This window comes from Ursus arctos, unplaced genomic scaffold, assembly GCF_023065955.2.
Source record: "Ursus arctos isolate Adak ecotype North America unplaced genomic scaffold, UrsArc2.0 scaffold_22, whole genome shotgun sequence".
In the NCBI taxonomy this organism is placed as follows: Eukaryota; Metazoa; Chordata; class Mammalia; order Carnivora; family Ursidae; genus Ursus; species Ursus arctos.
The window spans coordinates 52,281,228-52,824,348 of NW_026622897.1; the positions used below are offsets into that span (position 1 = coordinate 52,281,228).

The 543,121-nt window shown below is 43.7% G+C and overlaps 5 protein-coding genes and 2 long non-coding RNA genes across 11 annotated transcripts; 1 reads left to right on the forward strand and 6 right to left on the reverse strand.

Moving 5' to 3' along the window:
- Positions 1-12,834: 12,834 nt before the first annotated feature.
- On the reverse strand, positions 12,835-308,475 carry UVRAG (UV radiation resistance associated). Of its 3 annotated transcripts, none has more exons than XM_026518125.4 (15): positions 308,020-308,475; positions 281,078-281,195; positions 274,041-274,075; positions 256,865-257,026; positions 248,617-248,691; positions 227,643-227,728; positions 175,552-175,657; positions 158,337-158,463; positions 143,490-143,574; positions 141,402-141,489; positions 140,433-140,493; positions 132,678-132,843; positions 89,950-90,028; positions 38,010-38,101; positions 12,835-14,747 (listed from the first exon to the last, which is right to left on the reverse strand). In XM_026518125.4, the coding sequence occupies exons 1-15, from the start codon at positions 308,134-308,136 to the stop codon at positions 14,045-14,047; spliced, it is 2,100 nt and encodes a 699-aa protein (XP_026373910.2). In that variant the 5' UTR covers positions 308,137-308,475; the 3' UTR covers positions 12,835-14,044. The 3 variants fall into 3 exon arrangements, with proteins under 3 accessions (XP_026373910.2, XP_057173013.1, XP_057173014.1); XM_057317030.1 differs by lacking the exon at positions 308,020-308,475 and adding an exon at positions 301,044-301,202; XM_057317031.1 differs by lacking the exon at positions 256,865-257,026 and having other exon boundaries at positions 308,020-308,336.
- A 12,468-nt stretch (positions 308,476-320,943) lies between these two features.
- DGAT2 (diacylglycerol O-acyltransferase 2) lies at positions 320,944-352,141 on the reverse strand. The gene is made up of 8 exons (XM_026518126.4): positions 351,867-352,141; positions 336,858-336,986; positions 331,502-331,609; positions 331,031-331,101; positions 325,100-325,304; positions 324,304-324,478; positions 323,694-323,896; positions 320,944-322,119 (listed from the first exon to the last, which is right to left on the reverse strand). The coding sequence occupies exons 1-8, from the start codon at positions 351,904-351,906 to the stop codon at positions 321,965-321,967; spliced, it is 1,086 nt and encodes a 361-aa protein (XP_026373911.1). The 5' UTR covers positions 351,907-352,141; the 3' UTR covers positions 320,944-321,964.
- A 29,385-nt stretch (positions 352,142-381,526) lies between these two features.
- MOGAT2 (monoacylglycerol O-acyltransferase 2) lies at positions 381,527-406,706 on the reverse strand. Its single transcript, XM_026518124.3, has 6 exons — positions 406,601-406,706; positions 401,120-401,298; positions 385,967-386,171; positions 385,440-385,614; positions 384,605-384,804; positions 381,527-383,094 (listed from the first exon to the last, which is right to left on the reverse strand). The coding sequence occupies exons 1-6, from the start codon at positions 406,689-406,691 to the stop codon at positions 382,940-382,942; spliced, it is 1,005 nt and encodes a 334-aa protein (XP_026373909.1). The 5' UTR covers positions 406,692-406,706; the 3' UTR covers positions 381,527-382,939.
- A 36,906-nt stretch (positions 406,707-443,612) lies between these two features.
- Positions 443,613-517,603, forward strand: MAP6 (microtubule associated protein 6). Its single transcript, XM_026518122.3, has 4 exons — positions 443,613-444,532; positions 497,148-497,361; positions 499,390-499,586; positions 516,613-517,603. The coding sequence occupies exons 1-4, from the start codon at positions 443,613-443,615 to the stop codon at positions 517,601-517,603; spliced, it is 2,322 nt and encodes a 773-aa protein (XP_026373907.3).
- Positions 470,331-477,478, reverse strand: LOC123002059 (uncharacterized). Its single transcript, XR_006411566.3, has 4 exons — positions 477,214-477,478; positions 475,268-475,630; positions 471,526-471,578; positions 470,331-471,242 (listed from the first exon to the last, which is right to left on the reverse strand). It is a non-coding gene; the product is annotated as an uncharacterized LOC123002059 (long non-coding RNA).
- LOC130544533 (uncharacterized) lies at positions 513,633-527,279 on the reverse strand. The gene is made up of 2 exons (XR_008960886.1): positions 521,647-527,279; positions 513,633-517,394 (listed from the first exon to the last, which is right to left on the reverse strand). It is a non-coding gene; the product is annotated as an uncharacterized LOC130544533 (long non-coding RNA).
- Positions 527,280-529,367: 2,088 nt separating this feature from the next.
- SERPINH1 (serpin family H member 1) lies at positions 529,368-538,946 on the reverse strand. 3 transcript variants are annotated; one of them, XM_026518121.4, is made up of 6 exons: positions 538,127-538,316; positions 536,576-536,619; positions 533,539-534,203; positions 533,021-533,119; positions 532,694-532,926; positions 529,368-530,377 (listed from the first exon to the last, which is right to left on the reverse strand). In XM_026518121.4, the coding sequence occupies exons 3-6, from the start codon at positions 534,158-534,160 to the stop codon at positions 530,075-530,077; spliced, it is 1,257 nt and encodes a 418-aa protein (XP_026373906.1). In that variant the 5' UTR covers positions 534,161-534,203; positions 536,576-536,619; positions 538,127-538,316; the 3' UTR covers positions 529,368-530,074. The 3 variants fall into 3 exon arrangements, with proteins under 3 accessions (XP_026373906.1, XP_057172699.1, XP_026373905.1); XM_057316716.1 differs by lacking the exons at positions 536,576-536,619; positions 538,127-538,316 and adding an exon at positions 538,820-538,946; XM_026518120.4 differs by lacking the exon at positions 536,576-536,619.
- Between the last annotated feature and the right edge of the window lie 4,175 nt (positions 538,947-543,121).

The window sequence follows — 543,121 nt, forward strand, 5'->3', positions numbered from 1 at the left end:
CTTAAAATGTCTTATTTTATCTTCCTTTTTGGAGGATGGTTTGCTAAATATAGAATTATCTGTGACAGTTTTTTCTTTCAGCCCTTTGAAGGTGATGTTTCATTATCTTCTAACATCTACTGTTTCTGAAGAGAAATGGATCACTAATTATATCACTGTTCTGTATACAAGGTATCTTTTTGTTCTGACTGCCTCCAAGATTTTCTCCTTAACTTTGGCTTTCATCAGTTTGACTTTTTTTAGATTTTATTTATTTGAGAGATTGAGAGAGAGAGAGAGAGAGCATGCACAAGTAAGGGGATGGGTAGAGGGAAAAGGAGAGGGAGAAACAGACTCCCCACTAAGCACAGAGCCGACAGAGCCTGACTTGGGGCTTGACATGGGGCTTGATCCCAGGACCCCAAGATCGTGACCTGAGCCAAAGTCAGAGACATAACCAATTGAGCCACCACGGTGCCCCTCATCAGTTTGACTTATGTGCCTGAAAGTGATTTTCTTTGTGTTTCTCTCCTTGGGATTTGTTGAGATTTTTAGCTCTTAGAGTTAGTTTTTCACCAAATTTGGGGAGTTTTTGGCCAGTATGTATTCAAATACATTTTCCTGCCATTTTATCTCTCTCTCCTTTCCTTCTGGCATTCCAATTACACAGAGTTTAGACCTCATGATATCCCTCAAGTTTCCAAAGGTCTATTCATTCTTCTTCAATTTTTTTCTTTCTCAGACTGACTGATCTCTAGTCATCTGTCTTCAGGATCCATGATTTTTCTTCACGGCCATCTCCAATCTATTGTTGAGCTCAGCCAGTGAATTTTTCATCTCAATGATTGTACTTTTCAGTTTTAGAATTTCCATGTAGATATATATATATATATATATATATATATATATATATATATATATATACACACACACATATAATTTCCATTTCTCTGTTGAGATTCCCTTTCTCCTCACTCATTAAGACCATTTTTTCCTTTAAATCTTTGAACATGGGCACCTGGGTGGCTCCATCGGTTAAGCTTCTGCCTTCGGCTCAGGTCATCATTCCAGGGTCCTGGGATTGAGTCCTGCATCAGGCTCCCTGCTTAGGGAGTCTGTTTCTCCCTCTGCCCTTCCTCCCTGCTTGTGCGCTCACTCTCTCTCTCTCACAAAAATAAATAAAATCTTTAAAAAAAATGAATCTTTGAACATATTTTCCTTTTACCCTAGGTATAAAAGCTGCTTTGAAATCTTTGCTAAATCCAACATCTGTGTCCTATTTGGCTGCTTGTTTGCCTTTTGTTTTGTTTTGTTTTCCCTGAGTATGGGTCACATTTTCCTGTTTCTCCGCAGTCTGAAAACTAGACGCTGTAGTAATTCTGGGTTCTGTTGTGCTCTTCTGGTAACCATTGGTGTTGATTCTGGTGAGCAGTTAAATTGCCTCGATTCAGACTCTTGTCCCCTCTCCAGTGTGCAGTAACATAGCTCTGTTACAACTTCCATGTGCTGCTGCTGCTTTTTTTTTTTTTAACTTCTGACTCTCAGGGGTCTTGTCCCTGCACCTCTAGAGTTGGCGATCACCCAAGGACGGGGGCAGTTTATATTCAGATTTGGGTGCTCACTTTTTGGTGGTTCCCTTGTTTCTGTGCATTGTCCCCTGAATTTCCAGCCATTCTGCCAGTCTTGGATTCTGTCCTCTGACACCTCAAGCCAGCAAGGCCTTAGCTTTCTGTTACCTGCATTGCACACAGGTTGGGAAAATCCACTGTTTCTTAAAAGCGACGTATTCGCACATCTTCCCGGCCTAGTGTAGCTCTGTCTTTCAAGGGTCGTTTCCTCTCTGGTCCCTGCCCATTTTTCCATAAGGCCCTCTCGCACTGGGCTAAAGATGGGACAGTGTTTAGGCTCAGATTTTGGGTCTTATACCTTCTGCAATTCTCTCACTTCCAGAATTTCCCCTTTGAATTTCCAGCTGCTCCTAAAGTTCTGAACTCTACTCTCTGCGACCGGAGGAGGCAAGGCTGTGTTGTTCCGTGAACTATGGTGGCGGAGTTTGGGGAGCACCGTTGCGATTCTTGCATAGTCCAGTGGCTGCTTTTTAAGAGGAAACTTTTCTCTGGCTTCTCTCTGTTTTGAGAGACTTCCCAGGGCTTTTCAATGGTTGTTTTGTTTCGTTTTTAAATTTTGTCCAGATTTCATCATTGCTATCATCAGGAAGTTTCGTGCATTCACTTCACACTGCCGCCATGACCAGAAGTTTCTCCCAGTGCATTCCTTTTAAGACATATACTAGGGCACGTCACTCCTCATGCTTAAGACCCTTCAAAGGTTTCCCACTACCCTAAGGTAAAGTACAGAGTCCCTAGTAAGACCTGTGACACCATATACAAAATAACGTACAGACTCTTTTAAGGTTAAAAATTCCTGTAGATCCCCCAAGGTTCAAAACTTATTTTTATTTTTGATAAAAAAAAAAGATACTGCCTCAACAAGTCTGTGCCAGCGTAGGATCTCTTCCTTCCCTTTCCACCCCTCCCCGAGGCCTGGCATCCACTGAAGCCAGAAATCAAAAGGAGCATTTGGGAACGTGGCCAAGGTGAAGCGAGAGACAGAAACTCTTCTGGCACAACGATGCTAGGAGCGGCTGCATCTAGGCCCTGCAGATGATCGGGCTGTCCGGTGGTGTTCTGCCAGGGGAGCCGCGGGTTCCTCTCCGTCTTCCCAGGCCTTCCAGAGGCTGAGGGGAAGAAAAAGCGAAACCCCAAAAGGGAGGGGAACGCAGGAATTAAAGTCATCCAGGGAGCTGGTAGGACGGGGAGAGCCTTTGGAACAGAGGTGTTGGCCACAGAGGACACTCAAGGATCTAGAACAAAGGCCAAGGTTGGGGGCAGGTGAATGCAGCTTTCCCTACAGCCTGTCCCTCTCCAGTCTCAGGGATGGGCAGGTGTGGCCCAACCCCGAAGTAAAGACTCCTGCCATTTCCTCCAGGATCCTGTTTGGTTTCGTTTGGGGGCGGGGTGGGGGGGGGCTGGTGAACAACGGCAAGGAAAGGTTATCCAGTATAGACCATTCCACCCTTCCGTTTTTACTCTCAGGAACATTTGACAAACAAAAAGCCAAATATCAGCTAATGTTTATAGCTCTCCTACCACGAAAAACCAAAACAAGTTTTCAAATTAAGACCACATAAAACTACAAAGCCAATTAAATTCGTATTCGCAACGTGAATCTAATGTGACGGACGATGTTTTGCCAAAGCTGCGTCACCGCCGTCGTGTGACTGGCCTGCCTGGACGCACTAGCAAGTTCTTCAGCCTTTAATGTGTCCCTACACCAGTGACGACTCACTTCTCCCACTGTTCTCTGCCTCCGAACTGCTGGGATTCCTTGGGGCCACAGGCCCTGACGTCATTTGGACTTCACTCAGCAGGACTGCTTCGTTGCTTGTCCAGTTGGCCTCCGTCGTCCCTGCTCAATGGCAGCGAGAGCAGCGGAGCGCTCAGCGAGGTGTTTGTCATTCCTTTGACCCCTTTGCTTGCCTCCGGGGCAGAGAGTGGATACCGTCCAACACAATAAAGGGAATTGAAGTGCCGAATGTCTCAAAAGCCAGGCTTTCATTGCAAGGCCAGGCTTTGTGGAGCAAGAAAAGGATTTGTGAGCTCTGACCAGACAAGCCTGGAGCCTGGAGAACTTTGAGCGTTCAGCCATAAAAATAAAATTAAAAATTAAAAAAAAAAAAAAAGCCACAGAGGGGAGAAGACTGCAGGATGGTGATGCTGTAGAAATGTTTCCCCACCTCCAAAAAAGGAAGTGAAATTTGGAAGAGCCTCGGGGCGTGCTATCTGGAAGGGGCAAAGCGAGACCCCAAAGTCAAAAGACTGGTAGAGCCTGAGAGGAGCCCATCCCTCCGTCCCTGCCCCCAGCCAGCGTCTAAACAGGAGATAGGTTTGGGGCCTAGCTGTCTCGACTCTGCCAGGAAGACCTAGGCGAGCCTTCACAGAAGGGCCATGTTCTTCGGGGTGCCTGGCAGCCACCTAGTAGAGGGGAAAGTCTAGGCAGGTGGGCCCGAGGGCAGCCTCAGGGCAGCGAGACAAAGGGGGCAGGGGGCCTGAGTCCCCAAGGGAGGTGAGCAGAGACAAGACGGTCTGGGCCAGGGGAAGACTGACACAGGGTCTAAGGACCCAGAGACGAGAACCGCAGAAGAACCTAAGCCTGGAGGCCAGCAGCAAACACTGGAATGAGCCACACCACGGGCAGGCCAGAAGGCCCTGACCTGGGCCAGAGGGGGTGAACGGCGGAATCAGGGAGGATTTGGGAATTTGAACACTTACCCCAAAGAGGTTAAGTTTTAACCATAAATCACCGAGTTGCCTCCAGTGGCAAGGTCAGGCGCTTTCTGCGCCAGCTGGGAGGGCGTAATGAGCTTGGGTGAAGAGCAGTTAGGGGGAATCAAGCCACATTTCTGCACAGCTGGGCTGTGGCTGCATATCGGGACCTGCCACCTGCAGGAGAATTCCTCGGGCCGGTGGGACGGCCCACACAAAGGCAGGGGCCGGCCAGAGCGGTCAGGATGGCCTTCTATTTTAAAAAATCATCAAGACGACAAAACGTAACTGGAAGAAACAATCCTGGTAGGGGGAGGGTTTTGTCTGTGGCCTGGCCGCTGTGCATCTCTCCAGCGCCCTGGCTCGTCCCTGTCCTCTAGCCCCATGGTCACCCCAGAGTCCTTCACACGTGCTAGGCTCCTTTCTAGTCCAAAGCTTCGCATGTGCTGTTCCGATGGCTGGAATGGGTTCTCCATGGCTTCGAATCTGTTTAACTTTCACTTCAGCAATGAGCTTGCTGAGATCCCAGGGCAAAGTGGCTCCTCCGCGGGGTACTCCAAGGGTCACCGGCGGGATTTCTTCATAGTCCTGGCCCCACGACTTGTTTGGCCAGTGCCCGACCAACAGGGGGCGCCCAATCAATGCTAAAGGAATGAATGACCGCACGAAGGCAACTGTGGCCTGGGGCTCTGATGGAATGCAGAGACAGGACTCAAAGGTTCTGGGGTCAGGTTCTAGCTCTCTCACGTTTTGGCTATGGGGACTTGGCTATGACACTGACTTCTCTGCACCTCGACTGCTTCATCTGTACAATGGGCACTCGGCACACGGACGCTGATTGGGCAAATCTTCCTGGGCACTAGTTCAAAGTGCCTGTCCTCAGGGAGCTCACGGCCTCCTGGAGGTGACAGACCGGGAGTCACACACCTAGAGAAAATGTACCAAGGGCTGTGGTGGGAGGACGCCCAGATGGGGGAGGAGCACAAAGGAGGGTGGCCTATCTGTTGAGCTGGAGGTGGGGACGGACACGGGCAGAGGGCAGGGAGGACTTCAATGAAGAATGGCTGACCCCTGGCTTCTAGGATGAACAGAAGTTTGCTGTGGGCGATGGGAAAGACATTCTAGGCTCTGGGAGCTGCAGGAGCAGGGGGATTCTGGGAATGACAAGCGTCCAAGTGGTTGGAGGGCAGGGTGCAGGCCAGGAGGCACTGGGGGGAGTTAGGGGCCCCCAGTTACCTGTCCGCTCTCACCCACGGCCACTCCTGCATCATCTATACCCCACTACACACCGCACCCTCAGTCCCAGTACCCGCATTTCACCTGCATATTTCAGTACGCATCGCTAAGGGATAACGGCCTTTAAAATAAACTCTTATACTATTTTTTTCTCACTATTATCACAACTAAAAAAATAACAAGTCCTTAAGACAATCACCTATGTAGTCAGTATTTCCATTTTGATTGTTGCTTTTTTTTTTTTCCAGTTTGTTCCATGTATAGGGACAAAACCAGGTTCATCACAGGATTGACTGAGATGCCTCAAAGATATTGAGTCTCTTTTTAATAGGTCTTCCCCTCCTCGTTTCTGTTCTTTCTTACTGTATGTCGGAGAAAGCAGGTTGTTGGTCCTGTCAGGTTCCCCACCGTCTAGGTTTTGCTGATTGCATTTTCCAGCTGCTAGCATGCTCGTCTGCTCTCTGAGTTTCCTATAAACTAGTGGTTAGAGCCAGGGCTGTTCTGTGCAATACAAAGGGAGCCACAAATGCAAGTTACATGTGTGCTTTTAAATTTCCTAGTGGTCACATTTTAAGAAGTGAAAGAAACAGATGAAATGAGTTGTATTTTACTTAAGTCAGTATATGCAAAATATTATCATTCGAACATGCAATCAATATGAAAGTTCATATAAAATAAACATTCTATTTCTGTATCACATCTCTGAAATTCAGGGTGTATTTTACACTCCCAGAGCATCTCAGTTTGAACTAGCCACTTTGCAATTGCTTAGTGGCCGTGCGGGGCCAGCGTCTGTGGCATGGGACATCACAGAGAGAGCTTCGACCGTATTCAGGGTCCAACTTTTGCCCAGAGTACTTCATGGGTGTGGTGGTGTTCCGTCAGGAGACGTCAATGCCTGGCTCTCTCTGTGACACGAGCAGTCACCGCCTGTCATTGTCTTAGACTCATCAGATTCATAGGAGTTGCATCGTGGTTCTAGTTTAGTTCTATTATCCCTTCTGGAGCTTTTTACTTGGAATATTTCAGTAAGAGAATTTTCCCATCATCAGCGACTCGGTTACCTAGCGAGTGCAATCCATCTGGCGGAAGTAAGTAGCGTCTGTCTCTTCTGTAGGTAACAGTTCTGGAGGGTTCGAGCTGTGTCTAGGGAGTGTGGAGGGCGGCTGAAGGCCACCAGGGAAGAGGTGACTGCAGGTGACTCTCCAGACAGAGACCCCAGCCACGGGCTGCCCCCTCCCTGGGGATCCAGCCAATCCTCGCCCCTGAACCTCAGGGATTGCCCTCAAAGGGCTGGAAAGCCCCCGCCACCTGCCTGTACCCTGGGACAGTCATCCGGTCAGGCCCCCGTTCCAGGCGTCCCGCATTGGGGCTAGGCGGGAAAACCGCAGCTCCCACCCTCTGCAGAACGACGCTCTAGTCCAGTCCTGCCCTCCCTGCCTTCCTCCCGTCCTCCTCTGACCCAGGTAATGTCTGCACCATCCCCGGGGGCTCCCCTCTCCCCAACCTCGGCCCATTTGCTCTGAGACCTTGCCCTTTGATTGCTCTGTCTTCTTCCTGAACCTTCGCCTGCTCCCCGCTACTGCCCGCTGTCTGCTTCCCATCAGCACTTACAGGAAAGCTGCCCTCGACCTCACATTCCTCTCCAGCTTCCGCCCTGTTTCTCTCCATTTGTTTACAGGTGAACTTCTTGGGAGGGCTGTCTACACTTGCTGTCTCCACTCTCACTGCCACTGCCGCTGGCTCCCTCGCTGTTCCTCCCTGCGTGCAGGGTGCGGACAGTAACTCCTTGCGGCACGGACGGAGAAGTACAGGGCCCTGGCAATTTCTCCAGCTTCTTGCCCTGGCTCGTAGCCCTGCCCCCATTCTATCCCCTTGACATACCTGTTGGACGCAGCTCAGGTGCGTCCTCAAAGAAGCCTCTCCTGACCCCCTGGCTCCCTGGATCTTACATGTCTGTGAGTCACGCTCCCCATGGCTGAACTCCTGAGCTCTGACCATTACACCACGCTGCTGACTGTTATTCCCTGGAGAGCGGCAATCCGCCTCATGGCACAATGCTCGTGAGGCGCTTTTTCCACTCCTCGGGCAGGAACGTCCTCCCGATTGGCTCGTCCTTCTTAGCAAGGGGCTCCTGAATGGGGAAGAGCTACCTGTAGCTGGCAGGACGTTGGGAGGGGCGGGCAGAGGGAGCAGGCTACATACGGGGCCTTGATAAGGCTTAGGGTGCAGAAGAGGCTCCGGGGGCAGGTCAGGGTTTGCTTTGGCCCCAGTATGGCTCTGGGATCTGCGTGATTTAGGGCAGGTCACTTGGCTTCTGTGGGCTTCCTGGTCAGCCGGTGATGGTAATGCATGGCCCCCATCTTCCCACGGCTGTCCTCAGTGTCAAATGCTATCATGTGAGCGACTGAGGCGGGACAGAAGGACATGGCACGTTTGAGGAGTCCCTGCATCGCTAGGGAGAGAAAGCAGGCTCCGTCCGCACTGCAGGTAAGCAGACACGCAGCCCCTGCACTGGTTTCCCAGCTACTGGAGGCTCAGTCCCGCTCAGGGTGTTTACTGAAAATCCGTGATAATCCCTCAGACATGCACCTCTTTTTACCGTTTACAAAAGCCCAGCTCCAGAGTCTCAGCTAATCCGTGGACAGTTCTGCCTCTAAAGGTCGCCAGTGATTTTTGAGGCCGCCTCTGGGCACGCTGGGACCCACAGAGCTCCCAAGGGACCAGAGACAGGCACAGGGGAGTTACAACATCCTTGCGTCTATGCTTGGTCTCGTTCTCCCATCCCCCCAGCTTCATGAGCGCCCGCTGTGCGCCACCAAAGCACTTAGACGGGGCTGGGGGCAGAGCAGTCAAGGCCACTGGCAGGTTTCTGGAAGCAAAGGGTCCGGTCTCGAGGTCAGCAAGCTTTAGAGACCTCTACTGCAAGAGCAAAAGTTCCCATACCATGCGCATGAAAGGTAGCCTGGGGTGAGGGTCTCCGCCCATCACAGTAACAAGGTGTGGCCAAGGCCCTCACCCACAGAGCAAGAAATCTGTGGAAACGAAGTGATGCCGGTTTCTTTGAGGAATAAGTTGTTCCCTGTAAGAGAAGTAAACATTTTTTGCAAGTAAAATTTTGAGAACGAGTTTATCCCTTAAAATATCAAAGCTTACTTCAACCCTTTAGAATAATATATTCCCTTAAAATATTTTATGCATTTTCCTATCAAACTAAAATTAATTTATCCTTCTTCTGATGACAGAGGGCTGTCTTTAGGAATGGTAAAAGTCATTCTAGCTGAATTTTTTAAGCTAGCTGTTTTATTAATTTTTGTTATTTCACAGGCCCTTGTGCCAAGGATCTTGGGTAGATGGCAGCGTGGTGGCCATTCTGCTACATACAAGTCCCCGAGCAGATGTAGGCTGTTAAATGGTTTGGCCCCAAGTTCTTCACGACAGGCAGAGAGGGACAGGTGAGGGTCCTCTCCTTTTCTGCCACGCTCTGAGTCCAAGGCCAGCTGACGCAGGTTTTGAAGAATGAATATCACTTTGTTCTTAAGGCAAAAAGAATCTCTATCCGGGCACAAGGGAAAGGCTGAGCAAGGGCTGGCTTCACTCTCGGAGGAGCACACGGGCTCAGAGAAGTCAAGGGCCTTGTTCGGGTCACACAGCCGGGGAGCGGCGGGCTGGGTGGGATCTGTCAGGCAGAGGGCTCCTCACGCCCATGCCCAGACTGCTTCCTTCCTGCTCGTACCCCCTTCTGAAGAGTCAGGTTATCCAGTATTTCTGTCCACTCGCACCCTCCATGCCTTCTCATTTGCTGCCTGTAATGAAGAGGGACTGAGAGGAGCTGATTCCAATCACGTCTTGCACAAACCCGATGGGATCCACGCCTGCCACCGCCCCGCTTGGAATTCTGTCCCCGGGCTCGGCTGGCTACAGCTGCCTCACCAGCTGGCAGCCTTTGTCACTTTTATCCAGACTCCAGACCATTCTTTTTCTGGATTGCTGACATTGCCGGCCTCCAAAATGTGTGGAACTATTTTATAGACGTGAGCTTTTTATGCATGTAAAATCCACAAGGCTGAGCTGTCTACCTACAAAACTGTAATTAGATGCGCTGGGAGGGGAAAAAAAAGACAAAGTTTCTATCTTCTTCGAGCAAAATGAAGCGCTCTGCGCACCAATTCAGCGCGTGGCGAGGCAGCCAGGAGCCGTGAAGAGTGCTCAGGGGCGGGCGGGGGCCCGGACAAGCCCAGCGGCCAGGTGCTAGAAAACAGGCAAATGAAGCCCATTAGGCTTCTAGACCGCGTCTCAACCCTGTGTCCCTACCACCCACTAAAACACCTCGGAACACCTGACATTTGTTTCCAGCTTAGTTTTCCCAAAGACCCGTTTGGGCCCGACATTCTCAGTGTGTACAGATCAAGTATCTGCCCTTCATCCCCCCCCTCCACCGCCCCCCCCCCCATACACGATGCCAGAGATCCTCGCTGAACCGCTAACGCCTCCCAGCGTGCATGGTGCTTTGCAATGACCACGAAGGGCTCTCAGAAAGACCTCTTCTAACACTATGTCCAACCCTGTGGGGGGTGCGGGGGTACCACCTTTACTCCACGGAGCAGGCGCTGGGGCGGCTGCGCCCAAGTGTTAGAACGGGAAACGGTGATAACACGTGTGGGGCATCCTCTGTCACTAGGCGGTGGCCGCCTGTTGGACCAAAGGGACCACCGTTGATGGCACAGGCCCCATACAAACATCAGGGCAAGGATAGAGTTCACTCCAATGTTTTAGATTAAGAATTGGGGGGGGTCCTTAAAAGTTCAATGGCTTGAGGAGGGGCACAGGTTCCAAGCGGCTGAGTCGGGGCCTTGGGAGTCGAGCTTCTGCAGAGCGGACGCTGGCTGCACCGTACCCGTCCAGCACCTGCCCAGCCCGGTATCCGGTACTTACCCTAAAAACAGCAGAGCGCGAGGATGCGCTTCTTGTTCAGAGTCTGTCTGTTACTACTACTCGAGTCCAGCCCCGACCTGGCGGCCGGCCGCGACTCCGATCTAACCGAGTGACTCTTGGGCTTTGCAGCCTGGAAAGGGCGCCTTGCAGCTGCCTGCTAGGAGCACCTAAATCTCCTGTCTCAGCACCCAAAGGCCTTCCCCAGCCCCTGCAATCTCTCCTCACCTTTCTTCACATCCATTCAGGCCCCTCGCACGGGAAACTTGCCGTTTTGCAAACACTCGAGGCCTGGCCTTGCCTCTGGGCCTTTGCCCATGCTGTGCCCCCCACCTGCAATGTCATAGACATCTTTCATCCTATCCAGCTTTCATCCGCATGACCTCCACGAACCTTTCCCGATCCCTGAGTCAGCTAGCTTTCTCTGCATTCCACACCATGGCTACACATCTCTCCATCACAGAATTGATCACACTGAATTCGAACACATTCATACGCCCATCCCCCACCCTCCACCCCTACAGCACATGGCAGAGACCAAAGCTTGTTAATTTTTCTATTAACCTTGCTTAGCCCAGTCCCTCGCAGACAGAGAGAGAGCTGGCTCAGTACATGTGAAACGGCTGGCTGATGGTTTACGAACAAGGTTTTCGTAGTTAACTCAGCTTCAACACGAAATTCAAAACAATGAAGACGGGACTCAAACATGGCAGGGAAATAACATACACTTTTACTCTCAAAATAAATACTAATCAATTTTATTTTATAAATACAGATGCTGAGTTTTCTTCCAATTACCAACAGATCGGTTTCACATGCCATTTATTATTGGTGGTGGTTTAAAAAATTATTTAAATAACCGGTTAGGTCAGGATAAATGGGCACCATTAGAACTGCTAAAAAAATATAGCTGGATACAATCTTCCAAAACTAATATTCTGAGGAGGAAAAAAAAATCTCTGGAATTTCTACAGTGGGTAAGGGGGAGTGGAGAGAGAACACAATCAAATATTCACTTGATAACATTGGCCGGCTGTTCAAAGTGTCTCAGCTACATGACAACGGAAAGGGCTCTTAGCAGTGCCGACACGGAGAGGAGTGAATTTCATTTCAGCTTAGACCCTCAACGCAGGTTTTCCTTTTTTTTAGTGATTTACAAGACTGATTAAAAAGATGAGTAGGAGATAGTAACTCATCCCATATTTTGGCCTTGGCCACTTTAAACAGAGGCCACACGAATTCCGCAGCTTTGGAAAATGTCGAGCCCAGTGTCTCCTGGAGACACGTAACACTGTAGGGTCTGCCCAAGGCGAGGCAGAAACTGGAGGCACCGACCAAACGCAACGGAAACCTGAGACCCAAACCAGGGGAACCCAAACCCAAGTGGCGGCGTCGAGAGCATTACGTCACTGAGCACGGTGTGGGCCAGCCCATGCGTAGGTGACCGGTTCTGAGCCACCTAATGACATTCGGCGGCGGGGCTCCGTGCCGCGGGGGTGCAGAGCTGTGGGTCCCAGAATCAGGGGGTCCACAGACTGACAGAGCCCCCGAGCCCCAGGCGCTGTCTGGCTGTGTGGAACCTGAGATGAACATTGTAACTATGGGCGCTCTGCGTGTGGTCCCCCTGCTCGGGGTGCCAGGACCCAGGCTGGAGGGCACCCGGTCTTTAAGTTTGGCGTGAAGTTTGAAGTCCACTCCCATCTGTGGACCTAAGCCACATGTGATGCGGCTCCCAGCGTTCAATACCAACACAGTCCTTCCAAAACCTTTTTCTTTGGGGCGGGGGGTGGGTGTAATTTCACTGGAGGACCCCACACAGCCCCATGTGACGGACAGCCAAGCCCACGGCTCTCTCCCCCCTCCGTGGACTCCCACAGGAGGGACAGGGCACTGCGGAGAAGCGGTGACTCGGCAGATGGCTTCTGCTGTAGGTTTGGAGGAGTTCCACGTCTTTCTGTGGAATAAGATGGATTTCTTCAGATCAAGTTAAAGCTCTTAATTGCTCGCAGGTCGGGTCTGTCTGTCAAGCGTGGATTCTGTGAGTTCTCTTTATGTGGAAAATAACAACATGAACTACTGGGCTCGACGGTGAAGCTGTCAACGAGCACCGGAGCCCACGAGCGCTTGGACAAAATATGAAAAGGATGGCGAGACCCCGGAGTTCGGCGGTTGCGCAGGACAAACGCAGCTACCGGACGGTACGTGTGTGAGGGCGTTTGTGCTGCGACGCAAACCATGTCGACTCAAGTCAACGACATTAGCGCAGACACAGCCGCCGTTTCGGGTCAGGCTCGCCCTGTCATGATGTGACTGGGAGATGTAGGTTCGAGAAGAATTTCAAAACTGGAAAAAACAAATCGGGTCAAGTGAAGCAAATTCGGTTTTTATTTTTCTATACAATACATGGATATATGCATAAATTTTCCTTAAAGAGCTTGCAACCCTGAGGCAATGTCCTTGGGTATATAAAGTAAAGAGCAATAGCAAATGAGATCTGAGCTCCAGGAATGAAATCGAACTTCAAGAACATAATTTACTCTGAATGCACCTGCACACACCCACGGTGTCTACACCTCATCTAAGCCTCTTCGTCCAACTGTCCCGACTGCCTCGCGGTCTGCACATCGGACAGCCTGACTCTCGCCAGATTTTACATCATAGCCAGCAACTTCCTTTCCAACTGAAATTTAATAAATTAGCATGGAATTTACATACGGGGATTTCTGTCTGGCAGGTGCGTTGCCAGAGAGCATGCCTGGTCTTTGACTGCAGCCTCTGCCCACAGAGAAACTCTGGCCCCCAAAGGGGACTGGATGCCATCTGACTGTTGTAACCCTGCAGGGGGGGGGGGGTGGTGGTCCTTGAGTGTCCCCTGGGATCTACCAGAGGTGAGGTTTGCCTCTAATCTGAGCGTTACACCAAGGTACGGCCGAGCGGAGGAGCTGCAAGGTCTTGGCGATGGCATTCAAGAACCAGTGAACCTGATGTCCTCGGTTTTCAGGGTACACAACCCATCCACTGTGAAGACGGGGCAGCAGATGGGGGGCCTGGGGGCAGGGGCAGGGAGGCCTGGGTGTAAGGAGACCATTGTGCTTCTTATTTGTCAAACTCATGGATGGTCAAAGATCTTTCGGTAAATGGTGAAAACCTTTCTTGGATTATTTGGTCTTCCCAAGCTTTATAAACTATGGCGAGGGCAAATGCTTATGAGAAACTAAAAGTGAGTTTATTACATTACTTATATATTATCATCTCCCATCTGAGGATAACACCGAAGTGTAAATTAAAAAGCAGACAAATACCTATAAGGTGACTCGAGCTAGAGAGTGACCTTTGCCTTAAAACAATCGTCAGGCCTGAAAAGCAAATCTTGCGAGCAAAATCTAACTTTGTCTGGCCCACTGATACACAATGATCCTGAGTCCCTCCTTGATTTACAGAGTCTGGTTTTCCGAGGAATATCCTCCATTAATACTCCTTTTGTGTCATAATTGTCACAGGGGTAACCAGTGCGGCTTCATCCTCCTTTCAGGCGGTGCCTCTGTCCTGGTCCTACTGGCCGGCTGCTCACTTCACTTATCAGAACTCCTGCGTGGCCGGCGGAAGCTGGACACGTTTTCATTCAGTGCATAGATCCTTCGGGAGAACTCTTCAAACTCCCCCAGAACTTGCTCGTCACACTCCACCGCCACGGCGCTGTCCACCGGGATGCAGTTGAAGGCTTCCAGCTGGTCACCTGAGGTGAAACCTGTGGCCTCCGTCCCGATGACCTCTTCCGCCTGCTCCACAGCGCAGCAGAGCTCGGGCTCCGGCACCGGGAGGAACTCGCCCGGCAGGTGGACGCCGGACGAGCTGGCCCGCTCGCTGGGCAGCAGGGTGCCATTGATGGTGGCCGCGTGCCCGGAGAGCGCTGCTTCTGGCTCTAGGCCAGTGTCCGCGCTCGTGGGACCGCCGTTTAACCTGTCTCCCAGATCAACGCCTTTCTTCTTGTTTTCTTTGGAGAAGTCCAAGGAGGTATCCAAGGAGGAGGACAGAGATGTTGTCTTCCTCTCCGATTCTCCCATGGAAGGGATGGCGGGCACGGGCTGGGCGAGCGCGGAGTTGTAACTGGGAGGAGGGGTTTTGTACTGGAGTCTCTCATTCTCTGAGCTGGCCCGTTTTCGGTGTCCTTTGTCTGGGGACGGGATCCCCCCAGAGAAGCCTACGTCGGCACCTCCAAATATGGAGCTTTGTCTCTTTGGAACAGGGATGGCACTGGAGGTGTGATGTCTGTCGCTAGAAGGCAAACAAAGACGAGAAGTCACTTTCAACTTTCGAACTCGGCCTAAGCCTTCTGGATCCAGAGACAGGAAACAACATATTTAGGTTTGAGAGAATAAAAATTGATAATAATCAACCTTAGTATTAATTGTAGTGTCTGAATGCAAGAAAAAGCATGAAGGATTCTGAATTCAAGTTTGCGAGCTTCTTTCAAGAAGGATACAAGACACACTAAAATATATCCAGAGGACAGTGCTCAGGGTGGGGTGGGGGATAGAAACCATGTTGTGTGGGGAAGAACTGAAGTAACTGGAGGGATGGGATCTGAAAGAAAAGTATCTGAGGGATATAATCAACCCCATGGGCCCGAAGTGCTATCAATATTCTTATTCTTATTTAAATAATCTACTCTTAGGGCACCTGGGTGGCTCAGTCGGTTGGGCGGCTGACTCTTGGTGTCAGCTTGGGTCATGACCTTGGGGTCCTGGGATCGAGCCCCCAGTCAGGCTCTGCACTCGGTGGGAAGTCTGCTTCAGGATTCTCTCCCTCTCCCTCTTCCTCTGCCCCTCCCCCTGCTTGTGCTCTCTCTCTCTCTGGAATAAATAAATAAATGTTAAAAAATATTCAAATCTTATTTTAGCTTCATAAAGCAGGCATGCTTAGTTGGCAGAGAAGTTAAATGACTTGTCCCTGATAACCTCAGTGAGGTGGTGGCAGGCTAACCTAAAACCCATGACTCACGACTCAATGATCAATAGCTTTTCTGACACCCAAACGCTAATCACCCTGCCTTACAGAATGGGCACAGCAGGGGCCCAGGAGATACCTATATTTGTATCTGTGTATCTACCTAATAGAGATTATTATCTGTCTGATATCTATATCCAGCTATTTTTTTTTAAATGAAACATTAACTTGGACAATGGCTTCTCCTTTATAAGGCTAGTCACACATGGTTTACAGTACTTGGTCTTCAGTGCCTTCTCCTGAACTTGACTTCCTTCTCAGGAAGATACTTTAGGGCCAGCAATAACAACCACTGTTTAGCTATACAAAACATTTTAGTTTCTAAAGTAATTTCATATATATTGTTTCACTTGGTTCTCACAAAAACCCCATCAAGAAAGCAGGGTATACACTATTACTCTTAGGTCTGAAATAATAAATAATCACGAGTTAAAGGAAATCAAGTATCCAGACCCTGGAAATGATGGTCATGTTATATGCTGTGCTAGTTACGCCACCCTGGAGTACTGGTCACAGTTCTAGATATCACACGTGGATGAAGCTAGTCAGCTCGATACACCAATATGAACAGACTGGGTCCAGAGACAGAAGGAGGTGCAAACTTAAGATCTGTTTGACTTGTATTCTTGAGATGAGGGCACATACAGAGCAGCGGCTTGCAAAACAGCAGCTGTGAGGCAGGCAAAGAGGCTAGACTTGAAACTACACCCACCCACACAACAGCTATTCCACATGTCAGGCCTTGGGAGGGGAAACAGATGCAAGACAGAGCAGGCCCTGCCTCTGAGGGGCTTCCAATCTTGCCGGAGAAAGACAGCCATGATGACTGAAATACTACATTGTCACACTGCAGTTGTGGTAAGTGCCCTGAAAAAGAAGGAAGGATCTAGGGCTCCTCCCACCTCTGTCCACAGCCACAAACCCTCGTGCCAGCTGCAGGCTCCCTCTTCTCTCCGATTTTTTCTGATGCTCGATTATGCCTGTGGTCTCAGACACCTAAGAAAGGGTTATTCTTCTTGCAAAAAGGCGACCACTAGGCTGCGAATCCATGGGCTCATCAGACCTGTTGCTTGGCTGGAAGTGTTGGTGCCAGGAGAGATTTCTTAATTAGGGGTGGTCACTGGTGCGCACATAAAACAAGGCAAGTAGACCAGCAAATTACTGTTTTTAGTTCTCAAGAGAAACAAAACAAAACAGAGAAAAATCTACTGGCCTTAATCTGGGTTTTTAGTTAATGTTGTCAAAACTCACAGTAATTGGGTAAGCCACACATTTTTGCCAACCTTGTTGTTTTTACTCTGCCACTTGCTGACAGTCTCCCTCTCTAAATGATTTTGCAGGGGGCCTAGGTAATCAAACCAAAACAGAGCATCAGCACCATCCACAGACCGTCTATTCCGGAAGACAGGCCAAGCTTTCAGTTGCCACCCCAGCCCAGGAGGGGGGGCGCACCCGTGAACCAGCCTGGAAGGCAAAGGTGCTATCGCTGGCATACAGCCAGAGGTACGGTGCTTGACCACTCATGGCCATGAAGGGTGAATGACATGATAACCCCACGGCCACTGCCACCCCCTCCATGCCACCCGGCCCCACCCTGTGAGCACCCTGTTCTGCTTCTCTGCTGGGCTGCAGAGGGGCTGATAAAAGGCAGGCATGAGGAACAGGCCTGGGCACAAGAAGCTGTGCTTATGACACAACAGGAAAGGGGGTTCTGTAGCCCTCTTAGATTCCGGAAGCTCTCCATAGCTTTGCATAACAGAGAAGTAATAACGTGTGACATCCCTCCCCTCAACTATAATGGGAAGGAAGCTATGATTCTCTTGCCCATCAATAAAGTTGAACCCTCACATCTACCTTGTGGAAAAGGAAGGCAGGTGGATGGGTTCTGTGGTTTGTTCAAGGCTGCAGAACCCACATCTGAACTCTCGTTTGGTCTGCCTCCAGAGTCCACACTGTCTGTGGAGTCCCAAGTAGGAAAATCACATTCAAATTCAACCAACATTTGCTAACTGCCAATGAAATGCCCGGCGTCAAGCTAAATGCCATTACACGGGCTTTCCCATTTAACCCACCCAGCCTGTCTCTAAGCTCCGGGGTGCTACTCCTATTTTAAGGGACGGATTCTAAGGCTTTGCAAGGTAGAGACCTTAGCATTTTCTGACATCCTGACATCAAAGTTCCTTTAGGGTTTTATGAGAACCCAGGTAATGAGAGTATCAGATACAATTTGGAAAGCCCAAGTAACAGTAAAATACTCCCCCTGAAGAATGGTAAAGAAATGAGTTATTACAGATAGCCAAGAAAGTCTCCACGTCTAGACATTTGCTCTTCAATCACCACGTGTTGTCTTCCCCCCATTTTTAGCCACATGTAACAAGACCTTTCAAAACTTTTTATTTAAGTCTTTCTTATAATCTTAAAGAGATTAAGGTGAAGAAAAGAGGATCTTCTTGATAACGTGGAGCTATCGAGATGAAAATGTATTACTGAACTGCGCCGCGGGGAAGAGATGACAGGACACTCAGTGGTGCTGAGTCTGGGTCTCAGGCTCTCTGCCGCACCCACACTTCCCCGGGCACTCCCCCACCGTCAGGCTGGCAGTGTGCCTGCACCCGTGCCCTTGTCTGCAGGCCCTTGTCTTTTGTTACTGTCCGCTTCCGACTCGCTGTGCCCACCTGCGGTGGACGGCCTGAGAACTGTGTGCAAAGTAAGAGTACACAGGCTTGAGTGAGGGGCCAGCTGTATGCATAAAGTCAGCTATGTGCTTGACTTTATGAGTTTTGTAACATTAGTTTTGGCTGCTCAGAGTTAATTTTTTTTTATTACTTCCAGGATCTTAGCAGTGGTCCAGATTTTTGAGATAGCGGAGTTCTAAACAGCTGAAGTGCTGAATGATTACATTAAAATATAAACAAACACACATGCATTTTTAATTATTATAATAATTTATACTCCCCGGAAAACTCAAAAAATATGAACTATATAAAAAATAGAAATCACTCACAAGCCCATTATCCATCAAATAACCACAATTAATTCTGAGTATTTTGTTTTTAGACTTTGATTTTACATATGTGTGTTTAATTAAAAAAGAGAAAAAAACCTAAAGTTATGTTTGTGGTATACATATACAATTCTGTATCCTGCCATTGGATTTTATTAAAACCTTTTGTAAACAATTCTAAATGGCTGCTCCACTGAATGGAATATCAATCCCTCATTTTGTATTTCTAAAATTTTACTATTGAAAAACCGCTACAAGCATCTCTATATTAAAAAAAAAAACCTAGATTTTTAATAAAATAATTTGGAGTTTAACACTTAATAGAAAGTTTCCAGAAGGAACCTTTGTTACACATTTTAGCGCAAGCTAAATTCTTACAATAAGAAAAGCGGCATTTTACTTCTACTATTGCCTAAAATACAGAAAGGGAGCAATTAAAGAGGCAAATGATAGATCACAAAGAATGCCTGGAAGGTTTCAAGATTCTTTCTGTCTGATTAGTCTGGCTTCACGATTATTTCATCTGGATGGAAGAAGAGGTCGAAATGCATAGATTTACTAATTACGTGACCGATTTTTAAAGGCTGTTGACAATTTACTTATCAAATGAAATCAGTACATTATTTCAGTTGTGATGATGAATAACTTACTGGGAATTTTTACTCTTAGAAACAACCAGAGTAAACCTGGATGCTTTGGGGAGGGGTGGATGCTGCAGGAAACATGGTAGCTTTGCTTCAGCCTCCACTCTGGCCAGGGGTCCCTAAGTGTCCTGCGGCACCAGATCAGGGGGCCCGGAGTCTGACGTTTGGTAACTGGACTGAGTCCCCTAGTTCACCGCACACATTCTCATTAGCCGTTTGCCTTGAGTGGAGGTCTTTTCCAGCTTGGCTTAGGTCCAAACTGGAAACCTGGAAACATGACATCTGGGATTTAATGCTGCAATTAAAAGGAATTTATTAAAAAACAACAACCCAAAGATATTATAATTGCCAATTTACCAGGTCACGGTTTAGGGAAACATGGGAGAGGTTGCTGAATCACTGAACCACATCAGGACTGTTAGATGATTTCATAATCAACCTTTTGCCACAAGTACAAAAAGATACCCTAGCGTCACAAACAATAGCCTGATGAGGGAGAAGCCAAGTAGTTTGGAGTTTAGAGGTCAAGAAGGGCAGTCTGGTTTAAATTTGGCTTCTTTGGATCAAGTCTTCTCTGATCTCTCTAAATTCAGGTGATTCATTTCTTTCTCATTGTGTGAGTCCTTATTCAGTGCAGTCAGTTACCTTCTGTTACGTCCTCAGCTACAGCTGGACAGAGTGGTGGTGATGACGACGGATTCTCAAAACCTCCAAGCTCCGCAGCGATGTCTGTTTGCAGTTATAACTGAAAGGTCAGACTCACCACTTGCTTGTTATGTGACTCTATGACTGCAGACAGCCCCTCATCTTCTCTGTGCTTTAGTTTTCTCCTTCATAAAACAGATCACTGGACTATCGTAAGGACTAAATAAAGTAATGTGCTTGGAACCCTTAGCAGCATGCCTGGCACATGTGCTCCTGGAAGCAGTAGCTGTTCACTGTGGCTGCCGCCATCACTAGCAGCTTCCACAGGCTGCAGATTCCAAAAGAACTGCCCTCATTTTATGGAAGGGGCAACTGAGGCTCAAAGGCATTAATGTCTGGGACCACAGAACACAGGTAACCGGAAGTAAAGACCAGAAACTAGGTCTCCTTCCTCCTGCCGTTTCCTCCCATTCAGAACGCTGTTTAGAACGGGGACGAACTCTCCCCATCTGCCCCATCTCCGCTTCTGCACAGAAGGGAGCAGCTGCAAGAAGGAGAAAAAGAACTGAGGCAAGTGTAAAAGAGTTTTGGAGGAAAAGACCTAAATCAATCAAAAGCAAAACATCACCCCAGTTGTTTTTTCTCCTTTTTTCTTGAAGACATGGGGGGGGGGGGAGGCTTTGAATAAAGTAGAAATGCTCAATTGCCTCTATTTACATGATCTACCAATTGCTCAGGGACTACAAAAACTTCCCAGAATCCTTGGAGGCACATTCCAATCGTCCCCAAACCCCTGATGCATCATTTTTCTATACGAATCTAGCTTCAGGGAGAAAGACTTTTTGTAAGGGGGGCATTTCTGTTGCCCCAACCTAAATGAGGAGGACGCTGCTCAGCCTTTCATGACCATTGTATGAATACTTTGCCATGAAGCCAACCCGGGAGGCAGCAGAACCCAGTCCATCCACCATTCTTCTTCTTCTTCTTTTTTTAAGGATTTTATTTATTTAACAGAGAGAGACAGCCAGCGAGAGAGGGAACACAAGCAGGGGGAGTGGGAGAGGAGGAAGCAGGCTCCTAGCAGAGGAGCCCGATGTGGGGCTCGATCCCAGATCGCCGGGATCACGCCCTGAGCCGAAGGCAGCCGCTTAATGACTGCCCCACCCAGGCGCCCCCATCCACCATTCTTCTTGCCTTGCCACTTTCCCCTCCTCCTCTTCTTTCTGCTGGTTTTACTGCCTAAAGCAACAGCCTCCTTTAAACGGAAGGACTGGGAGAGAGAAAACAAGGTAAGAAAGCACTGGTCCAAAATGCGTTCCATTTCCGCGTCTCCCTATGTGACGTTCCAGACGTCGGCAGGGAGCGCCGCCAGCGTGGAGCCCGGGACAGGCTGAAGCGCTGACTGCTCGGAACCAATGTCTCCTCTCCCGCGAAACATGACGAGCCACCTGACAGTGGTCACGGGAGCAGGAAAATTCTTAGTACAAGGAGCAGGTACTCCACGGATTGCGATGACTGATTAACATTAACGAAGTGTGATGAAGGAAGTAGGCTGGTGATAGCTTTATACGTGGTCTCGCTTCATCCTCACATCTCTGTGAAGTATGACGAACACCGTCCTCCTTTTACAGATGAAGAAACTGAGGCACAGACGTTAGGTCACTTGCCCGAGGTCCAAAGCAACTCCCTGAGACTGAACCGACGCAATCGGACTAAATAAATGTTAAGTTTCGTTCTCTCTCCCAGTCCCCAGGGCTTGCCACCAAAACACCGACACCGATCATCGTTCTATTTGAGGGAGGAGTGAGACACAGAGGAATAATTTTTAGGCTAAGGGGTTTGGTGTCTTTTCTTTCTTTTCTCTTCTTGCCTCTGTTATTAAGTTTGGGTGGCTTTTTTGGCCCACTGGGAACTGCTATTCTGTTATAAGAATGCTGATGGATTCCAAGCATCAATTACGAAAACGGGACTACATCTTGCCACAAAATGATACAAACGTGGAGACTTAGGGGAAAGGGAAATAAAGGAAAAATGTAAAGATTTCCCACATCGAGAGAGTTCTCGAAGGCAGGGTGAATTTTTAGCCATTTGGAACGATTTTGTTCCCTATTGTCTTTCAGATACACTTGCGCTGGTCTTCTCTGTCTACGACCAGGTCTCACTCTGCGAGTGAGGTACTGGGAAAGAGCACAATTCAGAGTCTCAAATATGTGTCTTTCCCTCCTGCAAAATGTCTCCTCTGAGGAACATTACTAGATCACAGCTGGTCGAAATGCTAAATCTTGATTGTCTGGATCCTGGCCAAAGTCTACGGCTACAACTCGGTGGAATAAGAATACTTAAAAAGAAAAAACCCCCACTTTTAAACAACATTCGATCTTCTTTCTCTCCCTGCAGCAAGCTATGACCTCACGGCAGCGAGGCCTCTCCATGGAGGTGTTTAAGTTGGTTTACGGCCATTAGAAATGTTTGAAGCTCTAGGTACTACTCTGCGCCAACAGCATGTCAACTGTGCTAAAAAGCAATAACAGTTTCTCACCTTCTTAAAGATTACTGCTTAAATAATGCAGAGCAACGACAGGGCTGCACAGATGCCAAGAGCAGGTTGCCAAGGCGAAGCTGAGGTAGAATTACGTCTTTTGGCAGCTACGAAATTATGACATAAAGTTAGTTTTTTCAAAAAAACAACCTCCATAAATTAGACTACTATCCTTTTTCAGGATCCAGCAAAAGCTGCGATTTATCTTTCTCCTTGCTCTCCCTCAGACCAGGCAGAAGCACAGAGACTCCTTTTGGGAAAGCCAAATTTAACAGCTAGATCTTATCTCTCAAGAGGTGGCTGGGGGTTAGCAGTTTCAAGCGTGCAGTCTCCTGACCACAGGCAAGCCATCTAAAGGCCTCTCGCCATTACCAGATAAGCGAAAGTGCTTAATCTGTGCCCTGGATGTTAACAAAAACAAGAAACAAAATAAAAATAGAAACAATCTTGGGCCAAAAGCATAGGCTGAAACCTGTGCCAATGGTCACCTTTCCCCTGGGCTCAGCTTGGAAGGGTTCCTGCCAAAGTCTGACTAAATAAAAACAGAAAGTTTAAAAAGCTATAACTGAACAAGGGAGCCTTTAAATTTTATTTAAACTAAGGACTGATGGAAAGACGAATTTATGAAAGAGAAAGTTCCACAGGCAAAGGGTAAAACAAGCAAGCCGAAGAAATCCATTTCCCCAGGCTACGTGATCCGACCTACGGCCTGGCCATCAGGCCTCCATAGCCCTGGACAACAGGGCCGAGCTTGGGAAAGAGGGGCGGCACAAGGTAGTGGACGAGCTTAAGGGGGTGCCCACAGGCAGGAGCCCCTCTGGAGGCCAGCTCCAGCTCAGTTTCAAGGCTGAGCTCCCTGGGATCAGGGAATAGACAGTGATCCTCAGGAAGACAGAGAGGGGTCCCTGGAGGAGTCGAGTCAACCCACTTCACCCACCAGCTTCTATTATAAGAAATCATCATACAGGGGCCCCTGGGTGGCACAGTCGTTAAGTGTCTGCCTTCGGCTCAGGGCGTGATCCTGGCGTTATGGGATTGAGCCCCACATCGGGCTCCTCCGCTATGAGCCTGCTTCTTCCTCTCCCACTCCCCCTGCTTGTGTTCCCTCTCTTGCTGGCTGTCTCTCTGTCACATAAATAAATAAAATCTTTAAAAAAAAAAAAAAAGAAATCATCATACAAATTGATGTATTAAAATCACAGTCAGGCAACAAACATTATGAGGACGGTAAAATGGTCCGCAGAAACAGAAAGAGAGGCCAGAGATGATACCAGGGGACCCCTTGGAATGTCTGGACAACACCTGGGACATGGAAGTAGTAAAGTATTTATGCTGAGAATCAGTGGGGAAAGACGTTGGCTCCGCCCTTGCCAGGGACGCCGGAGGAACAGCAACCTCGCAGAGCCCAGCCTCAGGGAGACCTGGACAGGGAGACTAAAACCTTGGTCAGAGAATGCTTTCGGAATTTCAAAAGTAGACTTGCAGAGAGAACTAAAGGAAGTTTTAGGCTCCAGAAGCTAGTGACAGACTCTGTGAAATGAAGTCTTTGAAAGATACTGCTAAAGCTGAACTCCCACCACATTTCTAATAAGCTCTGACAGGAGCTGAACCATGGGGCTTTAGTTGTTTGTTATTTTAAAAGAAAAACGAATAGCTCTGCCACCATTTCCCGAGATGCTGGAGGCCTTCAGAAGAAGTGCCTGAATTACACTTAGCCACCATCTAACCATCACTTAGTGACAGACGGGGGGGCTCCAGGGGTAATATCTGGGGAAACTTATCTCTGGGAGTCCTCCGTACTACTAAGAGGGGCAGCATGAAACTGCATGCATACTGACAAATGATTTACTCCCTGATTCAAATAGATACTAAACACTGGGGACACAATAACGACTGAAAATGAGGCCACAGTTCCTGCTTTGGTAGAGCTTACCCCACAGTGGGAGAGGACAGATACCTGTCACCAAATTATGACAAAAATGTAAAATGTAAAATGATAACCTCCGACACATGCTACGCTGAGAGAGCGTGTAACAGAACTGACCCAGAAAAGGCCAAGAACTGAAGGGTTAGTAGAATTTCTCACCAGGTAAAGAATGGGTTGGTGGGTAAGAGCATCTTCTAGGCAAAAGTAAGAGCATATGCCAAGCTCCTACGTCAAGACAGAGAACAATGTTTGAGGACCCGAAGGGTCATCAAGTGGAGAGCAGCATGGCGAAAGATAAAGCCGGAGAGGAAAACAATGTCTAGATCATGCTGATAATTTTTTCTCTTTAAGCCATTCAAGTGTTTTAGGCGAGTACTGTCGGGGAGGGGCAAAGGTGGTAGAAAGAGAGATCTATTAATTGATTGATCTGTATTTTGTCAAGTGCCCTTTGGCTGAAGTTGGAGAATAGACTGGAGGGGGCCCAGAGTGGATGCTGGGACCACAGGCTGTGCAGCAGTGTAAGTGAGAGATGATGGAGGCTTGGACCAGAATAGAGATATACCAATATAGATAAGCAGACCTATCAGGGAAAATCAGCAGGGGTTGCTAAGGTTAGATATGGGATGAGAGGGAAAGCGAGGAAGGAAGGATTATGCGAGGCTTTCTGGACATTGTGAAAGAATGGACGGAGATTCCATTTGCTGTAAACAAAGCACTGGAAGACCACGAGGCTTGCAGTGGTGGGGATGGGCGGCAGGAAGAAAAAAACACAGGCACAGAATGCGCTGGGAAAACATCCAGGAGGCAGTCTGAAGAGAGGCGTGATATCTGCAAAGAGATCTGGGCTGAAGATCTGTACTCGCGCTTCAGTTCAACGTGCGTGATAATGAAAATGATGGTTGTAGATAAGATCACCTTGGGCTGGAGAATAAACTGAGAGAAAAGAGGGCCTAGGACTGCACCTTGAGGAGTTCCAGTTTTTTATGAGGAGGTAGAGGAAGAGGAACTTGTAAATGAAACAAGAAGGAGAGGTCAGAGAGAAAAGAAGAAAACCAGGAGAGGGCTATAATGATAGCATTCCTTCTCTGAAATCACAAGGTGCTAAACAGTCCCTTGTATAAAACATTTTAGTCTTAATATAGTTATAAGTGAGGCTGTATGGAGTAACAAAGTGGGGGTCTAAAACTGTTTGGCCTGGGTCCAAGTCTTAGCTCCTCTGTTTGACGGCTGTGTCACCTTTAAGCTATTTTAACCTCTCCGTGCCTCAGTTTCCTCAACAAAAAGAAGAGGCAGGATAGTGGGTCCTAATTCCCAGGGTTGTTGTGAGGCTTACATGAGTTAACTAATATATTCAAAATGCTTTGGAAGAGTGCCTGCTTTGCCGTAACAGTCATTTGACATTAGCTATAATGGCATTATTTATTATATACCGCTCTTTACTAACAGAATTGTTGAAGAAGCAGCATAGAAAATGATCTGTAATGTGAAACTCCAAACTTAAAACACAGGGAATCGTATCTAAATTGATTTTAAACTCAAGGGTCATACTGAAGCAGTCAGGTGGGCATTTTTAATGCTGCAAACTCTTGTCAGCTTTTGATGGGCACAGACCATAGCTCTACAGGCTTCTTGAAATTTAATGCAGTGCTTTAGATCTAGAAGGATGCTTATTTGCTGATACTTAGCACGTGCGAAAGAGTCCCTCCTAAAAAACACTGACTTTTTAGTACAGGATATGTAAATGGCTTTTCTGCTCATTCTTCCCCTCTGCTCATTTAAATATGTCCATGTTCCAAAGCCCAATTCAAGTCCAACCTCTTTCATTAAGCCTTCTTTAACCACGTAAATTTAAAGTAATCTCTTTGAACAGCCACAGTGCTTGTAATTATCCCACCCAACTGATGTTTAATACGATCTCTTGTGTTTCGATACGTATTTCAGGAGCCGTTGCTGACACCCACACTTACTGCCTGGCAGTCTGCTAGGCTCTGGAAATAACACAGTGTATAAAATAAGGTTTCTATCAGTAAGGAGTCCCCACTGTAGTCGAGAAGATGGAGAGAGTTAACCAATAACCAGAACACCACGGTGCTTTGCGTACAACATACACTGTGTATATTATAATGGAGGAGGGAGCCCAGTAATCATCGGGAGGACGCATCACAGGCGGCTATCTTCAACTGGCACCTTGAAGGATAAGGGGGAGTTAGCCAGGCTGTGTGTGTGTATACTGGGGAAGAGCAAGAAATGAAAGGAAGGATAGTTAAAGCAGAATAAAATACAATACGTTTGCAGTCCAACTATGGAGCCAAGTCTCTTAAACACTGTAAGGGGGGACTTGTCTTCTATTTCTTGAAATCTACTCCTTCACTTTCCAATCTAACGTAGTAAAGAGTGAGTATTAAGTGAACTTATTTGTTTTATGAAAAAATGGATTTAATTAGTTGTACTCAAAAGGAATAATCCGTGGTTTTTCCTTTTGGCAATGTGTTGAGAAACATTCTGCTAATGTAAAAAAAAAAAGAAAAGGTAAAAAGAAGAACACTACAGGGTTATTTATAACATGAAAGACACAAGATACAGTTATAGCAACTCTAAATGAGAATATTATGCAGCCATTAAAATGATGCTAAAAAGTTTTAAATGGCAGTTACAAAAGGCTTAAGATGTGATATACGAAGCAGTGGTATATACCACTGTAGGGACTACGCTGTCCAACTGTAGCCACTAGCCAATGGTCACCGAGTACCTGCGATGTGGCTAGCTGGCTTTCAGATGTGCTGGGTTACAATATATACTGGATTTAGAAGGCTTAGTATGAAAAAGGGAATGTAAAATATTTGATTAATAATTTTAAAAATACTGATTATATATTGATGAGTTAGAATTGGATTTTATTGTAATTAAATAAAATATTAAGATTAATTTACCTATTCCTTTTTACCTTTTCATAATATGGCTGCCAAAAAATTTGAATTTACGTATGTGGCTCAGACTATATTTCTATTGGGCGTGCTGGCACAGACGACAGGATCTCAACTATATGAGAAACACATAGAAAACTGATCAACTTAACAGTGGCTTTTGTTCCTAGATTGTGGGGTTACTGTTCCCCCTTCTTCTGTATATTTTTACATCCTCCAAATCTGATTCATTGAGCACATATTATTTTATAATCAGAAGGAATTAACAGAAATAAACAAGACACACATAAAAAACAAAGAGAAAAAGATTCCAATTTGGTTCAAAGACTTGGTTGCTGGAGGTGGAGAAAAGAAGCCCAGGGATACCCAAATGATTTTCTGTCACTGATGGAGGGTTAGCACACAAAGGATGTTGGCCAGCTGTTCTCCATCCTGACTGGAGACAGAAAAAAGCGGAAATGGGTGTTAACCGCAGGAGGGGGCCTGTAAGTTAAATATAGGGAAGAATTTCCTGAAGCGAGGGTGTTTAAACTCTGGAATGAGTTATGGAAGAAGCCTGGTCCCCCAAGGTCTTTTAAAATACTACAGATACCCATATGCCTTGTGTGTTCCTGTCTAGAGGCAATGAGATGACTTGTCAAGGTTCCTTCTAAAATAGCTATCTTAGAGTACATAACTCCAATAAAACTTTCTTTTTCATTTATTTTTGACCAAGCTTCACTTTTCACATTAAGGATGCCAGCCTGCAAGAAGTACTCTGAAAGGCGAGCCCATCCGATGCCGCTACCTTAAGTGGTACACTTGAGACTTCAAAGACAATGTCATTTGATCTAAATTTAAAAACTAACATCAGTTAGACAGCATGTTTTTTAAGTCCCTCGGCGTCACCTGCCAGAAACTAGTTCTGAATTCAGCATAAGCATGATGGAGGGAAGGAAAGAAGACACGTTTGCTTTTAAAGAGGATTTAAAAAAATGTTAATGCTGGATACTGCCTCATTTTCAAAGGTGAATAGTTTGGCTTAAAAGCTCAACTATTATATTGTTACCCTCAGATTTTAAAGAAAGTAGACTGGCTCACTTGCTGTTGATTTTCATTACCCTCGGTTTACTTAGAACAAAAAAGGATTTTCTTAAAATGTGCCAAAGTTTGTTTGTTCTTTTCTTTTCTTTCTTTCTTTCTTTCTTTCTTTCTTTCTTTCTTTCTGTCTTTCTTTCTTTCTGTCTTTCTTTCTTTCTCTCTCTCTCTCTTTCTTTCTCTCTCTCCCTTTCTTTCTCTCTCTCCCTTTCTTTCTCTTTCTTTCTTTCTTTCTTTCTTTCTTTCTTTCTTTCTTTCTTTCTCTTTCAAAAGCTGTTCAGCTTGGTCCTCTTTATTTATGAAAAGAAATGGAAGACTAGATAAAAAATAGGTCCGCAGAAACACCATCTAGAGATTTACACCACTTAAGTGAGATGACCATACATAAAGCCACTAGTCGTTCCTTCCTAAGTCACATCATTAAGTGCTAGAAGGAACCTGGAGACATATTCCAGCAAGCTGTGGGATAGTCAATGATGCTTCTCTTCAGTGTCCCATCTTCGATAAGGACACTGAAATTGTCCAGTCTCTATAAAAAAGGCACACCTGGTCCTAAAATGTCAAACAACTCAGACCAAGGTTGACCTCCATCAGTTAACAGACTGTCCACTGAAGCTGGGTCTCAGGCTCCAGGCCCCACATGACAGCAAGAATGCACAATGCACAGGAAAACCTTTGCTCAAGTCATGTCCTTCAAAATATTAATTTGTCTTATCTACTCATTTAGATTCTAAACCAAACAACTGTCATCTAAACAAAGCAGGAATTATCTTACACTTTTGAATCTTTTTCGTCTCTTAAATAGTGCTATATGCAGAGGAGACAGTTAATGAATTGTTAAAAGCATAAATCCTACTTAATAATACTTTGCATAGTCCTTTTTAGTTTATAAATCGCTTAGACATGATCTCATTTGCTCCATACAACTGTGCTTGGGAAATCAGGCTGGTGCTATTAACTCCATCTAAAGAAGTAATGCTCAAAAACAATTAAGGAAAATGAAGTGATAGAGCTGAGGTTGGAGCCTACATTTTTTGATTCCCAAATCTAGTGCTCCTTCAGCTGTATCACACTGCCTTGCACGGAGCTGCTGGTTGAAGCCCTACAGTCGAGAAAAATTAAACTTAGAATAAAAAATTCCATGTACAAAGCAGGACAGATGGTTTTGAAATCCCACTTTTATCATGTCTTATTCTGAAAAAAATAACATGAAATTGGAGGAAGGCAAACACTGGGGGCAAACATGTTTTAGGCCAACCCATGTGCTACCTTCAGTTTTCGTGTTTCTTCGGGAATGGAGCTGAAACATATAATCAGTTTTGTTTCTTCTGGTCTTGACGTTCCCAAATTCTTCACAAAGTTTTACGACTCTGAGTTTCCTATCTCTCTGAGTATATGGGGTAGGATAAGCTTCAAAGAACGCTTTCACCAGAACTGCTGTCCTGATATTGTAGCAGTGTATTTTTCTAGTACTCTGGACTTGACTCTGGTGGGTTTCCCTGTGGAAGGTAACAGGTGCTAGAATTCTGTGGCACAGAGACAGGAGAGCTGGGGAAGGGCAGAGAAGAAGGATGACCACTGACTAAGAAGGGGCAGCATCGTGGGATAAAAAGACAAGAGCCAGATATCTGGGTTTCTGGCCCCAGCTCCAACACTTAGGAGCATGTGACCTTGGCAAATCACTTCACATTTCTTTCTTTTTGCTTTTCTAAGAGTTATTTATTTGCAAGAGAGACACAGAGCGAGTGAGCAGGGGGAGGGACAGACGGAGAATCCTCAAGCAGACCCCTCCCCTGCCCCAGTGAGCGCGGAGCCCACCGCCCAGGGCTCCATCTCACAACCCTGAGATCATGACCTGATCATGACCTGAGCCAAAATCAAAAGAGTCGGCCGCTTCACTGACTGAGCCACCTTGGCGCCCTCACTTCACATTTCTAAGTCTGGGTTCTCTGATCTGTGAAACAGTGATTATCCGCCTTGCCCTCACAGGGCTGTTGCAAACTTAAAAACATGGAGCATTTGGCAAGTGAGAGACTTATTATTTAAGACTCCACGTGAGAGGTACCTAAGAAGATAGGTACCAAAAAAAGTAGGTAGGCAAACAGATTTGTAGGACACCAATCTCTATGGCTCTCAAAGGGTCTTATAAAGGACTTGGGGAAAGCAAGAGGGAGAAGAGGACTATTTTGTATCATTAACATAAAGACGGCATGAGCCACTACTAAAAAATGTGACCAAGAACCATATTCTATACCTATTTGTAGATATTAAGGGAAAAACAAAACACCTATAACAAAGAATGGATTAACATGTGAAAACAGAGATAATAACTATGATTCGCTTAGCCATTACATATTTATAATGACAGCTACCCCTTAGTGACCGCTGCTGTGTGCCAGGCGGTATGCTAGATGCTTATATATTTACCCTCATAGCAACTCTATCAGGTAGGCGCTATTGACTCCATTTTATAAGTAAATTTAAGCCCACAGCTTAAACTTGTTTGAAATTTCAGACACAGGAAGTGGTGGAGTTGGTATTCAAAACCACAGTCTTTCTGGGCTCAGTATGACTGGGCAACTGTTTCCCTAACCTACTCGGTCCTAATCCCCAATCTTCACATGCCTAAACCCTTCTTGTGTTCTAGGTCCACTCAAACGCTGCCCCCTTAGTGAAGGCTTGTTCCGGGTCTCACCCACAGCCCCCACACCAGGAAGTCAATGACTTGCTCTGAATGTTCCGAAGAACTTATCTACCTAGAATTTCTATTTTCTATTATATATTTTTTTGTTCCTATTTCATTGCCTCAATTAGACTATACCCCCCTTGAATGTAAGTTCAAGGAGTATATTCCATGAGTAGAACAAGATGGATGGCTAGTTCATTCACTCACATAATTCCAGGCTTCCCTGGTGCCAGGCCGGGACCATAGGATGAGTAAGACACAGTCCTCAGCTGCTCAAGAGCCAGGTAGTTAAGACTTGGTAGGAGAACTGAACCTATGCTACTGAGGGACTACACGTTTATCTCAGTATCTGCCACTGTGCCTGCTGAGTGAGTGAATGAATGAGGTCGGATGTGTCTTAAAGTGAGAGAGCAACATTTGATAGGGCGGAGGCAAGGGCTGGCTATTCTGGGTAGTGGGAACTTGTCTGAGTAAAGAACTGAAATCGGAAATGAGTGTGGTCTGTCTGGGGGTCAGTGGAGAAGGGGTGAGAGAGCAGTGGAGACACCGTTGAGGCACTATCCCAGGACCTGAACGCTGGGGCCCCATCGCAAGCACCACAGCGACTCAGCTTTAAACTTATCGTCTTACTGGCAGGCGTCAAGTAGCAGCTTGCGTGTACATTCTTCCCCGACCATAATTCAGCACTAGCATCAGCTGTGCACGTGCACGTCAATCTGAATCTCGGACTTTGTAGTTAGTAGTAAAAGAAAAACGGGATGTTTAAATGGAATGCTGGTGGCTTTTAACCAAACGACTCAAGAGTATGACCTCTGACTTGAAATTCTGCTTTTCAAAATCGTGCTGTTTGGCAGTTACAATGGGGTTAAGTGATCCCAGGATGAGAAAATGGGGACTTCTTTTGGAAAGAGCTAGCATAAAGCACTGAGGACTGTGCCCCATGTAACTGTGTTCACGAGGAAAAGGGGTTAGTTTTAGGATTCAGCAAATAGATGCTTTTGATATTAGATCACAATCCTGTAACGTGAAAGCAAAAAAATCACGTCATTAAAGAGATTTTAATCGCACTGTCTGTTCTTTAAAAAACAAAACCAAACAAACGAGCTGGCACACAACTTTGAAGCTCACCATAAGGAGGGACTCAGCGACTGCACTGATCCTCAGCCAGTTTGAAATCCTGGACACCACAAGAACATACAGCGAATCTGCTTCCACAGGGACCGAGCTGTGAATGGTAACAACCCCACAGGACATGCAAGTGTTTTCTTTTACAAAAGATGTAAGAGGCTCCCTCAGGACTGTGAGTTTTTTTACCCTCTGCCCTAAGGAGCACAGGCTTGGGAGGTAACTCCCGAGTCCATGGCTGCTCTCGGAAACGCTCAGATTTCTCGGAGGCTAAAAGTCCTTGTTGCAGCTTTGTTTACGTCTGTACCTTCCAGCCTGGCTTCCTGCAGTGGTTTCTACTCGGACTCATTATGCAGCACTCTGTTTGTGGTGCTTCGCCCTCCCCGGAGCCCGTCCTGCAGTAGAGCACACAGAGTGGCCCCTGCCGCTCGCCCGGCGCTACTGCCTTGGCACAGGGGGCACAGCGGGCACCACAGAGACGTGCGCGCTTAGGGCTTCACGGGTTTACTCCATCGGCGCCAGGAGACCCGGACTCCGGTATCACTGCTACGGGTTCATGGGTCAACCGTGCTTGGAAAGTCGTTTATTTTCTCTGTACCTTAGAAGGGAGAGTTGCTGGAAACTGCAGTGTTTTAGGAAGGGCAGGCAGGTTGAAACGTGGAAGCATTTCTATGCAAGCATTTTGGGTAAACTGTCCAAAGAGATCTCAGAAGAAAGGAATCGAATCTCTGAAAGTTCTAGTCATTTATTGTAACTTTTTAAAAATTTTTAAGTACTTAGATTTTCCTAATTTTGTATTTGTAGGCCTGTATTCTTTTTCTTGAAAATGGTCCCAAGTTGTACAAGCTCTAAGTACCACAAAACCCAGATTCTCTCTGTTCCTAACGTGAATGTGCACTCTAGCCAACGTGGTCTGTCCTTTGCCGATAAAGCTACTGGGCCTTTTCTAAAACTGTTCCCTCCGTTATGAGGGGACAGGTGAGGGTGGTGGTAGCAGAGAAGGAAGAGGAAAAGCACATCCTAGACAGAGGAGCAGCGAGTCAGGAGAGAACTTGTTCCCGTAACGAAGACGAGGCCAGGACAGCGACCATCCGTGAGAGGACGGGACAGTGTGATGTCAGAGGAGACAGGGGCGGGGAGACCATATGCCAAAGAGCGTGAATTTTATTCTGGCTGCTGAAACCAGGGACTGATTAAGATATAGCTAAAATTTAAAAAGACCCCTCTGGCTACTGTGGGGAAGGAACAGAGGCGGGACAAGAGTGAAATTAGGGAGACAAACCAGACTAGCACCGTGTCGGGCAAAAGAAGGTGGTGCCCTGGACTGGAGTGGTCATAGTGGACATGCGGGGCAGTGGTTGGATTCAATATACACACTTTGCAGGGAGAGATGACAGGGTTTGCTGATGAATCAGACTGGATCCGGTGGGAGAGAAGAGAAGGGAATCAAGGATCATGTCCTTGTGTGAGCGTTTGCTGACAGGAAGAAGACGTTGGAAGGACAGTTTCAGATATGTCCAGGATGAGGCCCTGTGATACTCCACAGGGAGCTGTCAGGTAGATCTCTGGCTCTGCAGAAATGGCGGGAGAGATTTACGCTGACAGCGTAACTTTGGGGGTCATCAGGATTGAAATGCTGAGGGAATGGATGAGATCACATGAGAAGAGAGTAGAGGGAGAAAAAGAGAGGAGGACCTAAGATAGGGCCATGCAGAACCATATTTAATGCTTAAGTGAAGGAAGAGGAACATGAAAACCGGAGAAAGAACAGCTGAAGGGAGGAAAACCAGGGGAGGGTGGTGTTAAGGAAGGCCAAAGGCCAGATGTGGAACAGGACAGGGTAAGGACAGAGAGTGACCTGTAGGCTTTGTAACATAGAGTTCCACAGGCATCCGCTTAGATAAAAGGGATTTCAGTCTACTGACAGAACTGGAAATCATGCTGAAGCGAGTGAATGAGGAACTGGAAAAATAGAACATAAATAGACCTATAATAATTAAATCAGTCGTTAAAAATCTGCACTTCTTCCCTTAACAAATAAAGAACACTAGGTTTTTGCTAAGTTCTATCAGACCTTCATTATGTAGATAATATTTACCTTACACAAACTATAAACTATTCCAGATAATAGAAAAGAAGGGAAAGATTGCCATTTATAAGGCTATTAAAACCTTGTTACCAAATCAGAAAAGGATTATTATGTGAGAAGGAAAAATTCAAGGCTAGCCTCATCTCAGTTCACAGAGGCAGATATTCTAAAAATTAGCAAATTAAATCTAATAATTTAATCTAATAATAACTCTACTTAGACTAAGTAGAGTACATCCCAGGAGGCAAAGATGATTTAACATTAGAAAATGTATTAATACTTATTAACATATTAATACAGCAAAGGAGAACAAATATAGTGTTATCTTAATAGATTCAGAATATGCATCTGATAAAATTCACAATATACACACTCAGTGTATGTGTGCGCACACACGTACACTCGCAGGAATATTATTAAGCCACAAAAAAGAATTGAAGCTTGCCACTTGCAATGATGTGGATGGAGCTAGAGAGTATAATGCTAAGTGAAATAAACCAATCAGAGAAAGGTAAATATCAAATGATCTCACTCATATGTGGAATTTAAGAAACAAAACAAATGAACAAAGGAAAAAAAAGAGAGAAAGAAAGAGAGAGTTAAACCAAGAAACACTTTTAACTATAGAGAACAAACTGATGGCTACCAGAGGGGAGATGAGTGGGGGGATGGGTGAAATAGCTGAAGGGAATTAAGAGCACACTTATTCTGACGAGCACGGAGTAATGTACAGAATGGCTGAATCACTACCTTGTACGCCTGAAACTAATATAACACTGTATGTTAACTATACTGGAATTAAAATTAAAAACTTGACTACAAAATGGAAAGAAAACCCCAAATACACACATTCATGATGAAAAAACAACACTTAGTGAGCATTTCCTTTTGCTAACAAAGGATATCTACCCGAACCTGCAATAAATATAATATTTAAAATGGTGAAAAGTTAGAAGCATTCTCTACTTTTTTTTTAAAGATTTATTTATTTACTTGAGAGAGAGAGAGATAGCAAGAGAGAGCACGAGCAGGGGGCAGAGGGAGAAGCAGCTCCCCACTGAGCAGCGGCAGGGAGTGTGACGCGGAGCTGGATCCCAGGACCCCGGGATCATGACCTGAGCTGAAGGCAGACGCTTAACCGACTGAGCCACCCAGGCGCCCCTAGAAGCATTCTCTTTAAAGTCAGGAATAAGACAAAGCTATTCACTATTGCTGCTCCTCTTTCATAATAAAATATGAGAAGAAAAAGTAATAAAAGTAAAAATAGAAAGGAAGAAACAATGCCATCACTCACTAAAGTAGTATGATGGTATACACAGAAAATCTGAGAGAATCTAAGACAAACTACTGTCATTAGTATTAGTAAGGTTGCTGTATATACTCTCAAAATACAAAATCAGTGGTCCTCCTGCATACTAGCCACAAAAAAGTTGGATGCTATAATAAAAAATTTATAACAGTCACCAAAACGGCAAGCGACCTGGGACTAACTAATGAAAGATGTGTAAGGCCTTTACGAAGAAAATCTTAAAACTTCATTGAGATATGCTTAAAAAACAGAAAGAAAATGTGTGAAGAGACACCAAGGGGGAGCCTGGGTGGCTCAGTCAGTTAAGTGTCCACCTTAGGCTCAGGTCATGATCTCATGATCCTGGGGTCCTGGGATCAAGCCCTGCCATCAGGCTCCTTGCTCGGCAGGGAGTCTACTTCTTCCTCTCCCTCTGCCCCTCCCCCAGCTCATTCTCTCTTTCTCTCTCTCTCTCCCCTCTCTCAAATAAATAAATAAATAAAATAAATTTTTCAAAAAGATACTAAGTTCATAACTTGATGTTATAAAACTGTTAAATCATACAAATACAATTCATAAGTCGAGGAAAGCCAAAAGAGTTTCGAAGAACCGTAAGTAGGAAAATTGGGGGTATCTTCCTTTTCCCTTGCTATGAAGGAACATGATTTAGGAGTAGCACTCCTAGCTTCTCACCATCCTCTCACTCTCTGTGAGGACAAGGGCCTTTTCTGATGGGTGATTTTAGAGGGAAAAAATAAAACCTGGGTATTCTTGGCTTAGCCCCACGTGGTTTCCTGCAGGAGTTTCTGATTGCTCTCCACAGTGTAGTCAAGGGCCTGCCTCCGTGGGAAAAGCCTGGGATTCTCTAGTCCACCATGCAACCAGGAAGGGAAGTTTTATTCTGAGTGACATCTTTGCAAGCCCTTTTTATTACAGATCTTAAGCCACATTTTCCAAGAGGCTTTATCAGTAATGAAACTGACACTCTGACTTCTATTAGTCTGTCTCTTGATCTCCTCAAATGGTTCCAAGTTTAGGGGGAGAAGGGATGCTATTTATCAGGCATCCTCAAACCTCAACATGAAATTACATCTTACAATAGTTAAAAAATGTGGTACTAGCTCACAGATAAATAAAGCAAAGGAGCAGAACTGGGAGCCTGGAAACAGAGTTATGTGTATCAGTAAACTTGGTACATGAAAGAGATGGCATTACCAGTGTACAAAAGACAGACTCTTCAATAAATCATACCGGGACAATTTACTGTCTGTGCTGAGCAAGATTCATTTATTGACTACTCAGGTGGTATATATGGGTTGCCTCTTTTAAAAAAAAATTATTTTAGGTTATTTATCATTTGCATTATAAAGCCTTTCATGAATTATATCTCTTACTTCCAGCTGGATCACAATCCCTCGAGAGTAGGACTAGAACCTTGGACTTCTTTTGTAATTATTTTGATATTCTGAGTAGAATTCTTTAAACAACTGTGCATTTACTTAACAGCAGTCCTATCTAAAATCGGACATCCAGAACTTGCACTTTGAGGATCACACTGGACAAAAATGAAAAACGTCAAAGTAAAGGTTCAAAGATGTCACTTTCTCATTATTCTCAAGGCCTATCCTTATGACACAGAACAAAATGGAGCCAATCTTGTATCTTCCTTGCCACAAAGAGTTTTTCTGTCTAACCTCTTATTTCATCCTCACCACCAACTGGTGAGATGAGCAGGGCAGGGATTACAGATGAGGAAATGAAGTTTCTGAGAGGTTACGCTTTAGGTTCAGTCAGCAGGTTAGAGAAAGATGTGGGATGAGGAGCCAATGCTCTTTAGGAGAAAATACACTGCTCCCAGCTGTCTAGCTCCTAAGGCCTGATTTCCATTTACATGATTGTGTAGGGTACTGCCCGTCATCCAAGAATTACTAAATGGCTAGAGCCAACAGCTTTCCACTTATTTAAGTCAGGTGAACCAATCTAACGTCTTTGCAACGGACTTTCCCTTGCTCTTTCCCTTTTTCAAAGAGTCAGTCTATCCTGACAAAGCATTTTAAAGCAGCAATTTGACCTCATGGTACAACAGGCACTGACATGAAGCATAAGAAACATTCTAGCACGTCTCTCCTGGTCTCAGACTAGGTCCTGCCAAGCTGACCTATTCGTTGTCTGCTTTCTTCCCTCAACTCTCATGGCCACTGATTCTGATATTATTTCTGTAGTTATGTCCTTCACTTGAAGAAGTCCTAGTGGCTCCATGTCTCCCTTTTATGAATCACACTGGCTGTCTGCCAGTCTCTGCCTCAGTAATGCACTCAAGGATTCCTCGCCCAGCTAACCTCCCAGGGTTCAAACAATACCCTCTCGAACCCACTCCCCTCCTGAGGGTGCTTCAGCCTGCTTATTAGCAAGACTGGGGTTTAGACCCACACATGTACAATGGCTGCCTTTCCACTTCTTCAGGAATCTTAATAAAGAAGGAAACATAGAAAGCAGGTGAGGAGCAACGTGGAAACCAGGAAAGTTTCTCAGGACTATTATCCACATTCCAGTTTCTGGGTGTCAGAGATAAAGGTACTCACCACCTGACCATGAGTCCATGTTCCATGAAGTTTTTCAGGTTAGGGAGAGTTTGCCTCAAATCTGGAGTCCCTAGTCCATGCTGATATCTTAGCTGCAAAGGTGGAAAAATAGAATTAAAAGAAATTCTGGCAGATACTAGGCAATGTTTCCCAAACATGATCCATTCACTATTTTTTTTTTCTTTTGAACTCTAAAAGAGGAAATGTAAATGTATGATCCCAATATCACTGACCACACTTTTGGGATGGTATTTAAAAGTAGCCTCTTGGGGCGCTTGGGTGGCTCAGTCGGTTAAGTGTCTGCCTTTGGCTCAGGTCATGATCTCAGGGTCCTGGGATTGAGCCCTGAGTCAGGCTCCCAGCTTAGCGGGGAGCTTACTCCCCTCTCCCCTCCGCTGGCTCATGTGTGCGCTCCCTCTCAAATAAATAAATACAATCTTAAAAAAAAAAAAAGGTAGCCTCTTCGTCTTCTGCTCCCTTGTCTCCTAAAGCTGGAGAAGACAAAGCATGACCAACTATGGAATCAGCATACTTCAAAGAGCCCTGTAGGGTTTGCTAACATCAACTCTAGGGACATATACTATAAAACCAATATTTTATTTTACTTTATTTTTTAAAAAAGATTTTATTCATTTATTTGAGAGAGACAGAGATAGTGAGAGAGAGCATGAGCGGGGAGGAGAGGGAGAAGCAGGCTCCCCGCTGAGCAGGGAGCCCCATGCAGGGCTCGATCCCAGAACCCTGGGATCATGACCTGAGCCGAAGGCAGACGCTTAACCGACTGAGCCACCCAGACTGCCCTCAGTATTTTGTTTTAGATACTGAACAGCTGGCATCACACACTCTGGGCACATTCAGCCCATCTTTCACGGACCCTTTCCCTTTGTATAACAACCAAGGTTAAGGGTTATGTTGTGTTCCTCTCTAATCCCCAACACTGTCTGACAGTGCCAGTATACAGTTAATGCTTATTAAACAAATAAAGAGCAAGCCACTTTTGAGGATGCTGTGCTCTGTTTTTCTCTTGGATTCCTACCTTTCCCTTTTGTCCAGAACCAGTACACAGAGCTGTAGAGCTGGTATGAGAACACTGTGGCCTGTGGCTGGATCTGGTTTAGTTTTACTTAGTTCTGCTAGAGCCGATTTTCTAACTCTAAGGTCCTTCTATGTACCCTGGGAACTCACTAAATGGTTTTCATCAGCCTGTTCCTTGCTGTCTCTCAGTCTGTCTCCGAATACCACTTGCTTCCTTAACTGGTCACGACAGAGATGGGAGGCGCGTGAGTGTGCACATTCACATACGTGCTCTCTCTCTCACACGCAGAACATCAAATACACAGTGAAGGTACAGGAGGAATGTAGTTTTCAAACGACATATGAGAAAAGTACTCTGTAACCTGTGCACTGGTGTACACACGTGAAGGGTAATCACTCGTGAAGTTTTACTTTTTCAGCACCTAAAGTGAAGTGACAAAGTCAAACTTCTAAATATTTTCCTCTCTTAAAAAATAAAACCACTATGAACAAAAAAAAAAATCAAACTTTTATTTGCATCTAGTATTCAACTGATTTTTTTTACTTAAGTGTGAGTGACAAGCAACAGAGAAAGAGTTTACTCTTACTACCCTGAACTTTTATTTTATTTATTTATTTATTTTTAATGTTTTTTTATTACATTATGTTAGTCACCATACAGTACATCCCTGGTTTCTGATGCAAGGTTCGATGATTCATTAGTTGTGTATAACACCCAGTGCACCATGCAATACGTGCCTTCCTTACTACCCATCACCAGTCTATCCCATCCCCCACCCCCTCCCCTCTGAAGCCCTCAGTTTGTTTCTCAGAGTCCATAGTCTCTCATGTTTCACTCCCCCTTCTGATTACCTCCCTTTCTTTCCCTACCGATCTTCCTAGTTCTTAGGTTCCATAGGTGAGAGAAATCATATGATAATTGTCTTTCTCTGCTTGACTTATTTCACTTAGCATTATCTCCTCCAGTGCCATCCATGTTGCAGCAAATGTTGAGAACTCATTCTTTCTGATAGCTGAGTAATATTCCATTGTATATATGGACCACAGCTTCTTAATCCAGTCGTCTGTTGAAGGGCATCTTGGCTCCTTCTACGATTTAGCTATTGCTACCCTGAACTTAAAGGAAAACCCCCAAACCTAATCAGATCTCCTGAATGGTCTGAATACACACATAAAGTAAGGAAGTAGGAAACAGAATGTTAACGCTAAAACGTATTTTGAATATTATTTAAGCTAAACCTTTCTTTTTGCAGGTGGGGAAACTGAAGCCCAGAAAGGGGAAATAAATTCTCCAGGGCCGCATGTTTCAATAGCAAAGATATTATGAGCTAGAGCCTCATTCTTGCAACCACGCTATTCCACCATCTACCCCAAAGTCTGAGAGGAAATTTGGCTGAAATACTTGAGAAGACAAAGGGAAAATATTCTTCTCTTTTTCCAAAGCTAGCTTGGTGACCTAAATCACCTCCTGAGATTTGCTGACCTTGAATTATAAGATCTACTCCATATTAAATGACATCATTTCTTATATTAATATAAAAGCATTTTTTCCATACATTGATAAAAGTAAAATGGCTGATATCCCAATGTGACATTCCTGAATTCATTGTTTCAATAAAAAAGTGAAATTGTTTACACATGGCATGGAAATTTCACCTGTGATTCATACTGAAAAAATATTAAATATATTTAAAAAACCACCCCAAACACCCCTAACCCATACTGAAATAACACTAAGCTATGTGTCTCTGAGCCAGTACAGTCAATGCCTGCCCCAGCCTCCACAATGGAAGGTGGGTGTTCAATTCTTTTCAGAGACCACAATGAAAATTTTTCTTCAAGTCTGATTTCAACCAAAAAAGGAAAATATGGGAATTTCAAGCCTCTACCCAGGTCTTAACTCTTCACTTGCTACATAGCATTATCATTTTTATCAGAGAATCACAGGATATTATAGCTTAAAGAGATCCTGGAGATTTTTCCAACCTCCTTCCTTTCATAAATGAAGAAACAAAGGCTCAGTAAGGCAAGTGTCCTGCCCAACACCACAGAGCTGACAAGGGACAAAGCCAAGGCTGGAATTTTTAAAAATTTTTATTTATTTTTTAAATCCAAGTAAAATTAACATACAAACACTGTATGATGAATGTTGAGTCAATTTAATTAACATTGATTCAATATTCATCATTTATAATGAGTCAACAATTCTGTACATGACTCAGTGCTCACCACAGTAAGTGTACTCCTAGTCCCCATCGCCTGTTTCATCCATCCGCCTCTCACCTCCCCTCTGGGAACCATATCTCAGAGTCTGTTTTTTGGTCTCTTTTTTTCTTTATTTGTTTTGTTTCTTAAATTCTACATATGAGTGAAAGCATATGGTATCTGTCTTTCTCTGTCTTACTTAGCATTATATCCTCTAGGTCTATGCATGCTGTTGCAAATGGCATGGTTTCCTTGCTTTTTATGGCTGAGTAATATTCCAGCATGTGTGTGTGTGTGTGTGTGTGTGTGTGTGTGTGTGTATCACGTCTTCTTATATCCTATTGCGTGTATATATACATGCAATATTTATAAATATCACATCTTTTTTTTTTTTTAAAGATTTTATTTATTTATGTGACAGAGAGACAGCCAGCGAGAGAGGGAACAGAAGCAGGGGGAGTGGGAGAGGAAGAAGCAGGCTTCCAGCAGAGGAGCCCGATGTGGGGCTTGATCCCAGAACTCTGGGATCACGCCCTGAGCCGAAGGCAGACGCTTAACGACTGAGCCACCCAGGCGCCCCAAATATCACATCTCCTTTATCCATTCATCTATGGATGGACACTTGAGCTGCTTTCATATCTTGGCTATTGTAAATAATGCTTCAATAAACAAATAAACATAGGGATGCATATATCCTTTCAAGTTACTATTTTTGTTTTCTTTGGATAAATACCCAGTAATAGAACTACTGGATCATATGGTGTTTCTATTTTTAATTTTTTGAGGAACCTCTGTATGTTTTCCACAGTGGCTGCACCAGTTTGCATTCCCACCAACAGTGCACGAGGGTCCTTTTTCTCCACATCCCCACCAACACCTGTTGTTTCCAGTGTTTTTGATTTTATAAGGCTAGAATTTTTCTTTTTTTGAATTTTGAACTTTAAAAAATTTTTTGAATTTTTTAGAATTTCTTAAAAACAACTCCAAATTCTTTCTACCATGTCACCCTTTTAATTTTCAATATATAAAACAAAAAAGTTCACACCTAACACATAGATATTACATTTTAAAAATAAAGTGCACATAGTGTTTAATAAGCCTAAATTGCTATAAGGCTTATAATGAAAAAGCAAATTCTTTGCTCTCCAGTAGCAACTACTTTTAGCTGTTTCTCCTTTACCTTCATATTTCTAAGTAATATGATTGTATTAATTTTCCTATTCTTTCCTGTTCTTCCCAGTTTTAGACATCATCTACTGTGCTTCTATTCCAAAAAATGAAAATTCATCTTTTATATTACTCTTCTTTTACACAAACATTTGATCTCCTCACCCATACATTATCTACTAATTTTTTGTTAAAGAATATGAGGATTTAACGACCCTCCCAGATAAACTTCTCTTTATCCTCACGATATTGAATACCACATTTTTGTTAGATCAATATTTAGTGCTTACCTTATTATACCTGCAGAAATACTGTGTACAGCCAAGCCATGTAATATACTATTCCTCTTTTGAACTTTTTTTTTAGATTTATTATTTGAGAGCGACCGAGACAGCGGGGTGGGGGTGGGGGGTGGCAGGGGCAGAAGGAGAGAGAGAATCTTAAGCGGGCTTCATGCTCAGTGCAGAGCCCAATTTGGGGCTCAATCTCACCACCCTGAAATCATGACCTGAGTCGAAACCAAGAGTTGGAGGCTCAACCGACTGAGCCACCCAGCCACCCCTGTACTTTTTTGCTTTTCCTGAAGTGATAACTGTCACTTTTCCTACTCGCTGAGTACCTATCTTGATGATAGTATTACTTGTGTACTTACATACTTATCACTAGATTCTCCCCAAACTAGGACAAAACCTTAAAATCCTTCTCATTCTGATTAAATACACCATCTAACCTATCACGTCCATTTCTCCCTTGGAAGCACCCCTCTCTGCTCCATTCTGAACTGGCTACTCTCCAGGCCTGCTCCACTGCTCCCTTCCCAGAACTTTCCTTCTCCATCACCCTGGGAATCACTTACTTCTCCTCTGTGTCAAAGGTGTTGTTTCTTAGATCTCATGACTTTCTGGATTCACTGCCTCATCTTGGTGGCACATATCTTATAACAGCTTTCTGGGAAAGGAGAGCATGGAAGGTATCTTTTTTGACACCTTGAATATTTAAAAATAGCTTTCTTCTATTCTCAGACTTGAATGATAGCTTGCCTGGGTATAGAATTCAAGGCTGAAATAATTCCCCTTTGGAATTTCGAAAGTATTGTTTCACTGTCATTGAACTTTGTACATGGCAACTGAGAAACCTGATAACATTCTAATTCCTGATCTTTTCTATGTGAGCTGATTCTTCTTTCTGGAAACTTGTAGGATTTTATTCTTTAAACCCCAGTATTCTAAAATTTCACAATGCTAAACGTCTGTTTGGGTCTTTTTTCATTCACTGTGCTGGACACTTCGTGAGTCTTTCCAATATGAAAATGCCTATCCCCTAATTCTGATCATTTCTTCTTCTTCTTGTTGTTATTAGCAGCAGCAGTGCTTTGTCATCTCTTTCTTCTCCACTTCCTGTTACCTCTGGGTTTCGTTTTTCTTCTTCTTCCTCCTCTTTTAGACTTGAAAAAACATTAGAGGCATTACAAATGAGACTTTAAAAAGCTGATCAGAGAGTCCATGCATCGGCAGTGCTTGCCGACTGGGGGGTTTCACTGTAGACTGAGTGGACTGAAACCCAGCCCTTTCTGTGGGACACATATCAATCCCAGCAGCCCTCATTGCTGGGACTCTATTTCTCCAGAGGGAATCCCCCAACCTTCTGTCTAGGAGTATAATCTGGATCCCATTCTGAGAGTTAAAGTAGGAAAAAGTGGTTGGGGGAATTCAATGTTCGCGTGTTCGACTTTACTGAATCCCCTTGTCTTCAGTAAGGGATCTCACTTCTTACCCCAATATACCAGGCAGTTCAGAGTTCAGTTTTTTCAGAATGTAAACCTCCAGTCTCCCACTGGGGTGTGTGCAGGGATAGTTGCTTGGCTATCTGCAGGGTCGGTGAGGTGAACTCAGAATCTTCTCTTTCTATAGACTTCCAACCAATCCTCCTGGTTTTTGACATATTCCTTACTCTACACTCTCTGAGGCACTTGATACCTCCAAATCCTAAGTCCTCCTGGAGTCCTATGGCTTGAATTGCATTGCTACTTGAAGGCTTTGGGTTTTGGTTTTCTCCATTCTGTCAACTCAGTTTATCACTCATTTATTGTTGGCATTCTTCTAAAATTTTGTTGACTATCACTCACCCTTATCTCTTTTGTTCTCTTCATCCTCATGAGTTTGCAAGTTTAAATTGTTTTATCGTTATTAGTAGCATTTCATTAGGGAGATGACATAAAGGAGTATATTTGTTTATCACGCAGTCCCCTATATACAGAATAGTGTTTCAATAGTGGCTAACAACCTTACAGCCTTTTACTGAGTACTCAATAGAGCTCTATTTTCTGTCTTTAAGTCTCTCTCTCTAGGCATCATCCATCTGGTCACATTCTACCCATTCTCAAAGAGCCAACACAAGTTCCTTTTCTTGTAGGTAGGTCTCTCTGACTACTCCAGGATAAGGGAGCATTTTACCTCTCCTCCCAAATCCCTTCCTACACCATGTTTGCATGCACTGTCTTTGGAAAGCCTTAACTAATTCAGTAGGTACTTGATAAATATTTGTTAATTAATAAGTTAAGTCAATGTCGTATGGGAGAGAAGGAGAGGCATCATGACACAGCAATGATCTTCAACGGAGAAGATCTGGCTGTGAGTAACAGCGCTGTCACTTACTAGTTGTTTGACTTTGGATAAGTCATTTCGCTTCTCTGAGGAGTTTCAGTTTCCTTACTTGTAAAATGGGGAATGTTATCTGTCTTGCAGAGCTGTTGTAAAGTTTAAATAAGATAAAGTGTACAGAGTACCCCAAACAATATCTGGTACATAGTAAGTGCTCAATAAACTATACCTAGTATCATTATAATACATATATACTCAGTACATTATCATTATCATAGCATCTACCACTAGGCTGGGCATAAAACGTGCTCAATGATGGCTTATCACTGAACTAATGAGAATGAGAATCAGAAAAGGGAAAAAGGAGAGTTCAAAGGGAACAAATCTTAAGTATACTGTTCACTTTTTTAAATGCTTATTTTTACTAATTTACTGAGCTTCTGACTGCAAGCACTCCAAAGAGGCAGCAATGAATATAATACATGTCAATATCTTCAAAACAATTGCACAGGGAAATGGAAAGACTGATATGGGAGGTGAACGGTCAGATGATCTGAGGGACAGAGCTCTGCTGTATGATCGTGAGTGAGGGCAAGCCAAAGAATTTTCAAACTTCTTTTTGTAGCCCTGGAATCCTTCATTCAAATGAAATATTATTTATAGCCCAAATGTAAAACAAATAGGGAACTGCTCTAACTGCAGGAGGTGGTGGAGTAGGGTCACAGCCCAGGCAGGCATCCCGTCTTGCACATTAAACGCTCCTGAACTACAACATCTCTAGGAGCCTTCCAAAGTTCTGTGAGTCCACTTTAAGTGGTCTAAAATTACAGGTTTGCACCATGCACCTAAAGATTTTAACATAAAAATACGGCCTGCGTAGCGCACGTTCACAATGTGAGCAAGGAAAGAATATCAGCCCAGTTGGTCCCACTTCTGATGGTGTCAGAAGTCGAACTTGGCTAAGAGGGTGTCAAATCTTTATGTATTCACTTGAGAGGTAGGTTTCATGGAAGAGTCTATGGAAGGTACTTTTCTGGACACCTCAGGGGAAGTGTATAAAAATGGACGGGGTAGGATGGGGTTTAGTCCTTTTTTTTTTTAAAGCTTGCATGTATGTATGCATGTATGTATGTATTTGAGAGAGAGAGAAGAGCAGAGGGAGAGGGACAAGCAGGCTCTGCACTGAGCACAGAGCCCAACACGGGCCTTGGTCCCACGTCCATGAGATCATGACCTGAGCTGAAATCAAGAGTCAGATGCTTAACCCGCTGAGCCACCCAGGCATCCTGGGGTTCAGTCTTATATGCTATACTATGTCAGGTAGAGATGAGCCACTGTTAAAATGTAAATACTTAAGGAAAGAAACAAATCTAAATTTTTATTAAGTAATTCTTGAACAAGTTAACTCTGGTGACATATTACTAGAAACAGGAAGAAACAGGAGTTAGGCTGAGGAGGAAAAGACAAGGACAGGGCAAGGGGAGAAAGCAGTATACTTACTAAGTTCCTACACATTCTATTCTCTCATCCAACAAGTATTTATTTAGTGTCCACGAGGGTAGGCACTGTAAATCAGCTCTGTCTCTGGAACGAGATAACCAGTCTGCGCCTCGTCTAGAGAACATGACCAGCACTATTTGTCTCATAAGATTGTTATAAGAGTTCGACTAGGATATTACAGAGAATGGAAACTCCTGAGGCCTGATTTCTAGAGGACAGTCATGAAAACTGTTGAAGGCCGAGAGTGCTAAGCTCAGGAGTTCGGACTTTTTCTTCCACGTCAGCAGTGGGAACCTACTACAGGGTTTTAAGCAGGAGACTGTAAGAGGGAAACAACTCCAGAAGCAGCTCTGAAGGATGGTTAAAAGACCGACGTCCTCTTTGCTCTTTATTTCACATGCTATCCAAACCTGCCCTCACCAACTACTATCCATACCGCACTTCCCTAAGGAGCTCCTGCTCCCACTTCTGATTAGAGAAGGCAGATGCCAAGAAACTCAGGCAAATAAAATATTGCTTTGGGTCTGTCTAACTGCCTCAAATTAGTCTCTGAAATAAACACCTTTTGTAACAACTTCCTACTGCACCACCACCCAAAGAGTCTAAGCAGTTTTTAAGTGGAATTTTGGTTTCAATTAGCTTGAATTTCAGCTTTGCTTTGATTGGTTTAGAACTCCATGGGAGCAATTCAGCTTTTGTGCAACTCTAGAGTAGGCTAGTAGGTGAAAACTACACATACATGATAAATTAGATGTGAAAGTGGGAAGAAGCAATGTTCAGTGGTTTCCCTGGAAAAATGAACAAAAGCTATTGTCTATTAGCAAAAGAAAATCCCTATACTAAAATAACCAGGAAGATCTGGTTACAGTTACTGGAACAAGTACAAGGAAAGAAAACTAGGGCAAAGAATACATTTAGACCTCAACAGACAATTATAACCATGTCAATTCCATTAAGTATCTTTCTCTATTTTCCTCTCCCACACCACCTTCTTGTATAAAAAGACACCATTTTCCCGAAGCCACATGCTGGTTTCATCCCAAATCACTATACATTCACTGTGTGTTTCACCAAACTAGACTGATCTACTATGACTTTAGAGCCTTTGTAGTTGAAATTAACTAGTTCCTACAGCTTGATAAATGGTGCTCCACTGACTAGGTAAGACCATTTGCAGCTCTGTAGATCATATTTTAAAATAAAGTGTGATTGTACTTCTAAGAAATAAATGCTAAGTTCTTGTACTCAGGGAGCATCTGCTTATTGAGCTAAGAGACCTAATTTAATATCAAAGTGCTCAATTTTATTTTTATTTTTTAAACACACAATTTTTCCAGGCCAGGAAAGACTCCAGGGGTTCAGGAATCATTTTGTCATTTAGGTTTTGGCAGGAGAAATTCAGTTTAGACAACAGACACACACACTCACAGTCACACACACACACACACACACACACACACACACACACACACCCTTCCAAACTATATTCATCTACACAAGGCCACTTACTGCGTAGCTTATTAGTTCCATATGGGACTTGAGCTAAGCTGCATGATATGTTTGATACAAACCGTCTGTTACCGTGAGGGAATGTGGATTAAAACAATGCTTCAATAAAGGTTACTAAAAGATCAACACTTTCGTGATGGGATTACAGTGAATTTGACTACAAAGAGAACTGGTCTATAGGAATTGAAAAAATAAGAAATTAAAAACCTACATATGCATCAAAGACTTAACTCTGGAGTTTTGTCTTATGTAGTCAAAAATCTCTTAGACTAGTTACCAACATTTCAATTCATTTTTAAATGCTAAGGTTTCACTGACATGAAAAGAACTACATTAAGAGCTTAAAAAAAAGAGGTACAACCATGTCAAAAAACCTGCTTTCTTAGAAGAAACTACAACTCTTTCAAAGATATGGAAAAGCTACTTAAAGAATATTTAATATGAGCAATAATATTGTTTCTTACAGTGAGGCATTGCAATATATACCTCTAAGGAGAAGTATAAAAACCTGATTATGGGCCTCTGGTTGCAAGCACAACCTAAGTACTTTTCCATCTCCATCTACAAGCCATGCCAGTTCTTTTCCAAAATAGGTATGTTTTAATGCAAACACTGGACACAGCTGACCTCAGACCTCAGAAAAGCCCAAAAGTCTAAGAAATGGAAACGTTTCTTCTATTCCTCCCCCCAATTATACTATCAACTACTCTTAGAGTCATGGGATTCGTATTAGAGCTGAATGACACCTTTGGGAGCATTGGTCCACCTGCTTCAGTGACCCTGTATGGTAAGAGCAAGGTTATGCAACCTATCTAAGGTTGAGTCTAGGGAGCAGAATCTAAGTTTGCTGAGTTCCAACCACAGGCTCTTTTCTTTATATCACATGTTGTATTTATGAAGCACAGGTTATATCTGAGCCAAACTTACCATCATGAAGTCTGTCATATTAAAAGTACTTCAATTAAGATAGTCCTTTGCTTCAGAGAGTTATGTTTGCCAGAAAAGACCTAGAAGCACTATTACACTGACGCAACTCCGGGGTCAACCTGATCTGTAAGTGTGGTCTCTGTCATTGCCAATTCTTAGGAGCTGCTAAAGAGGGTCAGTAAAGCACGCAGCAAATGGACAAGCAAGGCGGAACTGGGCATCTGTCAAAGGCACTCAGATTGTATCCTTGATAGCAACTGCAATCAGCTTTAATTAATGATCATCAAAGAAAGGTTATGTTCTCTGGAGGCTAAAGGCTATGTGAGTGGACAAACTTGTACAGGATCCATTTAAGCAGACATTCATGCTGTCAGATCCAGCTTCCTGCCCTCGTGTTAATAGTCCTGTGCATCCTGATTTACCCCAAACTACCTTGTATTGACCTTTGACCCAATCTGCATTCCTGATTCCCTTGGCAGCTATACCTTGTTCCCTAAACAGTTCAAACTCAGCATTTCTGCTTCCAGTTCACTAACTTTTGGAAAGAGCTATATCAGACCAAGAAGAGCACAGTCCAGTAAGACAGAAACTGTTTCCTAGAATGTATTAGAAATGGAATCGCAGAATATATAGCCTCTTGTGTTTGTCTTCCTTCGTTTATGTTTTTGAGATTGATCTATGCTGTATGTGGATCCTTTTTATTGCTGGTGGTATTCCATTGTACGGCTATACCACCAAATGTTTAGCTGTATGCCAGGTGATGAACATTTGGGTTGTTTCATGTTTGGGCTATTACGAATTAAGGTGCAATAAACATTCGGGCACAGTGTTTTGTTTGGACTTATATTTTTATTCCTTTTGGACCAATACTTAGGAGTGGAATTTCTGGATTGAATGGTAGATATATGCTTAACTGTATTTTTAAAATGCCAAACTGTTATCCAAAGTAGCTACACAATTTTGCATCCCACCAGCCATATATGAGCGTTTCAGTTGCTCTACATCATCATCATCGGGACTTGATACTGTCAGTTTAAAAAATTTTAGCCATTCTAGTAAGTGTGTAATAATATCTTACTATACATTTAATCTGCATCTCCCAAATCACTAGTACTATTGAGCATTTTTTCATATGCTTTTCTTGCCATCTGTGTCCCTTCTTCTGGCCCCCTTGTAGTTTCTGTAAGCTACTTCTGATGAGAATACCTGATATATCTGATTAATACCCTCGGATTAATCTTAATACCTTCTAACCGATTATCTTCTAGTTAATACCATTGCTACTTAATCTAGCTAGCGTAGATTCTGTTTACAGCAGCACCACAATCCCATTTGTTTTGTTTTGTTTTTTAAGATTTTTATTTATTTATTTGACAGAGAGACAGCCAGCGAGAGAGGGAACACAGCAGGGGGAGTGGGAGAGGAAGAAGCAGGCTCATAGTGGAGGAGCCTGATGTGGGGCTCAATCCCAGGACTCTGGGATCACGCCCTGAGCCGAAGGCAGACGCTTAACGACTGCGCCACCCAGGCGCCCCACCACAATCCCATTTGTGATGAGGAGCCACAGGGAGTTCTTATGTGTGTAAAAGTCAAAAATGAAAATGCTATTATGAATGCAGGAATTCTCTCATATAAATTTAGGTAAATCTAAGTATCGGTTTTATTGGAACGAAAAATACCCTTAAATCATTGTCATAAATTTGATTACATTAGGAACAGAAAAGCCCTCGGGCGGCCAGGTGGCTCAGTTGGTTAAGCAACTGCCTTTGGCTCGGGTCATGATCCTGGAGTCGCAGGATCGGGTCCCACATCGGGCTCCCTGCTTAGCGGGGAGTCTGCTTCTCCCTCTGCCTGCTGCTCCCACTGCTCATATTCTCTCTCTCTCTGTCAAATAAATAAAGAAAATCTTAAAAAAAAAAAAGGAATAGAAAAGCCCACTCTGACATTCCCCCAGCAGTGTACGGTGTACAGTCACAACGTACAGTGACCACAAATACCTGACAGCATCACTAGCGGAAGTTACTTAATTCATTCAACAATTACTGAATAATGTGTGTGTATGGGGGGGTGATAATGACAGAAATGAAGATATGTACATGGCATTGTTTGTAAATGGGGGAAATTTGGAAATTGAATACATGCTAAGCCTTTGGCCAGTTTCCATGATGGAATAATGGCCATGTTACTGATAATGAAAATAACGCTAGAGCTGCTAATATATTTATGGAGTGCTTAGTTACGTGTTAAGCATTGTGCTAAGCATTTCACATTGCATTATTTCGTTCAGTCCTCACCGTTACTCTCTTACAACTGAAGATACTAAGGCTTAGGGTTAATAAGTGGTAGAGCTTGAGCTGGTACTCCAGGTTTGTCTGACCCTGACACTTTGAACCCTTAACCGCTCAAGAATGATGATGATAACAGCAATCTCAATAGCATCTACTGTTCTTCTCAACCTGCGATCTGTGCCAGACATGGAACTTGACTGTTCACTTGTGTTACTTCATTTAACCTTCATTATAACCCCATGATATCGGTGCTATAATTCTCACTCTACACATGACAAAGTTTAAAAGGTTAAAGGAGTTGCCTGAAATTTTTCACAGGTAAGCAAGCCGAGGAGCTGGGATTTGAATTCAATGGATTCTTCACATCCCGACACACAGTCTAAATACTGCTGACAAGTTGGTTAGAAAAGATTATTTTCTCATTCCTCGTTTACTTCCAATACTTGGAAAGAGACTCTCAACTCTTCAGAGAAACACATTCCTTCTCTTGATATTAGACATTTGACAATAGCTATATCTCTACTCAGTTGTCATTCAGCTAAGTTATACATATTTAGTCTTTTTAAATCTTTGCTTGTAAATTAATCCCTACAGCCTCTTCATCATTCTTGATGTCTCTGAACTCCCTCCAGTTTCCCTTAAAGAATCTGGTAACGAGGTGCCCTAAATGGAACACAGTTTTCCAGAATGCTCCTTTCTATCATTAATGATTTTTTTCCCTTAAAATACCAATTTTGCTATATTATCTACTTCATGCCTTTCAAGTTTTTTCGTGGAATTCTTCTGACCTCACTTGACTTGCACTGAAGTCTAAAGCCCATGTGTCCACTGTTTTAGTCTCTCTGGTTGATCATAAATAAATAGTTTCGAAAAAGAGAAAGAGAAAGGAAAATAAGACAAAAATGGCAATGAACTGTCAAGAGCACACTGCTCCTCCGACTGACAGATGCTCTTACAGTTTGGTCTGGAATCATTTATTCACTTCTTGATCTCACAAGTCATTTAATGAAAAACAATTAATTCGTTAGATACGTACTGAACGTCTACTATAGGCAAGGTATACAAAGTACGATGGGGTACACAGAATGACTCAGCCGTGAATGCTACCTTGAAGGAGGTTACCTTCTAAATGAATCTAGAAGGAAAATACAACCTTCTATGAGCGTTTGAAGGGTGAGATAGTGGTCAGAATTTTAAGATGGCCCCCCTGACCTTCACGTCCCGGTGTTACTCCCCTGATTATTTTATGTTTATGGCAAAGGAAGATTATCTGGATAGGCCTAATCTAATCCCATGAGCCCTTTGAAAGCAGAGAGTTTTCTCGGGCTGGCAACAGAAGAGAAAGTTCTGAAGGATCTGAACTGTGAGAAGAGCTTGATGGGACACTTACTGGTCTGAAGATAGAGGGGTCGCGTGAGAAGGAGTGCAGGAGGCCTCTAGGAGCGAAGGCTGGCCCCTGGCTAAAAGCCAACAAGGAAATACACGCTGCAGACCTAGAGCTGCAAGGAACTGCATTCTGCCAGCAATTTAAATGAGCTTGGAAGCGGATTATTCCCAAGAGCCTCTAGATAAGAGCCCAGCCTGACCAACACCTTGATTTTGGCTTTCTGAGACCCTGAGCAGAGAAACCAGATGAGGCCACCCAGACTTCCGACCTACAGAACTCTGAGATAACAATGCATGCTGTTTAAGCTGCTAAGTTTGTGGTGATTTGTTATGAAGCAATAGAAAACAAATAATGGTGAAAAAGAGTCCTTCTACCTTTCACCTGAAGATATCCGAAGTGAATTCATGGGGATAATGGGGCCTGAGCGGTTAGTTCCTTGATGGACAGATAACATTTCTGTGTATCTACTACGCGTCAGCACAATGGGGACAGCTCTATACACGGGCACAGGGGTTTTTAGTTAGCAAATAATATTTTGAACATTAAACACATGCTGGAACATACTTCTCTGATGGCTAATTTAAGTGCTCAGGGGAAGGGGTTAGAGACACTGAAGAATCATCTCCAACTTTATCTATTTTGGGGGGTCTGAGTTTTTGTTCTCCAGAGATACTGATTCTTTAAAATATTCTCTGCAAAATCCTGTCAGGCTAAGAGCCAAATTTGGATGTTCAAGTTTATAGAAGACAGACTGAATAACTAAAAACACACAGATGACTAGTTCAGAACAGGACAAAATCTTTGGTTGTTTAAAGCAAAGCACAGCAGTAAGTGACTTTGTTTATGAAGCTGGGAAAACAAAACACATTGTATATAAGAATCTTTTTCAAGTATAATGGTCACAAATCAAGAGTCACAATATAAATAAGACAAGAATGTTCACTACCCACCATAGTTAGCGCAAATTAGGTATGAGAATGAGTTAAGAGTTACAAAAATTGGGGGAAAAAGGCAAAATGATCATTTTTTACAGATGATATGATTATATATCAAGAAAATCCAAGCAAACCAACTGAAAACTCAGCACAAACTATAAGATAATTCAGTAGAAAATTTTAAAAACAAAAATCACTAGTCTTCCTTCATCTAAATAACAATGAATTAAAAAATTACATGGTGCCATTTTAAACAGCAACAAAGATAAAATATCTAGAAATCAACATGACCAAAATGGCAAGGTCTATATGAGGAAAATGATTATATTCTATTAAGATGCAAAAGAAGATCTTAATAAATGTAAACTCGCCCTGTTCTCGGATAGGAAGATGTTAGTATAAAGATGACATTTCACTATAAACTAATCTATAAGTTTATTATGCTACCAGTAAAAATACCAAATAGGATGTTTTAGAACTAGATAAAGTGACTGTAATGTTCAGTGTTGTTTTGGTAAATAAAAACACTTCTATAGCATTTTCTATTTGGTAGGCCCTACCTTAAGACCTTTATAAATATTAACTCATTCAGTCATTCTAAGAACCCTATCAAAGTAACTACTGTCATCACCTACATATTACAGATGAAGAAACTGAGGTACACAGAGATTAAGTCATTTACTCCTACAGATCCTACGTAATATCACAGGACTATAAAGTCTTTAATGGTGGAGATCTATTTTATTTATCATTAAATGCCCAGCACCAACCATTACACCAGGTTCATGGTAACAAATTTTCTTTTCTTTTTTTTTTTGGAGGACTGAGTTGCAAATTGCAGGGGTGAAATTCATATCTGCTCCTTTGATTTATAAAGAAATCTCTGTGGGAAAAGCTTTCTTGATGTGTTGGGACCTAAGACATAATCTGACAGAAAGTGGGCTGAGCCGAGCTGGACAGTAAATAGTAGGAAGGATGGAAGCCAGCGGAATGGGAAGAAAGAACCTAAGCAAAGCTCAGAGGCAGGAGAGTGCATTAAATGAATGTACGTGGTTGCAGGGGTTGGGGGGGGTAGGCTGGGGTGGGGTGATGGCTGAGGAACAGACTCGCCAAGGAACTATTTTATTTAATTTCTCATAACACAGCAGGAATGCAAATTTTTTCTTTGACAAGTGCACTGAAAATAAAGTTTCTATAATATGTTAGCTACCAAAACAGGTATGTACAGTTTTGGACAACTTTATTGGGGGTACAAAAAAAATCAGCACAAATTTTAGATTGTGTTAAAATTTCCATCAAGACATTTGCTAACTGACAGCTCCATCTGCTATTTAAATATTAGTCTCTGGCACTATTGATCTTTGAACAGGTTATGACACAAAACCACCCCATCAAATCAATTAGCTGTTCCAAGGACTATGCCAAGGTTCCTAAACAACATATCTTCTATCTTCAAACTACTACTTTCATGTTAACTTCCTAGCTAACTTCCAAAATTCTTACATCAAAAATAATCGAATAAAAAGCCAAATTAAAATATATGGACTGGCATAGGCGAGGGAGTTAAAAAGCGAGAGTCACAGGTGAGAGTACGTGTGTGAACTCGAGCAAGACACTCAAATCCTCTGAAGCTCTGGCTCCTCATCTGCACGATGCCCATCACAACATCTGTTTCATGGGCTTCTTGTGTGGATTAAAGAAAACAATGCATGTAAAACTCTCAGCACACTCTGTGAGCCATAAGTATCTTACAATGATTAGTTCTTGTCCTTTTTCCTCAACAGCTATTCTTAAGAACATTACTGTTTTTTGCACTAAACCATTAATGCTGCACCTCATTTTTCTACTTCATTCATTACTAGGTTTTCTTTCTGACTTCTTTTAGTTAAGGCTATATGCTATTTTTGGTCTCAACTGAATTAGACACATTTTAAATTTGACATGTCATAGCCTCAACAAACAAGACTCACCAGAAAGAAAACATTCAAGGTAAAAAATACATGCATAGCATTTTAAAGATAAGAAATGTCAAAATTCTGTGGATGAGAGTAGATCGAAGTAAGGGGATTGGAAAATTGACAGAAAAACAAAAGTGGGATGATAGTGGTAGGGCTATCAGGTAGAAGGCATAACACTGTAAGAGGTAAAGGGCAGGCTTACATTCTGAACCTAAGTTCATCTGTGTGTGTGTGTGAGTGTGTGTTATACGTGTGTGTGTGTGTGTGTGTGTGTGTGTGTGTATGTTTCAAACAGAATTTGAGCTAGAAATAAACTAGCTATAGTAAGTAACAACACCAAGTCTATTTCTTTCTGTTCCACGTTCGGTCTTATACAGGTACAAAGAAGACAAGCAGCTGACATCATGTTTTGATATTGAATATTTTCTATGTGCGAGGCCATGGGCTGGAGTCACAAAATAAAGAAGAGGCAGTTCCTCCTTTTAAAGTAATCTTAATAAGGGGTGCCTGGGTGGCTCAGTCAGTTAAGCGTCCAACTTCCTTTGGGCTTGGGTCATGATTCTAGGATACTAGGATCAAGCCCTGTATCAGGCTCCACCCTCAGCAGGGAGGCTCCTTAAGGATTCTCTCTTTTTCCCTTTCCCTCTGCCCCTTCCCCTGCTCGTTCTCTCTCTCTCTCTCTCACATAAATACATCTTTAAAAAAATAGTCATAATATAATAGAAAAGACATTTCAAAATCAGAACCATAATTATATTAAAGAATAATAAGCATCACATCAAAGAAAATTATAGGAACACAGAGGAAAGAGACCTAACTAAGTTCAGGGGAGACAGGGACATTTGGAAAGGAAGTGGTAACCTATCTGGTTACACAGTACAAGCTGGGTTTTACTAGGTGAAAGGCTGGGGAAACAATATTCCAAACAGAGGAAACTGCATGTGGAAAAGCCCAGAAGCAAAAGCGAACACGGAGAACAGCAAGCAGTTTGGCATGGGAAAGACAGGGATGAGACTACAGTAATGCAAGGTTACTACAGGAATAGCAGCCTAGAAAGGTCTTTAGCAAGGTTCTAAATTCTAAACTTACTTCTTCCAAAGAAGTGACCAGCATGTCAGATGACAGCGACTTGGTACGACAGAGAGTTGACTATGTAAAGGGCTTCAAAGGATAATGGTTTCATACAAGGAGGGAAAAGTCATGGTCTGGAGAAATGGACAAACTACCCATCCCTCCCCTCGACCTTCATCACCTCGCTGTTGCGGAGTCTCAGGAAACAAGGCTCCAGTAGAAAGGCTTTAGGTTTCAGTTAAGATAATGAGAAGGCAAGAGATCTAAGGGCTACGAGGGGGGTTTGCAAGGGGCTGGCAAGCCCTGTCCCGAGGTGTCTGGAGGCTCCTGTTCAGTGAGGATGCTCTTGAGATCCTGGAGCAGCATCAGCTGGATGAAGATCGTCTGTGTTCAACAGCCGTGTGGAGGAGTCCCCGGGTAGGACACCGGGAGGAGCCTGCTTCAGCGTAAGCTGCTGGAGGTCTATGAAGCAGCTGAAACTGCTGTGACTCAAGGAAGGGACTGCCTCAGGGTATTGGTAACAATTCTCGTGTCCTTGTTTGTTCTGGGAAAGCCTGAAGCAAGGAGTACATCTGGACGACAGCAAGAGCCCTGGTTAGGCGCAGAATCCCATGCGGTAGAGTGTAACCTTAGACGGCACGTGGTTTCACCTTTTCACAAAGCACATCTGTGTTCTGTAGCATCCTTGACAATCATTTAGCCTCTCATGTCATTTAGATACTTCGTTCCTCCCCAAGTTTTTCATTCCAATGTTGGACAGTTCTATCTGTTAAAAATCATGATTTTTCACATGAACTAGAAATGTCCCCTTTCTGATTTCTATCTTTTTGGATTACTTTAATCCATCAGTGAAGTTTAATTTTACTCCTTCTTCCCCTTGACAGCCTTTCAGACACAAAGATAGATATCTTCTTTGCTTGGACATAATCTTTACTTATGTTTTTGACTTGTCTAGAATAACTATATATATAACAAACACGTTTCAGGTTTACCAGTAACTTTCATTACAATTTGATCTTTATTATCAGATCAAGTTGTTACAAAGTCATATTAAGTAAGCTTTAACAGAGAAGGGATCCTGGACTCCCCAGCTGTTCTTTGTTTTGTCTGTGTCTACTGAATGATACAGTCTGTGAGAACACCAACTTTTGTTCTGCTAAGGTGCCCTATGTCAAAACCTTTCAGCTTCAGTCACATTATGCTGTATCATTTCATATGTTCCATAATCCAAAAACCTAGAATTCTGTGCCTGTCCTTAAATAACCCTCAGACTTTGGTTCTTTTACATAGCTACGCTTTTTGTCATGCTATTCCTTCAGTCTAGAAGGTCTAACCTAGTCCTTTCCATCTCTCTGGCTTTTTTATTAAAACCTTACCCTCTCTTTAGGTCTACCACCGAAAAGCTTTCCCTGGTTGAATCAGTAAGAAGGATAATGGGTATCATTTAATGATTGGCCTCCCCGTGCTAGCCCTTTGCCAGGTTCTTCAATACTTTATGGTGTTTAAAGTTTATTAACCCTCTAAGTATTATTATCTTTGTTTCACAGATGAAAATACAGGTTCAGAGGATAAGTAATTCCTAAAGGTTATACAACTATTAAAACAAGAAAAACTCTGATCTACTTAATTTAAAGCCCATGAATATCAAATAATGCTGCTCCCAAGATACTGTTTATCTTCTTTATAGCAGGTATATGATGGATAAACATTACAGGGTCAGAACTAACCTTCCATTTCCCTCGCTTCCTTCACAAACGATCTAAATGCATTAAGTGTCTCAGAAGGTAAATATATTCCTTGTCACTTAGTTTTAAGAGTATCTAAGAAGATATTCCTATCTCTTAGGAATACTCTGGAAAAGTGTTGACAAATATTCAGCAAAGCCTGGTTGTGGCTTTGGGACACTCACTGGTTGTACTCAGATCTCATTCTTTTAGTGTTGGAAAAGCAGTAAAATCAGATTGAATTTGGTTAAAATAAAGAGAGTATTTTAAAATTCACAGCCACTTTGGAAAACAGTGTGGAGGTCCCTTAAAAAGTTAAAAATAGAGCTACGCTATGATCCAGCAATTGCACTACTGGGTATTTACCCCAAAGATACAGATGTAGCGAAGAGAAGGGCCATATGCACCCCAATGTTCATTGCAGCATTGTCCACAATAGCTAAATAGTGAAAAGAGCCAAAATGCCCTTCAACAGATGACTGGATTAAGAAGATGTTGTCCATATAGACAATGGAATATTACTCAGCCATCAGAAAGAACGATTTCTCAACATTTGCTGCAACATGGATGGGACTGGAGGAGATTATGCTAAGTGAACTAAGTCAAGCAGAGAAAGACAATTATTATATGGTTTCACTCATTTATGGAACATAAGAAATAGGAAGATCAGGAGGAGAAGAAAGGGAAGAAGAAAGGGCGGGGGTAAACAGAAGGGGGAATGAACATGAGAGACTATGGACTCTGGGAAATAAACTGAGGGCTTCAGAGGGGAGAGGGGTGGGGGAATGGGATAGACCGGTGATGGGTATTAAGGAGGGTACGTATTGCATGGTGCACTGGGTGTTATACGCAAGTAATGAATCATGGAACTTTACATCAAAAACTAGGGATGTACTGTATGGTGACTAACATAATATAATAAAAAATATTATTAAAAAAATAAAAACTGAAAAAAACCCCAGCACATTTCATAAAGGATTATTGTAAAATATTGGGAGAAAATATCTCCATTACTTTTCCACTTGGATTCCAAATTTCTTAATAAACAGGATGTGACATTCAAAAAAAAAATTCACTGTTTTTTCATACCTTTAAAAAAAAACCCAATTTCTTCGTTTAAAAACTTATTTTGGGGGGACTTGTGGGTTAAACTGGCAGACTGAACAGATACATTTACTCCTGAAACTCCAATAACATGCCAGGAATGAGATTTTCTATCTTTATGCTTCCCCTGTTTCTAATGAGAAGAGAGTAACATTTTAAACTCTTGTTCCCTGTATGTATTGTACTTATGTATAAATAAAAGAAAGACAATAAGGGAGGATATAATAACAACGAAATTTTGGAAACTGAAAAGACAATAAACAAGTGGTAAATAACTTAGCCGACTTAAAAAAGTTGAGTTGTAAGCCAGCGGAAGGAAAATGAGAAACGATCTGAACTATACTTCAGCAACCCCCAAAAGGCCCAGAAAAAAGTGACCCTCTGTACTTCTTGAAGTGGAAGCAAAATTGGAGTTAAGAACAGAAGATCGGGTGATCATTTTGCGGTGTATACAAATACTGGATCATTAAGCTGTACACCCGGAATTAATATACTGTTGTATGCCAATTATATCTCAATTAAAAAAAAAGAGAACCGGAAGACTGGTTGAAAATCTATAGGACAACTTTGTCTTCAGATCCTCTCCCAACTCCACACAGCCAGGCGACAACCACCCTTACACACTAGCAAATAAACTCAAATTTTATTCTTTGGAAAGGGAAACATTAGCACAATTAAAGACCAAGGCACTGTGTTGAAAACGAGGTGATTAAATGAACATACGCATATTAAATGCTGAGAGCTCCAGTCATCTCCCCGCGCCCCCCCCCCCCCCACTCAGCTTCCAGAATACAGGCAAATACTTCACAGGCTTGTACTTTACAGCTGGATAACTGCAAGATTCTTAGGAAGCCCAAGAGGAAAGACTTCTGTAGAATGACATTACGGATTCCCCAGTGAAAAGAGCACAGACAAATTACCTTCCAGTGAACTCCAAAGTTAACCACCTCTATCCACACACTAAAAGCTTCCTACGTGTTCTAGTCTTCTCTTCTTAGAAATCAATATGCAATCAAGTAGCACCAGACTCCCAAGAAAAGCCTCTAATGCAAATAATATATCAAAATCAAACCAAAACCAAAAATCAGAATAAAAAAATTTTAACTCACTAATACGCTCAGGTAAGAGAAGACACCACACGCATAAAACAACAGGATGCTAGTCAGAGAACAGGAGCTCTTAGAATTGAAAATATGAAAGCAGAATACGAAAAAGGAAAAACAGAAGGGCAAGACACGGAATTAAAGGAATCGCTCAGGAGGTAGAATAAAAAGATAGAGATGGAAAACTTGAGAAGAAATAAGAACGTGAGAGAATAAGTGTGGGAAATCTAATATTAAATAACAGTAGTCCCAAAAGAGAAATAAGAGAAAATAAGAAATCATCAATGAAATAATTCAAGGAAATTTTCCAGCACTTACGACTTGAATTTTGAGATTTAAAGGATCCACTGAGTACCTAGCACAATGAATAAAAATAAACTTTTGTACAGTTTTGACTAGAAGAAGAGAAAATGGCACCCAGTAACTTATTAACAACTTACTACCACAGGCATATGTTTTGGGGAAAATGCTCACTTACTGCATAATTTTTCCTAAACCTCCCTCCACTTCTCAAAGCCCTGCATTATCTTTCTGGACACCTAACAAAGCCAACCCCATATAAGTGAAGACAGTAATTTCATCTGATAAAAATGTGCTTTGCCTCTTCTCTTTTCAAATGGCAGGCTATTCCTTTCAGTGCTAAATTCTCAGTCCTTAGTCCAAGGAGGAAGGACACTGATTCATTCTATCTTCCACGCACAAACCCTTCCTGGGCCCCTTTGATGTGCTAGGCACTGTGTTAGGATAAAGGGATGAGAAAGCTTCAGTCTCTGGACCTTAAAGAGTTTATTCATCTAATAGGGGAGGATACACACATACTAAATAGTAACAGAAATGTACGAACACTGATATGTTTGATTGACTGTTTTTAAAGAAAAGTTCAGCAGGGAGATCGGAAGATGGAGGATAACTTTGTTCAGGAGGGTTCATGGAAGAGAGTGGCCCTGTTCTGGATAGTGGAAAACGAGCAGGAATTTAGCACATGGATGACAGGGGGAGATTTCAAGCAAAAGGAGTATATATAAAAGCAAAAGCAGAAGGTGGGTCTCACATCACTGTAGTGGTTTAGCTTTTCTGGCATAAAGGGCCAATGGCAGGAGTTTGCGGGTAAGTGACAGCAGAGGTGAGGCTAAAAAGGGAGGAAGAAGACCACGTGAAGCCTTTACCAAGCTAAAGGTTTGCTGTTGCTGTTATTTTTGAGGAAGAACGGCTGTGGGAAGGTAGCCTACTGGAAAGTATTAAAAGTTTTGTTGTTGTTGTTTTTGAGAGAGTACACATGAGGTTGGGGGGGGGGGTGCAGAGGGAGAGGGAGAGAGAGAAGCTTAAGCAGACTCCACAGGCAGTGCAGAGCCCGACTCTGGGCTCAATCTCAGGACCCTGAGACCATCACCTGAACTGAAATCAAGAGTTGGACCCTTAACAGACTGAGCCACCCAAGCGCCCCTGAAAAATATTAAAAGGTTTTAAGTAGGGGGTTAACATGAACAGATTTGTAAGGTATCCCCCACCTTCCCCATTGTTTTTTCATTGTAAGAGTGCTTATTTGAGTGCCAATTACTTGAGCAGGGACTCCACCTTGGAGGCAAAGAAGAATCGCTTAGCAAAAATCAGCCAATGTGAAACCATGGGGGCAATAAACGTTGTGACCAATGCCATTACTGGCAGATGACCATCTATAAATGCCAAATCATATTAGGGTTTATAGGGTAGTACTGGATAGAACCAGGCCCAATGCAGTGACCATGGCTAAGTTACTAAATCTCTTTAGTGTCAAAATGAGAATAGAAAAGAACTTACATTCTGTCCACTTCAAGGATCATTATAAAGATCAAATAAAATAATGCACATAAGAATCTTTTGATAGGGGCGCTTGGGTGCCTCAGTCGGTTAAATGTCCTACTCTTGATTTCAACTCAGGTCATGATCTCAGGGTCATGAGACAGAGCCCTGTGTTGGGCTCCATGCTTAGCAGGGGTCTGCTTGAGATTTTCTCTCTCCCTCTCCCTCTGCCCCTCCCCTGCTCTTTCTTTCTCTCTCTCTCTCTCTCTCACTCTCAAAAAAAAAAAAAATCTTTTGGTAAAGTATCCTGACCCTCCATTTGTAAATTGTATGACTTTAGGCAAATTGTTTAATTTTTCTGAGCTTCGAAGTCCTCATTTGTAAAGTGGGGATACTTCCATTTATCATACAGGGTGCAAAGAGGACTGAAGTGCCTTGCCTGACACACAATGTCTGTAACAGTATCTTAACCATTTACATTGGCTCCTTGAATATCAACTGGTCAGTTACGCAGTCAATAAGTATTCACTGAGGACATGAAGTGTACAGAGTCCTGATTAGTCAGAATTCCTAGGAAAAATAAGCAAACTGGAGGAAAATTTTAAAATATTACCACAACGCTCAAGATCAGGTCAATTCAAGAGCAGAGCAACAAGTGCCTATAAGCGTAAAGCTTTCTCCAGACTCTCGCGTAGGAATTATCCAAGAACATGTCTGACTTTCTCACTGGCATTTCTGTGTACCCACACACATTCACAACCGCATGTGTGTGCACGCGTGCAGAAACATTAAGACTCACTAAGGAAAAATAAATCTCTCACACTTGAAAACTAAGGAACTGCATAGGCAGCAAATCTCTGGGTGAAGGTGATGCAGTGGGTTATACAAGCCAATAATTTATGTCAGGGCTTCACAAAATGTTCGACACTAGGAAAGGAACCAAAGTAAGTCCAATTACATCAATAAAAAGGTATGACTAGCTGTGCTGCCCGGGCTGGGATGCTATTTCTTGCTATAAACAGAAATGGCTAGAATTTGGATGACTAACTAAACAGTGCAATAATAAAAACAAAGCACGTTACAATAGCTGCTGCTAGATCCACAACCTTGGGGATCAATCAAATAATGCCTGTTGCCACATATACACAGTCTCGTGGGTTTTTGGTTTTGGGGGAAAAAGAGGTTCAGATCATTTCTGAACCAGCAATTTATCTGCCTAGGTTTTGTTAAGTCTGTTATGGTTACGAGAAAATATGATCTTTCATATTAAATCATTTATGACCTTGGTAAAAATATTACTTTACATTAACTGACTCTTGGGACACTTTAATTTTATGAAACATGCACTTTAGTTTTTAAAAGTATGAAAGCAAAATACATATTCCTAATCTACTACATCATGTTAACAAGCCGTCAAAGATCTGGGAATATAAAGGGAAAAAATACACTGAATCTCCATCTAGTTAGTTCCAAATATGAAAGGATACCTGCAATTAAAAACAATATACAGGCAATATTTTAAATCCTTAAACATATAAGGAACATGTTTGATTGTCTCCCTGGATTCATGTCTCCCTGCCCAATATTCCACAGAAGAAGGTTACCAAACAAAGTAAAAGGTTATGGGAAAATCCAACACCCCCTTAAGGGTAGAGAGGTCAGCAGCTTTACAGATGTAATGACAAGTATTTCTGGAATATACGGTGGAACTATATAGCTCATGGATTAAGCTGGGACATCCACAGTTCAAAAACATGTCTTACACAGTTCCAGCAACAAGCTCAAATTTTAAATTACCAATACGTAACTAGGAGGAAAGTCACCTTTGTATTACTTTTTTAAATCAGATTACTTTCTTCTTAATTAGTGACCTATCTGCTTCCTGAGGGAATGGGACTTTGACCACTCTGGAACTGTGAGGGGAAGTGGATTTTGGTGGGGCCTCACAACCCGGAGATTCAACAAGGTTGTGACACAGCAGTGTGAGAACACTGGGCATCAGCAGGTACAGGATATCTGGAAGGTCGCAGGAGCTCAACAAATATATGCTAAGAAATGAGTTGGGAAAAGGACTTGGAAATATGACAACGACAAAGCTGCCTACTTTGATATTTGATCACAGGCCCTGAAACTGACAAATGCTAAAACTGCCACTGGCTGCCAATGACATAAATAACATGAACTGCCAGTGTCCAGCTTGAAGTGGCTTCCTCTGTAACAGACAGGCAGAAATACATATGATAAAGCCCTGTATGTTTTGCTTTTATATTTTACTAAACCCCAATGTTGCTCCAAGTGCCAGTATGTAATAAATAAGGAGCTTGTGCTAGCATATAAATAAACGCATTACCTGCCTTCATGGAGAATGTCTTCATATAAAAAAAAACTGCATCTGAGCTAAGCAGAGTGTTTACTGACCTAGCTGACTTTGGTACCGGTTCCTTGTCTTGCTGCACGCTGGTAACAAGCAGCTCCGTGGACTACAGACCGCCTGCGGGTCCACGGACCACACCAAGCAGCCTGGTATAGACAACTTTGGCACAATTTATACCCAAATGATGTTTTTCTAAGAAAAATAAGTGAGGAAACAATCACCTGCTATTATAGAAGAGGTCTATAAAGGAAACTAACATTTATTATTATTATTATTATTTCCAAAGGCTTTTACATATATAATTTTATTTAACCTTTACAATTACCCTGTATCATCAGTATTACTATTCACAACCGAGGTTCAGAGAGGTGCCAAACTTATCTAAAGTCTTGCAACTAGTACACAAGCCATGAAATGTGCCCCTCAGATCTCCTGCGGCAGGGAGTATGATGGGTAATGGCCCCAACTACTGTATGTTTGGATCTTCACTGCATTCATGCCACCCATTCCTGCAGGCTGCTCCCACCCAATGACTGTCACATTTGGGTGAGACATAGGACTCCTCCAATGGTCAACTCTGGTTTGAGGACTTTCCATCAACCTGGATGACTCTTCCTTAGAGTTGCAGTCTAAGACTCTTCCTACCCAGTCCTCCTTCCTTCCCTTTCTCCTCCTACAAATATATCTGCATTGAGTCTGAAAGGCTCTTTCCACCTTCTTCTGCTCCCTCCTCCAATAAATCTTTGTACATTTAATCCCCTCTGCTTCTTGTTGAATCCAAACGAATGCAGTTAGTAATGACCATGTGGTTATTTTGGAGGAAGAGAATGTTGGTACAGAATTAACTACAGTGAGTCTAACACATTGTATTTTACTCCCAGTAAAGGAACTTTGATACAAGGAGCAAATTTAAAAGGCTGCCACTGTCCTTCTCTTTCTGCACCTGGGATAATACATTTAAGAGTGAAGCCCAGAAGTGGAAAGTAATGATTTTGGTAGCGGGACTAATAGAAGTGTGTGGGCTAGCAGATTTGCAAAATTGCCCCTTATTGGTATTATTAACTTCCTATTGCCAGTTTTAAAAAAAGCGGTAACAGCAAAAACCCAAAGTATAACAAAAGGGTACCATGTTGCCATGGTGCTGCCATAGCCCCAGAAGGCAGTAATTTATGGGTTCCTCAAATGGAAATTCACACCAGCAACTTTGCCAAATGTCTCAAATGGATATGATAATGAATGAAACTGAAGAGATATTTGTTGAACCTCTATTTTGGTTAAGGCAGTATGGTAGGGAATTCATCAGAATAATTAGATTTTATACACATGTGGACTATTTTTCATATGGAACAACTTCTCTTATACCCGCTCACCCATGAGAGCCTCGTATAGTACATTTAATTAATACTTTTTGGCTGGCATATGTAAAAGGTACACAAACTCTGTATATATTCTGAGTTTTAGATTAAAAGTAGAAAACCAAGATAACTTATAAAGTACAGGGAAACTAGAATAATGTATTTTGTTTAGAAAAGCAGATTATATAAAAGATATTAATTAACTTTTAAAATAAATGATATTATATATCTATTTTTAATGGCTCCGTTTTAGGGAGAGAAAGAGAATAAAAATGACAACATAACAATGAATGTTTTTGTTTCTCACATCTTCCGTACCTTACCAGAATAAAGATCTTAGACCATTACTAAAAGCTTTGCATTCTCTTAGACTCTTAAATTCAGATATTAATAACTCCTTTATAGAAATAAATAAAAAAGCACTGATGGAAGATGGAAAGTGCATTAGTGTTCATGTTATCTCTCCCAGTATGAATTTAATGGGTATCTTAATAAGGAGATATAAACTAATGTCACTGATTAGGAAATATATCCACTCACATCCTTTAGTCACCTCCAATGGGGCTTGACGGTGATGTCTGAGTGGAATTACTATAAAGCAAATGATGAATTAGTGTCGGGGCAAAGGGACACATAAATGTGTCCCAGAGATGAAACAATTATATTCTATATCACAAGTTAAAGGTCAACGCAAAAGACAGTGAGTGCAGTCAGTCCTAAAGCAGGGCTAACCAATTTGACTAAGCTGATTGCTTGGAACTTGCTGTAGCTAAGCTGTTTTGATAGCTGGGCCACAGGCTTCCTTGGCTATAATAACCTGAAAGTAACATTTACGTGTTTTAAGTCTCTTTTAATCTCCTAAATACCATGAAGTGATGTTTATCAGATTTTAAGAAAGAGGCACATTCCACTCAGATGATTTCATTCTCAGGGGACCTCGTCATTATGAAGGCTTATTAAAAGGTGAAGGTTCAGAAGCCTTTAAGAAGAATCCTAGAGTGACACTGTACACTAAACCTAAAATACTTGATTTTGGCTTGGTTATACAAATGTATTTCCTTTTCATGGTTAGTTTAGTGGTCATAGCTCAGCAAACTTTGGATAAAGTGACCACCACAATTAGTCTATCAAAAATGTAGACATTGTTTCTCTCACTTTCTCTTCTAATTACGTTCCATTTTAACACTCAGCGTAGGGGCTTGACCTGTAAGTGGTAAAGACCCGAATACCCACAAACTCATTTACTACTAGGCATTTCAAACACCTTCCACACTCTCAGGCACATTTTTGAGATTTATTTATTTATTTGAGAGACAAAGAGACTACATGCACACGAGCATTGGTGGGGGGGGGGTGGAGGGGAGAGAGAGAAATCTCAAGCAGACTCCTTGCTGAGTGCAGAGCCTAATACGGGGCTCGATCTCTGGACCATGAGATCATGACCTGAGCTGAAATCAAGAGTAGGATGCTTAACCAGCTAAGCCACCCAGGCGCCCTTCAGGCACATTTTAAGGAAAAGAGATCTATCCAAAACTCGGTCTATTCATTTGTTTGGGGTTTATTTTTATATTACACATCCTTAAAATGGTCACAAATGTTGTTTCCAATTTATCTTTCCACAGCATGAAGGAGAAAAAAAAGTATCAAAAATACTCCATGCTTATTTGTTTCGGTGATTTACTTAGAATTTCTCCTCAACCAAGGAGTGATTTAATTACCCTAAGCCTCAGTTTCCTCATCTGTAAAATGAGGATAATAATAAAAACCTGAAAGGGTTAGTATGAAGATTGGGGATAAAGAATAAAAAGCCCTTTGCATAGAGACAGTCAATAGAAACAGACATTCCTCTTTGTGAAGCTAAGACAAAGGAACTTCCGTGTGTTCCAGTTCAAAATCCTTTTTCTTCTGGTACAGGACACTGAAATATCAAGTCCTTGGTAATATCAAGTATTTTTCAGAGACTACAAGAATTCACTAAACAGTACTACACATACTTTTTTTATTGTTCTTATTCTACGTTTTAATGTGAAGATGTAACATACATATAGCAAAATGCTTAAAACACATATGTGCATTGCTTAAAGGACCATTATAAAGCAAGCCCCTGTGTTGCTTGCACTCAGTCATGAAGCAGAATGCTGCTGGGGCCCCAGAAACTCCCCCATGAGCCTCTTTTCCATTATGACCCTTCTTTTCTCCCAGAGGCAGTCACCATGCTTGCTTTTTGTATAGTTTCCATCCCTAGCAATACAGTTTAACCTTGCTTATTTTTGAACTATACATAGATGGAGTAACATTGTGGAAATTCTCTTTTGTTTTGCTTCTTTTACTCAACGTTATGTTTGCGAAATTTGTCCTTATCGTTGCATACAGCTATGGCTCCATGGCTGTACAGTATTCCATTACATAAATATATCATGATTAATGATAAACATATTGCTGACAGAGTTTAAGCTGTTTCCAGTCTCTGGCTATTACGATTAGTGCTGCCATAAACATTCTCATATGCGTATCTTCAACTTCACTGGATAATGCCAAACTGTTTTCTAAAATGATTTTTATCAATTTACACTCCCATCACCTCTATTTTAAGAGAAACCAATTTGGGGTGTGTGTGTGTGTGTTTTGAGTTTTTTAAAATTTTTATCATGAATGTGCTCAAAACAAGATTGGGAGGAATCAGAGAACATTACTGCTAGAAAGAAATGGAGAGATTATTTACTTCAACGTCCTTATTTTAGAAGGATCTAGGGCTTAGAAGGATGAAGAGACTTGCCTAACGTCATAGTGGGTAAGAGGCACATTGAGTTAGAGAACTCAAGAGAAACAGAGGCAACGCTGAAGCTAGGATGAATATACAGCTTCCTCTATAGACATTAAGCTGTCTTGCAAGACAGTCTAAAAACAATGAGCTAAAACTACTTTCTGTAAAGGTGAACACAATGAGGAGAAGGACAGAAATGTTTCAGAGCGGTTTAAAAAAGACGGCAACAGCATCATGTTCCACAACTGACCTCTGTGAGTCCCGTCATATACATAAAGACATTGAGGCCCAGAGGGAAATTTCTCGTACAACACCACAGTCACCAAATGGTAATACTGAACCAAGAGTTTAACCCATGTCCATTTGTGCGTGTGTTCCTAACCGTATTACACTGCCCTAAAACCTACTCAGCCAATGGAATACTGCTGTATTTTACAAAGTACAAAGCAAAATAATGTTGATTTTGTTAATTTTACTAAGAACTAATGAATACCACAGGGAAAACACATATCATTAAAGAAAAAAATGTACCCAGTTAACCTCTTTAAAGCTGGAATTTTTATACCTGCTGGAAATACCATTACAATGTGATGGTAGAAGCCTAGCACTAATGCATAGATTAAGGAATGTGGTTTCTAGTCCCAGGTTCACCATGAAGCATTCATGCCATTTTGAGAATGTCAAGAAACCTTACTAGGTCTTCGGTGTTAGCTGAAAATATATGTAATTATATATTTTATTATATATTTTAACATTATTATATATTTATATATACACATTTTATTATAAAAGCAATAATGTACTCAACAGAAAGAATCAGAAATAGGTAAATAGAAAAATTATGCAAAATCCCACAAAACAAACATGTAACAATGTTGGCATCCATCTGGGCAGTATTGTTCCCCCTACATAATGGCTGAATGTTTATTTGGTGCCTTTAAAATTTTTATTCCCATAACTGTAGCATACACATTCAACCCCATATCCTCCTTTCTTCACTAATAGCAAGGGCATTTCTATGCTATTACCTAACCTTCATAAACATTTTAATGACCGTGGGTGCTCCTCAGTTTATTTAACCTACCCCTAGAGAGCTATTTTCAGTTATGATAAGCATCTTTTAACTGTTTTCAGGGAGTTAGAATTATTTCCTTATGATAGAGTTTTCAAGAAGAATTACTAAATCAAAGGTGAAAATTCTTATTAAATCTACGTCAGAGGAGAAATTATGAGGGTCAGTATATAAGCTTTTCACGGGAAAACACTCTGAAAACTACAAAGCACTACATAAACACATGGTGGTATTATCATCATTGTAAGTCCATGTCATATGGACTTCTATTGACCCATTATTTACCTGGAATGATACTCCATAAATCTCTGCTTATTTTCTACAAACGAAATCACTACCATAAAGCATGCTGTTTACAAATTGTATCTTAGAGAATCATACAATCTTTTTGATCTTGCTGTGGTTAAGTCAAAAACCTTGAAGGTTGGGGCGCCTGGGTGGCACAGCGGTTAAGCGTCTGCCTTTGGCTCAGGGCGTGATCCCGGCGTTATGGGATCGAGCCCCACAACAGGCTCCTCCGCTATGAGCCTGCTTCTTCCTCTCCCACTCCCCCTGCTTGTGTTCCCTCTCTTGCTGGCTGTCTCTATCTCTGTCGAATAAATAAATAAAATCTTTAAAAAAAAAAAAACCTTGAAGGTAATAATAATAAAAAGCAACAAACAGATTGAAATATGAGTGGTAAAGTTAAGAAGCACAAACTCAAAGAATATTAGGACTGATATGGACCTCAGAATACATAAAGCTCAACCCCTTTACTCTTTAGATGAGATGGTTGAGACCCAATAGAAACCACTTGCCCAAGTTACCAGCAAGTAAAAAGAGATGGAATAGAACACCAAAATTTCTAATTGTTGGTGCTATGTTCTTTCTATTAAACCATTTCATCTACCTTTTTGGAGTCCATTGGATGATAAAATTCTCATTCCTCCCTATGTATCTGCCCAAGTTACTTCAATGTAAAATGCTAGCTTGAGTTTATAATATATACATCTTTTAAACTGACACCTTACACAAGTATCTATAAAGCTAGTGTTCTAAACATAGCACTATGATTTGGGTCTATCCACAGATAACTGTTGTCTGTTAGAATAACTGTCTTTTCTTGCTCTCTTTTATTAAAAGATAAATATAGCAAAATATAATCATTAGGTTTCAAAATCTAGAATCTCAAATCAACTATGCTATCTTCCCCTAAAAGCTAGAGATCCTGGGTCTTGAATCAGCAGACCAAGGTTCAAGTTTTGGCTCTACCACTTTATGGATCTGTGTGACCTTGAAGTAGTGTACTTAACTTGTTCAAAGCTTAGTTTCCTTATTAGCAAAAGAAGACAACAATAATTTTATGCCTCATAGGGTTATAGGAGATTATAAGAAAAGTGTCCTGTTACCTGTACAATGCTAAGCTAGAAACATCATTATAATTATCTGTACAACCATTATACCAAGCAACAGAGAAGAAATAAAAGTTTAACGCTTGAAGTCCAATCTACCATGCTTCATCCAGGAGATTCAAAGTCTGACTCAGTTTCTACTTTCATCAGCATGAATGGAACAGGAGGTTTGTATTTTTTGTTTTAATACCTTGAATATATAGCACATCTTTTTATGCAGTTCTAAGATTATTTCATTATGAGTTAAAAATAGATCAGTTTGCAAATAGCAAAACAGAAAAAACACTGCTAAATTTTGGGGGAACACTCTAGGAATGTAATATTCCCCCTGATTAAAAATGTAATGCTCTAGGTAAGGATAACATGTTGTAGAGACAGTGAGAAGGGGAGCTCATTGTCCAGGAACACAGAGTAAGTCATGTCACCAAGAAGCCTGAGGAGAGACAGGAACTGATCACACTGTGTGTATCTACTCTGAGCTTTGTTCACACTCATATCTCTGTTCGTCTTTACCTTCCACTCTCTACTTCCCTTCCCTCTACTTTTAGAGCAAACTTTGACTCGCCCTTAAAGGTCTAGCTTGAATGTTTCCTTAGGACTACCTCCCAAAGAAAGTTTCACATATCTCTATCACTAGCACACACTATACTAGGGTGTTGCTTAGAAGGTGAGCACCAGGTTTAGGGCCCAAGTCCTATTCATCCTTGTCTCCCCAGTGCCCAGTCCAGTACCCAACACAGAGTAAGTGATGAATCAGCCCTACGGGCAGCCACAGAAACACCAAGAGAGTAAAAAGAAACAGTCACACCAGTCATAGGACTAAGATGAATAAAAAGAAACGCTGACAGCAAATAAAAAGTGCCGAGCAGAAGAAAAGAATGAAGAAATGAGCCAGGCGGGGGGAGACGGGAGTTTAGAGGCTCTTCCAAAAGCTGTCTTCATCCAACCTTTGCCCTAATGCCAGAGAGCTTTTACATAGCAAGGGAACCAACAATCCTAGAGAGGACTGGGGGAAGAAAGGACGTAAAAACAGAGAAATAAAATAAAGACCGACGTAAGTCTGTGACTAGCCAATTCTTCACTTTAGTTGCAAGGCCTATGCATTATTTCCTTATATGTTATATCATTTTGGGGGTTCTACAGTCTACCTGCAATTTTTAAAAAGGCACATTTATCAAAAGGCATTGGTTATTCACAAAAGAACTTGAAACAGCAAATAAATATATGAAATACATGAACTTAACATTCACTAACAATAAAAAAGCTACAAATCAAAGTATAGAGATATATTTCCCCTCTCACATAAAAAAAGGTTAATAAACATACAATATGCAATAATATAGAATATATAATATTGGCAAGAGGGTAAAGAAGCGCCCATATATAACTTTAAAATGTATATATTCTTTGACCCAGCAACTCAGTATTTATCCTAAGCAAATAACCGAGCACAGGTATAATTAAGTAGAATGATGCTTTCTCACTACAAAGTTGCTTACAATAGAGAACTCTCGGAAAACAATCTAAACGTCCTATACAACAGAAGGCAATGCGTTTTTACACAACTATATTCATCAAAATTTTACACAACTATATTCATCAACATGAATGTATCTTCACAATATAGTTAAATGAAAAAAGCAGAACAAACAATAAAAGGCATAGGATGAAACCATTTACATAAAATTTTACTTAGTTAACTTATGTATGTATATTTGCATAGATGTTTGGAAAGGTGTTCATTAGGCTATTACAATAGTGTCTCTGAGTAGTAGAATCCCAAGTGGTTTCAATTTCTTTTCTTTAACGCTTTTCTGTATTTTAAGAACAAATTTATAATGAGATTGGATGATTTACATGATAAAAGTTTTTTATTTTGAAAAAAGAAAACTGTTAACCTTAACTCAAAACTAAAAGCTCATTTACAGTGAACAAGGTATCTGAATATTTTCCTTCCATATACATGGTACTCACCGATGCAGCTAAAAAGGCAACTTCCCCCCCTTCTTTGCTTATTTGTAACTTGTATTTAGCTTGTAGTAGATACACACAGTGGGATCAGTTCCTGTCTCTCCTTACTTCCACACATTGTCACCTCATTTCGTATTTGTGGAATATGGGATTTCTTTATCACGAAGTTATACTGCACTTTGCATTTTATGTATTTAGCAAACATTTATTTAGCACTTGCTCTGTTCCAGGCACTATTCTAAGTCTTTACAAATATTATTTAATCCTCATAACAACTCTAAGATAGGAACTATACTTACAGGCATTATTATTATTATTATTATTATTATTATTATTATCATTTTACAGGATACTGAGGCACGGAGAGTTTAAGTAGCTTATCCAAAATCATACAGCTAAAGTGATACAACTGGTATTTGAACCCTTGCAGTCTAGATCCATAGTACTTGCTCTTAAACACTCAGCTGTAATGCATTTCTTTTAGTTCATTTTATCCTAGGCTTTTGGCCTTGATAAAGTTACATCCATGAGGATAATAATTTTATCATCCCTGGAAACCCAAGTCTGGACATTTTAAAATGCTTTTCTCTAATAGGTACCAAAATTTACATAAAATAATTTTTAAGTTCATTTCCTTAAATAGCTTATACCTAAGTTATGCCTGTTCCTTTGATGCCAACTAAAATCAGACTTTTCATAGATATTATTTCTCATAATTCATTTCATGAGGCTTAACCATAAAAAAGAATTTATAGTCTACCTTCTCTGAACTAAGCACTGTGTATTTCATTTCAGTTGAGGTGCATTCTTTAAATATTTTTCTCTCAGCAAAAAATGTCACTCATGGTGGTGATTTGGAAAAAGCTACTGTCATTACTGAATAAGGAATTTATTTCTTTAATTGAAGAAAATAATTTGGCAGCCTAAAATATTAAAATATACAAAATAAAATACTCAAGTAAATCTTCTAAAACAGCTAGGATAAAGGAAGAGAGAGAAGTTAACAAAGAGGCTAAATGAAATAAGCTGCTAAGTTTATACTTAGCTCTTAGGTAGCCACAGATAAAAGGAGACCAGCAAGTACAGTCCCTTGAACTTAGCAGATGATTAGGGTCTGAATTTCTTTGCTCACCCTTCAGAGGTTCAGTTTACCTAAACGTAAAATGGGGATAACAATACTAACACTTTCAGGGTTTTTGCAAAGAAAAAAAAAAAAAAGAGATGATGATAAATGTGAAAGATCTTTGTACTCTAAAATAAGCTATGTAAATGTAGGTTACGCTTGTTTTATTTTTCATTTGGAAAAGTATTTTTGACATTGGCTTTCTAGTTACAGTTTAAAGTGAAAAAAAAATGTCCAACGAAGGTAAAAATATTTTGTCCTGTCCATTTATCACTCAGCTTTAAAGAGCACAGTGATCACAGCCAATATATCATTAAAAATGTCTAGTAAACTGGTTAATAACTAAAATGGTTCTTAATAGTGAACACTTAACCAATTACTTACAACTACAAAAAGGTAACATTATCCCTCTAAATACAGAATGATACTTTTGGAAAACAACTACATATATGATTTTTCTACTTCGATTAAAGCCTTTATTTGAATAGATGTAAGTCAAGATACATTTAAATATATATTTAAATACACACATATTTATATAGAATAACTATTAACCTTAACAAGGAACAAACAATCTTCTGGCTAAGTCATCCACCATTCATTCTTTCGGTAAGTATTTACTAAACATCCCAAACATGCCCAGGGAGCTCATACAGACCACTATCAGGTTCAGGTGTAAAGACTGGGAACTGCATGATGCTGGGGCCAATGGTGGTCAACCAAAAATGTCTTTCCTATCTCTGCTATTAAGGTAACTTTCTGCTTCATCCAGGCCGGTCTTGATATACCTGAAGCAGTGCTTCTTCTGCACCTTCGCTCCCCCTCCTCTCTCACTAGCCAAACACCTTCATCCTTGCATTCCCAGTTCAGGTGCCATAGCTCTCTACTGAAGGGTTCCTTCTCCATATCAGCCTAACGGGAATGACAAATCAACATCAAGAATAAACCATGGCAGCTACCAATGATTGAGTACCTTTTCCGGGGACGAATTCTGAACTATAAACTTGACATTCATTGTTTCTAGTCCTCACAACAATCCTCTGAGGATTATCCAATCTTTACAGAGATAAGCAAATAGACATGCAGTGACATTTTATTCCATGCCCAAGTTCATCCAGACAGTTAGTGGGACGGACATCCAGGTCTGCGGAACTCTAAACCACTATAGGGCTCTACCCGCCATGAGCCAGATCTGTACCTTGGACAGAACCTCTCCTTTGATAGTGATCATTGTATGTCTTGTACTGCTGGCTAACTATTTACATTTGTACATATTTTTTATCCCCCTCCCCCCAAATATAGACAACTTGAGAGTAAAGTCAGCCTCTCATAGGCCTTGCACAGTTCAAATACTCAGGTATTTGTGGGTTGAGATAACTACATACACATAAGAAAATGTTATTTTTCTACTTTTAAAGAGAAAAAAAAATCACAAAGAGGATTAATTATGAGTTAATTATCATCATCTTCAAAGTAAGGATTTAACTGAAAATCTGCTTTGTTCACATGAGCATAAAGCTTAGGTTTGAAATGATTTAGTGGAAACATTATAGGACCCACAGAAAAGTTTGAGAGACAAGATTTCTACCACTATGAGCTGCTTTAGTATTCACCTTACTACATCTCATATCTGAATATGTCATTCTACAGGGCAGAAATATATTAATATACAGATAACATAATAATATGTGTAACAATAAGTATATGTAAACATGTATTAGTGCTAACTAATATCATAACCAAAACCATGTTTTTAAGAAAACTCTAGAAGAATAAATGTCCAAGATTATAAGAATGGTTAAATTAAAATATATGCATAGAGGGGCGTCTGGGTGGCTCAGTCAGTTAAGCATCTGCCTTCAGCTCAGGTCACGATCTCAGGGTCCTGGGATCGAACCCCATGTTGGCGGGGGGGGGAGGGGGGTTCCTGCTCAGCGGGGAGTTACTTCTCCCTCGCCTTCTGCCCCTCCCCCCACACTTGTGCTTCTCTCTCTCTGTGTCTCAAATACATAAAATCTTAAAAAAAAACTATATATTTAAAAAAATACTTTTATATATTAAAAGAATTGACTAAGAGTTTTTAATGGCTTGGAAAAAAGCTTGTGTTCAAAAAAGCAAAAAGATACACAGCAGTATATATAATGTTACCTCAACTATGTAAGATAAAGACAAGGAGCTCCTGGGTAGCTCAGTTGGTTAAGTGTCTGACTCATGATTTTGGCCCAGGTCATGAGCTCATGGGTCATGAGACTGAGCCCCATGTTGGGCTCCACGCTCGGTGGGGAGTCTGCTTGAAATGCTCTCTTTTCCTCTCCCTCTGCCTGTCCCCCACCCCACACGTGCTCTCTCTACCTCTCTTTCTCTCAATTAAATAATAAAGAAATCTTTTTAAAAAAAAGAAATGGAAATTTTAAAAAAAGACAAAAAGTTTGGAAGATTTGGAAGGCACATATGAATGACAAGATTATAGACTATTTTAAAAGTTCTGTTATTCTATCTTCTTTCGTACTTTAAAAAGTTTCTATGGGGTGCCTGGTTAGCTCAGTTGGTTAAGTGGCTGACTCTGGATTTGGGCTCAGGTCATGATCCCAGGGTCCTGGGCTCAAGCCCGCTGTGGTCTCCATGCTCACTAGGGAGTCTGCTTGAGATTCTTTCTCTCCCTCTCTCTCTGTCCCTCCCCCCACTCACATGCTCTCTTCTAATAATTAAATCTTTAAAAAATGTTCTACAATTGGCATATACTATTAACGAATTTAGAAAATATTTTTTAGAATATACTTTTAGAAAATACTTTTTTTTTTTTAGAAAATACTTAAGAAAATTTTAGAAATTTTTTTAGAAAATACTTTAGAAAAATTTTAGAAAAAAGATAGAGGGTGTACTAGCATAAGGACAGACATATAGATTAATGGAATAGAATTTAGAGTTCAGAAACAAATCCTCACATTTATAGTTAATTAATTTCCAATAAGAACGCCAAAACAACTCAATGGGTAGAGAGTAGTCTTTTCAACAAATTTTTCGGAGACAACTGGATACTCAAATGGAAAAGAATGAAATTGGACTTCCTCCTTAAACTCTATAAAAAAATTAACTCAAAATGGATCATAGACCTCCATACAGGAGCTGAAACTACACAGAAGCAAACCTTGTACTAAGCTTTCTTAGATTTTTTTTGACACCAACAGCACAAGAAAAGAAAAAATAAATTTAAAAAACTGGACTTTATTGTGGCGCCTGGGTGGCTCAGTCAGTTAAGCATCTGACTCTTGGTTTTGGCTCAGGTCATGATCTCAGGGTCGTGCGATCGAGCCCCACATCAGGCTCCGTGCTCAGTGCGGAGTCTGCTTGAGGATTCTGTTTCTCCCTCTGCTCTCATGCTCTCACTCTCTCTCTCTACAATAAATAAATAAATCTTTTTAAAGAATTGGACTTTATCAAAACTAAAAACCTTTCACCTAGCATAATCCTCTCTAGCTCCAACCATGTCATGGCAAATGGGAAGATCTCATTCCTTCTTATGGCTGAGTAATATCCCACTGTATATACATACACACCTCCACCTCTTCTTTACCCATTCATCAGTCAATGGACATTTGGCTGTTTCCATAATTTGGCTATTATAGATAATGCTGCTATAAACATAGGGGTGCATGTATGCCTTTGCATTAGTGTTTTTGTACTCTTTGGGTCAATACCTACTAGTGCGACGGCTGGATCATAGGGTAGTTCTATTTTTAAGTTTTTGAGGAAATTCCATACTGTTTTCAGAGTGGCTAGACCAGTTTGCATCGATAACAGTGCAAGAGGGTTCTCCTTTCTCCACATCCTTGCCAACACTTGTTGTTTCTTGCATTGTTGATTTTAACCATTCTGGCCAGGGGATGGGTTAAACAGGTGATGGGGGCTAAGGAGTGCACTGCTTGTAATGAGCACCAGGTGTTGTATGGAAGTATTGAATCACGATATTATACACCTGAAACTAATATTACACTGTATGCTAACTAACTGGAATTTATTATTTTTATTTTATTTATTTATTTGAGAGAGAGAGAGCACAAGCAGGGGGAGCGGCATAAAGAGTGGGAGAAGCAAACTCCCTGCTGAGCAGGGAGCCCGATGCAGGACTCCATCCCAGGACCCTGGGGTCATGACCTGAGCTGAAGGCAGACGCTTAACCGACTGAGCCACCCAGGTGCCCCATAACTAACTGGAATTTAAATAAAAACCTAAAACCTAACAACCTTTGGCCTTCAATGGACACTATGAAGAAAGTGAAAAAGACAGCCTATGGAATAGGAGAAAACATTTGGCACATCATACATGTGAGAAGGGACTTGTGTCTAGGTTATAAAAAGTACTCTTACAACTCAGTAACAAAGACAAATAATTCAGTTTAAAAATGGGCAAGAACATTTCTGACTAAACATTTCTCCAAAGAACATATTACAAATGTCCAACAAACACATGAAAAGATGCAGATCATCGTTAGCCATTAGGAATGTTCAACTCAAAACCACAATAAGCTACCATGTTGCATCCAGCAGGCTGGCTATAATCAAAAACACAGAAAATAACAAGTGCTGGTGAGGACGGGTAAGGGAAACTGAAACTCTTACACACTGCTGCTGAGAAGGTCAAATGGTGTAGCTGCTTTAGAAAACAGTCTGGCAATTTCTCAAAATGTTAAACAGTTACCATATGGCTCAGCAATTCCACTCCTAGGTAAATACCCAAGAGTAATGAAAACACATGTCCTCACAAAAACCTGTACATGAATGTTCATAGCAGTATTATACATAATAAACCAAAAAGTTTAAGCAACCCAAATGTCTACCAACTGATATATAAAACGTGGTATATATCCATATGCATCTTCAAACAGCCAAATGATTTGGCAGAAAAAAAAAAAACAGGAATGAATGATACATGCTATCACATGGATGAACCTTGAATCTATGAAAGCGTAAGAAGCCAATCACAAAGACCACATACTGTATGAGTTTATTTATATGAAGTGTCCAGAACAGGCAAATCTCTAGAAACAGAAAGTAGAATGGTGGCTGCCTAGGGATGGGGGTCTTGGGGAATGGGGAGTAAGTAATGGGTACAGAGTTTCTTTGGGGGCAATAAAAATATTCTAAAGTTGACTGTGGTGATAGCCACACAACTCAATGAATATACTAAAAACCACCAAATTGTACATTTTAAAAGGATGAATTGTATAAGTGAATTGTATCACAGTAAAGTTTTCTTTGAAGATACAGGTATAGGACTTAAAAAAAAGTTTCTACTACATTACTGGCAACTTTTGTAGGCAGCAGGGGGAAAAATGGCAGTCTGACTATTAAAACATCCTTGGAATTTGTATTCTCGAGTCCAAAAATTAAGAAAATAAAAATGCGTTTTCTCCCCATGTGTCATATAGATTGGACTGTATGTTGAAGAAACAGACATGAATTTAAGCTTCTGGGTGTAAGCTGGCATTGATCCCTTCTAAATAGCTGAGCACTGTGGGCCCCACGAGTAGTCAAGTTTTAGAGAAAGACCATGTCCTTGGCAGAACAGAGGTTTCCAACTGTTTTTGGAAGGAGAAGCTACTTTTACTTTCTATGAAGTCTTCAAATAACCTGAGGGGAAAGAGAGGTAAAAGAGTAAAAGGAAGAGTGGTCATGAAGTCCCTGGGTTCTAGTCCTGGTTCTTCTATTGAACTCAGGCTCTCAGGCTTCCCATCTGCAAAGGCAGATGCTGTCCGTGACCTCATAGGATTGTAAGAAGGCCCACATTTTTAAAAAAAATTTTTAAAAAGAAAGAAAGAAGGGAAAAGAAACATCAGTGGGATATAGTCGGATTGACGTCAGAAGATTTGATCTTGATTTTTGTTTGCCATTTAATAGTTTTGTCATCCTCTGGCATAGCAGCAGCTCAATTTCTTATCTCTAAAGATAGACCTGGTCAACATGCTTCATGGAGCATGAAATGTGATACAGAAGTAAAAGTATAATAAAAGTCCATTAACATTCAAAACAAATGTAAATCATCATTAGTATTTGTAAACTAGATCCTCAAAGTATTGCTGTTAAGTTCCTGAGCTTTCAAGGAGAGAAGAGGCCTGGCTTAAGAAAAGTCAAAGGCAATAATGAAAGAGCCCACTGATAGCTGCTGGCCCTGTACTCAGCATATTGGACTGGATTGTACCAAACATATTACCAGAATTCAAACTGTTAACTCCCTTATATCATGTTCCAAATTTGGGGAACCAGTAAGTGTGTCTTAATCAGCAACTCAGGTGTTTCGTAGGAAATCTGGATCGCCACATTCTCTAGGACAGCTGTTCTCAAACTTTTTGGTCTCAAGATCTCTACACTTCTTAAAATTACTGAGGACATTAAAGAGCTTTTTTTTTTTTTTTTCATATGGGTCATTTATACCAGTGTTTACCATATTACAAGTTACAATGGAGAAAACCTTTAAATATTTAATTCATTTAAAAATAACAATAGAGGGGTGCCTGGGTGGCTCAGTCAGTAAGCATCTGCCTTCAGCTCAGGTCATAATCCCAGCATCCTGGGATCAAGACCGGAGTTGGGCTCCCTGCTCAGCAGTGAGTCTGCTTCTCCCTCTCCCTCTACAACCCCCCTCGTGCTTGCTCTCTCACTCCCTTTCTCTCTCTCAATAAACAGAATCTTTTAAAAAATAAAATAGAAATAAAAATCTATTACTTGTTAATATAAATATTTTAAGTGAAAAAAAGCATATTTAAAAAAAAGAAATTTAGAGAGATGAGTGACATTGTTTTGCATTTTTGCAAGTGTCTTTTGCAATGTCTACATTAACAGAAGATAGCTGGATTCGCATATATCCTTCTGCACTCATTGGTTACTATATGTTGTTTCCTAAGTGACATTGTTTTGCATTTTTGCAAGTGTCTTTTGCAATATCTACATTAACAGAAGATAGCTGGATTCGCATATATCCTTCTGCACTCATTGGTTACTATATGTTGTTTCCTAAGAAAATCCAGCCTCATACAGATAATATATTTGGAAAAGAAAGGAGGATTTTAATAGCCTTTTCAGATAATTATGGATATTCTTCTGATACTACAAACTCAACAAGTAGTTGGGTTTTTTTTTTTAAGATTTTATTTTATTTTATTTTATTTATTTATTTTTTTAAAGATTTTATTCATTTATTCGACAGAGAGAGAGACAGCCAGCGAGAGAGGGAACACAAGCAGGGGGAGTGGGAGAGGAAGAAGCAGGCTCATAGCAGAAGAGCCTGATGTGGGGCTCGATCCCATAACGCCGGGATCACGCCCTGAGCCAAAGGCCGATGCTTAACCGCTGTGCCACCCAGGCGCCCCTAAAATTTTATTTTTAAGTGATCTCTGTACCCAATGTGGGGCTTGAACTCACAACCCTGAGATCAAGAGTCGCGTGCTCTAGTCACTGAGCCAGCCAGGCGCCCCTCAACAAGTAGTAGTCTCTTAAATGTTAGTTATCAATGTAGAATCTCAAACCACACCAACATGCTTTTCACATCGGTTATATTAAAATCTCTCTCTCTCTCTCTCTTCTTTTTTTTTCTCACTTTAAACAGGTCTTTACCTGTACATGATTTCACAGCATCACACACTGGTCACCTGGAAAATACTGGCTAACTAGTTCTATAGATTTTAAATGTTGACACATTTACTACACAATATTTAAGAATCACATTTGTTAAATACCACTACAATCTCATCAAAAACATCCTTAAGGAATGGAAAGCTGTCACTCTCATGGCGGCAAATGCAAGTTTTCCAAAATACTAATTTTCATTTAAAATCTTAAATTTTATCATCAGTTGATTTCCCTTGAGAGATTCACTTCATTCATTTTTGAAAGAGTATTTTTCAAATATATAAGTCTGAATAGTTTGTTGATTTAGTTATTCTTTCAAGTAAAGATGGTGCTCCATGAAAAATCAGGTAGTTGAGCTGGTAGCTCAATTGCGTAAGTGCTTTTCCTTGAAATACCGTTATACTTCAGTATACAGCAGAAGTGCTTTCCATGTATATTTCCCTTATCATCACACAGAATACTGACAAGATATGTACTCAAGGGTCAATAATTTAACTGCTTCATCAATGCATTCTTAAATGAAACTGGCTTTTTTATTTAAACTAAGATTGTTGAAAGTGTACCCTTTTCTTATTTTAGGTCAACATGTTTGCTTGTGTTCTGTATCCTACTTCCTCTCCCCTTCTCGGAGACTTTACTCCTTCAAGTATCCCTTCTTCATCTTATATTGATAATTTCTCTTTATTTGATCATTCCCATCAGCATATAAACACGGTCTGACAGTATATCCCATCTTAAAAAACATACCCCACATTCCCACAAAGCAAACAAAAACAACAACAAAAGACCTTCCCTTAACCCGTCTTTTCCAGTTATGAACCCATTTATCCATCTCACTTCACAAAAAACACCTCAAAAGAGTATCTACAATCAATGTCACTCCCTCGCTTCCTATTCACTCTTCAACACACCTACTGATTACTGAAATTGCTCATCAACGACTTGCATGTTCCCAAGTCTACTGGCTACTTCATCTTACAGTAGAATTTGACATAGTTGAAGACTCCTCCCTTCCAAAAGTTGACTTCTCTTAGTTTCCGAATTATTACTTTCTCCTGGTTTTCTCTCTACCTGATTGGTCATTCCTCTCAGGATTTGCTAGTTCGTCCTCCTCCACCCAACTTCTAAATGTGATTTCCCAGAACTAAATCCAATTCTACGTTTCTGTATTTGTCTCTCTTTTCAGCTCTGCATTCTCTCCCTGGTTGATATCATCCAGTTCCATGGATTTAAGTATCCATGGATGGATTTTTTTTATATTGATGAATCCCAAATTTGTATCTCCACTACTGACCTCCCTACCCTGAGACCCAAATACCCTGTTGCCTATTTGATGACTCTACTTGGAATTCTTTTTTTTTTTTCAAGATTTCATTTTTTTATTGTAGACAGAGTGTAGGAGCGGGGTGGAGGGGCAGAAGGCAAAGGAGAAGCAGGCTTCCTGCTGAGCAGGGTGCCGGAGCAGGTTTAGATCCCAGGACCCTGGGATCATGACCTGAGCTGAAGGCAGACGCTTAACCGACTGAGCCACCCAGGCACCTCTTGTAGGAACTTTAAATATACGATACAGTATTATTAACTACAGTTACCCATGCTGTACATTACATCCCCAAGACTTATTTATTTGATAACCGGAAGTTGTACCTTTTGACCATTTTCAGCCATTTTACTCACTCCTTAATCCCCCCACCTCCGGCAAACACCAAACATTCTCTGTATCCGAGTTTGACTTTTGTTTTAAGATTCCACAAATAAATGAGATCATTCAGCATTTGTCTTTCTCCACCTGACTTGTTACACTTAGCATAATGCCCTCAAGATCCATCCATTTGTTGCAAATGGCAGGATTTCTTTCTTTTATTATGGCTGAAATAATTTTCCAGGGAGTGTGTGTGTGTGTGTGTGTGTGTGTGTGTGTACACATACCACACTTTCTTTATCCTTTCATCCACTGATGGACACTTAGGTTTTCATACCTTAGCTATTGTAAATAATGCAACAATGAACACCTGGGTGAAGATATCTTTTAGAGGTAGTGTTTTCATTTCCTTCGGTTAAATACCCAGAAGTGGAATTGGTAGATCCTATGGTAGTTTTATTTTGAATTTTTTGAGGGACCTCCACATTGTTTTCCATTCTGGCTGCACCAATTTACATTCCTGCCAACAGTGCACAAGTGTTTCCTTTTCTCCAAATCCTTGCCAACACTTGCTAATTCCTGTCTTTTTGATAGTAGTGAGATAATATCTCATTGTGGTATTGATTTGCATTTCCCTGAGGATTAGTGATGTCTGGCACCATCCATCACATATTTTAAATCTGTTCAATTCTCTCTCTCTCCCTACCATCCTAGTCCAAGCTACCATCAACCCTCACCAGTTCTTTTGAAGTAGCCCTCTCAATGGTATCGTACTTCTAGTTCTCTATAATTCAGGAGAGCACGTAGAACAATCTTTGAAAAAAATAAATCAAGCTACTCTCCTGCTTAAATTATTCAATGGCTTCCCTCTGCATTTAGAATAAAATTCAAACTCTTTGTAATCTCTAGGATATGCTCCTTGGCTACCTCTCTCCTTACTTACTATACTCTTATCACATTAGCCATCTACCTTTATTTAAACACAGCAAGCTCTTTCCTGCATCAGGGCTTCTGCACTAACTGTTCCATGACCTTAACATACTGTTTCCTAGCTCTTTGCATGGCTGGTCATCTCCATGTCTTTAGCTCTATATCATTTCTTCAATAAGGCTTATTTGACATTATCTAAAGCAGGTCCCTCTCCAGTTACTTCCCACTATATTGCCTAACTGATTTCTATTACAGCACTTATTGCAATCTAAGGTTATTTTGTTTACTGTCTGTCTTTCCATCAGCTTATAAGTTTAATGAGATAGGTTCCTTTCTTTAAAAAAAAACACCAGGTTTATTGTGATATAACTCACTACCATAAAATTCACACCACTTGAAATGTATAATCCAATGGCATTTAATATATTAATTTTAAAAATTATGGTATGCTGTATTGTATAAAATGTGTCATTTTGGCCATTTTAAAACTATTTTTAAGTGTATTAATTCAGTGGCATTATCATTACATTCACCATGTTATGGAACCATCAACACAATCTTCTTCCAAAATGTTTTCATCACCCCAAACAGAAACTGTAACCATTAAGTAATAACTCTCCTGTTTCCCCTTTCCCAGCTCCCAGTAACCTCTAATCCACCTTCTGTCCCTACGCATTTGCCTACTCCAGATAATTCATATAAGTGGAACCACGCAATATTTGTGCTTCTGTATCTGGCTTATTTATGAGGCGGGGATCTTGTGTGTCTCATTCACTGTGCTCTCAGCTGAGACCGAACTCAGAATATACAGCACATGGTAGATGCACAACAAATACTTGTGGAGTCAATTCATCAACTTTAAGCAAGTCACAATTTTTCTGGATCTGTTTCTTTCTTTTTTTTTTTTTTTTTTTTAAGATTTTTTTATTTATTTATTCGGCAGAGATAGAGACAGCCAGCGAGAGAGGGAACACAAGCAGGGGGAGAGGGAGAGGAAGAAGCAGGCTCATAGCAGAAGAGCCTGATGTGGGGCTCGATCCCAGAACACCGGGATCACGCCCTGAGCCGAAGGCAGACGCTTAACCGCTGTGCCACCCAGGCGCCCCTCTGGATCTGTTTCTTAACTGTGTATCACCACTCATTCACATTCAACATTTTTTTGAGACTTTACAGTGTTCCAATCATTGTGCTTGCTCAATGAAATATCATAAGATGCAAAACAGCTGTTTCTGCTCAGTGAACATTCAGTTTCTTTTCTATCTGGGAATGTCATCTTCTTTGATTCTGTGTTCTTTTAGGATGGAAATACAGTGGACCATTGAGTAATGCAAGGGTCAGGGATGTTGATTGCCCACACAGCTGAAAACTGCATCTAACTTTTGACTCCCCAGAACCTACTGATTGCCTACTGTGACTGGAAGGCTTACCAATAACATAACCAGTTGATTAACATATATTCTGTATATGTATACATAACTGTGTGCTTACTCTTACAATATGCTAGAGAAAAGAAAATGCTATTAAGTCATAAGAAAGAGAAAATACATTTATAGTACTGTCCTTAGCAAAAAAAAAAAAAAAAAATCCACATAGAAGTGGACCCTCATGGTTCAAATCCATGTTGTTTTAAGGGTCAGCTGCATATAGAACAATGAAGCATATGGAAGTAAGGGAATCTCTGCCACACCTGTCAGAATATGTGATCCTAACTGCAGTGACAGATGTCAAAAGCCATACTGTCTTCAAATTCATTTAACATTAGCTGTGCCTTTCATTTTGTAGGGTGATAATGAGGGTCACATGAATATATATATAGGTTTCAAACTATCAAACTCTCCATAAATATAAGGTAAAAGTATTGTAATTTTTAATTTATGACTTTTTATGTTCTGGGAACTAAAAGCAAACTACTGCACTATATACAAATTCTAACGTAATGTACTTATAAACTTACTGACAATTGTGACACAACCTGGTTTTTTAAGTCAATGTTAATTATACTGTGCCTGAATTTTGTCAGGCCTGTTCCTGTACTGTTACATGTTGACCAACAAAGAAAGCTATTTCCAGACAAAGGGACCGACACGTGAAAAATATTACTAAATGGTACTAAAAACAAGGCACTTTGCTTTACACACTTTCAATACCCAGCAGAGCACACACACACATACCTTTGGACCGCAATGACAGGAAGAGGGCAAGCAGGTCTTACCAACCCTCTCAGCTCTTCAAACAACACTTGAGGATTTCTACTTGAAGGCCTGTCTTTCTAAGCTTGTGCTTTCAAAACGGGCTGGACTGATCCCAAATACTGAAGTAACAAATATTACTAAATTCTGTCATTTCCTCTACCGAAAAAGTGATTTTACTACTACTTCTGGTTGTGTGATGAAAGGTCCTATTGACTATTCAAATCCTCGACCAAGTTATGGACGCAGTATTAAATGACTTCACTCCTTTTTCTCTGGCACTTTAACACATGTCAATGCTTTCATCCACCTCCACTAACCTGGCTTATAAATTACTGAGGTGGGGCCATTTTAATAGTATGATTTGTTCGCATCTCTAGAGATGAAGTATAAATGAGACTGGCTGAGAAGACAAACTCTCCTTTGACGACATGTATTAGTATGTAACATATAGAAAAATTAATCTTTAAAAAGTTGGAATTTTTTTTACTGATATGATATGTGGTTAAGGGCCATACTAATTAATGGTTCTTTGATTTGTTATAAATAGAAATGTAATTAAGTGATGGTATTAAGGCCAAAGACAAAAATGAAACATTCCCCAAGAAAGAGTAAAAGATGGAACATATAGAGTTGAAGCAAAAAAAGGTTAAAGGTCACAAATTTGCTAAAAGTTTCTTTCTAAATTGTCAGAAGGGACTTCCTGAATGCACTCTGAAACCTAAAAAAATCCGTTTATAAAAAGTTTATTGTCCTCTCCTTCTAAAACTGACATAGTGACAAAAACATCAGAGAGCAAGCATCTTGCTCTAAAGGAGTTAACTTATCAATCTTAAACCCACACACAAGTGACAAGTGTAGTCTCTCAAATCTTCAAAAAGATTTTTAAGTTGCAGAGGATGCAAAATAACTAGAAACTATCTATTGCTTAAACAGATGAATAAAACTAGTTCAGCATGCTTGTGGCCTTGGTTCAGTTAAGAATAAAGTCAGAGGCTTCTTGTGCAGTGCTCCAAAGTGAGGACCAAACAGGTACTAGAGGCTAAGAGTCTGAGGTGCAGGGTTGACTTTCCCAAATTTTCCACTGCACAAAGCCTCCATCTTTGTCTTGTTTTCAAAGCAAGCTGGGCTATTAGTAGCACCTCTTTCACCATCCTCTGGCATTCCTATTGGGCCCACAGAAGAAAGAACTCAATGTGTGTATATGTGCACGTGGATGTACGTGCGGGTGCGTGTGTGTTTGTGTCTGCGGCTGAGATCTACCAGGAAATCCAGGCATTTCAGCTCTAGCTTTAATCAGGAGTAGGCTTCACCTGGAATCTTCCAACAGATTTTGGACCTTAGTGTAGGTACTTGGGGCAAGAAACAGAAAACAGGGCAAGGAGAGACAAACCTCTGCATTCAGAGCAGAACTTAGTTTCACCAACTTTCCTGACATCCTGTCCCCCAGACTCTGGACTCATGTGCCCTTTTCCACATTGGCTGACTTCACCTGGAGGTACTCTCTAATTTACTTAGACCTCCTCTCCCTTCATGCACTCTTAGGCCACTTCTGTCTAAGCACTGCCTTTTCCATAGTACGACAACTATAATTAGTAGCGTAAGACAGCCTTGAAATTAAAGTCCTATTTCTTTCTTTCTTTCCTTTTTTTTAAGCGGGCTCTATGCCCAACATGTGGCTTGAACTCATGATCCCAAGATCAAGAGTAGCATGCTCCACCAACTGAGCCAGCCAGGCACCCCTAAAGTCTTATTTCTTAGACTAAGGTACTTCTCTGCCAAAAATGGAGGGAGGGAAAGCATAGGTGTGGGAAGAATGGCACATGGAAAGATGAGTCACAGGCCAGAGACTGTGAGCAAGGCTGCCTGCCTGGGGTAAAGAACACGGGATAGCACAGTGGTAATAAGAAAGCAGTATGACCGGGAAGGCAATGAGTATGAGCTTATAAAGCAAATGATTAAAGACTGTAGACTCGAAATTTGATCCAATATTAGAAATGAGTAAGAATCGGGGCGCCTGGGTGGCACAGCAGTTAAGCGTCTGCCTTCGGCTCAGGGCGTGATCCCGGCGTTATGGGATCGAGCCCCACATCAGGCTCCTCCGCTATGAGCCTGCTTCTTCCTCTCCCACTCCCCCTGCTTGTGTTCCCTCTCTCACTGGCTGTCTCTATCTCTGTCGAATAAATAAATAAAATCTTAAAAAAAAAAAAAAGAAATGAGTAAGAATCTAAATGAAAATCAAATTAAAAAACATTAAACTGATATTTCATGACGGAAAGCAAGGCAAAGATGACAGCATATGGAGGAATAATTCTAGATCTATCAGGAAAGAATAAGAGCACTGTTCAGTGAGTCTTTAGATTCATATGCATAAAAAGCAGCCTTTTAAAAACAAAAACATCATAAATCTTCTTGCTTCTATTAAAAGAGAAGGTCTGAGGATACAGCTGATAATGCTTTAAATAAGAGTCAAACCATGGATACTCATCCATGTGATATTCCAGTTGGATATGTCCGAATAAAAACAAAGCACTGACGATGGTCTTCCCCTTTACAACTAGAAAATACACGGAATGTCTCCTTCTTGAAGTACAATCAAGTATGCCAAAGAAATGCTGCGTATTTCTTTCAGGAAAATGCAAACCCAAGCATCTGTTGGTCTTTCTACAGCATATGGAAAGACTTTATTTAAGTGAGATACTAACTGGCTTAATGTTGAGAAAGCCACAAAAACCCCAGATGGGTTGGAAGGACCACGTGGTTGGTCTTTTCTTTTGGTTCTTGCATAATAGGTGAGTAGACCATTAAGGACTTGCCAAAGGCACTAAACTTTCACTCCATAAACAACTCCCAATGCAAAATGAGTCCCTAAAAGTGGTTTAAGAGAAGAAAGTGATCTAAGAGAAGAAAGCTGTGTGAGAAACTAGAGGAAAGAAGTTATAAACACATACATTCAAGTATAGTCTACTAGCAAGTAACAACTCAGTAAAGGGCTTCTGAGTTCAGTAGGATTTCAACATGCACCCATTGCTTCTCAGTAGTATTTATAATGGCACGAAATAAGACTGTGGCCAAAAAAGAACTTCGCATTATCACTGTAAGTGGCTAAATAAAACAATCAACTGTAGTACTTATTTATAAAGAAGGAAGGTTAGCAATCCAAGGGAGTAGGTTTTATGTGGGAAGGAGAAAAGGAGTGAAGAGAAGTTACTTACCTGTGCTATATTTTTGTTCAGAAGATAGACACCATAATCAAATTGTAACTTCTCCCCTCCTTTTGGATATAATGGAAACCTAAAAAAAATTAAGTAGGATCAGAAGTTTTCCAAAGCTTGGGAAAAACAACCTCCAAATTATTGACAAAGATAGAAGTTCCTTGAATATAGCAAAAATATCTAAAGACTTGGACTAAATCACTTGGTTATAGTCACTGCAACCTATTATCTTAATATCTTCATAATTAGTCAAATCAGATCAATGGCTGCTTTGTTTCAAAAAAAAAAATTGAGGGGCGCCTGGGTGGCTCAGATGGTTGAGCATCTGACTCTGGTTTCGGCTCAGGTCATGAACTCAGGGTCTTGAGACTGAGTCCTACAATGGGCTCTGTGCTTAGCGGGGAGTCTGCTAGGGATTCTTTCTCTCCCTTTCCCTCTGCCCTCCCCCCCTGCACACCCGTGTGTTCTCGTTCTCTCTCAAACAAATAACTAACTTTCAAAAAAACTGAGTAGGTCATGCAAGGGACTAATACATAAAAAAGTGACCCACTAACCCCAAGGAGTTGAGGCCACTATGTTTCATATTTATGTATGATAAATTCACCACCCTAAAATTAAGATCCTAGAAGCTTTTTCCTCTAATACTTTGGGTCTGACATCTCAACTTCTATCAAAAAGAAAAGAAGACTGAGGGAAAAAAATCAGACTTGAAAGCAACATGTAAGATTTCTGTTTCTTTCAAGGATGGCCAGTCGAATCAACAGTACTAATATGAGTGAAAATTCATCCAAAAGTCATTCTTATCCACAGGAGTGGCTATTTGGATGTTACTTCTCCAAGGCAATGTCATACAGCTCTCATAAGACTTTCCATTTTAACCTGACTCACTGAATTAACAAAGGCATGAGATTTGTGGATCTTTATCAAGATGATGAGTTATTTTAGAGAGCAAGTTTCCCTCATTATTATCTTTTTCATATCCCTGCAAATGAAGAAGAAAAGGTTATATTATACTCATATTTTCCCAATTCTCAAGACTAACCATATATTTCTATCCTCTGAAATAAACAGACAAACACAAATCAATCACAATTTAGATAGGATCAAGAAGAAAACTTCACCTTCCTTAGTTTTGCAGTATATGATTATTCTCAAAAACAAAACTAATCCTATTGAAATGAAGGGAAGGTGACAATTAGTAGATGTTCTTAATTTCAAAAGATACATTCCATGAAGTTCGGTGGATACTGTTTTCCAGGAAAAATAAAATAAAGGAAATAATTTAAAACCTTTATATTAAACTCTTGAAAGTTGTTGATTACATACAGTTTCTGAAAATTAAAGGCACTGGGGAATGAGCAAGATCGTGAACTTTCTTCATTCTCTACTATGGGAACACCAAATGCTTCACACATCCATCAGGAAGATACAGCTTTGTATTTAACTGAAGCAGTAGAAAATAAACTAGGCCATGTGGTGTGGCCCTAAATTGAGATACGTTAAAATAACAGCAAATTCAGGATAAGCAAAGTGCAACACTAGGCTTTCCCAGGGTGTTTGGGAACCATCCAAATTTGTATGAGGTAGCTTCCAAAGAAACTACCGAACTGCAAAGACATAATAACACGGGGGCCTTCTGGCAGCAATCTAGTGGAGTCCTAAAGCTCTGTATTATGTAGTTGTTGTTCTATAAACCATCACATGTAGACTCTCTGCACAGCTCTCCAATCCCACACATATCTCCACTTTCAAGTTATCAATACGAAAACAGTTTCAAATGTTGTAAGAGTACATTGAAATAAGCACACTGAAAGCCAAGTCTCTAAATTCTTGAAAAATGGATCTTACAATATGGACTTCATTACTTCATCGGGACTTCTTTATAGAAAAAGTCATAAGGTGGGTATGTAACATTAAAACAAATCTGAAGAGTGATTAGAGCCAAAGGTTCAAATAGGACAATTTTAAGACAGATCGAACATTAGAACAGAGTTCATATCTTACATTGCTTTCAAATTCTTAAGGGGCCACATCAAGTTGAACAATATAACAGCTTCTAACTATTATACATTCAACTCACTCTGCAAAAGTACATGGATCTATAAACCTATTAGGCAATCTAGAAAAGTGAAATCCATTTTAAAGGGTAAAACCTATTACCATCAGGACATAAGATACAAAGCAAAGGCATCTTAATTCAATATAGACAGAGAATCACAGTAGCAAACTGTAGAAGGTTTAGATAAGAATGTGGTCATTCAAGTACAACTAGAAAAATGTCCTTAGCTCCACAAATAGGATTCATTAAAGGGAAGCATCACATTAAATAACTGGAGGAAGAACTATATATTTCCTACTATAAAACTCTTACAGAAAAGGCGATTAAAATGATTGACATTAAATTCATTTCAAATTAAATTATTTAATTTCCAAATTGTCTGAAAAGTTCACTAACTCTACATGGTACATATCAATGAATATAAAAGCAATAAATAGATTATGTGTGAGGATGATATGGAGCTCTTGAGTACGTAGTAATTTCAGTATGAAAAAAGAATTATGACATGACTACCACATAGCTACTGTGATCCCAGGCTGTATTAACAGAAGCAGAAGCAGATAATCAGGAAACATGCTACTGGCAACTACTTTGTACTGGGTCAGACTATCCTGAGAGATTTATGTTCAGTTCTGGGAGTTAATTTTTTTATAAGCATATAGGTGAACAATTGGGAACTTCTTATAGGTTATATTTCTTATAGGTTTTATAATAATCTCATTTGACTATAAAAAGCATGCAGTGAAGTAGAGTGGCCCAGTGTTTTTGTTAAAGAAACTGATTTGCCTTGATCACCTACTCAGTGGAAGAGACATGACTGGAGTATTAGGTCTTCGATTATAAATTCAGTATTCTTTCTATCACCTTTGAGTGCTTTAGAAAAGCAGCACAACCAAGTTCACTAGAAGAATGGGAGCTGTGGTCTGAGAGAAATGGCTGAAAGAACCAGAGATGTTTAGTCTGGAGCACAGAAGTCTCAGAGAAAACACACGAAAGACTTCCAGAGAGAACCAGAATTGTTTTTGTTTTCATGGTTTCAAACCGGGAGAACCGAAGTTAATGGTGAAAGTTACAGGAAAATTGATTTCACTCCAGAGTCGGTCAAAATCCAAAAGATCCTGGGTAGAGGCAGCCAATCAGAAGCTGGGCAACACATAATGGACATATATTCAGGGGGTTTAATAGGCGGAATGGTGGCCCCCAAAAGGTATGTCCATATCCAAATTCTGTGAATGTGATCTTATTTGGAAAACGGGCGGCAATTACGTTAGGGATCCTAAGAAGAGATCGTCCTCAATTATCCGGGTGGGCCCTATATCCAATACATGTCTGTATAAGGGACACAGAGGAACAGACACAGAAGAGAAGGTCATGTGATGATGGAGGCAGGAATTAGTTACACAGCTACAAGCCAAGGAATACCTGGCGCTGCTAGAAGCTGGAAAAGGGAAGGAAAGCTTCTCCATGAGAGCCTCTACAGGGAGTGTGACCCTGCTGACATCTTAATTTTGGAATTCAGGCCTCCAGAACTACGAGAGAATAACTTTCTGCTGTTTGAAGCCACCAAGTCTGTGATAATTTGTTACAGAAGCCCTAGAAACTGACACAGGGGTGTATGTGGGCGGTGGGGGGATCAAACACTGAATGACTCATTAGACTAGATGAAGTATACCTCCTCCATCTCCAAGATTCTGTAATACTGAATAAGCAAAACTAAATATACCGAATATAACTTCATTTTTCCTTCAGGACCCAAGAAAATATTTCAAGACTATAACGCCCAAGAGTCGTCATGATAGGCGACAGCTAAGTCCGCAAGGTAGACCTACTGAGGTGCCAGTAAATGAGATGAGAAAAAAAAGAGATTCATATGGATATGAATTCACACACACACACACACACACACACACACACACACACCGATCACTTCACATGTGTGTGAAGAATATATCTCACTCAATTTGGAAAAAAATTGTAAAAGAAAGTGATTTTGAATCATTCTTACTTTAAAAAGATACAATTATTAAAAGCACCACACTCTCCTCCCCAACCCAGACATTTTTACAAAAGACTCCAAATTGGTGACAGTTTCTTGCCTTCAAAACCCCACACCAAGGTCTGGTTCTTTAATGATTCAACTGGGGATAAGGATACGGGATAGTTAATTCCGATTTTTTATTGTGTATATTAGGATCAATTCTGCTCAGTGCATTTGTAGAAAATGTGACAATACAGACTCAGTATGTTCTGAGGTCATGACTTTACTTCAAACTAACATACTGTCTCCTGTTCAGATTAGTTTTCAACCTCCACTTTTATCAGTTACTCAGGCTTAGAAAGACACTCAATTTTTACCCACCTTCTTTGCCTTTTATATATGCAATGATTCACCAAGTCAACAGTTATTTTTCCTGTGAAACAGTCTTATCGCTCCATTCCACTGCCACTCTGAAAAGTTCCTTGTTGCTGTGGCCCTTGTGGGATGTTTCAGCAGCATTCCTGTCTACTCACCAGAAGCCGGTATATCCTTATCCTCTTATAAGTTTTTTTTTTTTAATCATGTTGCTTCTCAGCTCAACTTCCTAATCATTTGTTGTCTTCCACTCCCACTCCTCTGCCCAGCTTTCCAGGCCTAAGCGATCTGACTCGGCCACCTGACTTATGCAGCTCATTACGCTCAAGTGGTTTCCTCGCAATCTCCTGAGCACACAAAGCTCCTCACTCTCTGCCCTTGCTCGCTTCCTAGAGACGCTCATCTCCCCTTTCTTCCACCTGGCAGAGGAAAAGAGACTGTTTCACCTCGTCACGAATAAAGAAAAGAAAGACATTTTTCTACTGAGTCGAATAATATCACTAAAGCCTTACCTCTATGTCACTGCAAGTCGATTCAGTGACACCATCAGGCAGACCACAGGCCCACATACAGGATGGGAAGTGGCTGCAGTAGAGCGAGGTAAAGGGAAAGGAAATAAAGTCAGCAAGGTAAAGGGTCCAGGTCATGCCGGGTCTTATAAGTCACAATAAGGATTTTGGCTTTTCCTCTGAATGAGGGGAAGCTCTGGAGGGCTGTGAGGACAAACTGCAGAGGAGCAAGAAAAGAAACATGGAGAGGCCCCTGCAAAAATCCAGGCAAGAGAAGAGGGTGCTTTAAACCAGGATAGTAGCTGTAGAAGTGGTTCGAAGTGGTTGAATTCTCCTCTTTTGAAGACAGAGCCAACACAACTGGTTGGCAGATCTTATAGGAGGTATGGGAGGAAGGGGAGTCAAGGAGAACTTCAAAGTTGTTGGCCTAAGCAACTGACAGAATGAGGTTGCCATCTCAACACTGATAAAAGTACAGGTGGCATTAAAACAGACAGTTAGGGGCTGGCGTGAGGAACAGAGTGAGGGCTCAGTGCTAGAAGATTCTGCTGGAGAGGCCAGCAGAGGCCAGACAGGGCGGGATCCTGTAAACCTTAAGACTTCATGACTACATTCTTAAGGACAATGGGAGGATAACCAGACTTTTTTTAAGTGTGGCAGTGACAGGACTGGGGTTATACTTTGTAAAGAGCACTCTGGCTACCTTGTAAAAAATAAAGGGAACCAGGACCTGGGTAGGACGCTGCTACAATGGGCCAGGCCAGAATGGAGACAGTTTTGATTAGGGTCCCAGTAGTGGAGAGGAGTGTGTGTGAATAGATTTGCGCTATAATTGATGGGTGGAACTGAAAGGACTTTGCGATAGATGGGTTGTAAAGGTGGTGAAGAGGGAGGAGTCCAAGGTGACCATTTGATGTCTCGATTGAGTAAGTAGGTAGAAGGTGGTGTCTATGAAATGAGACCGGGAACACTGGAGGAGGAACAAGTATATATGTCATTTATGATATAATATATATAAAATATATGTGCTGTACAAAATTTTATTATGTACAAAGTTAGAAGAGAAATTTGGGGTGAAAATATTAAGGAATTATAAAAATTGAAATGGCGGGGGGGGGGGGGCGCCTGGGTGGCTCAGTCCGTTAAGTGTCTGCCTTCAGCTCAGGTCATGATCTCAGGGTCCTGGGATTGAGCCCCACCATCGGGCTGTCTGCTCAGCCGGGAGTCTGCCTCTCCCTCTCCCTACCGCTCTGCCTACTTGTGCTCTCTCTCTGTCAAATAAATAAGTAAAATCTTAAAAAACAATTGAGGTACTAAAGCCATAGATATTGAATGAGATGGCCTAGAGAAATTACAGAGAAGACAGCTATTGCAGAGCCTTGAGACTATCAACAAGGGATGGGGAAAATGAAGAGCAGCCAGAAAAGGACTAGTCAGAAAGATTTGAGGAAAACCAAGTGTCTCACCAAAAAAGCTCAGAGAAAGTGTTAACTGAAGAAGGAAGATAACTATCAATAGTCAAATGTGGCTGACAGATTGGCAAAATGGACATGGAAACATGTCTAATGGATGTAATTGTAAGAGTTCATTGGTAGGTAGCTTTGGTAATATGGTAAATGCGAGTTTAAATGAAGTAGTTGGGGATAACGGAAGGCTGGTATGAGTTCAGGAGTGACGAAGTAGGAAAACGGAGCTGAAGAGAATCTGGCACAGAGAAAGGTGAGCTCGCTAACAGGAGGACAGAGCGAAGCATAGCAAAACTTCCTGAGAAGGTGAGATGGACCGGCTTTCCATCCTACAGGTGAGGATGTAGGAGAAATATCTGCCTTAGATGGCAGGTGGGATTATAATGGGAAGGATGAAGGAAGATGAAAAAAGCCTGGATGGATACAGTTTACCTATTTGACAAATTTTCACTGAACTCACACTGTGCCAGCTAGAGTGCTGGCGGCAGAGATAGGAGGGTGAGCAAACACAGACAATGAAGCCTGGAGTCCAGTGGACTACACAGGCATTGCTCACATAATCACACTAACAAATATATAATTTATAAATTAAGTACTCAGAAGGTAAGAACACTATTCCAGAAAAGAGGCAGACAAAAACTAAGAGTCAGGGAAGACCTGTGAAAGAAAGTGAGACTCCAGCTGAGATCTCAAAGCTCGGTAAAAGCTAAGGGAAGGAATGTTCCAATTAGAGGACGCAGCATAGGTAAAGGCCCCAATGTCAAGAAGGAGCGTGCTGCCTCAAGGATTGGAAGGAAGGCCAGTATATTGGACTGAGGGGAGTTGTGCGAAGAGATAAAGCTGAAGCTGGATTGGAGGGGAAATTATGCAGGGCTCTCTACCCTAGAGAGCCTAGATCATGGTCTGACTTTTTTCCTCAGAGAAACAAGAAACCATGGAAGGACTTTAAAGAAAGGTGTAACTTGCTCAGAACTGTATCTGATACCTTCCTTCTTAAATGAACACTTTCTCTTTGAACTTTCCTGATGATGACAGATTTGCATTTTGAAGAAATTATGGCTGATTACAGTGGAAAATGGTCTGGAGAAGGTGAGACCAGCTTGTTGCAATAAACTAGGGGAGAGATCATGGTTGCTTGGACTAAGGTGGTGGTATTAGAAATGGTAAAAATAATGGGGCGCCTGGGTGGCACAGAGGTTAAGCGTCTGCCTTCGGCTCAGGGCGTGATCCTGGCGTTGTGGGATCGGGCCCCACATCAGGCTCCTCCACTATGAGCCTGCTTCTTCCTCTACCACTCCCCCTGCTTGTGTTCCCTCTCTTGCTGGCTGTCTCTATCTCTGTCAAATAAATAAATAAAATCTTAAAAAAAAAAAAAGAAATGGTAAAAATAAGACTAATTTAGAACGCTTTTAGGAAATACAATCATTAAGATTTGGTTATGGGTTGGAAGCGAAATGATGGAGAGGGAGAGATCATGGATAACTCTTAATGTTTGTTTTGCTGAACCAGACAGGAGCTTGATCAAATGGTAGAACAACTTGAACAAAGACATGTAATAGAACTGCTCAGCACTACTGGGAGCCCAGAAGTAATTATTAATCATGAGTCTATAATGATGCTACTGTGTGACTTTCTCTAGACACCTGCGAGTACAAAGAAAATGGAGAGCAGGGTTGTAAATTGACAAAAAGCCACAGGGGGCAAGAAGAAGGTGTTACTAAAATAATGGGCCATAGCATCTAAACTGGAAAAAAGGGGCCAGGGTCTAAAGTCACCAAGAGGAGCAATGAACAAGTGGCTGAACAAATGAGTGGAAGGAGAGGAAGTAGTCATCAGAGAGCAAGATGCCTGAATCAGATTTTGGATGTGAACCGAAATGATGACGTGAACTGTAAAAGTGAAAACAATGAAATGCAAGAGGTCATTGATGACAAAGATCAAGAAAATGAGAGCCCAGGGTGTTGGATGAATCATCCACTTGGGTGTTAATTTCACCCATAATAGCAAGACTTTGAATAAGAGAAACAGAAAGAGTATTTCTCTTTCCTAAGTTCTCTGCTTCCTCTGTTTGTCAGTTGCCAAAATATCTAAGTAAGGGCATTATAACTGAGACTGGTAGGGGAAAGAGTGGTATAGTTGAATATATGTCTCAAAGCAGAAGAGTTCTTGTATGTTTACTTTACCAACAGAGTAATGAGAATCTAGAAAAAGCAATGGGGAGAAAGAACACCCTAACCTCACCTCCTAAATCTGAATACCTAGCGTTTAAAAAAATGTATAGCTACCAATGGAAAGGATATAGGAAAAGTGGGGTCCTTGGGGGAAAATTCAGGTTCAATTAAGCTGAACTCTGATAAGAGCCTGAAGATATAGGAGAGTTTGTTGATTATACAGATGCACTTTCAGAGAACCCAGCTGAAGGACTGGAGGTCTGGGTCAGGGTCAAGGGAGTAGAGGGCATTTCGAGGATGATGGATATGACAATACATGATTTCTTTAAATGTATGTTCAAATGTCAATGTATTATTTTTTCTTTTCTTTCTTATTTAAAATTTTTTTATTGATAATAAAACATTTGGAAGTATTTTGGCAGGAAGTTGAGGTAGTCTCATTTGATAGTTTGTTTTCTCTATAAAATGAGAAATGAGACAATTTATCAAGCATGAAAGGGAAAATTGGGGATGGGAAAAAAGGAGAGGAGGTCTGATAACAGTCACACAGCAGGAGAACTAGGTATCTAGGAAGTATTGATCCAATAGAGATGGATGACTGAATACACAGTGCCAACAATCTTTCCAACTGTGTGACTGTTTTTCCAGTAGCTAAGTGGATTGGCGGTAAGAATGAGGAGCTAGGGTGTTTAGGATATCGACAAGAGAAAAGCTATGAGTAAGAAGCTACTATGATAGAAGAGTAATGACAGTGACCTACTAGGGGCAGGATGATGGCACTAGTCTATAAGGGGGTACATTATCTAAAGAGACTTTTTAAATGATCATAAAATAGATAAAAAATTGGTCCATATTTTATTATCACTGTGAGCCAATAAATCTAAACAATGTCAATGATAAATATTCCTCCCAGAAAAAAATCTTTTGTGGGATTAATTTCTAAATAATTTCTGCAGTGACTGTTTAATTCCAATATATATGTAAGCTTCAAATCAGGATTCTTTTCATTATTCACACGCTAATAAAAATTATATCTATGTGGAAGTTAGTTCAGAGAGCTCCCAGTTATGCAGTCAGCCCAACAAAGTGGACTAAGCTACACACTTCCATTTCTACTACATTTTGAATGGTTTGGAATGCTCTGGGCACAGTTTCTGTCTCCAAACTGTTCCATGTTACATAGTCCTGTATTTAAATAGTAGAATCAAAAGAAACAATGAGGGTAATGTGTAATTTCTTTTCTGAGTTTTTTTCTGGTGTAGTTTTAGATAAGGTTTTTCAGATACAAAAATATTGCAGTTGGCCTTAAACAAGGTACAGTGAGATACAAGCCTTTAAAATTGTTCCTTGAAGATGAACACACCAAAACTGTGTTCAATAAAAGAGTAAATATATATATTTTTTCAAAGAAAATTTTCTGCTTTTCTTTTTTTGCCATTATTATTATTAGTTTCACTTCATGATCATTACTGAATATACTTTTCTCATATAGAGAAAACAGTATTAAAAATGATCCACTCCAAGGGCGCCTGGGTGGCTCAGTCTGTTGAGCATCTGACTCTTGATTTTGGCTCAGGTCATGATCTCAGGGTTGTGAGATCCAGCCCCACATCGGGCTCCGTGCTCCGTGGGGAGTCTGCTTCTGTTTCTCTCTCTCTTTCTCCCCCTCTCGCTCTGCCCCTCCTCCTGCTCGTGCTCTCTCTCTCGCAAATAAATAAACCTTAGAAACTGATCCACTCCACGTGTCAAAAACACTAGGTACATGACACTGAGAAATGATTTTAAACTGACACCAGGAAACAGCAGATATTACCTACTTTAGATCCAGAGATATGGGAGGTGTAAGACAAGAAACAGTCTCTCATTAAGAAGGTTCTAGGGTAAGTGAAACTTTTAGGAGAGAGCCACTCATTTTACTTACATCAAGCAGTTGTATATTCAGTGGTATATCTTAGTTGTATACACAATAATATAGTAAAGGGGTTGAAAGCTTGTGTATATTATAATCACTGAAGAAGGGTTTCAGAAAGCACAGAGGAAAGATCTAGGAGGGAAGTAAGGACAGTGATAATAGATTAGAGGAGAAGCAGCAAACAAAAACTGACAATGTAGAAATAATTCATAGGCAGAGGGTGACAGAAGTCCTTACAGGGGAATAAGAAGACTGATCCCCCCCCCTTTCTATGCGGGAAGAAAAGGGAGAGAGATTGTATAATAGGAGATCATATATGCCAGTCAAAAGAGATTACATTTGATATGACAGGTAATAAGATGCCATCGCAAGTTTTTAAAGGAGAAATCATGTAATGAAAAGATTTACATCGGATTATTTTCTTCGCCAATATTAAATATAGTTCTTTGGAGCTGTACTAAAAAGAGAATGGAATTTCAGGGAAATAGAATCCCAAGTAATTTCAGTAAGAAGGTTAAAAATAATCCCCATTTTTTTACTTGGTAAGCTACAGGGTTGTGGAAATTGTTAAAGAACTCAATATCAATTTCCTTGCAGAAAGAAACCTTCCAGTTTTTCCACACCCTTTTGGTAACTGTTGAAAAATAGTCTACAGGCAAATTTTAGTGAACAGGTCAAAATTAAAGGATGGAAACCATGTCTTTTTTAATAGTTGGTTTTGTAAAATAAAAATTCTGCCAAGTGAATCAAAATCACATTCCACAACATTAACAGCCATCTGCTATTTGCCTGCGTTTAATAGCACCTGTTTCCCACAAAATCTGCAAACGTGAAAAGACCCCCACAAAATCCTACAATTCAACATGCAAGGTGCATAAACCTACCATACTTGGTAATGCCAAAAGACTTTTCCATCTGGAACAGGAATTTGGAAAAAAGAACATTCACCATTTAAAATTTCTAAAGACAACTTCCTGAAGTGTGCATATAATATAGGTTTGTTTAAATGTATCAGTGCACCTAATGGCATAGTCCCTGTAAACCACTTCTTTATCAGTATTAGGAACATAATAGGTGCTCAATGTTGTATATCAAAACAACATATTTAATTATAGTACCGATTTCGGGGTGTGGGAGGGAGGATGAGAAAAATAGAGGGGGGATATAAGGCTTTGAAGTTATGAAAGTCAGAGTTATAAAAGTCTGGCTTTGAAGTCAGAGACGCAGAGGCTCACATTCCAGCTTTGCTACTTACTTATAATGTGAACTTAGGCATAGTCCTCCGAACCTGTTTCCAGATCTCTACAATGGGTTTAATAATACCAATCTTTCAGGACTGCTCTAAGAACTGAATTAAACAAAAAAATCTAAGAGCCAGCACAGTTACTAGGACACAGTAGGTATTCAATTATTATGACTACTGCGCCTTATTCCCCAGCCTCACCTCTCCCACACCCGTCTCTAAGTGCCACCGTGGGAGATACCATATTTTATTCATTTTGCTGCCTCCTAAAATCACACAGTGTTCTTAATGCACCTGGTACTTTATAGCCTATATTTTAGTTGTTTACCCAAAAGTCTTATTTTCTCTATTACACTACAAATTCCTTGAGAACATAAGTGTAAGGCTCAGAGTCTTATCCACAGTAGGTATTCAACAAATACCTGCAAATAAATGAATAAAGAATAAATTTAAAAAATAAATATTGAAAAACAAGTATCTAAAGATATATAGCCTTGTGAATTAAAAAAAAAATAAAGGTTTTCAGATTGAGAAATATTTTCATCATTCTTTCTTAACCTTAATATACCTAGACAGCCAATTCCTATTTTTAGAAAGTGCTTTGAACTCTGCTTCAAAGAAAACTTCTGGTTGGGGGGGAGGGAATTTCAAGTTACAGAATGGTGTTTAGTGTGGATTAATAGGAAGCAGTGCCCTCTGGCACCAGAGTAAAAGAGCCAGTGAGCATGGCCAACAAAATAGCAATACCTATGCTGATGTTGGACTGTGTTCTCCTGAATATATAGGTATCCCATTTAGCATATATTATCCATACAACACGACTGTCCTACAGGCATTACTGAGGTGGCCACAGTCACAAAGGCTTTCTTAACACTCAACCACAGCCATCAATCCCATTCTACTCTACCCCACCCTGCCCTGAGTTTGGATTAGTTATGTTCTCACAGAACCCTGTACACTAACACAGTACCTTTTACATTGTATTGTAATTGCTTGTTTATTCCTTTGAATCTTTCCTAAGAATGAAAAATGTGAGGCTAAGTCTTAATACTGTACCCCAGTTTCTAGAGTACAGCATCTGGAATATATTTACTTGTGGAATGGATGCAGAAGTGAATGTATAGACGGATGGTATGGCTACAATTCCGACCCATGCTTATTAGGCCCCTAATCCTATGCTTTCAATTCTACACCATTTTCCCTCTCTAGTAATAAACCCATTTTGTGAATCTGTGTTAGTTCGTAAATTTCATTTATTCAAGATTTCTATAAAAATTCACGGGACTTCCTTCTTCATCTCACAGATCAGATGTTCATGAAGCAAATTATTACCAAATTCATCAACTGCCTGGATAAGCTGGCACCTGAAAACCACCAAATCTAGCTTTCATAAAATGACATTTTGGGTTTCCAGCTAAGTCGAAAAGACAGAGATTGTTAACACCAATAACTATAGACCTCATTAAAATCCAAAATGTAACTTCTAAAGTCCCAGGAACAACATTACATATATTTTTTACTTTGGGGATTTATACATAAAGAAGAGTGGATAAAAAATACGGAAATAAACCCATAAGTTTTTGAAATATCCACTTGATTTCACTAAACTGATTTTTCAATAATTGTGTACATAAATTTGTTAACTACTTAAGTTTTAAAGGTTAATTTTAGATCATCTATCATAAAGCCTAAAAACTTCTATGTGCTTTCTAGATGTCAAAGCTCAAAATCACATATATAAGTTAACTAAAGTGAGTTTTCTAAAATGAATATGCTGTCTAGGAATTTCATATATTTAGAATATATTTGAGAAAGACATATTTCAATTCTGAAATTGCAAAAGGAATCACTTCGACTCATCATTTTACCCAATTTCAGAGCACAGAAAGATAATTTAGTGGCCCTTAAAAGTCATTCTAAGTATGGAATTTTACAGGAGGAAACTCCAAGGATCATTGATCTGACAGCAACCAACGCTAACATCTAGGTTGTCATAATCAATCTGCTTTAATTATCAACAAGTTTTCTCCATTTCTGACCAGTCATCTAGAGCTGACCTCTGACAAGTACTTACAAGTCATCGAAATCTCATTTCATTTTACAGCCTCATATTTGTTATTGGGCTAATCTTTACCTGTTCTCCATCACACAACAGCTTAAAAATTTGAATGGCCCAGCAATAAATTTCCATGGTCCCCCTGGGTCAGTCAGATGTTAGCTGTTAAGTAAAGCTAAGAGGATCTGTGCTTCATAAATTTCCTTCAGGGTCCACATTTGCTCTTACAGGCGAGGCTTTCAAGCCCAAACATCTTTATAGCTATGTGCAGTGATTTATTAACTCCTCCTTGTTTTTATCCAAAAAGATCAATCACATATGTATCAATAAGCTGGTGTGCTGGTGACTGCTTTTTATTGTACATATAACCACCTGCCTTTAATACAAACTTGAGTCTAAAGCTTTTGTAAGCGCTTGCCGGATTTAACTACCTTCACCTGTTTCTAATTTGGTATAAAACATATGGTTTAGCTCTGCTATTTAGTTCTAAGTCAGCCTTTCCTCTTATGGACCCAACAATATATAACAAATCCAGAGCACAAAAAGCTAAATTTGGAGGATGTTACACACACACACACACACACACACACACACACGTGCACACACACACACACTTAGTTGCCCAATTACTTCTGAAGAGCACCTTTTACAAATAAAAGGAATCAATTATTTTACAGTTATGAAATTATTACATTTCTTTGCAAACAATTAGATATGTCCTCTATTACTCTCGAGGGTTCTAAGAATTATGCCTGAACTGCAAAAGTGATTGTTTCATCTCAGGACCTCAAAAAAGGTTAACGGCCATATCTAGCTGCCTGTGAGGTCAGGGAAGAGAGTTCGTATCTTTACATTCAGGAATCTACATCCAGCCAGGTAAAAGCAAGATTTTCTTTTCCCTTCCCTTATCCTTCTCTAAATCAGACCAAAAGTTTAAGAGGCGGGATGCCAGCAGAGAGAGAGCCACCACCTAACCCGGCATGGTAAAGTCAATACTAAAATTAAGAGTGTCTGGGTGATAGGGCAGGGAGGAGTAAATCCTCAGGAAAAAATGACTAATAGAAATGTCTAGGAAAGGCAGAGAAGTCAACACAGCCTCCCACAGCTCTACCAGACTTCTTTCCTATACACATTTACTTTTCCAGTCATGGTGGGACCTGACAACACTGGCCACAGCTGGCATTTAATCTCCCATTCAAATTCTTCTCATCCTTTGAGGCCCAATGCAAAACCTCTATCTGCTCTAGGTTTTCCCAACTCCCAAATCAGAACTGATGGTGCTTCCATAAGATTTATCAGTATTCATGCATCATTTGGGAACTTTGTTTTACAATCACATATTTACATGTCTCTCTCGTACAATAATCTAACAGGCACTGAATAAATGTTCACTGAATTGTATTAAATTGGTTTACAAATAAAAGGATTTTGCATAAATGAAGCACGTGGAAATTAATGTTATTTTTATTAAAATAATATTTATACATGGTTTAAAAAGTCAAATTTCTCTACAAACCTGACAGTAAAAACATCAGTTTGCACGCTTATTAGCTAATACCTTAACTCTATCTCAATTCCTAGAACCCAGAGCCAATTATTCTCAACACTGTAAGCTGCTTTTTCCCCTTGGTATTTACCCTACATTCTAATTAATATCCTATATTCCTGTTTCCTAGTTCTATGGTTTAAAAAATAATCTATTGACAACCTGCTGGGGAAGATGAGGATTTAGCTCTCTTACACGTTGCTCCCCCATCTCATCCCCAAACACCCATATTTCCCCTTCCTCCCATTCTCTCAACAGGGTCAACACTACAATTTTTGGTTAAATCAATATGTAACATTATAGCATCAAAAGCACATAATTAGTATTTTGAGCTAAGCTACATAATGTACAATATTTATATCTTCCTTCTTTTAAACTTGGTTCTTCCCAGAGTTAATAACTACCTAGTTTGTTCATTTGCTAAATTTATCAATGTATACCTCTCACTAATTCAGTCCCTGACTCCCTGTAAGCCATGAAAATTCCCTCTTGATATAGTTAAATACATCGGATACTCTATCCGTTTCATCTCTCTCTTAGAGTCCTTAGTCCTCCTGCTCACTGGACCAGTTGAAAAGCTGACCTACAAATTCCCTTCACCATCATCCCGAGATCCCTACTTTTCCTTGAATGATGTTTTCCTTTTACTTGCTTTATTCCCTTGTATTATTAATACAGCACATCTTCCAGGAGTTCCCTAGGAAAGGCACAGAGGTAGGTTAAGGACTTTCATGTCTGAACAGTCTTTTTTCTAGTCTTACATTTGATTGATGGTCTGACAGATATATAAATCCAGGTCATAGGAATAACTCTCCCACAGTACCTTGAGGGCATGTCCCACTGCTTTGTAGTTTTCAGTGCCACCTTTGAGCAGTTAAGACACTGTAATTCCTATTCCTGTGTATGTATTTATCTCCCTTTGCAAGCTTCTGAGATCTTCACTTTACCTCTAGCATTTTAAAATATCACAGTGCTGGGCACTCAGTGGGCTCTTGTAATCTGAAATCAAGTCTTTCAATTATTGGAACTTTTCTTACATTATCTCTTGGATGAGTTCCCACACTCCGTTTTCTCTGTTCCTTTTCTGTACACACCTCTCTAGCCTCCTTGCACTCAGAAGAAACAGATTTCTCAGTCTCTTGTGGAGGCTGGAGAATGTGAATGTCCTTACGGGAAGAAAGAGTGCTCATTTTCCTGATGGTTGAATAATGACTGACACTCCAACAACCATCTTGGTACGATGAGGGCCACACGTTAGGGATGGCAGAGCAGAGAGCTTCAAGGACCCGGGATTTTCTGAAGCTTTTATGGGACTGCCATTCCAGCCTTGGATTACTGATCTCTGGATTTTTATGTGCAATAATAAAATTTTATATGTCTAAGTCATTGTTAATTTGAGGTTTCCATTACATGCAGACAAACTCCAAACTGATACTCTTGCCCCAGATTGAAGCTTGGAGAGAGACCTGACCAAAATTAGAGTGAGAAGGAGGAGAGCTAACTCAGGTCTTACATCAAGGCTGATACATACACACCTCACTTTACTGCGTTTTTGCTTTACTGCACTTCGCAGACACTGCCTTTTTTTTTTCTCCCAAATTGAAGGTTTGTGGCAATGCTATGTTGAGCAAGTCTGTTGGTACCATTTTTCCCAACAGCATTTGCTCACTTTGTGTCTCTGTGTCACATTTTGGTAATTCTTACAATATTTCAAACCTTTTCATTATTACGATATTTGTTATGGTGATGTGTCATCGGTGATTGCAAATTGCTGAAAGCTCAGATGATGGTTAGCATTTTTAGCAATAAAGTTTTTTAATTGTTATTTTTAAGACATAATGCTACTGCACAATTAATAGCCTACAGTAGTGTAAATATAACTTTTATATGCACTGGGAAGCCAAAAAATTCATTTCACTTGCTTTATTACGGTATTTGCTTTGTTGCAGTGGTCTGGAACCGAACCGACAATATCTCTGAGGTATGCCTACACTTTCAACTGCAATTGGTTTTCTTTAAGTTATTACATTCTAGAACCAGATACACATATATGTCATAATTTAAGAATCGCACACAATTACTATCCCAAGAAAAAATTATACAATTTAGGGGTCAGAGTTCTGATCACTCTCCAACCAGAGGTAAGAATAAGATTGGTTTTATGAATTTTACTTAGCCAAATGATGGGGACAGACGTGTTTTTAAAATTATGCAAAATATGGTTATGTAGGTTTTTCACCAAATTTGGATATAATGTTGGAAGTGATCTAATTTAAAATATAGACTTTAAATAAAATGTAGACTTTAGTGTAGAATATAGGAAGTTATCCTACAGAACACTGAAGACGTGTACCAATATATTAAGATGCTCTCTACAAAAACCAAAAAAAAACCAAAAAACCCCAAACCATATGATTTCAAATGTAAGTCCCAAGCTGAATGTCACAGTTGCTTACACAGTAAAAGCCCAGTGAGTATTTATTAAATGAATACAAATTGGTTCTTGATGCATTTGCTAAAAAGTATTTCCCAGCTGTTTCTCAACTTACAATAACCATTCCCACATCTTTGTTCCTGATGTTTATACAATTCATCTGTCACCTTTCTTTTTATTTTTAAAGATTTTTTTAAAAAGTTTTATTTATTTATTTATTTATTTATTTATTTATTTATTTATTTGAGAGAGAGAGAGAGCACGAGCATGCGTGCACAAGCAGGGTGGGAGTAGGGGAGGAGGAGCAGAGAGAGGGAGAAGTCAACTCCACACTGAGCACAGAGCCAGACGCGGGGCTCCATCCCATGACCCTGAGATCATGACCTGAGCTGAAATCAAGAGTCTGATGCTTAAGTGACCCAGCCACCCAGGTGCCCCTATTTTTAAAGATTTTTTTTTTTTAAGATTTATTTATCTCAGAAAGAGAGAGAGACAGAGAGACAGAAAGTGTGTGTGTGTATGTGTGTGTGTGTGTGGTGGAGAGGGAGAGGGAGAGGGAGAGGGAGAGGGAGAGGGAGAGGGAGAGGGAGAGGGAGAGGGAGAGGGAGGGGGAGAGGGGAGAGGGGAGAGGGGAGAGGGGAGAGGGAGGGGAGAGGGAGAGGGAGAGGGAGAGGGAGAGGGAGAGGGAGAGGGAGAGGGAGAGGGAGAGGGAGAGGGAGAGGGAGAGGGGAGAGGGGAGAGGGGAGAGGGGAGAGGGAGAGGGAGAGGGAGAGGGAGAGGGAGGAGAGGATAAGCAGACTCCCTGCTGAGAGGAGCCCAATGCAGGGCTCCATCTCCAGACCCTGAGATCATGACCTGAGCTGAAATCAAGAGCTGGACACTTCACCAACTGAAGCCAGCCAGGAGCCCCAAGATTTTTTTAAATTCTAGAAGAACAAGCAAATACCTATATATCCACTACCTAGGCCTGACAATTGATATTATTTTTGCATTTTTCAATTAAAATAAATAAAATATTGCAAATAAAGTGAGCCTCCTTTGTTCCCCACCCAAACTACTTCCCCATCTTTGACAACAGTTAGGATGCTTTCAACTTTAAGTGACAGAAAACTCAAATCAACTGATTTTAATAAGAAGAATGGTGACAGACTAGCTCCAAAATTGGCTAACTCAGGAACCTGATGACTTTATCCAGGACTCAGGTTTTCCCATCTTTCTATCCTGCTGCCATCCTTAGAAAATTGGCTTAGACCCATTCATGGTCATAAAATGGTTACTGTATACACATTCAGGTCTCATTTCTGGAAACAACGTCTAGTAGATGATGATGGACTTTTCTCCTCTGCCATTTGCCATTGTCATATATATATATATATGGCATCTAAATTTTTCATTAATGTACAATATATAGATAAGTTCAAAACCACTGAATTTTCACAGAATTAATGCTCCCATGAAACCAGTTCTGAGATAAATAGAATATTATTAACACCCTAGCCATGTTTGTCTTAGTGCATAAAACCACTCCCAGAAAGACCCTTTAAAACTGGCCAGAATTGTAATAGATTTTGTGTCAAAACCAATCACTGATGAGTGGAATGGGAATATCATGGTTGGTAAAAAGCCAGTCGTGGTTTAGTCTCTGGGGCCCACCTTCCATATAGTAAATGAAGAGAAAGAGTAACGAAATGGAGCTTTGCTGATAAACAGGAAGCCAAGAATGGCTGTGGGTAGACAAGCCACTGCATTTGCCGTAGCATCTCCCACAAGTCACTAGCTTTATAAATTTGGTGAACATCTGTGTAGATCACTTTTTACACTTTTAAAATTCAAATGTTTATATAATAATGAGCCATGCAATCATTCTGTAACTTACTTCTTCCCCTCAATGTTGTTTTTTAAGAACTATTTTTGCCAATATATCTATGTATCTAATGCATTCCTTTGAAGTCCTAATTAGTATTCCATCTTACATATATTCCAAATTTGATTTCTCCACTCACTACTGATGAGAGATGTAGGCTGTTTAATTTTTTCTATTTATTCATTAGTACAAATGATAAATTTATTATTATCACATTATTATCTTTATATGCCATCCTGTGAGCAAGTTTCTCTAGTAAGTATGTACAGTCTCTAAGTGTGTCCCCATTTTATTAGATTCTGCCAAAACATTGCTGCTGTCAATCCTAAAGGACAATGTGTAGCCTTGGAAGTAAATTTCCTGACCTACCTGTGACTCAGTCTACACATCAATATATGGGAGATGATAACAGCATTAATCTCATACTGCTTTTGTGATGGCTTTGACAACTGCTGTAAGATATATAGATAATAGCAGTACCTGAAACGTAGCAAAAGCTACTATAATTTTCTGAGTAATTACTATTGTCTATTGTTCTTATTAATCTTTATATTCCTAGAATAAAGTATAGGGCCTATTCATATCTGTTGGCGGGTTTTTACTGTGTTCACTTGGCTAAGCTGGAACTATTTCCTTCCCAGAATACCATTGCCCGTATGGATCCAGGCTAGAGATGAACAAAAGATAAAGTTGCATGAGGTCTGGAAGACAGAAGTGGAGCAGCGGCCATTATACTCTGAAGTTAACAGTGATTAGACAGAGAAAGAGGCAGACATAAGGCTGCCTACAGATCCGTCTGGTCTTTGTGCTTCTGTTCTGCATCTAGGTTTTGCTCCCAACCGCTGGCCTTGCCGACAAATCACGACTCCAAGCCCACTACCAGATGCAGTGTCAACAGTCTTCCATAGATGTCTCCACCTGTTCTCCTTTGGGCTTCCACTGAGCAGCTGGACAGATCTTGCTTTCCACTTCCTGGCCTGAGTCGCCCACCTGCGCTGAACTTCTGAAGGACCAGTCAGTGACTTTTCTCTAATCCTCCAACTCCCCCTTTCGGACCCTTTTTCAGCTTCTCTCACAACTGTGTAATATCTTATTCCTATAAATAAATCCCTTATACCAAACACTCAGTGATTCTGCTTTCCTAACTGAAATCTGACTGATGAAACATCCTTTCACAATTTTTCAACTGAGCTGTTTCTTTTTAACTATTGAACCAAAATATTCTTTATATAGTCTAGACTGATTCCTTCCTTCCTTCCTTTCTTCCGTTTGCTATTTTTGTGCTAAATTTTTCACTCACTAATTTATAAATGGAAACTTTTTACTGAATCCTGACAGCAAGAAGGGGTTCTTCCATGATTTTCTGGACAAAACTCCCAAATCCCCCCTCCCAATTTGAGTATCCTATTCATTTTTAGACAAACTAATTTCTGATATATTTCCTTGTAAGTGCTCCTCGATCTTCCTAGGGTTACAGTAATGTATATGATCTTCTTTTAAAATTAAAAACATTTTAATATTAATTTTTAATTCCAGTATAATGACTATACGGTGTTATACCAGTTTTAGGTGTATACTATGATTTTACAATTCTGTACATTACTCAGTGCTCATCACTGTAAGTGTACTCTTTAATCTCCATCACCCATTTCACCCCTCCCCCACCCTACGACTTCCTTCTTAACGTCAGATAACTTCCACTAATCCCTGTTTGCCTACTGATTGTTATGGTTTTCTATTTCCATTTTAAAACTGCATTTTTAAATCCACGTAATGTATTTCTATTTCTTTGCCGCAGATCTGGCATTGTCATTTGCACAAACTTTTGGTTAGCCATTATGAGACCGAACTTTTCTATCTGGTTATTGGCAGACAGTATCTGATAATAGCATATGGGAGAAAATAGACTTATGATACACTATAAAGAGATTATTTCAAATTCAAAATCAACTTTAAAGAAAAATATTACAAACAGTGCTATAACAAATCAGAGTAGCATAAGGTATAGGTAAACCAGGCATGTACGTATGTTCATCCATTTATTTGGATCTTTTATGTGCTTTATTATCATTTTTATGTGTTCTGTTTTTTAATGATAAAGATCTTTCACACTTTTTATTAAATATATTACTAGGTAATTATATTGTGCTCACTTCCTTTTTGGTTATTGCTGGTATATAGAATCTACTCGATTTTCATTTTGATCTTATATCCAACAAATGTGGTAGCCTTTCTTTCTTTCTTTCTTTCTTTCTTTCTTTCTTTCTTTCTTTCTTTCTTTCTTTCTTTCTTTTTTCCTTCTTTCTTCTTTTTCTTTCTTTCTTGTTTTTTTTTTTTTAAAGATTTTATTTATTTATTTGACAGAGAGAGGCAGCCAGAGAGAGAGGGAACACAAGCAGGGGGAGTGGGAGAGGAAGAAGCAGGCTCCCAGCGGAGGAGCCTGATGCAGGGCTCGACCCCAGAACGCTGGGATCACGCCCTGGGCCGAAGGCAGACGCTTAAGGACTGCGCCACCCAGGCGCCCCTAGGTTTTCTAATTCTAATAGTTTGCAGATTCCCTCACATTTTCTATGTAACATTCACACCTGCACAAGACAATTTTGTCCCTTTACTTCAAATACTTGTACCTCATCTCTTTTCTCCATATAATAAGATACACCAAGACCTCAGGCACAATGTTTTATCGTAAAGATAATAACTGGCATCTTTTTCTGCTCTGACTTTAATGGGAATAGTTTCACCATTCTGCCTAGCGCTTGCTATAGATCTGACAACCATTCTTCAGCATTTTAAGAAAATTCTTTCCTGTTTCTAGTTTACCAAGAGTTTTAATAACTAGTACTATTTGAGGACATTTGAGGCTTTACCACAGACCACATTTATTTTACATATACTGACTCATTTAATCCACACAGATACCCCTTGAAGTGGGTGCTGTTATTATCATTTCCATTTTACAGACAATAAAGCACAGGGAAATCAAGTAACGCATCCAAGGTCACATGATGTAATCATTTTTTATTACTGCTTAAAAAAACACAATAAATTTAATAGATTAGACCAACACCCATTTATTAGCTCATAGTTTCTGGAGGTCAGAAATCCAGGTACAGTGTGGACGGGTTCTCTGCTCAAGGTCTAACAAGTCTGAAATCAAGATGCTGGCTAGGCTGGGGAAGAAATTCTACAGAGCACGTATACCAGGACAGTGCAAATCTTGAGTACTGTTTCAATTTCTGTCTACTACATACAATAAGTAAGAATCTGAATTCAGACTCATGCCACCTAATTCCACAGCTATGCTCCTAATCAAAACCTATACTCCTTTTCTAAGTAAGTATTAAATTTATTGAATGCTTTTTCTGCATTTATTGAAATAACCATATGACATTTGTTTGTGAATCATGTGGAAGGCTTTTTAAACGTTGAGCCACTGACTCCTGAATTGCTAGATTCAGCTTACACACATTTTATTTTGTATTTTTACTTAGGTCTATAAATGAGTTTATCAGTTTTGTTTTTCATATTGTCCTGATTAGGTTCTTTTATCAAATTCAAATTTAGTTTATTAAATGCCTTCAAGGCAAAGCTTGCTTCATTGCTTACCCTATCTCCCTAAAGTTCTTGCTTTCACTCAGTTTTTAGTCTAAGTATTTTTTTTCCCATAGGCTCTACACTCAATGTGGGGCTTGAAGTCATGACCCAGAGATCAAGAGCTGCATGCTCTACCCACATGTGCAAACAACTGAGCAGCCAGTGCCCCAGGCCCAAGTATTCTTTATTTCCTTGTTAACTAATAAATACATTTAAGAATTTTTTTTAATCCTACATTTTCAGTATTGGTCTAGATATCTATTCTACCATATTCTGGAAACAAAATCCTTTTTTTTTTTTTTTTAAGATTTTATTTACTTATTTGAGAGACAGAGAGAGCACAAGCAGAGGGAAGAGGCAGGGGGAGAAGCAGGCTCCCTGCTGAGCAGGAGCCTGATGTGGGGCTGGATCCCAGGACCCTGGGATCATGACCTGAGCAGAAGGCAGATGCTTAACTGACTGAGCCACCCAGGGGCCCTGTAAACAAAATCTTACTCCATTTTCCCATTTCTTTTTGAATTAAGTTTGTTATATTTCTTAAAAAAAAAAAATTCATTCTACCTAACTTTCAAAAGTTGTTCAAAGTACGTTATATGATTTTTCAGTCTTTACTATATTTGTCTCCCTTTTTTGTTGTCATAAGTCTTCTCTCTGTATTTTTTTTCCTTAACCATTTAAAAAACAGTATTTCTTCCTTGCCATTCCCTCTAATCTCTACTCCTAGAATTCCTATTAGATATATGTTAACACCTCAATCGTCCTCTATACCCTTTAAGTACTGTTTCATATATTTGTCTCTCTGTGCTACATTCTGGATGATGTTTTCATTCCAATTTCATTGTTCACAAATTCCCTCCTTAAGTAGGTCCAGTCTACTATATATCTTATGAGTTTTGTTTTGGTTTTTAAGAAAGAGGCTTTTCCTTTCCAATATGACCTTCCAAAAAATCTACTTTTTTTGAGCCACAATTGCCTATTTCTGTTTCATAAGCCCCCCCCATTCTTGTTTTATGGATGCTATTTCCTCCCTTATCTTTGATAATTCTGAATATATTTAAAAGCCTTTTTTTTTTCCCCTCCAAATTATTATTTCTATTTCCAAAGGTGTGCATTCTATTTTTTGGCTTCTTTCCCACCTAAGTCCTTGAATTTCCCCTCTGGATTTTCTATTCCCAGGATGTTTTATAAAAGATTAGAATGGAAAAAGAGTCAATTGAAGTCATAAACAATTTAACCTTTAATAAGTATACTACTCCTTGACGGATAGTAGATTGGGCAGTCCATAAGTGTATTTATGATGATGTGATTTTTAGTATCTACTAGGAGTTAGAATGTTTGGAACACAATAAAGAGGAATATTTTACTCAGAAGATATCTGGTGAACATAATGATTCTAGGAATCCTTGTTTTTTTAAATATTTTCTGATATTGCTCGATGTCTATACATGTGTACACTCAGGCACACCCATGTGTGAAACTCGTGAAAATAAATCATGGTATTTCTAATTTAATATTTGTAAATAACCTTTTATTGCGTTGCTAAGTTTGAACAGATAAATACTATTTAGTGTCCCTCTGAATTAATCTTGTCAAACAAATAGGTACTGATGCTAGCATATTTTTGCTGGGACTAAGCACTGGATCATTTAAGCATAATGTTATTTTCACTTGAAAAGCCAAAAAACTAAAATAGATATCCTGAGCAAAGTAACTTTTGAGTTGGTCCCAAAACTATAAAGAACTTTCTAGTCAATAATCAGCCCTTTACTTTTAACAATAAAATTGGTGTTGAGACTGTTCCCAAACCACCCTAACCAGCCATATCTTTCTTTGCTCAGACTGAATTGTCTTTCTTGCTCTCCCAAGGGGATGCCTAATTAACCCCACAATGTGTTCACAAGACAAGGGCATACCAGATAAAGAAAGAAGTGATACTGATAAACGCAAGAAACAAGGTAGTTTTTGTTATTTCTTGAATTAACTAATAAATTTAGATAATATGGTCACTTTCTTAGTCTGTATCTGTTCTGTAAAACCATCTAGCATAAAGTCTATTCATATGGCAGATACTTAGTACTATTTGTGGGACTGATTTTAAACTAATCGTTTAAAGAGAAAAAAAAAGTTTGTTATAATTGTGGATGTTGCTCATACTGTATTCCAGACTTAGAACAATGTCTGCCACACGTTACATACTTACCAAACATCTGATGGATAAATAGGTGAGTAGGTTCATTTGTGCACTTAAAATTCTGATACCATGAGGCTTGATTTTGAATTTGCACTTAACAGTACAAAACTGAGTTAAGTGTTTATTCCAAATTGCATACTAAAAAGACAGGTAGACTCCCCCCAAAATGATACAAAGTGGGAAGGGGAAACTTCTTATTCTCTTTGAGGATTCTCTTTGAATGGAATACTACCTATCATTTCCCCCGAAAATCCGAGGGAAAATACCGGCTAAATTGCTTTTCAACCAACTTATGAGTCTCCCATTTTGTGATTTAAGCAGAATCAACAATTCATACCTAAACCAGAAAATAATAAAATAAATTCTGTCTCTCTCACTCAGAACAATATTTGGCAAATTCAATATTAGGAGGCTGCTTCTAAAAAGTTTTTCCTCTAGTAAGTAATTTTTTTAAGCCGGAATGACAAAATTATGCTACCGCACACTCAAAAACAAGTATTTCCTGTATGGAATATCTTACAACATAAGTTGTCTCAATAAATTCATGCGTCATCTACACATTTAAAAGAGTTTTAGTACAGGTGTCAATCAAACTCCAAGAGACCTGCCACTTCTCATTAGCTTACCAACCCTATATTTATACAAATTAAAATAATAAAATGCTTCAGTTGCTTATTGGTGTGTTTAATTAACTTAGAGCAGTAAATTTCTAGAACTTACTACAGTTAACACTTCTAGGATTTCATCACTAGACTCTCCACACCATGAACCTGGGAGCCATCATTTACATTAATGAGAGTTACTAACAAGCAGCATGGGAAAAATTAATTCTTTTGTAAGTCTTTAAAAAAGGTTTCCAATAATATAAATGAGTAGCACTCAAAATTCTAGGCATTATTAACATCAATATTTGCTCTAAATGCAATAGGGAGAACTACTGCTATAAATTTAAAACCAGTCAAGAACTGGCATATAGAAATGATATGAATTATAAGAAAAAATTAACCACCCACATCAACCCTGTGTCCGTAATGAGAAAGAAAGAAGCTAAATACGAAGAAACATGAATTCCAGGCTTAAAGGAAGTGGTTGTGAAAGAAAAGAAAAGAATGTTTTATAGTAATAGAGATTCTGAAAGGAACAGTACAAAAGGAGAGATGCACTTTAAGAAAATTAAATGCTAGTTATATAATTGTGAATAATTTTAATACAGAAGGAGGTAACCAAGAGATAATCTATTCTATCGTAATAGAGATACAATAAACATTTGTAGACCACATACATAAAAAAGCTACTCAGGAATCTAGCATATAACCAGGACTGAGGTTGCTGGGAAAGATTTGTACAGATTGAACTGTATTATCAAATTATCCTCTCAAATAGACAAACTGAAATTTTCACAAAGGATGAGCGCTCCTTTTCCTTTAAATGTTCACCAAGTTAGGTACTAAAACAGACATTCTATTTTTGCCAGGTTGTATCTCTTCTGGTGTAAATTTGCACTTTCCTGAGCTGAGTACCTTTTCATATGTTATTAGACTAATTTAGGGCTCGTTCTTCTGTAACAGCTTCTTTACACACTAGGTCTATATTTCTGTTGGGTTATTGCTCCTTTTCTTATTGATAATATAAAGGTCTTACTTATATATTCTAGATACGGACCCTTGGTTAATCTATGTGCTAGAAAATATCTTCTATATGTAGCTTGCTCTTTCATTTTTGTGTTTGCTTTCGTTTGTTTTAAACACTTTTTTTAATGAAAAACAAATTTATGGATTTCTCATAATATAGTCTGTGTATTTCTGTGATTTATTTAAGAGACCTTTCCAAATTGAAAACTAAGGACTTCTCCAGTTTTTCATTTCTACTGGAATGATCAAAAAGATCAAAAAGTTCAGGTAGATGGGGAAAAAAATCAATGCTGTGACTACTGTGTGCATTTATTCAGGGTACAAATATTTACTGAATGACCAACATGCAATGATAATTTTATATAAATTCTTTCACTCCTCACATTTCTCTACAGCCACTATCTTCACTTTCAGATGACTATGCTGAGGATGGTGAGGTGAAATAAACTGACTCAAGGTGTGTTTAATGCCAAAGTTCTTTCAAAAGACTGAAATGGGAAGGCCATGATTTCTCCTTTCCTAAGTTTAGAATACACAATTTTTATTATTTAAATACTAATATGGTTTGTCCCTGTTAATACATACAAAAGTGAATATACGTTTAAGTCAAATTAGTCATATATTTATCATAACCAATCTGTGATCCAAAACACTTTATAAAGGTGTATTACTTGCCTTGAATAAATGTATATTGATATTAACAACTTATAACTAATCAACTTTGAGAGTCATTTTTATTTTTACATAGACTAAAGATTGAAATATAAACTTTTCCTTCTTTTATGTATGCCTAAAGAAAACTTCTGAGCAACTTCAAGTGTGAAGTCACTTACGAGGCTAGGTAAGACACTGGAAGCTTCGGTCAATGGACAGCTGTAATACTTCTTTTGTGTCAGTGTGTGTGTCGTTCTGCTGCATCTACCCTTAGCTGCAACGTCTCTCAATCTTCTTCTACACTCAGAAGCTCTGATGTTTAGAGGCCATCTCCTCATGCATGACTTTGCTGGCCACCCCCAACTCAACCCCATTCTGACCTCCAACATGGCCCTTATCGTGCTATGTCCGACTGCCTGCCCACTTACTGTCCATTCCTGATACTACCTCAGCAGTGAATGATTTTACCTAACGCCGACATCTTGAGCAGTAACCGATAATGGACTAGTCCTCAATACATGGTTTGACTGTTGTGATGTAACCCTTTTATAATTTAACTCTCTTGTGAATTAACTATATATGAGCTAACTCTCATATTAATTTTTTCACTTCAAGGAATTAGAGAAAAACACTATGAAAACCAATTGATCATTTAATCTGATTCAGAAGTTATGTTTGATGATCTTATGAGTTATAAATTATCATAGGGGAAAGGTCTGAAAATATGACAGTAAATAGAAATCTCTGGTTGAAAGAATGACATAAATTTGTTTTATATTGATACTACTATCCAGGACATAAATGTTATCCTTAGAAAATTGTCTAAAGAAGGGCACCTGGGTGGCTCAGTTGGTTAAGCCTCCGACTCTTGGTTTCGGCTCAGGTCAGGATCTCAGGGTCTTGGGGTGGAGTCCCGCATCAGGCTCCCTGCTGAGGAGGGAGTCTGCTTCCCACTTCTCTTTCTCCCTCTGCCCCTCCCCCTGCTTGTGCTCAATATCTTTCTCTCTCCCTCTCAAATAATTAAATAAAGCTTAAAAAAAAAAAGAGAAAATTGTCTGAAGAACTATTATCATATGATGCTTTGGGAAGTTAAAATAAGTTCATATCTACCTAAAAATAATTTTCTTATTCTTTCCATGCATTTGTTTCTTCAGAAAAACAAGAGTCCACAAATCACCTACTCCAAACTCTGGCTTGATACAGTCATCCCCATATCCCTCATTATTTGCGTACCAAAAAATCAAACATGTAAGAACTAAAGAAAAGAACTGTGTTATTTTCAATGTAACACCAACAAAATAAAGTCTTATTTATTACGGTAAATGATTAATTCATATTAGAACCCAAAGCGTCTATACTGTCATATGATACAAATTGACAGACTCCAAAAAGCCAATCCATGGACTACCTGGAGAGCTCCCTGACGCTCTGTTGAGAAAAACACTGATTTCACATATTCTCATAATGTAACAATCCTTACCCTATGACACCATGACATAGTCCACTATTAACTAAATATATTATCTTCCTCCACCAACCCTGACAAGCATTATGCTGAACCTCTATTCTGATTTGAGTATACTGCAAACCAGAAAAGCACTAAGTTCAAGTTGGGGTCACATGTCAGAGTCATCTGGTTTTCTTTTTTATCCCGCTGTCCCATTACATTACTGTATTTTAATTTAGTTGGTTGCAGAAAGCTGAGATGACAATAATACTAGAGAAGACTTCCTCATCCAGATAATAACATCAGCACTATAAAAGCACACTTCATTAAAAACAACACACACAACAATATGCTTCCAAGTGTCAGCAATGAAATAGCTGCACAATTACTTTGGACTCATTTCCCACACTTCCCTTCTCTCAACGGAATGCCTAATCTTCACAAGGTGTTCATTTCCTGTCTTACCCAGCAACCACCTTCTGCATTTTTATTTTGTTGATTGCTCCTGCTTAAATTTCCACGGGGATTCCTCATTTTAAAACATGCTTTTTGCTCTCACTCCTGAACACAACCCCATCAGCACTGCTGCCTGTGCCTTGGATTACAACAGGCACTGAAGTTAATAGCTTGCCATGGTCCTAAGGGACCATATGAAATAATGATTGTCCTGGCCAGAGCATCTAGAGTTAAAACTACGGGCCTACGGGTGTGGAGTGTCAGATTACCTAATAGCATTTGCAAAAACTGAACATCCCTTTTGCTCTCCTAATTCAATTCAAGAACTATTTATTGAGTGTCTGCACAATACAAGGCTCTCTGCAAGGCAATGGAGCATGTTTGATGCCAAGTAAGATGCAGTTTCTACACTGAAAATATTCTGGATAAGAAGAGGACAGATAATTCTCTAGCACAGGACTTGTATCACTGCATTGTTGTTAAATGAAAAGAGTATACATAAACTTACTTCATTCTGAGATACTACTCAGAGAGAACTGCTCATAGGATTAAGGCAGGCTAGGAAAGTACACCAAACTATGGGAAATCAAGAAAGAGTTTATGAGAAAAGTTTTAGATAAATAGAGAAGGGTTTAATGTATAACAATTCCAGGCACTCCAGATAAGCAGAATAGCACAAAGAGTATCAAGGTGAAAAATAATGTAATATATCTGGAAACCAACAGTTAGACTGAAGCATTGTTTATAAACTCAGAGGGAACGAGGATAAGACCAAAAAAGTAAGTAGCAGGCCAGGCTGGGAACCAATTTGTTTGAACATGCTCTATTTTCCTTCAGCACTCACTGAACTGATAGCTTCTAAGATACAGGCACTTGCTTGACTCATTAGTGGATAATAGGCACTAACCTCCCTCCATAGTTGAAGTCAAAGAGCCAAGTCTTCAGACCTGGAAGTTTTTTTCCCCCTGCACTCTGGGAAACCTCATTAGTCCTTTGCGCTGACACCACTGACTGAAAAAAATGATGTACCTCGTGGCATCGTGATAAAAGAAAACCTAGTGCCATGCCACCAGGTTGCATTTTCAATTTCCCTTAACCTTTCTTTATGCCCACCTTTCCTTTTAGCATCTACGTTTAATAAAAAATTGCATGGCTGCCTGGAAGTCCTGTTGCAAAGCTCAATGTACATCATAGCAGCCGCAGATTTTACTGAGCGTCTTCTATGTGCCAAGCACCGTGCTTCATTTAATCCTTATAATAAACTAGTGGCGGAGGTATTATATTAGGCAAACCAAGACGCAGAGAGGACATTTCCATAGCTGCTCAGTGATAAGAGGTGAAGCCCATGTAATTCCAAAGCCTTAAATAATTCGAAATAAAAAACGAAAACAACCCCTACCAAATTTAAATAAATTGAGGCAAGAGAGAGAAGGGAGGCATTTTGCATTGTACCTTTTAGAGAAAAAACAAATGTCAAGCGAACCAACTGATAAATGGGATTTAAATGATTAATATCTTCCATGAGAACTTAACAGTGACTTCACATACAGGAATTCACATCATGGCATTTCCATCAAAGAGATTTCCCTAAATCAGGAAAAGCAGTATTTCAGTCGCATATACAGCCCCTTCTTGATAAACATACTTCTTTCATCTCCCAAGTGTTTACTTAAAAGTACTACACTTACAGTTGGCATACCATCTTCTGGGCTTGCCTTCCTCGTGGGCCATACTGAAGTGAATGCTTAGTTAACTTGATACATGACCTCGCTTCATCTCTCAACCTGTTTCTCCATGTGCGAACTGAAGGGTCAACTCATATGATCTAATAATATTCTGGTTCTAAAACACAATAAATCTGTAATTCTGCATGGACATAAACATTTTTTTTTCCATCTTCATTTCTGTTCGTTTCATGGTGTTCCCTTAGGTAGTTATAATGGAGTTAGACTATAGGCGTTTGGGAAAGTTTTCACACCAACAGAGATTTTTCATCCTAGGTCATATTCCTGTAATCAAGTGGAAAATCTGAAAGAATAATTTCATTCATTTCAGTAATATCAGTCACCTTGAAAAATATTTGTTTGATTATACTTTTAAGTTATACAGTGAGAAAGAAATTTAAAAACACAAAAAAAACAAAAAACACCGAAGTATTTGGTCCACCCAACCTGCCTCAAGTCATCGCATTCATTGCTCAATTTAAAGGTCTGAGATCTAGGGTACTGAGTGTTCTAAATGCCAGCATCTGAGCAACAACCTATAATAAAATGAAGATGAAAGGTTATAAAGAATTTCTAATTATAGGATAAACAGTAGAAGAGTTGAAAATTAAAGCCACAGCACTGAAGCCTAAGCGTGATGTGAAAATCTCCACTTCTGGAAGAAGGCCATCAGATTCAATTGGATGCTATGAAAGCAAACAGATGCTAATTTAGTGAAAACAGCAACCCATTTCTGAACGGTCTGCATTAAAACAGCTTGATTAACACACAGAGGCTGAGGATTCTTATAGGAAGAAGTCTTTAATTCTTAATATAAGATGTGTCAGCAGGTGGTTAAGTATGCCTGAAGCAGGTAATAACAGAAATGAAGAGTCAGAAGTACAGCAGTCTGAAAACATTTAGGCTTTTAATATAAGTTTTATAACAACGAAAACCCAGGTGCTGGTCACTATTCCTATAGAGAATTTCCTTCTTTGCAAGCAATGTTCATGGTATCCTAATTGCTTCAAGGAGATGCCATTAGAAAAATTCTCATTCATTTATTCAACAAGTCAGTGTTGCCACGCCAAAAAGTAGGCTGAAGGAATACAGAAATAGGGAATTGCCAGCTCATGGCCACTCTGAAAATTCCTGTCTCCTCCTTCCTGGCAAAATGCAATCTAGTTATGTTGAAGGGGGAGCTCCATAAACATATAGACATGCCATGGTGACCGCAAGAAAAATAAAAGACTCCAGTCACAGGACTGGCACCTGTCTGGCCAGTCTCCTTATATATAAGTATATATGACTGCCTTATGCATTCAGTCACAGAAAAGGTGTGAGATCATTAAAACAGACCATTCCTTCTCTCATGCGCATCAGATCCACATGCAATGACTATGATCTGGGCCCAGTATTACCTGTTTTTGAACACATCACACTTTCTTTATACTCTAAAATTTCTGTCTCTAAAAGAACTCAGAATCTGCCAGGTAAAAAAGGCAACTCTTAGGATTTAGTCAAGATCTTCCATAGGCATAAACATAAGAACAAAACAATCAAGGAAATAGGAAAAGCAGCATTAACATGTCTCTAGGTTCCAATGATTCCATTAGAGAAAAATAGTTAACCATCTTTTAGAGATTTGTAAAAGCCTTGTCCTGGAGAGGTCAGGAAGTTTCAAAAGTACCTGCCAATTATACCATTCCTTCTGAGAATAAAACAAAAACCTTAAGACACTTTTTGAGGGCTTGAAAAAGCCATATGCCCTAACCAGCTATGTCCTAGCTCAACGATTGTTTCAGTAATCCACCCGGAATGTATCATCTAGCAGACAGTTAAGTAGCACAATAACAATGACTAATACATTTCATTTCAAAAATCACTTTAAAACCTACTTTTCAGTCTTCAGTGAAAGAAGAAATAAAGGGTAAAAGAACATTGTGGCTGGACTCTGGTGGTTACATTCCTTCGTGTTTTGTGGTCTGAGCCTCAAAATGAATGCAGCACAGATTTCAGAGTTTCCCTTTACAGTGTGCAGGTGCACAAGTAATGGTTTAGTCAAGGCATCAGTCCAAACCTGTGTTTCAAAAAGGCCAGACAAAGGAAATAACTAGTCTCCACCCACCTGCACAGCAAAACTGGCTAAATAGGGCTCTGAACTCTACTATCTCATGTGCCAATAACCAGATGAGGCAGATAATCAGAGAGGGCAGAGGTTGAGGATTCCTAGGACGATTACAAGTATAATGTACCCGATGAGTCATTCAATTCCTATTTTCCATCTCCCATGAAGACCTGATTCCATCTAATAACCTGGAAAGGTTTACATCAACACTGACACACTCAGGAGAAAAGAAAACAAGGTCTAATCTGCTCTTTCAGTGATCCAGGCTAAGAATAACTGAGAGATCGATTCAATCAACAAAAACAATCGATAAATTTACTTTCATTTAGATACCTATTTGTACATCTATGTTGTTCCAAAAAGGATACAAAGTACGTTACTAAACTGCATAAAACCACCTAAAATATTTGATAGTTTATAAAATCTGAGACAGCATCAATTGTGAACTGCATCATTAATTTATGTACCACTAAGATAAATGCTCTCAATCATAATATGGCATGCCATTAATTGTAAGATTTACCTCATTTTTAGTTATATCAAAATGTCAAAAATATTGATATTAAAATCAATAAAATACAATAGACAGTTTGTAAAGGGGGAAGATAGAGGGAAAATGCAAAAATTAGTTCACAAAAATGCAATTCCTGTGTTTCTCGCGGTTGCCAAAGAAACAGGTAACACGGTCACCTGAACCTAGTTGGCCTTCCCAAACTAGTTAGGAAAATAAATTAATTGATAAACAAATTATTGCTACTACTCACACTGGGGCATACTCTTTGGAGTTGCCCACATGTTAAGCTGCTCCTTCACAAATTAAAAGTGTGCAGCTGATCTGGAGTGAGAATATCATTTTGAGGGATACCCTTCCTTCAAGCTCCCAAACTGCTTTTCCTACATACCTAATATTTTTTTTTTAAAGATTTTATTTATTTATTCGACAGAGATAGAGACAGCCAGCGAGAGAGGGAACACAAGCAGGGGGAGTGGGAGAGGAAGAAGCAGGCTCACAGCGGAGGAGCCTGATGTGGGGCTCGATCCCATAACGCCGGGATCACGCCCTGAGCCGAAGGCAGACGCTTAACCACTGTGCCACCCAGGTGCCCCGACATACCTAATATTTTAAGTCTGATCATCAGGTACAAATCTGATAAAAACCTAGAGATATTTAATTTGTTTAATATGGAAGCCAGGGAATGTTTGGAGGGGTGACCATTCTCAAAACTATAAGAGTGATCTTATGTGGTCATGCTTAATTAAAATCATGGGTCCCTTCATCCCTTATAAGTAATGTTTTTCATCATTAAACGAATGGAATGATTGCAGCAAAAACACGGGAGGAGGTAGATCTGAACACTTGTCCCTCCACAGAAACATTTTTTTTTTAATAGCAAAAACTGTTAGAATCAACTTTACTAAAACTCTAGAAGAAGTCAAGAGTATACCAGGGATGTACTGTATGGTGACTAACATAATATAATAAAAAATCATTAAAAAAATAAATAAATAAAAAAAATAAAAAATAAAAAATAAATTAATTAATTAAATTAAATTTTAAAAAAAAGAGTATACAACAGGCTGAACACTGAATCACAAAAAAGGAAACTCAAATCAAGGGGAAACCTTCACAGAATTTCTACTCACACTCTCCTTAACTCCCTCCCCAACTCCGCACTGATCTTGAAGAAAGCAGCCTGCCACTGTGAGGCCTTGATCCCCAGTGCATAAGGGAGCCAAGTAGACTTTATTCTAAAACTATTTATGCTTATCTGTCTTTATGCTTATCTGTCCTAACGTGTCCGGGGGCTATTTGGAAGTACTAATGCAAGGTGCTTGCCTTGGTTTTGTGTAGTCAAAACTACTCATTCAGAGGTGAAAAGCAGAAGACATTGTTCAAGATATAAGGCAAACAAATCCCACAGCCTGCTTGTACAGAAGATCAAGGCTGAGACATACAAAAGACTGTCTAAAGTCTGGGAGGTCAAGTTGGGTAGAGTTTCTTTGAAAAGTTAGTGTTTTCAAAAGTGCCCATATATACTGGGGAAGATAAAAGTTACCTACATGCCCAGAATAGGATGCATACTCAGAAAAGACCTGAGAAGGCCCTAGGTTTTCACCTCTGGCTGACTGCTAGGCTTACGAAAAGCAAGAAGTGAAGGCTTCATATTGAAATGAAAGGACATCAGACAAACTCAAAGCTGTACAAAAAAACAGAGCTCTCCAGTAAAGGTAACTGCATAGGTGAATGAAAAAGACAGTATTACAGGCACACAGTGTATAAAGATGTAATTTCTGACAATAACAACGTAAGGTGGAAGGCAGGAGATACAGAGGGGCAGAGTTTGATATACTATTAAAGCTAAGTTGTTATCAATTCAAACTGGACTGTTACAAATATAGGATATTAATTGTAATCCCAAGGGTAATGAATAAGAAAATATCTTTAAAACATACTAAAAAGAAAATGGCATACCAAATAAAAAATGTGTGCTGAATCAAAGAAAGGGGGGGCAGTAATGGAAAAAATAAAGCACAAAAAGGTACAAGAAATACAGAAAACAAATAGCAATATGAAAACAAATAGTCCTTCCATACAAATAATTATATTAAATGTAAAGAGATTAAACTCTCCAATCAAAAGGCAGAGATTTGCAGAATAGATTAAAAAAACATGATCCAACTATATGCTGTTTATAAGAGATTCATTTTAGATCCAAACATACAAATATGTTCAAAGTGAAAAGATGGAAAAGATGTTCCATGCATATAGTAACCAAAGGAAAATTGGGGTGGCTATACTAATAGCAGATAAAACAATCTTTAGGTCAAAATTGTTACAACAAGCAAAAAAGGTTGGGGCACCGGGGTGGCTCAGTTGGTTAAGCATCTGCCTTTTGTTCGGGTGGTGATCCTGATGTGGGAGTCCTGGGATCGAGAGCTCCACGTAGGCTCTCTCCTCAGCAGGGAGTCTGGTCTGGTTGTCCCTTTCCCTCTGCCCCCCTCCACACTTTCTCTCTTTCTCAAATAAATAAAATCTTTTTTAAAAAAAAAAGTAAAAAAATTCAATGAAAGGGTTAATTCATCAAGAAATAACAACTAAAAATAGAAGCACCAAACAAAAGAGCCCCAAAATATATGAAGCAAATATTGGCAGAAATAAAGAGACAGTCCTACAATAACAGTTCAAGAGTTTATTTAATACTACACTTTCAATAATGGATAAAATATCTAGACAGAAGATCAGTGAAGATACAGAGGACCTGACAATACTATAAAACCAACTAGACCTAACATCTGTTAGGTCTATATATATAGGATACTGCATCTAACAACAGTAGAATACACATTCTTCTCAAATGCATGTGGAACATTCTCTAAGACAGATCATATGTTAGGCCACAAAACAGTCATAAAAATGTTAAAATACTGAAATCGTACAAATTATTTTCTCCATCACAATGGAATGCAACTAGATATCAATAATTGAAGGAAAACTAGAAAATTCATATATATGTGAAAACTAAACTCCCTTAAACAACCAATGAGTCAATAAAGAAATCACAAAGGAATTAGTACTTTGAGATGAATGAAAATTAAAACACAACATACTAAATTAATAGGATGTGGGAATTTAGAGAATTAAATACTGACATTAAAAAAGAAAGATCTTGGGGTGCCTGAGTGGCTCAGTCGGTTGGGCACCTGACTCTTGGTTTCTGTTCAGGCCATTATCTCAGGGATCGTGGGATTGAGTCCCATGTCAGGCTTTGCGGTCAGTGAGGAATCTGCTTGTCCCCCCCCCCCAGCCTTTCCCCCAGCTCGTGCACAGGCACTTTCTCTCTCCCAAATAAGTAAATAAAAATCTTCAAAAAAAAAAAGAAAGTTTTATATCAATAACCTAACTCTACATCTAAAGAAACGGAAAACAAAACCCAAAGCTAGCAGAAAGAGGGAAATAATAGATTTGAGTGGAGATGATAAAATAGAGAATAAAAAAACAGTAGAGAGAATCAATGAATGACAGATGAGACTGAGAGCAGCTTATTAGTCACATATACTCATAGCCCAGGGCAGGAGGACACTACATGCCATGCAAGGTTACATGGGGGTTACACACAGGAAGATAGCAAACAACCCGGATCCGTGGGAGACAGACTTTTTTGTATTAAAAGGAGGCAGTGCTGACTGGTCCCTGTGGGAAGATGTGATTGGTTTCTTTCCACAAATAGTGGAAACCTTAGTTTTAGGCCTTAAACTATAACAACCACCCAGAGAATGGGAAGAAAATATTTACCATTGATATATCTGATAAGGATCTGGTATCCAGAATACATAAAGAAGTCTTACTGCTCAACAATAAAAAAAAAGAATGATCCAATTAAAAAACAGGCAGAAGACTTGAACAGATATTTCTCCAAAGAAGATAAACAAATGGCAGCAAGGACACGAAAAGATGCTCAACATCATTAGTCATCACGGAAATACAAATGAAAATTACAATGATATTCCACTTCACACCAGGAAATGTAAAGCTGTAGAAAACAATCTGGTGGTTCCTCAAAGAGTTTACCATAGAACTACCATACGACCCAGCAATTCTACTCCAAGATGTATACTCAAAAGAACTGAAAATGGGTACTCAAATACTTGTACATGAATGCTCATAGCGGCACTATTCACAACTGCCGGAGGTAGAAATAACCCAAATGTCTGTCAACAGATAAATGGATGGAAAAAATGTGGTATCTACATTCAATGGAATATTATTCGGCCGTAAAAGTGAATGAAATAATGATTATGCTACAACATGGATACCCCCTGAAAACACAGGCTAAGTGAAAGAAACCTTAAACAAAAGGTCACATGTTCTAGATTCCATTTATATGGAATATCCAGAATAGGTAAAGCTACAGAGACAGAAAGCAGATGGGTCACTCCCGGGGGCTGGGGGAAGGGGGGGATTGGGTGGGGGAAGAATAGGGAGTGACTGCTTAATGAGTACAGGGTTTTCTTTTGGGGTCATGATGTGTTTTGGAACTAGACAGAGGCGGTGGTTGCACAACACTGCAAATATACCAAATGCCACTGAACTGTACACTTTAAAAAAGTTAATCTTGTGTGAATTTCACATCAATTTTTTAAAAAGAGAAAACAAAACACACCTACGTCCCCTTTTGTCAAACATAATACGTTTCAGGATCTCTTTATATGTTTCTGAAACTGAAAATAATACTTCGGCTATCAATGAATCAATGGTTTTAAAAGGCACTGATTTAAACTACACATGTGCCCCCTGCCCTCTATTTACAAGCTGAGGGTCGCTGTCCTACCAGATACAGTACTAAATTCTTTCATTTGGTGCCTACCTTTTCTGCCTCTCCTCTTGCAGTTTCCTAAATATGGTGGAGGATGTTTCATTTCTTCATTCCCATGAACACAATATTCTCCCAATCTAGAACAGCGGTTCTCACACCTGACTGCACATTAAAATCACTTCAGGAGCTTTAAAAAAAAAAAAAAAACAACCTCATGTCTGGGCCCTGTTAACTGAATCAGAATTTCTGGGGAAGAGGCCAGGAATCTGGGGGTCAGGAGCTCATTTTTAAAGGCTCCCCAGATGACAATAATGTGCAGCCAGTGTTGAGAATAACTGACCTAGAATCATCTATATCCACTCCCCTTCAGCCAAGTGCAGTGTTTTCTAAACTCCATCATTCACATATCAGTTTTGGAAAGTTGTGTTTTTCTAGAAATGTAGCCAACTGCATTTGAATATAATGCTGTTCCTAAGATTTTATCTTTTAATGTCTATGTATCTGTAGCAACGTCTTTTTTTTCTTTACTTATACTAGTTGTTTTGCCTGTCTCCTCTTTCTAAGTTAGTCCTGCTAAGGGCTTATCCATTTTCTAGTTGTTTCAAAGGCCAGAACTTTTTCCTTCTTAAAATAAAGATTTTATTTATTTATATGCCAGAGAGAGAGTGTGTGCATAAGCAGGGGGGGTGTCAGGCAGAGGAAGAAGCAGGCTCCCTGCTGAACAAGGAGCCCAATGCGGAACTCAATCCCAGGACCCTGGGATCATGACCTGAGCCGAAGGCAGATGCTTAACGGACTGAGCCACCCAGGCATCCCAAAGGCTAGAAGTTTTGCCTGCATTTTTTTTTCCATTGTTCAGTTGTCCATCTAATTTCTGCTCTTACCTTTCCTTCCTTCCTTCTAATTTCTTAGGGTTTAATGAACTCTTCTTTCTCTAGGGGCTTCAAAAGGAGATTAGATGAATGATTCGTAATCTTTCTTTTTTTCTAATACAAGCATTTAAGGAAATCAATTTCCCTCTGGGCACAGATTAAGCTGCTCCTTATAAGCTTTCATATACTATATTCTCTTGTCATTTAGTTCAAAATAATTGCAAACTTCCTTTATAGTTTCTTCTTTGACCTATAGATTTTACAGAAGTCCATGGTTTAATACCTACACATTTGGGGATTTCATTATTGATCTCTCCTAAATTCCACTGTGAGCAGTAAACATACTGTAAATTACTTCAATCTCTTGAAATTTGTTGAGGCCCAGCATAATCAATTTTGGTAAATATCTCACACATACTTAAAAAAGGATGTACTTGGTGTTATACGCAAATAAGGAACCATTGAATACTACATCAAAAACTAATGATGTACTATATGTTGGCTAACTGAACATAATAATAATGAAAAAAAGAAAAAGAATGTATATTCTATAGCTGTTGGTGCAATAATCTTTACCCGTAACTCAGGTCTACTTCATTGCACTGTTCAAGTCTTTTAGATTCTGATTGTTTTATCTGTTTTTTCTAATACTAGTAAAAAAATTTAAAGTCCTCTGCTATGTGGGCACCTGGGTGGCACAGTCGTTAAGCATCTGCATTCGGCTCATGGCGTGATCCCAGGGTTCTGGGATCGAGCCCCCATCAGGCTCCTCCACTGGGAGCCTGCTTCTTCCTCTCCCACTCCCCCTGCTTGTGTTCCCTCTCTCGCTGGCTGTCTCTCTCTCTGTCAAATAAATAAATAAAATCTTTAAAAAATAAAAAATAAAGTCCTCTGCTATGATTGTGATTTCCTTGTAATTCCATGAATTTTTGTCTATATATTTGAAGTCATACTTTTAGGTGTGTGTGCGTGTGTGTGTGTGTTTAACTGACAGCATTAAAATAAAATACCCTGTTTTTAAAAATTGCCTTAAACTTCATTTTGTCTGATATTAGTGTAGTTATCTTAGCTCTCATATGGATATTTGCATAATATATCTTTTTCACTCTTATATTTTCAATATTTCTGTATCCTTATATTTGAGGTATCTCTTGCAAGCAGGATAAGTGTAGTTTCATATTCAGCCCGATAATCTTTATTTTTAAATAGTATATTAATAACATTTACATTTAATGTAAGTGCAGAACAAGTTTGGTTCATAAGTACAAATTTACTATTTGCCCCACTTGTTTAATGTTCATTTTCCTTTCTTTTCTTGCCTTGTTTTGGATTGATAAAGTATTAAAAAAATTTTTTCTATTTATACCCTCTTTTAATTTTTTGCTTGTACCCAACAATTCTTTTAGTGGTTACGAGATTATGACATGCATCCTTGATTTAGTAGTCTACTATAAAGCAGTATCTTTACCCTTTTCCAGACAATGCTAGGATCTTGGAATACTTTAACTTCATTTCCACTTCCCAACTTTTGTGTTAGTCACGCATTATAATTCCATATATATTTTATGTATATGTATTTCATATTTTATGACCCTACCATTTGTTTTATAGTCAAAATTAATTTAGATAAACTCATACTTACCCTTTTTTTCTTTTTCTTTCTTTCTTTTTCTTTTCTTTTTTTTTTTTTTTGGTTAAAGATTTTGTTTATTTATTTGTCAGAGAGAGAGCACAAGCAGGGGGAGCAGCAGGCAGAGGGAGAAGCAGGCTCCCTGCTGAGCAAGGAGCCCAATGTGGGACTTGATCCCAGGACCCTGGGACCATGACCTGAGCTGAAGGCAGACTCTTAACTAACCAAGCCACCAGGCATCCCACACAATTGCCCCTTTTATTGTCTTTTTTCCTTCCTGCAAATATTTCCATATTTCTGTGCTATGTTTATTTTTAGTCTGCCTTTAGTATTTCCCTTAGTATAGGTCTGCTGGGATGCATTTTCTCAGTTTTGATGGTCTGAAATGACTTGTATTTAGCCTTTAATTTGAAGGATATATTTACTGAGTATAGAAATCTAAGTTGACAGTATTGTTTTATAGTACCTTTTTAAAAAAGATTTGTTTATTTATTTGAGGGGTGGTGGGAAGTGAAGAGGGAGAGGGAGAGAGAAACCCAAGCAGACTCTGCATTGAACATGGAGCCTGATGCTGGGCTCCATCTCATGACCCTGAGATCATGACCTGAGCCAAAGTCAAGAGTTGGATGCTTAACTGACTGTGCCACCCAGGCGCCCCTGTTTTATAGTACTTTTAAAACGTCACTGCATCACCTTTATGGTTCCTAAAGAGTCTATTGAGAAATTAGCTTTCAGTCTTATTAATGCTCTTTTGATGCTAATCTGTCTTTTTTTTCTAGGTACTTTTAATATTTTCACTTTATCTTTGGTTTTCAGCTATTTTACTATAATTTCCCTAAGTATGTTTGCTTTGTGTTTATTTTGGGTTGTATTTAATGCTTCTAGAATTTGTAGCTTAATGTGTTTCATCAAATTTGAAAAATTCTGTCATTACCTCTTAAAATATTGCATTTGCCCCATGTACTTTCTTCTCCCTCTTTGTGATCCCAATTATACGTATCTTAGACCTTTTTATTGGGTCCTACATAAGTCTAGCACTTTTCTATATAATCCATCTTTTTTGTTCTTTGTGCTTTGGTCAATATATTTTCTACTGACCCTTCTTCCAGTTCACTAACGACTTTTCAGACACGTACAACCTGCTGCTCAGTCTTTTATGCTTTTCTTGCTTGTCTGACAAATCTTTAATCATTTCACTTGGTGACTAGCAGGGACCAGGTACTACATGAATATCTGCAGAGTATATAATACTTGTTTCTCACAAAAGCAAATTAAACTTAAAGGAGTCAACCTTGCTATCATTAACAATTTTAAGAAGTATAGGATTTGATCTTTTATAATCTAAATGAATAACCACATTCTATTTAAAAGAAATGGAGCACTTTACAAAGGATATACAAAAATCACCACAATCTAGGTCACATTTCATATTTTTAATATACTCCATGTTTCAAACTGGCTTGTGTTAAAAGTATATAAAAAAAAGATACTTACTCTCTCTCCTTTTCAGTCAGCTTATCATTGATATTATCTTTGATTGTTGATCTAGATCCCTTATGAATTATAGGATATCTTAGGGGCACTTGTAAGAAAAAGGAAATCATGGAGACCAAATGTGCTGTGTAACCCAGGGCAACAGCAATGCTTCCATCATCTTTTGCTGTAAATTCAAAAGCAGAGAAAAAGAAAACAACTATTTACCTTATAAATGTAGCTACGAGATCATAATAATCAATTTCAAGAGATGTTATAAGAAATAACTGGTAAATAAAATATTAATCACATCTAAATTACATGAATTTTATACAAATCTAAACATATTAACAAGACTTGAAATTTCTCATCCACTATATTTAAAACGATTGCTCAATAATTACTGTGATGAGATTAATATCCCATATGTATCTTAAGAAAGAGTCCTTAGGACACTCAAATATCCATTACTTTCTTTCCTTCCCGGCATTTCTTTTTAAAGGCAGAGATAATACCTAGTCTATCATACAATGTGAAAATTAGTTTCAGAGGTTTAATCATAATGCATATACGAGCATTATATATTTTACTCATTATAACCAATATAGTTGTACTGTTTACTATTGTACAAATTAAGTTGAAGGTGAAGTGAAAAAGCACAATGCATTCTTATGGGGTATGTTCTTAATATCCATAAAGATAGCGTTGCAAAAATAAGACTGTGAAATCTGAAATAGGATAGGGAAAAAATATTTTAAATAGTAAAAGTAAAATGTCAAAAACCACAATTAATATATATCCTATTTATGCAATTTAGGTGGAAGCAACTGTTGGGGGAAAAATGTATGTACCCTACAGCCAAACATAAGCATCTATCTTTTAAGAAGTCACAGATAATTACCTTTTTAACTCACCATCTAGATTTCTGCTACTACCTACCAAGTGATAATAATCATCAGGTACTCAGAACAGAGTAATACAACAAAACGTTTTAAGCCTGCCCCAGGAGGAAGAAAAAAGTAACTGTTTGGTATACAGCATTCCCAAAATACTTTTAAAAGTTCACATTCACACACTCTGAAAGATTTGACATATAATCTAGACAATCTCTGGCTAGAGAAAAACTGAAATAATTGAGATATCTTTGGCCTGAGTGCTTCCTGATTTCTAAGGGTATCTTAACTTCAATTATTAGAAATGTTTTTCACTTTTTAATATTTACACTTAGTTATCTAAGTACTACCTTCTTGTTGTAGGAATGTCCCTATAGTCATCTATTCATCAGTTCATTCTCCACCACTGACGACCATGGCAGATTCTTGGTTTCTCGTTGATTATACTATAAAAACAGGTAACTTTCATTGTATACTTCTCTTCTGCCAGGAACGGACTATAGTACTTTATTTACGGCAGTCATTAATTCATCAACAATTACTAAACTGGGCACCTTTTTATATGCTATTTCATTCACTTCATAGATGAAGAAACTAAGGGTCAAAGAAGTTAAGGAATCTGTCTCAAGTAATACAGTAATACAATATAGGTTGGCCTGACACCAACGCCTCTGTCCTTAAGCACTCTACCATACTGTCTCAGAAGTTTATTGTGGAACACATAACAATTCCTTAACTTGGGAACCTAGAATGTACCAAGCAGATGACACACATGTATTACTTCAGTTTCTTCACACTTTTCTTGTAAGGGCAAAGAATACAGAGCTCCCAGTGACTTGTACCATGCTAGACTGAGAATGGGCTTCTCAAACTAATGTTTGATGTTCTCTCAAACCAAACTGATTAAAAAAAAAAAAAAAAAGGAAGAAACAGCATTTATTTCAACTGACTACTCAGTCATGCTCTGACAAGAATCCTAACTGTTCTTAGAGACCATGTCCTCTTGTCCCACCCAAGTACCTTGTGTACTATAATACTTTACTTCTTTTGAAGTCTGTATTATCACATGACCTTACAGACTAAAATTACATTACACTACACTATAAATTCATTACATTATAATTTAATCATTATATAACATTAGAGCTAGGAAAAACCTTAGAAATCACTGAGTCTGATGCTACCAATTTAGAGATGAGAAAAACGAGATTTAGGTGGTATAAGTAACTTGCTCAGAACCATATAGGTAAAATCCATGAATGATGGGATAAGAGGGAGTTGTAAATACACCTCTGCCCCCCAAAATATATATCCCTGAAGTAAGGGCTGGGAAAGTGAGTTCCATCAGAGGTCGCTGAATCCTGCATCTCCTGCTTTTCATAGAGGATAGGGCTTATGGAATTTGAAATATTCCTATCAGTAAAAGGACTGGGTCTTTAAGAACCTTCTTTTGAAGGGAGAGGAGAAGAAGAAGACGATTTACAGTGATGAAGGATAATGCTACACTGTTTGGCCTTTCCTGTATGTGCTTTACACTAAAGTTTTCCTTGCCTATGTGGCTAGACAGAAAAGAATCTGCAAACTTTTGGAAAGCAGGAGAAGGCCTCTTAATTAGCCTCCCAAAAAGGTCAAATGCAAATTATGAATGCTTACAAAAAAACCTATCCAATGCTAAACATGCAAGCATCTACATTTTTCCATATTTCTAAAAGCTTAATACTAAGGAATTGCATTTGCAAATCTTGAGACCACATCCACATATCTATTAAAAGAACAAAAACTAGTCTACTAACATCACCTCTCTTCAACGATCAAAACAATTTTGCTTAAATTTAAGATAAAAAGGCATCTCTGAGAGAAGCCTACACATGGAAATAAAAATCCAAACAGAAACATCAGAACCTGGAAACTGGGTAATACTGGAAACCAACTTTGATTCTGGTTATTTGCACTCACCATTGTTTCTACCACAAGATTCCCTGCTCCACCTATTAAAAACCCTAGTTTGTTTCCCATTCCAGGCCACAGCGCTCAGGCACAGCCTCACTGTTAAACACCATGGTGTCGGATTTCCAATATTGAAGCTTTATATTAAAAAGCATTTTAAAAGGACCACGGGTGAGGCATTACAGGGCCCAAGGGTATTCCAATACCCTCAAAAGGAAAACCACCTCCTGGTAGGGAAGTCACTTTCATCACCCCAAGACCACTGAACCTCCAGTGGGAAAATGTGAGCTCATGTGGTTAATTATGGCTATTGCTGGCCACGAACCTCAGATGTCACTTTCTGTTGCCAATCACTTTAGCTAAAAAACCAAAAGGTTTAAGGTTTCCAGCATTCCAAGATCTAAAAGACTTTTTACCTGCCAAAGCCAAAACCTGGCTCTCTGGGGTGTGCTTTTCCAGTAAGCATTAATGACGTCCCTAACACCTAATGCAGAGCAGAGGTTTGTGTTCCTTATGTTGCTCTGAGGGTTAGAAAGGTTACAGATGATAGGTTTGTTGGTGAGAAAAAGTTGGGGGGGAGGAGTGGAAGGATTCAGGGAGGAACAGAAATAAACTGTAAGACTCAGGTGTGTGAAAAAGATCCTAATTTAAACAATGTTTTCAGGGGCTTAAGAACAAAACAAAAATCTGCAGTTTCCTGATAATAATTATTTCTGATTTGTTTTTTAAATGTAGGGTAGTTATTCAGAGTAGCAGCTTTTATGTAATTTTTATGATAATAAATACCATCAACCCACAATGGCCATGACAATATTAAAAATTAATTCAAATGCCCCTTCGACTTATATGCCGGACAAACTATTAATATTCAAATGCATCCAAGTACAATAAGTGATCTGAAGGCTCTTACCATCCTGCCTTCCCAATCACTGAGGCAGCTGATTTGTTAAGGAACCAAGCACCCACTGATCCAGACAGGACAAAATATTTAAGACTCTAATCACTGCCACAGCATCTATGGAATCATTCCATGTTCTCAATGAGACACTGTTTGACATATGGTCTCTCCTTTCCAAGAAATCATGCCTGCATAAAGGGATACAGACACAGAAGGAAATCTGGGTCTCATTACCACAAAAGGCTCTTGTGTTATGGATTACTTAAAAACACACACAAACAATTTTTTTTACGAGAAATGTCTCAGTCAATGGAACTCAAGTGAATACCCTTCAGTAGACAACTTTCTCCCATCGTGTCCAGGCCTCTTTGGCATACTCTACCAGTAACTTACCCATTTAAAAAAGCACAATAAAGGTTGGGCCTCTACAGTAGAGTTTCCCAGACAGTGTCAACCCAAGCAATGGAAAGTCGGGCCCAGCAAAGTCTCGTGAATATCACAGAATAACCAGTCTGGAGTTCCTTACTAGGGAAGGACCGGGAATGCAGCTGTGACAGAACACTAAAAAGTTGTCAGAAGTTTGGAAGAGGTTTTATTGAAAACAAGGACACAAACTGCATCGTGACAGAAATAATATGGATCTTAAAATCAGGCTGACCAGAAATGACTTTAGCTCTGCCACTGGCCAGTATGAGTCTCTGGAAAAATTAACTAATCTCTCTGAGCTTCAATTTTCTTGTCTTAAGAAAATTGAGTATAATTCTTTCTCTCACAGAAGGAATCCATTCTCACAGTTATGAGAATTAAATAAACAAGAAGCACCATGCATGATGTTTCCATGTTACCGTATTTCTCTACTCGCCCAATCTAAAATGTCCTCTTCCTCTTCTTTCAACATGGGAACACTATTTCATCTTATAAGACACCTCAGGCACCATCTTCTCTGTAAAGGTTTTCCTGCTCCCCTTCTGATGGCACTGATTATTTCCACTTCTTTGAATCTTGTGTCCCTGGTATAAACTTCAAAGTGCCTGACACGGAGTATGAAATCAATAAGTATGTCTTGATGGCTTTGATTACAAGTTTAACGGCCTCACCGGGACTGAAATCTCCCTGAGGATCAATGTCCTACACATCTTTGCGCACTCTCGGCACCTGGCCGGCAGGTGATACACACAAGGCACTCAGTGAACTGAGTATACGGAAGTGCCTTGCAGAGTGCTAACCTAAGATTTTAAAGTCTAACACGATCACATGTGCTTCTTAAGATTTCTGATTGTTGGGCGTCATAGGGAGTGAACAGGGCCTTCGAGTAAAACTACACATTTGTTTCATTTCATCTCCCATTTCATTTTTCAGCAACTGCACCAAAAAAGTTAAACTAATTTTTTAAAGGCTAGGAAAAATACATTCAGTTTGGTGGACGTACTAAGAATCGAGGGCTAACAAAAGCTATGAAAAACTAGGAAACAAAACACTTCATGTAAAACAAAAATAGAATTAAGAAACATCTCAGAGTGGAGTAAGGTGACCATCACCAATACGGATATCCTTGCTTCCCTTACTGCCTCCCTGCAGATCATTCTGTATTTAGCAGGCAGAGTGACTTTTAAAAACATAAATCAGTTCATGTCATCCCCCTTCTTATAGCCCTTCAGGGTTTGCCCACTCCACTGAGAATAAAACATAAACTCCTTACAGTGGCCTCAAGGCCCTGGCTGACCTCTCCTATGTCCTCTGATGTAACTCTTCCCCTGCTCTCTACTCTCCAGTCATACAGGTCTGGTCTTTTCTGTCCTTCCTTCTTCCCTCCTACTTTCCTTCCTTTCCCTCCTCTCTCTTGCAACTAATTTCAATTACATTTATATAAATATCTTATAATGAAAAGTGCTTTCAAATATTATCTCATTCAGTTGTCACAATAAACTAGAGATGTAGATATTACCTCATTTTACAGTGAAAAAATTAAGCTGAGAGATTACATGCTTTGCCCAAAATACAGGATAATTATAATTATTCTCCCATACCCCCCTCACCCTGAATTTTTTTCAGATCTATCGAGCCTATTCCTCCATCATGAACTTTGTACTTGCTGCCCCCTCTTCTAGGAAAGATCTTCCCCCAGATATAGCAGGGTTGGATTCTTTCAGCCTTCAAATTTTCTGTTAAATGTTTCTCCTCAGGTCTTCTCTGACTGCTTTATCTAAAGTAGGTTCCCCTGTTGTCTATGATAGCGTATTCCTTTATGAAACACTTGTTAAATACTAATTTTCTTATTTATTGGCTGTCTCTCTTAATAGCAGATATGCTCCATGAAAGGAGAGAATGTATTTGTTTTTTCTATCATTATAGCCTCAAAACCCAGCATAGTGCCTGGCATATCGGTGTGCTCAATTAATATTTTTCCAACGAATGAATGTGTTGTATTCCTGGAACCTGGCACAGGGCTCAAGGTACTCGATAGGTTTGCTGAATGAATGCACAAATGAGGAAAAAGATGTGTTATGGCCTTCAGGATGTCATAACTTTGCCTAAAATTAACACCAAAGCACATCTGTATGACTTACAGAGATTGGAACATTTTATAACGGAAACCAAACAAATTCCAGCTAGATCATTACCTAGCTTTGTGGTCTTGAATAAGTCACTAAATAGCTCATTTACATGTTGGAATATGAGATTATGCCACTTTCCTTATAGGTTTCCTTGGTTTTTGTGAGGATTAAAGATTAGGCAAATGTCATGCTTTTACAGATCTAATCTTCGCAATAATGTAGGACAGGTAAGGACATGAATCAATACGTTCATACTATCGATTAGGAAATCAACTCAAAGCATGGATGTCTTGCTCCAAACTACATGGTTTCTAGAAAGGGAACCAGGACTTTAACATAAGTGTTCCCATTCCTGTTTTATCACTCATATTATGTCCCAACTACTTGTTGTAAGGACTGTTGTAAAGGCCAAAGGAGGTAATAAATTAGTCTTAAATGTCAAAGGGCCATAAATAACAACATTTTCTTTATTAGGAAATGGAAGGTCTTAAACAAAACTAGAAATGCCCTTTTTTAAAAATAACTTCTTCCCAAACAGATAATACATTACCTTTGGGAATAATTTATAGAGCTATTTAATAGGCCTCAAAGCATTGTATAGGCTAAGGGAAAAGAACCCATTTTGCTAATAATAAAAAAGAAAATCTCTTTACCAATATGTCACATAAAATAAGTTCTTTTCTTTGGCCTACTGGTAAAGAGATTAGGAAAATTAAAATACTTTAAATGTAGCAATTACTAAGAATCACAGTCTATAATATCTTTAATGTCATTTTTTCTTACTGGAAAGAGGACAAAAATGACAGCGTAACAGAAGTTGTACCTCTGGGAGTGGTTTCATGTTACCAGAAATATGATCTTCTAAATAACAACAGAACAGATTAATGTTTGTTGTTCTTCTGCTCCCAACCACATACAAATTTTTCATGAAAATCAAACCAAAAGGATAGGGAGATTATTAGTATTCTTAAGAACCCTACTGTCTGATTTTCTTAAAGCTCACTTAAAAACAATTTTCTTTTATTTATTTATTTATTTATTTTTAAAGGTTTTATTTATTTGACAGAGAGAGAGAGAGAGAGCACAAGCATGACCAGGGGAGCAGCAGGTAGAGGGAGAAGCAGCTTCCCTGCTGAGCAAGGAGCCTGATGCGGGGTTCGATCCCAAGCTGGGATCATGACCTGGGCTGAAGGCAGACGCTTAATGACTGAGCCACCCAGGCACCCACAAAACTATTTTCTTTTAAATTTCAAATAGACAACTCAATAATTTTTTCCCATGATTAAGAGTTAAATATTCTCTTAAGTCTCCCATCAGAGAATCTGACTCTATGTACTTTCAGTTGGGAAGGGACAGAAGGTCCAAAAACCCTCTGGATAAAGTGCTAGGCAACCAACACACTTCAAGGTATCTCTATTTTTCTCTGAAACATACCCATTTATTACACACACCAAATCCTTGGATGTAAAAAGAAATAAAATACCTTGGAAGTCCTCAGAATTGGGCAACTTGACACCACATACAAAGTAATCCTTATGATCATTCTGTGAATATAACCAAAGAATGAAATTAATTCTTTTTCCATGTAAAGCAAAGAAACCCTAAGTCAAATCTCAAAGAATTCAGTAGGTTGGTGTTAACTCAAAGACAATACTGTCTTACACTTAAAATACTATCATAATGATAAATTGCTGAAGCTAGGTGGTGAGCATATAATGATTCATTAAACTACTCTCTGTACATTTATATATACTTGAAATTTTCAATAATATAAACATTTAAAACATCATGTCCAAGCAAAAAGCCATGTAAAATTTTATTACAAAAATATCCCTTGACCAATTCATAGTTATAAATGAAGATTTTTAAGTGGAATTAACAAGATTCTGTGAGCAACTTAAAATCCTACTAGCTTTCCTCCCAGAAAATTAGTCTTTTAAATAGCTTTTTGTTAATAAGAAAATAAAACCTTCAAATTATCAATTTGGCTCTCTCAAAATGAATTCTCATCATTCTAATTTTATTGAAGTTTCACTTTTTACATTTACTCTAAACTAGATTCAAAAACTTCACATTCTGACAGTTCCCCCAGGAATTTCTTAAGTAGTACTAATACAGATTAATTAGCAGTTATATTTTTAAAGCAGTACACATGCATCTGCACGTATGTGTCAGAACTGATGGTAGTTGATAATTGGGCTGAGTAAAAAAGATCTTAAAGAAACCAGAAATTATTTGGCATTCTTTCAGATGAAGTTGAGCGCATTTCACCATCAAACCGATATAAAAAATCAAACACCCACCCACTTTTTAAATGGATATTAGCTTCTGAATGCATCATGACAGAGCATATGATTAAGACTAGAGTAATGAATGTTTTCATTGAGAAAACATTTCAAACAGAAACCATCTTTAAAAAAAAAATTTTTTTTCCAGAAAATTTGAAACTTACCAAATCAATAGGGTAAATGTAGGAAAGCTCAGATAGTAATTGCCTGCAACGAATTGTCAACTGAGCATTAGTCTTCAGAAAGAGTTCTCTGATGAAGAAAGATAAAAAGCACATTTGTTAAAAAAAAATGTTTTCATGCTTTCTAACATTTATTTCCACATAATTGATATGGAGGAAGATTAAATGGCTTGCAGTAGGCTGCAGAAACTCAGAGAAGAGTCAAGGATAATAGCTAACATGAGTCTTGACCTATCTCTAAATAGCATAAATCAAGATAAATATATACTGAGGCCTATTGTGTGTGTCTAGCACCATGCTAAGAGATGTAAAGGGTACAAATAATCATTGACTGAGCACCTACCACTATATGCCAGGAGCTTTACAAATGGCTTTAATCATTACAACAACTCTATTAGGTTGATATCATTATACCCACTTTACAAACTAGCATACAAAATTTAGAGAGGCTCAGTAAGCAGACTAGGGTCTCATTTAATCTGAGTCCAATCTGATTTTAGGAAATATCCATATGGTACTATTTTAAAGAATTATTATCTTCGTCACTCACAGCTACCTCAAAAAATAGCCTGCTGCCATATCCGGAAAATAACAAAATAAAAAGAACAAACAATAAGTTGTGGGAAGAGATGATGCAGCTCTTCTCTTGAACTAAAGAAATAAGACCAAGAGATAAAACACCTGTAGGATAAATTACCTGCTCAACTGTGTTAACAATTTAAGAAAAAGAAGGGTTCAGAAAAACTGTAGGTCAAAGCAGAATGTGGAAGTAGTAGGAAACACGAAAAGCACTAAAGACCTAAAGGGATCTAGTCCTGTTTTCCTCGTGGTCTGGACAAAGTAACTTCCTAGAGCCTTGCCTTCCTATCTGCAAATTGAGAAGATTAGACCAGATGATCTCCACGGTTCTTTCCAGGTCTAACACTCTTGAATGCTCAACTGCTACGTTTTCTTGAAGAAAAATGTAGGATGAGATGACTTTCCAGAAAAAGGGAGTAAACATGAGCAAAAGAACAGAGGTGGCATCAAATTAAGCATGTGCTGGAAAAAAATAAAGAGAAAAACTATTAGCATCTGTTAAATGAATGTTGTGGAGGATTGAAATTAGCTACAGCTGTGTAGTGCCAATTTATTGAAGGTTATTTGAAAATTAAGCAAAATAATCACCATGACTTTTTAAGAGGAGAAAAAATATGGTAAAACTAGTATTTTAAGAGGAGAGGTCTGGGGCGCCTGGGTGGCTCAGTCGGTTAAGCGTCTGCCTTCGGCTCAGGTCAGGATCCCTGGATCCTGGGATCGAGCCCTGTGTTGGGCTCCCTGCTCATCGGGGAATCTGCTTCTCCGTCTCCCTCTGCCCCTCCCCCTGCTCATGCACAGGCTGTCTTTTAAATAAACAAAATCTTTAAAAAAATAAAAATGAAAAAGAGGAGAGGTCTGATAAGCAACATGGAGGATGAACTGGAAAGATGGGGAGACTGATGTGAGATAAGCTAGGAGCTGTGGCGGTAATCCCAATGGACTAACACGAAACAGGAGTAAGACTGAAGAAATGCCCGAAGAAAATAAGCTACACCACATGTAGAAGACAGGAAGAGAAGATTCAGACATTGAGTCATGGTGCTGTGGCCTTAAAAACTACACGAACAGTGTTCGAGTTTCTGATTATGCACTAGCAGCGCTCGTAACTACTTCTAGTACGTGCATGACACTGAGTAGGCGCTTCAGAAATACGCATTGAGGGGCACCTGGGTGGCACAGCGGTTAAGCGTCTGCCTTCAGCTCAGGGCATGATCCCGGCGTTCTGGGATCGAGCCCCACATCAGGCTCCTCCGCTAGGAGCCTGCTTCTTCCTCTCCCACTCCCCCTGCTTGTATTCCCTCTCTCGCTGGCTGTCTCTATCTCTGTCGAATGAATAAATAAAATCTTAAAAAAAAAAAAAAAGAAATATTCGTTGAATAAATGAATGTGGCACTGACATGTGTGGAATATAAATTAATACCAGCAGCATTTAAAGGATGCTACTTTTCCAAACCCAACACTCTTAACCATTATTCTCAGTGTTGCATTTACCTTTTCGCAGTACACTCCTTCCTCAATTCATTCAGGGATTCCTTCTGGAGTTGAAGCTTGAGGTGCTCAGTTGAAAATGCACTTCCTGGAGAGAGACGGAGGGAGACAATTCCAGACGTACCACTGCAGGTAGGACTGCTCTATACAACCAAAAAATCAAAGCCCATCCCCTGACCGTGAAGGAACAGAGTTCAGAGGCAAAGTAAACGGAGTATAAAGGTCTTCTGGAGGGTTGACTGGAAAAAAACCTCCCAACTGGTTCAATTTGACCGAAGTCTGGCCTCTAGCAGGAATCAGAGTAAGAGTCTCTGCCTCCAGATTTCTGGATTGCTGACCAAGAAACCCTGATGAGATTTCAAAATTCAGACAACTTCATTTTAAAAGACAGTGGCTATGGACTGGGAGTGTTGCTGCTTATTCAGTAAAGGTTCACCAGTTGTAATAAATAGACCTCTCTGGTGAGGGATGTTGATAATGGCGGAGGCTATGCACGTGTGGGAGCTGGGGATATATGGGAAATCTTTACAACTTCAGCACAATTTTGCTATGAACCTAAAATTGCTCTGAAAAATGAAGTTTATTTTTTTAAAAAGTGGTTAATTTCTTTTCACCTACAAATGCTATACAACAACATTCCTGAAAGTATAAAAAGTAAAACAGGAAAAATCCCCTGCATTTGACTACTTATTATTAGTTCATAAATGTAAGTAGTTTTAGCTACAATCAGTGTGTAGGAAATGTATATTCTGATTTTTCCACATTATGTCACAAGCATTTTTACATGTTGACAGATAGTCTGAGTTGTAATGTTTAATGGCCGTGTAAAATTCAACTCCATGGATGTGAATTATATGAATATTCCACATTTTAACTGATACCCCATACCCCAATCCCATTACAGAACATTTAATTTCCTTTAAGTGTTTGCTTTAGCACTACACAGAGATTCGTAGTTGTGTTTATATGCCTGATTGTTGTATTTATATCAACTTTTGGAACCTACATTTCCATTTATGTGATCATAAAATCCTTTTACATCTTCCTACTCTAAGAAATGAGAGCATCTTCTGTTCTTGACAATCCAGGCCTGATAACACCAGAATTACTGAAGCACAGAAAAACAGTCTTAGATCCAGACACACTAATCTCTGGATCTCACAAAGGGATTTAGTTTCATAAACCATGATGCAATAGGAAAAGGGGCCTTTGACTAGTCTGCACATCTCCTGCAGGAAGGAACAAGAAGTACATTATTGACAATACAGTTTAGAGCTTAGCACTCAATTCACCAACCTAAGTAATTTTATCAACATATTTGTCTTCTCTCTCAACTGTACTTAAATGATCCATACATTGGTAACTTTGCCCCCAAAACAGAACATATTCAAGGAACACCACTTATCTTCTTTAGCCCCAGTATAATTCCTCCCCAGGTCTTCACCCTCTACGATTTCACATGACATTCGGGTTGACAACCTCTACCACCCACCCCATGGATGTGTTGAACAATTATCAAATATTTGAAATTTTCCAGGTATCTTTCTATTAGTGATTTCTAGTTTCTTTCTTTTAGTCAGAGACTGTATTATACATCATTTTGATTCTTTTGTATTTGTTTTTTGATAACAACTATGGCCTAACTGAATGTTCCATGTAGCCATGAACAACGGGATGTTCTGCTGGTGAGCAGTGGGCTGGTCCACTCTTAATAGGATAAGTTAGTTGGGAGTGTTGTTAAAGTCTTCTATCCTTACTGATTTTGTCTTCACTTGTTCTATGAACTACTGAGAGATGAGGCTGTGGTTTCCAGCTATAAATGTAGATTTGGCTATTTCTTCTTCTAGTTCTATCATTTTTTGCCATATATATATATGTATATATATATATGCCGAAGCTCTGTTATACTCATACGTATTTAGAATTATTATGTCTTTTTGTGACTGACCCCTCCACCATAATGCAAAATCTGTCTTTATCACAGGTAATATTCATCGTTCTGAAATCTACTTTGTCTAATATTAATATAGCCACTCTGGCCTTCTTTTAATTCATATTTGCATGGTGTACTATTCCTATTCTTTTACCTTTAATCAATCAATCAATCAACCTCTATATTAAAAGTGGGCTTCTTATAGATGGCATTTAGTTGGGTTTTTTTACATAAAATCTAAACAATCTCACTTTTTTAACTGAGATATTTAGACTGCGTACACTTTATATAATTGATGTTTAGATTAAAATCTACCATTTTGCTAGTTGTTTTCTGTATTCCACCTATTCTTTGTTCCTTCATCACTCTTTTCTTATCCTTTTGGATTGAATATTTTTTTACAATTCCCTCTTTCTTCACTACTGGCTTAGTCTTACCTCCATTTTAAATTTTTAGCGGTTGCCCCAGAGTTTGTAGTATATAACTTCAATAAATAAGTCCACCTTCGAGTATTATTATACTACTTCGAGTATAAAAACCTGAAAGTACCATACTCCCAATTCTTTCCTTCCCCACTCTTCACATTCCTCACACATTTTACTTTACACATGTTATAAATTCCAAAACACTGCTATTTTTGCATTAGAAAATAGTCTTTTCTAATTACAAATAAGAAAAAAATGTGTTTATAATATCTTCAACCATTTCTGGATATCTCATTTTTTGTGTGTAGAGCCAAGTTTCTGTCTGGTATCATTTTCCTTCTGCTGAATTTTTTTTTCTTCTGCTGAATTTTTTTTTCTTTTTCTTTTTGAAGATATATTTATTTGAGAGAGCGAGAGAGAGAGTGAGAGAGGGAGGAGCAGAGGGAGACAGAGAGAGAATCTCAAGCAGACTCCAAACTGAGCACAGGGCCTGACGCAGGGCTCGATCTCATGACCCTGAGATTACAGCTTGAGCTGAAACCGGGTCAGAAGCTTAACCAAGGTGCCACCCACGTGCCCCAAGAACTTCTTTTAACATTTCTTCAAATATAGGACTACTGGTAATGAATTATCTTAGTTTTGTCTGAAAGAGTCTCTTTGCACCTCACTTTGGGTAATTTCTATTGATCTATAGTCAAGTTCACTTATTCTTTTCTTAGTTGTGTCACATACACTGAAGAGTCTGTCAAAGGCATTGTTCATCTGTTACTGTGTTATTTACAGCATATCCATTAGACTGGTTTTTTATAGTTTCCATCTCTCAGCTGAAATTTACCATCTATTCATGCTTGTTACCCACCTTACCACAAAAGCCTGAAGCACATTAATCATAGTTATTTTAAACTCTCTGATAGTCCTAACGTCTGAGTCACTGCTGAGTTCTTTTTCTTCTTTTGAGTTAATTTCTTCTTGATAACATTTTGTTGGTGGTGGTGGGAGGGGGGAATAATGAAGGTTTTTTTCATTTTTCCTTTTCCTTGTCTCAAAAATTTTGATCGAATATTCAACATCGTGTGCAACAGAGAACACAGGACAACAGGGAAAGAAAAGAGAATGCCTCTTCTACTGTTAATTTGGGAGTTGAGTCAATACCATTAGGAACTGGGCTGGGTTTGGGTTTTGTTGCTGCCATTTTGTTGTTACCTTCAGTGTAACACATTCTTCAAATTTCCTCTAATTCCCCTTTTTGGAGGTGGTGATGGCGGTGGAGATGATTTGCTGGAGGCTTTTTCTCAGTGAACCTATTCCACCCTCAGATTCAGGTATTCCCTGTGAACTGTACCTAAGTAAGAGTGACTCCCGAGGTTCTTGCCTGTCCTCAAGTGGTGCACTACGGCGGCTTATTATTCTGTGCTCTCCAGCCCGGCTAAGGAGAAGAGTAGAGTTTCTCTTTTATCTTGTTTGAGTTAAACAGACCCTGTGTCCTTAGGTATCAAAGTAGGGCTTTCTCAGTGATACTGTCCCTCCCCTAGGGATAGGAGGTTTCTAATAGTCCAGGTCCAACACTGTTCCTGCCCCACCCTCAAGGGTAGTATTTTTTCCTTTTGCTTCCTCCAGTCCTTCACCTGTGCCCGGGGGAGTGGAGGGCTTACAGCTCCTCCTCTGGAGGCTTAATGCTTTTGTTCTTAGAGAAGAGTTATGCTTTCTTGCAATAGTATCCACTCCCCACCCTCCATGGCCTATACCACACCAAGGGAGGCTTTCCACATTTTCTACCCTGTCTCCGATCTTTCTTGGGAATATCCAGTATAGGTTCACACAGAATAAACTGCAAGCAGGTGTGAACTGCCTTCTAGCTGCCATATCGTCTTACAGTAGTACACACTTAGTGGCTAGCAATTTGTTAAAAATTATGATGGAATTATTTTGCCTTCTTATTAGACAGTGGCCCAACTTCCCCCCATGCTCTGCCACTGGTGAGTCGGTCCTCACACCCTGTCTCTTCTTGGAAACACCCATCTTTTCTTCCGTTTCAGGCTCCTTAGTTGCCCTGTAATCTTAGTTCTATGGATTCAAGAAAAGTTATGATTTTGTACATTATCCAGCTTTCTCTTGTTGTCAGGGTGGAAATGAAGTTCCTTCTGCCTTTTTACATCCTAGGCAGGGGCTGGAAGTCGAATCTGAGGATACTAATTTGATTTTTTGAAAAGTTTTTCTCTGTTCTTTGTATTTTCTGCTCCTTTTGGGTCCGCTATTCTGTTTGTTAACCTGGACTAGTTTATACTGTTTTCCTCAAATACCTGATGACCCTTGGTTTCCCCTTCAAAACAATGAACAGGGGTGCCTGGGTGGCTCAGCCGGTTAAGCGTCTGCCATCAGCTAGGGTCATGATCTCCAGGTCCTGGGATCGAGAGGGGCCTGCTTCTCCCTCTCCCTCTGCCTGCTGCTCTCCCTGCTTGTGCGTGCACTTTCTCAATCTCTCTGTCAAATTAATAAATAAATAAAATCTTTTTTAAAAAAGCCATGAACAAGTGATTAGACTGATTAGTATAGGCAACTAGTGTAGGTTTCCTTTGAAGCTATAAAGATTCATTTACGCGAAAGGCATTATTCCCAAATGCTAGCTCAATGTAAGTGGGTAGGTCCTATTGAAAAGTAGGCTTTCCTTTCAAGTATATATGCCATGCTGGAAGAAGGTAGTACCTTTTCGTTTAAACCACCCCAACTGTCAAGTAAGGAGAACTTTACTTTGGGATTGTGTTACTCTTAGGCATTTCACTTCTAAGTAGAGCTGCCTTTCATGTTTTCCCTCTAGGTCAATTGTAAAAGTCCACAGTCAGGCTCTGTTCCACCTTTCAATGTTGTACCATGGGACCTAACCAGGTCAAGAATCATTATGTTTAGAAAGCGGTTGGAGCAAGTATTATAGGAAGTTACTCCAAATTCACAGAGAAAAGAAAATGAGCCAGTAGGCCCAACTACCCTAATTATTGCTCCATCATTCCTGATTTCTATACTTGGAAATTCTAAGTCGAAGTCTCTGAGAGCTGTACTAAAAACCTTTTCTATTTGTGTTCTGTGCTGCAGTTGTTCCTCTACTCTGGTTTACGCATCAAAACAATCTATGTTGTGTCTTTGAGAACTGTGCCAACATTTTCTGCTATTCCAATGGTACCTCTTTCATTTTCACCGCCACCACGGATTTATTCTTTATGCATGTTATCTTTACTATCATATCACTGGATCCTCGAGAGGGAGGGGGAACAAATGCACCACCACGGATTTATTCTTTATGCATGTTATCTTTACTATCATATCACTGGATCCTCGAGAGGGAGAGGTAAACAAATGGTTTACCATTTTCCAAAACTGCTTTGTGAAATGTTTGGCCCTGTCCATGTACACACTAACATTCCACTCTTTTAGGAAGATGGCCCCTCTGTTCAGCAAGAACTCAAGTCAGACACTTTAATTTTAATAACCAAATGTCAATGCTGTCTCCTGAAAATCTAATAGCTAAAGAATATGAATCTTGCTTCCATCAACAAAACAAAACACAGACTCTTTGGGCTCTCTCTCACCAGAGAGTTTGGTCTCAGACTGGACAATGGCCAGCTCCTGTCAAAATTACAGTTAAAATCAATAAACTGTCACTCTTCTGGGTTTTCTATATCAAGTCAGATGACAAAAAAGCAATATACTTGAACTATTTTAGTTTCCTTCCCTACAGAATTGCCTTTTCTGTACTATGATTTATGATGCTGCCCTTCTCAAGGGTTAATAGATATTTCTTGCTGTAACTTTCACAAAATTGCAATTGACTATATTTCATTATGATATTTAATACATTGCACATAAGAAACTGCATGCTAAATTCCTCTCAGAATTTAGTGCCAATAAATTTTTTTCTCCCGAAAGAACTGATATACTTCCTTCTAGCATGCAATGGGAAGCACTGGATTCCTTTCGTAATTCTACACAACTGGCTTGATGGCTAACAAGGTCAGTGCTCATTTTAGTGTTTCAATACAATAGGCAGATCCTATGGGAGGCACAGTACTATAGTGGAAAGGCCATGTACTTAGGAAGCAGAAAGACCTGGGGTAAAATCCTACCTATGCTACTCTCAGGACTCTAACCAAGTCTCAACTTCTCTGAGTTTCATTTTCCTCATCTGTAAAATGGGGATTAATTTCACTTTTGTTCAACATTTTTATTCTCTCAATCTGTCCCCATGAAGTTCTAAGTGGGTAGAGAAAATTACACGACGAGTCTGATTGATTCTACTTTAAAAACACAAGCACAGACCCCACTAGGCACGCTGTCCAGAAATCCTACTCTTATTCCCTCATTAGTTTGCTTTCCCAGTCTTGGAGCTGACTACTCCACACATTCCCCTTAATCCTTAAACCTCCTCTAAATCAAATATAATTGTCTCAGCTTGTACCGTCCTGAAATAATTGGATTCCTTCACAGTCCTACCCACTGCCTAATGTGTAAACCTGCCCCTGGGCCATTTTCTTAGCCTTCTTCTCCTGGTCAGTGGGTAAGGCAAACAACTTCATTTTACAAACGCTGAATTCCTTTTCATTCCAACCCATGTCAGTCACACTGTTCTCTTCCTAAAAAATTATGTTCTAGCTACAGTGCCCTCTCTTCTGTTCCACAGTCCAACTTCCAGCAATTCTTATCTTCAAGGCTGAGCTCCTAAGGCAAACCTTTTCTGAGCAATCTCTGTAGAAATGGTCTCCCACAGTTATCATCTATCACCACAGCTTGTTTTTAGTACTTGTCACAACCCGATATTTACTTTATTTGGTTTCTTGTTTCCTGTCTTACGTACTAGGTAAGTATCCAAAATTGGAAGTCTTAATTAATTCTCCCTTTTTTTCTCTTTACCCCAATCTGCTTTTCCAGCATTTGTCTTGGTTTAATCTTCTGGCCAGTTGTCAAAAATAGAAATTGGAAACCATCCTAAGTCCTTCTCTCCCTCTCTCCTCAAACCCACCAAGCCATTAACAGTAGAGTCTATCATCGAAATATTTCTTGAACCTACACACTCCCTCCTCCCTTTACATTGCCAATCTGTTTCAATTTTAATTACGGAAGGCTTAGATTATTGTAATAACTCCCTAACAGTTCTCTAGCCTCAACTCGTCAAAGAGAACTTTCTAAAATATATATTTAATCCCCATTCTGTATTGTAGTCATCTATATGGTCCCATCTACTTTTTATCTTTGAGGAATTTGTTTAAGTTATTTCAGTAGATCCCAGACCTTTCAACAAAAACTTCCTTCATGATTAGGTCATTCTTTACCCCTCTGGCCTCTGCTATGGACTCTTATATTTAAATATCCTTAGTTGTAGCTTTGCTAGAATTACCTGCAATTTTCTAACCTACCTCTGTGCTTCTGTATAGTGTTCCCTCTATCTGGAAAGTCTCACCTTCTCCCCCTAGCTATACATCAGGTATTTTTCTAGACTCAGCCTAAGTGTCACCTTTATCTGGTGTTGACTTTCAGACACTTATCCTCTGTGCTCCTATAACACCTTCGAAATAGCTGTGTCATATACTTATCACACCTGTTGTTATGTTTCTAACATCTTACGTGGTGCTGGGGGCTTTATAGGTGTTCCATAAACGATGAATAAAGGGCTTGACGAAGGTGCACACGCACAAACACACAAGCCCAATGTTCTTTCTATTTCCTTTACATGCCTTCTGACCGCTTCTTATTTCTATGTTGAACCATCTAACTGCAAATGTATTTTTTGTAAATGCCACATCTAGCTTTTTGGAAGTGGAGAAAAAAATGATGGCAAGCCAAAGAAAATTCTGTCAGGTGGCTTATTTCTGCCTATCTATAGCTCCCATTGCAAAAGAGGGAGATTAAAATATGACAGTTTACCTTCCCTACAATCCAGTTAAGACATTACTGAAATAAATCATTACAAATATATGGAAACAGAATCATTCTGAAAAGAAAATCTGAAGTTTACTCAGGACCCACATTTGTCCTCCCCACTGCCGAACTGTCTGCTTTCACACACTGCATACAATGTCAACAGCTCAAAGTAAAGAAACTTTAATAGCATAAACCCTAGGGAAAAACTGTCCTCAGGTTCAGAAGTTTTTGAAAGGCAGATATTAATAATTTTTAAGGAAGTCTGTTTAGGAATTTCTGTCAGACAGCTATAAAAAAATCAGAATATACACACAGGCTAACAAAATTTACATTCTGCCATCATTTCAAATAAATACATCTTGAATTATAAAATCAGTAACGTAATTTTTCAATTTGTGACCTTCTGATGTAAGAAGGGAAAATTGTTACATAATGCTTAATAATGTCTATAAATTCAAATAGAAATCTACGACCTTTTAATAGAAACTAAGCTCCAATTTAGTTATATTGCGTGATTCCTCTTTTATTAAAAAAGAGCACAGTATTTTACCGACCAAAAGGAAGCTAATTGAATAGAACTAGATACATAGTTCATCTTACTCAAATTTATTACAAAATGACAATAAGAAATGATCATAATTGATGGGAACTTCATATAAAACATTTCTTATTTTTGGCAATAAAGGATCAAAACTGTCTATTTGCTGAAATTACCAAGAGGATTTCCCCCCCTAAATCTAAGCAATGAAAACTAACATAGATGACTTCTACACACTACAGCACTAAAAGAATGTGCTTGTTTTTGCTCTTGCTTACCAAAATGAACTAACCATCTTTAAAACAGAAGGTCCCACCACGTGGCTTTCCAGTTAGTAAACAACATCTATAGACACACAGACACACATGGGGTCAGAGAATCTATTTTTGTACCTTTCATTGCTGGGAAATACATTGTTGGCATCAAACTTGGAAAGATAAAGAGATTCATAAAGAAGATTAACAGATCCCTTCTCTTTTTTGCCAATCTTATCCTTCTGAGATAACTAGAATATTAGAGATGTAAGAAATCTGGATTGTAGAATTCAAAATTTTTTGTTTGTGAAGAGGAGATAAGACCAAAAAGGTTGAATGACTTGTCTCAGGACAAATTGAGAGAATGGCAGATCTTTAATCCAGATCTCTTAATAAATTAAGATGCAGCCAAATCAAAGACATCTTTGGGACAAAATCACTTCACCTATCCTGTAATAAAAAGGAATAGAGTAGAACAAAGTTCTTTATCTAACAGTCCACGGGCCAAATGGAAAATTAGCAAATCATCAGTCAATTTTTCTGTTGGGCACGTACTATAGAAAGCAACAATATTCTGTTTAGTGGAAACAAGACAGGTGTTGGAGTCAGAGAAACCTAAATTTGAATTTGGATCTGTTATTATTTGTGCGAAATGTCTCTGAGGCCCAATTTTTCTCATCTGGAAAAAGGGGGTAAAAATTATTCTCTTAGGACTCTTTGAAGAACTAGATGATATACCGTAAGTGATGTATCTAGCATGTTATGGGATTTCAATAAAAGTTACCCACTTTTTAGGATTTATGTAGGGTTTAGAATGTATTTTGTAAGGTTTTAGATAATATGGAATGTGACAAAAGCACAGATTTTAGAGACAAAAGGTCCAGGTTCACTTCCCAACTTTGCTCCTAACTATCTGTTCATACCTGGCCCAAGTCACTTATCTTCTCCGTGTCTCATATATAAAATGAAGATAACAATATTTGCCATACCTAGCTCTCAGGGATACTGTAAAGATCAAATACGATAATCTCTGTGCAAGCACTTTCTAACTGTAAAGTACCTCATATACGTTATTGTTACTATCAAGAAAACTAACTTCATTAAAAAACAGCCCCTTCCTACAAAGCTTAGAGAACTGTGCTTTTATAAAGTTCGTACCACTCTCCAGGCTACCACTGAAGAGTTCTTAGATTTTATCAACATTTATAAAATGTGTTTAGGTTATAACCTAAACACATTTCCTTAAGACCAATGTTTCATACCATTTTCTAAACCAAATTTCAAGCAAACTAATTTAGATAGAGTGTTGCTTCTCAAAGATTTGGGGGTTGAGTTAAGGCAACAGACCCTGTAAACCAACATATAATTAATTAATGGGAAGATTATTTGGTTTGAGACACTGATGAGGGGAAATCTGTTTTTTATTAACATCATAAGTTAAACTACTAATATCTGCCAACAATGAAAATGCATACGTTAATAAACATTAATACTGAAGAGATCAGCTCATGACCCAGCTGGAAGTTGCTGTAGACAAGTTGAACTCCGCTGCCTTTGAGGTGTGGGAAGGGGAAACTTATAGGTGTGGAGTAATGAGGCCCCTCAGAGTATGTGGCCACTCAGCAAGTCAGCAGCACGGATAGAAATTATCTTCTTGCCTCTTTCCAAGATATCATCCTACTGTAATAAAGTTTTATAAACAAAAATATAAAATATATAATAGATGCCTGGCTTCTTCCAAATGTTTACACAAATTAATCCCTATGGCACTATTATGAGCTGCTATCCTTACTACACATATGTGTAAAAAGACGCAGAAGCTAAATAATTCTTTCATGATCATTCAGAAGAATCAGTAGCAAAGATTAAATATCATATATTACTGACTTTGTATCCTACTGAACTCTTGGGCTGAGAACCAAGTGCCTAGATAAGCACCAAGTTCCAAAGAGAAGTCATAATATTTAAGATGCCATTAGGAATACTCACATTAGCAAATCATTTCACAAACAATTAGTGAACATGCTAAATCAAAGCTACAAGCATAGGTGACAAACACATTTTCCCCCTTCATGTTACCAATACCAGCAGGCCCTTACTCAGTAGAGAGCCTGCTTCTCCCTATCCCTTTCCTTGCTGCTTTCCCTGCTTGTGCTCTCTCTGTCAAATAAAGAAGTAAAATCTTAAAAAAAGAAAGAAAGAAAGAAAGAAAGAAAGAGAGAGAGAGAGAGAGAAAGAAAGAAAGAAAGAAAGAAAGAAAGAAAGAAAGAATAGAAAACACAAGACACTGCCTCACAGTAATGAGTATTCTACAAACATGAGCAATTATTATTACACTCAGTCTTTTAAATGGGATAGAAATCACCGTTTATAATTTCACCTGTTTACAGGCTGATGATCTACTTCCTGGGACTTCACTCTATCATTGTAAGAAAAACACAATTGGGAACATAAGGGGAAAACTATATCTCCTTATCTTTTTACCATATGCTATTAATAACATACATTCCACGGGCTTTACACAGCATACCTCCGGTAAAATGTAGTATTATACACTGAATTAGAGTTTTGGAATCAACGGATTTTAATCCCAACATCACCTGGCACTACCTGTGTGAATTTAAGAAAGGTATTTAATGTCTCTGATCCTGACCTAGAGTTTCCTCAACTGCAAAGTGTCAATAATAGTAGTACTTCCTCATGGAATTATTGTTGTGATTAAATAACATCATATCTATATAGTGATAAGTATGGTAACTGAAACATTATAGCTTTTAGTATTATTAATTCTCTTTTTAGAAAATGGCAAATGCCCTGAACCCCTCTCAAACCCTATAGTGTTCTCATTTTTAAAAACTGATGACCTTAAAAAAAGATATGCAGAAAAACATGTTACAAGTAGCAGGCAATTTGAGTATAATAAAAATTCCAAAGCACCATAAGAAATGTGTCTTTTCACAGAAGAGAAGACCTCTTAAAGCAGGTCTTGTATGTGCACAGCTATCTAGTTATTTGGAGTCACTCAACAGAGACTCTGGAAATGGACTTTGCTCACAATGTCTCATGACTTTATGTGGCATTATCCCATCAGACACTGTCTAAAAATCAATATGCAAGGTGTGTTGCAGTGCAGATAGTTTTAACAATCACTGCCAAGCAATATATAATGTTTTTCTTCTACAGTGTTTCACATGAGTATTAGTTTTCCCCAGTGAATGCTAAGCTAGAAGCTACAGAAGTCTTTATTCTTTAGCAATGATGCCCATGACATTAGACTGATAACCATGAATATGATATATTCATTCAGTAAATATTCATTCAATGCTTACTACAGCCCAGGCACTGTACCACGCCCTAAGATTAGAAGAGTATTTAACACAGTACATGGGCAATGTCTTCCCTCAGATATCTTAGTGTCTAGAGGAGGGGATAAACTAATAATTACAATGCTATAATGGAAAAACACAGAATGCTATGGAAACACACAGTAGTACACCTAACCAAGGGGGCAAGGTAGGAGAAGGGAAAGGGAGCCAGTGCAAAATTTCCTGGATAGAGTAACATTTAAACAGAGGCTTAAATGCAGGCAAGACAGACTGAAACATATTTAAGAAACTAAAAGAAGTTCTTTATAGCTGAAACATTCAGATTGACGTGGTCATGGGAGGCGTTCATAAGTCATGTTGAGTCAGGATGTGATGTAGGAATTTGCACATATAATAAAAATCAATACCACTTTAAAACAATCAATTGTATTTCTATATATCAGCAAAAAGTAGAAGATAAAATTTAAACATATTTACAATAGTATCATAAAACATAAAAAAATAGAAATAAATTCAATAAATCATGGGAAACATCCATGTACTAACAATTAGTTTATTTCAATCATGTTTTGTAAAGAAGATTTAATAAACAAAGGCATATACCATTTTCTTGGGTTAGAAGACTCAATATTGTAGAGATGTCCATTACCCCCAATTGTATTGATAAATATATTAAATGTAGTCCCAATCAAAATACTAGCCAGATTTTCTTTTCTGTGTAGAACCATATGCAAATGCAAAAGGACAAGAATAAGCCGGTTATTGGTCATGCTAATGGCCACAGACTCTATTTATATGAAATGTACAGAACAGGCACAACCATAAAAACAAAAAAGCAGACTTCCATCCTTGCTAATGAAGAAAGGTGATCTTGAAAAAGAACAACTAAGCGGAAGAACTTTAACAGATACGAAGACCAATTAGAACACGAGAGAAATTAAAACAGTGAGATAACAGCTAAGGAACAGGCAAACAGATCCCAGAGCAGAGGGTCCTGTAACAGACATAAGTACACGGCCACCAGTTCATGACAAAAGTGAACCTGCAGTGCAAGGGAGAAGTTTTCACTAAATGGTACTGGGTCAACTGACTATTTGTATGACAAAAATGAATCTTATCTGATATCATACACAAAAAATCAAATCCTGATGAATTACAAATATAAATGTAAAAAGTAAAATAGTAAAGTGCTTAAAAAATACAGAATAACACCTTTATGACATTAAAATCAGCAAATATTTCCTAAACTGGACATAAAAAATCTTAACTATAAAAGGAAAGATTGATAAAATGGAACTTCTGTTCATGTAAAGGTATCATTAGAGAATGAACTAGCAAGCCACAGAAAGGGAGAATACATTTTTAAATGTATATTTCAAACAAAGAACCCTTATCTATAATATATAAAGAACTACTATCCAAAAAAATAAAAGCCAGGGTGTGTGTTGGGGTGTGTGTATGTGTATGTATGTGTGTGTGTGTGTGTGTGTGTGTGTAGGTGGGAAGGTTGTGGCAGGAAGATTTCAACAGGTACCACACAAAGGAGTGTATCCCAGTCAGCAAGAAACATGAAATAGTGTTCAACTTCATTAGTTTTCAGGGCTATCAAATTTAAAACTGCAAGGAGATACTACAACATACCCACTAGAAAGGCTAAAATACAAAAGACAGTTCCAAGTGTTAACAAGGAAACAGGACAAGAGATCCGATACATGCTGCGGGGAGAGGAGGCAAATTGGGCACGAGTGCTTTGGCAAACTTTTTGGCACAATCTACTAAAGCTGAAGATATGACTATCTTGTGACTATGTAATTCTGCTCCTAAGTTTATATCCAAAAGAAATGCATAAAAAAATCTTCATTAAGAAGCATGTATGAGAAAGTTCACGGAAGCATTATTTAATAGTTTTGAACTAGAAATTACCAAAAGCCAGAATAAATAAACTCATATTTATATTTGCACAGTGGAATACTACTGGCAGTAAGAATGAACTAAGACTACAGTACATGCAGGTTAGGATGAAACTTACAAAGAAAATGTTGAACAGAAGCCAGCATATAAAATGTACATATTACATGATCCTACTTGCATAAAGATGAAGCAAAACCAATTTTGGGGTAATAAGTCAAGGTTGTGAGTGGTTAGTCTGGCTTGAGATGTTCGAAACAGAAGAGAACACGAGGAAGCTTTTGAGGTTCTGGGCTCCTTGTAATGCCCCGTTTCCCAGTGGACATGTTGCCTACGTAAGAGTGCTCATTTTGAAATATAGTGTGTGTGTGTGTGTGTGTGTGTGTGTGTGTGTGTGTGTCTATATACCTTTCTGTATGTACCACCTTCAAAATACTTCCAAAAATTTTTTTAAATCATATCAGCATATTTGTACAAAGATGACTATTTGAGCCTATGGAGAAGAAAAAAGGAAAACTGAATGTAGAGATTAAACTGTTCGTATGGTATTTCTACTCACCTTTGTCCTGTAATGCAATTTGTTGCTTATGCAGTAATGCCACCTCCCGTCCCAAAGCTTTCTTCTGTCTTTCCAGTTCATTTCGAAGCACCAAAATTTTTAATTGCAAGCACTCACTTTGTTTTCTCTAAATAATTAAAAAGCACAGGTAAATTTATGACTATGAAAGTCATGACTATGAATAATTATACATTCACAGTGTCTCCAAATGAATAACAGTGTAAAGCACTTTAATATCCATCTATTTATAGATCTCTTGAGGAACTTAATTATCAGCACCTGCCATTTTAATGGAAAGAATACAGATATAAGCAAAGAATAAACCTGAAGTCTGGGGACAGTTCTTTCTAAGAAACCCAGAATACTACAAAGTATCTCAGGTCTCTTTCCTGAGATCACAATACAATTAAGACAAAAATTAATCTTTTAGAAATGGAGTTCTCAAAAACTTAAACACAGAGATACCACAGGACTCAGCAATTCTGCTAAGTACACCCCCAAGAGAACTGAAAACATGTCCATACAAAAACCTGAATGTGAATTTTCATAACAGCATTATTTATAATAGCCAAACGGTGGAATCAATGCAAATGTCCATCATCTTGATAAACAGAAACAAAATGTGGTACATCCGCACAATGGAATATTATCTAGCAGTAAAAGAAATGAAGTACTCCTGAATGCTACAATATGGATGAACCTTGAAAACATTATACTGGGGCACCTGGGTGACTCAGTCAGTTAAGCATCTGCCTTTGACTCAGGTCATGATCCCTCAGCCCCGTGTCGAGTCCCCGCTTCCCCCTCTCCTTTAGCTGCTCCCCCTGCTTGTGCTCTCTCTCTCACTCTCTCTAAAATAAATAAATAAAATCTTTAAAAAAGGAAAAGAAAACACTATACACTAAGTGAAAGAAGCCAGTTTTAAAAGGCCACAAACTCTATATATAGAGAAATGTCCATATTAGGCAAATCCATAGAAACAAAAGTGATTTCCATCCTTCCCAAAGTGAACCAAGGTAATCGAATATCTCACAGATTTCAGAGAAAGTCAAGCAGGGACCTGGGGCTTTCACCCCTTCCAGCTGGTAACCAACCACAGTATCATCAGTGGACACCACAAGGGGAGCCTGGATTTATAGCAATAATGAGATAATCTTCTCTCTCCCTTCTGGGTGATATCAGAGAAGGCTTAAGTGAGAACTTTCCTTACTACATAGTGCTAATGAGGCCAGCCAATTCAGCATGCTATCAATGGAGGCCATGTTTGGAACAAAATCAAAGTATTCCTACACCTCTTAGCCAGGTCAGTAGTAGTGGAGGCCTAGTGGAGAGCTAGACCTCCCAGTCCTGGTCAAAAGTAAGGACGCCCTCCTCCGCCACACTCCTGCCACTTGGGTGTCAATGGAAGCTGCTTGAGGAACCTGGACTTTTATACCCACCTGGCAGTAATGAGATAGCATCTCTCCCTTCCCTATCAGAGAAAGAGGTGTCAGAAAAAGCCAGATTAAACAGGTTTAAATAAGATCTAGAGGCTCATAACGTAATACCCAAAATGTGCAAGTTTCAATCAAAAATCACTCATCATAAGAAGAACCAGAAATATGTCAATGTAAATGAAAAAGGATAATTAAGAGATACCAATACTAAGCATCTGCCCTCAGCTCAGGTCATGATCCCAGGGTGCTGGGATCAAGCCCCATGTCTGAGCAGGGAGCCTTCTTCTCCCTCTCCCTCGCCCCTGCTTGTGCTCTCTCTCTCTCTCTCAAATAAATAAATAAATAAAATCTTAAAAAAAGAGAGAGAGAGAGAGAGCAAGAGAGATACCAATACTGAGATGACAGACATGTTACAATATCTGACAAAGACCTAGGAGCAGCTATCATAAAAGTGCTTCAATAACAATTAAGAACATCCTTGAAACAAATGAAAAAATAGTACATCTTGGTAAAGAAATAGAAAGTCTCAGTCAAGAAATTGAAATATAAAGAAGAATCAGATAGAAATTTTATTTCACTTAGCATAATCCCCTCTAGTTAAAAAAAAAAAAACAAGTGGAAATTTTAGAGCTGAAAATAACTGGAATAAAAAAACTTAGTGAATGAGCTCAACAGCAGAATGTAGAAGACAGAGAAAAGAATCTTTAAGCTGGAAAACAGAACAATAGCAACTACCCAATCTAAACAAGAGAGAGAAAATAGACTGTGGAAAAAAAAAAAAAAAAAACAGCCTCAGGATCTGTAGAACTATATAAAAAGATCTAATATTTGTATCATCCAGTATGGGGCAGGGCGGGGGGGGGGTGGAATATAGCAGAAGTGAAAAAGTACTCACAGAAATAATGATGAAAAACTTCCCAAATTAGGCAAAGAAATACATCTACAAATTCAAGAAGTTAATGAACCCCAAAGAGAATAAATTAAATGGAGAAAATCACAAATAAAACCAAAGGTTGGGTTTTTGAAAAGGCCAGTAACTTTGATAAAATTCTAGCCAGGCTAACCAAGAAAAAGAGAAAGATAGAAATTACTAGTATGAGGAATGAAAGAGGAGCCATCACAACTGATCCCATGGACATTAAAAGAATAATTAAAGAATACTATAAACAACTCTATGGCCACAGATTTGGTAACTTAGATGAAATGGACCAATTCCTTGAAAGACAATCTACTAAAACTCACAACAGGAGAAATAATCTGAAAGGGCCTATATTTGAAATAATTAAATCAATAACTAATAGCCTTTTAAAGTGGAAAATACCAGGCCCAAATGGTTTCACTGGTGAATTTTACCAAACATATAAATATATAAAACTAATTCTTTAAACTCCCTTCCAAAATATTGAAGAACTTCCTAACTCATTCTAGGAGGCCAACATCACCCTAATACCAAAATCAAACAAAGACATTACTAGAAAGGAAAATTACAGACCAATCTCTCATAAACACAGATGCAAATTCATCAACAAAATAGTAGCAAATCAAATCCAATAATGTATAAGAAGAATTATATGCCATAGCCAAATGGAATTTATTCCAGGTACACAAGCAGGTTGAACATTCAGTAATGAATGAAATTCACCCTATCAACGAGGCAAAAAAGAAAAGTCATATAATCGTATCGATATGTGCCAAAAAAGCATATGACAAAATTCAACACCCATTCATGATTAAAAACTCCTTTATTCTCAGCAAACTAAGAATAAAGGAAAACTTCCTCAACTTGTAAAGAATATTTGCCAGAAAACCTACAGCTAACATCATACAGATCCTTCCTCAACTTATGATGGGATTATGTCCCAATAAACCCATTATAAGTTAAAAATATTGTAAGTTGAAATACATTTAATACACCTAACCTACTGAACACCATAGCTTAGCCTACCTTACATGTGCTCAGAACACTTACATTAATCTACAGTTGGGCAAAATCATCTAACACAAACCCATTTTATAATAAAGTGTTAACTGTCATGTAATTTATTGAATACTGTACTGAAACGTGAAAAACAGGATGGTTGCACGGGTACAGAACGGTTATAAGTGTATCAGTTGTTTCCCTTCATGATCATGTGGCTGATTGACAACTGGTTTGTTACTGCTGCCAGGCATCATACCATATATTGCTAGTCTGGGAAAAGATCAAAACTGAATGTTTTTCACTTTCATACCATCATAAAGTCAAATCTTATATAGGGGATCATCTATACTTAATGGTGGGAAACCAGATGCTTTCTCCCTACACTGGAGAACAAGACAAGGAGGTTCATTTCACCACTCTATGAAACATGTACTGAAAATCCTAATTATGCAATACAGCAAGAAAAGGAAATAAAAACTATCAGACTGGGAAAAAAGAAATAAAGTCATCTCTGTTTACAGATGATTTGATTATCTATGTAGAAAATCTCAAAGAATCAACCCCCATCAAGAAACAAAACAAAATCCAAAGCCTCCTGGAAATAATAAGTGATTATAGCAAGGTTGCACAATCCGGGGTTAACACAAAAAAGTCCACTTCTTTCTTATGTAACAGCAAGGAACAATTAGAATATGAAATCTAAAACACAACATTACGGTAGAATAAAAAAATGAAATACTTAGGTATAAAACTAACAAAATATGTACAAGACTAAATGAAGAAAACTGAAAAACTGATGAAAGACGTCAAAGGAGATCCAAATAAATGAATGTCCATATTCATGGATAGGAAGACAAAATTTTTAAGACGTCACTTTTTCCCAACTTGACCTACATATCCAGTGAAATCCCAGCAAGTTATTTTGTTGATACCGACAAACTGATTGTAAAGTTTATATAGGAAGGCAAAAAAGGGGCGCCTGGGTGACACAGCGGTTAAGCATCTGCCTTCGGCTCAGGGCGTGATCCCGGCATTATGGGATTGAGCCCCACATCAGGCTCCTCCGCTATAAGCCTGCTTCTTCCTTCCCCACTCCCCCTGCTTGTGTTCCCTCTCTCGCTGGCTGTCTCTATCTCTGTCGAATAAATAAATAAAATCTTAAAAAAAAAAAAAAAAGGAAGGCAAAAAACCCAGAATAGCTCAACACTGAAAAAGAACAAAGTTAGAAGACTGACACTATCTAATGCTAGAACTTAACCATAAAGCTACAATAATCAAGACAGTTTGATATGGACACAGAATAGACAAATAAATCAATGGAACAGAAATAGATAGCCCAGAAACACACACACAAATATCTAACTGATCTTTGTCAAAGGAACAAAAGCAATTCAATGGAAAAAGGACAGCCTTTACACCAAATGGTGCTCTAACTACTGGACAGCTGCATACAAACAAAACAAAATGAAACAGAATATTTAGATACAGACCTTATACCTTTCATAAAAATTAACTCAAAATGGATCACAGAACTAATGTGAAATAAAAAATTATCATATATGGGATGCCTGGGTGGCTCAATAGCTTAAGTGTTGGACTCCTGATTTCAGCTCAGGTCATGATCTCAGGGTCATGGGACTGAGCCCTGCATCAGGCTCTGCACTCAGCCTGGAGTCTGCTTGTCCCTCGCCCTCTGCTCCATTCTCTCTCTCAAATAAATAAATAAAATCTTTTAAAAAAATTATCATACACATATGGTTTCACTCATTTATCATATGGTTTCACTCATTTATGGAACATAAGAAGTAGGAAGATCAGTAGGAGAAGAAAGGGAAGAAGAAAAGGGGGCTAAACAGAAGGGGGAATGAACCATGAGAGACTATGGACTCTGGGAAACAAACTGAGGGCTTCGGTGGGGGGGAATGGGATAGGCTGGTGATGGGTAGTAAGGAGGGCACGTATTGCATGGTGCACTGGGTGTTATACGCAAGTAATGAATCATGGAACTTTACATCAAAAACTAGGGATGTACTGTACGGTGACTAACATAATATAATAAAAAATATTATTATTAAAAAAATTATCATACAAATCCTAGAAGATAACACTAGAAAATTTAGGTGACTTTAGGCTTGGAGATGACTTTATATACAACATCATATGCATGATCATGAAAGAAGAATCTAAGTTGGCCTTCATTAAAATTAAAACTGCTGTTCTGCAAAACCACTATTAAAAGAATGAAAAGATAAGCTACAAACTGGGAGAAAATATTTGAGAACCGCTTACTTGATAAAGGAATGATATCCAAAATATACACAAAAACCCTAAAAGCTCAACAATAAGTAAATAAACAACCCAATTAAAAAATGGGCAAAAGATCTGAACTGTCACCTCATCAAAGAAGGCAAACATGCATATGAAAAGATGCTCAACATCATATGTCATCAGGGAACTGCAAATTAAAACAACAGTGCCATACTACATATATTTACTAGAATAGTTAAAATCCAAAACACTGACAATACTAAATGCTGGCAAGGATATGGACCAACAGGAACTGTCATTCATTGTTGGTTGCAAAGCAAAGTGATACGGCCACTTTAAAAGATGATCTGGCAGTTTCTCACAAAACTAAACATAGGCTTACTATATGACCCAGCATTCATGCTCCTGAAAATTTATCCAGATGAGTTGAAAACTTATGTCCACACAGAAACCTACACATGAATGTCTATAGCAGCTTTATTCATAATTGCCAAAACTTGGAAGCAACCAATACAACAGTTAAACAAACTGTGGCATATCTATACAATGGAGTACTATTCAGCAATAAAAAGAAATGAGTTATGGAGCTATGAAAAGTCATGGAGGAACCTTAAATGCATATTGCTAAGTAAAAGAAGCCAATCTGAAAAGGCTACATACTATATGACGTTCCTGAAAAAGGCAAAACAATGGAGACAATAAAAAGATCAATGCCTGCCAGGGGTTCTAAGAAAGGTGGAAAAGGATGAAAAGGTAGACTCATCCTAGGGGATTTTTAGGCCAGTGTAATTACACTGCATGACACACAGTGATATGTACCCACCATTGCAGTATTTGTCAAAACCTAGAGAATTGTACAATAGGGAGCAAATCCTAATGTAAGCTACAGACTTAAGTTAATATTGTACCAATATTAATTCAAGAATTGTAACACATTTATTACTCTGATATAGGATGTTAAGAACAAGAGAAACGGGGAGGAGAAGAGAGGAAATAACTTTCTGTACAACTTTTCTGTAAACCTAAAACTACTCTAAAAAATAGAGCTTATTTTTTAAAAAGTGATAGAACTATACCTCAAAAGAGTCAATTTTACTGAATGTTCATTTGATAAAACAAAACCCAGACACATTCAACCAGAGATACAATGAAGTTTGCTAAATAAGTTTGTTAACTTATCTTTCCATTAAAATACTTCCTACCAAACCTATGAAACCACACTCTAAATTTTACTCAGACTCTCTTTTAATCCAAAGAGCTTTGGAGGCCAGAATTTGCCTCCAGATAAAATCTGAAATCCTTCCCCCGCAACAAACATATATGTGCTTGCACATGTTTGCATTCACACACAACTACTGCCCTATGAATGTGTGTGCCCTTCTCTCCTGGTCTTTATCAAGTGTCAATAATACACTTTACATGATTTTCCATGCCATAAATCTTGACCAAACAGTAATATTTGGCTGTACCTAGTAAATTCTTGTCTCCTTCCTAAAACATATACTAATTCAAACTGTAATGAGAAAAAAAATATTTTCATTAAGTAAACTAAATAGGTTTACCAAGGGGGTGAAAAACTTTAAAAGATGAAAGTCAGCATCTCTATCTGACTCACAGATAATGACGAAACAAGAGCACTCAGGGAGATGAGTAACTGTACGGCCTTGCTGAAGCAAGGAAAATGGAAATGGAAAAATGACTTGGCGGTTGTGTGGAAAGTACTTTACAGCTATCGTTTCTCACCCAAAATGCTTTCTTCCTCATCACTGAAATACTGATTCTAAACAGATGGCACGATCATCTGTTAAAGACATTCAAGCCAAGAAAACAAGCACAAAAGCTTATTCCCAATCATCATTATTATATTTGACTGGAAAACTCTATGAAATATGAAACATTCCTAAGCAATTTTCTTGAACAAAGCAAACATTTATGAAGGGCATACTATGTGCTTCTAAATGAATGAGAAAGGGTGTCTGCTTTCTAAGAGCTTGGGTCTAATGGGGGTAAGAGCCATTTTGCCCTGTTAATCCACTGTAAAAACAAAGACCAAAGTCAGTGAGGTTGTTTATCATTAAAGAAAAAGGAATCAAGAAACAATTTGGGTTTCTTTAGTAATTCAATAGTGTGATCATGACACGTGTGTTTTTACATCACTGAGAGAAAAAAATACGTAAAATCTTAGGAAGCAATCTTTTCCCAAAAAGAAGTGTTCAATCTTCATAACTTGAATTTCTCCATAAAATATGCAAACTGAATTCTACCTGGGCAGAGAGAAAAAAAAAAAAAGAGCAAAAAACAAGAAAAGGAAAACAACTTTTCACAGAACACAGAGATATGCCTACTTAGAGGGTTAATCTGCTCTATTCCAGGGTATACGCTCAAATTGGGAAATATCTTCTAGAATCAAAGAACCAAGGGTACAAGTTAATCTAAATACTAAACTAATACAGGAAGGCATGTTTACAGTGTGTTTGTGTTATGGTCCATGTGCAGAAACTGGCCCATTTACAGAAATGTATCAAGTCATTCAAAACCAGGATGGTTGGCTCTAATTTCTGATGAGTAGAGTAAACAAACCTGCCCAAGTGGGATCTGGTTCTGCTTCCTTTCCATGCATCTAACACAAGAGCTCAAAGACCTTAATCTTCCCTAAGTATCTTCTAATGCGTTTCTGTGTTCTATTTATTTGTTTACTCCTAGTTAATGTCACATGTGCATCCCCAATGGATCAGTTTTAGTTCGATTTTAGTGTTTTCATACAACATGTATCTGTTTTGAAAATCAGAGACAGTTTCATCTATTTGCAAGCACACACATTCCTATTTATGGGTCTTTACAAAGACAATGATGGGCAATGTTAAAGATTCATTTCAGAATGACAGATTAATTTGTAAATGAAATACTCAAGGAAGCAATTTTCTTTAGATCACATTGGAGCTAAAAAGTCTTAGACAAAATGTTCTCAAAGCACAGTTCAGGAAACCATGAGAATTTCTGAGAACACTTCAGAGTCTGTGAAATCAAAAATATTTTCATAATACTACTAAACTGTTATCTCTCTTTTTCACTCTCATTTTCTCATAACTGTATAGCAGAGCTTTCCAGAGTCTCTAAGATTTGTGGTATCACAACAGATTGATTGCAGAAATAAATGTGAGAATCCATCTGTCTTTTATTAGCCTAGGCATCATCAACAGATATATGCTAAGTTCTTTGAGGTCCTAATAATTTTTAAGAGTATAAAGGAGTCTTGAGACCAAAAAGTTTGAGAATGGTGGCTTAGGGCACATTCATCTATATTAGTTTTCCCACAAAACCTGGAAATAATTAACAATCTGGAAAAAAAAGTTTTAGAACTATGGCAGTTGTCCTATGAGAACAAATTTGCTTTTAAATGTCATTTATAAGTTCTTTCAATTGCACTTACACCTTTTCGACCACTAAGAAAGGGAAAATATTTCCTTAGAATATACTTAATCCAACCCATTAATATCATAGACTCAGTGGCAATATAAGACCTAGAACCCAGGTCAAGCTAGGAAGATAAAGCAAAAGATATATAATAATAAAATATACCCAAGTTCTACTTCTGCTGTGAGAGAACGAGCACCTAACAGACTGGTTCTCTCATAAATAAAAGCTCCAGACTCCAGATAAAATACAAAAAGCTACTACCTGAGGATTCTGGAGATTTATCAGTGACAGGTAAATTCTGGAGAGACTCAGAACCTGGTGCAAGCAACCAACACACGGAGTGAATTTCCCCTTTTCTGTAGCTTTGTCTTGAGGGTGGCTGCAGGCAAACTCCAAAGAAAGACAGGATCTTTATGGCCAGACGAACCACGGGAAAGAGATCAGATAATCAAGGCCACCAGAATGGAGGAAGCCAGAGAATGAACACCCCAGATTCTGTTTAAATTCAATATGAGCCTCTGAATCCTAAACCACAGATGTATGAAGCAAAAAGAAAGCAGTTGGGGCATTAAAGGTAAAAGTACTGAACTGAATGAAATCTGAGCCAATGTCCATTGCAGGCATGACAGTTTGAGCCTAAGTTAACTACCTGCTAAAATGAAAACATCAATGTTCTTCGGAGGAAAGTAACAAAATCCAGAGATTCCACAAAATTACATTCACATCGTCCAGGATACTATGCAGTATTACCCAATATATGAAGAGCCAGGAAAATGTGACTCACTCTCCGGGGAAAAGACAGCCAACATACGCCAACCCAAGATAACCCAGATGTTAGAATTATCACACAAAGACTTTAAAGCCACTATTATAAATACGCTGAGTGAGAAAAAGTAAAATACTGTCACAATGAATAAAAAGATATGAAATCTCAAAAGAGGACTAGAAAATATTAAAAGCAGAGACTTCTGCTTCTGGTCAAGATGGGATAGGAAAAAGGAACACTGCTCAACTAATTTTACCAGGCTACCATAATCCTAATACCATTCTGATAAAGTAATTTAAAACACTCTATTTCAATATTCCTAATAAATATAGCATAAAATCCCTTAAATTATTTCCAGATCAAATCCAGCAAGATACAAAAAAAAAAAAAAAAAGAGTATATATTATAACCAATTCAGGTTATTCCAGAAGTGTGATGTTAAACATCTGAAATTAAATTATGGAGAATCAAGGAGAAAAATCACATGATTATTTCGATAGATTGAGAAAACACATCTGACAAAATTCAACATCCATTCATGATAAAAACTCTCGGAAACTAGGAATAAGAGGGAACTTTCTAACACCAATAAAGGGTATTACTACAATTATACTTAATTAAGAAAGGAGGAATCATTTCCCCCTACAATCAGGAACAAGAAAGGACTTCCACTTGTATCACTTTTATTCAATATTGTACTGTATGTTCTAGCTCTTGAAATAAGTTAGAAAAATTAAATAATAAAGCGTACAAGGCAATCCAAGTTTGCAGGTATGATTGTTTACACAGAAAATCCCAATAAATATACAAAATAACTACAAGAACTAAAAGTTAATAGAACAAGACTGCAAGATACTAGGTTAATAAATTAGTAAGTATTGTACTCTTTCCTATTAGCAACAAACAGATAAAAAAATTCAAAAACAATCCCCTTTGCAAGAATGCCCCCCCAAAACTCACATAAATACTTAGGGATGACTCTAATAAAAGATGTCCAAAATCTTTACAGTGAAAGCTGCAAGACATTGAAAGAATTAAAGAAAAGTCTATAAAAGAGATATATGCCATGTTCAATGGACTGGGGAACTCATTATTGCTAAGACGGCAATTCTCCACAAATTGATCTACAAATCCTTATCGAAATTGCAACAGGCTTTTTTTTTTTTTTGTAGAAATGGATAAATTGATTCTCAATTCACTTGGAAATACAAAGAACCTGGACAACCCATGGAAACTTTTATAGAACGAAAAAATTGGAGGACTTGCCCTACCTGGTTTGAAGACAACAGATCTGTAAGAGACTTTGGTATTGGTGAAAGGCAGACATATAGATCGGTGGAAGAAAACAGAATCCAGAAATAGATGAACACATATTTATTTGGTCAACTGACTTTGGACAAACATTTCAAAACAATTAGGAAAGACTGTTCAACAAATGACGTTAAATCAACTGCATATTCATGTAGAACAAAAAAGAACCTTACTGAACTTGTACAAAAATCTAGCTCGAGATGCATCATAGATCTAAATGTCAAGCCCCAAACTACAAAATTTCTGTAACAAAACACAGAAGAAATTGATGCAACTTTAGGTTAGTCAGAGATTTCTTATAAAGAAAACAAAAAGCCCTACCTATAAAATAACATTAAAAAATACATTGTATTTCATTAGACTTTTAAACTTTTGCTCTTTAGAAGGCATCATTAAGAACATGAAAAGGCAAGCCACAGAACGTTAAGAAAACATTTCCAACATACATATCAGAAAAAGGACTTGTATCCAGAAAAAGGAAAAATACAAATATACATGCAAATGGTGTGCATATACACACACTCTCTCCTCCTCTCTCTCCCCCTCCCTTTTCCCTCTCTTTAACACAAGAAGACAGAAATCCCATTTAAAAATGAGGGGGAAAATATGAAACTACTTTACACATATACTACTAGGACTGAAAAAATATGTAAATAAATTACAGATAATGGGAGCCAGGTTTCTCACTAACAGAGAAAGATACTACAAATAAACAAAGTGAAGGATGAAAATGAACTCTGTGGTGTTAAAGTTGAAGGTATTAGTACGAACTCCTGTTTAGTTTTAATACATATGTGGAGACAGATACTTGCATACACCGGTTCTGTCTACTGAGAGGGCCTAGAAGCAGTTACAACCCAGTAGCCATAAGCACACCCAGTGCCCAGCTCTTGTTTCTAAATACCACTACCCAATGAAAGGAATAGGACTTCTTGGAAAAAGGGCCGATTCAGGGCTGGGACAGGGGAAATACAAGATAAGCCTGGATCATATAGTGCCAGAAATGAAGGAAGTGCTTTAAAAAACAAAAAAGAGAGGCATGTCAAAAGGACACAGGAGCCAACCTGAAAGAGCTCTCGATGCCACAAGTTGAGAAAGAAAATAAATAGCACAGTATTCAATTATAACCTAAAGTATAAAATAAATATATTCAAGTCCATACTAATAAGTAAATAGACTGAATGAATACATAAATGGGGTGGGGGGGGCAAATCTTCCTCACAAAGAATTCCAAATAACATACATAGGTAGGCAGTCGCCCCTCTAGGAGGCGGAATGCAAGTCCCCTCCTAGACTGGACTTAGTAACTTGCTTTCAAAATATTCAGTATGGAAAGGATACTCCAAAGGAGTATAGTGGATAAACCTGGGGGACACTACCTTAACCAAGTAGTGAGTCAGGTAAATGTCAACATTGATTAGTAATAGTGATTTAAATATACAAAGGAATGAGAAACTGTCATAGATCAGAGAAGCCTAGGAAGGCATGACTAAATCCAATGTGGTATCCTGTGCTGCATACTGGAACAACAACAAAAAAATCCAGGCTGGTCATGGCAAAACATCAGACAAATCCCAATTAGGGGATAGTCCACAAAATACCTGACTAGTAACCCTCAAATTGTCAAAGTCATTAAAAACAATTAAAGTCTGAGAAATTTTCATATCCAAGAAGAGTGTAAGGAAGCATGACTACTAAATTTATTATGGTTTCCTGCATGGGATCCTGGAACAGAAAAGAACATTAGGTGAGAATTAAGGAAATCTGAAGAAAGAATGGATTGTAGTGAATGATGATTTATCAGTACAGGTTAACTGTAACAAATGTACCACATTAAGGTAAAATGTTAGTAACAGGAGAAACTGGTTGTAGGGTATACTCTTTGTACCACAAATCTACTACTGTTGTAGAATAAAGTTTATTTCTTTAAAAGAAAGACATTAGTGGAAACACTGGTGAAACCTGAATAAAGCCCACAGTTAATGGTAATGTATCAATGTTAATTTCTTCATTTGATAATGTACCACGTCAAATGTAACATGGTTGTAGAAGAGGTTAATATTAAGGGAAACCAGATGAAAGTCAAATGGAAACTCTCTGAACTATCTTTGCAAGTTTTCTGTAAATCTAGTTTATTTTTTTAATGGGCACAAATACTCAAACTTACACTTCCTTAAGAATACACAAGTGACCAATAAAGATATGAAAAATGTTTATCATAGAAATGCAATTATAAACTAAAATAAGAAAACACTACACACCCATGAGAATAGCTAAAATTAGAAAGACAAACCTCTTAAATGAAATGGACATAAATGTCTTGAAAGACTAAGCTACTAAAGCTCACTCGAGAAGCAGAGATAACTTCGATAACCTACTACTATTAAAGAACTGAATTCCTAGTTCAAAACCCACAAAGAAAATTCCAAGTCAAGATGGCTTCAATGGTAAATTCTACCAAACATGTAAGAAATGATTCCAGTTCTACACACAATTCTACACATACTCTTCTAGGAAACAGAAGAAAAAACACTTCCCAAATCACTAGTTATGGCCAACATCACCCTGACGACAAATCCAGGCAAACAGACAAAACTATAGACCACTAACCCCCATGAACATAGATGCAAAAATCTTTAAAAAGGGGTGCCTGGGTGCTCAGTCGGTGAAGCGTCTGCCTTCTACTCAGGTCATGAGCCCAGAGTCCCAGGATCCCTGCTCAGCGGGAAGTCTGCTTCTCCCTCTCCCTCTACTCTGCCCCCGCTCGTGCTCGCTCTCTCTCTCCCGCTCATTCTCTCTCTCAAATACATAAAATCTTCACAAAAAAAAAATCCTTTAAACATTTTAGCAAATTGAATCTGGTAATGCACATAAAAAAGAATAATTCCTCAGGAACAAGGGGGGCTTTCCCCAAGAATGCAACGTTGGATTAACAGTCAAAAATTAATCAATGTATTTTACCATCATAATACAAGAACATGGAAAAAAAATACAATTATCAACAGATACAGAAAAGGCATCTGATAAAATCCAAAACATGTAAGCAAAAATTCAAGATGACAACAGCAGAAATTTCGTAAGAAACATAATTAAATGTCAAAAAAGATACGCTGGCTATTGATGTAGAGTGAGAGATGCAAAATCCTTAAAAGCCATCAAGTATGAACTCAATTTCTAATAACAGAGGTAGTTACATTTGCTCTTACAAAGTATTCTGATTTTTTTCAGCATTAAGTATGATTCTCACTGATGATACATAGGCTAAATTATTTTATTTATTTACTTATTTATTTATTTACTTATTTGAGAGAGAAAGAGCGAGTGAACAAGAGAGAGCCCAAGCCAGGGGGAGAGGCAGAGGGAGAAGGAGAAGCAGGCTCCCCGCCGAAAAGGGAGCCTGATGCGGGACTCTATCCCAGAGCCCTGGGACCACAACCTGAGCCAAAGGCAGACACTTAACTGACTGAGCCACCCAGGTGCCCCTATACATAGGCTAAAATTAAAGTCCAATTCTTAAAAATTGAAAATGCTTGGGTTGCAGTATAATGACCTTGGGCTAATTTAGAAAGGCATGAGGAAAAAAGGTAAGAGTAAAAAAGGTTTCTAATTTGCTACAGGTCAGTCCTAAAGTAGAAAATTAACAAGCAAATGGCATTATTCCCTGAAAGAAGACAAGTAAACCAAAATTTGTCTCTACTTGGCAAATGATTATGGGAAAGTTGCTTCCTTTCTTCAGGCCTCGTTCTCTGTCCTTTTGTAAGAGTTTACTGCTTGTTTTTATGCTTGTTTAAAAGATAAATAAATAAAAAGACAAAATAAAGGCCCAAAATGGTGTCACTTCGACCAAGTTCCAAACTGGTGCTTAATACATAATCTAACTGTAGTTTCAACCTCCTCGAGAAATGTAGTCTTATCTGGCCAGACAAGAATTTTTCAAACTGTGCCAATAACTTTGCCCCTTTGGCCCTCTCAATCCGCACAAAAAAGATGAGGCAATCTGCATGATAGCCTTGCTTTTACCCATAGAACGCAGCCTTGCCTGGAACAATCCTTCTCTTTGGCTAATATCTTTCTTGCCCTTACCCTCCTTCTATAAAAACCTTTCACTTTGTAGGACTCTTTGGAGCTCCTCTCTACTTGCTAGAAGAGGTGCTGCCCCATTGATTCATGAACCATTTGAAAAAGCCAAGTAGATATCCAAATTTACTTGGCTGAATTTTTTTATTTAACATGTTAGATTCATTCCTAAATTCAATATTTATTGAGGACCTACTATGTGTTAAGCACTCTTCTGGACACTGATAAATAGAGCAGTAAAGAAACATAGACAAAAATCCCTCCCCTCACAGAGTTTAGAGAGACAAGACAAATAAAATACCTATGTAAAATATATAGCATTGTTAACGGGTAATAAATTCTATGGAGAAAAATACAACAGGGAAAGGGACAGAATGTACTGAGTAGGATTGGTTTTAGTGAAGTTACACGGGAACTAGATGATGCCTCGGTTCACTTTCAGTTCAAAAATCAACGTTTCTTTTCTCCGTTGACCAGGCAGCATAAAAACACGCAGTGAACCTCTGAACCTGACCTCTTTAAACTCACACATTCTATCACCTTGCTCTGTGTGTCACCACTTATATTTTAGAAAAATAGGATTAAACATACATTTTTCCATACTGAGACAAAACATATGCTGTCATTTAATGAAATAAGTAATTTCCCAGTCTTGCCTTGGGAGACGAAAATAAGAAAGAAAGAGAAAAAAAACCTAGCAATTTCTCCTCAGACAAAGGTTCTAAAAATGTGGCATTTCTGTACACTACAGAAAGGCTTAAAATTAGCTGCTTTTTCTCCTTCTCCAATATATTCGTGGTCTCGGTTTTCTTCCTTTACTGAGGCTGAGTTAAAACAAGAGGTGGTTTAACAGCTTCTCTAAAACAGAAGATTTTCCATAGGCAAGGAAAGTCATATGGGTAAGCATTACGACTATAGTTACTGTAGCTACCGTATTTTTTATGCCTGCTCTGTGCCAGGTACAGCACTAGCCATTTTATACAACAGGCTGAATTATATGAAACTGCCATTTATGGGTCAAAATTAGCAATTTTATATAGTTTAAATACATCATCATCCATTCACTTCAAATTCAATGAGAGAGAAGTCTGTGTTGATGGTTAACTGCATTGCGTTTCCATAGTTCATCCATTAAATTAATATCTCGGGCAAATCTCCAAGATAATATGGAACATTTGCTTGGAGGTAAAAGGCCTTCTCCTAAGCTGATAGCACTATAAATGATATAAACGACAAGTGGAAGATACTGCCTATCTATGAGAATGAGTTTATACAAACAAATACTTCAAGTTTTTTAGTTAGGACTAAAAATCTGAGGATTTGAATTATATTTTAACTATCATAATCCATAGCACAAGTTTTATCAAAAGCTATCCATAGCCATGTGGCTTCATTTTGAGAAAAGTTCAATTTATTAGTTAAGCCTACTATTCTGCTTACAAAGACAGAATCTTTATTCCAAAATTAATATTTTTTTCCTCCATTAGAAAGAGTAAAAAGCAACCCCAAATTATACTAATATCTGAAATCTGTCCATTTGGGTTGGAATTTCTATTTCTTTGGAAATGTCTCATTAAAGGAATGTTTCTCAAAAGAGAACACTGTCCATAAACCAATCTATTAAGTTCACTCCAATAATTTTAAATTCATCTTTTAAAAGGAGATTAGTCCCTAAAGTTTTTTTTTTCCCCCTTCTGGCAGCTATTTCCTATTCACCATACAGTTCACGTCTAGAGTTCACACTGATAAGACATTAATAAAGTAACTTTTATTATTTTCTAAGTAATTGTATGTAATCTAAAGTTTCATCTAGCAGCAAAAGGCAGGCACTTTGCATGTTAGATTATTAGGAAATAGTAAAGTATTCTCCAACATTTAAACACCAACATAAGTCTCAGCAAAACATTAAAAGGAAAAACAACTAAAGCTTTTTTGAAAAAAAAATTAATATAAGAAGAATATGATGATCACATTCAGAAATCAAGCAGTCTAAACAGGTAAATATATTTAAAAACCTACCAGTTCATTGCTTGTAGATGTGAGCCTTAGCTTTTCTTCAATTTCCTTTCCAATTTTCTGAACAGTTACCTGAGTCTGTTTAATTGCACACTGGGCTCTATGAAGCCTAGGAAAAAAGTTGCAGAAAAATTTAAGTGAGTTACCTATAAACTTTTAACACAGAGCAACAGATATAAATGGAAAAAAATGAGGACAAACCTTCCAGGATAAGCAGAACTAGTAATGAACTCAAACTGATCATTTCATAATTCCCTAGCATATTTATAATGAAATAAACAGGGATTACTAAGGACCCTAAAAACACCCTTTCTATTCCCGCCTGCCTGCCCACCTCTGATATAGTGAGAGCTCAAATGGCAAACTCACAGCAGTCTGGAAGATACCTTAGAAAATAATCTGGTTGAGGTGCTCCTGGGTGGCTCAGTTGGTTGAGCACCTGGCTCTTGGTTTCAGCTCAGGTCATGATCTCATGGGTCAAGGGATCAAGCCTGCAGTCAAGCTCCACACTCAGCTGGGGAGTCTGCTCGAAGATTTTCTCCCTCTGCCCCTCCCCCAACGCTCTCTGTCTCAAACAGATAAATACATTTTTTTTTTTTTAAGGAAAAGAATCTTGTTAAATCCTAGCATGTTACAATGGTGAAAACTGAGGCCCAGAGAAATTAAGTGGAGTGCTGAAGTCACCAGGAGAACATCACTGATAACAAGGTTGAATATTACTTGTGGGTATACACAAAGAAAGAAAAAGAATTAACAATCCCAGTTAAAGCAGCAGCAGCCACTTTGAAACAAGGAACACTGAAAAAATTAAGAACTATTTTCTTATTTGCTTTCATTATGGGTTTGTGTTTTTCTTAGTCTCTTGGTCTTCAAAGATAGCTTATACATTTCTTATACATGCACACAGTAAAAATGGTCAAATTGTCTTTATTTTTAGATGTCATGATTTTCATATAATGAAAATGAATTTCATTAGTAATCTACAAAACAACTACTAGAACCAGTAAGGTCACAGGATACAAGGTCAATAGACAGAAATTCATTATATTTCTATATATGGGTCATTGTTTCACAATCACAATTCCAATCTCAAAAGGCTTTCATTTTTTTTTGAAAGACATTAAGAAGCTGATACTATAATTTATACAGAAAAACAAAGAATTTAGAAGAGATAAACCAAGATAAACTTTTTTTTTTATAAAACTACATAATCAAAACAATATGGTACTGGCATAACGATCAAAACATAGATCAATGGAATGGAATAAAGATTATATAAATAGAGCTACATTTTTATGGCCAATTGATTTTGGACAACGGAACCCAGGCAAATTAATGGAGAAAAGAAAGTTTTCTAAACAAATGGTACTGGAACATTGGATAAATATCGATAAAAAAATTAATTTTGAGGGCTTCAGAGGGGAGGGGGGTGGGGGAATGGGATAGGCTGGTGATGGGTAGTAAGGAGGGCACGTATTGCATGGTGCACTGGGTGTTATACGCAACTAATGAATCATCGAACTTTACATCAAAAACCAGGGATGTACTACTGTATGGTGACTAACTCAATATAATAAAAAAAAATTTTTTTTAATTAATTTCATTCCCTACATCACAGCACAGACAAAAGAGTAATTCAAGGACAGCACAGTAAACATAAACCCGAAAATCATAAAACTTGTAGAAGAAACACAGAGAATCTCTTGTAACCTTGGGGGAGGTAAAGATTTCATAGAGAAGACATGAAAAGCACTAGCCATAAAATTAAAAATAGATAAATCGGGCTTCACAAAAATAAAAAATGTCTGTTCATCTGAAGATGCCATTAAGAAAATGACAAGCAGTCCACAGACTAGGAGAAAATACTTGCAAAACATCAATCTGACAAAGGAGTGTGTCTGGAGTATATAAAGAACTCTTATAAATCAGTAACAAAAAGACAACCCTATTAAAAATGGGCAAAAAAGTAAAATTCTTCACAAAGGTGACGTGGAGTGGCCAATAAGTACAAGAAAAGATACTCAAAGGGCGCCTGGGTGGCTCAGTCGTTAGGCGTCTGCCTTTGCTCAGGGCCTGATCCCAGGGAGCTGGGATCGAGCCCCGCATTGAGCTCCCTGCTCAGTGGGAAGCCTGCTTCTTCCTCTCCCACTCCCCCTGCTTGTGTTCCCTCTCTCGCTGGCTGGCTCTCTCTCTCTGTCAAATAATTAGATAAATAAAATCTTAATTAAAAAAAAGATAATATCTTGGTTATCACGAAAATGCAAATTAAAATCATAAGGGGATACCATTTCACACCTGCTAGAATAGCTAAAATTAAAACAATAACACCTAATACTAGCAAGGATGTGGAGCAACTGGAACTTGTACACATTACTGGTAAAAGTGCCAAAGAGTACTGTCATTTGGAAAACAGTTTCTTATAAAGTTAAACATCCATCTAACCTATGACCCAGTATTTCTACTCCTAAGCATTTACTCAAGAAATGTAAAAACTTATGTCCACACGAAGATTTATAGAAGAATGTTCAGAGAAAACAAACAATGCAAATGTCCATCAAACAGAATTAATAAATAAACTGAGGTAAAATCATGAAATTCTATTCATCAATACAAAGGAAGACACACTGAATCACACAACAATATGAATGAATCACGAAAACATTATGTTGAGTGAAAAAACCCGGAAGCACAAAGTATACCGTATGATTCCATTTACACGCAGTTCAAGAACAGGTCAAAGCAATCCACGGTGACAGAAATCAAGAGCTGCTGGTTGTTTATGTGGGGAGGACTGACTGGTGGAGAACAGGGGGAACAAAGGGAACTCCCTGCAGTGATGGAAATGTCCTATGTATCTTTATAATGGTGTGGGTACATGCAGAATTTAAACTTAAGATCTATACATTTCACTGTATGTAAATTCTACCTCAATTTTTAAAAATTACTCAATAATCCTAACCTGAAAGATATCCTATATACGAGGTTAATTTTATTAGGGGTTTGATGGCATCAAAACCTCTGCCTGTATTATGATGATGATGACGATGACGACGACACTATACACCAAAAATATTCATGACATATTCTGCACTTTCAGAAATTGCCTGATAGTTATTGAGGATTTCTTAGGTCATCTAAAAGGTAGCAACTCTTACTATAGGTAGTTTGCTCATGAGATAAGTTACTCAGCAACTTCCTCGAGGTCCCTATGGAATCCAATAGAGGTTATACTCCACCCTATTGCCTCTTGCTCTGGGAATGTATGTGTCCACGCTCTCTTGATAGTAATACTCTCTTACAAAGTTGGCTCTACGGAAATTTAAAAGCAAGGAGAGGCCCCTTGTAATGCGGTCCCAGCATATATCTCCAGCCGCATTTCCTGATAGTCCTTAACTTGTGTACTCAGCTCCCAGCAATTCTCCAAACACATCATGCCATCTTTTGTTTCTGTGCCTTTGAGTGAGTTGATCTATCTGCCTATAAGTTTTCCCCATCTCTTAACAGGTAAGTACACTCCTGAGTCCATTAAAGAGGCAGCTGAAACATAACCTCTTCTGGGGGCGCCTGGGTGGTTCAGTAGGTTAGGCGTCTGCCTTCAGCTCAGGTCATGATCTCAGGATCCTGGGATCCAGTCCCACATCAGGCTCTCTGCTCAGCAGGGAGCCTGCTTCTCCTCCCTTTGCCTGTCTCTCTGCCTACTGGTGCTCTCTATCTGTCAAAAAATAAATAAATAAAATCTTAAAAAAAAAAAAAAAAGATCTTTCTGGACTATTCCAGACAGGTGAAGGCACTCCTTCCTCTGGAAATCTACAGCATCACATATACAAACCACTAACAAAGAGTACAGAACCACATTTTATAGCAACTGTTTATTTCCTTATTAGAGCTTTCTGAGGAAAAAAAAAATATCTCTTATTTTTATATGCTTCCCAGTGCTTAGAACAGAATGTGGCCAAAGGAGTCACTCAAAATATATTTGCAAATTGCATGTCAACTAACTCCTGAATATAAAAGCTCAGTCCCAAGATCTGATTATTTTTTACTGATACCAGTGGAAGAGTGAAAGATTATGGGTGATAGTTTTCTATATTTATTTATAACTTTAAAATATTATATTCAAAACAAAAATCAAATAAAGACCACTCACTTAAGTAAGGAAATATGCAATTTTTACTAAAAAGCTATCGGAATTCTAATAATAATAGGCATTATCAACTCAGAACAGAAATCAACAAAATAGCCTGTTACTTTAAAAGGGGGAAAACGCTGCCTGAAACTCACTGGTACTATGCAAACAACCTTGTCAAATGGTAAAGACTTTAAAAATAAAAATGATTCATGACCATAATTAATGTATGACTTCAACTATTTGGCTCTCACTGCCCCAGACGCTTTCTGATCTTACCTTAGGGGCTTAAAACACACAGACAGAGTCACATTTCCTCCAATCTTCAGTGTTATCCAAATAGACTTTCAGAGCCCCTGCTACATCAAGACAGAGCTAATAATGTCCCCCTTTCAAACCCAACAGAAGAATAAAAGTTTGATGTGTTTAGGGTTTTAAACATAACATGGGGCATCCTGATTCCCCTGGGGGTGAGGAGGTGAAGGACTGACAAGAAAAGAAACAACTGCTTTACTTCCAAACCAGTTAGATAGTTTCAGAGGAATGTTTCTTGATTTTGCAAACTATGAAATGATACTATAAAGAAATATACATCATCTAGTCATCTGGTGGCAGGTCGAATACCAACACTAACACTGCCAAGCTGAAATAAACTCATTATCATGGGTTTGAGGAGGAGGGATCAACTAGCTATGTGATAGGCCCTCTGACTGGAGCAAACAGATGCATCCCTATTAATATACTTTGAGATAACAGTAAAATGGAAACTGGACTTTAATGTTTTGAGGTGAGATAGTGCTGTGAATATAAAAATCTACTGAATAAAAGGTGATTACGTCAGATAAATAATAATTATTGAGACCAAACCAATCAAATATTAACGGTCATCTCAGTAAAGGAGAAGTTAGGAAACAATTTTTGTCTGCTTAGTATTGATCATATCCCATCTGAAATGCTGCACTTTGTTTTTAGGTGAAGAATGACAAATGAGAATCCCTAGAAAGGCAGTATACTTCCTGATGGCCTGTGGGAAGAGATAAAAAGGGAGAAGTAAATATAAGAAAAGAGGAATATATTGAGACAGACACCTTATCATTGATGACTTTGTATTTCATAGGAAGGAGCTTATTTTTTTTTCCCCGAAGGAATGAGGAAACTATTAAAGTTTTAAGCTAGAAAAGATTTAATTACATTTGCACTTTAAAAAGATCTTTCTTCCTAAAAGGAGGTAAATGGGACGCAGAAGCAAGACTGTAAACAGGAAGGCCAGAGTGTGGTTACTGCAGTCTCCCTAGGAAAAGTTTAGGCATCGTTCTAAATTAAAATGAGAACAGGAAGGATGGTGTAGATGTGAAAAGTGAGAGAGAAGGAGAAATAAAGAATGATGCCCAAAAACGAATTACCAACATCAAGAACACAAGCAAAGACATCACTAGATCTTACAGACATTTAAAGGGAATTACTGGGAAATTATGCGCAATATGCCAAAAAATTAAAAACTTAGATGACACAGTCAAATTGCTTAAAAAAATCCCAAGTTTCCAAAACAAACAAATGAATTAGAAAATCTGAATCGCCATTATCAGTTAAAGAAACTAAACTTATAATTAAAACCACTTTTACGCAGAAAACTCTAGGTTTGGAGAGTTTCACTGGTGTTATTCTAGTTTTAACAAAATCTTTCAAAGAAGAGGAAATGCTTTTCAATTTGCTTTATAAGACCAGTATAATCCTCATACCAAAGCATGACAAGAACATGACAAGAAAAGACAAAAATCACACATGAATATAAATGCAAAGATCATGAAGAAAATGTTAGCAAATCAAATCCAATAATGTATGCAAAGGGTAATACCCATCTTGCTCAAATAGGTTTATTTCAAGAGTACAAGGTTAGTTTATCATTTGAAAATCAATAATGACAAAATAATGAAGAAAAGTGTGGTTATCTCAAAAGATGCCCCCAAAAAGCATTTGATAAAAGTCAATACCTGTTAGTGAATAAAAGCAAAGCAAAAAACCTTTGACAAACTAAGGAAAAAGGAGAGCTTCCTCTGATGAAGAACTTATTTTTAAAAAATCTACAGCTAATACCAAAGAGGGACTTCATGAAAAATCTACAGTTAATATTAAGATCAGGAGCAAGGAAAGGTGTCCACTTTCACCACTCTAATTCAACATTGTAACCCAGGTCCAAACCACTACGATAAGGCAATTAAAAATCATAAACACAGGAAAGGAAGAAGCAAAAATGTCTACTCATAGATGCTTTATTGCACACACATAAAAATCCAAAAAATCTGTAACTAATAAGTTTAGCAAGATTGCAAGATTCCAGATTAATATATAAAAACCTAATGGTATTTTTATATCATATAAACAAATAACTAGGTAACTCTAATGAAAGATGTGAAAGGCCTGTGCACTAAAAACTGTGAAACATTACTGAGAGAAATTTTAAATACAATTTTCCCCTAATGTATCTAAAGTCAAAGCAATCCCAGCCAAACCCTTGCAGTCTTTTTTTTTTTCAATTGACAAGCTGATTCTAAAGTGGATATAGAAATATAAAAGTCCTAGAATAGCCAAGAAAATGTTTAAAAAAAAACAAAGTTGGAGCTTACACTACCAGATTTTATGACTTACCACAAAGCTAGAGTTTGTAAAGCAATAGTTACAGAAGTCTAAACAAATAGATGAATAAAACAGAATTCAGATTATAGAAATAGACCCATTATATAAAATAAATGTATTTTTTGATCAGAGAAAGAAAAATTTTGTCAACAAATGACACTGAAATAACTGGATATTGACGTAGGGGGAAAAAATGAACCTTAATCTCTACACCTCACATCATACACAAAAAGTTAAACTGAAATAGATCAAAAATTAAATGTAAAATCTAAAATTATAAAGCTTCTAGACTAACATGGAGGAAAATATATTCATGACCTCCTGGCCTTGGGTTAAGCAAAGATTCTCTAAACAGGAAACAAAAGCACTATCCATAAAATAAGAAGCTGATATAACATATTTTAGCAAAATTTGAAACTTCTATTTATTAAAAGGCATTACTGTAAAAACGAAAAATCAAGACAGAGAGTAGGAAAAAAATGTCGTGATACAAAGGACTTGTATCTATAATACACAAGAAATTCCTACAAATCCATGATAAAAATACAAACCCACTAAATGTTATCAAAATATTTGAACAAACCCTTCACAAAGGATATAAGAATGGCCAATAAACATGAAATAGCGTTTCACTATTCATCACAGATTTAAAAATTAAAATCAAAATGATATTCCAGTACAAACCCACTATAATTGCTCAAATTTACAAAACTGACAACACCAGATGATGGCAACAAGTAGAAAAGCTGGGGCTTTCAAACATTGCTAACAGGACTGTAAAACTATGTAACAACTGGAAAACTGTTTAGCAATTTCCAATAAATTAAATATACACCTATCATATGAGCAAGTAGTTCCACTCTGAGGTATAATAAAAGAAATAAAAGCATGTGACCACAGAAGACTTTTGTAAGGATATTCCCTAGCAACTTTATTCAGAACAGCCAAAAAGTGGAAACAATAAGATAATGCATAAGAAAACTGTGGTATATGCACAGAAATCCCACTCAGCAATAAAATAAATAAACTGATCTATACAATAATATGGATAAATTTCAAAAACCGTATGTTGAACCAAAAAAGTCAGAAACCAAAAGAGTACACCATATGATTCCATTTATAAGAAGTTCAAGAACAGGAAAAGCTAATAATGAAGAGGCAATAAGAAAAGGGTTTAACTCAGCCAGGGGCAGGAGTGAGGGTGTAAAAATGATTGGCAAAGGGGTATAAGGAAACTTTCTGGATAGTGAAATATATTCTGTATCATGACTGAATGATGACAACATGGGTGTATACATTTGTCAAAACTCATCAGATTGTACACTTCAATTCTCTGCATTTGTTGTATATAAATTATACTGCAAAGAAAAAAAGGGAAAAAATGATAGCTGGTATACAGCTTGGGGAATCAGGAAAATGGTGATACTATTTATTGAGCTCGGAAATACAGAATGAGCAGTTTGAAAAGAAAATTCTACCTTCAGCTTGAGGTGTCTGTGCAATATCCAAGAGGAGGTGTTGAATATGACTTGAATCTAAGGGTCTGGAACTTAGGAGACTGATCTTGGCTGGAGACAAAAATGTGGCAATCATTAGCACACAGATGGTTATTAACGTTATGAAAGTGAATGAGATCATTCTGGAAGACTGTGAGAATGAAAGAGAACAGAGCCTAGAACAGAACCCTGAGGAACATCAATATTTAAGGGATTAGAAAAAAAAAAAATTAAAAGCTGCAAAAAATTCTGACCCAGACTATCCGGAGAAGTAGAAGGACAGCTGGGAGAATTGGTGTTACAGCAGTCAAAGGAACAGAAGATCTCAAGACAGAATGATCACTGTCCCGGGGCGCCTGGGTGGCACAGCGGTTGAGCGTCTGCCTTCGGCTCAGGGCGTGATCCCGGCGTTATGGGATCGAGCCCCACATCAGGCTCCTCCGCTGGGAGCCTGCTTCTTCCTCTCCCACTCCCCCTGCTTGTGTTCCCTCTCTCGCTGGCTGTCTCTATCTCTGTCGAATAAATAAATAAAATCTTTAAAAAAAAAAAAAAAAAAAAAAGAATGATCACTGTCCCAACACGAAGTAACCTAAATCTACAGATTGAGCAACAAGAACTTGATTAAAGCTGTTTTGAATCTGTTCACATTTCTCCAAGTCCACTGCTACCATCAACTTCCATCTAGCCAATACCCTCCTTCTCAGTTTCTACTCTTTTTCTCCTCAATTCCACTCTCTCCTTTGTACCAAAGGTAACCCTGTCATTTGGTCAGTATTACTTGCAGCTTATCTGCCCAAGGAGTCTCCAGAATGCCTGCCTTATCAAGGTATGTCCACAGTCTGGTATTGCCTACATCATCATGCATGTTACAACCTGTCAAGTTGTGAGTGAAAGAAGAGAAACAGGATATAAAGACTGAAGATTCTGCCCCCACCAGCAACACGGTCGATCCAGTACTCCATTTCTCTTCTCACAGACTAACAGAGATAAACCAGTTCTCATTTACATTGTAATTACAGATGCTTTGATACATATCTATGATTAAATTCCCTTGGACACAACTAGAAATATGAAAATCTACAAGCTTGTAACTTAAAAGATTAGTGCCGTCTAATGCAGCTGTACCTGACCACTTTTCCTTTCTTCATCTAACACAAAATGTTTTAGATATTCTAGGCTCTCTAATGGCTAGTGTTTGTCTGTATAGTTCCTATCATTACATAATACACCTAGAGAGAGTTAACATATATGTACTTCTAGTCATGTCTGTAACACCTTCCATCAATGATAAAGATCTAGACACCATGACAGTCATGAATCACCACGGTGCTCTGCAAGTGTAACGGGCAGCAAGATCACATTACACTAGTCTTTTCCCTCCGTCTCCTCTCTCCTCTTCAGTACCTAAATCTGTTGATTCCTCTTCCCCAATGCTCTTATCTCCATCATTTCCTTTTCATTAGTCCCACTACAGGCACCCCAGTTTGGCATTAAAAAAAGGCCTCCTGGGGCTCCTGGGTGGCTCAATTGGTTAAGCATCCGACTCTTGATCTCAGCTCAGATCTTAATCTCAGGGTCATGAGTTCAGGCCCTGCATTGGGTTCCATGCTGGGCAGGGCCTACTTTAAAAAAAAAAAAAAAAAAAAAAAAAAAAAGGCCTCCCTCCCTCTTTCTAATCTCTGCCCTCCTCAATCCATCTGGAATGTTGCCATGAGAATACTCTTCCCCAAACACACATTTTAATGGTGTACTATAAAAAAATCAAAACAATGAAATGGGGTCCAGGAGATCTTCCAACTCTTTAGTGTATCAATAACTAGGCTGACTACAGGCACATTAGAGCTCTTTACACAGAAAAACCAGGGCCATATATAAAATTAAATGATCACAAATCATAAATTCTATGATTAGATGTTATTCTTTGCTTGAAAACATTCCATACTATGGAATGTATAATGTGGCTATTTACATACAGATTAAAACTCAACTGTTTTAGTCTGGAAATGCAAAGTCAAATAAAATCTAGCTCAGGCATAATATTTAATATTTATTAAAACCCTGGGGCCAAAATGAAGGTCTGGCACATAGTACATATTTATATATTTAATAAATAATTGAATGAATAAACATTTAGTGCTTACTATGTTGCCAGGCAGTGGACTAAAAACCTGAAATGTAATATTCCATTTAACCTTCGTAACAATCCATAAACTTCATACATTATCATTCTCATTCTACATGTAAGAAGCTAGTAAATGCCAGAATCAGAATTTAAAACCAGGTTTGTCTAAGTCCAAAGCTCATGGGTTTTCACCGTTACCGATCTTTTACCCATAAACCTATCGGTCCTAAACTAATCTTGCCATCATCTCCCCAACAAACTTCAGTATCAGTAATACTTTACATGTTAAATGAATTTTTAGTTTCCAAAGTGCTTTTTTTCTCAGATACATTGTTTGGCTGAACCTTCCAAATACCCAGGTCCCAGTTTAATGCTCCTACCATATCAGGTTGCTGTGTGCTTTTTCTACCTTTCTACTCACAATAGCCCTCATACCTGATCAAATATGCTACTGCTTTCTACCCTACTCTCTTTGCAGTAGGCAGAATTCTAAGATGTCCCCAAGATTCTCCTCCCCCTCCCCGGTATACTTGCCCTATATAATCCCCTCCTCTTGCATCTTAGCAGGACTTGTGAATATGACAGGATATTACTTCCAAGACTAAGCTACTTTATAAGGTGAAGGTATTTGGAGGATATAATTAAACTCCTAAATCCACTGACTTTGAGTTAATCAAAAGGGAGATAATCTGGGGCGCCTGGGTGGCTCAGTCGTTAGGCATCTGCCTTATGAGCCCAGCGTTCTGGGATCGAGCCCCACATCGGGCTCCTCCGCTGGGAGCCTGCTTCTTCCTCTCCCACTCCCCCTGACTGTGTTCGCTCTCTCGCTGGCTGTCTCTATGTCAAATAAATAAAATAAAAATCTTAAAAAAAAAAGGGGGGGGAGATAATCTGATGTTACAGACTGAACTGTGTCCCCATAAAATTTCTATGTTGAAGCCCTAACTCCCAAAGTGACAATATTTGGGGACCGGGCTTTTAGGAGGTAATTAAGGTTAACAGTGAGGTCATAAGGGAGGGATCCAAATATGATGGAATTGGTAGCTTTGCAAGAAGAGAAAGAGATATCTGTCTCCCTCCTTCCTCCCAATACAGAACAGACCCAGAAACTCCTCTAGAAGAGGAAAAACTCAGGTAAAAGTCCAGGAATATTAAGTAGTTCATATTCGGTAAGGCTATACCCTTATCTGGGTTGTAGTCTTCTTCATTAACCCTGACAGCATGGCTCTATCTAGAGTTCAGATCATGTTGTAATAATCTGTTTACAGTCTTTCCCTCCAGCACTGATTCCATATGCCTTGAAAACACAGACCTATATCTTAGTGTTTGTTGCTCCTCATATGAGCTTCCTCACAGTACCTGCTACAGACCTTCAATACGTATTACTTCTCTTGGAGCCCTAAAGCACAGTAGACACTCAAACCCTCAAAGCACAGGAGACACTCAATAAATAACAGATGGCTATTTTAAGATTTCTTCTGATTCTGTTTCTCCTAGATTGTATGAAATGTTGACTGATAAATTTACTCATGTTTTCTTATCAAGCATAGAAAAACTCCTGGAAAACTATGTCGAGAACATTTTTGTAAACTTTGCAAATCACGTACTATTAGAATACAAATTTCTAATTGTCAAATTCCCTGTTAAAGAATGATTTTTAAAAAGGAACCTAGGAATTCAGGTATGTCTGCCTGGAACAAAGGTCTATCACTTCTCATTCTAGATATTAAATGCCTATCAACATAGCCTGAATTTTTCTAGCAGTCACGTTCCGCTGATTATCAACACTGACCTGACTACTGACTTAAGGTTCTACATCTTTTCTTGCTCAGGCTGTGCCCATATGTCATGCCTTCCTCTTCTCATAGGGTTAGTTTTGGGACTCAAGCATAAGGCTATATTCTTATCCCAATTAAATTTCACCTTGGAATTTAAGATGGGCTGAATATATCTAGTCTACTTTCTAGCCCCCAGATCTCTTATATACTGATTCTGTTACACAAAGCAATCACCATCTCTATAAGCTCCACATTAACACTGCATTAGCTTTCTAAATTTTTGACTTTGCGTATGTTTTCTACATCTTTGTTCAAATGTTTAGACTGTAATATCATAAAGGGAAGTACATCTCCCTAGTTCACCATTATATTCCCAGCGTACTGCACAGTTTCCAACATGTCGTACTCAGTGAACATTTGGCAAGTAAATAACTGAATGAATGGACATGTTGATCAAGATCAAAAATAGAGCCCTGTACCATGCCATTAGAAATTTCCTTCTAGATTGATAATCAGCGGTTATAAATCTTCCTATTTTTACTATCGTCTAGTTTATACTTCTTTATTTTCCTCCTAAAGGTTTCATTACATAGATTGTCGCACACCTTCCTAGAGCTACTGTCTGGATCTATAAATCTAATTATCCTTTCAAAATGGAAACATTAGTCTGAGATAACTTGTTCTTGTGAATGGCTCACTAAAGGGGAAGGGACTTAAGCTTCAATTTGAAGGAAAGGTAGGTAGGAAAACTATATGCAAGAGCATAGCCATTTCGAGTATTGGGAATAGCTTTTCAAGATCATTAAAGGAGCAGAGCGCATTGCGTGTTCAGAGCAGGAAGTGGGTGGCGTGCTAAAGCGAAGAGTACATGAGAGCGATGTCATGAGAGACAGTCCGGGAAGGCTGCTCAGGGCCAAATTACTGCGGACTTTCAATGCTTGAGAAATCTTTTGCATTTCCACAGCACCTACAGCAGTCTTGGACACATGGGAATCACTCAAATACTTGTTGATGGGTTTATTAAATATGATAGTTTCCCAAAAGACCAGAAATCTACCCAAAAGCCTACTTCTACATTCCTCCGTCTAGACCATACACATAGTTGAGAAGAACACATAGTCTCATGGCAATGGCATCAAGTAAGACAGAACACTATTACTACTTATGAAATTAACACTCTCATGGAAAAGTAAATGGTAGCATCGTGGGTGGGAAAGTTCTACTGAGGAGAGTTAGGTGGTGTGAAAGCATGTGATAATGAGTGTGTCAGGTCTAACTAAAATGTATTCTCAAAAACAAACATCACTGATGAAGCAATAGTTATAGAACAATAATCAACTCTTCAGATTTCTAATTTACATCTTGAATAACTCATTTCAGGCAAGAAGAACCACATTTGGCATAAGAGCAGGCTAAATCATTCCCAGATTTTTTCATAATACCATCCATGTGCTAAAATGCAAGTGTAATTTAAAATATATTCATCATACAATAAACATACTTGAGGAAGTACATACAAAAGTACCTCAGAATTAGAAACAAGAAAGGAGACAAACTACACTAAGGGCAAGATTTTAAAAATTAAAAGGAATACTATATACAACTTTATGCCAATAAGCTAAAAAACCCAGCAAAAGTCAATGATTTTCTAGAAAACTATAAATTACCAAGTTGCCTCAACAAGAGGTTGAAACCTGAATAGATCAACAACCACAAAAAAAACTGGAAAGGTAACCAAAGGGAGGTGGCAGGTTCGTAGGCCCTGATGGGTTTATGGGTGAGAACTACCACCTAAATCTAAATTACATAAACTGTTTCAAATCATAGGAAAATACAGAGTCCCTCAATTCATTTTAGGCTGGGGTAGCTCTTAACAGTTTCCATTTGGATAGGAAGAGCACACAAAAAATAAAGCTATATGCCTGCCTCATTCATAAAGAATTGTAAAATACTAAATAAAACATTAGCAAATCTAACCTAAATATAACCTAATTAAAAAATATATCATAAGCAAGCAAAGTTTATCCCCTGATTATAAGAAGGTTTAATATCAAGTCTGTGTAGTTGCCATATTAATAGAACAGAGAAGAAAAATTAGACTTGTTACGGAGTAAAATCAGTTATACTAGGCACAGAAACAGTCTTTTTTTTTTTTAAGATTTTATTTATTTGAGAGGAGAAAAAGAGAGGGAGAGAGAGCGAGCATGCACAGGAGTGAGGGGAGGGGCAGAGGAAGAAGAAGAGACAGAATCTCAAGGAGACTCCGTGCTGAGCCACCCAGGTGCCTTGAAATATTCTTACTTGATGAAAGGAACTTAATCAGAAAAATCTCACACACATGATACTCGATGGTCAACTGTCAGGATATGAAGGATATCCTCTGTGGCAAATTAAGTTTTCTGCATATGATCACAAAATACCTCCCACCCTACCTGGTTTTCTGCAATGTTGCCTTAATATTTCCCCACCAAAAGGTGGAATGTATTTCTCTATTCCTTGAATCTAGACAGACCCTATGACTGTTTTGACAAACACAATATGGCAGAAGTAACCCTGTGCTAGTTCTAGGCATAGCCCTTAATTGGCCTACAAACTTGTACTTCCTCTCTCTGAACACTCATCCTGGGGGAAACCAGCATCCAAGTAAGAAATCTGACTACCCAGAGAATGCCCTAGGTGAGGAAGCCCAAGCTGGCCGTGTGGAGAAGCTGCTTAAAGGAAAAGACAGAGACAGCGCTGGCCACTCTCCACCGTCCCAGCCATCCCAGCTAAGGCACCAAACATGTCAGTGGGAAACAAACTGAGGGCTTCGGAGGGGGGGAGGCGGGGGGGAACTGGGATAGGCTGGTGATGGGTATTAAGGAGGGCAAGTATTGCATGGTGCACTGGGTTGTTATACGCAAGTAATGAATCATGGAACTTTACATCAAAAACTAGGGATGTACTGTATGGTGACTAACATAATATAATAAAAAATATTATTATTAAAAAATAATTTAAAAAAATAAAACATGGATGAACCATTAAAAATAAATATCCATATGTCCAACCCTTCAGATGACTCCACCCACTGTTGCCATTTGACTGCAACTGCCCACGTAAAAACCACCCAGGCTAAGCTCAAGTCATCCCAGAGAACTGTGAGGATCTGAGGATAATAAATTGTCTTAAACTACTAAGTTTGGTGATGATTTGATATGTTAAAATAGAGTACTCATTGTGGAAGACTTAATCTGATTAAGTTATACGAAATAAGAGGTATATACTTAGAAAATAAGAGACAAAACTGTTACCATTTGCAAAAGATTAATATACCCAAAAAGAGTCAGTTAAAAACTGTTAAATTAAAAAACTTCAGTAAAGTAACCATACTCAAGACCAGCAGGCATAATCTAGAACGCCTTCTCCATTAACTTTATATGATATACCAAACAGACTAATTGTTTCAATTGGTGAAACCATGATACCTATGCAGTAAAAAAATACATTTGCACAAATGCACTGTTTGGCTTTGCTTAGCTCACAGTCATAGATCTTGCATCTTTAACCCTGGTTAACCAGCTTATAAAATTTATTCTTTGATCATGAGAAAGATGGGGCAAGAGCAATGCAGTTGACCTAGCACATACTTGATTAAATCTCATCACTCTCAGGCCTCTTTAAAAATGATCCACTGCCTCCATACAGCCTCTCCCACAAAATTAACACCTCTCAATGTGAATTTCACTCTGTTCTGCCATCTGTAAGATTTTAAGATAATTCTTCTGCTTCTGTAGAATCTTACTACTCTATCTCCTTCTCTCTCCTTATTGTATGGTCTTATACCCCTTTATAGACCCTCAAAACACTTCTAATCCAAGAGCTTTCTTTATTCCTTCCCTTTGAAGACTTCAGAAAAATTATACCGGCTTCTTCTTTTCTAAGTGTTTTAAGGCTCACAAAAATAAGGATATAAGTATCTTCTATATTCTTTCGTTCAATTCCCATATGTACCACAAAGTTCAGAACTTGATTATGTTTGTCTTGACACTCATTTTTCCAAGTACTAAATCTTATTCAAGTAGACAGTAAGCCTCTTGTCTTCTTCTCTTGTGTCCTCTTCCCCGCTGTATCTAACAGATTGTTGTGCACTTTGCAAGTGTTTCATAAATACTATATGGTTTTTAAAATCAATTTTCATATTTTGATTTAAATAATGTCTTTCAACTAATTGGCTTTCACAAGAACAGTACTTAAAAGGAAATTGTTAAGCCTGATTAAATCTTTTCTTAAATTGAGGTATAACTGACATAACATATTAGCTTTAGGTGTACAACATAATGATTTGATATTTGCATATAGCGCAAAAAGATCACCACAGTAAGTCCATTTGTTTTCACTATTCTGATCTTTTATGATCAAGCCTTACCGCCTTCATCTCCTTTTGAGAAATGGCATGGGTACAGACAGAGGCCACATTTTCTAGAATTCTGAATTTTCAGGCTTGTGATCATCAGATAGACCAATGCAAGGGTTCATAAGGACCTTCCACTTGTTTCTGAAGTTTTAGCAATGTGAAATTCTTGTGGAGTCTGACTTTTAGTGTAAGATGGAAGATTTTTAGATTACTCAATGGTGGAAGAAGACATTTCCTTAATTTTAATCTTAACTATGGACCAAAAAAACCACTATCAGGTTGGAGGGAGGAGATGACAGATGCAGTGAGAATAATGAGTAACTTTAAAGGAGGCTTTTTTGAAGAGATGACACATTCAAGGTTTTTTGGTTTTGGGGGGGTTTATTTTAGGTGTTCTCAGATGTTCCCAGGAAAGTTCTAATTTCCAGGGAAATTAACAATAAAGATATGGGAAAATATATACAACAACAACAAAAATCTGAACAGAAAGAGCTGGTTTCAATCATATTCTTGGGTATACACAGATAACAAAAGTAAAATGACAAAAGCATTTTTATGGCGTTTACTCCTGAAAGTAAATCCATGAATGATGTTTTCTTCATTGAGCAAAACTTACTACAAAAAAATGTCAGCTGAATTAAAATATATACCTGATGACATAGCTAAAAACTTTTGGTGCAAACTCATTTTGTTAAATGAATAGTAACAAACAGTTCAGACTGACAGACAATCCAGAGACTACCCACTAATTCATTATCAAGGTATTCTTCAGAATCACCTGAGCTGTTTTTTTAAAAATAATGTCAAATAACGCATCATTCTTGAAGTCTCTCGATTAGAATCTACAATAATTAAAATGGTAATTATAAGAATGAAAAAACATATCATAAAGTCATGATTTTTTAAGGCACAATTTTTACAATTAATGAAAATTGTCCACTTACGGAAATAAAATAGACAATTTGATACATTTGGATTTTACAAATATAATGTGTAGTATAGTGTACTGGTTAAGAGAATAGGCTGTGGCGCCAGTGGTGGTTCAAATTCCAGCTCTGTTGTTTAGGAACATGTGACCTTGCGCAGGTGACCTAACCTTCTGTGCCTCATCTGGTAAATGATGATAAAAATGGTACGCTCTTCAAAGGTTTATTCTGAGGATTAAAGACTTATAAAGCATCTATGATTTTTATCACTTGAAAAGTACTGAAATATTAGCTATGATCCTAATTATTATTATCCTCTTAAAGCTTATATATTTACTCCAGCAAGAATGCCACTGTAATCAGTATTTGTTGCCTACAAAACTTGTACTGTCTCTGAATATCTTCAATAATGGCAAATCTCCATCTTGGTATTTTAGGAATCATCAAGTTATCTAGGCCAAATTTTTGTGAATTAGATGGGCAATCAGGCTGGATAATGACCTTTTAAGTGAAAAATAAAATGTGATGATAAAATAAAGCAATTTTTAAAAATGTTGTTAGTTCCAGAAATAATTAGGTAATTGACTCACTGTCAGTTAAGGACACATTTGCTGTCAAAGGACCATGATAATGTTAGTATGAAGAGTTATTTTACAGGTCTTTAAATCAATGCTTCCATTTTAAATATGAAAATGAAACCCCAGTTAGTGTAAGTGACTTGCCTAAAATCTCAGTCAGGCTACACCAGTCAGAAAGCCGAGACCAAAGTCCAAGATTCTTAACATTGTTCACTACTTCTTCCTCTACACCAAACTGCCTTGTTGTCCTCTTGGTCACGTCTGCATGTTACATTTATACTCAGACAAATGCTCTTATTGCTGGTATCAGAAAGTAAAAAAGTTGCTCCCAGAAACTGAAAGGTTTTCATAGAACTCCCTATTGCCAATACATGTGATTAACTTCGCTCATTCTGGATTTTAGTATAATGTTTCAGAATTGGCTTAACAAATTTCTCCATTTGGCCCACTATCTGAAGAAAATGAGCAAATACAGAATTCCTTCTAGATTGGCAGTTCTGTTGCAGTTTTAACTGGACACAAATCAAAGTTACTTCAGTGTCTCCAAAGACATGTTCCTACCAGCATATTACTACTTATAACTCTTGAAGTCTGTTCCAAAAAAATAAACAAGCACAACTCTCCTTTTTCCTCCCTCTTCATCCCATTGGACCTCTAGTTTATTACAAGTCTCACACACTCACAAATGCCTTGCCTCACAAGTCTTTTAATCACTGATAAGCAAAAACCAATCTGAACAGGGTGAGACTTGACAGTCTCTTTTCTTTAGACTATATATTCATGAGGCCTCCTGAGTTCTACAGAGGATGCATGCACGTATGTCTGCATATATTCATATGTATGTATACACATATCTGTATGTTTTTATGACTAAATACGTATGTGTATGGGATTATATAAGGACACTGTGCTACAGTAAAAAGACATTCAACTGGAAGCCAAAAGATCTGGTTCAAACTCTCTTCTACCAATTTAAGAGCTGTGATTTAGAGGATATTCTATAACCTCTCTAAGCATCTCTAAGCTCTGAGTTCTCTATGGAAAGGGATGACATCCTATTAATCTTTTAAATCCCCATTCTGTGTTTCGCCCATAGTAGGCTCTCCACAAATTTGTTTTAGTTCAAATTTGAATGGGAACAAAGGGAAACAGAGAAAACGACTAAGAGGTAGAAAGGTATGGTCCACATCTTCCACTACAGAGGAGTGTAAAGTCATTTTCTTTTTACCCTTAAGTCACTAAAATGTTCTACAGCACATCAATATCCTTAGAAACAGCCCAACTTATTCCACTCTGGCCAAGACAGAGTAATACAGACTGTATTTACCCTCCCAACTGAAACAACTAGAAAAACTTAAGAAAACATGAAACAATGGTTCTCAAAACACTGGCTATCAGGCAAAAAAAGAGAGTGAAACCTGAGAGTAAGGAAACACATGAGCTGAGCCCTATGACTGCTCCAGCCTTACTGTCTGGAGAAAATCTCCAGGCTGACACACAGGGAGAGGGATCCCAACAGAGTAAGGTGGTCTCTTTGACTTGAAAAGAAAAGTTGGGAGTCCAGAGAAACCACAAATGCTAGAGTTCTCAGCACATAGTACTAGAGAAGAGAAAGCTGCATCCAGAAAATTCCAGAGATCTGGAGAGGGTCACACTCAAGTTTTCAGTTGTGGACTGATCAGTGAATCACTGGAGGAAACTACCTAAAGCCAGAGAAAGAACCATTCAAAAGGACTAGAAGAAAAAATAAGCAGAAATTGCATAGGGCCAAGAATAATGACTATCCCCCCCTTCCCTCATGGGTTAGGAGCCATACACAAAGTACTGAGAAGAGTTTTGTTTCGGGAGTAAATAAAATTAACCCTAGGCTAAATGACGTTCTAATCTAGCCCTACAAAGCTTAAAAGCAAGATGTCAAAGGATCAAAATTTTTCCAAGTAATGTAACTGTGTCTCAGAATAAGTCTCAAGAATATTTATAGAACTAAAAACATACCCAACAAACAATAAGGCAAAATTAACAATGCCTGGCATCCAATCAAAACTTACCACACATGGCATCCAATCAAAAAGCTGGAAATAGAATACAAAATGAATGGCAAAATCAATCAATCAACAGGTGTTTGGGTGATAAGGATGGATAGAAAGGAGGGGGGAAAGAAAGAGAGGGAGGGAAGGGGAGAGAAGAGAAAGAGATCAATCAATCAAAACTGACCCAGAATTAATAGAGATGATAAAATTAGTACAGGGCCATTAAAACAGTTATTACAACTGTAATTCATATGTTCAAAAGCTAGAGAAAAGATTGACACGTTAAACAGAGACATGGAAAATTTTTTAAAGACCCAAATGGAACTTTTAGAGATGAAAACTACAATACTTGAAATGAAAAAAAATTTCTTGATGGATGAACATAACAGATAATACAAAAGAAAAGACAAGTACCTGAAGATAAACTAAACGTCTAAGGATATTTGGATAAGAAATATTCAAAATGAGAAAGAAATAAGATGAAAACAAAAACAGAAACAAACAAAACATCAGTTATTGGTGGGACAACTTTACCAGGCTCAACATACATGTAACTGCAGTCCAAGAAGGAGAAAATAATGGAAGAAGACACAGAAAAACTTTTTTGAAAAATTAATGACTGGAAAATTTCCAAATTTGATAAATACTACAAACCCAGATCCAAAACTCCCAACAAATCCTAAGGATAAGAAGGAGAAGGAAAACTATACCAAGATACATCATAATCAAGTTCCTTATAGCAGCAATAAAGAGGAAATCTTAAAAGCAGCCGGAGAAAAAGCCATATTACATAAAAGAGAACAAATACAATGTAAGCCAGAAGACATGGAGCAACATCTTTAAAGAATTAAAAAAAACCAACACCTTAAACTAGATTTCCATACTCAGCAACACTATCTTTCAAAAACTAAGGTAACATTAATTTGGTTTTAGACATACAAAAGGTGAAAAAGTTCAGTTACCAGCAGACATACACCTTAAGAAGTGCAAAAGCAAATACTTTAGACATAAGGAAAATGATACCAGATACAGAAAAAATGAAGAGCCTCAGAAATGGTAACTATGTGGGCAAAAATAAAGACTGCTATTATTTAAATTTCTTTAAAAGTTAATCAACCGTTTAAAGCAAAAAGAACAATATATTGTAGGATCGTAACACGCAGAAGTAAAATACGTGATAAGAATAGCAAAAAGCTGGTAAGAGAAAAATGTGCACTGATGTGAAGTCCTTATACTGTACGTGAAGTGGTACGCTATAGCTTTAAGATGTACATTATAAGCCTTAAAGCAACCACTAGAATGACAAAAAATTAAAAGCTAATAGAGCCAACAAAGTAAATAAAATCTAAAACTATGCAGATAAAAAGGAAAAGGGGAACAAAGAACAAATGCAACAAACTGAGTACAGAGAGCAAGACAGTAGATTTAAGCTCAGCAATAAGTAATTAATTAAAAATAGTCCAAACACCCCAATTAAAAGGTGAAGACTGTCACGTTTGATTTAAAAAAAAGGCAAGACCCAACTTTGTCTTGGGAAAAGTCTACAGGGAGCTCCCTTTAAATATAAAAATGTAAAATATGTTAAAATACAAAAAGCAAACAGAGAAAAGATGCACTGTGCTAACACTATTCAAAAGAAAGCTAGGGGTGATGGGTCACCTGGGTGGCTCAGCTGGTTAAGCATCTGCCTTTGGCTAAGGTCATAATTCCAGGGTCCTGGGATCCAGCCCCAGGTTGGGCTCTCTCCTCAGTGGGGAGCCTACTTCTCCCTCTCCCCGACACTCTCCCTGCTTGTGCGCTCTCTCTCGCTCAGTCAAATAAATAAATAAAATCTTTAAAAAAAGGAAAGGAAAGAAGGAAGGAAGGAAGGAAGGAAGGAAGGAAGGAAGGAAGGAAGGAAGGAAGGAAAGAAAGAAAGAGAAAGAAAGAAAGAAAGAAAGAAAGAAAGAAAGAAAGAAAGAAAGAAAGAAGGAAAAAGAAAAAGAGAAAGAAAAGCCAGCAAGCTAGGGGTGCCTGGGTGGCTCAGTTGGCTAAGCGTCTGACTCTTGATTTTGGCTCAGATCATAATCTCAGGGTCATGGGATTAGCCCTGCATCAGGCTCCATGCTCAACGTGGAGTCTGCTTGAAATGCTCTCTCTCCTTCTCCCTCTGCCCCTCCCCCTGCTCATGACTCCCTCTCTCTTTCTAAATAAATGAATAAAATCTTTTTTAACAAAGAGAAAAAAGAAAGCTAGAATGACTAACTACATTAGTATTATACAAAGTAGACTTCAGAGCAAAGAATATAACCAGGAATAAAAATAATGACAAAGATAATGATTATTTATCTTCAGTGATAATTCACGATTCGTCTTAAATGATAATCATGATTTAAAAAAAAAAAAGTGGTACCAGCAATTTGCCAAGAGGACATAATAATTCCAAATGTTTATGCACCTAATAAAAGCTTGAAAATGCATGAAGCAAAATGTGATAGACCTGTATGGCAAAGAGACAAATCCACAATATTTAACATCCCCCCCCCACAAATAAGTAATAGAAAAAACAGAAAAGGGGTGTCTGGGTGGCTCAGTCATTTAAGTGTCTGCCTTCAGCTCAGATCATGATCTCTGGGTCCTGGGAACGAGCCCCGCATCAGGCTCCTGCTCAGTGGGGAGCCTGCTTCTCTCTCTCTTCCTCTGCCCCTCCCCACCACTCGTTCTCTCTCTCAAATAAATAAATAAAATCTTTAAAAAAAAAAGGAAACAGAAAATAAGGATATAGAGTGTAAAGAAGGATACAGAGTGAAAATAAGGATATAGAGTGTAAAGAAGAAAGAATACCAATTCAATACAATCTCTTCCAGAAAACTGAAAAGGGAATATTTCTTAATTCATTCTAGATCCCTTACAGAGTAAATAAAATACTAAATGTCTAAGGATTCCCTTATAGAGGAATCAACTGTTGATGGACATTTGTATTGTTTCCAGTTTTTGACTAATACAAATAAAGATCTTATGAACATCTATATATAAATCTTTATTTGAACACATACTTTCACTTCTCCTGGATAATTACCTAGGAGTACAATGGCTAGGTCACATTGTAAATATATGTACTGCAAAATATCCACACAATGAAATCCCACTTAATAACAAAAAAGTAATGAACTACTGATACACACAACACGGACAAATCTCAAAATAATGATCTTGAGATATAGAAGGCAGACAAAATGAACACATACTATACAATTCTATTTACACAAAATTCTAGAAAATTCAAACTAATCTATGGTGATAAAAAGCATATAAGCATTTGCTTGGAGATGGGAAAAGAAGGAGGGATTACAAAGGACCATATGGAAACTTTTGGAGCTGTTGGATTGTTCATTGCCTTGTTGTGGTGACAGCTTCACGGATGTCTGTGTGTCAAAACTTATCAAATTCTAAATCTTAACTTTGTGAAGTTTATTGTGTCAAATATATCTTAATGAAGATTTTTTTCTAAATCCTTAACATCCACACTCAAGACCCTTCATCTCCACTAATTCTTACACAGGTACACAACTAGCCCTATGGACAGAGATCATGATACTTTCTTCAAAACTACATTGGAAAATTCACCAAGAATTTATTCAACATGTTCTAACTTTATCATCCATTCATTCTTCCAACCAATATTTATTCAGACCCTAAAACGTAGAACAGTGCTGAGCTAGATGCTAAGACTGATACAAATGAATTAGATAGGATGTTTTCCAACAATCTCTTTTTTTTTAAGATTTATTTGTTTTGAGAGAGAGTGCACGCACATGTGTGCACAAGCAGTGATGAGGGACAAGGGGAGAGGGAGACAGAGAATCTCCAGGAGACTCCCCACTGAGCACAGAGGCCAATACGGGGCTCAATCTCACGACCCTGAGATCATGACCTGAGCCAAAACCCAGAGCTGGGCGCTTAACTGACTGAGCCACCTAGGCAGCCCCAACAATCACATTCAAAATATTTAGTAAAATGTTTACTCACAATAGTTAATAACGATCTTTCTCATTTTCTGATACCTCATTTATAGACCTGTACACACAAGCACACACATAGACTAGTCCCCTCTCTCTACAACACTGATGTAGTATTTTACTCTATTTCTTAAATATAACTGATCACCAGGATGGTAGGAAATTTCAACATTACTATGTGTGATATGAACACATGTGGTGGGAGTTTTACCATCTACCCATACATTCTGACACACAAAGCTTACAGCAGCATGCCTTTAGCCACCATATAGTCGTGTCATCCGTGAATATCTGCTAGGGCTTACGTACAGTTCCTTAAAAATCACACTGTTTTCTAATGAAAATGTCAACATTTGGAATAGTTAGGATGAAAAGACTGGGTAACAGTAGAACAGGATTTATTATAGTTGCCACGTTACCCACCATCCCTATACAATGAAAATAATCTGCTTTGTAAAGAGAAAGCCACAAAAATGTAAGCCTTTCTTTTTTCCTTCCATCCCTCTTTCCTTCTTGAATAGTTCAGTCTAAGAGCCTTAGGTGGAGCCAAACAAAGTAGACTTCCGTGAGTATGGCAGATGGTGGGGCAGGAGCTGCAGCCTGATCCAGAATGTAAGAGCCTGAAGAAGGTCACAAGGGAGTCTAAATGGGGGTAAGAGGACGATGACCCACTGCAGGGTACAGAACCTCAGCAGGGTAAGAATAGTGTCCACATGGTGGCAGTGGGATGGCAGCAGTAATGGTAGATTAATTACAGACAGCAGAAATTAATCTAATAAGTAGGCTTCTTATTGTTGGAGAAGAGAGTCACAAATATAAAAAGAAAACTAAAATGAACCTGTGATGTTGGATTGGAATTGAAAATACCTTTGTGAACTCATGTTTTCAACATAGGTAGGTAGGTAGGCAGGCAGGCAGGCAGGCATACGGATGATACAAAAATATAGAGGAGTATGTGTACACATGTGTGTGTGCGTGTGTGTGTGTGTGTGTGTGTGCATGTACTTCCTAGTTCTCTCCACTGAGGGCCTAGGAGCAGTGATACACCGATTGCAAAGTACACACACAGACCCAGATCTTGGTTTCTAAAAAAACTGTTCTTCACTAAAAGAAACCAAAGTTCCTTGGAGAAATGATGAATTCTAATACAGGTGCAAAGGGAACATAAACCTGGAATATGCTGTGCCAGGAAAAAAAAAAAAAAAAAAAAAAGGATGTACCAGGGGTGTCTGGGTGGCTCAGTCAGCTGAGCATCTGACTTCAGCTTGGGTCATGATCTCAGGGTCCTGAGATCGAGTCCCTTGACAGGCTCCACACTCAGCGGGGAATGTCCTTGTCCCTCCTCTCCCTCTGTCCCTACCCAAGCTCCCGTTTGTGCCTCTCCCTCTCTCGCTCAAATAAATAAATAAAATCTTAAAAAAAAAAAAAAAAAGATGTACTCAAAGAGTGAGGAAAATACATCAAATGAAAACAGAAGCCAATTTGAAAACGTTCCCACAGCCAAACCTGAAATAATGTGAGTATCAAAATAAATTACTATAGTAACAGGGGCACCTGGGTGGCTCAGTCGGTTGAGCATCCGACTCTTGATTTTGGCTCAGGTCGTGATCTCAGGGTCGTGGGATTGAGCTCCATGTCGGGGTGTGTGCTCACAGCAGAGTCTGCTGGAGATTCTCTCTCTCCTTCTCCCTTTGTCCCAACCCCCACTCTCAATAAATAAGTAAATAAAATCTTTTTAAATAAATAAACAAACTGACAGATTATAATCCATTGGATCACGCAGGAATCCGTGAGCCCACACTGATACAAATAAATAAATGAGGAAGAGAAGAGAACTTCTCTTTACAGTAGGAGGTTAACTGATGAATACAGAAGAGGCGATGGAATCGGAAAATAACCAGCATCATATTAATAATTAATTCCGCCAACAAACATCAATGTATGTTAAAACTGAGGGGTGAAATTTAATGAGAAATGAAATATTTACATAATCTAAAAACACCCCACACACAAAATACCTCAGATTGCAAAGTCAAAACGGGCAACTTCACAGAAGAGAAACTTGGCAGACACCACTCTAAGCAAGTGTTCACAGTTACCGTCACAAGTAATGAGGCAAATGAAAACTGACACCACTTGACAGGATGCAAGGATACAACATCACTTCTTTAACCTGCCTTCAAAAAATATATAACCTGAATCTTCGTGAGACAACATCAGACAAATCAAAATTGGGGAACATTACAAAGTAAATGGCTAAAATCTTTTAAAATGCCAAGATCGTAAGAGTCAAGGAAAGACTGAGAAACTGTTTCAGACCAAATGCACTAAATGCAATGTGTGGCCCTGGATGGAATCTTTTTGTTATAAAAGATTATGAGACAGTTATAAAAGTTATTAGACAGTTCAAGGTATTGAAACTCGAATGGGGTGTGTGAGTTAGATGGTAGTAATATGTCAGTGTTAACTTATTTTGATGGTTGCGCTATGGTTATAAAGAATGTTCTCATTTGTAGAAAATACACTCTCATTTATTTGGATCATCTTCCTAATTTACTCTCAAATGGGTGGGGGGGAGAAGCTCTTTATACTATTTCTACAATGGTTCTATAAATTTGAAAAGATTTTAAAGGAAAAAGACATAAAATGCTCAAAATATAAAAGCAGGAAGTACTAGAAGAAAGTAGCAGTATCCCATTCTCTTCCACAAGGCAGCCTGTCCAAAACCTTATTCTATGGAGATAAAGGTCAATCCAGTGACATTAATACAGCGTTTAATCATGTATTCATGACAAACACACAAAAGGAAAAAACACTGCCCTTTTTGCCAACTGATGTATTTCACAATGCGGTCAACGGCTGCTTCACAGTAATACTCCACATGGTAGCAGTTTTGGAGGGACTGAGCTTTCAGTAACTAACAAAGTTATTTCCATTGTTATCAGAAATACACTACACAGAATAACTACACAATCCTGCCGACATCATAGGAGGTCCCTCATGCAAATTAACTTTCCAGATAACCTTATCATATGCTTATCATTTTTAATTGTCAAAAACAATTTTTTTAATGTAACCATTTTGGATAGGAATATATATATCTTTGACGTATTACTCACGTCCCTAGTTTCTGAATATGCGTACCATGAAAATAATGGTACATTTTCTTCAAGATCAAGGATCATTATGAACATCAGCAAGATCCTGAGGCTTACAGAAGTGACTGCCCTTATCATATAGTCCTATGTCATAATACTTTTAAGATTACTGTCAGCTTTTAATTTTTTTTCTGCCTTTCCTCTCTCTATAAGGCTTTCATATGATATTTCTCAGGGCTTTCAATGTGCCTGCCAGTAGCATCACTAAATTACAGCATTTACTCAACTATGGACCTGAAGACTAAGTCATCATAATTTGTAGAACGGCACACAAAATAAAAGTAAGCAGTTTCTGAATGATGCTTATGGATTCTTCCTATGCATAAAATATAGACCTCTGTAGGTATGAGATGTTTTTGCAGCTTAGTAGGTTTTTATGCTCACTTTTTTTTTTAAATAGGCTCCATGCCCAGCATGGAGCTCAACATGGGGCCTGAATTCATGACCCTGAGATCAAGATCTGAGCTGAGATCATGAGTCGGACACTTAACAGACTGAGCCACCCAGGCGCCCCTTTTTATGCTTACTTTTAGATTATTGCTTGGCTGTTAGAAACTGATACTACCAAATAGATGAGGCACTACTATATTTCAATTTTCAAGGAGCACATTTTTCTCAAAAAGTGGGTTGGAATTCATATATCCAAACATAGGAAATAAGACTTTGTGTTTAAAAAGGCAGGGGGAGCGAAAAAGTCCATCCACTGGACCCTAACACTTGGGAAATTCTTCTGGTATTGAGACACAACATAAAATTATAGTCCTTTCTATGAGACCAGTCACACTTGGTCTATAGTAATATTATGAAGGGTATTTCTTTGTGGCTCAATTTTCAAAGTTATCCTAAAGACAAAGCACAGAAGAGTTAATTATAGTAACACGGCAAACTGTAATTTTCTTTTAAACTTGATAATGTAAGAATACGATAAGTAACAAAAACATAGAGGTAGAGGGAGGGAGAAAAGGTGGCATATACTGTACATGTGCTAAATTCCTCATCTTCCATTGTCCAAAGCCAAGAGTCATCATCTAAAGTTTATTAATCAAGTAACAGAAACAAAGTATATTATTTCAAGTTTTCATAGTAACCATCACAGAGGAAAACAAAGTGCTAAGGAGTGAGACTGGGGCAGTGTTGGGTAAGGTAGAACAGGAACTTTGATGTTAGGGTTTGTTTAAAAAAAAATAGTATGCAGGTTACATTTCAGTTTTTTCAAAGGCGTGGAGGAAAGGGTGGTAGAGAAAGAAAAGGAAAGAGAGAATCATTTCCTCCAGGAAGTTTCCCATGACCACCCTGGTGTGTTCCCAGAGAAGCAAGCATGGCACACTATCAGAGCATTTATTACAAGGTACTGTGTTTCTGTGCCCAGTCGTCTGACCAACCCAAAGATTAAAATCTTGAAGGCTGGGATCGTATCTTACTTTTGTATTGCCAGCATGTAACTAGTACAGTAACCAGTGTAAGAATAATAAACAGCTGCTGGATGAATGAACAACATATAATGATGATCACAGTGAAGCGAACGGATAATACCAATTCTTCATTTGGAAACAGCAGTAAAAAAAGGAAAACAAAAACCCCAAAATCGTAAAATGAACACCAACATTTATAGTTGTGTCATGCTAACTGATCTCACCAAAAAATTCATTTTGAAAAGCAACTTTTGATGAATTCCCAGGAAAGGTTTACAGAAATTTAAAAGCAAAACAAACAAAGGAAAAAAGACCCAACACCTTGCCTTTTCCATTTGCTTTCTATCAGAGGCCCCTTTTCGCCACCTCCTGTGAGTAGTCTAAACTCAGTATCAAACACGGGCTGCCTCACAGATGCCAGCACACACTGTGCCGGTCCAGAATATTTTTCAGAGTGGCGAATTTATTTATGTATAAACAACGTTTCAAGTCTATTCAAGTGGCTCCACAGAGTAATTCCACATGACAACTTTTTTCTACCATCAGAATCTACTTATATTAAAAAGAAAACCATAGTTTAAAAACAAGCACTTAGAAGTCATGGTTTCCAAGGCTACAGGGGACAGCTTCATGTTTGAAGCATCAAAACTGGAATGCCTAGCACATTTTGAATAAGTATATTTTTTCTTTGAGCAATGACAAAACTTTCTTTTTCTGCGTGCTCTATAAAAAGGTTGGATAATAATAGTTTATCACAGAAGTAATCACTAAGTTAGACATTCATTTTTAGCCTTGAAAACACATCTGAAGTTAGCTATTTCAACAGTTTTGCTGTTTAGCTCCAAAGTTTGAAGAATTGCTACGATTAGCACTTTGACCCTTTGATCTCTCTCTCTCTCTCTCACACACACACACACACACACACACACACAACCATGATGGAATTGTGATGAGGTCTAAAAACTTTAAAAAGACTTTCATTAAGCATGTAAATTGTACTGAAGCAATGTATTCCGTTACAAACAGCGCAGAGCAGAAGAGGCCTCAAGTTTCTGGAGGGTGCCAAGAAAGTGTTGTACAACCTTGGACAAGTTATTAAACCTTGCTAAGTCTCAATTCCCTCCTTTGCCTATTGTGCCAGGTTGTTGAAAGGATTAAATAGGATAATAAAATATGTACAACACCTAGCAACATATTTGCAGGGAATGGGCATTCAAAAAAAGAAAAAAAGGAGCTAGCATTGAAGAGATAAGAAGGCATCTATACAAAAAGATTATAACGAGAAAAAAAGATAATAATGCAAAGTTAATTAAAGTAAGAGTCTGGCCACAGAATCCTTCTTCAGTGCAGTAAGGGTACAGGAAATGAAGTGAGGTCCAAGAAGGCTTCCTAGAGCAGAAGAATGTGGTCGACATCTGGAAGAATGTATTTAACATGTCAGGCAAGCATCCCCTACCTTTTTGCATGCTGTTACCCAGTGTAATCTATTCCTTATACTGCCTGGCAAACTCCCATTTATTCCTCATTAATTTAACACCTACCATGTGCTAGGGAATAGACTAAACACCAGGGGCTATAACAGTGGGCAAGATAAACCAAATTCCCTGTCCCCACAAAAGGTTACAATCCACTGGAAGAAACAGAGTAATTAAACAGGCAATTACAAAACACCATGTAAAGTTTTATAATTGAAGACAGAAAGGTGCAGGGGCGCCTGGCTGGCTCGGTACAGCATAAGACTCTTGATCTCAGGGTCATGAGTTCGAGCCCCATGTTGGGCATGGAACCTGCTTAAAACACACACACACAGAGTAAGTGTGTGGCTCACAACAAGACGGCAAGGTGAAGCTTCCTTTCTCTCCTCCCCTAACATACTTCCCGAAATGAAGATACCACCGAAAATGCTGAGGCCAAGATTTAGATTTAGGGTTAGAAGGAGGCTCCCTTAGGCTTAACCTACCTGCTTTCACCCAGCCTTCTTCCAGAGAGCCACCCTGCTTGTACTTTTCCTTTGGGTACCTGCTCGTAAAGCAGCACACTGATTTTCATTTTGCTATTGTTTCTTCCGTGCAGAGCTCCCACTGGAACTGATAAAGAGGAATGACTGCCAGAGCAGCATAAGACCCTCCTAATAGCAGGTTCTCAATAAAGATTTGTTGCTAGTGACATTTTATTTCAAATTATTGACTAGCATTCTTTTCTTAGATTATCAGATTACTAGACCCTGTACCTAATTCATCCCCAAATTCTCTAAGTTTATCACACAGCATGCTCCTATATGGTTTATATTCTAATGCCTGTTAGTTTCTACACACATTCTCACAACTATATAATCATAACTGTTTGATCAACAAGACTGCTAGAAAACCCATAAACCCAATCTACTAACAATAAAAACATCAGACATTTCAACAGAAGGACTTTCTACAAAGCACCCGACCAGCAATCCTTAAAACTATCAAGGTCATCAACAAAAGAAAAGTCTGAGAAACTCTAACAGTGAAGAGGAGCCTAAGGCAACAGGACGACTCAGGGTAATACGGTATCCAGAATGGGATCCTAGAAGACGACATCTGAATCAAGTATAAACTCTAGTTAATGTTAATATATTAATATTGGTTCACTCATCATAACAAATGTACCACTGTGAGATAATAGAAAATACATATATTTATCTTTGCCCCCAGTTCCTGGCACAGAGCTCCAAAGACCCTTGTAATTTTTTTTAAAGATTTTATTTATTTATTTATTTATTTGACAAAGAGAGAGAGCACATGCAGTGGAGGCAGGAGAGGGAGAAGCAGGCTCCCCACTTAGCAGGGAGCCCAATGTGGGGCTCGATCCCAGGACCCCAGGATCATGACCTCAGCTGAAGGCAGACGCTTAACTAACGGAGCCACCCAGGCACCCTGACCCTTGTAATCTCCTAAATCATAAAAAAGCTAGGAGCATGCCAGTCCTAACACACAGTTCCTAAATTCCTTGTAATTTCCTGGATGTAGCAGTGTCTTTGTGCAAATGAGACTACTCTTGGTGGGCTCCTGAATGGGGGCTAATCATCAGAAAGACCAAGCCATGATTAGAAACTTGAAATTTTCAACCCTGTCCCCCATTCAACAGAGAGGGGAAAGAGGCTGGGAATGAAGTTAATAACCGATCACACCCATGTGACAAAGCCTCCATAAAAATCCCAGTAACATGAGGCCCAGAGAGCTTCTGGGTTGCTGAACACATAAAGGTGCTGGGAAAGTGGCACACCAGGAGAGGGCCTGGAAGCTTCACAGCCCTTCCCACCAACTTTGCTTTACACATCCATTCCATCTGAAAGTTCATCTGTATCTTTTATCATATCCTTTTATAATAAACCGGTAAATAGTACGTACACTGTTTTCCTGAGTTCCATGAACCACTCTAGCAAACCGATCAAACCTGAAGAGGGGGTTGTAGAAACCTCTGATTTTTAGCTGGTGGGTCAGGAGCACAGGTGACACCCTGGACTTGAGACTGGCATCTGAAGTGGGGTGGAAGCAGTCTTGGAGGACTGAGCCCTTAACCTGTGGGATCTGACGCCATCTCCAAACAGATAGCATCAGAACGGAGCCAAATTGTAGGACGCCCAGAAAGTGTTGCAGAATTGTTTGGTGTGTGAAAACCCCACACACATCTGGCGTCAGAAGTGTTGCGAGTGAGCCAGTGGTATGAGCGTGAAGGAGAAACAGGAGGAGGACTGAGTTTTTCCCACTCGACCTTACTAATGAAAGATATTGAGCAGAGGAAACTGGGTACAGGGTAAATGGGAACTCTCTTGACTAGCTTACCATGTTTCTGAAAAACACTCTGTAGTAATAACATAACACATTTAAAAAAAATAAAAACCACACAAAGAACAGCTGATTCCTCATAACGTCAGATTCAGGATGTTTTAACACCATTGTAAAAAGCCAATACCTAAAACAGTAGTAGAAATTAGTCAACAAAACCTGAAAAAATAGTCCTTTTTATTTAAACAAAGAATATATTTTCAAAAAAATTCTGCCAGATTGTAATCACGCCTAACAAAAACACAACCTTGCAAGATCAACAAACCTGTTTTTGCCACTGACTTCTTTCCCAGGGGATTTAGTTGACAAGATGCTCTTTTAAAATATCAACTTAACCCTCCTCCACACACTTTTGAACTGACGTCATAGTTCTAGCTTGAAGATCTTGAAAACTGAGCAAAATGGGCTACCTCAAATTCTAAGACTGAGAAAAAGTAGGACATCTGGAAAGATGTTTCGTGCCAAGTATGCCACAGTAAGATTAAGTAGAGGAGTCCAAGTGGTCTCCTCCTCTTCGGAAGCTCAACAACGACTTACGCCATTTTTTTGACACCAGAGATTTACCAATTTTCATGATTCATTATCTCTTTATACACATTCATATACCCACACTTATCCAAACTCTAAGTTTCATGAAAGCAGTAACTACTTTCTACTTTTTCACATGTGCCTCACATGTGAAATTCTGTAGAATGGTGAACTGCCAGCAGATTGAAATGGAAATAACCAGTTCAATTACAGACATTTTTTAATTGAGATGAAATTCACATAATACACAACTAACCATTTAAAGTGTACAATTTAGTGGCACTTAGTGCATTCTCACAATGCTGTACAACCACCACATAATCAGACTCTTACCTTAGTGATAACTAAATTCAACTATCACCCTCCTGCCCCTTCTTCCAATGGCTAAAAAAGCTATTCCCTTCCTCCTTGACTATATTTTATATCTATCTACATATATGTTGATTTTCTCCTTATATCATTCTGCAATTAAATTAGTTTGCAGTGGTGAAGACAGAAGGTAGACATCCACTTCTGTGATAGGGAGCTCGTGTTTTCCTCCAAAGGAACATTTCCACAGGTGCCCACCTCTACTGCTAAAAATACCTTCTTATACTCCGTCAGTATCTGCCTTCCTTTGGCTCCCACAGGACTCACATGATGCCACCTCCAGTATTCATAAGCTATGACTATCAGGCCAATTATTTAAAGCTTCAGTTTCCTCATCTGTAAAAATGGGGATAATAATACCTACTGTTACAGGGGGCTGTTGTGAGAAATAAATAAGATTACGCATGGCTCCAGTGGGGCCCCAGTGTTTTCTCCTATATCCTGCACACACTCAGCTTGGAGACGAAGTACATGTCTTCCGTGCAACTCGCAGCTGCCTTCCAGATCACTGCCCTCTCTGTGCTCTAAAAACCCTCCATCCCTTTAACACACACACTGATTATGCCACTTTCCCTTCTTACTGCTGCTATCTGTATAACCCTCCTATTCCAGCTCAGTAATTGAAGATTGTAGCATCCGACTCACCACCTCCTTCTCCACTACTACTCCTGCCATTCTTCTTGATAAATTCCACGTTCGTACAGAAGATGCATCCAATACTCAACCTCTTAGGTTCTTGACCTCCACCCAGTTCAGCCCCTTCTTCTCTTACTTTAAATCACAATTAATAACTGCAGCAGCTTTAAAAAAAAAACCTCAATTTCAAGCAGCACAACCTCTCATAACTGCCACAGCTTTAAAAACCTCAATTTCAAGCAGCCCAAGCAGCACGATCACCGTCCATACTTCCAGATCACTTCTCTCCAACAATTCATTCTCACCATCAGGACTTCTAATCCATTGATCCTAGCACTTTTTCACTGACTGTCACTTCCTGCATGTCCTCACTTCGCCCCTTTATCCAGCTTACACATCATTATCAATCACTCCTACGGTTCATTCTTCTTCCCCTTGAACTCACCTGGCAAAACCCTATTTCCTGGTTAACTTTAAGTCATTGCCTTCTCCACCTTTGTACACAAGTGGCTGAATAAAGCTAAAGAAATTACACTCAAGTATGCTGAATGGTCTCCCTTAAATTTGTAACCAAAGTGTGGTCTCTGGTCCAGAAGCATCAGGTTCACCTGAAAGAGCTACAAATGCAAATTCATCTCAGGCCTAGTGAATCAGGACCTCTGGGGGTGGGGCACAGCAATTAGTGTTTACCAATCCCTCCGGCCGATTCCGAGGCAGGCTGAAGTTTGACAACTATGAGGCCTAACTAATTCACTCTCTCCTTTTCCAAAATGCCTATTTTAAACCCTTCTCTTTTCTTTTCAAACGTTATACATTCCTTCCACCTTCCCGACACCTGGCTGATGATCCTACTGAAAAACAGATCAGAGGACAACTTATTCATTCTCCCATCACCAAATTTACCAAGTGTTTCTATATCTGTAACCAAAAACTCTGCCTTCTCAGAGGCACGGCCCTTCCTCCTAAGGCCAAGCATCCACTGGTACACTGAACTCCATCGTCCTTCACTTATCAAAGCTTTCTGAGCCTATCATCCCCTCTCCTTCTTATGCATCCACAAATTTTCTTTCAGCCCATGAATACACTACCTCCTATCTCAAAACAAAAACAACTTCCCTGGACCCCTTATTTCCCTCCAGCTTTGGTACCATTTCCCTGCTCCTCTGTACAGAAAAACTTCACAAGAACAGTCCGTACTTCTTGTCTCCATTTCCTCACGTCCATTCTCTCCTTCACCTATTCCCATAACACCATCAAAATATATATGTCACCAGTGAGCTCCACTTTGCTAAAGTCAGCATTTAATTCTCAGCCCTCATCTTACCAAGCCAATCAACAAGCACTTGTTTCAGCTGTGCACAACCCTGAACAGACTTGATTTACTTTAACTCTGGGACACCACATTGCCCTAGATTTCCCCCATCTCATTAGCTGCCCATTCTCTGCTCTATCCTCTTCTTCCTAAATGTTGAAGAACCTTGAGCAAAACCCAGAAGGTAGAAGCCGTCCTTCCAGCAACAGTGACAGGCTCTCTCCAGTATGAGTGTTTGAGGTAGCCAGCATCCTCATACAGGTGTCTGGGGGGTGTGGGATGGCTATGTCACCAGCAGCAGTTTGTGATGGCAGGACCATAGGTTTGGTGGGTTGACCCTGAAGCCTAGTGGTAGTGTGACTCTGAAGCCTAGCAGCAGCTTCCCAAATTCTATTCCTCCAGCCCGCTAACGATTCTGTAAACACCCAGTTCTCTGTATTAAATCTCTCTCTGATGGGGCATCTGGGTGCCTCAGTCAGTTAGGCATCCAATCTTGATTTTGGCTCAGGTCACGATCTCAGGGTCGTGAGATCCAGCCGCCCGTCAGGCTCCGTGCTGGGCCTGGAGCCTGCTTGAGATTCCCTCCCTCCCCCTTCCTCTGCCCCTCCCACGCCTGCTAGTGCGCTCTCGCGTGTTCTCTCTCACGTGTGTGCGCTCTCTCTCAGTAAAAAACTAAATAAATAATGTAAAAAAGAAAATAAATCTCTGATGAAAATATCTAGAGTGGTTAATGTTTTCTACCCTGAACCTTGACTGACAGAATTCCCAAATTCACATCTCTGGCACCAACCGACCCCGAAATAAAAACTGCATATCCAACTGCCTGCCTCTCAGCACCTCCCCCTTCATAACCAATACCTATCTCGAAACTCACATGTCTCCAATATATTCTTGATTCCCCATTACCCCCTTCTTCCCCTCCCAGGAATATCACAGCATTTATTTTTATAAATACCACTACAATTCACCCAGTTGCTCTGATTAATTATCCAGAAGTTATTCTTAACTCCATCTTCCCTCACACACCCACACCTAATCCATTAGCAAGTCTGGTTAGCTCTGACTTCAAAATATGTCCAGAATTCTACCACTTTTCTTAATTTACCTCAACTGCTACCAGAACAGCCTTAGTTACTCTCACCTCTTACTTAGAAACAACAATGGTCTCTCAACAAATCTCTCTCCTGCCACTTTTCCTTCCTCCAGTCTCTTCTCCATGCCAGAATCACTTTCTTTAAATAAAAATCAGATCACATAACTCCCTGGCTCAAAACCATCCAATATCTTCCCATCCCACTTGGGAAAAATCTAAAACTCTACACAATCTGGCTTCTGCCAGCTTTGCTCACTATGCTCAAACTAGACTAACCACTTAGCTGTTCTTGCAACAAACCAAGCTCTCTCCCACCCCAGGGCTTTTATACCTGCTAACTGTGCTCTCTAGAATGTTCTTCCTACAGATACCCACACAGGTTGCTGCCTCCTCTTTCTCAAGGCTTTGTTCAAATATTTTCTTCTCAGTGAGGTCTTCTCTGATCACTATCTAAAATAACTCATCCTGGGGTGCCTGGGTGGCTCAGTCAGTCGAGCACCCAACTCTTGGTTTCAGCTCAGGTCGTGATTTCATGGGTGGTGGGATCGAGCCCATGTCAGGCTCTGCACTCAGCAGGGAGTCTGCCTGATGATTTTCTCCCTCTGCCCCTCCCCACACTTGTGCACACAGGCGTGCGCGTGTTCTCTCTCTCTCAAATAAATAAATCTTAAAATAATAAAATAAAATAAATCATCCTACCACCCTCGTTACTCTAGATCCCCCTTAGCATTATCATTATTTTACCCACAAGAAAAGTATACCTACATACTTATTGTATAGAATGTGGGTGGGAGCATGGGAGAAAGGAAAGGAAATCTGTCTGTCTGGCTCTTTCACAATCCAACCTTATCCAAGTCAAGGTCCCTTCCTAGATCTGTTTCCTCATTACCAAAATAGGGATAACAAAGCATAACATCAATCACCTAAATTTGCTTTGAGGATTCAATGAGATAAAGCATGTAAAGGCTTTACCTGACAGTACATGTTCAACAAATGTGTCTATTTCACTATTATTACCCAACATATTACTATCATTACCCAAATAACTGTTTGCCAAATTATTTCTAAGGTAGCAACTATATTCCCAAAGTCCTCTCTTCTCTTCTATTCCTAGGGTGCCTGGGTGGCTCGGTTGGTTAGGCACTGAACTCTTCATTTCGGCTCAGGTCATGATCTCAGAGTCGTGAGATCAAGCCCAGTGTCGAGCTCTGTGCTGGGCACGGAGCCTGCTTGGGATTCTCTCTCCTCCTCTCCCTCTGCCCCTCACCCCCGGCCTGGCTCACGCACATGCACACTCTCAAAAAATAAATAAATAACAATACAATAAACAAATAAGTATCTTCTGTTCCAAACTAGTTTTCATATGATTGTTTTAAAACCCCTCATCACCGTTGGCATCACCCTTGGGGGTGTTGATGGAGTCAGCGTGCACCATGGCAGGGTAGGGAGGGATGTCGGGGAGGGTTGTCGATCCGTGAGGGTTGGGGATGAGAGACCAAGATGGCGACTGAGACACCCCCAAGGATGTGGAGACTGACATGGGATGAGAAGGAAGACTCTGGATCTTCCTAGTCAAAGTAAACAGGGACTCAAACTAAACAGAACATTCCAAATATGATTTAATGAACATAAAGTCCATGAAGACTTGATATGGATACTGTATTTTAATTAATGCAACATAAGATCATCTTAGTTCCTTTCTGAAAGCTGTTGACTCCATTTCTTGGCTTACATTGAGTTCTTTTTATAAATTTAATACTCCAGGTGTTTAACTCTCCCTCTAAACTGCTTAATTTTTTTTTTCTAAATCACAGAGAGAGAGAGAGAGTGAGCACAAGGAGGGGGAGTGGCAGGCAGAGGGAAAAGCTCCCAGCTGAGCAAGGAGCTCGATGTGGGACTCGACTCCAGGACCTTAGGGTCATGACCTGAGCCAAAGGCAGCCGCTTAATCAACTAAGCCACCCAGGCATCCCTCCCCATAAACTGTTTAAAGCCAGTTCTACTCCAAGGTTCTTATCTGACTCTGTCACTTGAATCAAAGAATCTGTGAGATGGAAAAATAAGTGCTACTGTGGAAAACTCATTTTACCTCCATGATGTCAGTGTGCTTCTTGTAGAGTCAGAACTTAAGGGATGGCAGCTTGAAAAGAGAGAGGGATGCCAACTAAGGAAAAACCATTGTCTAATCACTTTATGCTTACCATATCGAGAGAAAAGAAGTAAAGGGAACTATGTGGTCAAAGAATTATAGAGACACTCTTCAAAGGCAAACCTATATAGACTTTGGTTAACACTTGCAGCCTGGAAAGATACAGAGATAAGGAGTATGCTAAGCATACTTTAGATGGCTCTAGGGAAGCCTCTTATGAAAGCCTCCATTGTGCAAGTGCCGCAAGACTCTTTAAGAAATGCCTGGCCCATTTTATACTCAGGTTTACCACCAAAGCAATTTTACCGGAAGGGGTATGGGTACTGTTAGGCAGTTTCAAGGAGAGAAAGAAATGTCACAGGGAATTCTTCCATGAGATGGAGAAATATGTTAGAAAGGCCTTTGCCGTTGGACATATCTGGACTCTGAAAACATACTACTCAATTTTTCCAAGTTGCAGTTTGTTTCCCAGTAAAATTGAATTATAATAGTAGCAAGGCGATTGTGAATATTATAAAAATATGTATACTAAGTTTTTAACATTTAAATGCCTTTCATGTTTTAGATACTCAGATATTATTTTCCTTGCCTACCACCTGTGTAGGTATACAAAGGGATGAGATTCTGACTTACTCCTGCAATACCAACAAAACATTCAGAGATTATTAATTTCTCAATGAATGTAAGACCCCTTGCTTGCTGTATCCGTTAATCTGTCCTTGTAGAATATAAGTCTCCAAAGTAAGACTCTGGCTTCTTATGTTTCATAGAGTACTTCCAGTCATACGGAATGAACTATTGGAATGAGGCTATTATTATTACAATGTCCGCACTCCTCAACAGATAAACATGTGGAGTTTCAGATTCTCTTCCAAGGTAAAATGTTCCACTCTTACGATAAAGGTTACTTCAAGGGCCAGGTGATATCCTGATAAGCATAATGTATTAATTCTCCTAAAATCTCTGATAAGTTCTCTTAATAAAACAGCATGTAAAAATCCAGTTATGGGTGGGGTATGTGTTTAATGCTAACTGGTTATTTTTATTGGCAGAGACATCAGGGTGAAATCACTAAACCTTGGAAAGCTGCCTTGGAACTTGCCTGGCACCAGTGTGAATGCAGAAGTTACAAGGCAGCCATGTGGGGTGTGACGGTAAAGCCGTCATTTGCAGTGACATCTTAAACAAAGCAGTCTTAATAAAGTAGCCTGTGAATTCAAGCCAGAACTGAAAGACGGGGGCAGGGACAGAGAACATCTCTTAGGCAGTAGACTACTTCATAAACTTACTTGCCCTCAAAGGATATTCTTTGCCTCTTTACACTGATTTTATACACTTCTTTAATCATTCCGACAACATCTAAAAATTAACTATTGCTCCAAGCCAGGAATTCTGAACACCATTTTGGAGAGGGCTTATTTAATTTACCCCCTACGTTCCTACTCCTTGTTGCACATTCAGTACACTAGAGAAAACAGACTTAGCAGCATGAAATGCCTACAAAAGGTCCCAGTTAAAGACAGTCAGATCTACTGTTTAACTCATTTAATAAATAGGAGTTAATTTACCCTATGATACCTTTTCATGACTTTCATTAGCAAACGCTTTGTCTAAAATTAAGTACTCAGATATTTTGTATTAAAAATACACTACAATTGGGGGAGAATATATCCAAGGTTAGTATTATCTGTGGAAAGGTGATTAAAAATCTATCATTTTAGGGGCACCTGGGTGACTCAGTCTGTTAAGCATCTGACTCTTGATCTCAGCTCCGGTCTTGATCTCAAGGTTGTGAGCTCAAGCCCCGCACTGGGCGCCACGCTGAGGATGGAGGCCACTTGAAAACATTTTAAAAAACTGTTTTTTTCAATCTATAACTTAAAAAATTCCTCCAAAAATCTACCTATTCTTCAGTTATTATCCAACCAGATTGTATTTCATCCAGTTATTTATTAATTTAACCATTCATTCATTTAACAAGTATTTACTGAGAATGTACTCTAAAGTCAGGTTTGTGGTATACACTGGGGACAATATTGTAAACTAGATCCAAATTCACTACGCTTGTATAATTTAAGTTCTCCATTCTTATTCCAACATTTTAAAGGCAAAATAATCTCAAATAGCTTGTTTTAGCTCATACGGTAGAAGAATTCTTCAACATCAGAAAGCATCCTGTCCAAGAATATTTCTAACTGAAGTACTAGAGTGGTTTCTGGGCTTAATTAGAAAATGTGCTGTAAATTATTAAAATGATCAAGCGAATTATAAAATAAAAATATATGCACCATTTCAGCAATAAATTTAAAATCTAGAGAAAACAGATGGTTTCTTGGCAAAAATTAATTGCCAAGAATAAACCATGAAGTAGGAAAAAATGGACAGAGCAAATAGCTTAATAGGTATCAGAGTAAGATTTATCATTATAAAAGGCACATGAACTAGATGATATAACAGCTAAATTCTAATAAAAACATTTAATGTGTTTCTGGCTGCTGCTGATGCTACTACTCAACACATAGAGTGCTACCTGTACCAGGCACTGTACTAAGTACTTCATATTAATTCATTTAATCCTCCAAACAGCCCAATAAGGTTGATGCTATTATTACCATTTTATAGATTAGGGTCATAGAAAAAGATGAAAAGCTTGCCAATTCAATTTTCAGATCAAAGGAAAAATGGTTACCTACCCTGACCCACTGCCCCACAAGAAACAACTACATATTAGAAATACTAAGCACCAACCTCAATTACAGTAATGAGCAAAAGAATAACCTATAACTAATTAGTAATGCAACATCAGGAAATCTACATACTTTATTACAACTATAAATTAAAGAAAAACATATAATGTTAATAAGCGTGGAAGGGCATCGCCAAAAATTCAGCATCCATTCCTAATAAAAACATTAAACAGGAAGAATTATTTAAGATATTTTTCAAAATTAACAGAAAATCTGAACAGCAAAATATTGGACATTTTCAATTAAAACAACAACTGGACTAGCACCTCACTATTCCCATTACTTTTCAACACTGTTTTGCAAGTTCTAGAAGGTTTATACAATAAGAGTAAAAATCACTATGCATCAACACTGGAGAAGAACAAATAAACCTATCCTCTTATTGATAATAATGAGTGTAAGCCAAGAAAATCAAAGAGAGCTTTCCTTAAAAACTAATAGTAACAAGAAAATGATTTGAATTAGACTCTGAATACAAGATTTTCTTAAAATTATAGCTTTTCCCTATGAAGCCACGAAAATGGGAAATATATTTTATACAATAGCGTAAAAACTATAACATACTTAAAAACAAACTTAATGGAAAGGCACACGAGCATATGCAGAAAACTGTATTATTGAAGAATCTTATTGAAGGAATAAAAGAAAATTTGAACAACGTATAAGACATCCAACCATGGGTGGATGTGAATACTAATATCATAAAAACGACAGCTCCCAAAATAAAAGAAGCCAATGAATACAAAAATCCCCAGTCGAATTACAATAAGCTTTTTTTTCTTTTTAAAGAATACGACAAAATAACCTTAAAGTTCATATGGAAGAATAAAGTTCTGAGAAAAGCCAAAAATAGTTACAAAAAAGAAAAGCAGCAAGGGGTGGATTTACCTTACTTGATAGTAGAGCATATTAAGAAACCACCCTAATTAAATCAATCTGAAATCAGCAAAGGAATAGACAAAAAGATCACAACCAAATGGAGAATCCAGAAATGGATCCAGGACATATATGAGCTTTTAATATATGACAAAGGTAGTATTTAAATTCAGTGGGAAAAGAAAGGTACTGTCACAACTGTATATTCATCTGTGAAGAAAATTAATCTACCTCACAATATATGGAATATCTATATAACATATTTGAGAACAATTCCAAGTTGCATTAAAGACTTCATTTAAAAAGTAAGATACAAATCTCAAAAAAAAAAAAGATAAAATATATGCAGAACCAAAGTATAGGAGAGACTTCTTAAACCAAGACAGAGTACTCAGAAGATATATGAGAAAAAGTAGAATTACATAATATAGCAAATATAAACTTATATGTAATGCATACCAAGTCAAGATGTAATTTCATAGATTTGGAAAAAATACCAAGAACTCTTCAAATTTTATGAAAAAAATGCAAGCAACTCAATAAAAAAAAACAGGTTAAGTATATGACCAGGCAAAATCACAGAAGAATACGTTAAATGGCTAACAAACTCAAGAAAAGATGCTCACTGTCACTTGCAGCTCAGACTAAGCACTTATACTGAGGCTAATGCAATTTAATAAAAATCACCAAAAAATCATTTCCCATTGCCAGCAGGGGTTCAGGATAAGGAATAATGCCACATATTATTTGTACTCTTTGGGAAAACAATCTGAGGTCTCTTAATATTAAAAACCATATATACCCTTTGACTCAGAAATGCCACTCTTGGCATAAGTGTCTGACTCTTGGTTTCGGCTCAGGTCATGATCTTGGGGTCATAGGATTGAGTCCCGCCTCCGTGCTGGAATCTGCTTGGGATTCTCTACCTCCCCCTCCCTCTGCTCCTTCCCCTGCTCTCTCTCAAAGTTATTTATTTATTTATTTATTTATTTATTTATTTATTTATTTATTTAAATTTTATTTTTAAAAAAAGAAAGAAATTCCACTCCTGGAAATTTAATCCATGCAAGTAAATACATCATAAATATAAATTTATATATAAGTATATGCAATATTGTACATAGTGGCAAAACAAAAAATTAGAGCCAGAGTAAATATTAAACACCTATCAACAGGGTAATAGTTAAAAATATGGTACACCCCTATCATGGACTATTATGAAACCATTAAAAGAATGAACTGAAGAGATCTGTATGGGGAGCCTGGGTGGTGCAGTCAGTTAAGCGTCCAACTCTCAGTTTTGGCTCAGGTCATGATCTCGGGGTCATAAGGTTGAGCCCTGTGTTGGGCTCTGTGCTCAGCGAGGAGTCTGCTTGAGATTCTCTCTCCCTCTCTCTCTGTCCCTCCCACTTGTGCTCTGTCTCTCTCCCTCTCCCTCTCTCTGTCCAAAATAAATAAATGATCTATACATGGAATATTGAACAAGAAAAATAAAATGTAGAGTCATGTATATAATATCCACTCCAATTTTGTAAAACAGCAATGAAAACTTAACAAACATACATATATATGTTTATGTGTCTATACGGATATCTATGACATAGACACAACGACCGTGGGAAAAAAATACAGACAGATACACATCAAATTATTAACATGGGTAAACTGACGACTATGGGTCACGTGGACACGTGCTTTGTATTTGGGAGGTATCTTAGTTCAGGATGCTATAATAAAATACTATGGACTGTGTGGGTTATAAACAGAAATTTATTTCTCACAGTTCTAGAGGCTGGGAAGTCCAATACCAAGGTACCAGCTTGGTTGGTGTCTGGTGAGAGCCTGCTTCCTGGTTAACAGACAGTCTTTTCACTATAACCTCAGCAGGTGGAAGGGGCAGGGATTTCCCTGGGGCCTCTTTTATAAGGGCATTAATCCCCATCCTGAGGGCAGACCCCCAAAGCCCCACCTCCAAATACCAACACGCTGGGGATTAAGTTTTAACGTACGGATGAGGGAGAGAGGGATGACACATATTCAGGCTACAGCTTGTGGTTTTTGGAGGTAGTGGGGGAGAAGGGGAAGACACAAACCAAAATGTAAAAAGATGGGGGAAAAACTGCACCTAAAATTACTTCCATATTTTGTTAAAATTCTATTTTTCTAAATATACATATGTATTAGTGTATTTACGTGTACGTATACATATTTGTGTGTATGTGGGGAGAGAATGATAAATAAGGATAAAATGTGCTCTTACACATAAACACTGTCTTTGTTTAACCAAAATTACATTAAATACCAAAACTTTTTCATTTTAAATTTTGATTGAAAGCCTTTCTAAAACTTACACACGTCCCTGTTTTCTGATCCAGGCTCTAATAATCACTTTTTACTCTACTGATGGTTTGGCATCAATGTGGCATAATGGAGAAAAGCACATGCTCTGAGCCTGGCAGACCTTTATTCAAACCTGCTTTGACACTTATTTGTACTGTGGTGCTGGGCAAGTCATGTCACCTTTCTGTGCCTCAGTTTCCTCATCTGCTACACAGAGATAGCATTAGCTAAAACTACGGTTCACTCAGTACTTCTCATTATTAACTTCAGTTATGAACTGCAACATGGAGATGTGCTTGGGTCAAGGACTGACACCTACACAGAAGATGGAATCTAGCTACGCTTTTTCACTTAGTCTGTCTCTCTTTACAGTTGGACTATTTCTCCCCACCCTCGTTTTACGTGAAGTAGTAACAGCTCTATTTACGAATCCAAACACAGTGACTTAAAAGGTAAAAGAGTAGCTAAAATGATTTACCAATTATGTTCCAGAATCAAAGAGTAAATCATAAACAGAGCAAACTATCAACAAGCTTTCACTTCTCTTTGTTGTCAGTGTGTCTACTTTAACAGTAATCCTCTTAATTCCCCTTCTAATTTATTAAACATGAGTACAGAGGGGCACCAGGGTGGCTTAGTCGGTTAAGCATCCAACTCTTGGTTTCGGCTGAGGTCAAGATCTCAAGGTGGTGAGATCCAGCCCCAGGTTGGGCTCCGGGCTCCGTGCTCAGCACAGAGCCTGCTCGAGATTCTCTCTCCCCCTCCCCGCAACTCCATTCCCCTGCTACCCCTCCCCGCTCACACAGGCAGGCTCTCTCTCCGTAAACGAAATAAATATCTTTTTTTTTTTTTTTTAATGAGCAACAGACCCTAAGAAAGAGCCTAGTCTCTACTATGAATGGCAAAATATATGAGTTTTAGAACATAATTTCTGTGACATCTTTTGCTTACAGCTGGTTCTTAGCCACATTCTCTATACTCGTAATTGTCACAGAGAGCTCATTAGGCGGGGTGAGGGAAAAAGCCTCTCTGCAAGCCAAAGTTGGTTATCACATTCAAAATTTATATAGACAGAGGTTACGCCCTTATATATCTCATCCCATCTGTTTTCTAAACATTACCTGAAGAATGTATTTGACGTAAGCATTTCCCTTTTAAAATTGAAATTTTAAAGGAGAAAGTATTTTCTATCAAAGCAGGGGAGGTGAGAACAATTTACCTCCTGACAGCCAGATAAAGGTCTTCCAGAAAAATCCATTTAAGGAGTAAGATTAAAAGTCACAAAATCCTGAAATCTCACCAGATGTTACGTGGAGGGCAGTGGCAGAAAGAAAAGAAGCAGCTGAAGTTTCACAGATCTGATCATACTTTCAACACTTTTTAGATAGCGGCCTAGAAATTTTTTATGACCCTCATTTTGCCAGACGCAAACCAATAACTAGAACAACAAAACGCTAGTCCTCTGTAACCTGAAGAATAGTTCAATTTGATCAAATCAAAAGGCCATGTATTATCTGTTTAATATATATGATATGCGCTGTAATAGGAGTAATACAGAGGCCAATAAACAAAGACTCTTGCCTAAAGGAGCCCTCAGTTTGGGGGTGCTAAGAGGAGACAGAATCAGACAATGAAGAACTAATTACAACACAGTAAGTACTCAATAAATACTAGCTATTAGTTGCACAGGCAGTGGTAGGAGGACTTAAAATAAGGACACTAGTCCCTATAGAGTGTTCAGAACAATGTCCTCTGAATACCACATTAAGAAGTATTTACTTTGGGGCGCCTGGGTGGCACAGCGGTTAAGCGTCTGCCTTCGGCTCAGGGCGTGATCCGGCGTTATGGGATCGAGCCCCACATCAGGCTCCTCGGCTATGAGCCTGCTTCTTCCTCTCCCACTCCCCCTACTTGTGTTCCCTCTCTCGCTGGCTGTCTCTATCTCTGTCAAATAAATAAATAAAATCTTTAAAAAAAAAAAAAAGAAGTATTTACTTTATCCTGTATGTAATGGATCAAAGATTTCTAGGCCCAATGAGTGACAAAACTGAAATATTTTTTTTAAAGGTTATTCTGGCAGCAGTGCAGCAGATAAAATATACCAAAGCGATATAAAAGATTAGAAAGCAGTAAGATATACTGGCTAAGAATATAGGCTTAGGAGCTAGACTTTCCGGACTTGAATACAGGCTAAGAGGAACTACTTGTGTGACCTCGGCTAAGCTACTTAACTACTCTGTGCCTCAATTTCCTCATCTGTAAATAGGAATAGAAACAGTTCTCACCACAGAAAGTTATTGTGAAAATTTAAAGAACTAATGTAAAGCAGTAAGAAAAGTTCCTAGCACAAAGTAATTGCTCAATAAATAACAGCTATGAATTGCATGAAGGAAAAACTGGTACTAGGGAGACTAGTTAGGAGGTCAAGAAACAGTCCCAGAAAACAGAGATGAGAACAGAGAAGGGTATGTTTACTTGGGTGCCTGAGATGATGATATACAGGACATGAAACATACAGGAAAATGAAAAGGAAGAGGAGAATAACACCAATGAATGTAACCTGGACATGTTAGGGCTGAGATTCCTACAGTACACAAAAGTATAAATGTCTAATGATCACAGGAAAATACAGATCAGATATCCAAAAGAAAGGAAGGAACTAGAGATATAGATTTGAGAGTTACTAACATGTGGCTGTGCTGGGCGAAGCCGTGGTAATGGAAGAGAGTATATAGGAAGAAAGAAAAAAGCAGAAGAGTTGTAGGATCTAGCCCACAGGACCTGGGGCTCCAGGATCACAACAGCATCCATGGAAACTCCAACAACACCATCAATTGTCAGGAAGATAGAGAGGAAAAAATATAGTCATATGAAATAATCCCTTCCTTCAAGAAGTCTTCAATGTCATTAGGGAGAAAAGACATACACCCATTAAACAATTTTATCGTGATTGTTCATGATTAATAAAAGTAATGCTAAAAGCAGAGGTGGTAGACATTAGAATGGCAAGAAAAGAAAGAAAAATTAGCTGAAAATTGAAAAAGGCAATGCTAACATAAAAAAGGAACACGGGCATAGAGGAGAAAGCTAATTCTAAGATGGGGGAAGGAAAGGGAAAAATGAAAACTATTATGTATTGAATGTCTACTATATGCCAGTAGCTGTCCTAGGAGCTTTCAAGTATTTTACCTTATTTAATTCTCATAATATCCCTATGAGATCAATATTATTGCCATTTTACAAAAGTAGTTTGAGGCATACCAAAGTAATCTGCCCAAAGTCTTACATCCAGTTATGGGCATGTGACAGTGTTAGGACTGGAACCTACGTAGAGGGCCCATGATTCTCCACCATACTTCCACTTCTTCAACTGGCAAAGTAGGACATGTCAAGAAGGGGAAAGGGACAAAAAAAAAAACTGTACTAGAAAAAAATCAGAATTATTCTCACTTATCTCACTATAGTAGAGCTACCTTTTTGAAGAAGTATGAAAGGGGAAAAACTGACTTTTTAAAAATCAAAAGTAATCTTTCAATCTCAGAGAACAGATAGGACTACAGACAGACGTCTCCTGCTTCCAGCCCCATCCCACTGATTCCACGCCGTCCCCATGGTTAGAAAGCTAAATTGCACACCCGACCATGTAACTCCTTCTCTTCCTAATCTTTCAATAACTCTGTATCACCAAAAGGATTAAAAAAAAAAATCATCAGAACCAAAAGGAGAAAGTTATCTAATAAGCCTAGAAACTCCTTAACCTAGAAGAAATAAAAGAGAAAAAAAAAAGTTAACTTCTAAAAATAAATGCTCACTTGTAATTTATAACCCAACTTTTCTCACTTTAAAACCATAAAAATAAATGAAATTTCAAGCGCCAGTTGAAGAGCAACATTGACACCTTGTGGTGAACATCCTAATTTAAGGATAATGAGTCAAATGTAACAAGTGGCTCCTAATTAAATGTCTGCTTACATGAAAACTAACCCTTAATCCAGGGATTCCCAAGGGTTCAAGAAGTAAAATTCACACACACTGAATATAAATTTGGAAAGAGCTGCTATTACTTTGGAAACATTCTTAACTACTGGCAGAAAATCTGAATAAAACCTCAAGTCACTGTTTTCATACAAAATGGTACAACACATCCACCTGAAGGGGTTCTAATGCTCGGTGGAGGTGTTGCAAAATTTAGTCAAGATTTCCTATTTTTCTGTAACACTCACATTATACAAACTGAAAGGAAATATGCACCCTAGTGGCACAACACCACAGTGAAAGTTATTAACTAGAATATACTCTCAATAAAACAGAATCAAGAGACCAGGGTTCTAGTCCTGATTTCAAATGGCACAGAATTTTGTGAAGTTAAGTGATATTAAAGAATTCAGACTCTATGTTTTCACATAAAATTACAGATCAGGGGCGCCTGGGTGGCTCAGTCATTGAGCGTCTGCCTTCGGCTCAGGTCATGATCCCAGGGTCTTGGGATCGAGCCCTGCATCGGGCTCCCTGCTCAGTGGGAAGCCTGTTTCTTCCTCTCCCTCTCCCCCTGCTTGTGTGCCCTCTCTCGCTGTATCTCTCTCTATCAAATAAATAAAATCTTTAAAAAAAAAATTACAGATCAAGAAGTAACAATTTCACACACCAAAAAAGCATCAAGGAAAGAGAAGGTATATTTTTAAAAATCACTCCCATTCAGGTACAATGTTGCCTGAGTTAAAGAAGGGAAACTGAACAAAATTGATCAGCACAAAAGTTAAGTTTCCCAGCAAGTATAAATCATGTCAAGAACTGTGAGAAAAGAAGAGCTTTTGTGGGTTGTTTTTTTTTTTTTTGAAGATTTTATTTATTTATTTGACAGAGAGAGAGACAGCCAGAGAGAGAGGGAACACAAGCAGGGGGAGTGGGAGAGGAAGAAGCAGGCTCCCAGCGGAGCAGGCAGCCCGATGCGGGGCTCGATCCCAGGACCCTGGGATCACGCCCTGAGCCAAAGGCAGATGCTTAACGACTGAGCCACCCAGGAGCCCCAGAGCTTTTGATTTAGCAAATAGACAGATGGTGGTTACTCCTTACTAACGTCTAAGAGAATTACCAGAGAATTATCAGAGAATTATCATTACTCATTAATGTTGATGACTACAATGTCAAGTTTCTAGTTCCAGAGTAACTCTCTGGGCTCAGGTAATTTGGTTGATAAATGGACATTTGATCTGGTTCAAAAGAGTACATCTATGCTACCAGCTATAAATGATTCACACGATGCTAATGACAAGGCCACTGTTAATAAGGCAAATCAAACTTCTGACCCATCTGAGGAATCTGGAAAGCACCCTAGAAATGAGACCCCCAAGAGATATATCACTGCAAGAATCAATGTTAAATAACTGAGCACTAATTACCAGATTCCCCCCAATGATTCTGAATTTATGGAGGGCTCTATGATTTTCAGAAAATCTTCTCTGTCATTATGCTATATGCACCTTATAACCACCTTATAATCACCAATCTAGGAAGGTGAGTGAGACTCTGAAAAGGATCTGCAAAACTTGCTGGCAGGAAAACTTCACACCAACCTCCAGTCTGGCTCGTACTTCTCTTACTTGTTCTGTGCTCTCAGATAAACCCTGTAATGCCTCTTGGCCTCAGCTTCTACACTGAAGACAAAGGCTGATCCCTGATGTCTGAACACAAACAACTTCAAAGAGTGTAAAATAATAAACATGGAAATGCTTGTAAATTACACAAATTTATAATATTACTGCCTCTATCTCTTAGAAGAATCTGAGAAGTTAAATGAATTCAGATAAACCAAGGACAACTGAAGTCAGGTCAAGTTAACCAAAGCATTCTCTATTGTACCACATTGCTTTCCCAAGATCCTACAGCATTCCTTCAGTTCTTATTTTCCTGTCTCATCACAGAGCGTTCAACAGTGCCTGAATCTCGTATTCCCTTAGTTTCTATGACGCTATCTTTCCCCAATCCTCCTCTTTTCACTGACTTCATATTTCTTTTTCTTTTGATTCTACTGATTTCTCCAATAAGATCACACCATCTCACACTTGGACAGTATCTTTAAAATAGTAAAATCCATACCCTCATTTCATGAGGAATACAGGTCAAGAAAGAAATATTAGTGGCTTACTCACATTTCAAACTATTTCTGTAGTTTGTAGGTCAAGAAATATTAGTGGCTTACTCATATTTCAAACTATTTCTATACATTCCTCTTTGCAATACTTAAAACTTAATGTAGTCCCAAACTGAACAGACTCAAAAATACAAGTTATATATTTTGACACCTCCTACTTTCTATCTCCACCATCCAATTACTGAGTCCTGTCCATTCTCTTATATATCCCTAAGAAGTCAAAGTGAAAGCACCTCTCAGATAAGAATCAAAAGTCATCAAATGTCTGTGGTTACTTTAGTTGAAATCATTGTCTCTCTCTCTTTTTTTTTTTAAGATTTTATTTATTTATTTCACAGAGAGAGAGACAGCCAGCGAGAGAGGGAACACAAGCAGGGGGAGTGGGAGAGGAAGAAGCAGGCTCCCAGTGGAGGAGCCTGATGTGGGGCTCGATCCCAGGACTCTGGGATCACGCCCTGAGCTGAAGGCAGACGCTTAATGTCTGAGCCACCCAGGCACCCCTAAATCATTGTCTCTTAAGAGCAATTTACACAGGCCATGTGACCAAACTTTATCATCATATATAATAAGATTCAGGATTTGCAAAGAAAAGGCCCATTTCATAATGTTTATAAAATAAACAATCATCCAATTGGACAAGAGTCCAACCATCCTTCTGGACTCTTCCTCTAGTAGATATATTGAGTATGTCTAATGGTCTGAAATTTATGATGTGTTATGTAAACATTAGAAAAATACTGCCAAAATCAAATTTCAATGAACCATCTGTCTGAGTAGGGTGAACATAGGCTGAGTGTCACTGTTACCCTCATTTTGAATTGCATTTATTTTGGTTGCCTGCCTCCTGGGAAAGTGTCCTTGATGATCTACCACATTGAAAATTAAAAACAAATTTAGAAATGTTTCAAAATTAAGCCCAGACATTATGAAAATATAGAGTTAAGGCAGTGAGTTAAGCCTCTGAGCATGAGATTCATGCAAAAAACCTTTGCCTTGCCAAACATGATTCTTTTAAGATGAACAGCAGGTCAAAACTCTAAGCCATGTCTGGGGCTGTTGGAGGGCTTTTCTAGTAATGCGGTAGTTGTTAAGATTTTGATAAGTCTAAATTTTGTACCTCTGGTTCCTGCTCTTTATAGTACAGAAAAACCAGAAACAGCTCATGTCCCTGTTTTAAGATCACTGGCTTCCAATCATTCTCTCCCACTGTCCAGAGAAAGGAAATGGTGTTCCAAAGGCTTTGTGAAAGAGATAAGCTTAAATCACTGTAGCTACAAAATTTATGAAGCTCTCACTAAAAAATGTTAAGCCTGAATAACAGCTTCTAAGGCTCCCATACATTTCCTCACAAAGAAATGTCACAAACTCAAAATGAGGAAGATTCTTTAGAAAACGCAGGAGGTCTAAGAAGTTTCTTACCGCAGCAAAGAGAAGACATCATAGGAATTGCGAACACAGTTCTGATCCACCTGAAGAAGAATGTTCCTCTGAGCATTTGAATAACCCTGGAAGACATTAACCAACAAATTAATGAAAGTAAAACAAAATAAATATGTGTAAAAATTAATCTTGTTTGTCTTCTGAAAATTATGATTTAGAAACACGTCAGTAAATTCAAATCATTAAGGGATTCCAAAAAGTAAAATTTCCATATAACTAAAGTTTAACCTTTTAAGTAAGTGAGTTTAAAATAAATATCTTCTAGTATTTTCCCAGAGAAACCATGTTTCACATTATAAATTGTGGTGACACTGAAATACCACCTTATGCCAGTTAGAATGGCAAAAATAGACAAGGCAAGAAACAACAATTGTTGGAGAGGATGTGGAGAAAGGGGATCCCTCCTACATTGTTGGTGGGAATGCAAGTTGGTACAGCCACTCTGGAAAACAGTGTGGAGGTCCCTTAAAAAATTAAAAATTGAGCTACCCTATGATCCAGCCATTGCACTACTGGGTGTTTACCCCAAAGATACAGACGTAGTAAAGAGAAGGGCCATATGCACCCCAATGTTCATAGCAGCAATGTCCACAATAGCTAAATTGTGGAAGGAGCCGAGATGCCCTTCAACAGATGACTGGATTAAGAAGTTGTGGTCCATATATACAATGGAATATTACTCAGCTATCAGAAAGAACGAGTTCTCAACATTTGCTACAACATGGACGGCACTGGAGGAGATAATGCTAAGTGAAATAAGTCAAGCAAAGAAAGACAACTATCATATGATTTCTCTCATCTATGGAACATAAGAACTAGGAAGATCGGTAGGGGAAGAAAGGGATAAAGAAAGGGGGGGTAATCAGAATGGGGAATGAAACATGAGAGACTATGGACTATGAGAAACAAACTGAGGGCCTCAGAGGGGAGGGGGGTGGGGGAATGGGATAGACCGGTGATGGATAGTAAGGAGGGCATGTACTGCATGGTGCACTGGGTGTTATACACAATTAATGAATCATCGAGCCTTACATCAGAAACCGGGGATGTACTGTATGGTGACTAACATAATATAATAAAAAATCATTTAAATAAATAAATAAATAAATAAATAAATTGTGGTGAACTTCCCAGGGAAACCCCAGAAGTCTTTTTAACATATTATGTAACTGAAGATGATTATTAATAATATTTCAAGGGGCACCTGGGTAGCTCAGTCAGTTAAGCGTCCAACTCTTGATTTCGGCTCAGGTCATGATCTCGGGGTCATGGGATGGAGCACCACATCAGGCTCTTCACTCAGCAGGGAGTCTGCCTGAGATTCTCTCCCTCCCTTTCCCTCTGCCCTTCCCCCCCGTTTGCTCCCTCCCTCTAATAAATAAATAAATCTTTAAAAAAAATAGTATTTCAAGTATGTATAGCCATCATATGTAATGTTTTTATAGGGAAAGGGATTCCAAGTTCTAATTAGTAATACCAGAAGCAAATATTTCTACCAGTGGAATAAAGGTGGTGGGAGCACCAGAGAAAACAGCAAAATTCCGTAAGAAGAACAGAACAGGTATCTGTCATTTAAGAAATGCAAAGTAAACAGCAGTCAAGAAAAAAGGACTCTGGACTCAGACCACCCGAATTATAATTTAAGCCCTTAATACAACAACTCTCTGATCTTGAGCAAGGCACCTTAACTCTCTTAGTTTAACTTTGGTTTGTTTTTTCATCTAGAACATGGAGATGACAACATTATCTACCTCACCAATTGCTGTGGGAATTAAAAGAGTTCTTATTTATAAAGTGAAAAGTATGTAATAAGCACTATATAAATGTTTGCTACAATGCTAATATAAGCATTTTTTAAAAATTACATTGTCACAGATATTAGAAGGTTATTAGGAGAATATGAACAACTTCATGCTAAGTTGTATTTGACAACTTAGATGCATCAGACACACTCCTTGAAAAAATCAACATGTCAAAATTGAAATGAAACAACATCTGAATAACCCTATATCTATTTTTTAAGTGAATAAATAATTGAAAAGCTTCCCACAAAACAGTCTAGGTCCAGATGGTTTCACTGATGAATTCTATCAAACATTTAAGAAATAACATCAATTTAGGGGCGCCTGGGTGGCACAGCGGTTAAGCGTCTGCCTTTGGCTCAGGGCGTGATCCCGGCGTTGTGGGATTGAGCCCCACATCAGGCTCCTCTGCTATGAGCCTGCTTCTTCCTCTCCCGCTCCCCCTGCTTGTGTTCCCTCTCTCGCTGGCTGTCTCTATCTCTGTCAAATAAATAAATAAAATCTTAAAAAAAAAAAAGAAATAACATCAATTTAACACATACACATATACACACACAAAAATAGAGGAAAAGAGAACAATTTCCAACTCATTAAGATCAACATTACTGACGCTAAGCTTGACAAAGACATCACACACACACATACACACACACTTATGGACCAATATCCCTCATGAACACAGATAAAGAAATCCTTAGCAAAATATTAGCAAATTGAACAAGTAATACATTATAAAGATAAAACAGTAACACATTATTATTGACCAAATTTATTCTAAGAATACAATATTGGTTTAGCATTTAAGAAGCAATCAATTAGAAAAATACATGATACAATCATAAATCTATCTTGATGGGCACACAATTATAAAGATGTAACATGACAATAACATAAAGGTGGGGGTACAGAGCTATATAGAAGAAAAGTTTTTGTATGATATTAAAATTAAGTTGGTATTAATTTAAACTACATGATTATAAATTAAGATGCTGATTGTAATCCCAAGGGCAACCACTAAGAAAATAACTAAAAGATACATTGTAATGTATGTATGAGAAATGACAAAGAAATAAAAATATTACATGAGAAAACATACAGTACAAAGGAAGGTACTAATGGAGGAATAGACAAACAAAAAAGATATAAAGAACAAATAAACAAGTACCAGAAGTCCTTCTGTCTCTGTAATTAAGTGTAAATAGATTAAACACTCCAATTAAAAGGCAGAGATTGGCTGAACGGATTTCATTTTAATGCTGTCTACTAGAGTCATGCTTTAGAAACAAAAACACAAATGACTTGAAAATGAAGGACAGAAAGATATTCCATGTAAGCAGTAACCAAAAGAGAGCTGGAGTGCCTATACTAATATCAGACAAATAGACTTAAGACAAAAAAATGTTAAAAGAGACAAAGAAGGACACTGTATAATGAAAAAGGGGTCAAGGAGATATAAATGGTTATAAACATAGAATCACCTAATGACATATATTGAAATCTATGAATCAAAAACTGACAAAACTAAAGTGGGAAATAGCTGGAGATGTCAACATTGCACCTAACAATGGAAAGCACAGCCATATAAAAGATAAACAAGGAAATATAAGACATGAATAATACTGTAAATCAACTTGACCTAGTAGACATATATAGAATGTCCCACCTAACACAACCATATATACATTCTTCTCAGTGCATATGGTCCAAGCTGGACCATATGTTCAGCTGCAAAACAAGTCTCAATAAATTATTAAAAGCTGAAATCATACAAAGTATCTTATCTGACCATAATGGAATGAAACTAGAAATCAGTAACAGAAGGAAATTTGGAAAATCCACAAACTGCAAAATAAACAACACACTCTTAAACAAGCAGTGGGTCAAAGAACAAATCATAAGGAAAACTATTAAATACTTTGAGGCGAATAAAAATGAAAGTACAACATATCAAAACATATGAGATATAGTGAAAAAGTACTAAAGGAAATTTACAGCTATAAACATCTACATTTTAAAAAAAGTTAATAGAGTTCAAATTAATAACCTAAATTTCCACCTTAAGGAACCTGAAAAAGAACAAACTAAGCCCAAAATAAGGAAAGATTTGATAAATATTAATTTATCCAGAAAATGAGAGCTGAAATCCAGAAAACAGAGAATACAAAAACAATAGAGAAAGTCAACACACCAAAAGTTAGTTCTTTGAGAAGATCAACAAAATTGACAAACCTCAAGCTTAGACTGACTAGGAAGAAAAGAGAGAGAAGACTCAAATCACTAAAATCAGGAATGAAAATGGTAACATTATTACCAACCTTATAGCAATAAAAAGTGTTATTGAACACTTGTGGTGTTATGAACAACTATATACCAATAAATCAGATAATCTAGATAAAATGGAAATTCCTGGAAACATAAAGACTCCCCAAAATGACTCAAGAAGAAATAGAAAATCTGAACAGACCTACAAGAAGTTGCTGAGGTAAGTCAAGTCATTGATCAGCTAAACTACTCCCTGGTATTGCTGCCTCAGCATCCATTTTGTTTGGCCAAGGGGCCTGCAAGGACCTTAAACTGACTAGACCTCTCAGGGAAGCACATGTCCTAAATAGCAGGCCACAGAGACAAGGCAATGTAAGTTTGCTTACAAGAATTAATGATAGGACTTGTGATCAATAGTCTCTCCTCGTTCCCAGTGACCTGTATGCCTCAAGCGCCCCTTAGATAAAAATCCTGGTGGAGCTTACCAAAACCCTACTCTTTTGGTTTGAACTGACAAATCCAGCTCTACCCCGGACCTCCAAAGCACTCGCCCACAGACCTAACAAAGGCACTGTACTCCAGGTCCTACCTCTTTCTACACTCTGCCTTAATCTCCCTACAGGGCCCCTTAATGCATGCCCCTGTAATTCCTCTAGGACCTGTAAGTAAAAAAATTTTCTATTTCAATTTCTCTTGTGGTCTTCTGTCAAACCATGGCTCACCAACCAGCACCCTGTGCTCCACCTAATAAATGTTAATTTAGTTAAGTCATAACATAATTAAAGAAGCTGAAATCAGTAATCATAAAACTCCCAGGAAAGAAAAGCCCAGAACCACATGATTTGACTGGTGAATTCTACCAATCATTTAAAGAAAAAATAGCACCAATCCTTCTCAAAGTCTTCTCAAAAAAATGAAAGAGGAGGAAATACTTCTTACCTCATTCTATGATGTCAAGTATTACCCAGATACCAAAGCCAGACAATAATATCACAGGAAAATTGTAGATCAATATCCCTTATGAATATATATATATATATATATGCAAAAGTCTTCAACAAAATACTAGCAAAGCTAATCCAGCTGCATATTAAAAAACATAAACCATTTGGCCAACAATTTCACTTCCGGGTATATACCCAAAAGAACTGAAAGCAAAGACTCAAAAAGATATTTGTACATCCATGTTCAGGGAGTATTATTCACAATAGTCTAGGGGTAGAAGCAACTCAAGTGTCTACCAACAGATGAACAGATAAACAAAACATGCTATATTCATACAATGAAATATCATTTAGCTTTAAAAAGGAAAGAAATTCTGACACATGCTATAATACAGATGACCGTTGAGGTGACTTATGTTTTAAGTAAAATAAGTCAGTGACAAAAGGACAAATACTATATGATTCCATTCACATAACATACCTAGAGTAGTCAAATTTGTAGAAACAGAAAGTAGAAGGGTGAGTGCCAGGGGCTTGGGGGTGGGGGAGATGGGGAGTTATTGCTTAATGGATAGTTTTTCAGTTTTACAAAATGAAAAAAGTACTGGAGATGGATGGTGGCGATGGCCGCACAATAATGTGAACATACTTAATGCCACTAAACTGTACACTTAAAACGGTTAAGATGGTAAATTATGTATTATGTATATCCCACCACAATTTAAAAGTACTTTTTTTTTAAAAAAAGGATTATATATCAGGAACAAGTGGGATTTATCTAAGGTATGTAAGGGTGGTTCAAATGAAAATCAATATGATACACCAATTTGGAAGACTCACACTACCCAGTTTCAAGACGTAGTACAAAGCAGTGGTAATCAAAATAGTATGGTACTGGCATAAAGGTAGATATACAGATCAATGGAATAGAACTGAGAATCCATAAATAAACTCACATACCTGTGGTCATCTGATTTTAGACAAAGGTACCAAGACTACTCACTGGAAAAATGATGGTCTTGTCAACAAATGATGCTGGAACAACTGGATAGCCATATGCAAAAAGAATGACATGGACCCATCCCTAACACCATCTACAAAAATTACCTCAAAATAGGTCAAAGGCCTAACTGTAAGAGCTACAACTATGAACCTATTTGAAGAAAGCACAGGGGGTACACCTATATAACCTCAGACTTGCCAAGAGATTCGTAGGTATGACACCAAAAGCATGAGCAACAAATGCAATAATAAATTTGATTTCATCAAAATTAAAAACTTTGGCATCAAAGGACACCATAAGAAAGTGAAAAAACAACTCAAAACATGGGAGAAAATATTTGCTAATCATATATCTGATAAAGGTCTCACATCTAAGATATATAAAGAACTCTAACAACTCAGCAATAAAATGACAATCTACTTAAAAAATAGGGAAAGGACTTAGAGACATTTCTCCAAGAAAAGATATACAGATAGACAACAAGCGCATGAAAAGATGTTCAACATCATCAGTTATTAGAAAAAGGTGAATCAAAACCACAATCAGATACTAATTCATACCCACTAAGATAAGTAAAAACAAATAAACAAAGCAACAAATAAACACACAAGCAAATTTTTTTTTAAAAAAATTAAGCAATCTCTATGCCCAAAGTGGGCACTGAACTCACAACCCCAAGATCAAGAGTCACATGTTCTACTGACTAAGCCAGGCAGGCACCCCCAAATTTTTTTTAATTAAAAAAAAAAAACAGAAAGTAAGTATTGGCAAGGATGTAGAGAAATTAGAACCCTCTCATAATGCCACTGGGAATGTAAAATGTTGGTCAGTGTTTAAAAAAAAAAAAAAAAGTCTGGCAATTCCTCAAAAAGTCAAACATTACCATATGACCCAGCCAGTCCACTCCGAGGTATACACCTAAAAGAAATGAAAACCGGTCCTCGAACAAATACTTGCATACAAATGTTCATACCAACACTATTCACAATAGCCAAAAGGTAGAAACAACTCAAATATCCACCCAAGGAGGAATGGTTAAACAAAATGAAATCTATCCAGACAATGGGGTATTTCTTAGCCATAGAAAGGAAAGAAGTATTAGCACGTGCTACACATGGATGCACCTCAAAAACATGAGGCTAAGTGAACGCGGACGGACACATTTTTTTCTATTAAAAAAATCATCCGTACCCACTAACATACAAATAAAAGCAATACATTATAGCAAGAAAAGGACAATTCAAAATGAAAGCCAAGATCCTGGGTTTTAATCCACTCTGCCTGTCATGGAAGTGAGGAAAACAATTTAACTCTCCTCTAGGCCTAGGTTTCCTTAACTATAAAATGAGATGAAACTACTAGTAATAAAAGCAATAATAAAAAATGGCAGCAATACACTGAGCAACATTTATGAGCATTTACAGTATGCCAGGCAGTGTTCTTTTCCAAGTCAATATTAACAATTTAAATGTTCATATGTTAAGGGTTAACATATTTTTCGCAGAACCCTGTGAAACAGGGACTATTATTATCCCCACTTTAAAGGTGAGGAAACTGAGACGCAAGGAGGATTAAGTAGAAGAGCCATGCAGTCTGGCTCCACAGCTCATTTTCTTAATGACCATGCTACACTTGATCTCTAAGACCTTTCCAGTTCTAAAATTCTGGGTCCATGTACATTTAAGGCAACTTAAGAACATTATTAAACCCTTCTGCCTCAGCCACCACTTAGCAATTAACATTCTTAAAATATGCTAAGAGCCTTGTTCTGAATGACACCTAACTTCACCACATATGTGATCCTGACAGACCTCTGATGAAGGATTATAATGGAAAGAAATGGCTCATTTGTATCTGGTTATCTGTGTGAGATACTGCCAAGTGCCAAAGAGCCCAAAGGAGATTTACAAGTCACTCAAAATTCTTCTGAAGCCAGGGCTAACAATGCTTTTTCAAGGAAGGGAACAGGCACCAGCCTGGGTGAGCGCCTATTAAACTGTTCAAGGAAACAGATGATTAATTTCACATACCCAGTGAGCTGGAGTAATTCCAGGCAGATGATCAGGTGTGTTTCTAAATCAGTGGTCAACAAACTTCTTGTCAATTGCCAGATAGTAAAATTTTCAGGCTTTGCAAGCTACATTGTCATCTCTATGGCACAGTCTTTGTTTTCTCCTTCAAATTCTTCACAAACGTGAAAACGATTCTTAGCTGTTAGGCCGTACTAAACCATGTGCTAGACTACAGTTTGCTTACCCCTGTAGTGGGTCACCGGATGAATCACCTTTAGAGTATGTTACTGTACATTTTGAGAGTTCTTAGCTGCTACCACAGTCACAAGACTGTCCTTAACTTTATTGTAAGTTATACTAAAATAATCCAGTTGACAGGATAACTGATTATGAAGCAAACAGTATTATACACATACTTATTTATTTCAGTATTTATCGAATACCTAATACATACAGGGTGTCAGGCAATTGCTACCATCCTTATAAAAGCATACAACCCAGTACACTAGGATATAGATAGCCCAGTTAAGGTTCCAAGTGAAGTAAAAACTGCAAAGGTGCCATAGGAAAGGTTAAAAAAGAAATAGCTACAGGGATTCCTGTGAGAAAGATTCCATCTAGTAGGAGCAGGAACATGAAAGGCTACAGGGTGGCAGTAATTGAGACAGATTAAGAAGTACTGAAAAGTTGAATGACAGTGACGGAAAGTCCCACACAGTCTGAACACCTTTAGCCAAAGCACGACAGTGGGAAAACACAAGTTGCATTCCGAGAAAATTAAGTAGTGGTCCAATTTGTTCAGCTTCAATGACGTGGAAATTACTTGGAACCCTGGAGAGAAAAATAGTGGAAAACAGGGTTGAATAAGTAGGTTGGGAGGGCCAGAGTAGAGAAAGCCTTGAATGGCATGCTAAAAAGTGGAGACAATCTCCAGGCAAGAAGGACTCACGAAAGCTTTCTGACAATATAGCATATTGATCAGAGATGCATTCAAGGAAAGTTCCTCTGGTAATGACAAATATGCATCAGAGAAGGCAGAATGTCCAGACACCAGTTAGCAGCCTATTCTAAAAATCCACACGGACTAGAGATAATTATAAGAGCTCAAACACTAAAAGAGAAAAGATAAAAGCGCAGCTAGAACTAAAAGTACTGTACATACCACTGACTGAATTCAGGCTGATGGAGAGAAGGAAAGCAGGTCAGAGATTTCGGCACATCTAGCAGACAGTGAGAAGTCACTCTACAAAACTTCTAAGCAAAGGAATAAAAAATGAAAATGTGCCTTAGGAAGATGAATTAGGCAGTGGTAAATAAGACAGAGTGGATACAAAGAGACTAGTAGAGTCCATAAGCCCACCAGAAAACTAATCCAGCCTTACGGGGGTGCCGGTCTGAGCTTGGATCATGCAGGGCAACGGAGATGGACAAGTCGCCATGGATAGTTGTTACTTCAAAGGCCTCAAAAGAGTCTAGTGGCCGACTGTATAGAGTAGATAAAAGAAAGAAATCAATCAAATCTAACTGCAATACTTGGGGCTCAAATAAATGGGGAAATGGTTAAGGAAGATGTGGGAAACTAGAAAGGAAAGAAAGCCCAGAGAGAAAAATAAAGAGTTCCATTTAAAGTATAATAATTTGCAAATGACTGGTGTCTATGCAGAAAGGGCCAGAAACTATTTAAACCTAGAGATCTAGAATTTTGAGTAACAAGCCATACAGATGATGATAGCCAGCTATCCCATTATGTATCCCATTAGAATGTTTAATGATCTGCTGCTACAGAAGCTTCACTCATTAATGTATTACTACTGTATGCCAGGCACAGCGCTAAGCACGAGGAATAAATTAGTAATGAAGACAGACACTGCCCCTGCCCTTAAGTCTAATAAATTAGTAATGAAGACAAACACTGTCCCTGCCCTTACAGTCTAGTAAGAGAGATGAGCGAATGGACAATCAGAATATAAAAAGATAAGGGTCAGTGATGAGGAAAATGAAGCTGCCACGGGAGCATATAAGAGGGGTATCCAAACCAGATTTAGGGGTATATCACAGAAAGCCTTTCTATGGAAATGAGATCTAAGCTATGGGTGGGGTGCTTAGAAATCAGGAACCAGATCACACAGTAAGACCTTACAAGCCAGTAATTACTCTGAAATGATTCAAATTAAAGAGGGACATGACCAGCATTTTAGAAAGATAAATCTGGCTATACTCCAAGAAGCAGGACCGAAGGAGATATTTAGCAGACACCATCAAGCAGTCATTCAAAAAAGAGGGAGGGGTCCAGGCTGACTCCCCGGTTCTGACTTGAGACAGTACATGGAGAGCAGTACCATTCGCTAAACTAAGGAACACAGCAGGAGGAAGTTTTTCAAGATGGGAGGGGAACTGAGGACTTGTAGAGTGAGCATGTCTCTGAAACATCCAAGCAAACTGAAGCAAGTCTGGATATATGCAAATACAGACAGGAGAGGTAGACTTGGGAGGGATCTGAAGGCAAACACAACGTGCTCAGGAGAAGACAAAAGGCCCAAGTGGAAGCCTGAGGACAAAAGCTTAGAGGCTCCGCCAAAAGCTTTCCTCAGCAGAACTGACAGCATTCTAGATGTTATTTATAAAACTATTAAGTGAGCTTTGCAAAGAGTCTTTTTTCTACTTACTTAGGTAGAATAAGAAATTATGACTGGCAAGGGGAAAAACAATGGCTCTCTACTACTTGAGCATATTTTCAGATGCAATCAGTATCCATTTTAAAATATAGTATTTATTTGTACAACTTTTCTTAAAATAGCCACCTGATAAATCAACAGACAGCCTGTGTTCCTATGTGTATGTGTTCATTTGGACCTTAATACACTTTTAATTGCCAGCCAAGTTTAAACTGAAAAAAATTGGGCAAGAATCTCTGTCAAGCACCATCAAACCTTGGGTACCTTCTACCTATGAGCTCTGAGGAAGCCCAGAAGCTAAGCTTTTGAGGAGGAAAGGCAAGACCTCTTCTGAGACACTAAACCAAAACTAAATATATGTATTCCCCCAGATTTGGTCTAAGGTTTGAGACCACAGAGGAAGTTCTCCTCTCCCTCAAAATAGTGAGAAGCAAATGAGAAATAAGAATAGTACTGTTAGGCAAAGGTATACAGATCCTGAAACAAAAATCGATTCCTTCTTTTAAATTCTACGGGGTAAAGAAATCCTTGTTCACATTTTAGTGTTTTAAAATACCCTCAAAAAAGCATCAGAATCAGAGTCACACTGTGCAAGTATAAAGTGGACTTAAATGCCCTCAATGCTACTCCACGACAAGAGACTGGAGGTGCCCCTACGAACGTAACCTAAAAGTATATTTTAGAGTAGAGACAGGAACCATGTGATCCTAATAGACTGAGTTTGCTCGTGGAAAAATATTTACAAAGCAAAGTTTATGCTAAATCCTGAGACTCACAGAAGTGAGTCAGACACAACTTCAGTGCAAAGGAGCTTACGCCCAAAGACGAGAAAAGACACGTACACAAAATCCTATACATGTGAGAGGAGAAGAGAAGGCAGCAGTGGTATCACGCTAATGAGCATTAGTGGAGAGAGAGAGAGAGGGTAGGAAGGACTCCCAGCTTTGGAGAACAATTTAAACCAAACTCGACTATCAGAGGCGGGATCAAAGGTCAAGCATGCCCTCACTACAAATCCAAGAAAGAACAGCAAAAACAAGTTTTTCAAAATTTTAAACTCTGAATCCTCTAGTGAGGATAAGTCTGGAGCTCTGTTTCTGTTTACTTTTCAAGAATCTAAAACATCTATACAAAGAACCATGCCTGGCTTTGAATTTTCCAGTATTAAAATTCTGAAAAGCTCAAAAATTGTGCTAAGGAGACAAGATCCTCCAAATTCGTAACAGGAAACGTGGCATTTTCCCAGATTATTTTCTGGCTTCAATGAAGAGGGAGAATGGGGACCACACTGCAGCAGCAGGATTTATAAATATGAATTACAGGATAAGATGATTTTCCAAACATCTGTCAGAAGTTAATTTGATCCAAGAGAAAGAAGGAAAGAGAGAAAAAAGGACTCAAGAGAAGCCAAATATAGTGACTAATACGTGGAACCGCTATAGACTTCAGTGGGTTGCTGGCCTCACGGGCATTGCATGCCTACTCTACAATAATACATACACAGAGTCTGCACAATAATGCACTTCATACCATTCAAAGCACTTTCCCATGTACCCTCTCATTTGATTCTCACAACACACACAGAGGAGATCTCTGCTTAAACATAAACACAGAGACCTGGTACTTTGAACAGCCTATATGAAGTGGGAAGAAACGTAGAGATGGCACGTAGCATAGTGTTTAAAAGAAAATCCCTCTGAATAAAGGAGACCTGGTTTAAGTCATGGTTCTGCTACCCCCCAGCTATGTAACTTTGGGTTAGTAGTTTAACGTTTTCTTCTAGGGTACTTTACCTATAAAATGAGGATAATAACCACCTCATGGAGTTGTTACACAAGATTAAATAAAAACAAGTGAAATAGCTAGTATATTGTCTGACATATAGTAGGTACTCAGTAAATGAAAACTGGCAATGGTAGCTTTCAAAAGCTCTATACCTAACTGGTGTAAATGACCCTGTTACTAGGATATCACACCAGCTCAAATCATTCAAAAACAAAGTTTTACCCTGGATTTAAACTGAGCTCAGATACCTAAATGTTTTATAACAAAGCACGCAGCTATTAGAAACAACCCCTGAACATTCATTGTCTTTGTTTCTTATATTTCATAACGGGAGGGGGGGGCACAAGGAAAGCTGAATAGAATATATGTAGGAATGGTCTATTTTTATGATTTTCCAACTTTTACTTGATGATATACTGAAAGACCTGGACAACATTATACCATATCCCTTTCCCTATTGTTAAAACGTAGGCTACTTGGGACATTTAATCCTTACCTCTGAATGTTCAGCTTGTGTATTGTGTGGGACGTGCTCTGGAAACAAGTTAGTGTCCATTCACTTGACTAATAAGAGGAAATAACCATCTTTCTAATTTCTCAGTTCTACAAAGTTAACTAAATGGAAATACCTTAAATAGGATTAGAATTCAGATTTTTTACTTTTCAAAAGTATCATGTCTTGAAAAATATAAAATAAGGAATTTTCATTTGTACAGGCTCTCAAAACAGACTCTGAAACTTGGTATTGTCCCTAAATATTTAATCTAGGCTTGACTATGTACTTGAAATGATCAAGTTATGTGACTGTGTTTGTGAAATTAATCACCAAATTGCTATTTCAGTCTCCTGAGAATTTCATTCCAAAAAGATTTGATCCTTTTACTGGATTCTACTCCTACTCATTTTTTTTTTCCATTAGAGTGAGAAAGCATTGCCATCTACTGGACTCTGAAGATATTGCTTCTATACTTTTAGCCTGAGAAAGAAATTCTTTTTTTTTTTTTTTTTAAGATTTTATTTATTTATTTAACAGAGATAGAGACAGCCAGCGAGAGAGGGAACACAAGCAGGGGGAATGGGAGAGAAAGAAGCAGGCTTCCAGTGGAGGAGCCCGATGTGGGACTCGATCCCAGAACGCCAGGATCACGCCCTGAGCCGAAGGCAGACGCTTAACGACTGAGCCACCCAGGCGCCCCTGAGAAAGAAATTCTTAACAATCTAATGCTTTTTGCACTTTGTCAAAACCATAGTAGAGTTATTACGGCAGTACGAATTATATGTATCCCCCAAAACTCCAGAGAGGCACCTGGCTGGCTCAGTCGGTTAAGGCTCTACCTTCAATTCAGGTCATTGTCCAGGGTCCTCGGATGGAGCCCCGGGTCAGTTTCCCTGCTCAGTGGGGAGTCTGCTTCTCCCTCTCCCTCTGACCCTCCCTACCCCACTCATGCTCTCACTTGCTCTCTCTCAAATGAATAAATAAAATCTTTAAAAATAAAACTCCAGAAGTTGGGGCTAGGGTTGAAGTAGGGTAGGAGAGAGAAATAATACCATCCCCTCAAGACTTTTATTCTCAATTATTGCTATGACATCATTCATTAACAAACTTCTATGGAGCACCTACTATACCATATGCCAGGTACGGTGCAAGGGATACAATAACGCCGTAGGATTAGAGAGGTAATCCCTTTATCACAGGGTTTAGAGCCTAGTGAGTAGTTTCCGTTTACTACTGAACTCCATTCACGTGCCAGGCTTACACTGTACATTATCACTTTTCATCCCCAAACAACTTAAGATGAGATAGAAATTGTTCTCCGTGTAAGAGGAGAGAAACTCAGAGATGACTTAATTTGCCCAAGATCTCTCTCATGGGTAAGTTGCAGAAGTGCCTGGAATTAAACTCACATCAATCTGACTCCAAAACCTGTGTTCGTAACTACCAGGAGTATACACTCACCCAGGTAAGCTGTTAGCATCCTCCCAAAAACAAGAGTAGCAAAAAAAAAAAAAAAAAAAAAAAAAAAAAAAAAGAGTAGCTGACGAAAGGCAATTCAGGCAAAGACAGTCTTACATATCTATATAAAAGGTAAAACCCCTAAACTGAGATCTGAAAGGTTTCCAGCTTACTGGACAAGGAGCTGGCCCAAGAGCCTCTCACTCCTCATGCTCCCCCAAACGCCATTCTAGAGGTTCAATCCACCTAGAAAACATTCCTCCCGGACATCTAGCTTTATTCACCAACCTTCATCCACTCCCAACTTCGAGCCACACCAGTGTTCCTCTCTGGTTCTCCATAGTCTCCAAACGTTAAAAAGAGCAGCTCTTCCTAAGGCGCTCTTCAGATTATTTAAAGTTCTGCTATAACTCACCTATGCTATCCGCAAGACCCAAATAACGGACACCAAAAACAATTTTTCAAACTAAATCCATTTGTAAACTGGAGCTCTTCTGGAACGTATCGTGTTTTATCTCACCTAAAGAAATAAATGTTTGTGAATCTGCATCTAATACTGTTGTATCCCAAACTACTTAGTTTAATAATGGGCACATGGTAGGTACTTGATATTTATTGATGGAAGAAAATCACTTTTGCAAATACAGACAGAAGATTTTCATCATTTATTCAATCATCTCTTCATCTGCATTGCTGCTGAAAAGCTAAGAGTTGCATGTTCATATGCCAAATAAATGCAGTCTTACTACATAAAGTTAACAAGAACGTATCACTCCCTAATAATGTTAGCAGAGGTTGCTGAACAAAGGATTCAAACCCACAGCATATTTTAGTCAAAGATTTTCTAATGTGTTAAGTAGTTTCCAAACACACTCCTGGTAGCGAGACTGAACTACTTGTCCACTGTCCTACGTAGTTGAAGATAGACCAGGTTCCTAAAAACTCGACAGACACGAGTAAAGCTTTTCAAGAAGCAGATGAACAAAGATGTAAGAGTTCTGAGCAAATAAGTAATTTCAGCTTTTCGACCCACAGTGGCTGAAGGCACTTTAAGTAACATGGACAGAGGAACGGTTAACAGCAACATAGTCACCAGCAGTAATAGTAACAGTGTTTCTGGTTACAATTAATGTAAAACAAGGAGAATGCCTAAGAACTGGGCAACAAAAATTCTAGTCACTATTTATAAAGCTGCTTTAAAATGTGCTTCCATATCGCCCCACAACTCTTAGTGTACATACATTCTTAAAACACAATCCTGTTCTCAAAGCCTTGTTACTTTAGCATTTTATAAAATCCTTTATGAAATACGCCCAACACAGACATGATACCTGCTTGCAATTACTGTCATTACAAATACATTTGGACTTATTTCTACCACTCTACTACATGTTTTTGTTTACCATTTGTTGTCTTTCCTCCCTCCTATTAGTCGACAAAGTCTAAGTCTAACCCTAAGGTTAAACCTAACCCTTTTTTTCCTCTGCTACTTAAAAATATATATTCTCTCATTAGCAGAAGGAAGGGAAAAATGAAAGCGGGGGGAACAGGGAGGGAGATGAACCATGAGAGACGACAGACTCCGGGAAACAAACTGAGGGTTTTAGAGGGGAGGGGGATGGGGGGATGGGCTAGCCCGGTGGTGGGTATTAAGGAGGGCATGTATTGCATGGAGCACTGGGTGTTATGCGCAAACAATGAATCATGGAACACTACATCAAAAACTAAGGATGTACTGTATGGTGACTAACATATCATAATAAAAAATATATATACATATATATATATATGTATATTTTATATTTTTTTTTCCTCTGGTTTCTGATCTCTACTAGATACCCTCACACTTTTAACATGCACGCTTGACCACAAATTTTTCTAACAAATTCTGAAGTCGTTTTCTATCCTCCTCCCAAACAGATCAGTGAGTCAATGAGTCTTGACTCTTTACACACCCTCCCTCACCTCATTATTGTTGTCTAGAGCAGTGCTTCTCAAACGCTCTGTGGCCAAGGACCAGTTGCTTTTCCTTCAATCCACTGCGAATTGATACTTTTGTAAAATACAATAAAAAGGCACAATAATGTCAAATTGCCATAAAAGTTTTGAAACATTTACTCTCACTTTTTATACTTGGCTCACCACAGACTAGTGACAGTTCTTAGACTAGCTCTGGTCCACAAACTATACTTTGAATAGCAATGGTCTAGTTTGTTTTTACCTTAAAACATATAACTTATTACATATTAAGTGTTTGTTTGCATGTTAGTTTGCTGTCAGTAGTTAACTGCACTCACTAACGTTGTACCCATTTTTATGTGTCTTGCTGTAACCTGCTTTTACCTCCCACATCTTCCCTTTGGGATCACTTCTCTACCTCCACTATTCAGTGTAGATAAAGGGTCTGTGGACAGTAAATTCTCAATCTGTGTGTCTTTACAATTGTTCCTCTTTCCCCCTTGCTCTTGACTGAAGGTTTACTAGAAATAGAATTATACATTTAATAGTTAATCGCACTCTGAGGATTATTTCTCCTTGCATCAACTGTTACTTTTGCAAAGTCTGCTGTCAGTCTAATTTGTAGGAAATATCTCCTTTCTCTCCACTCATTTTTAAGATTTCTCCTTTTAAAATTAACGTTAAGCATCTGCAGTTTCTCTAAGATGTCTTTTTTTCAGTCTCTTTCCGTAATAGGGAGAGTCCTACCTACTCCATTTCTGTTCCAGATAGGTTTAATTTTCTTGCTTTTAGTTTGATTTAGCAAAGTATGTCTCTTTAAATTTCGCTGATTTCACCAATCACTAGGGTTTTTTCGTTTTGTTTTTGTTTTTTGGGCTTTGGGGTGTTTGTTTTTAAACCAATCATTGCTTTTTGTTTGGTGCAGTGGAGGGTCTCAAAAGTGTGCACTTGCAAGGACATCTTGACTGGAAACATTGTTTATGGCTTTCTTTAAAAAGGAAAACTCACACTTTTTAAGGCTCAAACATATGTCAGATGTTCATCTGAAAACTGGTACAGGGGAAAGGTAAGGCTGGACTTATAAATTTGTAAAACTCACTAACTGAAGGACTATAGACTAAAATATACCACTTATTACAATAATATATATTCAATAAACTTTTATTGACCATTTGGTCTTGAATCCCAGCTCTGCTACTTAGGAGCTCTGTAATCATGAGAAAGTTACTTAACTTCTGTGTGCAGGCTTCCTCTTCTATAAAAAGACAATTGTGAGGTTTAAATGAGGTAAATTATGTAAAGCACTTAGAACAGTACTTGGCATTATTATTAACTCACTGAACATCAGCTATTATTATTATTGTCAATATTATTATCATCATCATCATCATCATCATTATCATCATCATCATCATCATCATCAGGGGGAACACTCTGCACTCATGTTTCCACACAGGCAAAAGATGTCCCACTCCTCGAGCCCCACATTAGGCTCTCTGCTCAGCAGGGAGCCTGCTTCTCCCCCGCCTCTGCCTGCCACTCTCCTGGCTTGTGCTCTCTCTCTGTCAAATAAATAAATAAAAATCTTAAAAAAAAAAAATGTCCCACTCTATTTCCCAGGTCCTAAAAAGAACATTTCCAGTTTCTCTGTGTCCTTCATTCATTCCTCTCCAGGACAGGCAGAGGACATATCTGACTGCTGAGCTTGGGAGATGAAACAGAGCATGGCCTCGGTTCTTTCCAGGTTCCCTCCCAGTCAAGAACAACCTGGCTACAGCACACATGAATTCGGCTTTTGGCTTGGGCGATTAGTCTTTGTCCCTGTAAGGGGAAGATCCCTGTTTTGCTTGTTTTGCTGGTTTTTGGGGAAGGTTCAATTTGGGAGGAAGTATATCCAGCTCTTTCAGTTGTAGAATTTAAGCCACATTTGCCAATTAATTTTATTAGTAATAAAGCCAACATTCCGATCTCCATTTATCACCTGTCTTATTTCTAAACTTGTTCCAAACTCAGGGGAAGAAGAAAGGAGTATTAGTCATTGGCTATCCAAAATCTCAATTACTAATAGCATCTGACTACCCAATTCCTAGGGAGATTAAATAGAATAACAGATATAAAGCTCTTAAAAGTGTTTGATACACAGTAATGTTCAATAAATATTCGCTTTAATATTATTACTGTGTACCAGACACTGTGCTAGATGGTGGGCTAGTTACCAGCTGCAAGAGGAACTAAATCCCTCAACAGGGTCAGGATGGTTAACCCTATAAATGGGACACTGGAAACAAAAACAGCAGCAGTCCCATAATTCTCTTATTAAATCAAACACTTTTACTAAGCAAATACCATGTCTCAAGAACTGTGATAGCTACTGGGAATTCAAAATTATATATACAAATCTGTCCTCGAGAAGCTCACAGATTAGAGGATCTATACAACAACGGAAAAAAAAGAGTTATAAAATGGTATGTCTTATGTCAAAGGTATACAGAGTGTTGATAAACTTTAGGAACTCAGAATATAAGGGCTTTAAAACGAATTTTTTTAAAATGTTTATCAGAGCTTGAATTGAATTTGATGCAGTCACCTAAACTACCTTCCATTTTGCCAAATCCAATGGGCAATTTTCAGTCTTCATCTTATTTGACCACTCCCACCCCTTAAAAGCCAAAACCAAACCAAAGCAAAAATCTTTTTCTTTGGCCTCTGAGATCCTATGAGACTCCACACTCTTTTCCTTATACATCTCTCATCAATCCTTCTCAGTCAACCTTTCCAATGCCTCCACCGCTATTTGGCCCTTAAAAGTGGAAGTACTCAAGGCTTGGTTATTAAACCCCCTTTTTCCTCACTGTATATCCTATCCCTAGCCTGAATTCATCATTTCAGTGACTATGTGCCATTGGCCCCACATTTATATCTCTAACCCACTTCTCTCCTCTGAACTCCACCTGCACATGGGTATCTTGAAGGCATCTCAAAGACCATATGATCAAATATCAACCCTCAATCTCTGCCTCCACCAAACCTGGTCTTTTTTCAGTGTCCCTTAGTTCTCCCAGTGCCTGGAACATTTATCCATCCCATTACATTACCCAAGCCAGAAACCCAGAAGTCATCCTTAACACCTTCTTTTTCCTTATACCCTAAATTCGAAGCATACCAGGTCCTAATGATTTTTACCTCCTAAAACTTTCCTAAATCCACCTTCTCTCTACTCTGCCAAACCCTGTTCCAAAGTATCAGCATCTCTTACCTAATATACTACATGATCCTCCTTTCTGTCTTTCCGCACATATTCTTGCCTCTTTTACAATCAGTCTTTACTACGGACATAGTGAAATTGTTAAAATACAAATCAGATTATATCTCTGCCATGCTAAAAATCCTTGAACACAATCCATTGCTCTTAGGATAAAATCCTTTAAAAGGATCTATTTGATGTGATCCCTGCCTTCCTGTCCAGCCTCATCTGGTATCACTCTTCCTCAATACTCTGACCTTCCTTTAGTTCCTAAAACCCACCACGTGCCTTTCCACTTCACGTGCTTCGAACGTGCCAACCTCCTCTGCTAGACCACTCTCCCCATCAGCCCCCACTCCCTGCACTTGGTCCACTTCCACTCATCCTCTGGATTGTAGCCTTAAAAGTCTAATTCTCAGAAAGGTCTTTCTTGAGTCCCTAGACTATAGGTAATGGCCTCACTACATGCTCTTACAGCATTACCACCATTTGTGTTTATATATATTCCTCCATGCTTGTCTCTTCCACACACTCCTGCTGGAAAATATCCATTTGCTCACCAACGTACCTTTAGCATTTACAGAGAGGGCACAATGGCTGATAAACAGCAGGTACTCAATAATTAGCTGTTGAATGAATGGAGCATTCTAGCAATAGCATTTCACACAACCAAGAATTATGAAGCAATGTGATCACTAAGAGCAAGCAATATAGAAAACTCACCTCATTGGCTTGTGGCTAGCATTAAGTGGGATAAAGAACATGAATCACCTGGCATAGTAACACAGATAGTAGGTACTTGGTAAATATGAATTCGCTTCCCTTTCCTTTCTCTAATTGCCTGTAGATACAGAGATAGCACTGACTATAATGTCACCTGACTCACAGTTTCTTAAATTTACTCAAAGTGCAAAAGGCATCTGAAATATTTAATAAAATTGTACAGCACTTAACCAAAATTCACCATTCCGTTTTTTTTTCTATTTTTTTAATTAGCATATAATGTATTATTTGTTTCAGGGTTACAGATCTGTGATTCATCAGTCTTACACAATCTGTTTTGACCCTCCAAAGAATTACATACATTAAGAGCAAAAAGCCCAGATTTTCTCTCAGGAAAATTAATAATCTGGATTTAGAAAAGAGAAATTGGGGTGGTTACAAATCAAGTCTTCACTCTAAAAAACATTCACCTTAAGCCACACTAAATAAACACACAGTGATACTTAAAACAAGATTCTATTTGCACAGAGCTTTTTACACTACATGTCACGGCACAGCTACACTAAACAGCATTAGGAAAATCCTCTTACCTTATGTTCAAATGGAGCACCATAGTAGCCATCATTCAGCCCAAAAATTATTTCATTTTGGTTGCGGGCATGAATCTAAGAGAAGAGAAAAACACACTATCAGTTCTTCTCCTTCCATTAAGTTCTATTATGATTAGGGCATGACAGTTACAACAGGACCTACTTCAATGCTGAGAAACAGGCTGACTAAACTAACAAGCCAGCAGAAAACATATCATTTATCCTAAGACCAGGTAATCAATTGAGTGCTTCCTGGTTTAGTCAAAGGGCTCACAAAATCATCACACGAGATAACAGGCACAATCATTCACATACATTTTCCACAAATACTTCTTCAGATCGCTACAGAAGGGCTATTTCTGAACTACAAGGGATCCAGAAACATACTATACATTCTCTGATCTCAAAGAAAACATAATCCAATTAGTCTGTAAGAGTGCTTTAAAAACTATCAAGTCCTAGAAAAAAACACAAAAGATTAATATTACTTTCCATTTTCAGGAAGACAGTTTAAAAATAATAATATCTAAGTTGCATCATCACTCTGGACTCTAGTTTCCTCAAGGAAAAATGAATGAATCAGATTATGCTCCGTTATATCATACTTCTGTGCCTACCCCCATCTCGTCTGGCTAAATCCAACATATCACCCAAATTTCACTCAAGATTATCAATCAATTTAACCTGACTGACATCTGCAAAACATTCCATTCAACAACAACAGAATAAACATCACATGTATAGGAAACATTCATCAAAAAAGAGATTCTATATTCTAGGCCATAAAATATACCTCAAAAAAGCTGAAAGGATTGAAATCATACAAACTATTTACTCTAAACTCAAAAGAATTCAAATAGAAATCAACAAAAGAAGGATACCTGCAAAATCCACAAACGTTTGAAAATTAAACACTCTACCTCTAAATAACCAATGGATCAAGAAGAAATAAAAGGGAAATTAGAAAATGTCTTGAATTGAATAAAAATGAAAATTCAACATCAAAGTTTGTGAGTCACAGTTAAAGCAAGGCTTAGAGGAAAATTTAGTAGATGCTTACTTTAGAAAAGAGAAGTCTCAAAACAGTAATGCAAAAATCCTACCTTACTAGTAAAGAAGAACACAGTAAACCCAAAGCAAGCAAAAGAAAGAAAATTATATGGATAAAATCAGAAATCAATGAAACTGAAAGCAATAACAATAATCAATGAAACCAAACACTAGTTATTTGAAAACCTAAGAAAATAGATAAATCTCTAAGCAGAGTGACCAAGAGAAGAAAGAGAGGAGACAGAAATTACCGATAGCAAGAATGAAAGAGGAAAGGATCATTATATAGCCTATATACGTTACAAGGATATAGTAATATTGTGGAAACGTTTACACTAATAGATTTGAAATCTTAGGTGAAAATGACAAAGTCTTTGGAAGACAAACTATCAAAGCTCACGTAAGAAGACACAGATAACCTAAATAGCCCCATATCTAATAAAGTAACAGAAGTCATACATTCAAACTTTCCCACAGGGAAATCTTAACACCCAGATGGGTTCACTGAAGGATTCTGCCAAACATCTACAGAATAAATAATACCAACTTTACACAAATTCCTCCAGAAAAGAGAAGAGTAAAGGCTTCCCAATTCATTTTACAAGACCAGCATTACTCTCATTTAAACCGGACAAGGACAATGCAAGAAAAGTACAGACCAATATCTCCCATGGACACAGATGAAAGAAGCCTTAATAAAATACTAGCAAACATAATAAATTATGAAAGGAAATTTCCTGACCCCGATAAAGTGTCTACAAAATTTACAGCTAATATTATACTTAATAAATAATGAAAGACTGAATACTTTAACACATCAGTAACAAAACAAGGATGCCCACTCTACTCACTTCTGCTCAACATTGTCCTGAGGTCTTACCAATGAAATGATATGAAAAAGAGAAAAAGACATATTCATTAGAAAGGAAGAAATTAAACCATGTGTTCACAGACATGACTGCCTACATAGCAATCTTCAAAAGGAACTACCAAAAATACTAGATCTAATAAATGAGTTTAGCAAGGTCACAGAATACATTCTCAATACAGAAATGTTTCTATATATTAGCAAGAACAATTGGAAATGGGAATGTTTTTTAAATGAATAGCATTTAAACTAGCATAAAAAAACATGGAATCCACAGGTACAAATCTAACCAAAATATGTGAAAGACCTGTATGCTTAAAACTACAAAACACTGATGGGTGAAATCAAAGATCTTCACAAATGGAGAGCTATACCATGTCCATAGATTGAAACATTCAATATTATTAAGATGTCAATTCTCCCCAAATTTTCTCAGATTTTTGTAGAATTGACAAATTAATTCTAAAGTGTATATGTAAAGGCAAAAGATCTAAAATAGCCAGAACAATTCTGAAAAAAAGATCAAAGTTGGAGGACTCATATTAACTGAATTCATGATGTATAAAGCTACGGTATTCAAGATAATGTGGTATTGGCATAAAGACGGACATGTAGAACAATGAAATAGAATAGAGTCCAGAAACAGACCCACACAAATTATTTTAAACAACTGATTTTCAACAAAGATAACAAGGTAATTCAATGGAGAAATAACAGTTCTTACAACAGAGTACAGGAACAAATGTTCATCCATCTGCAAAACAATGAACCTTACACTTTAAATAAAAGTTAATCCACAATGAACGCAGACATAAAAGTAAAACCTAATACTATGAAACTTCTAAAGGAAAAACCCCACAGGAGAAAATCTTCATGACCCTGGATTAGGCAAAGATGTCTTAGATAAGACACAAAAAGTATGAAACATAAAAGAAAAAAACCAATACAGTGGACTTTAACACTTATAAACTTCTGTTACTTAAATGACACTTAAAGAAATGAAAGGACAAGGGGCGCCTGGGTGGCTCAGTTAGTTAAGCATCTGCCTTCGGCTTAGGTCACGATCCCAGCATCCCGAGCTGGCCGCTCTGCCTGTTTGTATGCTCTCTCTCTCTCTCTGTCAAATAAATAAACAAAACATTTAAAAAAAAAAAAAAAAAAAGGACAAGCCGCAAACTGGCAAAAAATACTCAGAAAATACTATCTTATAAAGAACTGACTCATAACCAGAATACATACAGAAATTTTACAACTCAATAATGAGAATTCAAACAGCCAAATAAAAACTGGGCAAAAGATCTAATAAACACTTTACCAAAAAAGGGGCAAGAGAGAGAATGATGACAAATAAACATTTTTTTTTACCACTCAACATGACTTCATCACTAGATAAATTTAAATTAAAATCACAAGATTCTATATACCCATAATGAAACAGCAGAAAGAAAAATTAAGAAAACAATCCCAGGGGCACCTGGGTGACTCAGTCAGTTAAGCATCTGCCTTCATCTCAGGTCATGATCCCGGGGTCCTGGGACAGAGCCCTGCATCAGCAGTCTGCTTCTTCCTCTCCCTCTCCCCTCCCCCTGCTTGTTCTCTCCCTCCCTCCTTCCCTCTTTCTATCAAATAAATAAATAAAATCTTTTTTAAAAATAATTTTAAAAATCCCATTTACAAAATAATAAGATATCTAGGAATAAGTCTAACCAAAGAGGTGAAAGACCTGTACTCTGAAAACTATAAAACACTGATGAAAGAAATTGAAGACAACACAAAGAAATGGAAAGACATTCCAAATTCCAAGCTCATGGATTGGAAGAACAAATATTGTTAAAATGTCTTTACTACTCAAAGCAATCCACATATTTAATGAAATCCCTGTCAAAATACCAATAGCATTTTCCACAGAAATAGAACAAACAACCCCAAAATTTATATGGAACCACAAAAGATCCTGAATAGCTAAAGCAATCTTGAAAAAGAAAAGCAAATCTGGAGGCATCACAATCCCAGACTTAAAGTTATATTACAAAGCTGCAGTAATCAAAACAGTATGGTACTGGCACAAAACAGACACACAGATCAATGGAACAGAATAGAATATCCAGAAATAAAGCCACAATTCTAGGGTCCATTAATCTTCGACAAAGCAGGGAAGGCTATCCAATGGGAAGAAGACAGTCTCTTCAACAAATGGTGTTGGGAAAATTGGAGAGCCACATACGGAGAATGAAACTGGACTTTCCTACACCATACACAAAAATAAATTCAAAATGGATTAAAGACCTAAATGTGAGACCTGAAACCATAAAAATCCTAGAAAAGAGCACAGGCAGTAATTTCTCTGACATTGGCGACACCAACTTTTTTTTAGATAGGTCCCCTGAGACAAAGAAACAGAAGCCAAAATAAACTATTGGGACTATGTCAAAATAAAAAGCTTATGCACAGCCAAGGAAACAATCAACAAAACTAAAGGGCAACTTCTCTGAATGGGAGAAGGTATTTGCAAATGACACGTCCAATAAAGGGTTAGTATCCAAAATATATAAGAATTTATAAAACTCAATACCCAAAAAGCAAATAATCCAATTTTAAAAATGGGCAAAAGACATGAACAGATATTTCTCCAAAGAAGACATCCAGGTGGCCAACAGACACATGAAAAGATGCTCATCATCATTTACCATCAGGGAAATGCAAATCAAAACTACAATGAGATATCACAATTCTCAGGCTAAAATCAAGAACACAAGAAACAACAGGTGTTGGCAAGGATGTGGAGAAAAAGAAACACTTGTGCACTGTTCGTGGGAATGCCAACTAGGGTAGCCACTGTGGAAAACAGTATCAAATTTTCTCAAAAAGTTAAAAATAGAACTACCCTATGTCCAGCAATTACACTATTAAGTATTTATCCAAATAATACAAAAACACTAATTCAAATACACCCCTATGTATTTACATGCACTCCTATGTTTAAAGCAGCTTTATTCACAACAGCCAAGATACGGAAGCAGCCCAAGTGTCCATCGACTGATGAATGGATAAAGAACATGTGTACACACACTATACATATATATACACACACACACTATACATACACACACACACACACACACACGGAAATATCACTCAGCCATAAGAAAGAATGAAATCTTGCCACTTGCAATGAAATGGATAGAGCTAGACAGTATAATGCTAAATGAAATAAATCAATCAGAAAAAGATAAATACCATATGATTTCACTCATAAGTAGAATTTAAGAAATGAAACAAACAAGCAAAGGGGAGGAAAAAGAGAGAGAGACAAACCAAGAAACAGACTCTTAGCTACAGAGAAAAAATTGGTGGTTACCAGAGGGGAGGTTGGTGAGGGATGGGTGAATAGGTGATGTGGATTAGGAGTGCACTTGTTGTGATGAACACCAGGTAATTAAAATTTAAAAAATAAAATCACAACAAGATACCACTTCAAATCCATCAGAATGGCTAAAACCCACCAGAATGGAAAACAACTTGGCAGCTTCTTATAAATTTCAACATACACCTACCACTAGACCCAAAAATTCCATTCCTACGTATTTACTCAAGAGAAATGACAACGTATGTCAACATAAAGACCTATATTTAAATATTCACAGCAGCATTATTCATTGTGGTGGTTACCAGACTTTATACCTTTGTCAGACTCACTGAACCACATACCTTAAAAGCGTGAATTTCATTGTATATACATTATACCTCAACAAACCTGATGTAAAAAAAAGTTTCATTCAAAAGTCAGCCCTCCCTGACTCTATCCAGACTTGTCTAAACACCTCTTTCATATACTCTTCCAAATTACATTACAAAGCTATAGTAATCAAAACAGTATGATACTATGCAGGTCTATGCAGATATTCACCAATCATCAGTTTACCAAGTCTAAGGATCTTGTCTTATCCTTCTCTGGATCCTTAACAGTAAGAATAATGCCTGGTAGAAAACAGATGATCAATCAATGAACCTAAGTAATTCTGGCTATTCTCCTGATATATCTTAATCTTGCTTTCCTCTGAAAATTTGTAATTTTATTTTATCTAATTTCCTAGTAGTATGTTACTTGTTATATCTATTTTGTAGGTGAGTTTTGACAGTCTACAATTAGTTTCTAATTGGCTTAAAACACACGTTTTCTCTTTCTCTTGTTCTCCGTTATACCGACACAACCAGCTTTGTAAGAAGACACCCGAAAGCTGACTCTCTGACATCAGGGCAGGTTTGACATACTACAGTTGGGTATTTCAAGGAAATCACTACCTAAGGAATATGTTGAAAACCATGAAGGCCATTTTCTTCGGTCAAAAACTCCCCGACCAGACTACAGCCATACAACTCTAATGTTAAGAAGCATCATTCACCATTAAAATTTAGATACTTTCAGAAGAAAGATAAGAGCTCAATACCCATAGTCTATCCACAGAGAGCCAACTACGGTATGTGGGAAGACAAAAAAAGTATCCACCTCAGTGCAGGACTCTGGCTGGCCAGCCAAAAGGCAACAAGTATCTCATACTGAAAGAGAGGAGAAAGGCCCTAGGCCAAAAGTCATTATTTTATAAATTTTCATTGAGACCAGTCCTAAAACAGAAGGAAAAATATAAAAACAAAAAAGATTAAGAATCTACAGCAGTTAGAATTTAGTTATGGAAAGTATCTATTACATGCATTGTTCTGGTCACTATAGGAAGACACAAAGTAAAGTATATGGTAAGCAAAATGAGGACAGAACGGTTTTTTTAATCTGAAAAAAATACGTAGAATTAAATTGTTTCTTTGAAAGAAATAAAGCAGGGGTGCCTGGGTGGCTCAGTTGGTTAAGTGTCCGACTCTCAATTTCATCTCAGGTCATTTTCTCAGGGTCATGACATCGAGCTCTATGTCGAGCTCTGCACTGGGTGTGGAGCCTGCTTAAGATTCTCTCTCTCTCTCCCTTTCTCTCTCTCCCTCTCCCCCTCTACCCTCTGGCCCTTCAACCCCCCACCCCTGTTCACCTACATGCTCTCTCTCTCTAAATATAATAATAATAATAATAATAATAATAATAATAAATAAATAAAAGAAATATACCAGAAAGTCTATATTGAATAAGTATTAAGAAACACCAAGAATATTCACATATATGACTAACATTTTGGAGTTACCTTTAACAGTATCCCACAGGTATCACAAATAGACACAGCATTTATTCCATGGTAGGTAAATGGTAAACAGGGACTACATGTATATATCAGTATGGTCCAGCACAAAGAATGATACTGTAAGTCAGCCAGGCCTAGATTTAAATCTTAGCTCCACCTAGCAGTGTGATCTTGAGTAGTTACTTAAACTCTGCGGTTCAATTTTCCCATCTGGAAAATAAGGGCACTAATACCAACTTTCACAAGGCTGTTATAAATACTAAGTTTATGGGGCACCTGGGTGGCTCAGTTGTTAAGCGTCTGCCTTTGGCCCAGGGCGTGATCCCAGGGTCCTGGGATTGAGCCCTGCATCGGGCTCCCTGCTCTGCTGGGAGCCTGCTTCTTCCTCTCCCATTCCCTCTGCTTGTGTTCCCTCTCTCACTGGCTGTCTCTCTCTGTCAAATAAATAAATAAAATCTTTAAAATAAATAAATAAATAAATAAATAAATAAATAAATAAATAAATAAATACTAAGTATAATAACCTATGTCTAGGGATGGTAAATAGGTTTCATATCAACAGCAATTCTAATATGTTGCTAATTGCATCCCAGAACACTGTGTCCAAAGGGATTATGGAGCTACTTCTCAGCTCAGCTAGAAGAGTGCTATAATCCTAAAGCTACGTCACTCATAGGAGCTTGGTAATAGTATGCAAGCCAGGCATTTGTCAGCCCGTGCTCCATAAACAGTAGCTCTCAAAAAAAAAATTAATTAAAAATAAATTAAAAATAAATAGTAGCTCTCCTTCTTCCTGAAATAATCCAACTTTACTGGTCATAAGAGAAGTGTTTAATAGTATGTTCCTTATTTGCAACTTAATTTTTAGATCCAATAAAACAGAAGAAGCAGAATGCTATGGGAAAGCATATTCTTTCTTACAAAAAAAAAAAAAATTCCTCTTAAATTAACAGGCTTAGGGTGCTTCCTCATAAGTTTCTTCAGTTAAAAATTATTTTTTAAACTTGGCAATGACTCAAAACTTCTATAATTAAGTAGCCAATCATAAAAGTTATCTATAATAGGAAATGTAGAATCTAAAGAATATGCAGAAAGGTTGGGTAGGTTTAGAGAAGACAAATACTCAAAGCTACAGTCTAAAAATTACCTGCTGACCCAAGTATTTCAGCCCATCCAAACAGACTTTCCATTCAATCAAAAGCTGGTAGATGTCCTCCTTTCCACCCCATATCTTCACCACAAAACAAGACACAGATGTATCAAGACGGTCTGGCATTATTCCAAAATCGAGACTCCGCCATGTTGGATTCTGTTGATGGAAAGGAAAGCATGAAGACTCTAATTTGTTTACAGTTATTTCAATTAGATTATAAATCATTTTGGTTTTGAAAACCAAAAGACCTCAAAAATATATCAAGTTGCAGACTTAAATAAACCAGGAAGACATCTAATTAACACAATGGGGGTGATAATGGCACAAGCATACCTCAGAGATAATTGCAAGTTTGGTTCCAGACCACCACAATAAAGCAAGTACCGCACTAAATCAAGTCGAATGAATCTTTTGGTTTCTCAATGCATATAAAAGTTATGTTTACACTATACCACCGTCTATTAGGTGTACAATAGCATCATGTCTTTAAAAATATGTACATACCTTAATTAAAAAATACTTTATTGCTTAAAAATGTAACCATCATCTGAGCTCTCAGTGAGTCATCATCTTTGTGCTGGTGGAGGATCTTGCCTCAGTGTCGATGGCTGCTGACTGAGCGGGGTGGTGGTTGCTGAAGGCTGGGGTGGCTATGGCAATTTCTTAAAATAAGACTACCTTGAAATTTGCTGCATTGATTGATTGACTCTCCCTTTCATGAACGATTTCTCTGTAGCACGTGATGCTGTTTGACAGTATTTTACTCACAGTAAAACCTCTTTCAAAAATACAATCAATCCTCTCACCTGCCACTGCTTTATCAACCAAGTTTCCGTAATATACTAAATGCTCTGTTGTCATTTCAACCATCTTCATGGCATCTTCACCAGGAGTAGATTCCTGTTCCTTCTCAAGAAACCACTTTCATTGCCCATGCATGAGAAGTAACTGCTCCTCCGTTCAAGTTTTCTCATGAGACAACAGCAGTTCAGTCACGTCATCAGGCTCCACTTCTCATTCTTGTTCTCTTTCTATTTTCACCACATCTGCAGTTACTCCCTCCACTCAAGTCTTGACCCCATCACAGTCATCTATTAGGGTTGGAATCAGCTTCTTCCAAACTCCTGTTAATATTGATATTTTGACCTCTTCCCATGAATCACGAATGTTCTTAATGGCATCTAGAATAGTGAATCCTTTCTGGAAAGTTTTCAATTGACTTTGCCCAGATTCGGCAGAGGAATCACTATCCACAGCAGCTACAGCCTTACAAAATGTGTTTCTTAAATAGTAAGACTAGAAACTTGAAATGACTCCTTGATCCCTTTGGGCTACAGAATGGATGTTGGGTCAGCAGGTACAAAAACATTAATTGCATTGTACATCTCTATCAGAACTCTTGGGTGACCAGGTGCGTTGTCAATGAGCAGTAATATCTTGAAAGGAATCTTCTTCTGAGCAGATCTCAACAGTGGGCTTAAAATATTCATGAAATCATGCTGTAAACAAATGTGCTGCCATTCAGGGCTTTCTTGCTGCGTTTACAGAGCACAGGCACAGTAGATTAAGCACAACTTTTAAGGGCCCTAGGATTTTCAAAATGGTGAATGACATTGGCTTCAACTTAGTCACCAGCAGCATTAGCTTTTGAAGCTGTGAAGCCAGGCATCGACTTCTCTAGCTGTGAAGTCCTAGAAGGCACCTTTTTCCAATAAGAAGGCTGTTTCGGCTACACTGAAAATCTGTTGTTTAGTGTAGCCACCTCTATTAATTCTCTTCACCAGGTCTTCGGAATAACTTGCTGAAGATTCTCCATCAGTACTTGCTGCCTCACCTTGCACTTAAATCTCATGAACATGCTTCTTTCCTTAAACCTCATGAACCAACCTCTGCTAACTTCAGCTTTTCTTCTGCAGCTTCCTCATGCCTCCCAGCCTTCAAGTAATTGAAGAGAGTTAGGGCCTTGCTCTGGATTAAGGCTTTGGTTTAAGGGAATGTTGTAGCTCATTTGATCTTTTTTTTTTTTTTAAGATTTTATTTATTTATTCGACAGAGAGTGAGACAGCCAGCGAGAGAGGGAACACAAGCAGGGGGAGTGGGAGAGGAAGAAGCAGGCTCATAGCGGTAGAGCCTGACGTGGGGCTCGATCCCAGAACGCCAGGATCACGCCCTGAGCCGAAGGCAGACGCTTAACTGCTGTGCCACCCAGGCGCCCCTCATTTGATCTTTTATCCAGACCTCTCAAATTTTCTCCACATCAGAATAAGGTTGTTTTGCTTTCTTACCATTTTGTGCTCACTGGAGTAGCACTTTCAATTTCCTTCAAGAACTTTTCCTTTACATTCACAACTTGGCTAACTGTTCGGTGCAAGAGGCCTAGCTTTCAGTATATCTTGGCTTTCAACATGCTCTCCTCACTAAGCTTAATCATTTCTAGCTTGTGATTTAGAGAGGCGTGTGACTCTTTCTTTCACTTCAACACTTAAGAGGCTATTAACTGGCCTAATTTCAGTATTGTTATATTTCAGGGGAGTAGAGAGAGGCCTCAGGAGAGGAAAAGAGGTGGGGGAATGGCTGGTCGGCAGAGCAGTCAGAACACACACAACATTTATCAATTAAGTTCACCGTCTTTATGGGTGCAGTGCATGGAGTCCTAGAACAATTATGAGAGCAATGTCACAGATCACCATAACAAGTATAATCATAATGGGATGCCTGGGTGGCTCAGTCAGTTAAGCATCTGCCTTTGGGGGCGCCTGGGTGGCTCAGTCGTTAAGCGTCTGCCTTCAGCTCAGGGCGTGACCCTAGAGTCCTGGGATCGAGCCCCGCATCAGGCTCCTCCACTAGGAGCCTGCTTCTTCCTCTCCCACTCCCCCTGCTTGTGTTCCCTTTCTCACTGGCTGTCTGTCTCTCTCTCTGTCAAATAAATAAATAAAATCTTTAAAAAAAAAAAAAAAAAGCATCTGCCTTTGGCTCAGGTCATGATCCCAGGGTCCGGGGACAGAACCCCACGTCAAGCTCCTTGCTCAGCACGGACCCTGCTTCTCCCTCCGCCTGCCGCTCCCCCTGCTTGTCCTCTCTCTCTCTTCCCCCACCCCGACAAATAAATAAAATCTTAAAAAAAAAAGTATAATCATAATGAAAATTTTGAAATATTGAAAGAATCACTAAAACATGACATTGAGACAGGAAGTGAACAAATATTTTTGGAAAAATGGCACCAACACACTTGCTCAAAGTTGGGTTGCCATAAACATTCAATTCGTAAAAACACAGTATCTGCAAAGTGAAGTGCAGTAAAATGAGGTATACCTGTAAATAGCACCTGTGCACCCAAGAACCATTTGCTGAGGGAAAAACCAAGAAGAGGAGGAGGAACGTCAGTCCAGAGGCTGGTGCGGTGGGGCCTGCAGGTGACGGTCTGGGAGATGGAGAATGGAGATGGGGCACGTGAGGGGGAGGTGTTTGGAACTAGATGTGACAGGAGTTGCTGATGGGTGAAGGTGAGCGGCCAGGATAAGGGAGGAATCTAGAACATCTCTTGGATCTCTGCCTCAAACAACGGGGCAGATGACGTGCTGTTCTCTTGCAGGGGAAGACTGGCAGGGGCGAAGGAGTGCAGTATGGGGGCGAGGGTGGCAAGAGAACCGGGAGTCCGCACTCGAACGGACGTGCCAGCTGTGAGACGCCTTGGGGATGTGTGAGCACAGACGTCAGGTGGCAGTCTGGAGCCCAGAGGAGAGGTGAAGGTGGAAGGAGCAACCATGTCACCAGCCGGGTCACCCAGGGAGAGTGTGAATGAGGGGAGAAGAGGGCCAGGACCTATGTGCGTCCCCAACAGTCTTAAAACCAACAAAACCCAAACAAAACCAACCAACCAAACAAGGTCATGCTCGTGTGGTGAGCTGGAGAAACCTGTTTAGGCCCTCTGAGTTTGTTTCCTTCTCTGTAAAATGAGATACTAAATCTTCCTCAGAGAACTACACCCCAAAGCACCAGACACACAAGCAGGGGCTCAACAGATGATGACAGGCCTAGAATTCACCACCCTGACAAGGCCGGGAAAGGGACAGACCTAGCTCCTCTCCAGCCAAAGCCAACAGAAACAGATCCCTTAGCCATCTCAGTGAGTAAGTCCCCCTCACAGCTCTGCCTGTTCTCCAGGCTTCTCCAGAGCACTGGCGGGCCTGACCTAGAAGGAAGTCCACGCTGCACGCAGCTCCTCAGAATGACCACCAGTACTTCTGAATTCTGCTGCTCATTTATTAGAGTCATTAGAAGGAGGATATACTCTAATTTTTTATTAATATGGCTTCATATGGTAACTCATTTACCTATTCAATACTTAACACAGTTATTAAGAAGCAACACATAAATAATGTTCTCAAAGTATCTCCAATTTGTTAGATTCAAACCTGTATTTAAATACTAACATTATTTCATGAAAAGTTCAGTAACAGAATTATGCACAAGGTTACACAGTAGCACAGAAGGGAATAATAAACTTCGAAGGAATAGGGGAAAGACATCACCACAGAGGCTGTGAAAGTTGGTTTTTAAAGGACAAACAGGATTTTCTCAGGTTAAAACAAGGAATCTCAGACATAAGGAACACCATAAACAAGGGTTCAGCAGTGTGACGTAGCAAGGCGTGGTCAGGGAGCGAAGACAACTCCTGGAATGCACAAAGCAAGAGTGGAAGGACACAAAGCTCGAGGTAAACAAGCGGCTACACTGAAGGATCTTTGGGGGAGCCTGGCTGGCTTAGTCGGTCCACCACACTCTTGATCCCAGGGTCGTTGAGTTTGAGCCCCACGTTGGGTGGAAAGATTACCTAAATATTAAAAAAAAAAAACAAAAACAAAAACCTGAAGGATCTTTTATGCCTTGCCAAGGAGTACTTTACTCTGTAAAAGATGTGGAAGAGCCATTGAAAGGTTTTAAGGTTAAGAATGACAAGATCAACTTTATGCTCTAACGGAATTTTATTGTTCTTTAAGAGAATCATTCAGGGGGCGCCTGGGTGACTCAGTTGGTTAAGCATCTGCCTTCGGCTGATGTCATGATCCCAGAGTCCTGGGATCAAGTCCCACGTCAGGCTCCCTGCTCTGCAGACAATCTGCTTCTCCCTCTACCCCTCCCCCTGCTCATGTTCTTGCCCTCTCTCGCTTGCTCTCTCTCTAATAAATAAAATATTTTTTAAAAAATCTTTAAAAAAAATCATTCATATAGTTGAAACATTCTGAAAAGTCAAAATGTTAAGGAGCTTTAATGACATCAATAGAATTGAACTACAATGCATCAATTACTTCCATTTATTTGCCCTATATTAAATGTTAGGGCTTTCATTGCTAAATGTAAATATAATCAATCTTGTTAAATTAACAATTTTCATGTTATATGAATCAGTAAATCAAAGGGACTTCATATAAGGATAACTGTTCTTGGCTCTGTGGCATTTATTTTTCTGACCAAAAGCAGGGAGGGGAGTAGGGTCGTGCTTGTTTTTGTTTTAGGGGCTATATTGATGCATGTGTTTTGTGGGTTTGGTTGCTGAAGCTTCTGGAGATAAGACATGACTTCCAATTTCACAGTACCTTATGCCTGATATATCTTTTTCATTTATATTTTGATATTTTTATTGTCTGATTTCCTTCCACTAAAATAAAAGCTCTGATAGACAGGAACATTGTCTGATTTGTTTACAAGATCTTCAAAGCTTGAAAAGTCCATGATATGCACTCAGTAAGTTTTTGCTGCGTGAGTGAATGAATGATCAATGGATGTGGACGTCTGAGGATACTGAAAGACCATCAATAAATAGCACGATGATAACACAGTAAGCAGCACATTTACGTAATCAATTTTATACTGAATCATAAAAAAACTAAATTCCAGCTATCTCACTGTAACTTTTTAGTAGCCCTGCTAAATAAGGGTAGAGTTTCATTTAAATATCTGAGCACAAACTCTGACCAGTCCCTAATCTCTGCAGACACCAAAGTGATCACTAGAAACGTGGATGGAGGGGTGCCTCGGTGGCTCAGTCGTTAAGCATCTGCCTTCAGCTCAGGTCGTGATCCCAGGGTCCTGGGATCGAGCCCCGCAAAGGGCTCCCTGCTCAGTGGGAAGCCTGCTTCTCCCTCTCCCACGTCCCCTGCTTGTTCTCCCTCTCTGTCAAATAAATAAAATCTGAAAGAAAGAAAGAAAGAAAGAAAGAAAGAAAGAAAGAAAGAAGAAATGTGGATGGAACAGCAGCAGACAATCAACCAAAGAGAACCACTGGCTTGTGAAGTAATGTAGCTTCGGCCTTTGGTCCATCAGAGAGCTGAAAGGCAGTATGGTAGAGAGGCAAGTGCTGAAATTAAACTATACTGTTAAACCACATAATCCCCTCTGTATCTTAGAATACTCACTTATAAAAACCAGAACAACTATCACTCACAGGGTTTTTATGAAGCTTACAAAGAATAATAATATTTATAGTACTAGCTGTCTTTAACACTTATTAGTGGTAAGTGCTATATAAAGTCAGATATATATGAAATAGACACAGAAGAATGCCTATCCTAGCATTACATAGCAGAAGTAGCTATCTGTTTAATAAAATAGCCCTATTCATCTCAATGATATGTCTACCTGATGTAAATAAGACAACTTGTTAACTTCAATAGTCAAAAAGACAAAATGTCATTTCATTGACTCTGAAATACCACCAATTATAAGATGCATCATTATTTTATGTGCCATTAAAAAAAGAAGGGTCATCTGGGTGGCTCAGGGCTCAGTCAGTTAAGCATCCCACTCTTGATTGTGGCTGGGCGTGGAGCCTGCTTAAGATTCTCTCTCTCTCTCTCCCTCTGCCCCTCCCCCTGCCTCTCTCTCTTAAAAAAAAAAAAGAAGAAGAAGAAGTAATGATTTTAAAATGCATCTAGATTTCAGAGGTGTTAAAACTGTGGAAAAAATGTGCATCTTAGAATCAGTGAAACACAGTAGCTAAGTGTCTTGTCTAAGGTCTCCTCGTAAACACAGCACCAGACTTTGAACCTAGGTCTCTAAAATTCCTCTCATGTTCTTTTTTTGTATGTTTGGTTCTTGGGTTTTTTTCTCCCCACCAAAGCACAGAAGACAGAATTTAGAACAAAAGGGCCTTATGAGATTGTCAATAATTTCCTTGTTTTAGATCCCACAGCCAGAGGCAGAAAGAGGAAGAAAGAACTTTGCCCTCTACCTGTGCCCCGTTCTCTGGGCAAAAGGAACGGGGGTCACTTCACATGATTCAAATTTGCTCTACTGCCCCATCACCACGCTCTACCCCTGAGCAGGGCTGAGACACAAGTAAGTAATTAAATATGACAGCAAAGGCTAGAATATTACTACAAGAATGAAGCATTCATTACAGATAAGCTATACTTAACCTTGACAAAACTGAGAGTCCTGTGAGTTGACAGCATTATCCCAATTTTTCAAAGGAGAAACTGATACTATAAACCGTTAAGTAACTTGCCTAAGGTCATACATTTGGTTATATCTGGAGCAAGAGGTCAAAGTCTACATATCTGACTTTAAAGACATGATAACAATGAAAAACAATTTTTAAAAAAAGACAGGGATAACATCAGATAACTTCTATAAATGAGGTAGGCCATGCTGCTGGGGACCACTTAGCATAGAGCACTCGGGCTTTGTGTCGTAGGCAGCCCCTGAAGGATGACTCTAGTATAAGATGTGATGTTCCTCACGATAAGCTTGAGTCAATGAGAAAAAGGTAAATAATGTCCCCTAATAAGAAAGGGGAGGGGAGGGAGACCAAAAAAAATGTGATGTAGATATGAAAAATTCAAATGATAACATTCCACCTAACTGGAATTCAAAAGACCACCAACTCCACTATCCTTGAATAGTCAAAAACAGGAAGCATGAAAACAAAACTACTTAAACTATCAAGTTAGATCAAATATATCCTACAAACTTAAAAAGTGTCAAGTCCTGGCACAGAATTTATTCCTAATTGGCATTAATTGGCATATTTTTCCAGAGCATGCACTTTATTAAAAAAGGGTGGGGGGGACTCCTGGGTGGCTCAGTCAGTTAAGCTCTGATTTCAGCCCAGGTCATGATCTCAAGGTCCTGGGATTAAGCCCCAAGTCAGGCTCCCCCACTCAGTGGGGAGTCCGCTTGTCCTTTTCCTCCTGCTTGTGCTCTCTCTGTCTCTCTCTCAAATAAATAAATAAAATCTTTTTTTTTTAAGATTTTATTTATTTATTTGACAGAGAGAGAGGGAACACATGCAGGGGGAGTGGGAGAGGGAGAAGCAGGCTTCCCGCTGAGCAGGGAGCCCGATGCGGGGCTCGATCCCAGGACCCTGGGATCATGACCTCAGCCGAAGGCAGATGCTTAATGACTGAGCCACCCAGGGACCCCAATAAATAAAATCTTCAAAAAAAAAAAAAAAAGAGTATCTAAATGGCCAATAAAAGCATAAAACCAGAAAAGTTACACAATTAGAATAGTGTATGAAGAAATGTAAATTAAAAACATAGTGCAATACTGCTGCACAACCGGAATGGCTAAAATTTTGGAGAAGGATGTAGAGCAACTAAAAACCTCACACTGCTGCGAGGGATGTAATTGGTATAACCATTCTGAAAAACTATTTGGAAGTAACCACTAAAGCTGAAAATAACCTATGACCCAGCACTCGATTTTACTCCTAAGTATATACCTAATAGCAATGAAATGCATACACGTGTTCACCAACAGACATGTCATTAGGATTAATACACTACTACATGCAACAATATGATGGATCTCACATACGTAATGCTAAGCAAAAGAGGACATGCCATATATATATATTTTTTTTTTTTTTTCCAAAAACATGCAAAACTAATCAATGGTGCTTGAAGTCAGGACAGTGGTTCTCCTTGGGAGGCGGGAGTGACTAGAGGGAGAACACAGGGGTGCTGATAATGTTCTACTTCTTGGTCTAGTTCCTTTGAAAGTCATCAGGCTATTATTTTTGCCCTTTACTGCAAGGTGTGCTCTATCTCAATAAAAAGTAACGGAACTATATTTTTTAAAGACCCAATAGCAGAAAAAATACAGCATCTTAAAAGGAGGAGACTGCAGCAATAAATCAAATAAAGGTACGTCTTCATGATATAAATTTAGGTCTTGAAGTCTAAAGGTGTTGGAGGACCTTCCTGGCCTTCAAATTATACCACCTGAAAAGGTAGCCATTTACTCTCTTATGTGTAAGATCACCTCTCAACAAAAGTACATGTGCCCTAGATTATGGCATGGTATAATTTCAAATTCTCACTCTCAGAGTAACAAAGCACCACAAAAAGCATGAAATAACCACCCCTTTCCAAAGTGGAAAAAAGAAAAGACTTGGTGAATATATCTGAATAGCCATATTGCATCGGGGAGAGGGAGGACCTGGGGGCAGTTGTTGTATTAAATATTTGTAAATACTTCTAAAATAAATTAAAAGCCTTTGAAAGTGAGAGTGGTGTCCTGAAGTTCCTTCATACAGTTGAATAGATGACGTGGGTTTCTTTTCTAAGCCAATACAACATTAATACAGCACAGCTATTGTCAGTCTTCTCATTACAATGACCTTCCTTTATACTTTCATGAAATAGCTGCCAAACAAAGAGCGGTAATTTCTGAGTTGGTACATTCAGACACAGACGGATACAGTCTGCCAGACATTCAAAGATTTTATTGCCTAATAATGTTATTGTAAAGACCCAGATGATTTTTATTTATATTTAACCTATACACGTCAGCCCATTTTCTAGACGGAACAAATTATTCAAGTACTAAGATGATCTAGGGACCTATACCATATTTACTAAAAGTACTGTGGCAGAACATCAGGATATTTATGGCTTTGAAAAGTTCACTGCCTACTCACTACCCACAGGAGAATCCAAACTCATTATTTAGCCAGGACAACTTCTCTATAACGCTGCTCAATGACTGCTTTTTTATTAAAGAAACACACTTGTACAAAGAAATTCCGAACATTCAAACGATCGCTGTTCTTATCACCCAGTAATAAATGTATGGTCATAAGAAACAAAATGGTAATAGGATAAAAATAATTTTTTAATGATTTTTTATTATGTTAGTCACCATACAGTACAAGGATAAAAATAATTTTTACAAATGATAATATTAAAAAAAACATAACTCTTCAAAAAAAAAATAAGAAACACAACTTAAGAATTCATAAAATTTTCTCAAAACATACAAGATAACTCTTGGGAACTGCATGCTGATTTTAGAAGCAGTAGTTATTCCTCAACCCAATAAACTCTCTTTCCCTGTCTAATTCACCTCTACTCATCCTTCACATCTCAACTTAGAAATTAGTTTCAGTTAGAAACCTTTCCTAGCCAGCTTCTCTTAAAATGAGATAAATACCCTACATGTTTTCAAGAACCCTGTTCTTCCCTGGTACTAGAATTCCATGTGTTAATCATCTTAGCCTCCCTCCATTTCTTGTAGTTGACCAGCCAAAAGTCAGAAAACCCCGAAGACGATGCGGTTTAATACAGGGTAACATATTTGGCATAATTAAGAGAAGCCAACTCTCTACTCACATACACACACCCATAGAGATGAAATGTTAGTTTATTTGGTTATAATTCAACTGAAACATAAACTTTGATAATCACGTAGGCCCGTAACTCAAAAGAAGTATACCGTTCGGTCAGTTTTTTCCCAAGATTTAAAAATAGCTCAGGCAGTTAAAATTCCAACCAAAGTTTATGATTCTGATAATTATGTCACATGCTTTCCCTAAAAACACATGCTCTAGACTTTTGCTTATTCAATTACAAGGCCCATCACTGACCTCTACTAGACCTCTAGCAGACATTGAATCGGTTCAAGAAGGGAAGCTGAAGGAAGCGTCATTAAGGGAGGCAGCAGAATGCTGTAAAAGAATGGGGCCCTCCAACGTTGATTTGACCAGTCACAACAGGCCTGAGGGCCTAGAGCAAGTTTCTCAGCCTGTCTGAACCTCAGTTCCCTTAACTATCAAACAGGCATATATCTTACCTGTAGCACTGCTATCAGGATAAGAACCAATGTACATCATGCATCCAAGAAACAACTGGAATCATAGGTGGGTACTTTATAATTGATACATCTTATTTATTAAAGAAACACACATGTACAGACAAATTTCAACACACACACACAAACTACCACTGTTCTTACTCCCACCATGAGATTTTAATTTTGTAATAAAAGTTTAAAAACTCCCTTTTAGTAAAAGTACCTAATGATCAACTTTATAATTGTCAAAGATAGGTACATATGGGTTCTTTACATAACTCATCTGTACTGTTGTGAACATACAAAATCAACTTTAGAGAATTTAGTTACTTACATTCTTACTGCTTCAATCATTTTAGTTATTAACCAATGACCCTTCAATCTAATCTCCTCCTGAACAACAACAACAACAACAAAATCCAAAAGTTAACAAATGGTTTGGAGAATATGGCTGGCTGAAGCCAGAGACCTTTAAAGTTGAATTGTACACTGACAACTAATTGCTCGATGTTAAATATATCTCAGAAAAAAATCATGACTCTGACTTGTAACTTGGAGACACATCTCCACCAACTAGCCTGTCAAAGGTGGATTATTCAGTTACTCAATGCAACAGGCATTTATTGGACTTCTCTGGGTGAAGCACTGTGCTAGGGACATTAAAAACAGAAAAATGAACACGTTCAGTGTCTTTGTCTACCAGACAGTGTCTTTGTCTAATTTTGTGTGACCTGTACCTATCTCCTTGCCCAAATCTCTTTCCAGCTGGGTAGCCCTTGACCATCATCTCCTATCTCTCTAGGTCATTTCTGTTGCTGCCCTGATGCTCAGTTCCTCTGTCCCTGCTGTCATACTCGCCTAGCAAGATCTCAAACCACCCCTGCTCACCCCATCCCACCCCAGCCAGACTAGCTTCTTGGCCAGTTCTTAAAGACCTCAGGTACACTCCTGCCTTTGTACTTTCCTGCTTCCCGGCCTGCAACAGTCTTTCCCCACATAAGAACATAGCTTGCTCCCTCACTTCTTTCAGGTGTCTGCTCAAATGATCTCATCTATGTGACATTTCATCTATGTGACTACCATAGAAAACCAGCACCCAGCCCTGCCAGATACTTTCTTATTCCACTTTATTTTACTCCATTATTTTTATTACCATCTAACATAGTCCAGTTTATCAGGCATTCTAACATGCACTTTCCTTCACATTGTAAGATGAATTTTAATTTTGGAAATGTTAAGATCAATAAGGTTCTACTATTTTTGACCGCCAGGTGGCAGTCACCAGGTGTCACTGCCTCTACACGGACAACCTTAAAAACAGTTGTTCTTAAACTCTTAAATTAGGCATGCTGAAGTCAGGCACACTGTCCACCCTACCTGTGCTGAGTTTAATTGCCATTTAAAATATCTCTCTGGGTTTAAACTGAAATAAACAAACAAAACCTTGTATATAGTATCTATCAAATTTTTAAATTCAAAAGGTTAAAAAAGCAGATTTCAACAAAGTAGAGCAACCCAGTACTCTCAAAGACTGCTGGCCGCAAGAGTGTAAATGAAACGATAATTTGGAAAAGCTGTTTGGCAATATATACTAAAGTGGATCATATGAATATTCCCTGTAGGTCCACTCCTAGGGATGTATCATATTAACAGAAATGTACACATAGGTTCAATCAACAGATATACAAGAGAATGTTCACATCAGCACTATTCATATTAGCTCAAAACTAGAAACTAACCAAATGCCCATCAACAGAAGAATGGATAAATTCTGGTACGTTCACACGATGCAATATTATAGAGTAAGCAAACTACAAATATACCCACAATATGAATGACTCTTACAATATACAGTTGAGACTCTTTCAATATAAAGTGCAAGTCAGACACAAAGGAGTACATACTGCATGATCTCATTTCTGTAAAGCTTAAAAGCAGGTAAAATTAATTTATGATGTTAAGTCAGGACAGTAGCAGTCACTGAAGAAGGCATGCGGGGCCTTCTGGGGCACTAAAAATACTCTATTTCTTGACCTGGATGCTGGTTATACCAGGATATTCAATTTCAGAAAATTCATCAAACTGTATATTTAAGAACTGTAAACTCTTCTTCATGTACATTAAACTTTAATAAAAAGTATTAAGTTTTTGTGTAGGCAAAAAGGCATAGACCTAAAGCAACGAAACATGAATTTAGTATCAGAGAAGCAAATACTTGTCAATGAAGAAAAAAACCTCATCCACCCTTTTCTATAAGACTTAATGAAATTCCCACAGATTGAGAAAGCATATTTATATTTTGTTACTGAGATACAAAAGAGTCCCATCACAGGTCAGCAATATACCTAAAAGAAGGAAAGATTGCTAAATAAATACCTTGGAATGGGTAAAAGAAATCTCAAAGTAACAAGAGGCTAGGAAGGTCGAATCGCAACTCATTCGGGACTATTACGAAGGCCCTGGGTTTCAATTTATTTAGAAGAGTCTGTTTTTCTTGCTGAACATAAAATAATGGTGAATCATAGAACTACCTTGGCTTAGGCTGTTTTCTTTTCTTACTTGTTGGCCAAATATAAGCCACGCACAATGACTACAGAGGTTATAAAGATGAAGCATACAGGTTCCTGTCTTTATAAGGTTTATCATATATGTTAAAGAACCTAAGACAACCGTATGGACAGCTATTACACTGCTTTAGAATGGTCCAAGTGGTGTAAGTACAAAGTCCTTTGTTTTTTTGTTTTTTAAAGATTTTTATTTACTTAGAGAGAGAGACAGAATAAGGGCAGGGCAGAGGCAAAGAGAGAGAGAGATATCTCAAGCTCACTGCACGCTGAGTATGAAGCCCCATACAGGGCTCGATCCCACAACCTGAGCTAAAATCAAGAGCCAGTCTCTTAACTGACTGAGCCACCCGGGTGCCCCAAAGTTTTGTTTTTTCAAGGCACACAAAAAGGGAAACCTCTTCCAGCTAATGTTATAGATCGTAAGAAAGCTCTTCAGAAGCATCCAGAACCGTGCTGTCCAATACAATATCCATTAGCCACTTGTGGCTATTTAAATTAAAATTAAATAAAATTAAAAATTTAGTTCTCTGGTATTACTCAACTACATTTTAAGTGCTCAGCAGCCACACGTGGCCAGTAGCAAAGTACCGGGCAGAGCACAGAACACTGGCAGCACTGCAGCACCACTCTGCAGTACCTAAGAGTGAGAAAGACGCAAGGAATAGGCACATAAGGACAATTTAATCCTTGGGTGAAAACATTCTTGTTAACCTTGTGTCCATTTTCCATGTTTCCTTTGACATCAGAATGGCAAAAGCAGCCACTCTGGTCTGGGGACCAAGCTAAAAATATAAACCTAGGGAAAACAGTTGAAGCCTTGAAGTTATAGGAGTAAAAAAAAGAATACAAGCTCACCAGAGTCCAACTTGGTTCACCAGAGTGAAAATTTATCCAAAGCGTCAGCTAAAAATACATGAAGCATTACTTTGCCTAATCTTTAATAGCGAACTGAGGATTGGGGGTTCAGGATATAACTTAGAAGTCAGTCAATAGACATATTTATGGAGGAATCCATTCATTAAGAAACATCTGCTGGGCACCTTCTATGTGCCAAGCACATACGGCAACCAGGAGGAGTCAGAGCTTTAAATCACTGACTCCATACAGCAAATATCACAACAGCTTAAGAATCACCAACTCCTAAGCATGGGAAAAAAACACACAAATTGTGCTCATCCATGGTTCTTCAGAAACAGCAAGCAGGGAGGTAACAATATGCCATCTCCAGCATATTCTCTAAGGGTTGTTGACTCCTGGGGTGCTCAATGCCCATTAATCTGAACCAGTCACAATGACTGAGCAAAAAACAAAGAAGGAAGAGTCCTTTCCAAGAGAAAAGAAGAAATGAACTGCAGTTTATCAAACGTATATTAAGCTATAAAAGAAAGAAAAGACAATCCTTGCCAGAAATATCATAACCTCAGAGGAAACAACAACAAATCCACATTTATCCAACAACTCCCAAGAAGTACACTGGGAGCTAGAGGGACATAAAGATATTTACGCAGTCTCCTGACCTCCAAAAGTGGTCATCTACTTGGGGAGAGGAAACCGTTCACCAACAATCACAATGGACTCAAATGCTGCAAGTGGGATCCCCAGGAAACAACTGCAGGACAAACTGTAACCTGAAAGGACCTTGGAAGTCTTTTGTCCAAATCTCTCCCTTGTCTGAAATCCATTCTGCAATATTTTTATAAAACATTTATTCAACCTAAGTACACCAGGGATGAAGATATCACAACCTCACAGATATTTCAGAAGCAACAGAAGATGGGAGCCAAAAAGAGCTGGAGTTAACATTCAAAGAGATGGTGTTTAGAAATATGAACTTGAAAGTCAAGCGAAGAGCAAGTAAATACAATACAATCCTGTAGAACGATCCACTAAAGTAGGACTATTAGCACAGGGTCCACTATGACATGAATCCAGAGAAAAAGCAATGGGGTGGTGTAAAACCATCCCCAACTAGACTTTTGACTATCAAAAGGGGGGTAGAATAAACCAAGGTGAAATTCTATTCTATCTGCCCCTGCAACTACCCACTCTTCCCCAGCTCTCCGTGGTCTGTAGGACACTTCTATTTCACCTGAGCCAGGGGAGGAAGAGAAACTAATATTGACTCATTAGCTACTATGTGTCAGGTATGGTGCTAGTCATTTCAGGTCATTTACTATATGGAGAACAAGAGCTCTTCTGGTGATTGGAGCTCCTCAGAAACAGGCTCAAGGAACCTGTCAGGCCTAGGATCCAAATTTATTATTCTATTTTAGAGACATTTAGGAGGCAGCTTTATAAAGAGAAAAGAGTAGAAGAGACCTGAAGACAGAGGTCTGAACTTAGGATCTGGGCCTACAGTTACACGACTGCAAGCTGTTGGGCGTCTCTGGATGTCAGTTCCTTAAGACCTACCTCATCTCCTTACAGGTTGTTCTAAGGATCGAAATGGAACACTTATGTAAAAGGATTCTGCAACCATAACACATCACTGACATCCATTTATTCATCTAGCAAGTATTTACTGAGCATCTATACTATTCTGGACTCTAGGCAAGGTCCCTGCTCTCGTGGAACTTAACATTCCAGTATGGGGGAGACAAGTAATCAACACAAACAAATGAGTGAACAAGAGTTTCCAAGAGTGATGACTGCTCTAAAGAAAATAAAACAGGTGACATAAAGAAGAGTGACTAGGAGAAAGGGGACCACTTTCAATGGAATAGTCATAGAAGCCCTAACCAAAGTTCTATAACTGAGACCTCAAAGACACCTTGAGCCAAATGAAGAGCTGGGGAAACAAGTGTTCTAGACATAAGAAAGAAGACAAGCTTGGCGTGTTTGAAGCACTGAAAAAATGAGGTATGCCCGGAGCACAATGAGTAAGGAAAAGTATTAAGAAATGAGGTTGAAAAAGTGGACAGAGGCCAAATCCAGTACAGTCTTGGCCACTAAAAGAGTATTATAATTCCCACAAAGTCCTTTTTTTTTTAATCGACATGGCCCAATAAACTGAGCCATTTATGCAAATATCTCGTGTATATATTATCCAAAGCAGGACGCTTCCAATTTTCTACTTTAGCACTGCCACCACCAAAATATAAGTGGGAGGATCCTATACAATGGTCCTGGATATATAATTCTTAAGAACTTTATCTAAACAAAGACATCATTCATTATGTTTGGTAAATCAAATAGTAAAAAAAAAAAAAAAAAAAAACCCTATAGTGAATAGAACTAACAGAATTATAGAATATGAATAGAAAAAAAAAACTGAAGCTTTTAACAGAAAAAATATCAGTTCATTCAGCAAATATTTATCAAGGACCTACTATGTGCCAGGCATGTTCTAAGTATGAGAGATACAGCAATGAATAAATCAATGAAAATTTAAGCAAAAACTAAGCAGAAGATTTAACTGTAGAAGTATCAAAATAAATACCAGAACTGAACTTGAACTTATGTCTCAGCATTTTCTGAAACAGGAGTTATAGGCTTAGTCAAGTGTACCTGTCAGAAAACAAACTTACCAAGGAATTCTTAATCACTTCACTTCTATAAAATTCTGGAAAAGAAGAAAAAAAAACAATAAGTGATATGAAAGAAAATAAGCTCATTAACTCTTAAGCCTGTAAATTTTTTAACATATGTTCCAGTAAAACATTTAAAACATTTTCAAGGGATCTATTTTCTCTATATCTTTATTTGCTAAATAAATAAATAAATAAATAAATAAATAAATAGGTCTCAAAGGAAAAATGTTAATAAAGAAAAATCAAAACCTGTTAAGATTTAATTTAGTAAACTTTACCCCAGATTCAAATTTGAGCCCTTAAAAATTTAGACTTTCTTCTCTCCTACACTACTGGCACTCCACAAAAACTGATTCTATATGCTTCGTTCTTCTCAAACATCTCTAATGATTATCCATTGTAGTACTGTGGAATGGACACTGATCTAGCAACCAGGTAACGTTCTAGTTCTACTGTCATAAGCATTCTGTCTTTCATTTCCTTGGGCCCATTTTTCATTAGACAACTTAAAGAATTAGACTAGTAAGCAAAGGTCCTCTGTAAGCATTAAAGCTTCATGATTCTACAGACCTTCATGTATATTATAAATGTTACAAACATAAAGACACAATCAAAAGAGAGAAATGTGGCAGAGGCTTAAACAAACATTGCCTCTTCTGACCCTGCTTAAGTCACCATCATGATGCTCTCTGTCTCTGCAGAGTCTACAGGACCCTCGTATCCTTGTGTTGCTATAAGACAAATTTCCCAGGTGTGATGCACGGACCACTGGTACTTGACATGATGTTAGACGATACATGGACACACTTTATTTTTTTCTTATATATTTAAATTTATGTCTCATATATTCCTCAACCCCTAACTGTAAGCTCCAAAAGGACAGAAGCATTTGTTTTACACAACTGCTGTGTCCTCAGTGCGTAAAACCATTCCTGGCACAGAGTAGACACTCAATAAATAACTTCTTAGTTGAATGAACTATTTTACTTAGACATAAGTTTAAAAACAATGAACTTAAGGGTCACCTGGGTGGCTCAGCCAGTTGAGCATTTAACTCTTGATTTCAGCTCAGGTCATGATCTCAGGGTCATAAGATAGAGCCCCAAACTGGGCTCTGCGCTCAGCGGGGAGTCTGCTTGAGATTCTTTCCCTCTGCCCCCTCCTTGCGTGCGTGCGTGCGCACACATGCACAGTTTCTCTTTCTCAAATAAATAAATCTTTAAAAATTGTTAAAAATAATGAGTTTTTAAAATACATATTAAGTATGTAATGGTATAGATGAAACTCAAATATAGTGAAACATGTCAAAGTCTACTAACAACTGAAGCTGAGGAATAGTCAGGCAATAAATGAAGAGTAGGCCTAAACATAAAACGCTTAGGGACAAGCTCTTCAGGTTAAAGCACTTCTTGATAAACATACTATCTATATGACACTATGTTTGTCTTTCCTAAAAAAAAAAAAAAAAGATATGGATAATCATTTTATTTTGTGGTGAGATAGTCACTTTATTAAGTTAAAATAAAAAGATAAGGTTCTAAGAATTTACAACAGGATCCAAATTTTTATGATTATGTTAGTAATGTTTATCTTAGGTGACAGGAGTAGGCTGTTAAACTTTTACTTTCTGCTTGGCAGTTTCCTATTTTTCTATTTTGAACAATTATTTGAAATAAGAAAAGGGATATTCTAATTGTTTTTTAAAAGGACCGTCTGATGAACATTTAAGTTACTGATAATTTTTAGATATTTCAAGTAATTTTATAAATAAACAATCATTCAGAGATATATATCCTAGACACTTGGATCTAAACATTTAGAAGTAAAATGCACTATAAAAGGAAAAATACAGTTTGAATTTGGTAGATAGCACCATATTGTTCTATGAAAGTGTTGTACCAATTTACAATCCCACTTATGAAAATACCTGTTTTCCCAACACTGGGCAACCCTAAGTATTATTCATTTCATTTCTTCCCAAATGATTAACCAAGTATTCCAACCATAAATTAACTATAAAAATGCTTGTGTGTAGGTATGTATATGTGTGTGTGTGCGTGCACATGTGAATTCTAATTTATATGTACCATGTTTAGCTTTAGGGGGAAAGAAACCTAAAAGGGATAAAGAAAATTGTTTTTTATTTCAAAGTACCTTCACTTTATACAAAAAAAAAAAAAAAAAAAATCCTGAATTTTTTTGCAAGCATGTATTACTTTAAAATCAACGGAAAAAAATACAGATGCTCCTCTTTTCTTGAGAAAGACAGAATTCCTCAGTTTAATCTGCAAAGTATCTAAATTAAATAGTTCCCAAAATATGTATCTTCAGCTCTAAGAAGATGACTAGTACCATTATTTCTTCCAAAACTTTGCTGACTGAATGACTGTATGTATAAATGAAACTAAACAGTCTGCTTTCTCCATTACACCTTCAAAATAGACCTGCTAACTTAAATGGAAAGAGGTCCACAAAAAAGCCATACAAGAAATCATGGAGTCTGAGGTAATTTCCAATATGCTAAACATGGTCCTACACTGTCCACCATTCTGTTACATCTAAAATATTGTCAATAAAATTAGCAGCATGATACAAAACATAATAGTGAATGTAGGAGAATTTAGAGTCAAAAAATAGTTCCAGTCTCCAATCCACCTACGATCTTCACCCTGGACAAGTCAGTTAACCTTTTGGGTCACACAGTTTACCTTTCAAAGGATAATGACAAGTGGAAAATAACAGGGTTATTGTGAGGCTCAAATGAAATAGTGAATTAAAAACACTTTTTAAACTGTAATTTTTATTAACACAGTTCTATTAATTTTTATTAATTCAATTTAAACAAAACTATTTCAAAAACATACCATCCAAGACCTATTTCTACATGAAAGGGCCCTTTAGATACAAATGCCAGTGGCATGTTTTCGTTGTTATGCAGCATTCCATTCATTTAACAAATGCTTTTTTAGTACGTCGACCTCACTCATAAAAGAGGAAATACAAACAAACTATACTATGAAACTATTTTTCACCTATCAGATTGGCAAAAATTCCAAAGTTTGATTGCACAGTCTGGTGGTGAGCCTGTGGGAGAAAAGGCACTCATACCTAGCAAGTGGGAATGTAAATAAAGACAGTTTTGCAATATCTACCAAAACTATAAGTACACATCCTTTGTACTTCCACATCTTGGAAATTTACCCCACTGTTCTACTAGCACTCATACAAAATAATGTACTTACGAAGTTATTCAAAGCAATACTGTGTGCATAACAAGACTAGAACACCCTAAATGCCTACCAAGAGAAGCCAGTTAAATAAATCACGGTACACCTATTTAACGCAAAACCATGCAGGAAAAAAACAATTAAGGAGGCTCTGAAAAATTAGGGAAGCTATCTATAGAAAAACATCTGAGACATTTTAGGTGAAAAATGCAAGGCATAGAAATATATATAGTTTGGTACTATTTTTATTTGTATTTGCATAAAGAATTCAGAAAGGAGAAACAAGAAATGTAGAACAGTGGTTATTAGGGCGGGGTAAAAAACGAGGGAGACGGGAGGTGAACTTTAAACCTTTATATATTTTTCGAACCATGACTGCATTAGCTATTCAAAAATTTAAATGAAAAAAAAAAAGAGGGCTTAATATATGCCAAGCGTTGTTTCAAGTGCAATGAACAAAACTAACCTAAAATTTTCTGAATTATATGGAGTTCATCTTCTCATGTATTTGAAATAACTGGTTGGCATTCCGGGCACTCACATTTCATGGGTGAAAAAAGAACTATGACTGAAGAACAAACTTGATTTTATAAAATTTCAAGCTTAAGAGGAAACCACGATTAGAACATAGCTCATCATCCATTAACACAAAGCTTTGTTCTCTGGGGGTGTGATAACTTTGATCTGAACTACTTAAGGGGTAGGCAATGTCCTAAGAGCACTAAAAGATGTCAAAAGTCAAAAAATCTCACACATAACTTCTTAGAATCTGCTGTGAATTCAGGCAAAATAAAAAAGTAACTTAGAGATCAGTATTTCAAATATTCTTCCAATGAAAAAAAAACCAAAATTTTCTTTTAAAACTAAGAAATGGGGGTGCCTGGGTGGCATTGAGCCCTGCATCGGGTTCCCTGCTCAGCGGGGAGTCTGCTTCTCTCTCTCTCCCTCTCCCCCTCCCCACCGCTCATATTCTCTCTCTCTGTGTCAAATAAATAAATAAAATCTTTAAAAATAAATAAACAAAACCAAGAAATGATGTCACTACACAGGTGGTACAGGTGGTTTTGTGAGAAGAGCCAACTGGCCCTCTATCATGGTCATCCTACACCAACGGCCACATAATGATCATGAAATGAATATTTGTGCTTGTCATCACAGATCCAACAAGATAAGCTGGATTAACTAGACTTATTAAGGAAACAGCTTCCTGGCTCCTCCTATGGTAGTTAAAAGTTATAAAGCCCAACATGTGGGCCCAAAGGAAGACCATAAATAGACTCCATTCGACCATGATATTCTGGAGTAGGAGGAAGTCTCAGAAATCATCAATTCTCTCATTTTAAAGATAAATCCACCAAAGCTCACAAGAGGAACTAAATGCCCTAACCAAGGGGCTTGCCAGTTAGTGACAGACTCAACAGCACTAGCAGAGACTGTACTTCTCTGTGGTGTACCAGCTATTCTCTTGCTGTATGAATGATCATTTCATTGTGAGAACTTTAAGAAGCAGTCTATGATAACTTCTAAACTCAAGGTGTAGTCTGAGCTAGAAGAAGACAAAAAATAAACCAAAAAAGTCACTTTGTTTCCATCATATCTCTTAGACAACTTTTTATAAGATGGTCATCAACCAGTCCCATGACTACTCTCTTCTTGTAAACTACTTTGATTGTTAACATTAGAAATTACCAAATACCTAAAATGTGCTAAGTACTATGTTAATTATTATTATCAAAGATAACACTGGAGCAAGAACATAGAAGTTTTAATGAAGATAATCAAGGACTGATTATACAGAAAGCCATCAAAAATTTAAAACACTCGGGGTGTCTGGGTGTCTCAGTCGGTTAAGCATCTGACTCTCAGGTTCAGCTTAGATCATGGTTTCGGAATCATGGGATGGAGCTCCCCATGGGGCTCTGCACTCAGCAGGGAGTCTGCTTCTCTCCCTCTCTCTCACCCTCTGCCCCCTCCCTCCCCCTAAGATGGATAAATAAATCTTAAAAAAAAAAATTTTAAGCATCTCACATAGGTCACCTGTCTGGCTCAGTCAGTAGAGCATGTGACTCTTGATCTCGAGGTTGTGGGTTCAAGCCCCACACTGGATTACTTAAAAACGAAAAAAATTTGTTTAATCTAAAAAAATAAAACACTCCGGCATTGTCATATAGTGCTACTGATAAAACCCATTACTGAGCAGTAGACCAAATGTATTAAGGTCTGCAAAAATGCTTATACCTTAAAACAAACAATAACCAAACTGTTTCATTTTCCTTCTGGGCACATCGGAAGACAACATATCCCAGTCCCCTGTTCATCTAAAAAGGATGACACTACTGATTTATGGCCAATAGAATGTAATAGAACTGATGTAGACCATTTCCGTTAAAAAAAAATCTCCCTCAAATAATCCTTCTCTCTTGCCATGCCAAAAGTCATATATTGATGATAGCAGCATTCCAAAATAGAAGGAGCCGGGATACCTGAGTCACTGCTTAGAGGACAGCTGCCAAGACTATGCCTGATAAGAACACCTACACTGGACTTAGTGTAAGAAATTTATTACATTACGCCACTGAGATTTGCAGTATTTGTTACAGTAGCTAGCATAAATCATTCAGATTAACATAGTGTTTTAAGAATTTGCAATGGTTACAATGAAAAATAAGAATGAAATAAAATTATATGAAAATGCAGAATTTAGACTCCTTTTTTTCATCCTTAAAAATTATTTTAATGCTATTTACATTATGGTGGGGGTTCTACCCTATATAATTCCTGACTGAATCTTTTAATGAGCATATATTGGTATTGAAATTAAAAAAACAAAAAAGGTGTTAATAACAACAAGTGCTTTAATAATGGTCTTTAAAAGTAATTAAAACCTGGGGTGCCTGGGTGCCTCAGCTGGTTAAGCGTCTGCCTTCAGCTCAGGTCATGATCTCAGGGTCCTGGGATCAAGCCCCACATTGTTGGGCTCCCCGCCCAAAATAACACCACTTTCTGTTTATATACATAGATCTTCAATCACATCTTATCAAGTGTTATCATCTAATCTCAGCTGTTCCTCATAAAAATCTGTCTTGCCAACTTCATAAGGCATCATCATCTCCACTTTACAGATGGGAAAAGTGAGGTTCAAAAAGCCACAATCTTTGTCCAGTGTCACACAGCTAGACCGACTATGTATTTTCAATCCTAATTCAGTATTCCTGGCATACACCATGTTTGTTCCCTTGTACCACCCAACACATGGCAACTGATTATATCCAAGCACTTTTCATCCAGTACGTATTCAAAAGATGCTTGTGATTTTGAATCAAATACTTATTTGGTCTACTCTCAGAACTGCCACTTATGGAGCAGTCCACAGTACAACACATGCAAATGAATTCAAGGGAACCATGCCATTCTTCTAAAAATGACCCCATATATACACAAGGAATTACAGATATGAGAAGACATAAACTGGTTCCAATTTTTCTATATTTTTAAAAATTAATTACATTTTAAAGAAAATAAAATCAGTATATATACTGGACTCGTATCTATTTTAATGATAGCTACTAGAATAAAAACACTAATAACTAACATCCATAAATAAATTTACTAATTTAAGAACTATCCAAAAGCCACGTTTCTTTTATATATGATATACGTAACAACTACTCAAATATTTTCAGACAGCCTGACAATTTGGCTTTCCAATACGCAATAACAGCAAATAGAAGAGGCACTGATACTTGTGTTACAAAAGAATAAAAATGAGATGTAACAATTTGTGGGCAAGCCCACAAATTCCCTTACCTTTATATATCTTTTCAGTATTACACAAGTGAAGCGTGAAGTAGGTATCAAGGAGCTGATGGCCATTTCTATTAACTATGTTCCGGGCAGCAATGTTTCGAAGGTGTCTAAGACGTCGCTAAAAATAACAACAGCAAAGAGGGACACATTCAGCTTTTCCTCCTATAAAATCTTCTGAAAGTTACGATCCGAAAATGAAACACAGGAAGTTGTCCCCGTTATTGATTTGTTGAGCCAGTAACCTTAACCCAGTCTCTTCATATGCCTCAGCATCCCCTCTGTTACAAAGGAATTATACCTGCCCAATCTCATTTACAAGGTTGTTGTGAGCATGAAATGACAACAGATATCAAGTACTGTCGAGAGCATAAATGTTACATAAGTGCTATATACCTGTACAACAGCATTAGTATTTCCTGGAATATAAAGTAAGCAGTAATTTGCTTTCTTCCCTTCAGAAGAATAGACATGCAAGTCCATCTCATACCTACAGACAAGCAGTTTTTACATACACACACCCCTGTTGCTAGTGTACTCGAGATGCCAGGTCATCTGTACAACCAGGAAAAGATGTCAAGCCAAAACATAACTCACTGGGCACTCCAGCCAGCCAATAACCCAACTGTTGCGAGCTTAAATTAGATCTTCACCTGCCCAGCAGCCAACCAATCTCTCTTTCCTGATCAGGTCTCCTTCCCAACAATTTCTCCAACTAAGATGCACAAATCATTTGGAGTCCCCATTGTTGAAAAGGCAAACACTTCATAAGCGACAGCAGAAATCAACAAAAATACAAGATAACGAATAGCCAAAGAAAAGCATATCAAAAAGAGAAGATGTTGGCCATGCTCGAGTCTCGGCACATCAGATCATTCCCAAAGGCTAGTTCCCTGTGTCAAATAATTATTTTCAGACTTAAAAACAGAAATCAAGTGCTCAGTTTTAAAATATGCTTAAAGCTCTCCCTTCAGGCTAAAAGACAGCCCAATCTACTCAAGTAAGCCCATCTTCAATTACACACGCAGTTAGCTGGAAAAGTACAGTTCTTTCTTTCCATGTGCATAGCAACCTAATCCTTTCTCCCAATCTAGAGATTAAGATTCTTTGAGAGAGGTTATTGTCTAATAAATTTGTTTAATACTCTTAAGTATGAAAAGGCCCAAATATATTTACAAAAAGTTCCTCAGGCTGGCAAGAACTTTTTTTTTCTTTTTTTTTCTCTCTCTCTCTTTTTTTTTTTTAGTGATCCCAGCTGGGCCCCTCCAGGCATGCTCCCCGCCCCCAGCAGCCCAGCTTCCTCTCCTCAGGCCCTTGGGGTTGGACACCCTGCGGCAGCCCTGCGGTGGCGGTGAGTGACAATCAGTCTTGCGAAAGGCCTGCCTGGGGCAGGGAGCCTCAGGTACAGCCAGGCTGGGGGCGGTGTTCTCCCCAAGCTGAGACAGGAGTCGCAGGCCACAAAATTCCTCCTCCACCTCCTCCAGCTATTTCATGGTCTCCTCCAGGCTGAGCAGCTTTTCCCGCTCGTGCTCTCGCTCTCGCTCAAATAAATAAAATCTTTAAAAAATAAAAAGTTCTTAGGGCTTATTCTAAAAGACTCATTTTTACACAATCTGCCAATGGTTTCCATTTCATACCCTGGATTACAGCAACTATCTCTTCTTCCTATATATTTTTCATTAGCCCTCTGGATCAAGATTTGAAATTAACAGGAAGCACTAACCACATCTATTTTGCTGTAAGATTACAATCTTGATCCTCTGATCAAAGACCTGAAAATATTACCCAAAGCCTCTAGAATAAAGTACACACTTGCCCTATTGCTTTCGAAACCCTGTACAATCTGACCCTCTCCACATCTTATCTTTACTTCTCACTAGATCTACATACCCAACCCCTCAGTCACACATGAATGCTTAAGGTTCCATGAAAAGGATCATGCACGTTCCTAGCCCCAGGCTTTTGCTAATGCTAGCCCCTCAATCTAGAATACCGTTCTCTCTCTTTTTTTAAGATTGTATTTATTTATTTTGAGAGAGAATGAGAGCAAGAGAGCATGAACAGAGGGAAGGGGAATAGGGAGAGGGAGAAGCAGATACCCCTCTGAGCAGGGAGCCCCACGAGGAACTGGATCCCAGGACCCTGGGATCATGCCCTGAGCCAAAGGCAGCCACTTAACCGACTGAGCCACCCAGGTGCCCCAGAATACCATTCTCTTAAAGGAGATCCTATTTCTACTTCAAAGTTTAGGAGAGAAGACGTCTCCTTCCTTTGTCTCTAAGTGAAATTAGTTAATCCTTTATTTATATCCAAATAAGAACTTTGCTTCTATCTCTCCTATAGCGCTTATTTCATTTAACCTAGTCTTATTAGTTGATTAGTTATCTTCCCTATTAATCTCTTAATAACAGAGATCATTACCATCACTACACTGTCAGCACTTATTAAATGTTTACCATGTGCCATGCTCTGCACTAAACACTTTGTACATATGATCTTATTTAATCCTAACAACCCCAGGACATGAGGTTTTATTCATTATCATTATTCATCTCTTTATCCCAACATTCCTACGGAACAAAATATAAAATAGTAAATAATAAATGAGTGGTATATCTCAAAAGAAGGAAGGAAAGAAAGCAAAAGGAAAGCAAGGGTTTACACCTATATACGTGGCTATATATCATACACTTATATCATAAACACACACACATATATAATTAATACGGTTTGGTCTTTACACTGCCCTATTGCCACACAGGGCAGAGTGAGCAATGATCTATCCTTCAGCACAAGAGAATAATTTTATGACAAATACAATAATAATGGAACAGACTGCCTTATGACGCAATGTGCAAGGCTTGGCCAGAGATGTAATCTATAATCGATGCATAGATATTACTGAAGAGATCTTTCCACTATCTAAGAAGTTAGCACAACCAGCTCCAAGACACCTTCTGACTCCGAGCTCTGCAATTCTAATATCAGCAGTGGAGTCCATAAACATCCATCTGGGTGGAGTACCAATGTATCACTATCGTTTCCATGCTCCTTCCACTAACGTGGGTAAACAGAACTGACCACATCAGGGCATTTTATAAGAAGGTTTACAGAAAAAAAAAAAAAAAAAAAACACAAAAAAACCAAAAACCTCCTCCACAAATTAACCAACTATACTTAAAGCACTGACTTTGGGTTGTACAACTTTTTGCCTTTTTCCCTATTTTATTTATTTCAAAAGCATTAGGGTAAGTATTCTCATTACACCATGATTAATTAAAATACAAGATGCTCCCAGCAGCTAGAAGGGACAAAGGAAATCAACTCTTTACAGGTAAATTATTGATGTGATCTTGGTGAAACGCAGTAAATGTACACATGAACCCTCTTGTGCCCTTTGTCTTGGCTTCCTCTTTAATAACATTTATTCCAATTTTATCATAAAGCTTTTTATTTTTAAAAAATGCTAAACTGTAATAAAATGGAGTTTAATTAATAATAATGTGCCAATGTTACTTTTTAGTTTTGACACATGAAAAATGGTAACGTAAGATAATGACATTAGGGGAAATTGAATGAAGGAAATTCTCTGAAGATTTTTGAAATTTTTCTGTAAACTTGAAGTTATTCCAAAATAAAGTGTTTGTTTTTTTTTTAAGTTACTGCCTTTTTCAGAGTTAGGAGGTGTGTAAGCAGGACAAAAAGAGTGCCAATAAAACATTTCACAAGCACTACTTTATTAATAAAACTCTTCTTTATTCCCACCGTTCACTTCACTCCCACTTCCTCTCTTCCTCTCCTTCCCCTAAGATTTAGTGCAATTAAAAAGAAACACTGGAAGGTTAAGTCAGAAACTCATAAAAAGTATGGTGACTAACATAATGTAATAAAAAAAATTTTTTTAATAAAAAATAAAATAAATCAAAATATTCCAAAGAAGGAAGGAAGGAAGGAAGGAAGGAAGGGAAGAAGAAAGAAAGAAAGAAAGAAAGAAAGAAAGAAAGAAAGAAAGAAAGAAAGAAAGAAAGAAAAGAAAGAAAGAAAAGAAAGAAAGAAAAAGAAACTCATAAAAAATGATTACCTATGGGGGTGAGAACAAGTTGGAGAGAATACAGAGAAAAGTAAGACTCACCTGCTACTTGCTTATATAGTTTTGACTCTGTACCATATAAATGCCTTACATACTCAAAAAGTAAAGTTAAATAAGTAAGAAAAAGTTTAAATCAACTAAACATAGTCCAAAATATAACAACAATACCAAAAATTACCACTGGTGTTAGGACATATCATCTATCTCATCCAAATTATTACCCTATGATTCAAGAAGTACTGAAGAAACCAGAGTGACCTAAAAGATCCTCTCTTGTTCAGTTCCCCCAGATATATACTTGAAAAAAATATGTAATCTTACCTATATTGGAAATAGGGTTAGTTCCAGATATTTGTCTATCTTCCCCAACAAGAATATAAATTCTATAAGGAAGAGATTTTATTTTGTTTTTTAAAGATTTTGTTTATTTATTTGTCAAAGAGAGGGAGTGCGTGCACACAAGCAGGGGGAGCAGCAGGCAGAGGGAGAAGCAGGCTCCCCGCTGAGCGAGGAGCCTGATGCGGGACTTGATCCCAGGATTCTGGGACCATGACCTGAGCTGAAGGCAGACGCTTAACCAACTGAGCCACCCAGGCGTCCCAGAGATTTAATTTTATTTATAGTTGTGTCTCCAGCATCTGGATGAGTACCTAGCAAATAGCAGGCACACAATATATGTTTTTGGACTGAATTACTAAATCTCCAGTGAATTAACCCAGTCAAGAATGTCTTGGTATGGGACACTTGCATGGCTTAGTCGGTTAAGCGTCTATCTTCAGCTCAGGTCATGATCCCAGAATCCTGGGATCAAGTCCCGCATCGGGCTCCTTGCTCAGCGGGGAGCCTGCTTCTCCCTCTGCCTGCTGCTCCCCCTGCTTATGCGCACGCACTCTCTCTCTCTGACAAATAAATAAATAAAATCTTGAAAGAAAAAAAAAAAAAGACGACCTCTTCAAATGGCCCACCTAAAGACAGTTGAAACCAAATCTTACGATCTAAACTGGCTCAAGTATCTCAGGAAAGTATGAACAGTCTGAGTAATTAAAATTTCCACAAACTTTGGATTTATTCTTTAAGATAACATCCTATGCAGTTTTCTTTACCAGCAATCTCCTTAAACTTTCTCAACTGTTCTATGCCTTTACAGTTATGAAACGCTCTTTGTCCATCATTCTTCAGCAGTAGGTTTAGGCGGCAAAGTTGTACTCTAATAACATCCACCCCCAAAACTAAAGCTGAACAGATTTTAATTTTTAAATTGGAATTAATATGGTTTAAAATTTTTGAAACACTATCTCTAAAACATCCTATATAGAGAATAAAAACATTCACTAACATATAAAATTAAAATTTCCTATTCAGATTTTATTTGGAAGATTGATAGCTATAATTACAGCACAACTCTGCTAACTGAAATGTTGGTGGTGAGCGAAAGACCACTATGACCCTAAATTCCTAAACATTTTTACAAATCTTTCAAATATAAATTCTAAAACAAGACTTAAGTGGTATGCATTGTAGATCTGAAGCATTTGCTTTAGTAAAAAAATAATTACTCATTAGTAATGACTGAAACTGCTGCCTCTAAAGAACTTGTTAATACTACTACTATTGTTAGCCAACTACTTCAAAACTTAACAGTAGTCAGGGGCAACTGGGTGGCTCAGTCAGTTAAGCGTCTGCCTTAGGCTCATGTCATGATCTCTGGGTCCTGGGATCAAGCCCCATATTGGGCTCCCTGCTTAGCAGGGAGTCTGCTTCTCCCTCTTCCTTGCTCTGTCTCCCCTGCTTATGCGCTTTCTCTCTCTCTCTCTGAAATAAATAAAATATTAAGAAAAAAATAACAGTAGTCTAAGAAAAGTTTTTCGTTTTTTATATTGTGTTTATTTTGTCCTGCCCAATACCTATTTGACTAAAACAAAAAAACAAAACAAACAAACTCCTTTGCAGAATCACCCTCCCCTACTATGAATCTCTATGTTTCCTGTAGAATTAACTCTACCTCCAACCCCAAGAATGTTCATGTCATGACTCAGATCAGGACAATCAACACACTCCCTCCCCCTGAGCATAAAATATGACTTAATTAGGACCACTGAAAGACTCCGAAATTCTATTAAATTACTGAGATTTCTTTTTTTTTTTTTTTTTTTTCACAATGGCCCTGAACATGGAAGGATACAGAGCTGGAGATGTTGGCAGCTGTCTTTCATCACAGTAAAACCAAAGAATGAAACCAAAAGGGAAGAAAGCAGAGTAAAGAGATGTGAAATTCAGGTCCTGCCAACGATGTAAGTGTCTCTGGATCAAACTATACCTAAAATGAGAATTACAATGACAACCACCAACAGAGTCCCCATAAAACTGTCAAAGATTACAACTAGGAAGATTTATATTGTGACTATTTATTTATGATTTATCCATAACAGGTTAGTAGATGAAGAGTAACATTTAGTGGCAGGGTACAAAGAAATGTTTCATTTTGTTAAACATTCCCATGTTTTAGAAAATGATCATTCCTGGTAGGTCAACTCATTTTTGTTGATACAATTTTGAATCTCAATATGGGTGACAGCACGGCTTTAAAAACAGTCAAATCACACCCCAGAACAAAAAGAAATCCAAAGCCATTTTCAGTAGTGAAATACATCATTGGGGTTCTATATTCCTCCTGAGCTTTACCACTCCCTTGCAGATATGTTCTGACTTCTGAGGTACATAATGACCAAAGAGAACTAATGTGTCTTTGATCTTCTTCCTTATCACTACTGTGAAGAGTGATTCAGGGAGGCTGACGCCCAACAGAAGGAGGACATGGCTCCCATTCACCCTTCCTTCCCTATCCGTAACCCTTGCTTCAAAAACAAAAGTACTATGGTTCTTAAATATAATCACTCCACAAATCCCCCACCATTGCCAAACTAAATAACCATCCCACATACACCTTTTATCACTTCTAAGACCATACAGAAGTATCTTCAAAACAAATTTTGAGTCTAATTTGCTTAACTACAAGAGCTATTATAAATCAATAATATAATCAATAATCTATAGCCCAACTGAAAAGGGGGAAAAGGATATAAAAAGAAACGGAAATGGTCAATGAAAATATGAGAAGATGTATAATCACACTCCTAATTAGAGATGCACACATCGAAACAATCATTCCACCTCATGGCAGACTAGTTTCCAAATGGCTGTACCAATACATCACACCCCCCATGCTCTCTTACAATGCGATACCTCCACTCCTCCATTACAAAATGGGGTCTATGTTTCCTCTCCCTTACATGTAGGCAGGCCTGTGACTACGGTAGAAATTAGACTACATGACTTCTGAGGCTAAACCATAAAATTATCTAGTTGTCTTAGGAGGCCCTTTCTTAGAACCCAGTCACCTGAATGTAAGGACACCAAACAGCTACATGAAAAGGACTTCGTGGTTGTTCTCCACAGCCTCAAGCGAGATCCCAGCTAGAGCTAGACATGTGAGTGACCACAGCAGCCCCCAGCCTTGGAGCCACCAGAAATGACATCAAATAAAGCAGAGACAAGTCATTACTACCACAGCCAAATGAAAGTGCACAATCATAAGCAAAATAAATGATGATATTGCTTTATGCCACTAAATTTTCTTACTCAGCAATAGAAAATGAATCTTATCTGATTAAATGGTCAAACTATTCAGTTTTTGTCACAGCTGATATGTGTAAGGAAAATAATGTGGGAGGAAATATAAACTGGTTCAATTTGGAGAGAGGGCAATTTAGCAATAATTATTAAATTTTAAATTGTATGTAATATTTGACCAAGCAATTCCACAAGTCACAAATATGTGTCCACATATACTTATTCTGATATTGGATATAAAAGCAAAAATTTATTAACCACTCTTAAATTGTGGTACATTCATACAATCGAAAACTATGTATCCATTTTTTAAGAAGTGCTAATATGGAACACAAAAGAGCATGAAATTTTAAATGCTCACATAAAGAAATATTACTATATACCCTGAATGAGTAGATCAGGGGTTCCAACTCATTACGTAAGCAGGCAGAGAGTAAATTATTTTAAGTTTTTCAGCACATATCCATTCTCTTCATAGTCTTGTTTGTTGGTTTACAATCTTTTAACCATGATAACCTTTCTTAGTCTCCTCAGTTACAAATGCCAGTAACTGTTCGCCAGTTTGCAAATCCCTAATGTAGAAAATCACAGATATTATGAGATAATTTTTTTAAACAGCATTTGGTTTAGAAATGTAGTCAAACTTGTTCTGGGCACCTGCCCCCTTTCTGATCCTCAACTTGTTTTTTTTGTTTTGTTTTGTTTTTTTCCATGTCAGGCATTTATTTCCTGCCTGGGGCTAGGCTAAATGGCATGGAGGAATAAGGCCCAGGTTGTTTCCAGTAAACTCAGATTACCACTATTTTGGTATACTTTTTTGAGGGACAACAAAAGCAAACCTGAGAGAAGATTAGTTTTCCACATTCCCACAGGAGGCGAAAATGCTGAATTACTGAATTGAGAATTTAAGCTTGATAAATTAGATCAGTCTTTTTTAAAAAATACAAAAGCTCCTTCTGTATTAGAGCACTCAATCACCTATTTTTTCTAATCTTTTGATCCCACCTGAAAGACTCCCTGTAAAAAGTTTTGAAAAGAACCCAAAACCACTTTATTTATAACTAGCGCTTGGTGCTACTGGTTATACGCAAATAGTACCAACAGCCAATGTTACAGATTTAAACAAACAAACAAAAAAACACCTAATTCTAATCTCTCATAAAATGCATTATAGCTCCCATCCCTAACTGAGAGCTCTCTGATACAAACCACACAACCTTGGAACTAAAGCCTTTATTTTGACACTCAATCCGCTCTCACTCAGTCCTAGAATTTAATTCAGTCACTTAGTAAACACTACGAAATTATACTACAGGCTTCTCCACAGGAAAAGACAAAATATATCTCTGAACTTTCCACATTTCTTATACACTTTGGCTCTAGGTTTTTTTCTCTCCACCCTACCTACCCCCAATCTTGGTGGAAGGTCCAAATTTGCCCTTCTTCCTCCATGTTTCCTCCAGGTAGTGTCGCTCTAATACACAAGCCTTTGTAGTGACAGGTCTAGCATTGTTCTCTGCCTGTATCTCTCATCCTCTCTCTCTTGTTCCCTTCTTCCTTCTCTTTTATCCTGCAGGTATTTCCTTCACACAGCATGCTAAGAATTCTGGGGATACAAATATGGCATTCCCTAATTTCAGAGTATGTAACCTCACTAAAGAGCTAGAGTTTGTGTACACAAAAAGGCCAATTTGAGGTCAAACAATCCAGCAGTATGCTGTCAATGAGCATTTATTAGGGAACTGCGATTCTAGAAATGTAAGACCAAAGAAGAAAGACACAGAATTACAAAGGATGACCTGGAAGATAAAAAGTGGAAGACAGGGGGCGCCTGGGTGGCACAGCAGTTAAGCGTCTGCCTTCGGCTCAGGGCATGATCTGGGCATTCTGGGATCGAGCCCCACGTCAGGCTCCTCCACTGGAAGCCTGCTTCTTCCTCTCCTACTCCCCCTGCTTGTGCTCCCTCTCTCGCTGGCTGTCTCTCTCTCTGTCAAATAAATAAATAAAATCTTAAAAAAAAAAAAAAGTGGAAGACAGGAGACAGCTCTCAGTGGTCCAAGTGTTAAGAGTAATATTGTGGGGATACCCGCGTAGCTCAGTTGGTTAAGCATCCGCCTTTGGCTCAGGTCATGATTCCAGGGTCCTGAGATCAAGTCCTACGTCAGGCTCCTTGCTCAGTGGGCAGCCTGCTTCTTCCTCTCCCCCTCCCCCTGCTTGTGCTCCCTCTCTCGCTGGCTGTCTCTCTCTCTGTCAAATAAATAAATAAAATCTTTAAAAAAAAAAAAAGTGGAGGACAGGAGACAGCTCTCGGTGGTCCAAGTGTTAAGAGTAATATTGTGGGGATACCTGCGTAGCTCAGTTGGTTAAGCGTCTGCCTTTGGCTCAGGTCATGATCCCAGGGTCCTGAGATCAAGTCCTACGTCAGGCTCCTTGCTCAGTGGGCAGCTTGCTTCTCCCTCTGCCTCCTGCTCGCCCTACTTGTGCTCTCCCTCCCTCTCTCTCTTTCCAAAAAAATAAATAAATAATTTAAAAAAAAAGAGTAATATCGTGGCCATAATTTGCTTTAAAATAATTGAGGTGAGGGAGGGAGGATGATTAGGTAGGCATATAGGTAAAATAAGATATGCCATTACATGGCAGTTACTTAAGTTACATAACAGGTACCTGGAAGTTCATTATACACCCCCTCATATATATGCCCTTCAATATACACTGATATATACAATACACATTGCACTGTACATATTTCACTATTCTTTGAAATTTCCATAATAAAAAAGTTTTAAAGTAATATTAAGAGGAACAGAAAGAAAGGATAAGACCACATAGGAGTCTAAAGCAAAAATGGGTTTAACAGGGAGATTAAATAATGGATATCGTTGAGGATGAAAAGAATATTAACAAAAGAAATAAGGGTGTCAAAAGGCCCTTAAGGAAATATGAACTAATCAGTAAAGATGTTAGGGCAATAGAGTAGCCATAAAAATAAAAATTAAAAAGAATGAATGAATGAATGAATGAATGAAAGAAAGAAAGAAAGAAAGAAAGAAAGAAAAAGAAAAAGGGGTATGTGTGTGTAAGTCTGTGTGTGTGTTTAGGAAAAGAAAGAAAGAAAGAAAGAAAAAGAAAAAGGGGTATGTGTGTGTAAGTCTGTGTGTGTGTTTAGGAAATATACCCTATACCTTATATCAAATTCCAAATGGCTTAAAAATATTTAAGTGTAAATAATGAATGCATAAAGTACCAAAAGAAATCATGAAGAACTATTTTATTACCTCAAAGGCCCAAGAATGATAAAAAACTCAGAAGCCATAAAAAGAAAAAGAAAATCAATAAATTTTACTACCTAAAACGTTTTTAAATTATGCATGGTGAAATCTGTCACACGCAAAGTCAAAGGAAAAACAACCTAACCAAAACTTTTTAACTCACATAACCAATTTCACCGAAATACAAAGAGTTCCTAAAAATCAATAAGAAAAAAATCCAACAGCCCAACAGGAAAAAAAATGGCAAAGAATATTAACAGATAATTCACAGAAAAGGAAATACAAATAACACTTAAACATGAACAGATTCTCAACCTCACTCATAAGAGAAATGCAAACTAAAACTACACTAAAATTGGCACAGACCAAAATGTCTGCTAACATATTCAGAGGCGAGGCAGTGGCAAAAGAAGCACTTGGCTGAAAAGGGTCCAAATGGAAAACCTCGGAAGATGGCAACCTGGCAATAGCTACCAAAATTACAAATGCACGTATTCTCTGACTCAGTAATTCCACTTCTCCATTTGTGAAAAAATATGTACTTAGAGATATGTGTTATAATATATGTAATACGCTATTGTTTGTATTAGCAAAAAACTGGAAATACGTTCAATGCCCACCAATAGGGGACTAGCTAAATTACGAGATATCCTATGGTGGAATACTAAGTGACCATAAAGGATAAATTATATGGCAGCTGTTTGAGCACTGATATGGAACAATCTGTAAGATATACCATTAATTAAAACAAACACACAAAAGCTTGGGGACACCTGAGTGGCTCAGCTGGTTAAGTGTCTGACTCGATTTCAACTCAGGTCATGATCTCAGGGTTGTGAAAATAAGCGCCACTCCGCACTGGGCGTGGAGCCTGTTTAAGATTCTCTCTCCCTCTCCCCCCTCCCCCACTCACTCTCCCTTATTCACTCTTGCTCGCTCGCTCTCTCTCTCTCAAAAAAAACCACAAAAGTTTATGTAGTCAGTGTGTTTAACATGCTAGCATCTGTATTTCATAGGGGAAAAAGAATATAATTATGTAATTATTGGAGATGCATAAAATATAACTGGTAACACTGGTTGTCCCAGGAAAGGGAAAATGGGTATTTGGAGTACAGAGTGGTATGGAGACTCTTCATTCTTATATATACCTTTGAATTGTGATCCATATGAATATATTGTTTATTTTTTAAAATAAAACCAGAGGCACCCAGGTGGCTCAGTCAGTTGAGTGTCCAACTCTTGGTTTCAGCTCAGGTCATGATCTCATGGTCATGGGATCAAGCCCTGCATCAGACTCCATGCTCAGTGGGGAGTCTGCGTGAGATTCTCTTTCTCCTTTCCCTCTGCCCCTCCCCATGCTTGCACTCTCTCTCTCTCTGTCAAATAAATAAATCTTAAAATAAAACCAAATTTACATTTTTAAAAAAACAGAGACAGCAACTAACCTTTAAGCACAGCTATCTGTGATAGCCATTACCAGAAGCAGTGTGACATCGTGGCTAAGAGTTCAAACTAGAGTCAGTAATTCTGAACTCTAGGGTAGTTCTACCACTCACTAGTGAGCAAATCACTTACTTTCTCTGAGCTTGCTTCCCCTCCCATAAAATGGAGATATTTCCTGTATGCCTACCTCCATGGGTTATTTTAAGGATCAAATGAAATAATGGATATAAAAGCTCTCTGAAAAATCATAAAGTACTTTATAAAGTATTAACAGAAATAGGGATGTCGAGAAAGGGATGTGGTTATCAGTAGAAGATGATGAATTGGTTTAGGCATTTCTAATTTGAAGTAAAGAGACAGATTTAGAATTCATTTATCTAAATAGAGGTGACCTGGTCTCAAATTTACAGATCTCCAAAGGACAAACATTCAATAAATAGAATTACAAAACTGCAAAAATGGAAAACATCCTGAAGGTCATCTAAGCCTTTGCTACTCAGGATTACCTGGGAACGTGTTGGAGAGGCACAATCTCAGGTCCCACTACAGACCCACCCTGTCAGAATCCATATTTTAACAGGATCCCCAGGTAATTTTTATGCACATTTTAAGTTTAATAAGTACTAATCTAGCCATCTTATTCATTTTTCAGATAATAAAATCGGGGCCTTATATAAGTAAAGGGACTTGGCCATGTTCGCACTGTCGGTAAGTACCCAAATCAAGATGTGGACCCAAGCCTGATCTCTTGGACTGTGTGTATATGGATGCATGTACATCACGTATTTGCTTCCCAAATACCTTGTTTCAAGACCCAGGAGACCTCTTTGCCTTGCAGATATCCCATGCCCCACCCCCATTTCTGATCAGTCACCAGCCCATCAATTCTCTTCCTTCACAATATCTCTGGCATATGTTCCTTCTTTTCCACATCCCTCATTCACTGCCCTAAAACTACTGCTATGCATACTAGTTATGCATGTATCAACTTCCTCCCCTGGAAACAAGAGCTCTCTTACAAACAGTAAGCTCTATATAATTCCAAAAGGAGATGCAAGGCATCAAAAAGCATTAAATAGTAGCATAACTGACTCCAGGCAGAATCAATGTTGGAAACCTAGCAAAACCAGCACATTATAATTTGGTGATCCTAACCCAGAAACTTCCTGTTGTCCCTCCCACTATTTCTTACCCATCACCTCCTCCTCTTTGCCCTAAAACTTACCCAGGTTGCCTTCATCTAATAAGGCCCTTCCACTACAATCAAGCTGTACTAAATAAATCCAAAGGCTCTGAATCTACTTTCTATCACCATCTTCTATCCCAATCTGTCCCAATACACTTTCGACATTCATAAATATTCCCATATCTTCATAATTCTCTCCTATACACTGTACTCTAACAAGCCAAAGCATTTCAACATTTCTTGACTATCCACAATGTGCCAGGAACCACACAATAAAACTGAAGTCTAAATACCTTTGAAGGGGCGCCTAGGTGGCTCAGTCGGTTAAGGGTCTGCCTTCAGCTCAGGTCAGGATCTTGGGGTCCTGGGCTTGAGTTCCATATCAGGTTCCCCGCTTAGAGGGGAGTCTGCTTCTCCCTTTCTCTCTACCCCTCCCCACTGCTTGTGCTCTCTAAGAAATAAATAAAATCTTTATAAAAATTTTAATAAATAATACCTTTGAATACCTTTCCTACATAAATTCAAGAAAATAAAAGCCCTGGTCTCTGCCCTATTTGCATTTCTGCACCAAGGAGTTTTGACTTTTGGGGGCGCCCAGGTGGCTCAGTCGGTTAAGTGTCCGACTCTTGGTTTTGGCTCAGGTCATGATCTCAGGGTCCTGAGATGGAGCCCAGAGTCGGCATCCACACTCAGTAGGGAATCTGTTCGAGATTCTCTCCTTCTGCCCCTCCGTCCCACCGCCCCCCGCCCACGCACTTACTCTAAAATAAATAAATAAATCTTAAAAAAAAAAAAAGGAAGTTTTGACTTTTTAAAGAGCAAATAATATGGGAAGACTTTTATAGACAAAAGCAATAACGAACAGAGTTATTCACCCACAACATGAAGAATAACTCCTGTGCGACAGCCTGTACGGCACGAGGGTAAACAGTTCTAGAGACTCCCATGTACAAATTGGGTTGAATTAAATCAACCTGAAAAAACAAAGGGAGTGTGTTTAAATTCAAAATCGAATTGTGAGCTATTTATTCCAATGATCCCAAACACCGTCTTTGTGTTCTAGCACGAACTTGGCAGACTTAGGTCTGAGCCTCACCCTGCTACTCACTAGGAAACGTATCAGCCTCACTTAATTATCTGCCATTCCTTTCTATATCTTACCTTTTTATTCAAGCTGGTCATTCTGCTAGAATGCTTTTCCTCCCTTTCCCACCTCGGCATTTGTTCAAATCACCTTATATTACACTAAAACGGTTTGCTGATATAGTTGCCTTAACCATTAGATTATGTGTCCCTCCAAGGCAAGGACAGTGCCTTATTGATCCTGTACCCTCAGTGTCTAACAAATAGCAATAACAATAGAAGCCAACAACTAACATTTCTGGAGCACTTTCTCTGTACGAAGCACTTTTTCAAGCAAATTTATGACTCATTTAATCCTTTCAACAACCCCACAGGGTAAGTGCTATTATGCCCATTTCATTTGAGCCTTCCTGAGGCATAGGGATATCAAGCAACTTCCAGACTGCTCAGCTAGGAAATGGAAATACCAGGATTTCACCCAGCAGTTCACTCTGGCTCTAGAATCCATATTCTTCACCAATGTGGTATACATAGCAGAAAGTCAAAAAAATAACTGTTGAACAAGTGATAGTGTAGAACAGAGTTGAACACAACTTTTATGGAATGAAAATATTAGGGAAGAAAAGTCAAGCAATTGGCAACTGAGAAAAAGGAGGAACATTGGGGTTTAAAAGTTTAGAGATATAAATAATCCAATCTCTTTCCTATTTTCTCTTGTAAAAGTTAAGACCAGAACAAAGTTTCCCAAAGTTATTTTGGGAATGATTATCTGTTTTCAACAAACTGTAAAACAGGAGCCCCTGGGTGGCTCAGTTGGTTAAGCATCTGCCTTCAGCTTAGGTCATGATCTCAGTGTCCTGGGATCCAGCCCTGTGTCGGCTCCCTGCTCAGCAGGGAGTCTGCTTCTCCCTCTCTCTCTGCCCCTCACCCCATCACGCACGCTCTTTCTCTCAAATAAATAAAATCTTAAAAAAAAAAAAAAAAAAAAAAAAAAAAACCTTCGGACGCCTGGGTGGCTCAGTTGGTTAAGCATCTGCCTTCGGCTCAGGTCATGATCCCAGGGTCCTGGGATCGAGTCCCACATTGGGCTCCTTGCTCAGTGGGGAGCCTGCTTCTCCCTCTGCCTGCTGCTCCCTCTGCTTGTGCGCTCTCTCTCTCTCTAACAAATAAAGTATTTTTTTATTTTTTCTTTTTTTTTAAAGATTTTATTTATTTATTTGACAGAGATAGAGACAGCCAGCGAGAGAGGGAACACAAGCAGGGGGAGTGGGAGAGGAAGAAGCAGGCTCATAGCAGAGGAGCCTGATGTGGGGCTCGATCCCGTAACGCCGGGATCATGCCCTGAGCAGAAGGCAGACGCTCAACCGCTGTGCCACCCAGGCGCCCCTAAAGTATTTTTTTAAAAACTGAACTTGTTAAAAAAAAGAAATTGTAAAACTGGATGAAGGGGGTCAAAGGTACAAATTTCTAATTACAAAATAAGTAAGTCATGGGGATGTAATGTGATTATAGTTAATAATACTGTACTACATATTTGAAAGTTGCTACAAGGGTAAATCTTGAAAGTCCTCATCACAAGAAAAATAAAATTTTTCTTATAACTATATATGGTGACTGGGACACCTGGCTGGCTCAGTCAGTACAGCATGCGACTTCTGAACTTCAGGTCATAAGTTCGAGCCCCACATTGGAGATGGAGTTTACTAAAAAAAAAAAAGTAAAGTTTACTAAAAAAGAAAAAAAAGAAAGAAAGAAAGAAAGAACGAATGATGTATGGTGACAGATGTTAACTAAATTTATTGTGGTTATCATTTCATAATTTACACGAATATCAAATCATTATGTTATATACCCAAAACTAATGAGGTATATCAATTATACTTCAATTTTAAAAAAATAATAATAGACAAAAATACCTAACACCAGACACTGTGAAATCACTCACAAGAAAAATGAAATACAAATTAAAAGAAAAAAGGGGGACACCTGCGTGGCTCAGTCTGTTGAGTGCCTTCGGCTCGGGTTGTGATCCCAGGGTGCTGGGATCGAGTTCCGCATCTGGTTCCTTGCTCGGTGGGGGGGTCTGATTCTCACTCTGCCTGTGCTCCCTCCTGCTTGTGCTCACTCACACTGTCTCTCTCTGACAAATAAGTAAAATCTTTAAAAATAAATAAAGAAAAAAGAAAAGAAAAAGAAAAATATTGTAAAACTATGTTCAAATATATTCTGGTATTCCAACAATAAGAGAAGTTGGAGAAAATGTACCCCAGTCTAATGCAGTATTTGATACACAGCAGAACTTTAATAGCAATTAATTAAATTTTCCATTTTTAAGGTCTTACGTTTACTTCTAAGTATCAATTTATTTAATTTTTATTTTTGATATAACTTACCTAAAATGTGCTGCGTATTTTGCTAGCTCATTAAAGAGAATATTGATAATGTAACCTTTTCCTGAAAATTCAAGGTAATAATCATGAGCAATACTTTCTAGTAATTTTCAGGTAGTTCTAAAATAGCCAAGTTTATTTATCAAAAATGCAGCCCAAAAAATGCAGCTAAGGTGCAATTAAGAAATTCTGCAATTCTTGGGGCGCCTGGGTGGCACAGCGGTTAAGCGTCTGCCTTCGGCTCAGGGCGTGATCCCGGCGTTATGGGATCGAGCCCCACATCAGGCTCCTCCGCTAGGAGCCTGCTTCTTCCTCTCCCACTTCCCCTGCTTGTGTTCCCTCTCTCGCTGGCTGTCTCTATCTCTGTCGAATAAATAAATAAAATCTTTAAAAAAAAAATTAAAAAAATAAAATAAAAATAAAAAAAAAGAAATTCTGCAATTCTACTGTCCCCATCTAATAACCTGACTGATGTCTTTTCATAGAAAAACATGAAAATCAAAAGTAAACTAGCCACTCCAGAGCACCTAGACAACTGTTCTTTACTTTTACATTTATATTAAGTACCTTCCAAGCAGAATAAACCTCATTAAGTCAATTCACGAAAACAAGCCTGAAATACCTACTCTACAGTAAGTGTATAATGGGACCAACTCTCTCCTGTAATGAGTACAGTACTATAAAATATCCTAGACCTATAATGAGCACCCACAGCCGACCTGCCTATCTTGCGAGCTTGTGATCTATTTTCAAAATGAAAACGTAGAAAATCTTCTTCATATTGCTGCTTCCCATATGTAGCTAGATATTAACATTTTAGTGGATGAAAGCAGTAGCAGTTTTCTCAATGAGATTATTCTATTCATTAAGACACACAATCAAGGTTATAAAAAGTTTTTTCCTAATTCTAAAGAAAGTTATTTTCATGTTATATTTTTTAAAAAGTTCGGTTTTCCTGTTGTCTCATTAAAAAAAAATGACTGGCACTATGACAGGAAATAATTCATATCCTCAGAAAGACGTAAGTAAGTTGGAGGAAACAAGGCATACAGTTTCTAATCACATGCCTAACATTATTCAAAGAAGGTGCTTTATAAATATCTGTCGAATAAACAGCTGATGCAGTTAAGTTCCTTCTATACTTCTTTTAACAGAGGCTAACATGACATATGAAGTACTTAAAGTTCAGAGTTAAACCCTTAGAAAAAAGAAAAAGTACAGTCATGGTAAAGAACACCAAGCTTTTCCTGAAAAAAAAAAAAAGATCGTAAGTCTGATTTCCACTTTTACTTATTTATATCTTCTCTTTTTTCTTACCCTGGAGTCTACTGACAAAAGCCAGTTTCAGCTTCCCAGTTTTCCTCATTGTTTTTAAAAATATCTGAATGCTTTTTTCAGGACATTCCCAAAACCAGATATTTCAACGGACCAACAAACAGAGACGCTTATGTAGGAGGTTCTAATGCACAGCTTTAGCATTACCTGGCTCAGCCTTTAACCGACGAATGCACTTTACTAGAGTTTTCAATGCCTAGTTAGTTTTCTAAGTAAATGAGGTCTATGACAATCATCGCCAAATATTACACAGAATGAAATTCCTGACATCACAGAACCCACAATCACCAGATGTTGCTGTTTCAGAAATTTAAAAAGGTAAAGAATCAGTACTTTTAAGTGCACTATTCAAAAAGAATAGACATGGGGAAAAAAAAAAAAGAAAGGATCGGCCTGGTAAGTACCCAGGGACAAAACAGGAAGACTGATCACTTCAAATACAGAGTTTCCAAAGTTTCACTCTAATTCATACCATAAAAGGGGGCGTGGGGGTGGGGTCTGAGTGTTCTGCCTGTAAAGAGAAGTTTAAAATACAGTCCTTCTCCCATTTCAATTCTAGCCTAAAATCCCCAGAGCTGTGGAAATGCTGTGTCAAAGCACAGAGATAAATTTAAGAAACAAGTTCTCAAACACCCAGCCAAGCACAGTAGAACGGCTCAGGAGGCCCAGGATCTGGTCAGGTATCTGTCACTAAAAGAAACAAGAGGAACTGTCAGGGAACTGTCACTAAAAGGAACTAAAGGAACACTCAGTTCGGATTTGTTAAACTAATATTCTTTACTGACTCCTTGAGGAAGGGAATAAACAGATGGACCAAGTCCATGACCAAGGAAATAGTTTCAACTCTGAGGGCTTCACATTTTGCATCTATAAAATTCTATGATTCAAATTCACACTTCTACCTTAAAAGAAGATGAAAAACAGGATTATATAATATTAAACCAAGAAGGTATACTATGAATTATGCCTTTTTTCCCCCAAAGATTTAATTATTCATTAAGAGAATGTGAGAGGGAGAGAGCTTTGGTGCACAAGCCAGAGGGGCAGAGAGAGGGAGAGAGAATCTCAAGTGGACTCTGTGCTGAGTGCGGAGCCTGAGGCAGGGCTGATCTCACAACCCCAAAATCAGGACCTGAGCAGAAACCAAGAGTCAGATGCTCAACCGTGACACCAAGGCGCCCCTATAGCACTGAAAATTCCAATGTCAACTTTTCCGTTCTCCATGTGTTCCTCTACCTATGTAATCTAAGTCTATGATACCTACTAAATCATGCAAGGCGTCAGAAAAGTTTAACTCTTCCTGAGACATTACTGATATCATTAGACCTATAACAAAGTATAAAACCTAAAATGTTGCAACTCCTCCCTTAACATAGATGGGTCTTTAATTTTTCTAAAATACCCCTACTTTCTTGCGGCACTCATTCGAGGGCATTAAAAATGACAAATATCCCTGCCCTCCCCCCACCCAGTGGTAAGAAGTCTAACAGGTAAAAATACACAGGTATCAAAAGTACACATTTGGAAACTATGAAAAACCTACTTTTTTTTTCATTTCACCATATACTTCAGGCCCAACTTATTAGTTTCAATTCTGCTCTTGCTCTATTTCCAGTCAGTTTCACTTCTGAATTTTCTGCCACAAAGTTAAAAATTGTGACCCTGTGGAGAAATTGTAAAGTAAACACTAAATAAGAACATAGCTTTTCCTTTCATAGGAGAACTAAACATTTTCACAGGAAAAACAAAGAAACAAACAAATAAAAATTCTTACATTCCTGATGGCATTTTGTCACATAAAAATGATTTTAGGCTGTTGATTTTTTTTCAAGTTTCTGAAGCTTCCTCATCAGTTTTGTTGACGAGGGCCAAAGCAGCCCAAAAATTGCTATCATTCTATTTTACAGATATTACATGTCTTAAATCTGAGTCATAAGTAAGGGGCTCAATAAATATTTGTGGAGGGAAGGAATGTACACAGCACAGTATGTGCTGCACGAAGCGTTCATTTCCAGTGGGACACAACTTTCTCTCTGCCTTCAGTGGCCTTACCAACAAAACAGATCTTTTTGAAAATATAATAAAAAGATGACTAAATTAGATTAGCAAAAGTAAGCTATCTAATAAACATATAAGGGGAAAATATATATCATGTACGCTAAATTAAGCTTTATAAAACTTTTTGGTGCTTCTCTACCATTGTTTTCTTGTATGTGTTTCAAATCCCATTTCCTTCTTCTCTTTAGGGGGTAAAGCTGTTCAAAGGAAATTTTCATAAAGAAATAAAATTTAAAAATAAAAATACAGGCACGCCTGGATGGCTCACTCAGTTGAACATCCAACTCTCAGTTTCAGCTCAGGTCATGATTTCAGGACGGTGAAGACTGAGCCCTGCACTGTGGGCTCCGCACTCAGCAGGGAGTCTGCTTGAGATTCTCCCTCTCCTTCTTCCCTACCCCTTCCCTCCCCTCCCCACCGCAAGCACACCTGCTCACTCTCTAAAATAAATAAATAAAGCCTTAAAAAATAAAGAAAGAATACGTAAATGAATAAAAATATACAGCTCCTACTACATAATCAGTAGCGCTTGACACAGGTGCTGTGGGAAATAAACTACACAAAGCATGATGGTCCTGAACCTTAAGGTAACTTAAAACTTCTGTGCTTCGCCAGCAATCTGCAGAGTGAGTGCCCATAGCAACTTGGGATCAAACACCTTGACTGCAGTCCCTGTGTTGATACTGCGTGACTTTGAGAAAGTTACCCAGACCTTAGATGCCTCATCTGTAAAAGGAAGTGGTTACTGATACAATCTCCCGTGCAGAAGAACTCCAAATAATTTATGTAGATATTCTGCCCTCCAGGAGAGGGTACAGGAACCCCCACTCGTTAAGCGTGGGCTGTGTACAGTGACTTCCTTCCAAAGAGGACTGTATAGAGGGGTGAATGGGAAAGAGTAAACGTATAGCAGAGAAACCCCAGTCTAATCATAGAAAAAACAACAATAACAAACCATGAGACTAATTCCAATACACGGACACCCTACAAAATGCATGACCAGTACTCACAACTGCCATGGTCATCAAAAAGAAGGAAAATCTGAGGAACTGTCACTGCCAAGAGACTAAGAAGATGGGACAAACATAATGTGCTTTCAGGAAGGTATCCTGGCACAGAAAAAGGTCATTAACAGATGAATGGATATATAAACCACAGAGGCTCCCTGCTGACTCAGTCCGTAGAGGACGGACTCTTGATCCCAGGGTTCTGAGTTCGAGCACAGTGCTGGGCGTACGGTTTACTTTAAAAAAAAAAAAAATAAAGCATATACATACAATAGAGTATTATTTAGCCATATAAGGAATGAAATTCTGAAACATGCTTCATTCAACACAGAAGAACAATGAAAACATTATGCTGAAAATAAGCCATACACAAAAGGACAAATATTGTAGCATTCCACTTATATCAAGTACATAGAATATGCAAATTCATAGGGACAGAGAGTAGAACGGAGTTTACCTGGGGCTGGAGGAAGAGGAAAATCGGAAATTATTGTTTAATGGGTACAGTATCTGTTTGGGATGATGAAAAGGTCTAGAAATAGATACTAATAATGACTGCGCACACAACACTGAGAATATACTTAATGCCTCTGAGTTGTACACTTAAAAATTATTAAAATGGCAAACTTTATGTTACATATATTTTAGCCCAATCTTTTTAACTAAGGAAATCTGAATATACTGTGGACTTCAGTTAATAATAATACATCAATATTGGTTCATGAATCCTAACAAATGTATTATACTACTGAAGACGTTAAGAATGGGGGAAATGGGTATAGGGTATATGGGAGCTTTCTGTGCTATCTTTTCATCTCAATTTTTCTGTAAATCTAAAACTGTTCTGAAAAATAAGGTCTACTTAAAAAAGTGCAGGGGAGACAGGGGCTAATAGCACTATATAGCCTACCTGTTCCAAAAACAGGACAAGAAAAATGTTCTCCAAGTCAATGAAAAACATGAGCAAGCAATCAGAAAAATTAATGCCAAGGACATAAATAAACCTGCAATTCACAAAAAGAAATTAAAATGCTACATAAAGCTACACAAAGATGAAATTCACAGGGTTGTGTAAGGATAAATGAGATCATGTACTTAACATAATGTTTTATATACAATAAATGAAGCTATTTTAAAATATAATAATTAAAGAAATACAAATTCAAATAACAGAAATATATACATATATACGAAGGTTATATATACTCATATATTTATAACTTATATGATTATATTCTATATATATTATTACATACAGATAAAGTCTGTATAAAGTCATTTTTGAAAACACTGAGAAGACTTTTGAGCCCAAAGTTGACAAAATAGGGAAAAAGACATCCTGTCACAATTTGGTAGCAGTAGTGTAGTGGGCACGTCCTTTTAGGGAAACACTTAGCTAGTATCTTCTGAAGTTAAAAAATATATATAAAAATCTTAATTTATATATTTTGTATAAAGCATAATTTTATACTTATATCAATCTAAACTTATATATATCTCCTGTGAGTGATTTCACTGCTCAAAATTCATCCTACAGAATTATCAGCACAAGTGTACAAAGACACCTATACATTGGTATTTACTGCAACAATGTAATAGAGAAAACTGGAAATAATCCAAAGGCTACCAAGAGTTGAACAAAGGTAACTGAACATTATTAAGCAAAATGTGGTAGATGTATATACACTGATACGGACAATTGTCTAAAAGAAACAATAAATAGTAATTTTTTTTTAATTTAAAGGAAGGAAATAAACCAGGTTAGTACTATTTAATCTCGGGTCTTTCATGTACATATGGTTCAAAAGAACCAACACTGCATGCAAAATTGTTTATGTATGTAAATGCATTTTCTAAGAAAAGTGCAGCTTTCATCAAATTCTTAAAGGAATACGTATACCCCCTGGAAAGGGTCACTAAACAATCAGGAAAAAGCATCCCAGCTCTGAGTATCTAAGAAATGTAATTAGGTTATACTCAAGTGAGGAAGACTTTGGAAAGAAATGCTCTTAGTTAAACTTTCAAGGACGTATTAAATGCCTCTACCACAAAACACAACATTTTATTTCAAAACTCCTAAATCTAAGGGTGTGAAGGAAGTTATTCATCAGATGAGCTTATATTCACTAATTACAAACCTCAACCACAAATTAAAGATCAAAAACAATCTTCAAAATGTGTGACTAGTTCATGCTTAAATTACAGTTAAAGTAAGATTATACAGAAGCAAAAGGAGGCAAAGATTAAGTGGTAGTCCCATTTGACACAGTCAAATGATAACTACGGACTACTCATATGTATAAAGATTCAGGAGTTATGCAGCCTTAACTAAACTTTTTTTTTTAAGGATAAGTGGATTAAAATAAAACAAAAATAAGTTAGGTCTTATACATAGTTTTGTGAACTGTTCTTTGAGCAGAGTAAATAAATAAGTCTTTTCCTGGAAGCAGATTAGGAAGAGGATTCCAATACCTTTAGAACTAATAACAGTAAATTAACATTTTAAACATAATAGCCACTAGACTCAATGGGACTTAATGAAGACTGAAATAAATGATTAGAAAATAGCAGGAATACTCTCTATCCTAAAATGAAAATATATCTTAGAACAGTGGTTGTCAACCAGGAGTAATTTTGCCCCCCTAAGGGACATCTGGTTAACACCTGAAAACATTTTTGATTGTCAGAACTGGACGAGTGCTCCTGGTATATTGTGGGCAAAAGCTATGGATGTGGCTCAACATCTCACAGACTCACCCACCCACTCAAAATGTCAACAATGCCAAGAAGTGGGCTGGAGGAATCACTGAATCTATGCTTTGAGATAATCAACTTTACAACAGAAATCCTAAAACAAGTTTTTTTATTTGTTTTGAAACACTGACACCTTACCAAACAGCATGGGATCTTATTAAGATGACATCGTTTTCCAAGTGTTATTTAAAAGAAAGTTACTAATTGAACTTCCAATTTATCTGAACCTTTTAAATTATACAAAAGCCATAGGCAAGAAAAAAAAAAGACAATGAATTAATGCTCGAAAAGTTTTACACACACACAGCCTATGATATTCACAAACAATACTGAGCAAAAGAAACCAGACATAAAAAATTACATTTTGCATGATTCCATTTATATACAGTTCAAGAATAGGCAAAAACTGATCTCTTGTTAGAAATCAGAATAGCGGTTTCTTTGGAAAGAAAGAAAAGGTAGTGATGGGAGCATAAGGGGGACTTCTGGAATGCTACTAATTTTTTATTTCTTAATCTGGGTAATGGTTATATAACCGTGTTCACTTCATGACAATTCATCAAGCTGTGTACTAAGTAATCAGTGCAGTTTTACAGTTAACACTTCCAAAAATGTTCATTTTTTCACAAAAATGTTTATTTTTTAAATGTTATTTATTCGTACCCTAAAAACCTGAGCACTCTGACCCACAAAGCTAAATGAACGTCAATTGCAAAAGTAAAAGTATTTTTGTTGCACAGGCTACCTTCCAAGAATTCAAGAAGGATGACACCCCCGGAAAGCTGTAAATACCATACTCAGAGCTCATACAGCATTCAGCTGAACACTTAAGCCACCATATATCCCCTGGTACAAATCCAAAAATTCTGACAAAGGCTTACAAATGCAGTTAAATGTATTCCATGGACAGTTTGAATTATTTCCCCCAATTTTAAACTGTGAACTGTTATTAGAGAATGCATCCTATGTAACAAATGATGCTTTCTCTTTCTTAATCCCAAAATTTCCCAAAGCTCCTCCAAACTAAACCCTTCTTGGCCCTCAACTCCTTAGGATTTCTCCAGGCTGCTTGCAACAGTGCCCACCATCGCCTCTCTCAGTATCCATCCTTATAATCCGCCTCCCCACACACATGAAAATTCACATTAATGCTCATTCCAGAGGCTGGTCTCCCCTACCAGACTTCTATTCCCACCCAGGACCTCATAAATACAATCCAAACCTCACCACCCTCAAACTCCTAATATTCTCCAACAACTAGCTTCCCAACAGCACCACAAAACAAGAGCACATGCTAAGCCCATCCTTAAATCCTCTTCTACCACATAAAAAGCCCTGCTTCTGCACACAATTCAGCTCAGTGGCCACTGTAGCTATGATCCCCGGTGCAGCTCTCTGCTTTAGCCCCCCCCCCCCCCACCTCTACTGCATTCAAATCCATCCCATTTCCCACCCACCCCCTGTCCCAAACTCTGCTTTCTTCTTGAAGAATCTTTCCCAAGTACTACAGCAAGGATATAAAGGTGAAGGAAGGGTAAAGGAACGTGCTCCATTCTGCCTGAAGGTACTTGCTCCAATGTCAAGCACACTAGCACGTGCATGGGCTACCGGGTCAGACGCAGCTGTGTGAAACCCAGACATGGCCCTGCCCAACTGCAAGGCTTGGGGCTAGTGATTGCACATCTTCAAGCCTCAGTTTGCTGAACTACAAAATGGGAAATCATAAAAATAGCGATCTCATAGAGCTGTCAGGATGAAATGAACTACTGGCCGTTGACCACTTTGCACCAATTCTACATGGTAAACTCTCAGTAACTGACAGTTTTTCCTAGGTCCTCTTCTTGCAAGGAGGACTACAAGGCAGGGTGAAAAGTACTTTAAGGGCAAGGGAGTGATGGAGGGAAGAAGTACTGTGCACACATATCGCCGATACAAAGAACTGTGTCAGATCTCCAGTATTCTCTCTCTATTATCCCCTTATGATGTAGACCCAAGAAGCCCTCAAACCCCTGCTAAAGGATGGAGGAAGACACAAATACATACATCAAATCCTCCTTCCATGGGAGGAGGAACAAGGGAACGAAGAAGGAAAGTGCCCCCTAAATTGCTGAAATGCGATCCTTGGGGGTCTGAGAATCAGGAGGGAAACCCCAAAGTCCCAAAGGATTTCTCTTGGGAAGCTGAGGGGAGTACTTCATAACAAGGAAATTAAAAGTAAACGCTAGAAACCATAAAGACTCCTCAACTTCTCCCGCAGACTAACTGGTTTCTTCGCAAATGGGTTGAGAAAGGAAAAGCGCTTTCCCTGTCTCTCGTGGGACACCCGGGCTTCCCCCGGTCCCTTCCCCGGAGGGATAAGGAGGAGGGTCCGCGCAGGGGAATCCCCAGCCTCCCCACAGCGGGGGACAGGCGGACTCAGGCCGGAGCCCCTGGGGAGTTCCACTGGGTCTCTTCCAGTCTCTTTGCAGCCGGGCTCCAGTAACGGGATCTCTCCGGGGACTCGGGGATCTCCCAGAGCTTCGGCCATCGCTGGCTCCCTCCCTTCACAATCCTTAAGTCCTCGGTCCCCTGAGTTCTCCCCGGGCACTTCTCTAGGTCTCCTGGCTGGCACCGGGTGCGCCCGCCGCCCACGGGCTCTCCTCCCCGGCCTCCTCCCGTCCCCCCCACCCGCCGCGGAGCGCCGCGAGCCCATGGGGTTACCTGCTGAGAGGGTAGCTCCACATGCAGGGCCCGCGCGGCAGAACCGGGTGGCAGCGAGGCGGCCGGGCCCGGGGGCGGCGGGGGGACCGGGCCCCCGACCGACGCTGAGGCGCTCATCTTGACCCAGGGGCCGCCAAGCGGCGGGGCCCGCGTTCCTCGGGCATCCGCCACCACCGCCTAGCCTCGACCCGCCAAGCCCCTGCAGCCCAGAAACCCGCCACCCGAGAGGCAGGACTGCTGTACCCAACCTCCGGCAGCCACCGCCGCTGGCTAAGGAAGAGCCATATTACCGCAGTGCAACCCCCACCACCCCGCCGAGACCTGGCTTGCTCATTGGTTCGGCTGCTGCGGGGGTGGGACCCAACGACAAACATCGGACGTGCTATTGGGTAGAAGGTCTGTCCATCGCCGGCCCGAATGAGCTCGGGGCGGAGGGACCCGGGGATGGCCTAAATCGCGTCTGTCAAACCGGGGTGAAACCTGGGGCGTTGCTTCTTTTTTTCCCAGTCTAATTGGTTCTTTCAGCATTATGGGGCGGGGTCTCCTGGCGGATCTGCAAAGGCCATTGCTCTAGGTCTGTGTCAGTTGTCAGGAAGGGGATAGAGGGGCGGAGTCTGATTAGGTAGAGCGCGCGCCTGGGCTCTGTTGTCACGTGCAGGATGCAGGAGAGTCACCTGATTAGTGAGAGTCAGTCTTCCGAGCCACTTCCGCCCGGACCTAGTTGCCATGGTAATCGGCCTCCCTCGGAGGGCGGGGACCCATTTGGCGCCAGCTGGGTCGTGATGGCTCATCTACTGTTGCAAGCTCCCTGAGCAGCCTTTTCCTGAGGGCCTCTCAGGAACATGAGGGGACTGAAAAGGAGTATTTTATGGTTCGACAGAAGGGCACCACGCAGGATGCACGGAGACCAGAAACCTGTCGGGCAGTCCCACCTGCTCTTCCGTGACCAACTCCAACCCACAAGTCCACGCCCCTCTTCGCATTCCACTAACTAGTACGCTGAGCTGCAAGGTGTGCCGGGCACCCAGGACGCTGTTTCACCTCTAGGAGTGTGTTGCTTATGCTGTCCTTAGAAGACCTTTGCTACTTTTCTCCTCCTAGTGCTTACTTATCCATCAAGTCTCGTCCGGGGGTGGGGTCCCTTCTTCCAAAAGGCTTCCCTGATCTACTCTGGAACCCTGAGTTAGGAACCTTGCGTCTACCATATTTCTGATTATTGCATTGTCTTTTAGTACGTGTGTAACACACACACACATTGAATTCCTCAAGCAAAAGGACCTTGTCATTCATCTCTGGATTTCCAGGACCTGCTGAATAATCAGTACATGTTTGTTTTTTAAGTGAAGACCCAGCTCAAATGCCACCTCTTCCATGAAGACTTCCTTGATCATAATGATAGCATATATAGCAATTGCTTCTATAATAAATAGCATTGAATCATTCTTCAGGATATCAATCTGCCTCCCCCCCCCCCCCCCGGCACTCCCAGACTGTGAATTTCTCCACCACCTGGACTGATATCCCTGAAAGAACACAGTGTTTTAGAATCAGACACAACAGGAATCAGGCGGTTTGGGAATCTTGGCTCTGCCACTTTCTAGCTATGTGTTCCTGGGCAAACCAGTTCCCCTCTCTCAGCTTTGGTTTTCCCAACTGTAAAATAATAATAAGGTTGCTGCAGGGATTAAATCAACATATGAAAAGTGCCAGTGAAGGCCTCACATATAATAATTGCACTAAAAATAGCTTAATAAAAGGTAAGCATACTATCTTTCCAGGGTGTTCAGACACCTGAAGACACTTTGGCTCTGACCCCAGGGCTGGCTAACATGGATGTCACACTGTCTCCTATTCTGAGACATCGAGTGGTTCCTCATGGGTGTGTGGTCAGGTGTTTGTTGAGAAGGGATTGGTTAGGAAATCCCAAATCTCATGTGGTTCAACTCCTGTAGTGCCAAGATCTGGTGGAATTTCACAGAAAACACTTTTCTGTTTCCAAGCTGTATTAGTTCCCTGAGGCTTCTGTATCAAATTACTATGAACCAGGTCGCTTACAACAGCAGCAACAGAAATTTATTCTTTCACAGTTCTAGAGGCCAGTAGCCCAAAATGAAGGTGTTGGCAGGGCCTCACTCTCTCAGAAGGCCCTAAGGAAGAATCTTTCCTTGCCTCTTTCATCTTCTGGTGGCTTCAGGTAGTCCCTACCCCGGGGCTGCATAATTCCAATCTCTGCCTCCACCTTCTCATGGTCTTTTCTTCTTCCTGTGTATTCTTTTCTTTTTCTTACCAGGACACTTGTCTTTGGATTTAGGGCCCACCCAGATAATCCAGGTCTCGTTGTGAGATCCTTAATTACAAAGACTCTTTTTCCAAGGAAGATGACATTCATCAAGGTTCCAGGGACTAGAGTACGGACTCATTCGAGGGGGAGAGGGACCTCATTCAACCTACCACATAAGTTAAGAAAATGGAACGGAACACAGAATCACTTCCTTCCCCTTTGGAGGTCAGCTCTGAATATTAGCTAACTTTATCACTTCATTCATTCAACAAATGTTCATTGACACAGAGATGTCAAGCCGGGTGCTGGGAAATCAGACTCAGACTCATCCCCAGAGGAGCTGCCCTCTTTATCGGGTAGTCCAATAAGTAAACAAAGAGTGGTAATCCAGTTACTCAGTCTGAGGAAAGTTCAGGAGCTGTGGAAGCCAGAGAAGAGAGTCAGATTTCAGTCACAGGAGAGGTGACATTTAAACTGGGTATTGAAGGACCAATAAGAGTTTACCAGGTAGAAAGGCAGAAAAGAATATTCTAGCAGAGAGAGCAGGATCCATTCTTTCTACAAGCTTCCAATGAGATTCAACTCTGTACCAGGCTGATTATGGGGCACTGGAAATACATACTTCAAGTAAACCACCCTTCTCAAACTTTTCCACTTACATGCCGCTAACACCAGGAGAGCTGGAATGCTCACCCCTAGGTGAGAGAAGACAGGACAGAGAACTGAAATACCTGCAAAATATTCAAGGTAGTGAACGTAAAATGTTTTGCATCGTGCCTTGGATATAGTAAGTGTTCAACGAATTCTATCTATAATTATTTTTATATGTCCTATTTCATTCTAAAAAAAATCTTGTATCATTTTAGATCCTTTTCCATAATATGGCTATATTTGTTTCAACATAAGAATATTTCTAATCACTTTGAATTAAAACACATTAATATTTATACAGTGCTATATATCCCCTAAGGAAACTTGTATCCAAGTGTAGGGAGCATGGATTCTAAGGTGGCCAAATACAATATACATGCAATGATAGAAGAAAGATCAAGGTCAAGTGGTAATGGAATGACTGACTCTACGGGAGCTGGTGGGCAAAGTCAGAGAAGGCTTCACAAAAGTCTTAAAAATGATTAGGAGATGAACAACAGGGGGTTAGATCTGTTTTGTTCAGGGATGCCTGGTGTTTTAACAGCTAACTAGAACCATGTTGGATATTGAAACCAACCATTGTTTGCAGGGCCAAAAAGCTAAAGCTACTGCAATCCATTTTACCTCCTCTTCTTCCTCCCTCCCCATTCTCTAGATCTCATGGGTATGATGCATCAAGTAAGTAAGAGCAAGGCAGGCCAGGCTGGTCTTCTGATGCCTCAAATTTAATTAAATTAGGTCTATGCCCTTCCTTTCAACAGAGTCCTCTTTCTTCCTTTTACTTACTCACTAAGTCAAACAGCATTCAGACCTGTGTCCAGCCAGGGCACTACATTTACAGAAATCATGCAGATAGAATCCCTGACTGTGAGGAGGTCATGGATAATTTCAGTACAAAGTGGTCAATGCAGTCATTGGGACGATATATAAAGTATAACAGGGGCATGGAAGAGGAAGTTGCTAATGGCTGTGTGTTGTACCAGAAGGCTTTCCGGAGAACAAAGAGTATTCTAGGCAGAAGCATGAGCTTTGCATGAGCAAAGGCCCTGAGGCAGAGGAACTGACATTAGCATAGTGTAAGGAGGCTGAAACCAAGGTTGCATGGGAGCAACAGGCAAAGAGGCCTGAAAAGGAAGAGGGGGTGGGGTAGGAAGAACCTGGCTGCTAGGCCGAAGAACTTGGGCTTCATCTTAGGCAACAGGAAGTCAGTTAGAAAGATCCTCAGGCCACCCTGGAGATGCAGCTCTCAAGGGGCAGGATTTGAAGAGCAAGACTCTTGCAGAAAGCCGGGTGAGAATCGTAAAACAAGGAGACCATTCTGCAAAGAGCCTACACCCAACAAAAGTGGGTCCCTGGGCAGCATTTCTCCTTCTCCTGTCTCAACCCTTCAAGGTCACTTTTTTGAAAAAGCCTTCTTAGATGGGAGCTAATGGCCGCCTTCTCTGGGCTCCCACTGCGGCTGGCTGACCTCTCTTTAGTACCTGTATCTGCGTGCCTCGCCATAGGGTTTGTGTTTGTCTCACCCACTGTACTTTGAACTCTTGCTTTTCATTTCATTCGGAATCCCACAGAAGACAGGCTGCAGAAGCTTCAACGCACAGTGAATAAGATTAGTGAATGAGTGGATGAACGCTCGAGTAAGAGAATGTTTAGACGACAGGGAGGCTCCATACCTCTCCCACTGGACACGACCCCAGAGAGAGGAGAGAGCTTGCCCAGGGTCACACAAAGTTTGTAGCAAAGCTGAGACAAAGACTTGGGCTTCTTGGCCCCAGGGAGCAGCGCTCCTTCCTCAATTCCAGTGGTTTTCACACTGTCAGGGACTATAAAGGTGCCAATGGGTTTATGAACTCACGGGCCAGCCAGGGTGCCAAGCATTAGACATCTAACCCACGGGGCCGATTTAGTGGGAGCCCCCAGAGAAGGCTTTCCTTGGGAACTGACATTTACAGTGAGGTCTAAAGGGTGAGGGGACGTAACTGGACAAAGGGGGCTAGCGAGAGAGCAAGAGGAGAATGGGGGCAGAAGGAACAGCCTGAAGAAGGAGCATGGAGCTTTGAAGGAACTGAAAGAGAAGGCCAGGAGGGAGTAGGCGGGAGAGGCAGCCGGCAGGGAGGAGGTGGAGGGGGAGGAGAACAGTGTTTGAAAGAAACTGATATTTCAAAAATAAAATCAAAGACCTCCTTCAATCTCTTTTACAGCTTTAGTGTTGCTTTCATTTGTCATTTCCCCGAGTGGCAGCGGCCGTGTCTTTTCTGTGCTTAGAGCTTCTGAGGTTTCAGTCCAGCTCTGATGGCACAGAATGAAGTTGGGGACGCCGGCAGGGTCCAGATAACTGTGGGGGGTACTGACCTTGGACAACCACAGAAGGGTTTAAGCAGGGGAGCTACATGATCTGGTTTATGTTTTCAAAATGTCACTCTGGGGGCGCCTGGGTGGCTCAGTCCGTTGAGCATTGACTCTTGATCTCCACTCAGGTCTGGATCTCAGGGTCCTGAGTTTAAGCCCCGTGTTGGGCCCCATGTGGGGCGTAGAGCCTACTTAAAATAAATAAATAAAAATATCATTCTGGCAGTTGTGTCCCGAGCAGATGCAAGGGCTGGGGGTGGGGGGCGGGGATGGTGAAAATGGCAACAATCAATTGTGACATTCCTTGGTTGAGTTAGAGGACAGTTAGAACATAGAATGTGGCCGAGTTCCTGGGAAGAGAGTGGTTCAACGGATACCCAACTTCCCTCATTCCCTGCCGGAAGCAGGTGTGATTTCACAGGGTTCCTGAGAACAGGCATGGTGGCTGCAGAGTGGGGTGTCTGAGAGCTCCGAGCCAGGGGTCAGAAAAAAACAGGGTCTGGGCCCGCAGCTAATAGGCTGCAAGATTTGAGGCAAATTCATTCCCCTCCTTAAGAGGTTTCCCTGGGGGCTAGAGAGAACGAACATTTGTCTAGTCCTTTACATACATTGCCATGGATAATCCCCACAGGACCCCGTGAAATAGGTATTATTGCCCCAGTTTTACAGAAGCTTAAGAAGCAGTTGTGGAAATGGAAATGAGCAGCCCAACGTCACATGGTTCTTAGTGGCAGATTGACTTGTGAAAGCCAAGTCTCTTGCTTCCTGGGCCGGCGGGCTCTGTCCCCCAAACACACTGCCTGCGTTAAGTAGAATACACGATGTAGGACTGAATTGTCCCAAAAAGACAATCTTACTTCCATCAACAGCAAGGAACTGTTGTATAGCTGCAAAAAATCCAAACACTAGAACTCTCTACACAGTTTTTCTTTCTTGTTCTCTTCCTAAATAATGTAGTTCAAAAGCCCTTAGGGTGGGGCTGAGAGCAAGACTCAGCATGGGGTGAGGGGACAGTGTGGAAGGCCAGAGGAGGGAGTCAGAACCAGAGTGAGGTGAGGAGGGCATCCACACAGGGCCAGCAGTGGGTGCAGGAGGAGATCCTAGCACAAGACTAGGAGCTGACCAGAGTAGGTGAACAGGATATCCATTGGGAGGCCAGCCTAAGGCAAGATGTGACAGCGGGAACAGGGCTAGGTGAGGACTGGCTCTATAATTAGTGGGGCCTAGTGCAAAAGGAAAATGCAGAGTCCCGTGTTCAAAATTATTAAGAATTCCAAGAAGGCAACAGCATTAAATCAAGCGTGGGGCCCTTCTAAGCACAAGGCGTGAGGCAACCGCGTAGGTCACATCCGGTGAAGCCGGCCTTGAGGAGGAGAGCGTCAGTATTGGGTTCAGGGAAGATTGGTTATGTACAGAGCGATTGATCAAATACATAAATATGTTAAGGATAATGGGAGCCGGTTTCTATCAGGAAAAGGAGTTACAAACATAGGAAGACAGAATTTGGATGAACTCTGTGGTGATAGACCATAGTTGCCCAGATATTGGTTTCTAAATAGCATCCTTCACTATAAGGAATCAGGATTCTCTGGAGAAATGGCTGACTCCCAGGACGGGGCCAGAAAAAGTACAAATGATCGATCGTAGGACGTCTCATTGTGCCAGAAAGTAAGGAAGTGCTCCTCCCCCCCCCCAAAAAGAGGGAGATACGTCAAAAGGACACAGAAGCCAGCTTGATGAGCCCCCACTGGCTAAATCTGGAGCAATTGGAACATCAGGATAAATAATGATAGAATAGCATATAGCCCACTGAATAAAATGGGGATCCATGAGTCTTTATTGATATAAAAAGGCGGGGAAAGTATGGAGAAAGAGTAACTTAACAATGTAAGAACTTAACAGTTCCCACCTTAATCAGGTGATCAAGTGAGCATCGCTTGTAGGATAAATTGAAATCATGACCACCTGCTAGGATGCGGGGGGGCAGTCCGTCATTACTTTTGCGATATTTCACCCAACAATGGATAGTCGGAGTTAATTCTAAGGAAAAACTAGACACAACGGAACTGGTGTTCTACAGAATGCTAGACCCATAATCTCCAAGGCTGTCAAAGTCATGATAGTCAAGGAGAGACAGAAGAACCGTTTCAGAGAAAAGGAGTGTGATACTGTGATTTATAATAAGTAATAGATATTTGGTCTTTTTTTTTTTTAAGATTTTATTTATTTATCTGAGAGACACAGAGATAATGACAGAGAGCCCGAGCAGGGAAGAGAGGGAGAAGAAGGCTAACCACTGAGCAGGGAGCCCGATGTGGGGATCGATCCCCAGGACCCCAGATTGTGACCTGAGCCGAAGGCGGACGTTTAACCGACTGAGCCACCCAGGCTCCCGGTATTTGGTCTTTGTTCACTGTTCCTGGCACATAGCTCCTAAAACTCCTGTAATTTCCTATACAAGAGCCATAGGGGCATCTTTTTTTTTTTTTTATGATTTATTTCAGAGAGAGAGAGCATGCACAGGAGGTAGCATGGGGCATCTTTTGTTATATTTAGTTTTGTCCTCATTCCTGAAAGCTTCAGAGAGGGAAAGGAATATCTTTTGTTTCTGTAACAAGTCCCTTTCAACTACATCTGAGTTTATGTTAATGAGGTGACATTTGGAAAGCCCCAGATAATTTAAGGATGGGCGCTGGTTGCCAGGGAAACCAACCCTGATTAGACGGTTGGAACCTTCAGCCCCCTCCCTCGTACAGGGCTGGGACTTGGAAGCAGTCTTACTCCAGTGTTATCAACCCTGCATTTACTGCCTGTAGTGAAAGAGTATAATAGCATTTTTTTTAAAGCAAGCTCTACGCCCATTGTGGAGCTTGAACTCACGACCCCGAGATCAAGAGTCACATGTTCTACCAACTGAGCCAGCCTGAGGCCCCAAATCTGATTTATACAGTGAAGTCATATTTGTTTTCAGAATACATTTTTATATCCTACACATTAAAAATATATGTTTTGTGTTTAGTGGAGAAATATTTTGGATCAGGTTTCATCAAAAGTAATTAGAAATCTCAAAACTTGTTGATATTTTAACACCGAGAAAAGGAACTTTCTAAATGTGTGCCAGGGTAATTCAATGTTACATAAAAAACGTAAGAGATAAAAGCGTATGTATGCATGACACAAATATTAGATGAAATACACAAAGCAAAACTCCCTAAGCAGGAAGTGGCGAAAAATATCTTGAAAGAGAGTTTACAAGGAAGGGAAACAGGATCGTGAAAAAAAAGAAGTTTGGAATACATATGGGACAGAGATTTGTTATAAAAATTATGGTTGAAGCCAAGGAGTAGGTGGAATTCCTATTTTCTCCTAGTGATCCTATTCATTACCATTACAGGGGAATTTCTTCCACCTCTCCGAAATATCAGGAAAAAGTGCCTTCCAAAATTGCAGCCTGCCCCAAGTAAAGAAAAGTGAAATACAGCTGACTCTTGAACGCAGGTGTTAGGGATGCCGACCCCCCCCCCACACGATCGAAAATTCTACTATAACTTTTGACTCCCTCAAAACTTAGCTACTAATAGCCTCCTCTTGACCAGAAGCCTTACCAATAACGTAAGCAGTCGATTAACAATATTTTGTACGTTATTTGTATTATCTCCTGTGTATTTACAACAAAGCAAGCTAGAGAAAAGAAAATCATAAGAGAAAATACATTTATAGCACTCCATGGCATTTATCAAAAACAGTCTGTGTGTAAGTGGACCTGGGCAGTTCAGACCCATGTGATTCAATATTTTATTGATGAGAAGACCAGACTCTGCCATCCACGGGTACGACTCCTCTATTAGATGATATAAACACATTAAGGTCACTGTATGAGGTCAAGTCATAAACTAGCTGACTTCAAACAGAAATTCATTCTGTCCCAGTTCTGCATGCCAGAAATCCAAAGTCAAGGCATTGGGAAGGCTTGGCTCCCTCAAAGACTCTAGGGGAACATCCTTCTTCACCTCTTCCAGCTGCTGGTGGCTGTGGTGTGCCTGGGCTGCCTCCCCCACGTGGCCTTCTCCCCTTTTCCCTGTCCTCTCTCCTAGAAGGACACCTGTCATTGGATTTAGAACCCACCTGCATAATCTAAGATGATCTCATTTTGAGATCCTTGACTTAATCATATCTGCAAAGGCCCTTTTTCCAAATAAAGTCACATTCCTTCACCGATTACAGGGTTTAAGATACGTACATATCATTTTGTTGACCACTATTCAACCTGCCACATCATTCCTATGTGTGGCCTGCCCCTTTCCCCTCTCAAGCCAGCCTGCCAACAGATGGAGAAATTAAGTTCTTACTAATCTGAATGAGACTGTTTTAAATTAAGATGTGAATTTTAATCTCCAGGGTAACCACTAAGAAAATAACTTAAAAACATACGGCAAAAAAAAAAAAAAACAAGAGAATTAAGACAGTGTATTTAAAAATACACGTTTAACAGAAAAGAAGGCAGGAATAGAGGGAGAGAGGAACAAGACAGACATAAGAAAATGGCAAAATGGCACATGTATATCCTACTTTATCAGTAATTATGTTAAATGTACATAGACTTGGGGCGCCTGGGTAGCGCAGTCGTTAAAGCGTCTGCCTTCGGCTCAGGGCGTGATCCCGGCGTACCGGGATCGAGTCCCACATCAGGCTCTTCCGCTATGAGCCTGCTTCTTCCTCTCCCACTCCCCCTGCTGTGTTCCCTCTCTCGCTGGCTGTCTCTCTGTCACATAAATAAATAAAATCTTTAAAAAAAAAATGTACATAGACTTAACACTCCAATGAGAAAGGCAGAAAGTGGAAATATGGTTGAAAGGAAAAAAGATCCAACACTACTCTGCCTACAAAAATACACTTCCTATTCAAAGACACAAATAGGTTGAAAGGAAAAGAATAGAAGATAATGTCGCATGCAAGTAGTAGCTAAAACAGAGCTGGGGTTGCTCTATGTCTATAGGCTAAATAAAATAGATTTTGCGACTAAAATTGTTACTAGAGACCAAGGGCATTTTATAATGATGACGAGGTGACTCCATCAGGAAGATGTGACAATTATGGACATATACATACACAACAGCTGAGTCCCAAAATATAGCAAGCAAAACTTAACAGAATTGAAGGGGAAAATGAACAGTGTAACAATAGTTGGAGGCTTCAATACTTCATTTTCAATAATGGATAGAAAGACTAGGCCGATTCAACAAGGAAGCAGGAGATGTGAACAACCCTATGAACCGACTTGACCTAATAGACATCTGGAAAATACTACTGCTGTAACACTCATAGTATCTAGAAAACGCTCCAACAGCAGGAGCAGAATACACATTTTCCTCAAATGCGCAGGGAACATTCTCTAGGACAGACCATCTATTGGGTCATAAGAGAAGTCTCAATAACTTTAAAGAGACTGAAATCATACAAAGTATGTTCTCGGAAATAAAATTTGAAATAAATTACAAAAGAAAATTTGGGATAATAGCAAATATGTGTAAATTAAGCTACATTCTCTTAAGTAACCGAATGGGCCAATGGGAAAATCAGAAGAGAAATTAGGAAAAACTTGAGGATGAATGAAATAAGAACACAAGACACCAAAACCTATGGGATGTGGCAAAAGCAGTTTTAAAGAGAATCTTATAGATGTAAACATATTAAAAAAGAAAAAAAAGATCTCTTAACTTTCTGCCTTAAGACCCTGGAAAAAGAAGAGTTCCTGGTTAGCTCTGAGCATTTGTGAGTCTGATTTACTCTTCTAGCTTTAGCCCAGGGTAAGAGCACCGAAACGCCATGATGTGAAAAGAAACCCTGGCCCCTACGGGACATTTGCCTCAGAACTAGCCCCAGTGCCCTCTAGCGGCCATATCTGTGAACCACAAGTAGAATCATGGAATTGACACCTTCCCGGCTGAGACCACAGCCCCACCTCCGCAGTCCAAAAGCAAAAGGTCACCTGGAAAAGGAGGATCCTGTTCCCTCTCCCGAGGTAACAACTCCCAGTCAGAGGCAACGTTCACAGCATTTACCTAGAGCCCCCCACACATTGCTTAGAGCAGACAGGCCTCTGTGCATTGCCCTAGGTGAGGCCCCCCTCTGGGATTTGGGGGCCTGCTGATTGTCGCTGTTCGTAGGCAGAGATAGTGGAGTCCCCTTGGGCACAGTTAGGTGTTCAATCTTCCCAAAATCAATGCTGAGAATAAGGGTCTGCCTTTGTGAGGTGGCCTAGGTTAGGGCCCAGGGCTTAGCCTGGAGCCAGAGGCTAACCTCAGACTGGGGCTGGAAAGGGGCTCAGACTGTCATCAAAACACAGGCCTTTCCTCCATCCTAAATATCTGTCCGCTGCCAGAGCTCTGTGGGCCTGAGGCCCTTCCAGGGTGCCTCCTGTTGCCGCCTGCACTCCTGCCCACCAGAAGCTCTGGAGAAGTCGACTCTCCCACCCTTCCAAGCCAAGCCCCACTGCAGACCTCCTTCACATCAGCACTGACGTCTCCCCTGTCTTTGCACTTGCTGCTCTGCCCTTCATTTCCTTCCTGGCAAACTCCCAGTCGCCCTTCAAGTCCCAGGTCAGCCATCGAGATCCCAGCTCCATGAGGCACCCCACGTTGGATGCTCAGAGGAGTGGTCCTTGAAGCGGATGAATGAATGGCAAGGGTGGGCACTTAGGCAGTGGGAAGGTTGGAATGAAGTCATTCGGTCTCAATTAGCAGGGGTTCCCAGCTGCTTACTACTCGTTGGACCGAACGGCATTAGAACAGAGAGAGGTGCCATCTTGTGAGACCTGGGTGTGGCCTGAAATCACGACAGCGACAGCTAGGCCAGCTCTCCCTCTTTGTGGCGCAGCTGAAGCCAGGGGCAAAGAACATGGTTTGAGTGACCCATGGAGGACGCTTCTGGCTCAGCCACCTCAGCACCATAGCCCTTGCCTACACCTAGGACAGTAACCCTTGCCACACGTGGTAGGCAGCCATGAGGGGGCTCCGAGGACCCCTGCATCCGGATTTTCACTCAGTGTATTCTCCTCTTGAGTGTGAGCTGGATCTGGTCACTTGCATCTAATGGGGAGAATATGGCAGAAGTGATAAGATATCCCATCTGAGATTAAGTTATAAAATAATGTCACTCCCACCTTGCTCACTCTTTCTGGCTCTTCCTGCTTCCTCTCCCTGATGAAGCCAGCTGCCATGTTGTGAGCTACTCCATGGAAAGGCCCATCTGGTGAGCAACTAAGAGTGGCCTCTGGTCAACAGCCAGTGAGGAAGGGTTCCCTGCCAACAGCCACATGGCTGACCTTGGAAGTGGAGCCTCCCCCAGTCAAGCCTTCCGATGACTGCAGCCCAGCTGACACCTCAAGTGTGGCCTTGTGAGAGCCCCTGAGGTAGCGGGCTCAGCTAAGCTGCACCCCAACTCCTGACTCTCAGATTGTGTGGTGGACACAATGTTGTTTGACCACCGCCTTCTGGAGGAATCTGTCTCACAGCACTAGATAACCAATACACCATACGGGGTTGTGTAGCCCAAAGGGGCAGGGGGAAGGCTTGGCAGCCCAGGTGGGGCCACGGTTTCCCCAAGTGTCAGTGGCAACATGCAGACGCAGCCCCAGCAATAACTCACAGAGGACTCTCGTTTTTATTTATTCATTTTAGAAAATACAAAAGTCTGACATGGTACAATAATCTCATCAAAAGAAAACAGAACATGCAGAGGAGGGGCTGGATTTCTTCCCTGGCCCCTGCCCTCTCAGAAAGGCACAAATACGTGAGGCTTGGGTTTGGGGGGCCTCCTGACCTGAAACCAATCTGCTGCTCAGAAGGCCGGGCCCCTCTGTGAACAGGAAGAGGGACCCTTTCCTCACCCCCACACTTGGGGGTATGGGTTGAACAAATCGAGGCCCCGGGGAAGTATGGGGTTGAGGCCGAGTGCGGATCATTCTGGGTCCAGGTCAGCACCCTGTGGAGGACCAGTCACTCCAACCAGAACGTGGTGGCTGAATAATCCCGGAGGTGGTACGTCTGGACACAGGGTCATTGCCACCCCCATGCTTGCTCTGGGGGCCTCGGGTTGAAAAGACAGGCTGGACTCAAGCTGGAGCATTCCAGATGCTCATCACAGCACTCTTCAAGATGGGGACACCTGTGCCCTCCAAGTCTTCCCCTTGGTAAGAGGGGCCAGTCCTGCTGTGAAGTGTGGGGTCGGTAGTATGGGATGGAGGTGTTTGTATTACAAGTGGCTTCTGCCCCTCATTCTGCGGCGGGAAAAAGCAAATAATCTCACCGGCCTGAGCCACTGACAGCTGTCCTTCTTTCCCAGTTAACCGGGGCTGAGTTTTCTCTGTAATTTTGGGAAAGGAAGAGTGGGAAGGGTGGGTTGAGAAACCATAAAGGCCCGGATGTGTTAGCCGCCACCTAGAGCGGGACAAACTGGAAGTGAGAGAGTTTGGAATATTCACTTTTTCCTTCTTAAAAAAGACCTAACATTTGTAATGGTTTAACAAAATTATTATAATTTCTTTTAAATAACCCACAGACACCCATGACGCTTCCAAATTTACAGAACAAAAAAGCATTCGAGAACTTGGTAGAAAACGATTTGTAGCTGGTTCCTCCCAGGAGCTGGCCCCCGATGGTGGGCTCAGTTCACCTCCAGAACCTCGGTCTCCGGGAGGCCGAACTTGGTCTTGTGCTTGTCGAAGAGCTTCACCAGGGCCTCCATGTACATGGCGTGGTACAGGTCTATGTCCTGCTGGGTTGGGTGCTCCAGCTTGGGGATGGTGATGGGCTCACCCACTGCAGGGATGGGGCAGAGGCCTCTGGTTAGTCAGCGCACTCGGCCCACCCTCCCTGAGCGTCCGCCATGATGCTGATGGCAGCGGCCCTGTGCTTCGTGCCAACCATGTGCCAGGAGCCGTGCTCAATGTGCTCCATCCCAGGCTGTCCCCCTGACAGGTGAGGAGGGCCCTGGGCATGGAAGGGACTGGCCCCAGGGCCCCCGGCCACTAAGCAGCGGGTGGGATCGACCCCGGCTGCACCCACTGCACTCGACCGGAAGCTTCTGAGAGCTGTGGGAGCAAGTAATGGCTTCGCACTTGCCCCGCATGTTGCCTCCTTGAGCCTCAGCCCCTCACCTGTCCCACGGGATCCTCCCTCCCAGGGCTCTGCTGAGGAATGGGACATCACGCGGCAGGCGAGGAAGGAGGGGCGCAACAGGCATACATCCGTGCATTGCTTTATTTCCTGCACCTCCACACCCAACTCATCCCGAGCCCTGGCAAAGACATTTTGGAAATTTCTCCCCAGTGCTCGCCCTTTCCTTCCATCGCCATGGCCATTCCCTCGGTCCCCAGCAGCTGCCAGAGAGGCCTCTGCATGGGTCTTGGGGCTTCCGTTTTGACCCTTTTAGCAGCCCCAAGAATCACTTCAAAGGGCAGTGCTGAACCTCTCCTCCCCCCAATCCTCAAGCAGCGCTCCATTCTTAAGGTGAAGCGCAAACTCATTCACACTGCCCCCAGGAGCCTGTCCCCCGCCAGCCACACCTGCACCTGGAAATGGCCCTGCTGCCTCAGAGCGAGCAGGCCTGGTATAGGATTTGCGTGTGACGAGAGCAGAGTGAGTCTGGGTCTGGGACCTAAGATGCAGGAAGTTAGTCTTTGTAAAAATACGAAGCAAAACACCTGACCCTGATAACTCGAAGTATCTACGTGAGCTTTGACCCCGAAAGTCCGTGGCTGGTGGCCTACACACTTCTGTGCGATCTCTGGCTTGTGAACCACACACGCGCACACACACCCAGAACAACACAGCTGAGGGACAAGCGCAGCCAGTTTGTTGCTATATTCTCAGAGGCCTATGCTCCAGTCGTGTTGATGTTTTTCTTTCTGTTCCTCAACACTCTACACACTTTTGCTGTGGGAAGTCCACTCAGGCTCGTGTTTCTGACAAATCTCTCCTCCTCCTCTCTTTTGCTAGATGATTCCTATTCAGCTAGAGGTATGAGAGTCACCTCTTCCCTGGGGTCCACTATTACCCCCCCCCCCAGAGCACCCTGCACATTCCCCTCACGCCCCCTCCCAGGCTTTGCCTGACAGACTGGTCCTTCCCTCATTGACTCCGGGGCTCTGCACACACAGACTGCCGAGTCTGGTTTTCTCACCTGGCACTGCTTGGCTCACAGTAATGGAACTAATTCCCCGCCGCCCACTCCCCACCCCCACTAGCCATTCCTATCAGTGCCCAAACATGTCCCCATCACAAGGTTTAGAGCGCGGACATCAGGACCGCATAGCCCGGATGTGAATCCTAACTCCGCCACAAGCCAGCAGTGGGGCACCCCAAGCTCAGCGGCTGCGGGCGGGGGAGCTCACCAACGGTGGTGATGGGCTTGGAGTAGGGCACCAGCCCCCACGTGTCGGAGGAGAAGAGGCCTCGGCCATGGAAGATGCACGGGGCAAAGCCAATGTACTTCTGGAACTTCTTCTGGACCCATCGGCCCCAGGAGCCCTCCTCAAAGATCACCTGCTTGTATACTTCATTCTCCCCGAAGGAGTAGGTGGGAACCAGGTCAGCTCTGGAAGGGAGAAGCCAGGGTCCGTCACACCCTAACTGCTGGCCTCTCCCTCTCCCAGCAGCATGATGTGTTTTCGCCTGAGGCCGCACAGTCCCACGCAAGCCTGGCCTCTCCGCCGCCTGCAAGGGCCCAGGGAGCACAGGCTGCATTTCTGCTCCACTCAGACACTCGGGCTACGTTTGGACGACCTTGGTCTGCAGCTCTGGCCTCCAACCTCCCCTCTCCCAGAGGATGGCAAACTGTCATCTAGGCTTTCCTGGGGCCGGGGCCTTGCCTCCGGGAGCCAAGGAGTTGCTCTGTTGGGGCCAAAGTTTCAGAGGGCTGTGTGTGCAGTGCACACTGGTGTGTGTGTATGTGTGTGTGTGTGTGTGTGTGTGTGCACCTGTGTGTGTGGAGGGGGCACTTACCCGTGGCGTAGGGCCAGTTTTACAAAGCCCTTGCGATTACGCAAGGTGACCGCGTTCTTGCCAGGCATGGAGCTCAGGGACTCGGCTGCGCCCCCCACTACGATGATGATGGCATTGCCACTCCCATTCTTTGAAAGCAAGTAGTCTATGGTGTCCCTGTTCACAGGGCAGATGCCTAGTAGGGAGAAGGACAGAGAGTCAGGGCTGCCCATAAATGCACCCCCTACCCCTGTGTATAGCCAGGCCTAAACAGAGAGAACTGGACTTGGGCTCCAGACCTAACCCAGCCTCTGGAAGTTATATGGCCCTGCCTAAGCTATTTGTTTTTCTGAGCCTCGGCTTGCTTATCTGTAAAATGGGTATAATGATATGAGGTTGTTGAGGGAACTCGTTCATTTGGCAAACATTCCCTGAGGTCCTAACTCTGCCAGGCTGTTGCTAGGTGCTGGGGTTCCCAGTGAATCAGGGTGGCAGGGGGTCACAGGCAGGTGGGTAAGGACAGAGCCATTGACAGTGACTCGGTTGTGCAAAGGGCAGCCCAAGGGCTGCGGGTGCCCAGAAAAGGGGTCGGAGAAGGCTTCCCAGGGAAGATGTTATCCAAGCTAAATCCTGAAGACCATATGGACAGCTCTCCTGCTCAGACCTGGTCCGCCATGCCTGGGGCACGCTGCCATCTCTCCGCACAGGACCAGCCCCTGGGACACAGTGTGTTGGCCTCCATTCCCTCTATCACCTCGCTCAGCGGCCAGGCCTGGGCAACAGAGCCCAGCAGGGGCAGGCCGAGGGGAGCTCTCACCTCCTGACATCAGGTACTCCCTCAGCACTGGCATCCGGAAGTTGCCGGCCAGCGTGGCCAGGTAGGGCCTTATGCCCGGGAACTTCTTGCTCACTTCTGTGGCCTCTGTGCTGAAATTGCAGAAGGCACCAAGGCCCATGATGCCGTGGGGGTGGTATCCAAAGATGTAGTTCCTAGTGGTCACCAGGTTGTGTGTCTTCACCAGCTGCAGGGAAAAACTCGGGTCATGCCAGCAGAGGGGTACTGGGACACGCCCAGGAGATGGGGGAAGGACCCAGGGCGCTCTCCCCCATGCGACTCTGCACAACTGTCCTGAGACTCGTGGCAACTGCCATTGAGACTGTGAGTCCCCGGGAGGGGAGTGGGAAACTTTCCCTCTCATTCCCTTACTTCTCCAGTGAAACGCACCAGGTCCTCTCATCTACACCCTGCCAGCCTCCTGCCTGCCCTCCTCCTGGGCCCGTTCTCCTCATCCAGCCCCTGCCACTCTCAGAGAAAGAGGGGTGTCCAGTTTGGGTCAAGGTAAAGTCCATGTCCCTTAGTTTGGCCGGAGAAGGGACAGTGCAGCTGGCCTGAACGGAAACTCCCTTCCAGGCAGCCAGGCTCAGCTCGTGCTCTATTGCAGGGAGGACAGGGAAGCAACAGCCCTGTGCCAGCCCTAGCAGGGGCAGGGGGCCAGCCAGGCAGCTGACCTGTGGTACTACCAACAAAGCTGTCCTGGGGTTGGTGGCTGGGAGGGTGGGGTGGAGGGTGCAAAGTTGCCCTAGACTTTGAGGCACCTGCCAGAACTATATGGAACATGGTAGGGGTGGGGGGTGCTGAGAGCAATGGAGAGCAAGACCATTTTGTTCAGAAACATCACTTCTTTTCTGATTAGAAAAATAATGAATAATCATGGAATATTTTTAAAATATAGGAAAGTAAAAAGATAATCCAAAGCTCCTGTCCTACCTCCATCCTGATAAACCACTCTGACATGTCGAGCTCTTTTGCTACTCAAATATACACGTGCTCTTTAAAAACCCCAAAATTAAGGGCACATGGTCAATATCGATTTTACATAATTTTCTTTTTAAAAAAATATTTATTTATTTATTTATTTGACAGAGAGAGAGAGCAAGCATAAGCAGGGGGAGCAGCCAAGGGAGAGGGAGAAGCAGGCTTCTCACCGAGCAGGGAGCCTGACACGAGGCTCGAATCCCAGGACCCCGGAATCATAACCTGAGCCGAAGGCAGACGCTTCACTGACTGCGCCACCCAGGCGCCCCTCATTTTTACATAATTTTCTACCAAGCCTATCATAACTATTTTTCCTTTCACAACCCCTGAGTCACATGTCTTTCCTGGCTGATTATCCTGTCCCATAGCTATGCTGTGTGTAATAGAATTATAATCAAACTCCGAAAGATGGATCTTTAAAAACCTTCCAAAATGTCCTTCAGAAATAATCCTTCCATAAGTACTTTATTTTTGTCCACATATCTGATTGTTTGACAAACTTCTAGAAATCACAGTTCCCGGGGCCAAGGGTATGAACGTTTTGGTCCTGTGGGCTGCCCTGCCTCTAGAGGGATGCCACTGACAACACCCCCACTTCCCGTCCCTGAAAGTGCCCACGTCCCTGCACTGGTGCCAGCTGGTGGCAGAGCCACGGGCCACTGGCAGAGTGTTCACAGCCTGGGTTTTCCATGACTCCCGAGTTGGGAGCCCCTGGCTGGGGAGAGGACTTGGTGTTCAATTTGGGGGAGGGGGTGCTGGTGGTTGGCCCTGGGAAACTGAAATCTGAACCTTCAGGTGACAGAGGCCCACGGGGGATGGAGCAGATGGTGGCCGGCACCATTCCCAGCGCTATGACTGTGGGGACCTGTGTGAGCCAGACCCCGATTCCACCCCCCGCTGCTCCGGCCTTCCTACTCTTTCCTCCACTTTGCCTTTGGCAAGCACACTAGAGCTGTTCAAACCCCAACCAGGGCTTTGCTGCCCGCTACAGAAATGGAAAACAGCAGGAGCCTAAGCCGTGACTATTGGGAAGGGGGCAGGGGGGAGCGTCTAAGAGGGGGCCCAGCTTTACGTGAGCTTCGCGAGGAGACTGTTCTGAGAGTCCACCTCCCGAACAGCAAGGGTGCCCCCCACACTAGCTCACATAAAGCTGGAACCTGGAGCCGGTTTCCACGCGGGAGGGACGTGTCTAGGTAAGAGACGAGGCAGCCGGCAGCACACTCGTAACCTGCTCCGGAACTGAAGGCAGGGTCTGGGAGCCCAAAGCATGAAATGCGCTGGAAGAGCCCCCATCTAGACCGTTCCTTCGACTGCAAGGTGGAGACGGACGCCTAGAGAAAGGAGCCATCACTTCCCAAAGGTCACAGCCCTGCTACTGACTTGCTTTGGGACCTCAGGACAGTCCCTCTTCTCTGGACCTTAGTAGGACCATCTGGGAAATGAAGCAGATGGACAGATAGACCATTCTAAGCTCAGAGAGTCTTTCCCAGTCTCCTCTCCAGAGATCCTGCCTGTAACTCAGGGCAAGGTGACCCAGGCGCCACCCCTCCTCTTCCAGGTAGCCGGTGGTCCTGGCAGCTGCCGCTAACACGCAAGCCCTCCTGTGCTGGGAGAAGGGATGCTCTACGGGCTTGCTGAGCTGCTCTGGTGGCAGAGAGCTATACAAAGAAGGGAGCGCGGAAGTGTGGGCGGGTGGTTACAGCTAGAGACCATTACATAACCACTGGCAAGAGGCCAGGAGAAGGGGGAGGGCCAGGAGGGCCACACAGAACACCACGGAGCGTCAGCCCTGACATCAGGTCACCAAGGTCAAACCCTCCCCGCACAGAAGAGCAGCGTGAGGCCCTGAGGATCAAGGGCTCGGCCAAAATCACCAGTGGGCAAGAGCAGAGCGCAGGCCGAGGCTCCATGCCCCGGCCGGCCTCAGGCCCAGGTTGGCTTGGGTCCAGGTGCCTAGGGGCCTCCGAGGGCCAGCCCACATGTGCCCTGCAGCTCTAATTCCCAGCTGACTTCTTGGAATAAAGGTGCGAAAACGACACAGAGTTCTGTTTTGGTTCTTTCGGAATTGTGGACGTCAGCGGGGAAGAGCCCCTGCGTGTCCCAGCTCTGGCCAGTGGTCATCAGGTCACCCTGTTTTGGGTGGAGGGGGCTATTGGATTCGAGGATTCTTCCAGAGGGACAGGCTGCTCTGATCACTGTGGCCTGACCCTTGACGTAAGGGTCCCAGCAGAGAGAAGAGTCCACAATCCCTCATACCCACCCATAATTTACCCCTTCTTATCATATGAACAGCTCCATTTTGCAAGTAAGGCTAATGAGGCTTAGCGAGCTTGAGAAAGTGTGCCTGTGGTCCCTTGGGCAGAAAGTGACAAAGTCTAGCAGAATCCGCTGGATGGTGAGCCCACTGAGGGAAACCGGGGCCGACTCTTCCGTGTCCCCGTGCCCAGCACAGAGCCCAGAGCTGTACAGGGAGAAACACCCACTGATCAGTGAATAGAGTGACCGAGCAGGAACTCAACCCAGGTCTCTAACCACAAAGCAGAGGCAGGGAGACCCAGGAAGTGGGGCTCGATCGAATGAGGAAATCCGGGATCGAGTCTCTCCCAGAGAAATAGGCAGTAGGAATTCAGTGGGAAAGAGCCTGGGGCTTGGATTCTAGTACGAACGCCGGCCTGGACTCGCCATGCGGCCTGGACCAGATCGTGCCCGTCTCTGGGACTCTGTTTCCTCACTTCCAGAATGAGAGCCTTAGGTCTGATGATACAGCACTGTTCCGGCCACAGCAGCCTTGAATTCCTTGCAGCCGGAGAGATGGGGGTCAGGGAAAGGGAGGAGCGGGAGCCCTGACCCCAAGGATCCTGGGAAAACTGGCTCAGGCTGTGGCGAGCAGAGCGAGCTTCCTCCCAATGCTGAGTGCAGTGGAGGAATGTAGGGTTAGCCGGCCACCTCCTCTGGGCAGCACGCCAGGATGTCTCAGTCACTGACTCACAGCAGCAACCATACACCACCCTGCACCACGCACACATTCACTCTCACACATGCTGCCTTGGCTCTTCAGACCCCACCGCCTTCTGCTGGGTCACCCCAAGCAGCTAGGGTGTGCCAGTGCTGGGGTGCTCAGTGAGCTGGCCAGACAGGTCTTTCCCCTGCAGGAAAAGCCTTCATGATCCTGGCAGACTTAGCCACAGTCCCCCAGCGCTGCCCACGTGCACCTGGGCCCAGACGGCTCTGCCTTGCCAGCCTGGCTTGTAGACCACTGGCAGGGGGCCAGACAAAGATGAGAAAAAGTCGAGACCAAGCCCTTATCTTGTCAGGACCTGGAGGCTGGCCCCAGAGAAGACAGGTACTTGGAAGACCAGCATGGGGGTCCCAGAGCAGCCAATGGCGGTGCAGCAGGAAGTAAACCCAGAGACGAGCGGAGTCTAAACTTGCTTCATATGGGGAGACTGCGTGCTGGAAGGGATGGTGCCTCTCTTGGGGTCCTACTGGGCTCTTCCTCCAAGCCTGAGGGAAGCTGGAGTCCCCGAGCTTATTTCCTACAGCTCTGCGGCATAGGGAGGCACCACGCTGTGGGGGGAAGGTGGAAGAGTCCAGAATTCTGAGGCAAGGCAGCAAGTGGAATTTCAGCTCAAACTGCTACTAGCTTCATTCAGCTTTACGACTCTCTGACCTTCAGGTTCTTCTTCTGTGAAAAAGGGATACGATGGGCTGGGGGGCGGGGGGGAGGCTGGGGGGCTCAGTCAGTTAAGCAGCTGCCTTCAGCTCAGGTCATGATCCCAACGTTCTGGGATCGAGCCCCACGTGGGGCTCCCTGCTCAGCGGAGAGCCTGCTTCTCCCTCTCCCTCTGCCTGCTGCTCTCCCTACCTGTGCTCTCTCTCTAGCTCCCTGTCAAATAAATAAATAAAATCTTTATTAAAAAAAGGGGGGGATAAAATGAATACCCACCTCACAGGGGACTGTGAGGGTTAATGGGGACTCCTTGAGAAAAGGTGCTGGTTTCTAGAAGGCTCCCAATAAATGGAGATCCTCCTTCTCCACTCTACTTCCTCAACATCTCCCGCACCTCAGGCTTCTTCTCAAACTCAGCTGCCTCCGCGTTCATCCGTTTCCACGCCTCTTTAGTGCTAATCTTTAAGATGGAGTTCTCGGAGCACGTCCTCCAGGAGCCTCCCTGAGCACTTCAGAACTAGGGTCTCACTCCTCTTTCATGGCACGTCTAGTTTCCTGGGCCCTAATTCCCTGGTCATGATCCCCATGGGCCACCTGCAGCTGGCTGGGAGAAGTGATGTTCTATCAGAGTTTCAGAAGGAAAAAAAGGCCCCTCATACCTACTGCTTTAGGTTGTATCCGTGGTTCAGGTCAGATGGACTTGGAACGACCTTAGTATTCTCCTGATAAATCGCTGCCATTTTCAGTTATGCCTTTAATATTCACTGAAAGGCAGACACGCAATGGCCATAATATCTGCTATTATACGCGCTCCTTGTATCACTAAGAATCTCAGTGCCGGAAGCATCTTTTAGATCCAAATGCTAGAACAAGTCATGTTTCCCTAAGAAACTAGCATGCTTCTTCCTTTCCCAAAATAAAAGCCGACAACTATCATGTTTCCCTTTTTGCCTTGGCTGCCAGGAAGCTAAGAGTTGACCATGAAGCTCAACTACCGCAACTTTGTTGACCTCATGGCTCAACTACGAGTAGCCTTTCCCTCAGGCCTTGATTTTTGTTTTTACCTGATACGACACTGTCTGTATCCTGCAATGCCTCAAATCCTGCATGCATCGGGGTAGACTAGGAACAGATATTCCTGGCGGAAGGGGTCCTGTGGTTCAACACAGCATAGGCGGTAACTGCAGCCGGGTGAGTTAAAGCTTGCGCTCGGATCTCCCGCCCGTCCCCACCCTCCCAAGTTAACACCCACAGGTCTTTACCTGGATGGGAAAGTAGTCTCGAAAGTAGCGCCACACAGCCCAGTTTCGGACCCATTGCGACCTCCTGCCACCTTCCAGGGAACAAAATACAGTGTTGGGAAGGAGCGGGAGTGGGGGCGGGTAACATGTGGGCAAAAGGCAGAGAAGACAGACCCAGGGTGAGACCCTGAGTTAGGGGATGGTCACCCTGCCAAGCATCTTCCCCCTCTTCCCACTGGGCCCTTTCCCACCTTTGTTCCCTCACATTAGGCAAACCCTTGGTTGAGTGTGCGCTCCTCTGAGGACCAGGACGGGGCCCTCCGAGGGGCTTTCGACACCCTGGACCCAAAACTGCGCCCTGGCCTAGCTGCCCACTTTTCACATAGCAGGTGCTAAGTAAAAAGGGGCAGCCCCCACACTGAGGAACTTCAGCTCGTGTGGGAGGGAGGGTCCCAAGGGCGAGGGCGTGGGGCAAGGAGGTTGTGCTCCTACCTTTCTGGGGCGTGTTCCAGTCAAACGCCAGCCAGGTGAAGTACAGCACAGCAATGAGCCAGCAGTCGGTGCAGAACGTGTACATGAGAATGGCGCTGCAGGCCACTCCTGGCGGGGAAGCAGAGCGCCGCGGATCAGGCCCGGCCCCCCGGCCCGGGTGGTCTCGGTCTCCTCTCTGGGCCACGGCTCACCAAGTGAGGTGGCTTCAGCCCAGCGGGGGCCGTGGGCAGAGGAGGCCTGCAGCCACAGCCTGGGGAGGCTGAGGCTCACGGGGGCAAGAACCTCATCTCCTAGATTCTGACGGGCGTTCCCGGCGTAGAGGAGCTCGTGGGCTCCATGTGGTCTGGGCAGTAGCACCGGGAAAGCCGTCCTTAGAGCTGTTCTTTCTGGCCCCTCCTTGCACGTTCTCCCCATCCCGGTGCCCACCCCGGTTACTCTGGGTGCAGGGAGGGACTGACCGAGTGCCTCTGCATCTCAGGACTAGGCCTGAGCCACTGTCTCGAGTGTGAGCCAGGGCGACTTCATCCCATTTTGGAGATGAGAACACTGAGGCTCCAGGAGGAGGTAACATGCCCAAGGTCATTCAGCAGGACAGTGGCAGAGCCAGGATTCATAAAGATTTTATTTTATTTATTTGTCAGAGAGGAGGGATGGGGAGAGAGAGAGAGAGCACAAGCAGGGGGAACGGCAGGCAGAGGGAGAAGCAGGCCCCCCGCCAAGCAAGAAGCCCAGTGCGGGACTTGATCCCAGGACCCTAGGATCATGACCTGAGTAGAAGGCAGATGCTTTACCCGACTGAGTCACCCAGGCATCTCGGCAGAGCCAGGGTTGGACCAGTGAATCCATAATCTGCACCAGGTTTTAGAAGTTCACCAAACATGAGAAGGCCCAGACTGCCACCGGAGGGACCTGACAGAGGTGGCTTCCTGCCCCGGAAGGAGGGCCGGCCCCTTCCAACATAAGAGAGCAGCAGGCAGGCCCAGGCCAAAGCCCAGAGCCCATCAGGCCCCCTCGCAAAAACCCCAGCAGGGCCCTCAGAAGACTCCCTGGGGCCGGCTTCGCTGCGGTCACCCCTCTCCGGGTCTTCTGGCCCTAACGTTGACACACCCGGTGCAGCAAGGAAGGCAAGTCCGAGCCGTAGCTGGCTTACCTCAGGGCCGGCGCCCGGAAGCCCTCATCGGGCCTCTATCCTTCTCATTTTTACCCAGCCTTCAAGGTCCAGCTCAGACCAGATCTCTCCAAGTCCCATTCTCCAGTATCCTACTGCCCTTCCACATGGATCTCTCACCTCTGAATTCTCCACACTAGGGGAGGGGGGCACATCTTCTTTGCCCCCGTGGCACTCGGCACAGGGCTGGGGGCAGCGGGTGCTCATGTTGGTAGAAGCGTGACTTCCACCCAGCACCCTCCCCGCTGCTCAGGGAGGGAAGCCCACCCTTGCTGTATGCCCACCCTCTGCTGGGCACTGCTGGGTGCTCCAGGGCTGCCCGGCTCTGGAGCCCACGCTCTCTCTCCTTCCTGCTATGCCGAGCCTCCTCTGGTTTCCCGAGGGACGGGGGAGGGCCAGATGGACTCTCCCTGAGCCCAAGAGCAGGAAAATCGTGGTCCCTTGTCATCCACAACGCAGTCCTGTTCTGCTCCTGAGCTAAACCTCTCCCAAGGCAGCTAAAAATAGTACAACTATCTTGGGAGGGACGGTGAACAGAGAGTGACCAGGCAGCCAGCTTTTCAGGACCAGCTGAGGACTGTGACGTCACAGATGGGGAAGACGAGTCTCTAGGGAAGCATTTGCCTCCTGCAAAACCCCGTTGAACTCCGAAGTACTTGGAGCAGCTTGGTGAGTGGCTATGTCAAAGTTAAGGCCACTTACAAAGTCGCTCACACTGTTGAGCAGTTTGCCTTCGGTCGCCTTTCTTAGGCCTGGGAAAAGGGCCATCCCAGCCCCCTAGATGCCACAGGTATCCAAGCTCCTTCGAGGCCAGGTGGATTCTCCAGGTGGGCCTGGGCAAGGGCCATGCGGTTCAGGCGAGGGTCCGAGCAGCCTGGAAATCTAGCTGCCATCAGACCCCCAACTCTCCCAAGCGGTACAGGGAGCAGAGGGGGCTGAGCCGCAGGCCACTGCCTCAAAGTCTGAGACGTCTGGGAAGGTGGGAATCCCTACCTACCGTCCTCACACTGGTGCTAAGGCAGCCTGGATGGAGGAAGACAGAACCCACTGTGAGTCCAGAGACCATTCTCCAGGTCTGGACTTTCGCAGCCCAGGGGACCTGCTCCGTCTCGCCCCCAGGTGCCCACAGCCCCTCTCTCAGCACGCGCCGGACTCCCTCCTGCACCCACCCCTTGCAGCGCCTGGGCTCCCTGGGAGCTGGAGCTCTGATTCACCTCTCCAGCCCTAGCAGCCGACCCAGGAAAAGTTTATTTAGCAAAAAATGAGCTGAACACACCAAATGGCCTCCTTTCTCAGAGCTTGATCCCTCTCTGAACAAAGGGCTCCCTGCTCCCCCTTGTGGGTCACAGAGCTGCAGCTGTGGCAGCCCCAAGGCGGGCTCCAGGAGGGGTCAACTACCACTTAAAGGCCGTGCAGGCTCCGTGCACGGAAAGCCCAGAGCCACCTTCCCCAGCTTCACCTCCCCACGTCTTGGGGAAGCTGGGGATTCAAAACTCTAGTCACTGAGGCCTGCGAGAAGGGCGGGCCGCGGCGGCTCAGGGGCAGGGAGGTGGCATGACGTGCTCCCAAGAAGCCTCAGCCCTGCAGCTCATGGGCTGCGGCCCCTCCCTGAGCCTCTGTCCCCACAGGGCGTTGGAAGGGTGCGTGACCCGATGTGAAAGGGAACAGAACACACAGCCAAGTGTCCCATCTGGAGATCTATGCACTTGGATACGGAACGAGATGACACCTTAATTTTCACCCCTCTTAGGGAAATTGAGTGTTTCCTCCGTGTACGCGTGCAACAGACCACGCTTGTCGACAGTGACACCGGGACAAAGCAAAGGTGTTTTCATATCACTTTTAGAGCAGGGGCAGAGATCTTAAAAACTCATCTGTTCTCCGAAATGATTAAGAATTAGAGCAACGATTACATCTGCCACTAGCTCTTTTTATTTCGTGCAATAATAAAGAAGCGCACGTGTTACTGTATGCCTAACCTGACTCCTTAATGCGTAGACATTTTACGCTTCAGTATCGTTGCTTTTCTTTGAAACCCATGTACTTTGCGTGACACATTTAAAAACACTGAGAAAGGTTTACTGCCTTTACCAGAACACCAGAGGGGTCCACTGCACAAAAACGGTAGAGTCCGTCTGTTCAGAGGTAGGCCCGTGGGGCCGCAGCAGCCCTTGCAACACCAGAGGAGCCTCTGCCAGATGTGGGAGGGAGCGGGGAGGAGCGGCTGGGGCTGCTCAGAGCAATAATTAGCAGCGGCTCAGCGGACCTGCCCATGGAGCAGGCTGGGCTCCCACCTACACAGGGCGTTGGGAAGATGCTGGGCCGGTTTCTGGGCTATGCTGGACTGGATCGATCGCTAAACCTACAACTTGAGGCCAGTCCCTGTTGCAGACTGCCTGGGCCGGGGTTCTAGCAGCTCCCCGGCAGCCAACCTAGGACAGGGATGGTGGCGGCTTCTTGGTACAAACGGGAACTAAGGGGTGGGGGTGCAGCAGACTGCACAGGGCTCTGGGGAGGCTGTAGTCCATGCGGTCTTGTCCTGCTCCCACTACGTCCTCCTCATTCTGGGTAAAGCTCTGCCCCCTCCGGGCCCTCTACTCTAGGACCCTAAGAAGTGGCCACATGGAGGCTGGGGTGGAGGTTTGAGCCCCGAGGGAGCCAGTTTAATTTGCTCTGCTCCCCAGACCAGTGTTAGCTCATTAAGGCCCTAGATCTCTATAAGAATCTGATGGTAATTGCCCTTCACCCCAGAAAAAGGTGCATGTATTCTCACATATAATTTTTCACCTAATTTTGGGGGTTCACGACCCTCTCCCTAAAACCTACTCTCGGGCCTAAAGGTGAAAACTGGTTGTTTTAGACCAGGTCCACTCATTCTGAGCTCTCCAATAAGGCGGACTCCCTGGCGAGTGCTCTGGGCTCCCACCCAAATCCCAACTATGTCACTCCAGGAGCTTCATGGTCTCAGAGAGTCACTGAAGCTCTGTAGGTTTCCTCGTCCTCACCTGTGAAGTGGGAAGTCAAGGCAAGGCCCATCAGGTGCCTGGGGCAGCGTGGGGGCCTGATACACAGCACCCCTGTCCCATCCCTCTGCCCTGCTAAGGAAGGCTGGGGCAGCATGGAACTGCCCTGGAAATGTGGTCTCGGGGGCCCGCGTGCCACCTGGAAGGATGGAGGCCCAGCACAGACGGGGTAACTTCTGATAATCCCATCAGCCCGGACAACCCTAAAGAGTGCTGTGCCCAGCAGGACTCTCCCACAGGCACCGGAACATGCTCCGTGATGCCCTCTGCTCGGAGGTGCTGGGAGGCCACTCACGATACTGAGAACACCGGGGTCGGGGAAGAAGCAAGGCTGCTAGGAGAGCAGGGGCTGGCCCTCGTGTGGGCCCTTTTCCTCCTCCCAGACAATCCGCCATGGCCTGATCCTAGTCGGGGGCGAGGGTGGGGGGCAAGCCAGGGAATGAGAGCACCAAGCTGGCCCTGCAGAAGGAGCCAAAGGTCTGGCGGGGGAGGGGTGGAGAGAGAGAAAGGGAGGAAGCTTTTAATGGGCCAGGGGGAGCAGCTGGGGACTGTGTCCAGCAGAGGGTGCCGACAGCTGGGAGCGGGGGCTGAGGGCGTGTCCCAACATCGGCTCCCATGTAACGGGGGCCCACCGTGACCAGGCCCTGCGCTGCACGCTCTCATCCCTCATCTTCAAGTCCCACAAAGGCCCTGTGAAGAAGTCAGTATTCTCCCCACAGCTGAAATGAGGAAATGAACTTCCAGAGAGCCCCAGCTCACAGAGCTTGTCTGTGGTACGGTCAGGACTCAAGCCGGCACCACACCCCACTAAGACAAAGCAACACACCTCCTGGGAAATGGTTGCTGGTCGGCAGGGGAGCATGTGGGAAAAGCACAGGCTCTGCGGGTTCTGTAGACCGGGATTCAAATCCGTGTGACTTGGGCCAAGTTACTTATCTTATGTGAGAGTTGGGTTCCCTATCCTGAAATGGGAAGAGTACCACCACCTCCCACGGCATCCCATGGAGTCCTCATGCGTGCCTAGGGCTAGAGCCCCTGATCGGGCCCCCGAAAGCTAGCTAAGTAGCAGGGTGCTCTCACCCATCACCCCTGCAGAGCAGAGCTCCTGCTCTGAGCTCTGCCAGGGAGGACCCTGTCTGCCCCCACCCTGTAAGCCCCGGCTTACCAAGCACAAGGAAGGACAGGACCCATTGTAGCACTGAGATCATCTGCAGCTGCTTTTCCACCTTGGACCTATTGAGCCAAGTGATGGAGAAGAGGTCCTGGAGGGCGGAGAGGATGCTGGAGCCAGTGCCTGCAGCAGAGGGGAGACGTCAGCCCGTTGCCACACTGCCCTCCAGCCTCAGAGCCCCCAACAGCAACCCACCTCCGCAGACACCTTCCTAGATGTGAGAGGGGCAAGGCCGCAACATCAGCCTGACCCTAGCAGCTCCCCGGTTCAAATCGTGGCCCTGCCGCCCAGCATCTTTGTAATTCTGGGCTGTTCACAGGCTTCCCGGTGCCCAGCTTCTACACTGGGAATGGTGTTGCCCTCACGGGGTCATTCTGGAGACCAAACAGAGTATCCAAAGAGGCTGAGGTGGGGAGAAGCTCTCCATAATTGCCAGTTCTCTTCCCTCCCCTCCAGCCCAATCAGACTCCTGTCCTTATCCTTTAACTGGATCTAGTACAAATATTTATTCTTTACTTTCTGTGCCTGTGAGGCCAAGGACAGAGGTTCAATATCCAATTTGCAATGTTGTTTTTTTTTTTTCCTCCAAGTGTACTTTGAGTACCCCAATCCCTGTCCCTTCTCATCCCCAGGACCCCTTTTGAGCCTTCTTGTCCCCACCCCCACCCCCACCCCCATTACCATCTTTAGAGGGATTTACACTTTCAGCTTCATCTCAGGGCCCAGAGCTTGGGGCCCAGAAAGGAATCAGGTGGGAGCTTATGCCTCCTCAGAGGACCAGTGGCCAGTGAGCTTCGGGAAGCCTGGGATAGTGAGGGCCGCAATTAGGTTTGCTACCAAGCAGCCGCCAAGCCTAGAAGCTAGGACAAGACGTGGCCACTTAATCGGCTCTTTGGTTGTGCCCCCCGGATGATGTCCTGGACTCCAGTGGCTGGTAGGCAGTGGGACCAGAAAGCCTGGTGATGGCAGGAGAGGCAGCACTGGGGAAGAGCACGGCGAGATTCCTAATCCGTAGCCCGCTCCTTCCAGCGGCTGGACCAAAGGAAGTGGGCCGCTTCCAAGCCCTATGCCTGCTGAGCCCCAACGGTATGCCCTTCGCTCTACACAGCCTCAGCGAGCGCCTGCCGAATGCTGCTCAAACATTCCTTCACGCCCGCCACTCTGCAAGGCCCAAGGACTGAGTCACAACATTGTCCTTGAGGGTCTCATGACCTTTCATCCTGGCCTACTGCTGGGAGAGGGGGTTAGGGGCTTACACTCAAGCCTTTGCATTTCTCTCCAATCTGGAGAGCAACAAGGTCACAGCAGAGTTTAGAAAGGGACAGAAACCTCTTCCGCTGAAAGCTGACTTTTAGGAGACACACAGAAAACACCAGACCTCAAGGCAGACACACCAGTCCTGTGTCCCATCCCTGGTCCGGTGGATCGGAGGAAGGCGGCATGGTCTAGCAGAAGAGCCAGACGCCAGCGGAACCTCGGTTCCACTCACTAGGTGACCCCAGGCAAGCCTGCAAGGGCTCCCTGCCGTGTCCCCAGGGCACGGCACCCATGGGCGCTCAGGGGTGTCTGCTACTCCGCGGCGTAACTGGGAGGAAGTGAACTCACGGAAGCCAGTGAGGCTGGGCCGTAGCGGCACGGCAGAGGTTTTGGCGTAACTGCTCCGTGGCCCTCTAAATAAAATCCTCCCACCACAGGCCCTTCCCACCTCCACACCTTCCCAAAGGCCACACTGGGGCCTGAGCCCCCCCGGGGTCATCTGGTAGGGCCCAACGGGAGCGTCAGATGACTGAGGAGCACTGACTTGCCAGGCTTACCCAGGCAGCAGGAGGTAGAGCCAGGGCTAAAGCCCAGGATTCCCGCTCCCTGCTCAGGGCACCTCCCTTTCCCCCACAGCAGGTGCCAAGCACAGAGGGCTCTTGTCCGTGGGACACAGCAGGTCTGAGGCAGGGTGTGCTCAGGGACCGGTAAACCTGTCTAGAAATGGGGGAAAGGCCTGTGTAGGGACATGGCAGAGAGAAGTGAGGCCCAAGTGCAGGCCTGAACCCCCGATCCTAGGGCTGGCCTCCCAAGTCATGGCTTTGCCGCTGGCTCTGCCTCCTGAGCTGTGCTGGATGAAGTGAGGCAGGAGCCATGCAGCTCAGGGGCGGCAAGTCCCTGCTTCGGGTCTGGGACAGACCACGTGTGCTGGCTGGAGAGAAGAAGAGAATGGACCCCAGCACCTTCCTATTCAAAGAGGGATCTGGCATGATCCCAGGGTCCTGGGATGGAGCCCCATATCGGGCTCTCTGCTCAGCGGGGAGCCTGCTTCTCCCTCTTCCTCTGCTGGCCGTTCCCCCTGCTTGTGCACGCGCGCGCACTCTCTCTCTCTCGTCAAATAAATAAATAAAATCTTTTAAAAAACAAACAAAGTGGGACCTGGTAGCTGTTTAGAAATGCAGGATCTGGGGCTCCAGCCTTGATCTACCAAATCGAAATCTGCATTTTAACGAGATCCTCAGCCAAAGTCTCCTGTAGAGCCAGTCGGGGGCAGGGAAGGAGCTAGGGGCAGGAGCTGGGGACCTGGACCTTCTGCTAGGCAGGGACTAAAAGGCAATGGAGGGGAGGGCATCAGACACTGCTTCACGCGGCCAATCCCCACAGCGGCCAGGAACCCCGAGGCCGGCAGCTTGAGGAGCGCTTAAGGAAGGGGCTCGCTGTCTAGCCCTTGCGCTGGGTCAGGGCCGGCCAACTGGTTCCACTCCCCATACGGAGTTCTTCTGCTTGGGGAGGGGCCGCACAGTAACTCCACGCTGGGGGCGTTATCTCCCATCCAAACCACTGAAAAGACATTCTTGCTAATGCCTAAGCCAAATCCACCTGCCAAGCTTATTAGCAGCATCTCGCATTTGGACAAGGTCAGAACACAGAAAGGTGTGCGACCCTCCCCCTATTGACCAGGTGGGAAGAAGGGGCCTAAGGGACTTGCACCAGCCCCATGGCAAGCAGCCAGAGCCGGGCTTTTTCTGTGCTGCCCAGCCTGTTCTCACCCTGCCTTATTCCAGCCACCACCCCTAGCCCACTCTACAAAAAAGTAGGAAACGCCAAGTCCACTGAGGTGTTTCTGTGGAAGTCAGAGTGAAAGGCTGCCTAGAGGGGAGCCCAGGGGGAAACTGCCACTCTGCGTTCCTCAGGCCTGGCCCACTCGGCTGCCTCCGGGCCAGACCATCCCAACCTGCCTGACTGCAGAGCCCAGCCCTGGAGCTGGCCTGTCCGTGACGCTGAACCCCAGCCCCAGGGGAAGCCCCGTATGGATCTGAGAGATGTCAAGTCATGGCTCTTCGGCCCAGAAAACCCCTCCTTGCTGTGCCCACCTGACGAGACCCTGACAATGAGATGAGGCAGCTCATCCTTTAAAACCCAGAAAGGGTAAGCCTTTGGAGAGAGGCCGTCATTCTTTCTCCGGGATTATAAACTCTAAAGCCCGTGCAAACCTGCAACTGTCAGAAGCCATCCCATCTGCTCACGGAGAGACCCTGTCTGGAATGAAGTCAGGAGAAGCCCACAGAGGGGCGCCTGGGTGGCACAGCGGTTAAGCGTCTGCCTTCGACTCAGGGCGTGATCCCGGCATTATGGGATCGAGCCCCACATCAGGCTCCTCTGCTATGAGCCTGCTTCTTCCTCTCCCACTCCCCCTGCTTGTGTTCCCTCTCTCGCTGGCTGTCTCTATCTCTGTCAAATAAATAAAAATAAAAAATCGAAAAAAAAAAAAAAAAGGAGAGGCCCACAGAACAGGGAACTAGGGAGAGAAAAGAAGACCCCTCTGGGTCCCACAGCCCCTCAGCTGTGCCAGCTGCTGACTGCACATCCGCTCTCCCACAATGGAGCCGGGCCCGGGTGTGATTCACATCTGGGTCTCCGGTGGCCTGCCAGGGCCTGGCCCAGAGCAAACACTGAGAAGGTTTGCTGAGCGAGTGGAAGAGCAGGTCTCCGTTCTGGCTGTTCCTCAGGCCCCCCAGCTCCCTCTCTTCACAGCTAGGTGACGGCTGTGCTTCCCGCACGGCCCACACAGCACTTTCTCGGGCACTCGGATTCCTTACTAGGCCCGTGAGCTTGGCACCGTCACTCTCATTTTGATGGTGATAAAAAAGTGACAGGGCCAAAGTCACTCAGCCGGAGAGAGTTGGACTCAATTCAGGCTCAAAGTCTAGGCTTTGATTCTGTTCCCAGGCCGCAGGCTGCCCCCGCCCCCAAGTTCCTTCTCTCTTCTCCCCACAACAAAGTAGGGGGAAGCTGGGAGGGGCTAGGCCAGGAGCAGGCATCTCTTGGAGTTAGGTGAAGTGGCAGCACGCCTCGAGGTTTCGGTCCCAGTTCTGCCACCGACACCTGTGTGACTTTGGCCACGTCACTTTACCTCTCTGGGCTTTGGTTCCCCATCTATACCAGGAGGGTGGCGAGAATGAACTCTACAATCTCTTCGACTGCTGGACTCTGGTGTCCACCCTGCTGGGGACACGCCCTAGAGGCTCACCCTTTGGCCACAGCCCCGGTACGGTTGCCCAACCGATGGGAAGTGAGGTTCAGCTGGGTACCCGCTGGTCACAGCCACCCTGACCACCCAGCTGTCAGCACCTCCTCCGCCCAGGCTGTGACAGAAGCAGGTGTGGATGCCAGTGCTGCAATCAGATGCCACACTTGTCCCCAATCTCGGGTGGGGCCTCAGCATCTCGCCACGTCTAGTCTGCTCCCACACCACCCTCTCCCGGCCTCCCTCGGCGCAGAGCCCCCTCCATGCCCTCTCAGCTCCCGTCCCACTGGCCACCCCCTCTGCCAGGGTCTCCCCGGTGCCAGGGCTCATACCGACGCATCTATATGCCCAGAGCCCCGCACAGGGCCCAGCGAGAGCAGGTGCTCAGAGAGGATCACGCATGAACAGACAGACCCGTGAACCACAGAGGCCGTGGGAGGCCTGGGTGTCCGAGTCAGATAAGGCGGCCTGGCAGGAAGGCCCCTGGCACCCTCACTGAGGACTTGGTCGGGGTCGTGGAGGGAGCCTCTCTCGCCCTCCCTGAGCGTGAGTTTCCCACTGTGATGGGAACAGTACCCACGACCTACACGGCTTTTTTTCATGGAGGGAGACAAGACAGGCCACAGAGTCACTTCACTAGCCCTGTGGAAAAATGTCCCCAGCAGCTCATTCAAGCGGCTGCTCCCAGGCTAGAACTGTCTAGCTCACCATTCACTTTACACAGCTCACGGACTTCTAGATTCATGGAGGCCAGAGAGAGTGGAGCTGCCAGAGAAGCCCAGAGCACTTCTCTGATCCCCCAGAAAGGAAGCCCCCCCATCCATCTGGGGCCTCAGTGTCCCACAACACTCCCTGGGAAGGCAGACAAGGCAGGGATGGGCAACCCCATTTCACAGAGATGGAAACTGAGGTGAGGTGAAGCCAAAGGAGGTTAAGCCCGTCGCTTGAGGTCAGGGTACCAGGGAGCTAGGACTCAAGGCTGGAATTTGGGCTCTGCGTCCCTCATCATTCCCGTGATGCCAAGCTATTGGGCTGGTCCCCACTAGGCAAGCCAGCGCACACCCAGACTTTGGGAACACACCCCTGCCTAAGGGCGGGCTGCCTTCTTGGCCCCAAACCATGCCCCAAGTCTACCAGGGACATCCTCCCACGCGCTGGCTGTGCGAGGGGTGGAGGCACCTGCGAGCCCCTACAAGGACGGCTGCTGCCGCAGGGCTAAGCCAGCCTGTTGCCCTGGGGCCGACCACCCCTCAGTCCCAGAGCTTAGGCTGGTGTGGCAGTGGGAAGGGCTGTGTGAACACCTTCTTGCCCAACATCTGATAGCAGAGTGACCAGGGAGGCCACACCCGGGTGATGAAACCAGGGTTTCCTGGGCTTCCTCTTCCACACGCCCGACGGGGGCAGGCTCTGAGCCCTAATCCCCTTAATCTGAGGAAGGCCCCTCGGCCAGCTCTGCCCCCACATGGCTCTGTGACCTGAGGGAAGTCACCCAGCCTCCCTGAGCCTCGGTGTCCTCATCTGTAAAATGAGGACAATCATCCCCACCTCACAGGGTTGCTGGGACAATGAAATAAAGAAAAAAAAAATGCGTGCAAGGCACATTCAGCGTTTGTTAGGTGATCAGATGGTAGTCACTGCCATTGCTTCAGCCACAGACCGCAGTGGCAAGGGGCAGGAGAAGTGAGCAAACACCAAGTTTGTCAGGATGTGTGTGTGATGAGACGAGGGGCCAGAGCGAGGGTGCTGGCAGGGGAGGCTCCGAGGGGGCGGCGAGGCCTCAGCAGGGCCTTGATGACAAGATCTGGGAGGTGAGGGGAAGGAAAGCAGGTGCTATGACTGGGGGCAGCTGGGGGAATAAAGGCTCGGAGGCAGTTATAAAGGGCCGGTCTAACGACCCGGGAATGGGGGTTCACGTTTACCAAAAATGAAAGCTGAAAATAGAGAAGCTGGAAAGGACCTGATGAGCCAAAAGTGGCCTCCTGGAGAAGGTAGGCGGGGACAGAGACCAGGCTTGAAGCCTGAGGCACTTACTAAGTGCCGAGGAAACAGCAGTGAACACAGCAGATAAAGTCTCACCTATTCGGGGCTTGAATCCTGCTCGGGAGAGAGAAAGCCCCTACACGTAAACGTGCAATGTAATGCCAGATGAGAGCTCAGAAAAAAAATAATTTAGGGCGATGAACTAGAGAGGGGGCAGGAGAATCCTCTGACCTGTGGAGAGGAGGCTCTGAGCGAGGCCGGCCTCCCTGAGGAGGCAGGAGCACACATGAACGGCCATAGGTCATGCCGCGGGATGGCCCCCGCTGCTTCCTCCACTCGCCTTCGCTGCCAGCACCTGGGGAGGGGGCATGCCAGCCAGGAAAAGGTACAGAAGACAGGAGGCTAGGCATCAGGAGACCCTGGCCTCTAACCGGCAGGAAGTGTAGCCTTGGTGAGTCACTTCCTGTGCAAGCCTCAGTTTCCTCATCTGTGCAGTAGAGCTAATACCCACCTCGCCAGATTCTTGTGAGACTTAGATGATGTGTGGGCAAGAGCTTCATAAAAAGTAAAGAGTTGCATGAACGCTAGGTAATTATCCAGGGAGCCTCGGCTTCCTCTCCTGTCTGATGGGCGTAACAACCCCTGCACCACCCGGAAGCAGAGGGGTTGGCATCAGCATACCTGGGATTGAAACCCTGGCTCTGACTCTGGCCTACTGTGAGACCCTGAGAGCCACTTCCCTGTCTGACACTCAGTGTCCTCCTAAGTCATAATCCGGGATTGTGGTGAGGAATCTAAACGACGTATAAAAAGGGACAAGGAGTGCCTGGCCCATGTGACAGAGCACTAGGAAGAGGCCAGTGAGGTCACAGAGAAGTCCCAGGGGCTTCCTGAGGACGGAAGTCATCTTGCTCATGTCCTCAGCCCCCAGGGTGTCACACCTGGGCCCACCTGGACCCAAGCTCTGCCCTCAGACAACAGCTGCCTAGTGGACAGTGAGGAAGTCGCCCGAACTACTCCAAAGGCCTGGGTACAAGTCTGCATAGAGGCAGGGAGATGGACATACTGACCCTGGCAGACCCTTCTAGCCCCAGGGAGGTCCAGAAAACTAGGCCAAGGACCTGACAGGGGCCACTTCTTCAAGGCCAGAGGCGAGTTCTCTTCTGTGGCTGCCCACGGGCACCTTTCAGCAGGAATCACACGTGTGGTGACGGAAAGGCTAGTGAAGACTCCGCGGGGAAATGCCTCCGGATTTTAGAGTCCCCATCCGTGCCTGGGCCCCTGGAAACCTCGCACACAGAGCACCTCAGCACCTGCTCCGTCAGATACTCCTTCCTTCCAGGAAGACTGTCCGCCCTCCTGGCCCTGCCAGCCGTCCCCCCAGCTAGAGTCCCGTCACCTTCAGCTCCCGTCTGGTCAGCTCGTGCTTGGTGGACACCTGCCGGGCCCTGAGCGCTGACACCTCAGAGGCTCTCCTCAGGCTTCCTGGCCGACCATTCCTCGGGGAAGCCCACCTCACCCCTACACTCAGCGTTTCTCATTATAGGCAACAGTATGCACTTGTTTGCACGGACCGCATCTCCTTCATCTGGGTCCCTGTGCCCAGCATGGGGTCAGGCACAGAGCAGGGGTTCGGTCAAGTGTCTACTGAATGACTGGATGCTGAGGGGACTGCAGTGAACAGACAGGGTCCGGACACCACAGAGATAGGCCCAGTCCACAGCTGACTGACCGGGGCCACGACAGATGGTCAAACGGAGCTTTCTGGGAAATCAGGAGGGACGGGTCTCCTCCAGCTAGACAGGCTGGGGTTAAAGGTAAGGGCAACGGTGGAAGACTCCAGAGTGAGGGAGAGAAGGATGGAGCCCAAACACTGCCATTCATTCCACAAGCGCTTTCTAAGTACCCTTTCCACGTCAGGCTAGGTGCTGCAGACCTAGGGCGGCAGCTGCCAGACCCCACTTCTCGTCTGCCTCTTGGGCACCTGCTGGAGGCCGAGCTCTGCCTCTTGGCAGCACTCCCCAGCTATGGCTGGGGAGGCAGGGCTGTGAACAATTAGGCCCAGAGGGTAAGTCAGGGCTGGGGAATCTAGGGGGGGCCCCCAACCCGATCTGGAGGATGTTCTCACAGATGCCTTCCTGGAGGAAGTGATGGGTCAGGTGAGGTGAAAATGATGAGCAAGGGTTAGCCAGGCTGACAGGAGAGAGGGCCAGGGGCAGGACCCCAGGTGCTGGAGTCCTGCGTGGCATTTGCAAAGGCCTGGAAGGAAGAGAGAGCGCACACTGGAGGAATGAACTGCAAGTAGTTCGGCCAGGCTGGAGCATGGCAACTGTGTGAGCGGGGGAGTCCAGTGGAGAAAGCGGCTAGGGAGCCATGAAGGACTGGGAATGTCAGGCCAAGGCGTCCTGGGCTCCATCCCAGAGGCCGAGAACGCTGCTGCCCACCCCTCCCATTCCCTTCACCAGCTGCAGATGGGGCCCCCGGGGCCCCTTGGCCATTGGCCACAAGCCGGCCATTCACCTGGTCCCAACGCACTGGTGAGTTCTTTCCTGGAAAGACCAACAGTCTCCCCTTCGAGGGGTAGGTGTCCTTAAAGCAGGGCCAGTTGGGACATCTGACCCGAAGGGGAAGCCAACACACAGCCGTGGTGGGCACGGGCACGCTGGCTGTGAAGCTCCTGGCTTGGCCGTCAGGACGCTGTGGAGCCTCAGTAGATCCCTGCCTGGTCCTCAGGGCTTCCTGTGTGGGATCTTAGCAGGGAGCTAGGCGTCCTCGGTATCCACAGAGAGGCTGGGACCCTGGGGCTCCCCCTTCCCTCTGTAGGTCTCAGACTCCTGAACCCTGGAGGTGATTGCTGAGGACCCCAGTGGCCCACTTTCCCCACCCCCACATGCTGGCACATTAAAAAAATAGCTATTGAAGTAGGAGGGGTTGCCATGGCAACACCACCAGCTTGTAGGTATGTCACCGAGGAGTTTCCAAATAGGCCCCTACCACAATCCATGAGCAAGTGTGGGGAGCTAGGCTCTTCTGCGGCACACACCTGGGCCCCACGCAGGACATGAGCCCATTTTCACAAGGACAAGCAGAGAACGGGAATGAGGAAGAGGTTGGGCCCCAGGCTCCCACAGCAGTGAGGGGCAGGACTGGAATCCCATTTCTGCAGCAGAGCTGGAATGAACCTGAGAGGACCGGCTCTTCCGGCTCTCCTCACTGTACAGATGAGGAGGCTGGCATCCCGGGAGGGCAGGGTCTTGCCAAGGCTACATGGGAAGCAGATGCAGAGTTAGGCTCCTGGCCCTTTACTCGGGACTCTTAAATCTGCTCCAATAATAAAAGGAATTCGTGCTTCCTGCGTCTGTCAATTTGCCCAAAGGGTTTGTGGGATCGGCTCCCTTGGGTCCGCACCATAACCTGGGCAGCTACTCCTACCATGCTTTTGCCCGTTTCACAAACGAGGAGACTGACAGTCAGGAAGGCACAGTGGTTTCCTGAGGTTACAGAGCGGTTTGGGGGCCGCACAGGGGCTGGACAGACCCGAGACCTGACTCCTAGCCCCAGGCCCTCCGCTCTGCCAGCAGCAGCTCCATACCCGGGAGACCCCAGAAGTGGTGGACACCGAGCAGCTCTGAGTGCACCTTTCCCAGGAGCCCTCAGATCTTCCCCCCAGGTGGTTCTAGGTGAGCCACCCGGGGCCTGGAGACGGCATGCTCTGTCTCCCTTGTCTCTGCCTCTCGGCACACTAGGGCCCCAGCCCACGTTCACCGCTCGGGGGTCCTGCAGTCAAACTGCCCGTCCCACCCAAATCTCATGCCTCTGCTTGATGCTCTTCCCTGTACCTGAATGTTCTCACCTGCCTTGCTAACACCTATTCGTCTTTCAATATCCAGAAAGCCTTCCCTGACCCCAACCGAGATGATTGAGCTGCCCCGGCCTCACCTTCAGGCCTCCGCGGCTCCCCTTGCTTCCTTCCCTGTGCGGTGTGCACGGTCATCCTGCGTCCATCCCCCTCGAGGGCAGGGACCAGGGCGGATGGACCCAGGGGCAGTACAGAGCCTGACACACAGCGGTGCTCCGGCAGCAAACCGGAGGGCCCACACCCCACGTCCCCACCACGGCAAGGCCTTCCTGGGTGCACTCGAGCGGCACTAGTTTACAAAGCACTTTCCATTCATGGTCACTCAAGGCCTCACACTCTTGAGAGTCTGAGATTTCTGATCCGATTTTCCATACGGGGGAGTGAGATCCCCAGAGGCTAAGGGAGCCATCCAGCCACGTCCCAGAGGGAAGGCAGGGCTGGCATCCTGGCTCTCTGGCTTCTAAAGCTCTGGAAGTGATGACGGGGACCAGGGAGAGCCCAGCTCGCCCCACTTGGCACTCTGCCCTGGAGCCAGCTCCTCAGCAGACTGAGGGTGTCTCCGCAGCAGGAAACGGCTGCAGCCCCCGCGGCCAGCACAAGCAGGCACAGAGAAGGCCTGAGGAAGGACTGAGGAGTCACACTGAAGCTAAAAGCAGGACTTCCTCCCAAGAGAACAGGGCAGCTCTGAGGAGCGCTGAGGTTCCATTAATGATTCACTCATTCGACAAATATTTACTGACCACCTACTACATGCCATACATTATACTAGATACCAGGCACACCACACTGAGAAAGGCAAGGTCCGTGCTCCCAGGGGGCTGTCAATCTTTTGGGGGAGACGATTACTAAACAGGTAAGGACACATGATAATTTAGGTAATGAGAAGGGCTATAAACAATAAAACAAGGTGGGGCAATTAGGGGGCAGTTCTACACATGGCAGGGTCAGAAAAGTTCTCTGAGAGGAGACTGAAGGATCCAAAGCAGCCATGCAAAGATCTGGACAGAGGCGCAGCGTGTGCAAAGGGCCCGGGGTAGGACAGAACTGGTGGGAGAACTGGAGGAACAGGAAGACCAGTGGCAGTTCTAGAGCACGGCATGGTGGGAGATGTGAGGTGGTGGGGGCTGCTCACGTGGGGCTTTGTGGCCTCCTGGAAGAGTGTGGAAGGTCTGACATATGATGAGGGGCAAGTGCCAGTTCATCACCTGGCATCAGAGCTCTGGGGGTCTGTGGTGTCTCTCCCCGTCAGGGCAGCTGGGGGAGCTTCTGCAAAAGCGCTTGGTTAGGAGCGATCTACCACCTCATCCTGGAGACTAGGAGCAACCTCCACTCATTCCGAGTAAATTGGCAAGCATCTGCGACCGTCAGAGCCCTGTGCTCAGCCCTTCACCTCCTCTCTTGGTCAAGGAGGCAAGTCATAGACTAGGAGATGGATCTGGGTTCCAACCCTGCACCAGTCCCTTCTCTGTACCAGTCCCTTCTCTCTGGGGCCCTCACTATCCCATAGGTAACATGTGGGCTGGGCCAGATCCAGTACTAACAGATAGCTATGATTTTATGACTCAAGTACTTGCTGCTGAACTTGAGGTGGGAGGCTGGGGGTGGGGCAGGATTTCCACATTGGCTACTGAGTCACCCAGCCTGTCAATGAAATATTACTCTTGGCCCTCCTTTCCCAGCACAGAAGAGCCTTTGGTAGCACAGATAACCCCAAAGTGGCCTCTGTGCAGGTAGAGAAGGGGTGCAGGTAGGGAAGGGGTGTATTTCTACAAAGACATGGGGGAGAAGGGAACAGGAAAGTGACATTTTCATCCTATGATTTAGGACTGGGTTAGGTAACTGTCAACCCACAGTTCCGGAATTTCCCAACATCTATCCTCTTAGTTTCCCTCCCTACCAAGCTCCTGCTTGCATACCCCCAGTAATGGGGAGCTCCTTCTCTACCCACGCCAAGCCTGTTGCAGTCCTCAACAGCCGTTAGAAAGGATTTCTCCATTTCATCAAAACCTGCCCCCTGTAATCCCACCCCCGTCCCACACAGAACAAACGAATCAGCTCAGGATTTTATTGGAGTTGCCACCATTTTGTTCCGTGTCTTGGGCTAAACCCTGAGGATCTAGGCAGGCGTCAGAGGACTCTGACCTGAAGAGCCTCTGGTGCAGGGACAAAGGTAGGGATGCGAACGTGACAGACTCTGCAGCCGCCACCCCAGGCACGGGACAGTCCTTCGGAGATCAGAAGTTACCAACACAGACTCGCACCAGCCCCAGCAGACACCCACCCACCCATGCTCCCACAGCTGCCTTTTTCTTTTGGCCAAGAAACCGGTCAGCAAGGTATCTATTTCAATCTCTCACCCAACACAGGACTTCCTTTCACAGAATCCATGGTCTCTCCTTGAATATCGCCACTGACAAGGTGTTCTCCACCTCGCAACAGTGGACACTTATCCGTAGAGGCAATCTAGGCCAGTGAGGAGTGTCTTCAAAGACCAAGGATGTAAGAAGCCGGTCTAATGGAGATGCCTAGATAACCTAAAATCCGCTTCGGCACCCTCCCCTACCCGCCCAGTCTTTCACCAAAGCCGATCCGGAGAGCAATCATGTGACTGGTTTGTATTTCACACCAGCCCATGGTGGAATTCCTTGCAGCCAGTTTAAAACAAACAAACAAGGGGCGCCTGGGTGGCACAGCGGTTAAGCGCCTGCCTTCGGCTCAGGGCATGATCCCGGCGTTACGGGATCGAGCCCCACATCAGGCTCCTCTGCTATGAGCCTGCTTCTTCCTCTCCCACTCCCCCTGCTTGTGTTCCCTCTCTCGCTGGCTGTCTCTATCTGTCAAATAAATAAATAAAATCTTTAAAAACAAACAAACAAACAAACAAGGAACAAAAAGTTCTTAAGATCTGAAAACAGCATGGGGAAATGCTCCTGATAGGAGATTGAGCGATTTGGTCAAAATCATTCACTGAAAGTCCTCCTGCAATACCAACTCGAGAACATGAGAGTTGACAGCTCCCAGAAGATACAGCTCACAGCCCGTGGACAGCAGAGGCGAGGGAAGGGGATCTCCGGGAAGGACTACCACAGACAGCATCCCTAGCCTGTTCTCTGGGGACAAAGGCATTTTTTAAAGCATGAATGTGGGTAAGTCCCTTCCTTCCCTTGTTATGGGCATCAAAGGGTACAATGAACAGAAAAGCACTCTTACGTGAGAGGAGAGGCTGTCATGGGCTATCAGGCCGGATACATGGGGCAGCTCGGGCTGCTGGCCGCCGAAATGGCAACAGCAGCTCGGTATCTCTCCAAGGGCAATAAGCAGCGCTCCAAGGGCAATGCCAGCACCCAGGACACAGTTAAACTGTGATACAGCTCCAGGGTGGTTACTCTGCAGCCACTAGAATATTATAAGTGATTCTGAGCAAGAGAGGAAATCCTCCGAGAAACCAGGATTGAGAACTATAGGCGTAGCCTGCCCTCAACTTTATGTAATGTGTATAAATAAAATTGCAAAGAAATATACTAACACGGCAATAGGAAGCTATTTTTGGATAGTTGACAGGTCAGCAATTGTTATTTTCTTCCTGTTTTTCTCTGTTTTTCAAAATTCCAATAATTAGTATTTTTCTTATAATGAAGGTGGAGACTAGGCGACTGTCAGTTACTGAAGAAAAAATGCTAAGTAAGAGAGGTTCAGCAAGCAGAATAAAGACTTAGGAGGAGGGAGAGCAGCTTCAAGATACACACAGACCTAGGACAGCTGTGATTGACTTCCCGGGGTCTCCCTTGGCCAAGGCGTCTGTCAAGGAAACCTCAGGAAGGTCACGCCTCTTCCCATCAATTTCTCCAACTGTAAGTGAGTACCTATATATTCACCAAGGGCCTCAGGTCCACACTGGTGGAAGAGGGCCTGGGCCACATGGAGGGGACCCGGGGTCCTCTGCCCCACTTTCTAAGGGTGCGGGGCTGAGCTGCCGCTGAGTGGGCTCCGGAGCAGGGGCTCGAGGATGGGAGGAGGGCAGAGTACAGTGTGGGCACACCTGTCCCAGGCAGGCATACTCCCCGGCTGGTGGCTGTTTCGGGGGATTGCAAAACCCTGCCACGCTGCCCCATCCAGTCTCTCAGGGCTTGCTCCACCTGGGGAGAAGACAGGGGAGGGAACTGCCAGGGGCCGCGGCCCGCCAGTGCTCGGGGTTGGGGAGGGCTTGTTAAATATCAACCTCATCTCACAGATGGGGAAAACAAGCTGGGGGAAGGAAAGTGATGTAACAGAGGTGACAAAAACTGATTAAGTGCCAGAGTGGAGCCTGAACTCAGACTTGACTACCATGCTGCCTGCATCTGACGAGGTCCCCAAGATCCTTCCCTCTTCCCAGACCTAGATGCGCGGCGAGAGGGGGCGGCACGCTTTCGGAAAAGAAAAGAAAGGGGTTGGGACCTCAGCCTGCACCCTGGCCAGTCCTCCAGCAACGTACGTACCCTCGTTATAAGCACACACCTGCCTGCCTTAGAGCCTTCGTCCCGTCCTTTCCCGAAAACCCTCTTGCGGCTCCCCAGCCCGGGATGAAATACCCCCGCTGCGGCGACCGCTCGCCTTCCGACCCCCGGCCCACCGCACCCCCCCCCCCGCCACCGGCGGGGCACCCCGGGGCCCCGCTCACCTCGCAGGACCCCGGAGTAGGCGGCGATGAGGGTCTTCATGCTGAAGCCGCTGCAGCTCACGGCCGCGCGGGAAGCCGGCTTGCCCCGCGCCCCTGGCCCATGCCCCGGCCGCCGGGGCCAGGGCTTCGCGCCGAGCTTGGGCGCCGGGGTGGGGGGGACGGCGCCGACGCTGGGGCGGCTACGGCTCGGGGAGCTGGGGGCGCACCGCCCGTCGCGTCCCGAGCAGCAGCCGAATGCGGGCGGGCGGTGGCGGCCACTGCGCTCGGCGCTCTCGGAGCGCGGCGCTTTATCACCTCACAACCCGGCGGCCCGACGCGGGCTGGGGCGGGGCCGGCCGTTCCACGCGGCCCGCCCCCTCGTCCCGGGGAGCCCGAGCGCCGGGCGGCGCGGGTGGGCGGGGCGGGGCGGGCTCCCCGCGGGACGCGCGCGGGGCCCGGGCCGCCGCTCACCCCCGCCCCCGCGCGCCCTCGGCCGCTGCCCCGCGGGGACCCGCGGCTCCCGGCCCGGAGGACGCCGAGCACGTGCAGCCGGCCGAGCGCCTTACGGGTGTGTCTGCCCGCGGCCCGGCCTGCCCTTTGCTAGGATGCTAAGGCCCCGCCTCGGGTCGCTGGTGCCGGGGTTAGTTAGGTTAGGCCTGGGCTCCTCGGCCACCCCAGCTGCCTCTACCTTTCCATCTGGTTATCAAGAAAGCCCACAGAGCATCTCTCCCCTGCGGGGTGCTGCGGCCCCAGCCCAGCCAGCCCAGTCCCTGCCAGTGGGATGCTCACGTGGCTGAGGGGTGAGGCTCCGGGACCCCGGAGCCATCCACACACGGGGGCTGTTGGCAGTCCTGGGACAGGAACCAGAGGAGGGAGGCCCCTGCCTCGCCTGGGCCTGGATGCACTTCCCGGAGGGGTTAGTGCACAGCAGCTTTGCCCTCGCAGCTGGAGTCTGACTCTGGCCCTGCCTTCCCTGAACCTCATCTCCGTATCTGTAAAATGGAAATAATAATAATTTTTGTGAAATGCTTTGAGAACTAAATGAGGTAAGATACAAAAAAGCCTAGCATCGTGCCAGGCACATGTTACAAAATCATCTTCCTTGCCCATTGGTGAGTGGTTTTGCAGATGGAGTCTGTGGGCACAAGGCAGAAGGACAGACGTGATGTCTTAAACTGGGAAGGTTGAGAGGAGATGGCACTTGCCGCTGGACCGGAGATGATCAGTATGTTTCTGCCAGGCCGAGAGGAGGAAGAAGGGCATTCAGGCAGAGGCCACAGCGCAGGGTAAGTCCTGGAGATGAGACCCAGAGCACCCTGGTGTGGCCAGAAAAGGGATGCAGGCAGGGGAGGAGTGGAAGATGAGGCTGCCCGGTGGACAGGGGCCAGATCTGAAGGGCCTTGTGATGTTGCCGAGAAACTTGGCCTTCATCCTGTGGGGGATGGACCAAAGGAGAGGTGCGAAGAGCAGGGCACCTTGATTAGATTGGAGGGTTGGAAAGAGCCAGTGGATTGGTGGTAGGGAAGTGGGGCTTGGGGAATAGGGCAATAACGTGGCTGGAGTTTGGCCCTTCACACACACGTGGCAGCTTTCTTTTTCCTGGGACTATGGTCCCCTGCATGAGGTGAGCACGGGGGACTCACCAGGCACTGACTCCCTCCCCGCCGCTCCCAATATCCCCACATGCCATCTGTAAGGGTCTGCCCTGTTCCGCCTGCAGGAGCTTGAGCAGGGGGCCTCTGGGACCCGAGTCACATTTCCTCTATCCTCTCCCTACCCAACCCATGGGTGCTTTGACCAAACCAGGAATAGAGAGGCCAAGTCAAGCTGCCAGGCAGGAGTTGACCAGGGTGGGCTTCACCAAGGATGGCATGTCCCACCGCCCCCCCCCCCCAGTCACCCATGTTGTGTTGCCTTTGGGAATTATGGGTGCCGCTTTGTAGTTTGGGGGGGGGGTTGGACACTTGCACACCTGAGACTCCTTACTGTGATAGCAGCCTTAGCCCCTCTACTGCACGTGGCCAGCCCACAAGGCAGAGAGGACACTTGCCTTAAGAGAGGCCTAGGGTGAAAAGCAAACACAAACATTTACCAAGTACCCTGTTCCATGCCAGGCTCTGTTCTGTGCGTACTTACCCAAGCCTCACAGCTGCCCTGCAAGGGATGATTATCACCTCGTTTTGCAAGTGAGGTACAGACAGGTAAAGTGACTTGTCTTGAGGATTACAAAGTGAGGAAGTAGTAAAGCTGGGATTTACGTTCAAGCCTTCCTGAACCTTAAGCCCACGCACTTCTCCTGACTTAAGCGGTTGGGGAGAGGGACCAGCCCCAATACTGGAACTACTTGATAATACCAAATTTCCGTTCATCACCTCCTTTAAACTTCCCCCATAGCCCTGTGAGATTATTCCCATTTTGTGGTCGGGAAAACTGGGGTTCAGAGAATCAAAGAGCTTGCCAGAGGTCATGTTGGGGCTGGGATTTGAACCAGTTCTCATGCCCAAGGCTAGGGCTTGTCTGGGTCAAACTCATTCCCAGGGCTCAGCTCACTCAGAGGGTGGGTGAGGAGAGCCTGGCGTGGTCCTGTGGTCCAGAAACCCACCCACCTCCTCCTTCCTCACCCAGGAATTTGCCTGGCATGGCTGTTTTGTCACATGACTGCACCCCTACTGGGACTGCTTCCCTTCCCTCCAACCCCCCAGTGTCCTCCTTCTGAGTGACTTTACCACATGCTGCTTGGTCATCAAAAGCCGGAAAGTGTACAATCTTAGGTGACAGGCTAAGGGGTCTGGACTTTATCCTCAGAGCAATAGGGAGCCATCAAGGGCTTTAGCAGGGGTGACAAACGGCCAATTTTGTGCTCTAGAAAGATCGTTGTCCAAAGAAGAACGTATTCAGCTGTCACCTCCATAGCATCCTTCCTGATTACCTATGGCCTGCACCGGCCAGGGACCCTGCAGGAGACAACCTCTCTGGAATTGGGTAACTGGAGGAAATTTTCGTACAAAAACTTTGCAGAAATATAGGCAGGATATAGAGACAACTCAAGGGTTGGTGCAGTACCCCAAGGCTAGTAACGCTGTGGGAGTGCAGCTTGAGGGTCCAAAGGGAGGAAGCCACGCAGAGAAGGAGCTGTGTAGAGCGGACTGCCTGATAGCCTTGGCCTTCATTGAAGGGGAGTAGACCAGCTATGTTGACCCGGCAGGGTCATGCTCTGTCCCTCCCTCCAGTCTCCTGCTGGGCTTCCCGTTGTCCAGAGTATAAGGAAGCCCAATAACACAGCCCAGACAGAGAATTCAGTAAGCGTGCAGGATAGAGAAAGGTAGAGAGTGGGCCTAGGAGGGTAAATGGAAGGTACGCAGCACATGGGCCCTAGGAGGACCCTCTCTCAGCTCTGTGTCCCCATCAGACCCCTGGCTTCTCTCAGCCAGACCTTACTGCGTGCACAGCTGTCTTGCCCACGAGACGCTACTTGAGGGCAACGGTGGAATCCGAGGGCTGTCTGTGTCCCAGTGCCCAGTGCTGGGCCTGGCCCACAGGAGGGATTTGGGTAATACTGGATGGAAGAAAGGAAGGAAGAAGGGAAGGAAGGGAGAGAAAAGGGAAGAAAGGGAGAGAAGGGAGAGACGAGGGTAACACAGCCCGCACTAAAGTGATAGCAGGGCCAAAGGTAAGAAGGGAAGGTTGAAGGAAAGCTGAGGTCTTAGAATCTCCAGGTTTTGGGGACATGGACATAGGGCTGAAGGCCCACGGGGGTAATTGAAGATGACTTCAGGTTTCAAACCTCCCAGCTCTAAGGCCAGGCATGGGGCGGGGGCGGAGGGTGGCGCTGGGTCGTAGCCTTTGGCTATATGTTCTGTGACAGGTCTGGCCAGCTGGAGAAGAGCAGGGCTGAGACCCTTGGGAACAAGCCATCAGCACAGCCCCGGCCCCGTTTGAACATGCTCTGTTGCAATGTGTACCGAAAGCTCCCCTTGCATCATTCCATCTGCAAGGTTCTTACTCAATTTCTCTTAAGACCGTTCCCCTGCAGGAAAAGGGGGCAAACCTCCTGTTGCACAGAGAGCTCCTGGTGCAGTCCGTCTGGCCCACCTTCCCTGAGACCCTCCTAGCCCGGTGCTGGCCCTGGGGTGCAGTCCTTTTTCTCCAGGAGCCTGCATGCTGAGGGAAGAAGCAGACATGTTACAAAAAATAAGCCAACCATGACTATGTGTGAGAGACTTAACTAGACTGCCTGTGGTGATCGTTTTGCAATATATATACATAATTCTATATATAGATGAATATAAAGCGGCTCATCTTGCACACCTGAAACTAATCTTATGTCTCAACTGTGTTTTTAAAAAGACCGTTACTGGGGCGCCTGGGTGGCACAGCAGTTAAGCGTCTGCCTTTGGCTCAGGGCGTGATCCCGGCGTTCTGGGATGGAGCCCCATATCAGGCTCCTCTGCTAGGAGCCTGCTTCTTCCTCTCCCACTCCCCCTGCTTGTGTTCCCTCTCTCGCTGGCTGTCTCTCTCTCTGTCGAATAAATAAATAAAATCTTTTTAAAAATTAAAAAAATTTAAAAAAATTAAAAAAAAAAAGACCATTACTCTTCAGCACAAGGCCCTTCTCCTGATCCACATGCACCAAGACCCTGACCCGGGCTCCAGACCGAAAAAGCCCCTAACCTTGCCACCTGTTAATGTCACCTACTGTGTCTGAGCGGCAGTCTGCCTGTGCTCCATCCAAGTGGGACTAAAAGTACCTCCTTCCTAGGATTGTAAGGACTAAAATAATGAACGTAGAGTGCCCAGCACAGAGCCTGGCCTATAGTATTCGACAAATGTTGTTATCAATAGAAGTACTTTGATCGACACTAAGAACTGGGGGGACAGGTTTACCTGGAAACGGGGCAACCTGTCCGAAAGCCTCTGAACAAACATGATGGAGGAGGGGAGAGTGAAACGCGGAGAGAAACCAGTGACCCTGAAGGGCACTAGAGAAGCCAGACAGACACCTCAGCGTGACCACAGCTCCCAAAGGAAAACCCACAAGGAGAGCAAGGGTCCTGGAAGGAGCAGAGGCCTAGCCAAAGGGGACTGGAAATGCGTGCGAGGATCGTGTTCAGCTGGAGAAGCCCTGGGAGACCGGAGGGGGACTACAGCAGTACTAACCAGCAGCCACTCTTCTTTTTTTTTTTTTTTTAAAGATTTTATTTATTTATTCGACAGAGATAGAGACAGCCAGCGAGAGGGGGAATACAAGCAGGGGGAGTGGGAGAGGAAGAAGCAGGCTTACAGCAGAGGAGCCTGATGTGGGGCTCGATCCCGTAACGCTGGGATCACGCCCTGAGCCAAAGGCAGACGCTTAACCGCTGTGCCACCCAGGCGCCCCAGCAGCCACTCTTCTAGCTACTTTACATGTGTGGATTGGTTTCAGCCTCATGACAGCCCTGGAGTAAATACTACTGTAATTAGCCTCATTTTGCAGATGAAGAAATTTAGGCACAAAGGGGTTAAAAAAAATTCGTCCAGGGCCACACAGCTAAGAACTGCCAGAGCCAGGATTTAAACCCAGGTAGTCTGGTTCCAGAACCTATAGGCCGTATAGTAGCTGCAAAATCCTGGCCCTTTCTCAGGTCCACGGAATAAACTGCTTATTTTAAAGGCTGTGTGGTGTCCCTCGAGAGAAGGAAGCATTGGTTATCAGGAGCTGTTGCTGAGTCACCTAGAGGGAGTGCTTTTAATGCACCAATTCCCTTTCCGGCGGCCTTACTAGAGTCCCAAGCGGGCCTAGGTGCAGGCCCGTGGCACTCGGCACAGTCTTGCGCGCGCAGGGGGACCAGCAGGCACGCACGGTCCTGCCAGGGAGGAATAGCTGTCTCAGACGCAAGCTCATCCTACAGTGAGGGGTCCTGGTGACTCTAGGCTCCACTCCCGGCCTGGCCTTGTGGAGTTTTGTCAATCAGGAACCTGTACAAGGATTTTGACACAAGGCACGCGGGAGACCCAAAGAAGGGCAGGAAAACAAATATTTGAGATGAGATGACCAAGATCAGAAGACCCTGAAGCCTGTAGAAGAGTGTTGACTCTCTCTTTACAAGAAATATAAAGTCAGGAATCGGATGGATGTGTTTCAGCCTCTTTCTTTAGTATCCTTGGCCTCCCCCAGGCTTTGGGTATGACGGGCTGTGACACTGAGTAGGGCTGACATCTTGATTAGGCTGACCTTCTGTGGAAGAGTGCATATCTAGAAACATACACACACCTCCCCCCTCAATAAGCACAACAAAGCTCTCTCCATCTCTGCTGGGCCATGCCACCTTCCTTTGCAGAGACAGCTCCTACCAGCCTCTTCATGGGCCCCCTGTCTCCAGCCCTGTGCTCCATGCTGACCCCCAGAATGATTTTTGGAACGCGCAATCCAACCATTCTCACCTGTGGCTCCCATAGCTTTAGGACGAGGCCCAAGCTCCTTAAGATGGCATTCAAGGCCTCACATGATCCTGCCCCTACTACTCTCTCTAGCCTTCCTCCATGCCTCTCTCTGATATGGATTCAGCTCTCTGGTCATATCAGGCCACTTGCTGTGTCCTTGAATGTACTTTCCGCCTCTGGGTCTTTGCTCACTCTGTGCTCTTGAACTGAAGTGCCCTTGAACTGAGGTGCCCTTCTCCCTTCTTGAACTGAAAAGTGTTTCCTCTTCAGCACCCTGCCCATCCTTCCTTCCTTTATACATCTCCCTCCAAGAAGCCCTCTCTACAACCAAACCCACTTTTTTGGTTTGGTTTGGTTTTTTCGTTAAACATTCACTTGAACATTAACACTGGGACCTGGGCTAGGAATATGGAGGCATACATGGCAGGGTCCTTGCCTTCTGGAAGTTCACAGCTTGGAGAAATACATACATACTTTGGCGTACATCCATAGTTTGGAGAAGCCAACATTTTGGAGAAACAGTTTGTATAATTTATCTGTCTAGATTCCTCCCTCTCCCATCTGACTGTAGGCAAAGACAAAGCTGATTCAAAGATTCCAGCACCTAGGATGAGACCTGATATAGGGAAGACATCAGAAAAGAATGTATTGACTTCCTCATGGGTAAGGACTGAATGGATCTTATTCATTTTGTTGCCCACTTCCTGTGTGCAATCACATGCACTCTTGGGACCTGGAAAATACAATGTGGGCTTCTGTATTACATCTCATGTCACCCAGAATAACTTTTGTCATCATTCATTCATTCATTCATTTATTCACTGATTCAATATCTTTATCACGTACATACTCTTTGCCAAGACCTGTGCAGGTGCTAGAGATATAATGGTGAGGAGAAATCAGACCCAGTCCCAACCCTCCTGGAACTTTTGAAGTTCAAGGTCAAATTGAGAAGTGGAAGTAAAGTCCTCATTGGAGTTTTTAGGGAAGGGGTCTTTTAGGGAAGAGACCAGAGATTGAAATGAATTTAGCCCTGACCTTGTTCATGACATTGGATATGCATCCTGTTATTTAACCTTCAGAACCCTGGAGATATGAGTTCCAACAAGCTTAAAATAAAGATGAAGAAACTGAGGCTTAGAGAGGTGATAGCAAAAGGGCTGAGTCTGGTATCCTAATTGGTCTGATGCCAAAGCCCTTGCTTGTTCTAATTCACCTGGGTCTGGATGGAAGGGACAAAGGGAGGAAGGGAAAGAGGGAGAAAGAGAGAAGCTGAGCTACCCCTTCAGTCCTGTATTGGGATGGTGCTGTGGAGGTGGCTTGGGCAGGAAGGATAGACAAAATCTGGGTATTTTCCAGCACTGCCATTGGGCAATCCCCAGAATTAAGTCATGGTTGTCACTTCTTGCGTACCTGGTATTGAGAAAGAAGGTCAGGTCTAAAAATAAATTCAGGGCAGATAGCCCAGTGTGACCTCTGCCAGGCTTGGAGGATTGCTTTCTACAACAGTTTGGACATTCTGTGATCTGCACTTCCCTTCTCATCTACACAAGCCTCAGTGATATGCCAAACACAGATGGGTAAAGAAATGGCTTGGCCATTCTGAGACCCCTCCGTTAGGACATTTCAACTAAGATATCAAATAGATCAGCAGGTGGTTGTTCATAATATTCACTCATCATCCTTTTAATATCTACAGGATCTGTAGTGATGTCTCTTTTTCGTTCCTAATATTGGCAATTTTTTCTTTTTCTTTTTCTCTTGACCAGTTTGACAGAGGTTTATTAATCTTATTTATTTTTCCAATAACAATCTTTGGTTTCAAATATTTTCTCTGTTTTCATTTATTTCTGCTCTTATCTTTATTGTTTCCTTCCTTTGGCTTGCTTTGAATATAATTTTTCTCTTTTTCTTAAGCTTATAGATTCCAAGCCTCTCTTGTTTTCTAACATAAGCATTTAATGCTATAAATTTCCCTCTATGAACTACTCTAGCTGCATCCCATAAATTTTGATATGTTGTGTTTTCATTTCATTCAGTACAAAATATTTTATACTTTCCTTTGTACTTTCTTCTTGACCCACTGTTTATTTAGAAATGTATTGTTTCCAAATATTTGGGAATTTTTCAGATATCTTTTTGTTATTGATTATTAATTGGATTCCATTTTTATTGGAAAACATACTTCATGTGATTTCAATTCTTTTAAATTTGTTGAGGGTTTTTTTCAGGGGCAGAATATGGTAATAGGGTCTGTCTTGGCAAATCTCATTTTCTCCCCCCAAATCCTTCATGTACACTGGAAATGAGTGTTTATTCTGCCAATGCCATGTAGAGTGTTCTGAAAAGGTCAGGTCAAGTTGTTTGATATTGTTATTTGGGTTTTCTAAACCCTTGTGGTTTTCTTTTCTTTTTTTTTTTTTAAAGATTTTTATTTATTTATTCGACAGAGATAGAGACAGCCAGCGAGAGAGGGAACACAAGCAGGGGGAGTGGGAGAGGAAGAAGCAGGCTCCTAGTGGAGGAGCCTGAGGTGGGGCTCGATCCCAGAACTCCAGGATCACGCCCTGAGCTGAAGGCAGACGCTTAACCGCTGTGCCACCCAGGCGCCCCCCCCCCTTGTGGTTTTCTGTCTACTTGTTCTATTAGTTACTGAATGGAGAGGAAATTTGAAGTCTCCAACTATACTTGTGGATTTATCTATTTTTTCTTTCAATTCTATCGGGTTTTGCTTCATGTATTTTGAAGATCTGTTATTAGGCTCTATTTATTTAGGGTTATTATGTTTTCTTGACAAATTGGCCCCTTTATCATAATATAATATGACTCTCTATTTCTGGTAATATTCCTTATTCTGAAATCTACTTTGCCTGATATTAACATAGCCACCAACTTTCTTTTGATTAGTGTTTGATTAGTGTTTGCATGGTGTAACTTATTCCATCCCTTTTCAACCTCTATGTTTTTATATTTAAAGCAAAGTCCTTAACATACAGGGAAATGCAAATCAGAAACCACAATAAGATATCACCTTCCCCCTGTCAGAATGGTTAAAATAAAAGAGACAAGAAATAAGTGTTGGTGAGGATGTGGAGAAAAAGGAACCCATGTATACTGTTGGTGGGAATGTAAATTGATATAGCCCCGTGGAAAACAGTATGGAGGTTCCTCAAAAAATTAAAAATAAAAATACAATATGATCCAATCATTGCACTACTGGGTGTTTACCCAAAGAATATGAAAACACTAATTTGAAAAGATATATACAACCCTATGTTTATTGCAGCATTAATAGTGGCCAAGATATGGAAGCAACCTAAGTGGCCATTGGTAAACAAATGGATAAGGAAAATGTGGTATATATAAACAATGGACTATTACCCAGCCATAAAAAAGAATGAGATCATGCCATTTGCAGCAACATGGATGGACCTAAAGGGTATTATACTAAGTAAAATAAGTCAGACTGAGAAAGCCAACTGCCATATAATTTCACTCATACGTGGAATCTAAAAAAAAAAAAAGGAATAAACAAACAAAAAGCAGAATCAGAGCTATACATTCAAAGAACAAACATGGTTGCAAGAAGGGTGGGAAGATGGGCAAAATGGGTGAAGGGGAGGAGGAGATACAGGTTTCCAGTTATGGAATGAAGAAGTCATGGGAATAAAAGGCACAGCATGAGGAATATTGTCAGTGATATTGTAATAGAGTTGTATGGGGACAGATGGCAGCTACACTTGTGGTGAGCAGAGCATAGTGAATAAACTTGTCCAATCACTTTGTGGTGTGCCTGAAACTCCAGTAACAGTGTGTGTCAACTATCCTCAAAAATCAATAAATAAGGTAAGGTTCTTAAAATAATAAATAAATAAAAGTGAGGTTCTTACAGACAGCATATAATTGAGTCTTAAAAAAAAGAAAAAGCCTGTTTGATAATCTCTGCCTTTTAATTGGGTGTTAAACAAGATCATTGACCATTTATATAATCATCAATATGGCTGGATTTAAATGTACCACGTCACTAGTTTTCTATTTCTGAGATCTGATCCTATATCTTTTTTCTCTTTTCAAGCCTTATTTTGGATTAATTTAGTATTTTAATTCCATTAGATTCTACTACTGAGTTATTGATTATACCACTTTAAAAAGTTTTTAGTGGTCAATTTGGGGTTCACAATATACATCTTGAACTTAATCAAAATCTACCTTTGAAGAATAATGTATCATTACGTGTACAGGCGAATGAGCCTTATAATAGTATACTTCCATTTCCTCGCTCCTTTTCTGTGTGCTATTTTTGTTATACATTTTATTTCTACAGATGTTATACACACTATATGTTGTGACTCGTTTTGCTTTGGATAATCAATTATCTTTTAAAGTGATTAAAAATAAGAATACAGGGGGTTTTTTGTACTTACCTTCTTTTTTGTTTTTTTTCCTGTTGTTGCCGTTTTGTTTTACAATTTCCTTCAGTCTCCATTGTGTAAACCCAGGTTTCCATCTGCTGTTGAAGGCACTCCACCTAAAGAATTTCCTTCGATGTTGCTTGTTGTGCAGGTCTGCAATGTTGTCTCTCAGTCTTTGTCTTTAAAGAGTCTTTATTTTACCTTCACTTTTATTTTATTTTTTTTATTCTTTTTTTAGGATTTTATTTTTCCATTTGAAAGACAGAGTGAGAGAGAGCAAGCACGAGCAGGGGACGAGCAGAGGGAGCCCACCCCTGGGCTCGATCCCAGAACTCTGGGATCATGACCTGAGCTGAAGGCAGGTGCCCAACCGACTGAGCAACCCAGGCACCCTTACCTTCACTTTAAAAGGTATTTTCATTGGAATAGAATTCTAGGTTGATGGCTCTTCCCTTCAGCACTATAAACATGTCACTCCAGGGGTGCCTGGGTGGCTCAGTTGGTTAGTGTCTGCCTTCAGCTCATGTCATGATCCTGGGGTCTGGGATCGAGTCCCACGTCCAGCTCCCTGCTGAGCAGGGAGCCTATTTCTCCCTTTCCCTCTGTGCTCTCTCTCTCTAATAAATACATAAAATCTTTTCAAAAAATGAAGATGTCACTCCATTGTCTTCTGACTTGCTTGCACAAATTCTGACAAGAATCCATGGTGATAATATTTTTGTCCCTTTTTATATAATATTTCATTTTTTCTCTGGCTGCCTTTAACATTTACTCTCTATTTTGGGGTTTTGGTAGTGGAGCTGTGTATCTAGGCGTGTATGTGCTTTATATTTGTCCTGCTTGAGATTCTCTGGAATTCCTGCATCTGTGATTTGTTATCGTTCATTTGCAAAAAAAATTTGCAAAAGATTCAGCCATTATCTCTGTGAATATTTTCTCTTCCTTCCTCTCTCTCCTTTTTCCTTCTGGGACTCCAATTATATCTTTTGGATATATATATATTTGGCATCTTTTGGCCATCTGATATTGTCCCAGAGTTCTTGGACACTGTGTTCTCCCCTCCCCACCCACATCCTTTTTTCTCTTTATGTTTCATTTTGATTAATTTCCACTGTCCTGGGTTCAAGTTCACTCGTTCTTTCCTGGTTGTTTCCCGTTTGCTGAGAGTTCTTTATCTCTGATATATATTTTTTTAATTTCTAACATTTCATTTGATTCTTCTTTAAAAAAAAAGTTATATTTATTTTAGAGACAGAGAAATGGAGTGTGAACGGGTGGAGGGGCAGAGGGAGACGGAGAGAAGCAGACTCTGCACTGAGCCTGGAGCCCAATATGAAGCTCGATCCCAGAGATCATGATCTGAGCAGAAACCAAAAGCCTGACACGCAAACGACTGAGCCACTCAGGTGCCCCTGATTCTTCTTTTTTATAGTGTTGTCTCTGTGCTAAAATCCCCCATCTGTTTCTGCAGGCTGTCTATTGTCTCCTCGTGATCCTTCACTTAATAATCATAATTATTTTAAAGTCTCTGTTGTATAGTTCCAACATCTTCTAATTCCCACCATCTTTCTGTCTGGTTCTGCTTTGTGTTTTATTTCTTGATAATGGATTTTTTTCTATTTTTTAAATAAGTATCTCCTATTTTTTGATGGAATGACAACCATCATGTGTAGAAAAAGAGAAGAAACTGTGGCAAATAGAATTTATGTCTGGAAATGGGCATGCTTCTTTTTCTTTTAGACAGTTAATGTGATATTGGAGTCAATCAGTCAGGAGCTAGGCTGGGTTTGGGTGTTATTTTCATTGTTTTGAAGGCACACTAGGTTTCTTTTTTTTTATTTATTTAAATATATATGTGTTTTTAGAAGATTTTATTTTTGGTCTGCAATCTGGAAGGGGGCTCTCACCGGAACCCAATCAACACAGGCACCCTAATCTTGGACCAGCTTCCAGAACTGAGAAAGAAACTTGCTGTTTATAAGTTAGCCAGTGCGGTATTTTGTTGTAGCAGCCCGAATGGATTAAGACAGTCCCAGTGCCAGTATCGGTATTTTTTATGGTCGATAATATTCCACTGCATGAGCCCTGCACTTTGTTTATCCACTCATTAGTTGATATGGGTGTAGGGGTTATTTCCACCCTTTGGCTATTATGGATAATACTGCTATCACCATCAACATTCATGTACAAATTTTTGCGTAAACATGCTTTCCTTTCTCTTGGTCTATACCCAGGAGTGAAACTGCTGAGTCCAACAATAACTTTAACTTTTTGAAGAACCACCAGACTGTTTTGCAGAGTGCCCGCACCATCTTCCATCCCCACCAGCAGTATTTGAGGGCTCCAATCTCTCTATATCCTCACCAACACTGGCTGTTTTCTGACTTTTTGATTTTAGCCCTTCTAGTGGGTGTGAAGTGGTACCTCATTTTGGTTTTGATTTGCATTTCCCTGATGATGAGGGATATTGAACATCTTTCCACATGCTTGTTGGCCACTTTATTCTTCTCTGAAGGAAAGTCTATTCACATCCTTTGCCTTTAGTCCTTCAATTGGTTTGTCTTACTGAGCTATAAGAGTGCTTTATAGATATTATATATTACGGATACCAGTCTCTTATCAGATATATGCTTTGCGAATATTTTCTCCTGTTCTGTGGGTTGACTCTTCATTTCTTTATAGTTCAAAATGTGGATGAAGGCTTTCCCAGTTTCCCATAGTCTCTGTGCTCCAGTGCCGGGGGGGTGGGTGGGGTGGGTGGGTGAATGCTCTCTATGCCCTTGTCCCCCCCAAGTGGTACACTGCTCTTGGCTTGTTTTGCTGTGCTAGGGTCACGTTGGGTTCAGTGAGTTCTCTATTATGCAGGTTCAGCTGGGTCTTGAGCAGGCCCTGTACACCTTGGTCTGGGGGAGGGGAGGGTTATCTCAGCATTCCTGAGCCTCGTGCCCATAGCAACTATCTGTTGCCTTCTATCTGCCGTTGGTCTTGTAGGGGAAAGACCAGCGGGAGCCCACCTCTGCTTGGTTTCATTGCAGGATCCTAGGCTGGAGACATTTTCTGTGTCTCCCAGGGTAAAGGAGTTTTTCTAGCTTTTCTATAACACCAGTAGATCTTGGCCTGTGTCCTAGGGGCAACAAGAAGGTTTTTCCTACCCCTCCTCCAAGAGTCAGATGAATTTGCTTCTACTCTTTGCCTAGAGGCAATGTATTTTTACCTAGACCCTGGGAACAAAATGATTTCTGTCCCTTCCCTAGAGGCTTAAGCTTTTGCTTAGTCAGAAGAGAGATAGTACAAGGGATTAAGGTTTTTTTAAGAGCCACAGAGGGCAGTTCTCTCTAGTGCCTCACTGAATCTTTCTTGCAAGTGTTGGCTGGAGGACTGTGGAGAAAAACTTGCAAGTCAGTCTGAACTGCCCTTGTCCTGGAGGCTCTCGGTTATTTCCAACTGACCTGCTAGGCCACACTAGACCTTGAAGATTCATTACGAGTTTATCTGATTTCTTCTTACCTACTTGTATACCAGCCACCACCTTTCTTCTGTGTCCTGCCAAAGGTAACAGCATCTATGTGTGCTGTCTTGGAGGACTTGCTAGGTGAACAAGCCAAAGAGCTCCAGGCATGAACTGGAGCAGTAGCAGAGCAGTGCCTCAGGAGGACTCATTCTTGAAGTCTACAGGGACTGTATGTCCGGGCCTGAGGGGCAAGTACCCCTCAGGTGTGGCCTTGAACAAATCCCCTCAGTCTCCCCAGCTGGGCAATGCGGTCCTACAGAAAAGGGGTAAGGGTGGGGGCTGCAGATCAGATGGCCTGGAGTTGAATCCCAGCCTCACACCATACAACAGAGAGACCCCAAGGCAAGTTACTCAGCCTCTCTCTGCCTCATTACCTTATCTTTCCAATGTGGCTAATAATAAAACCTATCTCTCTCTATGATGTCTGGCATTTAACATTAGGTACTATCATCATTGGTAGTACCAGTAATAGTAATAGTAGCAGTAGTATTATCATACTAAAAGTAGCATTGTTATTAATATTACTATTACTCTTCGTGATCTCTAAGGTTCCTTCTACTACTAACTATTTGTGATATATGAAGTATTTATTCATTTATTTTGGTAAGAGGATCTGAGGTAGGCCAGGTAATAAAACAACTGCCCTGGGAAGGGGAGGGCAGGCCTTCATTTGCTATGTGACCTTTGCTCAGACCCTGGCCAACTCCGGACACGAGTGTCCTTCTGTAGAGTGCAGACTGAACTGACAGGCTGGGACTAGCTGAATCTGTGTCAGGGAGCAGGGGAGGGAGGGAATCAAGGGATATCTTTGGAGCTGTCAGCCCACAGACATCATGATGCCTATTTCTCTAAACTACAAATTGCAGAAGATGGGGAATCAGAGCCCTCATGTTCACAGAGCACTTTAATCATCAAAATTCACTCACATTCATGATGTCATTTAGCTGCGTCAAGGGCTGCTTTGGAGGTGTGTGTCAGGGATTGTTGATCCTAATTCGATAGTTAGCAGAGTGAGATCCAAAGAGGGATTCGGCCAAGGTCACCCAGGGAGATCAAGATAGCGATGGGCTGGAACCCAGGAGCCAGACTCGGTGCTTTTCCATGAACTCCAGGCAGTGGGGGCCTGCTCGCCTGCATTTTCCCAGCAGGTTGTGCCTCCCTCTGTGGGAGGGCAGGTAGGATCCATCGAAGCACAGAGGCCTAAATAGGGAAGTCTGGAAGGTCAATAGTTGGAGCTGTTCCTGATCCCTGGTGCCAGATGACAGCATCTCCAGGGCAGGGATTGGGTGTCCTCCTTTGCAGCTCCCTGACCCCATGGGCCTGATGGGGTCACAAGAGTTCTCTTGAATGAAGACATGAAAAGAATTCTCTTCCATTTTTGTTCAGGCTTATGGAATCCTAACCCTTCATGGCCGGGGATGAGCCTTGAGTTCCTCGCATGTTTCAGGCCCAGCACAGTGCCGGGGAACACCGGAAAGCACTAATAAATATTTGTTAAAGGGATCCTACCACCAAACCCAAGTCATGCACAGATTCAAACAAGCAAACAAACAAAGACAAGCGGGGAAGGGGGATTGGGAAGTTACTGTGTAATGGATATAGAATTTCTGTTTTAGAAAATGGAAGAGTTCTGGGAGAGGATGTTGGTGATTGTTTCAAAAATGGAAACAGATCTAATGTTACTGAACCATACAGTTTAAAATGGTTAGGATGGCTCCCTCAGAGCCTCCAGGAGGAACCAACACTGTGGACAACTTGACTTTGGACTTCCGGCTTCCAGAGCTATGAGAGAATAAATGTCTGTTTTAAGTTAAAAAAAGAAAACAAGTTAAGATGGTAAATTTTCTGTTACTTATATTTTACCATCATTTAAAAAACTTGAAAAGAAAGTTGACAAAAATACATTTTCTAGCCCGGAGAAATAAAACGAGATTAAGCCTGCATTATTTCTATCCATTTCACCAAATGGAAAGGAAATGCAGTTGGGCTGGGCTCTTCAGCAGACCCTGTCAGACACAGAGACACACACCTGTCCTTACCCTCGATTAGCCCACCCATTGTGAGGACCCACTGGGCACCCAGCCCTGGCCTGGAGCTCCCAGGAGCACCAGGTCTTCTTTCTGAAGCCAGGGAAGGCATTAGAGGTGGGGCAGGTGGGGCAGGTGGGACAGGGAGGAGGGAAGCTCTTTAAACTCTTGTTGCACCAGATGGTGTCTCCTTGGTGCCTTGTCCTCTGGCTTTGACAAAGGGTGGGAGTTGTCTCAAGTCAGTATGGCCACAGGGCCCAGCCAGTTCTATACCCCTGGGATGGCATGTCACAGGAGCACCAATAGCCCTCAGCTACCCAAAGCTCGTTGTGTGCTGGGGACCTGCCAAGTGCTCCCCGTGTGTGAACCTATTTAATCCTCACAACAAACTGTGAGGCCAGTCTTACACTCCTCTCCAGTGACAAATGAGGAAACTGAGGCATAGACGGGGTAAGCAACTGGCTCATTCAGAGTGCCATGAGCATAAGAAGTGGGTTTGAGGCTTGAAACCTGTGCTCTGAATGCCACGATTCTCCATGCTCCATAGCTGGCCTTCCACAGATGGGGAAATGGCGTCCCTTAAAGTCAGTGGACCGCCTTAAAGTCACTCTGCCAGACACTGGCAGAGCTGCCGTTGGGATCCAGGTCTTCCAGTACCCAGAATGGTGCCTTTCTACAAATGAGGCCTCATCTGAGAACGAGAAGATCTCGATTTTGTCCCCGGGACCCCATCTCCTCCTAGCTGTGCACTCTTGGGGGCAGTGTGGTGAGTGGTGTTGGCAGAGCCGTTTCTGCCTGGCTGGCTTCCGCCTTGGAAGATTTCTTTTTTCCTGCTTTCTGACTCTGGGTACTTTCTTTTCCAAGAAGAGATGATGGTTTAAGGGGATGCTCTCGGGAATGGGGTTCCCAAGCAGGACAAAGAAACCTTCCTAACCCGGGGCTGTTGGCTGTTTGCAGAGAGGCCGGGGGCCCACAGAGGAGCTGGGGAGGGTGGTGGCGAGGTGGGGCTGCAGAGAAGAAGGGCAGGAGTACAGCAGGCCAGAGGGGGAGCCTCTGGAGACACATGTCCCTTCTCCAGGCCTCAACACCCTTTGTTCAGCGGGCTGGGGGAGAGAGTTGGGCTAAGTGGTTTCTAAGCCCCTCTCCCTGTTTTGTTTTTTGTTTTAAAGAAAGATTTTTGTTTGTTTAAAGATTTTATTTATTTATTTGACAGAGAGCGAGACAGCCAGCGAGAGAGGGAACACAAGCAGGGGGAGTGGGAGAGGAAGAAGCAGGCTCCCAGCGGAGCAGGGAGCCCAGCGCGGGCTCGATCTCAGGACTCCAGGATCACGTCCTGAGCCGAAGGCAGACGCTTAACGACTGAGCCACCCAGACGCCCCCCCTCCCCTGTTTTAGGTCGGGCTCCTTAGAAGCAGAGCTTGAGAAGAGGAGCCCCTGTGAGACTGGTTTATTGAAGAAATGCCCTCTGGAGAAACTGGAGCGGGAATCGGGCAGTAGGCTAAGGAAGGGGAAGAAGCAGAACAGGGTGTGATTCCAAACTCGGAGCAAGCATGGCTGGACCCTGCGAAAATGCCCCCGAGGGAGCTCCAGCTCAGAGCGAGGCAGGGGGCTTTCACTGACTGGCCTGGGCCAAGGGGCACCTGGGATGGGGCGGGGTGGCTGGGGAGGCACAGGCTCCCAGGTGTTTTCCATACGTGCACGTGGGGAAGAGTAGTCCCAGCAGCGCCCAAGAGAGCTGCAGGGCAGGTGGTTAGAAGGAGAAGTTGACAGACACATAGACTGGGGCCCACGACGATGAACAAAAGGACTCTGGTGGAGCGCTGACAGCGCTCAGGATTTATCCTAACATTTCAGATTCTGGGTCTTTCCCAACAGCACCAGACGGATGAGATAGACTGAGAGCCTGAAGCCCGTTGCTTGAGTGGGAGTTTTGGCATGAGGTACCGGGGAGCCTCAAAGAACCAGATGTCACAGGCTGACAGGGCTAAGAGGGCTTAACACTCCTCGACCCGCTCAACTCCTGCCTTTACCCATGCCCACAGTCCCGCACACTCGGACACATGGGGCACGGGAACACACCTGCGTGAATGTGCATGGAAGCGAAGGCCCTGAGGCACACGGACATGCGCACATGGACTCTCGCACAAGTGTGCACACACTTTCACACCAGCCCATGTACGTACATGGGTACTCTTGCAGAGATATATCCGTAGACATTCACACTCACTTGTACACACATATTCCTGAGCTTGCACTGGAAGCAAGGCCAGCCCTGCCCTTTCTCTTCCTGGTTTTCAGGGTTCTCTTCCCTGGATGGGGAGGCCCCAGAGCCAGGCCAGTTGCAGCTGGCCACTGAAGACTGACCTTTGGCTACAACGGCCCGGATCACACCAGTCCCAGACCCCAGGCTCATGTCTGTCTGGGTTACTTGTAGAAGACTGATAAAAGTGTCTGGAAGCTTAGCTGCTGCCTCCCCTGCCCCTCCTTGTCCCCAAGTTTCCACTCCCACCTTCGACCCAGGCCTTTGTCCATCAGTGGGTCAGAGGCCTCCTGCCCCTGTTGTACGGGTAGTGATCTGTGGTCCAGGGAAGGAGATTAACTGGGGCTCCTGACATGTAGCCTGCTTCCTCCTCAAGTGGCAGGAACCAGCAGGAATATTGCCGTTGAAAAGCAAGGCCATCAGTGCAGAATCAGACTGACCCCAGCTCTGAGGGGCTCCCAGTCTGGTGGAGGTCCCAGCATTTAAAAAGTGTGATCCGTGCTGGGCTGGAAGGAAACAGGGGACTGAGGAAGCCCAGAGGAGATACCTAATAGCCTGGAGGGAGTGGGATCGGGGAAGGCTTTCCGAGGGAGAGGATGTCTAAAACGACTCTTAAAAGATCAAGAGGAACTCGTTATGGGTGGAAGGATGTAGGGTAAAGGCTTTTTAGGCAGAGGCAACAGCTTGCGCAAAATGCTGGCACTAAGGGAAGCAAGGTGCCCTAGGGAGCTGTGAGATGTTCAGCAAGGCTGGAGGAGGGTTAGAGTAGGTCAGAAGGAAGGCAGGAGCCCAAGGAAGCATCCAGAGGGCATGGAGAAGCCATTGGGAAATTTTAGCCAGGGGCAATAGTTGTGTCAGAGCTACACTGGGAAGATCTTTCAGGCTCCAAAGGGCAAGGTGGATCTGGGGACGGCTTAAGACAGATTTGAGATGGGACGTAGGGCAACTGATTAAGTGGGGGCTGGGAGAAGATTCGCAGGTCAAGAAACAAATCAAGGGAATTATGTAGGAAACAAATTTGCACAACATATTAATTGACAAAAGTCCAAGTAAATAATAGAGCACAATTTTTTTTGTAACGCAGGTCTACTAATGAGAAGAATGGAATTTTTTGGAGGATGACGTTTTACTTCGGTGGGGCTCAAAGTTAGTGTTTCCTACCGTCAAACTGACTGCAAATGGTCATCGGTAGAAATCACTCTCAGCTCATGGGTCATTTAAAGACAGGTTGCAGTTTGTTGACCTCTTGTCTAGACTCATGGGGCCCGGGTACAAGCCAGTGAGAAGCAAAGGAGGCTCCTCTGTCCCCTCCGCCGCCCAACAAATCACAGAGCCTCAACTTCCCCATGACTGCCGCTCCTGTGAGGAGGGGCCATTGCTCCCAGCTAAAAGGTACCCTTGTTAATAGGAGGGACTGAGATCCTTCAGCCAATAGGCAGTATGAACATCTGTAATTGTCACATCTCAGGGCAAGAGGGACCCAATGTCCCTCTCTAGCCCTCTCCCAGGCAGGACTAACTCCATGTTTCATGGAGTCGCAGTATATCCTAGATATGGAAAGTGACTCGTTTGAGGTCACAGTGCAAGTTGCTGACAGTTGAGATTTGGACCCAAGTCTTAGGATTCCCAGGTGCATTTCCTTTCCCTACACCACCATGTCCTGGCCGTGGATCCCACTAACTTGGGGGGAGCGGGGCCCATGGGGAAGGAGCAGTGTCAGGATTCCTCTGCCCACGACGAGACGCTCCTCAGACTCCTGCCTTCTGCAGGGAGCAGTCTGGGGGCAGATCAGGTCTCCTCATTTACATACATTTATACATCACTTCTGGATGAGGAACCTGAGGCTTGGAGAGAACACATAATTTGCTTGGCGTCTCTAATCGGTTAAAATATGGCCTCATGAAAGACATCCTCCTGCTCCTGGTCCCTACAACCTGTGAATATTACCTTACATGGGGGGAAAAAAAGGATCTTTGCAGGTGTGATTAAATTATGGATCCTGAGATAAGAAGATTATCCTAGATTATCCGGAGGGGCTCTGAGCATAATCACATGTATCTTTATAAGAAAGACACAGAGAGATTCTAGTAGATACGGAGGCAGAGGGTGATGTGACAATGAATAGAGCAGGACTGCAAGATGCTAATCTACTGGCTTTGGAGATGGAGGAAGAGCCCAGGAGCCAAGGAATGTATACAGTTCTAGAAGCTGGAAAAGACAAGGAAACGGATTCTCCCCTAGGGTCTCTGGAGGGAGCACAGCCCTGTGAACCCCTTCTAAAGCTGACACCAGTGCAACTGATTTCAGATGTCCAGCTTCCAGAACTGTGAGAGAGTACACTTCCGTTGTCTTGTGACCACGTTTGGGGGGCGTTGCTATAGCAGTTTCAGAAAACTAATAAGGCACCGGTGCCACAGCGATTTTTCTAAATTAATTATTTAAAGTAAAATAAACTTTTGGGGTGCCTGGGTGGCACAGCGGTTGAGCATCTGCCTTCGGCTCAGGGCATGATCCCGGCGTTCCGGGATCGAGCCCCACATTGGGCTCCTCCACTATGAGCCTGCTTCTTCCTCTCCCACTCCCCCTGCTTGTGTTCCCTCTCTCGCTGGCTGTCTCTATCTCTGTCGAATAAATAAATAAAATCTTTAAAAAAAAATAAATAAAGTAAAATAAACTTTTAAGTCTTAGGATAATTTTAGATTTACAGAATAGCTGCAAAGACCATGAGAAAGTACTTACGTACCCCTCCCCCAGGTTCCTCCCCAGTTAGCGTCTTACTTTACTGTGGTACATTTGTCACAAAGAGCCAACATTAGTATTAGTTAGAATCCACAACTCTATTTAAATTTCACTGGATTGGGGGCCCCTGGGTGGCTCGGTCGGTTAAGCGTCTGCCTTTGGCTCAGGTCATGATTCCATAGTCCTGGGATCGAGCCCCGAGTCAGGGGATCGAGCCCCATGTCAGGCTCTCTGCTCAGTGGGGAGCTTGCTTCTCCCTCTCCCTCTGCCTGGCGCTCCCCCTGCCTGGCGCTCCCCTTGCTTGTGCGTGCTCTCTCTCTGTCAAATAAATAAATAAAATCTGAAAAAAAAAATAGATTTCACTGACTTTTCCTAATGATCTTTATCTGTTCTGGGGTCCTAGCCAAGATACCACAATACATGCAGCTGTCGTGTGTTCTTAGCTTCCTCTGGCCTGTGACTGTTTCTCAGACTTCCCTGGTTTTTTTGATGACTCACTTCGGAGGAGTACTAGCCAGGTATCTTGTAGAAGGTTACTCCATTTGGATGTATCTGATGTTTCTGTCCTAGTCAGATTGGGGTGATGGGGTTTGGGGAGGAAGACCGCAGACATGAGATGCCCTTCTCATCACATCGTATCGAAGGCGCATACTGTCAACATCACTTACCACTCATGTTGACCCTGATCCCCTGGCTGATGTGATGTTTCCGTGGTAAAGTCACACACCGTCCCTCTCCTGTGCCCAACTCTTCCCTCACTCTACTCTCGGAAGCAAGCCACTAAGCGTACCCCAATTCAAGTAGGAGGGCAGACTATCTCCATCCATTTTTTGGGATTCTTCTGTAAGAGAAATGTCACTCTTCTCCCCCACTTACTTATTACTATTCAATCATTTATTTATATCAGTATGTACTCACGGACGTGTATTTTATACTCTAGATTATAATCCAAGTACCATTATTTGCTCTGTTGCTCAAATTGTTCCAGCCGTGGCCTTTGGGAGCTCTTTCAATCTGGCTCCTGCGTTCCTTTGAGATGCTCCCATCATTTTGTTTTTTGAGTACTTCTTTACTTTCTGGCACTACAAGATGCTTCAGGCTCTCTTTTCCCTGCCCAAGAATGCTACTGGGGTGACATTCTTCTAGGCTCTTTTGGAAGACAGAGCTAGGAGCTAGGAAATACATGTATGTAAGCTAACCCATGCATACATACCTACTCACAACGATTTCTGTATCTGTCCATCTGTATATCAAACAACATCAATTCCTACTGACGTCTCCCACTGTAACCTCTTAGGCATGGATCATTCTAGCCTTGCTCCCTCGCTTATCTGTAACCTCCCTCTCCAACGGTGAGAAACTGGCTCCCACCATCCACTTGCCTATCTGTGCACTCCCAGTATACAATGCAGCCATTTCCAAATTGTGAACCCACACCCCATGAGAAATTCAAATTTAACTACAGTACAATTTATTTTAGCATTAGTCTTAGTGTTCCCAGTCAATACTTAGTGTTCCCAGTTTTCCAAAGTTCCTTAGGGCAGCTCTTTCCCCCTACCCCCTGCAGTGAGGTTTTCTCATACAGTTGTAATACGGTTTTAAAATTTTTTTGTCACAAGTCCGCATTCCATCTTGGAATCCCCAGGCTTCTTGGTTGGTTTTCTCAAATTTAATTTCTATACATTAAGGTTCACTCTTTGTAGGTCTTGACAGATGCACAGTGTCATTTATATACCAGTTCAATACCATACAGATTCTTTCCACCAACTTAAAGGAGCCCCTATGCTTCTCTTAGCCAAAGGCTCACCCTTTCTAACTCCCTGGCAACTGCTGATATGCTTTCCATTCCTACAGTTTATCATTTTCCAGAATATCATATAAATGGAATCAAATAGCCTTTTTACTCTAGCTTCTTTCACTTAACAAAACGCATCTAAGATTCAATGTTGCTGCGTGAATTAATAGCTCGTTCCCTTTATTTCAGAGTAGGGTCCCACTGTCCTAAAGGTACCGCGGTGTGTGGTTTCTATTCCCTGAAGGGTATCTTGGTGGCTTCCAGTTTTTGCTGATTATGAAGAAAGCCGCTGTAACATTGGTGTGTGGGTTTTTGTGTGGACTCACTTTCAGATCAGTTGGGTAAATAGCTAGGAGCATGGCTGTCGTGCTGTGTAGGAAGCTTATATTTAACTTTATTTAAAAAAATGCCAAAATGTCTTCCAAAGTGGTGTGCCATTTGGAATACAGTTACCTTATATTTCACAACTTAAATACAATTTTTCTGATCCTTCCCTTCGTTTCCCAAGCTGGTAGTTAGGACGTCTCACGCATAAGGCAAAAAGCACTGGCTTTGCCCTCCGATCTGAGTTTAAATCCTGACTCCAAAAACTTAGAAACCATTTAAAGACTGGTGTGACTTTGGACAAGTTAGTCTCTCTGAGCCTCGTATTGAGATTTAACTCTTCATATATGCGTGATGTCACGGGTTCAGTTCTCCAGCAAGTGAATTCTGAAAGCACGTCTAGCCTGCGGGATGTTTAATAGGGAGAGCCCTTGGGCTCAACACTTACCGAAGGGAGGGAAGGCCAGGGAATTGTGCAGAGGGAGAAGCTGGACAGAGGTGGCCCATCAGTGCTGTCCTGATCTGGGCTGAAGTGGTCAAGCCTTTCTGTCCCATCCAGATCAGTCATCGGCTCAGAGCCCCGGCAGGAGCAGCTCTCTGCACCTGGCGCAACGTGTCCTTCCTTGAAGGTGCATCTGGAGGTGTTTTCCGGGATCCACTGCCCCAGACAGAGTGGAAAGAGCATTGGATGAGGGTGAAGAGCGGTCCCACATTGGACTCTTTCTAGCTCTGTGCCTTCAGGCAAGTCCTTCCCTCCCCAGAGCCCCCTCAGCTTACCCGCACAGAAGGGGCTGAGACCACAGCCCCCCCATCTTGTAGAGCATTTGCAGTTCACTTAGCTTCGTGGGGCTTAACCACAGCAACCTGACAGTAGCAGTAATTAGCGCCACCCCCCCAAGTGAGGTCGAAGGCAGTGCTGCCCTAGTGTGGTCTGGGGGCTGGAGGGTGTCCATTAACCGCTTGTTACCGGTTCCTGACCACGTTAGGTATAGAACTGGAGAATACCTGCTCAGAAACTTTAGAGCAAGGAGGCAGAGGAATTTTATGTCTGTTGAAAGTAAGAATAAAAACTTGGACTAGTATTATGGTGGTCTTGGTTTTCATATTTCAGTTTTCTGGTAATTTATATTGTATTTTACAAATGAATAGGTCCAAGATGGATTAGAGACACCCCCACCCCCACCCCCACCCCGACACGAATCCGGTCCTACACCGCAGACGTTTTGAGGAGCATTGACCTAGGGCATACCCAAATGCCAGCTTCTGACAATTGTTGCCTTTTTTTAAAGGGGAGGCCCCCCCCTTTTTTTTTAAGATTTTATTTATTTATTTGACAGAGATAGAGCCAGCCAGTGAGAGAGGGAACACAAGCAGGGGGAGTGGGAGAGGAAGAAGCAGGCTCATAGCGGAGGAGCCTGATGTGGGGCTCGATCCCATAATGCCGGGATCACGCCCCGAGCCGAAGGCAGATGCTTAACCGCTGTGCCAGCCAGGCGCCCCAAGGGGAGGCCCCTTTTGATCCTAATCATTGGCATTGCATTGATAGGGCCAGATTTATTGCTGGTTTTGTCCTTTTCAGGGCCCCTTTAAAAGGGGTTACTAGAAAGAGTCTGCTGCCCGTCCAGTTCCATCCATTCCCTCACCAAAGATGTAACTGGGTGTACAGGGCGCCCCTTGCGCTGCTTAAAGGTTTTCTGGCAAGGAGTGAGGGGGAGAGTTCTAGTCTAAGAAAAGCCCAAACCTTTGTGATCCACAAACTCTCCCAGGTCTTTCAAAATCCATTTTCTGGCATTCGCAAAGGGTAGGGGTGAGGAAGAACTGGCATATGTTGAATGCTGGCTTATGGGTGAAGCATTGGCAGGTGATGAAATCAAGCCTCAGGGAGGCACGTGGTGCGGGGCGGGGGCATGTGGCGCAGGGAGGGGTGTGGCAGGGCCAAGCAGGCGGGTGGGGGGCTGCACGCACCCTGCGGGTCCTCAGCCCCAGCCGCTTCCTTTGTGCGGTTCTGCCCAGGTGGAGGCTAGAACTGGGCTGAGTGGGAGCAGCAGAGAATAGGTGTCTGAGCAGGCAGCCCTCCTATCGAGACCAGGATTCCAGAAAGTCCTTACCCCTCTCTGACACACAAACCTCATTTATTACAAAGAGTGGGTGTCGCTGCCGGTGTGGTTGAGATAACGCCTGTAAAGCATCCCAGAAGGAACCGGGGTAGACTAGGTTCTCAGTAAGTGGCTCGGTGCTGGCTCTGCCCTTACGTGGGGTCATTAAGACAGATGCCCAATTCAGCCCAAGGCATCCACCGCCCATCTGGTCCTGCCCCTGCCCCGCTCCAGCTCAAGGACCTTCCAGGGCTCCTCCCTACCTCGGGGAGAAATTCCTGACTCCCTGACCGGACATCTGAGTTCCCCCAGACAGTAGGCAAGGCAAAGTCAGGGACCCTGGCTGCCTTGTTCACCACTCGGTCTCAAAGTTTGCTGAACAAAGGCCTGGCCTTCCGGCCTCCTATTCCCTAAACCTCACTCTTGACCACTGAATCACAGTAGTGCCATCACGAGTCTGTGCCCCACCCCGTCTCCCCTCCCTACCTCTGCTCGCTCAACAGTTTCTATCCTCCCCGGGTTACCCTCCTCCAGAACCCTCGCCAAGCGCGATCAGCTCCCTTGTGAGGCCAGCGATTGGCCCGTGCCACATGGCTGCCAGCAGTGCTGTGCTGGCTGACCCCTGTCCCACCCGGCACCATAAAGCGGTGTCACATAGGCTGGGCCCCATGGGCCCTTTGATCCCTGTGGGTAATGCCATCTGAGAACTTCTCCCCAGGCCAAAGGGCAGCATGATTTCTGGAAGAGTAAAGCGCACCCCACACTTGAGGGCCTCTGACCCCGTCTACCACGTCTGACAAATCCTGTCGTCCTCTGGCTATCTGAATCTCGCTGTGTGCATGCTGGGGTCAGGGAGCTGTTCTCCCGCACCACGCGAGGCCCCTGAGGCTCCGGGGGCCCTGAGGAGCGTCAGTCAGGGGTACTAAGTTAATAACTGACCCCTTAGATGTGCGGTTCTAGCACACTAGCTGGGGAGGCCAAGCACTAGACGAACACCTGCAATCGCTCGGGAAAGGGACATGTTTTGCTCAAAGTCCAGTGTGACTGTTCCCAACTGGGCAACTGTCTGGGGCAGCCCTCCTCCTCCGAGACCAGGCCCTCACCTCCTTTCTCGTGCCACTGTGCTCTTCCACGTGAGGCCTCCAGGGTCACCATGAAAAGGGAAGAATTCTCTGCCCTCTGGGCCCCCAAGTCTCTCACCACTCCTCTCCCCCATCCAAACCCCCTCAAATCTCATGCTCACCTCCGCCTCCATCCCAGCCAGGCCAGGGGGTCGTGGTCAGCATTCCCTCCCCGGATCTCCGCTCACGCTGTGCCCCACCCATTTGGGGACCCTGTCTGTGGCCGGGCAAGCTGCCTTGCACAGCACTACACAGCGTGGTGTGGCCCAGTCTAGCTTCTGGGGGCTCATCTGCTGTCACGGAGGTAGCTAGCCTCCAAGCTGGTCCCCAGGGACCTCACATCCTGGGATTCACACCCTTGTATGGAGTGTGAGCTGGACGTAGTGACTCACATCTCACCAACACGATAAAGCGGAATTGATGGTGTGTGATACAGAGGCTAGCTCATAAGACGTAGTGTGGCCCCTCTTTCTCCTTACTTGCTCTGGGAGAAGCCATGCCATTGGCAGCCCTATGGAGAGGCCCGCACAGAGGGGGCAGAGTCTCCTGCCGGCCGCCACATGGGCGAGCTTGGGAGTGCATCCTCCAGCCCAACTCAAGTCATCTGGGACTGCAGCCCCGGCCAAGCGTGGGGCTGCAACCTCAGGAGACACCTGAGCCAGAACCCCTCGGGGAAGCCACTCCCAGATTCCTGACCTCAGAAACTGGAGACAATAAATGTTCGTGGTTTAAAGCAGCTACGTTTTGAAGAATCTGTCACATAGCAACAGCGAACTGATGTAATGACCTCCAAAGGCAGGCCGGGGTCTTCTCGGCCTCATCCCTGCCCCAGGCCCAGCGTGCTGAACCAAGAGGAAGCGCCATGTGAGGATTCATTTATGCACCAGTTCTCAACCAGTGTTGAGGTGCCCTAGGTCCTGAGCTGGGTGCTGGGGTGGGGCTGAGGGAGACCAGGACATGGTCTTGGCCCTCGGGGATTTCCCAGGCTACTGGGAGACAGAGGAGTCCACTCACCCATTAATGACCATGGTCCTTTCACCCCTAAAACTAGCCCCCCAAAAGGGTAACTAACTCTGGTTCAGGCCAGTGAGGTGGGAGGCAGGGTAGGAGGGTGGGTGGGGTGTGCTGATGGCCGACAAGGGAGGTACCCTTTGCCCTTTCCTCCCAGGTCTAGGAGGAAGTGTGTTTCAAGGAAAGGGAACAGCATGCCCCAGGACACAGCCGGTGCGAGAGCAGCGTGCACTCAGCAAGCAGTGAGGGGTGCCAGGGTGATGGCGTTCAGGGGAGGAGATCCAGATGGTGTCCAGGGGCAGATGAGGAAGGCTCTGGAGGCTGAGGAGGAGTTCGGGCAGTATCCTGAGGCATTGGAGACCATTTTAGGGTGTCGGGTTTTGTTTGGAGAGTGGAGGCAGGTGCCACACATGGGTAGGCTGGAGGGGGATCACTGGAGGCAGGAGTATCATGCGTGGGACTGTGACCACCCAGCAGCCACCCAGGTGCTGCGTGCCGTGGCAGAGGAAAGGGAAATCTGGGGCACCCCCATGGAACCCCTACCTCAATCAGGGGTATCAGGGAAGGCTTTCTTGAATAGAGGACACCAGTACTGAAGGATGAATAGGAATTTCCCAGACAGAGGGGGTGGTGGGGAGGGGGAGATGCCATTCCAGGCAGAGGGAACAGCATGGGCAAAGCCTAGAGGGGAGAGAGCAAACCTGATACAAGGAACTGCAAATGGTTCAGTATGATGGGAGCCCATGGCTAAGGGAGGAGGACAAGTGAGAATGGAGAAAACTGGGCCAGATGATGGAAGAGTGGCGAAAGGCAGGCTAAGAAGCTTGGACTTGAAGGTGGATATCTGTCTTCCACTGACCCCTGCAGATCCCCCATCCACCTGTCTCCACCCTGCTCCTTCCTGAAGGCCCACCTGTGCGCTACAGCTTGCGATTGGACTCAGGCAGAGGGGACCCTTGGCAGAAGAGGGAGGGGAGAGATGCCCGTTCTTGCCTCCTTCCCTGCAGGGTCCCCGGCACGGCCTGTCCTCTGACCAGCGATGGCCCCTACACCCTGGCTGGTCACCGAGGATGGACTGGGGAGAGCAAGATGGGGATGGGGCCGCAGCTGAGAAGGAGCTGGTGCCCTGGGGATAAACTACAGCTCTTATCATGATCACACAGGGAATTCCAGTACACATGGGGGAGGGCGGCAGTCCCGCTGCAGGCTTTCATTTATCGCTGTTTTGTAGCTTGCTTGCAGAGATGGCCACAGACGCTCTTCACGCACTTCCAGCCCGTGCTATTGTGACACTGACGCTCCTCCCAGGCAGAGGCGGCATCTATTCCTCACCCCTGAAACTGGGGGCAGGGGGGCCCTCAGGAGTTGCTTCGATCAACAGAATGGGATGAAGTGACTGACGCTGTCCAAGTTGCTCAGCCTAGGACTTAAGAGATCTTGCAGCCTCGCTCTCACTCTTACAAAATCCAGCCACACTGAATGCTGAAGACCCATCAGACCCACCTGCAAAGAGAGGCCCAGCCAGCACCCGCAGCGGGCCCAGTCTGCACAGAGCCCAGGGCAGACGGAGAAGAGCCATCTGGTCAACCCACAGAACTGTGAGAAATAATAACCCTTTGCTTCTTCAGCCATTCAGTTTTGGCATGGCTCGCTAGATAGCAAAAGAGAACCATAATGGCCGAGTACTTCTCTCCTTTGCTAATCTTGCCCTTCCTTCCCAGCCCTGTCCACCTGTCACCTCCACCACTTCCTCCTGGCTGCAAATCAGGCCCCACCGCTCTCTGTTCCTGCTTCCCTTGTGACCCTTCTAGCATACTGCCTCATATGATACCAAGCACCTTCCTGAGACACAGGGTACCTTTATCACCTGAGTCCTAATTTTCATGTATTCCACACCATTCCAGACATGATATGGAGTGGTTTATACATTCAAAATATTATCTTACTATGCTTATAACACCAGAGATGGGTATGGTAGTCTTTATTTCTCAGATGGCAAAATCGAGGTTAGGAAATGACATGTCTTGCCCAGAGTCACTGCAAAGGGATGGGCCAGGATTTAAACCCAAATTTATACCTCTCGGATGTCCTCCTGTTGTAGTTATGGGTATAATTTGCTCCTGGAGGGAAAGGATGCTGCTTCCCTGCTGGAGCGTGAGGGAAAGTCACAAGTATGGTCCCCGCTGGGCATTCTGACCTTCACTACTAACATATGTCCCAAACCTAGGAATCCAGAATCTTCTCGTCGGAGCATCTGTCCCCATCTCACCCACCCTGCAGGCACACACAAACATGCACTCTTCAAGTCTGGCCTTCATTCTCTGTGCTCGTCTGCCCTGTGTCCTAACATAGTCTCTCAACTTTCTTGCCCAGCAGAACAGGACCGGGGTAGTAAGCTTGGGGCCAATGGATTGGGAAGGATGAGTCAACATGGCATTCTCTGGCCCTGTCTAATCCACCTTCTGGGAAGACGAGGTATGGCTGCAGGACCACAAGCCAGGCTGGGGGTCCAAAGAGAGGCTTTGATGAGCCCTCCTTATTGGGGGATGGGGAGGAACAGAAGAAAGCTAAAATAGAATCATTTCATTTGTTGAACTGACGTTTATAGAGACACCCCCCTCCTTCTGTGCCAAGGTCAGGGGGTGAAATTACAATGGATGAGTAAGAGAGGCTTCACAGAGCTCTCTGCCTCTGTAATGTCAGAGCTGAGACTCAGGGTTCATCTTAGTCAGGGAAACTGAGGCTCAGAAGGAGGGCGAAGAGGTCTGTCCACCACCATACAGCCAGTGACAGAGCACAGTTCTCCTTATAGACCTTTCGGGCCCCTGTGGCTGCCAGGCTACAGCTCAGAGGACCCAGAAACCTACAGTGCTCGGTACTCGGTGTTCAGCATGAGTGCAGAGGCTCCAAGGCCACCGCCTCTTCTCTGGTGCGGGGAGGGGGAGCGCAGACATCCAGGGTGCAGGGTGAGGGAGCTTGTAGGAGATGGGGCTGGAGCAGGCAGCTTCTTTTGTGTCGTTACTCAAGGCTGAGGAAGAAAAACCAGGTGACAGTTGCCGCTCTCTTTCTCTGTGTCTTGAGTGACATGGCAACAGGGGACTGCGACCTCAGATACCCCTCTCTCTCAGCCGTCTCTCCCGTTCACAGAGCAGCAGGCTGAGGACAGGGAGGCTCGCAGGGGTTTCACAGCAGGGGTGCAAAACACCCGCGCCAGAGCCTGGTGTCCCCTCCCGCTCGCCAGCTGGGACTTGGGGCCTGCCGTGGTTGGATTTGCCGAAGTTCAGGAAGAAGTTCAACAGACGCCTCCAGGAAGCCTTCTCAGATCACAGCACCTCCCGCCAGGCTCCCTAAGGCCAACCCTGCCCTCTGGGGAGGCACTCAGCAGAACTCCAGGTGTTGGTCTACGGGGACGTTGTACTTGAGCTTGTGGGCTTCGAAGAGGTCGGACAGCTCCTTCATATAGCGCTGGTGCAGCTCGTCCACCTCCTCCTGTGAGGGGTCCGGTGTCTTCTGCACCTCAATGGGCTTTCCCACTGCAAGACACAAACGTGGGCGTTGGCCCGGAGCAGGATCCAGTGGGTTGCAGGGGCCCTTCCCCATGGGCATCCCTGCAGGAAAGTGCTTACTGCCATCCCTTTCAGCCCTACTCTGGGTAACGGGTTCTAAGATGTTATGGTACCTCCAAGATCCTGATGCAGTAACAACACCCACGGGCACTGCAATGTGCCGTGGAACTCGCCAGGCGCTTGCCCTGCGTTATCTCCTTTATCCTCATCCTGGTCTCATGGGGATGGAAGCTCTTACTATTTATTCCTCGTGGACAGGTGGGGCAAGGAGGCTCAGAGAGGCTCAGTAACTTGTTCAAGGTCACGGAGCCAGGAAGAATCCGTTCCAGTTTTTAAATCCTGGGGATATGCTCTTAATGTCCGGACCACGTGGTTCTGGGGGCCCACGATGCCACGATCAGAAGGACCTGTAGATCTAGGATGAGGTGGGCCCACAGCCCACACAGCTCTTCTTCCTCCTCCTCTCTCCATCTGGCCGGTGGTGCCCGCTTTGCTCTAGGGAAGCACTAAGTGACCTCCTTCCTCTGGTTCCGCCTGGCTGGGAAGGCGGCTCCCCTGTCTTCTCCTCTCGGCAACGGCTCTGGTGGCGGCACTATTAACACTCGTGAAAATACTGCCAAGTACACAGGGAAAGCCGCAGTGTAGGGGGTTCACCAGGTCTGTGCTCAACTCACAAATAAATGGATGGATAAAGATGAACGGATCTCTCTCTAGGCTTCATCAGAGGGGTCTAGCTGGGATCCAAGAAGAAACAAGGAGTCCCAAGAGCTGAAAAAGGTGGTGCTGAGTCTGCGCGCTGAAGCTCATGCCCGTTATTTATAGGGAAACCCCTCAGGCTCGAATCCAAGTGTAGTGATTCCTACTCTACACCCAACTCTAGTAGACTTGGAACGCCCTTGCCTTGCGTCCGCCTTCTCCAATAAGCCTTCCTAGATCCTCCGGGTCAGAGTTAAACCCTCCTTCTCTAACATCACAAAAAGTCAAATAGATCCTGAGCCAGTCCTCCACCCTGTTACTCAAAGGCAGCGTGTTACTTAACTTCTCGGAGCCTCAGTTTGCCATCAGCGAGAAAGGGATGATAGTCCCTATCTTGAAGGTTGTTAGGGTAGACGGAGCTGCTGTGTGTTAGGGAAGCTGTCTGGCACTCAGCAGGCACTCTGTCATCAGCAGTGACTCCTGCTCTTCGTGCGTCCGCGACAGTTCCCGTTTGAGAGTGCCTTCTCTTAGGCTTATCTGCTTGATAAGCAGTGTCTGTTTCCCGATCTAGAATGTGAGCTCCAGGAGGGCGAGGATGTGTCTGACCCATGTCTGCTGGCAGCCCATAGCCCAGGCCTCTTTCCCTGTAGCCCGCCCCAACCCCCAGCCAGGCCGCTCGATGCTCGCCCACGGTGGTGATGGGCTGGCAGTAGGGTAGGAGACCGAAGCTGCCTTTCCCTGTAGCCCACCCCAACCTCCAGCCAGGCCGCTCGAGGCTCACCCACGGTGGTGATGGGCTGGCGGTAGGGCAGGAGACCGAAGCTGTACTGGAAGACGCCGCGGCCATGGAAGAGCGGAAGGGAGATACCCATGACCTTCTGCAGCCGGTTCTGGATCCGGCGCAACCAGGAGCCGGGACTGTTCTCAACCTGGTCAAAGATCTCATTCTCCCCGAAGGAGAAGATTGGCACCAAAGCTGCCCTGGAGAGACACAGGCCAGAATACGTGTGCAAGGTCCCACAGAAGGCCCCAGCCAGCTTCCTGCAGGGACCCAGCGACCAGGAATTGGAGCAGAGGACAGAGCCCTGGGCCAGCAGTAGGAGGCCTGGGTGGTCTCCCAGCCCTGCCATAGCTTTGCTTTCTGACCTTGGGCAGGTCCTGGCCCCCTGCAGCGCCACAGTCTCCCAGTTGTAACAGGACAGATAGACCAGAAGGCTTCAGAGAGTCCTCCCAGATATAAAACATCTGTGAGCTTTGTAGAAAAATCTCTCTGGCCCCAGCTAGCTTGTGTTCTTCAAAGACGCTTCAAAGTAGAACAGCTCTGTGATGTGCCCCAAACCCATCCTCCCAGATCCCACAGACGTCGGATCGAGTGCCAGCTTTGGGCAGACAGGTCCCTTCCCACCTAGTGCCTTTGATCACCGAGCCTCCTTTCTGAAATCTTCTCTGGGTGTTTGGACATGCCATAGTACGTATCTCACCAAAACATAACCTTCATTGTAATAGGCTGAAACTCTCCCTGCCAAGACACAATCTGCACTAGTCTCTGCTGTCTTCCCGGCAAAATCTAACCCTCGCCAATCTCCCTCGGAGCCGAGAGCCCTCTCCCCAGATACCCGTGCATCAGGGCGAGCCTGACGAAGCCCTTGCGGTTCCGCAGCAGCAGTGTGGTGGCTCCGGGCCTGGCGTTCAGTGCCTCCTGGGCACCCCCCACAACGATGGCCAGCAGATTGCCCCCTTCCTTCCTGCTCAGAAGGTGAGCAGCGCTCTCCTTGTCCGACGTGACCAGCCCTGGGAAGAGAGGAAGGTGGTCAGGTACAAGGGAAGGGGGCAGGGGTTGTGGGGTGGATGAGACCCAAGAGAGAGACCACCAAAAGTGGCCACAGAGGCCCGGGTCCCCACCCCGCCCCCTCCAGCAGGGAGTCCTCTGAGGACTAGAACTGAGTCCTCTCCCTTTTCCCAATACCCTCACTGAGGTCGGTGTCCTGCCTGCGGCTGTGAAGAGTACTTCTCTGGGTCTAGCTACTTCTGCCGCTGCGCACGCACTCGCAAGAAGTACGGAAGTGTTGCAGCCCTGCTAAGATGCCTCGTCCCGTGCCTCCAGCCTCACCCTCCTGGGCTACCCAAGGCTGTAAAGACTCACCCCCCGACATGATGTAATCCCTGAAGAAAGGGGTCCGGAACCACAAGTTCAGCATCATCAGGTGGGGGCGAATGCCCGGGAAGAGCGAAGAGAAGCCTGTGCTCTCCGTGCACAGGTTGACAAAGGCTCCAGCCACCAGGATCCCGTGGGGGTGGAAGCCGGCAAGGTAGTTCCGGGAGGGGTCCAGCTCAGCAGTCTTGACCAGCTGCAAGGACAGCAAGCCAGAGCTGGACTTGCATGCCAACCCTGACCGTGCCACTCATCAGTGTGACCTTGGGCAAGTCACTCCCTCTCCCTGAGCCTCAGCTTGTTAGGAATATTGAGATATGGTGTGTGAATGCAACCAGAGACAGCGTCTCAGATTCACAGCTGGCTTTGGACAAATTGCTTCCCTCTCAGGCTCTTCGTCTGTAAAATGGGGACGTTTAGCCCTGTGCTGCCTACCTCCCGGGACTGCTAAGAACCTTGGGTCTGTGATACCCTGAAATTACCAAGATTACTACAGGACCAGATATTATTCGAAGGCATCAAAGGGACACACAGGGGTGCCACCACGCTGGAAGGGCCCTGGTTTAACAAAACTCGGTGTAAGAAAAATGGGCACTTCGGTCCCCCGAGTCGAGCTGGATAGGTACCAGACCAGCCTAAACAACCACGGAACCAGCCTGAGACGCAGGAAGACGCATCTGGATCTCTACAAATGAACATCTCCAGCGCTGAGTATTGAGGTACGAAGCGGGGAGCCATGAAACCGTGCACAGATATCGGAAGATAAACAGAAGGGGGAGGGAGCCGCCGCGTTCGGGCACCGGGAAGCGGTAGCCACTTGGATGGGGGAGCAGGCGGGCTCTCGGACGGCACCCGCGAAACAGCAGACTGAGACCGTGAGCCAGGATCGCGCGCCACCAGGCATCTCGCGGAACCCCAGAATCCCGGTGCGCTCACTGGATCCAGACAGACCGGGAACTCCGGGAGCGCGTGGGGCGGCTGGCGGCTGGCGGCATTAGAAACACAAAGGACAGAGACGCGCCGGCCCTGGAAGTGAGGGCAGGGACGCCGGGTGTGGGGCGCACATCCCGGGACGCTGCAGCGTTGAGCAGCACCAACAGTAACAGAGTTAAAGTGGCCAGAACATTCGTAGACAACCGGCCACAATCCCTCTGTTCTGTGACAGAGGCTGAAATTCGGCCACTGCTGCTCTGACTCTCAGAAGAGGCACAGCAAACCGCCAGGGAAAGCCGCCAGAGAACAAAAGCCTGGAAATACCGGCTCAGAGAGTGCCCATCCCCATCCCCCCTCGCAGGGGACGCGGAGACTCTACCCAAACATGGCTGCCTGAGTATCGGCGCGGCAGGCCCTTCCCCCAGAACACAGAAGGCAGGCTGAAAAATCAAGAAGCCCACAACCCGGGCGCCTGGGTGGCGCAGTCATTGAGCGCCTGTCTTCGGCTTAGGGCGTGATCCCGGCGTTCCGGAAAGGAGTCCCTCATCGGGCTCCTCCGCTGGGAGCCTGCTTCTTCCTCTCCCACTCCCCTGCTTCTGTTCCCTCTCTCGCTGGTTGGCTGCCACATAAATAAATAAATAAAATCTTTAAAGAAGAAGCCCACATCCCTAAGATCCCTATAAAACAAGGGGCACGGCCTGGGACCCAGTCAATAATTTGGGCTCTGGACAACCCCGCAACCTCTCCTCATCAGAATGACAAGAAGGAGAAGCCCCCCCCCCAGCAAAGAAAAGACAGTGAGTCTGTGGCCTCTGCCACAGAAATAATGGATATGGATGTAACCAAAGTATCAGAAATGGAATTCAGAGTAACGATGGTCAAAATGATGAGTAGAATTGAAAAAACTATTAACGAAAAGGTTACTGAGAATATAGAATCCCTAAGGACAGAAATGAGAGCGAATCTGACAGAAATTAAAAATTCTATGAGCCAAATGCAGGCAAAACTAGAGGCTCTGACGGCCAGGGTCGCAGAAGCAGAGGAACGGGTTAGTGAATTGGAGGATGGGTTAATAGAGGAAAAAATGAAAATAGAAGATGGTCTTAAAAAAATCCACACCCACGAATGTAGGTTACGGGAGATTACTGACTCAATGAAACGATCCAATGTTAGAATCATCGGCATCCCCGAGGGGGTGGAGAAAAACAGAGGTCTAGAAGAGATATTTGAACAAATTGTAGCTGAAAACTTCCCTAATCTAGCGAGGGAAACAAATATTCGTGTCCAAGAGGCAGAGAGGACCCCTCCCAAGCTCAACCATGACAAACCTACACCACGTCACGTCATAGTGCAATTCGCAAATATTAGATGCAAGGATACAGTATTGAAAGTGGCCAGGGCAAAGAAATTTCTCACGTACCAAGGCAAAGGCATCAGAATTACGTCAGACCTGTGTACACAGACCTGGAATGAGAGAAAGGGTTGGGGGAGCATATTTAAAGCTCTTTCAGAGAAAAACATGCAGCCAAGGATCCTTTATCCAGCAAGGCTGTCATTCAGAATTGATGGAGAAATAAAGACATTTCAGAATCGCCAGTCACTAACCAACTTTGTAACCACGAAACCAGCCCTACAGGAGATATTACGGGGGGTTCTATAAAAGTAAAAAGGCCCCAAGAGTGATACAGAACAGAAAGTCACAGCCAATACAAACAAAGACTTTACTGGCAACATGGCATCATTAAAATCATATCTCTCAGTAATCAGTCTTAATGTAAATGGTTTGAACCATCCCATAAAACGCCACAGGGTTGCAGATTGGATAAAAAGAAATGACCCATCCATTTGCTGTCTACAAGAGACACATTTCGAACCCAAAGATGCATTCAGACTGAGAGTAAGGGGATGGAGTACCATCTTTCACGCAAATGGACCTCAAAAGAAAGCTGGGGTAGCAATTCTCATATCAGATAAATTGGATTTTAAACTACAGACTATAGTTAGAGACGCAGAAGGGCACTATATTATTCTTAAGGGAAGTATTCAACAAGTGGATATGACAATTATAAATATATATGCCCCCAACAGGGGAGCAGCAAGATACACAAGCCAACTCTTAACCAGAATAAAGAGACATATAAATAAAAATACATTAATAGTAGGGGACCTCAACACTCCACTCTCAGAAATAGACAGAACACCCTGGCAAAAACTAAGCAAAGAATCAAAGGCTTTGAATGCCATACTCAATGAGTTGGACCTCATAGATATATATAGAACACTACACCCCAGAACCAAAGAATACTCATTCTATTCTAATGCCCATGGAACATTCTGAAGAATAGACCATGTTCTGGGACACAAAACAGGTCTCAACCGATACCAAAAGATTGAAATTATCCCCTGCATATTCTCAGACCACAACGCTCTGAAATTGGAACTCAACCACAAGGAAAAATTTGGAAGAAACTCAAACACTTGGAGACTAAGAACCATCCTGCTCAGGAATGACTCGATAAACCAGGAAATCAAAAATCAAATTAAACAATTTATGGAGACCAATGAGAATGAAAATACAACAGTCCAAAACCTATGGGATACTGCAAAGGCAGTCCTAAGGGGGAAATACATAGCCATCCAAGCCTCACTCAAAAGAATAGAAAAATCTAAAATGCAGTTTTTATATTCTCACCTCAAGAAGCTGGAACAGCAACAGAGGGAGACAGACCTAATCCACACACGAGGAAGCAGTTGACCAAAATTAGAGCTGAAATCAATCAAGCAGAAACCAGAAGTACAGTAGAGCAGATCAACAGGACTAGAAGCTGGTTCTTTGAGAGAATCAATAAAATTGACAGACCACTGGCAAGACTTATCCAAAAGAATAGAGAAAGGACCCAAATTAATAAAATTATGAATGAAAAAGGAGAGGTCACGACGAGCACCATTGAAATTGGAAAGATTATTAGAAATTTTTATCAACAGCTATATGCCAATAAACTAAGCAATCTGGAAGAGATGGAATCCTTCCTGGAAACCTATAAACTACCAAGATTGAAACCGGAAGAAATTGATTCCTTAAACAGGCCAATTAATTATGAAGAAATTGAGTCAGTGATAAACAACCTTCCAAATAACAAAACTCCAGGCCCGGACGGTTTTCCTGGGGAATTCTACCAAACATTCAAAGAAGAAATAATACCTATTCTCCTAAAGCTATTTCAAAAAATAGAAACAGAAGGAAAGCTACCAAACTCATTCTATGAGGCCAATATTACCTTGATCCCCAAACCAGGCAAAGACCCCCTCAAAAAGGAGAATTACAGACCGATTTCCCTAATGAATATGGACGCCAAAATCCTCAACAAGATACTTGCTAATAGAATCCAACAGTACATTAAAAGGATTATCCATCATGATCAAGTGGGATTCATACCTGGGATGCAAGCGTGGTTCAATATTCGCAAATCAATCAGCGTGATACATCATATCAACAAGAAAAGACTCAGGAACCATATGATCCTCTCAATCGATGCCGAAAAAGCATTTGACAAAATACAGCATCCTTTCCTGATTAAAACCTTCAGAGTGTAGGAATAGAAGGTACATTTCTCAATCTCATAAAAGCCATCTATGAAAAGCCTACTGCAAATATTATTCTCAATGGGGAAAAGCTGGAAGCCTTTCCCTTAAGATCAGGAACTCGACAAGGATGCCCACTCTCGCCACTATTATTCAACATAGTACTAGAAGTCCTTGCAACAGCAATCAGACGACAAAAAGGGATCAAAGGTATTCAAATCGGCAAAGAAGAAGTCAAAATGTCTCTCTTTGCAGATGACATGATACTCTATATGGAAAACCCAAAAGAAGCCACTCCCAAACTATTAGAAGTTATAGAGCAATTCAGTAACGTGGCAGGATACAAAATCAATGCTCAGAAATCAGTTGCATTTCTATACACGAATAACGAGACCGAAGAAAGAGAAATTAGGGAATCCATGCCATTTACAATAGCACCAAAAACCATACGTTACCTTGGAATTAACTTAACCAGAGACGTAAAGGACCTATATTCTAGAAACTATAAATCACTCTTGAAAGACATTGAGGAAGACATAAAAAGATGGAAAGATATTCCATGCTCATGGATCGGAAGAATTAACATAGTTAAAATGTCCATGCTACCCAGAGCAATCTACACTTTCAATGCTATCCCGATCAAAATACCGAGGACATTTTTCAAAGAACTGGAACGAACAGTCCTTAAATTTGTATGGAAACAGAAAAGGCCCCGAATCTCCAAGGAACTGTTCAAAAGGAAAAACAAAGCTGGAGGCATCACAATGCCGGATTTCGAGCTGTACTACAAAGCTGTGATCACCAAGACAGCATGGTACTGGCACAAAAACAGACACATAGACCAATGGAACAGAATAGAGAGCCCAGAAATGGACCCTCGGCTCTTTGGGCGACTAATATTTGATAAAGCAGGAAAAAAACATCCGGTGGGAAAAAGACAGTCTCTTCAATAAATGGTGCTGGGAAAATTGGACAGCTACATGCAAAAGAATGAAACTTGACCACTCTCTCACACCATACACAAAAATAAACTCCAAATGGATGAAAGACCTCGATGTGAGACAGGAATCCATCAAAATTCTAGAGGAGAACATAGGCAACAACCTCTACGACATCGGCCAAAGCAATCTTTTTCATGACACATCCCCAAAGGGAAGAGAAACAAAAGATAAAATGAATTTATGGGACTTCATCAAGATTAAAAGTTTCTGCACAGCCAAGGAAACAGTCAGAAAAACTAAGAGGCAGCCCACAGAATGGGAGAATATATTTGCAAATGACACTGCAGATAAAGGACTGGTATCCAAGATCTACAAAGAACTTCTCAAACTCAATACACGAGAAACAAATAAATCAAAAAATGGGCAGAAGATATGAACAGACACTTTTCCAATGAAGACATACAAATGGCTAACAGACACATGAAAAAATGTTCAAAATCATTAGCCATCAAGGAAATTCAAATCAAAACCACACTGAGATACCACCTTACGCCAGTTAGAATGGCAAAAATAGACAAGGCAAGAAACAACAATTGTTGGAGAGGATGTGGAGAAAGGGGATCCCTCCTACATTGTTGGTGGGAATGCAAGTTGGTACAGCCACTCTGGAAAACCGTGTGGAGGTCCCTTAAAAAGTTAAAAATTGAGCTACCCTATGACCCAGCCATTGCACTACTGGGTATTTACCCCAAAGATACAGACGTAGTGAAGAGAAGGGCCATATGCACCCCAATGTTCATAGCAGCAATGTCCACAATAGCTAAATCGTGGAAGGAGCCGAGATGCCCTTCAACAGATGACTGGATTAAGAAGTTGTGGTCCATATATACAATGGAATATTACTCAGCTATCAGAAAGAACGAGTTCTCAACATTTGCTACAACATGGACGGCACTGGAGGAGATAATGCTAAGTGAAATAAGTCAAGCAGAGAAAGACAACTATCATATGATTTCTCTCATCTATGGAACATAAGAACCAGGATGATCAGTAGGGGAAGAAAGGGATAAAGAAAGGGGGGTAATCAGAATGGGGAATGAAACATGAGAGACTATGGACTATGAGAAACAAACTGAGGACCTCAGGGGGGGGGGTGGGGGAATGGGATAGACCGGTGATGGGTAGTGGGGAGGGCACGTATTGCATGGTGCACTGGGTGTTGTACACAACTAATGAATCATCGAGCCTTGCATGGGAAGCCGGGGATGTACTGTATGGTGACTAACATAATATAATAAAAAATCATTAAAATAAAAAAAAAAAAAAGAAAAAGAAAAATGGGCACTTAAGACCTGGGAGTGAGCATTAGCAAGAGATAGCAGGAGCGGTTGAAAAAGCGTGCAGTCCAGAAGGCTGGCTCCAGTCCTATTTACCCTTCTGTACAAAGCAAGTGTCTCCCTGGGGCTCCCTGCCCCCCCTACACCAGACCTTCACTGACCTTGACCACGCGTTTCCCCGAGCCATGGGCTCTGCTGGCAAGCAACTTGCCAAGGTCTGGTCAGGCCTGCAGCATGGAGCGGAAGGTAGGGACCACCGGTCATTGCGGATGGCCTGGGAGAGGAGAGCTGTTGTCTTTAGCAGCTCCCAGGTGAAGGGGGAGGAGGGTAGAGGGGCAGGAACTGAGCTCACAAATGCTGCTCTCGGCCCACCCGTTACTGAATAGGCTGTTCTGTGGTCCAGTCTGCAAAGATTATTGCTGCAGGCAGTGACTCTATGTGTGTGTGTGTGTGTGTGTGTGTGTGTGTGTGTATGTGTGTGTGTGTGTGTGTGTGTGTGTGTGTGTATGGAGGGCAATCCCTCTCCGACACTGCCTGGAACTGCAGGCGCCCCCTTTACACTGCCCTGCTCTCTGGGAGCCACAGCCATGGGAGTCTGAAGGCCCCTGAGGCCCCTAGGCCATGCCCCAAGCCCCTGGCAGGAGGCCTGATGGAACTGCCCAGTCCCCACAATCTGCCCTCCAGGGCGCGGGCCGGCCCCTTCACTCTGGCTCAGCTTTGCCGCTGTGAAAGTTCATCCTATCATCAAGCTAAAACTTGCAGCGGGTGACTTCCTGAGGATTCTCGCTCTGCCTTTGGGGACCCAGAGGCCTGGCTGCCTGCCCTCCAAGCAGCCTGGAGGGACCTGGGGGGCAGCAACAGGGACCTGAGCCTCTCTGCCCCATCCAGGCCGGACGGCCCCGGATTCTCCTGGACTTCACCTGGACTTGGTTTCTGCAACCCACCCTCCTGCCCAGTATGGCCCCCAGTTACCCACTGACTCTTTGCAGAAACCTGCAGGAACCACGGTTGCAGGGACCATCGCCTCCCACACGAGGACAAACCTCTTCCATTCACTCGGTGGGGACTTACTGGATATGAAGATAAATCCGGAGCAGAGAAATCTCCGGTTATCCTCAGTGGGAAAGGTGCTTGCTCGGGAACCCATCTGGTGGCGCTACCCTCCCAACACACCTGGCTCCCTGCACTGACGCACGGGCACACGAACTCTCTCCCGGCCAGGGGGAAGGTGATTTTGCAAGAGCTCCAGAAAGACGACTTGCCGACAGCTACTACAACCCAAAAGCGTGACTGATCTTTCACCCCAGCAACTCCACTGCTGCGGAATTTCTTGTGCTTGTGCCAAATGACCCGTGGACAAGATTACTAACCAAAGCATTCTGTTTCGGTACTATCAAAACCATGGCATCCCCTCCAATGTCCCTCAGCAGGGCCCACTGAGACAAATTCTCGAAACATCCGCACAGTGCGGCACGGGGCAACCCTAGGGAAGCGTGGGGAAGATCTCCTTGGCCTGGCGGGGGAAGATGGCCACAGTCACTGGTCGGGACAAAGCAAAGGGCAAGACAACGTGGGCAGAATGTCACTGACTGTGCTGGGACAGGGGACATGCACTTGTTTGTACGTGGACACACCAAACACTAGTCGTCCTAGTTGCTTCTGGGCGGGGACTTTTCACCCGTGGAACCCCTCGTCCCTTTGGAATTTCAAACAAGAATATATTACCGATCTCGAATGAACAAGGAATGTATAAATGAATAAATGAATGAAAGAATGATTATCCTTAATAAAGAAGCCTTTGTGTATGGAGAAATACCCTGCTGAATGTGAGGGCCTGTGTCTGGGCATGCGTGCCAATATTTGCCTGTGCATTCACATGTGCGTGTCCTAGTATGTGTGCTGAGGGGGCCATTTCCGCCCATCCCTAGACATGGACTCTGCTGCTGTCCTTCTGTGCCAATCTCTTCTATCTGTCCCCTGTGCCCAAGGGATAGCACTGCCTCACCGTGAGGGCCTTGAGACTAGAGACCACCTGTCTGCTACGTCTCCTGAGCCAAGCACAGGCTGGAAGAGAGGAGATGCTCTGGAAAGACTGTGGAATGAGGGAAGGAAAGAATGAACCCTCGATTGCATGAGGCTGATACGGCCAGCCTTGGAAGGAAGGCCCCCTGTTCCCGATCCTGTCCCAGCCTGTCACCTGGCTTCCGACAGCAGGGGAAAGAACTCTGAGCTGCAAGTCAGGAGACCCAGGTTCTGCCACCAGGCCTCAGTTTCCTCTCTGTCCCGCAGGACATTGATAATGCCTCCCTGGCAGGGTTGCTACTGGGTTCCGATGAGGTACACATAGAGGGGGAGGTCTGTAAAGCCGTGTGTTCTCTGCCTTGCTGCCCTCAGGCCTCCTAGGGGAGAGAGTGGGACTAAGCAAAGTCAGATGGTGTGCGGGGAAGGCCCTCTGCGTGCACGCTGTGGCCGGCCGCATACCAGGCAGTGGTATGACAGCCTGCTAGGCTCTGGGGTGGGCCAGCTTGCTCTCTCTCTCTCTATATATATATATGACTCATACACCATCAAATTCACCCTTTTAAAGCACACAATTCTGTGGTTTTAGTATACCTCAAAGGTGAACAACCATCACTACTATGTAATTCCAGAGCATTTTCAACACCCCAAGGGGAAACCCCATTCCCATTAGCAGTCACGCGACTGTCCCCAGCCCCTGACAACCTTGGCTTCCTGTCTCTATGGACTTGCCGTATTTGGGCATTTCATGTGAACGGCATCACACGATATGTGGCCTTGTGTGTCTGGCTGCTTTCACTCCTAGCAGAATGTTTGCAAGATTCCTCCACGGCGAAGCACAGATTAGCACTTCGTTCCTGCTTATGAATGAAAACTAGTCCACCGTGTAGATAGACCATATTTTTGTTCGTTGTGTCATTCAACGGACATTGACGTTATTTCCACCCTTATGGCCATTACAAATAAGGTGGCCACCAACACTTGCCTATCAGTCTTTGCGTGAACATGTTTTCAATTCTCCCAGGGGTATTGCTACTTTGAACCCCAAAACCCTGGCCTGGAAGACCGCAGCCCTGCAGGAGGAGAGGGCATGTGGACCTCGGGTGAGAGGGAGGACAGTGCGGGCTGTGTCTCTGCCCTGTCTGCCCAGGCCCAGCTCTCAACAAATGCCCTTGTGCCCTCTCACACCCTCGGCGGTGACGGCCACTGTCCTGATGTCTCCTTGAGGGTTCACCAAGCACCCACACCGCTAGCCTGTGGAACCGTGGCCCTCAGGAGGTGGGCTGCAGTGTGAGACACCCATCCGACAGTTGAGCAAACTGAGGTGCAGAAAGGTAAGTGACCTGCCCAAAGCCACATAGACGACCCGAGCTCAGTTCCGCTCTCTCCTGCCGAGAGCACCGGCGAGAGCCTTTGTCCCAGAACCAGAGAGGAACCTGGACTCTCTCAGCGGCCGTTTCCTTTCGAGTCAAACTTGGAATGTCCGGGGCTCTCAGGAGAAGGTGCTTCCTGCATTAGCAACCTGCCCCTCCCTGTCCCGGGGCCTGGCCCTGGAGATCCTGTTCATGACCTATTTATTTACCACGATTACTTGGCGGTTTAAAAATGCAGGGCAATTGGGGCGCCTGGGTAGCGCAGTCGTTAAGCGTCTGCCTTCGGCTCAGGGCGCAATCCCGGCGTTCCGGGATCGAGTCCCACATCGGGCTCCTCGGCTGGGAGCCTGCTTCTTCCTCTCCCTCTCCCCTGCTGTGTTCCCTCTCCCGCTGGCTGTCTCTCTGTCACATAAATAAATAAAATCTTAAAAAAAAATGCAGGGCAAGCAAGGTCTGATTCAGTAGTCTGGCTCTGGCCGTGGACATCTGATTTGTGGCAGATTTTCAGAGGATTCTGGTATATATCAAAGTTTGAGAATCACCCCTTTAAACCAAAGGAATTCCTTCCAGCTTTAGGCCTTTGACTGTGTGTGTGTGAGTGTGTGAGTGTGTGAGTGTGTGTGTGTGTGTGTGTGTGTGGACTCAGGTCCTTCCCTGTCTCCTCCCATCACGGCCAGATGGAAGGAAAGGCTTGGATATTCTTGCTGGCCCTGGCGGCCCAGGTATGTCCGCAAGTCGGGCTTCAGACCCCCTCGCCCCTGCCTCTCAGCTGGTTCTCGGCCCTGCCCTCTCCCCCTTGCACTCACGTGCTCGCAGAACAGACACCCATTAACATCTGTGGCTATATTCCCTCAATTCTAAGATGCACCTTTTCTTTGCATCTTAACATGCTCTCAAGATGCATTTGACGATTTCTTTGGAGGATTTTTTTTCTTAGCAGTACATAAGATACTGGTATGTTTTACCATTAAGGATATCTTAGAGGGGTGCCTGGGTGGCTCAGTTGTTGAAGCCCCCGACTCTTGATATCAGCTCGGGTCTTGATCTCAGGGTCATGAATTCAAGCCCTGTTTGGGGCTCCACGCTGGGCGTGGAGACTACTTTAAAAAAAAGGGGGGGGGGATGTGTTATTGTTGAAGAAACACAGGATGTGCTGGGCACGGAGAGCTGGAAAGAACGCCCCAGGTAGAGCACATTGCCAGCACCTCCCACACCCAGGCACCTCAGTACCCCGGCTTGCTCCATCTTCTGTTCACTCTGCAAGGGAAGTACTGGTGCAATGTCCCCATTTTACAGATGAGGAAACTGAGATGCAAGGTTAATTAACTGGTTCTAGGTCACAAGCTAGTAAAGTGGCAGAGGCAAGACTTTACCCCAGGCAGCCTGGCTCTGTGCTTATAACCTACAGGCTCTATCGTCTTGTAGGAGTCCCCAGGAGAAAAGTGGTGGGCAAGGGGGACGCCTGGGTGGCTCGATCGGTTAAGCATCTGCTTTCAGCTCAGCTCATGATCCCAGGGTCCTAGGATAGAGTTCTGCATCCAGCTCCCTGCTCAGCGGGGAGCCTGTTTCCCCCTCTGCCTGCTGCTTCCCCTACTTGTGCCCCTCGCTCTCTGATAAATAAATAAAATCTTTAGAAAGAAAGAAAAGAAAGAAAGAAAGAAAGAAAGAAAGAAAGAAAGAAAGAAAGAAAGAAAGAAAGAAAAGTGGGGGATTAAGGGGGCGAAGGGGTGCACTTCCAGTAAGGGTACCAGCCTAGGGGACACAGCTCATGCCTGGAGAACTTGGATGGCAAAGGGGGCAGGTGAGGCATGAGCAGGGGTCCGGGGTCCAGGGACCTACAGGCTAGGCAAAAATGAGATTTGATTTTAGGGGTATTCCAGCTGCTGTGTGCAGGATGATCTGTAAGGGAAGTCGGTGGAAGCAGAGCCCAGATAAAGGGCTGACTGGTCAGGTTTCGATGGTGTGGGAGGGAGGAGTTGTGGAGACAGACCTCAGGCTCCAGAGCCGTTCTCAACCAGGGCCAGTTCCCCCACCCCACCAGGGGACATGTGGCAATGTCTGCAGATGCTTTTGGTTGTCACACCTGGTAGAGGGGAGTGCTACTGGTGGGTAGGGGCCAGGGATGAAGGCACCCCCCGCCACGCACACACACCCATTCAGCCCCAAATGTCCATGTGCTGGCGCACAGAAAGCCTTCTGAGAGCTGCTGGCTGGGGAGGGACAGCAAGGACAGGAAGTGAACAGGTAGGGAGCCCCTCCCTTCATGGCAGCCAGAGGCCTGAGGAAACAGCTGTGCCCAAGGCAGAGGTAGGAGCCGTGGGAGAGGGGTCAGGACAAGCACAGCTCTGTGTGAAGAAAGACCTTCCCCCAGGCAGAGCCCTCCTGTGATGAAAGGAGTCTTCACAGGAGGAAGTGTCACTCTGTCCAAGTGTAAGCTGGAGATCTGTCCTGGGTAGGCGGCTGGCTACCCCCCTACTTCTGACTCCAGTTGAGAGCCCCCAGTATGCTGGGGGTGGGGGGTGGGGAGGGAGGGCATGAAGTCCCTAGTGATGCCCGAAGGGCTATAGAGGAACTGAGGGAAGTCCCAGGTGTGTGTGGGGAGGTGTCCTGCTCTGCCCCGGGTCTGCAGCGTTTCCTGACACCAGGTCACAGCCCGGCCGGAGCACTCCATCCCTCCTCAGGCCTTGGCCTGCGTAGACACTGTGTACTCCGGGATGATGAAATCTTCGCAGGGGAAACCCAGCTCTGGGGCCGGTCTTCAGCATGAGGTGGGATCAGTGCCTCCTGTGTGAAAGATCATCTGATTCTTCATCATTTTAGCTCTTTAGGAAGCCTGCTGTGAGTTTAGAAAGCTGCAAGGCCCGAAAGTTTCCTAATCTGGCTTGGAATTCCATCCATAGATGCTTGTTCATAAAATGACACTAAGAGCTGATAGAAGCTCAGAAATCTACGCTCATTGGACAGGGGAGCGCAGAGGCCTGTGGATGTGTGCGGGAGAGTTACCTGCCTCCCCCGCCCCCAAAATCCCAGCAGGGCCGGGGCTGTCAAGGTGTGTGAACAGTGGGAGGGTCTCCTGAGAGGAGGCGGGGAAGGGAATCAGTGGGCCCCAGCCCCGCAGGCTCCCAGGCTAGGCCAGGCCAAGTCAAAGTGCATGCCATCTCGCCTTCTGCTGGCCACGTGGTGGTACTGCCCACCCTCTGCCGGGGTGAGGCAACGGGCCTGCTGTGGGCAACAACCCTGAAACACTACGCACAGCATTGCGGCAGGTCAGGGCAGCGTCTCACCGGGGTCAGTAGTGCCAAGGTTGAGAAACCCTCCTCAAGGGCTGCCTGGCTAGGGGAGGGTCAGGAAGGGCAGTGGATAGGATGGGCACAGACCCTGCCTATCTTTGCTGACAATTTCCTGGACGCAAATACGAGAAGACCTCCCCCAACCTGGATGCCCAGGTTAGCTCAGCACTGCCCATTCACCCTGCCCTTCAACACCTATCACCCCTCATGAGCGTGGAACTCTCTGCCAGCCAACTTCCTGCCCTTAGCCCCGCCCCTGCCCTGATGCCCTACGCCCTGCCCCTGTCCCACCCTTGCCCTTTGCCCAGGAGGCCCTGCTCACTGTGGTGCTCGGGGCTTCATACGCCAGCTCTTGTCCAGATTTCGCTAGTCCTCGCCGGCCCCAGAAGGGAGCAAAGCGGGAGCCCTGAGTCTGCCGCTGAGTGCCCGCGAGTCAGCGAGTTGTTGAACCTCTGTGATACCTGCGGGGGACCTAAAGCCGGGAGGGGCGGGAAGAGGTGGAGCTCCAGGATGGGGTGGGAGAAGCCGGGCAGGTGTGAAGGTCAGAGCAGCCTGGCTCTGGGCTGTCAGAGCCCTCCCCAGACCACAGCCACGTGCACGCTTCTCCACGCTCCCACTGACTCAGGCACGTAATACTAGCTCCTAGTGTCCTGCCAACCTGCATGGGGCATTCCTGCCAGCTCAGTGAACCCGCCCAACTCAGTGACATGTGTGGCAGCATCTCCACATTACACAGCAGGACACAGTGGCTAAGAGAGGCTATGAAACTCTCCTGAGGTCACCATGGGCTGCGGCGGTGCTGGCATTAGTCTGTCCTGCTCCAGAGGCCTCTTTATGCCTTTCTTCTCCTGTTGCCAGGGGACGGCCAGCTGCCCCTGCCTGGCACCTCTCCGTGTTCCCCACTGCCTTTCCCCCTGTCCCATCCAGCCAATAAGCCAGCCCTGCCCAGGTGCTCGAGTCCCAGGGTTCAGTCTGTCTGGGATTCAGTAAAGGAGCCAACGGGTCTGTTCACTCAGGACTGACATTTGAGTCCAAGGTCAAGTATCCACGATAGGATCCAGGGTCAAGTATCCACGATGGGATGAAATGAGATGAGAGTGAGAGATTCAAACGTGCTCAGAGGAGAAGGGGTCAGTCTTCTTTCTGGATACATGGGGAAACTGAGGCTCAGAATGGGGCGAGGTTTTGTTCGAGGACACCCAGCAATCTGGAGTTGGGGGTAGGATAGAACTGAGAACCAGTGCAGGGCTCCCTCCCCTGCTCCTTCCCCCATAGTTAATGCATACACTCTAAAACCGGAAGACCTTGTCATGAGGAGTTGGTCACACCTTTGTCCCTCTCGGGGTGTCATTCTCCCCATCTGATGAAGTGTGAGGCTTGATGGTCCCTTAGGACCGTGAGTTTCTTACATTCACCCCCCACCTGGCTGCTGAGGGTTCACACCTGTAAGATACACGTATGTGCCACACTGTTCGTCCACAGAGCTCCTTCAAACCCTGACATTTCCCAGCCCTGGGAAACCACAGCCAGGGAGAAGCTGGACTCCTCCCCAGGCCACATAGTGGTGCAAGCCCTGGCCCCTCTCTTGCAGCCCGGCACTCCGCTCCCTGCAGCCTGGGCCGCGCGACGGCAGTGAAGACGGATGCATCCCACCAGCCCCAGTACTCACCGACACGGGGAAGTAGTCCCTCATGTACTTCCATAGGAAGCAGCGCCTTATGGCTTTGAGGGGCCTGCCCCCCTGCCATGGCCTGTCTCGGTCCAGGTACCACCAGGTGGCATACAGGACACTGACCAACCAGAATCTTGTGAACAGGAGGCCGATGAAGACCGCGGTGCAGATCTGGGCTGGGGAGGGAAGTAGGAGCCGTCAGAGGTCCGAGGGGAAGGAGGTGAGGCCATCCACATGCCCAGGGCTAGCAGCACTGTCCCGACCAGCCCGCGGCCCCGGGAGCAAGAGATGAGCTTCCCACGCCTTTACGGAGAGAGTGAATGCGCCCGCCAGCCCGCCGACGTCTCACTGGGAGCACAGACTGGAACCTAGGTAGGCCCCACTTCAAAACTCATTGTTCCCACTGTCCTGGAGCCCTTGTTCACCTGCCCCCCCCCCGCCACCTCCCTCTCTCCACGGAAGTAGTCTGCATTCACCAGGTGACAACGGATTGCATTATCTGTTTCTACTTTCCATCTTTTGGGACCTCAGAGAACACGGAGACAGTCTTTCTGCCCACCCTCTGCCCCATCTTTCCACAGATAAATCTGGCCAGATCCTCCTCTCTTTAAAACCCCTCCCTGACTTGCCCGTAACTTCAAGGAACAGCGTTCAAGCTCTCCATGAGCTGGCCCTACCCGCCCCCTGCTTCAGCCTCTCCTCGCGCACAGGCACCCCCAGTGCTCTGGCCACACTAATCTCCGTCTTCTTACAGCTCGTGGAGCCCCTTCAATCCCTAAGTTTTTGCTCATGCTGATTCCTCCTTCCTGCGGTGCCCTTTCCCGGTGAAAGAGGGAGGGAGAAAGAGGCCAACCGCTGGCTGCCCCGTGGCTCAGGGGTGTAGCAGGGCTAGGACCAGGCCCAGTGAGGAACTCCCCCCTCTGACCTACAGTTCCGGGTCACTTACATAGGCTAATCCCAGCTTCATCTCAGGGTCAGCCGGTCTGTGGGCCATCCCTAATCTGATGCTGACCGAAAGAATATTCCCAGAGAATATGGCTCTTTCCCCATTCCATTTCTTCCACTCAACACCATGCACTCATCCTCTATAAAGAAGGTCAGCTTCCAGTTGTATATTCTATTTGAAAGGTGGGTGGACTGGGCCTGTCATTCCTGGCAGGTTTCCTGGAGGAGGGGACTTTTGACCCAGTCTGAACAGTGGTAGAGCTCCTAAGTTGGAGGATGTTCACAGATGTCCACTTTACACAGAGCATCTCTCATGGGCCAGGTGCTGGTGGGCGCCTGTGAGTAACAGACACCAAGTCCCGCCCTGACGTGCCAGGGTCACATTCGGGACACTTTGTTTTTTAAATTGTTGTTTAAATTGTTCTTGTGATAAAAGACGCATAACATAACATAACATGTATCACCTTAACCACTGTTAAGCATACAGTTCAGCGGCAGTAACTCCATTCCCACTGGGGTGTAGCCGTCACCACCACCCGGCCCTGTGCCCCCTCCCCCAGCCCCTGCCGGCCACCATTTGCTTTTCTGTCTCTACAAACATGACTGTTCTGGGAACCTCATTTAGAAGAATCATGAAGTAGTTGTCTTTTGGTGACTGACTTATGCCACTTCGCATGATGCCCTGATGGCCCACTCATGCCATCCATGCTGCGGTGTGCGTCAGAATTTCCTTCCCTCCTGAGGCTCGACACCATCCTACGGCACGTACCCACCACACGTTTATGCGTTCATCTGTCCGTGCACCAATGGCCACTTGCGCTGCTTCCTCCTTTGCACTGTATTTTAAGATACTATTGAATTAGTTACTCATAACGTAGAATGGGGAAGCTTCACAGACAAACCCTGATATCTGATTTCTCTAGAAAACCTAGAAGACGTGGTAGCCCCGAGTCACGACTCAAAGCTCCCAGGGACAGTCCTTCCCTCCAGCATGTCCTCCTACTCCCAGACCTGCCAGCCAGTCTCAAAGAGCAGCCTGTATTTTATCCTCATAGAGGCCTTGCTGTTCCTTGAGGGGGCGGGAAAGGACCATTAACCGTTGGCAGGTTGGTTACCTTTTTGTTTGTCTTAAATATTTTTTAATAAAAACCTTGCAAGAGAAAGTCGTAGAAGAGCGGGACTAAAATGCCACCATTTGTATGAAAAAGAACACTGGGGGCGCCTGGGTGGCTCAGTCGTGCCCCGCATCAGGCTCCTCCCTGTGAGCCTGCTTCTTCCTCTTCCACTCCCCCTGCTTGTGTTCCCTCTCTCGCTGGCTGTCTTTCTCTCTGTCAAATAAATATATAAAATCTTTAAAAAAAAGAACACTGGCACGTAGAAATACAGCCGCACACGCGTAGAGGAGAAAAGGATCCCACGGCTCCCGAAGGAGGAGACAGGATATGGGGGACAAGGACGGCAGGGAGCCTGAGTGTGTTTTATTTATTCCCTTTTCCTTATTAAAACTGTTTAATGTGGAAAAAAAATTAAAGAAACCCAGCTAGGCCTCTCTCCCCTTGGGCAAAATCAGAAGCCTGCGTGGGTGGCTCCCACTGTAAGAAAACCAGCTCCAAGGGCGCCTGGCCGGCTCAGTTGGTTAGGCGGCTGCCTTCGGCTCAGGTCATGATCCCAGGGTCCTGGGGTCAAGTTCTGCATCAGGCTCCTTGCTCAGTAGGGAGCCTGCTTCTCCCTCTGCCTGCAGCTCTCCCTGCTTGTGCTCTCTCTCTCTCTGACAAATAAATAAAATCTTAAAAAAAAAAAAAAAAAAAAACCTAGCTCCAGAAAATAGACACAAATGATCGTGGCTATCTGGAAGGTAGGATTTGGGGAAGTCTTTTGCTTTTAGGACATACATGTTTGAAACTTTTACAAGGGCACATATTAGTTTTGCAGTCAGAAGAAGAGATTAGGATAAAACACACAAGTCTTTTGCACTTGACCAGAAAGGCCTCCCCCATACCACCATCCCTCACCCTCAGCTCACCCTTCAACTCCTCTGAGCAGGCAAAACTGAAGACTATTGGGTCACTTAGGAAGGGAGACACTTTCTTTCGCTTAATCCTCACAACTCGGAGAAGGAAAAATTTTAAACCCCACTTTACTAAGGTCCAGAGAGGGTATGCTAATTGGCTAAGGTCACACAGCAAGCTGGTGGGATGGGATCTAGGATTCAAATCTATCATTTTGGCTACACCTTGCTCCCATTTATTCACTCAACAAACATTCATGGGCTCCCGCTCTTGTAGGAGCGGGAGATGTAGTTGAGGACAAGACAAACTGTCTGAAAGGCTCTTGAGTTATAGAGGAGAGGAAACAGTAAATAAGTTACCCACTTGGGAAGTATTTGGCTGTTGGCCCTAAGTCCTTAGTGACAGGTCCTAGTTGACCTCTCTAGCCACTTCTCTGGCCTCTACCACTCCCTGAAATGCCTCCTCTGACTCCAGTGGGAAGGAGCTGTTCAGGAGATGCGCAAAGTCTTTACTCTTCCCGTGGAAGCCCTTACTCTCTGGCCAGCCTTTCAATCCTGCCCCGTGCCCCCATCTCCTAAACAGCACCTGAATGGGGCCACTTCTCCCCAGCCACTGCCAGCCTCCCTAGACCAGGGTTGACAATCTTTTTCTTAAAGGGCCAGATTGTCAATATTTTAGACTTCGCAGCTCAAGAGGCAACTTGGATGATAATACATAGGTCCCTAATTATTGAAAATACAACCCCTCGAAACTGTAAAAGTCCTTCTTAGCTCACAAACTGTACAAATACAAGAACGATCAGTGGGCTGGATTCGGCCCATGTGCCATAATGTGGTGCCCCCCGGTGTGGATGGTGACTCCCTACATCAGCCTGTTCCCCCACACTCCAAACACAACAGATCCCTCCACTGCGACACACAGATTAGACCTTGTCACTCCCCTACTTAAAGCCCTTCTGAGGCTCCCCTTTGCCCCCAGGTTAAGGGATACGGTAAAACCTCCTATTCTGGGGGCACCAGGGGACCCAGAGCCCTTTTCCCAGCTGTCCTCCCTCTAGTCCTCCAGGCCCAGGGCTACACGACCTCTCTGGGTTGCTCCTGACATTCCCTGGCTTCTATGCCCCGGGCCTGCAGGGCTGGAGGACAGAGGCGGGGTGGGGTGCAGCGGCAAGGACCATCAAACATGCTCCGGCTCCCAAAGCTCACACAAGGCGTGCAGCGCCTCACGAACCTTATCGATACCCTGCGATCCCTCGGCCACAGCCTACCTCCAGGCCCCAGGGACCTTTGTCCAGGAGCCAGCAGAGCCTGCCCTAGGCTAGGCCTCCTTCCCCAGGCTGTCTCCACCTGCCCCTTAGCCTCTTAGCCCCACCTCCTCCCACACCCGTCGCCCTCTCTCCTGTCTCGGCCCCTCCTTCCCTGTTCCATTCGTTGTAGAAGGAGCCCAGGACTCCAGACCTACAACCTTGGGCAGTTAAGGTACTTAGTTTCTCTGCCCATCTGTGTAATGGGGATAACCCAGGATATTTAAAATGTTTAACAACCCTTGGGACAGAGGCACAGATGAATCATAAGGGATACAGGATGCTAGAGTCCTGCTTTGCTGGGGGTGAATCCTTCAGCGGCAGAATCGTGAGGAGGTCCTGAGGGAGCACCTGGGGTGTGTGTGTGTGTGTGTGTGTGTGTGTGTGTGTCAGAGAGAGAGAGAGATTTGACTAACATGTACGGAGTACACCCATACTGTCACACCAGGATAGTCGCACCCGGGCACAGGCCGAACGGCAGCCCCGGGGGGAGCAGAACCTACCCCATGTCGTGCTGGGAGGACATGGAGAATCCCACACTCCCCCAGGCACTCTCTCCCCGTGCTCAGCCTGGGCCCTCCTCAAAAGTGTTCCCTTCGCAGAGCGGAGTTTGGGCAAGTGTGGTCTCCCGGGCCACCATCAGTGTGCTCCCGGTGTGGGTGGTGTGGGGAGACCATCCGCAGCTGATGAACTAGAGACCCACAGAGGTCACGCAGCTGGTCGCTTGCCCAGCCAGGGTCTGACCCAGGCTCTCCTGGGACACCGCTCATGCCCCAATCCCCTGGCAGTCCGTAGCTTCTCTTGCACTCCTATGCTTTCCCTGTTCCCTTCTCTTTCCCCGCCTAGCAGTCTGTTTGCTCCTCTCTGAAAGGAAGGAAGGAAATCCATTCCCTCTGAGAGGCCCCACAGTGGCTGGAACTTTCCCACAAGCACCTAGATCCTTCCCCACACCACTTCCAGGCAGCCTGAGGCAGGGTCTCTGTCCTAGTACTAAGGTGGAAAGCTCGTAACCTGTCCAAAGCCACAGGCAATGGCTTCTGCCCCACCTTATCCCCATGCCGTTTCATACCAGAGGACTCCGGGCAAGGGACTCTATGGGCAGGGGCTCTGAGTGCAGCAAAGCCCCCTTTAGGATGAACGTCTTTCCACTGTCAATGCACTGTGTGCCCCTGGAGTGGCAGGTGCCCATGGTCTCCCAGCTCCCAGCCCAGCTCGCCTTACCCAGGACCAGGAAGGAGAAGACCCACTGCAGGACCATGAAGGTCTGCAGCCTGCGCTCCCATGGCACGAACAGCGGTGCAAACTTCACCATGCTGGCTCCTCTGACAGAGGCTTCTCTGAGCACTGCTGTGATCCGAGACACCAACTGATTTTTGTTGATACTGGAGGTTGCACAAGCATTTGTGGGGGATGGGGAGAGGAGCGTGCCCCACCCAGCCCCACCCAGCCTCAAGGCCTCTGCCTCTAAGGTGGCAGGGAGACCTTCCTACGGGAAACCTTTGAAACCACCTGCCCTGGGCCTAGAAGGAAGGAGGAACAAAAGGAAGCGTATAACCTTACCGAAGGCAGTTGCCTCCTCACGCAATGGCGTTTCTGCCAACGACCTTTCTCTGTTCGCTTGAATCTTGCCCTTCATTTGGAAGGTAAAGCCCCAAGTAGACTAATGCAATCCTGTCTTCATCTGTCCAATGACCTGGCTCCAATGATTATCTCCCCGCTCTCCTACCGTGTGGACTGCTCCCCCCTCCGCAAATGTGCAGTAATAGCTCTCACCTAAAAATTCCTGGGCCCCACCATCTCCTCCACCTCCTGCCCCATTTCTCAGCTTGCCTGCATGGCAACACTCTTGGAAGAGCTGTCTGCATCCCATGCCTTCACCTTCCTTTCTGTCTTCCCCTACTCCATACTTCAGATGCCACTTGTCCATGGAACTACCCTTGGCAAGTTCACCAATGGCCTCTATGTTGCTAAATCCCGGGTCGATTCTCAGCTCTCATCTTACCCTATCAGCACGGTTAATCACTCCCCACTCCTTGAAACCACCCGGGCAATGGACAGCGGGCTCTCCTGGTTTCCGTCCTGTCTCTCTGACAGCTCCTTGGTCTCCTTTGTGGCTCTTATCCTTTACCAGATGAAAGGTTTGAGCACCCTCCTACCCCCTCTTCTTCTCTTCACATTCCCTCCTGTAGAGATCTCATGGACACTCATGGCCTTGTAGTCTACCTACACAATGAAGATTTTCAAATCTCCATCTCCAGCTCTGCCATCCCCCCGGGTTCCTGGCTGGGATAGCTAGGTGGCTACTTGACATCTTCACTTGGAAGCCTCCTGGGCACCTCCATCATAGAATGTCTAAGACCACATTTGATTTCCCCTCACCTGCCATGCCAAATTTTCCTCTAATCTTTGCCGTCTCAGTGAAGGGTAACTCCATGAACTTGGCTCCTCGGGCCAAACCCGTAGAGTCACACTAGACTCTTTCTTTCTGTCCCCCTCCATCCACATCACTGTTGGCCAATTCTTCTAAATCTCTCCTTTTACATATACACTTTGAACCGAAGTGTAGTCAACATGCAGTAAAATGCACAAATCTGAAGTGTACAGAGTAACGCACCTTCACAAAGTGAACATGCTCACAGAACTACCACTCTGATCAACAAATAGAAAATGACCAGCACTCTGTGTCCTCGCCAGCCACTCTCCTCCTCCCTGTAGGCACCACCATCCTCACCTCTGCTTTTGAACTCCATGAAAAGTGAAGCTTACAGGATATACTCTTTGGGGACTGGCTTCTTTGGCTCAAGATTATATTTTTGAGAGTCATCCATGATGTAGGAAATGGTGGGGTTCAGAGCCAACAGCCAACAAGCAGTTCTTGAGACATCTTTAGTGCAAAAACGTGGTTTTATTAAAGCACAGGGACAGGACCCGTGGGCAGAAAGAGCTGCACTGGGGTTTGTGACTGATTATATACTTTCAAGTTGGGAAAGGGTTAGGGATAGTGTCAGTCTCTAAGGAATTTTGGAAGCAAGGTTTTCAGGACCTCGAGAGAGTAGCTGTTGTTAGGAAAAGGTCATTTATTACTGTCTAATTAAACCTTAGTCATGAGACCCTTCAGATGTGTATCAGTGGGCCATATGCTTGGAGAATGATTGTTAACACGTATCTTGGGGAGGGGCGCCTGGGTGGCTCAGTTGGTTGGGCAGCCTACTCTTGATTTGGGCTCAGCTCATGATCTCAGGGTCTTGGGATTGAGCCTCACATCAGGGTGGGCACTCAGCAGGGAGTCTGCTTGTCCCACTCCCTCTGATCCTCCCCCTGCTGGTGCGCACCTGCTCTCACTCATAATAAATAAATAAATAAATAAATAAATAAATAAATAAATAAATAAAATCTTTAAAAAAAACATACATATTGGGGAGTAGAGATAAAGGAGGTTTCTAAAGGAATTTTTATATGATAGAGTAGACTTATAGGATCCTGGGGAGGGGTCGGGATAATGTTAAGCTAAGATCGCCTTTTGCCGTTGGCGAAGTTTAACATGGAGGCAGCTGAGTCCCTACAGGAAGGTCACTCTGCCTATTTCAAGGACTTGTCAATGGGCTCTAAGTAGTAAGGATATTTAATGTTTGGGTTTGTTGTTTTGTTTTTGTTTTTGTTTTGCCTTTGTTTCCCGTATCCATCTAAATTGTATTTGTAGTACATTTGTTCTCATGGCCATATAGGATTTACTGTGTGAGTAAGCCACAATTTACCCATTTTCCTGCTGCGAGGCATTCAAGTTGTCACATGTTTCTGGCTATTATGAATCGTACTGCTATGGACAGTCTTTGCCCCCTATTTTATTGAGAAATACTTGCTGTGCATCACTATGTAAGTTTAAGGTACACAGTGTAATGACTTGATGTATCTTGTGAAATGATAGCCGCAATAGGATTAGTTATGAACCATCATCTCATATAGATGCAACAAAAAGAAAGGAAAATAATTTGTATTTGTAATGAAAACTCTTAGGATCTACTCTCTTCATAACTTGGCTATGTATAGTACAGCAGTGTGGGTGTTTTTGTCCCTGTCTTTTGGTGCAAATTGGTGTGTATTTCTGTCAAATGTTTGCCTGGGAATAGAATGCTGGGTCTCCTGATATAAAGCCATATAGTTTTCCAAAGCAGTTGCACACATTACACTCCCACAGCCCCACATGGGAGTTCTGCTTGCTTCACATCCTCCTCGACATTTTAAACATTTGAGTGAGTGTGCAGAAGGGCTTCACTGTGGTTCTAGGATTTTCCTAATGCCAACTGAGTTTGAGCACATTTTAATATGTTTATTATTGGCCATTCGGATTTCATTTTCTGTGAAGTCCTTGTTCTAGTCTTTTGTTGATTTAAATATCTCTTGCATTGAAAGGCTGCTTTCCACCCCTACAGCCAGTCCCTTTGACCCACTTGACACCAGCTTTTCTATTGGTCCCTCTGTCACTATGCCACTTGGCCCTCCTACAGTCTCAGCACAGCCGGAGAGACAGCTGGGTCAAAGAGCATGTGAACACTCGAGCTTGGGAATAGTGCCAAACTATTTTCCAAAATGGTGGCATCAGTTTACATTCTGACCGGGAATATGTGAGAGATCCCATAGACACATATGGTGTCTGACCCTTGGTATGGTCAGACTTTGTATTTTTTGCTAGGGTGTGAAGTAATATCTTATTGTGGTCCTGATTTGCATTTCCTGAACACTGATGGTAAACGTGTCTTTACTTGTAGGCATTCCCTCTGCTGTGAAAAGCTTATTCTTGATTTTTACCATTTCTGTGGTGTCATTTGTGGGGTTTGCTGAAATTTAAAGAAGCTTTCTGTGCACTTATGCTACTAGTTCTTGGTTGGTTGCCTATATTGTGACTCTCTTCTAATATTTAGCTTGTCTTTTCAGGTGCCATTTGACGAACAAACATTCTTAATTTTAAAATAGTCATGCTTATAAAGTCTTTCGTTCAATAGACATTGTTTGGTCTGATTTAAGAAACCTCTTCCCCTCTGCATTTTCCATTAAGAATTTCAAGTTTTGTTTTTCATATGTAAGTTCTTGATTCATCTGGATTTTTATATAGTATGAGTCAGGTTCCACTTTTGTCCTTTAAAACAGATGACCATCTTTTGCAGTTCCATTGTTGAATCCCCCACCCCCACCTTCCTCAATGGTATAATGCACCACCTCTGTTGTCCAACAGCATTCTAAACATAGCAGGTCTGACTTGGAGCTTTTCTTCTCTTTCATTGGTCAATTTCTCTATCTCTGCCAGTGCCACATCATCCTAATTGTTTAGTTCTCATCTCTGGGAGCACAAGCCTCCTCCTTGCTCTTCTAACTTGGAAGTGTTTTTGAATCATCTTAACAAATTCCCAACAAACTCTCCTAAAACAATGCAGTTCATAAAATGTTGAATCTACAGTTCATTTACAGCAAACACATATATGAATAAAAATGAAAGAAAGCAAAAATGGGTTAAATTCCCAGGTCATAATATCCAGCAAAAGAGCAACAGAGACACGCAAAAGAAAACACAAGGAGGAAAATAAAGGTAAGAGCAGAAATTAATGAAATAGAGATTAGAAAAAGAATAGATCTAATTAATACATTAAAAATTTTGTTTCCTAAAGAAATCAATGAAATAAACAAATTACCAGCTGATGACTCAAGAAGAAAAGGAGCGTCACACAAACACAAAATGAGAAAGAATAGTGGAGAAATAATTGAAACAGAAGAAATTTTAAAATTCAAAAGAAATAATGTTGCAAACTTCAATGCAAATAGATTTTCATTCTTGGATGAAATTAATAGTTTCCTGGAAAATATAATTTGCCGAAATGACCCAATTAAAGATAGAAAATTAAACAGATTAATTTCCATGAAGAAACAGAGAAAATTATCAGGGAATTTCCTCCAAAAACATTCCACGTTTTACCAAATCTTTAAAGGCTAGATAGCTCCAATGCTCTGTAAATTGTTTCAAATCATTTAAAATGAAGAAAAACTTCCAAATTCTTTCTTATACAGCAAGTATAACATGGACATTTAGGCAATTTTTTAGAAAGCAGCACACAAAAAAGAGACTATAGACTTACTGGATTACTTATGAATATTAATACAAAGTATTTAAATAAAATACTAGAAATATTATATTAGAAAATACTAGAAAACATTCCATCACATATACTATGAACAGGTGGGATTAGGGAAGTCCTTAATATAATACATGAGACTAACAGATTTTTTAAAAACATTTTTTATCTAAATTCAATTAATTAACATATAATTGGTTTCAGAGGTACAGGCCTGTGATTCATCAGTCTTACGTAATACCCAGTGCTCATTACATCACATGCCTTACTTAACGTCCATCACCCAGTTACCCCATCCCTCCACTCTCCTCCCCTCCAGCAACCCTCAGTTTGTTTCCTATGGTTAAGAGTCTCTTACTGTTTGTCTCCCTCTCTGGTTCCATCTTGTTCTATTTTTTCCTCTCTTCTCCTATGATCCTCTGTTTTGTTTCTTAAATTCCACGTATCAGTGAGATCATATGATAATTGTCATTCTTGATTGACTTATTTTGCTTAGCATAATACCCTCTAGTTCCATCCAGATCATTGCAAATGGCAAGATTCCTTTTTTTGATGGCTGTATAATATACATATATATATATATATATATGTATATATATATATCACATCTTCTTTATCCATTTATCTGTCGATGGACATCTGGGCTCTTTCCATAGTTTGGCTATTGTGGATATTGCTGCTATAAACATCGGGGTGCATGTGCCCCTTCAGATCACTACATTTGTATCTTTGGGGTAAATACCCAGTAGTGCAGTTGCTGGGTTGTAGGGTAGCTGTATTTTCAACTTTTTGAGGAACCTCCAGACTGTTTTCCAGAGTGGCTGTACCAGCTTGCATTCCCACCAACAGTGTAGGTCCCTCTGTCACTATCTCCACGTCCCCATCCTCACCAACAGCTGTCATTTCCTGACTTGTTAATTTTAGCCATTCTGACTGGTGTGAGGTGATATCTCAGTGTGGTTTTGATTTGAATTTCCCTGATGCTGAGTGATTTTGAGCACTTTTTAACGTGTCTGTTGTCCATTTATATGTCTTCTTTGGAGAAATGTCTGTTCATGTCTTCTGTCCATTTCTTCATTGGATTATTTGTTCTTCGGGTGTTGAGTTTGTTAAGTTCTTTATAGATTTTTGGATACTAGCCCTTTATCTGATAATGTCATTTGCAAATATCCTCTCCCATTCTGTCAGTTGTCCTTTGGTTTTGTCAACTGTTTCCTTTGCTGTGCAAAATCTTTTTATCTTGATGAAGTCCCAATAGTTCATTGTTGCCTTTGTTTCCTTTGCCTTTGGAGACGTGTCTAGCAAGAAGTTGCCGCGGCTGAGGCTGAAGAGGTTCTGCCTGTGTTCTCTAGCATTTTGATGGATTCCTTCTCACATTTAGGTCCTTCATCCATTTTGAGTCTATTTTTGTGTATGTTATAAGGAAATGGCCGAGTTTCATTTTTCTGCATGTGGCTGTCCAATTTTCCCAACACCATTTGTTGAAGAGACTGGTTTTTTTTCCACTGGATATTCTTCACTGCTTTGTCGAAGATTAGTTGACCACAGAGCTGAAGGTCCATTTCTGGGTTCTCTATTCTGTTCCATTGATCTGTGTCTGTTTTTGTGCCAGCACCATACTGTTTTGATGATTACAGCTTTGTAGTAGACTTTGAAGTCCAGAATTGTGATGCCATTGGTTTTGGTTTTCTTTTTCAACATTCCTTTGGCTATTTGGGGTCTTTTCTGGTTCCATACAAATTTTAGGATTATTTGTTCCAGTTCTGTGAAAAAAGTTAATGGTGCTTTAATAGGGATTGCATTGAATGTGTAGATTGCTCTAGGTAGCATAGGCATTTTAACAATATTTGTTCTTCCAATCCATGAGCATGGATTTTCCATTTCTTTGTGTTTTTTCCATTTCTTGGTGTCTTCCTCAATTTCTTTCATGAATGTTCTATAGTTTTCTGAGTACAGATCCTTTGCCTCTTTGGTAAGGTTTATTCCTAGGTATCTTATGGTTTTGGGTGCAATTGTAAATGGGATCAGCTCCCTAATTTCTCTTTCTTCTGTCTCATTGTTAGTGTATAGTAATGCAACTGATTCTTGTGCATTGATTTTATATCCTGTCACTTTGGTGAATTCTGGTATGAGTTCTTAAATTTTGGGGTAGTGTCTTTTGGGTTTTCCACATAGAGTATTATGTCATCTGCAAAGAGTGAGAGTTTGACTTCTTCTTTGCTGATTCGGATGCCTTTTATTTATTTTTGTTGTCTGATTGCTGAGGCTAGGACTTCTAGTAATATGTTGAGCAACAGTGGTGAGAGTGGACATCCCTGCCATGTTCCTGACTTTAGGGGAAAAGCTCTCAGTTTCCCCATTGAGAATGATATTCACTGTGGGCTTTTCATACATGGCTTTTATGATATTGAGGTGTGTTCTCTCTATCTCTACACTGTGAAGAGTTTTAATCGAGAAAGCATGCTGTACTTTGTCAAATGCTTTTTCTGCCCCATCAAGAGGATCATATGGTTCTTGTCCTTTCTTTTATTTATGTAGTGTATCACATTGATTGATATGCAAATGTTGAACCACCCTTGCAACCCAGGAATAAATCCCACTTCGTCGTGGTGAATAATCCTTTTAATGTACTGTTGAATCCTAGTGGCTAGCATTTTGGTGAGAACTTTTTGTCATCCATGTTCATCAGGGATATTGGTCTGTAATTCTCCTTTTTGGTGGGGTCTTTGTCTGGTTTGGGGATCAAGGTAATGCTGGCCTCATAGAAAGAGTTTGGAAGTTTTCCTTCCATTTCTGTTTTTTGAAACAGCTTCAGAAGAATAGGTATTAATTCTTCTTTAAATGTGTGGTAGAATTCCCCTGGGAAGCCATCCGGTCCTGGGCTTTTGTTTGTTGGGAGATTTTTGATGACTGCTTCAATTTTCTTGCTGGTTATGGGTCTGTTCAGGTTTTCTATTTTTTCCTATTTCAGTTTTGGTACTTTGTACATCTCTAGGAAGGCATCCATTTCTTCCAGATTGCCTAATTTGTTGGCATATAGTTGCTCATAATATGTTCTTATAATTGTTTTTATTTCTTCGGTGTTGGTTGTGATCTCTCCTCTTTCATTCATGATTTTATTTATTTGGGTCTTTTCTCTTTTCTTTTTGATAAGTCTGGCCAGGGGTTTATCAATCTTATTAATTCTTTCAAAGAAACAGCTCCTAGTTTCATTGATCTGCCCTACTGTTCTTTTGGTTTCTATTTCATTGATTTCTGCTCTAATCTTTATTATTTCTCTTCTCCTGCTGGGTTTAGGCTTTTTTTGCTGCTCTTTTCCCAACTCCTTTTCATGTAAGATTAGGTTGTACATTTGAGACCTTTCTTGTTTCTTGAGAAAAGCTTGTATTGCTATATACTTCCCTCCTAGGACCACCTTTGCTGCATCTCAAAGATTTTGAACAGTTGTGTTTTCATGTTATGAATTTTTTTAATTCTTTAATTTCCTGGTTGACCCATTCATTCTTTAGTAGGATGCTCTTTAGCCTCCATGTATTTGAGTTCTTTCCAAATTTCCTCTTGTGACTGAGTTGCAGTTTCAAAGCACTGTGGTCTGAAAATATGCAGGGAACGATCCCAGTCTTTTGGTACCAGTTGAGACCTGATTTGTGACCCAGGATGTGATCTATTCTGGAGAATGTTCCCTGTGCAATTGAGAAGAATATGTATTCTGTTGCTTTAGGATGGAAGGTTCTGAATATATCTGTGAAGTCTATCTGGTCCAGTGTGTCATTCAAAGCCCTTATTTCCTTGTTGATCATCAGCTTAGGTGATTTGTCCATTGCAGTGAGGGGGTTGTTAAAGTCCCCTACTATTATTGTATTATTATTGATGTGTTTCTTTGATTTTGTTATTAATTGGCTTATATTTTTGGCTGCTCCCATGTTAGGGGCATAAATAATTACAGTTGTTAGGTCATCTTGTTGGATAGACCCTTTAATTATGATATTTTGCCCTTCCTCATCTCTTATTACAGTCTTTGGTTTAAAATCTAATTTGTCTGTTATAAGGATGGCCACCCCAGCTTTCTTTTGATGTCCATTAGATGATAAATGGTTTTCCACCCCTTCACTTTAAATCTGGAGGTGTCTTTGGGTCTAAAATGAGTCTCCTGCAGACAGCATATCAATGGGTCTTTTTTTTTTCATATACAATCTGTGTCTTTTGATTGGGGCATTTAGTCCATTTACATACAGAGCAACTATTGAAAGATATGAATTTAGTGCCATTATATTACCTATAAAGTGACTGTTACTTTATATTGTCTCTGTTGTTTCTGGTCTATGTTACTTTTGGGCTCTCTCCGCTTAGAGGATCCCTTTTAATATTTCTTGTAGGGCTGGTTTGGTGATCACAAATTCTTTAAGTTTCTGTTTGTCCTGGAAGATTTTTATCACTCTTTTTTTTTAAGATTTTATTTATTTATTTGAGAGAGAGACAGCCATCGAGAGAGGGAGCACAAGCAGGGGGAGTGGGAGAGGAAGAAGCAGGCTCCTAGCAGAGGAGCTTGATGTGGGGCTCGATCCCATAACGCTGGGATCACGCCCTGAGCTGAAGGCAGACGCTTAACGACTGCGCCACCCAGGTGCCCCTTATTACTCTTTCTATTTTGAATGTCATCCTAGCTGGCTAAAGTATTCTTTGCTGCATATTTTTCTCATTTAGCACCCTGAATATATCATGCCAGTCCTTTCTGGCCTGCCAGGTCTCTGTGGATAGGTCTGCTGCCAGTCTAATGCTTCTACCCTAGTAGGTTACCAATATCTTGTCCCAAGCTGCTCTCAGGATTTTCTCTTTGTCGCTGAGATTTGTAAGTTTCACCATTATACGTCGCGGTATTGATCTATTTTTATTGATATTGAGGAGGGTTCTCTGTGCTTCCTGGATTTTGATGCCTGTTTCCTTACCCAAATTAGGGAAGTTCTCAGCTATAATTTGCTCCAGTATACCTTCTCCTCCTCTCTCTCTTTCCTCTTCTTCTGGGATCCCAATTATTCTAAAGTGTTTCACTTTACGGTATCACTTATCTCTCGAATTCTTCCCTCATGATCCAGTGGTTATTTATTGCTCTTTTTCTCAGCTTCTTTATTCTCCATCACTTGGTCTTCTGTATCACTAATTCTCTCTTCTGCCTCATTTATTCTAGCAGTTAGAGCCTTCATTTTTTATTGCATCTCATTAATAGCCTTTTTGATTTTGACTTTGTTAGATCTTAGTTCTTTCATTTCTCCAGAAAGGGATTCTCTAGTGTCCTCTATGCTTTTTTCAATCCCAGCTAGTATCTTTATAATCATTATTCTGAAGTCTAGTTCTAATATCTTACTTATGTACATACTGATTAGGTCCTTGGCAGTCAGTATTGTCTCTTGTTCCCTTTTTCTGAGGTGAGTTTTTCCATCTTGTCATTCTTTCCAGAGAAGAACAGATGAATGAGAGAACAAAATACTAAAATGGCAACGACCCCAGAGAAATATACACTAAACAAATCAGATGAGACCTGAAACCAGGAAAAAGAAAAAAAAGAGAGAGAGAATATAATCAGACAGGTGAGCAGAATAGAGCAATATACTGGATTCTGTGAGTATTTTGGTCTGTTTTTTAGAAAACTTGATCCCATTTGTAAAGAAAGAAAAACCTGTATATGTATAAAAGTAAATACAATGATAGAATAGAATGTAACTATAAAAATGGAAATTAAAAGACCAGAATAAAACAAAAGAGAAAAAAACAAAAACAAAACAACAACAAACAACAACAACAAAAAAGGAAGGGATATAAACAGACAGGTGAACAGAACAGAGCAATACACTATCTCCCGAGTGTATTTTGGTCAGTGTGTTAGAAGAAACTACACCTCAAAATTGTGAAGAAAGAAAGACTTATATGTACAAAAATAAAATTAAATACACTGAAAGGACAGAATGTAACTGTAAAGATGAAAATTTAAAGACTTTAGGAAAACAAAAAAAAAAGGAAGAAAAAGAAAAAGAAAACAACAAAAAAGAGGATATAATCAGACAGGTGAATAGAACAGAGCCATACACTAGATTTTGGGTGTATTTTGGTCTGTTAGAAGAAACTGCATTCCAAAATTGTAAAGCAAGAAAAACATATATATACATATATATATGATTAAATACAATGAAGGGATAGAGTGTAACTGTAAGAATGAAAATTAAGAAAGATTTTAAAAAGGAGTTGATAAAATAAGAAATTGGTTGAAAAGGGAAAGAAAAAAATTTTTTTAATTGAAGTTGAAAGACTAAAGAATCGTGGGGAAAAAGCCATCAGTGCTATATTCCCTATATTCCCGTAGCGCTGGAGTTTTGCAGTTCTCATTGATCGATAAACTTGGCCTTGGCTGGCTGTTCTTGGCTGGCTGTTCAGGCTGATCTTCTGGGGGAGGGGCCTGTTGCGTTGATTCTCAGGTGTCTTTGCCCCAGGCGGGATTGCACTGCCCTTGCCAGGGGCCCGGCTAAACCATCTGCTCCAGGTTTGCTCTTCGTGGCTTTTGTTCCCTGAAGGCTTTCCATACAGGTTTAGAGGACGAGAACGAAAATGGCGGCCTTCCAATCTCCAGTGCCGGAGCTGAGAGCTTGGGGGCCGCCCCCTCCTCAGTGCACCCTCAGAGAAAAGCAGTCAGCCACTCCTGTCTCCCTGGTCTCTGGCCACTCTCCGCGCTCACCCGGCCTGTGACCAAGCACTTCTGTCTCTGGCACACAACCCCGTTTGGTGTCTCCAAACCCAGTAGATCCCTGCGGCGGGCTCCCGCACCGCTGGATCCGGGGGAGGAAGGTGAGTCTCCCCAGATCTGCTGCTTTTTGGGCCCCTGCTCAAAGAGCAGTGGCCTGACTGCCACGGATCATGGTTCATAGTTTATGGCCACCCTGAGCTGAGAGCCCACTCCTGGGCTCACTCCCTGCACCCGGCTTCCCCGCTCCGATACCTGGGAGCTCTGCTGCACTCAGGCACCCCCAGGCTTCCTTGCTTGCTTTTTTTTTTTTTTTTTTTTAAGATTTATTTATTTGAGAGAGAGAGAGAGAGCATGAGCCAGTGGGGGGCAGAGGGAGAAGGAGACTCCCCACTGAGCAGGGAGGCTCTTGCGGGACTCGATGCTGGGACTCCAGGATCCTGACCTGAGCCGAAGGCAGACGCTTAACCGACTGAGCCACCCAGGACCCCCACCCCCAGTCTTTCTGTGACCCCGAGGGTCCTGAGACCACACTGTCCCAATGAGGGTTCCACCCCCCGCTTAGCCTCCAGAGCAATGTCCCTCACTGGAGCAGACTTCTAGCTGATTGAGGATCCCCCCCCCCCCCGCCCCCGCCCCTGCCACGGTCTATCTTCCCGGATATCGCCTCAGATTCACTTCTCCGCATGGTACGTCCTACCTTGCAGAAAGTAGTCGCTTTTCTGTTCATAGAGTTGCAGCTATTCTTTTCTTCCATCTCCAGCTGAGTTCGCAGGTGTTCAGAATGGTTTGATAGCTGTCTAGCTGAATTCCTGGGACCAGACGAAATTAAGGTCTCCTACTCCGCCATCTTGGACTCCCGAGATCAATAGATTAAAGAGGAAAATTACATGGTTATCTCCATAGATGCTGAAAAAGCCCTTAAAGAAAACACAGCATAGAATGGAACTGATGTGTCTTCTTAGTATAATAAAATACATGCTTTGTTCCTAAAGCTAGAATTTTACTAATTGGAGAAATACTAGAGAACTGACGTGTCTTCTTAGTATAATAAAATACATACTTTGTTCCTAAAGCTAGAATTTTACTTATTGGAGAAATACTAGATTTCCACTAAAATCAGAAGAGGACCTCTACTAATCGACATTGTACTGGAGGCACTGACAAAGCAGAAAAATCAATAAGAGCGCAAGAATTAGGGAGAAATGGAGTAAGTCTGTCCCTTGCATATGATAGGATTGTGTAACTGGCAAGCCCTGAAAGTATTTTGTATTTGTCTTTATCTTTATCATTTCTGGAGTTCCTCACATCTTTGTTTAAACCCAAGCTTTTCTTGGTATCATACTCCTTCTGCTTGAAGAACTTCCTTTAATGTTTCTTATAGCACAAGTCTGCTGGAATTAATTCTCTTGGCTTTTGGCTAAAATCTGTATTATTATTTTTTTTAATTTTGAAAGCTGTTTTCACTGGTAATAGAATTTGTGTTGATAATTTTTTTCCCCTTTCAGCTCTTTAAAGATGTAATTCTTATCTTTGTAGCTCTGTATGTAATGTATCTTTTTCTCCGGCTGCCTTCAAGATTTTCACTTTGCCTTTGGTTTTTTAGCAGTTTTAATATAAGGTGTCTAGATTTTTAAAAAATTATCCTGTTGATTCTCTGTGTTCTTGGGTTTATGGTTTCATCTTTCATTATTTTTGGAAAATGTTCAGCCTATCTATTTAAATACTTGTTCTGCTCTGTTCTTCTCCTTCTGGGATTTCAATTAGATGGATGTTAGACTGATATTGTATAGCTCTTGAAGGCTCAGTTTGTTTGTTTGTTTGTTTTTACTCCTTTTTCTCTTTGTGTTTCAGTTTGGGTAACTTTTATTGACCTGTCTTCAAGTTCACTGGTCCTTTCTTTGGATGTGTTGAGTCTTCTGAGGAGCTCAGAAAAGTTCTTCATCTCTGTTTTTTAGTGCTAGTATTTCCACTTGACTCTTTCTTATTGTTTCCATCTCTCTGTTAATTTTAACACTATGATCTCAGCACAGCAACCTGCCTATCTTTGAGACACACACTCTCTTGGTCCCCTATGTTCCTCATCAGCAAAGGAGCTTCTTCCATTCATTCCCTCCCTGCCGGGTCTCCATGGGTTGGGTGCATCCCTCCACTTAGCTCCTGTCAGATAGCCCACTCCTTATAACCATTCCCCCAGGCTCCAGTGATAGCTCCCTCCCCCGGCTCTGTAATGCCCGTGAGGGCAAGATCCCCTTGGTTTGGCACACAGTAGACACTAATATATTTATTGTATGAATGAATAATGAATGAATGAAAGTATCTGAAACATCAAGTGTTGGGGGAATGGAGGGTGACAAGCATGGAATTAGGAGTTGAATTAGGACCACTTGGTAAAAGGCCTTGAATACCTCAGGGCTCCCACCCAGCAGGCTGAATTGCCTACTAGAAATAACCAAACACACCTGGGACCAAAGCTAAGTATTACAGGTGGACTACAGAGTGCTACAGCTGCTGGGTGCTGAGTCCCCACCCATATGGACAAGGCCCTGACTGCTCTGCCATCCTGGAGGCCTCTTGCCTTTAGCAGAAGATAAAGGGAAACTTTTTTGACAGTTTGGCCAGAGCCCAGGATTTCTGTCTATGCTGCCGGCTTTATGCTGGGCACAGAAGAAAGATGTGGAGTGGTCCCCGCTCCGCTCCTCATTCCCTAGGTGACTTTAAGGAAGCACAGACTCTCTCTGGGCCTCCCTTTCTACATCTGTACAATAGAGATGGGGTTAGAGGTATAGGTGAAAGAAAAGAGGGAAAAGGGAAGGAGACGAGGAGATGGGGTTGGGGGAAGAGGAAAAGAAAACCAGCAAGTACCAGCCTTGGGGAGGTGCTCCCTCTGGTGGTCATTCTGAGGAGCTGCGTGCAGCGTGGACTTCCTTCTAGGTCAGGCCGGCCAGTGCTCTGGAGAAGCCTGGAGAACAGGCAGAGCTGTGAGGGGGACTTACTCACTGAGATGGCTAAGGGATCTATTTCTGTTGGCTTTGGCTGGAGAGGAGCTAGGTCTGTCCCTTTCCCGGCCTTGTCAGGGTGGTGAATTCTAGGCCTGTCATCATCTGTTGAGCCCCTACTTGTGTGTCTGGTGCTTTGGGGTGTAGTTCTCTGAGGAAGATTTACTATCTCATTTTACAGAGAAGGAAACAAACTCAGAGGGCCTAAACAGGTTTCTCCAGCTCACCACACGAGCATGACCTTGTTTGGTTGGTTGGTTTTGTTTGGGTTTTGTTGGTTTTAAGACTGTTGGGGACGCACATAGGTCCTGGCCCTCTTCTCCCCTCATTCACACTCTCCCTGGGTGACCCGGCTGGTGACATGGTTGCTCCTTCCACCTTCACCTCTCCTCTGGGCTCCAGACTGCCACCTGACGTCTGTGCTCACACATCCCCAAGGCGTCTCACAGCTGGCACGTCCGTTCGAGTGCGGACTCCCGGTTCTCTTGCCACCCTCGCCCCCATACTGCACTCCTTCGCCCCTGCCAGTCTTCCCCTGCAAGAAAACAGCACGTCATCTGCCCCGTCGTTTGAGGCAGAGATCCAGGAGATGTTCTAGATTCCTCCCTTATCCTGGCCGCTCACCTTCACCCATCAGCAACTCCTGTCACATCTAGTTCCAAACACCTCCCCCTCACGTGCCCCATCTCCATTCTCCATCTCCCAGACCGTCACCTGCAGGCCCCACCGCACCAGCCTCCGGACTGACGTTCCTCCTCCTCTTCTTAGTTTTTCCCTCAGCAAATGGTTCTTGGGTGCACAGGTGCTATTTACCAGGTACTCCTTTGGTCACTGGAAACAAGGTAGGAGCAGGACTTACCCTCTGGCCTCTAATAGGCAAATCTATGTTGTTGCTGTTGCTATTATGCAAATTCCCCGCTTAGCAACTATACGATGCCTTCCAAACTTTTCACTTTGGCTCCCAAGTACCTATGTGATCTGGTCTCTCCAGGAGCTTCTCCTGCCAAACTTCTCCTCTTCTCCGTCCCTGTGCCTATGATTTAGGCACACTGCTCTCCTTTCATCCTTTCACTCCCTTAACAATGCCATCCCCTGCCACCTGGGGGCCTCTACTCATGCTGTCCCTCTGCCTAGAGTGTTCTCTGCCCAACCGCTATTCCTGTGTCCTCCTCCTTCAGGTCTTGGTTAAATGACACCGTTGAAAACCACACGTAATTCCCTCTCCTTGCGTTCTGGATGGTTCCTCCACAGCCCTTATCTCAATGGGTAGTATTGAAATCAATAGTCTTTTATATTTTAAAAATAAACAAAAAATAATAATCTTTTACATTTATCTATTACATAGTGGTAAGCTCCTGTTGGGCAGGAAACATGGTTATATGATTCACCAACCTATACCCGGCACCTAGCACTTAACAAGGAGCATTTATTGAATAAAGGAACGTGAAACTAAGGCTCTCTCCCCCCCACTGAGCTTTTCTGAGAGCTGAAGGAAGACCTACTCCCCTGAGCCTTCTTTTCTTCAGGCTGAACACCCCAGGAATTAGCCTGGTCCACGGAGCACTGCCCAAACTGTGTTCTGTGGAACGTTACTATCTCAGAAAAGTTTCATGAATTGAATTTAGAGAGTCAGTACATGGCATGGTAAAGGCTCTGAGAAGTCCTGCTGTAAAGAGCCCATTTAGCTCTGTTCATCCCTACCGTCCCCAACCTTGTCTGCCTAATTGGTGGAAGACAATTCAGTTAGAAACTAGGCAATCTCTGAGCTCAGGGGCGGTGGCCAGACTCTGCACAGCGAAGGCAGCAGAGTGAGCCAGGAATAGGGACTGAAAGCTGGGGCCTTGGATCAGACAGGCTCCCAGGGTCTGAGTGTGGTTCTCCGTGTCCTGGTGATGACACACATGCTGGGCACTACTGACTGAATAATGACCCTCAAAGATGACCACAGTGTCACCACCAGATACTGCGCACGTGGCCAAAGGGACCATGCAGGTGTAATTATTAAGGAGTTTGTGATTATCCTGGAGTATTCTGTATTATCCACATAGACCCAGTATGACCACAAGGGTCCTTGTAGGAGGGAGGCAGGGGTGAGTGTCCCAGGAGAAGGAGAGGTAATGATGGAGCCGCAGGCAGGTGTGAACTTGGAACACAGAGGAAGGTCCACAAGCCAAGGAACATGGACAGCCACGAGGAGCTAAAAAAGCAAGATAGCAGATCCCCCCTCGGGGCCTCCAGAAGGAACACATCTTGCCGATCGATACCCTGATTTTAGCCTAGCGAGGCTGTTTTCAGACCTCTGACTTGTAGAACTGGAAGAAAATACACTTGTGTCGTTTTAAACCACCAAATTTGTGGCAATTTGTTCCAGTAGAGATAGGAAACTAACACAGCCCCTTGTAGGGGTTCAATAAGTGTTGGTTCTGAACTTTTTCTTTTCTCTTGAACAGCTGTAGCAAAACCCTTATATAATAATCTAGGCTCCAGGGGCACCTGAATGACTCAATCAGTTTAGCGTCTGACTTGATTTCAGCTCAGGTAATGATCTTGGTGTCGTGAGATCAAGCCCCACATCTGGCTCCACGCTGGGTGTGGAGCCTGCTTAAGATTCTCTTTCTCCTTATCCCCCTGACCCTCCCCCTTTCTCTAAAAAAAAAAAAAAAAAAAAAAAATCTGGGCTCCATGAGCTAGCCCGGTGCTCTCTGTACTAGAATGACTCTCTCCCATATGTACCCCACACAGCCTTCCAGACTCCATCCAAATGCCACCTCTACCAGGAGGCTTGCTATGTCCCCACCACACCTACCAGGCAGAAGCAGAGACCCACAGCACTTGAGAAAGGGATCCCTTCCCCTCACAGCACAGCTACCCTCATCCATGTCTCATTCTCCACCAGACTGTAAACATCAGCAGAGGTTTTGTGCATGGAAGGAGTGGGTGGTGTAGTAGGGGAAAGCCCCAGGTGAAAGGGCTCCGCTTTATGGTCCTCCTGGCTGGGTGCCCTCATCTGTGTCTTTACCTAGGGCCCACCTCGTGAAGCCAGCATGTCACTTTGCATCCTGGATGGTTTCCTTTGGACATCCCACAAGCTCTTCAAGCCCAGTATGTTTGCATGGTGTGAAGCGACAGTGCTTCTCCCACATTCCCTGGCCACAACTGGCACCACCACCCACCCCTCCAGGACCCTGAGGCTACCCAGGACTCTTCTTTTTCCTTCTTTCCACATCCAGTATCTACCTTCGGCATATCTCTCAAGTCCATCTTCTTCCTCTGTCTCCACTGCCCCTGGTGCGGCCCAGAGACCCCCATCACCTCTTCCCTGGACCCTGCTCTAGCCTCCTCCCTGGTCTTTCTGCTCCAGGATGGCCCCAGCCAGCTCCTTCTCCACAAGCAGCCGCCAGGGGGCGTAGTTAGAAGCCACATCGGAGCACGTTGCTCTCCTGATTCAGGCAGAGCAGAGGACAGACCACAGCTGTTGATGGCAGATGGCCCCCGGCACGTAGCAGCCTACTGAATTGTGATCCCCAGTTCCACCAAGAGACCGGCTCTAGCATCCTTCCTCTGTGGCCACCTCTGTGACCCAAAGGGACCTTGCACGGCAAGGCCAGCCAAGTCCTTCTCAGGCCTTCATAGGCCAGAGACCCAGCCTCATCATGACAAGCGTCATAAATTTCTCCTGCATCAAATATCATGTACTGCAGTAAACGTTTTGAAAAGGATTTTTATAATTTCGAATTTTGTGAAGAGCAAATTAGTCATTTTGTTTTGTAACTTGAACTTAACTATAGTTATTATAACTACGTAAGAATTGGTTTGGGTTGCCCGTGCCTAGTTGACATCATAGTGCATTTGTAGACATTTTAATTCAACATTTGTTAATTTTGATGCTGCTGTTTTTCTGCTCACATTTTGGAGTCAATGTAGTTTTCTTCCCAGGGCTTAAATATTTGTGTAAGTTCTTGAAAAGCTCAGGGGCCCCAAGCCATGAAGACATGAGACCATTAAAATATCCCTGGATCTTTGCAGAGAGGCCTGGGCCTCCAAAGAGCTTAGGGCTGAGTGTGCAGCTGAGCTGGGTGCCTGGGGTCGGAGGGCTCCCAGCAGTGCGCACACGTGCGCGCGCGCACACACACACACACACACACACACAGAGGCATCAAGGCCACTCCTGCTGTGCCAAAGAGTGGTGAGAGCAAGAAGGAAAGAGGCTTTGGGTGGGGAGGAGATCTGGAAAATTCTGAGCAACCCCTGCCTCCGCCTTACACCCTCCTGCCCACCCTGCCCCCGCTCCATGAGTTCTGGCTCAGACCTAGCTCTCTTGTTTGGTTTTTGTTTTGTTTCATTTTGTTTTTTGGAAGATTTTATTTCTTTATTTGATAGAGACAGCAAGAGAGGGAACACAAGCAAGAGGAGTGGGAGAGGGAGAGGCAGGCTTCCCGCCAAGCAGGGAGCCCGATGCGGGGCTCAATCCCAGGACCCCAGGATCATGATCTGAACTGAAGGCAGACCCGTAACTGACTGAGCCACCCAGGTGCCCCTCAGACCTAGATCCCTTGAAGTTGGGCTCCTCGAAGAACTGAAGGCCCTGAGCAGACTAGTGGCAAGAGATCAGAGCTGTTGGCTCTCCCACACCTCAGTCTCCTTTTTAATACCCCGTTTCCCCACTGTTCCAACCTCACAGGGCTATATCATGATGAGTGGAGGCTCTGGGGTCAGAAAGGCCTGGGTTCATATGTTGGCTCCATTTTGAATTAGTTCCATGACTGGGGGCAAGTCACTTGTCTCCTCATTTGCAAAATGAGCTGAATAATATTAACTTATGATCCTCATGAGAATCAGACACGAAGCCACTAGCACAGTGCTTGGCAGTCTGTAGGCACTTGATAAAGAGTAGCTTCCTCCTCTCCAGCCATTTCTGAACCCACAATCTGACCAATCACTGAGTTTGGCCACCATGTCCTGGCTTCCTGCCCTTTTCAGGTGGTCCTTGGTACCAGGGCACCAGCATGCCGATCTGATGGAGAAAAGGGGTGAGAGGTCTATTCACCACATAGCTGATGTGTGTTGGGCACAGTGCTGGGTGCTTTAAACAGGTGACACCATCACCCTTTAAGGCCTGCCTGACAGAAATATTTATCTTTTCCCGACAGGCTCTGCTCCCCCTTCTCCACTTTCAGTATTCCCAGTGCTCCACCACTCTGCAGAGGGGTAGAAGGCAGAATGTGGATCCTCTTGGTCAAGTTTCAAGCCACAGTCCCCCATATGCATCCAAAGAACGTTGATTCTAACTAAACACAGCTTCCCCTGACTATTGCACTTGACCCTACTATTTAAGCCCAGCATGAAGGCATATCTTTTAAAATAGAAAAAAAAATGTAATCACTTAATTTAAGCAGTCATCATGAAAGAGTCTGAGTCAGCAAACCAATATAATGGGTTGTGGCTAATGTATTTTCCTTGCAGAAAGCAGATGGCTGGTATCCAGCTTCCATCAAAACTGCAGTCATCCTATAAAAGATGGCAGCACAAACTTGGCCCACCCTTCCACTCTCCACCAAAACTTCATGTGGCTTTCTAAATTCCAGGGACAATGTCTCAAGAAATCTGAGTCAAATACTGCTCAACAAGCAAGAAGTGAGGTTTCTAAACTATCTTCCATCATCACCATCATCATCACCACCAGCACCACCATCACTACCATCAACCCTACCGCCACCATCACTACACCACCACCATTACTACGACCATCACCATCATCAACACCACCATCCCCAACACCATCACCACTACTACCACCAACACCACCACTACCAAAACCACCACCATCACCACCACCATCCCCAACACCATCCCCAACACCACCACCATCACCATCATCAACACCACCATCCCCAACACAAACACCATCACCACTACCATCACCATCACCAACACCACCACCAACATCAACACCATCTTCACCACTACCATCATCACCAACACCACCATCATCACCACCATTCAACCATTATCTATGAGTGCCTACTACGTATCTGGCAGGACCTACTCTACATAGTTTTGAGGTTAGTATCTATTTTCCAGGGAGAAAACTGAGGCCCAGAGAGGATAAATAATTTCTCCAAAACTACCCAGCTGGAAAGAAGTAGGGTTGGGATTCAAAGTGTGGTCACTCTGACTCTATAGCCTAAGTTTTTTCTACTGTGATATAATTTCTCTCCTCTTTCTCCTTTTATCACCCTGACACACCTCTTCCTTTGCTTATCAGCTCCTGTTAGCACCTCCTCTCCAATCCTCCCTAATTTCTGGCATGCTGTCAGGATAAAATTCTTCATTTTCATCCATGTGTTTTCAACCATGTTCTGTATAATGCACTTGGGGCCACCTCATAGCAGTGCTTGCTAGTCGGTTATTATTTTATGTCCACTACTTTCCCATCGCCTCCAGACTCCTTGAGGACAAACTGTCTATTAGTCAATGTATCCCTGGAACCCCGGGCTTGGTTCATGATTTACTCATGGTTTACTCAAAAGTCTGTGGTCTGAATCCATGAACAAATATATGGATGCACGGACAGATGAATGAAGAGACATGTGAATCAGTGGGTGAGTGATTGAGTGCACTAACAGATGGTTAAGGAAAACTCTCAAATCTACATTTGTAACCCTCTCCATTTCACCCCTTTCTTATATCTCCAAATGCCCAACAGAGCTTTCCACTTGGCTCCTTTGCTATCACGTAAAACTAAACCAGTACAAACCTAAACTCCACCTTAGCTGATCCCTTATCTCTTTTCTGACCATAGTACTGCTGTTCTTCCCAGGCTCCCCTTCACTGGTCCTCCGATTGATTCATTCAGTCAACAATATTTTGTATTTGTGTGTGTTTGGCTGTCTGCTGTGTGCCAAGCACAGTTCTAGGGAATGGAAACAGTATGAATAAGACAGGCAAGTTTCAGGGGGAACTCGAAGGAGTTCACAGTCAACACTGGGGTGGAAGACAGCATAGCAGACAATAGGCAAGTAAAAAGTTAACGAGATAATTACAGAGCGTAAGGAGTGATGCAGTAAGGAAATACATAGAATGATGAAAGAGAAATAAGGGACCTCACACTGGATAAGATGGGGAGGGAGGGCTGGTTTGAAGATGTGATATTAAGCAAGACCTGAAGGATGAGAATAAGCCATTCAATATAAGAGCTGAAAGCACATTCCAAGCAGAGGAACCAGCAAGTGCAAAGCTTCCTGGGCTGGAAAGAGCCTGGTGTGTTTCAGGAACAGGAAGGGGGCAGATGTGGCTGGAGTGCGGTGAACAGCAGGAGATTGTATGAGGGGAGGTTTTAACAAACCGGAACTAGGTCATACAGGGCCTCTAAGGCCATGGTAAGGAGTCAGATTTTATGCCAAGAGTAGTGGGAAGCCAGGAAGAGTCTCAAGCAGGGAAATGACATGACCCCTCTGGCAGGTAGGCAAAGAGCTCTCCCCACCCCCAAGAGCCCCGGGTGCAGATGATTCACAGGTGAGTTATCTCAAGTCATCAGGAAAGGGTTAACTCTAATTCCATTTAAACCGTTACAGTGCACAGAAAAGGAAAGCTATCCAAATGCTTTCTGTAGAATCATCATAGCACTGGTGGCCACCCTGACCAAAAGGCACAGCAAAAAGGAAACAGACCAAGCTGCTTTGTAAGTATTCATATAAAAAATTCTTTAAAATTTTAGTAAGTAAAATTCTGAAGCACTTTAAAAGGACAACACACCATAACCAAATTGATGTTATACCAAAAAAGCCAAGAATTGTTTGATAGTAATAAGCTATAAGATAATTACATATGTTGAAAGATCAAAGTAAAAAAGACATGATCGTGTCTGAAGAGACTGAAAAGACATTTGATAAATTCACTATATATTCTTGACGCTTAAAAAATTTCTTAGTAAAATCAGAGCAAGAGATAGTTTCTGAATATTTTGTGCCAAAAGTCAACATCATGTTTAATGGTGAAATACTGGAAACGTTCCCACTGAAGCCGGGAACAATAATTCTAGCGGTACATTAAGAGCGACTGGGGAAGAGGAACAAATGAGAGATACAAATAAGAAAGAAGGAGACAGAATTGTCATTTTTGTGAACGATAAATTCAAGATCATCCATAAACTATTAAAACCCATTAGAAAGTTGAGTATGGTTGATAGAGACCAATACATGTAAAAATTCAACAGTCCTGTCGTGTATAACTATAATAAAAGACGTAGTTTAAAACTATGTCAGTTCAAAGAAGCACATGAAAAGATGTTCAACATCAGAAGCCATTAGGGTGATGCTAAACTAAAACCATGATGAGATATCATTCCACGCATATCAGTATGGAAAAAATAAAAAAGAAATGATAATGCCAAATACTGGCAAGGAAGTACAGAGCTGGATCTTTCCTCCACTGCTGGCCGGAATGCAAGATGGCGGAGCCATTCTGGAAAGTAGATAGCAGTTTCTTATAGAGTTAAATATACGCTTACCATACAATGTGTACATGGCTCCTGAGCACTTATCCTAGAGAAGTGAAAATGTGTTCACCGAAAAACTTTACATGCGTGTTCACACAGCACCTTTATTTGTAATATCTCCAAACTGGAAACAACCCAAATGTCCTTCCATGGGTGAACGGGTAAACAAAATGCGGTTTATCTACATAATGGAATAATACTCAGCAATAAAAAGTAACAGAGTGTTGATGCATGCACCAATTTGGGTGGCTCTTAAGGGAATTATGCTGAGAGGAAAAGCTTGCACACTATAAGATTCCATCTATCGGACATTCTAAAATGTCAAAAACTCAGAGATGGAGAACGGATTAGTGGTTGCCAAGGAAACCAGGGAACTCAGGGAAGGGTGAGATAATGAAGACGTAACAAGAGAGAGATCCTTTGCGGTGACAGAACCGTCCTGTATTTTGATTTTAGTCGTGCTTATACAAATCTGTATACGTGTTAAGATGTCGCAGAACTATGCATGAAGGCGTATTAAAAAATGAGCACATGCAAAAATTAGTGAAATCCAAGTAAGGTCTGCAGTCTAGTTAAGTGTATGGTTTTACTGTAAAATTCCTTGTTTCAATAATGTACTATACATGGAGGAGATGTGACCATTGGGAGAGGCGAGGCGGTGGCTACAGGGGCCTCTCTGTAGTGTTTTTGCAACTTCTTGTGAAGTTTGCAATTATTTAAAAATACAAAGGAAAATAAATGCCATTTCCAGTTACAACAAAAACCATTACAAAAGAACATTTAAGAACTGAATAAATGGAGAGTTTCACCATCTCTTCATGAGTAGAAAGACTCACAATCCCCACAATGGAAATTCCTCTTAAGTACTAAATAAATTCAATGCAACTCCATAAAACATTGCGTAAGACTTTTTGTTTTCATGAAAGTTTTCAAAGAATTTGACAAGCTGATTCTAAGGTTAATATAGAAGGGTTAAAGGCAAGACTTCCAATGCAATGTAAACGCCATGACAATAGAGATGTTTATCAGTTTTGTTCAATTCCGTACCCCAGAGTCTGGAACAGTGCCTGGCCCCTAGTAGGTGCTCAAAAACTATTTGTGAACCAATGATGACAACCTAAAATAAGAGGAAGAAGAGAGATTTGCCTACCAAATATTGAGACCTAGAATAATTTTTAACTATAATATCGGCATGGGGTAAATAAACAGACTAATAAAACAATATAAAGCTTAGAAACACATCCACATACATATGAAAACTTGTTATCTACTAGAGGATGCATTATCAATGAGTGAGGAAAAGATAAACTTCAAACATGCTTAAAGAATTGGCTGTTACAGTGTCGTATGGTGACAGAAGGTAAGCAGCTACACTTGTGATGAGCACAGCATGACATATAGAGATGTGGAATCACAATGTTGTACACCTGAAACTAAGGTAACACTGTGTGTCAACTGTACTCTCTCAAATTAAAAAAAAAAGAAAAAGAAATAAAAGAGAATTGGGTGTTTATATGGAAAAAAACCTAGGTCCTTTTCTGTATTAAGGTTTGCATTCCACTACAAGCCACTCAAAAGTGGACTAACCAAAAATGGATTTCTTTTCACTCATAAAAAGAATTCTAAATATGAACAAAAGAAAAAAATCACAAAAATTAAAAGTCAGCAACGAAGTCCAGAGGCAGACTGGTGTAGCAGCCCCACAACGTCATCAATGGTCCAGTGTCGTTCTTTTTTTTTTTTTAATTTATTCATTCATGAGAAAGAGAGAGCGTGCATGAGTGGGGGGAAGGGGCAGAAGGAGAGGGAGAGAGTCCCAAGCCGAATCCCCGCTGAGCTCAGAGCCTGACACAGAGCTCGATCCCACGACCCCAAGATCACCACCCAAGACCACGACCAGAGCCAAAACCAAGAGCTGGTCGCTCAACCAACTGAGCCATCCAGGCGCCCTTGCTCCAGGTTCTTTCTGTCTGTTCCTCCATAGTCCTTAGCTTGCAGCTTCTGTCTTTAAGATTGTCACCTCATAGTGGCAAAAGGGTGATGCACCTCTAGCCTCTGTCTATATTTCAGAAAAGAAGTAATAGAAGAAAAAAGGGAGGTGGAAGGGAAAACACCCTTAAGTCAATATTTTCCCAGAAATCTCTAGCAGTCTTCTGCTTACCCCTCAGTGACCACTTCTGGCCACAAGGAAGTCGGGAAAGGTGCACCTGCATTGAAATAACTTGGGCGCATTGTAAGTCTGCCACACAACCTTATACGGTGCACAAAAGATAGACTGAAGATATAGAGATGAAAACTTCGCAAAGGCGGTATAGGAGAATATTCTTATAACCAGCAGAGTAGGGAAGAGGTCTTAAAGATGCCAAAAGCATCAACTTTGATTAATGTGTTTAACTACATTAAAATTTTAAACCTCTGTGTGTCAAAATATACTATAAACAACGTTAAAAGATAAGCCACACACTGGGAGAAGATCGCAACACACAGAAGCTCTGAGTGATTAATGTGCAGGGTGTGTAAAGAATTCATATAAAATAATTCTTTAAACAACCTAACAGAAAAATGGGCAAAGGATATGAACAGGAAATACACAAAAATTTCCAAAAGGGCAGTAAGCAAATGAAAAGATACTCAACCTTATTCATAGTCAAAGTTAAACACTCATAATTTAACATTTATACTCACCAAGGTGGCAAAAGTTTAAAAATATAGTCATTCCAAATATCGGTGAGGATGTCGAGAAACAGGAACTCTCACATGTCACAGGTGGGCGTGTAAATTGGCACAACCACTTTGGAGAGCAAGTTGTTTTTCGTATATTGGAAGAGGCATATATCGTATGGCCCAGAAATTTTACTTATGGGTTATTAACTCTAGAGAAATGCTCTTGCATGGGCTATGGAGACACACATAAGCAAAAATATGTTGTATTATTTGTAATAGCTAAAAAGTTGAAACAATCTAACTATTCTTCAGTGGAGGAATAGATTTTTTTTTAAGTTGTTTATCATACAACAGACTGCTAGAGAGCAATTAAGATGGCCTAACTAGTTCTAGGTGTACCAACACGGATGAATCTCAAACTCCTATTGACGAGGGGGAAAAGCACATTGTAACGGTTTCATAAAGTTTGACACCACTCAGAAAAAAATGTCAAATCATAAATGTTTCATACACATGAATTTACTTTACTTATTTAATGCTAAATACACATGTAGGTACGTGTGTGTTAATAAATGTGCAGAAACACACAGGCACACCGTCTTGTACATGGTGGTAACATTGGAGGAAGGAAGGCAGGGTGTGTGTTCACTATGGAACTTACGTGTGCCTGTGTCATTTTGTGTAAGGGAGCTGCACAGCCGTCACCAAGGGGCTTCCACTGAGAAAACAATGGAACAGCTTGAGCATCAAAATAAAAAGTGATAGTAATGGATTAAAGCCATTGAAAAAAATAAGAATTCATGAATCCATGATGGTATAAACGATGATGGCAATGGATAAATGTAGAAGGAATAATGGAGTTAGAAAATCACTTATTTGGCAAACATCGTAGTAATAATTGTCTCAGGCAACAGACATCAATAGTTGTTAAAACTCATGGATGAAAATTTGATGAGTAACAGGATATCTATAGAGTCTCAAAGTATCTGGCTTTACTATTATATTTAGGTATTATACTAAATGAAGAAACTGGAAATATTTATCCTGAGAAGAGAAGATCAGGGACTATAGCAGTTGTTTTTTACTATGACGTTAAAAGCCTGCCATATGTGGTCTCCAGGCAAGATGGAAATTGCAAGAATTCCTATTGTGGCTCAACATAAGGAAGAATTCTTTAGCCTGCAACAATAAGTAAAACAAAAGAAAAAGGTTCAGGAACATATTAAATTATTCCCAGACTCAGGAATTTTTTTTTAAAGATTTTATTTATTCATTTGACAGAGAGAGAGAGACAGCCAGTGAGAGAGGGAACACAAGCAGGGGGAGTGGGGGAGAAAGAAGCAGGCTCCCAGCGGAAGAGCCCGACATGGGGCTCGATCCCAGAACTCCAGGATCACACCCTGAGCCGAAGGCAGACGCTCAACGACTGAGCCACCCAGGCGCCCCAACCAGACTCAAGGAATTTTAACATTCATTTATTCTAGGATTCTAGGACTGTATCATTCTATTATTCTGAGATTCTAGGACTTCAAATATAATTCTAAGATTCTCATTCTTTTATTTTGATTCCAGGATACGAGGATTTTATGATTTGTGGTCATACCAGTCATAGTAAAAGTACTAAGGTATTGGACTCTAAATCTCACCTAGCTTCATAAGTGGAGATCCAAATGCATTGGACCTTCCTACCCAACCTTTATGACTGGGATCAACTCTCCCCTGGTTGTGTTCCTGATGATAGAGGGAAGGCTTCCAGCATTTCACCCCAAAATACACTATTTCTAGTAGGTGTTTGGTATATATCCTTTGACATACTAGGAGTTTCTACCTTGCTGAGAGCTTTTAAAATTAATTAAAGGGCATCAATTGTTATCATATTTTTCAAAATACATCTATGTGAGATGGTTGTGTGATGTTTCTATCGAATCTGTTAGCATGTAGTATTATATCTACAGATTTTCTGTAATAACAGAAACCAGTGTTCATTCTTGGAAAAACATAACTTAATATTGAGAAATCATGATTTTAATGTACAATTCTCAATTGTTTGCTAACATTTCATTTAAGATTTTTATATCTATGATTGGCTTATAATTTCTTCTTCTTTATATTATTCTTGCCTAGTTTGTCTAGGTACACCTATTATATTGGCTTTCTAAACTGGAATGGGACATTTCCCCCTTTTTTCTGTTCAATGGAATAATTTACATAACATACAGAGTGTCTGTTCTATGAAAGTTTTGTGAGACTCACCTGTAAAATCAAATAGATCACATATTTTGTTTTGTCTTGTTTGTTTTTCCTTTGTAGGTAGATTTTTAACTACTGATTCAATTTATTGAACTATTCAGGTTTTCTATTCCTTCTTAAGTCAGTTTTAGGAAGGTATATTTTTTTTCCTAAGATTCCCCGAGGTGTGTTGGCCGTCTCTTGCCACATAAGAAATCACTCCCAAACTTCAGTGCAAGTCCAATGAAAATCCCAGGAAGTTATTTTGTGAATATCAGTAAACTAATTCTAAAGTTTATACAGAGAGTCAAAAGACCCACAGTAGCTAACACAATATTGAAAGAGAAGAACAAAGTTGGAGGACTGATGCTACCTGACTTCAAGACTTACTATAAAGCTACAGTAATCGGCACGGTGTAGTACCAGTGAAGGAAGAGGCAAATAGATCAATGGGACAGAATAGAGTCCTCAAGAATAGAGCTACACGAATATAGGCAACTGAACTTTGACAAAGGAGCAAAGGCAACACAGTGAAGAAAAGGTAGTGTTTTCAACAAATGCTGCTGGAACAACTAGACATCCACAGATTAAAAGAATAAAAGGATCTAGATATTAGCCTTTCACAAAACTTAATGATCAGAGACCTATATGTAAAACGTGAAACTAGAACACTCCTAGAAGATAGCACAGAAGAAAATCTACATGACCCCGGGTATGCCAGAGACTTCCTAGATGCAACACCAAAGGCACAATCCATTAAAGAAAAAATTGATAAGCTGGATTTCATTTAAAATTAAACACTTCCTTGGGGCGCCTGGGTGGTGCAGTCGTTAAGCGTCTGCCTTCGGCTCAGGGCGTGATCCCTGTGCTCTGGGATCGAGCCCCGCATCAGGCTCCTCCACTAGGAGTCTGCTTCTTCCTCTCCCACTCCCCCTGCTTGTGTTCCCTCTCTTGCTGGCTGCCTCTCTCTGTTAAATAAATAAATAAATAAATAAATAAATAAATAAATAAATCTTTTAAAAATTAATTAATTAATTTAATTAAACACTTCCGGGGTGCCTGGGTGGCTCAGTTGATTAAGCGTCTGCCTTTGGCTCAGGTTATGATCCCAGGATCCTGGGATAGAGCCCCAGGTGGAGCTCCCTGCTCAGTGGGGAGCCTGCTTCTCCCTCTCCTTCTGTCCCTCCCCCCTGCTCATGTGCACATGCTCTCTCGCTCTCAAAAAGTAAAGTCTTCTTAAAAATTAAATTAAACACTTCTGCTCTGCAAAGACACTGTCAAGAGAATGAGAAGACAAGCCACAGACTGGGAGAAAATATTTGCAAAAGGCATATCTGATAAAGGACTATTACCCAAAATAGAGTAAGAACTCTTAAAACTCCCAATAAGAAAACAATCTGATGTAAAAATAGGCAGAAGACTTGAGCAGACACCTTACCAAAGAAGACTTACAAATGGTAAATCAGCATAAGAAAAGATGCCCCACATCATATGTCATTCGGTAAATGCAAATTCAAAAAACAGGGAGATACTACTACCACACACCTATTAGAGTAGCCAAAATCTGGAACACTGGCTTCACCAAATGCTGGGGAGGTGGTTGAGCAGCACGAACTCTCACTCAGTGCTGCTGGGTACAGCCACTTTGGAAGGCAGTTTGGTGGTTTCTTACAAAACTAAATATAGTCTTATCATATGATGCAGTAATCGTGCTCCTTGGTATTTACTCAAATGAGTTGAAAATCTATGTCAGTACAAACACTTACACACGGATGTTTATAGCGGTTTTATTTATATTTTCCAGAACTTGGAAGCCCTCAGTGAGTGAATGGATACGTTAACTGTGGTCTATCCAACAAAATAGTATTTAGTGCCAAAAAGAAATGAGCCATCAAGCCATATAAAGACATGGAGGAAGCTTACATGCACATTACTAAGTGAAAGAAGCCAATCTGAAAAGGCTCCATACTGTATGATTCCAATTGTACGATGTTCTGGAAAAGGCAAAACCATGGAGACGTTAAGAAGATCCACTGTTGTGAGAGGTTAGAGGGAGGGAGGTGTGAGCGTGCAGAGCAGAGAGGATTTTTTAGGCAGTAAAATTATTTTGTATAATGCTATGATGGTGGATGTTATTACACATTTGTCAAAACCCGGAGAAGGTAAAACACGAAGAGTACTGTATGTTTACCAAGAGTAAACCCTAATGTTGACTACAGACTTTGGGTGATGCGGTATCAGTGTGGGCACATCGATCGGTACCGCGCCAGCACAGGAAGTCGATGGTGGGGGAAGCTGTGTGGTTGCTGGAGGAGGGGTGTGTGGGAACTCTCCGTAGTTTCTGCCCAATTTTGCTGTGGACCTAAAATTTCTCTTAAAAAAATAGTCTATTTAAAATAAATGTGTAAATAAAGTCTATTTAAAGTAAATTACCCCCAAACTTAGCACGTTCAACAAAAAATATTTTTTTTAAGATTTTATTTATTTATTTGACAGAGAGAGACAGCCAACAAGAGAGGGAACACAAGCAGGGGGAGTGGGAGAGGAAGAAGCAGGTTCCCAGCAGAGGAGCCTGATGTGGGGCTCGATCCCAGAACGCTGGGATCACGCCCTGAGCCGAAGGCAGACGCTTAACGACTAAGCCACCCAGGTGCCCCTCAACAAGAAATATTTCTTAATCTCATCCAGTTGCTATGGGTCGGATTCCTGGATTCCAGTGAGTATACTTTGGGTTCAGGGAGGGTCTCCTATGAAGTTACGGTCAAGATGTTAGGCAAGGTGGCAGTCATTTGAACGTTTGAGTGGGTCTAGAAGATGCACTTCTTTTTTTTTTTTTTTTAAGATTTTATTTATTTATTCAACAGAGATAGAGACAGCCAGTGAGAGAGGGAACACAAGCAGGGGGAGTGGGAGAGGAAGAAGCAGGCTCATAGCAGAGGAGCCTGATGTGGGGCTCCATCCCATAACGCCAGGATCACACCCTGAGCCTAAGGCAGACGCTTAACCGCTGTGCCACCCAGGCGCCCCTAGAAGATGCACTTCTAATTTGGGTCACTCACATGGCGGATAGCAGGAGGCCTCAGTCCCTCACCACGTGGAGCTCTCCATGGCATTGCGTGGTATCCCCACAGGAGGGTGACTGACTGCCCCAGAGTGAGTTATCCAAGAGAGAGCCAAGTAGAAACCACAATGTGTTTTCTGACGTAGTTGTGAAAATCACGTGCAATCATCTTCACGAGATCCTACGGGTTACACAGGTCAGCTCTAGTCCGTGTGGGAGAGGACCTCCCAAAGCTGGGCCACCAGGAAGTCAAGACCATTGTAGGCCATCCTGAAAGTTAGCTACCCCATAAGGTTTTGCAAACAGCAGCGGAAAGTAATTTTCTGTATTTGCCAATCATCTATATATCTAAATCTGTGTGTGTCTCTGTCTCTGTCTCTCTTTACATCCCTAAAATTGTTTTGGTTCTGGATGAGTCTGCCAGCGATTTTATCTATGTTAAAGAAGTTTTTGGATTTTTTGACAGTCTCTAAGTACGGTGGGTTGATATTTAATCACCTTGCTATTTTCTTTATTTTTTCCCCCTTCTGCTTGCTTTGGTTTGTTCTGTACTATCTCTCACGTCTTGAGTTTAATCACTAGAGTATTTTTACTCTTTTTTGTTTCTGAAGTATGTGTTTAGGTTACACATTTCTCTGTGAATATTGTTTTTAACCGTAGCTCGTAAACGTTGATGTGCAATGTTTTCATTTCCTTTCAGCTCCAATTATTCTCTAGTATCCAGTATAATTTCTTTTTAAACTCATGAATCAATTTTGAAGCATTTGTTCTTTGTTTAATTTCTAAATACGTGGAGGTTTGTGACTATCTTGTGTTACTGGTTCCTACTATTATTGTACTGTCACCAGAAAAAGGGATTTGTCTGTCTTTGGTACTTGTTTCTATTTACTTTGTGTCCTAGTATGTGGTCAATTTTTATACATTCCTTTTATGTTTGGAAAGAATGTATGTTCTCTGATTGTTGAATGCAGGGTCCATTAGATCCATTTTATTAAGCGTTTAAATCTTCTACGTTCCTAACAACAATTTATGTGTTTGTCTTACCAGTTATTTAGATGTGTTTAAAAAAAAATCTCTCTAATGATCATGATGAATTTGTGCATTTCTTCCTAAAATTCTACCAAGTTTTGCCTCATATATTTTGAAGCTGTATTGTTAGATGCAAGCCGTATTATATATTTCTGGTGAATTGCTTCTTCTATTTTTATGGGATAATCTTTTTTTTTTAAGATTTTATTTTTAGGTAATCTGTACACTCAACGTGGGGCTTGAACTCACAACCTGGAGATCAAGAGTTGCGGGCTCCAACAACTGAGCCAGCCCAAGCCCCTGTGATGACCATTTTTATCTTCAGTAATGTTTTTTGTTTTAAGACCAATTTTGCCTGATAGTAATGTAATTGGACAGCTTTCTTTTGGTTATAGTATTTTTCTACTGTATCTTTTTCCCATCATGTTGTCCCCCATGTTTATGTGTCAGGTTTTTTTTTTAAAGATTTTATTTATTTATTGGACAGAGATAGAGACAGCCAGCGAGAGAGGGAACACAAGCAGGGGGAGTGGGAGAGGAAGAAGCAGGCTAATAGCGGAGGAGCCTGATGTGGGGCTCGATCCCATAACGCTGGGATCACGCCCTGAGCCGAAGGCAGACGCTTAACCGCTGTGCCACCCAGGCGCCCCATGTGTCAGTTTTTTTTTTTTAAGATTTATTTATTTATTTGAGAGAAAGAGAGCACAGCCAGGTGGGGGGAGGGGCAAAGGGAGAGGGCGAGAATCTCAGACTCCCTGCTGAGTGACCCAAGGCTGGAGCTCACTGACTTGAGTCAAAACCTAGAGTCAGAAGCTTAACTGACCCAGTCATCCAGGCGCCCCTTATGTGTCAATACGTTTTAATGAAAACAGTGTATGGTTGCATTTTGCTTTGTTTTGTATTTTTCTCTAATCTGACATTCTCTATCTTTTAACTGGAAAGTTCTGATTATTTACATTTACCCCAATTACTAATATTTTTGGAAATATTTATACCACTTTATACTGTACTTGTCATTTGCTGTGTTTTTCCCTTGCTTATTTTCTCCCTTTTTCTGCCTTAATGAAGTTTTCTATATTCCCTTTTCTTTCCTTTAATGTACATTTTGAAGTTAAACACTTTTGCTAATAAGTTAATCAGTACCTCTACTCTCCTTACAAACAAATAAGGACTTTAGAATACTTGAAATCTGATCTCTCCCTCCCATCAGTCATGATACTATTTTCCAGTATTTTAGTCCCATGCTGTTTTCATATCCCTCAAGTTAGTTTAAGCATGGCCAGATCCAAATGCTCAAATGACTAATATACTAAAACAGAGACCTTCCAAAACAGTGGTTCAAACAAGAGAGAAGTGTTCTTTCTTTGTCACAAAGCATTCAAGAAGCAATCAAACGGTCTGAGGCTGTTAGGCAGCTCCATCCTATGAGGTCACCCAAGATAGGTTTCTTCCTATCTTGTTCTGCTACCATTCCCTACCTAGGGTTAAATCCTGGCTCTGGAATGTTCTTAACCACCAAGTCATAGCCATCCTAACTACCCAGATGATTATTCACCTCCACCAGGTCCACGTTCTACACTTTGGGAAGGGAGAAAGATGAAATTGAACACAAGCAACTTCCTTTAAGGAAGTGACCTGAAAGTTTGTATGATTGCTCTTTGCTGCAGTCTCTTGCTGGGTGAGCAAGAGCCCAACTACAACTTGGAGGCTTCTGTTATTAAAGGGAAGAAGGTGAGAATGGGCTTTGGGAAACAAGTTGCAGTCTTCATAGACATTACCAGAATCCTGTGTCCTCTTCTGATTTTTTCTGTGTTTGCTTTAACCTTGGGCAAGCAGCTCCCCCCCCCCATTCCCAGTGATGGCAAAGATGGTCACTAACAACACTATTCTCATGGTCTCTCATTTTAGCAATTCCAGTAACAAAGAGAGTGGCTCCTTATAAAGAGTTCCGGCTAAAGTGTAGGATTTCCTCTAATGGCTCCAATGTGGATCACATGTCCATCACTAACCTAGTCACTTTGGCCAGGGGGATGCAGTGCCCTGGTAAACAGGTGTGGGTCACACAGTCAGCTCTGGAAGGTAAGTTAAGTAGGGCTAATCCCATCCAAATCATATGAACTGAAAGTAAGAAAGGAGTGGTCCCCAAAAGTCAAATAATGAGGTGCTGTTGTCATCAAAATGGATGCTGAGCAAGCCACGATAACAGATAATCATTAGATTTATCTATCCTATGGAGCCATTGGATGGTTCAAGAAGGTTGTACCATTGAATGTGCTTAAAAAATTCAAATGAATGACTGTGGAAGGTGCTATTGATGATGACGTTGCCTGGAACACTCGTACTTACACTTCTAATAGGAGAGCTTCTACTCATCTCTCTTTAGTCATTCATTCAGCACCTTGTGAATGAACCTCTGTTACGCTGACCATACTGTTTGCTAATTATTTATTTGTCTGTCTCCCGGTTCTCCATAACACACCCCTCTAATTGAGGGCTCCCACAGAGCTAGAATTCCTTTGTGTTCCACAGTGCCCAGGGCACAGAGTGGGCATCAGGAGACTAGACTTGCTAAATGAAAGAAGGGTAAAGTCTCAATGATCTCTCAGTTCCCCCCTCCAATTTCTAGTTGCCTTGAAAATCATTATTGGTAAGACATCAGCCAAACCCCATGGAGTTCTGCAGAATTGAGAATTAGACCAGATTATGTTGGTTGTAGAAATGTATTCCCTAATGACTGGAAAACAGTGCCAGGCATGATTTTATTTATGGAACTCAAATCAAATCATAAAAAGACAAAGACCCAAGTAGGAGGAAGTTCAACAGATAATTGATTAATCAGAGTTATCTTCTCATCCTGTTTGATTCTAAGGTTAAAACAAAAACAAAAACCCAGCGGTGTTTTGCAGTCAGTTCCCAATATAAACACATAAATAACTTTCTTCCCCAGAAACACCAATGCCCCCAGCTTACTTGATGCTGAAAACTCTGCATGTCTCGGAGAGAAACAGAGCTGAAGCCCCGTGAATGTTGCTAGGGATAAGGAGTAGAAGACAATGCACGAAACATAAATGGAGGGACATCAAGGAGAGGCCAAAAAGTACCTGGAAAAACAAGAGGTCTTCCTGGAGAAGGTGTCCAAGTGGCTGGCCTGCTTGAGAAGCTCCACCTAGACTGTCCTGGGTGGGTCCTTTGAATACTAATGGCTACCATTCATCGAGCCATTGCTATATGCCAGATGTGGTGGTAAGCATTTTTAGTGCATTATCTCATTTTAATTCTCAAAACGACCCTGCAAGTTCAGAATTTGTACCGCTGTTCACAGATAAAAGTAAAGATCAGAAAGGTGCAGTGATATGTCCATGGCCATACAGCTAAGGAATGTAAAAGCCAGAATTTGAATCACTGTGGACTTGATTTGACTCAGAGCTTTTGCTCTGAGTCCTTAACTGTCTTCACAAAACCACTTTGAGCCAAATCACGCCTGTCTGACTCCAAAGTCTACTGTGCCTCCTAGGTAGTGGAAGAGCAAAAGCCAGGGGTCAGGAACATGCCAGTAAGTCCCTGTGCATCAGGCCCTACCTACAGTCCCTAGGACACTGTCCCCTTGTTTCCTTTACACCCCTCCCCCAACCTCCACACTTAGGCCCCTTCCGAGAGTTTTCTTTTCCCTGTCTCTCCCCAGTGTGGTCCCTGGGCTGAATAGGGACAGGGTAGTTTTGGGGAGGCTCTAAGACACCCTTCCCCCGAAGGTCCTCTAATTATGGAACAGCCAGGGCACCACCAGCCTGGGGACTCACATCCCTACACATCTGAACAAGGCTCATGCATGACTGACAAGTGCTTGGATCAGGAGCCAGCCAAACCGAGTTTCAAATTCCACCCCCAGTAATTGGCCAATAACACCAGCTTTCTTTTTCAAAAGCATCTATTCTGGGACAGACATTCCACTAGGGATATCCTTCATATTTTACAAATTGAATCCCCCCTCCTCCACGATTGGCCCTATTTTACAAAAGAGGAGCCCGAGGCTCCCGGAGGGGAAGGGACCAGTGTAAGGACAGCAAGCCGCCACCAGCCTGGGACTTGAACCCACCTAGGCCCCAGATTCTGCTGTTGCCTAGGAACCGAGGAGGGAGGAGCTGCCAGAGCGCAGGGGGAGGGGAAAGAGCGAGGGCGAGCTCCCGGCAGCGCGCGCTGACGACAGCAGGTGATTTTTTTCTGCAGCGCGCTCTCTCTCAGCGTCTTCCCTGGATTTTTTTTTCCCCCTGCCGAGCAGTAGATAAGGGTGGGGCCGCTTCCCTGCGGCAGAGACGGCAGCAGCAGTGGCTTGCAGCATCATTGCGAGCAGCGGCTGCAGCAATGCTCGGTCTCCGCTGGAGGTGATCGCCTCCGAGCCCTGCTAGGTGACCGGCTGCGACGGGACGCCTCGGGCACGGAGAATAGAGCCTCGTCCGTGGCCCCTGAGGCCACCCTGCTCGGCCCTTCCTCTACGCCATGGCTTAAGCCCGCAGCCACCTCGCCTAGCGTCGCCTCTCTTGGCCGGGGTCTGCGCGCCGCCGCAGCAGCAGGGAGGGGCGCGACCCAGACTCCCTCGCCCTGGGACTCCGGGACTCCGTGTGGCTCACCCATCGGGATCCGCAGCAGACTGCGCTCCTAAGACCTTTGCAGGCGGCTCCCGGCGGCGTTTGCAGCCGGTAATCGGGGGGACTTTACAGACTTTATCTTAGTGATAGCTTGATCTTCCTGGGTGCTCTCTGAGGGAGGAGAGCGAGGTAGCTCAGGCCACCGAGGGAAAAACAGTGGGAACCAGATTGGCCGAGGGCCGAGGGACTGAAGTAAGATCAGAGACTTGCTTTAGAACCACAAAAAGAAAGAGGGAAGGCCAGCTTTACAGCTAGCACCATGGCGTGGCCGTGCATCACGCGGGCCTGCTGCATCGCCCGCTTCTGGAACCAGCTGGACAAGGCGGACATCGCCGTGCCGCTGGTTTTCACAAAGTACTCGGAGGCCACCGAGGCCCCGAGCGCCCCGCCGCAGCCGCCGCCGCAGCAGCAGCAGGCGCAGCCGGCGCAGCCGGCGCACGCGCCCCCCTCGGCGCGGGCGGTCGCCATAGAGACGCAGCCGGCCCAGGGCGAGTTGGATGCAGTTGCCCGGGCAACGGGGCCGGCGCCCGGGCCTAGCGGCGAGCGCGAGGCGGCGGCTGCCCTCGGCCGGAGCGGGCCCGGCCCCGGCCCGGGCTCCGGCACCACCTCCGGCGCAGGCCCCGCGGACTCGGTGATGCGTCAGGACTACCGCGCCTGGAAGGTGCAGCGGCCCGAGCCGAGCTGCCGGCCGCGCAGCGAGTACCAGCCTTCCGACGCGCCCTTCGAGCGCGAGACCCAGTACCAGAAGGACTTCCGCGCCTGGCCGCTGCCGCGCCGCGGGGACCACCCGTGGATCCCCAAACCCATGCAGATCCCCACGTCCTCCCAGGCTTCGGTGCCGATTCTCGGGCCGTCCAAGCGCCGGCCGCAGAGCCAGGAGCGCTGGCCGGCGCAGGCCGCCGCGGAGGCCCCAGAGCAGGAGGCGACCCCTGGCGGAGCGGGTGGCCCCGCAGCCGGAAAGCCCTCCGGTGGGGACGAGCGCGACACACGCAGGAAGCCCGGGCCCGCCTGGATGCTGCGTCGCGCCGAGGGGCAGGCGCCGGAGCAGATGCCTCTGCCGGCAGCCCAGGCCCCGATCCAGGCCGCAGGCCCGGAGGCGGGCAAGGGGCGAGCAGCGGCGGACGCCCTCAACAGGCAAATCCGCGAGGAGGTGGCGAGCGCGGCGGGCAGCTCCTACAGGTGAGACGCGGGCCGCCGCTCAGGCGACGGGGCGGGTCACCCTTACCCTTTTGCGGAGGCTGCGGGGGACTCATTCCTGGCACCGCGGGCCTCACACGCGGCCCCTCCCCTCCCAGACCACACCCTCTCCCCAGCCGCATCCCAGACACCCTGCCAGGGAGGACTTCTTTCTGCTCCTTCTTCCGTGAAGGCTGTTTGTACTATCCATTCCGGCCTGCCCAGGTGTTTCCCTTTACCACTTTGGCCACTTTCCCCCCATCCCCGCCCCACCTCATATCCCTGCCTGCTCAACAGAAACCCTTTGCAGTTTGTTCACAGGCTGTGCCATTCCGCCCCACCCACTTCGCCAGCAGTATCGGCCTGGATGCCGCCCCTCGCTGGTTCAGCTGTTGCCTCCCCACCATGGTGCTTCCCCGTAGGGCCGCGTCCTCCTAGAAGAAGAATGCTTTCTCAGTGGCCAATCCCCTCCTCCCAAGCCCAGTTCACTTGGCCTTTCATTCTTCCCTCCCTCTCTCAGTCCCTGGGAGACATCCAAGCACCACACCCTTTTCTTGATTCCCTACAGATCACCTTCCTCCTTCCACCAACAGGCTTTGGAGTCAGATTCCTTCCTCCTTTTAGTAGCTGTGACACACTGAGCACATTTCTTAACCTTTCTGGGCCTCAGGTTCTTACGTGTGAGATGCGATTGACAATAAATTGTTCTCTTAGAATTGCTTTTCGTTTTTTAAATATTAATATTTAACATATTTGTGGGCATCTACTATATGCCAGGCACTGCACTAGACATTGTGAGGATTACATGAGATGGCCAAGGAGGAGAATTATGCCTGGCACATAGTAGGTGATGGGAATGTCTTAGTGCCATTACAATCTGGTGCATGATATCTCATTATACTGATTTCCACTTTCTAGATACCTCCAGCCTTCTCCCCTAGTGATGCATGTCCTTTCTCCTCTCCCTTTATGTTCTCCAGTTGTGTTGCTCATTCTTTTACCACCAAGACCCCCCTCTTTAGCACATCTAAATTCCCCATAAATGAATGCCTTCCAGAAAGCGCATATCCATTTTCTCTCTCTCCCTCCCTCCCTCTTCCCTTCCCTCTCCCTCTCTCCATCCTTCTAGAATTCTCCCTGTGCTGCAGCCTCAGCCCTTCCAACTTGCTTTCTCACCCTTTGTGAGATACCAGTATGTATTTCTGAATATTTAGCTCTCCATCCTCCCCTTATGTTTCAACCCAGATCAAGCAGCTAAGAGATCTCTTTTGACTATGAACATTGGGCTTTAGGGTCTCTGGGGAAACAGATGTGCAAGATGAATAATCTAGCCAGAGGGGTTCAAAATGTGGCTTATGGGGTCCTTCATCAATGCCACAGCCAGTTGCCTGCTAACTGCAGGAGACTGTGGTTGGGAGGACTGCAGAGTAAGTATCTTTTGCCAAGACCCTGTATGTAGCCTCATATCAGACTGATGTCTTTCTCCAGTGAACATAACAACCACTCCCTCATACGCTGAGGGAAGCATAGCAGAGATAGATATCCTCTCTTTTTAAGATAAAATTCATCTTTCTCCCAGGTTTTAACTCTGGAAGGCATTTCTCAATGAGAAGGGGCAGCTAACATTTGGCTCCTACTCCATCTACTCAAATTCTACCGCCCACTTGGTATTTCTCTCTTCATTTATTGTTATCAAGACCACAGTGGTCCCCTAGGAATGCACTACTTTTTTTTATGGCTTTGGGTTGGGCAAGATCCTTTTCCTTGGTTCAGAGCCATCGGGAGTGGAATTTTCACGATATCTTTATGCTACTACCAAGGGAGGACCAAAAAAGAAAAGAAGGAAGCAAATAAGCAAGGGGCATGAAAAACAAAGCCAAGATGTGGTTTTGTGATTCTTCCATGGCTTTCTTGTTTATAAGGCAGGCCCTACTTCATTCCCAGAGAACCCTAAGATTGGCCCAACGTCACAGATTTCTGATCTGGCCGCTGCATCTTCCTACTTCCATTCTACTACCCTGGCAGGTGGAACCTAACACCCACCAGGCAGGAAACTACCCCTCCTCACTTCCAGAGAGTCAATACCAATCAAGAGAGATCCCAAATTCTCAAATCTCCTTTGGTGATCCTACTCGGTTTATGTTTCCAAGTCAGTAGAACTTCCTTTGTCCATGAAAAATTGGCTAGACAGTCAGGGGATCTCTTCAGATACAACCCACTCCAAATTTATTGGCTTGCACCTTTGTTGCATATGGCCCCTTCCCCCAAAACACCACCTGAACTGTACAGTAAGCATGTCAGCCTTTACAGTTAGAATTATACTGCGAGTGATGGGATTGAGTGGGGGAAGGCTCTGCTGTTGTAGCTGGTGAGAATGATTATTTTTAGTGGCTATCAGAACTCCACCAACCTGTCAAAAAAAAAAAATCTCTGAGCACCTCAAAAGAATTTTTTTTTCTCATTTGGGTCTTCTGTAAAATTTAATTATGATTGTGGCCTTGGGGCCAGCAGTTCCATTTTGCTGTATAATCAGAAGTGTTTGGAAGCATTAAGAGAATGAGTGTTGCTAAGAGACATCAATTTCTTTAATGGACAATTTAAGTGCATGACAAAGTTGATGTGAAATTTAACATTGTTTTTTGTTTCAGAAGAAAAATAACCAATAATAGGGAAATGCACTTTGGGTGAAAGTAAACATGAAGAAATAAGATAATCAATTAATCAAATATCCCATAAAGAAAAAAATGCCTGGAAATGGTAGGCATTATCTGGAACATTGATTGATTGATTTTCCTTCCCTATTGTCTCACATTCTTTTCTTTGCTATGGTTCCGAATATCTCCTGAATCTAAGTGTGCCCCATGGCTGGTATAGATGAGTCTTACTTTGCCTTATTAGAAGCCAGGTTGGGGGGCGCCTGGGTAGCGCAGTCGTTAAAGCGTCTGCCTTTGGCTCAGGGCGTGATCACGGCGTGCCGGGATCGAGTCCCACATCGGGCTCCTCCGCTGGGAGCCTGCTTCTTCCTCTCTCACTCGCCTGCTGTGTTCCCTCTCTCGCTGGCTGTCTCTCTGTCACATAAATATAAATAAAATCTTTAAAAAAAAAAAAGAAGCCAGGTTGGGTTCCATTTCAAAGAAAATTTGATTTACAAACCCTTTTCTTCTGCCACTCTACATAAATCATGGTGGCTTACACCACGATGACAGGTTCATCTCATGGGCTTTCCAAGTGACATCTGTCACATGACATCGATGCAAGCGGTTGGCTTAAATAGAGAAAGGACGCACAATCCATCAGCTTGACATATTGGTATATAATGTAAAATATACATTCAGCATGCAGAGACATTTACATACTCGTTAGTTTTTCTCCTACAATATATAGTCAGTACATCATATCAAACGTCCTTCGAAGCGATGATTTTGAGAAACCTTTCCAATTTGACAGTTCATCTAATTCATGACATATCCACACTAGCCTGGCATTTTTGCATTAAGTGCTATCTCAGATATCTTTCATTATTCATGATCATGAAGTTGATTAATTTTTAGTACACTCATTTTACATAGAGGATGTTATAAAATTGAGAAGCATATCTCTGTTACCACTTTTAACATTAAGAATGGGTTTTGCTGGGCAGCCACTTGTGACTTTAGACCTAACATTCTCAATTAGAAAAGAGATGAGTCATGAGGAGGGGATTAAAATACCCCTCTCAGTCAGTCCCATTGCCCCAGCCATCAGTTAATAGGGATAGATGGGGTGGCAGGTGCTCCCCATAGAAATGCTAATGAGAAACTTCTCCTGAAAGAAATCAGCCGAGGCACCAGGAGGTAGAATTAATAAACCAGAGGCAAAATATTTGACAAATGAGAGCAGTAACAAGGAAACTGGAAAGAAAAGGAGCCTTTCGTATCTGTCCTACAGTCTTCCAGGAAGGTTAGAGAAAGGCCCATCTGATGTGGCTTCTGCTGGCAGAACCACCCCATGCTTCTAGAGCAACTGCCCACTCGCCTAATTTCTGCCTGGGCAAGTCTCAGCAATACTTCAAGGCCAATCTCAGATACTGAATATTTAAGGATACCTTCCAGATTCTGCCATTCAGAACTAATTTTTCTTGTATTCCCTTTTTATATTCTGTACACTCCCATCGTCTGCCTGATTATAAGATACTTTTGTCTATATCTGCCTCCTCCACCGGATCACAAACACTGGAACAGAAGGGCTGTATTTTGTTCATCTCTGTATCTCTCGCAGTGTAACATTGTGCCCAGGTGCCATATAGGTTTGCAGAATCCAGGAGAATTTTTAGAGTTTGGTGAAAATTTTATTCACCTACACATTGGTTCATTTCATTCCGTTTTATTTAGTTGGATTTATTTCAGAAAATGGCCATGTATCAGATAGGATGCTGGGGATACCAGAGAAATAAGTTATAACCTTTATGTAAGGAAGTTATGCCTGCCTTAATCAAGGTAAAGTCCATTCTCTACTAGATTAGCCCTAGAAGTAAATGTTCAGATGAGGACGGGCAGCAAACCTTCGCCCAGGGCAATGATCCTCAGCCTTGACTGCACATTGGAATCACTGGAGAGCTTTAAAAACGCTGATGCATAGGCGCCTTGCCCAGAAATTCTGATCTAATTGGTCTGGGATGTGGCCTGAGCATCTGAATATTTCAAAAACAGTCCCAGGCGATTCTCATGTGCAATTCAGGTTATGTCCTACTTCCCTAAGGCAAGGGTTCTCAAAATTTAATACACCTAAGAATCATCTGGCAAGTTTTCTAAAATGCAGATTCCCAGGCCCCATCCTCAGGCATGATGATTCAGTCGATTTAAAGTAGAGCCTAAGAAACTACATTTTAACATGTCTAGGTAATTTCGATGCAGGTGAAGTTCAGGCTTTACTTGGGAAAGTACTGCTATGAGAACTTGGCTGTCCTTAAGGTATTGAGTTTTCTTGTCTACAAAAACAGTGTTGGTTGCCATTATTTAAGTCTTTTATGTCCTTCAGTTACATTTTGTAATTTCCTGCACAGGAGTCTCTCTCAATCTCATACACACACACAAACACACACACACATCTTTAAGTTTTATTGTTTTATATTTAAATCTTTAGTAATCTACTGGATTTTAACTTTATGGATGAAATGGGATCCTTTATTCTAAGTTGATGCCACACTGTCATCTTTTCTTTTTGTCTAAGATATTTCCAATTATTTTTCCTGTTGTGAAGAGTATATTTTATTACATTTTCTAATTTTTTTGCTCATATGTATTAATTTTTGGATGTTGATCTTGTATTGAGCAACCTTATCACACTCTCTAATTAGTTTTGTCTGCAGACTCCCTTGGACTGTCTGTGGAGATAATGTATGTTTTTAGCAAATACCAATTGATTGTCTTCCTTTCCAATATTTATATGTCCTTTTCGTGTATGTGTACTGCTGCATTGGTGAGGACATAAGGTGTAGTTTTGATAGTAGGTGATAATAGGTATCTTTGTTTTGGGATGTGGAAATGCTTCTTAAGTTTTATCATTAAGCCTGAGGTTTGCTCTGTGTTTCTGTGAGAAAGCTTCATATCAGGTTAAAAAACTTACCTCTTTATCCTAATTTTCTAAGGGTTTCTAAAAATGTGGATGGGTATTGAATTTTGTTGAGTGCTTTTTCTGCATCAACTGAGATGATCATGTGGTTTTTCTTTTGGAATCCGTTAATAGAGTATTCTGGTATTGAACCATCTTTGCATTCCTGAGATAAATCTTACTTGTATAAAAATGTATTTTATGATGTTGAATTCGGTTTGCTGTTTTTATTTGAAATGTTTGTATATATATTTATATCATCCCCAAAGAAGGAGTAGAGAAAATTAACCATTGGAGTATGGAGCACTGAGGGATATAAGTATTTGGGGGGTACTGACAGCAGAAGGAATAGCCATGAAAAAGACAAAGAAGGAGTGATCAGAGAGGGAAATCAGAGCAGAGACATACCACAGTAATCACACAGAGTATCTAATTCAGCAATGCTTTATGCCTCTTTGGAATTTTTTACTGAGGAGTTACTGTGTGCAAAACATTTTGCTAGATCGTTGGTTGACCTTGTGCAATTAACTCTCAGATATAATGTTGACTGAGACTAACCCACAAAGAGGAAAGGAGATAAGATATAGGCAATTCTTGGTTGCTCTCTTAGGGGGGAAAAAAAGGCACCTACTGCATATATGAACTTCAAAAAAAAACTCAAGCCAGTGGTAGTTCTAAATCTATAATCACTAAGAATCGCTCAATTTCCCAAACACAAAACTAAAATACTCCAGTAAACGTCCACTAAGATGTTCACTAAAAATGCTAGTTTTCACCATTTGAAATAATAATAGTAGCTAATTGGGTGCCTACTATTTGCCTGGCAGGCTGCTAGAAATCTTAGATGCACTTTCTCCTACAGTCTTTATAGTAGTCCTGCAGAAATGGTACTATTACTTCCCTGTTAGAGCTTAGGACCTACAGGGCCTCTTGTCTGCCTTTAGCTTTTTACACTCTGAAGGCACAGACTTTGTCTAATGCTATTTCTCAATACATGCCATGTCCTCCATGTCATATTAACATGTATTGTCTCAACTCAGTTTCAATCCAGCAAACATTGATTAGTGTCTGCTCTGCATCAGGGCTCATTCTTAGGATGACAACGCAGTCCTCGCTCTTGAAAGGCTTATGTGTATTAGGCAGAGACAAGTGTGCTGAAAAGCACCCTAATAAAATGTCTATGCCGGGTATGGTGGGGCACAGAGGAGAGGGAGGTTGAGTCTACTTGATTTGAAGGCTGTTAGCAAAAGGGGTCAGGAGAGAGGGGACTGGCAGGCCGGATCTTCAAAGAGGAGTGGACATTGTGGGGAAGGGGTCAGTTTGAGTAAATGTATGTGAAGAGAAATTGTAAGCAGTTCTGTGCAGGCAGCATTTAGCCGTCTCCTGGGATGACGATAGAATGGTAAAGGCAGACCAGGTGGGTAGGCTGGGCCAGCTCCTTTGTCCTATAAGAAAGAGAAGAAGCAGGGTTAGGTTTTGGGTTTTGGAAAAGGTGACTTTGAGAGCGGGGGGAAGGATGATTGGAGGAGATTAGGCTGGGAGCATGGAGTTCGGGAAAAAGTTGTAGCCTGGGTGAGAGATGATGAAGCCCTCCAGCAAGGAATGTAACCAAGCACTGACTGGATAGCATATAATAATGGTGTGGCTAATTGAAAGTAGGTCCAGAGGCAAAGAGAAGAGTCTGGGACGTTTCCCAGATTTTATGCTTTGGATGTCTGGGGAAACAATCAAGCACTGAGCTAGATAACACGGTTTTGAAGCAGTTGAATTTGAGGTGTTTTTTGCAAGGTTGACATGGAGATGTCCAGTAGAAAATGAAAATAGAAATCTGCCCCGCTGGTAAGGGTATAAATTGGTACAGTCACTTTCATAAAACTCTTCAGTATTATCTACCCAAGTTAAACATATGGTTTACTCTAAGACCCAGCAACAGTCCCCTTGAATATATACCCAACAGAAACGAGGACAAAAGAATTGTACAGGAATGTATATAGCAGCTTTATTGATGAGAGCTAAAAAGAAAAAAACAACCCGAATGTCCATCAACAATGGGATAAATTGTGGTATATTCATATAGTGGAATATCATGTGGCAGGATATGGTAGGGAGAATAATGCTCGCCCCAACCCCCCACCCTAGGATGTGCACATCCTAATTCCTGGAACATGGGAATATGCTATGTTACGGTGCACAAGGGACTTTACAGATGTCATTAAGTTAAGGATCTTGAGGTGGGGTGAGTATCCTGGATTATGGGCCCACTGTAATCCCAGAGATCTTTATAAGTGAAAGAGTCAATGTCACCACGGCGCAGTGTGATAAAGACTTGGCCAGACACTGCTGGCTTCAAAGACGGAAAAGGGGACATGAGCCAAGGAATACAGGCAGCTGCGAAGAAACTGGAGAAGGCAAGGAAAGGGCTTCTCTCCCGGAGCCTTCAGAAGGAACACCTTCCTTCTGCTGACACCTTGACTTTGGCCAGCGAGACCCCTTACAGAGTTTTTAACTTAGAACTAGAAGACAATACATTTGTGTTGTTTTAAGCCATTCAGCTTGTGGTAACTCATTTCAGCAGCTATAGGAAACTAATACACAGAGTTTCTCAATCTTGGCTCTACTGACATTTTGGGCCGGATAATTCTTTGTTGTGAGGAGCTGTCCTGTGCATTGTGGCATCCCTGGCCTCTATCCGCTCCATGCCCTAGCATCCCCCACTGCACCCTTGCCCTTGCTAAGTAGTGATCATCAAAAACGTTTCCAGAGGGGCGCCTGGGTGGCTCGGTCATTAAGCGTCTGCCTTCGGCTCAGGGCGTGATCCCGGAGTCCTGGGATCCAGCCCCGCTTCAGGCTCCCTGCTCAGCAGGGAGCCTGCTTCTTCCTCTCCCACTCCCCCTGCTTGTGTTCCCTCTCTCACTGTCTCTCTCTCTCTCTGTCAAATAAATAAACACAATCTTAAAAAAAAAAAATGTTTCCAGACATTGCCAAAAGACCCCTGCAGGGGGAAAGTTTGCCCCTGGTGAGAACCACCGTTGTTTGAAAAGTAAAATTACTGCAATACTCTATAATAAGGATCTATCCCAGAGCCAGGATGATGGATGAAAGGAATAGATGCGAGTACACTTATTATTTATATGGATTTCAAAAACAGGCCAAAGGAATCGATGGTGGTGGAAATCAGAATAGTGGTGGTCTCTGGGGCGGGGTGGGTAGTTGGTTGAGAAGGAGCACAAGAGAAGCTTCTGAGGTATTGGAATTGCTCTCTGTCTTCATCTGGGTGCTGGTTATGTGGATCTAGACATGCCAACGAGTACGGTTTATGGACTTTATTCTGTGTATGTTATACCGCAACCAAAAATTAAAAAACAAATTACAAACCAGGTGAATGGAGATCTGGGTTTGACGCTCAAGAGAAAAGGCAGAACAGAAAAGACCAGGACATGGAGCTGGCAGTGAGGGTCCTATTCACAGGCATCAGGGTGGGTGGGGAATAAAAAGGGTGAGAAGGAGAGGATGTTGGGGCCGGGCCCAACCAGCACTGATACAGCAGGGACAGGCGGAAGAGGAGCCGGGCGAGGACAGGCCCTTGGTGTCTATGTGGAGTGAGAGCACAGGCCCCACCTTTGTCCCCACTTCCCACCTCCCCTGCCCCCGGCCTCTCTGTTCCCTGCAGGCGCGTGTATATGAAACATCATAGTACTGTTCCCTGTCCTCAGTGTCCTAGCGTCGTCCATGGCCAACGTGTATTTGTTTCCAAACGGAATGAAGAGGCTTCTGTAGGACCATGCCTCGTGTAACCTCTGGTTGGGGCCCAGGCCCCAAGCCACAAAGTGCACCATAAGTGCCTCCTTGAAACACCGCCTCCTCCACCGTGCTGTTCCCGGTGGCCACTGTCGATTTCGTGCAGTGACTTCAACAAGTTGGCCCGTGTTGTGGCATATCCTGAAGTGCACTTTTACAATCTTCTTAGCCCCTAACAACTGTTCTCTCTTAGACCATCACGACAGCCAAAAGATAGGCAAGGGCAGAATGCAAAGGAGCAGAATGTTGGAACAGAGACATAACATAGTTGAGTTTCAACCTCACTTACTGAGTGTTTCCTCTGTGCCAATTGCTTTAACATATCTTTTTATTTAGACTCATAATGACCTTTCAAAGCAGACATATCTGTCTTGAGAGATGAACAGGAGGGTCAGGGAGGTCTGGCGGCTGATACCACATAACCAGTCAATGGCTGAGGGGGCCCAGGAGCCTGTTTCTCCTCTTCCCGGCCCACTACTGTGTCTTACCTGCGTCGTTCAAGCAGACACCTGCCACGTGCCCCGGTGTGATGCCCTTCCTAGGGGGCTGCTGTGCGCCCCTTGCCCTTCGTGCTGTCTTTTTGGCTCCCACTCTCCTAAGCCCATGCCATCCTCCTTCATCAACTTGTTTCTGCAGAGGAAGAGGGTTGCCCGTCTCACTATTCCTTATCCTGAGCTCTCCGTGGATTCCCTTCCCCTCCAGAACAAGGCCCAGCGCCTCGGGCTGCTGTCAAGGCTTTCCAGGATTGGACTATCTGGTGTTTCCAGAATTTTTGCCCACTGCTCCCCACACTCACCTGATGCTTTTTCCTGGGGCTTCTCAGTTCCGGTTGTACATTACAATCATGGGGGCCCCCGCAGGTGATCGAGCCAAATCACAGTCTGAGCTGGGCCTTGACAAGCCCTACATGTAACTATGGCTGGATTTTGCTCACAGTTTTCCCTCCTGCCCTTCTCGCATCTTCCTTCTAAATCCCTCCTGTCCTTCAGAGCTTCCAGTCCATTGTGAAAGAGGCTTATACTGTAAAAACAGGGAATTAGGTTGGATTTATTTGATCGTAATATCATCATAATAATGCAGTGGGCTTAATATTATTTTTATTCCGAGTTCAACGCAGCATCTTCAGAGCATGCAAAGGCTGGGGCTATGGGCTATGAGGATTTCAGGTGCAGAGCACATGATCCCCGCTCACAGGAGCTTGCCATCTTGTAAGGCAGGTAACGTGGATGCAAGCATCTACAGCACCAGGCAGGGCCTGCTGAGGGTTAAAATCAGGGGCCAGAGATCTCTAGGGCCACAACATAGGCTGGTTAGTTTTGTTGGAAGATTCGTGGATGGGATGGTGGAATGCGTGCTGGGAGGTGTCCTGGAGTCCTGTGAAGGATTTGTTGACCATTAAAACTGGGTTCGAATCATTTCTCTGTAACTTAAAAATCTAGGTGACCTGAGAAAGTCTTTAGTTTTCTCATCAGTAAAATGGAGATAATTGCCCAGTAGTGACTTCAGAGTCATGATGAAGATGGGGGGAGATAACACTTTCCCCCAGTGCACACTCATTGCACTTAAGTGCTGGCCACGTTTATTGTTATCATTGGGAGAATGGAATAGAGTCGGTTACCAATGAAAGTATTCAGTTATTCACTCAGCAAACATCTGTCACATCTTGCATCAGGCACTATGCTAGGACCCGGGGATACAGAAATGAATTGCACATATTACCTGTCCTAAAAAGAGCTCTAGCGAGAGAAACATATTAAGAAAATTAGAGTATTATAGTAATATGTGCAGTAGTAGAAATATGGACAAGATCTTGAGGGGATGTAGAGGAAAGGGGGGCTCTGCCTCTGAAGCAGGGACCACTTCCTGAAGGAGGCGTACCTGTGCAGCGTGTCAAAAGCGTGGAGTTAGTTCCACGGGGAAGGCAAGAGGTTAGGAGCTAAATATTCCTTCCTGCAGTTCCTGCAGGTCTTTAACGGTGAGCTAAGAACCAAGGAGGCCACTTAAGGGTGCAATGCTTACTAGTAATTTCAGCTCCTCTCAGATGTCTAGCTTTATCTTGGGACTCGTGTTCAGATTCTGCTCACTTGTTAACTATATGACTTTGGGCAAGTTACTTAACCTCTCTTTCCTGATTTTGTTTCCTCAGTGGTAGGATAGAATCAATAACATCTACCTTGAAAAGTGTTGAAAGACTAAATATTCCATTAAGTTTGTGACTTATGACTCTCTTGCCCGTCTTTTTTTTTAAGATTTTATTTATGTATGTATGTATTTATTTATTTGAGAGAGAGAGAGAGAGAGAGAGAGAGAGAGAACATGCGAGCACACGACCAGGGAGAGGGGCTGAGGGAGAGGAAGAAGCAGACTCCCTGCTGAGCTGGGAGCCGAACAGGGGGCTTGACGTAGGGCTCAACATGGGGCTCGATCGCAGGACCCTGGGATCATGACCTGAGCTGAAGGCAGACACTTAACCAACTGAGCCACCCAAGTGCCCTTCTCACCTGTCTGATTTACCATTGTATTCCCAGCACCAAGCTCAGTGCATGGTTTTTGAAGATGCTTAATAGATATTAATTGAACAAATGAAGAGTGATGTATGTACACTACTTAGCATAGTACCCAGCGCATAGTAAGCACGCAGTGAAAGGCAGCTGTTCTCATTATCATCATCCTAAGTGGGTTTGAGTACCACTCAGCTAATATAAAGAGGTAATTTTGCCCTTCTGTGTGCACACATTCTGAATTTCTGGGAAGAGAACCATGAAATGCTCAAATAAAAGATTTTCTGTGTCTATTTTTGAGTCTGACTTGAAGGATCAGAGAAGACTTCAGAAGGGAGGGTAGCATCTGAGCTGGATCTTGAAGGATCAGTCTGATTTCAGTAGGCAAAACAATCAGGCAGGCAGGGAGGTGGCACATTCCAGGCAGAAGGGACAGCTGGAGCATGGAGAGCTGGATATGCATTTGGGGAATCACAGATATTCAGACATGACAAGTGTTCCAAGTGTGAGGAGTGACATAGCAGGAGATGAGTAGGGAAAGGTCTAGAGCAGTGATCAGTAAACTTTCTGTAAAGGGATAGATAATATATATTTTAGGCTCGGCCAGCCCTTATATGTTATATAACAAGAAAGAACAAATTTCCCAAAAGTTTTCGTGTTGAAATTCAAAATATAATAATAATAATTGAATACAATATCTTGTAATATAGGTCTACTAATGAGAAAGAATGAATTTTTTTTAGGGGAATAACATTTGCTGAAATGAGGTTCAAAATTAGTGGTCCCATTCATCATATTGATTACAAATATTTATCTACAAAAACCTTTCTTTTTTTTTCTTTTTTTTTTTAAGATTTTATTTATTTATTCGACAGAGATAGAGACAGCCAGCGAGAGAGGGAACACAAGCAGGGGGAGTGGGAGAGGAAGAAGCAGGCTCATAGCAGAACAAAAACCTTTCTTAGCTTATGGCTGAATAGAACCCGGTAGAGGGCCAGTTTTGGCTCATGGACTACAGTTTGCCAATCCCTGATCTGTATTATCATTTTTTTTTAAGATTTATTTATTTATTTGAGAAAGAGAGAGAGAGCATGCGAGCAGGGGGAGGGGTGGATGGAAAGGGAGAGAATCCTCAAGCAGACTCCCCACTGAGCGTGGAGCCCAATGTGACCCAGGTCTCGATCCCAGGACCCTGAGATCATGACCTGAGTTAAAATCAATGTTGGCCGCTTAGCTGACTGAGCCACCCACGCTCCCTCTGATCTGTATTATTGAGGACAGAACACCATGCTATCAAGTTTCAGACTCTGTATTTAAGTGTCAAATAACCTTCTGACCAGAGTGCCTGAGAAGACTTGATCTGACTGTTCCTTATTAAGTACATCATTTATTCCTCCCAAGTGACATAGTCACTCTCTTGTTTCCTTACAACTGAGAAGCAACAGGGCACTGATATATGTGTGAGAGAGTCTCTTTGTCTTCATATATAATGGGTAACCAACCCGTCTCTCTTAGCAACCAAGGATACAAGGTACAGGAGTCACCATTGTGAAATCATATCAGTCTCTGGCTGCTATGACCATTTCATGTGGGGTTCTCCTGGGAGCTGGAACAAGACTCTTGGGGAAAAAAAAATAGATAAGGAATAAGTGCTATAAAAGGTGCATGGCGACAAATTCCCTTGCTTAGGATTAAGCACCTAGGAAAAGCACAGAAGAGACCTCTACCGTGGGAGGATTGTGGTGACAACTCAAATATGCTCTGTTCCGGCATGACTCCAAGGGCGGGCTGTGAACTGGAGAGAGTCTCAGTGATTCCAGCTGCTGAGAATCTAATCTTTTCACACCATTCTCTGGGGAGCCTTTTCGCACATCATACGAGTCCCAGCCCAGTCTCCATTTCTCGGAAGGTGATACTTCATAAATGCTACCTTAATCTCTAGCTAGATGGAGGAATTTGGATAAAGAGCATGACTTTGTTAATAAATCAATTCAATTCAATTCATATTTGTTGAGTACTTCCTCTGAATAAGACACTTAGCTAGGCTCTGGGGAGGTGACTGCGAGGTCCGCAGTTTGGCACATCCTGATTTACTCTGTGTCTGTTCCTACTTTGATAGTAGGGAGAAGTATGATGATGAAGATGAAGATGATGATGATGATGATGATGATGATGGAAAAGGGAGGAGGAGGCAGGAGGAGATGATGCCTCGGCAGAAGCATGGATACTTTTATTTTTTTAAAGATTTTATTTTATTTATTCGACAGAGATAGAGACAGCCAGCAAGAGAGGGAACACAAGCCGGGGGAGTGGGAGAGGAAGAAGCAGGCTCATTGCAGAGGAGCCTGATGTGGGGCTCGATCCCATAACGCCGGGATCACGCCCTGAGCCGAAGGCAGACGCTTAACCGCTGTGCCACCCAGGCGCCCCGCGTGGATGCTTTTAACTAAGCAAGGTCTTGAGGGCTGGGGGTGATAGAAGGGGGAAGGTACTGAAGAAAAAGTGAAGAACATAAGGGAAATTAGTAACCACAGCTACTGATCTGATAGCCATGGTGCAGTGGATCAACCAAAAGAATTGGCATCAGACAAACAGGAGCTCGAATCCCAGCCTTTCCATTTAGTACTTGCGTAACCCTGGTGAAGTTATCTCAAGTCTCTGAGCCTGAATTTCCTCTTCAAGGAAGTGGGGCAATAGTATACCTGTCATAGGTTGCATGGATATATGCATGTTTTATAAATCGTTAGGTCCTTGCAGTCGACATTTGAAATATGAATACTCAAAAACAAACATGGAATCTGACTGCACACCAGTTAGACAGATTGGTCACTCAGGGGACAGGCTGCGAACTAAGTCGGATTAGAGCTCTGAACCAGATAGATGCCGTTCACCACGGAGGGAGCAGTAGACTGACAGATACGGTGTTAAGCATGCATTCCAGCTGCTGATTATTAAATGCAACTGTGTTGAATTTTAGGCAGGCAAAGTAGAAAGTGCTAGGAGAGCATTTAATGGGAGCCGACAGGCCTCACCTAGACCAGGAGCTGCAGCGGTCGTCTGAGGAGGTGGTTTTTGAGCTGAGCCCTGGGGGGTGAAGGTGAGCCTTGATGCCTGCCGGGCCTCCTGTGCCACTGGCTTGAGCCCCTCCTTCTGGCTTCATTTCCTGGCCAGTCACTAATGAGTTGGCCCAGTCCCCTCTGGAGGCCATCCCAGCTAAGGAACCACATTCCAAGATCCCCTTAAACACCCAAGCGCACGATGCCGAAGTGCCCTGTCCTGAGGCTTGCTGTAGAGAGCGCAGGGCAGAGGAGAGAGCACGACTGTGACGGGAAACTCTGGTGACATTGAAGGGTTAGCTCGTGGCCACTTGGTACTGCTCTCATTCCCTCCTAAACATCAGACGCTACCTTGTCTGAGAAATCTTCAAAGCATTTTCTCTTTTCTTTTTTTTTCCTTAGGACTTTAAAAAATACACTACAATGAATAGTGTAACACCCATATTCTTACTACCCAGAATTTTAAAAATTAACATTTTATTATACTTACTTACAGTGTTTTTTTGTGTCAAAACATTTTTTTCTTTCATAGTAAAGTTCTCTCTGCCCACCCGATCCAGACCCATCCTGCTCTGCCCGCTGCCCCCAGGAGGCTACCGCTCATGACTTTGGGGTGCATATCTCTTTATCCATAAACTACAAAAGGCATTACTATATGTGTGTGTTTATTTTTTTACATAGTATTTGATGACTTTTTAAAAAGGTTTTTTATGTATTTATTTTTTTAATAATCTCTACACCCAATGTGGGGCTTGAACTCACGACCCAAGACCCCAGTCACATATTCCACCAACTGAGCCTGCCAGGCGTCCCTGTGTTTACTCAGATGACATCTAACACTATGTATCATTCTGCGGCTTTATTTTTTTCACCCAACATCATATATCCTGAAAAAATACAAACAAGCCGGCATAAACACCCACTTATTTATAATTCCTTCTTTTCAATGGCTTTATAACCTGCCAGCATTGAATATATCACTTATTAATCTTACTCTATTTACATTAGGTTTTCTTAATTTTTAACTATCAAAAATGATGCTGCAGTGAGTATCCTTATCCGTGTCTCTCTGTGAATATATTTAAGAGTTAGAAGTGAAATTGTTGGATCTTAAGTTATACACATTTTACTAGGTATTGGAAAATTGCTCCTTTTACTGGCTGGACTCATTGATACTTCAGCTAATTGTGTAAAAAGTATCCTTTTTTCTTATGTCGGCATTTAAAATTTTCCCCATTTCATGGTGTGAAAATGGTCATTGTTTAATTCATATTTCCCTGCTTTTCAGTGAAATTCAGAAGCTTTCTGTGTGTTTCTCAAAACCTGCAATTCCTCTTCTGTGGCCTGCACGTTCTCACCCCATGCCTGGAGTCCTATGACGTGTGACCTCATTTTTATTGACCTACACTGATACTGACGACTAATCCTCTTTTCTGCAGCTTGGCTTTCCCCTCCATTTACACAGGGTCTTTGTCACATGGAAATTCTTCATTTTAATGTATTCGCTATGTTCAGTCCTTGCCTGTGTGGTTTGTGCCTTTTATTTCTAATTTCAGAAAGACTTCACTCCCAAAGCAATAGACACAGTCTTTTACATTTTCTTCTGACAGGTTCAAGGTTTATTTTTCCCACTGAGGTTTATAGTATATCTGGAACGCGTTTTCATGGATACGATTGTGAGGTAGGGATATATTTCCATGTTCTTCTATGTGGAAAGCCAACGATCCCAAATTCGTTTGTTTGACAGGCCATTCATTCCCGCTGACTTAAAAAGTTCCCTCTCTCTGATAGCAAGTCCCCTTACTTGTGTGGGTCCGTTTTGGGGTTCTCTACTTTGTTGCATTGACCGATTTGTACATTCCTAACAAATACTACACTTAACCTAATTATAATGGCCCTGTGATGTGTTTTGATTTTTTTTTTAAGATTTTATTTATTCGACAGAGATAGAGACAGCTAGCGAGAGAGGGAACACAAGTAGGGGGAGTGGGAGAGGAAGAAGCAGGCTCATAGCGGAGGAGCCTGATGTAGGGCTCGATCCCGTAACACCGGGATCACGCCCTGAGCCGAAGGCAGACGCTTAACCGCTGTGCCACCCAGGCACCCCAATGTGTTTTGATTTTTAACGGGGCAAGTCTCTCTCTTGGCTGTTTTTTCAGAGTTGTCTTGGTCTTACTTAGACATTTACCCTCCCATATTTATTTCGGACTTGGTTTTCTTTTCTTTTTTTTTTTTTTTAAAGATTTTCTTTATTTATTCGACAGAGATAGAGACAGCCAGCGAGAGAGGGAACACAAGCAGGGGGAGTGGGAGAGGAAGAAGCAGGCTCATAGCAGAAGAGCCTGATGTGGGGCTCGATCCCAGATCGCCGGGATCACGCCCTGAGCCGAAGGCAGACGCTCAACCGCTGTGCCACCCAGGCGCCCCCGGACTTGGTTTTCAACGACTACATAAATTACTCTTGAGATTTGGATTCGACTTGGGTTAAAATTACAGGTTAATCTGAAACTTGACATTTGTGTAATTTTGAGTCTTTCTGTGTATAAACAAGATATGTCATTCTGTTTAGGGAGGTCTTCTTTTATGTCTTTCGAAAAGTCTTTTCTCTTTGCTCTTTCCTAGAGGTTTTCTAGATTCTGTGGCTATTGTGAGTGAGATTTTTTTTTGTTCCCTTTCCTAATTGGTTGTGGGTGATGTATAGGGACATTGACTGCTGTATATTTTACCTGGTGTCTGTACACGTGATCAATCCCGTTGTTAATTCTAATATTCTTTTTTCAGAAATTTCTTGGATTTTCTATTCACCTTGATTTTCCTTTGTTCCTTCTTTGATCCATTTCAGCCATTTATTGAGTTGATTAAATATTTCTCTTTCCCTTCTGTGTAGAAGTTATGCATTCTATTTCCAGTTTTTTGTTGGGTGGTTGGTTTTCTGGTGGCTATCCTTATTTTTTAATCTGTAGATCTGACTTACGGTTTCTTTTTTTTTTTTTTTTAAAGATTTTATTTTTTATTTATTCAACAGAGATAGAGACAGCCAGCGAGAGAGGGAACACAAGCCGGGGGAGTGGGAGAGGAAGAAGCAGGCTCATAGCGGAGGAGCCTGATGTGGGGCTTGATCCCATAACGCCGGGATCACGCCCTGAGCCGAAGGCAGACGCTTAACCGCTGTGCCACCCAGGCGCCCCTGACTTACGGTTTCAAGTGGGTCCAACTTTACCTCTGATCGCCCCTCCAGCTTCCATGTTCTCGTCTTATAGTTTAGCTCAGCTTTGCTTTGTAAGTCCTCTAATTTAGAAATAATTAGTGATAAAAGTTTTATGTCCAATGTTTATTTAGAGTCGCTTCAGTATTCAGTAATATTTTGCTCACCACTGCTTTTTGAATCCCTCTCTTGCTTTCTGGAAGTCTGCCCTTCGTCTAAAATATCTTTATCTCGCCCTCATACTTTCGTGACAGCTAGCTGAGGGAAGAATTCTAGGTAGACATTAGTTTTCTCTTAGCACTTTAAAAATATCACTCCACTATCCTCTGGCCCTGTTGTTGCCTGTGGGGAACCTACTATAATGTAAACTGCTCGGATGAGTACCCAGCACATAATGAAAGTATCCCAAGTATTACTGGCAGCCGTAGCCGTTGTGGCAGTAGAAATAATAGGAACAGCTTTGGGTACATTTTATCCTGTCTTCCCAACTCTGTCCTGTAGGTACTGTTATCTGAGGCTCAGAGAGGTTGGATGCCTTTTCCAGTGTTACACAGCAAATAGCTGAAGGCATCATTTACACCCCTGAATAGACCACCTAAAGCTTGTTTCTCCCTCTCCCTAGATCACACTGCCCCTATTATAATAATGGTTTGGACACTGTTGGAAACCAGAGCCTGGGAGGAGTACTTGCCAAGACCACCAGTGGGAGACTGGGGGACAAGGGCCTGGGTACTCATGCTCTGCACTTCCATGCACTTCCAGAACAAGCTGGGAGGAAAGCTCCGGACAGCGTAGGGGTCTTGGGAGGGTCCTCAAAGACAGAAAATAAGTGTATAGTCAAATAGTCATTCTTACAGTTAGGAATTCTGGTTTTCCAGGGTGTTGAAAATATAAACCCGTCCTATCTAGAATCCTCCTGGGGAGGAGCTGCTTTTGCCATCATCCACCCATCCATTCTTAGATTCAACAAAGAAGGCACTCAAGTTACGGGCACGTGAGTGTGGTTCTGACATAAATGTTGACTGATATTTTTGTTTGTATCGAGGAGAAGGTGAAAGGGAAGCAGTGACGGTGCCTGAAGACGTGTCACAACTTCACTCATTAGCGAATGCTGTGAGCGCCTTCGCTCAATCCGATAATCGTTTTGAGAACTGGAAAAATAGTTGCGCAGTTTTGTTGCGCTGCCCACAAGGTCACAGCTACAGATACGACACGCTTTTAAGTGTAATGTGCACCATGAACATTGTGCCCCGTTCCTTTCTTAAGTCTGAACAGCCAAGAAAACAATAAGCCGAGGGCTGGTTTGCAGCATTTGCTGATATCCCTGGTGGCGGTACTCCCGCCGTGGCCGATTCCAAGCTGCCACGCGCCGCCCCTCCCACGGAGCTGGGAGGAGCTGTGCGAAGCCACCAGTATGTGGCGTTCCCATCCGGTGGGTGCGATAGACCCAAGTCACCTCAAGAGCATAGGTGATGGTGACATGTGGTAAAATAATTAGAAAGTGATGTTTTGAGCATTTGTTACCTTTATTTTTGATATATTTTAATTTATATTTATATAATTACATTTTTTATGGTGGCTGTGCTTAACAACTGGCTCAGAAAATCAAATGCCTGGGGCGCCTGGGTGGCACAGCGGTTAAGTGTCTGCCTTCGGCTCAGGGCGTGATCCCAGCGTTATGGGATCGAGCCCCACAGCAGGCTCTTCCTCTATGAGCCTGCTTCTTCCTGTCCCACTCCCCCTGCTTGTGTTCCCTCCCTCGCTGGCTGTCTCTATCTCTGTCAAATAAATAAATAAATAAATAAATCTTTATTAAAAAAAAAAATTAAATCCCTGCTCTCTGAAGACAGTATGAGCTGGCTCCAGCACACGACTGACATCTAAAATAGAGATGGAAATCTGAAGGACGGAGAAATCTTCTGAAGGACTGATGTTTGAGCAGGGTTCTGAGGGCTGAGTAGAAGTCTGCTGCGTACACTGGAGGGAGGCATCTCAGGCAGATGGAACAGAATGAGGGAAGGGAGATCCCAGGGCTTCTGAGGAACATGGGTAGAAAGTAGGGGGAGGCCAGAGAAGTAGGGCAGAGTTCATTCATGAAGGGTCTTGTGGACCCCTTCTCCCGAAAGCTCCAGGGAACCACTGAAAGATGTTAAACAAGAGAATGAGCGATTGGATTGCATTCTCAGGAGACCTTCTGGCATCTGGGAGGTGAGAGGTTTGGAGAGGGCCAAGGCGGGAAGCGGGGCAGGCCGTGATGCTGTGGTGGTCAGCAAGGTGCCCGGTCGTGGAGGTCCAGTGGTCAGGGAAGTATTCCGGACACCCAGGACAGCATGTGCAAAGGCCTGAGGTGTGAGAAACAAAACCAAACACAGGAAGCAGGGATGGTATGGGAGGCCCAGGCATAGACTTCCCGCCAGGGAATGGCGGGGCTGTGACTGGAAATCTGGGCGCTGCTGACACGGTGTCAAGGACTCCTGTGCCAGTGGGCGTGTTGGATGGAGTCCTGTTTAGGGAGTGCACGGGCAGGAAGTGGGGTCAGCGTGCTTCATTCTCTGAACCAAACCACTGAATAATTGCGACGTCCTTTGACTTACCTAATGGGCTTTCAGCAGGTAAGTGTCGTCTGAACTAGTGTCTGAGAGGCTGACCGTCTAGGTTCTTGTTACTCAAAGTGTGGGCCATGCACCTGCCCCATCACCCGCCCTTGGGAGTGAATCAGGTATGCAGAACCTCAGATGCTACCTCAGACATACTGAGTCGCACTGCATTTTAACAAAACTGGCCAGGGGCACCTGGGTAGCACAGTGGTTAAGCATCTGCCTTCGGCTCAGGGCGTGATCCCAGCTTTCTGGGTTCAAGCCCCACATCAGGCTCCTCCACTAGGAGCCTGCTTCTTCCTCTCCCACTCCCCCTGCTTGTGTTCCCGCTCTCGCTGGCTGTCTCTCTCTGTCAAATAAATAAATAAAATCTTTAAAAAAAAAAAAAAACTGGCCAGGCGCCCTACAGTCTGAACCCCTGAGCTAGGGCAGGCTTTCTCTCAAGAGGCCCAGACCACCTGCCCTGGAATCACATGGAGTGCGTATTTAAGGTGCCAATTCCTCAGCCCCACCCCAGACTCCTAGGTCCTGCCCAGACCTTCTGAATGTGAATTTCTAAGGTTTGGCCCAGAAGCGGAAATCTCCGTATGTTTCAGAGATCGTCCGTATGTACATCAACGGTCCACACTCATCCCAAAAAGACTTGGCCCAAATAATCATGTGTGAATTGGGTCAGAAAAACTGAACTCTTTAAACTGTCCTGGTAAATTATTTCCTTCCCTTTCTGTGCAAAGCACTCTGTAGGTCATCGTCCACCAGATAGTAGGTGCTCAATAAATGTTAGCAATGGGTGTTGTAGTATTTGTTATATTTGAAATGTCATGAGTTCCTTGTCAAGGCCAGAAGCAAGCAGGATCTAGGGAAAGGGGTGTGTGTGTGGGTGTGTGTGTGTGTACGCGCACACAGTGTGTTGGGATGGGGGTGAGCAGAAGGATGCAGGGTACTGGATAACTCAGATGTCCTCTCAGCCTGTTCCCCGCCCAGTGCCAACGGCCATCTGCTCTAAGCAGCCGCCTGTCTGGGAATCGGGGGTATCCATGGGAACCCGTACGGAGGTTGCCAAGAGGATTCCATGGCCACCAGCCAGAGGGGAGAGTGGAAATCAAGTGGAACCGAAAGTGACAGACTTGTGTGTGTTCAGGGGAGGGGGAGGTGGTCAGCTGTGAGAGCAAGGCTGGGGTCTGAGCACAGCCAGGCACCCAGAGGGAAACTGCAAACAGCTCTGACATGCACAGCTGTGCCCAGGACGGTCACTCAAGGCTGTCTGAAGACGAGTATTTCTCTCTCCCCTTCCTCCCTCCTCTTTCCCTCCCCCCTTCTTCCTTCCCTCCCTCCTTTACTAGGAAATTTAGTCGTTGGTTTTTTTTAAGTACAATTTGTAAACAAATAAAAATGACAATGGCAGTCACCTCACATCCCACCACTCATATGCAGATGCTGTAATTTGGGTGTTAGTTCATCTTTTTCTCTCTTCGTATTTTTATAAGGTTGAAATCGTGCATTTCCAGTTCTGTATTTTGCTTTCCAAGAAGTTCTTTTGAGTAATTTAGCTTCGAAATTTAGCTTTGAGGGAAAAAAAGCACGGGATTTGGAGTGAGGTGCCAGCTGCATTCACATCCCAGATCTGCCTGGTTAAAAACTGATGGCTGAGGGGCGCCTGGGTGGCACAATGGTTGGGCGTCTGCCTTCGGCTCAGGGCGTGGTCCCGGCGTTCTGGGATCGAGCCCCACATCAGGCTCCTCCGCTGTGAGCCTGCTTCTTCCTGTCCCACTCCCCCTGCTTGTGTTCCCTCTCTCGCTGGCTGTCTCTATCTCTGTTGAATAAATAAATAAAATCTTTAAAAAAAAAAAAAACTGATGGCTGAGGCCAAAGTGACAAATGGATCCAAAATGGATATTCCCGAGTGGATGCCGTGGCGCCATGATAGCCAGCAGGGCCGTTTTAGTTTTGAATTGGGTATTTCTTATGTATTTAAGCCACATTGATAAAGCCTGTGTATAAAGAAAAAAAAATACTCCCAGCAGGGAGAAAAGAATAAGGAATTGTTTTGCTTAGATACTTCTGAAAAGAGCATTAAGCTTTAAAATGCTGTATTGCCCCTAGAATGTGATACGATGGGGTAGGAGATGTGTATCTGGATTATCTCTCCTTCATTTCCTTGGGCCTGTCACGCTCCTCACCCCAAGAGCACTTGAGCACCTGTGCCCCAGGGGCAGGTGCCGCACCTCACGGTGACCAGTCGCCTTTGAGGGCAAAGTGAATCTCACCTGCTTAAATGTGCAACCCCGCCGGTGAGACCCCGGGGCCACTTCGATCAGTGTGTCTCAGGAATTCTCCAAAGTGGGCCCGTTCAAGACACTGTGAGTAGCTGAGCTTACTTCATTCGATGTGTTTCCACCCTTTTAAATATTTCTGTCCTTTTAAGTATTTATCTACGAGTCGGTGTTCTGTGCGACGGGATGTGAAACATGTGGGCAAGCAAAACAGAAAGATGGAGCTGCAGGTCGCTTGTGAGACAGGAGAGAGCACGGGGCCAGGAGTCCAGAAAGATTGCGATTCTTCCATTTCCTGCTCTGAAGCCCACTTCTGGGGGCCTGTGAGCAGACCACGGTGTTTATCTGTGCGTCAGTACCGTCCGTTTTCATGGCAAACGAGAAGGCTGCAACTGCCTCTTGTTCCTCTCAGTGTCAGTAAACGCTTTCCTTGCAGGATTGAAGGGAGCCCGTGGTAACCCAACACTCCGCATGGCCCCCCTTTCCCTTTTACACTTGGCTTGGGAGAAACAACAGACGTTTGGGAACAGCTTAAAAATGGACTACAAATTCTAACCCCCGAAGGGAACAAAATCACCGATAGATCTAAACTTGACTTTTAAAATCAACTCAACAAATATTTTTTGAACACCCACAGCGAAACCTATAGTGAATTAATTTAATAGTTGTTCAGAGCGAAAGCATTTGTCCTCAGGTCACTTCTAGTTGAGGACGGGAGACCGCTTTAAAAATGCAGGCTTCACTTTTATTCGGGCCTGGTAAGGCACCAGACCAAGAGATGACCGCCGATCGTTCATTCTCTGGAGGAGGGGCAGCCTACACCGCGCCGTGCCAGGCCACATGGGGAACCACCAGGGTTGGTCTGGACATCAAGGAGGAAGGGGACACGTGGGCAAGAGCCTTCCTTGTGGTTTTCCGAGGAAGAAGTGCATCAGGCAGGGGAAGCAGGTGTAGGACTGGCTCGTTTGAATAGTTCGGTGGCCTCTGGGGCACAGAGGCCTTCCATAGCTGTCTGGTGCCTAGCCCTGGGAGGGTTGGGGCGGGAGGAAAGGGCCCCAGTGTGAGAGCCCAATAAAGGCGGTGTTTGCGGTCTGGGCAGCGGCTCGGTGGGGTTTGCATATGAAAGGCACGTTTACTACCCCTAGGAATGGCTAGCCCGGGTGGGGGTGGGGAGCTGCGTCCCCAGATGCCAAAACACCGGAAGAAAAAGACAGGCTTAACACAGAGGCAAGGCAGGTGCTTAATTGTAGCATTGCATTAAGTGGAAGGCTGTAAGTAACAAAACACACTTCCAGTGTTAAGGGGAAGAGATTATTTCGAGAATACTTATTCTGACAAAGGCTTAATGGAAGAAATGGCTTTTCAGCAGGGCGGGGGGGGGGGTGTCCAAGCTCCTACCCCTCCTTGGCAAGTTGCCCACCCTGGGCCAATTGTTTAAACCCTCTGAATAATGTCTGTTCTGTTTCTATCGCAAAGTTGTTATGCAGATCAAGTAAATACCTCAGTGTTTGTCTGGCCATGCACAGTGCGCGGACCAGTATGGGAACCGTGGTGTTTGTTCTGGGACCCAGAATCACACTGCGAGGGTGAGGCCCAGGAGGCTGCATTTTCACGAGCGCCCCACTCCCAGCTGAGGAGAGCCTTAGGAACCCTGAAGTTGGAGACCAGCCCGGACACACAATGCGAGGCACATTCTAGAATCTAGAGGAGAAAGTCCTATGCATCTGTAAAGAGGGTTCTATGTACTTATTACAGCGGTAACTTGCACCCGCCGTCCCTCAGACAGGTCAGCCCCCTGGGCCAGAATTGTGTTTGCGTTGCCTCGCCGCGTGTCTGCCCAGCCAGGTGTTACACACACGCAGCAGGAGAGAGCCCGACGCCCGGCCTCCGGCGGCTCTAGAGGCCAGCTGCGCGGGGAGGCTAACGCTGCCGACGTTCCCGGGCCTCAGGATGAGCGCAGCCGAGGAGCCAGGCGTCCCTCTGCCAGCAGCCTCCCCTCCCGGCCCAGCCTCCAGTGCAGCTGTGCCATTTCGAATTCCATGTTTATCCGCATGCGTTTCTATTTTTACCTCACGTTTCTAAAAATACGAACCGACTGCCTAACCAGAAGTGATTTTGGCACTTTCAAGGGAAAATAGACGGGTAAGAATTATTGAATAATTGCTAAGCCCTCCAGCCTTGCCTAATTGGGTTTCTGGCAGACAGATGCCGTAGGAACCGAGGGTGACTGAAAGTGGTCAAAGAGGAGGGCACGGCCTCGTGAGCACGCTCGTGTGACCTTGGGGTGGATGTGTTCGGTCGTCACAGAAGACCCACGAGGTACATCGTTCCCGTCCTGCTTTCACGAAGTGAGGCTCAGGCGTCATCAGGCACCTGCCCCCGGCTTCGTGGGAAGGAAGGTGTGGATGGGCCTTCAGCGGCTGTGATCTCAGAGTCCCCATGCTTTCCCGGCCAAGACTGCCTCCGAGAAGGTGCTGGAACCCCAGGGCGGGGTTCAAAGGCATGCTTCTCGCTATTTACTTTTATAAAACCCTGATGACACATCTCATTTTATGAACCAAAAAACTTTCCCGTTGCTGACTTTCCCAGAGATAATTCTTTTCAGATCTCTGACATAACAACCCAAATCGCGGCTGCTGATTTTGCTCCACATTTTCCTTCCCACTCCCCGCCCCCAGTAATTACGCAGTAATTATTATGTGGGTAATTGCCTCATTAGTGATTTGGTGTGAGAAGGCTCGCTGAAAGACTAATGAAAGGGCGTCTCTTTAGAGCTACAAGATTACAAACGACAAATACAGTTTTAATAGCCCTGAAACCCTCATTAAAAGGGAGAACTTTCCCTGCACAATATTTTGGGAAGTGTTAGCATTTCTCTTAATCAATCCATGCTCCTCTAAAGAGCCCAAGTTTCCCTGTGGTCTGAGAGCCCAAACCTAGTGAGTGAAGGCACTCTAGTGCCTTCTAGTAAGAAGGGCGGCAGCAACAACCCTGACTACCAGCCTTACAGGCCCCGCCACCACCCTGCCCATGGGGGAGAGGGAGAAACGTGGGGGAGAGCCATAGAAAAGGAAAAGACATGCGCCCTGACAAAGGGACTCATGTCCCGGGCATTGGTCCCCAGCACCCGCCCCGCACATTCCCTTCTACGGAAACCAGCTCAGAAGCTCTTGGGGGCCAAGCCTTTGTCCTGCTTGGGCCCGCCTGGCCTGGCTCTCGGCATGGGGACTGGAGAAACGTGAGTCAGGGCTCCTCAGTGTCGCAGGCCTGGCCGCCCACCGTCTGGCTTCACTGGCTGCCGTCCACCCCGAATGTTCCCTACCCTCCAGGACTCTGACCACAGCCACTCTTTGGGATCTTTGTGGAGTTTGCTTTCCCCCTTTGGGCCATGAAAAGCTGTGGGTGCCATCTTCGGTGAACTCTTGTTCAGCAAGATTCAACTCGTGTCCTCCCCTGCATTCCTGCCCTCTCTCACATCGGTAGAATAAATCTTCTCGTTTATTCGCCCTGAGCCTTTTTACGTACTTCCTGTGTGGCGTGACTGGAGCGTTCGGCAAGTATCTTTACTCCGAGTCTCTTCCGCCTGGCCTGGTGACAGGGACACAGCTACTGTAGCCCGTTCCATGGTCATCCTTCATCTGGATCATTCAAGCAGCCTCCTAGGGGGCCTCCCTGCATCCTTGCTCCTCACCTCCTAAAACAAAAGGCAAGTCATGCCCCTCAGCACGAGGTGAGTGCCCAAATCCTGCAGGGGCTCCGCAGCTCACGTAAAACGAAATGCAATCTCTCACTTGGCTGCGCAGTGCCCTACCCCACCCACCGTCGCTCCTCTGATCTTATCTCCCACCCCCCACCGCCCCTGCCCCTGGTCAGCTCCAACCCAGTGAGGCTGGCCTTTGTCCTCACACACACTTCTTGCCTCAGGGTCTTAGCTTTCGGCCTGGAGGACTCCTTCCCCAGCCATCCACCAGGCTCACCTCTTTCCAGTCTCTGCTCCAATGTCGCTTCATCAGAGAGGCTGCCCTTGACCCTAGGTAACACAGCACACATATACATCCATATCAGCGCAAGTGACCCTCTGTCATCTTTATTAATCTAGGAAGAACTTCCCACCACCCAGCATGTTATAGAAACCTATTGGTTTATTGTCCGTCCCCGCTCCCTGGACTGTAAGTCACTGCTGTCCAAGACAGCAGGGATTTCGTCCATTCTGCCCTCCCTTGTACCCCACTCCCCTAGCGACGGCATCGCGGTGAATTTATGTTGAATAAACAAAGCAGGGAGTTACTGAGCATCGTCCAGTGAGCCCTCAACAAATACTCACGGATGGAAAATCGTAGATATGCTCAGAGTATGTGCCACAGCAGGGGAGTTTAATTGCAAGTTATACGAGGATTTACATAAAGAGCAAATAGGCAGATTGAGTTGCTGGAAGGATCGTTTACCTTCACACGTCCCATGCGATGGGGATTTATGAGCAAGCATCAAGAAATTTGCAGAACGCAATGGAATAATTTCGAATGCCATCTAGGTGGTAACTCAGATGAAATGCTCACGTAAAGGGACGTTCCAAGCTATCAGGTTTTGTGTAGATATCATCGATTGTTGTTTTTAATAGCAAAATCTATTAGCAGCTTAGAAATAATCCCACTATCCCGCTGCAAAAAGAAAACCCCGAAACAAAACAAAACGAAAACTGGACCAGGAAGTGAGAGGCCTGAGAAGTACTGGTTCCAGCTCTGCCACTGGTTTGCTAAGTGCTACCACGGAGTTACTTGCTCTCTCTCCGCTTTACTTTCCCAATCTATAAAATTAACATCCTGGATTAAATTATTTCTGCAATGTCTACCAGCCCTAAAATCCTAGGCCCTAGGGATTGTCGGCTGGCTGGCTGTCTGGCTGAAGCGATGGACAGGAGACTCTAGTTTCCACGACATTGCCCCAGTCTTAGCTCTCTTGGTTGGTTCTAGGTTCTTCTTCCCACTCTCTTCTCACTCTCTCCTAACCCAGAGAAGTCCTGCTCTTTATCTGAAATGTTTTTATGTACACCCCTGAGGTCCCTATATCTGCTCTGAGTAGTAGACAGAAAACAGTAGAATAGAAAGTCATAAGCAGAAAGAATGGTCACTGGAGGATGTTTGCTCCGTGAAAAAAGAAGGGAGAAGAGGGATAGATGTGTTGACTTACATCCAAAAATTGGGGGAACATATAAAATTCATGGGCCTGTTTCATTCGTGAGTGTTTTTGAGAGGCATTTCTTTATACCCTTTTGTGCAAAAATTACAGAGTATTACACATCGAATCTTCCCTCTGGCGGATTATAATCACAGATGTTTGGACAAGAAAAGACCCAGAAGAACATCTGAAAGAGAGATCTTGCCCACCTAACTTGGTGTCTTTGGGCAAGTCCCCGGAGTTGCAATGGATGAGAACACAGAGGAAGCCCGCCTGGGTTCAGGTCCACCACTCACTAGCTAGGTGGCCTTGGGTAGGGCACCTCCTATACCTGTTTTTTTCTGGGAATAGAATGGAGTTAATAGGGTTGAAGTGAGAATTAAATAAGAAAGCTCAGTGAGGTAAAGTCACTTGTTCCCACGGTGACAGAACTAGTCGTTTGGATCCCAGAGCGCTCGTAGGAAATAGGTGTAAAAAGAGTCAAAGGAGCCTGTCTCATGATTTTAGATTGTCTGTTGATTAAACCAATGGACTTGCAGTAAGAAATGTCTGTATGGTGCCCACAGAGGTAATTCCGCCATGGCGAGAGATTTGCTCACCCACGCGCTTTGCTGTCCATCTCAGCAGAATACACCAGAAATGCCTTTGCTGATGGTATCCACGGGATGGAATTATACTATGCCGGCTGGGTAACGCAACCGGACACCTCGTGCCTGTCTCCTGCGACATCAGAAATGATCACTTTTCATTGATCTCCTTTTAGATCTGACCTTGATATTCCTTCCTGCGTCCCCCCCTAAATACATCAGAGCCCCTGAGGATATAAGCACGTTCCCTTTCAACGGAATTTCACTGGTCTCACGTTGAGGTTTGCACTTCGAAGCGAGCAACGACAGAGCCTGGATCTGGATCTGATCTTCCAGTCCGCGTAATCTTCTAGTCACCGGCCTTTGAAGGTGCCCTTTCCCGGCTTTCCATGGTTGTGTTTTGTGAGCTCGGGGCACCCGGCAGCCATCCCTCACCATAGCCGGGCAAGCGCATCTGTGCTGGGTCCTGCTGGCCCTGTGTTACATGAGCCCATGCGAAGGCAGGACGTGGGCAAGGGCTGCGCAAAGGGCACAAGTCAAGTAAGAAAAGTACTTCTAGGGCACGGGATGGGCAACAGGGATGAAGGGGGTGGGAGGTGCAGGCTTCCAGCTAGGAGATGAGGAAGTCCCAGGAAGGAAGGGCGCAGGACAGGGGGTGCAACCAACGGTACCGCATGCTGGCACCCACTAGCTGCACCTGTGACACGCAGGGCATCACGGATAAAGAAGCTGAGTCACTGTGTGGTGCCCGGAAGGGAAGGTAGCCTGCTGAGTCAACTATACTCAAGTGAAAAAAAAATGTTTTTTAAGAAAAACTCTTCTACCGCATTTCGTTAAACCCTCACAGTACCCTAGCAAGGTAGGTGACATCATCCCTGGTTTCCAGGTGAGGAAACGGAGGCTTAGAAAGGGCAGGGGACTTCCTTAGAGTCCCACAGGTGGTAAATGGCGTCTTTGGGACTCTGAACCCAAGCTCCAGCTGATAGGCCATGCTTTGTTACGGCTGTTAGTGGACATTGTGGAACAGTGACCAAAAATAGCCAGGGATGGCCTGCAGTCCTGTGCACAATGACATTTGTTCCAGGGGGAGCCCACCTCAAGGTACTTCAGATTAGGCTAGTCCCCTGGCACTGAGGACGTGCCCCCCGAGCCAGGTGCTATGCCAGGCCCTTGGCGGACACTAGCTCCTCAATTCATCACCTTTCACCCGCAGAGTCACCGGCGTTGGCCCCCAACCAGCTATACTGGAATCACCCTAGGAGCCTGTTCAAATACAGATCCCAGGACCTCGCCTCAGGGGCGGGAACAGTGGAATTTTCATTACTAAGAAATGCTCTGCTGGTGTTTGGCCCTCCAAGTTCAAGAACAGTTATTCTTAAAAAGTAATAGATTCTTGTCATTAATGAATCACTTAAAATCACTCACTGCCTTTTTTGGAAGCCTTTCTAAGTTAAGCGTTTTGTATTTAAAATATAGACTCTTGTACTGAACAATGAATTTAGGAAGGATACGAGTAGGAAGCTGGAGTTCAGCGTCAGTTGAGTGAATTTTACTTGGTACCCAGAGGAATTTGAGGGAGCTTATTTTTAGGACTGACTAGTAGGTCACAACTCTAAAATTCAAGCCCTGGTATATATAGTCTGAAATTTGGCCTCCAGTCTGGACTTTTATAATATTCTATGACATATTAAGTAGCTTCTTTGAAATATTTAAATAAAATGTTCATAATAAATTAGATAAGATACAAAATTATAGAAACAGATTCGCTTCCACTCAACATCCGGGGCACTAGGTACAACGCATTACAAACACAAATATGCTGGTGAATTCTACCAAACGGTCAAAGAAGAATTCATACCAAGCCTTCACAAACTTTCCTAAGAGGAGAGAGCGCTTCATGACTCATTATGGCAGGCCAGTAGCTCTCTGATCCCAAAACCAAAGACATGAGACTCACCAGTGAAGGTAGGACATGTGTAAGCCTGAGTCACCAGCTGGTTCTCTGACTCTGGGAGGTGGATTTCAGGGAGACGAGACAGAGCACGAGGAAGACGGTGATAACGGTGATGGTGGGAGTGGTTATAATTACACAGCACATGTACACACCCACAGGTTTGAAACCCAACAGTGTGCTTTTGTCAAGCATTCTTCCCGAGGGTAGGTCTTGGTCTTTTCCTTGCTCTAGATATCTCGTTGCTGTGGATACTTAAAATGCATTAACAGAGGCGCCTGGGTGGCTCAGTTGGTTGTGTCCAACTCTTGATCTCAGCTCAGGTCTTGATCTCAGGGTCGTGAGTTCAAGCCCTGCTGGGCATGGAGCCTGCTTAATAAAAAAAAATGTATTAACAGACAGTAAAACAATCAAATATATATCTTAGGAGCAAGAATTAAGACTTGTGCTCTGGTGTCAAGAAGATATACTCTCACTGATTTTTTCCTCTCCCCATCCTTCTGCCCACTCAGCTGACCTTCCCTCCCATTATTGTCCCACTGTCCTGTCTCCATGCAGCCCCACCAACGCCGCCACCAGTGTATCTCCAGCCGTGTCTTACAAACTTGAATCACATCTAGATCTGGCCCTTGTCGTTGTTGTATTTAGTCACGACCACTGCAGTTTATTTCAGTCCTTTGACAAACAGGCACGTAATGGCAGCTATCGAATAAACTGCTTTCCAATCTCTTCGGTCTCAAAAAAAAAAAATACATTTTGTGTCACTGTTGAGAGCACAGCCTTTTATCCTTTGTAGTGGAGTCTTTACTGCAGCCTGAGAACAGAATGGATTCAGAAGAAATGTAGTTGTGATTTGAGGATGCAAAAAAAAAAAAAAAAAAAAAATCCTATCCTGGGAACCACTTTCTTCAGCACGGGCTGCCCTGCTGGAGTCCCAAGCAAAGATACAGTGGAAAGATCCAGGCTTGGTGTCCTTGTGAGTTTGGGCCCTGCCCGGCCACTTGCGGGCTCTAGGACTTTAGACAGGTCCCTTTACCTCTCTGAGCCCCCATGTTCTCATCTCTAAAATAGGAATAACAGCTTCTCTCTTGAAGGGTTGGTTGGCTTAAGGTTAAATTAGATCAAGTATATAAATCAATTATTAAAGCTTTTGATATACGGTAAGTTTTCATTCATTGAAATGTTTTACATTGAATGAAAGCAATTCTTAGGACATGATTATAAGGTTACTTTATTTCTGCTTCCCACTGCCCCTTTCCATTTATTCTATGGGACAAGTTCTTCTACCCTTGCTTGAAAATTTGGACAAGTTCTGTAACTTGTACAGCAAATTTCAGTAAATATAAGTCCTCTGTCATTAAAATGTCCATCCCATGTTATAGTCAAGATGTCAGTCTGTTTGAAGTTACTACCTTCCCTCCTCCTGCAGCTCTGGTCTGCTCTGGAGGAGAACCCCACGGCGGGGCTTCTACTTCACTTGTCCTATCCCTTGCCCCCTATTCAACCTGCCCAATGTTGGGGTTCAGGGGTGAAGAGCAGGAAGCAAAGCGAACAGAAAGTTTCTTCTGGGACTGGTGTGGTCACGGAGACTGGTGCTCTCTGGACTAGCAGGCTTTCTGGAGGGACCGTCTCTTGGGAGTGCTTTGCCGGGTTCTCTAGAGGCCCCCACTCATCACCATGGACCTCTCCCTCCAGGAGAGGGATAAAAGGGATAAAAGTGAATCCCTCTGGTGGGTCCCATACTCCTTCCTCCGCCCTGGGCATCCCATAGTCCCTCCAGCTTCTTTCTGCTGAGACATGTTTGCCCCTCGAGATAGCCCTCTTGACCCCATCTGGCTCCAGGAAACTGTGTCGTGCGTTCCTTGTCCTCACCAGCAGGCAGCTCGAGTACCCCCAGTGCAGCCCTTTCTCCCTCTCTCTGGTCCTGGACAGACCAGCCAGCCATCTCTGACCTTAGATTTCTCTGGAGGGTCACCGCCACATCCCCCAAGATCCAGGTGTCCTTGAGCCTCTCTCTTGACTTCCCTTCATGGAGGGAAAGCAGGCCCTTCATGGCACGGAGTTCTCACCAGTGTCCTGTCCCTGCACCTTTCTCGGCCTTTGCTCTGGCACTTCTGCCCTTTGACAGCCCTCCTTACTTTGGAATGCGGTCTCGTCTCCTTGCCGCAGCTGAGTTCCCCACTCAGTCCTGGGACGCGGCTGCTAACTGTATTATTCTTGTCTGACCTCGGCGTCTCCACTTACTGGTGTCCAAGGTCACGGCATTTAACTACCCTCAGCTCCGATTTCCTCAGCGGTAAAGTGAGAACGGTAATAACGGCCTGCCTCGAGAGGCCTCTTTGGGGATTAAATGAGATAGTGCCTAACCGTACTTCCCTCCGTCCCTGGCACTGGCAAGGTTCTCCGTCACATCAGCAGTTTTCACGGCCATTGCCATTATCGTGATGAGTCTTAGAGCAGAATTACGTGCGCTTTTGTTAGCAACGCCCTGCCCCCTTCCTGCTCGGCCAGACACGCATACCGACCCAGCTGCCCAGGCAGAGTGGTGGCTGTTTGGGGGTGTCTCAGTCCCTAGCCCCCTTTCCCCCTTTGATGCTGGCTCTCCTACAACTGGTACCCTTGGTGCCCTGTCCCCCCTCCCGTAAGCCCCCCCAAGTTCATTTATCTCTTTACATTGTTTCTCTCAGCAACCTAATTTCGCGGTGGGCCTGTGTGGAGTCATCTGCTGCTGGATTGCCATCCCTCTCTCTCAGGGTCCCTGGGACTCCCCTAACGACCCCAGAGTTTCCTGAGGCAGAGGGATGGGGCTAACCCCGTTGCTGGGAAATCACACGCAGGAGCCCCTGGGCCCATGACTACCAGCCTGGAGATGGTTTTTGCATCTCAGGCGGTGATGCTATGTGTGTTCGTCCTGCTTTCAGTCCTTTCTCCCCAGCTTTTCCCTAGTCTGGTTTTGCTTCAAAAAGAGAAAACAGAAGTGACAGGACAGTAGGCCTGTTTCCAACCTGTGCCATGTTTTCTCTGTCATCCGTCTCCATGAGACCCCGTGCATCACCCCTAAGAGTGGTTGGGGCCCCACTCTGGCCCTGTTGAGCCCCCTATGCTCCTCTCTGCCCCAGCACCGCTCATCCCACACGAATCCAGTCTGTTTCTTTTCCTCCTCGGCCCCTAACTAGACAGTGAGCTCCTTGTCCTCTATCCCCACGTGCTAACACAGTGCCTGGCTCGCCGTTTCTCTGAGGCCTCGGGCAGTAACTTCACCTCTCTGGGCTTAGTTTCCTCCTCCGTAAGCTGCACAGTAATAGTGCCCATCTCAAAGGCTAGTGCTAAGGACTCAATCACATCACGAGGGCAAAGCTCCCTGCACCCTGTAGGCCCCTGGTAAGCAGTAATCATCTCGTAACTGCCGCAGACACTCAGCAGTTGAATTAAATAATCTGTCAGCAGAGTTGACAGTAAATTCTAATTCGTCATCATCAAAAAGAACATACGAGAATCTGCAGCCTCCAGTCTCTCCCTTTCCTCAGGCTCTCGTGGTCCCCAAGGGGCCTGAATCACCCAACCCATGTGCCTCCCAAGCCACATCATCTCATCACTCCACCACTCTGAGATCTTGAGTGGCTCCCGCCGCCTCCAGAGTCAAGCCTCACTCTGTGACCCACACCCCCTCCACCTGGCTTGCCTCCACTGCCCCTTATGTAATCCTTGGCTGTAAAATGAGGTGAGACCGTCTTGGTGCCTGTCCAGCTTTGCTGCTCTGTGATTCTCCCACAATCCTGTTCATTCAACCCGCGTTTTCTGAGCGCCTGCTTTGTGCTGGGCCTTGGGCGGGGCCCGGGCTACAGATCCTGCCCTCGGGGGCCTCCAGCCTAGGAGAAAATAGAAGCATCTTCAAGATGTGGTGGAGATGGGAAGGGATGCCCTGTGGGAGCTGGGGTGGAAGCCCTCAGCCTGTCTGGAGGTCAGCGATAGCTTCACAGAGTTGGCACTGGGGGGGGGGGGGTGTCAAGTAAAGAACATAGGGCCCAGGGGAGCATTCTGGAAAGAGAAAAGTACTAGTGCAGACTAATGCAGACGTGTGGATGAACTGCTCGGGGGACGAGAGTGGGAGGCAGTGGGCCTGCAGAAGTGGGCCATGGCAGGGCCAGAGCTGAGGTCTCGCTGAGGAGTTTGGCCTTGACCCTCCAGATGCAGAAACAGCAGAGGTCCTTCAGTCGCTCCCCAACCACAGCCGGAAGTGTGCCTCCCTTCTGGTTGCCTAGTCTGCACATCGTATTGGGCTTCACATTTTATTCTAATAGTTACACAAGAGAAAAAAAGTCGTTTTTAAATTTTCGGTTTCGTTTTGTATACAGAAACAGATTACTATAGGACAATAGGAAAATGTCAGATCTGTACTTGGCCATTCACTCTTGAATTTGATTTCTGGCCCCTCCATTTACTAGCTGAGTACCCTTGAGCAAATCACTTGCCCCTCTGGACCTTGGTCTTCTCATCTGTAAAATTGGGGGACGGGCCCCACCTTACAGCACTTCTGTGGGGATTACAGATGAAAGCATGTTTTTGTGGGGCACCTGGCAAATTAGAGGCCCTGACACATCCCTTCTCTTCTCTCCCCTCTCAGTCACTGGGTTTCCTGTCACCTGGACGCCAGCCCAGTGACCTGCACCTGGCAAAGAGTGCCGGGACAGTGATGTGAGGGAGGGTTCCTAAGAAACAGTCATTGCTTCCCCCGAAGACTGGGTGCTTTGAGGGGCTTTGTTCCCCCAGCTGAACGCTTGTGAGCTCCCTGGGCGCACAACCTGCCCTTCCAGGCTGTCCAGGTGTCGAGGCTGCACTCGTGAGTTTGTGTGTGAGATCTTCTTCCTATGCATAGCCCTGGAAAGCTCTGAACAGGAAATGGGCAGGAATTTCAGTGCCTCCTCTTCTTTGAAAACCCCTGTTTATCTTCTCAGGCCCCCTCAGATTCTCATGGGAACCTTGAACTCCCAGAGCACCTCTCAGCTCTCAGCCAGAAGTTCCTTAAAGGCTATGATACTCAGGGTTGCTTCATGAATGCTTATCAGCAGAGTACCTGGCAGGGGCTCCGAGGCACGAAACCACGGTTAAAATACCGGCCGAGCACCTGCTGCGGGAAAGGTGGTGTGTTCAGTACACTGCTGACCAGTGGGCACGAGCCAGGAGCTTTGGGAACCGAAAGTATAGTGCGATGCTTGCCCTTCTCAGGAAGGCATACCTGTTCCCGATGGCCCTATAAATTATGCTGGTTTGTGTCTTTCAACTGTTTTCTCTACCACCTTCTTTGCCTATATTTGAGCTGCAGTTTGAAGTAGCCGTTTCCCCAGTAGAAAGGGAAAAGACAAAATTCAAGGCGAAGACAGGCCCCTACAAAGACACAGACTTGTGAAAGTATTTCAGGCTTTCACGGGGCAGCTTATGGAGGTCAAAATACGGAGTTGAACAGACCCGGGTTCAAATCTGGCCCTGACTGACAGAGACACCCTACGTAAGTGCCTGCACCAATCTGGAACTCGGGACAGACACTCCAGCCTTCTGGGGCCACCCTGAAGGTTAGAGAGCAAATATGTGTAAGTGCCTCCCACCCGTGGCATGGAGAGCAGATGGGAAGTCATGCAGCCCTGGCTTTCCTGTTGCCCCTTAGCAACTGACCTTTATGGGTTGTTTTTAAAGAATTATTTATTTATTTATTTATTTGAGAGGTGGGGGAGGGGCAGAGGGAGAGAGAAACCGCGCAGACGGTGCTGAGCGTGGAGCCTGACGCAGGCCTCGATCTCACGATCCTGAAATCACACCTGAGCTGAAACCAAGAGTTGCACTTAACCAATCGGGCCACTCAGGTGCCCCACAGCTGGGCTTCAAAGGTGCCACACCAAAACACTGTCCCCCTGGTTACTGGCCCAGGCAAGTGACTAACAGGACTGAGTCTGACCCTGCAGCTTCATGAAGAAATTCTAGGTCCCGTGTTTGAGAAAACCCCTCCGGGTTCCATGGCCTGGAAAAAAAAGTCTCACATTTTCTCTGACTCCGATGCCTCTGAGGATGTCTATTATTCTTAGAGCTCACGGGTTACTGAAAGACTTGCTGCGAAAATAATTGCATTGCAAAAAGAAAGAGAGGCCCCGAAGCCAAGTGTGTTTAGTTGTTCCTGGGTAAATAAAGTCGTAATTCCACCCACCAGACCGCCCACCCTCTTGCTGCCCGGCTGCACCCCCCTGCTGTGCCCCCACAGCTCCCACTACCTCAGCGGAGCTGAAGCATGGGCAGCCCAAAGCAGAATTTAATGGTATCGCTTCCAATGAATCATTAGCAACAAGAAACAAGCGTGACATTAAATGCGCCCAAGATGGCATCATGGGGGTCACCTACTTAATATCTTAATGCTCACCATTACTTAATGATTTCCGAGGTTTGGTCATGCTTCAGCACTGTCGGACTTAGAGTGCATTCCTATTTCCAAACAAAGGAATAGTTTGCAGGCTTCACACACGATCATTATCAAGAGTTTGTAATACATGAAAAAAGTGTTTTCTTTTCCAGCTATTTCCTTATGGAAGTTTCTAGAAATGGAATTGCTAGATCAGAGGATGGCAGTTTTAAAGGCTTTGCTCCTTAGTTCACATAGTCAACAAACATGCACTGAGGACTTGTGATGTACCAGACATTCTGCGGGCCCCCCGGACGCATGGTGCTGTCCTGCTGGGTTGAGTCGGGCTGTGCTTCCCCCACACCCTTGCCAGCAGTGGCCACGGTTATGCCTTTCCCACCTGACCAGCCTACACAGAGAGAGTAATATATTCCCAGGGACTTAAAGATTTAAATGTAAGAAATAAATATGCAGAACAGAATTGCAGATAATTATTTATAGGATTGTGTCATAGGGAAACTTTGAAAGCTTAACCCCAGGAGTAAACAGGATAAAGGAAAAGGTTGATAGACTAGGCCACGTGCAAAGGTAAAGCTTATACATGGGTCCACATACATGTAGATATGGATATCTCTGCGGATGCGTATCTCCATCTCTTTCTATATATATGATTCCATACCCTTGTATGTCCGTACATAGAAAATAAAAGATAAACTGGGAACCACAGTTGCAAAGAATTCGTATCTTTTATTTATTTTTATTATTTATTTTTATTTTTATGTTTTTACTGTCTTTTTTTTTAATCTATAAGAGTTATAGAGAACTCTTACAAATTAGTGGGAAAAGAAAAATGGAAAACCAACTACAATGACTGTGTGTTCCTTTTACAATTAAAAAAGTAAACTCAGGGCTGTTTGCTTTGAGTGCATGCTAAACCGTTCCAGCCTCCAGAGCAGGGGCCAGGGGCACAGAGATGGCTTCAAAGCCACCTCTGCCCTCCCAGGCCTCACAGATGGGCTTGGAAACAAATAGCCAGGAGCACGATGTGAGATATCAGACAAAGGCGCTGTTACAGGCAAGTCCCAGGGCACCGAAGCAGGCGGGGATCACCTTCCTGCAAGGGGACGGATGTCAGGGAAGAAGATGTTCCAACTGGATTTTTCACAGCTTCATTGAGAAAATTCACCCCTTTTAAGCGCACAGTTTGATGAGATCTGATAACTGGATACAGTGGTACAACCATCCCTGAAAGACAGTTCGAGAATGCTGCCATCCCTCGTGTTCGTTTACAACCAATCCATCCTCCCGCCCTAGGCTTAGGCAGCCCCGATCTTCCTGTTTCTATGATTTTCCTTTTCCAGAATTTTTTTATAAATGGAATCATGTAATATGTAGTGTTCTCTGTCTGGCGTCTTTGATTTAGCTTAACGTTCTTGAGATTCATCCATATTGGTTCATTCCTTTTTACTGATGAGTATTTATTATCCATTCTATGGATTTACCCATTTTGTTTATTCGTTCATTAGTTCATAAACATTTGGATTCTTTCCAGCTTTTGGGCTCCCATGAATAATGCTGATACTAACATTCATGTATAAGTTGTTCGTAGATGTGTATTTTCACTTCTCTTTGGTATTTGGGAGAAGAATTGTTGGGTCATATTGTAAGTGTATGGTTAACTTAAAAATAATGTTTTCCGGGATGCCTGGGTGGCACAGCGGTTAAGCGTCTGCCTTAGGCTCAGGGCGTGATCCCGGCGTTATGGGATCGAGCCCCACATCAGGCTCCTCTGCTATGAGCCTGCTTCTTCCTCTCCCACTCCCCCTGCCTGTGTTCCCTCTCTCTCTGGCTGTCTCTATCACTGTCAAATAAATAAATAAAATCTTTAAAAAAAAATAATGTTTTCCCCCAAGTAACTGTACTGTTTTACATTCCCATCAGCAATGTAGGACAGATTGATTGCTCCACATTTTTTGACAACATTGAGCGTTGTCAGTGTGCTTTATTTTAGCCATTTTCGTGAGTATGTGGTGGTATCTTACTGCGGTTTTAATTTGTATTTCCCTAATGACTAGTAGTGTTTACGATCTTTTCATGTGCTCATTTGCCATCGTATATGATCGCATATTGGCAAAGTGTCTGTTAATATTCTTCCCATTTTTAAATTGGGTTGTTTGTCTTATCATTGAGTTTTAAGAGATCTTTCTATATTCTGAATGCACATCCTTTATCAGATATGTTTTGCAAATATTTTCTCTCCGACTATGCTTGTCTTGACCTCGTCTTAATGGCATCTCTTGAAGAGTAAACCGTGTAATTTTGATGGACTTAAATTTATCATTTTTCTCTTTTATTGTTTTGGGGTTTTGTGTCATATCTAAGAAATCTTTGCCTACTCCAAGGTCACAAAGATTTTCCTCTGTGTCTTCTCTTACAAGTTGCTTGGTTTTAGGGTTTATATTTAGGTGTCTAGTCCATTTCTAATTAATTTTTTTGTGTATGGTGTAAGATAATGCTTGAGATTCCTTTGCTTTTCACATGGACATCCACTTTTTCCAACACATTAGTTGGAAATGCTATCATTTTCCCCATTGAATTACCTTAGCACGTTTTCCAAAAATAAATGAACCACGTATGTGAGCAGTGGCATGATGGTAAATGTTTAACTAGCTCTCTGGAAAAAAGGAGGGGCCTGATTTGTAGTGTTGGCCAATTTCCTGATATTTTCACAAGGCTGATTTCAAGCTACCAGCTCACCAAATAACTGCAAATTTAACAACTTTCATCAGCTCTGTGCGCGAAGATAAGCCAACTTCACCGCACTACTGTAGGCAGAAATCTATTTCTGAATTACCTGTTTTGTCTTAGATCAATGTGTCTATCTTTACGCAGTAACATACTTGGTTACTATAGCTTTATAATAACTTTTGAAATCAGGTTGAGTAAATCCGCAGACTCTGTTTCTCTTTCTCAAAATTGTGCTGGCAATTCTAGATCTCTTACATTTCCATGTAAGTTTTAAGATCAACTTGTCATTGTTTACAAAAGTCCTCTTGGGATTTTGACGAGGATTGCTTTGAATTTATAGCTCAATTTCTAGAATTACTATCTTAACAATATTGACTCTTCCAATTTAGGGACATGGTATATGTCTTTATGGAGGCCTTCAATTTTTCGTAGCAATGTTATATAGGTTTCAATTCCAGGCATCACACTTCTTTTGTTGAACTTGTTCCTAAGTATTTTATTCGTCCTGGTGCTATTGTGAATGGATTTAATTTTTTTTTTCTTTTTCCAATGTTTGTTACTAATCTATAGAAATAAAACTCATTTTTGTATATTGATTGAGTATCCAGCAACCTTGCTAAACTCATTCATTTGTTCTAGCACTTTTTGTACATTCCTGAGGATTTTCTAAATGCAAGATCATATTTATATAAATAATGACAGTTTTACTTCTTCTCTTCTGATCTGTATGCCTTTCATTTATTTTTCTTGCTTTATTATACTGGCTATGGCCTTCAGTACAATGTTGAATAGAAGTGACGCGAGTGGACATCCTTGCCTTGTTCCTGATCTTGGGAGAAGAGCATTTAGTCTTTCACCATTGAGTATGTTACCTGTAGGATTTTTGTACATCCTATCTATTAGGTTGAGGACGTTCCCTTCTGTTCCTACTTTGCTGAGGTGGGTTTTTTTTAATGATGAAAAGGTGTTAGATTTTGGCAAATGTTTTTTCTATGTCTATTAAGATGATCTGTGGTTTCTGTCCTTTATTCTATGAAAATGGTATATTATATTAACTGATTTGGGGGTGTTAAAGCAACCTTGCATTCCTGGGATAAATCTCACTTGTTCATGGTGTTTAAACCTTTTCACATGTTGCTGGATCTGATTTACTGACCTTTTGTTAAGGGTTTTAATATTCATATTCACGAGGAATGTTGACCCGTAGTTTCCTTGTGATGTCTTTGACTGGCTTGGTATCAGAAAAATACCTGACACTACCCATCTTAAAATAAGCCGGGAACTATTCTCTTTTCTAAAAGAAATTGTTAGGATTGATATTTATTTTTTTCCTTAATGTTTGATGTAACTCACCAGGGAAACCACCTGGGGCTGGATTTTCTTTGTGGAAAGATTTTTTTTTTTTTTTTTTTTTTTTTTTAAAGATTTTATTTTTATTATTTATTCGACAGAGAGAGAGACAGCCAGCGAGAGAGGGAACACAAGCAGGGGGAGTGGGAGAGGAAGAAGCAGGCTCATAGCGGAGGAGCCTGATGTGGGGCTCGATCCCAGAACGCTGGGATCACGCCCTGAGCCGAAGGCAGACGCTTAACCGCTGTGCCACCCAGGCGCCCCTCTTTGTGGAAAGATTTTAAATTACAAATTCGATTTCTTTACTTGATATGTATGTATTCAGTTTTTCTATTTCTTTTTTAGTCAGTTTTGTAATTTGCATCTTTCTAAGAATTTTTTCATTTCCTCTATATTGTCAGATTTATTGACATGATGTTACCCCCAGTATTCCCATATAATTGAGTTACATTTTAAAGAGTAAATTATCATGGGTCTCAATAAGTCATAAAATGTTTTCTTCCGCACCAGCTTGATTGGTGAAAAAGGTATTTACCAAGTACTTCCTAGGCCCCAAAGAATAAGGAAACTTAAGCTTACTGAACACTTCGCTAGACGTATCATGCAACGTCCTTGACGTTGTGGAGCTCCTCTCACGGGGGTGTACTCCCAGAACTCTAGGTCTACCCCCAGAAGGGGGCAGCACTGTCTCCCACCTTTCAGAGCATACTCCTACTGTTTCCATTTCCTGTCTAAGGACCCATCTTTCTGCAACTAAGGGATACAGATCTTTGGGGACCCAACTCACCAGAAGCACACAGCCTTCCTTTTTCAACTTCAGCCGGATGACTGTGTGGTCTAGTGGCAAAACCACCCCAGAATTCCTATGACTAAAAAGCCCAGCTAGTAATGGGGAAGTGGGGGGCAGGGCAGAATGAGGAGGGAGTCATTGTGATTTTCCTCCAAGCTCTCATCTAGCTCTTCTTTTTTCCCACCTGAGGTGTATTTGTACGTGTACTTATTTTAACTACCACACTCCCTCCCTCTTATCCTCCACCTGCCAACGATAGCTTTCTTTTTTTGCCCTTTTTCTTCCATACAGTTCTTAGCATAGTGCTTAGTAAATACAGCAACCTTAATTAATTTGTGTAGAATCACATTGACTCCTAATTGAGCAATTTTATTTTTAACTCTCTGTCATAATTCTATGCATGTTGTGCACACGAGCTCTCTTTATGTGAAACACTATTTCCCAGGTGTGCAGGGGCTCATGAGCCCCATGCAGCTGGGACAGGACTTCGGAGCTACCCGCAGACTCTCCGTTTACCTCATGAGGGAACCCAAGCCCTGACACTCATCATTGCCAACTAATCCATGTTGGATTTTTGCATGTAAGGGAAAGGGCAGATTCTTTTCCACTCATTCTCTGTTCACATTAGATTAGCTTCAAACTTTTCTTTACATACAGACATGATTTGCTCAAGTGCACGCCCTCCTCATTTTAGAAAACTATTATATATGGTGCACACGTGTTTACTGGATATTAATGGATAGGAAGTGTGGTCCTAAATGCTTACAACATTGGCATTCTCTATCAGATCCCTTTTTCTCCCTCTCACCCAAAAGAAGCTGAAAGATGCAGGCAACCATATACACAGGCATAGGTCGTAAAGTTCCTCTCTTGACCCAGTCATTTCTGCCAGGAAGAAACAACCTTCTGTTCCCCTCCAAAGAGAGAGAAGCCGCTCTAAGCCCCCTGCAGCCCTCTAGGCTCAGGTGTTCTTTTCTTTTTAATCTCCAGATCCTATTTCCTTGAACCAGCTCCTGACAATAGCTTGGCAACCCGACGGCGTTCACTGACTGTCTCCATCAGATTTCATGAAAGAGCCCGCTTCCCTTCTTCGAGAACACTTTAATATAACAAATGTAGGCAAGATTTTTGAACAGAGACTTAATATGTTTCCATGACAATGTAAATTACCTATGAGAATGTGTAGGAAGATTTTAAACCATTAAGACTTAAAAGCATGATTTTCTTCCTTCGTAAAGCAGTGGAAGAATGTTGTAGAAAATTTTGTTGTCAAGAGGATGGGGAGAGAATTTTATTTCCCAAGAACTTAGATATGTCATAAACTTGGGCCTTATGGGCAGAGACATAGAATTTATATTTGACCATAGCTGGCAGTAATCCATTATTCTGAGCCCCTACTTTTGTCAAGAAGTGATTTGTACCAATTACCACATGTAGATATTCTCCCCAGCAGTAGAATTATTCCTTGTATAATTCTATTTCATCATTTCTTGTAAATGCCAGGCTTTTTCAAATTAGAAATAAAAGAGCAGCCCCTATTCTCTTTGGCAATACTTTCTCTCCAAGGCCAAACCCTCGCCATTCTCCTGACGCCTGCCCTCCCCCCTCTCCTGGGGCCTGGCTTCATCAATCAGCCGGCTCCCCACCCGTCTTCAGTCTCCCCCCTATAATTGCTCTTTCAGTATCTCCCCTGGAATCACTGCAAGAAAATGTGTGTAAGTGGGACAAGTCCTTAAGCGGACATCTGTGTATGGCGGACGTTCAGTATTGGAGATTCAATTCATCAGGCATTCACTGAATGCTACTTTGTTCGAGTCGAATGTGAAATGCATTCAGAAATAAACCTGGCATTGGAAGCTGCTGCCCCGATTTGGCCCTCTCCTAGCACCGGAACGTTGACTGCCACGGTGAGAAATGCAACAGTGGGGACAGACATTGGACAGACTCTTGACATTGATGGCGTGGTGGTTTCTATCTCCCCGCCTGACTCCCAGGTCCGTGGAAGCTGTTGTTGCATCCGTCTAATTACCCTGTATCGCTAGCTCTGTGCCTGGAATGTAGAAGGTATTCAATAATTTTTCTTGAACAAATGACTGTGTAATAAAAACTAAATACATTTATTATATAGGTCTCCACCGTGGGCTTTGTTGTAGTGACACAAGTGGGCGGGGCTCTTCGTGAACACATTCTCATTGAACCGCACATCAGCCCTGTGGGGTAGGTCTCGGGCTCCCTGCAGTTAGTTCAGAGCAGGGGAGCGCCTGGCCCAAGGGTTAGAGCTGGGATCCAGCCCGGGTTTATCTCACTCCAGAGCCTGTGCCCTTGCCAGTGAACCACCTTCTCTGTCCTGACCCGGGCTCCGTGCTGCTTCTCATCTCATTAACCTCTACCTGCGCCTCCCTGAGCCCCTGCTCTGTGCTCTGAGACATCATTTTCGCCCAGGGTCTGTGTGTCTTTGTTTCTGCGGCTGACCTGGCCCCAAGGCAGCCTCATCTCTAGCAGCTTGGCTGCCTCGGAGGCTTTGCTACCTTCTATGAGGGCTGCAACATGCCCCCCCCCCAGTTTCTTTTTTTTTTTTTTTAATGATTTTTTATTATATTGTGTTAGTCACCATACAGTACATCCCCGGTTTCCGATGTAAGGCTCGATGATTCATTAGTTGCGTATAACACCCAGTGCACCATGCAATACGTGCCCTCCTTACTACCCATCACCGGTCTATCCTATTCCCCCACCCCCCTCCCCTCTGAGGCCCTCAGTTTGTTTCTCAGAGTCCATAGTCTCTCATGTTTCATTCCCCCTTCTGATTACCCGCCCTTCTTTATCCCTTTCTTCCCCTGCCGATCATCCTAGTTCTTAGGTTCCATAGATGAGAGAAATCATATGATAATTGCCTTTCTCTGCTTGACTTATTTCACTTAGCATTATCTCCTCCAGTGCCGTCCATGTTGCAGCAAATGTTGAGAACTCGTTCTTTCTGATAGCTGAGTAATATTCCATTGTATATATGGACCACAGCTTCTTAATCCAGTCATCTGTTGAAGGGCATCTCGGCTCCTTCCACGATTTAGCTATTGTGGACAATGCTGCTATGAACATTGGGGTGCATATGGCCCTTCTCTTCACTACGTCTGTATCTTCCCCCCCCCCCCAGTTTCTTGCAACCAGGGTGTGACCTTCTGTTCACCTGATGCGGCGGTTCTGCGGGGGGCTTGAACTTGCTGTGCTCTGCTCACACCAGCACTTTCTGCCTTGCTTGAGTGAAGCGTGCGTGTGTTAAGCCCCTTTGACGCGAGGAATAATTTCTGATCGGGGTGCGCATTAGAAGCTATTGCTCTGTAACAAATCACTCCAACGCTGAACAACTTAAGCCAACAAATGTTCTTTATCTCATACAGTCCCTGAGGGTCAGAAACCCAGGAATGACTGAGCTGGGTGGTTCTAGGCGCTCTCCTGGCGCCGTCTGTATACTTGCCCGGGGCCGAAGAGCCCCTCTAAGATGGCTCATTCACGCGGCTTTCAGCAGGAGGCTTCCGTTCCTTGCCACACAGCCGCTCCGGGGGGCTTGTGTGTGTGCTCCTGTCGTGGCCGCTTTCTGTCCTCAGGGTGAGAGATCACAAGAAAGCAGGCAGGAGGCCTGACCACGTAACAGCCCAGCCTCAGAAGCTCCATACCGCCACCTCCGCCGTGTTCTGCTTGTTGGAAGGGAGTCACTGAGCGCCATCGCGTGCAAGGGAAGCAGAACTAGGTACCACCAAAGGGAGGCGTGTCTGAGAGTCTGTGGACATATGGTGAGAGGCGATAGAGATGCCAGACGCCGTGGGACGCATGGGTGGTAACTGCGCGCCCCCTCCCTGGCCAGGGCGGCAGGGGCTTCCTGTTCAGCCCTTCCCACGGGTGAGGGAGGTGGAGGCGACGGTTTTGAATCCCTGGCTCAGGCTCCATGAGCCTTACACAGATGCAAAAGGACAGAAGGTCAGAGAAGAGCAAGCTCCATGCAGCCGTGGGCCTGGAGGCGGGTGGCGAGCACCCAGCCTGGCAAGGACCGTCGAGCGGTATTTCAGTAGCTGGAGGTGTGGAGGGAAGAGCATGCTGGCGACGGGAACAGCAAGGGCTAAAGTTCAGGGGAGGGGAAGCGCAGTAGGTGTTCAGGGGAGGGCCGCGTGGGGTCCTCATGGGCAGAACCAGCGACGGTGGCTGCGGCACGGGGTCGTTGTGGGGGTTACAGCAGATAATGCCTTTGAAGAGCTTTGCACAGCACCTGGTGCCCAGCAGGTGCTCACCAACTGATGATGTGGTGACTGGTGAAGATGACGAAGTAAGGCCGGGAAGGTTACTGAGGCCGAGTTACAGGGCGTGCGCGTCCTCCTGAGGAGTCCCAGCATGAGGAAACTGGGGGGGCCTTGGCTTGGACTGTAGCGACTGGCGTCTGTCGTGGTGTTTAGCAGGGGAGTGCGGTGCTCCCGGCCCAGCTGGAGGAAGATCTCTCCTGGAGCCTGTGCCGATGAATCAGAGTGAGGAGGGGGGCCGGGACCCTGACGCCGTGGTCCTGGTGCCATGATCCAGGGAGAGGAGGCCTTCAGGGCCGAGGTGAGATGGTGCAGGGGGACTGGACAGGAGGAGCTGAAGGTAGGGCATTTGTTGCCTCCTTTAAAAACTTTGCCTGGTCAGCACACTGCTTTGGCAGCGGCCCTGAGTGCAAGTATGCACCTGTCTGAAGGCCCTGCGGGACCTGCCTGGGGCATCTTGTCTACCAAGTCTCTGTGAGAGGACTCATGCTGGGCCTGCCTTTGCCATTCCTGATGGGGGCTTGGAGGCTGGCCCCCGCTTTTCTCCATCGATTTTTCCAGGACACAAGAGCCATCAGAGGAGTCCTTTAAACCCAGCCCTGAATATACTGATTGGGCCTACTTCTCTGTGTGTTTACCCACCCACAGAGGGAAATCATATCATAGTCCCAAACCCTTCTCTGCCCCTGAAGGGATTGTACAGGAGAGAAGTCATGCATCGAGCCTCAAATGATCTGCTGTGGAGGGGACAGTGGGCGGCAATGCAGTTGGAAATCCTGTCCCCGTGGCTTCCCCGTATCATGATACAGGAGGAGCCATGGCATGGGGAACACCTCTGGGATGCCAAGGTCAGTAGCCTGCAGATGTGGGACCCTCCCTGTATGCTCAGAGCCTCACTCCGGGGCATCCAGACTAGCTGAAGGGAAGTGCTGTCTTGTGATTGCTGCCCAGAGCCAAAGCTGTCGTGAGCTTGCCGGTGGGTTACACACCCACCCCCAAGGGTGCGATGGAGGAAGGGGCAGGGGCTTTGAGTCAGATGGACTCACGGTCCAATAACCGCTTACTGGCTTGGCAAGTCTCTTCACCTGTCTGTCCTCGGGTTCCTCAAATATAACATGGGGCCAATAACAGTGACCTCACAGGGATGATGGAAGGGTAAAGTAAGTTTATATTCACAGAGAGCTCAGCCGAAAGGAAGTGGGCATTGGGAAGTGTTAGCAAACTTTTCCTCTCCTTACTTGCTCCCTAATTTTCAGGGGTTCCTTCCTGCCCCCGGCCCTTTACCACCATGGTGGCTTCACTCACCAGGGGCTCTGGGCTGCCTCCTGTCAATCTAGGGAGAATGGATTTTGTGAAAGCTTGGGGGACACCAGGTGCTTGCTTTAGTAAGGGCAACTCTTCCCTCCAGGAGCTTAAAGACTTGGGGCGTGTGGATTTTAGCAATAACAGAAGCCCCAAGCGCGAGCAGCCTTGTGAGTGCCTGAAATAGGATGGAACGCTCGATTTCCTTTCCTTCTCCAACCGTGTCCTAAGCGTATGGCTCTCCGCTGTGCAGGCCACCGGGGAAACACAGATAAATGCAGCTCTGTCCCTGGTGGAGAGGGACTCCACCTGGTCAGGCGCTTGTGAGCACACACTCGGTTCAGCATGATCGGTGCTAGAACGCAAGTACAGGCAGGATATTTTCATGCCTCCCAGGAGCAAGTGCCTGCCCCGTCTGGACGGGAGTGGGGGGCCATGAGCTGATCAGAAAGGACATCAAAGAATAACTACTTCCATTAAATATTCATTCAGTGCCAAGCCCTTGAGTCCTGTGAAGAGTATGAGAAAGATATGGAACATGGCTCTGAGTGGGGGCCTGGCGGGGCAGGTGGAGACAGGTGGGGTCCTCTCCCAGCTCTGTCCCTAACCTGCAGCTTGACACAGGATAAGTTAAAGGATATCCCTTCACAGCCCTGCAGATGAGGTGGGACTCAAAGGTAGGGTTCCGTCATGAACTTTCGGTTACGTATCTTATCCCTCGGGAGAGGTAAAATGGACTCATAAAATAATTAAAGAGCAGCATGAAACCGCACGGGGCACCGTAAAGTTGGACAATGTAGTAAAGCATCTAGGAGCCAAGAGACAGGAAACTTTGGGCTGAGAAATCCAGGAGGGGGTCCTGGAAGAGGAAAGCCATGAGCCGGGCCTTGAAGAATACTTAAAACTGGGGCCGTCTGAGAGGAGGACATCGTCAATGGAGGAATGATGCTGCCTCGCTCAGAAACGTTCTGTGGCTCCCCAGGCCGACTGCAAGCATGTGAACATGGCATTCCCGGCCCTGCAAGCCTGGCCCCAGCTCCCACGCAGCCCGGTCGCCTTGACATCCTTCCAAGAACCCCGCCCTCCACACCCTGAGCAGCTCACCTGCTCTCTGAACCTGCCCCACGGACTCAGAGCACTGCCCGAATTCCCTTTGCCCACTTCTCTCCATCCTTTAGAGCCCCCTTCAGAATTAAGCGTCCTTTTCCGTCTGTCCCTCTGTCCCATTTGCTTAAGGTCACACGTGGACAGATCCTGACCTCCCAAACTGTAGCCACATCAGCCATTGGGTCACATGCCCTGTGGGCCACATGCCGCCCCCATGGCTGGTGTTTGGTACATGCCAAATGAATACGGGAATGAACGATCGAGCTGAAATCCGGCTGCACAGACAGAGGAGTCCATGGTTACAGGGGACCCTGAACTCGTGGCAAGAGGCTCTGGACGTGACTGAGCTGAGGGCTGCTCTGGGAGGAGCATTTCAGGGCTGGAGCAGCTCAGGGGTCATCCGGTGCAGCCCGTGTCATCTAAACCCTCCAGGGCATTGCGCACGCAGGCCCGAGCCCGCACGGGCCCCTCCAGGGAGAACAGGCCAGCACACTGCAGCGCCCGCATGCTGGGGAAGGGAAGGATGTGGGCTGTGGGGCCCCACCGACCCGGCCTCGTAGTTCAGCTCTGCTTCTTTGCCAGCTGGTTGGCCTTGTGCAAGGCACCTAACCCCTCTGAGCCTGGGTCACCTTCTCTTGGAAAAGAGATATAATACACCTCCTTTCAAAGTTGTTGTCAGGATTATAGAGAATATACCCAAACAACCCTCCAGCTTGTAAAAGGTGACTAATGAATGGTAGCTAGTTCTATTTTTGTGATGTATGATTAGTTATGGCTTGTGGCTGGGGAACGTTTTGTGGCGAGTTCAAAGAAAGTTCTAAGTAGCAGAGGCGCCTGGGTGGCTCAGTCGTTAAGCGTCTGCCTGCAGCTCAGGTCGTGATCCCAGGGTCCTGGGATCGAGCCCCACAGCGGGCTCCCTGCTCAGCAGGCAGTCTGTTCCTCCCTCTCCCACTCCCCTTGCTTGTGTTCCCTCTCTCGCTGTGTCTCTCTCTGTCAAATAAATAAAATCTTAAAAAAAAAAAGTTCTAAGTAGCGAATTTGGGGTTCAACCGAACTGTCATCATCACAGTGAACTTATCATTGGACTCACTAACACGGCCTCATATGAAGATCAGTTGTTTGAAGATCAGGGGTCACCAAACTGCTCCCACGAGGACACGTCCCATGGATAATGCTCACTGTGAAACGCCTGCCAGCCCACAGGGGCCGGGACAGAGATAGAGCTGCAGAGGCTGGCCTGGGAGAGATGATCCAGAAACTGTAGGGCCAGTGTAGACCTATGTCAGTCCTAATTCTGGAAGCAGGCAGGGGTGGGAGCAGAGAAGTTGGGGTTCTGCCCTCATATATTCGGGAACCAGGTTGTTACTGGTAAGCCGCGTATAAGGGGCTTCAACTATACTTCGGTCCTCAAGGGTGGGAGGTAGGAGGGGCCTGGAGCCGTAGGCAGATCATGGCTGCCATGATCTGGGCCAGCCCAAAATGGCTCAGAAGTCAGGTCACAGTAGCTGGTTGAACCCCTGGAAGTGTAAAAGGGTGGAGGAGAGCACAGGAAAGGATATAACGTGGCCTTGATGCCAGAGCAGATGGGTGCCACCAACAGGATCAGGAGAGTCTCAACCCTCCAAGTCCCCTTCTCCTCCCAGGTTCTCCATCTGAGCAGGTAGCACTGTCACCCACAAACCAAAATCCTGGATCTCTCCAGATTCCCCTCTGACCCTGGCCTCCCACGGCTCAGACGCTTTCAAGTCCTGCCCACTTCCCTCCTGACTCAGAGCCTCTCTCTGTCCCCACTGCCACTGTCCTGGTTCAGGCCTCTGTTTTCCTCCAGGCTCACTGCGCAGTCTTCTGCCTGGCCTCCCGGCTCCCCTCTCCCGGTCTGTGCGCCATTCACACTGCTGCCAAAGTTCCCTCTCCCCAAACTAATCTGGCCACGTTCATCTTTGGCTTGGAACCATTTGGCAACTCCTTGTTACAGTCCAGACCATCCCCTCAGCATGGCTGGCGGGACCTCATGATCTATCCAGCCTCCTGCGCTCTTCCCCACAAGCTTCAACCCAACCACCCGAAATGCCAGCAGAGGGCCTTGTCTCAGCAGCCTCTTCGTGTACCCCGCATTCTGCCTGGAACCCTGGCCAGCTCCCTGTGCCGTCTCTGACTCCACTCCAGAACCCACATCCCTGACTCGCTCCCAGGCTGGCATAGGCTCTGTTCCCCACTCCCTCCCCCTTTCATGGCTCTTTTCTTATTGTCCTGGAGTAGCCTCAATCCCTCTGCCTCCCACACCTTGAAGCCGGGTGGTTCCAGGCTCTGTTCTTCCTCACTTCGGGCTTCGCAGAGCTCAGCATCCTGCCAGACAGACCTCACGCACTCAGGGAATGTGTTGTGAATGAATGAATGAGAGAAAGAAATTGAATGAGGAGGGAGTGAAGACAATTTGGCAGGGGAGACAAGATGCTTTGGTTCTAGGGACGTTGAGTTTGGGTCGGTGGGGCCCCTAGGTGGGAGTCCGAGCTGTACTGGAAAGGCGAGTCCGAAGCTTGGGGGAGGGTCTCTTAAGCTGTGGTCTCTCTGCTTACAAAGGAGCTAATTCCCCTCAGGAGGTCAAAAGACCAGCGAGTGGCTCAGTGTTACCAAACCAGCTTTATCGACTCAGAGAATCTCTGAGCTAGAAGGACGCATAAGGGCTTTGTCTGGTCTGAGTCTTTTTTGACAGGTGTGGAGACCAAGGCTCAGAGAGGGGAGTGGCTGGCTCCACAGCTCATTAGAGGCAGGGCTAGGACCGAGTGACTCTCACAGCCTCAGCTCTTTCTGTCGTCCCCTGTGGCCTCCTGTTTGTGCCACTCGTCTCTGAGCCCCGAAGGAGGGCGTTATCAATGAGGGTGATGGGGGCGTTGGAAGAACCAAACCGCAGATATTCACACCCTAACTCTTCCTTTCCCACAACACAGTTTCTCGTGGCCCCACATGGAAACAGATCCATTGACTGTCGTGCACTCAACAAGCAGGAGAGAGCCTGTGGCCTCCATCAGCAGCCACATGTATTTTACCCTGCCCTGGGCCTTGTCCCCATCTGGTCTCCAGCCCTGTAACGGATCAGAAACGGCTGATTCGAACCCACAGGATCCTAACAGGAAAAATAAGAACATGGGCACACTGACTCAGCAAAAAGCAGCAGATGGTGGTCATTATAGGGTCAGGACCCATAGCCATTCACACCAGAGCGCGAGAAGGCTCTCCTGCGCGTACTCAGCGCGACCTCAGTCCTGACAGTGACATGCACCTTATGTTCCGTACAGTTGCTCATTTGTGGTCTGCAAGCATTTTGACATCTCATGAGTATTTTCATCTTCAATGATTAAGACTGTTAAATTTCTGACAGTATAAAAAGCAAGCCCTCTGCTATCAAGGGGTGGAAATATCCTTGAGGATCCTGGCTAACAGGGTCTCCATCATGACAAGGCAGAGGAAGGGGACTGGCATCTGTCCTTGGCCACGGCACACCAGGCACACCATCTAACCCGTCTCATTTTCACACTCTCGGCCTCACACGCGGCAGGCATTCAATCAGAGAGCTTGAACCCACGCATGATGGAATGGATGGAGTGTTTTCAGCCTCATTTGAGATATTGCAAAAACAAGGCCCAGAGATCAGTTAGAATTGCCCACCCGTGCTCACACAACGGTAGCTGGGGGCCTGAGCTCCTTCCTCCTACAAAGGCTGTTGCCACAGCCTGCGTGAACGTGGCAGGAAGGAAACCGTGCGCTTCCCCACGAGGAAACAGGGGAGCTCGCTGCTCAGCCGCCCCTCCGTGAGCGGCACCGACTGAGAGCCTGCTGACTTTGCAGCCCCGTACCAGGAGCGCTGCGTCCCAGCAGGTAACGTTTCCTATCACTTATGCTTTCTTTGATTCACAGGAATGAATTCCGAGCGTGGACGGACATCAAGCCTGTGAAACCGATAAAGGCCAGGCCCCAGTACAAGCCCCCAGATGATAAGATGGCTCACGAGACCAGCTACAGTGCCCAGTTCAAGGGGGAGGCCAACAAGCCAACACCAGCGGACAATAAGGTCGTTGATCGCAGAAGAATACGCAGCCTCTACAGCGAACCCTTCAAGGAACCCCCAAAGGTGAGACAGATCTTGTGGGGAACCCTCCACACAACCTAGAACAAAGGCGTTACCTGCAGCAAAGCGTAAGGGCAGGGCTACTGCCCACCTGGCCCAGCCCCCAAGGGATCCTGGGAAATTCCTCCTCTCCTTGGTAGCACAGAGACAGAGGGAACTGCAACCTTCGCTAAATTCAAAGGGAATGTTAAAAAGGAACAGTGCCTAAAATAAAGCAGCTTGAAGACTGGCAGGTTTTCAGGGAACTAGGTTTTGATTTTGAGAACCTCCCCCCCTCAAAAAGTGGCAGAAAACCTCACCTGAGCCCTCAATGCCCCCTTCTTAAAACAACTGCTTTTGCCCCCGACGTGCTGGCCATTGGAGGTATCTCGCTGGCTTCCTCCCCGCCCTGCCCCTGCCGCATCCTGGGCTCCAATCCATAGACACTTCCTCCCCCCTTTTTATCCTTTTCCTCCATAAACACTATGCACCCTCGGCTCTTAGTCTGTCGCAGAGCACCTGTCTCCTCAGCTGCAAGATGTGTTCCAGGTAATTTGTTACTATAACAGACAGTTTGTGAACGCTTTACATTTCTAAGTAACTTCCAGTGGCTTCAGGGATTTCCATATAATAATACTACTTGGCCTCATTGCATCCCAGTACACACTCAGGAGGGGGAGAACCGAGTTGGAGACAGCTGGAAGCAGGAATCATAAATGTCTAAAGCTGATTCTGTGAAGTCAAGCCACACGGGATTGTGCAAATATCCACTCGTTGGTCTGTAAGAGCAGGAAAAGTGTGAGATCCTTTCCTCTGCTTTTGTCCGAAAGTCTTGCATGAAGCAGAGTTTCCTATTTGGCCCAGGGCCAAAGTAGGTAACCAAGCCAGCTTGACTGGACTCCTCCACTTGAAGCACCGAAGTTTCCACTTTCCATGAAAGTGGACGAGCAAACCAGGACGACAGGTTACCCTATGTACAGGTCAGAGGTGACTGAAAACCCCTGGACCTCCCTGAGTGAATGACCTAGCCTGTGAGGCCCAACAGCGTCTCTGGCCTTCTTCCACAGACAAGGTGGGGCCCAGGACACAGGGCTGGCTCAGCACAAAAGAGGACTCAAAGGGAGGAAGGAGGGAAGTCTGGGGAAAGTGAACCCCAAATGGAGGGCTTGTTGAGAGACCAGACACAGTGGCCCCAGAGTTCTCGGGAAAGAGAGGGCCAGGCCGTCTCCTGGGAGTGAGGGGGCAGCCCTAGAGGAGAGGGTCTGGGGGGAGTAGATGGGCTGGAACGGCTACTCTGGGGAAAACAGTCCAGGGAGCCAGCAGGAGAGGAAGAGCGGATGGTGGGCAGTGCTGAAGGCCTCTCAGAGACAAGACTGCCTGGCCCATTTCTCCACATGAGCTCACCTTCCTGGAGACAGAAACAGGGGAAAGGCCGGTTTATACAGTGGTAGTACCTCCCCCCACCTCGGATCTCTGCATCTTCTATCAACAGAGGTTTATTTCTTATTACTACCCATCCATCATGGGTGGCCGCAGCCCTACTCCTTGTAGTCTGACCCTCGGGTGACAGAGAGCCTCTCTCATGGCCGAGGAGAAGAGGGCATGGGGAAGCGCGGGCTGACCCTCCAGTTTCCGCTGGAGGTGACCCCTATCACTTCCGCCCACGTTTCATTGACTAAAGCAAACCATAGGCCTGCCCGTGTTAAACAGAGCGGGGAGGTATGATCTTCCCACGGGGAGGGGCAGCGGATCGTGCAAAACAGTAACATCATCCACCACCATCCACGGTGGTTCTGTGGTGACGGCCGTCAGGCCAGGGGTGCCAGTGTGGCCAGTGAGCCTGTGGCCCAAACAACTGACCAGCCGGTTCCGGCAGGAGAAGCCAGATGACCCTGTCACTGAAAATACTTTAGACGCTGTGCTCCCTCGATGTCAAGTGTCATCATGACAGTTACCGTTGAGCTAATAATCATGTCTTCTCTCTAACTTTTCTCTCCCACTCCCTCCCTTTTTGTGTTTCTGTATTTGCGGTCTGTCTGTCTCTCCGAGCAGGTGGAAAAACCTAGCGTTCAGAGTTCCAAACCAAAAAAGACCTCAGCGAGCCATAAGCCCCCGAGGAAGGCCAAAGACAAGCAGGTGGTGTCGGGCCGGGCCTCCAAGAAAAAGAGCGCGGAGGGCCCCAGTGCCCCCCAGCCCGAAGACAAGGAGCAAAGTAAACAGATGAACAATAAACTGGCCGAGGCTAAAGAGTAAATTTCACTGCACTTTCCTTTTCTTCTTCTTTCCCTTTTTTTTTTTTTTTAACCAACCAACAAAAAAGGCCACAAAATTGCTTAGAGGTTTCTCATCTGCCTTGGTCCTGAGTGTTCCAGGAGCTCTTTGGTTTGGTTTCTTTCGAGGGAGGAATGCCGTCTCCAAGCCCGAGCGGCACGCCTTCTCTCCAAATCAAGAGCGGCCGGGCTAAGCGCGGCGCAGGGCCTCAGGCCCGGGGCCCCCGGAACACCAGGAACCCCGGGAAGCACCGCTCCCCGGTTGTGCCTCCCACAGCAGGTGCCACTGCTCGCTGGCTGCCGAGGGAGGCGGGCAGGCCTTAGCACGCAAGGCCCTTCCCAGCGGCTGGAAGTCTCCCGGTCACGCTTGGGAATGCCCGTAGGGTGCCCTCCTCCTCTGTCCCCCCGAGCTCGGCGTCAGGGATCAGCTCTGAACGCTAGGGAAATGCGTTCTTCTCCAACATTCGGAGGGTCAGCATGTGCTAGAGAGGCCCACCTTTGGGCTTCAGCGATTGACAGCATTTGTGGAAATACTTAAAAAGCAAAAAACCTCGGCCTTAATGTCCATCAGATGAATTGTGTCTGTTAAGGTGAAGTAATTTTTTTCATAGACTTTTCTGTTAGAAACGTGTGACTACATTTCTTTTCCTGTCGGTGGGCTTGAAATTGTATGCCAAGTAATAGATAGGCCACTGATGACTCAAAACAGGCCAGGGTGAGAAGGTTAGGTGTTTTAGGTACGTTCTAGACCTCATAGGAAGATGAAAACCGTGTGAGGAGATTGTGCTCCTCCGTGTCCCCTCCGCCCAACCAGCACCAGCCGTTCGGCAGAGCGACTGGCTGCAGATGGCTGAGGAGGCAGGCGGAGGGTGTAGGGGTGGTGTTTCGAATGCGGCTGCCTTGCTTCTGAGAAACACGAGGTGGGAAGTCGACGTCGTGCCAAGTATGGCGATTGTCGCTCTCCCTTCCTGAACTGTGCTCGCTCCGGTCCTCGGAGAGGACAGAGGACGCTGAGCTTCGGGTTAGTGGAAATGCCTGTGACTTAGCTAAAGATTAGGAACGTTCCCTACGGAGTGATTAGCAAGCATTTTTGACCTCACTGATGACGAAGAGCAGCTCTCACTGTATTGTGTTTCGCGTGTCTGTGTGGCCAGCGCCCCCGGGGGTGGCAAGTGGCACCTTAGTTGTGCTAGAGTTGTGTTGTAGGCCTTAGTCAGAGAGTTGTATAAAGACCCCTAGTGCTCATGAGGGAACCCCAAAGACCTACCAGAAAAATTACATTTGCAAACCTTGTGACGTGTACATTGCTCGGTATGCTTTGTTTCTCCTGTCCTCGAAGTCCTTACTGTTTGTTGCCGGCACCGCGACGTGGCTGGGCTGTCGTCCGGTGCCACGCCTCTGCTGTGGAAGGACAGCGCTGGTGAGCGGGGTCGCAGAGCGGCGCTCCCTTTCGTCCCTGTGGTGCGGGGGAAGCAGGGCCTCCGCCAGTCCTCTCCTGTTCTGACCATTCGAGCAGCAAAGTCTCCGGTGACACCATTCTGTTGGTCACCTGGGGGCTGATCGAGAAGTCTTTTGCAAATTTGTTGAGTGTGTGATTTGCGGGCCACAGTCGTTAAGAGAACAGGACTCCTAGAAATGAGGCGCTCGGCCAGGCCCACTGTCATCTTCCTTTCTATCTCAGGGCGTGGAACTGAGAAGAAGTTTTGAAGAAGGTAGAAAATACGATTGAGTTTCAGCGTTCGAGCATCACCCATTGGGATGCCTCTGGAAATGGCCAGAGCAGGTCTCAGTACTGATGCAAGCTATTTGCTAAGCTGACCTGAGCGTTCACCAGAGAGCTCTATCAACATGACCTTAACTTTACCCAGAGAAGTTGCCAACGTGTGTTCGTGCTCTCGAGGTCTGGCATGAGTCGGGCGTGGTGATGTTAGCCGTAGTTTACATTTCTCCGTAGAACAGTCTATACGTTTAGCAGATCAAGTAACCCAACTTTCCGATGCACAGGGGAACATCCGTTCCCCATTCGCGTCCCGAATGCCTGCGTGCCGGACGCCGTGCGAGACGTGCTGGGTACTAGACACGTCTGTCTCCGCGGCAGCACAACCAGAGGACACCTGCATACCGCTTCATCTCTGTGTCGGATTCAAGCTTCTTCGCCCACATTGTAGTTCCCACCCACCTCGCAGCCCCAGGGACTGAATTTCCAGCCCTGCCCCACCTGCGGCTTGAGACGTGACCCGTATAATGTCTTTTCAGCCCTTCAGGCTCCCCATCTTTTTAACTCCTGCGACCTCGCAAACTCTTATTGTCGTTCACTTTGACTCTTGAATGTGTCCCTTCGCGGCCAGAAACTTCCTTTGATTTCTACTGTTTACAAATAAATCTCAGCCAGTCCCATTCTGCATCCCAAACATGGATTGAAACCGATTCTGGTTTCACACACAGTGTTTCGGTTTTGCCTTTCTGAAGATGGCCAAGCTTCCAATGCCTGTCTGTCTGTTTTTCTATCTCTCCCTACCGATTCCTGAACTCCCCTGGCAAGAGAGCAAGGCCTGAAGCTTTCCTATTGTCTGCTTTGCTTGCCTGCAAAAATAATCCCTAAGGCTGTGCATTGGCTCCCCCAAGGTTTTTGTTATCTGCTGGTGCTTTCAACCGGTCCCTTCTACCTTTGCTGCTCCAAGGCAGACAGGAAGTGTCTAACTACGATTTTGTGGCCTGGGTTTTGTTGCATACCACAGATTGTCTATGTAACGTGTAGCGCACACCTCTCTTGGTGCTATTACATTCCTGCTGTTAGTAAGAAAATGACAAGAAATATTCATGTATAGCCAATTGATTGTGACGTGCTTGTGGTCTGTGCTCGCTCAGAAACAAACAAACAGGTTTTTTTTCCAAGTATAAATAAATGCTAAAGACGAACACCACTTTCTTGAACTTATTTCCTTGGTAAGGCCCAGCTGAGTAGTTGAAGGAACCAACCTTTGCCATTTGAGCCACTCTCCACGAGATGAGCCGTGCCCTGCAATTTCTCTGGGGTTCTCCCTAATGCAGCTTGACTCTTTTAGATTGCTTCTCAGATACTAATTGCAAGCAGTCAGAGCTAAGTGTTGGGAAAGGCGAAGATGGACCAAGAGACCCACTGGCCAACAAGGTAGTGTAATATTCTGATCCCATGTCGCTGGGGATGATTCTCCGCCCCCTTCCCGCCGGCCTGCAGGACTGGCGGTTCTGGCTTTTTCTCCTCCCAGGAGATGGCAGAGCCGCCTTCACTGACTCATTCAACCTGGTCGTTGTGAAGGTTCCACCTCTGGGGGCTGGCTCGCTGTGTGGGTTACGGGAGAGTCTTGTGCGTGCCCAACACGGGGGAGTGGAACCAGCCGTAAGAGAGGTCCAAGTAAGGTCACAGCAGACCAGGTGGCGGGGTATTCATGTGAAGGACGGGTTTCTTCCTGCCAGGGGTGGGGCGTCAGAAGGCTGCATCGGGAGGGGACCCTGGAGAATAGGTGGGTTGTGGGTGTGCAGGACACGTGGGGCAGGCGTACAGGCAGGAGAGCAGACCTGGGAGGGGACCTCAGAGCTAGGGCCAGGTTTCACTGCGTGGATAGCCGTCTGCTAAAGTGGGAGACAAACGATGATATACTTTTGGTATGGGGTCCCTCTTCCTTTTACTAACATGTGTTGATTGAATACCTGTTATGTGCCAGGCACTGCGCTGGGCACTAGGGAACCAGGATGACTGAGACCCTACCTCTGGTCACTGTGGGGCATGAAGGAGGAGCATGTTCTAGCTGGTTCCGTGGATCAGGGAGAACTGCAATGGATGAGCAGGTGATGACCAGGTGAACAGTCTGGGGTGGCCAAGGCGTGCCGGACAGAAGGAGCTGCAAGAGCAAAGGTGTGGAGGGTCCAACCCCAGGTGAGCTCAGGTCCTGGGGGAGCAGTGCACTCAGGGAGGGTCAAGGCGAGGGCTGGAAAGTGGCAGAGACCGTCCTGGAAAGTGGTGCCATGTGAGTGGGCGGTTACTAACGGGGATCTCCTTTCCATACACCCAGATTTCACCCCCCCACCTTTGCATGCGCCCTGCCATCATGCTTCTTGCCCTTACCTACCTATTGGGCAGCGACTACAGGTCCTCTCTCGCTTTGGGCTAGGAGCTCTAGGCTGGGACTTTGATTCTACTGCTGGTCCCCAATTTCTGGGCTTTGGGGAGATGCCATGGTGGGAAACAATCAAGGGTTGTATATCTGAAAACCCATTATATCTTTGTTTTCCAGATGAACAGAAAGCATTCCACCCACCTGCCTGCTTTCATGTAAGGCAGAGAACACAAAATTCTGTTTAATAAATAAAACATACATAAAGGTCTATTATTCAGCTCTTCTGTGATCAGTTAAAAATTGTTTTGTTCAAAACCAGGGATTGAGAGAGGTAGAAAGAAAGGAGAAAAACAAAGAGGTAGCAATAGAGGCAGAGAGGGAAAAAGACCCACAGAAAAACACATATATGAGGACACCGATGACAAGCTGAGAGAAGGTGGAACATACTCAGAACCAGAGAGGGGCCACGGACCCGGCCACGGACCCGGCCACAGACAAGGCAGGAAGGTGGGAGAGAGCCTTGCTAGCTTCATCTGTGTGACCAGCACTCAGGCCTCGCCCCAAGCCTCGGCCCCTTCACACTGCCTGATGCTGCCCCAAGCCCAGGAGACAAATCTATAACTCACTACTAGTGTCGCCTCCCCAAACAGCTAACAAAATTAAAACCAGCTCTCTAGTTTTAAAATAGGTCATTATTGCTAAATTAGTTATAAGCATATTGTCATTCTTCCTTACAGTTTGTGTGTTCTTATGAAATCCTTCCCTGGTTTTTTTCTCCGCTAGGGTTTAAAAATTTATAACCTGCTTCTCCTAGATTTGGGGAGTGTGAAGTCCCACTTCACAAAGGCTATAAACCCCCTCAGTGTGTCACCGTGGTTTCAAGGTCCTTTTACCACTCAAGTGTCTTAAAGCAGTTTACATTTTCAGGACCACAGGTATAAAGCTTCTTTCAGCACGTAGCCTGTGGACCATCTACCGTTAAGGCAGGACCCGACCCGAGCCCCACCTGAGCCCACTGAGACAGGAGAGGCAGTGTTCTCAAAGGAATGGAACAAAACCTTTCTTAGACGCCTCTCTTACAGAGGCAGGCACGTGGCCCAAACCTCCACCATCCCACTGCCATTTGCTGCACAGATGCTCAGAACACCTAGACCATCCCAGAAAACCTATAATAATAGAACCGGCATCATTAATACTTTATCATGTGACCTGGTTAACACTGGCAGTGCGCCTAGGGGTTTACAATGTTCATGGATGTCATTGCTGCCAGCTGTTCAACCTGTGTCATTCCCTACGCATAGTCAGCCTTGCTATCCTCCTCTGAAAATGGGGACACTGACCCCCACCTCAGAGGGGAGGACTGAAGGTGAAATGACACGATGACCATGAGCTTTCTGATAGTTCACTTTAGGTAATCTCGGACAACACATGAGTCTGATTGAGGCAAACACTCTGACTGAGAAGAAGGCTTTTAAAGAATTCTAGCTATTGAATCGCCTTGAGTCCACAGACCTACGCAATAATATTTTAACAATTTACATTTATCGACAGCCCACACGGTGTTTGTTTCTGTGCTGTTCTACTGAGCCCTCCTCATATGGAGTGGGCGTGCAGCCCAGGTAACAGACAGAGAAGCGGAGCTCAGAGAGGAGGGAAGCCTGCAGGAGCCTGGGTCTTCTGCTCCTCAGCTGGCACTGCTTCCCTCCCCCACCTGACGGAGGCCGGGGCTGGCCTGACGTGAGTCAGGCTTCAGACACACTGGACTCTTAACTAAAACTACACCCACACTCAGAGGCCAGTGCAGGCCCTCCAGCAAGCATACCTAGGATCTTCTTTAAATCTTGGGACCCAGATACAAATGGGGGGGGGGATTAAGAATTTGACCAGGTCTCCATACACAACTGGCCCAAACATCCTGACTGAAACGACCAACTGCCTCAGCCAAATATATGGGTTTTCTCTTTTGGGTACTAAATTAACTGACTGGGTAACTAAAATGCATGGTTATTGAACACAGAATGATCCAACAAATTTTTCATTCATAAGAAATATATTTGGAGATTACCAAGATAAAACTGGCGTCCATTTCCTGAGGCACTGGATCAGAGGTCACCATTTTGTGCTTTTTACTACAAGCAGTAGAACTGAACTTAACTCTCTGTCCCTTGTCCTCATATAAATGGTCCCCAATTGCTGGTTAACTTGACATTATCTATAATTATCTCCACCCAGATATCTTATCCGGGGCCAAGGGAGCCTCAGACGCTGAGGTAAATAAATTCCTGCCACTGCTACTGGTTTAAGCTGCCAGAGGGATCTTTAACATGCAATCTGACCATGTCACCCCCTGCCTTCAACCATCCGTGGGCTCCTTGTGGCCCACAGAAGCTTATTGTCCCCCCAGTGCACCATGCTGCTTCTCACCTCCATGCCTTTCCCCACGCCGCCCCACCTGCTCCGATTGCCCTTCTCCTGCTTCTCCACCTGGCTAACTCATCCTTCGAGACTCCGCTCAGGGGACAGCTCCAGGAAGCCCTTCCCGCACCTCCCAGGCTGGGTAAGATGCTCCCTGTGTGTGTCTTCGTCACAGAACTCACCACATATACCGTGCCACCTGCTCGTGTGCGTGTCCCCCCACCAGACTGTGCTCCCCCGGGGGCCAGGATTGGCTCCTTCTGTTCACCTTTGTAGCCCTAGCTGCTGGCCCAATACCTACCTCAGAGAATGTCTTCGAAATTGTTTGTTGAATGAATAATGAGTGAGCGAACGAATGATGATACTCACCATCTGCCTCCATATTCATCATGGCGCCTCCACAAGGCTTTCTTCTGCCTCACGTCTGTCTCTGCTCACACGGAAGGGGTGGTTTCAAGAGAGGTCACGGAGCAGTCCATGGCTGGTTTTACAGTGGCCAACCTCTTGGCCAGCCTGCCTCTGTTCTTTATGTAGCCACGTTTTCCTGAGCAGGCCTGACTTCAAAAAAATCATCGACTCTTGGTTACCGGGTCATCTTAAGAGGTTGGCTAATCCCACCCTCCAAGCAGTGGGACAGTGGCATTAGCCCCCAAACTTCATGAAGGCAGAGAGGCATCCCCTGGGGAGGTCTCTTAGGAGTAGGAGGGACTGAGAATTAGAGCCAACAGGCCTGGTTTTAAATCCAGGCTCTACTATTTACTAGCTGTGTGACCTCGGCTGAGTCTTTTAATCTCTTTGAGCCCCAAAAAGATAACAGTAATACAAGTACCTCTCACTCTCCAAATCTATTTGGTTCCCAAATCCAGAAAGAAGGCATTAGGTCAGCAAGGGATATAGTATTATTTGAATCTTTTGACTGCAGAGTTTAGCATAGCAGGTGGTAAGAGTTCTAACAGCTGGTGACACCTGCTTCTGTCCGCGGGACTGTCTGGTACGAGGGCCCAGTGAGCATGCGTGTGAAAACCCACTGCGAACTGCAAAGTGGGACGCCCTTGCCAATAGCTCATTTCACGGATGGTTTTGCTGACCCCCGCTGACCACCCTGGGTCCCAACGGTGGGGTGGCCGGAGCCACATGTGGTAAATCCACTCCCTCTGTCACACAACAGCCTCCCACCTAGTGCCGGGTCTTGCTGCCCTCCCTCCCCCAGCCCTTCCCCGGCCCCTCCTCTCCGTGCACGCCCTGTAATCACCAGGTTCGGATTCCAGTTCCACAATTACACACTCGTTTTAATTGCACCCCTCTGGACACATGAAACCAATTTCGATTAATTGCTCAAGATCCCATCCCTTGCTTTAGATGGGGTGGGAAGAAAGGACAAAAACTGATTTGCAAGTTCCCCGGAGCACAGAGCTAGAACAGAACCGAGCCTCTACCATCTGGTTGCCGTAGTTCAGCACTTGACATTTTTAAAAAGGTCATTAGCAGGATTATCAGATTCTTGGCAGCCCATTGAGACAGTCCCCGCTGCCCTTGCCTTTATGGCATTAAAACAACCAAGGATGCGTTTTGAAATCCTTATTGTACAATGGGGAGTCTATTTAGTTTTTCTTAGTAGGTTATATCTAGAAAAGGTATTTTAACAGCAAAAAGGAAAACAGCAACAACGCAGGGCAGAACCTAGTCATGCAGAGCCCCGTGCGCCCCTCTCCCTGCGCCCCTCTCCCTGCGCCCCTCTCCCTGCGCTTCACAAGAACGCATCTGCCTGCGGGGACCTGGAGCGGCAGCCAGCGAGGAATCTGAACTAGGAATCTGCCCCCGCCCCACCCCCCTGCGCTTCCACGCTGGTTAAATGCGGAGTCAGAGTTGGTGCAGCGGCGGGGAAGGGACAGAACGTTTATCTGGCCTTCGCGCCCTCATCCTCACTGAGTCCTCACGTGTAAGGTGAGAGAGTTTGGAGGTCTTCACAGATAAAGAAACCAAGACTTAGTGATTAAATGGCAAAGTCACACAACTTGTAAGTGGTGGGCTGGGATTCAAAGCCACGTTTGGGATACTAAAACCCACTCCTGCCCAGCACTTGGGACCCTCTCCAGGATTTCGGTTGTGAAGATGGGCCTCTCCCTAAAGTAGCGGCCTCTTCGTCCTGTCCTGGCCCTGCTCCAAAGCCGTCAAGGACTCCAGGTGCTCTCATCACCTATGCGAAATGAGTCAGACGAAGGTCCCACAGGAGGTACCCCTACCCACCTTCTGCCCGGCGACCCCCCCCCAGAATGAAGCCTTGTGGTGGCAGCATCTTTCCTAGCTGTGGTCCTAGCTGTCCCCCCTGTGCTGATGTGCCCCACCTGGGTGGACTCTGGGGGGCTCTAGGCTGGTAGACCGATGGGCAGCTGTACAGCGCTTACAGGTATGGGCAGAGATGGGCGCTCTCAGACCAGGATGCCGCTGCTGTCTGGGCCTACCTTCTTTACAGGGTCTGCTGAATACCAAGCCGTAAGCCGGGGGGAGTCGTGCAGTGGACGCAGGAAGGGCCGAGTGAAGGGGGACTGGCTGCTGGGGCCCTGGCCCCCAGAGGGGCAAGTCTCTCAGGAGATGCAGCTGGGAGCTTCGAGCTGGGGACCTGCAGAGGTCAGCGGCTCCAGCCTCCTGCACCAGGCAGAACCAGTCGGGGTCATCTCAAGCCAGACCCTCTTCAGACCTCTGCGCAGGAATTTGGAATCTCTCTAGTTGAAGTCCCATCCCTCAGGGATATTGTTGTAGAGAGGAAAGAGCTTGACTGATGTCTGTCCTCCTTGGCTGAAGTCTTGACATCGCCGCAAACTCACTGTGTGACCTTAGGCAACTCTCTTGCCCTTGCTGGGCCTCATTTCCACCCACGGCAGGAAAATGGGGGGGTGCCGGTCACACCCCCGCACACCTCCCACCCGCCTGGCCCACAGGGCTGCTGTGAGAATACAATGTGCCACATTGTATGTCAAGCCCTGCTAGAAAACCACAAAGAAAAGTTATATTTGGAAGGACAAAAAGGTGCGAACACAGTTAAAAATAGGACAGGATTTGTGTGTCAGGTAAAGGTGGCCGCTAGAATCGGATCTTGTGTGAGTTACGTTGACAACGTCTCACCCCTACTATGTGCCCAGCCCACGCCAGAGCTCTCGGCTTCTCTACTCCGTTCAGTGGCTCGGCGCGCAGTAGGCATTTATTAGATGTTCACGGAGGGAAGAAGGGAAGAAAGGGGGAGGGGAGGAGAGAGGAAGGGAGGGAGTGCAAGGTGAAGCAGAGCTCGCCCCCATCTGGAGAACAGTTGGCAAGGACAGACGGGGCGGGGCCGCCGTGATGGGGGGGGGAGGGCTCTTCGGGAACACAGGAGCAGGAGGATTGGCCCCTGCAGCTGGAGGGTGGCACAGCAGCTGGGGAGGGGAGGCGAGCGCTTACAGACAGCTGGGGGGGGGGTTGCTGGGCAGCAGCACCTTGGGGCTGGGAGAGAGCTCTAGGGTTGGAGGGGTGGAGGCTCTGCGTCCTGCTTGGAGGCCACACTTGCAATAGCACTGTCAGCTCTGCGGGTCACACTTTCCAAGGGATGGGGAGCCAACCGAGCTGTGTTGTGAGGAGAGCAGTCGGGACAGTGAGGACTCTGTGGCCAGGTGTCCGCTGCCCAGAGAATCGAGGAAGAAGGACACCACTGCTGCTCCCTTCAGATATCCGAATGGCCAGGAGTGGGCAGCGTGGCCTCCTCTGAAAGGCCCGGGCACCACAGCACGGGACCTGCGTCAGGGCAGGAATGGGAGGGAGTGGAGCCGACAGAAACGGGGTTCTGCTCAGGGTCGAAACACTAGGTCACCAAGAGGTGGGCTGCCTCCGCAGGCGTGCGCCCTACCTCGGGGCAGCGTGGGCGGCGGAGGGCCCGGCTGGCAGGGACACAGGGACAGAGGATGACCCGGGTCTGTCCTTCCAGCCCCAGACACCTTTGATGTGGCTCGTGAGAAGTTGTGCTTTCATCGAGCAGAGAGAAAGGACTTCTCTAGCAAAGGGACGTCTTTGCCCCGGAGGGGAACTTTGGGCCTCTCTGGTTGAAGAGACACAGGCTGATGGAGGCTTTGGGCCGGGGCTGGGGGGCAGGGGGTGGTTCCGGGTTTACGGTGTGCACTGTGTGCTTAGGGTCTGTCCCCGGCTCCGCACGGGGGGCTCCTTATGGGCCCCGGTGTCGTCCACTTCTGTGCCCTCTGCACAGGGCCGAACTCAGAGTGGGGGCCTCAGCTGACTTTGTCCAGTGAATGGATAAAAGAGAAAAAAATAGAACAAAGAGAAAAAGCTACCCACAGCCGTTCGTTACTCACACAAACGTCTGCGGGCGCGATTCTGAGTCCGGCCGCAGACACCGCTGGTGCGAAGAGGAGCAGAACAGTCTACGGGCCAGCGGGAGAGGCAGGTCACTACCGAGCACCGTGGTCTTTGCTAAAACAGGCTGCCACGGAGTCTGTGGGCAGAGAGGCGGAGCGGGAGCGCTCGTTTTGACAATGCCTTGTCTCCTGCAGATTCTTCATAAGAAGAATGAGCCTTTCAGAGATGGGTTCTCGGCACTCCCCCTCTAGCAGCGGCATTTTCTATACCGCCTTGGAGGCTTTGTTCATGTCTGGGAAACGTGGGCTGCTGCATGAGGCCCATGAGGCCCGTGAGCAGGCAGGAGGAGAGCAAAGCTGTCAAATTGCTCCAACCACTGTGTCCCCAGCCTTCTGCCAGAGCCCCTGCGGTGCAGTCGGCCTGGGCCCGCCTCAGCCCCTCCCACCCATCCACTAAGACGTTGAGAGGCCTGTGTTTTAGTCCTGGACCTGCTATCCTTGGCTGTGTGGCTATGGGAGAGTCACTTGCCCACTCTGGGCCAGTTTCCCATCTGCCGAGTAGCACAACTGGACTAGATCCCTCAGTCTCTCTTTGGAACTAACATCTACTGAACATCACCCATATTCCAGGGATCATGCCAGAAGTGCTCACATGCACTAACCCTCCCTAAAAGGTGAGCACCGTAATCCCCATTGTACAGATTATGGATGCCGAGGTATAGACACCGGCCTGCCCATGTGGACATCCCATGGGCTAGAAAGGTGTTGGGTCGGCATTCAAACCCAGCTCTTCCGGCCCCCAGCCCAGCCTGTGCACTTTCTCCCCCAGCAGGCTGCTCTTTACATCCTAGGAAAAGACCTATGTTAAAGCACCTGGCACATGGTTCTTTCTGCCCTAGGGCTTTTCCAAGCTGTGGAGGCAGGGGATTCGTGGACAGGGCCCACAGGTCCCTGATTTCTGAACAGGAGCCTTCCACGGGAGCACTGCCCCCGCTCTGGGCTGCTGCATCAGAGACAGTCCAGGGGAAAAAAGAGAAAACGACCACAGGGCTGGCTGATGGAATTAGAATTGTGTGCAAGGGCAGGAACCCGCAGGAGGCAAGGAAGCCCTTTCTCCAGATAGTCTTGGGCAGGGCTCGATAATCCCGCTTCCACACTCTGATAAAGCGTAGATCCAAGGCCAGTGTGTGTACCCAGGAGGCATTGCCTGTCTCCATGGTAACAGGAGGACGGGCAGCAAATTAAGTTCCTAAGACTTAGGATGTCTCATGTAACCTTGGAACAGTAAATTTTGCAAATAGGACAGCGCCTGGCACAGAAAGGCTCTCATTTATTCATTCATTCGACAAGTATTTCGTCGGGGGCCTTCCCTCTGTTGCAGGTACAGACAATACAATGATATGCAAAGGCAGCATGGTCCTGCCCTCTGAATGCTTCAGTCCAGTAGGCGAAACATTAACCCAGAAGAATGCAAGTAATGAGCTGTGTTAAGGGGGAGGGGAGGGCCAGGGACTAGAAGAGCCTGCAGCAGGCGACCTGGTCACATCGGTGGGGTCAGGGAAGGCTTCCCTGGGAAAGTGCTCCTGTGAGGGAAGCGATGGAAGATGAGTACACATTAACCAGGGCAAGAGGGAGCAAGAGAATGTTCTGGGAGGAGACAACAGCACACGCAAAGCCAGAAATGGAAAGAGCAGGGCATACTGAGGAACAGAGCAAAGTCCTGGGAGGCTGGAGGGGACATAGAGCTGGGAAGGGAGTGGGAGCAGTCTGGTCAGCTAGGTGGGGCCGTGTAACAGGCTTTACTCTATATTTCGACTGCAAGGAGCGCCGGGAAGAGTTGTACGCAGGGAAGGGGGTTGATTTTTGGAAAGGCCATTCTGATTTCTGTTTGAAGAATGGATTGGAGGAGGAGGGGAGGCTACCAGTTAGGGGGCTGTGCAAGTGGTCCATGGAGATGATGGCACAGCTTGGGGGGGGGGTGCTGGTGGGGGGAAACATGGGAATATTCAAGAGATGAATGTTAGGAGCTGGAACAGGTGGTTCCTGATGGACTGGGTGAAGGTTTTAAGGAAGAGGGAGACATCAGGGATGACTCTGGGGTTCTGGCTGGAGCCATGGGATAGATGACGAAGCAGATCTCAGCAACAATAATCTGTAAATCTTTCCATTTGATCTTCTTTGTTGCCGGCATTGTGCTGGGCGCTGGGGCTGCAGATGGGAGGATAAGCTCACAGTCGAACGGGAGGGGGGGACTGGCATTAATGGGGGCACGTGCAAACTTGGGAGAGATGGTAAGGTGGTACAGCGAGGGAAAGCTCACTTGGGGAGATGCCACCAGGACCTTGTGAGGAGAGGGGGTCTGAGCAAGCGGACCTGCCAAGGACAGACAGGGCAAAGCGGGCGAAAGGGGGCCGTCCAGGCGGCAGGAACAATGCAACAAAGCACTGGGGGTGCGCAAAACAGCACGGGCTGGCGAGAGGGCCGTGCACGGGGGGTGAGTGTGCAGGGCTGGCCGCCCCTCTCCCCGCCTTCATCCAGGGCTGCCGTGAAGGTCCAGTGGGCTGCAGTAAGGAGTACGTGAGCACCGAGGACGCTACAAACGTCAAGAGCTGTGATTCCCCGTTCTGCCCGACAGGCTCATCTGAGCCTTTGTTGTAACGGTTCCTGACGTTTGTATTGTTCTCCCCATTTCACAAGTGGGGAAACTGAGGTCTGTAGCAGCTGAGTACTTGCCCAAGATCTTGCAGGCAGGACGCAGCACAGAAGCCAAGATAAACCCAACGGGGTGTTCTAGTTTACGAGAGGCCTGAGGGGCAGGGGGCCTGTGGCACGTGCTGTCCTGAGAAGATCTGTGGCTGGCTCGGGGCTGCAGATGGGGTTGTGCGGGTTAGGCCGTGCCCAAGGACAGCTGGCCCGTGGGCTGCGCGGGGCTGAATGCAGCCCATCTCCACTCACCAACCGGCTTCCACCCGGAGGGCTCAGCTTCGTCTCACGCTCACAGAACTCACTGTGCGCGGTTTCTGCCAGCCTTAACCCTGGCCTAGTGGGGCACGTTTACAGATGGGGAGACTGGCAGGGCACCGTGGAACGGAGTGTGGCCAGTCAGGGTCAATGTGAGTTTTACGCTGCCCTCGAGGGTGGTTCTGTTCACAGGAAAACCAGCTGAGGCTTCATTGGTTTCATTTTTTTAAAATTTTTTTTAAAGATTTTATTTTTAAGTAATCTCTACACCCAAGTGTGGGGCTTGAACTCACAACCCCGAGCTCAAGAGTCTCACACTCCACTGACTGAGGCAGCCAGGCGTCCCAAGGCTGCTTTGGTTTTAAAAAATTCCTGCTTAATTTATAAAAGGAATACTTTAAAAATCTAGTAAAATTCAACAATCTCTTTGAAGGGGAATTTTATAGCCTATTTAATTCAGTTCCCCTAAATAATTTAAATTAAATTATAAATAATTTAAAATAAACTGAGCTTAAAAATATAATTATTGGATTATCATAAAAGTTCCATCGTTGTTTTCAAATTTATAAAATCGTCCTATATCTTTCAACTTAAAATCACAAATCTAAATTAATTATTCCATTACACATTTTATACGGGAATCGCAAAGCTCATCTGTTAGACATTCTAATATGCCAAATTATTTTAAACATCACAAATGTTTTCAAAATAAATCTACGCAGATTTTTCCCTAACTTAATACTAAAAAAAGGGTAATAGTGTAGATTTGATTCTATTTATCATCTCTAATCTTCATTCGAAACCTTCCCATGAGTAAGGAAGGACACTTACTAACGGAACAGGTTCACTAGCAAAGCAATCTAGGGTTATACGTGCAAGCAAATTTGGGGTTAGCTCACAGGTGGCTGAGAGGCTCGTGCAACAGAAATGTGGGGTAGGATGGGAGCCCAGGCCTCCAACATCCAGGGAAGGGCATTTTGCCCACGCTGTGGGGCCGGCCCCAGTTTCATATTCATGCCAGCCCGGGACCCCGAGTCCATGTCCTGCCAGGGAGGTGGGTCTTGCAGTGCCATCCCCCAAGACCAAGGTCAGCTCTGCCCCCTTTCGTGTCTCCTATCTCAGCTCTGTCACCCCTTCAGGGTGACCCCACCCAGCTTGTTCATTACCTGATAGGATTCATCTCATCGATTTCCTGCTTGATTCTATTCTGAATTGGGTGGTTTTTATTTCCTCTCCGGGCAGCCACCAAGTATTAGACGTATTTTAACGCCACCCTCGGATTCTGCATACTGCTCTCAGTCTTGCCTGGCGCTCTCTGCCAACACTAAGGTCCCACCGATGGCAGCCAGCTGTGTCCATCTGGCTCTGTGTGGGGCTGAGCCAGGGAGCCACCCTGGCCCCTGTCTGTCCCCTGCGATGCTCAGAGCCATGCAGAGGGACCGACAGAGAGCCCTCTTATGCCACTCGTACTCTGCTGAGAGAGGCACGTCCCCAGGCAGCTCGAAGGGCTCAACAGTAAAAAAGTTTCTGGATTGGGATGACGTGTCCGAGTAAAAATAGTCCAAGTATGTGTAACTTGACTTCTAAGTCAATAGAAAAATCATTGTAATATTGCATAGTCATTTCACAGTACAAGGTGCTAGTGATCTCTAATCATAAATTTCCAAGTAAATATCATTATATCCAGTGAAACAGATGACCAACTTGAGGCCCAGAGAGAGGAAACCATAAGGAGCGATGAAAGTGTGAGCAAGAAGGGGTTTGTTGGACCAGCTTTAAGAAGCAGGTGAGAAAGACACAGTCCTAAAAGCTAATAGGAACTGTTAAAAGGCCAAAGCGGTTTTGAGCATAAAGACGTGATTGGCCACAAAGTATAAAAGAGTGATAACAGCTACCCTGTACCGAGCAGCGACTGTGTGCCAGGCACCGCAGGGGACAGAGCGCAGTCCCCGGGAGTGGAAAGATCCAGACTCCAGAGTCCATGCAGGTCCCTCACTTTCATGACTTGTTCTCTCGGGAACAGTTTCTTCATCTGACAAGTAAGGGTGATAACATCCACGCAGCTTCCTGGGGTTGCTGGGTTGCTGAAATGAGCTCTGAGAAGTGATTTGGAGAGTGCAATGTGCCGGAAGTGTGCGAGGGTCTGTGACACCGGCTGAGTGGCCACTCTTGAGGGGCAAATTTCAGCCTGGCCTGCAAGGAGCCAGTGTGTATTCTAAACTTGACTGGCGGGCTCTGAGTGTGGCAAGGTTTGCCCTTGGTGTCAGCGCTGTCGCCGGCTCTCCACCATGTGGACAGGCCAAGGGATGAGGCGGGGGTCCGCAGTGAAGCCTGGTGAGAGGCTTGGACTCGGCTGCAGGGAAAGCAGCCCCTGAGCCTTGGAGTAAGTGAGGGCAAGGGCCCGGGGACAGTAGAGGGAGCCAGAAGGGGGACCGAGCAAGGGGAGCAGGGCCTCCTCACGGCCTGAATGGGGAGCCCCAGCCAGTCACCTGCCAAAGGTGGGGGCAATGGCAGTGGCGCGGGCAGCAATGTGGTGCATTGTAGATAGAGAATTTAAATGCGGTGAGAAAACCCACCGGAAGCCAGTCTGCTTTTTATTAATCACCTGTGTGGGCCACTCTAAATAATATTCATGATAAGCGACTTTTCCCCTTGCAGGGACAGCGGTCACAGGGACATTCCCCTGCCCTCTTTCTTGTCCCTCTCCACAGTCAGCCCTTAACAAGGGATCGGGGCGGGGGGGCGGGGGAAGGAGCTTTGGAAGGCCCCCAGAAGAAGGCCCGTGCGTGGGTCCGTGGGGCCATCAGAGCAGATAGCTAAGACAGGCTCGCAGGAAGGCCCAGCTACCGTGGAGGAAGGAGGAGAAGCCTGGTGGCGTGCAGGTGGACGGGCTGCTGTGAGGCCCACAGGAACACTCTGAGTCCTGCCCCGGTATGGTCCTTGTCCCCTGGGTGCCACGCACAGGTTATAATCAATTGGCAAGCACATTGAATGACAGATTCCTGAGCCTGCCCCTCACCCCACCCCCCGTTCCGTACTGAGAACATGGAAATCAGACTCTCCTCTTGGCTCTCCAGCAAGAGCTGCCCTGCCAGGCTCCACGAGGCCAAGACTTATCAGGCAATCTGTGCTCTGCCCAATCTTTGGCCTGAGCTCGGGCTCTCACGGTGACTACCTCTCTCTCCTTTGCAGGAGCCCCGTTGAACTCGCCAGCGATTCACGTAAGAATCAAGGTCCTGTAGCCACAGAGCCAGACAAGGATCAAAGTCCCGTGGGCCCAGGGCCCCTGAAAGATCAAAGTCCTGTGACCCAAGAGCGTCCGAATGATCAAGGACCCATGGCCCCAGAGCCTCTGAAGGGTCAAGCTCCTGTGGTCTCAGGGCCTCTGAAGGATCTAGGTCCCGTGGTCCCCACACCAGCTAAGGATCAAGACCACGTGGCCCCAGAGCCTTTAAAGAATGACGGTTCTGTGATCTCAGCACCAGTAAAGGACCAAGATTCCTTGGTCCCAGTGCTTCCAAAGAATCAATGTCCTATGGTTCCGGCAACAGTTAAGGATCAAGGCTCCACGGTACCAGAGCCTCGGAAGGAGCAAGGTCTCGTGGTCCCGGCGCCTGTCAAGGACCAGAGCCCCGTGGTCCCTGAGCCTGGGGATCAAGGCCCCGAGGTCCCAGCACCTGTCAAGGATCAAGGTCCTGCGGTTTCAGGGCATCTGACGGATCACAGCGCTGCAGTCACAGCACCTGCAGAGAATGAAGTTCCTGTGCTCTCTGAGCCGGTGAAGAATCAAGGTTTAGTGGCTCCGGAACCGGTCAAGGAGCAAGGCGGAGCGGTTGCAGAGCTTCTGAAGGGTCACGAGGCTGCGGTGGCGGCACATGCAAAGAATCAAGGTCCTGTGGTCCCGGCGCTAGTCAAGGATCAAGGTCCCGTGGTCCCAGAGCCTCCAAAGAATCAAGATCTGGTGGCCCCCGAGCCTGGGAAGAACCAACTTCCTATAATTCCAGTGCCTCTGAAAGATCAAGACCTTCTGGTGTCACCACCAGCCAAAGACCAAGGTCCTGTGGTCCCCGAGCCTCTGAAGACTCAAGGTCCTCGAGGCCCCCCGCTGCCCACTGTCCCACCTCCACCCCCAGTCATGATCCCCACTGTCCCCCATGCAGAATATATTGAGAGTTCCCCTTGATAGTCATCCCTTGACATGCCAAGGAAGAAGCTGGCCGTGGAAGGGCTCCCTCCCAGGGGCGGCGAAGACACATATTTAATCTGCATGAAACGCGTACTGTATAGTCTTGCTGGAATCTAATAAACCTGGTCCCTCTGGCTCAGGAGTTTCTCTCTGGCTCTACGTGTGTGTGTGTGTGTGTGTGTGTGTGTGTGTGTGTGTGTGTACACATTCACGTACACCATGCACATTTAAAACTGGGCATGCAGGACTCTGCATTCATCCATCTGGGCCAGACAAGTCTGCCTTGGCTCCTGTGAGCAGACAGCGTAAGATGGGAGGGGGTGCGAGAGGCTAGGAGGTTGAGGACGGGACCCCACCATGGGCACGTGGGGCGGGACAAACCTGGGTTTCTCCTTCACTCTCACACTCCCACAGCACTTCTCTTCTGACACCACACATTAAACAATTATCTGACACCAGCTGGGGATCCTGCCATTTGACTCCCTTCTGACACTATCTACCCAGAGATAGCAGCGGCCCCCACAGGGTTTAGGGCGCAGTCCCACAACACTGCTCCCACGCGCACATTGCAGAGGACGATGGCAAGGCCCCAGTTGTTCCAGAAGTATACTTCTGACTGTGGGCCATAAATTGGGATTTCCACAACCCCCTACCTGGGTTCCGTAATTTGCTAGAATGTCTCATAGAACTCAGGGTAACACTGACTCAGGTTTACCGGTTTATCATTAAAGGATAAAGGATATGGATGAACACCCGGATGGAAGAGATGTGTGGGTTAAGGCATGGGGGAAGGAGCACGAGGCTTCTCTGCCCTCACCAGGCACGCCACCCTCTCCAGCACCTCCAGCAACCCAGAAGCTCTTCAAACCCTGGTACTTTGGGGGGTTTATGAAGATTTCATCATGTAGCCATGATCCACTGATAACCCAGTATCCAGCCGCTCTCCCCTTCCCAGAGGATAGGCGTGGCGCTGAACGTTCCAAGCTTCTAATCATGGCTCGGTCTTTCTAGTGTCTAGCACCCACCCGGAAGCTACCCAGGAGACTACCAAGAGTTGCCTCATCACAACAAAAGACAGTCTTAGCACCTAGAAAGTGCCAAGAGTTTTAGGAGCTCTGTGCCAGGAACCAGGGACAGAGACCCATATTTTCTATCATTTCCAGGTTGGGTCCCATGAAGGCCGAAGAACAAGTACCAAACTGCAGCCGGCTGAGCCCTGGATTGGTCAGAGTCGAAGCCCAAAGAGGAAAGAGGAACAGGGACCCAGCTGGCCCAGGGTAATTCTGGGTGACAGTTGTGAGCCAAGGGCTCAGTCCAAAAGCTCACCCAGAGGTCATGCTTCTTTTTTCTTTCTTTCTTTTTTTTTTTTTTTGAAGATTTTATTTCTTTATTTGAGAGAGAGAGTGAGCGAGAGAGCACGAGCAGGAGGAGCGACAGTCCGAGGGAGAAGCAGGCTCCCCGCTGAGCAAGGAGCCCCATGTGGGGCTGGATCTCAGGACCCCGGGATCATGACCTGAGCCGAAGGCAGACGCTTGACTGACTGAACCACCCAGATGCCCCCAGAAGTCATACTTCTTGAGGAAACCAGGCCTCTGATCAGAGAGTCCTTGGACATCTGCAGGGTAGACACCTGCTAATCCCCACTCAATACCCGAGACAGCCCAGCCAAGGCTGCTAAAACAATCCTGAGGTCCCTCATCCATTTACACACGCAACAGACTTTTCCTTAGCGCCCACTTTGTCTCATTCAGTGTCGGGCATGGAAGTCACATTAGTAAAGAAGTCTCAGTCTCATGAGAATAAAAGGTGGTGTGGGATGAGGCCCGAGGACAGCTAGGAAGTCTTCTCGGAGAAAGTGGCCATGGAGTACAGACAGCCTGGGGTTTCATGGGGTGTGGGTACAAGGGCTCGGGTAAGCCCTTTCTTGAAGTCGTTGAATGAAAGGAACTGGACTTGCAGGAGAGCTTGACCAAGGGGTGTGGCAGGTCTCTGCAGCAAAAACCTGGGACCTGGAGAGGTGACCAGTTCTCAGAATCTGAGGACCTGAGGGAAGAAGGCAGGCTGGGGAAGGACACCGGGGGACTGCCAGGGCCAAAGCTCCGCCTTGGTCAGATATGCGTCCTATGAAGACACCACTGTATGGACCCCTATAACCTCAGAGCCCTCAGAGACCTGGAGGCATGGGGCAGCTCCACCTGTTGCCCCCCGCCCCCACAAAGCTGGCTCCCAGAGAGCACTCCTACCCCTCAGGGCCTTTAAGACCCATTATGGACACTAACCCCTTTTAAAGGTCTCTTTTTAAAGGGCTCCTTTTAAAGTAGCTCAGCTGGGTTGTTAACAGAGAAAGCATCACAGGAGGTCCTGAAGACTTCCAAATAGCTTTCTGAGCAACTGGCCCCAAGCCCGCCTCCTCAGGCCCACTCCCAACGGCGCCAGGGCTTTCTGCTCCCAGAAACTTCTCTCTCTCTCTCTCTCTCTCTCTCTCTCACACACACACACACACACACACACACACACACACACACACACATATTGTGAGGATTCTCCCTGGCCCAACACGGAGCTTGCTGCCCTACGAGTTCTCAGAGTCGGGGCCCTGCAGACGAGAAAGGCCACACCGAGGTGAAAGAAGTGCTGTGTGTGGAAACCTTCCTCCTTTCAGTTCTCCCTCTGACCCACACAGCCAGTCCCGTAACTCACACACCCCCAGGGGCCAGGCCAATGACGGGCCCACCTCAGAGCTGCGGAACATCCGGGGCCGGATGTCCAGGAGGCCGCTGGCTGCCAGGGCTCCAGCTCTGAAGAAAGAGCTGCCCAAGAGTCCACCCCACATGGGGGAAGTTAAGCTCTCCCAGGGACAGCATCACAACCGAAGAGAAGTAGGCCTGGTCCAAAGCTCTAGAGACTTTCGAAAGGTAGGACGAGAAATGCACAGAGCGAGCGGAGAAGGCTGGCCCAAAGCTGGAAGAAGAAACCAGGGCCTTCAGGGCCAGGCCTGCGATGCCCAGCGTCAAGGGCTGAGAGAGTGCAGACGCGGACCTGGCCACGGCTGCTCGCTTTCGCAGCTTCAGCTAGGGAGCAGATGGACCTGGGCTAAGGCCCAGAGCCAACCACCTCCATTTCTTCACTTGTAAAGCCCTCCCGACAGTGGCTAGAAGTTGTGAGGTGGGGAGCCTCCAGCCCAGGGCTGAGCTGCCGGCCTGGGCCCCACCGGCCAGCTCTCCACCACACAGGAAGAGGGCCCAGTAAGGGAGGTGAGGGCCAAGGCCTCCCGTCCAGGGCTGGGGCCGGGAAAGGCAGGAAATGAACTGGATCCTGGCCCTTCTCAGAAGCAGACTTCATTCCAGGCCTGGTCCTTCCCCGTGGCAGGCATTTTCCGGCCCCTCCCCAGCACCTGGCACCTGCATCCCTCCGTCTCCCTCCTGAGGCCCAGGCCACACCGTGAATCCAGAGAAGGGACCCCGCTGCCCGCCACTCCACCGGCACCGACACCAACACCGCGGGCCCCTGAAGGCTCTGGGGTGCCCACTGAGGAGGCCAGGAGGGGTGGGCAGTTCGGGGGGCTCTCTGCGAGGGGAGGTTCCCGTTCCAGCCCTGGGCCAAACCCAGTCGGCCTGTGTCTGAGCCCAGATCCGAGACTCGGGTCCCAAGTCTCCCAGACTCAGCCCAAGGGCCCGTGAACCTGGCTGGAACCCTCCAGCCGGAGATCCCACCCCACCCTGGGGCGGGAATCCATGAACCCCGGCCCCAGCCTGCGGCTGTCCGCGCGTCCCCCGCAGACAGGCCGTAGGGGTGACCTGCTGGGCCGCAGGTGGGAGAAGGAAACCTGGGGCGCATGGGCGCGGACCCCGCCTTGCGGGGAGGGCGGCGCCTCAAGGCCGGTGTTGGAGACCCTCTAGGAGCCCGGCCTAGGCCTTGATGGAGCCCCCGCCGGAGCCCCTGGTGGCTGATCCGGGGACAGGCTGTGATTTTACTCCCCCCAGGAAGTGATCCCCTCCCTTAACACCTGCCGGCTGCCCCCAATGCCCAAGGCAACTTACCACATGGTGGGCCAGCAGGACACGGAGGGTGTGGATCCACAGTAGGTGACAGGGGTCAGGTGGCACTGGGGCGGTACCATCGGTAGTCTTTGTCCCGGCCCAGACGGGTCATCTAGAGAAAAGGAATGGGGAAGGGACCCGGAGTGACCCAGTTCTCAGTCAGAAAGCTGGAAATCTTCGGGGTTGTGTTTGGGTTTTTTGCACCAATTTCCAGCCCCCTACTTCCAATCCAACACCAAGACGTGTCCACTCTGCCTGCTAAGTAAATAGGGAACCTGCCCTCCTTCTCTACGGCCATCCCCTTTATACCTCGCAACCATCACAGCTTGTAAATACAAATTACGTCATGGCACTCAGGACATGAGAAATGTGCATTTCCTTATTCTGATAAATCAAATGAAATCTAGCTGGAGTCCCCTCCTCTCACTGCCGGGGCTGGCAGGAACTCTACTCTTAGTCATTTACCAGGATCCTGCCGCTGTCCCTGGGGCTAGTCACAGACCCAGGAGGCTCAGGCCACCCTGAGAAGAAGACACACAGGTCACCACGGCAGCTGCCCCCAGCCCCAGCCAGGCGGGCACGGGTGGCCCAGGCCCCTACACCATGCTTGGCTGGGAGCTCCCAAAGCCTGCCCAGACTGAGTGGTGTTTATGCCATTTCTCCAGGCACCCCTGTAGCCCATCCCTCAGAGGCCCCACAATCCAGCTCCCCAGCTCCCTGCCCTTTCTACACACACCCACCCCCTTCCCCAAGTCAGGCCACTCTACTCCTCACCCATCAAAGCACCTATGATCTGGCCGCTCTAACATCATCAGTGGGCTTAGACCTGATTCCTGGGGGCATCTCACACTCCCACCAGCAATGTACGAGGGTTCCCATTTCTCCACATTCTTGTCAACACTTGCTATTGTCCATTTTTTTTTATTATAGTAGTGGTTTCTTTGCTTATTCCAAAGCTTCCATTTTTTCTTACACACCCAGTGTGCGTTGAGTGGATATACAGGAATCCAGGAAACAGCTGGTTGGGGCAGGAGGACGGACTCAGTTCAATACATGTTGAGGGGAGACACCTATGGGACAGCCGGTCAGGGGTATCTAGGAGACTTCTGGATATAGTGGTCTCAGCCTTGGACAGGGTCCGGAATGGAGGCAGAGATGGGGATCTCATTGAAATTTGGGTCTCACTAGCCCTGGGAAGGTATGTGAGGCCACGAGAGAGGGTGTGTTTACCCAGGCAGGGTGTGGAAAGTGAGAGGTGGAGGGTATAAGACAGAGCCTTGGGAAACGCCAGCATTTAAGGGACAGGAGAGGAAGGAGCCCCTGAGGGGAGCCTGCCATCGAGCAGCAGAGAGGTCAGAGGAGAACTAGGAAAGAATGTTGCCTCGGGCAAAGCATCAGGAAGCAAGGGGCCCACAGGATCAGAGACCACGAGTGCTTCCCTTCCATATGGATTAAGAATTGTCCACTGAACAAAATGGGTAAGATGTCAATCCCTGTTGAAATTTGGTGGTGAAGTTCATTACACCATTTTCTCAACTTTCATGAATGCTCAAGATTTCTCTATTTCCAAAATAATTTTTTTGAAGTACCCATTGCACTAGCAGTAAAGAGATCACTGGCGAACTTGACGGTGGCAGAATCTCTGGAGTGGAAGACACAGGAGCCTGATTCTAGGAAATGAGGGAGAAACAGGAGAGAAACAGAGTGTTTTCATGCTGATGCGTGACTCGCTGACATCCCAGGTAGCAATCGCTGAGCCCGTCCGCCTCAAGTATTCTGAGAAGACCGAAGATTGCAGGTGACAGTCATTAATGACTTTGTCGTTGCCGTGCCTCCCACACAGGGACCATTCTCAGCCGGGCCCAGCGACGAGCCAAGAGCTCTTCCTCTAAAGGAAGAAAACGGCTCCCCAAGGAGTGCCTGGACTTGCTCCCAAGTCCTAGACACGCCACTGCGGCTCTTCCGTCAGCCTTCCGCCGTCACCCTCATCCGCTGCAGACACCTGAATCCCTTTGGGGTTATCGAAGCTATCGGAAGAGCTGCCTGCCCTTCCGCCTGGACCACCCGGAAGCCTTCTCCTGCTCGGGGCTCCTCTCAAAGCAGGCGCTTCTAGGCTGCTCAGTGAATGCATCAGGGCAGCACACCAAAATGTGGTATGGATCGCCTCCCACGTACACGGAAGCCCAACCAGTGTGCTTTCTTCTGCGACTAAGGGGACGAAAGCACAGCAAGTTCTTTCCCTGTGCGGGATGTGACGGTCAACTTTCTGTGTTGACCTGACTAGGCTGCAGGATGCCAGGATACTCGGTCACACATTACTCTGAGTGTGTCTGACTCTGTGGACTGAGCAAAGCAGACTGCCTCCCCAGTGTGGGTGGGCCTCATCTAATCTGTTGAAGGCCTGAAGAGAACAAAAAGCTGAGTAAGGGAGAGTTTGCTCTCTGCCTGGTTGTCCTCGAGCTAGGACACTGGTTTTCTCCTGCCTTCAGACTAGAATTGACACCATCAGCTCGCTTGCTTCTCAGGCCTTCAGACTTGGACTGGACCTATATCGTTGACTCTCCTGGATCTCTGGCTCACCAACTGCAGATCGCGGGGCTTCTCAGCCTCCATCACTGTGTGAGCCAATGCCTTATGCTAAATCTCTTTATATTTGTATCTATGTCCATATCACGTATATCCGTATCTTCGGTTGACTCTGTTTCTATGGAGAATCCCAGTACTAATAATCCTGACCACTGAGCACCCAGAAACTTCACTCGGGCGGCAGGCCTCTATGTTCTCATGGGATTTATCCTCCATTCTCAGCACATCTGTACCTTATCAAGGCATCTAAAGTACCTGCTACTTTCCACTCTCCAAATTCTAGGAACACGCTGTAACCGATGCAGCAGAAAATATGTCGTCCTGTCACTTGGGAGGATAATCAAAATCCCCAAAGATTAAATCATAGCAAAGAACCAGCAACTTGACCAGTTTCAAGACAAGATGAGAAAGCTGTGCTGCTGTCTCTGCCAAGGGAAAGAAAACTGCTTCTGGCGTTCTCTATAGAGGAAGAGAGAAAAAAATAGTTTCAGATACATGGTTTCACATCAAGTGACAAAAAATACGTACATTTGCTCCAAAAAAACCAAATACAAAAAACCTTGGATGCCTGGGTGCTCGGTCGGTTAAGCGTCTGCCTTCAGCTCAGGTCATGATCCCAGAGTTTCAGGATCCAGTAAGCCTCTGAGAGCTGTCACTCTCTGAGCCCCGTGCCTTCTGCACTGGCCCCCCGCCGGCGAGTTAAGGGACACGTGACGGACACCACCCCTGCCACTTTCACGTCTTTGATGACGGCACAAATGTCTGTGATTGTCCCTGAGTCGAACCATTGTTTCAGTCTATTGATTAGTAAGAAGGGGACGTTCCAGGGGTTTCCACTTATCTCTTTCTACAGGAATGGCCTTTATTCCGTAGGCCTGGAGAGTCCTGTGTGAATTCCGCCCACACATTTCAATTGTCTACCCTGAAACTAAGGCAATAATTCCAGGACGAGTCCGGAGTCTCACTGAATGCAGCATGGGCGGACTCGGGTCCAAACTCCAACGACCACCGGATCCGCTTGAGCCCCTACACAGTGGTTCTCTGTATCCTCAGAAATTAGCATTATAGACTCAAGGTCTGCTAAGCCCTGAAAAGCCTGTGTATTTTCCCTTCACAGAGCACAGTTCTCTGGCAAATAGCCCAGGAAAGATTTACAGTATGTGTCTGGGTGCCATTGAAGGGCTCGCTCTCAAGCGCACTGGCCCCTCTTCCATTCAAGGCGCTTTGGCGGGAGAACTGAGGCTCTCTCTCATAGGGGCTCACATCAGACTTCCAGAGCCGAACCTCAAAGGGTCTGTTTGGTTCCTGTTTTGCTGCTTCTGTTATACAGCTGAAGGAGGACTGAGAGGCTGCCTGTTTGGTCCCTTTGGTCCCATCTGGCCTTTGAACAGTTAACCTCTGCTGAGGATATCCGTGAGTTAGACCCTTCTGGTCACCGCCTGACGTCTGATGTTCCAGAAGGCCGAGTGCTGCTGTGTCTGCTCTGCTCCCCTGGGGCCCCAGCATTTCCACTGAGATTCTGGAGCCCGTTTCTGTGGCAGCGTGTCCCGGCAACATCCCCAGCCTGCAGAGAACAGTAGCACGTCGTGTTGCAAAGACACTCCCCTCACTAAAGCAGCTCCCAGCGTCTTGCTGAAGGGAGTTTCCTGCAGGCTCCATCAGAGGAAGTTAAGAATGTGGAATTTGGCCAGGGGGCATGTGAGTGCATCCCACAGCGTTAACCCACCTCAACCTTCCTCCCTCCCTCAGTCTTTGGGTTCCCTCCTCTATTTTAAAGCAAGATATTCCTGGCACTTCAACATCAATGAAGCACAGTTCCGGATTGAATCCAGGGCTCAGTCAACCAGCTAAACCAACGATGAGCACCACCCCAGACTGGAACCCTGATTCTAGGATCTCAGGTGAATGTGTCCTGTATTATAAATAAATTCAGGCCAGTGAAATGATGTTTCTCCCTCCGTGGACTAGCACCCGCGGAAAATGTTCCCACGTATGTTTTCCAGATTTTGTGCTGATGGAACTAGCCAATGACTTGGATGTGCGTGCGTCCTCCTCCCAGACTTGACTCCGGAACTAGCCCCCCTGAGGCAGGTGAGCACCGAACTCCAGTGGTGGGACCGGAGACAAGGGGAGTGGGGCATGAGGAGAACTGCCGGCCCCTGGCGGGTGGATGGAAAACACGCCCATGTTCTTTTGCTGTTCCTGCCGTCGAGCGGGGGGGTCTATTCCTCACCCCTGGGATCTGGGAGTGCCCCACAACTTGCTTTGACTGACAGAATGTGATGGAGCTGACGTGATGCCGGCCCCAGGGCCTTAGCTCCTGCCTTCCTCCTCTCAGAATCCCGAGGCCACCGTGCCAGGGAAAAGCCAGGCTGCAGGACCACAGGTCAGGTCTGTCAAGCTCCAATGCCTCGGCCACCAAGCACCAGAGCAGCCACTGGACCACTTCCCTTGAGTGAGCGACTCTCCGGCACCTTCTCTGTACCAGGCTTTGTGCTAGGTCTGGGGGCGGCAGGACCCAGGCAGACCAGGGCCTGCTCTCAAGGACGTCTCGGTTGGGGTCTGTTTCCTCTTCCATAGGTTTCAGGATAATGAGCTCCGTGCGGCAGGGACTGGGGGTAAGATCACATGGAATCCCATTGGTGACTGCGGAGTGCAGCCCTCATGCCTGTCTGCGACTTCTCTCCTCCGCAGCCAGGAGACTCGGGTTTCCATAGAGGCCAGGCCCTGTCGGTGACCTGCTGGGTGGCCTTGGGTCGGCCACTTCACCTCTCTGAGCCAGTTTTCTCGTCTGTAACGTGGGACAGTAGCAGCTACCCTGAGGGAAGCTCTGCGGAGTTAATGAGATCAGGGACAGCAGGGCCGGGCACATAGCTCAGGAGAAAGCTAATCCCCTCTCCCCACACTTGCCCTACATTCAGGACCCTCACTATTCAGCAGTCATCTGCGACTTTAACAAGAAGCGTGGTGGGAATGGGGACCTCCCTCCAATGGCCTCCATTGGAAAACTCCACACAGGGCCCGGACGGGCCACTGGAGGCACTGACCTGCTGTCCGACCCCCGCCCACCCTTGACCTGTCCCCTCCCACCACCTGCCCTGCCACCCTCCACACCAGCAACTCCACCCTTCACTGTGAGGCGGGAGCACAGCCCTCTCCCCACGTCCCGGGGTGTGCCCAGATGGCAACACGTGGCCTCAGGGCCCCCTTTCTGCCATGGGGGCGGCCCCCATGCGCAGGCCTGGTTTTTCTCACTGTGAGCTCCCAGCTGGTGAGGGAGCTGTTGCAGGCTGAACTCTGGGTCCAGGAGTCCCGGGTTCTTGTCTAGTCTCTGCCCATCTCTGAGCTGCGCTTGTAGGATTCGGATGACTTCCCACCTAACTGGGCTATTGTGAGGAAGCAGGCTGTGCACCTTGCGAATCTGGCCAGCTCCTCTCCTGCCCTTCCCGGGTGGCATGGAGGGAGAACTAGCCTAAGTACTAGAAGCGATTCCAGCTCAGCTCCCCGGCTGTGCTGTAGGGGCTCGGCAGATTATTTAACCTCCCTCGGCCTCGGTCACCCCACAACTAACACAGGGATAATTCCCACCTAGCCAAGCTGCTAAGAGGTTTGCATAACATTATATACATCACGTGACCAACACGGTGTTTGGCACAAACATGGCGTCAGAAGCAAAATGCAAAGGCAGTACCGACTGATATTTAAATCATTATTCTGATTTTAAGAAAATACCGACTCCTCCTTCAAGGCGGAGCCTTCCTGACCTCCCCATGGCAGTCACGGCTTTCCTCGGCTTTCCTCGCTACTCCCACAGCCCCCGCGCCCGTTAGCACTGCGGCTTCACTTATCAAATATGTTGTTCGTTTCTTCTGCGCGTGTGATGCCGTATCCTGGTGCAGGACATATAGCCGTGAACAAGACATGGTCCCTACTCTCGTGGGGCTTCCATTCTAGTAGTGGGGACAGACTATGAATGCGTCACTAGGGGGAAAATTGCACAGCATTAAAGGATCATTAAAATGAGAAAATATAGTACGGAAACTGGGGTAGGGGAGGAGATGCTTATATTGGGTTATGAGGGAAGGCCCCGCTGAGCAAATGACATTCAAGATGAGCTCTGGATGACAAAAGAAAAGCACTCTTGGCAAAGAACCACTTGCCAGGCAGAAAGGAGAGCTAGTGCAAAGGCCCTGAGGCAGGGGAGTAAGTGTGGCAAGTCTGGGAACAGAACGATCCAGGGGGCTGGAACAGCCAGTAATGAGCCCCCTTGTCACTGTCAGTTTCCACCTCCTTCCACCTCCAAATGAAGCCCCTTGAGAGCAGAGATCTAATTTATTGGGCCCACAGCACAGGACAGACCCGGACCCGGAGCTCTGACAGATGTGTTAACATTCTGTTGTGGTACTAATAGGAGTGAGTCAGCTGGCCCTTCTGTGGCCCCATTCACATCATGGAGGACTCCAACTGTGTTGCTGGCCCAGCCAGGCAGGGACTCCCTCCCTGGACCAACAACCCCAGGACAAAGTTGTTGCAAGAGGGAAGTCAGAAGGGTAACCAGAGAGAGGGAGTGATTGCCCAAGATCACACAGCCAGCAAGCAGCAGAGATGGGGGTCAACTCCAGTTTCCTCTTCTCCTCTGCCACAGGTCTTCTGGCCTGTGCACCCCCCTCACCCTGTCCTTCCCTAGCTACGGTGTCCCAAGCCCCAAAGACTGAGAGAGGGAACCAGCGTGAGGAGGGCTCTCCTGCTATTCACCCGAACAGACCCAGGATCCCACTGGCCCCTTCCTGCCGAAGCCCTGCCCAGGCAGGCAGCCCGAGCTTGTAGTCTGGCCCTGGATCCGGACCGGGTCCGCTTCAACTGGAAAGCTAGGGGGCTGCAGACTGGACAGCCAAAGTTCAAGTCTGTTACGCCCTGGGCTCCAGGCCCAGCACGGTCATTCCAGCCCTGCAGCCACCTGTCCAGGGCAGCCAGAGCGAAAATAATTTCCCGAGTCGGTGTGGACTGGGCCTGCAGTTCCCGGCTGGCATTTCAGAGCCTGATGTGGGCCCTGGCTCCACAGAAGGAGCCCTTGTCCCCTGGGAAGAATGACCTGGGGATCTCTGATCCAATCACCTTCCATGCTCCAACAAAACTTCACTGGAAAAGTTTTATTGAAAAAAAAAATTGTACAAACAAGTTCTTGGTTTGACGGCAACAAAGGCTCATTTTCCCCCTTCCCTCCCCACCTTTGAACATCTACAAAGGAGAAAAAAAAGTTCATCCCCATGATGCCTGACCAGAGTCTGCCCACGAGCCCCCCATGAGCTAGCTCCTGAATCCCCCCTCTCTGGGGCCAGGGCCATCGTGGGGGTGCCTGTCCCAGGGGCTGCAGCACCTCATTTTAGAGTTGAGGGGAACTGGGAGAGGATTGGAATAGAGCTGGAGAGAGGGCTGAGGTGATGGTAGCGTCAGGGAAAGAGGGCCCCCATTCCACAGGGCTGGGCTGAACCCCCCTAGCTCGATTCCGTCTCACAGATGAGAAAGCACTTGGCTATAAATATGAACACTGATTGAGGCAGGCTTAATCCTAGGACTCGGGGGGGCAGGACATGACTACTGCCCCAGGTCCCACAGCATGTGTGGGGTCTGGGCTCAGCATCATGGTATCTGGGGGCCCACGTCCAAGCAGAGTGAATTCTGCCAGGGAAGATCTGCTCGGACACACGGGAAGCCTGCTCTGTTTTCCCATCCCCCAACCCCATGGAACATCCAAGTTCAGTACCTCAGCCCCCCCCCCCCATAGCACCCATGTGTCTCAGGAGCCTTCGGCTGCCTCCTGCCATCCCGCGACCCTGGGGCCCTACAGCTCGTCTCGCATTTTGTCACCCTTGGGCCGGACCAGGCGCCCAATGAACAGCAGGGAGCCGCTCTGGGTGTCTCGAACCAGGAAGATGAAGGGGTGGTCAGCGTAGAAGAGCTTGGGGCTGCGCAGCTCCTCGCGCCCGTAGATGTCCTGGTCGAAGGGGTTGCCCTCCGTGTCCCACTCGAAGGCGGTGGCGTGGAACACACTGGCCAGGTACAGGTCCTTCTTGCCTGACATGCGTGATAGGTCTGCCTTGTTCTTGTCGATGGCCTCGGTCAGACCCAGCCCAGCCAGGTGTTTCTGTGGGACCAGGGGGGTGCCAGGTGAGGCCACGACGGGCAAGGCTCCTAGACCCCCACCCTCTGCCCATACCACCCATCACCTCCTACCCTGTCTGCTCCCCTCCCGGTCACCTTCTGTGTGCTAGACATGATGTGGGCACTTGGAACCACTGCCTCGTGACTCTCACGACAACCCTGCAAAAGCTTCTAATCGCCACTTCACAGATGAGGAAACTGAGGCTGGGGGAAAGGCAGAGTTTATCCCTGGTCCTGCCGAGCGATCTTGATCAGCGCTCCTCAGAGTACGGGCTGTGGACAGCCGGATGGGCACCGCCTGGGAGCTTATAGGAAACACACATTTCCTGACCCACTCCCTCCCAGAGCCACTGAATCAGTCTCCGGGGGTGGACCCGGGAAACTTCTTTAACAAAATCTCTGGGTAATCCTTGGCACACTCAAATGTGAGAAAGACTGATCTAAGGATAGCCATGACCATATAACCCTGGGGCTTAAAACCTGTCCAGAGTGATCTATGCCTGGGATTTGCTTCAGAATAATCTGAAGGGAGAACAATGGGTGTGTATAAGTGAATCCTTACCGGTCATGAGTTAGGATGGCTGAGGGCTCATTACACCGATCTCTCTATTTTTAATATATTTTCTAAGTAAAATTATTTGTAATACTAGTAAAATTACTAGGAAAAAATTAAAACACACCCCCGCAAACACACACCCCCACCCCCCAACACACACGCTTTCCGTGGCTCTGCAGAGCCCCTGGAAGCCAAGTACAAGCTGTTTCTCACGTGATTGTGCCTGTGCCCCAGCCTCAGCCCTTAGCAGGCCCCCCTGGCTCTCCATCCGGCAGCCTCACTGAACCACCGGCACCCGCAACGGTGTCTCGATGGCCTACCTGCATCCTGGTCTTCCAGGAAGCCTTCCCTCTCCCCAAGACTGCAGCCCTGCCTCCCTATAGCTCAGCACCCCAGCCTCTCTCTGTTTCAGTGTCTGGGCCTGACTGCCTCCTGCTGGTGGCTCAGAGCTCTCCCAGGGCAGGGCTCAGGTCCCACACCCTCCCTGTCTCCCAGTAAGGAAAGCAGAGCAGTGAAGGACTGCGGTCCAAGTCGCCAGCAGCATCGGAGTTCAGGCTTCTGCAGAACATTCCACCTCCCCGGCAGGGCTAAACAGGCACCTGACCTGGAGTCCTGAGGGTCAGGGGTCCTGAGACAGGTGTTTCAGACCCAGCTAGCGATTCCAGTCCTATGGACCCTATGCAAGTCACACACTTCACACTTCCCAACTCAATATACCCACCCCCCCGCCCCGGGACTGGTGTGCCCACCCAGGGTTCCAGGAAGACACGGGAGAACACAGGGGACAATGGAGTCAGATAGCAGCCACTGCAGGAGGAACTGGGGAGGGCTTGGGACAGGCCCAGGACACAGTGACGGCTCCGATCTGGAAAGCTCAGCTCGATCCACAGTACAGATGGCACACGCGCCATGAGCCTGCAGGGTAGAGCCCATGCCCCATTCCGTCTCCAGCTTTCTGTCCAGTGTCAGCAGTGAGTCTGCATTCTGTGAGGGAGAAGCTTGCCAAAGAGCCCTTTCTGGCATCCAAAGCAGGAATGAGACAAAACCTTCCTCTTTTGAATAGGTAAAAAAGTCTCTTGTGACTGACACAAAGGCCATCCTGAGTTTTCACCCTGAGGACGAACCACGGCTCCACCACTGACTCGCCGGGGTGACCTCGGCAAGTGTGGCTTCAAGAGACCCAGGGTGGTCACGAGGGGAAAACGCTGTTGGGCGTGAGGACTGGGGTTCCAGCCGTCACTAGTGTCGCACCGCGGACAGCCAGGTTGGACTTTCTGCCGCGAGGGGGTCGACCGTCGGCTGGAACAGCCTGTCACTGGGGGCACCTCAGACTCTCCGAGGCAGCACAGCACAGGATCGGGGCGCAGCCTGGGGCCAGACCCCTGAGCTACCGTCTGTGTGACTCCGGATAAGCTGTTTAACCTTCCCGAGGCTCCGTTTCCTCATCTCTAAGGAGCCTGATAGTCCTACCTCAGGAAGCTGTTTTGAGAATTAGAAGTTTCGTATACACGAAGGACTCAGAAGAGTGTCTAGCATACAGCAAGCGCCCAATTGTATTTGGCTGCTGCTGTCATCGCCACGTTCCCCAGGCCAGGTTCCACGCCTCCTCCCCAGCAGCACGCAGGACTCCAGGACTGCCTGCACACCCCCCGAGGCTCGGGGCAGACCCGCCGAGCTGAGGAACGGGTGCCCGAGCAGCCCTCTCCTCCAGGCCCCGCGGCCCCCAGGGGGGCCACCCCTCACCTGCAGGTCGTGGGTCACCTCCACCACACCCTTGGGCAGGGAGATGGCGACGGCTTTCTTCTGCATCTTCCCCAGCCAGACCTTCAGCTGCTCCTTGGTCAGCAGCTTCTCCAGGCGCTCGAGGGGCTCCACGTGGTGCGGCATGAGGATGATGAGGCTGGAGAGCTTGTGCGCCAGGGGCATCTCCACGATCTGCAGCTTCTCCTGCTCGTCGTCGTAGTAGTTGTAGAGGCCTGGGAGGGGAGCAGAGAGGCCGCTGGGCACGCTGGGCCGGGGGCGGGCCGGGCCCAAGCGCCCTCCCCCCGAGCTGGGCCGCGGGGCACCCACCTGTGCGGTGCATCATCGTCACGCCCACGGTATAGGACCGGGTCACCATGAAGCCTCGGTTGTCCACCATCTTGTGGTGGAACTTCTCGTCCCAGTGCGCTGTAGTGGGACGCACAGCACCAGGTCAGAAACAGGCCCCCCGCTTGGGACACACCCCCCCAACCGCACCCCCGGATTTCTCTCTCTGCCGCAGGCCTTCGTTCCAGTCTTTGGGGCTCAGCGGCAGCCCCTCTCCCCCCTGAGCACCCAGCCCACTGAGTACATGCTGCCCGCTTTGGGGGACCGGGTGCTGGCCCCGGGACACGCTGCCGGAAGCTGTGGCTGTCGACACTCAGGCCTGGCTGTTTCCACGTGACAGGGAACTCCTTCCGAAGGAGGACCCTCGGCTCAGCCACCGCCACGTCCGCCCTCCGCCCTGGCCCCCGTCAGGCACGGGGGCAACACTTGCCGACGTGCAGCCACCAGCCCCCCCATCGCCGAGGGGTCTGTGCCCGGGCGCCCCTCCCCTCCGGACTCACGCTTGAAGAACATGGCATTGACCAGCAGCGCGCCGTCCGTCCGCTCCACGTCCTTGGTGACCTCGGGCAGCTTGCCGTCGGTGGTCTGCGCCGCCCACTCGTTGATGGACTGCAGGGCGCTGCGCTTGTCGCGGAAGTTGATCTTGGAGTGCTCGCAGTTGTAGTGCTGCTTGCTGCTGCGCACGAAGTCCTCGGCGAAGCTCACCGAGCTGGGCCCGTACAGGCGGCTGCCCAGCTTCCAGGTCACGTTGCGCGCCGTGCTGTTGCTGAGCGAGCGCAGCAGCTCGCCCAGGCCCGCGTGCACCTCGTCGTCGCGCAGCTGCTCAGCGCTCAGCACCGCCTTGGCCTGGGACGCCGTGGCGGCCTTGCCGCCCAGCGACACGAGCCCCAGGGACGAGGCCACCACCACGGGGGACAGCAGGATGTTCTCCACCGCCTGGTCCTTGGCCATGGCCTGGTACAGGCTGAAGGCCAGGCCGGCGCTGCGCTCGGCCAGCGTGGCCGCTTTGGGGCTCAGCTTCTCCGCCGTGCCGGGGGCCGCAGCGGCCGCCGGCTTCTTCACCTCGGCGGCCAGGGCCACGGCCAGCAGGCAGCAGGTGCTGACGAGCAGGAGGAAGCGCATGGCTGGAAGGTGGACTGTTCGCACCACGGAGGACCTGTGGGGGCTGCAGAGAGGGTGGCCCTGAAACCCTGGGTGTTCCTCCCCGACGACCATCCCCCACCTTCTGGGAGCCCCCAAGCCCCCTGCAGATGGGAGCAAGAGAGCCCCTGAGTGCTGGGGAACCCAGCCCTAACTCGGAGCTGCCCAGATCCAAGGTCTCAGTCTGCCCCCTCTCTCCGAGGCCTTCTCCGAGCGCCTTAGCCAAAACGGGGTTTCGAGCAAGTCGCCACCTCCTCCCTATTGATTTCTTCCACTGAACTGACAACACTGAGTCTTATGTGTTTATTATGCATTATCTCCACCCCTAACTAGTCTGTGACCTCCAAGAGGGCAGGAAATCTAGCCAGTCCTGTTTCCCTGCAGATCTCCAGTGCACAGCACACAAGAGGCCTCGGCTGTTCCTGAATGAACAGAAACCAGGGCCAGACTTAGGGTCCTCAGTTTGTATAAAGAGTAGCTCTGATCTCCTACCACCCCCGGGCCCTTTTCCAGTGGAAAAAAGCAGCAGATGGACTAAGGGTCTGCATGAAGCACAGGGGCCCAGGCAAAGGATGTCCTGTCGGGACAGGCTGAAGGCCTACCCCCCCCCCCCCGCCTTTCCTCCTGCCCTGGATGTTAATGAGTCACTGGTTAGCTCACTCATTAAGTGCGGGAGCCAAGATGCTCCACTCCGCCGCCCCACGGGTGACCTTGAGTGTGTGTCCCCTCCTCTCTCAGCCTCGCTCCCCATTTTCCAAGCTGTCAGGGTCTAAGTCTCCATGCCCAAGGCCTGTGTCCTAGCAGGCACATGCCTGCCCAGCTGTCCACGGCCCTGGCACGAAGGGGAAATTCCCAGGACACCGGCTGAGTGGGGAGTAGGTTTCCTGAGAGGAAGGATACTGGAGGAGGGGTTCGTCACAGCTCAGTGGAGCAATGACACTCCCTCCCCTTCACCCCAGATGTGTGTTGGCAGGAAGCTGGGCCCCCCTCACGTTCCATTCTGCCCTCCCATCTGACAGTGGGTGTCACACAGGCCCTCTGCCCTACAGCTTCAGGACGGCCCTCAAGACCCATCCCAAACAACAGCAGTAGCAGTGGCCTAAAACAAGCCTCACTCCCCTCCCTGGGGCCTCCAATCAGGACAGTCTCTCCGCATGGGACACGTCCCCCCCACTTTCATGCAGGACGGAAGAGGAGATGACAGGGCGAAGGAGAAGGGATGGAAGGAACTCTGGTGGAGGCCGGGAGCCCACTGCTTTGGCGGATCCCATCTCATGGTCCTCAAGAAAGTCTGAACATGGTGGAAGACCCCCAGGACTTCGGCCCGCCTGCAGGAGCACTGGGTTTCTGGGAAGACGCCAGTGCCATAGCCACCGGAACCCGGGCAGGTCCCCCTCCCTGGGCTGCCACCTCTTTGAGGGTGCAGTGTAAAGGGGAGGCAAAGGACCCGTGGGGAGAGGGGTAGGGGAGGAGCCAAGGCACAGAGAGACCTGCACCCTACCGAGAGTCCAGACTGGGGAGGTGATACACCCCAGGGCCCAGGCCACCTTCCTCCCAGCCCTAGGTCCTTCCCCACCAGGCCTGGAGCCTCAAAGGCAGAATGACCGTAGGCTTATTGTACAAACAAAGACACCTAAGAAAATGAAATGGAGCCCTACTGACGATTATGCCAGGACAAAACAAGCATATGCCACTCTATTCAAAGGCCGCCTCTAGTCCACACGGCTGATGCAGAGCACAGACCCCGGGCAGAAGCCGCTAGCATCCCACGGGGAGAAAGTCAAGGAGCCCAGCTCACGGCCCTGCCACGTGGCAGACATCGTCTTGACAGCCCCCACCCACAGCCAACCAGAACCTCAAAGGACTGGGAGGGGCCTTCCGAGAAAGCTCCAAATGACTAGTTTGGGATTCTTCAGGCAGCCACACAGCTGCGCTCCTGCTTCTGCTCCCACTCCCGCGCTAGGTGACGTGGCAGGCTGGAAACGGAATTATCTCCATCCGCCGGCAGAGGGGGGCTTCCAGCCGGGGAAGCAGGATTCAGGTCCCAGGGGTGCCCCCGAGCCTCCCTGGCCTTGGCTTTGAGTCTGTGCATCTGGCTGCGCAGGGAGATGCATGGCCGCGGAGAGGGCTGCCCTGTTCAGCCAGCAGCAATCACAGAGGAAGACAAGTCACGGCAAGCAAGCCAGCCTCCCACAGCCCAGCCCACGTTGCCACAGAGAAATCCCAGCCCTGAGGCCACGATGAGACGATTTACAGTCCCACAAAGCCGAGGGCTGTGTCCACAGCTAGCCAGACGCAGCTGAGACTGGATTCCGGGTTTCTGCAAGAGGGGAAGGGAAGCAAATTCTAGGGGGTCCACCAGAGAGGATCTCAAACACTTGAGGGAGTCTAAAGTACCTGGAAACTGCCTCAGAGGGAGCTCAATGCCTGCCTTTTTCATTCTGAAAGAAAACAGAAGAGTGAGGAGGGTGGGATAAGGCAGAGCTGGGGTGGTGGTGAGGTGGCGCCTGGAAGGCCCAACCCCCAAATGGGACCCTGGCTATACTGCCCCTGGCACAAAGGAAGGCTTAACCAGTCCCAGATCCACAGGGGCCTTGGAGGTGGTCCACCTCACCGTGCAGTGGGAGCAACTGAGGCCAGAGAGGGGCAGGGAGCAACCCCAGTTCCCACAGAATCAGCGGGGGTCGGGCTTCCTAGCTCAGGGCTCCTTCCTCCCAGAAGCACCCACAGAGCCCCCAAGGAAGCCTGGATGTGGCATCCTCTTATACAGAGAGTTTTAAAAAAAAAAAAATTCTGCTGGGAATCCCGGTGACCAGAGACAAAAGGAGTGGAACACCAGACACAAAAGATCCGTAGGCCTCAGGAAGGGGGGATGGGCAGATGAACCGTCTAAGGGCAGAAGGGTGTGGTACCAGCCAAAGACTTCCAGGGAACCATGGCCCCCTAATTTTCCTCCGCCCTCCATCCGGGCCCTACAGCCCAGAGGGACCTGCCGGAAACGGGGAAGAGGAGGGGCCGGGCCTCCTGGCCTTGCTGGAAGTGGTTTCATTCTTCCTCCACTCCAGCCGCCTCAGGAATGTCCCTGGGCTGGGGGCAGGGAACCCTGGCCTTTGGAAGTAGTGGCCTTAACCCTGCAGTTACTCCAAGAACCAGGTGGCAGTGGACGGAGTTAAGAGTGGGTGACTCAAAGCCTTCTAGTCAGCTAACCACCCCGTCCTGGGTCGGGGGATATGGACCCTACTAATTCCTCACCCCCCTTCTGGAGGGAGGTGGGGGAGAGGGTGTTGGTCAAGTTCCTCCTTTAGCTGCCATCATGTACACGTGCAGGCTGCCGGTCAGAAATGCAGCCACCGTTGGGGGGGACGGTGGGGACCCCGAGACACCCCCGCCTCGGGAAAAGCCTCGACTCTTTCACCTCCTTTCCTACTACCCTACCTTCAGGACGCTCAGATGCAACCCCACTCCCTAACAAGCCCGTCAGGAAGCTGGTCCACCCACCCCTGCTGACCGCTGGGCCTCAGCCCCAGAGGTGGGGGCGCTCTTAACTGCACGGCTGGCCTGGCCTCCCACCCCTGCTGGAAAGGGCCCCAAACCCCACCTCCTCCCTTCTGGTTCCTGCACAGGGCCGAGTCTCAGCATCCTGGCCCCCAGCCCCACTGTCTCCTCTCTGCCGGCACCATCCCTGCCCCACACTTCTGTGGAACTCTGCACGAGCCTTCTCGAGCCCCGACTCCCCGCCCCGCCCTGCCCCTGCAGGCTCACTCGGCCATCACCATCTACCCCCAGGCTCCCGATCCCAAACGCTCCGGCTGCTCCCAAGGTGCCAGGGACTGCAGTCTGCGGGCTCCGGGTTGGCCCCCAACCCCTCCCCGGGGGCCTCCCGCCCCCTCTCACTGCCCGGAGCACCCCCAAAGCGCCCCTCGCGCGCAGGCCGGCCCCCGCCCTCACCTGGGCCGGGCGGGCTGGCGCCGGACGAGAGTTCCACTGGAGCCGCGGACGGATTCCACTCTCCGCCGCTCCCGGCTCCCCAGGTCTATATATGGCGTTCCCCTCCTCCCGCCCGTCCCGAGAAACTTCTGGAAAGTTGGAAAAGCTTCCGGAGGGCGCCCCGGCTCCGCCAAAAAAAGCCAAAGACCTCCCCCAGACCGCCCCGGCTCCCGCCCCTCCCTCTGCGGGCCCTCACCCGGCCCCTGGGTCCTACTGCCCCCCACACCGGGCGGGGCTCGGGGAACCCCCGCAGAGAGGCCGGGCGCTGGGACCTGCAAGACCTGCACAGCGCGGGCGTGTCCTTGGACTCGGCAGACCCTGCGGAGACTCCGGACCTTCGAGGTCCTGGAGATGGGGAGCGGGAGGGGGCGGGGGGAGTTCGGACAGCTGAGCTGGAGGGGACACTGAGCTCCGGGGTCCAGCTCCCCGGAGAGGAGCACCCTCCCTACAAGCCTGCTCACTCCGATCGCACACCCTTCCAGCAGCCCTTTCCCTTGCAGGGGCTCTGCCCCAGGCGATCCACTCCCCCGTTTCAGAGCGGACCCTGAATCAGGTCCCCCGACACGCCCCCTCTTCAGTCAGGGTCCCTCTCCTTTGTCGTAGGGGAGGTGGTCAGAAATGGAGAGGCAACATCTTTCTCCATCCGCAGCTTACCCTCAACACCCTGGAGGAGCTCGACCTCAGCGACTGCCCTGAGGGGAAAAGGGATCCTACCGGGCCGATACCTGACCCTAACTCTGGAAAGTCGTGATAGAGGCGGAGACTCCGGGAATGTCGTGGTTTGGCTGCGTCTGGAGGGGTGCACAGGAGGAAAGGAGAACCCTGGCTGTCCACTAAGTAATACGTTGTATGATCCTAAGCAAGTTGCTTTCCTTTTCTCGGCCACAGTTCCTTCTTTGGCTGTGAAATGTGGCGCTGTCTTTCCTTGCTTCCTTCCCCCCTTCCCCCGCCTGTATGTCTGTCTCCCTCTCTCCCTCTCTCCCTGTTATCCCTGCCCCCTCCCCGTCTGGGTCCCCTCCCAGGGCTCCAGGGCTCACTGTCGACCCCTCTCATCCCACCCTCCCACAACTGATAGTCCCTTGCGCTCTGAGCAAAGCTGAGAGGTATTCAGATCTGTTGCAGGTGCTAAAGACGAATTTGGAACAGGACAAAGTCCCTGCCCTCAAGGATGTAGGGTATGAGGAGGAAAGGTGCATGTTACTGGGGAACTCAGGAAGGCAGACGATTGTTTAGGACATCCCCCTATCTCCCACAAGTCTTCTCACAATGAAATGATGGATAACAGATGGGCACAGTGTGGAGAGGAAGGGACAGGGTGGAGAGACACTTCGTTCACTCATTCGTTCAGCCAATCAATAAGCTGCGCTGAGTGCATCCTTTTTTCCAGGTGCATCCTTGGATCTTGGGGAGCAAATGAATCCCAGCACCCAGTGGATGAATCCTCTGGGTCCCCAGAAGCAGGGGTCGGGGGGAGCCCTTCCGGTGGTGACTAACTGCGAAGTCTGGGTTAGGTGCTGCCCTCAAAGTCTGCTTACAAGGACTGTGGGAAATTCTAGATTCCAAGAGCTTCAGACTCTTTGGATCAGGGTCAAAGAATCAAAGAGGACTTGAATCGAAAAATGACCATGGTAGAAGGTGATATCTTACTTGAATCTCCAGGGAATCTTTGAATCCATCTAGAGAATCTTGGAGTGGTAAATCCCAGAGTCAGAGAACCTTAGAAAAAAAGGAGCAGGGGCCCTGGGCTGCAAGGCTTCTCAGAGGTCCTGGATTCCTGTGTGCGGCCCCAGGCAGAAGCCTCTCCGCAGTATCCCAACCGCAAGCGCACAGCATCTCCTAGAACAGGGAGTTCAAGTCCCACAGAGGCAGCCCAGTAGTCTTAGGACAGGTCTGATCATTAACAGCAGGCTCCTGGCTCGGTGGGGAGTCTGCTTCTCCCGCTCCCACTCCCCCTGCTTGTGTTCCCTCTCTCTCTGTCTCTCTCGCGCTCTCTCTCTGTCAAATAAATAAATAAAATCTTTAAAAAAAAAAAAAAACTGGTGGAATAGAGGAAAGGTCTTGGTTTCCAGTAGGTCCAGATACTAAAATCCCACAGAGATTTCCTCTACACTGTTCCATTTCTTAGCTCTCTGAGGCCTCACCAACCCTTTCGGGAAGCTGAATGCTATGACTCTCAGTGCCTGCCCTGAGGGGGAAGGGTAAACTGAGGCTCCTGCTGCTGGATAAACCCGGAAACCTAGAAGGTGAGAGTAGAAAGGACTACTGCCCCCCATTTACAGAGAGAGAGGCTGAGGCCCAAGGAGAAGGCAAGGTCTGAAGACCGTCTGCCAGCCTGGCCACATGGCTAGTCTAGCTCAAATTGGGTCAGAAGCCTCTGCTATGGCGTTGTCTCTGTGTTATCACCCTATACTGTCACTGAGTGTCCCTGGAGACCCAGGCCTTCTTCTCACTTGGAGTCCCCAGTACCCAGCCCAGCGCAGGCCCAGGAGAGGAACTTGGTCAGCGTGGTCGGAGAGTGAGTGGTGGGAAGTGGCTGCCTGAGTCCGTGGGGCTCCAAGCCCCGCCTCCCCGAAGAAACACTACGGCTCCTTTAAATTTCCAAGATCAGCAAAAAATGTTGAGAGCCTTTGCCACATTATTCTTAGCTCTGAGCCCAGCCCAGGCCTGGCTGTGGCCCTTCCCCCACACTCCCAGGCTGCACATTCTGGAAAAAGCACTCTTTTTGGAGGCAGGAAAGACTGAATTGCAGAGAGACTCTCCAGCATTTCGGGTCTGGATTCCTCCAGTGCCTTGGCTCCCTGAAGGAGCTGTTCCTGCCCTCCACCCCATCCCATCCCCACACCCATCGTGGAGCCCAATGTGGGCTTTGACCTCATGAGCCTGAGATCAAGACCTGAGCTGAGATCAAGAGTTGGACGTTTAACCCACTAAGCCACCCAGATGCCCCAGAATGTTGCCATTTTAAACCCGAGGAAGCTGAGGCTCGGGGAGGCTCAGTGGAGTGTGTAAGGGCACACAGCAGGCTGCATTCAGCACAGGGATTTGAACTAGGTCGGTTTGTCCAAAGGAAGGTAGGGAAAGAGAAGGACAGAGAAATGGCATTTATGGGTCACTTTGCTGCGGCAGGCCACGCCGGGCGCCTAAACAGCATCTCACTCTTAATTATAAGATGCTAATTGGAAGGAAGTGTAATCCCTTTCTCCTTTTCACATGGGATAAAACGGGCCAAGAACGGCTCCGCTAACCGGTGCACGGTGGGCCCTCTTCCTCAGGGAGCCAGGGCGATCACAGGCAGGGTTGGAGATGCTGTCCAGAAGCCAAGAATATGCTCGCGGCCCAAAGCGTGAGTCAGGGAAACACAATTTCTGCAATCTCTGATTCTCTCTGTGGAGCGTGGGGCCTTCCGACCGAAAGGGCTGTCCTGTAAGCTGCCACGTCGTTGGGTGGGAGGCCCTTGTGGGGCTGGGGGCGGGCGGGCACTGGGTTTCTCCCCTCCTCCTCCCAGAGCCGGCCCGCCCCACCCCCACCCCTCCGCAGTCCCGGTGCGGAGGGAAGTCGCAGGGGCCATCCAGGGCCTTCACTCACACGCCTGGCGCGACACCCAGGAGACACACGCCCAGGGACACATGACACTGCATGCACATGTGTCTGTCCACCCGCGGCGGCCCCTTCGTGCAGTCCACGTACACACGCGGCTGCAAATTCTCTAGCAACACAAATGCACCGCGCGGAGCGCTTGCCTCCTAGGAACCTTCGAGCAGGCACAGGGGAGGGAGGACAGGGGAAGGGCACAGCGTGGAAGTCGGGGGTTCCACTCTTATCTCTTCACGCCTTATCAGCTGTGAAGCCCTGGGGAAGTCATGTCCCTCTCTGAGTTTCCACTTGTGAAATGAGAGGCCGTGACTCCTCCTTGCCACCCCACTCACTCCCTCCCAGAGGACGTTCACCCTGCCTTCACCTCAGAACCTGCAGGCCTGGGGCGCCTGGGTGGCTCCGTCGGTTAAGAGTCTGCCTTGGACTCAGGTCATGATCTCAGGGTCCTGGATCGCGCCCTGCATCAGGCTCCCTGTTCAGCGGGAAGTCAGCTTCTCCCTCTCCTTCCTCCCACCCCCTTCATGCTTGAGTGCACTCTCTCTCTCTCTCTCTCTCTCAAATAAATAAATAAATAAAATCTTTTTAAAAATCCGCAGGCCTTTTGTGAGTATCTGCCATGTGTGGGGTGCCCCAAACCCTGCGAGGCTGGGATATAGTTCCCACTGGGAAATGGAATGAGCCAGGGGCAGAGCACAGGGACAGGGCTCCTGACCCCAGCCCAGGGCTCCCTTCATTGCACCAGCTCTCCAGTGGCTCCCAGCGGTCCCTGGAGAAAGTCCAAACCCCTTCATTGCCCTCATCCCCTTGCATCAGGCGCGCCATTTTACACATGCAGGTCCTTGGTACCCCTGGGCGGAGATGTTCTACCTTCTTAGGTCAGAGCAAGGGAGGAACCTCCTAGAAGAGCTCAGCTTTAGGGAGTGGGGGAGCACATTGTATTCTGGCTGGGCTGGTAGCTCCTCCCTTCCCCAGCCTCCCCCTCCCAGGCCTCCTCTGGCAGCCCCCTGGAAATGGCTCCAACTGCCTGCAAGGCCAGGCCAAGCGGGCTGGTAGGATGGTAGATGTTGTAAATACAGTCTGGCTCTTTCCCTTCCCCTGCTGCCTCTCCTACCCCCTTGCCAGGGCCCAGCTCTTTTCCTCTCCCCCGGGTGACACCCACAGCTGTCATAATAGTGACGCCCAGCTCGGCCACAGGGCTGCCCTCCCTGTCTCACCATCTATCTCTGACACTCAGGAAAGGGACCCCTGAGTTCTGACCACCCCACCACCCCCCAGCCCCAATGTGCTTCAGCCCAGGGCAGCCTCCCCAGTGTTACGAGTCCAGGAAGCCCCGGCTTGGAGGTCTGCTATATTCTAGCCTTG

Coding starts and splice junctions, on each gene's coding strand:
- MOGAT2 (XM_026518124.3), bottom strand. CDS start 406,691: ATGGTGAAGTTTGCACCGCTGTTCGTGCCATGGGAGCGCAGGCTGCAG. Junction 385,615..385,966: donor GGATTACATCATGTCGGGGG/GTGAGTCTTTAC, acceptor CTCTCTTCCCAG/GGCTGGTCACGTCGGACAAG. Junction 384,805..385,439: donor AGGCTCGCCCTGATGCACGG/GTATCTGGGGAG, acceptor GTGTCTCTCCAG/GGCAGCTTTGGTGCCAATCT.
- UVRAG (XM_026518125.4), bottom strand. CDS start 308,136: ATGAGCGCCTCAGCGTCGGTCGGGGGCCCGGTCCCCCCGCCGCCCCCG. Junction 227,729..248,616: donor GTGCTCCATTTGAACATAAG/GTAAGAGGATTT, acceptor AATGTCTTCCAG/GGTTATTCAAATGCTCAGAG. Junction 141,490..143,489: donor AAGGAGTGTACTGCGAAAAG/GTAAATGCAACA, acceptor TTTCTTCATCAG/AGAACTCTTTCTGAAGACTA.
- SERPINH1 (XM_057316716.1), bottom strand. CDS start 534,160: ATGCGCTTCCTCCTGCTCGTCAGCACCTGCTGCCTGCTGGCCGTGGCC. Junction 532,927..533,020: donor GACGATGATGCACCGCACAG/GTGGGTGCCCCG, acceptor CTCCCCTCCCAG/GCCTCTACAACTACTACGAC. Junction 530,378..532,693: donor AGGTGACCCACGACCTGCAG/GTGAGGGGTGGC, acceptor CTGGTCCCACAG/AAACACCTGGCTGGGCTGGG.
- DGAT2 (XM_026518126.4), bottom strand. CDS start 351,906: ATGAAGACCCTCATCGCCGCCTACTCCGGGGTCCTGCGAG. Junction 336,987..351,866: donor CTACTCCGGGGTCCTGCGAG/GTGAGCGGGGCC, acceptor CCTCTGCTGCAG/GCACTGGCTCCAGCATCCTC. Junction 323,897..324,303: donor AAACTGGCCCTACGCCACGG/GTAAGTGCCCCC, acceptor TCTCCCTTCCAG/AGCTGACCTGGTTCCCACCT.
- MAP6 (XM_026518122.3), top strand. CDS start 443,613: ATGGCGTGGCCGTGCATCACGCGGGCCTGCTGCATCGCCCGCTTCTGG. Junction 444,533..497,147: donor GCGGCGGGCAGCTCCTACAG/GTGAGACGCGGG, acceptor TTTGATTCACAG/GAATGAATTCCGAGCGTGGA. Junction 499,587..516,612: donor AAACTGGCCGAGGCTAAAGA/GTAAATTTCACT, acceptor TCTCCTTTGCAG/GAGCCCCGTTGAACTCGCCA.